Source organism: Oryctolagus cuniculus, chromosome 1, assembly GCF_051225735.1.
Source record: "Oryctolagus cuniculus isolate XC-2025 breed Fujian yellow rabbit chromosome 1, ASM5122573v1, whole genome shotgun sequence".
In the NCBI taxonomy this organism is placed as follows: domain Eukaryota; kingdom Metazoa; phylum Chordata; class Mammalia; order Lagomorpha; family Leporidae; genus Oryctolagus; species Oryctolagus cuniculus.
The window spans coordinates 87,571,643-88,148,358 of record NC_142867.1 but is presented as its reverse complement, the minus strand read 5'-3'; the positions used below and the strand labels follow the sequence as shown (position 1 = coordinate 88,148,358).

Here is a 576,716-nt window from a genome sequence, read left to right as displayed (position 1 = left end):
TGGGAATATCTCTAAAGAAGAATGCCTACTTATAGAGGTACATAGAATAACAGAATCAAAAAATCAGCATTTACTACATCCACTGCAATATTTGACTTCAGTAAGGCTTATCTGTGGATACAAAAGCACTGGCAAAATGGTGTTAAAGAAAAATAGATTAACAAATTTCAATGTATTGCAAAAGGATTATTTCAAATTTACAAAGGGAAAAATGTACCTATACAACTGGGGCTTCTTAGAGAACCCAACTTAACTGAATAATTGAGTTTATCATCACTAATATAGGAACAATAAGATGTTTTGTCCCTCAGAAATAGGGTGTGTTATGAAATCGAGATAATCACCTATCAAGCACTCTTGATATTTAATCTGTATCTCATCAAAACTCTAGCTGTAACTTCCAATTTCCAGGAGAGACAGAAAATAGAGAAAAAAGTTAATCAACATTGTAAGGAGACAGATGAAAGGGACATTCTACAAGACAGTTGATCAAAGCTCTTCAAAAAGTCCATGTCAGGAAAGGGACATGGGAGAACTAGTCTAGATTTAAAAAGAGTAAAAAGTGATATAACAAAATGAAATGCATGCCTCTTAATTGGATTCTGGATTTGTTAAAGGTGCTATAAACATATCTTTGGATATTTGGATAAATTTTAAAGTTTACTGGGTGATGTTACATAATTATTGCTATTTTCTTAAGTATTAGTGCATGATTCTGGAGCACACAGTCATTATTCTTAGGAGACACATGGTGAAGTCTTCCAGGATGAAATATTACAAAGTCTGGTATTTACTTCTAATAGTTCTAGAACATAAAAACAGAAAGAGAAAAAGAGATAGGAGACGCACCAGAATGGAAAAAACTATAATTTTAAGAACTTGATATATGATATGTGGTTAAGTACATTTCCCTGAATGTATTTTCTAAAACACTAGTCACATGTCAGGAAAAGAAAGAATTCTGTGGTCAGGTTTGGGGGCTATACAAATTAATTCCTCTTTCAGGATGGGCAATGTGGCAAGCAGGCTAAGCTATCACTTAAGACCCTTGCACCCCATACCAGAATGCCAGGGATCAAGTTCTGCCTCTGTCTCCAATGCATATGGGAGGCAGCACATGATAGCCTAAGTGCTTGTCTTCCTGGGATCCCATGGGATATCCAGATGGTTTTCTGGTTCTTGGTTTCCACATAGCCTGGTCCTGGCTGTTGTGGGGATTTGGGCAATGAACCAGTGGAAGAATATCTGTCTGTCTGTCTGTCTTTCTCTCTCCCCCCACTATACTCTTCTCTCTTTCTCACTTTCAAATAAATAAATGTTCAAAAATTTCTATTTTACAACCACATAAAGATAATTTATTAATGTCTCATAAATACTGTGTGAGGTAACCTAGAGTTAAGCTATGTATCTGAGGTCCAAGGTCACACTGTTCAAAATAGAGTTTAAGTGTGCACTGAGGTAGCTGGGTTCCACAAACACAGCTTCTAACAACTGCACCAGAAGCTCAAGAAGTTTTGCAATAAAGCAGCTTGCTTAACTAAAGTAACACCCAGTATTGCTTATACTTATCAATCCCTTATTTTTTCTGTGTAACACTCATTAGCTTTCCTTAATATATGTGAAATTGTTTTCTATTCTGCTTTCAATGATCATGCAGTTGAGTTTGGAAACTAAGACATCACACACATGTAACAGCAAACAAAATAAAGTTGGAAACAGTTGATTAATTGTGTAGGACAAGCTACAGAGATTTAACTTTTAAAAGGAAAATCAAACATTTTATCTTGAACTACAAAGATATTTTAGAAGTATTTAATGGCCAAGAAGAATTGACCTAAGAAGCGTGATTTTAAAATTGAATTTGAGATATGATATGAGAAAAGTTAGTTTCACTTTGTAAACTTTGCTTCAGAATTTAAACCTATATTTATGGTTAGTTGCAGCTTGAATTTTAGCTTAACCAAGAACAGTTAATCTGCTTTTTTTTTTAGAGAAGTGAGTGTAAATACATCAAGACGATGATGAAGAAGACCATTAGATACCCTTCATTAGCCAAGAAGGAAGATTCTTATCTCATCGGCGTCTCTACCGTCTACTTTATAGGTATGCTTGCCAAGATTGAAGACCAAATATTCTTTTCAGGCTTAAAACTTACATTGCAAGGAAATGATAAAGAGCACAATTTCCCTATGTATAAATGTGCACTAAAATAAAAATGAGAAAAATGCCATGCCTTGAATTTATATAGAACTCCTTGCCTGTTCAAAACATGCACATTTGTATTAGATCATTATGTGGCAACATGGTCAGATCTAAGCAACCACAAGCAGCAACATTGGATAGTCATCCTCAGCAACAGAGGACCATGTGGTACTGTGAACATTCACATCACCATCATATTTTTCAGTGGCATGTTCAAGAAAACACATAGGAAGTGCCTATGGTAATTTAATTCTGTAATGTGTTTAACAAAGACTTCTTTCAAGATCACAAAGTATTGCAAAACCACATGTCTACTTTTTAATTGGTAAAACTGAAGTGGTGTTGTGATCTATAATAATATTCCTTCTATATATTGCTTCCAGAAATTAGTTCTAAATTATATATCCTCTCTCCTTATTTTGCTACCACTCTCTTCCCAGTGTGTAGAATAAGCCAGTTCCTTTATACCCTGCTTTCTACTTTCCCTATATGTAAGTTTCAACACCAGATATACCTAGGGAAGATTAATATGACTTTCCAACTTAGTATAAATCTTTTGATTTGCTGCTGAATGGGCTGTTCTTTAGCACTGCTATCTAACTTCAAGGAACAATACTGTTTATCATCTGGTCTTGAAAGCACTCAACCACATCTGGATATTACAGTACTTTGAATTCAGAAACTATGAAACATAAATATGCTACTATCAGCAGTGAGCAGAAATCAAATGAATTATGGTTAGACATTTGAAGTGGTTTACACTTCCTTAATAATCCTGATATTTTCATCAGAATAAAAGACCATTAATACTAGAGGCAGTCTGGGTTTTGGCAATCAGACTTCAAGCAGAATGCAACTCAGGAGACATCATTAAGAATTTCTAACATTTCATGTTTGTACTCCTCCCCCGAGGGCTTTCAAAGACCAGACTCTCAGCTAGTCTGTGCTACATACCATAGAAAATTCAAGGTGCATTGCCAAACACTCAGCATGCAGATATGCTCCAAGGTATTAAATTCAAGTTAAATTTTATGAGACTGTCATCTGACAGGATTTAGGGATATTTGTTTACTTTTATCATCTTTTATTGTCTATAATGGGGTATGTGAAAGATTGACTATAAACAGAGTCATGATGTGGGCACTATTTTGTTCTCAAAACAACTTACTAAGCCTGGCAATTTTTGGTCAAAAGCAACATGTGGATAAGAAGTCATTAGACTGATTTGCTTATTCAGGCTGTAGACTGGTTCTGAATGCAGCTCTGTAGGGGTTCTAAAAATGATGTCACATACTCAAACTGATTCTTCCATTCATGTCAAGAAGGGCCTGCCCATGTTGTAGCTTCTAAAATTGTTCAAAGTGGCTTGTCATCATGAGCCTCATAGTTTGAATTGTAAGGGAAGAAAGCAATCACTAGTAGACAAATGTGCAATAGCAGCAGTGTCATTGTAACAAGCTTATATGCTCTAATGAGACTGCTTTGGAGAACTATGCCAATTCAATATATAAATGAATTTGTTCATTCAGAAAATTCTAAATGAATGTCTACCACGTGTCAAATACCATTCTAGACTTTGGAGCACCAAAATGTGAATGAAGCAGGTGTGAATATTTAATCTACCCTTATGGAACTTATACTCTGGAGAAAAAGCAAACACTAAGCAATTTGTATAGCAATGTTAAGTACAAACAAGAAAAGATGAACAAGGGGGTAGGCTGTGTCAGTAGGGAGCAATTTTAATTTGAATAACTGGGGAAGCCTCACTCCAAGCATGGCATGAGAGCAAATATCAATCACATCATTGTTTGTCTTTATAAGTTAAGGCCCTGATAACATGAGAGAAAAAGGCACAGATAAAGAACCAATTCAACAGATTTCTTTTTTAAGAAAAAAAGAAATATCTATTTTATTTACTTGAAAGGCAGAGTGACAGAGAGAGATAGAGATAGGTCTTCCATCTGCTTGTTCATTCCCCAAATGGCTGCGATGGCTGGAGCTGAGCCAGGCCAAAGCCAGGAGCCTGGAAAATCCCATCTGTGTCTCCCATATGGGTTGCAGGGGCCCAAGTACTTGAGTCATCGCCCACTACTTTCCCAGGTGCATTAACAGGGAGCTGGTTCAGAAACAGAGCAGCTGAGACATAAAGCTGCGCTCCAAGATAGGGTACTGGTTGCACACAGGCAGCAGTTTACCCTACTACACCACAACACTGGCCCTTTCAACAGGTTTCTACGAACATGGTTATCTAAATTTGGAAAGAGATCCATCATGCTATTTGCATTTTAGCCTTTTAAAGTCAGGAGTTAGAGTGTAGAAATATAAATATATTCTAGGGGAAACCATTTTAGTTCCCCTTTCTTCCCCAAAGAGAATGCTCTACTCTCAGAGCAATGTGTGAGATGTGGACCAGGGGCCCCAGAAGCAAACCTGATCTATTCCCCATCTCTGAAACAGGAAGTTGCCTATAGAAAACCATCTCTAAATAGCCACAGTGATGTGAAAAACATGGGCCTTGACATATTTTAGCTTAGGACAAAAATTCTAAAACCTCACTAAGTGAAATTTGTAGAAAAGGTTTAGGATTATGCTATCCAAACTAATCCTGAAACAGAACTCAGCAAACAACTATCATCCTGATAACTTTTCTTTGGTTGACATATGGTTAGTATCCTTACTGATGTAAGGTTGCCTTTCTTGAAGGAATAAACTGATCCATTACCCAGAGTACTGTACATTGTTTACCTAGGCCCACTGGCATTTTTGTTTCTCAAGTGGACAAATCTCTAAAATCCAAAAGATTGGGACAGACATTTGGCCTGGAGGTTAAGACACTGATTGACATGCTGGCATCCCATATTGGATCGCTTGAGTTCAAGACCCAGCTGTGTTTCTGACTCCTGCTTTCTGCTAACACAGACCTGGGAGGCAGCAGCGATGATTCAAGTAGTTGGTCCTGCTACCCACAGAGCAGACCTGGATGGCATGCCCAGTTCCCAGCTTCAGCCTGGCCCAGCCCTGACGGTAGTGGACATTTGGCAAGTAAAGTCACAGATGGGAGCACTTCACTCTTCCTCTCCCATTCGCTCTCCCTCTTCCTATCAGTTTATTTGCCTCTCAAATTAATTAATTTAAAAAACCCTGAAATCTAAAACCCAGAAAGATCAAAATGCCAAACATTGCAATCCTCTTAGTTTTGAATCCCAAATATCTATATCCTAAAAGCCCAAATCTCAAAAACCTCAACTCCCATTGGGGGAAAAAAAAAAAAAAAGGTATACACAAATACAGAAAGCTAAATTGTGGGAAAGGTATTAGTGTGATTTGGTTGTATATGGAATATTTGCTAGGTTATTCAACTGTGTTCTATCTCTACCCCTCATACACAGTACCATGCTTGCCTTCCAAAAACACTTTACATCAGAGAATAAAAAGAATTCATCAAATTCAGTAACCTTCTGAACAAGAGACACTTGCTGATATGGACGTTCCTCCTGTGTTACATAACACACTAAATGGTGAACTCTTCTTGGTTAGATATTTGACTGTCAACAATACAGACTTCTAATATGCATCACTAAATCTAACAGAAAAATTAGCACAGGCTTCACTTCGGCTAATGAATAGCACTTCTAAAACTCTACTATTATTTACTAAATGTACACATTTAATGCCCCTGCTGGATCCAAAAATTTTAGAATTTGTTCATTTATATACTAATGACTAGAAAAAAATACTTGTGCTAGAAGTACTTTACAAGTGGTTATTTGAAGATTTGGAGGACTTTTTAGAACTAAATGAGTTTCAATTGAATTCCAAAACCATAATGACAGATTTGGATATATTTGTACACTTGTGTAATCAAGGCTGCTAAAAGTGAATTTTAAGACATTACCGGACCGGCGCCGTGGCTCACTAGGCTAATCCTCCGCCTTGCGGCACTGGCACACCGGGTTCTAGTCCCAGTTGGGGCACCGGATTCTGTCCCGGTTGCCTCTCTTCCAGGCCAGCTCTCTGCTGTGGCCAGGGAGTAGAGTGGAGGATGGCCCAAGTGCTTGGGCCCTGCACCCCATGGGAGACCAGGAAAAGCACCTGGCTCCTGCTATCGGATCAGCGCGGTGCACCGGCTGCAGCGCGCCGGCCATGGCGGCCTTTGGAGGGTGAACCAACGGCAAAGGAAGACCTTTCTCTCTGTCTCTCTCTCTGTCTACTCTGGCTGTCAAAAAAAAAAAAAAAAAAGACATTACCAATAAAGTTTTGTTTCCATTCATCTCAAAGCATCTGGAAGAAAATTCAGATGAGTGAAATGGCTGCAGAAATATCCTACAGAATATCCTACAGAAACAATGAAAACTTCAGTTTAAAAATGTGTCATTGCCTGCATTGCATTTCTGTCAAGCTGGTGAATTTCCAGGACTTCTTAGTGAATTGAAGCCACATTTTCCCGAAGATGACAGCAAAGTTACTAACTGGTTCAAAACCAATTTTGCACATGGTAAAATTAGACACTCATGCAATAATGTTGCTATTCATTCACCACTACTGTTTCTGCCAAATTTGTGGTCTGTACATGAGTGTCTATAGAATGGCTTAAGAATTGGATATACACACACCAGAAACAGCATAGAAGCATGACAAAGAGGGTAATTTTAATCGGAAATGTTCATATCAGGGTATATTGAGTCATAGAATAATTTCAAAAAAGAACTGGGGCACATAGAAATGACTATGAATGTGTTATCCGAGGAGAGTGAGGCCCTAAAAGAAAAAATCACTTACTCATGACAATGCAAAAGTTCAAAACATGGTTAGTGTTCAAAACTGCCAGCCAGCTCTTACAGACCACCTCCACGCACCTGCTCATAATCTACCTTTGTGACACACTACTCATATGTCAAGGGATTTTTAGCATTTTGTTGTTGTTGTTTTTCTTTCTTTCTTATTTTCCCCCACCATTTTCAATTACCAGCTTCTTTTTACATTTCTCCATGACTGCATCATTTCCAAACTGAAAGTGTAAATTGTGTAAAGACTTTCAGAAAGTTGTAATTCATTTTATGTATTTTTGCAAAATTGACACAGTGAAACTGCATTATTACAACATTGCCTTTGGATGCAAGCACTGTGCATGTGATTTATCTACATCTGCATGGCAATAGATAAAAATTTCTCAAGATAGCTTTTGGAGCAATTGCACAAACAGGAGTGACCTGTTGTAGTTTTTGATCAATCTTGTCAAAATACTTAGATAGACTACAATAATAAATTTGGGTGCACAACCACAGTGATACACATTTACAGATTTTACTTTTTGATGTATATTTTATTAACATGGTTCATCTGCTCATAGCTGTTGTGCCTGTGTTACTTTCATTAGTATACCTGAGCACTGACGCCCCACAAAATATGTATGTTATTGTTATCTATTTTATTGTATAAGGTGGCCTATGCAAAGCCATTGGGCTAGAGAAAGAAACCAAAGGGATATAAATTGGAAAAGAAGAAGTCAAATTATCTGTCTGCAGATGACGTGATTCTATATATATAGAAAAACCAAGACTCCACTAAGAGACTATTGGAACTCATAAAAGAGTTTGCTAAAGTTGCAGGATATAAAATCAACACCAAAAACTCGATAGACTTTGTATACATAAACAATACCATGGCTAAGAAAGAACTTGTAAGATCAATCTCACACACAGTAGTTAAAAAAAAATTAAATATCTTGGAATAAATTTAAGCAAGGATATGAAAAATCTCTACAATGAAGATTACAAAAATTAAAGAAATACAATAAAACATCAAAGAAAATGAAAAATTTTCCATGTTCATGGATTGGAAGAATTAATATAATCAAAATATCCATACAACTGAAAGCAATTTACAGGTTCAATGGGATTCGAATCAAAACACCAATGACATTCTTTATAGATCTAGAAAAAGATCTAAAATTCATATGGAAACATAAGAGATCCCCAAACAGCTCAAGCAATCTTTTTTTTTTTTTTTTTTTTTTTTTTTTTGACAGGCAGAGTGGACAGTGAGAGAGAGAGACAGAGAGAAAGGTCTTCCTTTTGCCGTTGGTTCACCCTCCAATGGCCGCCGCGGCCGGCGCGCTGCGGCCGGCGCACCGCGCTGATCCGATGGCTGGAGCCAGGAGCCAGGTGCTTTTCCTGGTCTCCCATGGGGTGCAGGGCCCAAGCACCTGGGCCATCCTCCACTGCACTCCCTGGCCACAGCAGAGGGCTGGCCTGGAAGAGGGGCAACCGGGACAGAATCCGGCACCCCAACCGGGACTAGAACCCGGTGTGCCGGCGCCGCTAGGCGGAGGATTAGCCTAGTGAGCCGCGGCGCCGGCCAGCTCAAGCAATCTTACACAATAAAAACACACCGTGGGTCACTTGGTTAATCCTCCGCCTGCAGCGCTGGCATCCCATATGGGCGCCAGGTTCTAGTCCTGGTTGCTCCTCTTCCAATCCAGCTCTCTGCTGTGGCCCGAGAGGGCACTGGAGGATGGTTCAAGTGCTTGGGCCCCTGCACCCACCTGGGAGACCAGGAAGAGACCTGGCTCCTGGCTTCGGATTGGCGCAGCGCCAGCCGTAGCAGCCATTTGGGGAGTGAATGAACAGAAGGAAGACCTTTCTCTCTGTCTATAACTGTCAAACAAATTTTAAAAAATAATAAAAATAAAAAAACAAAGCTGGGGGTCCGGTGCCGTGGCACAGTGGGTTAATCCTCTGCCTGTGACGCCGGCATCCCATATGGGTGCCGGTTCGAGTCCTGGTTGCTTCTCTTCCAGTCCAGCTCTCTGCTGTGGCCTGGGAAAGCAGTAGAAGATGACCCAAGTGCTTGGGCGCCTGCACCCGCATGGGAGACCAGGAAGAAGCACCTGGCTCCTGGCTTCGAATTAGTGCAGCTCCAGTCTTTACGACCATTTGGGGAGTGAACCAACGGAAGGAAGACCTTTCTCTCCATCTCTCCCTCTCACTGTCTGTAACTCTACCTCTCAAATAAATAAATAAAATCTTTAAAAATACACACACACACACACACACACACACAAACAAAGCTGGAGGCATCACAATACCAGAGTTGAAGACATACGTACTACAGAGCAGTTATAATACAAGCATCTTGATACTGACACAAAAAATAGACGTGTAGACCAATAGAACAGAATAGAAACCCCAGGAATTAATCCACATCTAATGTGGATTAAACAACTAATCTCTGACAAATGAGCTAAAATTAATCCCTGGATAAAGGACAGTCTCGTCAACAAATGGTGCCGGGAAAATTGAAACTATGCATGCAGAAGTCTGAAGCAAGACCCCAACTTTACACTTCATACAAAAATCAACTCAAAATGAATCAAACATCTAAATCTACAACCTGATACCATCAAAATAATACAAGAAAACATTGGGAAAACCCTGCAAGACATAGACATAGGGAAAGAATTCTTGGAAAAGAGACCCAGAAACACATGAAGTAAAGAAAAAAATAGATAAGTAGGTTTACATCAAGTTAAGGAGTTTCTACACTGCAAAGCAAATACTCAACAAAGCTAAGAGGCAACCAACAGAATGCGAGAAAATATTTGCAAACTTTGCAATGATAAAAATTAATATTCAGGATCTATATGGAGCTCAAGAAACTCAACAACAAAGAATCCAGTTAAGAAATGGAAAGGACATGACAAACATTTTTCAAAGGATAAAATACAAATGGCTGACAGACACACGGAAAACTGTTCAGAATCACTAGCCATCAGGGGAATGCAAATCAAAACCACAATGATCTCCAGTTAGAATGGCTATGATGCAAAAATCAATAAATAATAAATGTTGGTGAGGATATAGGGAAAAAGGAACCCTAATCCACTGTTAGTAGGAATGTAAACCAGGACAATCATTATGGAAGACAGTATAGAGATTCTTCAGAAATTTGAAAATAGATCTACCATCTGACCCAGCCATCCCACTCCAGGGAATTTACCAAATGAAATCAGCATATGAAAGAGTTATTTGTATCCCCATGTTTATTGCAGCTCAGTTCACAGTACCTAAGATATGGAATCAACTCAGATGTCCATCAACTGATGACTAGATAAAGAAAATGTGCCTAGGGTGATTACTGATGCCATAAACAAGAGTGTCAATTTGTTAAGTCAACAACAGGAGTCACTGTGCACTTACTCCTCATGTAAGATCTCTGTCCTTAATGTGCTGTACATTGAGATTTAATGCTATAACTAGTACTCAAACAGTATTTTTCACTTTATGTTTCTGTGTGGGAGCAAACTGTTGCCATCTTTACTTAATGTATGCTAAACTGATCTTCTGTATATAAAGAGAATCGAAAATGAATCTTGATGTGAATGGAAGGGGAGAGGGAGTGGGAAAGGGGAGGGTTGCGGGTGGGAGGGACGTTATGGGGGGGAAGCCATTGTAATCCATAAGCTGTACTTTGGAAATTTATATTCATTAAATAAAAGTTAAAAAGTTAAAAAAAATGTGATATATACAGTTCATCTGTAAAAAAAAAAAATCTTTTGCAACAAAAATGGATGCAACTGGAAGCCATTATGCTTGGTAAAATAAGTCAGTGTGAAAAACACACATATCTTCCTGATATGTGACAATTAATATAGAATACAAAAAAAGTATAGGAATGAAATGAACATTTTGGGATACTATTATCATTTTTAGCCTTTATTTAATACTCCTGTGGAACTTTGATCATCCTTTTACTTGTTGAATATTATGATTAGTGACAAATTAAGCCTGTGAATATACAATGGATTAAAATTCTGGCTTTGAAAAATTGATGAAGAGAGGGGAGGATGGGAGGGGTATTGGGAGGAGCATTGGAGTGAGAGAGGTGTTGTTGTCTTCTTGGAACCACATCCATGGAATTCATAAAATCTGTTCTCTTTATAGTAATAAAAAAATTTTTAAAAGCAAGGTGGCCTATGAAGTGTTCTTCCTCGTTTTTACATATTTCTTCAAATGTAATTAAATGTCATAGTTTAAATCATTCTTCCAGAATTATACTTTCAGGATTTTGATCCTTTAGGATTTAAATGTTCACAAAAAGTGTAAACTTTCAGGATTGTGGCCCAAAGCCCTGTACTTATACTTGTGCTAATGTCATTAGCATACCTGAGAACCTATTATTACCAATCCTATTAGTGAGGCTGTTTGTCCTGATTGCCCCTTGAACTCTAACCTGATAAAAATAATGAATTAATGAATACATAGCAGTATCTCATTACTCAACTTTATAGATCGTTTCCTGAATTATTCCTGCAGTTGAGAAGCTCCTGGCATTTGATTTTACCTTCTCTTTTAAGGCCTTTACTAGTATTTCAGATCTGAGGTTTGGTGTGGCTCCGCTGACCTATGTTCTAATAAGAATCTGTTCTAATCATCATGCAACTGCTCATTCTAATCCTTTGAATTACTATTTTTCATCCCAAAAATGACCTACTACCCATGGTCCAGCATTCATTCATTCTACAAGTAAGATGTGAGTGCTTACCAACTACCAGGCACTGATTCAAGTGCTAAGTGAGAAGGCGGCAGACAAGGAGCCTGCTCTCATGACTGACATTCTAACGGGGAGAGGAATTTAATAAGCAAATGACATAGGCATGCTATGTGATTTTAAGTCATGGAGAATTCCATTAATCTAAGTAAACCTAAAAGGAAATGACAGTTATTTAACTAGATTGAGTGGGTAGTCAAGGGAATCTTTTGAATGAAGACATTTAAACTGACTCTCAATGCTCAGTGGCCAGTCCACCCTCCTGGCTTGGTCTAGGTTTTTCAGAAGGAGTACAAATAGAGGAATGTATGTATAAAACTTGTATATATTTTATATATATTTCATCATGGAAAATAAAATTAAAAGGTAAGAATTTTAAAATTTTTTTATTTATTTGAAAGGAAGAGCTACTGTAGGGAAGGCAGAAGAAACAGAGAGAAAGAGATCTTCCATCCACTGGTTCACTCCCAAAATGGCCACAGCTGGGCTGTTCTGAAGCCAGGTGCTTCCTCTGGTTCTCCCATGTGGGTGGAAGGGGCCAGAGCACTTGGGCCTTCTTCCACTGCTTTCCCCAGTGCATCAGCAGGGAGATGAATAGGAATTGGAGCAGCCAGGACATGAACCAGTGCCACATGGGATGCCAGCATCACAGGCAGTGGTCTCATCCACTACACCACAGCACTGGCCACAAAATATGAGGTTTTTTTTTAAAAGATTTTTATTTATTTATTTATTTGACAGGTAGAATTACAGTGAGAGAGACAGAGAAAGGTCTTCCTTCCATTGGTTCACTCCCCAAACGGCCGCAAAGACTGGAGCTGCACCAGTTCGAAGTCAGGAGCCAGGTGTTTCTTCCTAGTCTCCCATGTGGGTGCAGGCACCCAAGCACTTGGGCCATCCTCCACTGCCCTCCCAGGCCGCAGCAGAGAGCTGGCCTGGAAGGGGAGCAACTGGGACTAGAACCTGGCACCCATATGGGATGCCAGCACCACAGGTGGAGGATTAACCTAGTGCGCCACCGCACCGGCCCCAAAATATGAGTTTTTAATGCAATAAGTTTTAAATCCATGCAGAACATTCCCATAATATATACACATGAATTTCAAAAGTTTCTGCACCAACATATACATCTTTTAGTTCTATTTTCCATGAACTTTTTGAAGTTTATAGAAAAATATATTGTTGACCCTTGAATTACATAGGTTTGAACTGTGTGGAGGCACTTATAAATGGATTTTTTTCATATTTGCAACAATTTAAAAAACTTCGCAGATAGAGGCAGTACCATGGCACAGCTTGATAAGTTGCATTTGAGACACTGGCATCCCATATGAGCTCCAGATGGACTCCCAGCTACTCCACCTCTGATAAAGCTCCTGGGAAAGCAGCACAAGGTGGTCCAAGCACTTGGGACTCTCACTCACGTGGGAGATCTGGATGAAACTTCTGGTTCCGAGCTACGGCTTGGCCCAGCCCCAGCCATCGGGGCCATTTGGGGAGTGAGTCTGCAAATGGAAGATCTCTCTGTGTAATTAATTCTGTGTGTGTGTGTGTAACTCAGTCTTTCAAACAAATAAATCCTTAAAAATATATTACAGGATAACCATTTAGCCTAGGATTAAAAATATTTCATAAATAGTTAAAAATATATGTAGATAACAGTCTTGTTTATCCTTGTGACCATAAAACATGTACAAATCCATTATATAAAATGAAACATTTTCAACACATATTAATACAAACACTTATAGACAGTACAAGGCACTATTTGCAATCCAGAGAAACATAAAAAAGATGTATGATTAAACCATAACTGCATAAATTTTAGTGCATACTATACTACTGTGATAATTTCGTGTTGACTACTGTTGCTACAACAGTGGGCGCAAGTATTGCAAGTATCTGCTTTTTTTGTTTTAATTCTACTTAAGGTATAAACATTTCATGTATTTTCTATATACAGATTCAGGAACATAGTGATACTTCCCACCTGCACTGCCTCCCACCCACACCCACTGTGCTATGCTAATCATCACATTGGCACAGTACCTCCCTCAAGCAAATTGCAGTATCATAGTAAAACTCTACCTCTCATGGTTCCTATGTATTTTTCACTGTGTATGATACATATAACATACAAAATATGCATTTATAAACATTAATGTTATTGGGAAATCTTCTGGTCAACCCCAGGAAATTAGTAGCTAAATCTGAGGCAAGTCAAATGTTTTACCAACTTTTCAATTGCATAGGATGGTTTGCATCCCTAATCCCTGTGTTGTTCAAAGTTCAACTGTATATAGATGTGCGTGTGAGCATGGATGTATGTGTATCAGAAATGATAGACATATAGACCTAATAGTAAGACAGTGAAGAAAAAAGAAAATTTTCAATAAGAAAATTATAATGAAATAATGCCATTGTATATCTTCTTAGTCTTTAGTGATTAAAATCTTCTATATGATACAAGATAGAGAAAGAAAAACAGCAAGGAATAAAGGAAGGGTTATTCACATATTTTGTCAAATTGCATAAATTGTGTTGCTTTATGTCTCTCTACTGCTATGAAGTTTAATAGTCATTATTTTTAATCACCAAATATTTTCTGCTCTTTGCCTTCTTTCCTACTTTTCTTCCTTCTTTCTTTGTGGTCTTGTCACAAACTTTAGCCAATGAATTTTGAACAGAAGAGGCACATGTAACTTCTGAGGACAACTCGTTTAGCTGCCAGTGAGAAACCATCCCAAGGTCTCTTTTCCTGAGGCAAAATGTTCCAGGTGGTGGCTTCCTGAACAGCCTGGGTCCTATGGTATGGATATGTGGTACAGAAGCCCCAGGCATCCTATGATGATCATGGTTATATAAGTAAGAAATAAATCTTGCTTGTTTAAAGTCACTGAGATTTTGGTTTTGTTTGCTACTGTGGAATAACATAGCCTATCCCAATACCTGCACAGAAATTTCTACCTAGAAGTGGCGAACTGATCTGCAAATAAATCTAAAATAAATGGCTTTGGCTTTCAGCCAAGCAGTATGTTGTGAGAAAGACCAGAAGAATGACACTCTGTGCTAAACAACGGCCAAACATTTGGTTAAATGATCACCCAGGACTGGTGGTGTGCTGGAAATTGTGGGGAGCAGCTCGGACTAGACTGTTACTGGAATTAAGACTTATTCTATGCATCTGCTCTCCCACAATATGGCGCTGGGAGAGAAGTAAACAGCTTCCGCACAGCTGCCTCCAGTTCAACCAATTAACTGTAGGACTTGCTCCTGATTGGAGGAGAGCAGCGTACTCGGCGTGTGGGCAGCCGAGTTGGGATTGGCGGAGGAGGACTATAAAGGAGGAGAGAGACGGCATGCACCAGGAACATCTATGGGGAACATCTAGCTGAAGGAACACCCGTGCAGCCCCCCAGAGAGCCGGCCGGCGGTGTGCCGCTCCCCTGCGGAAGTGGGGAATGCGGCCAGGGGGAACTGCCCTTCCACGGAGGTGGAAGGGATAGTAGCCAACCCGGGAAGAACCAGCAGCAAACCCGGGGAGGGCCGAGCAGACGAAAAGAACAGCACAGGGTCCTGTGTCGTTCCTCCACGAAGAGGGGGAGCGACATAATGGTGCCGTGACTCGGATAGGAAACCTAGGACGGATAGAAAACTTAGGAAGGAAGAAACGTGACTCGGATAGGAAACCTAGGACGGATAAAAAACTTAGGAGGGAAGAAACGGGAAGAACTAGGGAAAATATCGGAGAGAGAAACTAGCAAACAGCCTAGGGAAAAGCCGGACGAAAAAGGAGCCGGAAGAAGCTATTGAAAGCCTAGGCATAGACTCGGATACGGACTACGGGGGGAAGCTGGGAGAAATCTCTAAGGTCGAAAGCGAAAGTGAAAGCTAGAACAAACAGACTCGGACGCGGACTGTGGGGAGAGGCCAGGAGAAATGAGGGAGGAATATCGTTGGAGGAAAGCTTGGGGAAACATACCGGGTAGAGAAAACTGTTAGGGAAATTGAAGCCGCGGGGGGCAGGCCGAGGCGGAAACGGAAGCCACTTTGGGGTTCTCAAGTTAGCCCGGGAATAGGGGGCGAAAAGTTGAAACTAGAAGCTGAGACGCAAGCCAGGTTGGGATCCGTCTGATTAGCCCGGGGAGCAAAGGACGGGAAGCCAAACCGTGGGGCGGAGACGTACGCTGGGTTGAATTCGCCAGGCTAGCCCGGGGAACTTGGATTGAATGCTAGTGGTGGAGACGCAAGCTACCCTGTGTTACTCGCGGAAGCCGCCGCGTGCAGAGAGAGCACGGGGCGTGAATAGATAGGGAACGCTGGCGTAGGCCGTGGTTCAGACGCGAAAGGGTTAAGCGTGGAGCCCGCGGAGCTCGCGAAACCGAGCCGCGCAAAGCCGGGAAGCTGCGCAGATGAGAGAGGCGCGCGGGCTGAAGCGGCGCAGAGCCGGGAACCCGCCGGCGGGGCGAGGTGCCGGAAAGCCGCAGGGATAAGAGAAACAGAAGTTTGGAAGTGAAGTAAAAGAGAAATGGGAATGCTGGAAGATAGAAGTGAAATGGGAGAGGTAGGAATGCCCGGAGATAGAGAAATAGAGAAAAATAAGGCCTCCCCTCAACATGCCAATTAGAAGGCTTGGATTCGGTCTGCCTAATCAAGTGAGGCGATGAGCACCTGCGGGCAGCTAGCAGCTTATGCGCCACAGGTCACCGAAGACAGGCACGAATTAACATCAGTAAGGCTTCCCCACAATACAACAATATTAAGCTTGGATTCGGTCTGCCTGATTTAAGGCGGTAAGCGCCAGCAAAGCTCGACCAGAGTATGAGCCGCAGGTCACCGAAGACAGGCACGAATTAACATCAGTAAAGCTTCCCCACAATGCAACAATTAGGAGGCTTGGATTCGGTCTGCCTGATTTAAGGCGGTAAGCGCCAGCAAAGCTCGACCAGAGTATGAGCTGCAGGTCACCGAAGATAGGCACGAATCAACACTAATAAATCTCCCCCACAATAAGGCAATGAGAAGGCTTGGATTCGGTTTGCCTGATAGGTTTTGTAAACACCTGCAGGCAGTTCTAGCAGAGCAGAGTATGCGCTGCAGGGCACCGAACACAGGCACGCATCAGCGCCTAAAAACCTCCTCACAACATGGCGAAGAGAGGACCCGGATTCGGTTTGCCTGATGGATAGGACTTGTAAGAGCCTGTGGCAACTCTAGCAAGTAGAGCAGAGTGTGTGCTGCGGGACACCGAAGACAGGCGCGTATCAACGCCAAAAAAAAATAAAAAGAAAGGGGGATCTGTGGGGAGCAGCTCGGACTAGACTGTTACTGGAATTAAGACTTATTCTATGCATCTGCTCTCCCACAATATGGCGCTGGGAGAGAAGTAAACAGCTTCCGCACAGCTGCCTCCAGTTCAACCAATTAACTGTAGGACTTGCTCCTGATTGGAGGAGAGCAGCGTACTCGGCGTGTGGGCAGCCGAGTTGGGATTGGCGGAGGAGGACTATAAAGGAGGAGAGAGACGGCATGCACCAGGAACATCTATGGGGAACATCTAGCTGAAGGAACACCCGTGCAGCCCCCCAGAGAGCCGGCCGGCGGTGTGCCGCTCCCCTGCGGAAGTGGGGAATGCGGCCAGGGGGAACTGCCCTTCCACGGAGGTGGAAGGGATAGTAGCCAACCCGGGAAGAACCAGCAGCAAACCCGGGGAGGGCCGAGCAGACGAAAAGAACAGCGCAGGGTCCTGTGTCGTTCCTCCACGAAGAGGGGGAGCGACAGAAATGGCTTATGCCCAATAGAACTAATTGTGGGTATCTCCTCCAAACTCTAAGTTTTATGATGTCATGTTGGTAGTAAAAGAATTTACACCACTGATATTGGCAAGCACTATAAATCAAGTCATTTTTGTTTCGGTTTTTTCCTGGCAAGCAAGCTATTAAATATTTACCACCAAGCATTGACTACAATAATTTATAAGGCAGATCCTGCACCTAATGAACTTGTATTTCTGGAAGACAGATTGGAACATGGGTAATGTGTCACAGTTGCTGTTTATTGCACTTTACATATATTATAAGAAGAGTAGGCTCAGGATAAAGCTGGTTTAGTAGTGGTCAGGGATCACAGCAAATAGGGAGAAACCAAACATTAAAAAACTCAGAAGAGGCAAATGTTCCTTAATTCCCAATTGAAAAAGATAAAACCAAGACACATTTTGAGATATAAAGGCTAATGAAACTCAGCTTAATAGCTAAGGTAAAATCAGGATATTCTTTTGAAATGTTGAAAGGAACATTGTATTTATATCCTTTATCATCTCACTTTTCAAAAGTGTTTAAGATATTCTTGATTATTTTTCTATGTTCTGTTTTGTAGCCTTAAGAAGTGTTTCAAACATATCTGGATATATAACATAAGAGTAAATGCTCTACATGGTGTGATGCTGAATTATATGTAGAACTGTGTGCATATAGTGAATAAATAAACCAAATGAAGGATATGTCATTATACTTATTATTCAAGCCCTCCAGATTAAGTTGAAATCCAGTAAATCTTCTAATTTGGTCATAATTGTTCATGGGGAAAACTCTATGTCTCTCCCTCCAAGATGCCACAGACACGTACTATGAATATGTCTACTAACAAATGCAGATAACTAGAATCAAAAAAAGAAGCCTGCTTACTTTGTTAAACATTTGTAAGGCCTAAGAAATCAGAGAGTGGAGGAGGAGGAGTAGACAGTGAACCCTCAAGGTAACATGACCCTTGGACTCCTGATTTTCCATACAAAGGAAGTAGACTAATATGCAACTCAACTGTAGGGAAACAAGATGTTCTCTAATCCTCTTTACATGGGACATATTGGATAATGCCGAAGGGTAGGGTTAAAGGCTATGAAGAGCCATGGACAGGGAGATCTCCTCCTAGCAGAATTAGGACTGAGACAAAGAATATTCCTGATCCTCACTGCAGTAGCGCCCAGAAAATTCTGCCTAGTAGAATTTCAGAATTGTTCTAAGTCAACAATCACTGTGACTCTCCCTTGCTTTCCATTTCCAAATGAAGTTTACTCCGGTTATCCTACTCAATCATTGTATAGCAGGCTGAGAGAAATAGATGAATTGCTCTTCCTAAAGATTTAAGATTAAGAGGAAACACATCTGGACTTCACTGTGCCTCTCTGGGTCTCACTCCTGCAATTTAGAAACTACAACTAAACCTTTCAAGATTCTAAACTTCACTTGATGTTATGACTAAGTAGAACTTTTGCATTTTGTCCCGGGCAAAGAGAGAAAGTCTATATTGCTTACAGGAAAGAATGAGCCAAATATTGTGACCAAATAGGTGGAATTTGATTGCCTTGAGTGATTTTCACGGCAGATTCCTAGTCTTCCACCTAGTCACCCACCTTCCACTCAGAAGTAAAATTATACTCCTTCCATCCTTCTGATTGACTGAGGCTATCAAATGTTATCCAGCAAAAATAAGTTGTGAATAAAAGTAACACAAATCTCCTCTAGGCCAGAATATTTAATTGCCAAAGGATGACAATCCAAAGGTCATTTTCCTTGACTGGCAATGTCTCAAACAGTGACTGTTCTGACAGCCTAGGTCCTGCAATGAGGTTTTTACAGAGAAGAGCACCCTTTGCCTACCCATGATAGAATTGTAGCATCAGTAATAAGTAGAACTTGGTAATTTTGAGCCACTGGAAGTTAGGAATTATTTTGACTACAAGAACAAGTTAATATATCTTTGCTGTTATATTTTTACTTAAATTATTCTTCCATAATGTCTAAAATTTATAAAACCTTAGCTATTTTAGCAAATTCTTTATTAGGTTTTCATTTTAAAAGTGAAAGATTTCCATCTAAATCATTTTGCAACGGATATAGCACAATAAATGTTTTCTAATGTTAGAAATCTGAGAAAACCTAAGAGGATCTCCTAAATGAAATCAAAGTCCAACCTTCACCAAACTACTATTAAGATTTTCCAAGCAACATTTCCTTATATCAACTATCTCTATTCTTTAACACATTTTATTTTTTCAAGTGTTCTTATATCTATTTTTTCAAGTATTGACCTTAGAGAGTAACCATTTTTAAGCTACTACTTTATTAGTTGCTGTAATACATTTTCAAAGGTGCACTCTTTCTAAATTTCGGCAGTTATTTTCTTTCATTTGTTTTGTATTCTTTACATATAAATCCCACATGTCATTTCTTTTTCTTATCCTAGTCTAGAAAGATTGATGATTAAATATAGAAAAGATGTGTAAGAGTCATTGGATTGGTTCACTATTCATCTGTGTATGTTCATTGATCGAATCTTCTTCTCAAATATTAACACTGGGCATATTAATATGACCCCAGAATTATTTAATTTATAGAATATAGTATATCTTGGCTGGCACCGCGGCTCAATAGGCTAATCCTCCACCTAGCGGTGCTAGCACACCGGGTTCTAGTCCCAGTCGGGGTGCCGACTCTTCTTTCCCGGTTGCCCCTCTTCCAGGCCAGCTCTCTGCTATGGCCCAGGAAGGCAGTGGAGGATGGCTCAAGTGCTTGGGCCCTGCACCCTATGGGAGACCAGGAGAAGCACCTGGCTCCTGCCTTCGGATCAGTGCGGTGCGCCGGCCGCAGCGTGCCAGCCATGGCGGCCATTGGAGGTTGAACCAACGGCAAAAGGAAGACCTTTCTTTCTGTCTCTCTCTCTCACTGTCCACTCTGCCTGTCAAAAAAAAAAATATATATATATATATAGTATATCTTTATTCTCTGGACCATTGTTTTAATAAACACAAAATGGAATTTCAGGTAATCCTACAGTTGATGCTCTAATAATCTGAAGCAACACAGCCCATGAAAAGGTATAATTTGCAAGATGCCCCATGTCCAAGCAATTCCTATTCCTAAATGCCATCTTTTATTTATAGATGCTATAATTACCAGTATATTTGGAGTCATTTATAGTTTTTCCTACCTCCTACTAATTGTCTTCCTAAAGTTCCAGTCTTTTGAAAATATGGAAATTTAGTACTTGGACAAAACAGAAATCTGACTGACTTGAGAAACTATCTTAAATGGCATATCTTCATAATAGAATTACAATGACTTCATTTTCTTGTAGGCACTGATAAGATTTTTCTGTCCAATGGCAGACATCATAGTGCGTAGTAGTACCCTCAAAGATTCTTCTAGTAGGGGTGGTCTGTGTCATGAGGCAAAGTTTGTGCTGGGCAAAATTATTTTTTCAATCCAGTCTTATGACATGGATGATTGGTTGAACATAAGTAATTTTCACATTCTTCATTACTGAAATAACCATGATTTTGTGGGTGTGCTGACAAGTGGAGGTCACAAAAAATTTTGTCTACTTTTGAAAGTGATTGAGTTAAGGAATAATCATGTGACCAAGTTCTAGGCAATGATGTTAAAGGAAGTCTACTGAGGCTTGAGGAGCAAATTTTTTCCTTCCTGATAAGAAATAAGAATGTAAGGAAATAAATAGTTTTGCCCCTTTTCCCTTGTTTTCTGCTTTAAATGTTTCTGTATTCAAAGTATCTGGAGCTGAGGCAGCTTTCCTGGAACAACCAGAAGACCTGAAGATAAAATGCCAGCACAATGAGAATGCAAGGAAAATATATGAAAAGAAGAAAATTCTTAATATTGATGTTAGTGATTGATACATAGAACATCTAATTCCAGGCTATTTGTTAAATAATCAGCAAATGTACTTATGTTTTATGCACTATTAGAGTACTCTCTCATTTGTAATTCACCCCAACTGATAGAAACACAATTATCTTCTTGGTTAGAACAACTCTCCCCCAGATTTTGGTCACTCTTCCTGAAAATCTTTGCTTTCAACATTGAAAAGGGGTTTCATCTTTTCCTTTACCTTTTTAAAGTTTTCAATGAAAATTTAGTAAAATCTCCATTAGGGGAAAGTAGCAAAATTCCATTTTAAATTAAAATTTCACTATTGATCTTTCTGATGCTGACTCCACTTCATCTCAAGAAGACCCGACAGTTCCTGGATTTGGTTCCCCTGCCTTCTCTTCTCTATCTTCTTATTTCCCTACATGCCATGACTCAAATAATCTTATTGTCTCATGTGGCTGGTGCCTTATAAAAGGATTTTGCATGCATTAATGCATTTAATTCATCATTCAAATGAATTCAACAAATATTTTTTACCTATCCATTTAATAAGCCTTGGGCTAAGTACTGTCCCTGATTCCATGGAGCACACAAATTGGCTGAGTTGATATTATGCATCTGCCTATCTCTAATGTACTTATGACTCGGGTAGATATAATTTAAAATTTAAGCAATCTGCTTTCAACATAAGAAGGAATGAATTCATTCTCCACAGAATAAAATAATTGAGCTCACAACACAAAATGACATGCCATCTAGACATTAGCTGAGTCCTTGTGCTATTGAAGCTACCACTGAAAGAGTATATACTCGTTCAAACTGTAGTGATCAATGGAAGAGACGTTGAAGAGATGCCTAAACTTAGCACACACCAGGATCCAAGTTCTTGGGGATGTGATATAAGTCACAGAACCTCCAAAAATGTCTATTTGTTCATCTATAACAAGGAACTAACAAAACCTACATTTTAAGATTTGCTGCACGTTTCAAAATAATAAACATTTAAAACCTTCAGTTCACAATTTGTCTTAGGGTGGATTTTTAAAATTATTTTGTGCTATTATCATTATTGTCATTAGAAATATTAATATGAGAATGAGATTCTGTATAGCCAAGGATATCACACAAGAAGAAACATGTGGGGTTGGCAGTAACAGATGAGGAATAGAAGTGCACATATCTATACGTATATAATAATATATCTATACATATATAATAATGAAAGCCTGGAAGAAAACATTGTACCTAGTTCTCATTTCAGTCTAAGTTTGGTCCTATTTATGCATTATTTACATCACTGTCAAGAAGGCATTTAGTCAATAAGTGCCACCCTATGGTGTAGTGGGTGTTGCCTAAGTGTTCACAGTGAGGCCATAGCCTCCTGAATACTGGACATGGCCGCAGTCCTGCTTCTGCCTAAGAAGGACTTGTGAAAGCATATCTTCCTAAATAGAATGAGGCTGCAGTAAGCAGAAGGTTTCGGTTATTATTAGATACAGTTTTTAGGAAAACTCCTTATCATACTCCAAGGACAAAAATGAGCCAGGAGCAACATGACCATCAGTAGCAACTTGTACTTTTGCTTCCCACCATAAATATGTCACACGATGCTTACCTCCCTTTTTTGTGGCTTCTTGTTATTCTTTTACAATGATAAGTCCGGCTGTACATTCCTAATTGTTATGTTACTAGTTGAACCCTAGACTAAACAACAAAAAGTGTGGCTGGAGCTATCCGGCAGCACTCTTCAGATGAAGATGTCCATGTTTTGACTCATCATTTGATACTCCACACGACAATACTACTAATATCAGTGCTGGACAGTTCTTATAGCTACTATATTCTAGAAAACTAGAAGACTAACATTCTAGATGAGTTCTAAGTCTTTCTTTTTAGGTACTGTGAAGTCAACATGTTAGGAGACAATTGCCTTTGAAAATATGGTTTATTATTCACAGTTCTGAAGAGGATGACACATACCACACCATGAGACCATAATGGGAAAGAACAGAGTTGGTCAAGAGGCATGGGGAGAAGAGAAAACACTGCACAAGATCCTTCAGTATGGGTTTTCATGAGAAGGAACAGGCTAGGCAGATAAGCAGGCATGGGCTTGGCTAATTTGAGTAACTACAATAGGCTAGATAGGGGCTGGCTCTGACTGGTATGCAGCCCCGGTCATTGGGGCTTGTGGGGCCTAGGATGTCAACAAAGGAGGTGGTTGTTGGTGCGGAATCTGGGTTGGTGGAATTGTATTTGAAAAGCATGTTAGAGAGTGCAAGTGGTTTTCTATCTCTAGGAATTGGCTAACTCTGGAAGGGACAGTCTCTTCAGGGTGACAAGGCCTCAGGTGTTAAAGTACAAAGAAGCAGAAGATAAAAGGCATAGCTAATACAGTACTTGAAAAGTAAATAAGAAATAGAGAGTAAATTTTGGTTGATGGGGATCTCCCAACTCCCAAGAACAAAGTGTTTGAAATCCAGCCCATGGAACACTTTGTTCAGGACATGTGGGGTGTTATTTTCTAGTTATGTGCTGCATTTCTGATGATAGAAGTCGCTGGCTAAATAAGACCCTTTAACTTACATACTGCCACTCTCAAAATATCCTTATTCCTTCTCAAAACCTTGTTCAAATATGCCTACCTGTAATATTCAATTCTCAATTTGCATGAATAAATTTTCTGAACCTAGAAACTTATGAAATCTCTGCTTATAAGGGCATTTTTGTTTGTTTTAATTAATTTTGAATGTCTTATATCCCAGACATCTTTTAACTAAAATTCATGCAGAACATCATCCCAGACCTGCAGCTTTTTGACATTTTCTCCCATCACACATCTTAGGAAGAAAGGATTCTTCATCACATCCCCAGATGACACAGCCATCAGGGGTGAAAGAGATGCATGAGTCATTCACCCTGGAAAGATAAAATTAGATTTCCAAATGACCCTGGCAGCAAAGGGAGACAGAAATAAAAATAATGACTTTCAACCAGCACAAAAGTGCATTTTGAATTGAGACGCCGAGCTCAGAAATTCAAGACGAAAAACAGTTGCTACTCTTCAGCCACTAAAAGAGGGACACCCGTAGTTGGCCTCAAGCGAAACAAGTGTCAAGAACAGTCCCGTCATTAATGAAAAGGAAAAAAATAAATAATGTGCGTTCTTGGGATACATAAATAAAACAAGAAGATTCCATGTAGTGTTTCTAGACTATGGAACTAAATTAATTTGAGGGAGATATGTAGAATTTGGAGAAATTTCAAGGAGAGCAACTACAATTTTGAAACTGCTAAAAACAAAAAAAGAACAGTCCATCCTTGATAACAGAAAGTTAATTGGTATGCTCAAGTGTCAGCTTCATTTAGTTCTAAAAGAGGTACTCACCCACCAGGTGTGAATATGGTGTTGCCTAAAAGAGTTTTTCTGCCTAGTAGCCTCCACTCTGGAATTTCACCATAGGTTGTTATTCATAGAATCACAGAAGTAATCTAGACAAATCTGATACCGGCCAAATGATTATACCAGACAGTAGCCTAAAAGTAGCCTCTTAGCTTCTGATTAAATACCTCTGGTGATGGAATATGGTATCTCACATTAAAGAGAGGAATTCTTCCTCACTACTGACTACATGCTGTGGGCTACAGATTACACTACAAATTTTAAAAGCACAACATGCAATCATATTTTCAGTGGGGAAACTGGAGCTTAGCATGGTTAAGGCACTTAATATTTGCACACATTTTGACAGATAAATGAAATGCATGCAATTTCATTTTAGAGTTGCTGCTATTGACCACTGAATTATGTGGCTTCCCATCCAAGAGATATGGAAACCCAGGCTCAGAGAAGTTAAGCATCATTCCCAGGTCCCATGCAGGGAAACCCAAGAGCTGGGCTCTGCACACACATCTGTTTGATACCAAAGCCTCAACACATTCAACACCATACCACAGTGCTTTCTTCTTGGCATTCAGGAACAAGCGTGTGTATTTGCCATGCTCTCTCCTTCAGGCTTTTACTGTATGGAATTGCTGTAAGTTGAAGAACATGGCAGGCCCCTAATACGTATTTGTTGAACAAGTATAATTCAATTTATGCTGTAGCAAGTTTCATTATAAAAGGATTACAATATGCACACCATAGAAATTAAGTATCATGAAGAGAAATAAATCTATGTAAAGAAGTAAATAGTCTCTTTTACCACAATTTGTTTCCCAGAAAAAGTAACAGAGTGCATGTCTTCTCTGGCTATCTGCATAACCTTGAAGAGTTTTCTCTAAACCTGGTCACTGCATCAAAGCCAACGTACTTGGTATTTAGTACGACAAGGAGATGGCAGAGACTCAGAGCTCTGTCACTAATAGTAAATTTCCCTCACTGTTAAACTGGTTTCTGAACAAGACCTAAATAATGAAGACCTTGAAAACTTATCAACCCTTTGATTCACCTCTGGGCCCAACTTTAAATGCTCCCCACCAAGATGACCATGTTGAAGCATTTAGTAGTGCATTCCCTTCAAGAAGAAGAAATGACTCACGGAGCACTCAAGGAGTCCTAAATGAAGACGAAGTGGACTGTGAAATTTGCAAATATAATTATAAACTTAATAGTGTGTGTATTTGGTTCTGATTGGTGTATAATCACTTAACTAATAGAAAGAAACTAATTTGCCATTACAGCTGTTTTGAAATTACATTTAAAGACAGAATCACAGTGCACTGGGAATTGCAGCCAAGGAGCACTGACTGGATTTTAGCTTTAAAAAGAATGTTCTATCTCATTTCTCCATTAATAGTTACTACAAACAGTAACTAAAAATGGAATTAGCATTGAAGGCTTTCAGCAGCAATGACTAAATGGGTGTACAGGCATGTTATCACGAGCCTGTTACAGTGATCAGGGGCTAAGAGACCATTTACTAAGTGCAATGATGACCAGTTTGTAGCATCAGTTTTAAGTAGAACCTAAATGCTGAAAATCTCAACCAAAAATGATCAATAGAATTGGAAATGCTACCAAAATTCCTTCTTATTCATTTTATTATTTTCAAGAAAAACAGACCTGTTCAGGAGCTGTATTACTCTTTTGAAAACAATAATATCAGGGCATTACTTCGACAAATTCAAGAATTATGACAAACAAGATTAACACAGTATCATACACTTATCACTTGGTATATGTAAATTCATGTATATTTAAATTATCAGTAATTATTCCTATCTATAAGTATAAAGTAGTATCTTCATGGAAATGTATATTATAAAACAAGATTACTAACACTTAGTAGTACAGACAATTTTGAGCCAATTTTTTTATGTGTAAGGTCTTCCCCATACACTGTAGGACTTTTAACAGTATTCTTGACCTCTACCCTCCAGATGCCTTAGTACACCTGTCTTTGCCCCACCAATTGTGACAACCAAAAATATCTCGACACTAAAGACCCTTGTGCAGCAAATCACTATCTGGTTAAGAACCAGTGAAATACAGTAACACTAGTAGCACCTATGAGTTGAAAGGGCTACACCACCACCAAATAGCATGTGAGAACAAGTTTCACAAACTATAATTAACATTAAGGGACATGAATTTTGACCTTAAAGTAGTTTAATTTCTCAGAAGGGAATATCAGTTGTCATTTAACTTTAGATTCTCAAGAATCTATTTATAGCCCAAGGCTAACTTAAAAAAGAAGGTTAAAATAATCTGAGAGTGTGCTACTCCAGCAGTTAAGGGACAGCCCAGAACATAGGGGGCAGGGAATGGTGCTTACCTAGTGCTATTTCACTGAAAACAAGCTGAGTTAGCCCTGCTGGATCCGTGTCCCCTTACCTTGGTACCCAACAACTAATTGATGACTGAAGTCAACATTTTCTATTTTTATCTTCAAACAAGAAAAATGTTAATCACATCATTTTTTCATTTCTAAAAACAATCTATTCCCTTAGAGCTGGAAAAGTGTGTGCAGCTGAATCTTCACAATAAAGCTGTTTTTTCTACCCTGATTTAAAAGACTTTTATGACCTGGGATTACTTTTCCTCATCGAAATTCTTCCCCTCTGTCCTTCATTCCAGACCTTGTCTAGCCCAGTTGGGCCTCATTCCTTTGTAATCACAGCCTCTACTCTAACATCAATGGCTCTACTCCTGTCCTGTGTGTTCTGATGGTCCTCTCCCCCACTCAATGTTGTATGATTGTTCAGAATTCCTCTACAGACAAACCCCTCTACCCACAAAAGATGAGTGGCTTTTCTCTCAGTCTTGATTGGGATCAGCTTTCAACCAGGTCCATCAGTCTTCACAAGGGTCCAGAGACCCTTCTCATTTCCTCTCCTCTACGAAATCCTCTCATTGCCTGGTTAATGCCACTCTTAGGATCATGGGTTGCTATTCTCACCCTGTCTTTTATACTACTGTGTCTGCTTAAGTGTTTACAGGAGTTGATAATGGAACAAACCAAGGCCTTCAGCAATCACCGGTCTACCAAATGCTGCTATAGGATATACTTGGCTCCCCACCCAGGAGACAGTAGCTTGTGACATCACCCAATACCAGTAGAGTAGCTCAAAGACATCATTGTCTCTCTACCTCTTCTGGAATTTGGGGCTGATGTAATCTCATACAACTCCTGCTTTACAAAAAACAAAAGGGGGGAATGTTAGTAAAATGGTGCAGTCTTATCTATGGTGCAATCTACACCCTGGTCTCCATCCTAGGATCTAGCCCCCGCCGCCATTGCTGGAAGCCAGGTGGCCACATGGCCCAACCACAGGTGTCAGCCCCACCCCCATCCTAATGGGATTCGCTGCTCCTACTTCCCTGCCCCCCCCCAGCAAAGTTTTAAAAGGACCTGTCCCTGAACACGTGGCTCTCTTTCTCTCCATCTCCTGCGTGCGCGCGCTCTCTCTCTCTCTGTCTCTTGATCTTTCTCTCTCATTCTCTCTCTTAGACTCCTCTCTCTTTTCCTTCTTGGTCCCTTCCCTCTAGTCTGTCAGGTTTCCCCCAGTAAACCCTTTTCCTTAAAAAAAAAAAAGAAAAGAAAAGAAAAAAATTTTTCCCCTCATCTTCAAAACATTGAGCTAACAGCACAAGCATAAACCTTTCTCCATTACAATGATCATATATACTAGACTTAAGACCATCTTAATACTATCTCCTTTAATGTATTTTGAGGTATTCAGTGATAAATGTCAAAAATGAACTTTAATACAAAAGGATCAAAGTGTTCCAATATGTACACCGTTTGGAGAAATTTATAATAAACCATTAAGACATGGCCAGTTTTGCTAGAGTTAATGGTGTTAATCCAATGGCTTCCAATCAACCAGCCAAAGATGTGTAGCACAGAAAATGCACCCAACCTGGAAGCAGCACAACTGCTCATAGTCTTCATTCTGCCACCAGCTGCCTGAGTGAGCAGTTGCCAGCTCTTAGCCTTTACTTCCTCATTTATATAATTAAATGGGACATGCTCAATTGTCTCTAAAGTGGTTCCCAACTCTAAAAGTCCACAATCTTTTGTATTTTTGTCTTCTTCTTGTCTTACACTTTTAGGTGAGTTATGAGAGAGGAGTTGAATGAATGATACTTCATCTCCAATATCCTCTTAAAACAAATTCAGGGCCTGGCACTGTGGGATAGCAGGTAAAGCCACCACTTGCAATGCCAGCATCCCATATGGCACTGGTTTGAGTTCCTGCTGCTCCCCTTATGATCCAGCTCCTTGCTAATGGCTGGGGAAAAGCAGTGGAAGATGGCCCAAGTGCTTGGACCCCTGCTACCCACATGGGAGACCTGGAAGAAGTTCCTGCCTTCAGCTTGGCCCAGCCCTGACCATTGCACTCATCTGACTAATGAACCAGTAGATTGAAGATCTCTCTATCTCTCCTTTTCTCCCTGCAAATCTGATTTTCAAATAAATAAATCTTAAAACAAATTCAGAGTCATACAGAATAATGACAGGTATAACGTATTTTATTATGAAAGTTACTGAGTATAAAAGGAATTTAGAGTAGGGAGATAGCAAAAGCTGAACCAATTTTCATGACTTCTCAGAAACAATTCTCAAGTGAGCAACAAGGAGTTTCTTAGGGCCGGGTGAACCTTAGAGTCCTTGAGCTGTCAGAGCCCTTTGGGTAAAGCTACAGGCAAGGATGCTCTTCCAACACTTATAGGTATTAGCGGCAATGCTAGGACCCAGAACTCTTACCCTCTGCTTTCCATTTTTCTGATAGTTTCTCCAAATTAAAAGGCTACTATCACTTATGGAATTCTTGATCCAACTATCAAGGAGCATCTACATTCTTGTAATTAGTACTGAGGCTGAGGCACAGAGGAGATGAAATAGCTGAGAGAAAACATACCAAAAAATTTAACACAGTGCTGTACTCTAGTAATAAGCCTGAAGATTGCAGTCATTCCTAATTCAATACCTCGGCCAGTGATTTTCTTTGTGGAACTGAGCAGAAAATATTCTCCCTGTTCTGCATCCTAAGTATTTCCCAGGGATACAATGATGAAGAAATAGAAAATAAAACCAAGCAAGAAAGTCCTCGTGTATCAAGAGAAGTAAATTAATCTCAGATTCTCCAGCCAGCTGCACTTGAGATTCACTTGTTGAACCCAGCCCTCTACATAAGACCTACAGAATAAAGATCCTGGGATGTTAAGCCCAGGAATCTGTAATTTTGTAGCTAAAAAAAAAAAAATTATTCTAATCCATGTCCCAGATTAGGGGTCCCCAGGAATCAATGATTCAATTTAATGCCTTCAAATCTAAGATTCCCTAATTCTTTGTATCTAGGATTCCCTACTTCTATCTAAGTAGACTCGATGGGATTTTAATGGGGGTTTCCAGTCTGAGAGGAACCAAGCGCCTCACCTCCACAGAAGCCTGCTCACTGACTTCTGTGACGTCAGTAGAAAGCAAGAGTGTGGTGGAGACTTACACTGAAGACTCTCTGGCCATGGTATCATCCCTTGTGGTACATGTGCTGGCTGAGATCTCAAGGAAGTCTCTCCTTCAGTACCTTTGGGGTAAACATGATAATAGAAATGAGTGAAGATAGTATGTCATCTGAAAAAGTTGCCCACATATACTGAGTATCACAGTCTCTGTGATTAGAACTTTGGACATGCTCATTACAGTTCAGCAGATGACAAGGATCTGCAGAAGGAAGTCAGCAGGAAGGTATGGTCCTAGGGGTAAGGGAGACAGGGTCTTGGTGACTTCAAGAGACTTAGAAAAAATGGCCCACAACAGAGGAAGGACATGGATCTCAGATTCAGGGACCCTAGAGTTAGAGTCCCAAATATATGTTCAGCTTTGTTCATAGAAGGGTGAATCCAAGCAAATCACATAAACAATATCAATCTCATCTTTCTCATCTAGAGAATATTGAAAATAGTATTTTATTTATATTGTGATGCTTTTGGAAGAATTAGACATAAGGCATTGGTTGCACTCACTAAAGTATTGGGCCCACATAGGAATTCAACAAGTGGCAACAAATACTAACAATACTGGCACTATACAGTGAGATCTGACATGGTGGAAAATCAAGGAACAAGTATGTAGGTTAGGAGTGAAGAAGTTCCAGGTAAAGGCAGAAAACTCCAAATAAGGCAGAGGCATTTTCTTAACTGACTTCAGTTTCGCCTAACCTAAACAATATTCTTAATGTTGACTGGTAGAGAATGCCTACCTCTGATTTTCTCTCTTTGTTCCCTCTCTCTGCATGCATATATACACTCCCCTAAAAAGGAATAAATAATAACACCTTTATAGTACAACAGCAAAACTAGTGTGGCTGGCAAAAGAGCACTGCCAAACAGGATGTGTGACAGCAGGATCCCCAAGCATCTTGGCTTTACAAGCCAGAGTGGGAGTGACCAGAGCAAGTCAATGCAAAGGAAATGTGTCATACACCTGAAAGCACAGCTTGGGGCAGGAAAAAGGCTGAGGATTTTCTTTAACATGTGTTCAGCCATTCTAGCATGCAAAAGTCAGAAAAACAGAGTGTTTCGACTCTAAGGCAATGAGTATTTGCTGTGGGTAAAAAAGGCAGGACTCCAAGCAGCCTCAAGCTCTCTACTTAACTCCTGTGTGCACAGGTTAGAGGATGAGATGGTCAGCCTGAAGAAAACTGCTGAGCACGAATCCACCGCCACTCACAAATAAGCATCTTCTAATGGAAGCCACTGAAACCTATTAGCACTATTGTCCTGTTCCAAAAATCTGCATGCAAAATGACTCCCAAGGGCACTTGGGCCAGCTGCACCTTCGGGAAAACTTCACAAAGGATGAGGCTCGCTTTAAGAGGTATCCGCTGCCATTTTCGCTTCTATATAACTCTTCCGATCCTCTCCCTCCTCTTCTCTCCTCTCCGAGAGTGAGCTTTTATCGAGCACCCATTACATGCAAGATGCTGTTGCAGAGATACAAAGATGAATAAGCCTTCAGCACTGGCCTCGATATATCCATACTATCCAAACAGAGAGCGACAGCACAAAGTGAGAAGTATCTAGGAGAATAGAACTAAAGCGGGAAGGAGAAAGCGTAGTTCTGCCATGGGAATCAATCAACGTCAAACAGGTAGAGATAGGCATGAAAGGATCAATAGGTATTTATGGCCGAGAGAAGGGTGAAAAACAATCCAGGCAGAAATCCTATAGTGGGAAATATACTTGAGGAATTGATCATATTCTGCATGGGATTTGGTGTAGCAGAGAAGCATGATGTGAGGCAAGAGCAGTTGTTAGGGAGAAGCTTCCTAAATAGCCACAGGCACCTATTGAATTATCTGTCCTTTCATTCATTCACAACTGCTGAGTGCCCAACAGATGCCCCACAGGCCAAGCCCCTGGGGCTAGGGCTGTGCCTAGCTCTCTAGAGTACCCTCACCCAGACTTCACCACACCTAACACTTCTCGCTCCAGCAAAGTCCCCTCCACAGACTCTGAGTCCCCAGGGACTCTTCCTAGTGAGCTTTGCATTTTAGAAGAAGACTTGTATTAACCCAAAAGAGAAAATTGGCATTGAAGATTTTTCCTGAGGAGAATCATCCTGCCATTCTTAGACACTTGGGTGTCACTCTTCAGTCCCTCCACTTATTGTTATTTCCGAACTAGAAGAGCAGAGGTGCACCTCTTTATCAGCACTCTGCTCCAATCTTTATCATTTTTAGAAATCCCATCAATTCTTACAGGTGCTTATGAATCAGATGAGGTTCAAATGTAGAACACATTTCCACATACAAACACATTTCCAGCCTGCAATATGCCCTGAAACACAACAGAAATAAGTCTGAGATCTCACAAGGTTGCCAGGGCATCCCATGGCCATGCATCCTTTAACCTCCCACATGAGAAAGCATATTGGAAAGCAAGCAAGCCTGGGGTTATTCAGGTATCTTGAAGCCACTCTAATTTGAAACAGGAGGAAATTCTTAACACATGTTGTTACTTCACTGCTGGTATTATTTCACAATGGACTTAACTCCAAAGTGATCAAGGAACTCTAATGAAATGCACTACCAGGTTGGAGAATCACCAGCAAAGAGTTCAATTAAGAAATATAAATGGACATGTCTCAGTAGTACCCTGTATGTCAGTAATGCATGCAGTTTCCAAAAGGGTTTGATTTACACTTAGGGCATATAGGAGCCCCATCCTTATCCATGGGAGTTATGTCCCAACACCCCCTAATAGATGTCCAGCCCCACAAAATAGGACCAAACTCTATAATTGAATGCCTTTTCCATCTTACCTAAGCATTTATCACACACTGTAGCTGTAACATTTGCAGCTGGAGGTATGACAGCTAAACCAGCCAGATTTCTTTTTCCTTCTTCACAATGTCACAGAGGGCAGTTTTGTTCTGACCGTACTTCTTAGCAAACTCAGCATATGGGTTTTCCCTAAGTTGAGAACTTTTACCTTTTCACTTAGAGGCACAGTAGAGCTTCTTTGGCATATCTGAATGGCCAGCATCAGTACTCTTGTATTTGAGAACCATTGTTATATAAAATAAGGGTCACTTAAATGCAAACACTGCAGTGCTCTAACAGCCCATCTGATAACCAAATCAGCTATTAAGTCACTAACAGATGGGTAGCAAATAAAGCTGCGATAAGCTGAACCAAAGCACGATTCAAGTCCTGAATAGGCTGGAGCTAGACAGCATGAGACTCGATTCCACCACTCAATGTGAAACGAAACTTAAAAGCTTTAAAATATTTCTAGAATTTTCCATTTTATGTTTTTGGAAGGCAGTTGACTGCAAGTAACTGAAACTGCACAAAACTTACCACCATGGATAAGTGGGGACTACTGTACATTACAAATGGTTAGATCTGACTCATTTCACTTCAGGTTTATAAGACTCCCACTAAACTATGCCAACAACCTTTTATTCTCTTAAGGAATTATCTTTCAATTTCAAGTTTCCTGTGCTGGAGATTTTAACATTAGTAGGCATTTGCTTCATTTGAATAAGGAAAAATACACTTCATATTACTTGGCTTATAAGCTAAAGTTTTGGAATGCTATAGTTCAAATGATTCTTTTAAAAGACAAATCGATACTAGTGTGGGTCATCTCTCCATCGCACGAGACTGTGCAGGCAGTCTCAGACAGGGTCTCATGTTCTGCATTAGTCAGCCTTCTAGGAAAGAGAGAGACTCCAAAATCCCAGGGTTCTGCCGCAGCAAACCTTTATTTCCCACCCACATCTTCCACCTGCAGTGGGAATAAGGCCCCCGCAGCTCTGCTCCACATTTCTAATTATCTGAGGACTACTCAGATAAAGGCACAACCCGTATGAGGTAGATGTTGGCTCCATGGCAGAGGCTAGGCAAGAACCAATTACATTTGAAGCTGTTGTGCAAATACAGAAATTAGTTCTTTGGTCACATTCCATGAGCCAAAAAATAATAATAAGTCACACAGATTAGCCTAACATCTGTGGAACAGGAAAATATATTCTGCCTCTGGTAGGACAGAGGAAGATAAATATTTTCAAAAATAATACATCCCACATTTCTCTGCATATTTACTTTCCTTCTCTCTCTCTCAAATTTATTCACCCACTTCCAAGAATACACCCTGAAAGTCTCATCTACTTATGGCATCAGGCGCAGTATTAAAGATCACAAGATAATGAGATGTAAAATATCCCATACACACCCATACAAAATGGTGGAACAGGAACAGAGCTACAGTAAAACTTCCATTCACAGAAACGAAGGAGGGCTATTTAGCCATCGCTGGTACATAATGATTTTGAAATGCAGCTGAGTAATGCATAATGAGGCCTGCTATCCCAGGATAGGGCACGTTTCTGAGCAGACCTCTGTTCTCTCTGGGAAAGCACCCCAGTCCAGCATTCTCTGCATCTTGACTCCACTCTCCAGGATATCTTTTCTTTTCCATTATCCTTGCTGGATGCATGCGAGGGCAGAGGAAAGGAGCCCACCCTCGGGGAAGGGGCAGCTTTCTCAGCAGCTTCTAGCCCAGGAAGGTGGTCTCAGGTAGCTACAGTTTCTCTGAATTGAGGATGGCAGTGCTTTTAGCATTATAGCTCTTACAGAAATTTTATTAGATATTTGTCTATCTGGTTCCATTTCAGTGTGCTAGAAGTTACTACCACTACAATTCTTATAGGCATCTCTGTTTCTCTAGACTTAATTAAAGGTACTGTGCACGGATCCAGTGAAGCCAGCGTTATGCCTTTAGGATTTGTGGTCATCACACCCATAATTTCACCTAAACCTGTGTCTTAATCTGTGGTTTTGGCTCAAAGCATTCTTCAATATCTTTCACCAGTTGAAGATTAAAAACTATTGCATGTTTCAACCTTAAAACCCAACACTTGAGGCTTTCTGTTTTCTATTTTATCCCTTTCTGTAAACAGGCCATTTATTTTCTATATTCATTTCTTTTAAAAATATCTTATCAAATTCAGTTCATAAGACAACCCACACTAGTAATATCCCATTCATTTTGATACCTTTGCAGCCAAAGCCACAAGTTCTTTAGGTACACTGGCTGCCTCCTAAGTTATGGCCATTGCAGAAAACATTTACTACGTTAATCATCACTCCTTCAGTTTCCTTTGAGAGTTTTCTCTCTAGCCACTGCTTTATCCTGAAGCAATTGACACATTTTTTTCATATAATGATGCTGTACACCTTATATTAATTTCTATATTATCTTGCTTCATGGAAAACAGCCCTAGAACTTCAATGGTTTACAAAAATGAGCATATTTCTAGTCTAAGTTCCATGTGCCGGCAAATGCTACCTGGATAAGAAAACTTCAGCTCTGTTCTACGTTATCTTCATATTCAGGGACCCAGGCTAATGGGCAGCCACTATGCATTTAACATATATATTTCCAGGGCAGAAGGGAGGAACAAGAGGCATTCAATCCTGTTTGGGGTCTTTGCTTGAAAGTAGAATAGTTATCTCTTGCATTCTAGTTACCAAGTTCAGCACGGCTGAGTGAGTGGGTATTTTTCTCCCATTAGGAAGAAACTGGAGTGGCCCGGAAGGCAGTGGAGGATGGCCCAAGTGCTTGGGCCCTGCACCCTCATGGGAGACCAGGAGGAAGCACCTGGCTCCTGGCTTCAGATTGGCGCAGCACGCTGGCCATAGCAGCCATTTTGGGGGTGAACCAACGGAAGGAAGACCTTTCTCTCTGTCTCTTTCTCTCTCACTGTCTAACTCTGCCTGTCAAAAAAAGGAAGATTTTACAAATAATTTACAAATAATAATACAGTCTACGACAGAAGAAAACCAAAGGAGTAAACCTCAGAGTTGAAGATATTGCTAGCCCAACTCCAGAAAATGGATGCAATAACCAGGATTTTTATGAGATTAATTATTTATTCATCATTCAACAAAAGAGCTATTTTTAAAAAACAATGTACTAGTTAGCTTTGTGCTGTGAAACATCACACATAGCACCAACATGATAATACAACAAATTGCTTTTATACAAGTAAAATCACAAGAGGTGATACAAAAGTTACTTTTTGTACTTTGCTTTGAGAACAATTTCTAGTAGTAAAGTGCATTTTATGTGTAGTTGTGCAAGGAGTCCGGATTTGCTGTGACTCTTCAGCTAACATTTGATGTAGTCAAGGACTTTGCATCAGAATCAGCAGGAGAATTAGGAGGAAAATGTTCCAGAATTGTAGGGTGTCTCTGATTATTCCTAAACAATTCACCAAGGTTACTAAATGCTGTATTACCATTTGGATGGGAGCCCTGCTGGGATACAGACTTCGGAAAGATAATGGAGTGAAGAGTGCCCTCTAGTGGCAAATCACAGCTTTTATTTTATAAACAGAATAGAACAAGAAAATTTCATTTTCCTTATTTTGCTTGTTAAATGGGACTCATGGAGGGGAGGCTTGGAAGGCAGACAGGGTTACTTGAATCTTAGAAATATGTTCCATAGCATCCTAAGCCTCCTTTTCCCCGTGTCAGAAATTTATTTTACTTTGAAATGTATCTAGTAATTCAATTCTTTTCACATAACAATAATAGATGTTATTTAGTCTGTTACTCTCTTATTCAAGAACTGCCACAGATTCCATTTTATTTTTAAGAATGAATAAAATGTTCTCCCTGGAGAGGGACCTTGAATAATTTGCAATTTAGATTTTGTTTTTATTGATTACAGGTCAGTGCAATCATCAAGAAGAAATATCTACGTAGTTTCCAACTCCCGATATTTCCAAAATGATTACACATTTTATTAATCAAGGTCACAGTCACCTCATTTTACTGGTGTCAATGAAAACCTGATGCTATGTGTTAATTAAGAGTCACCATGGCAATGAAAATGGATGTCTTAAATGCTGGTGCTGCTGTTATTCATGGGTGAGTTCCAAGTGCCCTCTACTGGACAAAATACAATTGGTAAGCAATCTTCAATTCTGAAACAGATTTCTTCCTTGTCATTCCTATTCAAGATAAAATTCCATCAAAAACATACGGGAGCTCACCAATGCAGAGACTAGAGGATCAAGTCTTATATTAAAATCTTAGAAGCAACCATTCATTAAACCTTTATTGTATACATATGAATAGTTTTCAAATACCATTTTTTTTTAATTAATCAAATCTCATTTCAAATATGATTATTTCTGTGAGAAATTAGAAGTTATTAGAATACAAATCAAGGACAATATTTTTTAACCCTGACTTTACTTTTCAGCACTTATAAATGTGGTGTGTGTGGTTTTTTTTGGTTTTTTTTTTTGTTGTTGTTGTTGTTGTTGTTTTTCACTTAACAGGCCTAGAATCCAACCCACACAGGTTTTATCCCTCAGGGAGGTGTAGTAGGCCTACTAAAGTGTACTCTAAGCTTACCAAAAGGCAGTGCTTCGACTGTGCAGCTGAAAATGTTAACATTTGCAATTGCCAACTCGAGTCTCAGGATTGATATAGCAACAGTCTTGAACAGTAAGGGGTCAGGGGACTTCTTTTCGGTGTCCGGGACGTGCTCTGGCATTGGCAGGAGCTATTATTAATCCTCTTGGTCAGCCTCCCATCTGCGTGTATGCCTGGGATTCTGCTTTACAAAGCCTAGTCTACTTTGCTTTTTTAATTTTATTTCTCTCCTTCTCCTGTTGTTGCTCTATGCCATTAAACCCCTGAATTCATTTCCTGGAGTTCTGAAAAAAAAAAAAAAAAGTCCTTTAAAAAAAAAAGATAAGAAAAAGAAATGTAGTCTCTATTACCTTAATTCAAGCAAAGCATCTTTTGTCTGCAAACATCTTTCTCTTGAGAATTTTGAATTTTAGCAAAACAAGAGATCACATCCTAGCCAAAACATACATATCTGCAGAAACAGCAATTAAAATTAACTTCTTTCATTGGGGTTTAACTGCTTTGTTGAGCCTCCAAAACATTGTTGACAAAATAAACCAAAAATAGGACTAGAATTGCAGGTTATGCTTTTCTAGCACGAAATTATGGATTGAAATGTGCTCCCCCCTGCTGCCCCCCGCCACATTCATACACTGAAATCCTAACCTCCAGTGACTCAGAGTGTGCTTGTGCCTTGAAGCAGCTTTTAAATTGCATTAGGTCAATAGGGTTGGCTCTGATCTGGTATGAGATTAGGATACAGACACACACAGAGGGAAGATCACAAGACACAAGTAGAAGACGGACATTCACAAGCCCAGGAGAGAGGTCCATTTCTGCCAAAACCTTCAATTCAGACTTCTTCCAGAATTGTGAGAAAATAAATGTCTGTTGCTTAAACTCCCTAGGCTGTGGTCCTTTGTATGGCAGCCCTAGCAAACTAAAGGAAAAAGAGAAGTTGCCCTTGTGGCCATGGCCCCATGATGCCAGGACAGGCATGCTAGTGCTTCTCTTATCCCTGCCCAAGCTTTCTGGCCCATGGTTGACAGTCTCATCATACAGTTCAGATGTCATGTCTATATTCAAAAAAGGAAAAAGGGGCATAAAAACACCTTTCTATTTTGAAAATGAAAAGATGTGACTTTATTATTTTTATAATATGGACCCTTTCTATGGCAAGCACTTAAAAATTCAAACTCAAAATTGATCCAATCAAGAATTAGAAAATCGAGAGGTAGTGCCAACTTTAGTAACGGCTGGACCCACAGATCAGATTACACTATCTGGATTGAGATTCTCCCTCTCTTGATCTTTCTTTCATTGTATTGCCTTTACATTCCTGCTCTTTATGATTATTCCTACAAATTCCAGGCTTTCTCCTCAAGGAAACAAGGTGGCTTCCAAAGCTCTAGCCCTGTATTCTTTCAAGATCTAGTCTAGGCCAACGCCGCAGCTCACTAGGCTAATCCTCCGCCTGCGGCGCCGGCACCCCTGGTTCTAGTCCCGGTCGGGGCGCCAGATTCTGTCCCAGTTGCTCCTCTTCCAGTCCAGCTCTCTGCTGTGGCCAGGGAGTGCAGTGGAGGATGTCCCAAGTGCTTGCGCCCTGCACCCACATGGGAGACCAGGAGAAGCACCTGGCTCCTGAAAAGGAAGACCTTTCTCTCTGTCTCTCTCTCTCTCACTGTCCACTCTGCCTGTCAAAAAAAAAAAAAAAAAAATCTAGTCTACTAAATTCTTGTTTCTCGGAACCCCTGGATAAGAACATACCTATGCTGCTTCTTTCGGCTTACCTTCCTGGCATGATTATGTAAAACACTTCTCCACACTCTTCTCTCAGCCCAAGCACCAAGAAGTCAGTGTTCACTCAGTAATACTGGTGATCATCAACGTACTCAAGAGCAAAGAGCTCCTCTTTATTAAGTGCTGGCTTTGCAGGAGGTATGATTCATTATCTCTGTGAATCACCATACAACTTAATGTCACAAGAAGGATTATGCTGCTTTAAAAATATTAATGAATATTTTTAAAACTATTTTAAGATAATTAATCATAAGTAGGTCAAACAGCTTGGCACAGATCACTGAGATAGAAAATAGAGCCAAGAATGTAATACAATTCTGTCTTGCTTTAGAATCTTCATGCTGCTACTGAAGCTTTTCATCCTCTTGTTTCCACTTAGTTTTTCACAAAGCCTGGCTGCTTCTACCTCTTTGTCTCCATTTTGTGACCTTTCTTTGCAATCTCTTCTGCCCACACTCAGTCAACACCCACTAACTGCAACTACTGCCAGATACCTCACAGGGCTCTGTAATTTGCAGTGTGCTGCCAGTGCCTAGATTTGGCTGGGGTTGACAGTGCGATCAGAATGGACACCCCAAGCCCAGACCAGGACCTGCATGGGCCTCAACCACACACGTTTCTCCTTTAAGACACTGTCTGACCCCCTTTCTCATGCATAGTCAACCAGATACCCCCAAAGCACCCTGAGACTGGCACCTGCTGCTCATTTTGGTCCCACGTGTCTGGCTCTGGTCCCTGAAAGGCAACCTGTATGGCGCATTGCTTCTAACGGCTGTGATGCTGTCTCTTTTATGGACTCACATGAGACAGTCTGCCAGAATAGTGAAGACAACATGCTGATTTGGGGTGATTCTCACTGATATTGATGAGAGATAAATTCTGAGTTCTGAACCATCACCTGTTGCCCTCCTCCACATTGTCTTCAGCCTGAAATTCTATAGGCCCCTATGTCAGCTCTCAGTTTTCTGTTCAATTCACAACACCTATCATCTACAGCACCCACAGGTGGCAGAAGGCATCCTTTACTCTCTATGCCTCCCACCACTGACCCATAGTACAGTAGGGTCCTCACCTCTGAAGCCACTGTTTATATGACAGGCAAATCCTTAGGGGGAGAGGAAGATTGCTTGCCTCTACAAAGGGACTTTTAAGATTCACATAGTCATTTGTTTGCAAGACAGGGCGACAGCAACAGAGCAAGAGACAGAGGCAGGCAGAGATCGTTCTTTCATCTGCTGGCTCATTCTCAAATTCCTACAACAGCACAGGCTAGGCAAGGCAAAAGCTAGGTGCCAAGAACCCCACCCAGGTCTACCACATGGGTGGTAGGGACTCAAGTACTTGGGTTATCAACCGCTGATTCTCAGGCACATGAGCAGGGAGCTGAATCAGAAGCAGAACAGCCAAGACTCTAACCAGCACTCCAGTATGGAGTACTGCAAGCTGTAGCTTAACCCACTGCTCCACAACACAGTCCCCAGATTTTTTAGATAACTGTTAATATAAAAAATGTGTTCTTCCAATGGATGTATTCTCTTGCCTCCAATTGTTATGGCAATAACATATTATTCTAGGTATGAATTAAGCAATGTCAGACATGTGATCAAATGTTCTTATACTTAGGATTATTCTTTTTTTAAGATTTATTTATTTGAAAGAATTACAGAGAGACAGAGAAACAGAGAGGCAGAGAGAGAGAGGCAGAGAGAGAAAGAGAGAGAGAGAGAGAGAATGAGGCCCTTCACCCGCTGGTTCACTCCCCAAATGGCCACAACGGCCAGAGCTGAGCCAGTCTGAAGCCAGGAGCCAGGAGCTTCTCCCAGATCTCCCATATAGGTGCAGGGGTCCAGGGACTTCTGCTGTCTTCTACTGCTTTCCAAGGCACACCAGCAGAGAGCTGGATAAGAAGCATAGCAGCTGGGACTTGAATAGATGCCCATGTGGGATGCAAGCACTGCAGGTGGCAGCTTTACCCACTAAGCCACAGCACTGGCCCCAGGATTCTTTTCAGTCTGCTCAGTGATTCTCACCTATCCTTCCTGCTAGTGTCAGTTTGCAGAATTCAGAGATGTAGTCCACATTGAAAGAAATCACATTCTAGTAATGCACTGATTATAGCCTAAAGATTTTAAGAGAAACATGGCTGAATGATGTGTTGTAATCCATTTGCAATACAAAATTCTAAACAGTACATTTAACATGACCAAAAGTGAGTTATCATTCACATTTTCTTTTACACACTGGGTAAGACTCCATTTGTGGCCATCATCCACAGAAGCAAAATAACAACTTTTGAGAGAATCATTAGAAGTCAGTACTCAGGGGTGGCAGGACCATAACACAGTGTCAGAAGTAATGATGCAGCCAGCATCAAACACATGGCATTGCAAAGCAGCAGAGACAAAAAGATCTATATTGTTTGGGTACAAGCAGCTTCCAAGGCACTGTGAGTAATAACAACATTATTGCCTTTTTCTCCCCGGTGGAAAAAAATAAAATTAGCCAGAAATCATACATTGATAATAAAGAAAGAAAAAAGACAGTTCTTAGACCTCAGTATGAAAAGATAGGCTGAATACTGCAAAAAAAAATTTTTTTCTTGCACTTATTAGAGAGTACTCAAATACCTAAATACCTCTTTCCTAACCACTATTCTGAATCTCTACAAATAAATGCTTGTAACGTACATGTACCCAGGAATTTTGTAATTTCATTTACAGATCAAATTGTGTATGTACTCCGGGATGTGCTGTTGAGAGTAGTTATACCAGAACGAAACTATGGAAATAAAAACTTCTCTTAGCTCCTTTGGGGAAAAAAATATGTAAGGAGAAGCCTAGCAAAATAGACCCAGGGTCCCCCAAACCAATTCATTGTCTCTCTCCCAGCTTCCCTCCCCACAGCATGGGCTATCTCAGTGCTAAGAGCATAGATAGGACATGATTCACAGACCCCAAGACTGCAGGAAACATGACTTATAGCTTCTGACAGAGATCAGCTCAAGCTTTCAAATCCAAGCATCTAAGACAAAGGAATGATGGGACATAGAGAGAGGCCTCTAGAGAATTTCTTACAGACACTAGGAAGACTCTAGGTCTTGATAATCCAAGGAATGGGGACTAGGAGCCACTAAAAGTTGGAATATACCTACATCAAAGTGCTTCAGATTTGTTTCTGCACTCTTGTCTCCTCTCTGAAGCCTGCTGTGTGGCTCAGTCTGCATTTTACTTTAATAAAGTTTATTTCAATAGTGATAATGGGCACTATAAACATGAAGGTATCAGTAACTGCTTCCTACTATCCATATTTTTGGTAGATGTTTTAAACTAAAGAATGGCATTTGAATAGTGACTGTTAGGAATCATTGACAAGCATGTAAACAAGGTATTTTGGGATACATTAGTAGGAAGCTAGATCAAAAGCGGAACTTTAAACTTCTCCGTTTGCAATTTTCTTCATCATTGTGCTGAACTCTCTAGTCATTCTTACACAGTTGGCAGCTTAGATACTAATCCTATCACACACAACAAAGGCTGCTGTAACATAAGACTTACTGATGCTATAAAATCATAGATGAACTTGGGAATTCCAAGATGGCGGAATAGGGAGGGAGCACACCGATGACCAGGAAGGGAAGGTTCAAAGAGGGGTGAGAATTTGTAGTTTCAGGGAAAGGGAAGCTCTTCTGAAACGGGGGAGACAGGGTGGACCTGCAAGGAGGACGTGGACACCTGAGGAGCAGGACACCAACAGGAGTGTGTACGCACCAGCGCTGGAAGCCGAGGTGAGACAGGGTGCTTGCCCAGCACCGCTGTAGCAGCCGCCACCACCCCTACCCCAACCCACCCTGGGACAGACACTGAGACACGCACAACTGAGTGGGGGAGGAAATAGAAAATGGAACAGAGTGAGTAGCACCTGTGGAAAGAGTGAGCGATTCAGGGGGGGTCTGACTGAGGGACTGAACAATCCAGGATCCCTCCCCCAAGTCAGAGCTGCAGCAGGTGGGAAGCAGCCATCTTGTTTGTTTACATTCGGGCTTAAAGAAGAACTGCCTCTGCCTCCACACTAACCTTCGGAGGCAGAACCCAAAGGTGGAGTGGAGTGACACAACACTCCTTGCACAGGGGTGGGCAGCGAGGGAGGGCAGCTCAAAGCCCTGACACCAGTCTACTCAAGTTACCAGAAAAAAAAAAAAATTGAATAGCGCCCACAGGAAGAGGGCAGGATCCAGGGGGACAAACTGAGGGATCAATAACGCCAGGATCCTTAGGACAGCCCAACCCACAATCAGAGCTGCAGCGGGCAGAGTGCAGCCATCTTGTTTGGTTACGTTTGGGCTTAAAGGAGGCTGGCCTCTGCTCCAAAGGAGGAAGCAGCAGGGGCGGAGTGCAAAGGTGGTCTGGAGCTACTTGACACTCCTCATGCAGGAGGTACAGTGAGAGAGAGTGGCTGACCAACGAACCCCAGTCACAGACATTTAAGGGCGAACATAGGAACAAGGAAACTGGCCCCCCAAGGGGCGGAGATTGGCACCTCAAAGCCCTGACACCAGCCCACTCAAGTTACAAAAAATAAATAAATAAATACATAAATAAGTAAAAAACAAACAAACTCTAGAAGGCAGAGCAGCCTGCTTACACTGGATATTGGTACAGACTCACAGCAGCCTATAGCAGAGGGAAATCAACCTGAAAAACTACCCAGATGGAATGCCAAAAAACAAAACAAAAACCCACAATAACTCCTCATGTAGGATCTCTATCCTTAATGTGCTGTGCATTGAGATTTAATGCTATAATGAGTACTCAAACAATATATTTCACTTTGTGTTTCTATGGGGGTGCAAACTGTTGAAATCCTTACTTAATGCATACTAAACTGATCCTCTGTAAAAAAAAAAAAAAAAAAAAAGAAATTATCAATTCCCAACTTGACTCTCACTGGGATTAAACATGACAATAGGTCTGCTCTGATTTCATCATCATTTAAAAAAAATCATCTATTATTTTTCACTTTATGTTTCTGTGTGGGAGCAAACTGTTGAAATCCATACTTAATGTATACTAAGCTGATCTTCTGTATATTATGATAATCGAAAATGAATCTTGATGTGAATGGAAGGGGAGAGGGAGTGGGAAAGGGGAGGGTTGTGGGTGGGAGGGACGGTATGGGGGGGAAGCCATTGTAATCCATAAGTCGTACTTTGGAAAATTATATGCATTAAATAAAAGTTTAAAAAAAAAAAAAGAATATAGAAGAACATATAAATTCACCAATGGAGCAAGCTAAACCAACCATAACAGAGGCTGAAGAAGAAGAAGAATTTGAAACTATGCCAGAAAAAGAATTCAGAAAATTAATAATCAGAATACTTAGAAATAATGAGAAACAGTGTCGAGAGCTGAACGAAAAACAGTCCCAAGGATTAAAGATCCTAGAGAGAAGCCAGAATGAAATACTTGAAATGAAAAATGCAATTGACCATATAAAAAACACTGTGGAATCCCTCAGAAATCGAACAGATGAAATAGAAGACTGAATATCAGTATTCGAAGACAAACTTCCAGAAATAATAGTCAGTTCAAACGCAGGAAGAAGAAATTAAAAAATATGGTCAGAGACCTACAAGATTCAATCAAATGGTGTAATGTTCGGATAATAGGAGTCCCTGATGGGGTGGAAAGAGAGAATGGATTGGAAGGTGTTTTCAATGAAATAATATCAGAAAACTTCAAACAAAGGCAGCTGGATAACACCACACAAATACAACAGATAGCCAGGACTCCGAACAGGGTAGACCAGAAGAGAAATTCACTGCAACACATTGTAGCAACACTCAACTCAGTGACACACAAAGAACAAATCCTAAAATGTGCAAGAGAAAAATGACAAATCACATTCAGGGGTAAGTTAATCAGACTCACCCCAGACTTCTCATCGCAAACACTACAGGCAAGGAGACAATGGTATGATATATTTCAAGTTTTAAAAGACAAACAATGCCAACCTAGAATACTATACCCTGCAAAGCTATCATATATGAATGAAGGGGAAATAAAGATCTTCCAAGACAAACAGAAACTGAAAGAATTTGTATTCACGCGTCCAACCCTACAACACTTGCTCAAAGACGTGCTGCACACAGAAATACAAAAACAAGAACTTCACTCCAAAAAAAAAGTGAATGTAGAGTAACCTACAAACAAAGTTCAAAATACATAAACAGCTCGTTTAGGAAACATGAATGGGAAAAGACAGTACTTAACAGTAATCACATTGAATGTGAATGGTCTTAATTCTACTACCAAAAGACATAGAGTAGCTGATTGGATCAAGAAAGAGAATCCATCTATATGTTGCCTTTAGGAGACACACCTTATCAGCAAAGATGCACAAAGACTGAAAGTGAAAGGATGGAAAAAGATACTCCAAGCTAACAGAAATCAAAAAAGAGCTGGTGTGGCCATCCTGATATCAGACAAAATAGACTTTAACATAAAAACTATTAAAAGAGACAGAGAAGGGCACTATATAATGATTAAAGGATCTATCCAACAGGAAGACATTACTATTATAAATGTATACGCACCTAATTACAGGGCGCCTGGCTACCTGAAAGAATTACTAAAGGATTTAAAGGGAGATATAGATTCAAATACAATAGTAACAGGGGACTTCAACACCCCACTCTCACCAATGGACAGATCAACCAGTCAGAAATTCAACAAGGAAACAACAGAGCTAATTGACGCTATAGACCAAATAGACCTAACCTTCCACCCCACAGCCAAAGAGTTCACGTATTTCTCCCCAGTACATGGAACATTCTCTAGGATTGACCATATGCTAGGCCATAAAGGGAGCCTCAACAAATTCAAAAAAAAAATGAAATTATACCATGCAGCTTCTCAGATCATAGCGCAGTGAAACTCTAAATCAACAACCCAAGAATCTCTAACACCATATGCAAATATATGGAGAATGGACAACATGATCCTAAACGAACAGTGGGTCATCGAAGAAATTAAAAGAGAAATCAAAAGCTTTCTAGAAACAAATGAAAATGATAACACAACCTATCAAAACCTGTGGGACACAGCAAAAGCAGTGCTAAGAGGAAAGTTTATAGCAATTAGTGCCTACATCAAGAAGCTGGAAAGGAACCAAACAAATGAACTCTCCATGCACCTCAAGGATTTAGAAAAACAGCAGCAAATCAAGCCCAAATCCAAAAGGAGGAAAGAAATACTAAAGATCAGAGAAGAAATAAACAGAATTGAAACCAAAAAAAAAAAAAAACAATACAAAAGATCAACAAAACCAGAAGCTGGTTCTTTGAAAAAATAAACAAAATCGACACACCATTGGCCCAACTAACCAAAAAAAGGAGAGAGAAGACCCAAATCTGTAAAATCAAAGATAGTAATGGAAATGTAACAACAGACACAATAGAAATAAAAAGAATCATCAGAAACTACTACAAAGAGATGTATGCTAACAAATTGGGGAACCTGGAAGAAATGGATAGGTTCCTGGACAAATACAAACTTCCTAAACTGAGCCGTGAAGATATAGAAAATCTAAACAGACCCATAACCACGGAAGAAATTGAATCAGTAATAAACGCACTACCAAAAAAGAAGAACACAGGACCGGATGGCTTCGCTGCCGAATTTTACCAGGCATTTAGAGAACAACTAACCCCCGTTCTTCTCAAGTTATTCAAAACAATTGGAAGAGAGGGAATCCTCCCAAATTCTTTCTATGAAGCCAATATCACCTTAATTCCTAAGTCCGGAAAAGACACAACAGAGAAAGAAAACTACAGACCTATCTCCCTGATGAACATAGATGCAAAAATACTCAACAAAATTCTGGTAAACCGAATCCAACTGCACATCAGAAAGATCACACACCCAGACCAAGTGGGATTTATCCCTGGTATGCAGGGATGGTTCAATATTCGAAAGTCAATCAATGTAATACATCACATTAATAAATTGAGAAACAAAAATCATATGATTATCTCAATAGATGCAGAGAAAGCATTTGACAAAATACAACACCCTTTCATGATGAAAACCCTAAGCAAATTGCGATTAGAAGGAACATTCCTCAACACAGTTAAGGCAAACTATGATAAACCAATGGCCAGCATCATATTGAATGGGGAAAAGTTGGAGGCATTTCCATTGAAAACTGGCACCAGACAGGGACGCCCACTCTCACCATTGCTATTCAATATAGTCCTAGAAGTGTTAGCTAGGGCCATCAGGCAAGAAACAGAAATTAAAGGGATACAAATGGGAAAGGAGGAAGTTAAACTATCCCTATTTGCAGACGACATGATACTATATATAGGGCACCCAATAAACTCCTATAAGAGACTATTGGAACTCATAGAAGAGTTTGGTAAAGTAGCAGGATACAAAGTCAACGCTCAGAAATCAACAGCCTTTGTATACACAGATAATGTCATGGCCGAGGAAGAACTTCTAAGATCAATTCCATTCACAATAGCCACGAAAACAATAAAGTATCTTGGAATAAATTTAACCAAGGATGTCAAAGACCTCTATGATGAAAATTACAAAACACTAAAGAAAGAAATAGAAGATGACACAAAAAAATGGAAAAACCTGCCATGCTCATGGATTGGAAGAATCAATATTACCAAAATGTCCATTCTCCCAAAAGCAATTTACAAGTTCAATGCAATACCAATCAAAATACTAAAGTCATTCTTCAAAGACCTAGAAAAAACGATGCTGAAATTCATATGGAGAAACAGGAGACCCAGAATAGCTAAAGCAATCCTTTACAATAAAATCAAGGCCGGAGGCATCACAATTCCAGACTTCAAGACACACTACAGGGCAGTTATAATCAAAACAGCCTGGTACTGGTACAAAAACAGATGGATAGACCAATGGAACAGAATAGAAACACCGGAGATCAATCCAAACATCTATAACCAACTCATATTCGACAAAGGACCTAGAACCAACCCCTGGAACAAGGACAGCCTCTTCAACAAATGGTGCTGGGAAAACTGGATGTCCACATGTCACAGTATGAAGCAACACCCCTACCTTACACCTTATACAAAAATCCACTCAACATGGATCAAAGAACTAGAGATGCACCATGACATCATGAAACTAATTGAGAGCATAGGGGAAACCCTTCAAGATACTGGAACAGGCGAAGAATTCCTGGAGAAGACCCCAGAGGCACAGGTAATCAAAGATAAAATAAACAAATGGGATTACCTCAAATTGAAGAGTTTCTTTACAGCAAAGGAAACAGTCAGGAAAGTGAAGAGGCAACCAACAGAATGGGAGACGTTATTTGCAAACTACACAACAGATAAAGGATTAACAACTAGAATCTATAAAATGATCAAAAAACACCACAAAATCAAAACAAACAACCCAATAAAAAAATGGGCCAAGGACCTTAACAGACATTTTTCAAAAGAGGAAATCCAAATGGCCAACAGACACATGAAAAAATGCTCAGGATCCCTAGAAATCAGGGAAATGCAGATCAAAACCACAATGAGGTTTCACCTCACTCCGGTTAGATTGGCTTACATACAGAAATCAACCAACAACAGATGCTGGCGAGGATGTGGGGAAAAGGGACGCTAATCCACTGTTGGTGGGAATGCAAACTGGTAAAGCCACTATGGAAGACAGTTTAGAGAGTCCTCAGAAACCTGAATATAGCACTATCACAGGACCCAGCCATCCCACTCCTTAGAATTTACCCAAATGGAATTAAAGGGGAGGAAAAAAAGAGCCATTTGCACCTCAATATTTGTTGCAGCTCAATTCACAATAGCTAAGACTTGGAATCAACCTAAATGTCCATCAACAGATGACTGGATAAAGAAACTATGGGATATGTACTCTATGGAACACTATACAGCAGTAAAAAACAGTGAAATCCGGACATTTACAACAAAATGGAGGAAGCTGGAAAACATCATGCTGAGTGAAACAAGCCAGTCCAAAAGGGACAAATATCATATGTTATCCCTGATCAATGGCAACTAAACGACCATCTAAAATGGTACCCATTGAAGTGAAATGGACACTATGAGAGACAATGACATGATCAGCCCTTGTCTAAACTGTTGAGGAACAACCTACTATTTTATTCCTTTTAGTATTTTTGTTGTTGTTGTTGTTGTTGTTGTTGCTCTGTTTGTTCTACATAAGACCACTGGTTGAACTCTGTAATCAATGCACAATCATTCTTAGGCGTTTAAAATTAACAGAAAAGTGATCTCTATTAAACATAGGAGTGGGAATAAGAGAGGGAGGAGATGTACAGGTTGGCACATGCTCACTCGGACTTACCTCCAGTGGTGGAACTAGAAATGTGCCAGGGGATTTCAACTCAATCTTACCAAGGAGGCAGGTACCAATGCCAGCGCACTTGATAAAGTGATAAGTATAAATACACAACCGATCTAAAAGATAGGGTATGTGTCGATGAGATTTCACAAATAAGACCAGTGTAAGCAACTAATGAAGGATAGAATTAAAAGGGAGAGAACGATCCTGCGGGGGAAACAGGACACACAGCAGACTCATAGAATGGCAGCACTCCTGCCTCAGAATCAACCCTTGGGACATTCAGATCTGGCTAAAAGGTCCATGAGAGTCTCACAGGCATGGAAAGCTATGACACGGTGGCAAAAAAACAATCTAAATGAAAGATCCTGGTGAACAAGACCCCAGCAGAAGGAACAGGCCATCAAGGAGGGAGGCGCCTTTCTCTGAAGGGAGGAAGGAACCTCCACTGTCATATGGCCTTGACTAAACAAGTTCAGAGTCGGTGAACTCAAGGGGCTTCCAAAGCCTAGACAGCTCATAGCAAGAGTCTCGGGTGATTGCTGACGTCATAAATAAGAGTGCCAATTGTTAAATCAACAACAGGAGTCACTGGGTACATGCTCCCCATGTAGGATCTCTGTCCTTAATGTGTTTTATTATGAAACTTAAAAACAACACTACCAGTCAAACAATACCCTATACCTTGTGCGGTTGTGTGAATGCAGCCTGTTGAAATCCTTGCTTAGTGTATACTAAGTTGATCTTCTGTGTATGAAGGTAATTGAAAATGAAACTCGATGAAGGGCAGGATGGGAGAGGGAGTGGGAGAGGGGAGGGCCACGGGAGGGAGGGAGGTTGTGGGGGGAGCCACAACAATATAAAAGTTGCACTTTGTAAATTCACATTTATTAAATTAAAAAAATAACTATATAACAAAAAAAAGAAAAAGAAAAAAAAGAACTTAATACTTTACCCTTTTAGTATTTTTTATGTTCTATTTAAAACTATTGGTTGAACTCTGTAATTAATACACAATTACTCTTAGGTGTTTAATGCTATAACTAGTACTCAAATAGTATTTTACACTTTGTGTTTCTGTGTGGGTGCAAACTGTTGAAATCTTTACTTAATATATGCTAAATTGATCTTCTGTATATAAAAATAATTGAAAATTAATCTTGATGTGAATGGAAGGGGAGAGGGAGTAGGAGAAGGGAGTGTTGTGGGTGGGAGGGAAGTTATGGGGGGGGAAGCTATTGTAATCCATAAGCTGTACTTTGGAAATTTATGTTCATTAAATAAAATAAAATATAAATATAAAAAAATCATAGATGAACTTGCCTAAATGTCACTGATGGAGAGAGTCAGACAACTACAGTGATTATGATGCAAAATAAAACCTTGGAAGGACAAAAGGGTGAGGAGGCAGTGAGCAGAGGTAGGTACAAGTCTAAAGGTGAAATTGCTAAGATGATGTTGCACCTAAGATGGCAAGCTTGAATATGCAAGAGAAAGAGATATCTAGCATGTAAAAGTGAAAGGTATGGTGCTGGCACTGTGGCATAGTAGGTTAAGCCTCCACCTGTGGTGCTACCATCTCATATGGGTGCTGGTTCATGTCCTGGCTGCTACTCTTCCGATTCAGCTTCCTGCTTATGACCTGGGAAATCAGTGGAATATGGCCCAAGTGCTTGGGTCCCTGTACCTGCATGGGAGACCCAGAAGAATCTCCTGGCTCCGAATCGGCTCAGCTCTGGTCATTGCAGCAATTTGGGAATGAACCAATGGGTAAAGACTTTCTTTCTCTCTTTCTCTCCCCCACCCCCTTCAATTAAATAAACTTTAAAAGAATAAAATGAATTGTGAAGTACTGAGCAACCTTAAGTAAAGAATTCCTTGTACTTCTTTCTTGTAATACAATAGTGCTTAAGTAGTTCACAGCATGGAGTGCCACAACAACAGATAGATGAAACTTTCTTCTATCATGCAGAATCTTGCTTCTCTCTGCCAACAGCTCTTACCTCACATTATTTGATAAAATTTACAAAGAGCAAACAACTTAGTTAATGTATGCTCTCACCTACCCAGCATCTCTCAAGTTCTCAAATGCTATATTAGGAGTTATGTGGCCCCAGTAACTTCATCAGAATACCATGGAGGGAATTATATTATGAGCAAAGCTAGTTTATGGCAGAATAGTATTGACTGTGACTTCCACCCATCAAAATCTAGAGCCCAAGCAAAGCTATGTCTATTAGACTTATTACAGTAAGGGAAAGTATCACCTTCAGAGAGTCTTAATGTCTTGAAGGAGAGAATAAATAAATAAATATCAATAAATAACCATACAGCAATGTATTTATAAGGTTGTAGGATCTTAGCTGAGTATCTTTAAGGAGGCTCTTGCAAGTTGAAACCTGAGATTGGACAGAGATTGTTTTATTTTAATCCTTTAAAATAGTAGACACAGTGAGACAAGAGTCTTGAAGCAAATCGTGATCTGAGTCAAGCCTAAATTGTTCATGTACATTCAAGGAAAATTAAATCAATAGTAATAGTGTCTACCACTTACTAAACACTTTCACCAAAATATGTCTGTTTTCTAGAGCCACGTTACTTTTCCCTACCTTTCAGCACAGAAAATTAAAGGCTTAAAGTGAAAAACACCCTCCCCAAGGCTATGCAGCTACATAGTAAGAGTTAGAACTTGAATTCCTGTCTGGAGGAATCCAAAGCCCAAACAAAATCTTTCCAATATGCCTTCTTACATTAAAACTATAATGTCGGTTACTGATCAGCCCCCAATCCTAGCTTCTGTCCCTTCCCCACCTGCCTGCACTGATTAGAGTGTGCCTCACAGGTACACTTAAGTGTTGACAACTACAGAGCTGACAATAAGTCAATCAAAATACATTTAGCACCTATGATCACACATTGGGTGGGGCATCAGATTACTACCTATATATTTACTTAAACTTGAAAAGAACGAATGTAAAACTAACAGAGATAGATGGTTCTTGGTATAATCCAATTGCATTTTTGCAGTATTCTGCACATTTGATTCATCCTGTTTTGGTTTAAAAGTCTTTGATGAAAAAAAAAGTCCTTGGTGGTCTTTGTGGTACACCAACTTTTAAACGGACCACACAGTTGTCTTTATCTGTGTCTTTTCCATCACAACATCTAATCCTTCTTTAATTCAACAAATATTTTCCAAGCCTTGACTGTAAATCAGGTGCTATTCCAAGCATATGGAATACATCAGAGAAGAAAACAGACACATATCTCTTCCATTATTGAGCTTATATCCTAACATGAGGAAACTGAAAATAACTATCAGACAAAAGAAATGAGTAGGGGCTGGCGCTGTGGCATAGCAGGTTAAGCTGCTGCCTGTAGTGCAGGCATCCCATACGGGATGCTGGTTTGAGTCCCAGCTGCTCCACTTCTGATCCCTCTCTCAGCTATGGCCTAGGATAGCAGAGGAAGATGGCCCAAGTCCTTGGGCTACTGCACCCATGTGGAAGACCTGGAAGAAACACCTGGCTTCAGATGGGCTCAGCCATCTGGGGAGTGAACCAGCAAATGAAGACCTCTCTCTCCCTCTCTCTCACCTCTCTCCCTAATAAGCAGTGACCACTAATCATGCTAAAACGAATGACTCTCTGGGTGCAAGATATTCTGTTCTAGATGACCCCAGCTAGAAATACAGCAAGTTTTGCACACTTCCCCAAGTCCTTAAACAGTGTATGGCACGTGATTTAACACTTTTTTAATGATTGCCAACAACATTATGAACATCCACTCAGGCCCTGAGATCCAAGAAGCAGAGCTACTTGTGCTGTTAGCTGTTGGGGGAAGGTTTGGACACAATTCTTTTTAAGAGACTACATTGAAGTTTAAAATGAGAAAAGCAGAGGAAGTGGCTAGCAGAATATAAGGACTGTTTGCAGCTGAGCCCTGGGAGAGATGAAAGATTGATTCAGAGCACAGCTGGGCCACTGGCCCTGCATCTCTACCTTTGAAGGAGAGCGCTGATGAGTGAGAAAGCAATGACAAAGGCAATACTAGCTTATGACTGGCATTTTCCTGGGGAATGTCAGAGCCAGATGTGATGCTAGGAAAAGCACAGCAAGGATCCTCCCCTACTTATAGGATGTGCCTATAGGTTGTACCTATAGGTTCTGAAGCTTTCCTTTTATAATCACCCAAAGTAGCTGACATGAAAGAGAAACAGCACAACGCAGATGACACTGCAGTGACTGGCTTGACACAAGGCTCGTGTCTTTGTAGGAAAGGAGCTGGAGTGGAGGATGCAGTGTCAGTACTTGATGTTTGGGGTTTGAGATACCAGGGAACATCAGAATTTGAGCCAGAGATATTTAACTGTCTCGGAATAGCTGCAAGCCTTCTGATGAACATGATTAGGAATCATAATTGTAAGTGGATTTTTGGTTCAATCATGGTACCTTTCACTACTGGAGTAGACAGAATTCTGAGTCAGCACCTAACAGTCCTGCCCCCAGGAGCATAAAAACCTTCTTCTAGTTTCTCAGATAAACATTAATCTAGGCACTTCATCAAAGGATTGTATAGATGTGATTAGTGTCCTACATCAGTTGAAATTAAGACAAGGAATTTATCCTTGGTGGGCCAGACTTAATAAGGTGCACTCTTCCTGAAAGAGAGTCAAAGTGTGAGGAGGGTTCATTTGGAGAGAACATTTCCTTGTTTACTCTGAAAGTGAGGGGGCCAAGTGTTATAAAATGGAGATGGGAACTAGGAGCTGAGAGCAGTCTCCTGCTGACAGCCAGCAAATAAACAGGGATCTTAGTCCAACAACCTGAAGGAACTCAATGCTACCAACAACCTGAATGAGTTTGGAAGCAGAAGACCTCCAAAACCTCTGGAAGTCACAGAGCATGGTCAAGACCCTTATTTCAACCTGTAAAGTCCAGAGCAAAAAACAAAACGATGCCATGCCTGCACTTCGGATCTGCAGAAGTCTGAACTAACAAATAGTATTGCTTCAAGTTAATGAGTTTTTTTTTTATTAATGATAACTTAGTAAGCTGTAATAGAACACCAACACAATTGCTAAAAACACTTTTTGGGAAATAAATTGTTAGTAAAACTATATATTTAAGGGGCCTAGCACTGTGGCATAGCAGGTAAAGTCTCCACCTGCAGTGCTGGCATATCATGTGGGCACTGGTTTGAGAGCCGGCTGCTCCACTTCTGATCCAGCTCTCTGCTTTGGCCTGGGAAAGCAGTGGAAGATGGCCCAAGTCCTTGGGCGACACAGAAGAAACTCCTGGCTCCTGGCTTCAGATCAGCCCAGCTCTGGCCTATATTTGGGGAGTAAACCAGCAGTCAGAAGATCTCTCTCTCTCTTTTCCCTTTCTCTCTGCTTCTCTGCAACTCTGCCTTTCAAATAAATAAATTTTGAATAAAAAACTATATATTTAACTAGAAGCTTAATTTCCTGGAAGAATCCTTCCTTTACCCGCATACTTCCATTCATTTTTATCATATATCAGAAGTTTATTTTTTATGTTTTAGAGCATCATAAAGCAATTTGTTTTTCTTGCTTTCATTGCTACTGTGTGGTAATTATAGAACAAATTTTTACTATGAAATTCATTCAAAATCAACTAACAAAGAAAAAATTCCAAAATTGGTTTTAGTAAATATGTCATAATTCAGTTAATATGAAATCATTTAATTATTTATTACTTAATAGGTTCTCACTAATCGACGCCTTATTTAAACTATTGTCCCAGTTGTTTCTCTTCCCTAATGAAGGCAATTTATGCCATCTAAACTTTTAAAAATATTTTAAAAACGATATTATCAACAATGTTTGTATTTCTGCATATAGCCTACTCACACAATTAGCAGAAATGTAGTATTTTAGAAAAGCTCTTCAGAACTCAAAGGAAAAGGGCTAAATAAAACTTAACATCATGACTCATAAAAAGAAATCATAATGTCCGATTAGAGAATTTCATTCAAAATTTTTGAAATTGTAAACAAGTATTTCAATTCTGAAATGTTGCCTTTCACAGCACAAACAGCCAAAACAATGTGAATGTAGTGAAAATACTTTCTAATAGTAAATATAACTTTTCAATTAAAATTTTTACTAGTAGAGACTTGGACATAGTGAGCAGAGGTGGAAATCCTGTCCTTTCACGTTTAATAAAAACAGAAATACATTTGCTCAATGAAATCTATGTCTTCCCGCTCCTATCCCTTATTTAAAGATGGAGACAAAAACGAAAGTACTAAACTCTGGCTTAGAGCTAGGAAGACAGGCCTGATCCCTGTAGCTAAGGGGCAGACATTTCAGACAGAGTCCAGAGTGTGGGATCACCACTCAATAATACATCTCCCACTTGTTACAAGCTGATGAGGTTCCTCAAAATCTAATCCACAAGCAGCAGTGTAGGATGTCAAGAGTAATTGCCAGAGAAAATTCAAACCTGGCCAAGAAGTCCTGTGACCACTCAACTCCTAAGTAATTCCCAGACCCCTATAAACCTGCTAGGTGGTAGCTGTTCAGCTAAGGCAGGCACAATCCTCTTGTGACTAGGCAGGACTCTTCACTGCCAAAGACGGTGTTTAAGAAATAAGAGCTTGTTCAGCTCACACTCCGCTGAAAATGACAGAGGTAACACTGGCTGCGGGCTCAGCCAGGTGAAGCACTCAAGCGCTGTGAGCAGGGCTCTGCCATTCTCCAAGTGGAAGGCGGGGTCCCCAGCACACCATGTCTCGCAATCTACTAGCCTGAGCGCTCCAGCTGCCAGACGACATCTTCTCTAAGACCTCTGAAAAGATGTTCGGAGGAGTCTGACACCTTAGTGCAGGCTCACTGCACCCAGCCCTCCAGGCAGGACAAGAAACAGTGGGCTGTTAGGTAGAGAAGGCATAAGGCGTAAGTTATACCCAAAACACATGGAATGTTCTTACTTTAGAGAGGCCAGGTTCTACGGTCAGCAGAGGATTGCATGTGGAAAGACAAAATAAATGGCTATCTTTATCTCCCATAGGGACAATCCTTATCTCTGCCACTCTGAGGAGAGCCATTGGTGACCACGGACAGGGAGACACTTGTGGTTAATTGAACCTGAAAAAAATCCCTTTATTTGAGTGGAAGAAATCGGCTCACTACCACAGCAGACTGATCTTTGATGTACTTGCCTAGCAGATGTGAGTCAACCTATGTAAGAACAGCTTCACTGTATTTATTCCCTTCCATAAACAGGCAAGGTTTGCTACAGTTAAAGGTGGGTACAGAAGATTCTATAATGGCATGATAAGAATATAAAGGACTAGGTTTGTTGGGGAAAATAAACAAATCAAGGATTAGAAGAGACAGACGGCCTGCATTCTCTTATCACTAAGAGGAATCTGCAAAAAATCAACTCAAAGTACTCCTGGACACACTCCAGTCCCTTGCCTCACCACTACTGCAAAATGCAACCCTGGTAAGCTTTGATATGGAGTATAATTATAAAGGATTTACACAGCAAATAGTCTCAATATAAAGTCCAGGAGCTAGGCGTTGTCTTCGAATGGCAGTGGTCGTCATCTGATAACACACGACTATGTTCTTGGGCAGCTGCTGCTGGAACGAGTGACTGCTGTTCAGGCTGAGTTCAGGCACAGCCTTGCCTCTGTGGGAGGAGGAGCTGCCTGTGTCCTCTCTAACACTGAATTTGTTACCTCATCTGCATTCAAACCTGACCAGGTGAAGTAAACAGCGGCCAGAGATGCTGGACTTGGAACAGAATAGACACAGCCTGATGGCCCTATGATCTGTTGTCTCCCTTTGCAGAGGTTTTTTAAGTGTAGTCATTCGCTGTTGGCCTTAGTGTCGAATGTGGGATGATTTATAACATGACTTGGAATGTATCTGAAAATTGTAAGGGTGATATTAAGGTTTACTGTGGAGGTCCAGGCTAGACGTAGGTCATGGCAGCTGTTGTTTTTGGCTGTCCTAAAGGTGTCCATGGAGACTTTCCCCATCTTCTTCCTGGTAAGAAGCTCAAGGAGGCCTGGCTGTTCCGTGGCCATCTTTCTGTGCATAGTGATAGAACGATTCAGAGGTTGATGGGCAGCCTCAGCAGCCACAGTCCTACTTAGTCCCTGGAATCGGCTGTAAAGAATACCCTGTCACAACCCTGTCCCCTGACCTCCCAGGAGAATTCAGTTCAAACTCATTCTCTGGCCCGTGAGAACCTGTACCGCACAGCAGCCGCTTCTACTTCCTCATCACTTGCCACCTAGACCCTTGTCAAAGAGCCCAGCCGTACTGTCTCTTAATTCCTGTAACACCAAGCTCTTCCCCACTTGAAAGCTCTTTTATTTGCCTCACGATCTCTTCCTCTGGATTCTTCACACAATGATAACGCCCATTATTCCTAACACGCTATTCAGAAAAGTATGTTTTCTATGTGCGTTTCAGCCGTTCACTCTGTCATAGCACTCTGCAATGCTGTAATATTTGCTTATTCTTCAGCATATAGTCATTTTACTAAGTATCCCCTTTGTGCTTGAAAGAAATACGTAGTCTGCACTTATACTTGGTATATCAATTTGTAATTTGCTGCTTCTCAAATGTCCAATATCATCACTTTTTTTATCCTTCTTAAATCACTCAGGCCAAATGTACTTTTTCTATTTTTCCAAGTCCATTTCTTATTTTTATTTTAGGGACATTGTTAAATGAAATACAAATTCAGGAGTTATTTCTTCTACATAAATTACAATTTTTATTAATATGAAATTTATATGAACATTATTGTAATTCTTTATGTCCCAAAGTCTAAATTTATTTATATCAACACAACTAAAGCCAGTCTCTTTTGGTTCATCTTTGGATAATTTCTCTTTTCCCACAATGGCTTTATGTTTTACCTATGTCCCTGTATATATTTTATCACTATCTTTATTATGACACTTAATGTATTTATATTTAAAACAAAATATTTACTTACCTAGTTGTATATAATTACACTTAATGTATTTATACTTAAAAAATTTAATATATTTGTATTTTTTAAAAAATTTATCTAGTTGGACTTATTCTGCCAGTTGGAATTTGCTTTCTATTAGTTTTACTTTTTTTAATGCTTCCCCTATCCCTTCTTCTACTTGATTACATATTTTATTGTTTCTTTTTTTATTTAGAAGTTATTCATTCTTTTTTGAGTGTATGGATGCTCTACAGATCATAGCATGAATTTCCTACTTCACCAAGTATAAATTCAACTGATACTTTTATCTGCTTCCCAGACAAAGCAAATGCCTTAGAACTCTAACTGAACAGAAATCCTCTTTGACTTTTATAATAGAGTTGTTTCCATTTTAATTGCATATATGTTTTGTCCTCAGAGGACATTGCTATTTTTGCTGTTTGATACAGCCAGTGTCATTTGAATTTACTCAAGCATTTGCCACTGTCATTACTTTTATTTCCTTTTTTTTCTTTAACATTCAGACCACTTTCCTTCCAAATCAAGAATGCTATTGATATTTTCATTAGGAGATCTACGCTGATGTAAATTTTTCTCAGTCTTTCTTTGTCTAGAGAGATCTTTATTTCACCTTCATTCTTGATGAATATTTTTACTAAGTGTAGAATTCTACATCGACTGGTTTTCTAATATTAATAATTTTTTAAAAAATATTATTCATTTATTTATTTGAAAATTAGAGCAACAGATAAAGAGAGAGAGAGCACTTGCATCCACTAGTTCACTCCCCAAATGGCCACGGCAGCCAGGGCTGAGTCAGGGCGAAGCCAGGAGCCAATTTCCATTCTGGTTTCCCACATGGGTGGCAGGGGCCACGCACTGGTTAATTCTCAGCTGCCTTCCCAGGAACATTAACAGGAAGTTGGATTGGAAGTGGAACAGCTGGGACTTAAGCTAGCACCCCAAAATGAGATGCCAGCAACACAAGAACAGTTTAACTTGCTGTGCCTCAACACGAGCCCCTAGGGTTTGTTGTTTCCCAGCACCATGACATATTATCCTATTCTTACCTATTTTACTTTGTTTTATTGAGAGGTTACCTGTGTGTTTATTGTCTCTTTAAAGGTATTATTTTCTTAAAAACTGTTTTTCTTCATTTTGCTTTAGCATATGTAAGTGTGGGCTTTTTTTCACCCTTGCTGGGATACATTAATCTTGAATATGCAGACTGACGTACTTAATCATTTCAGAAAATTCTCAGAATTATTTCTTCAAATTCTGCTGTATTCTTTTTCCAACCAACACAGAAACTAAACATCTGTTAGCCCTCCTCACTATAATCTATGTGTCTTACTCTACTATCTTTTCAGTCCTCTTGTCTTTGTCTGCATATGTTTTACCATTTGATATTTATTGCGAAGATTTTCTTCTGACATCTTCTAGGTCATCAACTTTCTCTTTAGCTATGCACAACTGAGTTAAAAGCCTCAGTCATTTTAATTGCTTTTTTTCTTTTAGCTTTAGAACCTTTAAGTGGTTCTATTTCAAATCTGCACTGACATGTTTTATTCTTTCACAATCTTGTTAGAATTTTGGTTTTGTATTCTTAAACTATTGTAAAATACTCATTTTACAAAGGATGTCTAATAATTCAGGTATCTTGCACAATTGAGAATGTTTCTCATGACTTTTTGTAGCTATTTTTGTTGTTATTGTCTTTCTTCCACAGGATTTGAGTATCTTTGGTTGTACCCAGAATACAGTGTAAAAACAGTCTGAGGTTTGAGGTGATGCTATCTTCCTTCAATAGAATTCCTGCCATTGCCCCACCGGGAATGTCCTGACCATACACTGAGTGAGGTGCTGGCAAAACTGGATTACATATATAACTGAATGAAAAATCTCTGCCTCTCAAAACATATACAAAAATCAACTCAAGATAGATTAAAGAACTTAATTTAAAACCTGAGACTATGAAGGTGCTGGAGGAAAATGTAGGGGGAACGCACTAAGACATCAGTGTAGGTGATAACTTCTTGGGTTAGACCCCCAAAGCACAGGCAACAAAAGCAAAACTTAACAAATGGCATTATATCAAACACATAAACTTTTGTCCAACAAAGGAAATAATCAATAGGGTGAAGAGATATTCAATGGAATGGGAAAAATATATTTGTGAGCTACTTATCTAACAAAGGATTGATATCCAGAATATTTCAGCAACTCAAAAAATTCAACATCAAAACAATAACCAGTCCAGTTAAAAAATGGGCAAAGGAGCTCAATAGACAGTTCTTAAAAGGAGAAATACAAACAGCCAACAAGATTATGAAAAAATGCTAAACATCACTAGCCATCAGGGAAAAGCATTTGAAAATCACAATGAGGGGCCAATGCTATGGCGCAGTAGGCTAAGCCTCTGCCTGCGGTGCCAGCATACGATATAGGCACTGGTTTATGTCCTGGCTCCTCCTCTTCTGATTCAGCTCTCTGCTTTGGCCTGAGAGAGAAGAAGATGACCCAAGTGCTGGGGCCCCTGCAGCCCTGCACCCACATGGGAGACCTGGAAGAACTCCTGGCTCCTGGATTCGGACCAGCCCAGCTCCAGCTATTGTGGCCATTTGGGTAGTGAACCAGTGGATGGAAGACCTTTCTCTCTGTCTCTCCCTCTCTCTGTCTGTAACTCTACCTCTCAAATTAATAAATAAATAAATAAATATTTTTTTTAAAAAAACAATGAGATATCACCTCATCCCCATCAGAATGGTAATATCCAAAATAGAGTAACAAATGCTGGCCAAGATACAGAGAAAAAGAAACACTTAGACACTGTTAGTCAAATGTAAATTAGCTTAGCCGCTGTGGAAAACAGTGTGAAGATTTCTTTAATAACTAGAAATAGACATTATATGATCCATCAGTCCCACTACTGTCTATATGCCCAAAAGGTATGAATACATTGTGTCAAAAAGATATCTGAACTATTATGTTTATAGCAGCACTGTTCTCAATAGCCAAAATATGGAATGAACCACAGTGTCCATCATAAGATGAATGGATAAAGACAATGTTATCAGATGAATGGATAAAGGCACACACAATGAAATATTATTTATATAAAAGAAATTCTACCATTTGCATCGAAATGGATGCAAATTGGAAGACATCATGTTGAGTGAAATAAGTCAGATACAGACAATTATCACATGTTCTCCCTTATATGTGGGAGCTAAAATTTTTAAAAATCAAAAGAACAAAAACAAAGGGGCTCGCATTATGGCATAGGCACTAAAGACACCACTTCCTGTACAGCTCTGGGTTAATGTGCCTGGGAAAGCAGTGGAAGATGGCCCAAGTCTTATGTCCCTGCACCCATGTGGGAGACCTGGGAGAAGCTCCTGGCTTCAGATAGGCACAGCTCCAGCCATTGTGGCCGCTTGGGGAGTGAAATCAGCACATGGAAGACCTCTCTCTCTCTCTCTCTCTCTCTCTCTCTCTCTCTTTCTCTGCATCTGCCTCTCTGTAACTCTGCCTTTCAAAAAAAATCATTTAAAAAAAAAGATACAGATTGACTGAACGGATCAAAAGCCAAGACCCAATCATATGCCATCTACAAGATGTACACTTCACTAGTAGAGACACACAAAGTGAAAAGATGGAAAAAGTTATTCCATGCAAATGGAAATCAAAAGTGAGCAAAAGTAACTTGTACTGATATTAGACAAAACAGACATTAAGACAAAAAAAAACTGTTAAAATAGATCAAGAAGATCACCAGATAATGATCAAGGCATAAATTCAACAAGACTGTATGATGACTATAAATCTATTGCAGCTAATGATAAGGCTTCCAGTTTTATAAAACAAATATTAGTGGATCTAATTGGAGACCTAAAATCCATCACAATAGCACTGCAGAACATTAACACCCCATCATCCAAGGACAGATAAATCAGACAAGAAGATTAACCTGGTGTTGGAGCTGTGATGCACCTGGTTGGGCTGTAGCCTATAATGCTGGAATCTCATATGATGCTCATTCAAATCCTGGATGCTCCACTTCTGACCCAGCTCCCATAATGTGTCTGATAAGGAAGTGGATCACGGGTCCCTGTCACCTACGTAGGAGACCTTTAAGGAATTCCAGGCTCCTTATTTCAGCCTGGCCCCCCAGCCACTGTAGCCATTTGAGGTGTGAACCAGTGGATGGAAGATCTCTCTCCCTCTCTCTCTAATTCTGTGTTTTATATAAATAAGTAAGTCTTTGAAAATATTCAACAAGGAGCAAAGCTAATCTACACTATAGTCCAAATGGACATAATAGACATGTATAGAACATTACATCCCACAGCTGCACAATACATGTTCATCAGTGCATGGAATATTCCCTAGGATAGACCATATATTAAGCTATAAAACAAGTCCCAACAAATTCAAAATAAATTGAAATCAAATCATATGTCTTTTCTGACCACACTGTAATGAAGCTAGAAGAACTGAAAGACTGATTTTTTTCACTCATTCAGTCTGAAGCAGAGCAAAGTTTCTACAAAAATAAAATGTTTGACTTCAAAAGTCTGGAATTGACCTGATCCGGACTTCTAAGCTATGGCCAGGAGAATAGACAGGTTCCTAAATTCCAGTGGTGGAAGAGAATATATGCTTGAACTATCTGGAAAAAGCAAAGGTTGGCTCGGAGAGTGAAGTGAGCTCACCAAATCTAGGGACTCTCTGGCTCTAAAGTCCATCTGTGTAATTACTGCATGTTACATATTGTAAAACAAAGTTGCTTAGGTATAAACAGAGATGAGGCTGTTAAAACTTGGAAAAGGGGGCACTACTAAGTCATAAATGCCATGTTACATGTTTGCAACATTACTAGAATCAATGCAAACTAGGAACAGTGATGACTTAGAATACATTTGCTATGTTAGCCAATGAATTAGTATATAATTCTCGTGCCTGCAATGTTGGAGTAAGGAGCTCCCCAATGTGGACTTGAAAAGAATAGGGGAGATGAGATACTGGATGTGTATTTTTAAATGAATTATATATCCCTTTTCTTTCATACATAAATATATTTCAGTAAGCTTGTCAAATTATTATACCAGAGTAGTCATTTCTTTTCTACTGGATGTGTTAAAGTATTTGTTTCAGAATACTTTCTAATCAGCAAAACAAAAATTGTGAAGTAGTACAAAGAGTTACCATATTCACCATACCCATCTTCCCCCACTGTTATCATCTTATATTAGGAAGACACAATTGTCATAATCCATTAACCACACCAACCATTCCTATTATAAACAACTCAGTATATATTCAATGAAACTAAGATCTATAGACAAGTTCATAAATACACAATGGAATGCTATTCCGTCATGAAAAAGGGTGAATCCTGTCATTTGTAGCAAAATGGATGAAACTTATTAAGTGAAATGAGCCAGCCACAGAAAGACAAATCCCATATATTCTCTCCAGTATGTGGGAGCTATTAAAAACAAAAAACTTCACACTGAATAAAGAATGTTGATTATGGCTGGTGTTATTGTGTAGCACATAAAAGCTGCCACCTACAATACTGGTATCTCATGTGGGCACTGATTCGTGTCCTGGCTACTCTACTTCCCATCCAGCTCTCTGGTGATGGCCTGGGAAAAGCAGCAAAAGATAGCCCAAGTCCTTGGGCCCCCTTCCACCCACACAGCAAACTTGGAAGAAGCTCCTGGCTCCTGGCTTCAGCCTAGCCAAACCTTAGGCATTGCGGCCATCTGGCGAGTGAACCAGTGGATGAAAGATATCTCCCCCACCCCTCTCTCTCTCTCTCTCTCTCTCTCTCTCTTTTTTTATTTATTTGACAGACAGAGTTAGACAGTGAGAGAGAGAGAGACAGAGAGAAAGGTCTTCCTTCCGTTGGTTCACCCCCACAAATGGCCGAAGCCAGGAGCCAGGTGCCTCCTGGTCTCCCATGAGGGTGCAGGGGCCCAAGTACTTGGGCCATCCTCCACTGCCTTCCCGGGCCACAGCAGCAGGAGCAACTGGGACTAGAACCAGAGGCAGAGGATTAACCAAGTGAGCCACAGCGTCTCTCTCTCTCTCTTTCAAATAAATAATTTTTAAAAACTCAAAGAAAAATGAATGTTGATTCCTAGAAGATGGGAGGGTTGGCAGGATAGAATGAGATTTTAGAAGTAGAGCATTTACTTTTGGGGAATGAACCAGCTACTGGAAATCTCCCTCTATCCTCTCTCCTCTCCCCTCCCTCTCCTCTCCCCTCCCCTCCCCCCTCTCCCCTCTCCCTTCTCCCTTCTCCCCCCGTCCCACCACCCCATAGCTCTGCCTTTCAAATACATAAAATATGTCCATTAAAAAAAATAGAGCACTTGCTTCCTAAAGTTAATCTCCAGAACAATTGAATTTTATCTGTAAATCTGCACTTTTAGCAGATTCCATCACACAGTTCCTGTAACCTGACTCAAATTATAAATGTTTCAGCTCCTTTTAACTTTTGGCTTCAAAAGGCAATAGTTGTCTTAAATTATATTATTGATGAAGCAATGTCAACTAGCTAGGGGAAAGGTTAAAATATCTACAGAAAAGAGAAAAATTCTTAAAGTTGATACCTCTTATAGATTCAACTATTCTCAGATATCTCTATACCTTATCGACTGATGGCTTAACAGAGTTGTATTAAGAATCTTAAATGCTATTTAAACTTATATTTTCTTATTCTTTTACAAATCACAAATATGAGAGTTACTTAAATTGCTACTAAGCATAGTCAATATTTCTGGCATCATATCATTCCAGACTGCCATAACTTGAGTATTTCTTACTGAAAATTTTTCTTTATAGGCATTGTCACATAACCTCAAAGTCCAAGATCATAATAGCCCAAGCTTACCTGACTGCAGGTACTCTTTACTTCAAAGTCCCTTTGCCAGGAAACACAGTATCCACATTCCCTTGTCAGTGCCTATTGGCCTTTAAGACAAGAAAGCAATGCTTCTATCCTTAGAGGCCTGCTCATGGCTCAGCTATTGACAATTATGTAACTACCGAATCACCCCAAAGCTGCTGCTGCTGCTGCTGCTGCTGCTGCAGCTGCCTCCTCTCCCAATCTAACCTCTAAAGCAGCAGTTTTCAATTTGGTTGTACCATAGAATCACCTGAGATGCATCTTCCAATGCTAAAACAACATAGTGCATTTAAACCAGATTTTTTTTTTAACTTTTATTTAATGAATATAAATTTCCAAAGTACAGAATATGGATTACAATGGCTTTCCCCCCATAACGTCCCTCCTACCCGCAACCCTCCCCTTATCTACTCCCTCTCCCCTTCCATTCACATCAAGATTCATTTTCGATTCTCTTTATATACAGAAGATCAGTTTAGCATACATTAAGTAAAGATTTCAACAGTTTGCTCCCACACAGAAACATAAAGTGAAAGATACTGTTTGAGTACTAGTTATAGCATTAAATCTCAATGTATAGCACACTAAGGACAAAGATCCTACATGAGGAGTAAGTGCACAGTGACTCCTGTTGACTTAACAAATTGACACTCTTGTTTATGGCATCAGTAATCACCCTAGGCTCTTGTCATGAGCTGCCAAGGCTATGGAAGCCCCCTGAGTTCACTGACTCTGATCATATTTAGACAAGGCCATGGTCAAAGTGGAAGTTCTCTCCTCCCTTCAGAGAAAGGTACCTCCTTCTTTGATGACCTGTTCTTTCCACTGGGATCTCACTTGTGGAGATCTTTCATTTAGGTTTTTTTTTTCCCCCAGAGTGTCTTGGCTTTCCATGCCTGAAATACTCTCATGGGCATTTCAGCCGGATCCGCATGCCTTAAGGGCTGATTCTGAGGCCAGAGTGCTGTTTAGGACATCTGCCATTCTATGGGTCTGCTGTGTATCTCACTTCCCATGTTGGATCATTCTCTCCCTTTTTGATTCTATCAGCTAGTATTTGCAGACACTATTCTTGTTTATGTGATCCCTTTGATTTTTAGTCCTATCATTACGATCAATTGTGAACAGAAATTGATCACTGGGACTAGTGAGATGGCATTGGTACATGCCACCTCGATGAGATTGAATTCGAATCCCCTGGTATGTTTCTAACTCCAGATTTCTAACCAGATTTCTTTGGAGCGAATGTAGAGCTCTTGCCCTCTCTTCTCCTTTGCAAGTACTTATATAGATTTTCATTTACACTTCATCAAGTCCAAATTAAGTCCTGGGTGTGAACATTAATAAGATATGCAGTTACAGAATCAAAACCAAACACCCACAACCTTATCTTCTTACTGCCACAGCTATCTGAATCCTGGCCTCCAGGATCATTCTCAGGCGGCCTTCGCAGGGTGCCTCCCATTGTTCCCCACCAGCCTGTTAACTATTGGCAGAGACCAACTGCCCCACAGCATTGCAAGAATATCTACAGAACATCTAGAGTGGACCCAAGAGAAACTCACCCCCAAAGGAAGCAGTTCCTGTTTTAAAAGCTCTGAGGCCCACCTCCTTTTCCTCATTTCCTGTTCTGGAGAGAACTGGTAATGGGAAAATAGACTCTGCAGGAGACAGGCAGGTGGTAGCCATAGAAGTGAGTCCTACAACCCCAGCAGTTACAGACGATCACACTGCAGCAATCTCCAGACGCACTTCAAGCAGTACACACAAGAGGAAATGACTTTCTCCTTTACATCACACGTTCATAAAGAGAACAGTACTGTCCATTTTAAATATTCCTTCATCGTGTGTATTATTTTAATGTTCCAGTGGAGGTTCACCATCTACAAGTTTAGTTCTCTTTTCTGGTCCTTTGCTTGCATTGCATTTTATCAGTATTGGAGTTTTTTGTTTTGTTTTGTTTTTTAGGTTTGTTTCTTGGTTTTGTCTTGCTTTTTTGTTATGTTTTGGTCTAAGCTCTTGACTTCTCTAAAGAAGCATTCTAATATAAACAAATAAATAAGTAAACACACACAATAAATGTATATTATAATTTAAAAGCAAAACTTGAAGGAATTATCCAGTCTGGTTTCAAAATATATTTCAAAGCAAGAGTCACCAAAACATCAGGGGATTGGCTTAAAGTTGGCATGACACATAAGCAATGGGACAGAATAGAAAGCCCAGAGATAAATGTATGTATTTATGGCCAATTGGTTGTCAACAAAGATACCAAAAACACACAATGGCGAGAGGACCATCTCTCCAAACAAGTATATTGAGAACACAGTATATCTACTTGCAGAAGAAAAATTAGGTCATTATCTAATATCCTGTACAAAAAGTAATTCAAACTGGATTTAAAACATAAACATAAAAACTGAAACCATAAAACTTCTGGAAGAAAACATGGGGGAAATGCTCCATGACATTGATCTGGAGAATGTTTTTTTTAAATGATTTTATTTGTTTATCTGAAAGGTAGAGTTACAGAGGCAGAAAGAGAGAGAGAGAGAGAGAGGGAGGGAGAGAGAGAGAGAGAGAATCTTCCATCTGCTGGTTCACTCCCCAAATGGCCACAATAGCCAGGGCTGGGTCAATTGGAAGCCAGAAGCCAGGAACACCACGTGGGTGCAGGGGCCCAAGCACTTGGGCCATCTTCTACTGCTTTCCCAGGGCATAGCAGAGAGCTGGATTGGAAGTGGAGCAGCCAGGACTCAAACTGGAACAAATATGGGATGCCAGTAGTGCAAGTGGTGGCTTTACCTGCTAAGCCACAGTGCTGGTCCCTGGAGAATTATTTTTTTAACATGATCCCAAAAGTATAGAAAACAAAAGAGAAAAATAAGCAAATAGGATCACATCAAACTAAAACTCTTCTGCACAGTGAAAGAAACAAGCAATAGAGTGAAAACCCAACTTACAGAATGGTAGGAAGTATTTGCAAACCATACAGCTGACAAGGGGTGTACATCTAAGATATGAAAGGAACTCAAACAACTCAATATTAAAAAAATTAATAACCCAATTTAAAATGAGCAAGTAACAAGAATGGACATTTCTCAAAAGCATACATACAAATGACCCAAGCATAAATGAATAAATCCTAAATATCACTAATTATCAAGGAAATGCAGACTAAAACCACAATGAGATACTATCCCACACCTGCTAGATTTGCTATTATCTAGACTATGAAAGATAAATGTTAGTGAGGATGAGGGGAAAAGGGAAGCCCGGCATGCTATTGGTGTAAATGAATTGTAAATTGTGCAGCCATTAGGAAAAACAACACAGAGGTTCCTCAGAAAACTGAAATTAAAGCTACCATTTGATCCCCAATTCCACCTCTGGGTATATTCTTGAATCCAGAGGAAATGAAATCAGTATTTCAAAGAGATAACTTCACTAGCTTTTGCATTGCCAAGATAGAGAATCAACCTGAGTTTCCACAGAAGGAATAGAGAAAGTGTACAATAATATACCACTCGTGTATGAAATTGATGACAAGCCTGCCTTTTCTGATAGTATGGATGAGCTTGTGAAACATCATGTTAAGTGAAATTAGCCAGGCACAGAAAGAAAAATACTGCATGATCACTCTTATATGTGGAATCCAAAAAAGCCAAGCTCACAGAAGCAGAGAGTAGAACGGTGTTACTGGGGGTAGGCACCATGGCACAGCAGCTTAATCATCACTTCAGAAACCGGCATTTTATCAGAGTGCCAGGATCCAATTCCACATCTGCCATCCGATCCTGCTTGCTACTGATGCACCTGGGAGGCAGCAAAAGGTGACTTCCGTGTGTGAGTCCTTGCTGCCCATGTGGAAGACCCAGACGGCGCTCCTGACTATTGCAGGGATTTGGGGAGTGAACCAGTAAATGGAAGAGATTCTCTCTATCTCTATATATATATCTCTTTTTATATCTCTCTATATATCTCTGTCTCTCTCTTTGTTTTTCTGTCACTCTTTCCCTGTTGCTTTGCCTTTCAAATAAATATTCAAAAAAAACTGGTTGTCACTAGAGATTGGGAGGGAGTGAATCAGGTGGGATTGGGGACATGTTTAGTTGAAGGATAAAAAGCTTCAGTTAGGCAGGAGCAATAAGTTCAGGAGACCTATTGTACAACACTGTCACTGGAGTTAACAATATTGCACTGTGAACTTGAAAGTTGCTGGAAGATTAGATTTCAAGTGTTCTCACCACAACAACAAAAAATGAAATGTAAGATAGTGTGTGCGTTATCTTGATTTAGCCATTCTGTACACAGATTCTTTTTTTAAGTTTTTTTTTAATTTATTTATTTGAGAGTTAGAGTTACAGACAGTGAGAGGGAGAGACAGAGAGAAAGGTCTTCCATCCATTGGTTCACTCCCCAAATGGCAGCAATGACCAGAGCCGCGCCAATCCGAAGCCAGGAGCCAGGTGCCCCTGCCTGGTCTCCCACGTAGGTCCAGGGGCCCAAGCACTTGGCCCATCTTCTACTGCTTTCCCAGGCCACAGCAGAGAGCTGGATTGGAAGAGGAGCAGCCAGGACCAATATCAGCATCCATATGGGATGTTGGTGCCACAGGTGGAGGATTAACCTACTGTGCCACAGCGCCGGCCCCTCCATATACAGATTCTAAAACATCATGTGCATGATGCAAGTGCATTAACAGGAAGCTGGATCACAGGTAGAGCCACCAGGACTGCAACCAGCATTCCAATATAGGACATAGGTGTCATAACCAGTGGCTTATCTCACTTCACTACAACACCAGCCCCTGTTTTAGTTTTTAATAGCTTCAGTTTCACTAATCTGGAAATTGAGTAGTATATGGAATTGGGTAAGAATTTAATACTTTTTAAACTGTGCAGCAGTTGTTATAAAGCCAGTGTTGGTCTAATCTGTTCTTTCCTCACTTATTTAGTATATTTTTCTTTTCATCACAAAGGAAACTCTAGTGTATAATAACTTGTTCTCTTCCTGGATCTTCATTGATGTTTCTTTTTCTTCCTCATCATATAATGTTAACTGTGTACTTGTCTTTACCTATTTTCTTTCTTCTCCTACCCCCTAGGAAAAACAAAAAAGCTCTCTTCTTATATTTAGTGTTAAAATCAGCTTTAGGGGTGCCAGCACTGTGGCACAGTGTGTTAAAGCCCCAGCCTGCAGGACCGGCATCCCATATGGGTATTGGTTCAAGTCCCAGCTGCTCCACTTCTGATCTAGCTCCCTGCTAATGCGCTTGGGAAAGCAACAGAGGATGGTCCAGGTGCTTGGGCGGGCCTCTGCATCCATGTGGGAAACCCGGAACAAGCTCCAGGCTCCTGGCTTTGGATCAGCTCATCTCCAGACATTGCAGCCATTTGGGGAGTGAACCAGAGGATGGACAACTTCAACAATTTGAGGAGTGAACGAGCAGATGGAAGCCTTCTCTCTCTCTCTCTCTTTCTCTTTCTGTAACTCTTTCAAATAAATAAAATAAATCTTTACCCAAAAAAATTAGCTTTAGAACCACTTTGGGAAGGTGGGATTTCCAGGGGAATCATATTCTATTTATATAATAGTTTGAGGAGAATTTACTTCTTCACAATAAATTAAAATTCCACATCCAATGACACCCACTTAATCGAGAATCTTTAATGTTCCTCTGCTTATTTTGTAGCTTTCATCAAGACAAATCTGAACATTTTTGTCAGATTTATTTCTAAAGATTTTCTGTGTTTTTGAAAGAATCAAGACCTTAGTCATCCTGTATTAATTTCCAAAAAGATCTTATTGTCTTCAGCTATAAATTTATCCTGCACAATGGTATTTTAAGCATTTTAAATTCTGAGGTGAGAAAAAAGACTATAGCACACCAAAATATTAATTTTTTGGATTAATGAACTAGCATTACAGATTTCTGTTCTTCCACCATTTTTTAATTTTCCTTAAGTTTATATTTAAGATACATTTCAAATACAAATGAGGAACCTCTGATAAACACAAAAAAAACTCCTAGACCTTCCATTCGTAACTTCAGTCTATCATGTGTAATTGTAGGTACCTACATCCTCCAGGTTTTTGTTGTTGTTGATCACTCCAACTAATTTTTTTTTTGACAGGCAGAGTGGACAGTGAGAGAGACAGAGAGAAAGGTCTTCCTTTGCCATTGGTTCACCCTCCAATGGCCGCCGCAGCCAGCGCGCTGCGGCCGGCGCACCACGCTGATCCGATGGCAGGAGCCAGGTACTTCTCCTGGTCTCCCATGGGGTGCAGGGCCCAAGCACTTGGGCCATCCTCCACTGCACTCCCCAGCCACAGCAGAGAGCTGGCCTGGAAGAGGGGCAACCAGGACAGAATCCGGCGCCCCGACGGGGACTAGAACTCGGAGTGCCAGCGCCGCAAGGCGGAGGATTAGCCTAGTGAGCCGCAGCGCCAGCCACTTCAACTAAATTTTAAGAGTTTTGCATTTTCTTCCTGGACACTGTACTGGTATATTTTGCACTTGGCACAATAGCATGAAACTGGTAAGTGCTCCATAAATCCTTACTCAATGAATTAGCAGATGAATTGAATGACTGAGGCAGAAGAGAGAGGGAAAGAGCCACACAAGGAGATGTGGCACTTCAAAACGACTTATGCACTGTCTGCTTTTGTGTGTGAGTTTTGTGTGTATAGCTATGTCTTCGACTAGAATTGGGTGGCACAGGGTTATCTCCCGTATTCTTTATTTTCATGTTCCTAGTGATACAGTTTTGGCACATTGGAACCACTTAGTGATAAATCCTGGATGAATTAGAAATGAAAAAAGTATATGCTGAATAATCAACTCAGTAATTAAAATGCAAAATAATACAGGACTGAGAGTACATTTGCATTCCGTAGCAAATATTTTAAGAGCCTTTATCCCATATTCTAGACAACAGGGTCCCAGTTTGTAAAGGCTTATAGGAAAGCAAGCATTGTTTTTGGTGGTGGCCATGGTACTCACATTTTATAAATTGCAAGATAAAGACAAATAATAAAAGCTCCATTTTAAAAAAATGAAAATTCTGGGTAATAAATTTTTTTCAAAAGACAGATGCAAGTATGTGGATTACCTCTTACTTCACGCTCTCAGTCAAACCACGGTCAAAGCTGAATGGCTAACTGCTGCTTACTATTGTACCTCTTCCACTTAAGTAGATTTGTTTGATGAAAAATTTAATGCATTGAGAAATTACAGATTCAGTTTGCTGTGTGACTATATGCCCTTGTTTCTACAAATACTCAAGTTAGATATATTTTTATGCACAACTATAAAGAATCGAAACTGTTAAGCAGCAGTCAATATTTTAAAACACCACAAGATGGCGCCATTATTCCATTTATCATACTCTCTTTTTTTTTTTTTACAAAAAGACGTTTCCAAAGGCCTTAATTTGGGCTTTCTTTACCAAAAATTAAGATTTCAAGATCACCTGTGGTTCTAAATTGAATTAGAATCAACACTATCCATAAAGCAAAATTGTAAGAGTGATCTCCACTTTACCATGTGCTGGTGGTATGTGAAGCCTTTGTTTCTCTAAGGGCTATAGGCATCTTATTTTCAATGTAGCTTTGTGGTGTGTGTGTGTGTGTGTGTGTGTGTGTGTGATCTCACAGGTGTTTATTAACCTTTCTTTCTGTCACTCTATATGTTTGCCTCCTATATAATGATGTTGTCTGTGGCTATAGCTGTCTCTATTAAATTGTGTCTGGTTCATAATTCATCAAATAAAGGTATAAATGTAAAAACCAAATAAATGTAAAGAAATGTACCCATTTCTTTGTCTTGTGAGCATTTTGGTGTGCCATTCTTTCTGTTCATGTTCTTCGTTATCTTTTCTAGTTTTCTATTTAAAAAAATACAAAAAAAAATCTGCTCCATAATGACACAAATATATTCCATTCCTATCTCTTTCCACTTATTTCCATAATGTCTATGAAATGTTTGGTTTTTAAAATTAGTTGTTCTTATCAAACTGAACTCAAAAGTAAGCAAACATTGTGTGTGTTCTACATATTTCCTGTGTGGTGTGTGTGTGTGCATATGTGGGTATGTGTCTGTGTGTATGTGGGCATGGGTGTATATGTGTGTGTGGCGCTTAATTTTTTAAATTCCTGTAGGTGATGTACACAGAATTCCCTACTGACTGTTTTGTGCTTCCTGAACACTGATTTGAGTAGAACAGAGTGATGCCTCATGTAAACTATCTCCCATCCCACCTGCTCCTATGCATATACTTGCAAAGTATTTATCAAATAAATGACAGGCTAGATGTTTATCATTTTGGTAAAAAAGTTGAATAGGTGAATTTTATTTCAGTTCTATATCAACTCATGTAACTTTATTCTTTTCCTCTGTTGTCTAGTTTTCATCCACAGCTTATAAATGAAATGTGTGGTATTCTCATGGACTACACTGAGTGAAAGGAGAACTACAAAGCTCATCTATAAATTATTTAATTCATTTTGCAGAAAAACTTACTAAAAACTAACCTGCTCTGGCACAGCAGGTTAAAGCCCAAGCCTGCAGCGCTGGCTTCCCATGTGGGTGCCAATTCAAGTCCTGGTTGCTCCACTTCTTTTTTTTCTTCAACTATTATTTAATAAATATAAATTTCCAAAGTACAACTTTTTAATTATAGTGGTTTCCCACTATAACCTCCCTCCCACCCACAACCATCCCATCTCCCATCCCATTCTTCATCATGATTCATTTTCAATTATGTATATACAAAAGATCAACTTAGTATATACTAAGTAAAGATTTCAACAGACTGCACCCACAAAGACACACAAAATAGAGTACTGTTTGGGTAGTAGTTTTACTGTTAATTTGTATAATACAACACATTAAGGACAGACGTCGTACATGTGGAGCAGGTGCACAGTGACTCCGTTGTTGATTTAACAATTGACACTCTTATTTATGATGTCAGTAATCACCCGAGGCTCTTGTCATGAGCTGCCAAGGCTATGGAAGCCTTTGAGTTCACCAACTCTGATCTTATTTAGACTAGGCCATATTCAAAGTGGAAGTTCTCTCCTCCCTTCAGAGAAAGGTACCACCTTCTTTGATGGCCCACTTCTGATCTAGCTCCCTGCTAATGCACCTGGGAAAGAGAAGAGGATGGCCCAAGCACTAGAGCCCCTGCACCCACGTGGGAGACCGAGAAGAAGCTCCTGACTCCTGACTTCAGATTGGCTCAGCTCAGCCATTGCGGCCATTTGTGGAGTAAACCAGCAGATGGAAGATTCTCTCTCTCTCTCTCTCCCTCTTTCAAATAAATAAAATCTTTAAAAATAAAAAATTGGGGGCTGACGCCACAGCGTAGCGGGTAAAAGCTGCCACCTACAGTGCCAGCATCCCATATAGGCATTGGTTAAAGTCCCAGCTGCTCCACTTTTTTTTTTTTTTTTTTTTTTGATAGGTAGAGTGGACAGTGAGAGAGAGAGACAGAGAGAGAAAGGTCTTCCCTTGCCGTTGGTTCACCCTCCAATGGCCGCCGCTGCAGCCGGCGCACCGCACTGATCCGATGGCAGGAGCCAGGATCCAGGTGCTTTTTCCTGGTCTCCCATGGGGTGCAGGGCCCAAGCACCTGGGCCATCCTCCACTGCACTCCCTGGCCACAGCAGAGAGCTGGCCTGGAAGAGGGGCAACCGGGACAGAATCCGGCGCCCCGACCGGGACTAGAACCCGGTGTGCCGGCGCCGCAAGGTGGAGGATTAGCCTATTGAGCCACGGCGCCGGCTTGCTCCACTTCTGATATGGCTCTCTGCTATGGCCTGGGAAGGCAGTGGAAGATGGCCCAAGTCCTTGGGCCCCTGCACCCGCATGGGAGACCCAGAAGAAGCTCCTGGTTCCTGGCTTCGGATCAACCCAGCTCCAGCCATTGTGGCCATCTGGGGAGTGAACCAGCAGATGCAAGACCTCTCTCTCTCTCTTTCTCTCTCTCTCTCTCTGCCTCTGCCTTTGTAACTCCAACTTTCAAATGAACAAATAAATCTTTAAAAATAAATAAATAATTTTAAAAGGTAACAATTAAAAAAAAAAGCCTTAAAAGAAGCATTCGCAGGGAGCTGGATTGGAAGAGGAGGAACTGGGACATGAACTGGTGCACATATGGGAGCGTTCCATCCAAAACTTAGAGCTCTCAGACTTCAGAGGAAGAACCTATGTGGTTCCCTCCCCACTCTTCAGAGCTGAGATTGGGGTGAGGAGGCAGCAACTTGAGATTCTTGAAATGGGGCAACAGGAGAACCAGAGCCCAGGGTCTTACAGCATCCTGTGCTTTGAGAGACAGAGGAGGCAGGGCTGCTGGGGTAGCCTCTAGTACTCTGTAAATAAGGAAGCTTGCCTGTTGGAATTGAAAGCCATCATGTTTTCCACTGCCTCTGCTCCTATGAACGGGTGAAAAATCACAGGTTGCTGCTAGGTGACACTGCAGCTGCCCAGTCAGGCTGCACAGACACACAGCTCCCCTGCACACTGGGGACAGGTCTCACAGTGGGGTCGCAGCACACACTATGGCGTGAGTTGCTACTGTGGAACGTATGCCTTCCTCGGTGGGTGAAGGTCACTGGCACCATGAGCTCACTCTAAGCTGTGTATTAGCTAGTTCATCCTGCCACAGAGAAAAGCTGAGACAGTGAACACACCAATCAGCTTCAACATGTCCTCCATGCACTGACTATAACCAGAGGAGCTCCATCACCCCATAATGCCCATCATGGGAGTCGATCCCATCCACAAATGGTGGCCAGAGCTCCCTGGGCCCTGTCAACGCACACCAGTGGAAATCAAGTGTAAGCCTTAGAGACCTCACCATGCCCCAGAGTCACACCTCTAGGAACAAAGCCTTCACTTTACAAAACAAAACAAGATAAAACAATAACAACAACAAATCCTCCAGAAGTGTAAGAGAAAGAAGACAGGACTTTTGAAATATGTCAGTCAGGCAAATAAAGAAAGAAAGGAGGAGGAAGAGGAGAAATTAGAATGAGAGAAGTGCTTAGATCTATGGAATACCACCAAATAACCAAATATACATGTGCTAGAAGTTCCTAAGTTATTTTCGGAAAAAAAGAACAACTTAGAAAACCTATTGAGTGGGACTGACACTGTGGCCTACCTAGTAGGCTAAGCTTCTGTCTGTGCCACCAGCATCCCATATGGGCACTGATTCATGTCCCAGCTCCTCTTCCAATACATATCTCTGCTATGGTCTGGGAAAGCAGTGGAAGATGGCACAAGTCCTTGGGCCCCTGCACCCATGTGGGAGACCTGGAGGAAGCTCCTGGCTTCAGATTGGCTCAGCTCCGGCCGTTGCATCCATTTGGGGAGTGAACCAGCGGATGGAAGAACGTCCTGCTTCTTCCTCTGTCTGTTTGTAACTCCACCTTGCAAATAAATAAAAATCTTTTTTTAAAAAAGAAAATGTTTTCAGCAAAATATAGTAGAAAATTTCCCAAATTTGGACAAAGATACCAACATCCAAATACACAAAGCACACAGAACCCCAAACAGACATGATGAGAAAATATCCTCATCACAATACATTATAATAATACTTTCAAAAGTAAAACATAAAAATATCTTAAAATTTGCAAGAGAGAAATGCCAGGTAACTTTTAAAGGAACTACCAATGGATTGACAGCAGATTTCTCAACAGAAACCCTATAGGACAGACTCTCCTGGAGAGATATAGTTCAAATTCTAAAAGAAGAAACTTGCCATCCCAGAATACTTTACCCAATGAAGCTCTCATTCAAAAATTAAGGTGAAATAGAGACATTGTAAGACAAGCAAAAACTGAAAGAATTTGTCACCACCTAGCCAGCCTTAAAAACAATATTTAACAATGCACTACACACACAGAGAAAGACGTTTAGCATCATGAAAGAACGTGAAGGTAGAAAACCTAATAAAAGAACAAAGGAGATTCAAAACAAATAGGAATATTTATGGAGAAATGGCAGGACCACGTCAGTACTTATTAATAATGACCTTGAATGTAATTAGACTAAATTCTGCAATTAAAAGGGACAGATTGGCTGATGGATTAAAAAATAACAAACAAGACCCATTGATATGCTGCCTACAAAACACACTACACCAATAAAGACACACAGAGTGAAAGTGAAAGGATGAAAAGATATTCTATGTAAATGAATATCAAAAGCAAGCAGGAGAAGCTATACCCATATTGGACAAAATAGACTTCAAGACAAATATTGTTAAAAGAGACAAAAAAAGGACACTATGTAGTGATTAAGGGATCAATTCAACAAGAGAATGTGACTATAGTTATATATATACACCCAATTCTAAGGTACCCAGTTTGATAAAACAAATGTTAATGGATCTAAAGGGAGACACAAGCTCCAATACAACAATATTAGAGGATTTCAACAGCCCACTTTTATCAATAGACAGATCAAACAGACAAAAAATCAACAAAGAAATAACAGAGATAATCTACACTACTACCAAATGGACCTAATAAATATCTAGAAAATATCCCATCCCATAGCTGCATAGTACATATTCTCTTCATCAGTGTATGGAACATTCTCCAGGATAGACCATATATTAGCCCATAAAACAAGTCTCAACAAATTTTAAAAAATCACATCACATAAATTTTCTGACTACAACGGAATGAAGTGGGAAATTAGCAACAAAGGAAACTAGAAAATATACAAACACACGGAGACTGAACAACATGCTGATGAATGAGCAGTGGGTCATAGGAGAAACCAAAAGGAAAATAAAAAATTCTTTGAAATGAATGGAAATGTAAACACAACATATTAAAACTTACTGGATACAGCAAAAGTAGTGTCAAGAGGAAAGTTTACAGTAATAAATGCCTACACTGAGAAATTACGTATCAAATGATCTAACAATGAATCTTATGGACCTAGAAAAAAAAGGACAAATGAAGCCCAAAATTAGTAGAAAGAAAGATACAATATTAATTAAAGAGGAAATAAACAAAATAAAAATTTTTAAAAACTATGCAAAAGATCAATGTAATAAACAGCTCATTTTGTGAAAAAATAAATGAAATTGATACATCATTGGCTCAATAACCAAGAAAAAAATAGAGACCCAAATTAATAAAATCAGAGATGAAAATGGAGATATTACAACTGATACCACAGAAATACAAAGAATCATTAGGAATTATTATAAGCAACTATATGTCAACAAATGGGAAAACCTAGAAGAAATGTATGTGTATGTATGATTTACCAAAATTGAGACACAAAGACATAGAAAACAGCCGGCGCCGTGGCTCAATAGGCTAATCCTCCACCTTGCGGCGCCGGCACACCGGGTTCGAGTCCCGGTTGGGGCACCGGATTCTGTCCCGGTTGCCCCTCTTCCAGGCCAGCTCTCTGCTATGGCCAGGGAGTGCAGTGGAGGATGGCCCAGGTGCTTGGGCCCTGCACCCCATGGGAGACCAGGAAAAGCACCTGGCTCCTGGCTCCTGCCAGGATCAGCGCGGTGCGCCGGCTGCAGCGGCGGCCATTGGAGGGTGAACCAACGGCAAAAAGGAAGACCTTTCTCTCTCTGTCTCTCTCTCTCACTGTCCACTCTGCCTGTCAAAAAAAAAAAAAAAAAAAAAAAAAAAAAAAAAAAAGACATAGAAAACTTGAATAGTCAAGGCTGAAATTGAATCAGTAATAAACAGCCTGCAAACAAAGAAAAGCCCAGCACAGATGGCTTCGTTGCTGTAGGGCCAATTCTTCCTGAACTATTCAAAAACAATTAAAAGGAAGGAAATCTTTCCATTCTCATTCTATGAGGCCAATATTACCTTAATTTCAAAATCAGACAAGGATACAACAAAAGGAGAAAAATAGACCAGTATCCCCAAATGGCCACAACCAGCGGGCATGGGCTTTTCTGAAGACAGGAGCCAGGAACTCCATCCAACTCCAAGAAGTTGGGCCATTTTCCACTGCTTTCTCATGTGCATTAGTAGGGAGCTGGATAGAAAATCGAGCAGCCAGGACTTGAACTGTTGCTCTTAAGGGATATTGGCATCCCAGGTGGCGGCTTAACCCACTACACCACAATGCTGACCCCCAGCCATTTTTTAAATTAATTAATTTATTTTATTGTTTAATTTTATTAGTATAAAGAGAACACATTTCATGTATTATATAGATACAATTCTAAGAATATAGTAATACTACCATTTCATTATAAGATGGAATTTATCACAGTAATTCATACTTTCATTATATTGATATTTTTCTGTGTACTATGAAGTGCTAGAGATTAAAAAAGATATCTCAATGTAGTAAAAAGAAAAATTAATATCCAGTATATCTATTTTATTTTGAAGCTTTTTGTGTTAGGTAACTTTGTACATTGATAAAAACTATCAAGAAATATACTGAATCCTTGCAAATTAATTTCCACCTTGCAGGGCTCTTTATCAACCCAAATCAGGCTTAGCCTAAATATCCTGACTAGGCTAACTTCATGTATTCCAAATGCCTTAGCAAAGATGATGACAACAGCTGATTTGAAGCCTGTGGAATATATGATTAATTTAAAACATCAGTTGCAATGACATGAAAATAAAATTCACTTATTAAAGAGCAGACATCTTTGAAATTCAATGAAACATTCTTTACCTAGGAAGAGATTTTATTAAAATACAATTTACAACAACACTCCTATGTTGGCTATCTTTTTTTTTTTAACTTTTATTTAATGAATATAAATTTCTGGCCGGTGCCGTGGCTCAATAGGCTACTCCTCTGCCTTGCGGCGCCAGCACACCAGATTCTGTCCCGGTTTCCCCTCTTCCAGGCCAGCTCTTTGCTATGGCCCGGGAGTGCAGTGGAGGATGGCCCAAGTGCTTGGGCCCTGCACCCGCATGGGAGACCAGGAGAAGCACCTGGTTCCTGGCTTCGGATCAGCACTATGTGCTGGCTGCAGCGTGCTGGTGACGGTAGCCATTGGAGGGTGAACCAACGGCAAAAGGAAGACCTTTCTCTCTCTCACTGTCCACTCTGCCTGTCAAAAATTTTAAAAAAAAAATTCCAAAGTACAGCTTATGGATTACAATGGCTTCCCCCCCATAACTTCCCTCCCACCTGCAATCCTCCCCTTTCCCGCTCACTCTCCCCTTCCATTCACATCAAGATTCATTTTCATTTCTCTTATATACAGAAGATCAGTTTAGTATATATTAAGTAGAGATTTCTTCAGTTTGCACCCACACAGAAACACAAAGTGTAAAATACTGTTTGAGTACTAGTTATAGCATTAAATCACAATGTACAGCACATTAAGGACAGAGATCCTACATGAGGAGTAAGTGCAGTGACTCCTGTTGTTGACTTAACAATTTGACACTCTTGTTTATGGCGTCAGTAATCACCCTAGGCTCTTGTCCTGAGTTTCCAAGGCTATGGAGGCCTTTTGAGTTTGCCAACTCTGATCATATTTAGAAAAGGTCGTAGTCAAAGTGGAAGTTCTCTCCTCCCTTCAGAGAAAGGTAACTCCTTCTTTGATGACCTGTTCTTTCCACTGGGATCTCACTTGCAGAGATCTTTCATTTAGGTCATTTTTTTTTTTTTTGCCAGAGTGTCTTGGCTTTCCATGCCTGAAACACTCTCATGGGCTTTTCAGCCAGATCCGCATGCCTTAAGGGCTGATTCTGAGGCCAGAGTGCTGTTTAGGACATCTGCCATTCTATGAGTCTGCTGTGTATCCTGCTTCCCATGTTGGATCGTTCTCTCCCTTTTTTGTTCTATCAGTTAGTATTTTCAGACACTAGTCTTGTTTATGTGATCCCTTTGATTCTTAGTCCTATCATTATGATCAATTGTGAACTGAAATTGATCACTTGGACTAGTGAGATGGCATTGGTGCATGCCACCTTGATGGGATTGAATTAGAATCCCCTGGTATGTTTCTAACTCTGTGTTGGCTATCTTAATCCTTTCTGAGTGTAATCATTATTGAACATTCTTCTCTAATTCTTCTATTTGCCTTTGAGTCACTTCATTTTTGAAGCTAACAAATTATCTCTAGGTAATACAAAGAAGATATTATGCACAAATAGCTGGAATGTGTATCAACAAAACAGATGATTTTATAACGTGTTTACAGAAAACAGTAGATAGATTTTAAACATTTCTAAATGACAACCTCAAAATAATTCTAGTTTTAAGAACAAACTTGTATGCCAAAATGCATCAAAAATCATCAATCTTTCTAAAAATCTCTGCCATCTCATTGATTACTGAAATACTGTCGTGCCCTTTGGCTCCGAGCTGCCCCTCGGGAGGGCAGTGTCCTCTTAGCAGCACTGCAAAGACCTCCACCCAGGACGGCTCCCCCTTTCCGGGGGCTCTCGCCTCTTGTCCTGAGTCTCCCGGTCTCATAGACCTCTGGAATCTGATATCGTGGGGTGAGGTGAGAGCAGGCCGGGGAGGGAGGTGACCACTGAGGAGCTGCAGCCACTATCAAGATGACAGAAGTACTGACAACAACTGACTCAGAAACTGCTACACCAGCTGAACACTGTTGCAACAGGAGTCTAGACGTCAGCCCAAAGTCTAGGGCTTGAGACTAATCGAGTCTGCACACGATATGGCCTCAGAATGACTGTATGACTGAGGGACTTCAAAGTGAAAGATTTTAGTCTAACTCAGTTTTTTGGCTTTGACGTGCAGACATTTTCTCTAGCTGTGAATTTATTGAATGGATTTCTGTCTAAAATGAAGGTACAGCCCAAGCACCTGGGATGTGTTGGGCTGAACTATTTTTATTTGGCTGTAAAATCAATAGAAGAGGAAAGGAATGTCCCACAGGCAACTGACTTGATCCGGATAAGTCAGTATAAGTGCACGGTTTCACACTTGATGAGAATGGAAAACACTGTATTGGAGAAGCTGTGTTGGAAAGCCAAAGCTACTGCTGCCTTTCAGTTCCTGCAGCTCTATTACCCACTCATTCAAGAAAACGTGCCACTTGAAAGGAGAAATAGCCTTCATTTTGAAAGACGGGAAGCTCAACTTAAGGCAAGTCACTGCAGGATCACATTTTCCAAAGCGAAACCTTCTGTGTCGGCTTTCTCTATCATTGCCTTGGAGATCCAAGCACAAAAGCAGGTAGAGTTAACAGAAGGGATAGAATGTCTTCAGAAACATTCCAAGATAAATGGCAGAGATTTGACCTTCTGGCAAGAGCTTGTATCAAAGTGCTTAACTGAGTATTCATCAAACAAGTGTTCAAAACCGAATGTTCAGAAGTTGAACTGGTTTGTGTCTGCGTGTACTGCACGGCAGTTGAAGCATAGTTACTACAGAGTAACTCACCTCCCAACAATTCCTGAAATGGTTCCTTAATTTGTAAATTTGGATCATTGTTACTCCCCATATAGAGGATATTATCCAACGCTATAATTGTCTTTTACAATTAAAGGATTAAAATATCAATTCTCTTCAAAGTAAACAAAATGAAGTTGCAATAGCAAAGGGGAAGTGACTTCACTGATCTGGTCAACTAATATTTGAAGACATTTACTGTATAAAGTACCCTAAGCATAAGGAATTATCCAATCTCTGATATATATGTTAGTCATTTCATTAATCAGCATAAAAAAGTATCTTCCTCAACAACCCAAGATTTAAAAATAGCCATAAAATGACATTTTCTTATTGTATGTCATCTTGCTTTATGTAGACCCAAGCTCTGGCTCATTTAAAGATATACTAGCTGAGCAGGACAATAGGACCAAACTTTTGGATCATATGTGGACTAATTTGAGAATGTTAGCTTATAAGCAAAGTCAATATGAACTTGGATAGTGTATTTAAAGAAAAAGACACAGCAGCTCAGTCTTGACATTGGGTATCTGGAAACTGCAAGGGTGTCTCAACACTTTAGTTAGTATAATATTTGGAATTCTGGGAAAGTAGTTACATGCATAAAAAAGTAAACTTGGGGTCACTGCAAATAAATCTTTGCCATTTAAATTTCTTAACTAGTACTAATAATTTATCTTTTTCCTCTAAAAACTAAATTAACATTTAACAAATCTATGATTATGAAACTTAAATATGAACAGTTTACTTTTAATAATAAATATTTCACAAGTGTCTGATAATTTGGGTTTCTTTGTTGTTGTGTATTTAAGAATTATTACAGCATCAACAACAAAATCTCTGAACCCTTGCTCCACAACCCTGAGCTATGGATTACATTATGTTTTCCTGAGTTTAAATTTGAAGCCTCAAAACTTTACAACTAGATGAGCATGATGTTCTCAGGTTTGGCAAAATTGCCTAAATAGTATTATGCTATAATGGAATTATGTTTGGATTTGAATTCATCTGTGAAGCAGTCAAATCAAAGTTAAAAGCATAAATGTGAAGCACTAATGACAAGTTTGGGAAAGTAAACTGTGAATCTTCATTTCTTAACATTGAATTAACTTCCTATATTTGATTGACATATTTAGGTGGTAATGAAAATGCTAACCTACATAATTTAAATTATGAGGTTTTCATCAAAGTAACTTTTCACAAATGCACTTTTTTAAAGATTTTATTTATTTATTTGAGAGGAAGAGTTACAGGCAGAGAGAGGTCTTTCATCCACTGGCTCACTCCCCAAATGGCCAAAACGGCTGGAGCTGTGCCTGCACTAATCCTAAGCCAGCAGCCAGGAGCTTCTTCCAGGTCTCCCGTGTAGGTATAGGGGCCCAAGCACTTGGACCATCTTCTACTGCTTTCCCAGGCCATAGCAGAGAGCTAGATTGGAAGAGCATCCAGGACCTCAAACAGGTGCCCATATGAGATGCCAGCACCACAAGTGGAGGCTTAGCTCACTGCGCGACAGCACTGGCCCCCACAAAATTTAGTGTTTTAGGCAGTTTAAATGGTTTCCCTGATGCCCAAAATACAAATAATATAATCCTGAGAAGGGGACATTATTAGTATGTGGGAATTACATTTAAATTTGAAGGCATTTTACAGAAAGAAAAAAAAAGAGGATCTAGTGAGTTTGACAATTCATAATCTTTATTTTTTTCAAGAAAACAGGCGATGGTTGTATACATGATAAAATCTTTTATAGAGAATCTACTGCCCCAATCTAGTCCAATCAACAAAATTGTTTTCTAGTTTGTTAGTTGCTCAAATCACCACTCTGAGATCTTACTTTAATCTACTATAGTAAGTTCAGACTAGATTTAACACTCCAAAAGTCTTTACTAAGTACTGTCCTTATAAAATTGCCATTGCTTCTAATTTAGATTAGAATTTTATTTAAAAGGAAAAGAATATGCTTTCACTAATGCCCTTACTGCATCTGAAGAAAGTCAGTAGACACCTTCATAAATAGATCATTGAGGCAGAGTTCCAGAAACAGTCTTCAGTCAGTCAGTCAGTGAATGGCAGGAGCCTACAGTGTGACAGCGCCATGGCTGATTAACAGAGCAGTGCATAGCCTGCATTCATTCAGAGTGGCTGTAATCAATTCTGACATGATATTTTGGAAACATATGCAATATAAAAATAAAAACTAAAGAATCAAAGCATATGTTATCCTTAAATTTTATAAGCCATGTTTTATGGGTAACTTCAGTTTTCCCAAAAGGCTGATATGTTTCAGTTATTTTGATACATCAGTGTTAATTCTGAGTTGACAGAGGTACCCTAGTCAAATACCATTATCTTTGGTACTAAGTGATATACCTTTCAATACGGTTATTGAAATGGTAAAAAAAAAAAAAAGAGAGAGAGAAATACTGTTTGTAATCTACAGTATAATATTTTTTCAAATATACAAAATATCTAAGGATTTAATTTTAAATCCATGACCATCCCCACAAATATTCAAAGAAATCAGGGGATGGTTTCTTTAAAAACTTTTGGTTATGGAATAGGTAAATATTTGTAAGTAGATATATACTTGAGATAAGGATTACATGAATGAGTAAAAAAATTACAATCACATCAAATGAACCAACAGAATTAAAAGGGATACATATTTGAGGGGCCAGCTGCGGCGCAGCGGGTTAACGCTCTGGCCTGAAATGTGGGCATCCCAAATGGGCACCGATTCGAGACCTGGCTGCTCCACTTTCAATCCAGCTCTCTGCTATGGCCTGAGAAAGCACTGGAAGATGGCCCAAGTCCTTGGGCCCCTGCACCCATGTGGGAGACCCTGAAGAAGCTCCTAGCTCCTGGCTTCAGATAGGTACAAGTCCAGCTGTTGCAGCCAATTAGGGAATGAACCATCGGATGGAGGACTTCTCTCTCTCTCTCTGCCTCTCCTCTCTCTGTGTAACTCTGCCTTTCAAATAAAAATAAATAAATCTTCCAAAAAAAAGGATACATATTTGAGACATTTTATTGTTTGATTCATGAAGTTCAATTTTACCCATTAAGAAACAAATAAAACAGAGATTCTACAAGCTATGGTATAAGTAAAGCTTAGAAAATTAATTCATGGATAATTGACTTTTCTGCATTGTATCAAATTTTATTTGTTAAAATATCTGTAGTAGACATTCATAAAAAGAGTGGTCCTAAATACTTGAAATACTTAATTAAAAATAGGAAATAATTGTGGTGCTTAATCAGCATGTATTGTATGATTAAGTGCAGCATCTTATTGTCAGTTTTCATGGAGCCCTCCTATATTATTTCACAAGAATTTTTGTTTCTATATATCCCTTATACAACAAGAAGAGCATTATTGAAAGAATATTTTACAAAAGATAAAATTCATACCTTTTTTGGCCTTATAATATGACACAGCTCTTCTCAGGATCTTCCTTGCCATCCTCATAGCATATGAGGGGATAGAGATTAAATAGCAGAAGGCAGCTCAGTCCCAGCATACAGATAAGTTTGCTAAGAAGGCCTATATTCTGAGTACTGAGAGATAAGAGATGTATAAAAAGAGGGAATACACATTATAGGCTTAACACCACGTAGTTTCTTTACATAACACCTACCATCACTATTATTCATGGTTGAGAGCCATAATTTTAATTTTCCACATTCAGAGGGATTAAAAATTATCCAAATGCTTGTCATTAATTTATTCAACATTCCTTTACTTATCTGTCATTTTCTCCTTTTCCTCTCATTTCTTATTTCTTTAAACATAACATTTCCATAAAATCTTAGATTTATATACCTAGAAGAGATTTTCAGTCACAATTGACATTTTCTTATATTAATAGCTTTAGGAGTTTTAGAAATGTTTCTGATCCCTTTTAGAAATGTTTTCCAATTTAGAGCCTACAAATATCATGCAACATTAACAAAAAAAAAAAAAAAAACTTGTCTATGGGTTAGTGCCAACTCTGTATAACAATGAGAAAGGAACTCAGAGAATTGAAAGGGAGTTCAAAATACTGATTGTAGGCCGGCACCGCGGCTCACTAGGCTAATCCTCCGCCTTGCAGCGCTGGCACACCGGGTTCTAGTCCCGGTCGGGGCGCCGGATTCTGTCCCGGTTGCTCCTCTTCCAGGCCAGCTCTCAGCTGTGGCCAGGGAAGTGCAGTGGAGGATGGCCCAGGTGCTTGGGCCCTGCACCCCATGGGAGACCAGGATAAGTACCTGGCTCCTGCCATCGGATCAGCGCGGTGCGCCGGCCGCAGCGGCCATTGGAGGGTGACCCAACGGCAAAGGAAGACCTTTCTCTCTGTCTCTCTCTCTCACTGTCCACTGTGCCTGTCAAAAAAAAAAAAAAAAATACTGATTGTACATATTGATTCATTGTGAATATCTGAAATTGTAAATCTTGATCTCTGTATTCCCCCCTTTAACTACAAACTCCTATTCTTTCAATTACGTTGCTCTTTGATGCTTTTGTTCATCTTTAAAATTCCTTCTAATACTTTTATAATCTAAAAGTTAATATATTTGTACCAGTTCACAAAGTGAACTATTAATATAAAAGCTAACACACTCATATTGATTAATTCAATGTTACACATTATTTAATCCTCTAAATAATCATGTATTTGTACCCTATTTTAGTAATAATGAGACTGGCAAAGATTTAGAGACTCATCCCAGGTTGTGTGGCTAGAAATTTAAATATCAAGAAAAACAGTAAAGAGAGCAGATGCTTTATTCTCATCTTAATCATAAATAATCCTCCGCCTTGCGGTACCAGCACACTGGGTTCTAGCCCCGGTCGGGGCGCCGGATTCTGTCCCGGTTGCCCCTCTTCCAGGCCAACTCTCTGCTGTGGCCCGGGAGTGCAGTGGAGGATGGCCCAAGTCCTTGGGCCCTGCACCCCATGGGAGACCAGGAGAAGCACCTGGCTCCTGCCATCGGATCATCGCGGTGCGCCGGCCACAGCGTGGCGGCCGTGGCAGCCATTGGAGGGTGAACCAATGGCAAAGGAAGACCTTTCTCTCTGTCTCTCTATCTCACTGTTCACTCTGCCCGTCAAAAAAAATAAAAAAAGACATAAACATGAGTATAGTTATTTTCAAAACAAGTAAGGTATTTTTAATTTTAATACTTTATTTTATCCAATATATCTAAAATAGGAATTTTAATGTTTATCAATATAACAAAATTACTGCAGAGGTATTTAACATTCCTCTTTCCATACTATCATCACAATCTTAAATGTATTTTTTAATTTTTAATTTAACAGATACAATATAGTTCATGGATACAATTCTAAGAATATGTTGATATTGCCTTCCTCTCTCCCCTCCTCCCTTCCTTTTTCTTTTTTTAGTTTTTGAGATAACATATTTTAAATTTGCATTTCAGTGAAAAGGCTTAATGCTTCACCAAAATGGAAGATGGGCAAAAAGACCAGAGTTTAGTGGGAATATAGACAATGTCTATAAACAATAATTATTTGGAAAAATGACCATTTCATCCATATATAGTAAATTTTAAAGTAGTCACAGATCATTAAAACTATAGCACTATAATATCCTTAAAATTTGGTTTGACCAATGTATAAAACAATGTTTTACAAAGCCATATTTGTAGCAATACTGATACAACAGGCATTTTGGTTTATTGTTTTGGTTTTGGTTTTTTGATTTTTTTTTTATTTTAGCTACAACATGTAAGGGAGAACACACAGTATCTTTCATCTGGCTTATTTCACTCAACAATATGTCCTCCAGTTCCATCCATTTTGATGCAAATGGTAGGATTTCATTCTTTTTTATAGCTGGACAATATTCCATTGTGTTTACATACCACATTTTGTTATCCATTCATCTAATGATGGACATCTTGGCTGCTTCCAAATTTTGATTATTGTGAATAGTACTTCTGCAAACATGGTGGTGCAGATATCTCTGTGATCCAACGTGTTCATGTCTTTTGGGTGTAAACCCAGTAGTGGGATTGCTGGATCATATGGAAAGTACATTGCTAGTTTTAAAGAAATTTCCATACTGTTTTCCACAATGGCTGCACTAATTTGCATTCCCACCAGCAGTGTAAAGTGTTCCCCTTTCTCCACATCCTCATCAGCATGTGTTACTGTCTTTTGGATTTTAGCCATTCTGACAGATGTGATGTGACATTCATTGTGGTTTTGTTTTGCATCTTCCTGATGGCTAGCTATGTTGTGCATTTTTTTCATATATCTGCGGCCATTTGTATATTTCTTTTCAGAACTGACCTTTCAGAGGCCCTTTCCCCATTTATTAACTAGATTGGAGTTTTTGTTGTTGAATTTTTTAAGTTGTTGATATATTCTGGATATTAATCCTTTGTCGGGTAGGTAGCTTCTAAGTATGTTTTGCCCATTCTGTTGAATGGTTCTTCATTATATTAATTGCTTTGTTTGCTGTGCATAAGCTTCTGAGTTTGGTTTGATGTAGGCCCATTTGTTTAGTTTTGCTTTTGTTTTCTGTTTTCTGTGCTTTTTGTTTTCTGTGTTTCTGTTTGTTTGGAGATCTTGTCCAAGTCATCTCCTACACCAATGTCCAGGAGTGTTTCCCCTACTTCTTCCAGCAACTTCATAGTTTCAGTTCCTAAACTTAGCTAGGTAAGCTTTTGAAAGACCATAAATTATGTTTAAGAAAATTGTGTTTCAAGACCAGTGTCTGCTAGTAATAACTGATAGAATTAAAAAGGAGAGAACAATCCAACATGGGAAGCAGGATGCACAGCAGATTCATAGAATGGCAGATGCCCTAAACAGCACTCTGGCCTCAGAATCATCCCTTAAGGCATTCGGATCCAGCTAAAAAACCCTTGAGTTTCTCAGGCATGGAAAGCAAAGACACTGTGGGGAAAGAAAAAAAAACCTAACTGAGGTTGGCACCGCGGGTCACTAGGCTAAACCTCTGCCTGCAGAGCTGGCACTCCGGGTTCTAGTCCCGAATGGGGTGTCGGTTCTGTCCCAGTTGCTCCTCTTCCAGTCCAGCTCTCTGCTGTGGCCCAGGAAGACAGTGGAGGATGGCCCAAGTGCTTGGACCCCTGCACCCGCATGGGAGACCAAGAGGAAGCACCTTGCTCCTGGCTTTGGATTGGTGCAATGCGCCAGCCATAGCAGCCATTTGGGGGGTGAATCAATGGAAGGAAGACCTTTCTCTCTGTCTCTTTCTCTCACTGTCTAACTCCGCCTGTTAAAAAAAAATGACCTAAATGAAAGATCTCTGCGAGATCCCAGTGGAAAGAATGGGCCATCAGAGAAGGAGGTACCTTTCTCTGAAGGGAGGAGAAAACTTCCACTTTGATTATGGCCGTGTCTAAACAAGGTTGGAGTTTGTGAACTCAGTTGGCTTCCATAGTCTTGGCAGCTCACGACAAGAGCCTCGGGTGATTACTGACATCATAAATGAGTGTCAATTGTTAAATCAACAATGGGAACCACTGTACACTTACTCCCCATGTAGGATCTCTGTCCTTACTGTGTTGTACTATATGAATTAACGGTAAAACTAGTAATCAAACAGTACTTTACACTTTGTGTTTCTGTGTGGGTGCGAACTGTTGAAATCTTTACTTAGTATATACTAAGTTGATCTGTATATAAAGTTAATTAAAAATGAATCTTAATGAATAATGGAATGGGAAAAGGAGTAGGAGATGGGATGTTTTGTGAGTAGAAGGGTGGTTATGGGGGGGGACCGTTATAATCCACAAGTTATACTTTCAAAATTTATATTTATTAAAGTTTAAAAAAAATTGTGTTTCTTATGTGAAAGAGGTTAAATTGGGGAGAAGGATCAACAAATGCCCTAGTGGAGAGCTCCAAGCACATATTTTCACCTTCCAGGTTAAGTGAAAGAAAAAAATTACATTTATCTTCAGAAAGAAGCAGAACTTTGAGGACTTGTTAGGAGAATTCCACTTGCAGTAAAAAGTTAAGAGGCATGAGGAGCACTCAAACTCAAATGACAAATTCTCAAATATCCCATCTGGCAAGAGATAATATCCATTTTTATTCTCGTTGCAAATGGCTCCAAGAAAACCTCATGACATGTTTCTACACTTAATGTAGTATATTTTGTATATGCAGAGACCAGTCTTTCAGACAATCTCCACAGCGGTCAGAAATTCAGTCTAAAATTACAAAATGTTGGCATACCAATTCCATAAAACACCAAAACTCAATAATAGATAGGGAAAGGACAGGGATAATACAGAATTTAAAAAGAAAACTTTCAGATAAGAAAAGTAATATAATCAAATATAGTATAGTTATTATGCAGACTGTGTTGGTCACATATCCCGCACATGGCCTAGAGCATGCCACGTATGCAGTGTACAATTAGTGTTTAGGTGTATATTTATTAAATATATACTTTTGTAGAACCCCCAAAATTTAAGTCTGCTTGTCCAACATATAACAAGCCAATTTTGACTAGGGTGATCAATAAAGTGTTTATTGCAAAGTCTAGCACCAACGGCTGGGTAGCTATTGCTTATTTCCTGGGCTCCTTGTGGCATTAATTGGAGTAGATGCTTACAGATTGAAATTGGGGTTGAAGGGTGTGTGTTTAGTTTGTGTCCAGGTCCCTGTTTGGCTGACAGTGGTTTTGGTCCTCCTTTGATTGGTCAGCAATATCATGCTCTTTTGGGAATTTTGATGATGGCAAAATGGATTTCAATCGGGCGGTAGATATTTCTCAGGACCTGGCATTCATTGTAAGGCCAAACATGAAAATGTTGTCTATTCAGGAGATTAACATCCTCCTGAGTGTTGTGATCAGTAAATCCTGTAAGGCCAGCCGTACATAGGCAATTTTAGTCAAGATGTTGATTTACAATCATAAAGTCAGGGCATAAAACCTTTAAGGAAAGGGAAGGAGGCTGGAAGTCCATGGGAAATTGGTACTGTTAGTTTCTATTGTCTGCCTGAAAGGTACTGTTACAGGGGCTTGGCTCCACTACTACTCTGAATTGATCCTACAGTCCCTGATCTCTAATGTTCATAGACCAGTATTCTGAGGTATAATCACAAACATCGCTTTACAGGATGACAATTCTGATAGAACCTGAGGCCCTTAAGACACTAATATGTACACTAGGTAATACTGGGAAAGCAGTTGTTACCCTGTGGAAATTTGCGACCTCCAATTTCCAGTTGCATGGTACTTCATGAGACTAGTTACTGTGTAAAGACGTCACTACCTTAAACATAGCAAATTGTGAAGAATTCATTCCTAAGGACATAGATGACCTAAAGAGTCTGAATAATTAAGAAGGCAAGGAGCTGAAATGTAACAAACAAAAATTTGTTTGTTGCTTAACAAAAATTCCTGTTGCTTAAATAGCAACAAGAATGTATATATATAATAAAATGACTACTCATGGGAGGGAATGGTCAGAGGGAAGAGCACTGTGTACACCAGGAAAGGATGTATGTGAAGAAAACAATCATCTATTTTGCTATTTCAGATCAAGGAAGTTCACCTTTATTTTGGCAGTTATATAATTATTTGAATTTGTTAGCTTACCTAGATGGCTCTGACATTAGAATGCTAATGGAAAATTCATGAAGTGGGAAGCCAAATAACAGCTTTCTCTTCCAGACTTAAATTTCACTTACCCAGTGAAGGTAACAATCTGGACTTCTGGAAACAGGGTCTATGTGGTCAATATGGAGGTAAAAAAATGAATGCAATCACTCAAAGGCAGGAATAACTAAGAATGTTAAACTTAAATGTAGAGTATACAGAACAGGAGCCACTGGGGGAATAAACAAAATAGATCTTCATGGCTTCCTTATAGAATTTATATCACATTATGTTGGCTGTTCTATATGAGCTTACAATTGAATCACATGGTTTTGTGTTGTTTCAATTTTTTTTCAGATTTTATTAATTTTGAAATGCAGAATGGTGCATAGAAAAAGAGACAAAGGAGAGGGAGAGAGACAGGAGAGATCTGTGGCTGGTTCCTTCCTCAAATGGCTTGCAAAAACCAGGGCTGGACCAGTCTGAAGCCAGGATCCAGAAACTTCATCCAAATCTCCCACATGGGCGGCAGTAACCCAAGTACTTGAGCCATCATCCACTGCTTCAAAATGTTGTTTTTCCTCTCTTGATTTTAAGATGCTCAAGGACACAAACCTCTTGCTCTTCTTTTATATTTGCCTAAACCCCACCACACCCAGCAGTCTTTGGCATACATTAAAACAAGTTTTTGAGTCATTGGATTCAAGCATTAACAAAGAATGTTTCCCTCACCACTTCCCCTCCTCAGAAAGCCCTAATATTTCCTGCCAAAGAGCAACTTTACAGTTTCCCACATCAAACATTAAAGGTAAATCTCTCCAGAAATCTTGGCAACTCTAAGAAACATTATGTTGTACAGTTCGCTTTATGAAAGTGCTGTCAAGTCACATAAATGAAAAAAAAAAAATCACAGACCTGGTGACAGAACACAAGCCTATAGCTAATCTTTTAATGGAGAAATAGAATGGCAAACATAGTCTCTAGTGACATATTGAAGGAATATGAATAAGGAACTAAGGGTTTATGACTTTAGGGGAAAATATAGAACCTAAGCAATTTTTTGGCATCATCAGACAGGTGCTCCAACAATCGACCAAATGTATTTAATCTGGCACTGACTTAATTCCATAGGTGGGAAAAGGATAAAAGTAAATTAGGAGCTGGCATCCTGTAATAGCAGGTAAAGCTGCAACGTGCCAGCATCCCATATGGGAACAGGCCCGTGTCCTGACTGTTCCACTTCCAATACAGATCCCTGCTACGGGTCTGAGGAAAGCAGCAGATGGCTCAGCTGCTTAGGCCACTGCCACTCACATGAGAGATCTGGATGAAGCTCCTGGCTGCTTCCTTTGGCCTGGCTCAAGCCCCAGTGGTTGTGACCACTTGAGGACTGAGCCAGCAGATGGAAAACCTCTAACACTCTCCCTGTAACTCTTTCAAATAAATAAATGAAATCTTAAAAAAAAAAAAAAAAAACCTACACATTGCAAATCCCATCTAAGATTAGGCAGCGTAAAGTAGTAAACCTGGTACTAAAATGCTGAAATGCACACCTTATTGCAAGCCACATTTCCTTTTATTTTTGCTTTCTTCTCTGCTAACCACTGCCTCTACTATTTGACTATAACCTCCACTCTCCCCCATACTGTCTCATTTTGGGCAGCTTACTTTTTCCATTTGGTCTCTGTATGAAACGGAGTACATACACACTCAACGTGCTTTTTGTAAAAGTAATTTCCATCATCATTAGCCAAACAAGAAGTCCACGTTGGTACTCTACCAACAAAAGCCAGATTGCCTCATGAACTTGAGAAATATTTGCACAAACTTTATTTTTCCCAATGCTGGATTTAAGATTGCTGAAGTAAGAAAGGATCCTCACTGAGTACAGCTAACTGGAAATCAGAAAGCAGTGATACAAGATTCAGATGCTATTAGGTTGCTGATTAACAGAGTAACTACAGAACAGTGAAGAAAGAAAGAACAATCTCATTAAAAGGTAAAGGAAAAGAGTAATGGTTGTCTAAAGTACATTTGGAAACAGAGAAGTCAAGTCAGACCCTGAGAAGGGCAAAAAATGTATTGCTGAAGATTGAAACAGATTTAGCGATTAGCCTAGTTTAGATAATATAAGCACAGGCTTGGAGTCGAACACTTGGGTTTAAATTCTTACCTACAGCAATTAAGAATATGAGCTGAGCAGCAGTACTTCTATCTAACTCACAGAGGTTTAAATGATGTAAACACATACACTGCTTAGAATACAAAATGGCATTCAAAAATTGGCTGCTTTTATAATTACGGACAGCAGGGTCCACAAGAAGACTACTAGTCTCCCAGAGTCTGTAGACTTCAGAGAAGAGCAGTTTCTCAGAGGCTAGAGCATCACAAGATTCACACTCAAGACCACAAAAGAGTGAACCCTTTACTAAAGTTCAGATCACACAGTAATGTAAATTTAACCACTAGGTGGCAATGATACAGTTGAATTTCACTGAAAAGAATTTTGAAAACAGTGGGCAGATCCAGACACAAATTTCGAAAAGCTTCTTTAGTACATATTTTTACTTCAGAAAAATTATTTTATATACAACTTATAGCAGAATGTGTAACTACCTGATTAACTCCTGATGTGTTTTCTCACTGTGCACTGAGACAATTCATGCAATGAATACAACTGTTAAATGTTTTCATCACAAGTCTTTTGAAAATTCTAGACACATATTTCATGAACGTAACAGAAATTATGGAATGCTAAAACCTTTTTAAAGTTTTAGAATCCTAAGAAAGGCACTATAAAGTGTTAAGTATCTCCATGAAATAAACTTTTTGAAAATGACTAAAAGTAATTCCAAATTTTTTTGAAACTTTGGGTCAATACATGAAATGAAAACATTTTGCTTTTCAATTACAAATTGATATTAATATATTCAGTCTTTTAATGTCTTAAATAAACCTCTTGAGTTACTGAAAAAAAATTAACATTGTGACTTGACTTTTAGAATAATCCCTTTTCACAATTATCAAAATAATAAACAATAACACCCTTTAGTGTCTGACACTTTCCACAGTTATTTATGCTTTCTTTGGAAGACAGGATACAAATATGATTTATATAAAATAAAAACTTTACCCCTTTCTTCATTATTAATGAACCAGGTTTGACAAAAGTTTTCAAATTACATATTACATTTCCAAGCACTCAGTTCAAAAAACAAAATGGCTTATTAACTTTCATATTCCAGTGATGTTGTTCCTCTAAGCAATGTGGAAGCTCATATAATACATAACATTATAAAATATGTACTATAATTAAATGAATAAATAATAAGCCTACATTGGTACCCAATTCATAAACAAAGACCAAATTGTTTAAAGCCTATTTATTCCCTTTGTATAAATAACCATTTTCCCCACATTCTAAATTCCTGTTTCCTACAAATGATCAGAGTATTTTTATATACGAGTTATGTGAATTTTTCATTTAGTAATTACTTCCTACATTTACTTAATTTCCAGAATAATGTCCCCCTCTTGCTACCCATACAAGAGTAAAGAACAGATGTATGAAACCTAAACAATTTTTATAATTCATAGGTAAGTTTCCCCATCATTACTAGACTTCATTTTTTAAATTATTAAATATCATCCTGAAATCTAACAACATAGTTCTTTCTGTCAGCTTATACGATATACACAAAATAGACAACCATTTAAGATGGTTAGCACAAAATTAGCTGTGGCAGCCTTCACAAATCAAGCAAAAGATTTTGGGAAAGTGCTCAATCTGTTCACTCTTACCTCTAACTTCTGTTAGAAAATTTAGGGAATGCCATTATTACAGAAGGGTAACTGGTGACTTACAAAAGTGAATACACATGTGCATGTAACTTATATCTGTACAGAATCATTTTATGACTATTTACACAAGGGGATGAGACACAGATGATGAAAACACATAATCCTTAAACCACTTGGTACATTTCTGTATCTGTATTTCACAGGACAGTGAGAATTCAGAGTACAAAGAAAATTATGCCATATTTTAAAGTCATAAACACAATTATCTAAACAATGATTAAACCTGGAAATGCCATTACTGACTTGAGTTTGTCATCTTCTGTTTATTTCTGATGGTGGCTCGAAGTTTACGTATTACCAGTTTATCAGGTAGAATCATATCACCTTGTTGTTCTAGGTAATCCAACAAATTTTCAGTCCATTGGAGGGCAGCTGTATGATTAACATGCTTCTCTGGGATCAGTTCTATTTCCTCCTCCTCATTTTCACTAGATTCTTCTGTTTGGCCTTGTGCTCTTCTGATGATTTCACTGTCAGTTAACACTTCATAGCCTGGTTCAGTACTGTCTATTTCAAACCATTTTTCAAGGTTCTCAGTTGTCATATTTTCCAAGCCTTTGGTGTGTTGTAAAATGGTGGCCACAGTAGCCACAGAAATATCTTGTTCATCAAAGTCCAAGCCTTCCTTCTCCTCTATGACAGGGAGAATCTGCTTCCACGCTCTGCTGATGCTAACTGGTTTTACTAAGTTCCATGCCATTGCTATTTCATAAAGCGCATCCAGCAGAGTTAGCTTCTTCCAGAACGACTTCAGGTCGTTGCCTTCTTCCAAGTTGTTCTGGAGAAGGCCTGCACGGTAGTTTCTCTTCATTGTTGAGATGACCCCCTGATCTAAGGGCTGAATCAATGACGCCACATTAGGTGGTAAATATTTAGCAAATATTTGGCCATCGTCTGATCTCAAAACATTTTCATTTGGATGTGTTGGTGAATTATCCAACAAAAGCACAGCCTTTTCCTGCAATCCTTTGGATCTTAAGTACTCTCGAACTTGTGGAACAAAAATCTTGTCAAACCACTGTCGGAAAATGGAAAGATCCATCCATGCACCTTTTTGGCTGAAGTAAGAGACTGGCAGATTTAAGGTATCAGTCGACTTGAAGGAGCGAGGCTTCTTTGCTTTCCCCACAACACAAAGTTTAAGTTTGTGTAAACCCGTCGCATTGGCACAACACATGATGGTGACTCTTTCTTCAATTGATTTCTGTCCTGAGATGGCACCTTTACCTTTGATTACAGAAGTCCTGGAAGGTAGGCACTTCCAAAAGAGTCCAGTTTCATCTGCATTGTAGATTTGTTCAGGCTGCAAATTCTCTCGTTCAATAAAATCTCGAAAGTTGTTACAAAAATCTTCCACCGCAGTCTCATCTCCATTTAATCTTTCATTTCTAATGTTAATCTCTCTGATGCTGTGCCGCTGCTTAAAACGAGTTAACCAACCAGCAGAGGGGTTAAAATCACCATCCATTCCCAAAGCATAAAAGAAAAACTCTGCCCTTTTTGCACAAATTGGTCCAGATATGGGATTCCCTTTTGCTCTTTGCTGGTTGAACCACTCCAGCATTGCTTTGTCTAGTTCCTCATACATGGATGGCTTCATCGATTTCCTCTTGGCCAGAAGACTCGTGGAATCAGAACTGCTTGCATAAGTTATAATCTTTTCCTTATTTTTTCTTATATCTCGAACTGTTGTTTCACCAATGCCATAAATCACTGCCAGTTGTTTGGAAGAACCCCCGTCTTCAAGTTTCTTTATTATATCAAGTTTATCCTTAATGGTCAGTACCACACGCTTGCGTTTCCCTGACATTCTGAGGCTGATTCACCCACACTCACCCTGTAACAATCCACAAAATCCTTCCTTTTCTTCGACAGACTCACTTTAACAAGTCTTACACAGTCTTTTACACCTCACCGGCAACGTGACGGCCCCGACCCCCTCCCCCGTGGGGGTCTCTTCTGGCTGGCAGGGGGCAGCAAAGGAAGAGGAAGTTTGGATAGGCCTTTAACTTAGACGGACAGCAAAGGAGGCCCTGGGTCACCGCGGATAATCCGGATTACAGACATGTGTCGGGTTACCCCGAAAGCCACGAGGAAGACTAGAAGAACCCCATCGTGGCTACGAATCTCCTTCACATCCAGACCCGGAGGAAAGTCCCGTCGGTAACCCTCGCCACACCCCAAAGTTAAGCAAAGAGCGGAAGAGCCGGAGTCGAGGACGGGCCCCCTTCCCCGGGGAGCGATTACGTTTGATTCCTGCCCTTGCAGACAGGCCCTCCCGCCGCGCAGGCCCGCTTTCCCGGGTCCGGCTGAGCCAGCACAGCCCTCCCGGTCCCGCACAGCCCGCCGGGCCCCGCTCCCACCTCAGTTGCAACCAGGACCCCGCAACTGCTCCCTGACTACCGCGCGGCAGCAGCTCCTCCCCCAGCGCACGCTCCCGGAAGACGCCCCCTCCCGCCGCCCGGCTCCTCCCCTCTCCCCACCCAGAGGCGGGACTTCCCTTAGTCCCCGGAAGGAGGAGGAGCGTCGTGTGGTATAAATGGATGCAGTGCGCGGAAGCGGAGATGGAGGCGGGGACCTAGGCGATGGAGTTTTGTAAGGTGAGGACGCGAGGGCGGGGCGAGGCCAGGTACAGGTGGCGACTCGCTCTGGCTCCTGCTGCTAATTGCTTATTAAAAGGGGCGGGGAAGCTGAGCCCCCAGGCAGGTCCAGCGAAAGATACCCGCGAGCGGTGTCGTGGTGGGCTGGACAGGGACCCTCAGCCCATTGCAACAGCATTTCTCTTCCTGCAGAACTGCGGAGCTGCCGAGGGAGGGGGTGACCTCGTGGGTGTCTGGCCTTCGCACACACTTGTTTGTTTTGCGGGTACACAGCCGCTTCTGGGCCTGGGGGCCTCTGCGCTCCGGTGCACGTCTTTGGGAGGTTGTATTCGCGGGTGCGTTTCCTGGCGACGGCGCCTCGCCCTGCTGTAGGCACAGTGACTGGCGAGTGGGCGGGCAGAATGCCCTGGGCGCCTGCTCCCCGCCTAACAGCCAGGTTTGTAAACGTGCGAGTGGCGCCCGTGCACTCTCCTCCGCCTGCCGCTCCTTCCTGCAGGATTGAGGGAATGAGCCGTTGTCGGTTTTACCTGCGGTGAAGAATGTCGTGGCTGGATCTCCCCTCAGAAACTGCGGACCTGGATTTTCAGTGGGGGCAGTTGGCTTTCCTTTCTTTATAGGTTTCTTATTTTCCTAGTTTCTGTTCCGTGTTGCGCTGTCGTTTTTTTCCAGCCAGTGGAAGGACTATAATCAATTTATTCACAGCGGTATAATAGGAATTTGAGTATACACATACAGAGGAGCCCTCTGATTGTCAACCATGCCGGCTTGTTTTGGGTGTCCCTCGTAAAATTTCATCAGATGTAAGCTCCTTGGGAGCGGAGACCATGTTTATTTTTTCTAGTAACGCCATAGCTCCAAGCATGTGCTGGCTTTGTGGTAGACATTCAGTGAATTATTTCTTTGGTTTATTAATGCCTCTCCAAACTGCTGTGTGGAAGAAAACATCAAGGGGGGGTGATGTTTTACAAATAAGAGGACATCTCTTCTAGTGGGATTTCAAAAACATGGTCTGGGGTTCCTCTGCCATTCAAATCTTGGAACTATAAACTACCACTTACCTTGGGCAAAGTAGGATATTTCTAGAATGGATTTTATGAGTGTTGAAAGGCCAACAGAGAATACACCAAAACACTGGAATAAAAGAAAAGCTTTGTTGTCGGTAGCTGACATGCTCTCTCTCCATGAGCTAGAGAGCAGCAGGCCATGGTTACATACTGTAGCCCTGTAGAGAGAAGCAAGTGGGAGCAACAGATTATGTTAGGGTAGGGGGTAGAACTAATACTCGTGAATGGGTCGTCTAAACATCACCTGACTTCTGGTAAACCAGGCCCAATTCCAGGAAACAGAAACCTATCTCCAAGAAACCCAGACTTGTCTTGCAAGAAGGCACCTAGGATAAGATGACATCAGTCTTGCCAATAAGTATGAATTAGCCTCAAACTCTAAAAGGGAATTCCTGATGAAAAATTGAGTGCCACTGTCAAATTACCTTTTAGTTGCATAAAGAACACAAAGAAAATGGATTTTGACTTTTCACCTAGTTTGTAAACAACATAGCTGTGTATGTGTGTTTTATGTGATATTAACCATGATGCACAAAGATGTGATAGTATTGATTTCATCCACTTATTTAATGCTTTCTGTTTGGAGTCTCTGTTTTTCTCTTTGCCTAAAGGGCAAGTATCATTACAGAAGCTTGTTAAGATTCTCATTTCAAGAAGTTGAGTGTGTATTCAGCATATGAAGAAATTGCATCCATTTGCATGGAGCCTTTATTTGAGTGAATTCTAAAGACCCAAGATGCCTTACCCATTAACCTAGCTTTACTTTCTCATTTCTCTCCCCAGGTTCACTTAACAATTTCCCCTTTGTGGCCATTCTTCTCGCCCCAGCCAATATTGTAAAGCTATCCACAATTTGAAAAGAGGAGCCAACCATATACAAATTATCTTTATTTTTATTTATTTATTTATTTGTTTGTTTATTTTGACAGGCAGAGTGAACAGTGAGAGAAAGAGAGACAGAGAGAAAGATCTTCCTTTTCCGTTGGTTCACCCCCCGAATGACTGCTGCGGCCCGCACATTGTGCTGATCCGAAGCCAGGAGCCAGGTGCTTCCCCTGGTTTCCCATGTGGGTGCAGGGCCCAAGGACTTGGGCCATTCTCCACTGCCTTCCCGGGCCACAGCAGAGAGCTGGACTGGAAGAGAAGCAAGCAGGACAGAATCCGGTGCCCCGACTGGGACTAGAACCAGGGGTGCTGGCGCCGCAGGTGGAGGATTAGCCTATTGAGCCACGGCGCTGGCCTATCTTTATTTTTCAATAACATTGTTTTACCTTATTGATGTGACAGTTTAGAGATAGGAGAGAGATCCTGTCAAGAGGGAAATCTACAAATTTTCATCTCTTTTGCACATTCTTTTCTAGTGGGTGAGTAATTCCAAGAAGTTTCTGACCTCACTCATGTGCCCTAAAATCATTTACATCATAATAGAAAATCATGTTTGCAGATTCTTTTTTTAAAAAAAAAACTTTCATTTAATAAATATAAATTTCCAAAGTACAACTTTTGGATTATAGTGGCTTTTCCCCCCCCATAACCTCCCTCCCACTCACAACTATCCCATCTCCCACTCCTTCTCCCATCCCATTCTTCATCAAGATTCATTTTCAATTATGTTTTTTTGCTTTTTTTATTTAATAAATATAAATTTACAAAGTACAACTTTTGCATTGTTGCAGCTTTTTCCCCCATTACCTCCCTCCCACCCGCAACCATCCCATCTCCCTCTCCCATTCCATTCACATCAAGATTCATTTTAAATTATCTTTATATACAGAAGATCAGTTTAGCATATATTAAGTAAAGCTTTCAACAGTTTGCACCCACACAGAAACACAAAGTGTAAAGTACTGTTTGAGTACTAGTTATAGCATTTATTCACATTGTACAACACAGTAAGGACAGAGATCCTACATGGGGAGTAAGAGCACAGTGATTCCTGTTGTTGATTTAACAATTGATACTCTTATTTATGACGTCAGTAATCACCCAAGGCTCTTGTCATGAGCTGCCAAGGCAATGGAAGCCGAGTGAGTTCACAAACTCCAATCTTATATAGACAAGGCTATAGTCAAAGTGGAGGTTCTCCAACGGCAAAGGAAGACCTTTCTCTCTCTGTCTCTCTCTCTTACTGTCCACACTGCCTGTCAAAAAAAAAAAAAAAAAAAGTGGAGGTTCTCTCCTCCCTTCAGAGAAAGGTACCTCCTTCTTTGATGGCCCGTTCTTTCCGCTGGGATCTTGCTCACAGAGATCTTTCATTTAGTTTCTTTTTCTTTTTTTTTTTTTTTTTTTGCCACAATGTCTTGGCTTTCCATGCCTGAAATACTCTCATGGGCTTTGTAGCCAGATCCGAATGCCTTAAGGTCTGATTCTGAGGCCAATGTGCTGTTTAGGGCATCTGCCATTCTATAAGTCTGCTGTGTATCCTGCTTCCCATGTTGGATTGTTCTCTCCTTTTTAATTCTATCAGGAATTATTAGCAGACGCTAGTCTTGTTTATGTGATCCCTTTGACACTTAATTCTGTCTCTGTGATTAATTATGAACTTAAACTGATCACTTTGACTAGCAGATTATAAACCATATTAATGGTTATTTTCCCAAAGTAAAATTTAGCATGATTGAGAGATAAATAATAAGTTTTTTAAAGCTTAATTGTTTTTATATTGTACAGATATGATGTTTGCAGTGGTTGGTATGTAGCACTGGCAGAGGAAACTGGAGACTTGGTTTCTAATCCCTACTCTATCACTAACGAGCTGTGTGGTAAGTCATTTAAACTCTGTGTCCTTGGCCTTGATATTTATAAATGAAGAAAGAGAATATCATCCTTCTAGGATCATTATTAGGATTTTAAAATAATATGAAAATGTACTAAGACTTATAAATATAAGGGGATTTCTTTTATAGCATAACTTTATAGCATAACTTTTCAGTTATAGTCTTCTTAATAGTGTGACAGTCTTTTCTATCATTGTCATATAGTCACCTATTTATATGACAATTAACTGTCTCTTGAGCATAAGACAGTCATCTACTGTGCATGAATCTACTTTTGGATACTAATAAAATCACCTCTCACTTGTACATATTTGCTTTAGTATAGCTATTGAAACCATCTTTGTCATTTGTTTTCATAATGTTTTTTCATTATTTCTCCCAATTCAAACAGGTTTACATTTTTTAACTTTTATTTAATGAATATAAATTTCCAAAGTACAGCTTATGGATTACAATGGCTTTTCCCCCATAACTTCCCTCCCACCTGCAACCCTCCCCTCTCCTACTCCCTCTCCCCTTCCATTCACATCAAGATTCATTTTCAATTCTCTTTATATACAGAAGATCAGTTTAGCATATATTAAGTAAAGCTTTCAACAGTTTGCACCCACACAGAAACACAAAGTGAAAAATACTGTTTGAGTACTAATTATAGCATTAAATCACAATGTACAGCACATTAAGGACAGAGATCCTACATGAGGAGTAAGTGCACAGTGACTCCTGTTGTTGACTTAACAAATTGACACTTTTGTTTATGGTGTCAGTAATCACCACAGGATCTTGTCCTGAGTTTCCAAGGCTATGGAGGCCTTTTGAGTTCACCAACTCTGATCGTATTTAGAAAAGGTCATAGTCAAAGTGGAAGTTCTCTCCTCCCTTCAGAGAAAGGTAACTCCTTCTTTGATGACCCATTCTTTCCACTGGGATCTCACTTGTGGAGATCTTTCATTTAGGTCATTTCCTTTTTTTTTTTTTTCCCCCAGAGTGTCTTGGCTTTCCATGCCTGAAATACTCTCATGGGCTTTTCAGCTGGGTCTGAATGCCTTAAGGGCTGATTCTGAGACCAGAGTGCTGTCAAACAGGTTTACATTTAAAAACCTTATATTCTTAGTACAGTGAATTAAACAAGCACTCTTAGCTTATGCAGGTTTAACTATATGTGCTTAAAATACTTCTTTGTACTATGTGGCTTCAGAACATAAGCTATTTGGTTTACCTGGTACTTAATCTAAGAAACAGTTTAAAAATCTCTTTAAAACTAGAGATAAAACTGGTTAGTTGTATTATCAAGTAGTACGGTACATACAAAATCAGACTTTGAAGGGTAATATGCATGCAGAGATTTTTTAAAATGTTAATTGTGATCACATGCAGTTTTCATTTTTTGCTGATCTTAATAGAAGCCTTCTGAGAGATACAGCCCAAGAATAATTTCGAATAGCAAAGTGGTCTGTTGAGTAGGATTTGTTAGATTATAATTATGATGCTGATTATGTCTTATAGTAGATACTGTCATAAGTTTATGCTTCATCCTATACTGTAAAATAATTTCTGATGTATAATCATATCAAGGATATTGTTCTGATTTTATGAGGTATTATTCTTACAGAGTCAGTCATATTGCTTTATGATCATATATGAATGTACAGTACAATGAATGATATCCTCTCCCCTCCACCCCACATCCTCTGCTTTCTGCCTTAGAAAGTGATCATCTTGGAAAGCTATAAAATTGGTCTAGTGTCGCTCCCCCTCTTCGCGGAGGAACGACACAGGACCCTGCGCTGTTCTTTCGTCTGCTCGGCCTTCCCCGGGTTTGCTGCTGGTTCTTCCCGGGTTGGCTACTATCCCTTCCACCTCCGTGGAAGGGCAGTTCCCCCTGGCCACATTCCCCACACTTCCGCAGGGGAGCGGCACACCGCCGGCCGGCTCTTCTCGGGGGCTGCACAGGTGTTCCCCTTAGATGTTCCCCATAGATGTTCCTGGTGCATGCCGTCTCTCTCCTCCTTTATAGTCCTCCTCCGCCAATCCCAACTCGGCTGCCCACACGCCGAGTACGCTGCTCTCCAATCAGGAGCAAGTCCTACAGTTTATTGGTTGAACTGGAGGCAGCTGTGCGGAAGCTGTTTACTTCTCTCCCAGCGCCATATTGTGGGAGAGCAGATGCATAGAATAAGTCTTAATTCCAGTAACAGTCTAGTCCGGTTTGCTCCCCACAGATCCCCCTTTCTTTTTATTTTTGGCGTTGATACGCGCCTGTCTTCGGTGTCCCGCGGCACACACTCTGCTCTGCTTGCTAGAGTTGCCACAGGCTCTTACAAGTCCTATCCATCAGGCAAACCGAATCCGGGTCCTCTCTTCGCCATGTTGTGAGGAGGTTTTTAGGCGCTGATGCGTGCCTGTGTTCGGTGCCCTGCAGCGCATGCTTTGCTCTGCCTGCAGGGGCTTACAAGCTCTATCAGGCAAACCGAATCCAAGCCTTCTCATTGCCTTTTTGTGGGGAGGCCTTACTGATGTTAATTCGTGCCTGTCTTCGGTGACCTGCGGCGCATAAGCTGCTAGCCGCCGCAGGTGCTCATCGTGCTCATCGCCTCACTTAATCAGGCAGACCGAATCCAAGCTCTCACATTGCAGTGTTGTAGGGAGGCCTTTCTATTTCTCTATTTCTCTATCTCCGGGCATTCCTATTTCTCCCATTTTACTTCTATCTTCCAGCATTCCTATTTCTCTCACTTTACTTCTAAACTTCTGTTTCTCTTATCCCCGCAGCTTCCCGCTCTCATTCCATTTCTAAACTTCTGTTTCTCTTATCCCCACGGCTTCCCGGCTGCGCCCGCCCCGAGGCTCCTTCTCGGCAGCTTTCCGGCGCCTCGCCCTGCCGGCAGCTTCACGGCTCCGCGCGGCTTCGCGGCTCTGTGCGGCTCGGCTTTGCGCGCACACTCCGTGGTCTCCGCGCTAGCCCCGCATTCCCTATGTACTTGAGCCCCGCACGCTCTGTCTGCGCGCGGCGGCTTCCGCGAGTAACACAGCGTAGTTTACGTGTCCGCCACTAGCATTCAATCTAAGTTCCCCGGGCTAGCCTGGCGAATTCAACCCAGCATACGTCTCCGCCCCACGATCTGGCTTACGTTTCAGCTTCTGGTTTCAACTTTTCGCCCCCTATTCCCGGGCTAACTTGAGAATCCCAAAGTGGCTTTCGTATCCGCCTCGGCCTGCCCCCCGCGGCTTCAATTTCCCTAACATTTTTCTCTACCCGGTATGTTTCCCCAAGCTTTCTTCCAACAATATTCCTCCTTCATTTCTCCTGGCCTCTCCCCACAGTCCGTATCCAAGTCTAAGTTTCTTATAGGTTTCACTTTCACTTTCAACCTGCAGTCCGTATCTGAGTCTAAGTTTCTTCTTGCTTTCACTTTAAATCCTAACTTCTTTCCCACAGTCCGTATCCGAGTCCAAGCCTCCTCCAGGTTTCACTTTCGCTTTCAATCTCCTAGCTTCCCCGCCATAGTCCGCATCCGAGTCTATGAAAGCTTTCACTTTCGCTTTCAAATCCTAACTTCTTTCCCACAGTCCATATCCAAGTCTATGCCTAGGCTTTCAATAGCTTCTTCCGGCACCTTTCTCGTCCGGCTTTCCCCTAGGCTCTTCGCTAGTCTCTCTCTCCGGTATTTTCCTGCTTCTTCCCGTTTCTTCCCTCCTAAGTTTCCTATCCGTCCTGGGTTTCCTATCCGAGTCATTTCTTCCCTCCTAAGTTTCATATCCGAGTCACGGCCCCATTATGTCGCTCCCCGTCTTCATGGGGGAACGACATTAAACCCTGCCTAGGCTTCATATCCGAGTCACGGCACCATTATGTCGCTCCCCGTCTTCGTGGGGGAACGACACTAAGCCCTGCCTAGGCTTCATATCCGAGTCACGGCACCATTATGTCGCTCCCCCTCTTCGTGGAGGAGCAACACAGGACCCTGCGCTGTTCTTTCTGTCTGCTCGGCCCTCCCCGGGTTTGCTGCTGGTTCTTCCCGGGTTGGCTACTATCCCTTCCACCTCCGTGGAAGGGCAGTTCCCCCTGGCCGCATTCCCCACTTCCGCAGGGGAGCGGCACACCGCCGGCCGGCTCTTCTCGGGGGCTGCACAGGTGTTCCCTTAGATGTTCCCCATAGATGTTCCTGGTGCATTCCGTCTCTCTCCTCCTTTATAGTCCTCCTCCGCCAATCCCAACTCGGCTGCCCACACGCCGAGTACGCCGCTCTCCAATCAGGAGCAAGTCCTACAGTTTATTGGTTGAACTGGAGGCAGCTGTGCGGAAGCTGTTTACTTCTCTCCCAGCACCATATTGTGGGAGAGCAGATGCATAGAATAAGTCTTAATTCCAGTAACTCAGTCCAGTCCGGATTGCTCCCCACAGTCTAGTTGCCATTGCTCCAACAATTTTTGGCATCTCATTTTTGGAATTACTTTCAGAGTTTGCGGTACTTTTTATGTGAAATATTTTTAATGATAGTTAATTTTTATCTTACGAAGATTTCATTATGGAAATTGCTGAGTCATTTATAATTTAGACAAACACATGAAGTAGATGTTGAAGCCGCTCTTTGGAATAAAAGCATGAAACTTTTCATTTTAAATTTTTTTTTTATTTTCATGTTCTTGATACTATGCTTTTTAGAAAAACTCCAGGAATATTCTGTGCCATTGTAGAAGTACTGGGATAATCAGTCTTATGAGGTTATTTCTTTGAAAGGAATAGTAGTTAGTTGGATATATAAGCTTTTGCATATGTATTGTGAAGTCAGTGTTGTTATATTGTGATTTTACTTCTATTCCTTAGCAACTACAGATGTGGGTGTGTGTGTAATTATGTATGTTACTGTTTTCTTACCTGTCACTAATTGTTTCATAGGTTTGTGATAATTTTAATGAAATTCACCCTTTTCCTAAATTAGAAACTGATAGATTTTGTTTTCCTTTCCAATAACATGCTCTACTTTGCCAAGAAACTTATTTTTTCATCTTACTACATTATGGGGTTGTTAGTAAGTTTTCTGTTGGATTATACTATATCTTTAATGTTCCGTGGTTTAAGGCTTTGCCGTTTTACTAAAGAAGGTAGAGGCTACAATTTTCGTGGATAGGTTATCTCTCAATATTGCACTACTCTGTTTCTAACATCAGTTACAACTTTGAGATTTTTCTTGATTGGTCCTGTCATTTCTGTGTTCAGAATCCTTCTTTGCCTCATCTGGTGATCCCCTCCTGCTTTTCCATCCTTGATCCTTTTTTCCAGGTATAAATCTTTTTTTTCGTTTGTTTATTTGGAAGTTGGAGTTACAGAGAGAGGTAGAGAAATAAGAGAGAGGATTTCCATCCAATGGTTCACTCCCCAGATGGCCACAAGGGCCGGAGCTGTGCTGATCCGAAGCCAGAAGCCAGAAGCTTCTTCCTTGTCTCCCACGTGGGTGCAGGGGCCCAAGGACTTGGGCCATCTTCTTCTGCTTTCCCAGGCCATAGCAGAGAGCTGGATGGGAAGAGGAGCAGCCGGGACTAGAACCCGCGCTCACATGGGATGCCAGCGCTTCAGGCCGGGGCTTAACCCGCTACGCCACAGCGCCGGCCCCAGTATAAATCTTTTTTATACCATTTTTAGTCGCACATAAAAAAGTGTGCTGTCTCAGTGCCAGAGTTGGTCCTTACCAGGTTTATTTGCTTCAAGTCCCTTTTCCTTCATTCTTTCTGTACCGATTTAACCAGTTCTTCAGAATTTTATCATATCACATCTCTTAAGATAATTTCAGTGTAGCACTTGCCCTTCTGATCTTCCTCCATCTTTACACTTCTGCCAGTTATTTTTATCATTCATTTGGTACTAAATGAATACTACCTTGAATTTTTCTTAATATATGTATGTATTTCAGGTATAGACATATGATAATCTTTGGAAGTACATGACTGTGATTTTTCTTTGTATCCATTTCCACACAATTTATGGCATCAGAATAAATGTTCATATAATTATTTCATAGATGTTTAATGTTGTTAAATGTTGAATGTTCTAACATCTATACTCATATATTTCATGTGACTTTGCCTTTATGGATCATTTAATAAAGCAAAATAAACATTTTGAACCATTAATTGCTGTAACCTGGTTATCATCATTGTATTCCTAATAACTTTATTTTGTAGAAGCTTAGGTGAAAATGACACATGTAAGAAGATATGAAACAAGAAAAAATTCTAAAACTCAAGTGCCTGAGCAAAAATCTCGACTTGATTGGCGACGGACTAAAAGAAGTAATATATCACTGTTACTTGATAGTGATGAAGATCTTGATGGCGATGAAGAGCTTGGTAGTGATGAAGAGGTTGATAGTGATGAAAGTGTTGATAGTGATGAAGAGCTTGGTAGTAACAAGGGGCTTGATAGTAACAAAGCATTTGAAAGTAAGCCTCAATTAGTTAAAAATGAAAGAGATGACAGTGAACATCTCACTAACCCTGGCAACTGTTCAACATGTGAAGAAGTGAACAGAACCGAACATAGGAGTATTGACTTAATAGATTGTGAAAAGCATCCAAATCAAGAAGGAGATGATCTCAACAAACACGCTGGACAAATAATAGAGGATGATTTGGAAGAAGAACAAATCAAACGAGGGAAAAGAAAAAGGATATTTTCTGTGATGTATGACAGTGATGACAGTGAAGATAGTGATATCCTAGTTAGAAAAGTAGATGTTAAACGCCCACCTAGAATAGTTGAAGATGAATGTTCTTCAGGAGAAATGGAGCAAGAAAACCCTGAAAAAAGATCAGCTGCTCAAAAACGAGAACAATTTCAGAAGTTGAAAGAACTCTCAAAACGAAGAGCTCGACAGAGAAGCAGTAGTGGTAGAGATTTTGAGGTGTGTGTTGTGTTTTGTTGGTTCTACAATTTACTTATAGTATTTAATTTTATAAAAATCATAGCACTGAGTCTTAGTTCTCAGTAATACTAAAGTTTTTCAATCCAATATGCTGAAACATGCTTCACAGTGCTTTTGTATCTAGTATATTGTTTTGTCCTGAGCCTCCATGTATCTTTTTTCTAAAATTTATAGAGTATATGTTTTGTATAGCCTTTGCTGTTTTAACTTCTTATATTTTAATGTTAATTTTAAATATTTTATATCACTTATGAAGGTATAGTCTTCCTATCTTCAAAAGTTTAACATTTAACGTGATAAATTCTTCATTTTTAGCCCTAAAATATAAAGCTGATTTCTTTGTTTTTATGTATATATGTTGCATACTGACCACTTTAAAGGCATAAATCTACTAATGAATTTATTTTAATTTAATGAATTTATTTTAATTTAATTAGGACTCAGAAAAGGAATCCTGCTCAAGCAGTGATAATGATAATGATGAGGAAGACAATTATGAATATAATGAAGATGGAGATGATTACATTCTTGATGACTTCATAGTGCAAGATGAGGAGAGTGGGGATGAGAATGAAAACCAGCCAAGAAAAAAATTGACTACATCACCACTGAAATTAGTCGAACGGAATTCTCTTTGTAAGTTAAATATCAAGACAGTGTTATGATTGTTAATAATGGTATCGTATCAAATATCAAATCAGCTTTTAATGCCATGTTCCAAATCATTGGCTAGGGACTGTAGTTCCATTTTCAAATAACCTTATTAGTTTAGTAGTTTATTTCAGTAGTTTATTCCAGTAGTCATAAAAACCCTGTATACTCCTAAAAATTACTGACCTCAACAAGCCTTTATTCCTGTGGATTATGTCTGTCAATATATTTCCATTATAGAAAAACAAATTGAGAAATTTAAAAATATACTTAGGAAGTCATTTAAAATAACATTAGTGAATACATACTAACATTTTTTATGAAAAATTTATTTCCCCCAAAAAAGACTAGGATATCATTATTTTACATTCTTTTAAAAATCTTTGATGTCTATGGGGCTGGCGCCGTGGCTCAATTGGTTAATCCTCCGCCTGCAGCGCTGGCATCCCATATGAGCACCGGGTTCTAGTCCTAGTTGCTACTCTTCCAGTCCTGCTCTCTGCTGTGGCCCAGGAGGGCAGTGGAGGATGGCCCAAGTGCTTGGGCCCCTGCACCCACATGGGAGACCAGGAGGAGGCACCTGGCTCCTGGCTTCGGATCGGAGCAGCGTGCCAGCCGTAGTGGCCATCTGGGGGATGAACCAACAGAAGGAAGATCTTTCTCTCTGTCTCTCTCTCTCACTGTCTAACTCTGCCTATCAAATAAAAAAAAATCTTTGACATCTAGCTTAATAGAAGGTTGCTGCATTCTTTTTGAATTAATTATTTATTTAATTTGAAGTACAGAGAGTCAGGAACAAACAGGTCTTCCATCCACTTGTTCATTCTTGTAATGCCTTCAGTAGCAGGGCCTGAGCCAGGCCAAAGCTAGGATCCTGAAACTCAGTCCAAGTCTCGTATGTAGATGGCCATCCCTGCTGCCTCCCAGGATCTGCATTAGCAAGAAGCTGGAATCAGCAGTGGAGCCAGGACCTAAACCTAGCACTCTGATGTTATTTGTGCATCCCAAGAAACTGCTTAATACCTACCCTATGCTGCACTGTTATATCTACTTTTGCATTTAGTGTGCTATGTGATATGTTTATTTGGAAGAAATTTATGAAGACAATTTTACTTCACACCCTTAAGAGGTAGCTGGAAAAAGAGAGGAATGTTTTAATAGTGTTTTCAAAATAATTGTGAGTATTCTCTTTTGATACCACATGAACAAATGGTAGTCTCTAAAAGGTTAGTAGAAATATGGAATCTGAAGCCATACAGATGAATTTTTTAGTGCTCACTCATATTACAATCTAATGGTCTGTCTTGCATTTTGTTTTTTTTTTAATGCTTTTCTTTAATAAATACAATTTTCATAGGTACAGCTGTAGGAATAAGTGGTTCTTACCCCCATGGCCACCCTCCCACCCACACTCGCGTCCCACCTCCTACTCCCTCTCCCATCCCATTCTTCATTAAGATTCATTTTTAATTATTTTTATATACAGTAGTCCAACTCTGTACTAAGTAACAGTTTTAACAGTTTGTACCACACACACGCACACACACACATAAAATATGAAGTACTGTTTGATGACAAGTTTTACTGTTAATTCTCATAGTACAGCTCATTAAGGACAGAGGTCCTTCATGGGGAGTAAGTGCATGGTGACTCCTGTTGTTAACAATTGACACTCTGGCCGGCACCGCAGCTCACTTGAGAAACTAGAGTTTCTTAACTTGTTAATTTCTAGCTTCCTTGTATGTGGTCAGAAAAAATACCTGGTATGTTTTCATTTTTTTTTTTTAATTTGCTGGGACTTGTTTAATGCCTTAGCATATGGTCTGTCCTAGAAAAAGTTTCATGCACTGATGAAAAGAATGCATATTCTTCAACAGTAGATATCTATGAATATATCAATGAGGTCCGTTTGATCCATAGTATAAATTAACTCTGTTGTTTCTTTTTTGATTTTATGTTTAGTTGATCTGTCCATTGATTAAAGTAGGGTGTTGAAGCCCCCCATTATTATAGCATTGGAGTCTGTGTATCCCTGTGGATACATTAACATTTGTTTTAAATAGGCAGGCATTCTGGCGTTGGATGTATGAACATTTACTATAGTCACATCTTCTTGTTGAATTGATCCATTAATCATTACATAATGCCCTTCTTTGTCTCTTTTAACAGTTTTTGTGTTAAGGTCTATTTTGTCTGATATCGGGGTATATACATCTGCTTGTTTGTTGTTGCCATTAGCATGAAATATCTTTTTGAATCCTTTCACTTTCAGTCTGTATGTATCTTTGTTGGTGAGGTATGCTTCTTTTAGGCAGCAAATAGATGGATTTAGTCAGTCTGTATTTTTTAATTTATGAATTCATAAATGAGAGCTTTGTGGGGTATACTATTTTGCATTGACAGTTTTTTTTCTTTGAGGACTTGGATTATGTCTCTTTATTGACACCTAGCCTCTAAGGTCTTCTAGTGTGAAATTAGCTGTTATTGTAATTGAAGATCCTCTGAAGGTAATCTGGTATTTCTGTCACACATTTTAGAATCTTTTCTTTATATTTTACTGTTGAAAGTTTGACCATAATGTGTCATAGTGAAGGTCTTTTCTGATCATGTCTATTAGGAATTCTATGTGCTTCCTATGTTTGAGTGTTCCTTTCTTTCCCCCTAATTAGGGAAGTTTTCTACTATTATTTCACTGAATAGGCCTTCTAATCCATTTTCTTTGGACACATCTTCAGGAAATCCTAAGACATGTTGGGTAGTTTGATGGTATCCTATAAATCTCAAATGCTATTTTCAGGTTCTCTCATTTTTTTCATCTTTCTTTTGGCTGAGATATTTCCAAAGATTCGTCTGCTAGCTCAGATTTTATTTCTTTTTTGCAAAGTTTTTTTGAAAGAGATACAGAGAGAAAGAGAGAGAGAGAGAGAGAGAGATTTTCCATCCACCGGTCACTTCCAAATGGCCACAATAGCCAAGGGTATTCCAGGCCAAAGCCAGGAGTTTTTCCCCTGCCTCCTACATGGGTATCAGGGGCCTATGGACTTGGGTTGTCTTCTGCTGCTTTCCAAGGCATATTAACAGGAAACTGGATTGGAAATTGTGCAGCTGGGACTCAAACCCATATGGAATGCTGACACAGCAGGTGGCAGCTTATCCTTCTATGTCATGGTGCTGCCCTCTATCTCAGATGTTCTTTCTTCTGCTTCATGACTCCTGTTATTCAGGCTTAACATTGTGTGTGTTTTCTGTTTTTTTGTTTGTTTGTTTGTTTGTTTTGAAGATTTATATATTTATTTGGAAAGCAGAGTTACAGAGAGGCAGAGGCAGAAAGAGTCAGGTCTTCTGTCTGCTGGTTCACTCTCCATGGCTGCAATGGCTGGAGCTGGGCCAATCCAAAGCTAGGAGCCAGGAGTTTCTTCCAGGTCTCCCATGTTGGGGGAGGGGCACAAGGACTTGGGGCATCTTGCACTGCCTTCCTAGGCCATAGCAGAGAGCTGGATTTGGAAGTAGAGCAGCCGGGTCTCAAACCAGTGCCCATATGGGATGTGGCACTGCAGGTAGCAGCTTTACCCACTATACCACAGTGTTGGCCCCATGAATTTTCTATTTAAAATATTGAATTCTTCATTTCTAGTGTTTCAGTTTGGTTTCTCTTTAATATCTCTATCTCCTGGCAGAATTTTTCACCCATATGGAGAATGGATTTGTTTATCTCATGGTTTTTTTTCTCTTTTTTTAAGTAATCTTATGATAATTCTTTTGACTTCATTTTCAAGAACTTCATGAATCTCTTCATATTCATATTCTAGTATTGAAGTGATATTATGTTCCTTTTGGGATATTATCTTGTATTCCTTGTTCTTGTTTCTTGTATTTCTATATTTTTAGGCATTTCTGGAAACACTTGTGTATTTTTTCCTCTGATGGCTTTTATCTTTGAAGTTGACTCTTTGGCTTAGTGGAGTGTATGCTCCCTCAGTTGATATCCAGAAGCATGTTCTGAGTAGGACTGGAGAGCTCTGGTCAGTTCTCGACGATGGGGTAAGTGTCCAGGTTGACACCCATGTTGGGTGTGGTAGATATCCTCTATTGTCAGCAGCAGGAAGAGTATGGTCACTTCTGCTGGTATAATCACAGCCTCACCACCTACCTCTCTTCCAAGATGATCAATGCCCAGGATTAGCCACAGTAGTTAAGCCCCTCTCACGCAGGTGCATGAACCACACGAGGATCTGTGTGGTCCTCAGTGTGAGCACAGAATCCTCTGCAGTGACCCAACAGTGGCAGTCAGGAAAACTGAAGACTCTGAAGCCAGCCACAGTGATGGTGCAGAGACCCAGATCCATTCCACATCATATCGTGCAGTCACAGAATTCTCAGTTAGCACACAAGGCTCTCACAGTCCAGGGTGCAGGGGATCCACTCCCAGCCTTGTGAGCCTGCCTTGTCCAGAGAAAGAGAGCAGTTATTCCCAGAGCCAGCTGCCTGTGCTTCACCTTGGCAGTTTGAGACCTGGACCCTGTGATGGAGTGGAAGAATAGGATCTCCTCACAGTCCTAAATGGGTGTCTAGCCCCCTGCCAGCCCTCCAGGTCAAACTCCAATCAGTGGGGAACTTGGATTTATTTTTCTGATCAAATCCCCTACAGCATTAGCCCGTGAGCCCTGAAAGCCTCTCCTTGCATGAACTTGGCGCTCTCTCCATGCTGGTCTCTGGGTGCCCTTGTAAGGAGACGGGGAGTAAGAAATGTGCTTTACAGGGTTAGGTGGGACAGTCCCCTGCTAGAGTTCCATATTGCCTTCACAGTCATTGTGGTCTGCAGGGTTCTCCTCGGGTGTTATCACCAGTGACACAGGCCGCAGCAGTCTCCTCTCCCCTCGCTCTCAGAAGATGGCATTCCCATCAGTCCCACGTGGTGTCCCTGCTCACTGCTGCATGTGTGTACTGTCCGTGCTGCTCCATGATGTCTCTCTTCTTTCTGTAGAATTTCCACTGCTAATTTCTTTCCAACTCTCACCTGGGAATGCACTTCCTCTGCTTTTTCTTCTGTTATCTTCCCCTAGTCAAAATCAGCACATCTTTGCCCTATTCAGCCATCTTGGAATCCTCATCCCTGTTTCTTACTGACATTATAAAGCATCATACTTGTAAGGTCACTTCTGCTGGTGTAATCACAGCCTCACCACCTACCTCTCTTCTAAGATGATCAATGCCCAGGATTAGCCACAGTGGTTAAGCCCCTTGTATAAGGCTCTTGTATCTATCAGTCTAGTGAAATTTCTCTTGCTAAAGTTACTGATTGATTTCTAGTTGCCCAAATACTACTCAGTTTTTCTGCTAACTGGATATTGCTATGTCCTTTGCTACCATTATCTAATCTTATGTTTAGAACAACCTTTTTTTAAGATTTATTTATTTATTTGAAAGGCAGAGTTACAGAAAGGCAGAGGCAGAGAGTGAGAGAAAGGTCTTCCATCGGCTGGTTCATTCCCCAGATAGCCACAATGGCCAGAGCTGCACCGATCCAAAGCCAGGAAGCAAGAGCTTCCTCTGGGTCTCCCACGTGTGTGCAGGGGCCCAAGGACTTGGGCCATCTTCCACTGCTTTCCCAGACCATAGCAGAAAGCTGGATTGGAAGTGGAACAGCCAGGAATCGAACTGGCGCCAATATGGGATGCTGGCACTGCGGCATTCACTTTACCTGCTACTCCACAGCGCCAGCTGCAGAACACCCATTTTTAGCCTCTGTGGTACCTGTCTCTGGACTTTCCTGTATTATTACTTGTCTTGTTTTTCCACTTGCCATGTAAATTTTGCTGGATCCAAGAATTCCATATTCAACTATCTTCATTTTACCTCTGCCATGGACAATCTGTTTCCCGTTACTTCAGCCCAGTGTATAAGCAAAATTCTTCAGACTTTTTTTAATCTCCAAGATTTCTCCTGAATGTAAGATCCTATTTTGCATCATCTTATTGAACATGTCTTTCAGACATCTCAAACTTAGTCTGTATAAACTGAATGGCTAAGAGCACTAAGGAATTTTTCGTGGGGATACAACTGTTGTGGTAATTACATAATAAAACACATTCATCTTGGAACTGAACATTTAGAAAAGTGAACTTTATGGTTCTTAGGAAAGTAAATCCCAACAAAAATAAGTCAACTGGGCACCCCCACTTCAAAAAGAAAAAAAAAGTGGTTAACCAACTTCCTCTTTTGTGTCCCTAGAAGCCTTTAGTGTTTCTGACATGTTGTAGGAATTTGTTAGTTAGATGGATAATTAAGATAAGCATTTTGCATGAAGACCTTTGAGTTTTGTAATTCAAGACTCAGAAATGTTGGATGGATGTGACTGGATTTTTTCAAACATCAGAAGGAAAAAAATTATGTATTTTGCAATAGTAATTGATGATTTAGTTAAGCTTTATAATTGTCAAGTTTATGTTTCATATGAGTACGATAAATTTACTATAGGTAATTTTTATTTGCTAAGGAATTATGTTCTAAGAGTTGCTGTAAGTTAATTCTCATATCAAAGTATATTTTCTCATTAAAGACATAACCCGTATAATGAAATAGAAACCACAGTCTGTGACCTGTGTTAAGTGGTAATTAAGTTAGGATTCCCAGATTTATTCTCCAGCCAATGTATATAACAACACTGACACCTGACAACCACTTATGCTTGCATATTATCAGAATTTGAGGGACACTGCTAACTAAAAATCAGTGTAAAGTGAAGAATCATAGTCCGTGGTCTGCATTTTTTGCTTTTCTCATGTGAGTACTTCTACTTGTAAGAAAATATTTTGTCATCTCCGCATTATCCAAGGTTCTGGCTCTAAGAGATGCTTCTGTACCACCCCAGTTTTAGCCTTGCTCCATGGTTGATGCAGTTGAAGAAAGTTACAGCCTTCTCCCCTTTTCAACAATCCATATTACTGTAGATAGATAGATCCTATCCTTCCACTCCATCACAGGGTCCAGGTCGAAATCAGACCAGAAATTTGGTAGAAATCAGACCAGCAGTTGTTCCCTGTGTATTAGATCTGTATAGTTCACAGGCTAACAATGTGCACCAGTACAAAAATAAGGAAAGCATTCACACTTGTAAATAATAAAGATTACATTATTTTTCTACCATCCAGTGATAGGCTCACAGTGACAAAAACAAGTATTGGAGATAAGAGTATGTTTCAGCCTATTAATGCCTTCTTAGAATACTGGAAGTTAGCCTAAGTTAATATCAACTTCATCACCATAAAGAAGTTAAAAGAGGACATTCTATCAACAAAATGAAGAGAGGGCCTAAGAACAGCCTCAACCATTTATAGTGAATATTAAGTCTTAGAACTTTCTGCCTTGTTCTGTGATAGTTGAAAATACCAGCAAAATAATATTGCAACATAAGGTAAAGATAGAGGAAGTAAGTGCCTGTCAAAAAATGTTTGTTTAAGGGCGGCGCCGCAGCTCACTTGGCTAATCCTCCACCTGTGGCGCTGGCACCCCGGGTTCTAGTCCCAGTTGGGGTCCTGGATTCTGTCTCAGTTGCTCCTCTTCCAGTCCAGCTCTCTGCTGTGGCCCAGGAAGGCAGTGGAGAATGGCCCAAGTGCTTGGGCCCTGCATCCGTATGGGACACCAGGAGGAGGCACTGGCTGTAGCGGCCATTTTGGGGGGTGAACCAATGGAAAGGAAGACCTTTCTGTCTCTCTCTCTCTCTCACTGTCTAGCTCTGCCTGTCAAAAAAAATGTTTGATTAAAGGAAACAAGAAAATTGTTTAAAATGTTTGCTTTAAAATCTGTGAAAAATAAGTTGGAAGTCTTGAGAACAATTTAAGTGCAAGGGAGTTAAAAAGATAAGAAATGCCAGAAAATTAAAAATGTGAAGTCAGAAATAAAATCTATATTGAAAGAGAGAGCAAAAGTAATACTACATAAAGTCTCATCAGTGAGATAGAAGCTATACCGAAGAACTTCTGCTGATTAGAAAAGGAAAATTGATGAGGAAGAAGATAGTATCTAAGGAACTAGAACTAAGATCATATTTCACACATCCTTGGAGGGGAAAATACAGAACAAATGGAAATCTAAAGGAAGACAGTTTTCTATGTTTAATGACATAAAAGAAGAGTTGAATGAACTAGATGTTCGACCATTTTTTTGGATGGGAAAACATAATAAGATATGAATTAAAAGGTAAAATAGAGGGCTGGCACCGTGACTCACTTGGTTAATCCCATATGACTGCTAGGTTTTGTCCCAGTTGCTTCTCTTCCACTCCAGCTCTGTGCTGGGACCCGGGAGGGCAGTGGAGGATGGCCCAAGTACTTGGGCCCTGCATCCGCATGGGAGACAAAGAGGAAGCACCTGGCTCCTGGCTTCGGATTGGCGTAGCTCTGGCCATGACGGCCATTTGGGGGGTGAACCAACGGAAGGAAGATCTTTCTCTCTCTCTCTCTCACTGTCTAACTCTATCTGTCAAATAAATAAATTTTAAAAAAGATACAATAGAAGAAAATATTTTTGAATCATTTTCATAATATGTAACCTATATATGCAAATTAAAAAGGCTCACATTCCCAATAAATGTGATGAAAATACCTTTGCAAATCGTTGTATGCAGTAACTTATTAGAATAAGGAAAAATACCCTGAACCGTTCTTTTTAGAAATGTAAAAATGGTGTATATTAGTAACTACATTAAAATGTCAAAAAACTAAGATACTAAAAAGACAGTTGTAACATTCAATGCCCATACCTGGTGTTGAAAAACAAGCAAGTCTTTAAATTAGGAATAGGGGCACATGTCCTTCACATGACAGTACTTTAAGCCAGTAGCCAATATAACACTGAAAATAAAGCACTAGGTATATTGTATTCTTTTTAAAATGAGGAAGATAAGAATAGTTTCTGCCTTGTGCTAGGTGTTTTGAACAATGCAATCAACCAAATTTTTTTTACTTTAAGATGGGGTGAAATCAATATGTATTAATGTTTAATTTTTCAGTTATGCTGTACTTTAAGATTTATTTATTTATTTGAAAGGCAGAGTTACAGAGAGGGAGAGGTCTTCCATCCACTGGTTCATTCCCCAAATGGCCACAATGGCTGAAGCCAGAAACTTACTCCAGGTCTCCTGTGTGGCTGCAGGGGCCCAAGAACTTGAGCCATCTTTTGCTGCTTTCCCAGGCCATAGCGGAGAGCTGGATCAGAAGTAGAGCAGCCAGGACTAGAACTAGCACCCATATAGGATGTTGGCACTGCAGGCCGGGGCTTTAAACCACTGTACCACAATGCTGGCCCCTTACGGCAATTATTTTTAAGAACATAGATAGGCCCTTTCATTTCTAAGGAACTCATTGCAAATTATCTACTATTGTCGTTATCATCATTTACTTTTTTTTTTTTAAATATTGTATTTATTTTATTTGAGAGGTAGAGTTACAGACAATGAGAGGGAGAAACAGAGAGAGGTCTTCCCTCCATTGGTTCACTCCCCAGATGGCCACAATGGTCAGAGCTGTGCAGATCTGGAGCCAGGACTCAGGAGCCTTCTTCTGGTCTACCACGTGGGTGTAGGGGCCCAAGCATTTGAGCCATCTTCCACAGCTTTCCCAGACCATAGCAGAGTGCTGGATTGAAAGAGGGGCAGCCAGGACTAGAACCAGCACCCATATGGGAAGCCAGCACTGCAGGCAGAGAATTAACCTACTGTGCCATGGCGCCGGCCCCCATCATTTACTTTCTTTACCAGTTTATGTTAGTCACTTTAGTACATCCATCTGTGTGTCCTTTAAAGAGAATGCATATTACAAGTTCCTTTCTGTAACAGGTGTTTATTACAATGGTTAAGTTGCCTGGGTTCAGTTCCTGGCTGCAGCTTCCTCTCAGTGCAGACCCTCAGAGACAGCCATGATGGCTCAAATAATTGGTTTCCTTGTAGGAGACCTGGATTCAGTTCCTGGCTCCTGACTTTAATCAGGGCCACACCTTAGCTTTTGCAGGCATTTGGGGAGCGAGCCAGTGAGTGGGTGCTTTGTCTCTCTGGCTCTCAAAAATACAAGTTTCTCGGCCGGCGCCGCGGCTCACTAGGCTAATCCTCTGCCTTGCGGCACCGGCACACCGGGTTCTAGTCCCGGTCGGGGCACCGGATTCTGTCCCGGTTGCCCCTTTTCCAGGCCAGCTTTCTGCTGTGGCCAGGGAGTGCAGTGGAGGATGGCCCAAGTGCTTGGGCCCTGCACCCCATGGGAGACCAGGAGAAGCACCTGGCTCCTGCTTTCGGATCAGCGCGGTGCACCGGCAGCAGCACGCCAGCCGTGGTGGCCATTGGAGGGTGAACCAACAGCAAAGGAAGACCTTTCTCTCTGTCTCTCTCTCTCACTGTCCACTCTGCCTGTCAAAAAATAAAAAATACAAATAAAAAAAATAAATAAATAAAAAGTAACTCAGCCAAAGAAAGTAAAACATAAAAAAAAATTGTTTCTCTAAAGCGTAGAAAAGTTTTATCAATAATTTAGCAACCAAAATATAAGGAAAGGGTTTGTGTTCAATTCCATTTTACTTTTTCGCTTCAGCTGGAAGGAACCTTCATATCCACTCATGGTTGCTAATGATATCTTCTTCAGTCTTTTGTAAACATCTTCCTCATTTCTTGAGATACTAGGATACCCTTAAAACTGTCTTCAGAAGTGCATACAGCAGGGTTGGGATGGATTAAGGAAGGAGTCCTGTTTGATAATGTTTCCACAGCCATAGTAAACCCCGGCCGGACCTAAAGTAAGGCTCTTCTCTCTTACCACTACCTTGCCTGTCAGAACACGTGATTTTATGTACAATTTCATAGTAATGGAAAAGCAGGTTTTATTATGTGATATGAAAAAGGGAAGATAGCATTTCTAAAAGGTTGTGGAAAATTCACAATCAGGAACAGCAGAAGGGGAAATGAAGTTTTTGTTATAATCATTGTGGTTGTGGCTAGGGTAGCAATTTCCTGGACAGTTTAATATGTAATGTGTTTTAGAGAATAGGAACTTTAAACAGTCTACCTTTGGAGGTTTTCTTTCTTACTTTCTCTTGTTACCAAGTTGATAATTGAACTTAGGTGCACAAGGAATGTTACTGAGTTTTTCATGACATCTCTTTTTTTTTATTCTTTTGGTTTTCACTGACAACATCTCTTACTATTCTCTGAGCAGTTCACCCTTAATGAGTTTGGGAAGTGATGATTTTAAATAACAACTGGAGTCTGGGTTAGAGGTCATTGAATCTGGAAAATAGAGATTTTGCTCAGTAACTAGATGAATCACAAAGGCAACTATAAAATTGAGATGATAAGGTATTTCTTCTGCTTATAATATTAATGTTAGAATTGGGAAAAGGATCCTGTTGTACACAGAGAACTGTTTTGTCTACTAAATCCTAATAATTTTTTAAAATTAATTTCAGATTCTTTTAGTGACCCCTATAGTCACTTTGAAAGAGTTGTGAAGGCTCTTCTGATCAATGCTTTAGATGAATCTTTTCTGAAAACATTGTATGGTAAGTTAATAGTGTGAATGGAATGACTTTTTTCCTTTTCCCCATTATTAAACAATCTCACTTTTAAAACTATGTAAATGAAACAGAGCCAAAGAGAGCTATTCTTAAGGCCTCCCTCTTGAATCAACTATATAAAAACTTCACTCATTTAATAAAACTTGTTATTGTTTATTTTTTGAGATATGTGGAAGGTAAGTGTGTGACAAGTCCTTACCCTGAAAGACTTCACAATGCCTTTGAGGAACAAGACAAACACTCATAAAATAGTAGGGTTCTCCTATACACATGGGCTGTCCCAATCCCTCTAAGCCCTTTGAATGTCAGTAAAAGTTGCATGCTGTTTTATGCTTTTGTACTTTTGCTCTTGCTGTTCCTTTAGAATACAGTCTCTTTTTAACCTGGATTTTCTAGGTGCATTTAAAAACATCTCTGCTATAAAAGCTATGTAATATCACTCTCTCAGATTCATGCCACCATGATCTGGAGTATGGTGGCATTCATATATATGTAGCTTTAATGTATCAACAGTGTGTTTTCACTTTTTGCCCTTACTAGATTGTGAGAAGAATTATATATATATATACACACACATATATACATACATATATATATATATATATATACACACACACGTATCTTTTACATCTAGCTCAGAATCTGACATCTACTAGGCTAAAAAATGTGCTGGATTAAATACCTACATAAATGCCTGAATAAGATTTCATTCTCTATTATTGAATAAATATTTATTGAATACACACTATGAGCCATCCCTGGGTTTATGAAAATGACTAAGGTACTAGATTCTGTCCTTCCTATTGCTTTAAGTCTTAATGGGAGAGATAAGGTGACAAAGGAGTAAACTAATATGTAACAATATAATGAATTTCAACTAGTGATTAATTCTTGGAAAAAATACTATAGTAGGGTAAAGACAGAATGATAAGGGAAAGTAGAGTCTACATATTCTTTGTTAGATTGCTCAAAGGAGTGTCTGAAGGTGTAACTTCTGAACCTGACTGAAGTGAGGGAGGAGATTAAACATGAATTCTATAGAGGTCACAGCCAGTACTACAACTCTTAGGAAAGAATAAGTTAGGTATGTTAAAAATCAACTAGGGGACTTCAGGGAATTTGGAGAAGATACAAATTCAGAACACTATGTAGGAGAAAAGAGGACTTTGTAAGTCATAGTAAATGAGGTTTGAATTTGTAGTGACCTAAAGAAACATAAATTTATTAGCTACATTCTTTAAAAAAACTTCAAAAGCAGGAAAACAAAGCTTGACTTTAGGACTATGACAGATACATATGAAATAGAGAATATAACATGAAACAAATTGAGAAGGCAGAAATGAGAGTTGCATGCTGAAGGGGAGTGAGAAGGTCTGACTAGAGAAGAGAGTTCTGATTTGTTGGAATGGGGCCAGTGGGGCCAGTAGCACAGGGGCCTGGAAAACCTACAGAAAGCATTGAGTTTTATCTAGAATGAAGTGATTATTTGTGTCAGTTTTGTGTAGGAAAATAAAACATAATTTTACAAGCTTTTTTTATCTAGCTTTTTTCATTATCAGAAAATAATGTTAAAGTTCAGTGTTTACAAGGAACACTTGAATCTTTTACCCCATTTCCTTCCCCTGATGCTCTGAATGGGATTTTTTTTTTCACTTGATTTTTTTTTTTTCTAATTTAAAGTGTTTCCAACCAACCAATCACGTATATTCCCAAAACTAGGGAAGTTTTCAACTGTTTAAATATTTCATGTGCACGGAGTATTTTTTTATTGATCCCTAAACAGATGGCACCAGGCAAAAATCATATGCAAGAGATATGTTGACCTCTCTTCATTATTTGGATAACCACTTTGTTCAGCCTCGTCTGGAGAATTTATATTCTAGAAGTCGTTGGAAACAACAATATAAGGTACAGAGTTTGTTTTTTAATCACTGGGAGGGTTTGGGGACAGCAGACCTGCCAGGATTCAACATTATTTCAAGCTCAACAGTCTTCAGAAGTTTTGCCATGCTGCTCTGCTAAATAATCAGATTATTTCTCTCCTAAAGGCTGTTACTGTTTTAATTATCCATACCACCTACATCTCTCCAGTACTTAAGTAATTTAAATGATACCTTTAGAATATCTCTAGAGGTTAACCTGTCTTTTAAAATGAGGAGATTGTCTCACAGGATATTTGTTAATTGTTTCAGTAAAGAGAGTTCGATAGCCAAAAAAGTTTCTTTACTAGATGATTTTTCAGCAACGTTAATATGTGAATCTATATTGTAAATCTTCAAGAGGAGATACAGAATGCAGTACTTTCCAAATTTGAGTTTTACTATGAGGCTTTTCATGAAACACCTGTTGTTATGTCCTGGGACACTTGATTTCTATAAAACATAGTTTGGGAAAGACCCCCTGGGTAATGTTTGACACCTTTCTCCACCTTCAGATTTTGTGATTTTACCAATTTGTAGAAACACTTTTTCAATCTGTAGGATTAATTTGATTCCATGTTACCTCTAGATTGTTTTGTGTTACCTATTAGAACAGGATAGACTGTATTGTATTTAATGGTCTACCTCCCAGCTTCTACCATTCTTTGTTCTAATGATTAGCAAGAGGAAAATTAGAAACCTAACAGAAATTCAAGATCCTTATAATCCTTCTGGGACTTAAATAATTAGCTACTTTACCTTATTCATGTCAGCTGATTTGCTTTCATCCAAAATCTGTTCAATCTTGAAGTACCTGATGATAAATTAGCAGAGATCATTAGGTTAAGAAACAGTTGTAGGGGCCAGGGTTGTGATATAGAAGGTTAAGCCACTGCCTGGGATACCTGCATTTCATATAGTTGGTTTGTGTCCTGGCTGCTCCACTTTCAATCAGGCTTCCCTCTGATGTGCCTGTAAAGGCAGTGGAAGATGACCCAAATGCTTGGTGCCCTGCAATGTATGTGGAAGACCTGGTTGAAGTTCCTGGCTTCGAACTAGCCTGGCCCAGCGCCGGCCATTGAGGCCATCTGAGGAGAGAACCAGCAGATGGAAGATCTCTGTCTCTCATTGTCTCTGTGTAACTCTTTCAAAATAAATAACTCCTTTAAGGTAGAGAGAGAGATAGTTGTAGAATTCTAAAAAGAGAAGTCTTCAAATTAGAGGATGGCTTAAATTTAAGGATCATCCTGTGTGTGCGTGTGTTTTTTTTTTTACTTTCAGTAAGTTTCTAAACTGAACCCCAATTTCCTTTTCATATACAGAAAATAGCTACTTTAAAATGAAATATTCATTTACCTGGAACTTTAAGTACATGGCATAGCTCTTAGGAAATGGCATGAATATTTTTTCTTTTTTTTTTTTTTTAAGATTTACTTATTTTACTTGAAAGTAAGAGTTACACAGAGAGAGGAGAGGCAGAGAGAGGTCTTCCATCTAGTGGTTCACTCCCCAATTGACTGCAACAGCCAGAACTGTGCCGAAGCCAGGAGCTTCTTCTGGGTCTCCCAAGTGGGTGCAGGGACCCAAGGACTTGGGCCACCTTCCACTGCTTTCCCAGGCCGTAGCAGAGAGCTGGATCGCAAGAAGAGCAGCCGGGACTAGAACCTCAGGCCAGGGTGTTAACTCGCTTCGCCACAGTGCCAGCCGCATGAATATTTTTTTTCTTTTACGAAAAGATAGCATATTATTTCACTCTTACTAAGTAATGTAATCAAAGGAAACATAAAGAAGTCACTACTTTTCCCATTTTGAAGATGAGGAAATTGTGATTCAACAAAATGAAGTTACATAAAGTACAACAGCTAGCAATTAGGCTAATATTTAACCATGCAATCTATTGGTTTGTCTAAAACCTGTACCTGTATGCTATTCTGTGCCTTAACTTAATATAGTAAATTTACTGAATTTGGATAAATTAATATGGAAATAATAAATATCAACTACAAAAAAACATATCTGAAAAAGTTAAATATATAAATTCTTCAGTAAGATTTTTAGGATGAGCTATATAAAGGTGCAAAAGAAAAAGAGATAATATGACAAACAAAATCCAGAGGAAAATATCAGTAGTTTAAAGTTTATTTTTCACTTACACAAGTATATCCAGTTCGAGTTTTCAGGAGTGCCCCACTCATTCATAGGCACTTAGGGAATCAGTATGAGAAAGCTTTCATTTCAGGTGTTTCGTCTCACCCAGGTGATAAGTCACCCATTCAGTCTAAATTTCAACCTGTAAGCGACACATGTCATGAAGTATAAGAAATATGGACGGTAGACCCCCCCCAAAAAAAAAAGTCGTTTTTAATTACGCAAGGTCAAAAGAAAACAATTAGTGTACTGTACACTTAATTACTATCAGACTGGTAGATGACGTTAGTATGAATTAGTTACTATGCTAATATGCTCATTGTGTACATTTCAAATAATTGTGGTAGAACCTAACCTACACTACTATTTAGAATACTAGTATTTAGATAGTAGTGTCTGTCTTAGAGCATAAGTAGAAATATTCAGGTGCAAGTAATTTCACACTTAATATAGCTTATTTGTGAATGCCAAGTATTTTCTCAGTTTTACTCCTTGATAACCCAGCTGTTATACTATCCATATTAACACTAAACAGATAGCAATCCTAGTTCTAACTCATTTATTTTTATAGTGCTATATTAGGTAACCAACAGACAGATACATTTTTCCAAAATATTTTTTAAAAAACAATATGATACAGTTCATAAATGGAGGTGTAAGATATGAAGTTGCTCCTTTTTAACCATCCTAAATTAATTCCTTCTTTCTTACATTCTAAATTTTAGCTGCTCATGATTTCCTATTTTTAACTAGTAAGGCATTAGTTATTAGATGAGAAGATAGAAAAGTAAATTGCAATCTTTCTAAGAACACTCATTAGAAAATATCTTGTCAAACACATACTATGTACTGAGCATTAAAATAAGAAATAACTGTGTTTTGCACCTAGATGTTTGTGTTGTGATTCCTAAAATAAAATTTAATTTGGTTAGATTCTTATTTTATATTTTAAATCTCATTATGTTTTCAAATTGTTTTCAGGAGCGGGTAGAAAATTACTCCTTTGTAGATATCCTTGCAGAGAATCCTGAGGATCGTTTCTGTCAGGCTTGTGGAATGCATCGCTACTGTACCTTTTCAGTGCATTTATCAGGAAAATTGTATAACACCAGGACTATGGAAACAGATGATTTCATGTCAGATGATAAACAGGTATTTTTTCCTCTGCTTTTAATTTTCACTATGTAGAAACCTTCAATATCTAAACTTACACAAAAATCCCAAATTTTCACAAATGGAGAAAACACTAGATGAAGGGGAAAGAGTACAAGGAAAGAGGGTAGTTTTTGAATGTGACAAATATGTCTTATATTAATTTCTAATTCAGTGAAATAATTTTAAATTGCTACATATTCTGTAAGTACATATGACCCAAATTTGTGGAAGACAAAGGTTATAGGCTGAAGATGATGTGGAAGATCACTGGGGCAAGGGAAGCAAGAGTCAGCTTTGAGTCCAAAGGAAACCTTGATCCAAGTGGAAAGTTTCCTGGCAGGTAATCCATGAGTCAATAATTTAAGACAATTCTTGATTCTAATATGAGAGAATTCAAAGAACATTGTGCTTTGACGGACTACAATCAGAAGTCTATTGAAGTCTAGAGCAACCACCAGGTGCTAAAAGTGATGTTGATTTTGAATGAATAGATAAAACTGAAGAATTAGTAATTGTTCAATACGAGAAAAGCAGACTGTGAAAGAATAAACAGTACAGGGCCGGCACCGTGGCTCTCTAGGCTAATCCTCTGCCTGCAGCGCTGGCACCCCAGGTTCTAGTCCCAGTTGGGGTGCCAGCTACTAGTCCCGGTTGCTCCTCTTCCAGTCCAACTCTCTGCTGTGGCCCAGGAGAGCAGTGGAGGATGGCCCAGGTGCTTAGGTCCCTGCACCTGTGTGGGAGACCGGGAGGAAGCACCCAGCTCCTGGCTTCAGATCGGCGCAGTTCTAGCTGTGGCGGCCATTAGGGGAGTGAACCAACTAAAGGAAGACCTTTCTCTCTGTCTTTCTCTCACTGTCTATAACTCTCTCTGTCTCTCTCTCACTGTCTAACTCTGCCTGTCAAAAAAAAAAAAGAATAAACAGTACAGATCCTCGGATGTGGACGACTTCTATTTGTTTGGACAAATTTATTTATTTTGATGTCTCAAAACATACAGTGTACAATGATCAGAAAGGGAAATTGGTATATGTTTCACATCAGAGATTAATCTTTGTGTGGGGAACAGTCAAAATCCTATCTGTTAGCTATTTTGACATATTCACTTAAGTGTTACCACTATGCTATAGAACATTGGAAATTATTTCTCCAACTGCAATTCTTTTTTTTTAAGATTTATTTATTTTTTTGAAAATCAGAGTTACATAGAAAAAAAAGGAGAGGCAGAGGCAGAGAGAGAGGTCTTCCATCCGCTGGTTCACTCCCCAGTTGGCCGCTATGGCCGGAGCTGTGCCGATCCAAAGCCAAGAGCCAGGAGCTTCTTCCAGGTCTCCTACGTGAGTGCAGGGGCCCAAGGACTTGGGCCATCTTCTACTGCTTTCCCAGGCACATTAGCAGAGAGCTGGATCGGAAGTGGAGCAGCCGGGACTTGAACCAGTGCCCATATGGGATGCCGGCACTGGAGGCGGCAGCTTCGCCTGCTACGCCACAGTGCCGGCCCCCAACTGCATTTCTGTACTTGTTAAGCATCCCATGGCCATGTCCCCTCCTTCCTACCCTTCCCAAACTGATGACCACAATTATATTCTCTACTTGTACAACATCTACTTTTTAGCCTCCATGTATAAGTGAGAACATGTAGTATCTCTATTTCTGTTTCTGACGTATTTCTCCTAACAGTTCCACCTGTGTTACTGCAGGTGACAGTGTCATTCTTTGTATGACTGATACTCAGTAGTGCCAATATACTACATTTTCTTTATACATTGATTCATTCATCACTGGATACCTCGATTCCCTGTCTTGGCTCTTGTTCAGAGTGCTTCAAGAAATGAAAATGCTGATGTTTCTTTGAAATAAGTTTTTCATTTCCTTTGGATAGATTCCCAGTAGTGGTATTGCAGATCATATAGCAGTTCTATTTCTTGTTTTTTTTTTTTTTTTTTTTAAGAAACTTCATATATTTTAAACGATCAGTACATTAATTTACATTCCTACCTACAGGGTGTGAGGCTCCTGTTCTGTACATCCTTGCCAGCATTTATTATGTTTTGTATTTTTTATAATAGCCACTTTAACTTGGGTGACATACCTCATTGTAGTTTGATTTGCATGTCTCTAATGATTAGTGGTGTTGAACATTTTTTCCTGTACTTGCTGACCCTCTCCAAATGTCTTCTTTTGAGAAATATGTATTCAGGTTATTTGCCCATTTTTAGATCAAACTCTTTTTTTGTGTGTGTGACAGTTGAGTCGTTTCATTTTTTATATGTTCTAGATATTAATCCCTTGGATGAATAGTGCACAAATATTTCCTCCCATTCTGTAGTTTGTCTCATGATTCTGCTGATTGTTTCCTTTGTTGTGCTAAAGCTTTTTAGTTGGATAAAGTCCCATATCTTAATTTCTGTTTTTGTTGCCTAAGATTTTAAGCTCAAATCCAAAAACAATATATATATTTGCCCAGACCAATATCCTGAAGCATATCCCTGTATCATCTTCTGGTAGTTTTATAGTTTCAGTTGTTGAATGTGAGTCTTTGATCCATTTTGAGTTGATTTTTATAGATGGTAAGATGTGATCAAGATTGTTCTGTATATTCATATGCAGTTTTCCTAGTAAAACTTACTGAAGAGATTTTACTTTTTCTAATGTATTTTCTTGCTACCTTTGTCGAAAATCATGTGGCTATAAATACTAGGATTTACTTCTAGGTTCTATATTCTACTCCATTACTCTTTTGCACTAATGCTATTTTGATTACTGTAGTTTGTTAGTGTGTTTTAAAGTTAGGTAACATAATGACTCCAGCTTTGTTCTTTTTGCTCAGGATTGCTGTAGCTGTTCGGGGTCTTGCTGTGCTTCCATACAAATTTCAGAAATGCTTTTTTCTGTTTCTGTGACACATGTCATTGGTACTGTGATAGGAATTGCATTGAATCCGTAAATTGTTTTGGGTAATATAGACATCATAGTGATACTAATTCTTCTAATCAATGAACTAGATATCATTCCATTTTTTGTGTCTGTTTTTGTCATCTTCAAATTCTTTAATAGTTTTTTTTTTTTTTTGTAAGTTTCATTGTAGAGGTCTTTCACTTCCTTGGTTAAATTTATATCTAAGTCTTTTTTGAAATTGTGAATGAGGTGGTAGCTTTGGGATCCACAAGGAAAGAAAGCCTATACTTCCAGGAAAGGAGAGTCCCTACCTGCACTTCCAGGGAAGAAAAGTCCTTGTCAGGGTCCCCGCTGGTGCCTAAAGGTCAACCAATGAGGATCAGACCTGCCTCAACTTTAACCCCCACGCCCTGCGTCTATTAAGGGAGCCCTCCCAACCTCTGAGGCACGCCTTCCCCGGCCCCTCTCTGTTGGGACCAGGGAACCTTTCCTGGAAGCAGAATCCTAATAAAACTTGTGAATTAATTGATTCATCTGTCTGGGAAGATTTGTTACGCACCGCTCACCTTGCATGAGGTTGTTTTTAAGGTTTCTTCCTCAGCAATTTTGTCATTGATATATTTTAAAACTCCTGATTTTGTGTGTGTTAATTTTATATACTGCAGCCTTGCAGATTTTTTTTAATTGGTACTAACAGGTTTTGGTGGAGTGTTTAGGTTTTTATGAATAGAATCATTTCATCTGAAAAATGAATAGTGTCTCAATGCTTTGGCTAAGGCTTTGAATTTGAGTAAGAATGCTGAAAATGAACACTCTATCTTGTTCCTGACTGATCTTAGAAGAAATGATCAGAGCTTTTCTCTTTTCAGTAAGATTTGCACTGTGGATTTGTTAGATAGTCTTTTGCTTTTATTGTCTTCAGGATCATTTCTTCCTCACATAATCTTTTGATGATTTTTTTTAATCATGAGGGATGTTTCCTGGCTACACTTGCTAAGGTTTTTTGATTTTGTTTACCTTTTCAAAAACCCATCCCTTCATTACATTGAGTTTTCATATATTTTAAGTCTATTTCATTTATTTCTGTTCTGATATTTGTTTTTCTTTACCACTTGTCCTTGCTATTCTTGTTCATTGAGTTTCATCATTAGGTGGTTTATTTGAAATCTTTATATTTTTATAGTTATTTACTGCTATAAATTTTCCCCTTAATACAGATTTTACTGTATCCTAAAGGTTTTGTGGTGTTATGCTTCCGTTTTTATTTGCTTGAACAAATTTTAAATTTTGTTTTCTTCATTGACTCCCTGATTATTCAAGAGAATATTATTTTTTTTTGAAGATTTACTTATTTATTTGAAAGTCAGAGTTACACAGAGAAAAAAGGAGAAGCAGAGAGGGAGAGAGGTCTTCCATTTCCTGGTTCACTCTCCAATTGGCCACAACAGCCAGAAGCTTGGCTGATCCGAAGCCAGGATCCAGGAGTATCTTCCAGGTCTCCCATGCAGGTGCAGAGGCCCAAGGACTTGGCCATCATCTACTGCTTTCCCAGGCCAAAGCATAGAGCTGGGTCAGAAGTGGAGCAGCCAGGACTCAAACCAGTGCCCATATAGGATGCCGGCACTGCAGGTGGGGGCTTTTCTCGCTACGCCACAGTGCCAGCCCCTCAAGAGTATATTATTGGCCTGCGCCGGGGCTCACTAGGCTAATCCTCCACCTGCGGCGCTGGCACCCCAGGTTCTAGTCCCAGTCAGGACTCCGGATTCTGTCCTGGTTGCCCCTCTTCCAGTCCAGCTCTCTGCTGTTGTCCTAGAGTGCAGTGGAGGATGGCCCAGGTCCTTGGGCCCTGCACCCACATGGGAGACCAGGAGAAGCACCTGGCTCCTGGCTTTGGATCGGCACAGTGCGCCAGCCGTAGTGGCCACTTTGGGGGTGAACCAATGGTAAAGGAAGACCTTTCTCTCTCTCCTTCTCTCTCTCTCTCTCTCTCTCTCTCTCACTAACTCTGGCTGTCAAAAAAAAAGTATATTATTTAACTTACGAGTAGGTGGAACAATTTTTTACATTCCTCTTTTATGGATTTCTAGTTTTATTTCATTGTGATCAGAGGATATATTCACTATGATTTCCATATATTTTTAAATTTTCTGAGATTTCCTTTGTGGCTTATCATATGATTTATCCTGGAGAACGTTCTTGGTGCTGTTAAGAATGTGTGTTCTACAACCATAGGATAAAATATTCTTAAATATCTGTTAGATCCATCTATCTGTGTTATACTTTGGAGTTTCTTTGTTGATTTTTTTTTTTTTTTGGTCTGGTTTATCCTTCCATTGAGAAAAGAGAAGGTTGAAGTCCCCAATAATTTTTTTTTACTAGAATCTATCTCTCCCTTTAGATCTGTTAAGATTTGCTTTGTTTAATTGGGTGATCCAGCATTGGGTATACATATATTTATGATTGTTAGTTCTTGTTGTTGAACTGATCTATTTGTTATTATAATATAGGCACCTTCTTGTTTCTTTTTACAGTTTTGACCTAAAGTTGATTTTATCTGATATTAGTGTAGCCACTCCTGCTCGCTTTTGGTTTCCCTTTGCATGGCTCATCCTTTCTCCATCTCTTTGCTTTCAGACTATGTACGTCTCTATGGTGACATGAGTTTCTTGTATGCAATACATGAGCATCATTGGGCTTGATTTATTTATTTTTAATGCATTCATCTAATCTTTATCTTTTGCTTGGGAAATTTAATCCATTTGCTTTCAAGATTATCATTGCTAGAGAAAGATATATTCCTGCCATTTTAATTTTTTCAGAACATATTGTATATCCTTTGTTCTTGACTTCCTCTTTTGTTGTTCCTCTTTGGGATTTGGTGGTTTCTATATTGATAAGTTTTGGTTCTCTTTATCTTTGCTAAGATTTGATTCTCTTCTCTTCCTCTTCTTTTTATTTGTTTTGCTATGATTTTTGTGCTTCTTCTGGTTTTCATGAAGGTATTGCTCATCCCTTCACTTATAGTGTTGGACTTCCTTAACCATTTCTTATAGGACTGGTCTGGTGGTAATAGATTCCCTGTTTTTACTTGTCTTTATTTTCTCCTAGTCCATTGTGGGTTGTTTTGTTTTGTTTTGTTGGGTTTTTTTAAAGATTTATTTTATTTATTTGACAGAGTTACAAAGAGAGGTAGAGCCATAAAAAAAAGAGAGAGAGAGGTCTTCCTTCCACTGGTTCACTGTCCCAGATGACCACAGTGGCCAGAGCTGAGCTGATCCGAAGCTCGGAGCCAGCTGTGTCACAGCACCAGCCCCAGTCCATTGTTAAGATGGAAATATACTTGTGGGGTGAACCAACAGAAAGAAGACCTTTCTCTCTGTCTCTCTCTCTCACTGTCTAACTCTGCCTGTCAAAAAAAAAAAAAAAAAAGGAAATATACTGTTTATCTGAATTCTTCTAAATGGGGTAATATGTACTATTAGACTCAGTACTATTAGACAAGATCCTAGTGAACAATTTGAGTTACAAGAATAACTAAAAATATTTGTATGGGAATAATAATTTAAGAATTGCTCTGTAGTATTTTGTGCAAGTTACTATAAAAATAAAAATATATTTTTCTCAGAATAATCATAAACTGATTTCCCCCTTGTTTAAAAATTTTTTTTATGTATTTATTTTTATTTATTTGTTTTTTTTTAACTTTTATTTAATGAATATACGTTTCCAAAGTACGAATAATGAATTACTATGGCTTCCCCCCCATACCGTCCCTCCCACCCACAACCCTCCCCTTTCCCACTCCCTCTCCCCTTCCATTCACATATAAAATACATGTAATCCCAGAAAAATTGATTTGATACTTTGAGGACCAAGTTCTGTTATATAGAGCAGATTGCTGTACCCTCATGGTCTTTGCTATGTGTAGCTGGTCCTGGAGAGCAGAGTGGAGTTAGGAGCCCACCTCTAGAGCTTCTGTGAAGGATTAAAGGTTCTCTTTGAAACAGTTCATTCAAATATCCAACAAATAGAAAAGATCCCATAAGTAAGCAAAGAGCATTAAATACAGTAGCCACAATGGGAAAAATTAAAGTTAAGCCAATATATGACAGAAATGCTTATTCTCCAATCATGTAATTAAAAAACGTTAAGTTGCCAGTTGATAGGAGCCAGCGTTGTGGCACAGTGGGTTAACACCCTGGCCTGAAGCGCTGACATCCCATTAGGCACCAGTTCTAATCCCGGCTGCTCCACTTTTTTTTTTTTTTTTTTTTTTTTTTTGACAGGCAGAGTGGACAGTGTGGACAGTGAGAGAGAGAGAGAGACAGAGAGAAAGGTCTTCCTTTTGCTGTTGGTTCACCCTCTAATGGCCACTGCGCCCAGCGCACCGCACTGATCCGAAGCCAGGAGCCAGGTGCTTCTCCTGGGCTCCCATGGGGTGCAGGGCCCAAGCACTTGGGCCTTCCTCCACTGCACTCCCTGGCCACAGCAGAAGAGGGGCAACCGGGACAGAATCCGGTGCCCCGACCGGGACTAGAACCCGGTGTGCCAGCACCACAGGTGGAGGATTAGCCTATTGAGCTGCAGCACCAGCCTGCTCCACTTCTGACCCAGCTCTCTGCTATGGCCTGGGAAAGCAGTAGAAGATGGCCCAAGTCCTTGGGCTCCTGGCTCCTGGCTTCGAATTGGTGCTGCTTTGGCTGTTGTGGCCATCTAGGGAGTGAACCAGCGGATGGATGTCCTTTCTCTGTGTATACCTCTCTCTGTAACTCTGTCTTTCAAACAAATAACTCTTAAAAAAAAATGCTGTTCTAAAATAAATTGAAACTTGTAGGTTCATAGAAACTAAGATTAAGGAATGGTGTTGTGGTGTAGTAGGCTAAGCCTCTGTCTGCAGCGCCAGCATCCCATATGAACACCCATTCGTGTCCTGGCAGCTCCTCTTCTGATCCTGTTCTCTGCTATGGCCTGGGAAAGCAGTGGAAGATGGCCCAATGCTTGGGTTCCCGCACCCACATGGGAGACCTGGAAGAAGCTCCTGGCTCCTGGCTTTGGATCAGCCCAGCTGCATCCATTGCAACCATTTGGAAAGTGAACCAGCAGATGGAAGACCCCTCTCTGTCTCTCTTTCTCTCTGTAACTCTGCCTCTCAAAAAAAAAAAAAAAAATCTTAAAAAAAAAAAAAAAGAAATGAAACGAAACTAAGATTCCTGGAGAAAGAAGGGGTATGATACATCTTTTTTAGAAAATACCAGATAGAAGGGCTGGCCCCGTGGTGCAGTAGGTTAATCCTCTGCCTGCGGCACTGGCATCCCACATAGGTGCCGGTTCTAGACCCGGCTGTTCCACTTCTGATCTAGCTCTCTGCTATAGCTTGGGAAAGCAGTAGAAGATGGCCGAAGTGCTTGGGCCCCCGCACCCACATGGGAGACCAGGAAGAAGCACCTGGCTCCTGGCTTCAGATTAGCACAGTTCTGACCGTTGCGGCCATTTGGGGAGTGAACCAACGGAAGGAAGACCTTTCTCTTTGTTTCTACCTCTCACTGTCTGTAACTCTAACTCTCAAGTAAATAAATAAATCTTCTTTTAGAAAATAAGAAAATACCAAATAGCTATGTTTAGGCAGAGTCAGAAAATGATGCACAGGAGTATTCTTTGCCTATAAATTGATCCTAAGGTCAGCAGTTCAATAAAAGCAAATGATACGGGTAGGCATAGTAGCCTAGCAGGTTAAGCCACACCTTGGGTCCAGGTGCCACCTTTACTTCTGTTTCAGCTTCCTGCTAATGCACCTGTGAGGCAGCAGATGATGTGCAAGGTACTTGCATTCTTGCCACCTACCTGGAAAACCAGGATGGAGTTCTTAACTCCTGGCTTTGGCCTGACCTAATCCTTGCTGTTTTGTGGGCATTTTAGAAGTAAGCTAGCTGATGGAAGCTGTATCTCTGTTTTTCTGTTTCTCCCTGTCCTTTTTTGTGGACAATCTTTTTTCTCTGTTCTCCATATCTTAACTTCCATACAGAAATGGCTCCTCTGTATGCAATTGAGAGCTGAGAGAAATGTCTTAACAAGCTGTCTGCAATTAGCTGGATACTATCAAACCTGCACAATGCATGTTTCTATTTCCTTGCTTAGTTTGTTAAAGTTGATCTATATTTTCAGATGTTTTATCTAATAAATTATAAGTCATATCTTCCTACTGCTTTGCTATTCAGTATCTTTAGCTGGTGACAGTTTTAGCTGTTTCCAATCTTTGGATATGTAGTATCACTTGATTCACATTCATAGCTGAGATGGCTCTCGGTCATCATCAGATTTATCAGTTCATATATCAACTTATGTATCAGTTCATATGCTATCCCTGCATAGTACATCAGTGATTATTTCTGTGACATCTTGCTAACCTGCTTTACATTCATTGCAGCACTTTTTTTTGTCTGTGGAAATTTTGGTACTGTTTTGTCAGAACAGTTTCCTTAATATATGTATGGAAATACAGTTAGGTCATTATAAATAGTCTTTGGATATACTTCTGGACATTTAAGGGAACTATTCTAACAGTATAGGTGCACTTTGCCTGTTTTAGTTCTTTATACAAATGGGATCTAGTAGTGTAAGTTGTTTGGTACTATATAAATCAGTTCAGATAGTACAGAGGTGAAATATACTACAAACAAGGTTGGGGTGAGGTCTGAAGTATTATACCTATCATATTCATCTGCTGTTCTCTCTGGGACCTCACAATAGAGGTTTTTTTTTTTCATATAAAGTATCATCACATTTATGTGGAAAAATATGAGTTTATTGATGTCTTTGAAGGTATGAGGTTGCCAAGAGGGAGGGAACTGGACATGGAAAGAAGTAAACTATAATGATTAATATTTTCAAAGGATCTTTTGATTTCACCAGGAAAAAAAACTCTCCTTCCTTTTGATTCCAACTTAAAAATTGAATACAGTTAGATTCCTCTTGTTTTGTGGAACTACAGAATACAATGTGATATAAATACAAAGCACAGTATTCCTTATCTATATGGTACACCAAAAAGTTCATGAAAAAACTGAATTAAAAGATGTTTATGTTGGTACAAAATATGTTTGAAATCCATGAGTAGTTTTTTCATACACGTATTCTCTGTGAACTTTTTGGAGACATTCTTGTGTTATAGGAGACATCTCCCCCACTCACAATCTACTTTCATGGTAGAAAGGGCGACACACACTCACAGGGCCCCCCGCCAGGAACCACTGCAGCTGCCGTGCTACCTTTTTACTCAGAGTTGGAGGTATTATTGTTAAACTGTCGTTTACTACCAGGACTAGTTTGATGGCAATGTTCAACTGTAAAAGCAAGTTCTAATAACCTAGCACTGTAAGTAATACCTGATTACTTCCAAAGCAGAAATGTTTTCATAGAACTATCTTAGCATGCTTTTTTCACCTTCTGGAGATTTTAAGAAAGATGTTCAAAATCACATCTTTACCAAAAAAATGCATCCAGTCTGTTGCTAATCATCATGATAGAACTTAAATTTATTTTTATGACATACTCCTATTTATCAAGTATCATTACCTGTGTATTCCCTTGCAGTGTGTCTTCAGAAAAAAAATATAATTGTTTGTCAGATAGAACACAAGTTACATGGATAAATATTAAAACTATGCCACTTGTATTGAACTCATGAAAGCATAATCCATTAGTGAACTTAGACATAGAAGGAAATATAGCAGTTAGCAGGAAGTTTACTTGTTTCTTTAGGTTGCTCCACCACAGTGAGACTGAGCAGATCATAATGTTTGGAACCCGTTCTGATTGCCTTTCCTACAGCAAGTTAAATAATGTAGGTAAAAATATTTACTTTGGTCAGTGCAGCTGATTTCCTAATTTAGCTTCCTAAATTTGTATAATGAAATATAATCATTCAGACATTCTGAAAAAGAAATATTCTAGTTGATAGATTTCACAAAAAGAGTGTTCTTTTTAAATTATTTTTCAAAAAGGATGCATTTATTTGAAAGGCAAAGTGACAGAGAGAATGGGAGACAGAGACAAAGAGCAAGCAAGCAAGTGAGCTCTTACATCCACTGGTTCACTCCACAAATGGCTGCAATAGCCAGGACTTGGCCAGGACAAAGCCAAGAGCCTAGAACTCCTTCCAGGTTTCACAAATGAGTGGCTGAGGCCTAAGCATTTGTGCCATCTTCTGCTTTCCTAGGCACATTAGCAGGGAGCTTAACTGGAAGCAGAGCAGCCAAGGCTTGAACTGGTGCTCTGTTATGAGATGCTGGCATCACCAGCAGCAACTTAAAGCACTGTACAACAACACTGGCCTGAAAAAGAGTGGTTTTTTTTTTAAAGATTTACATATTCATTTGAAATGCAGAATTTACAGAGAGAGCGAGGGAAATACAGAGAGAAAGAGATTTTCTGTCTGCTCGTTCACTCCCCAAATGTCTGCAATGGCTGGAGCTGAGCCAGTCTGAAGCCAAGATCCAGGAGCTTCTGTGTCTCCCATTGGGTGCAGGGGCGCAAACACTTGGGCCATCTTTCGCTGCTTTCCCAGGCATATTAGCAGGGAGCTCGATCACAACTGGAGCAACCAGGACTCGAACTGGAGCTCATATGGATGCCAGCTTTGCAGGTGGCAGCTTTACCCACTATACCACAATGCCAGTCCCCAAAAAGAGTATTAATCATAGAATCCTAGAAGTCTATATAAATGTAAAAATTAAAATTCTTATGACTGGCTTATAGTATAATATCAGTGTGTCTTATTCACTTACGATACTTTAATCAAATCAACAGTATGCCTACATATATTTACTTAAAATTTTTGAAAAGCAGTAGTAGGGGCCAGCATTGTGGCATAGCAGATAAAGCTGCTGCCTGTGGCGCCAGCATCCCTTATGGGCGCCGGTTCAAGTCTTGGCTGTTCCCCTTCCAGTCCGGCTCTCTGCTGTGCCCTGGGAAAGCAGTAGAAGATGTCCCAAGTCCTTGGGTTCCTGCACCCACGTGGGGGACCTGGAGGAAGCTCCTATCTCCTGGCTTCAGAGAAGCTCAGCTCTGGCCATTACAGCTACTGGGGAGTGAACCAGAGGATGAAAGACCTCTCCCTCTCTCCCTCTGCCTCTGCCTCTGCCTCTCTGTAACTTTGCCTTTCAAATAAATATATAAATCTTTAAGAAAAACAGTAGTAACAAATTGTCAATACTTAATATTGATAAAAGAGCATTTCAGTTTTTCACATTGCATATGGTTGGAAAATTATTTTAATCCAGGCATTTTTAACTTTATAAATATGCACATATAGTATTTTGCATCCTTCATCCTAGTTTCATGTTACCCATCCTTCTGCCTTGTGAGCCATTTCTTTCCTCCTTCTCAAATTTGGCTAGCCCTTGTGTTTTTAAACTTAGTTTAGTCCTTCTTACTTGTGGACATTTCTTCTCTCTGGCATTGGGTTAACTGCCCCGACCCTGTTCACTAATGTCTTGATTGCATCTTGTGCATAGCATTTGTCAGATTGTTGGCAATCATTTGTCTTTCAAGATTGTAAGCTCCCTAATATAGGTAGTACATCTTTTAGTTATCTATCTTTAGTGCATAGCCCAATACTTAAAATATAACAGGCACTTGAGTTTTGTTGAGAGGTTGTATAATAAGATAAGGTAAAGAAATCAGTGTATAAACATTAGAAGAGGCTGGTGCCATGGCTCACTTGGCTAATCTTCCGCCTGTGGTGCCAGTACCCCAGGTTCTAGTCCTGGTTGGAGCGCCAGATTCTGTCCCAGTTGCTCCTCTTCCAGTCCAGTTCTCTGCTGTGGCCCGGGAAGGCAGTGGAGGATGGCCCAAGTGCTTGGGCCCTGCACCTTCATGGGAGACCAGGAGGAGGCACCTGGCTCCTGGCTTCGGATTGGCGCAGCACGCCGGCCACAGTGCACTGTCCATGGAGGCCATTTGGGGGGTGAACCAACAGAAAAAGGAAGACCTTTCTCTCTCTCTCTCTCACTAACTCTGCCCATCAAAAATAAATAAATAAATGAAGTAAAATTAATATTGTGCTTTTTTACTGTTGAAATCTGAATGGCAGAAAGATGCTGTTTATTCATTACTATATTCATTTAATAAGTCAAATAATAATGTTTGTTTATTACTACAGGTGTTTACTGTTGGCAGAATTTGTGCTAATCGTACCACAGTTTATCATAATCTGAAACATTTTAAATTCAAACTGTACCAGCAGTGTTGCTACACTGTAAACACTGAAGAAGTTGAGGATGAACAGGTTAAAGAATCAGTGGAAAGAATTTTCAGTCAGTTAAAAGAAAGTGGCTGGATTAAGGAGGTAAGTTGAATATGTGAGAACCATCTCATTCTGTACATCTGGGAGCTTAATTATTATTAGCAAAAGGATACAAATGATTAGAAGACAGTGACGTTTAGAAGAGAATTTCTTCTTTTATTCTCTTCTATTCTGTACGTGTATTTTCTCTTCTTCCATCCATTTCTTTCATGCTCTTCCATTGTCCTATGCTGATGTTCCAAGGATTCACTCAGCTAATCTGATAGTTTAATAAGTGGTAGCGCTGTCCATTAACAAAGGACCTCTGTCCTTTCACTTTTACATATGTATTCTTTACATACATTTGAAGTTCCCCTGTTTTCTTTGACAGAGCATAGGACTCACTTCTGCTTGTCTGCTTCCTATACTTTAGAACAGTTCTTGTTACCTGAACGTTAAGAAACACCCGGTGCCAATCTGAGGCAAGATCTTGGCTGCCAGTTCTGCTACTACCCACATCCTCTTCTTGAGGACATGGGACTGAGCAGTGAGCACTGGGACGGAAGGTGGAAGGCAATGCAGAGGTTTCAGGCCACCGCACTGATGGTGATTTCTCTGTATCTTCTTGATCATTAAATTTGATACCAGGGATAAAGTGGGGGTTTCCAAAGATTTGCTGGCAGCTCATTAGCTCTGGTCTGCTCCCAGAGCTTTGTGGTACGTGGAAAGAATGCTAATATGATGCAGTCTTCTAAAACAAGTCTAGTTCTATAAATGGATGAGACAACAAATAGTGGCTTTTCAGGAGGCTCAGATCAATGCATATTTAATCATTAAAAAAAAAAAAAAAAACAGGAAAAGTGCAAGATTCATTGCCTGGGTTATATCATAGGCAGACTTGTAAAAGTGGAAACTAAAAATGGGGCAAGAAAGCTTAAGACATAAACTTATTAGAAAGAAAGAAAAAGAGAGCAACAACAAGAACTCGGCACGTACCATGTTCAGTGGAGGTCTCCCAGGCTGGAGAACGACATCCCAGTTGCTTTCCCCTGGGATGATTATTCTCCCACCACAAACCATCACTCAGTGATCTTGAGCCTACAATCTTCTTTCTCTCATTTTATTTTTTTTAGCTCATTATATTTTACTTTGCTTATACTTCTCCCTCCCATCCTTGTCTTTGCTTTCCATTTGTCTTAGGAGTACACACACACACACACACACACAACAAATGGAATGTATCTGAGCCATTGCTTATAGTAACCTGTGCTCATTTTTTCTAGACATTCAATTCCTAAGTGCTTTTATTGATGCCTTTACGTGTTGCTAGCTCTCTAGTAGAATTGGAAAACCTGTTGGGATAGATTTATAAAGAATTGCATACTAAATGTAGAACCATAACTGCACATGTACTGTATGTTATGTAATAATATTCTGTTGGGGAAGAACATGAATCTTCTTGCAGAAAACAACAAAAAGCATTTACAAATCATGTACCTTAGAGAAAACTTAACAAGTTTGGGACAGCAGAAGGAAACTGGTGTAAGAAAAATGTTTTTAAGCCAAGTTTTATATGAGTAAAGAATAGCTCTTGGAGCTGGGGTCATGGTGCAGTGAGTGAAGCCACCCCTTGTGATAACGGTATCCCTTATCAGAGTGCTGGTTCAAATCTTGGCTGCTCCACTTCTCAGCCAGCTCTCTGTTACTGAGCCTTGAGACAACAGCAAAAGATGGCCCAAGTACAGGAGTTCTGGGCTGCTACAGATCTGCTGACCCAGATCCAGCAGTTGTGGTCATTTGGGGAGTGGACCAACAACTGGAGGTGTTCTCTCTTTCCCTTTATCTCTCTCCCTTTCAAATAAATAAACCATAGAAAAAAAGTAACGTTAGGCATTGGGTCAATGTCATGAATGTTTAGGACCATACATCTATTTTCTAACAAAAAAAATTATCAAAGAGCTTTATTTTTTATGAAATATTCCCACCTTAAAAATATTTGTGCATAAACTTTCTTGAACAATTTCACAGAAACCATGAAGTCTATAACCAGTGTAAATCCCATCTGCAGCTTTTTGTGCTATGATGAAATTTCAGAATTTTTCAGATGCTCTGACATTTCTTACTGTCCCTCTCCCTGTGCCTTTGAGTGGCAGCCTTGCATGTGTCTTGTCACATTTGCCTTTCTTGACTGCAGTCTCCTGGTTGCAGTCGCTATAACCTTTAGAGTGCCTGGGGGCTCAGTGCTATGACTGCTGTTACCTCCCAGTGATGTCAGACCTTCCCTTCACCTCACACAAACTATTGGTTCCTGTTTTTCTGCCCCCAACTCAGGTCTCACATCTTGCTTTCCCCTTTTCTTGGCCTTATCCTCCAAATATTTTTCTTCTGTTGTCTCAGGAAAACTGATAGTCATATTCTCTCTCTCTCCCCTCCCCCCTCCCCCCTCTCCCCTCTCCCCTTTCCCCTCTCCCCTTTCCTCTCTCTCTCTCTCTCTCTCTCTCTCTCTCCCCACAAAATAAGAAATTTTGTTGTCACCACTGTTGATGTTTGACAGATCACAAGTTGAATTAGGGGAGGACACAGAGGGAAACTTGAGACACTGAGGTGGATTTCTGGGCGGTTAAAATCTTTAAAGGTCAACAGTCCAGTTGTTCATAAAGCCTTTGCTAGATATGTGGCTGGCTGTCTTTTCACCTGAAAAAATTTTTAAAAGGTTTATTTATTTATTTGAAAGGCCAGGTGACACAAAAAGAGTGAGAGACACATCCTGCATCCACTGGTTCACTCCCCAAATGGCCTCAACAGCTGGGGCTAGACCAGGCCAAAACTACGAGCCAGGACTGGCACTGTGGCGTAGTGGGTTACGCCTCTACCTACAGTGCTGGCATCCCATATAGACACTGGTTTGGGTCTGGCTACTCTGCTTCTGATATAGCTCCCTGCCAAAGCAGTGGAAGATGACCCAGGTGCTTTGGCCTCTGCGCCCACATGGGAGACCCAGAGGAAGTTCCTGGCTCCTGGCTTCAGATCTGCTCAGCTCCTGCCGTTGGGCCATTTGGGCAGTGAACCAGCAGATGGAAGATATCTCTCTGTCTCTGCCTCTCTTTGTGACTCTGCCTCTCAAATAAATAAGTAAATAAGATTTAAAAATATAAAAGCTAGACGCCAGGCACCCCATCTCAGTCTCCCATGTAGGGGGCAGGGACCCAAATACTTGGATCCTCATTTGCTGTTTTTCCAGGCAAATCAGCAGAGATTGGATCACAATTGGAGCAGCCAGGACTTAGAACTGGTGCTCTGATACAGGATGCCGGTGTTGCAAGCAGCATATTAACGCACTGTGCACAATTCTGGCCCCTCACTTGGCAGGTTTCCCTATCAGTTATTACAAAATGGAGTTTAACTAAAGTCTTTGATCTGTCAAGTCAAAACAGAATGAGTAAAACACAATTTCTCTAGTGTATAAGGAAGTGAGAAAGTTTGCTTCTTTGGGCTTTCACAAACATTTTAATTGTTTTAAAGGCTGTCTTTGACTTTTAAAAATGATCATTACAATAGATTTTCTTGAATTATAGATCACAGTAGCTTTACAAACTGTAAGATGAATGTATAAACATAATTTCAGATGCTCTTGGACACACATCTGAAGTTATAGCATATGTGATAAATATTTCTCATTTGTTTACTCTTTTGGACAATGAAGAATACTCAATTTATCTTACACTGAAAATTTAGCCTTTGATAACCCTGGCTGGAATATCACAGTGGGGAATTTTCAGTTTTTTTATCAGGCTTGCAGTCCAATTAAAGATATCTTGTGGACACTTTGTTTTCATTCTGTCATTATTATCAGTGGGCTGTTACATAGGCAGTTTCTCTGCATGACAAATTACTCTTGCAAAACCATCTTTACAGTGAAACAAATGTGAAAGACACCTTCCCCAATGCAAGGAAAATCCTCTGGACCCATAACAAAGGCAAAGCCAAAGTTTTTCAGGGCATCTTTAAAAGCAGATAGCAACAATCCTAGATCTCTTTCTTTTAAGATCATTTTCCTTTTTCCTCATTTTGTAGTCACTGTCCTATTGTCTTCTAGTCTGAAACAATCCCCCCCTTTTTTTTTTTTGAAGATCAAGGTTTTCATGGGCACGGAACTATTTGGCATGAACCCTAAAGAAAGTGGAATGTTGGGTCTGTCCTCCAGTAGTTTCTTCCTCTTTCATCAGCATTCAGCCAGATGGTTGACAACTGTAAGAGAAAACAGCTCTTTGGTCAGTTGGTCAGTTGGGTTCTTCTGATCATGTATCTGAAAGCTGCCATCCAGGGCTGCTTCTCTGGGGCTGGATGTTCTCAGACACGTCTCATTGTGTCCTGCAGGAGCCACGGGTAATCTGTAGCCATAGGCATCCTCCCAGTCCTGCAATTCCTTGCCCGTGTTCTCACTCTCGACGCCTGGGTAGCAAGCTGCCAGGGCTGCTCCCGGGGGTCCCAACGCTTAGCAAGGTCACATTGCCCACTGGCACCGCTGCCTCCTCCATCGGCCCTTGCTCCTGGAGCTGTGGCAGGGCCCCATTGCGGGAGGGACTCAGGGATGGCTCCAAGTTCCTGCCACCTACCTCCAGCTTGGAAGGCATCACAAGCACCTGCAGGCCATTGTACTCTTGCTCAGAGTCCAGCAGCTCCACCCTTGCCGACCTTGTAAAAGCTCTGAGGTTCTTGCTTCTTCATGTCTTCTGTGTCCCTGTGTTGACGTCAGCCCATCTGGTGTACTCGTATCTTCTTTATGGAGTAGGTTTTATTGGAAAAAAAAATTTTTTGTTTTAATCTGGGATGCAGGGTATCACTTGGTATGTTGCTTTGGCTTCAGTTCTAGGTGAGCCCAGGAGTGTAGTCTCTGGGTAATTTCTTTTGTCTAAGTCAGTGTCAGCTGTGTCTATAAGTGACGCAGTGGTCTCGTCTTCTGCAGTTCATAGGGATAGAAGTGTGACTTTGAGATGAATAAGGGTTTCTTTGGGTGTGTATCTTTGGTCCACAGAAGTCAGTGTCCGTCTCCCTGGTGAATGTGGTAACCAGGGCCTTGTTCTTGGTGCTGAGGGAGACAGAGGTGGCTGCCCCTTGTCCTACTGGCAAGCCTGAGTGATGCTGCAGCTTGTGGCACCAATTTCTGTGGCTCTAGGACTGCGTGATATGGATGGACTCTTCCTCAGGTCCTGCTAGGAGAATCTAACTGGTGCTGTGTCTTATAACACCAACAGCCCTAGTCCCAGGGCTAGGGGAGGTGAACTGAACCCTGTTCCAGTCCTACAGAGTGACTACAAGGTATACAAATTACACTGTGGAGGGCATGAGTCCAGAGAGGTGGAATGTCCACCAGGTGGATTCCAGTGGCACTAAGAAGTTTAGAATGAATTGTCATAGCCCTGATGTTGCAGGGTGTAATGGGGTCATTACCCAGGTCTCCCAGGATGGGAGCAGAGTTTTTTTGTTGGCTGCCTCTGATATTAGCCCAAGAATCTATCCCCCTGGCTCATATAGAGTGTGTGAACATAGCTCTGGGGCTAATGCCCCACAACTCCCACAGTTGCAGGATGCAGAGGATCTACCCTTTGGCCCACATGTTGCCCTGACTCTTTGAGGCTTGGCTTTTTGCTGCCAAGTATGGCACTCTGGGCAGGTGGGGAGGGGAGGAAAGGAAAGCAATGTGTCTTCGTGTCTTCCCTGCTTCAGCTTGGCAGTTGTTCAGGCCCCAGTCAGCTCTCCGGGCTGAAGTAAAAGTCAGTGGATGACTGTGGAATTCCCTCTCAACTAAAGCTGCAAGCAGTGGGGCTTGGGGCATTCTTTCCTACCTGGAGGTGGTAAGGTGGCTGTTCACAGTGTGCCGCTTGGCTGCACCACATGGCTGGTTGCTGTGGTGTCCAGTCTTCTCTCTCCTTGTCCCATGCAGTCCTCATTGTTTTTTTGTTTTTTTGTTTGTTTGTTTTTTCTCATTTCACCAAAATTTTCTGTCAGAGCCCTGGAAATATAGTCCTTTCTTTGTTTTTTTTTTCATATGCCGAGGAGCTTAAGTTGGTGTGGCTGTACCTGTATTCAGCCATCTTGAATTCAGCGATTTCTGAATTGTGGCCTAGCGGGTTAAGCCACCGCCTATGAGGCTGGAATCCCATATAGGCACCAGTTTGTGTCCCAGCCGCTCTACTTCCAATCCATCTCCTTGCTAATGTGCCTGGGAAAGCAGAAGATGGTCCACATGCTTGGGTCCCTGCCACCCACATGGGAGATCCAGAGAAAGGCTCCTGCCTGGCTCCTGGTTTTGGCCTGGGCCAGTCCTGGCCATTGCGGCCATCTGGTGAGTGAACAAGCAGATGGAAAATCTCACTTCCTCCCTGTCTCTGTCTCTAACTCTGCCTTCAAATAAATAAATAAATCTTTAAAAAAAATGAGGATTAATGCTTAAAAGCACCAGTTGTAATAGATTCTGTCTTCAGCCTTGTGCAGTTCCCTTAGCTAATCCGTCCCTTTCCATGGGTCTAGCTGCTGCTTCTGGGTACGAGATTACAAACTCCTTTCATGTTCTGATCTTTTTCCCACACTTCATTCCATCAGTTCTAGCTATTTTCATTAGTACATCCATCTGATACTGTCAGAAAACAGTCTTCATTATTAAAATAAGACCCAACCTCTCCATAGGTTTAGTAAAGAACTATAGAAGCAGAATCTTGAAGTAAAGAGGATGACAGACTAACATTAGTAGGCTTCTCTTTCAATTTCACTTTCCCTGTCTAGGTTATTCTTTTTTCTTGCCAAAGCTATACCCTACCTGACTCTTACGATGCTCAACGTACATACTATAATCATCAAAAGGATGGATTTAAATATTTGTACTGTCACTTATTATCAGTAGAATTTGGGAGCAAGTTTTATCAATTCTCTAAGCCTGTTTTTGTATTTGTGAGATAGGAACTGAAACAATAATGATAACTAGCATTTTGATTGTGGAGATTAAATAACACATTTTAAATATTTAGTATAAGACCTGGTGATTAGAAAGTGAACAACTAATGTTGGCCATTATTTGTAACAAAAGCTAGGAGGAAATTTCCTTCCTCTGTTAGTCTAATTGCAATTTTAATTTTCCAAAAGAAATTAATTAATAATAAAGTAGATTAGTTAGAGATAATTATATGAGAGGGATAAAAACAGCCAACTTGAATTTCGAATCCTAGAATACTTTACTTATATTGAATTCCTCTTTCCTGAGAAGGTGATTTAGTCAGATCTTGAGAATATCAGAAAGAGTTCCATGGCCTTGCCTAAAAAGGAAAATGCACTCCTCACATTCCCTTCTAGTCAGGGCCATCATGATCCTCATCTCAGTGAGGGTAGAACAGAAATGCATACACAGAGTCAAAAAACCATTAGGTCATTTACTTTCATTAACTGAAATACTTAGAACTGTGTATCCCAGACTAAGCCCCTGTGTCTCTTCCCTCCCTCAGTGTGCCTGTGAAGTAGGATTGCCATTATTCTCCACTTTGCCAACCTTGAAATCTCTACACCATTCTTGACTCTGCTCTTAATTTGTTCTGCCATGTTATTTATTTACTCTGCACCTTCATTGTTACCACTCAAATTTGGTCCTAGTTGCCAAACTATTCTACAGTGGGTATTATATTACCACTTCAAAACAAGTCAGTCTCATATTCTAAAATTTTTAACCTGCTAAAAATTTTAGAATGTTTATGTTGACTGTTAAATTATTGCTATGCTAGCTTTAGTTTAACCTAGCATTTCATACTTTTAATTATCTGATCTCAATCTCTTTGGTTCAGTCTTCTCTCTGTCCTCCTATAAAAATTTCAGGTTGTAGTCAAATCCCATACTTTCTTGTCACATCACTGTTCAATGGACTGTTGTCTTTTCCTGAAAACTCACCACTAACTTTTTTCAAAATTTTATTTCTTTTTTGAATGGGGGAGAAACAGATCTTTGGAGGGCCAGGCCAAAGCCAGGAGCTTCTTCCAGATCGCCCATACAGGTTGCAGGGACCCAAGCAATTTGGCTAACTTCTGCTGCTTTTCCCAAGCCATTAGCAGGTAGCTGGATCAGAAGTGGAGAAGCTGGGACACAAACTTGCACCCATATGGAATGCCAGGTTATAAGCGGCGTCTTTACTCCCTATGCCACAGTGCTAGCCCCTCACCACTCTTTACCTACCAAATCTGTTTCCCCAGGACAGCTTAACTACCACTCTTTCCTGTTCCCCTCAACTAACTATGACCCCTCATCTGAATCTTCATAACAGTGCCTGTACTCCTTTGTGGCACTTATATCTGATTACCATTGGTATATCATTACTGAGCTCTTCTCTCTGTTTGGATAGGAAGAGCATATTTTTAATCCTGTGTTAGCAGAGTATTTGATTTATAAATTCATTTTTAGCAGAGGATGTTCAACAAATTTTTCTTGAATAAGTTACTGAAATTACTACCTTTTTTACTACAAGTGATCATGGAAAAATTATAATTGATAGAAAAGCTATGAAATTAATAATACTATCAAGTTTGATCTCTTTTCCTAGGATTTCTGTGAATTAGAAATGCTTAAAAGTTGAGTTCCCATTTATAATAGATTTTTTCAAAATTACTGTGAAATGAACTAGTTATTGTTTGTATTTTGAAAAGACCTACCTTATTTCGTTGCTTTGTGTAAAATAACTAGCTTTTCTATTGTATATGCAGAAATATAGTGAACTTGAAGAATATCTGAATTCTGCAGATAACTTTCAAGATGAGAAGTTTGAATTGTAATACATATCCTTCCGAGAAGACAATAATTTACTGTAAATGTGAAGATCATGAATCCTGTTTCTCTGAATCATGTGACATATTTGTATATTTTCTGTGTATCTTCATGACAAAACATCCTGTATCATTGAAATTCTCATTCTAATAATGCTTTTATCTGATTTATAAATAGAAAAATAAGTTTAATAATTTTCAAGTACATAAATGTATTTTAAAGTTGTAGAACAATGTCTTTATAATATATCACTATCAAGTGAATGACCTATTCATGTTCCGTCAGTTTAGTTATAACTGTATTGTATTTTAAAATAGTCTTAAAATTTTTTAAATTTAGACAAACATCTATCTGTATGTATTGCTGAAGCCCTGCTCAGGTCTGTTTGTTGTCTTTTTGCACAGTTGGGTATCTTTACCGTTACACTACTATCATCTAATGAATGGGCCATGAAGGAAGCTTCAACATGGCATTCATTCAGTCCCCTTGCCTCAGAATCACATTATAGCTTATCTGTTTCAAGAAAAGAGGTTTTTTTCTTCCTTTTCTTAAGTTTTACTGACAAACATATTTTAGGTCTTTAAGAATCTTTTGGCCTTACATTCCAGAATAATTTTTTTTTTTTTGGACAGGCAGAGTTAGTGAGAGAGAGACAGAGAGAAAGGTCTTCCTTTTTCTGTTGGTTCACCCCCAAAGTAGCTGCTGTGACCGGCGCATTGCACCGATCCGAAGCCAGGAGCCAGGAGCTTCCTCCTGGTGTCCCATACGGATGCAGGGCCAAGCACTTGGGCCATCCTCCACTGCCTTCCTGGGCCACAGCAGAGAGCTGGACTGGAAGAGGAGCAACCTAGACAGAATCTGTCGCCCCAACCTGGACTAGAACCTGGTGTGCTCACACCGCAGGTGGAGGATTAGCCTAGTGAGCCGCGGTGCCGGCCACAGAATAATTTCATGATATGTGTTTTTATGCTTTATAAAATTTTTTTCCTGTCCAACTGGAGAAAAAAGATTAAAATATTTTATATATTTTTTATCCATAACTTCTCTGGTATAAGTATATCTATAAATTAGGGTAAGCGATCTCAGAGAATTTCAGTGAAAAGCACTTTAAAAGCATATATTTTGTTATCTGCATTACTTTACACATTTGAATTTTCTTATTTAATAAAGTAAAATAGTTGCAATGTTTCTGTTCAGTATCTTTATTTCTAAAAAGTGGTATTTCAGTAGATTCTGCTCTATAATGACACTTTAGATACTTTTTTTCTTAATGGAATTGTTAGATGAACTTGGTTTCATTTAGTGTGTGATTCATGGCATGGACCTCAGTAAATATGTATACATTAGCAGCCACATTTTATTGAGTGTTTACACAGACATTAGTTAACATTTTCATCTACTTCTCAGCTTTTTGGCTAAGTCAAATGTAGTTAATATTTTCTCCCATTCATTTCCTAAAATTATGATTATTGTAAACAAAGTAGTTAGAAAAGACAAAGTGGTAAGGATGCTGATGAGAGCTTGCCTTTTTCAAAAGTGAAACGGGGTGTAGTGGCACAGTGCATTAAGCTGCTGCTTTGGAAAACCCACATCCTATATCGGAGTGCCTGGTTCTAGTCCCAGCTACTCCTCATTTCTGATCCAGATTCCTGCTAATGTGCCTGGGAGGCAGCAGATGGCCCAGTTATTTGGGCTCCTACTACCTATGTGGGAGACCTGGATGGAGTTTTTAGCTCTTGGTCTGGCTGGTATGGGCATTGAGGAGTGAACCAGCAGATAAAAGATTTCTGTCTATCCATTTCTTTCTGTCAGTCTACCTTTCAAATAAATAAATCTTTTAAAAGCATGAAATAGGAATTTCATATTCTTTTTCATATTTCTCTAGCACAAATCCTTAATTCCATGAAATAAAAATAAAGCCACAATTGAAAAGTATAGATGAAAGAATAGTGTCTGATAGAAAAAAAAGTGATAGAGGTGGAAAGTGAAAAATCCTGGTTAATTTGTAAAAAGGTAGGCTGCAGACTGTGATCTCTGAAGTGTGTCTGATGACCCTGGAAGCATCAAACTTGACACTACAGACAAGGGTAAGATAACTCAAGAGTGAAAGTGTTGAAACTGGAGAGCATTAAAAATTTAATTTTAGTAACACAATTAGTAAAATTAAGGCACTAATAGTTACAAAGACTTAATGATGTTAGCTGACCCATGACCTAGGTTGATATGACATCTCGTTGATTGGAATCACTTTGTAAGAACTTGATCACAAGAGGCTTATAGGTAGTTTTTCTTATGTCTAGTCATTGCTACCATGCTTGCTGCTTCAGTAGGTATTTGGAGAGCACAAGAGGCCTTAAAGTATCTGGTGATACCAAAAGCATGGCAAAGTGATTGTTAAGAAGTCAGAATTAGCATAGCTTAGGAGACCAAAGAGCAAGTTCATACAAGAAAAGGAAAATTTTGAAAAAAAATAGGATTAACCTTTATAAGTAAAATGACGAACTATTAGTATCATCAATTCATTTGTAACACTGAAAAGTTGGTAAGCTTATAAATCTCACCTGTTCACATAACTTTTAGATCTGGATATTTTATCACTATAATGTTAGGTGCTTTAGTCTGTTAGGTAGCTGTGGATAGTAGAGGTAGATAAGACAGAAATTGACAAGTAAAAGGGAAATGATGCTTAAAAGAATTGGATGAGTGCTATGGTGCAAGTGGGTTAAGCTGCTATCACCTGTAATGTCTGCATTGCATATCAGCATCTGTTGGAGCCCTGGCTGCTCCACTTCAGATCCAGCTCCCTGCTAATGTGAATGGGAAAGAAGTGGAAGATGGCTCAAGTGCTTGGGTCCCTGCTACCCATGTGGGAAACCTGGATGAAGTTCCAGGCTCTTGGCTTCAGCCTGCCCTACCCCCTGCTGACATGGAGTGAACCAGCAAATGGAAGATCTGTCTCTAACTGCCTTTCAAATAAATGAATAAATCTTAAAAATCATAGGAATATACAGAAATTTTAGGCTTATGAAAGAGAACAAGACCATAAGACAAAAAAGGGGAAAGAAGTGTTTAAAGGCAATTGGATGTCCCATGTCCATGTCTCCTCTCCTACTTATATTCAGATGAGTTGTTTTATCCACCTCTCAACATTCCTTGGGGGTGACAAGTACTATAGGACTTTTTTAGACTCCGGAGTATTGATTGAGAGAGTTGCAGCCTTGGAGCTGCTCTGCTTTGGGGGCAGTCTGGCCTCCCTAAACTACTTTCACAGTTGATAATTGAGGCAGCAGCCCAGTGGTTAAGAGAGGGTAGGTTTGAAGTCATTTGAGTTTGAATTTTGATCTGTTAATTCTGAGTTCCATAAACTGGAGCAAGTGGTTTCCTCATTTTTAAATGGGTTTAATAATACCTGATATTTTAGGATTAAGAAGGTTACGCAGAGTGCCATACCTGAAGCAGTGACTTTTAGATAAATAGTAACTGCTGTGAATTGAAAAGGATGTTGCGGATGCTGATGTCAACTTTAAACAGCTGCATAAAGTCCAATGAACACTCCCAAGAACTGTCCTATAGCTCTGGAATATTATGTGAAAATGAACTACTTGCCACATTTTTAGGATATGTCCGTGTTGGCATAAAAATCAAAAAGTTTATTTCATTTAGGAATACTGATTTCACCAAGGACTCATTAATCAAAACCCATGGTACTTACAGAGTGAACATTAAGTTTTAATTTCTTCTTTTATCAGACTTTATTGTGGAATGTAAACACAAGCAGTTGTGGAAAGAAGATATTTAATGAACACAACTGTTAGCACATTGCGATAGTTCAAATTTTGCACGTATAGCAAGGAGATGTCTCTCTCTTCATGTGAGTAGTTACAACTTCAGAGCATATTGCAATGAAAAGTTACAAAGATACATTCCAACAGAGTCCACTTGTCCCCATTTCCCATCTAACATTCCAGAGGTGGTGAAAATAAAATGGACCAAAGTAGGCCAACCGATAGAGAACTGAAACTGTGTGCCTTGATTTTGCCCATTCATTTCCATCTGCACCCCAGTTTGAAGTGGGACCATCTTACTGCAATGCTAGAGTTGGTTTAAATTAATGGGGCTCTGTGGCATGGGACCTCAAATCCAAATGACTTCAAAGTTAGGATACTCAGAATATTTTTGGTTCTAGCTAGTCTAATACCATGCTCACCTGAATGTACTCTCCCTAACTAACAAGGACAAGTAGAATCCACTGTAAGTCTTGGTGTTTTAAAGATGGGAGAGGGCCAGATAATGATCTATGCAAGAGATCTGTGCGCTTTGTGTTATGAAACTGCTTGAACTGAACAGCTGAATGATAATATTCCTCATACCTTTATTTTGGCTTGTCACAGTCAACTTGCCTTTTCAAATAAAAACCTTTTTTTTTAAAGATTTTTTTATTTGAAAGGCAGAGTTACAGAGAGGTAGAGACAGAGAGAGAGGTCTTCCATCTGCTGGTTCACTCCCCAGATGGCCACAATGCCCAGAGCATGGCGAATATGAAGCCAGGAACCAGAAGCAGCTTATGGGCTTCCCACACAGGTGCAGGGGCCCAAGGACTTGGGCCATCTTCTGCTTTTCCCAGGCCATAGCAGAGAGCTGGATCAGAAGTGGAGCAGGCAGGACTTGAACTGGCACTGCCCACAGGGGATGTCGGCACAGCAGCAGTGGCTTTACCTGCTATGCCACAGCGCTGGCCCCAGAAAAATCTATTTTTTGTTTTTTCCTCCCTAGAACTGGTATTGCCGATTTCATCATCCTCAAAAGTTATTCATCCCTACTGATTTGCTTGTGATCACCCAGATGGGCTTCTGCAGAGACACGACCAAGGGCAGGCCGGTCCACCCCACACCTGCCCGCCCTTTAGGAAACAACAGTGTGGTTGCCCCTCCTCTCCGCGTGTCCCCCTCCCCCAAGGAAGCGCACAGCCAGGTCTTCCTTATTATATGAAATGAGCGCTTCCTCAGTGCTCTGCCAGCTCTCGCTAGGGTGCTCGGTGGTGTCATTCTCAGCATATTGAAAAATGAAAATGATATCCTCAGGGGGGCGTCACGTAGGTCTGAAAGGGAAAACACATTCCCTGAATGGGAATTCCTTAGACATTGAGGGCTGGCGAAGTAGTTGCGTGGAGGCTGGGGAATTTCCCCCGTGCCCCCACTCCTCCTTCCCCGAGCGTGAGGCGGAGCAGAGCGCCAGCCGCGCGAGTCGCAGGCTCCGGGATTTACCTCTTCAGCCACTGGGAGGCCCTCTGCGCTCCCCTTTCCCCGGTGCCGGGCGGCGATCGCTCCCTGGCGCAGTGGCACCCGCCTTCCACCAGGGAGCCTCGAGCGAGCGCTCCCGCCCTCCCCCCGCCCCCCGCCCCCCCATCTGCAGCTTGCTGGCTCGCTCTCTCTCCCTCTCTGTCTCACTCTCTCTCTTTCTCTCCCTCTCCTATCGGAGCACAATGAAAGCCTGTGTATCGCCGTGACTCCGGGCGGGAGCCAGTGTCAGCAAAGCGGCTAACAACAGACGAGAAAGAGAAAGGAATATACAAGCTACTTTTTTTGTGTTGTTTTTTTTTTTTTTTTCCACCTCTAAAGCGAAGCAATACAAGAGATAGAACCACATTGCTTATTGCGAGTCCAGACCCTCAGATCCACTGGCCGGGGATGGAATGTACAAAAGTGGACAGAAAAGTGGCTGGACATGACTCGGTGCAATTTGCTGGAAGTTTGTAAGTTGGACCATCGTTTGTAAATTACTCTCGGAAGAGTTTGTCTCTCTTGATACTGTGTTAGAATAGAGCTGGGGGTGAGGAATAGAAACCTAAGTGGGAAAGGAAAAAAAAATGTGTTGGAGGATCTCACTCAGTGGCTTGCCACTTCAGATTGCTTTGCTTTAAGGCTGGGAAACCTTAGAGGGAATGAGGATTTTACCGGTGATTGGATTAGCTGGAGAAAAACCATGGTCCAAAAGTCCAATTACTGACATTGTTAACAATTGAAAAGCTGTCTCCCGCTTTGGGGAGAAGACACCATCCTCCAGGACCCCCAAAGAGGAGCGTGCACCGGAGCAGAGGGAAAGGGAGAAAAACTAAAGCCCAAAAGACAAGGCTCGCTTGATTTGTTTGCACATTTTGAACCCTCAGAAGCCTTCTGAAACAGCACTGTTTTGTTCTGGTTTTTATTTTTTTCTTCACCCTAAGAAAAAGAAGAGGCTGCCAGTTACACAGAGTAGGGTAGAAACGTGTTTCTCTATGGAAACATCCCCATAAAGCATTCTCAGAAACAATTAGGGGAGGGGGGAACCAGCTCACCCTCTATTAATACCTCGCTCTGTTCCTTTCGCTGTCGGCTTCTGTCTCTGCCTTGACCATCCCTGAGTTCTTGCTCGAACCCCCAAATCGTGTGTTTACAAAGTACCTGGTGGCGCTTGTCAGCTCCGTCGGGGGAGGGGGGCAAAAAAAAAAAAAAAAATCCAACTCTTTCCAACTTCTCCAGAACTGTCAGCCGCAATTAGAGTAAGTTGATCGGGGCTGGTTTCCAACTTACCCTCCCCAGCTGGTTTCTGTTCTTTCTCCCTCCCCTCTTTTGACTAACTCCCTTCCCCCACATCTTCGCCACTGCTCCCCCCCACCCCAACCCCTGAAGACCTCTATTCATGTGGCCCTGAACACTGAGCTCACACTGACAAAATCAGATTTGCCTGCCATAGTCAGCGGTAGCCCCTTTCCTCCTCACCATCCCAAGCCTTGTGTACAGTAAGATGGGGGACACAGCGCCCCCGCAGGCCCCCGCAGGAGGGCTAGGGGGGGCCTCTGGGGCGGGGCTCCTTGGAGGGGGCTCAGTCACCCCGAGAGTGCACAGTGCTATCGTGGAGCGCCTCCGGGCTCGGATCGCCGTCTGCCGCCAGCACCACTTGAGCTGCGAAGGACGCTATGAGCGTGGTAGGGCTGAGAGTTCGGATCGCGAGAGGGAGAGCACCTTGCAGCTCCTGAGCCTCGTCCAGCACGGCCAAGGGGCAAGGAAGGCTGGCAAGCACTCCAAGGCCACGACCACCGCTGCCACCACTGCGGCCGCTGCGCCGCCCTCCGCCGCCCCACCTACAGCCTCCCAAGCAGCAGCCACAGCAGCCCCGCCACCCCCACCAGACTACCACCATCACCACCAACAGCACCTGCTGAACAGTAGCACCAGTGGTGGCGGTGGTGGGATAAACGGAGAGCAGCAGCCGCCAGCCTCGGCCTCGGGGGACCAGAGGAACTCGGCCCTGATTGCGGTAAGGCACCTGGTTTTCTCATGATTCTGGTCTGTGGTCGCGTGGCCTTTGGCGAAGGTAGAGGTCGCCTTGGCCCGATGTAAAATGGACAGCGTTGACAAAGGCCAAGGCGTCACCTGACTGCTTCAGGAGCCATTGGGTGTGTTGTTTGTGTGGTTTAAACTCTTACTCATCAAGTTCCGTTGGTGCTCATTCATGGGTTTTCCTCTACTTGTAGGGTGTTCCTTAACTGATTAAAAAAAAAATTCTGAGTTTTCCAAAGGCAAAATGGCGTCCACAACTTGTTAAAACAAACAAAAAGCAAAACAAGAGGCTACAGCAGGCCAGATCCAATTGAATGCGGGAGACCCCGCTGTCCGGAGGATCCTCCAGCCTCAGCCAGTTAGCTCTGATGAGGCCCCAGAAGCGTCTATCAGCCCAGCTGAACTTTGCTAAGGCCCTTTCCTTCTTGCCCAGTTTTCCTGCTCCCTTTGAAGTGGTCCCTTCTTGGGTTAAGAGACCCTGAACAACTCTGGAACAAACTCCGCAAGTATCCCCTATTTAAAAATAGAAGTTGGAGAAAATGTCCCAAAGATAGAGGAAGGAGGGGATGTTTCTTTGGAGGCCGACTCCCTGATTGCCTGTCAATTTCTCCTCGCCCTCACCCCCACCTAGCTTCCTTCACAGGCACCCCAATCAAGTCCTGCCTAGAGGGGCAGGCACCCAGGGTGGTGTACACAGATCGCATCCCAAGCAGTACGTTGTCTTCAGCCCCTCCTGGGACAGCTGTGATGTGGTTGCTCCCTGCAGGTTCTTCGTCAGAGGAGAACTTCATCCTCCCGGAGGGAATATGCCTGGAACAAGCGATTCTTGGTGCCAGTCCTGGGCAGGTGCCTACCTGCTGTGTGCTGACTTCCCTCAGAGCTGCCGGGCCAGTGGTATCTGGGAGGAGGTGGAAGCCCTGTAGGCTTCCTCCCTTCCTGAGTTCGCTTGGTCTCCTGAGGTTGTGTCCGCTCACAGCACAGCTCCAGTCTACTTGAGCCAGGCCCTCTGATAGTCAGCAACAGGAAGTGGCCATGCAAGCTCAGAAGTACTCAGAAAAAGTCCAAAGGAGAGGATGGTGCCATGTGAAACTCCTCCTTCCGGGGGGAACTTGAAAATGAGCTCTGGGGAGTTAGCATCCTGCAGCCAGACCCATGGGAAGCTCCTTCCTGGCTCCCCCTTCTCTTTGGCCTAGGTCCACGTTCTGGGAAGTTCCGGGGGCCAGGAGTTCTCTTCTCCACACACCCCCCACATCCTCTCACACACATTTTGCTTGGGCTGCCTAAAACTGCCACTCCCTGACACCAGTTCCAGATGACGACTAACCACTCACACTTAAACTGCCCAATGCTCCCTGCTTTACCCCTTGAATACAATTAGCCTGTGGGGTTCCATTAGAGCTTGAAGGCCTAATTTCCTTTCTCTGCCACCTGCTCCATCCCCACTTCTCCCTGGAATTCCCTAGCAGAGCAGTGGGAGTTTGGTTTGTGAAAGAGAGATGCTAGGGTGATGGAGGGGAGGAGAGAATTGCTCTGATGGAGAGAAGAATGAGGTTTGTATGTATGTGTGTGTCACCGGCATCAGCAGCCAAAAGGATCTAAATGCCTCGATTGTCCCCAGTAGATTTATAATCTGTCTGCAAGTCTCCCAATAATACGGCTTTGTGCGCTTCACAGTCTCCTGGTAAGTGTTTCTGGGGATGATACTGAAAGCCAGGCACCCAGCCCAACCCTGATTAGAGAAGGCTGATCTCTGCCCTGGGTGCCAGGACTGCAGGGGCCACGAAAGGGCCTCCTCGCGGGCTTTCCCCATCGCCGTGGCATCCCAGCCTCTGCAAGGAAGGTGGCGGGGTTGCCTACGCTTTTTGCCTTTGTCGAACTTGGGAGTAAGATGAGGCTGCGGCTTTTTCTTGGGCGTTTTGGGAATGCAAAATGAAACCAACTTCAGTGGTTCCTGTGACTCCACAATAGCAATATCCATGCTGGGAGGGAAACGAGGGAGCAGCGCCTGGCCTTTCCCTGCTGAAGCCTGCCCGCTGCCGAAGCCGAGGTGGCTGCCGGGCCGCCCCTGTTCTCAGAGGGAATCTGCTTGCTCTCTCCCAGCCACTAACCAGCCAGCTCCTGAAATACTCCTGTGGAGGCGCTGCCTCTCCGAGTGGGGTGATGATGCAAGGAGGATGGATAAGGACAGGTTATGCCTGATGGTTGCTTTCCACTGAAATCGTGTGGTGTTTGCAAGGGTTGATCCACTACCCCACTTTTGGCTGATGGAAATTCCCTCTCCATGCTGGCTTCTAAATTTGGAGCCTTGTTACTCAGCATGGTACTCAAAGACCGTACTGCAAGGGCTGAATTAACCTGATAACATTGTGTGCAAAGGGAGGGATGGGCATTAGCCAGTGATTCACCAAGCCCTTACACCCGCAGGTCCTCCTGCAGGTCCCCTTCACTCGGGCTTCTCTTATTTTCCTAGATACTATTAATTGAAAAGGGCCTTGGCTCAGAATGAGTGTCAGAATTCTTCCTTCATTTTATTGCTACCATGTCCATCACCAGATTTATGTGGTCTGGGTGTGTTGGATGTATCGCTCTAATAGTTAATTCGTATGCTATAAGTGGCCATAAATGTCCTTTGGAGAAAGGGAGAGAATATTGATCATCTAAAATTAAATATGTGCTGTGTCCTCTGCTGGAAGCTCCCTGTCCTACATGCCTGCTAATGTGGTGCCTTGTAGAGAATGGGTAATATTTGCTGAGTGAGGGTGAAAGGACAACTTCTGTTTGATGGGATAGTGTTGCCTTTGGTGTCACCCTGCAAGGAATATATCATGTCTGAATCCTTTCAATAGCCTGAGTTTCAAGAACAATGCAATAATAACCTCCAAGCCAGTTCTAATTCTGTCTGTATTGAGAGCCTAATTCTGCAGCCCTTACTCAGCCAGTTTCTCCATTTAGCTCAAGTACAAGTTCAGGGGAAGCCCCGCTGCTTCAGAGGCTGTAGGAATAGGGCCTTTCAGAGGACCTGGATTCTGGGGCTTTGGGCAGATCTGCAGTTCTAAACCCTTGGTACAGGCTTCAGGCACTAAATCTTTTTCTGGTGAAGTGTGTTTGAATCTTTGAATGAACTGTGAAACGGAATAATTGCTGGTCTATGGAACCGTAAGGTTTAGAGCCTCCATGGTACATTATTAATCTTTCTCGTTTCCCAGACAAACTCTTTTACTGTTGCATAGATTGGGTTGCTAGGATGAGTGGATTAAGTAGTTCTAAGTCATTTTTGGCTTCAGAGATGATCTTTTCTTTAATATGGTGTAGAGGAAAGAAAACAGACCAGCCAGGAGCCTGCACCCCTTGGTTTCCTGGCTGCTCCGTCATGAACCAGCTGGGTAACTAGGACCAGTCATCTGTGAAAGAGAACCATAATGCTGCCCTGGCTAGTTGAGAGAAGTTAGTGAATATGTTTCTGAACAGACTTCAGAAAAAAATAAAGTACTGTAGAAATGCAAAGCACTGTAGTTAGTATTACTAATAATGAACTACTAAACGATGAAGAATAACACCAATTTTTCCAGGGATTAGAAGTATACCCATCTTTCAGTTGTCTGTTTTGAATGGTGGAGTAGCTTTCATTATAAATAGAGGGATTGGTATTTCAAATTTAGCGCTGTCAAGATAAGACTGAAATATCAGTGTGCTTAAGTGATCCTGAAAGTCCCAGGAAATCCTATTTAACATGTGTGATGCTGTGAAAGTCTCTGATCTCAGTGCATGCTACAGATCTCTGCACAGACCTGCGATGCTTTAGAAAGGTGTGTCCCCCCCACCCACCGAGTGTCTAAGGAATATTAGAAAAGTTGTTTACACAAATGGCATGGGAAAGTTAAATATTTTGTCAACAATAGTCTAAAATGTTAATTGTTAGCTTAAGGAAGTCAAACAAGCTAAATCATTGCCAGAGTTCCCTGGTTATTCTTAATGGATAATAATCAAGTTTCCGATTGACAGTTGGCAATTGGAGAGCTGTTAAAGTGTGGAGCCAGATGTGAGTGGCTGCAACTGACTGCATGATAAGCATCCCCCTCCCGGGCTGGTGGAAGGAATACATACATTATTTATATTTGCAGCCATGATTTCCTTAGAAAGCTGACCTATTTTTGTTGTGCTTTTCAGAGCAAAATAATAAAGGGAGAGTTCTTATCTACCCAAGACCTCCCTACTACTTCTTCAAGTAAATAGAAAAGATCTGACAAATGAAAACAGGCTCAAGTGCTAAGACAAGTTGGTGCAATACTTTGCTAAAACTTGCCATAAAGCTTGCTTTGACTGCAAGGTGATGGTATCGTGTAGAACCACGTGCCTTGCTTGTTGAGGTCAGTGTTTATAGAAAGCTTCTGCTTCCTTTGAAATACTGTCATTGTGAGGCAATGTTTGTCAACTTTTTCTGAATCTTAAACTTGAATACCTTATAGCTTCCCTATGCCTGTAATTAAAGTACCAAGATGTTTAAACATGGACTTTCAAATGTTCTTAGATACAACAATTAAATGTGACTAAAAGAATGATCATGTTTAGCTAGTTTTTCTTATTGTGAGTTTGATTGTGTTTTTAGCAATAGTGTTTAATCTCAAAAAGCCTGGAAGGAAATTAAAAAAAAAAAAAATTCCTCCATTTCTGCCATGGATGGCAGCTAACCATTTCTGAGTGAATTCTACTGCCTTATTTTTCAAGCCAGTACCTTATATATGTTCATGTTCATGGGCAGGGGCATGTTAAATGAAAGCAATTCTAAATTCTTCCTCTTGCATTTCATGCTAAGTTTCTTCACACTGCAGCAAGCTCTATGGGAGAATCAGGAGAAATACAAGACATCTAGTCCCTGCTTGCTTGCAGTCTGACAAGTCTGACAACAAGAATGCTTCAGCAAAGCAGCAGTGAACTAGATACTGGCTAGGGAGAAAGGACCACAACTGAAACAGACAATCAAAGAGAGGGGCAAATATTTATTGAGCCCTAGTATATATAGGGCACACGTGCTGTGTGTTTTCTATAACGCCTGTAAATACCAGATGAATAAGCAACATTGGCCCCATTTTGCCAATAGAGACCCCAAGGCTTAGAGTAAATGGGAGGATTCGATGTACCAATTTTATAGTTAGACCAATGTTGAGAACTTTTCTTGGCACATATTTACTGTATGAGTTTGGGGAAATGATTTTATTATTTGGTATTGGTATCTTCATGTGTAAAGTTAGTGTTATTTAGGAAAACAGAATAGTGCATGACACATAGTAGGTGCTTAAAATAGGAGTCCTGTTGGTTGCTGGTAGGAGAGAGATCCAAATTCAACCTGGGGCAGTTTTATGGAAAATGTGGGTCACCAGCAGGACCTGGGAGAGGGAGGGAATGCAGAGCTGGGAGGTGGGGTCGCTGATTTTGAGCATGTGAGTGGGTGTGAAAGTTAAGTGCACAGTGGACAGACAGCAGAATCTGGCTGACCGTGTGGCTGGGTGACAGGTGAGGTCATTCCACCCCCCGAAGGGGCTGGAAGTCTGGGGAGAGCAAATCAGAAGCTCTGGAAAATGGTCGAGCGAGGAAGGCTCAAAGGACTCGGCAGCTGTGAAGCAATACTAATCCTTCATATACTTGAAGACAAGTATTACATTTCCCCTCCAGCAGCCTCTTCTCAGAGTGCATTGCCTAAGTGTTCTGTACTACCTATCTTCAAGTCCCTGGAGCTGCTTAATGCCTCGCTATTTACACACTTCTCCTGTTCACAGTGAGTTATATACGGCATGACATGGCCTTTGGCATTGGAAGGAGACGATTTTAAAAGCACGCTCGCTAGACGCACAAGAGAAACTAAAAGAAACAGAACCAACTGCATGACTTTTCTTAGGCTCCCTAGGCCTTCTAGTACTAACAAGAATTGCCCTGTTGGTAAAAAATGTACACTCTTAATGTGTAAAGTGATCTGCCCAATAAACGAATTTGCTTGTACACTTACAAAATGTCTTTTAGGTTTAAAAAATCATGGCCAAAAATGTATGAGAAGCTGTAATCTCAGATTGTCTTTGAAGTGTACTGATTTATTTGCTTTTAGTGTGGATGTGTTCCAGATCTTTCACTAGGGTTTAGTAAGCTACCGATTTGGTCCCTGGTTACAAGGCACAGGAAAGGACACTAGAGAATGGATGGCAAAGGAGAAAAGGCTAGCACCCCTTCCCGCCCTGAATCACAGCATGATGTGGGGATACTGTACGTAGCTAGTGGACTATCTGCCAGTTTTGACCTTTTCCTGTACATATCTAAGGGACAAATGTAGAAGAATGCAAGCTGTTCTACTTCCTGGAGAAGGCATTCTACCACAAACCTGAGGCTAGAGAGTTGGGCCCTACTATAGGCAAATAATTGAAGGAATGGCTAGGAACATGGGGAAGTAACAGTATTGATGCCACCCTGGGTCTTCATGATTTTAGCAAAGGTTTTGAAATCTCACATCCAAATTTTAGACATGAGTCTTCTTAGAGTTGGGGAAATTATACATTAATTTAGTGAATAATAATTGTGTAGCTATTTCATGTCATGCACTGTTCTAGAATTATATCAATGAGCAATTTGTTAGAGCCTTTGCCTTCCTAGAATTTACTGTTAAGAGATGTGGATGGGGTTGGAAACACAAGTGTTCAACTTGGCTTGTTCTAAGAAGCAAGGCAGCATAGGAGTTAAGAACCTAGAGTGTATGGTAAGATATTTCAAATCTCAATTCCACCAATTAACAGGCCTGTTGTCTTAGTTAAATCAGATTTGCTCCCTTTGGTTTCCTCAACTATCAAAATGATAGTAATCGAACTAATGTCTTAGGACTGCTGATTAAATGATGCAATTGTCCCAGCCTGGGATTCTAGCCTTAGAAGTACATCAGACATATTATAGAAGGGCATGCTTTTCTCTTTAATATTTACTTGAAATGGTTAGAGTGGTATACTGTGTTATTAAGTTTTCATCAATAGTTTCATATTAAGAAGTCACCTGGGATTGATTTACATCTCCCTGCAAAGAGTTAAATGGTGTCTTTTTTTGAGACTAGAAGCGATTAATCTCTTTTGTATTCCTAGGATACCAGGAGTCTCAATCTAGGACTTGACTGGAGTGGAACCTACTTGACTCCTTACTTTTAGAATATAGTCTGGGTTTCCATTCAGTGACCCAGCAAGTCTGGAGTATGGAATTAGTGGGTACATGAGAAATTTAAACTAGCCGTTAAAAATTTCGAATCATTAGAACTGAATAGTCCATATATATCAATTGTTAATTCAAATTATTGAATAATTCCTTTTAAAACTGATTATCTGAGAGGTGTAGAGATGAAAGAGAAAGAGAGAGGAGAGCGAGCGAGCAAGCTGCCATGGCTGGTTTACTCCCCAAATGCTTGCAATGACCAGGACTGGGTTGAGTGGAAGGAATTCAATCCAGGCCTCTCACACAGGTAGCAGGAATCCAGTTACTTGAGCCATCACTGTTGCCTCCCAGGGTCTGGATTAGCAGGAAGCTGTAATCAGGAGTGGGAGCTGGGAATGGAACCAATCACTCACTCCAGAGGTGGGGCTTACCTCTGGGCTAAAGGCCTGCCCCAAATTAATGAATACTTTTAAAGTGAATTAATTTGAATTTAATTTGAATTGATTTAATTAAATTGATACATTTGGACTATTGTAATAATTCAAAACTCCCAAAAGATAGCTTAAATTTCACATTTACCCACAAAAGCCAGACTCCATAATAACAAAAGGTTAGAAGCTCCCTTTCTTGGAGATTTAAATTTATGCTTTTGGAAGCCAGATTCCTAGCTAAAATTGCATATGAACAAGCAACACAAATTTGGCTTCATCCCAACCCTTACCAGGAGCAAGTTGAAAATTCCATGCCTTGATGTGCTTCTTAGCTTGGAATCTCTCCTTTGAGCAGTACTTCCTAAAGTGTGACTTTCCATAAGAAACATGGCAAAAATTTGCCAAGGCCTCAAGGTGAGTTTTAATGTTGATAATTCTTCATCAAAAGCATGATGTTTCTATGAAGAAGTGACAGGATTAGGATGAGAGCAGTTCTTGTTCTTTGCTGGATGATACTTAGACTAAGTAATATTGTTTCTACGCAAAGCAAAGACTATAGTTAACTTCTTTATTTATGCTTTTGTTTATCCCCATTATATAAATTTAGATACCCCCTTCCTCTCTCAAGGATAATAATGCTTAGGAACTGTAGTATCAAATTTGGTTCAGTTTGATTTATTTCATTTTTTAACAATGTACTTGCTTCCTGAGTCATTCTGGCATGTTCATATGTTGATGTAGACTTAACAACAATGTCACTTTTGTCAGAAATGTGGCTGAGTTACATTCAGGAAAGATCTTCCGTAAGTTCATAGGAAACGCAATTACAAAAAAAAACAATACATGAATTTCAAAAAATTTTATATCAAAACACTTCTTTTTAATTCCAATTTCCTTGAACTTTTTGAAGTCCCCTTGTATTTGTGATTCTTATCTGGCAGACTTTCACCTTCACGAAGCCCAACACCTTAAATTCTTTGCACCACAGAGTTCTCTACAGGTAGTCCTGACAGATTTGAATAAAAAGTTAATTACATGTCTTTTTTTTTTTTTAAGAAAACGTATTTAAGAGAAAAGGCCTGCTCTTGTTGCTAATACCTTACCAGAAACCTGTTGGATACACAGTAAAAGCGTTTCGAGTTATGGTAACTAGGGTGCAAAGAAGTGGCTTCACTGAATACAATATGTATTGAACTCTGACGATGGAATGATCACTGCCATACTCAGGTATAAATTGCTCAGTTCTGGAGGCCTCTGGGGTCTCAATGATGAAAAAATGAAAGCCTTTTCAGGCTAAGAAGTGAGAAAACAAGGTTTTTGTTGTCACTGTGTTCACCTAAGAGGACTGATCCTTGCTAAACCGGCCAAGGCTTGCACGCTGGATTGCCACACTGTACCATGTAATTTCAGACAACAATGAGTATGTGCTAGTGGCATTATCCCATTGGGTTGTTTCACGGAAGTGCTCAAAAAGTGCAAACTGCAGACGTATCAAGGAAATAGGAAAGAGCTCTGGTCCTCTTAACAGTCTGACAGACAGGGCTTTAGAAAGTTTGGGTCTAGTCCTCCAGCTGAAGCGCCAGAGCGAGCTTCCTTTTCTCACTAGGATTCTTTGCGCGTGGATCTGTTTGCAGGCTCAGTCCCCCAGAGAGAGATTCTGAGCTGTCTTTGTGCTAAATTAAACATTAGTTTTCTCCTTGGGAACTTGATCTTCCATAGACTAGGCAACAATATCTTTCTGAGAGAGCTCTGGGCTAAGCATTTCCCTCCGGAAGTCACCAGCTCAGGAACCCTTTTCCCTCTGTTGTCTGCTCAGCTGGTGTGAGTGTGTGCTGCATGGCAATTGTTTTGTCCAAATAGGCTCTGAGAGCAAGGTCTTGCACTTGAATCCTTGGTATCATGCTGGAGGACCCAGGCAGGTTTGGCATGTAGTAAATGAGAATGGTCAGAAAAGCACTCAGCTGATGTGAGTTTACAGCTACACATGGCAAAGGGTTTCTGTTCCTTAAGGCCTCCCAAATTCTGCGCCCACAGTTGTGAAAGGGAGTGTGTTGCAAAATAGAAACCATTTCATTTCTAGCCTTCTCTCATCTCCATCCTGCCCATCCCCCAGAGAGCCAGTTCATAAGGCACTAAAAATAGGATGCTATTCTACAATTTATAGTGCTGTATGAGCCCTTAGAGAGAAATCACACCAAACCCTCTTTTTATAGATGAAGAAATTAAAGCCCATTAAAAAATTAAAAAAGAAAACCTTGCAAAATCCCATAACATCAGAGCTAGGACTGGAACTCCAAGTTTTCTAACATTTCGTCCAGGTTATAAAAAGTAGCCGTTTCATTAAGGCCTTTTATAAACCTATAAAAAAGAGAACATTAGGGGAAGTTTTGAATTTTTAGAAAAATCCTGATAGTAGGAGGACCTTCGTGTTGTAGAGCCTGTGATAATTGATTTTTAAGTGATTATAGTGATTCCTTCCAATCCACATAGCCCTCTGTAATGTGACATGGCTATCCATCTCATAGAAAAAGTAGGTGCTGTTTCTTTCCCATGTATCTTGAGAGGACCGACGATGTCATTTGCCAATAGTATATGTTAGAAAAGGCGCTGTGCTACATCTGAGGGTGGCCTTTATGAAGCCCTGTTGAAACCCCATTCTGAGACCACCGTATAGGAGAAGCAGTCTATCCAGCCGGATTATGAGCTCCCACTTAGAGACCCTTGCCTCCAAATAGCACCACTGCCCACCCAGGAGTGAGACCCTCTTGGGTCCAGCCAGTCCTTACACGTGTGTGCCCAGGTGAAACCTACAGGCAGGCTGTACAAGCAGTTTACAGAATCCTGAGAAATGTCACATCACTGCTTTAAGCCAGTAATTTCGGGGGCATTTCTTAACGTAGCAAAGGTTAATAGAATCAGAGCTGGCAAACCTCAGTGTGGAAGATAGCTCCACTTACTCTAAAGCTGAGTTATCCCATTCTGGTGATTTGGCATCTTTGAGCCTTATTTTCTGCTCTTTGGGATAGTATTAACTATCTCTAAAGGTTTTGAAAATTAAATGAGATAGCACATGAAAGGACCTAGCATGTTGTCAGGCACGTGGCAGAGCTTACAAACATTATTTTCCTTTGTTTCTTTTCATAAAAAATAATATAATTTCATAATAAAGAAATAACATAATTTCATAATAAAATAATATAATTCAGGCCCCCCCTTCCTGTGGCATATCCCTTTCACATTGTATGCATCGATGTCCTCCAAGGGTTCCCCAGCTCACTGTCCCTCTGAACAGCAATGTAATTTTTTCTCTCCTGGATGATGGCCTGGTGCTGTCATTCCTTCTAACTACCAAATTTCCAGCATTCTTGTTATGCTCCAGGGAACACATCTGCCTTTGGTAGTCTACCCTTAAAATAGAAAAGGGTTAACCTCATAAAGATGTCACTCCCCTAGTACTGTTATGCTGCACTTGGGAGAGTCAAACAGCATAGCAAATATATAGGGGCAATGTAATCGCATTCGATCTTCTAGGTCACAAAGGCTTTGTTAGCTATAGTATAGCATGCGGAGGAAAGTCAGCATAAGCCATCTTTAAGAGATAGAATCTTTCTTTGATAGGAAATTATTCTAAGTACATTATTATTCCATCTTACCCTTTATAAAAAAATAAATAAATGAAGAGGAAGTGACCCCTGGTACTGTGTTATACCTACGTGCTATACCTATTTGTGATACGACATGGATGTACTGGCCTTGGAATTGGATGTGCGGGCCCAGTGTTGGTTCTGATAAATTACTAGTTGATCAACATACTCACCTCTTTTGTGCTTTCCTGGTGTTTACTTTCCTTCTAGGAAAAACACTAAGGGGCACTTGGTGAATGGCTTGGATCACTTCTGAGGTCTCTTGTGGTACGATTGTACTTTGAAGAATTCCCTGATAATTTTGCTTTTGTTTCTCCAATTTCAATATCTCCTTAAGTTATCTAATGAGGAAGGCTCAAACAAAGGACAGGAGACAAGGGTGTGAATGTTTTGGCTTTTTAGAGGAAATGCTGGGCTGGTGAGAAGGGGCTGAAGTAATCTTGAACGTGAGTCCAGCCACGGCAGAAGGGCCCTAGCTGTGTTAATTACTTAACACCTTCCTTAGAGGTATTGAGCACATCACTCCATATGGGTACTACTTGGGCGGTTTAGGGTTCCAGTTTGCGAAACACAGTTGGAAGAGTAGCATTGAATCCAGTAAATTTATTTTTAGAGGAAGCACTGTCTTTTTTTCCCCTTACGTCTTCCCAACTATACTTCAGAATAAAGATTTCCAAGTGAGTTCCCCTGTGAAATAATTACCTGAAACTTAAAACAGAAAATGGAAAATAAATTATTCTTGTAGAACCTTCTTGCTCAGGAGTTGACTAGAGCTTCATATGTATATACCAGTCTCCCTGTCTGTCTATCCCTCTCTCATATGCATATAACAGTTGAAAAGTGCAGATTGATGGGTGAGATTTTTATGTGTTGCTGCTTCATTTTTTGAATATGCTTCCGCTTTAAAGGGGAACTATAAAAGAGTCACTGAAAATTGGCCTGGGGGAGGGGAATTCAATCCACTGCCTTTCTTCCCCCCCTTATCGCTAAACCACTAAGCACAGAGTGTAATCACCTATTTCCCAAGGGCTGTCCTAAGCCCTTAAAACTCAGCTCTGTTTAAGGATTTAATAGAATGGAAACAGAAATGCACGGGGTCTGCCTCCAACAAACCAACGAAGGATCATTTTTCCAAATAAATATCAACTCTAGAGAACTTACTTGGTAGCACAACTCCCTACCTCTAGATCCAGTTAGAGCTCAGCTCTTCAAATTGCTTCTTTAGGACTTGATTCCTGGAATCTTGGGGGTCCATGGATCACAACATAGGCTCTAGGACAGCCTGGTGCTTTTTCTTTAACAAAGCAAGATGTAACTAGCATGAAGCCAAAAGAGTCACCTGGTTGTAGTTGTCATTTTATTCTGTTTTGAAGGGTAGACATGGTTAGCTTACTTGTCTGTTAGGTTAGAGCTATTGGATGGTGACTTTTTTTTTTTTTTTTTTTTTTTTTTTTTTTTTTTTGACAGAGTGGACAGTGAGAGAGAGACAGAGAGAAAGGTCTTCCTTTGCCGTTGGTTCACCCTCCAATGGCTGCCACAGCTGCCGCACTGCGGCCAGCGCACCGCACTGATCCAAAGGCAGGAGCCAGGTGCTTCTCCTGGTCTCCCGTGGGGTGCAGGGCCCAAGCACTTGGGCCATCCTCCACTGCACTCCCGGGCCACAGCAGAGAGCTGGCCTGGAAGAGGGGCAACTGGGACAGAATCCGGCGCCCTGACCAGGACTAGAACCCGGTGTGCCGGCGCCACAAGGTGGAGGATTAGCCTAGTGAGCCGTGGCGCCGGCTGGATGGTGACTTTTTTATCCCAGTTCTTTCCATGCATCTTATAGTTTATTAAGATTTTCCTAATATCTTGGTGATATGCTGTGCAACATGGCTTTTCTTCTTAAAAGTACTAAGATAAAGGAAGATAGGTTGCCTTCCTTTTCCAATATATTAGGTAGGTCTTAGTTCTGCTTAGAAAATCTACTCCAAGTGCCCAGCACACACACATTTTTAACCATGATTATTTTTAATAAAATGAACACAAGTTGGTTACGAAGTTCATCTTTCAGAGAAGACAAGAAATAAGTAAATGTGTTAAAGATTATGAGAAAGGAGATCAGTTTTACAGGAAATAGCTCCAAAGGACAAGAACATGAAAGTTTATAGAACCTAAGAAAAAGAGCGTTATATCGTAATAGTAAATGTGGAATGACAGGAGACCTCCAGACTGGTCAAGGCTTTGTCTAACAGGGTGACTCTGGGGCATGCACTTCTCCTTTGCTTCTTTGTTTCCATATCTGTAGTCCAAAAGGATTGGATTCCGAATGTACTTTGCTTGGATGGATTGTTCTTGTCATATAGGATTCAACTTAGATATCACCTCCAAGAGAGACTTCCCAGGCTACAGTAACTGGAGCAGATACACATGACTGGTTTTTCTCTCCCTTATTCCCCCATCATTTTATCCCATTATGTTGTCGGAGTGTTTTCCTCAGTTTTTATTCCAGCATCTTGCCCCCACTGAGATAAGAATTCAAAGCAGAGGCATCAATAAAGTGCGATAATGGAAGCGGGATTTACTGAAGATGAGAGAGTGAGTATATAGTCAGGCGTGAGTGCTGGCAATCCCGAGAGGAGAGAAACTCCCCTTGAGGTGACCAGACAAAGAGGGCTGCCCTGACAAGAGATAGCAAGAGAAGGCCAAAACAGGGACACTCCCTTGTCCAATCCCATGGATGGGGTGGGGGAGTACCCTAATTGAAAATATCATCAGGGTGGAGTTTGGGCAGAGTTTAGTGCACATGAGGTCTTCTGGTAGATTTTCATGGCGTTTCCACGTGGAACTCTGTGTACACATCTTCTTCATGGAGACTTCTCTTTCCTGGTCCTGGAGGAGACTCAGGTGTATCATGGGAAAGTGTGTGTGCTGGATTGGCATGCAAAGGGGTGGAGTTAGAGTGCAATGCTAGAGACAGAAACTGTGGAAAATTTTCCAGTTCATTTATTCTTTTTATAGCTCCCTGCCTAGTCCCCCCCATATCAATTGCAGAATTCTTGTTTTGTTCCTAGCTTTTATCACTCTCTAAATTTAATAAGTCCTGATTTATTTGTGCATTTCCTGTCTGTCGCCCCTGGAATGTAAACTCCCTGAGACCAGGGACCTTGTTCGTCTTGTTCACTGCACAATCTGAAGCCTTTAACAGTTCCTGGCAGGTTGTAGGTCCACAATAAATATGTACTGAGTCAATGACCAGATCATAGTGATTGCTTATTTATCTTTCAGGAATAGGGGTAGGAAGGAGAGAGGGAGGGGCCTGTGGTTTGATTCCAGGTGTCCATCTCCTATATAATTATGCATTTAACATAGATTTAAAGCAGGCATCCAGTGCTACAACCATTTGGAAAATCAGGGGTTAGATAATCTCTAAAAATTCTGCCCATGTTCAAATTCTAAAAGCCCAATCTCTCCTGAGTGGAAAATGTTAGTTCAAGGGAAATGATGATGCAATAGAAGTTACAGATACTGAACACCTACTACATGCTGGGTCTTGTTCAAGGCCCTTGGGCCACACAGCAAAGACCAAGTTCTTGTTGGATGGATTTTAACATTTTAACGGAGAGGAGAGACAGGGATAATAAACTGCTAACAAATAAAGGAATAAAATAATTCAATCAATGATACAATGCACAGCTTCATGTTCCTTACTTGGTGTGGCTGACTGGAGGTTGATTGGGGTTAATTAAAAGAAAGAAAAGCTTGCAAATGCTCTGGAAAGTGATAACCATAAACAAATATCTACCTGCAGAGCTGAAAGTGGGAGTCCTTTGCCTGTGGCTGCCCAAACCTGGACATCTGCCTGCACAGTGGTCTTCCTGGCCCCAGCTCTGGGCTACTTCTGCCAGTCTTTTTCAAAATGCTGGTTTGGATGCTTTTAGAGAAGAAAATGGTCGCGTAAGCATCTTCTGTGCCTTAGAGCTACTGTCATTTTGTTAGAAGTCATCGAGGTTCCAGAATGAAAGAGAAACTGCTGAAAGGTACCATTTCTGGAGAAGAATATCAGTCCTTGTTAGAAACAGGAATAGAAAAGAAAAGGGCCAGCGCCGCAGCTCAATAGGCTAATCCTCCACCTAGCGGTGCCAGCACGCCGGATTCTGTCCTGGTTGCCCCTCTTCCAGGCCAGCTCTCTGCTGTGGCCCGGGAGTGCAGTGGAGGATGGCCCAAGTTCTTGGGCCCTGCACCCCATGGGAGACCAGGAGAAGCACCTGGCTCCTGGCTTTGGATTAGCGCGGTGCGCCGGCCGCAGCGGCCATTGGAGGGTGAACCAACGGCAAAGGAAGACCTTTCTCTCTGTCTCTCTCTCACTGTCCACTCTGCCTGTCAAAAAAAAAAAAAAAAAAAAAAAAAAAAAAGAAAACTGTCAGGACATTAACACAAAGGCCTTGAGGAGATTTGGGCATAGCAGACTCTCAGGAAGTGTGCTGCAGTAGATAATAGCATTTGTAGTGGTCATAATATAGGTGTCCATGACCCATGTAGTCCTCACCAAGCATTCTGGGATCAACAAGGCAGGTACGGCTACTTGTAGTCTGCAAATAGGAAGTAGACTTGGGAGATGTGAGAAATGAAAATAATATCATACCTTTGGAAAGCAAATGTTCAGTTTTTGGAGCATGAACACATACATTATCTCAGCTTGTTCTCTGAGGTATTATTATGCCCATTTTAAAGATGTGTAGGAGAGACTCAAGCTTGTTATGCTGACTCCTCTACAGAGCGTCCATCCATTCTCAAGCGCCCTGGGCTTGTGGAGGGCACACAGCAAGCAAAGCTGAAGAGCTGAGTCCCGGCACCGTGGTTCACTTGGTTAATCCTCCACCTGTGGCGCTGGGTTCTAGTCCCAGTTGCTCCTCTTCCAGTCCCGCTCTCAGCTGTGGCCCAGGAAGGCAGTGGAGGATGGCCCAAGTGCTTGGGCCCTGCACCCGCATGGGAGACCAGGAGGAAGCACCTGGTTCTTGGCTTTGGATCGACGTAGCGCCGACTGTAGCGGCTATTTGGGGTGTGAACCAGCTGAAGGAAGACCTTTCTCTCTGTGTCTCTCTCTGTCTATAACTCTACCTGTAAAATAAAAAAAAAAAAAAAAAACAAAAAAAAACAAAAAACTGAGTCCCAAATGCAGAACTGAGTTTGCAAGGCAATGGGGACCTCGAATGTCTGCAGCTCCCAGAAGAACACCCACACACACAGAAGTTGAAGCAGTGACTCTCCTCGTAAGAATGGCAGTCATGAATGGAATGAGGATGTCGGACGCCCCAGCAGGCCAAATCCACAAGGGGAGCTGGAAAAAAGGGAGTCTTGTGTTTTTTTTTTTTTCTTTTTAAAATGCATTAATTTCAAAGGACAAAGTGAGAAAACTTTTTGTTTATGAAAGCCCAAGCTCTGCTTCTTGCATTTCTTATAAGTGTAGTAAGTCACCCGGCAGGTCTGGAAAGAGGGCTACGAGGTAGTCTGGGAGAGAAACTGGGTCTCCAATTGAAGAAGCAGATTCTTCTCTGCAACCAAGAGCTGTCTAAGGTTTGGCTCCTTACTGCTGCTTATTTTGGAACGAACATCTTAGATGGAACTTAAAGAAGAGACCTGCAGCTCTTGGCTGCAAAGCCATTTTGAATCCATTTAGGTCCAAGTGAGAAATGAGTTTTTTAAAGCTGTTTTCCCATTACCTAGAGAAAATGCAAGAACTCATAACTGATGGGCTTTTGCTCCAAGGTGAAGATGTGCCTTATTTATCTCTGTATTTCCAGAACCTATAATAGTGTCAAACATCTAGTAAGCAAGCACTGAGAATATTTGTTGAAGTAAACTGTGGTGAGCATGAATTTTTAAAGGACCACACCTTTTTATTTCTCTGACTAAATGTACCAAACATTTAATATAAAACACTGATCTTCAAGATAGCCCTTTGGTTCAACAGATATTTTTTCTAAATGCTTATTTGTTTATTATATCTGCTTGAAAGAGTGAGAGCAAGCCAGTGAGAATGAGAGAGAGAGAGAGAGAGAGAGAGAGAGAGAGAGAAGGATCTGCAAATGCTTGTTTTAGGTTGGTCTAAGCTAAAGCCAGGAGCCAGGAACTCCATCTGGGTGTCCCATGTGCGTGGCAGGGACCCATCCACTTGAGCCACCATATGTTGTACCCTAGAATGCATTAGTGGGGAGCTGAGTTGCAAGCAGAGCAGCCACAACTCAAACCTGTGCCCTAACAGGGGATGCAGATGTCTCAAGCTGTGGCTTAACCCGCTGTGTCCCAATGCCTGCCCCTCAACACTTACTTTTAAAAATCACATTTGTAGAATCTGATGTTGTTGTACATCAGGTTAAACTGCTACACAATGCTGGCATCCCTTATGCTTCTGGTCTCTGCTAATACACCTGGGAAGGTAGCAGAAGATGGTGTAAGTACTTGGACCCCTGCCACCCACATGGGAGACCTGGGTGGAGTTCCAGGCTCCTATCTTTGGCCTGGCTGTTGCAGCCATTTGGGGAGTGAACCAGCAGATAAATCTTTGTCTTTCTCTGTCTCTCTCTGTCTCCCTCCCTCCTCTATTCCTTTCAACTAAGTAAAATACATCTTTTGGGGGGGGTGGGAATCACATTTATTAAATACTTAATGTATAAGATACTCTTCTAAGTTTTCCTTTTAAAATACAAGCTCAAATTCTTACAACTACACTACAAAGTAGGTGCTGTCTTATTCCCATCTGACAGATAAGGGCATTGAGGCATGAGGCGAAGGAATAAGCCCAGGTCACTGAGCCAGAATTTGAACAGAGCAGGACAATGCTGGTTGCTCTTCCGTACTGCACAGAGAAGATAAATTACACAGGTTCTATCAGACTGCAACTCACACATCAGCAAAACCTGAGCTTGGAAGCCAAATGCAAGAAGACATTTGAAAGTCAATGCCAACTAGAAATAACTAGTCATCAAAGCTGACTATGAAATTCAGAATGAATGCCTGGGGGTCACAGATAACTCTGTGAGACAGTTGCCAGTCTCCTGTGTTTTAGAGGTAGAAAATGCTTGAACATGTAGCATCCGGGAGTGACAAATATGTCTCAACTTGCATTCCAAGGTAGGTTTTAGTAGCCACCTGGAGAGCTGTGTGGTGGATTCTAAGGTAATACTCAAGCTCAGTGGAAAAGAGGTCCAAGGTGTATCATTATCGATACCTGCCCTGCAGGCATACGGCTGGCATGGATTCTTCAGGGTTCTCCAGAAACCCAAATCTGGGCATCTTCAGTGTAGATTCCTGATGACATGTTAATTTCCATGAAGGAATGCATCAAGGCCTGATGATGCTGTGAGTAGGCCTCAAATTCACTGAGAGAATAAGCGAGAATAAGCTTAGGTTTAAATTAGTTAACTTGATCTTAAGTGCCTTTGTAGACAAGCAAGTTGGTTGAGGACCCCACTATCTTTATTCTCTCCATGAGCATAGATGGGATGTTTCCTTTGTGTGTGTGTGTGTGTGTGTGTGTGTGTGAAATGTGCAAACTCAGCTTGATTCTCTCCCAGACTTGTAACCAGGTTGGTCTCCCAACGCTCCTCTCACATGGAAATGTTACAGACACCATTACTTCTAGGGAGTATTCTGAAGGAAATTCTCTCTGGTAGGAAGCAGTAACAGAAGCAACGTGGAAATGATGCCGATGCGTAAACTTGAAGATGATCAGTTCAACTTGGGTGCTGGAAGTGGAGTGGTGATTGAGAGAACTCTGATCTCTTGGGGAGTGCTGTCTTTGTTATCAATAGCTGCTTTTTATGCTGAAGATAAGTGATCTCTTCAGCTTCTAGAGTTTGTGCATTCTCTGCATTGAAGGCTCAATTTTGTGTGATTACATTGATGCAGTTTTCAGTGTCAATCCATCCTTAGGTTTGTCAGATTCTCCAGGGGTTCCCCGTGCCAAAGACCCTGAAGCCAAGACTTGCGGAGAAGGGGAGAAGACCCTGCTGAAGCTGTGGTTCTTGTGGTTCTTCACCTGACTTGCAGCCGTCAGCTCCAGGACAGCAAATGTTTCTCTTCTTTGTATATCTGCTCATTCTATTTCAGGAATCTGAACAGAAAACAGGGTAGCTTTCTTCATGCCTAACATATTTCCTTTCCTTTGCACTTTGTTATCTATCTGGGCATTTTCTTCTTTTCTATAAAGCAAGCACTGCCCAGAGAGCAGCTGAACTCTTTCCATTCTTTTCTACAATTTAATTTTGAGCCCCATCCAATCATTTTTTTTTTTTTGCTTTGGTTTTAAATGATTTCCTACCATGTTCAGGTGTCCTTCCTTCCTACCTTGAACTCTAACTCCAAACTTGTGTCTGTATGTGGTTGTGGGGGACCCGTTGGTGAAAAGGATAAGCACTGGAGATCAGCCTCAGCGATTTTCATAGCAACCCTGACTCTTTATTATTAGCTGTGCACTCCAGCCTGCTCGAGTTCATATTTTGGCAGTGGACCATCAAACACCCTATTTTTAAGAGCATTTAACTTAGTTGTAAACATGTGCTCTGACTGGGAGCGCACTTTCTTTACTCGTATTTACCGAGAGTGGTCTAGCTGTTGAAAAGTTGTATATTAAAGAAAAAAAAAAAACAGGCCTCTGCCTTCAGGATTATTTTTCCACTCATCTAACTCAGAACTGTGCACAATCTTAAAAAAAATAGAAGAAAATTTGGCATTTAGTTGCTTAATTTGATGGTCCAGTCATATTGCTAATTTGAGGGGGAGGGAGACATGGAACTGTTAGGTCACTTTACTATGACAAATGCCTGGTAAATGTTTGTAGAGTAAATAATGTTTGCTACACATATTTATGTGATTGACCAGAGCCATTCAAAGAAGGCAGACCAGTATTCTGGGTAAACTGTTTATGCCCTTAAGATTCTCTATATTTAGAATAAAAACATTCTATACACTTATTTCCCGCGCACTTGAAATTCTGGGGACTTACTAGTCCCATTAGGAGAACATAAATAATACCCCAGACTCTCAGCATCAGCTTACATATGCATTGGTGGATTATTGGTGTCTGAAGACCTTAAATAATAATACACAGAAATTTGTTAAATGAAATAGAAAACAGCTAGGATCCTTTTTTCTTTATCTCTGAGAAGAATTTAAGCAAGTTTAACAAAACACATGCTCATCTTGTGAGAAGACTGTGAAGTACGGCCTTAAAGTGGGAGCTTCAGGAATTCAAGTGTTACAAAAGGAGAAGTTGAAATGAACTTTGACATGTTCCCTTTGTGATTTAAGATTCTAACAGTAATGTTAGGCAACTTCTTCTACTCTGTCACAGGAGAAACACCAGCTTTCCACAAGGGGTTAGGATTTCTGGAAACATTTAGTAGTACAAGAGAGCATCTGCCCTTAGAGATTGACCAGACTTAGGAGGTGGGTAGCATAGAAAGATCTGGGTGTGTGTGTTTTCAGGGGTCCTGAGCCTAGTGGGAAAGCATGTGCTGTGAGAGTACCTTGGCCTGGAGACTCTGTGGTAGTAAGGATGTCTGCACAGAGGCACCTAGCCTCTGTTTTGCTGTTACCCCCTGGGTGAAATGTTTTCTTCCCCAACCAGAAGAGGATGAGCACTAACAGCAGCTAGCACATGGTTCCCAATGGCTGTGCTCCAAAGGCGTCCTCTTTCTTGGTCATTGTCATGTAATATGCTGTCTTATGGCCATGCTTCCTGCTCTGGCCTTGGTCACTCCCTGCTTTGTTTTCAAGACTAAAAGCATTATTGTTTTAGCGAGCATTTGTTTGCTACAAAGGGCTGGTTGATCTTCTAGTCATAAGAAATCCAGACATGTATATGTGTGTGTGTGTGTATGTGTGCATACACACATACACACACACACCCTACCTCCTAAACTCCTCCTGTCCCCGTCTTCTTAGCACAATAATGAATTGTAAAATATCACTCCATAAATGCGCAGATGGGCACTTTAGTATCTGCAAGCCAACAGGTCAGTAGGGAAAAGGGAGAAATAAGACCCACTCCCAAATGGCAGTTGTCCCACTGCTCCTGGCAGACCAGCTCAGGGATGAGAATGGCATTTTACCAGAGTCATCTTTGAGTTGCTGTGAGCTTGGGTACCCCACAGGGCTAGTGACAGATCTCAAAATGACACTTCTCAGTCACTGGACAGATTTGCTTTGGGGCTGTAGTGGTACCTATAAGTAGTACTTCTTCTAATGACTCCTGTCTCCCAGCCCCCAGTGTATGCCAGCAGACCAGTGACTACACTTCTTTGTTCTGTTTCCTATGGGGTACTAATTACTAATTAACTGGTGACTTAAGCCAATCAATATATTAAGGAATGAATTCCACTTCATTACATTCCCCCTCTTGTTGAGTTGCAAGTATTTTCATAGATACATCCTAACTCATAAAACTCCTTGGGTGGAAAAAGTAGCATTGCATTCTTATCTAATTTGCATATCTCTTACCTCCCTCACCATCATGTAAAGTTTCCTGCAGCTTCTGCAGGATGAACTAGTAATTCTCACTGGTGAATGTTCCTTGCACTAAGTGATGAATGAAGTAGTACTCTGGTATTTTGCCAAATTCAGAAAGATCTCAACCAAGTCTTTCTGAGGGTTAGCCTGCAATGTATGGGCTGATATGGTCACCTGACTTCATGGCACCTAATACAATTCCAAAATTACTCAACTTTTTGCATAAGTTATATTTCCTCTATCATGGAATTTAAGTTTCTGAAAACTTTAAATAGAATTGAGGCCAGTGTTGTGCTGTAGCAGGTAAAGCCACCGCCTGTAATGCCAGCTTCCCATATAGGTGTCCATTCATGTCTCAGCGGCTCCACTTCCAATCCAGCTCCATAATGACCTGGGAAATGCAGTGGAAGATGATGCAAATGCTTGGGCCCCTGTCACCCACATTGAGGACCCAGATGACTCTCCTGGCTTTGGCCTAGCTTAGACCCTAACTGTTGCGGCCATCTGAGGAGTAAACCAGCAGATGGAATATTAATATCTCTGTCTTTCTCTTTCTTGTTTCTCCCTCTCTCTATGTAACTCTTTCAAATAAATAAATAAAAGTCTTTTAAAAGCAATAAAAATTAATTTAATGTCAGCAAAATTTTTTTAAAAGTTTGTAAGGGTATCTGTCCTCTCTGGGGAGGTAGGTACTACTCTGCACAGCCATAATGTCACACTGTGGCCTACTTTAGTTTAATGTGTACATAACTCTCCAATAAACAGCAAAGCAAAGAGGAGCCACAGATCATGAGAACATAGCTTATGTTTTAAAATCTTTTAGGGGGGCCAGCGTTGTGGCACAGTGGGTTAATGCCTGCCCTGAAGCACCAGCATCCCATATGGGCGCTGGTTCGAGAACCAGCTGCTCCACTTGCGATCCAGCTCTCTGCTATGACCTGGGAAAGCAGTAGAAGATGATCCAAATCCTTGGGGCCCCTGCACCCACATGGGAGACCTGGAAGAAGCTCCTAGCTCCTGGCTTCAGATCAGCACAGCTCCAACTGTTGTGGCCAATTGGGGAGTGAACCAGCAGATGGAAGACATCTCTCTCTGCCTCTGCTTTCTCTGTGCAATTCTGACTTTCAAATAAATAAATAAATCTTTTAAAAAATCTTTTAGGAGGAAAAAGAACTTGCAAACTTGAGCTCTTAAAATTTTCTAATGCCATTTTTTTCTTTGTTGTTCAAATGTTAGATTCCAGTTGACATGTTAATAAGGTAACAAAAATAGTTAACTGTGTGAACTATCTATTGTTGCAGCATAACAAATGACTCTAAAACTTAGCATCTGAAAACAGAGAACATTTATTTTCCTACACAGTTTCTAAGGATCAGGAATTTTGGAGCTGCTTAGCTGGGTGGTACTAACATAGGCTCTCTCATGAGGTTGCAATCTAGCTATTGCTGGGACTTCAGTCACCTCAAAGTTCTGTTGAAGATGGAGGGTCCTCTTCCTGGCTCACTCATGCGGTTGTTGGCAAAATATCTCCGTTCCTTACTAGATGTTGGCCAGAGGCCTCAGCTCTTTGCTGTGTTGGCCTCTCTGTAGGCTGCCTGAGTGCCCCAAAGTCACAGTCTCTAGCTTTTCCCAGAGCCAGTGGTCCAAGAGAGAGCCCAGTGTGGAAACCAGTCTGTAAAGCCAAATGTAAGAAGTGGCATCCCTTCTCTTCTGCTGTGGTCTGTTGATACTAAATGCCAAAACTGAGCCAGCGTGGGGATGGACAATACAAGGATATGAATACCAGGAGGCAATGGATCATCAGGGGCCTTGTTGGAGGCTACTTAACACACTGATGAATAAACATTGGCTGATAGCCCAGGTTACTATGTCCTCCACAGTGGTATTAGTTAAGGAGGGTTGTATCACCGACTCTCCTAAAATTTCATCATCTGCTCATTTCAAAAATGCTTGTTGAGTGTCGGCTATACACTGAACACCATGCCAAGCATTTAGGATCTATCAGGAAGCAAAAGAAATACCATGACCCTCAAGAGTCTTACGTTCTGTTTTATACTCTGCTTTTGATATAGTGAATTCCATTGGTCACTGGGTCCACGTGATGACAGGAAGACCATGGGCCTCAAGCTCTGGTTTCAGATTGACTTTCTCTTGATCAGCCTCAACAGGAAACAGGAGTAGCTGCTTCCTGTATCTGTCAGAATGGGAAGGCTGTTTGGAAAGTAGCAACACTACAATTTCCCTAATGATTACATTCTTCTGTTAGTTAACACTCATAAATGATCAATTCTCTGATAGCTAAAGTGAGGAGGAAACTTACTCATGTGTTCCTTCAGAATTAAACTTTGGTGTCAGAATCCTGAATTAGACTCAACACTCCTGCTGACTTATCGCTGTGTTACCTTAGGCAAGTTGATTGACTCATCTGAGCCTGAGTATTTTTTTGGCTCTAAAATGATGATAGCAACAGCACTTTGGTTTTTTGGAGTTGTTAGCTAAATGTGACCTAAAGCACTTATCACAGGATCTGGTGCCAAGATACTACTTAGTTTTATCTGCCTTTTCTTCACTCTGAATGCATCTTTGTTCTGCCTCATTACCAAAAAACTCATTACCAAAGTTGCCATCAGAAATACCCTTCTACTTTAACCTAACATGTCCAAGACCATAAGAGGCATAGCAACTTTACTCCCACAGCAACCTCTCTCACTCTCACTGGCCCAGAGCTGACTGCCACTCAACGTTTGTAGCAAATGGGAAGAAAACTCCATTCTGATTTATCCTCAGGAACTGACCACTTAGTAGAAGTGTCTTCAAGATCCACCTGCTTGTTTTCTACTGAGGCTGTTTCTGTTCGGTGGACTCTGCTCATAGGTCATCCTCGGCAATGAGGCTGGGAAAGCAAGGCACACATTCTCTCTCACTCTGTCAGTCTCCGGCAGCTGAGCTAGGAGCCCCTGATTTCCTTAACCCCACAGTGACCAAGCAGCCAACTCCCGCCCCAGAGGTACCTGCCTGCCTTATGCCGGGAAGTCTGCAGCCCCATTCTCATTTCAGCTGGGAGGACTGCCATTAGAGAAACTGGGAGTGAGAGGGGAGGGCTCCTCGTATCTGCCATCCTCGGAAGGAGTCTAAACATTCAGTAGATTTGTGTGCTTTATGGTAGAGGGGGTTTAGTGTAACTGTTGAAGACATCTACTAATTTGAAACTGTGACCTTGTATACCGCAAAATTCCCTGGCCTCCCTAGAACAGGAAATGTATGCATGAGTAATAGATAATCCCTCCAAGCATTTGAAGACATGAACAAATGCAACTGATTTTCAGGCAGCCACGGGCCTGGATTGCTTGAAGAGGAAAGTCATTGTAATGATAAAGAGGAAGGAGAGGGCTGGAGAAGGAGGAACCAATGCAGTACAGTGGGAGTATCTAGAGTTTGAATGGTGACCCTGACAAGGGTTGGCTGTGTGACCTCAAGGGTTAGCATTCCTTAACCTATCCAAGCCTATTCATCTGAAAAATGAAAACAATACCCACCTGTGTTGTTGACTATGTCAAGTATGTGACCCTTTTTATGTTTAAAGCAATCCCAGAAAACGTAACTTTTTCTTTCTGTGCTGTATTTTAAATTAACCTAGTTAGAACATCACATTTTTTTTTAGTTCAGAGAAGATATGTGCAGCTTCCCAGGCTTTGGTTCTCAAACACTGCTGTTTATGGCATGTATGGGAAATGTGCTAACTTACTGGGCTCAACCTGCAGAAATTCTGGCTCAGGAGGTCAAGCAGGATCTCTATAGGAGGTTTCCAGACCACATTTGGAGACACATGCCTCAGGCTAATTCTTAGTCTTGGAGGCTTGTGAAATCATCTCGGCTTAAATATTTTAGGCATTTATGGAGGTTAGATAGGAAACATTTTCTCTTAGCTTTGACTGCTCTGAGTAGCAGATGGATTGGAGCTGTCGATGCCTCCAGGTTGCTTCTGGGTACTTTGGAAGTCACCAGGGATTCACAACAGGTCCATCTTCTTTGTTAGGGAAACCCTGGAGGCTTCATGTGTGACCTGGATGCGACGATTTGCTACTTTCCACAGACACTGTTCCAGATTGCAAGCAGGAACAGGACACCCAGGAATATCTGTGCAATGCAGGCCTGAAGCTGAAGGACAAGTAAAACCGGAGGGCTTGGGAGCATAACGAATACCAAGACACTGAGCGTGTAACTCTTACCCGGTGATCACTGTCCACCAGATGTGGAGGGGGGCTGGCGCCCCAGCAGCAGGGCAGGAACCTAACTGTCTGACATCAGTGTGCTGTGGAACCTCTTTCTCAGGTCCGTCTCCAGGATGTAGCTTCAATCCCTGAGTGATCTCCACCTTGGCCAGCCAGGACCTCCTCTCCCCTCAGAGGCTACAACGACCAACTAACCTGTCACCCCTCTAGTACATGCTGAGAATGGCAGCAAAAGTTACCTTTTTTTAAAAGTTTCTTTATTGCTAGTGAAGATCAGAGTTAAAGGGGGAGACATCCTCCATCTACTGGTTCACTCTTCATGTGGCTGCAATGGCCAGGGCTGGGCTAGGCTGAAACTAGGAGCCAGGAGTTTCATCTAGGTCCTCCACATGAGTGACAATAGCCCAACCACAGGGGCCACCCTCTGCTAACTTTCCCAGACAACCGGCAGGTTGCTGGATGGAAGTGGAGTAACCAGGACATAAACCAGCGCCCATGTGAGATGCCGGCATAGCAGGTGGCTGTACCACAACACTGGCCCCCAAAGGTACCTTTAACCACTTGAAATTGCTTGGCTCACAACTCAGATGGCCTCCTGTCATGCTTGAGGTCTAGATTCCTTACCCAAGTCTGGACGCCCTGTACGTGGGGCTCCCTGCATCACTTCTCAGGCAGGCTTTGCCCTTGCTTACGGTACCCCAGACACTCACCAAATGAGTCAAGGCCTTTCCACAGGGGCCTTGGTCATGCTATTTCTCTAACTTGTCACCTGGCTCCCGCTTACTTTTTAGACCTTAATGTAAATGGCTGCCTTACTGAACACCCCTCTAAAACGACATTTCCCGTTATTCTGTCTCTTAGCACTCCCCCCCCCTTTTTTTCTTTACATCACTTCTTACAATGTGTCTTCATTTACTTATTTTTTCCCGTGTGTCCCCCATTCTTTTTATAATTTAAACTCCTTTTTGCTGTTGTCCTCGCTGTTATATCTGTGGTACCCACCAGCGTACAGGGCACACTAGTGGCTTGTTGGAAAAGCAACTGCATGTCACTTGTTGGGCTCTAAAAGAGTATGAAGGATCAGCAGAAATATCTGCTTCTGGTTTCCCAAATCCATCCTTCTAGAATATTCAGTTCGAGAGTGTGCAACAAGTGGCTCATTTGCCCAAACTGAAATCCAAGGAACCAGAGTTCCCTTCCTGTATGTTTTTTAAAAATATTATTTATTTGGGAGAGGAAGGGGAAGAGGGAGGGAGGGAGGGAAGGAGACAGAGAGAGAGAGTGAGCGAGTGAGCTGCTTCATTCCACAAATGCCTGCAGCACAAAGCTGGAAGCCCCATCCTAGTCATTCACATAGGTAACCAGAACCCAACTACTTGAGCCATCATCTGCTGCCTCCCAGGCTGTGCATCAGCCAGAAGCTGGACTCAGGAGAGAGCCAGGAATGGAACAGAGGCACGCTGATAGGAAACAGGGCATCTCCAGCAGCATCTTAAAGGCTGCACCGAACGCCTGCCTTGGTTCACTTCTCACAGAATCACAAACTTCCATACTGCCCAAATAACAGCAAGCCTGTGTCCGTCTGCCAGGAAAGCTGCATTTCACAGTTGACTGGAGCTTTGGCTGCTTTCATGGCCAGTTTGGTGTGATCACGGGGAAGAAGTGAGTTGTGAAGTTGGGTTGTATAGAAGTGAAACTTGCATAGGCAGAACCAGAGTCTCCCTCTGTGCAAGCTGACACCTGGGATCGGATGCACAGCCCAGCGCAGAACGGTAGGGAGGCTTTGAGCCAGGTGTCCTTGGGGAGAGACCAGATTTCTCTCTCCTCTTACACCTTCTGGGTACCAAGAATGAAGAAACTGAGTCACCCTGACCTGTCAGAGTGGGTGAGGCTAATGCTATGTGAGGACAAACGGAGAGCATCAGAACTCATTTGAGCCCAAAGAGATAAAAACTTAAAAGGATGTGAGAAAGAAGATGGAGTGTGGAAGTCATTTGCAAGATCCCAGGGCATCAGGACTTAAAGTGGGAAAGAAAGAGCATTAAATGAATAAAGGGCCATTGGAATTTGTGCAGTAAGTTCTGTAGAAAGCATATGAGTGCTAGGAGACTAAGTGAAGATATAAGGATGAAATAAGTTAGGTCAAATATCATGTATTTTACAGGCAACCATAGTGGGTTATTTAGGCAGTGCTTAAAGTATCATTTCCAACCTTTGATGCTAACACAAGGACGACAATTGTGTTTCCCTACAAATGCCCTAAGGTTCCCTTTAGTCCCACATCCTTTCAATATTTATTCAGTGCCTTCTGTATACATAGTACTGCACTTCAAGAAGGATCAGACATTACCAGTTATCCCCCGAGGGTCAAAATCTGTCAGCCGAGAACTTCTGCTTTAGTTTACTCTCTAGAACTAAGGCAAACAACCCCGGCTGTTGAAATTACATTGAGGACCTCAGAGCAGACTGTGTCTCAAAACCTTTGTGGTGCCTGCTGGGCCTCGTTGGAACCTCTGGAGTTGGCGCTGTGCTGTGGCCGGTAGGAACACCGTGTCATCTTTGGAACTGCAGAACAAGAACCTGGCTGCTGTGACACTGGCTTCTAGTTCAGATGGCTGACTTCGTTTGTCCCTTTGCTGTGCCTGCCCTGCCACAGCCATGACAGCTTCCCTCGTGGACCCATTTGAGACAAGGCTGTTACTTTGCCAAATATTCTGCATACAAAAAAAAAAACGAGTCTACATTTATCTTCTGCACAGAATAATGGAATAGTAGTTGACTCAGGGCAGGAATTTGGGAGGCATCTTGGAAAAAGGGAGGGAGGTCTGACGTACTGTGCCCATGGCCCGCCCAGTTCTGTGTTTTAGGTTATCTCGGCAGAAAGAATTGAAACAAAGAGAAGGAGGTGGCGAGGCGATGCCACTGTGCAAGATACTTATTATACCTCTTAGATACGGCCCTGGTCACCAACCCACAGGAAGGATGTTGTTATTGTCTGAGAGTGGGTGAGGCCTCATGAAAAAGATCTGTGGTATGAGGAAATGGTAAACAAGCTGGTCTTGTTCTTATTAGGAAAGAGGGGCATATCATGAGGACTTAAAAAGATTCCAAATTGCCACTGAGAGTTAAAGGTGTTGTCTTTGTTCCTTTCTCATCTCCTTGCCCCTTCCCAAGGACCCTACTGTGGAGAGAAACCAAATTAAAGGCAAAACAAACAAACAGAAGCACCAAGTGAATTACTGTGTTCCCAATCAAACTACTTTGGGGCAGGTTCCAGGGTATAGAAATCCACCTGGTGCCAGAACTACTTGCATGCTTGATAAAACTGCAGGTGCTGGGGTCCTGTCTCTCCCATCTCAAACCTAGGAAAATCCACATTTTTGATGTAAGTCCCCAGTGTGTGCATTTTAAATAAAACGTGAGGACCTACATCAAGCCAGGTCGTCTTTGTCATTTTAGTCACGAATATATATCAAATAACCAGATCACTTACTAAACACACAGTAAAAAAGTATGGGACTCTATAAATATTTATCGGCTGGCTGGATGAACCAAAGCCTAGCAGGACTGTGTTTCTATTAAACAACAGGGGAGGTAGTGGCAGGAGAGGGGAAATGGACAAGAGCAGACAAGAGGAAGGAAAGGAGTCAGTTTGAAGAACGGGGCAATTTCTGGGAGGCTAGGCTAGATGGAGTATGCAAATGGAGACTGTGACAAGAACATGTGGTGGCATTTGGCAGATGACAAGAGCACAAAAGAAGAGTGGAAATGCAATGAGGATGCGGACAGAGCAATGGTGCTTCCATTTGCAGTCTTAGAATCGACTGGAGAGCTTGTCGGAGCACTGATGGCTGCCCCCGTCCCCCTGGCCCTGGCTCTGAGTGGGGTTCAAGGATTTACATTTTGAGTATCTCTTTATAGATTTTATTGATTTGAAAGGCAGAGCAACACACACACACATACACACACGCACGCACGCCTACAGAGAGATCTTCCATCCACTGGTTCACTCCCCAAATGCCCACAACATCTGGGGCTGGGACAGGCTGAAGCCGGGAACCAAAAACTCCATCCAGATCTCCCACCTGGGTGGGAGGGACCCATGTATTTTAGCCATCATCTGCTGCCTCCAAGTGCACATCAGCAAGAAACTGAAATCGGGAGTGGAGCTGGGTAGTGCTGAATGCCCACTCTGGATTTGCATTTTTACAATATGCCAGGTGGGTGCTGCTGCGAGCTTTGTGAACGTCCTTTGGAGTTACACCTTCTGTCTCAGGAGGCAGACAAACTGGGTCGTGAATTTGGCTGCTTAGATCTTGGCAATTTAACCTCTATACCTCAGTTTCCTTCCCATGTGAAACATGGGTAATGATGGTTATGAGACTTACTGCTGTGATACGTGAAATATATTTATCTTGGTGCTGCCATATCCAAGCACTCCCTATCTTAAAGATTATCATTTTGTCTGGTGCTACCCTTGTACCATTGTGGAGAAATAGTAAATAGAATTGTTGTCCTGATGAAGGAGGAGATGTAACTGTATATAACTGGCATAATACTTAGAGGGTGAGTTAGTCTAAATTCCAATACAACTAAATGATTTATTTCTGAGTCACAATATAGTACCTACCTTGCTTAAATTAGTTCCTGATAAGGAAATATTCTAAGACTAATTTTTGCAACAGATAAGAGTAGATGGCCTGCAGGAGGTGGATGGTGGTGGTGATTGCGCAACAATGTGAATTTACTTAATGTCCCACACTTGTATACTTAAAATGGTTAAAATGGTGCCTTTTTTATTGTGTATATTTTACTATAATTTTAAAAAAATAGGAAATGTTACTTTCTGCTACCTTCCTCATTATCTCCTATAGGGAAATTCATTTTAGCATACAGGTTAGCAACTATTGTTAAAATTGGCCTACTTAGTTTGAAGGGTGACTAAATTTTGAAACATATATTGTACATCTTGTGGACTGAGTTCTCTGGGCTTGCATTGAGAGTGTAGTCTCACATGGATTCACTGTAAAGATGAATTCAGGTATTTTAAGTTCCCTAATGTTGAACTGCAGTCACTTCCCATCCACAAAAGCCCACCTTTCTAGGTTCTCATTGAGTAGTTATAAAGGAAAATGCCCTAAGGACTCTGCCTGAGACAGTCTATGTTTTCCTTTGGACGCTTCCTTTGTGAGATGATGAACTTGATGGAGAAATATGCAGCATGCATTCATTCCAGCTACATAGGCTTTTATCTGGTGTCTATAACCTTCTTTATTATGGTTAGATGCTACATTGGCAAAAGAGGATACCTTTGTTCTTAAAAAGTACAGCAATGGAAAAAAGGCTGCCTGATCCATAGAGCAAAAAGGATCTGAGAAAAATCATTTAGAAAAGCAAAGGTAGGCAACTTTTGACCAAGTGAAACTCAGCATCATTGTAGTCCCCCAGGTATAAGCAAATTGGCTTCAAAAGATTGTAAGCAAACTGTGTATAATTTGGCCTATAGTTTCTTACAACACCACTTCTACTTGTAAGACTGTATTTTGAACTTCACCTGCAACGCGGAAATTCAAGGTGATATCTGCTGTCTACAGCTCTGTGAATCCCATCAAGGTTAGCAACCTGTAGCACCAGCCTCCTGTTTACCACTACTACCTTCCCCATGGGATGGACGTTGCAAGTTGTGTATTGATACTTCAGGAAAGATGAACAACGCTCAAGGTTGCTGCCATCTCAGAAATCACAATTTTGTTTGACAACATAGTTTGCAGAAATAGCTTAGGATCTAAGGATCCCTAATGCTTCATATAAAAACAACAACAACATGAAGCCCATTAAGGTGAGCTGTGACTCTCTGGATTCTTCTGTTTCTTATTACTCTTCAGCTTCTTCTTGGTTCCCCCATCATTCTGCTGCATGCCAGGAATGGATTTACTAGACTTCTCAAATTCCTAGTCAATGTGAACATAGTGGAAATAGTGGAGTGGTGAAAAGCATCTGGAACTGGACGGGAGTCTAAGCCCTGCCTGATACTGTGAACTCTTGGAGAAATTACCCAACCTCTCTGAGCCATAGTGCCCTTCCATATATCACAGGATGATCAGCTTTAAAGGGTTGTTGTGAGAGTTAGATGATAACACGTGAGGTGCTTAGCTTAGTGCCCATAGTTAGGACTCCTTAAATGTTAGTCATTCCTATTGGTAAGTGTTCCTTTGGGCCTTCATTTCTACTTTTCTGGTACATAGTTAATAAACTCGTGTACATTTACATAACTGATATTGTAAAAAGTTATGATTCTCCTGTATTTGCACAGTAAATAAACATGTTATAAAACAATGTCTCATTGATCCATACGACAGCACTGAAAATTGGAGGAGCTAAAATGCCTCTTCTTTTTGCACATGAAGGAACAAAGGCTCAGAGAGGTCCAGTGACTCAGTTTGATTTGACTTGGGCAAAGCAAAGAGTCAAACCAATGGACTCATCATTCTGGTCCTTTCTATTACTATATGAGAAAGTGGGTTCTATGCTATTGCCAAGGACTAGGGAGAGAAGGCTTACATGTTTCTTGCTTTAATAACTTACTTATTAGAAAAGCTATTCAAGAAGACATACTCTATGAATAGATTGAGAATGTTTATTTTTCTTTAATGTACTGAAGTTTTCAACCCACCTGTTACAATGTAGTGACTTGAAAAATGATTCCAGGGATTTCCTGCTTCTGGCAGTTTCAGTTGGTATTGGGGTGAAATTTGACAGTAAGTACGTTGATGAAATGATGGAAACCCTGATATGTTCTGAGCCAAAATGGATTGAAAACACTGGTTCAGTTTTTCAGTATCGCTTTTAAATGACTCCGATTTTCTACACACTGGTTTTTAGATTGCTTAGTTTGTTAAAAAAGCCTTTGGGTCTAGTGTTGTGATGCAGTAGGTTAAGCCACCACTTGCTATGCCAGCATCCCGTAAGAGTGCTGATTGGAGTCCCAGCTGCTCTGCTTCCAATCCAGCTCCCTGCTAATGTGCCAGAGAGGGCAGCAGATGGTGGCCCAAGTGCTTGGACCCCTGCCACCCACATAGGAGACCTAGATGGAGTTATTGGCTCCTGGCTTCAACCTGGCCCAACCCTGGCTATTTGTGGCCATTTGAGGGAATGAACCAGCAGAAACAAGATCTCTGTCTCTTTTGATCTCTCTCACTCTGTGTCTCTTCTCTGCCTTTCAAATAAATAAATCATTTTTTTAAAAAGCCTTTAACTTCTGACACAGCAGTAATAGCTTTGGCTGTTTTCTAGAGAAGGCCCTTGTACATATCAGTTTTGAATTTATCTATTATAGAATTTCAGTTTTTGACATAACCACAATGTAAACTGAACCTCTGTTATGACTTCTTAGTTCCAGATATGACATTAGTTTTTAAAAGCCCCAGAAGCAAGTGATCTCTATATTTGTCATCATATAAATCTTGGGAACTTAATAGCCTTGCAAATTGTCTACTTGGAAGAAAGAATATCATAATACCTAAGACACTGGGCACTAGAATTCAAGCTCTGTTGTTTATTTACTGAGCAAATTGAGGGAAATTATTTAATTTTAAAGCAAAAATTTCCTTCTCTATCAAATGGTGATGTAGCATACCTTGTCTCGCAGGGTTTGTGGTAGGGTAGATGGGAGGGACTAGTTACACTGCTCAGTAATGTTAGATACCACCACCACCATCATCTTCCATAATAATCTCAGTGATCTCAATACTAGGCAGCTGTTCGTACAGATGCTGTGGTTGTGGGTAAGAATGAATCATAATTGTGTGTAGAAAGATGTACAGTGAATTTAAATCATGCAGATTCTAGTCTTTCTACTAAATCATAGCTATAGGGTTAAACTGAAGGGCCTCTGCATGTGACTGCATTGTCAGGCACTTCAAACTAAAATACAATAGCATTCCAGATCTGAATATGATGTCAGACACAATGCATTACTCATTTCAGTGGGAGTTCATTATCTCCAAAAACCCAAAAAATTCATCCAGAAATTTCAAGAGAAGCTGATGAAGACATTGCCAGCTAATACCACCAAGAACACTTGGTTCTCTTTCTTTAGTTCTCTGTTTTGCTGAACTTAACCAATGAGTTATTTTTATTTCTTTATATGTTATTCAATTATTTGTTTATGCTGCACCATTTTAACATTTGCATGGGCAGACTCAGAACAAAAGTATATATGAGGGGACTTCAGAAAAAAAGTTCGTGGAAAATGCATCTTATGAAAAAACCATGCATGTGTTCCAAAATTATTTGTAGCAAAATAAGCTTACCTTTTAATTCAATCTTCCCATAAACTTTTTGAAGTACCTTCCTAGCAAATGTCTGATTCACTCTATAGATAAAAGAAGGACTTATTCATTCAATTCATATTTCCTCAGTATCCATTGTGTGCAAGGTATCTGGTTAAGTTCATGGTCCTTGACTTCAAGGACTGTAGGTTCTAAAGGAAGACAGTTTAAAAATAAGCAAACATCCCCAAAACATTATAATAGCTAATCACTGTCAATACAAGTTCCTTTAGATTTAAGCTGAGACACAGAGGAGTAGGAATTAACCATGGAAATAATTCTGGGAAGTGCATGCCGAGACATGAGAGCAACTACGAGCCGTACCTCTGTTCTTTTGCTTTAGCTTAATATTTTATGTTTAAAGCATATTTCTTTCTGATAAAAATCGCAACATGATTAGATTGTGGGTTTTTGGAAATGTTTGGATAATAAAGAATAAAACATAATCGGGTCTGCAGTAAGTGAAAAGTTGATGCCAGAATTTAGAGTAATACCATAATTACTTAAATTGTTGCTAGAATGCATTCTGGGAGTTAGTATTTAAACACATTTAGAGTCTTGAATGACACAGCAGTTACCCATATGTATATTAAAAAGGCTTCAGTTACATTCAGAACTCTGCTATTGTTTCGCCAGTCACTGGGTTTTTCTCCTTCATGGTTTAGAATATCACTGAAATATCTTGGTGTAATGACTTCCATACTTTGTCATTAGTGTTTTATATTTTTTATTACATGAACTAATCCCCTAAATTTTAGCTATGCTGAAATGAAACTGCCTCTGACATTTTGCTTCTAATGCTGAGGTTGGAGGATCCCAAATGCAGTAATAGTCCGTGGCACTGTAGAAGGTCTAGAATCGTAAAGCAGCCAGAAGCTTCCAGGAGCATGTGCAGGGCTCTGCTGTATCCCGGAGTGGAACAATCAGCATTCAACACAACAAGAAGCTAGGACTCTCTTCCTCTCTTCCTCTCTCCCTCAACATAAAATGATATCTACCCATGACTCATAGGCCATTCATTCCCTTGAGTTTGGTATTAGTTCTGCTCGTGAACTTTCATGGGCCATCGGCTGGACAGAAAATCAAATTAATACACAAAGAGAGATTATCATTGTAGAGGATTTGTGGGAGCCCAGACACTTCTTATGAGAAGAGACCGTCACCCCCAAGGATGTTATTTGAATCTGAAAAGCGGTGATCATAAAGGAAGTGGTGCTGCTTTAATCTGCTGTCCGGAGCCGCCACCCTGCTCTGCTGCGGGGCGGCCTGCCCCTAGGAGCAGTGATCATTCCAGTGGAGAAAGCAGCTGAGCTTGGAGAGCAGTTCCAATTTTGCAGCTTCAGGAATGTGTCGGAGCTGCAGCTTTAAGATGGCATTTCCCCCCCTCGAGCTGCTGTTGAGAGCCCCTGGGCTAGATGTGAATGGGAGGTTTGTACTAAGATTGTGGTTGAGCCAGAGCCACTTGGTAATCAGGGCAGCAAGGCACATTAATCCTCAAGAAATATACTTTACATACAGTCTCTCTCCTCCCTTCCTCCCTCCCTCTCTCCCTCCCTCCCTCTCTTTCTCTCTCTCTCTCTCCCCCTCCTCCCTCTCTCTTTCCTTTCTCCTCTCGCTTGCTCTCTTGCTCTCATTTTAAAGTGAAAGTATACTGAAAACTTCCCTATGCTCCTGGAGTTATTCTGCCTTCTCTCCCACTTTTAAGTTCAACATTGAAGGCAACTCGATCTCCCTCACTATCTCCTTTCATAGATGATAATTAGCACAGTCCTTGGAGGCTGGCTGCAATGATATCCTTTGCCGTTAGAAAGGGCAGCGGGAGTAGGGATTGGAGCGATTGTTTGCTGTGTTGGTGACTGTGATGTTGCCATGGGAAAGCTCAAGACTTCAGGAGAGTTTGTGTTTTGTTGGGCGAGATGCCAAGCTGTTGTGACTTATTACAGCCCTGTGAGTGAGCACACAGAACAGTATCCTATGTAGCAATTCAAAGGGCAGGATGGCTTTAATCAGGGTAAGATAGAGCCCTGAGTATTCACATTGTGCTTTATTTCAACTTGGAAGCCATAAACAAACCCAACATTTTGGTAGTCACTGGGTTAGGTCTTTTAGCTTTGGAGGGAAAACAAGTTAATTCCTCGTGCTCACTCCAACTGAAAGGCACAACAAAAATGTATCTACTTTACATATAAAGAATTCCTTGTAAGGAATGGTGTGTTCTCAAGCAACCACTTCACCCGCAAATGCGAGTTCATCCTGACTCAGCCTCAAAAAAAGCAAAACTTCACAGGCTAAATTGATATGGTGTGAAAAAAAAAAAAAGTCTGGGAAGGTTTATATTTTAAATTTCAGACTGTAGACATTCCTTCCCTTAACTTATCTAGGAGATACAGCCATTTTGTACCCCCAGTAGCAGCACAGTACTTGGCCCAGTCATTGTCCAGCCAAACTGAGAGCAGGAAGATTTTATGGGGTTTCAATGGAAAATTAATGTATAGGTTTGCACAAAGGAAAAATCTGGAGTCTTGTGAACTATTTTGACCTTTGAGGTCACAAATGAAGCTAGCTAGCTATAGCCACTTTTTTTTCTTTCTTTTTTTTTTTTTTTTTTTTTTTGCAGTAGTCAACACAGCCCTGATTCTTGAGGTAGGTGCCAAGTCTCCATTTCATTTTATGCTGTGTAGACATTGCCTAGAAGTCCCCTTGGAGCCAAGTCTTTTGAAGCTTTTTGATCCATTCCAGGGAACTCTTGGAAGAGGAGAGAACTTCAGAATTTCCATTTTTAGCCTAAAACAGATGTCAACATGTTAACTCTTCTTCATTTGATGTTGTGGGCCTGGGCTTGTGCAGTGTCACACAGGCACAACTGTAGTGCCTCAATTTTTCAGAATATGCATATTTTTCATGGACACGCTAGTAGGAAATAGAGATTGCAAATAACTGAAGCAACTATGGTTTGCAGCATTACGTGAAGAAAGGTATGTTTCACATTTTAAAATCTCACTTTCTGGGAGTGCTTCACTTTAACTTTCAGAAACACTTTATGGAGTGTTTATACTTGTGTTTGTGGCTTTATAGTTTTATTTGGTTGCCAGGTTAGCTATTTATTTTCACCCAGTTTGACCTTAGAGGACCATATTTTGTGTTGGAGACAGATGTTTTTATCTGCCTTAATTTTAAGTTCTGGTAACATTCAGAATAATTAGTCATACAAGTTGTGGAAACATTTTCTGGTATAGAAAAGAAGTTTGCTTTGTGTACTAAATGCATGAATTTAGTAGCTTACAGCTATCCAGGTTTTTGGGAATTAGAGAATTAATGAGACTTTTGACACTAATGTTTTTCTAGTGCAGTACAATTTCATATTTATGTTAATGTAGGATAAACTCTATGTTGTTATTGTTATTATCCTTTAAATAGACTATTGTTTAGAGCAACATAGGTTCATGATAAACTTGAGTGGAAAGCACACAGATATCCTATATACTCTTTGGCCCCATATGTGCATGGCTTTCCCCACTATCACCATCCTCCACCAAAGTGGTACATTTCTTATCATCATTGAACCTACATTAACACATTATTACCACCCAAGTCTGTGGTCTATATTAGGGTTCACTCTTGTTGTTATCCACTCTATAGGTTTTAACAAATAAAACATTTATCTACCCTTAGAATATCCTACAGAATATTGTTTTATGGTAATTTATACTATCTGATTTTTATTTACTTATGAGAGAGACAGAGAGGGAGGAGATTTTCTCTCTGCTGGTTCTCTCCCCAGATACCTGCAGTGTCTAAGGCTGGACTGGACCAAAGCCAGAAGCCTGGAACTCAATCCAGGTCTCCCACGTGTCAGGGACCAAACCACTTGAGCCATCACCTGCTGCCTTCCAGGGTGAACCTTAGCAGGGAGCTGAAATTGTAAGTGGAGCTGAGACTTTTACCCAGGCTTGTAGATAGGGGTGTGGTGCAGGTGTCTGGAGCAGCTTCCTAATTGCTGTGCCAAACACCTGCCCCCAAAATACTTTCGCGGCTCTAAACATCCCCTGGGCTCTGCCCACTGACTCTCTTCCACGCTTATCTTTTTTAATATCTCTGTATTATTTTAAAATACAGTGCTTTAATTTTTTTTTGTTGTGCTAAAGTTTGAAAGCTCCTTGAAATGAGTAGATTTAATTTTTTTTTCCTTCACAATTGTGTTTTAGCATTGAAGAATTGTTACCTACATTGCAACTTTAATTCTTTCTGTGGAAGTAAGAATTTCTTGGCCTAATAATCGTATTTCAAAACGTTAGTCACAGCCAAAGGGATTGTAACTTTATAAGACTTTGTAATTTTCAAAAATAGTCGTGTCAGTAGCTTCTTGAACCGAGGCATAACCAGCATAAAACAACACAACACAGCACAAACACACTTGACTGCTCCTTTTTTTCTGGAAGGACTGTTCATCCTGGATAGCCGTGGTACAGATCTGTGTAATCCAGGCTGGGTTTCTAAAGAACTTTATGCAGTGAACTGTTCAGGTCCTGCTGTGCCTCTGCCTACTCCAAGAGGAAATTTTTATATGAATACATTAATTACAAACAGATCTATAAAAGATTATTAAGGAAATTAGGATAATAGGAAGCATTTACAACTTTTTAAAGTAGATGTCATGAACTGTAATAGGATGATCTTCTAAATTAAAACAAAACAAAACAAAAGCTAAATAATCTTGGCGCCTCTCTCGGGATATAGTACTGGCTGGAACGGGACCATCTGTCTCTTCTTCCCTTTTTGCTTTTGAAAAACATATTTGAAAGATGGAGTGACAGAGAGACAGAAACAGATATTTCAATATCTGTTCCCTCTCCCAACGCCTGCATCAGCCACGGATGGGCCAGGCCAAAGCCTCAATCCAGGTCTCCCATGTGGGTGGCACGGACCCAAGTACCCGAGCTATCATCTGCTACATCCCAGGGCATGCATTAGCGGGAAACTGGATCAGAAGCAGAGCAGAGACTTGAAGCCAGGGATGCAAGCGTCTGAAGCAGCATCTTAACCAACTGAGCCAAACGCCTCCCCTCTCTCCTTTCCCATGTCCACCTCAGCTGTGAGTGCCAGCTTGTGTTTTAACTCTTGCGGTACTCCCATGCTGGCCTCTAACCCCTTAACCTATCATCTATCCTCTTGCTAGTTAAATCTCTAAAATGCAACTCTTTTTGAATCAAGTCCTGCCATAAACTCTCTAAATGGCACCCTCTGCCTGTACCCATAATCCCAGACTTCCTTGTGATTGGGAATCTTGTAGATCCCAGCACCAGGAGGATTCTAGGCTTGTTCCTGAAAACATGACTGTGGTAGGAGTCATCCTGACTTCTCATTCTGAGAGATGCGAGAGTGAACTTGCGCTCAACAACACAGCTGGCATCCGTGCCTCAGAATCTGGACGCCACGATCAGGAGAGGCCTGAGGCTGATTTGCAAGCTGTAAGGCTGAGGCAGCTTCGCCGATTCAGTGGAGGGCCAGGACAAGTGGGTTCTGGAAAGATTGCAGGTGAAATGGCGCTGGATTGGAGAGGGAGGTACACACAGCAGCGGGGGGACTGAGACCACGCAGGGTCTGCCCCCACCTCTTCCTTGCACGTGGTTTGTGCACTAAGTATTTACAGATAGTTTTGGTTGAACACAGAAGCAGTTTATGGTTTATTCTTTCTTTTCATTTTCTCTTATCCTCTGCAGAGGAGCCAAGCAGCATAGGAATGTGTCAGCTGGAGCAGCCGCAGGTGAACCCAGGAGGACTCTGGGAGTACCCCAGCTTTCTCTAAGTACCAGTCATAGCTCAGGCCGCACGACTAACTTGCTACAGGTCTAATCCTGCTAGGACTAACTTCATCTGTTCTTGAAGGACATTCACGTTATCTCTTGCACTGCACCTATCTTGTTTGAAGGCCTGTTGCCTCAGCATTATCACTAAGATGGACTCTTGAGATTGAAATAGCTCAAAGGGAGAAAGCAAATAGACCTCTTTCTTTTATTTAAAATATTTTAGATTGGCTGTACTAGAATTGTGCTAAGGGTTTTCCCCAGCAGGTTTTTTTTTCTTTGTATTAATATATATTCACATTGCAACTTGTGGAAAACTGGTTCGTATGCTTACTCTATGGCTCATTCCTTAAGGAGAAATTGTTATTTTATTATATAGATAACTATAATTCTAGCAAGATTAGCAAATGAAACAGCATTAGTTGTACTTTCGGATTACATAATATTTTGACATTATTTTCTGTATTAGTAAACTATGTGATATATCCATAGAGTAACAGAAATTCTGCTATTTGGGGAAATAATTCAGGATGCTTAAGTAAGAAGCTTTATCTCTCTTGTTGAATGTGTGAATTGTATGTCCACATTTTCAAGGAAAACATAGAAAACATTGGCAGCAGAATTTTAAAACCACACAAATGGCCCATGTTGACCAAAGGTTTGATAAAAATGGGCGCTTGAATTCATTATAAATGGGCAGAGCCCTTTCAGAAAACATTTTGGCAATATCTTTCAAGAGCTATAACAATATCTGTGCCCTTTGACTCAGTAATTTCACTACTGGGAATCTCTCGGAGGAAAGAATCCAAAATATGGAAAAAGTGATATGCATGAAAATAATTATCATTGTGGGTCATTCGTAACAATGATATGTGCAACAGGAACAGAGTTAAGTGAACTTCACCTTTGTAAAAATATGAATGTGGAATATTTTGGAGAGTAATGTATATAAATTATAATAGAAGGACCAAGACTGTGTAGATCAGTGTGTGACCTTTGGTTGCAACCCAGACGTGGATTTTGGCAAACTTAATCAGAAAATCATTTCTTACAAGCCCATGTGATTTTTATAGAATCCATGAAAAGTGTACATAACCAAACCTAGAGAAGGTAAGGCATCAGGGCAGCTCTGAGGCTCCAGGAAGCAAGAACTAGAAAATCCTGTCTCCAGACACCTCCTCAGGGGAGAATCAGTCCCAGCTGGTTTCTGTCCGGGTGTCATTCTCTCCGATCTCCAGGGAGTGAGAGTCTCTCTGGTCCGTCTTGGATCATGTGCCCTCTTTGTGACCAGACAGGAGGGCATGCAGACCATACACAGAAGCAGAGATGGCTCCCATCAGGGAACTGAGGGTGGGGTGGTGGTACTGGGTGCTGTACACAAATAGAAGGGAAGAATGGAAGGCAAAACACGGGTGTGCAAGACATCGTGGAAGTTTTTCCACTTCTCTTAATAATCCAAACTTCTCTTATACTTTTATAATCAGCAAAATGTATTTCTTAGAAAGTCAACATGGATAGAGATAGAAACATTTCCTGTTACAGTATTGCCCCAGACAACACTGTGTGATGTAACACAGCATGAAAACAAATCCATGCATTTAACACTAAACTAAGTAGAAACATCACAAGACCATAATGGATAAAAATGCCCGAAAAAGTTTTATGAAGATTGAAAGAAAAAACGTGAGAAATAACTTAGCACACACAAAACAGTGCTTATTAAAACCCAAATAAAAGCTTAAAGTACAAGGAATGAAGTATCAATAGGTCTTCAAGACTTACGTTGTTGCAAAAAGGCAATTGCTAAGTTACATACATTGACAGATGATAATAATTGTAAAATGTATAAATTATGGATCAATTTACATTTTCACTGCCAGTGCTATTTTCAAAAGTGAAAGGGTCAGCACTTGAATGTGTTATTTGACTGTGAGTCCAAGAAGCACAATTCATAAAGTAGCTTATTAATTTTCCCAGCCTTGGATTTACTAGTATACTTCAACCATGGCATATATACTTAATCATAATTTTGTACACCCATAAGATTTATATAGATGATAGCAATCAATTAGTGTATGTATATATAAACTCTAGTGACTAGGCCTGAGAAATATGATAATTTTTCCCTATTCCTTGGTCATGGACCATCCACAGGGTGACAAAGTCATGGAGTGTAGCTGATGGTGTCCCGAGGGTATGTGTGTGGGATGGCTCCGCTATGGAATCTGTTGGCCTGGTCTAAGGGGAAGGAGGAGAGGATGCTTTTAAGCACTAGGGTGAAGCAGGGTGGGTGCATGGGGCGCTAGATATAAGGAGGCACTCATTCTCCAGCCATGCCCACACCGCATGTGAATGCCATTTAACTCTGTGTCCCATGAGCCTCACCGTAGTCTCAGCCCCAGTAACCAGGAAAACTGAGCGTATACACGGATTCAGAATTTTTGAGCAAAGCCTCTGGGGTCCTGAATCCTCTCTTATGACCTCACCCAATACAGGAATGCTCCCTGTCTTCCAACAGCTTATCTTCTGCTGTTGACTTCCCTTCCAGCTCTTTCCACTGGGCAAACTGAAAACTCTTTTCCATTGTCAGTAAACTTCCCCACACCCTGTGTCTCCACATAATGGGCTGCCTTTACCTCTAGGCCTTCAGAGCAATCTAGTTCTCCCTTAAGAGCGTTTTCTTCCTTTTAGTCCTCTCGGGCAACGATGGAGAAGCCTGATCCACCTAAAACACAGCCCGGAAGCGGCACTAGCATTATGCTAGTTCCACTGCCACTCCCAGCCTCTCCCTCTTCCTTTGAAATCTGTATCAATTTTATTGCCTTTAAACATATTTAGCTATTTGCCCATAAGTGAGGTCATTTCCATGCTTTGACAACTTGCCCCAGCCTCGCTCCTTGCCAGCTGCTGCCGCCATCCTAGTAGATCCCAGCATTCCTGCAGGAAGCACTTGCAGGACTCCAGCTGTTTAGTCCCTGACCTCTCAATTTCATCCCCCCAGGAAATCTCACCCTCAGTTATCACGCTGTCTTTTATCTCCTTCCATCTTGGCCATGTCCTCACTCTCTCTGAACTTCCTGTTCTTCGTACTAGACCTCAGCAGTGCTGACCTCTCCACTGTTTCTAACTCTCCCCAACTCTTCTTGACTTTGGTTCCTGTTTCATCCAAGCTGAACTTCATGGCTGCAGGTGAAATTACTCTCCCCAGGACTTTCAATTCCTTGACTTTATTCCTTTTCTCCACTGTTTCAGTTTTGATTCCCTAGAAGTGGACTTTGGGGATTTGAGTGCGAGCAGCCTCCTTGGGAGGTGGTTCTGGGAAGTACTTGTAGAGTTGTAAAGGCATGGGGAAGTGAGATGAAGGGGAGGAAGCTGCTGCATGGTGTGTGAAGATGCAGCCTGCTCCTTCAGGCCACTGAACGACTGTCCAGAGGCAGGGCAGGCCGGGGGTTTTTCCACCAACATCCGTGGGTCATTGACTGAGGGATGCTCCCAGGGAACCCTCCTCTGTAAGACAGCTTGTGCCCCTTTTGTCTGAGTGTCAATCCTGCCAGCACAGCTGGAGGATGCCCTGAGGCAAAGTCTCAGCTCTTGTTTTAAGAAGCTGTCAGTATGCACAGGAAAGGTGAGAGCGGGGGAATGGCAGTATCAACTCCATTCATCTGCCATGCAAGATTCCCAATGCCCGTTTGATCCCAAACTCTGCCCTCCCGTTACTGCCTGTACTTCTGTGCTTTTGTGAATACATGCCTTCTGATTTTGGCAGGACCCATACGTGACATGCTATGATCTTTGAACATGATGCTTCTCTGTCATTCCCTCGGGACTTAGGATTAGTGTCAGACAGACAGAGGGCATGCACACGCTGTCTCTTCCACTTTGCGGAGTTGGGCAGGTGCAGAACCCCTCTTGAAACCATGCTTTTTTCTTTTGTAAAATCAGTGTATTAACACTGATGACTTTTTGTTATGTTATTTGATAAAATCATATATGTATATGAGCCTATATAAATAAAACATATACTACAGGACATACTTTTCTAATGTAGCTCTAAATATCTAACCTAGCACAATGATTAACATGTACCAGGAACCCATTGGCTCTTTATTCTCCGAGGTATCTTCTCTTACCTAACCCCAGAATTCTCAGCCTTGCACACAGGCAAAACAGATCATCAGCTCTTATTTCCACAACCCCTCAGCTCTCTACTGACAATGAATACCTGTTTCCATGTTTGCATCCTCCAAGTCTCAGAGAAAAGAATGCTCTTCTCCTCTCCATCTCAGCCCATTGCTGTTCCCCCCCGGGACTTGGCATCGCCAAACCTCAGCCTCTTCATCTTTACTACTTCTCTAAAAGAACTTCCTTTACATGGTTATAATCACTTAGCACTTGTGTATTTCTTTTTTTTAAAAAAAAAAAGATTTATTTTATTTATTTCAAAGGCAGAATTACAGAGAGTGGTAGAGACAGAGATCTTCCATCTGCTGGTTCACTCCCCAGATGGCCACAATGGCTGGAGCTGTGCCGATCCAATGCCAGGAGCTTCCTCTGGGTCTCCCACATGGGTGCAGGGGCCCAACGACTTGGGCCATCCTCTGCTGCTTTCCCAGGCAACAGCAGAGAGCTGGATTGGAGAAGGAGCAGCCGGGACTAGAACCAGAGCCCATATGGGCTGCCAGCACTTCAGGCCAGCGCTTTAACCCACTGCTCCACAGCGCTGGCCCGTATATTTCATCTTTAGTGCAATCAGCCTATACAGCAAGCTCTTTACTGACTGAAGCCATCCCAGGCATCCTTACAGCACGTGGCTGCCAAGATGGATTTCAGGGTTACAGAAAGTCATGTCACTTTCAACATGATCATGCACACCTGGGGGGGAAAACCCTAAAATATTTATGTTTCTTGAATATAGTGGGTTTCTGGGAAATTGGTCAGAGGTGGCGTGAGGAGGAGGAGAAAGATAAAGCCTAGGTGATAGGTAAAAAGTAGGAGTTAGGAAACGGGGTAGGATTATACTCTTCAGAAATCAAGAGAAGGAAAATCCATAACTATACTTGAAAAGAAATTCTAACACGTGGGGTACTTCTGGATTTTCACCCCTATAAGAAAGCCTGACATCATTGGCATACCAAAAATACTTTTTATAAAGTATTTAGGATCAACAAGACAAACGTGGGATTGACAGACTGTGCATCAGACTTGATGTGGGAGTTGCTGTGTGTGACAGATCAACATACTGAAAAATATCCGTCCTGTCATGGGTGCCCGTTCACCGCAAGTGTTGCTCCCTCCTTCTGCCGCAATTCCCCAGTGTCTGCTCTGCAGATTTTCTCGTTAATGCTCTGCTGGGCTATACTTAGAGTGTGCAAAGGAGGGAACAAAAAGAGGAAGCTAATCTTAGACTGCCACTGTGCAGAGAGCAACTGGTCAGTTTGAACCTGATCCTTTGATATCCCAGATGCTAGAGACAAAGGTGTATCACTGGTTCTCTTTCAGTGGGAATTAATGAAGTGTATCCTGATCATTTGGGTTCCAACTTTGGCCAGACCCATAACTGCTATAATTTCATTGATGATCAGCTTTGCAATTTTAAGAAGAGAAATATTTTCTTTATTGTCTTTAGAAGAAAATGATTAACACAGAGGAGAAATATTTCAAGTGATATTCATAGAGGGATGTAATCCAAAATCAGTTACATACAGCTACAAGGGCATTTGAATTTTATTCATTAGTTATATTGTAGTAGTACCATTGTTATAATTATTTTGAAGCTATTTGTATATACTGTTAATATAAAGTAAATACTTATGTTAACGTTAGGAACCAGGCATTCAGCCCAAACTCAAATCAGAAAATACTGTACTGTTAAAATTGAATGAGAACTCATGATTTTTTTTTCCAAAAGAGTATGTTGGTTCACTGAAGAAACTTTGAAATAATGACAACTGGGAACAGTGAACACTCCTAAGGACTAGGTGGTAGTTTTGACTCAAAGCTACCAGGGTTTCTTAAAGAACCGGTGATTCCAAAACTGATACCAGGAATGTTCAAAATGTGCACCAGTCATCTTGTGTTACCAAGCAAGAAAGGCATCGCAGATGAATGAAATCTTGTTAAATAGACACAGAAACCCATATGCAGCGGGTGTAGCTAAAGACAGCAAATAGATTTCAAGAACAAGTATGACTGGGATTATTTGAACACACCAGAGACATATAGCATTGTACATTTAAAACAGAAAAGCCAGGGCCAGCCCTGTGGCACAACAGGTCAAGCCATTGCCTGTAATGCCAGAATCCCATATGGATGCCGGTTCAAGACCCAGCTGCTCCATTTCAGATCCAGCTTCCTGCTAAAGCAGCCATTGCAGCTATTCAGGCAGTGAACCAGTGGATGAAAGCTCGCTCTCTCTCTCTCTCTCTTCCTCTCTTTATACCTCTGCCTTTCAAATAAATAATTCTTAAAAAAAAAAAAAAGCGCCAATGAAACAACTCATTGTTCGCCAAAATTTTAATCAGAAAACTGGCCATTAAAGAGAAAGACCTAAGCATTTATCTATTTTTCCTTTAGTAGCCAAGTTTCCAAGCACCCAGTCTAGTTGAGGAAGAAGTTCTTGATACATAGGGAAGAACTAGAAAAATCACCAGTTTGTGAGCTCTAATGAAGTAACATGTTCAAAGTCACGCTTGAATGAAGTCACTAAATGCATTGCTGAAGAGGTTCATGGTGGCTGCATTAGGCTGCAGCACCTGAGTTTACTGACCCATCAGCGCTTCACAGAGAGGAGGGCAGCCTGATCCTGTGTGCCTCCTGCCATGACACAGTATGCTGCACCGCTGAGGAATCATTCTTGCAACCAAAACACATGAGCTGGGCTCTAAGCAAGTATTGAAGTTCTAGTCCATAGGCAATATAGAGATAAGGAATCTGTTAAGTGATCCTTGAGGAAGTTAACAGATCAATCTGGAATGTGGGACATTTCACAAGAAAATTGTTCTGATTTCTTCACTAAGTCAAAGCTATACAGTAAAAAGGTTGGGAGAGCCCGCAGTTAGCCCAGTGGATAGATGGCTGTATCCTGTTTCAGGGCGCCTGGGTTTGATTCCTAGCTCTTCTGCTAAAGCAGATCCTTGAGGGGCAGGAGTAATGGTTCAAACAGTTGAGTTCCTGCCATTCACATGAGACACCTGGATTCAGTTCTCAGCTCCCAGCTTTGTTGGGCATTTGGGAGTGAACAAGCGCCTGGGAGCTCTCTCTGTCTGTCTGTCTGTCTCTGCCTCTCGATAAATAAGTAAATAAATAAATAATAAGGCTGGTGCTGAAGGGAGAGGGCTACTCAAGACTAAAAACTTAAGACACCCGCTGAACAGATGTTATCTGTAGACCTTATTCACATCCTGTCTAACCAGTCAAGTATAAAAAAATTTTTTTTGAGACAGTATAGTAAATTTCAATAGCACTCAGTTTTAGAGAATACCAGAGATTGTTAATTTTTAAAAAATGCAGTAATGACACTGTGATTCTATAAAGAAATATATTTGTGAAATATATGTGAAGCAAGTAGGAATGGAATTATACCTCAGATTTCCTTTGAAACACTTCAGTACCTTCAACAACTTGAAAGATAAATTGGGGCTGAAGCCATGGCTCACTTGGTTAATCCTCTGCCTGCGGCACTGGCATCCCATATGGGCACCGGGTTCTAGTCCCGGTTGTTCCTCTTCCAATCCAGTTTTCTACTGTGGTCCAGGAGGGTAGTGGAGGATGGCCTAAGTGCTTGGGCCCCTGCACCCACATGGGAGACCAGGAGGAAGCACCTGGCTCCTGGCTTCGGATAGGCATAGCTCCAGCCGTACCAGCCATTTTGGGGGTGAACCAACGGAAGGAAGACCTTTCTCTCTGTCTCTCTCTCTCTTACTGTCTAACTCTGTCAAATAAAAAAAAAAAAAGATAAATCAAGCATCACAAAGCCTTGCTCATTTTTTAATTTGGCTAGTAGGTATATGAGGTTTAATTTTACCATCCTCTTTGTGTATGTTTGAAAATTTTCAAACTAATCTTTTAAGACAGGCAGTGATTGGGATCAGCATCATGGTACAGTAGATTGAGCCTCTGCCTATGATGCCAGCACCCCGTAAGAGCACCTGTTTGAGTCCTGGCTGCTTCACTTCCAGTCTTGCTCCCTGCTTATTGGCCTCGGGAAGCACTGGAGGGTGGTCCAAGTGGTTGGGCCCCTGCCACCCACTTGGGAGATCCACGTGAGGCTCCTGGCTCCTGGTTTGGCCTGACCTAGACCCGGCCATTGTGGCAATTTGGGGAGTGAACCAGTGAATGGAAGATCTCTCTCTGACTCTTTCTTCCCTCCTTTGTAACTCTGCCTTTCAAAGAAATTAATTTTTTTTAAAAAGGGACATGATAAGAAATATAACTCTACCTTCTGTATTTGAATAACATCTCAAATATTTATAAATTTAGATAGGAAACATTTTAATTAACCTTAAATTTAAATTTTGATTTTAAATTAAAAATCCTTTGAAAGTTATTCTGGAACAAGTTTATGCTTCTTCAGTCCCCATAGTCGGCTGGGTTCATGTCCCAGCCTCAGCCTTTCCTGTACTAAAGGATTATTGAGATCCATCATGCTCCCAAGACAAAGCTCATAGTGCCTGTGATCTGTGCAGCAAGCGGCCAACAATAATTATATTTTTAAAAAGGGATTTATTTTGTTTATTTGATAGGTGGAGAGAGAGAAAATTGAGAGAGAGAGACCTTCTATCTGCCCGTTCACTCCCCAAAGGGCTGCAATAGTGGAGGCTGGACCTGGGAGCCAGGAGCCAGGAGCTTCTTCCCGGTCTACTGCGCTGCTGCAGGGCCCAGGCACTTGGACCAACTTCCACCACTTTCCCAGGTGCATTAGCAGGGAGCTGGATCAGAAGAGGAGCAGCTGGGACTCGAGCCAGTGCCCATATAGGATGCAGGCCCTACAAACAGTGGCTTTACCTGCTATGTCACAACACCAGCCCCACTAATTACTTTTATTTATACAAAAGTTTGACAAAGTTGGCTGGACTCGGTTCATATGAGGATTCTAGTAAGACTAAGTGAGCAGGCAAAGCATTTATCCTCTTTTACTCCATTTTTCTCATATGCAAAATGGATAAAATACTGTTTTCTCTTTTTTGTTCGAGAACCAGCTCAAATATCATGAATACTTTTTTGAGTTCCAACCCAAAGATCTCTTTTCCCTTACCTACAACTACAATTAGCAAGGCTCATCATTATACATTCTTTATACATGGAATTTAACAATAGCTACTACTACTTTTTATTCTCCCTTTTGCATCACCATGAACTTTTCTCTGGAATGTAGGCACTTTAGGATGGTATTTTTCAACTTCCAGCCATGCCCATTAGTTGGTAATGAAATCTAATTAGTGAGTTGCAACTGGCCCTTTAAAAAATGGAGAATACAAAAGAAACTAGTGTGTTGCATACAGTAGGAGTACTATTTTCTGAAGCTTTGTTTTCATTGTGTGAATATGTGTGTACTGGGTTTGACTTAAAATGTATGTCTTAGAGTACAGTAAGAAAAGTATGAAAGCCAGTTTTAGGGAGTATGAAGTCTATCAAAATGAAGGATTAGCAATTCACTTGAGTATTAGTGTTAGAGCTACTGCTTTCTTGTTTATTTTTAACATCACTATTAGGCACTTCTGCAGTACAGGTGTGCTTTTTAGTCAGCGAGAGAGAGAGATCAATTTGATTCAGCAGCAGAACAGTGGTAATTTCATTGAATTAAAATGCATTTAATACTCAATTGGGATTTTATCAGATAGCATGACTGCATATTTAAATTACTATTGTGCTGCCAGGTTAAGTAATAACATAGACTTCTGAGGGTCTTGGGAAGAAGCAATCCAGATGATGGGCACATTTAGTTCTCCAAGCTTGTATTTCAAGGGAGCTCTTAAGCTTTCCACGGTGTATCTTAGGGCACACCCACTTCTGTTTATGGTTCATCTCACTTGGACATTGCAGAAAGCTGTATTGGATGTGCTTAGCGTGAATCTGGACTTACAAATTAATTTGAAATATGTCAGTTCATTTCCATGTATCTATATATAGTGAAGCATTTTAATCCTGAGCATCTCTGTTCTCACTGAAAGTTTATTCACCTGTGGTTTCTCTAGTACTCTTTAAGATTCTCTTATAATATCAATATTTTCAGAAAACCTCTGACTATTGCAAAAGTGAAATAGTAATAAAAAATTAAACTTGCATATTTTAGAGTTAATTCCAAACCAAATAAAGACTTTCATTTACCTGGTGTTACCTCAATTTTGGTAGCATCATCTGACTAAAGCTTCCTGGGACAAAATTGTTTGAAAATGTGCCCCAATGTCTAGGAGAAATTCTTAAATATGCCCTTATATTTGATGTTGCCATTGATCTTTTGGCCAAAGGGAACAGAATTAATTTGTATTCAAATACTTCATTTCCTACCTAGTAGATTTTATTAGTGGTTAAATGCATAGAGCCTTGGAAATCAAACAAGCCGGATTCTCAAATCCCATGCCATCACTTGATTGCATTAAGAGAGAAAGCAATACTCCTAGCCTCCCTAAGCCTCGTCCTCCTCATCTCTAAGATGGGGACAGTAATAGTGCATGCTGACATGGCAGTGTTGATGAATTGAGACGATGTATATAGAAAATTAAGCATAGGCCCCTAACACACTGGAAGTGTTCAGGAATGTTAGCTCTTTGTTTGTTCTAGGGGAAATTCTGTTCTTATCCAAAACATATGAGAACTTATATGAGGTTAAGATTCTTCTCACGTGGGACATTTATTTATCTACCTCCAAATAAACAGTGAGCTTCCTGAGAATAGTGACCTCTGCCATCTCTTTCCTTTGCAACTTGCTACATTCTTCCCATCATGATGCACACAGAAGGTGCTTATATAGCAAGATGCTGATCATTCAGTTACGCTTGATGAAAATATGCAAGTTTTCATAAAATGATTATGTTTCTTTTCCTTCCACCCCAAGTTTTTCTAGCGGTTTTGGTGTTATGGGCAACCACATCTTGAGAACGAACTGATGAGTGCATTTTTTAAATATCAGTAAATGTTTTCTTATGATGGGTTACCTTTGATATGAGAACATTCTTGTTCCAAAGAAGAGAAAATTCACAATCCCAGCTGTTTGTAATGCATTTCAGGAGCCAGCATTGTTTGCAAAAGGAATGTATTTAAGCTTGGCATTTGTCTAAGTTCCTCTTATAATGTATTTATTTCTAGGGGACACAAGTGTTTGGGGGCAAAGCTAATTAAGAACAAATAGATCAACATTTTGGAGAATTGTTTAAAAAAATGAAGCCTAAGCTAATGGTGAAAATCATATTTAAAACTTACTGGTCTCCCTTCAGGGCAATCCCTGCACTTTGGACCTTCAGCATTTATTTTCTAGGTGCAGCTGAATAGTCTGAACAGCCAAGGTTAAATAAAGCACTAAGGAAGTTTTCGCCCCTTACTAGGCCTCTAGACTCTGGATGTTTGGGCCATTTAGAACCCACTGGATCTTTCTGTAGTTTTTCTCTCTGCTTCTCTGTTACATATGTAAAATCTTCCGTGTTTCAGTCTTCAGTCTGTTGAGATGTGACTCTGTTTTCCTTTCACATCCTCAGGTTGGGCCACCACATGGAAACGGCGTGCTGTTGAATTATTATTCTGTGTGCTGTTTCCATGGGATGCTAGGCTGTGTCTAATGTTTTCAGCCTGACATTTTTGAGGGTCTCTACTACTTGAGTCTTCAAGGTTGATATTTTGCTGTTGTTACTGTTGCTATTTCCTTTTCGTTTGCTATGCTTCAAACTTTCTCTTTTTAGTAAAGCATTTGACATTTTTATAGTTATTATCTTAATGTGCATCAGAAAAGTTGTATGATTTAACATGCTTGAGATAACCAAAAATGTAACCCTCTGCCCTTACTCCCTTTTAGCGTATGAAAGACAGAAAAATTAGTCACTCTGCTGAATGATTTCAAAGATATAACATAGCTTTACAAGATCTGATCACAGTGAGCATTTTTTTTCATATCTTAGTCTGCCACAGACTTGTACTTATATTGAATAAGTGGATTAAAACGTTCCAAATCTGTAGTGTGTCTAACATTCTCAGTGAACTGGGCAAAAGTTTGGTTATGGATGCTTTAATAGTAAAAGTGTAGATAGTTGGTACCTCACAAAAATAACCTGTTTCCCTTAGAGCTTCTTTTGAAGGGACATATCATTGCAAACGACTTTATAGCTATTGTTTTAAAAATGTCCACATGAAAAAAAGCCTATATGTCTAATGCAGCATAAACTTTTCAAGCATAGTTGACATGATATTTTTTTCTTTCCATTTGAAAGACAGTATTTAAATAAATAAAGTGTCAAATAGAAAATCCATAAATAATACCCCATCCATCTCTTAGATCTTCTGTCCCTATATTTATTTGAAAGAGTTACAGAGAAAGGTAGAGCCAGAGAGAGAGAGAGGTCTTCCATTCCGCTGGTTCACTCCCCAAATGACCATAATGTCCAGAACTGAGCTGATCCAGACCTAGGAGCCAGGAGCTTCCTCCAGGTCTCCCACGAGGGTGCAGGGACCCCAGGACTTGGGCCATCTTCTACTACTTTCCCAGGGCATAGCAGTGAGCTAGATTGAAAGAGGAGCAGCCAGGACTTGAACCGGTTCCCATATGGGATACCGGTGCTACAGGCTAGGGCTTTAACCAGCTGGGCCACGGCACTGGCCTACTGTCCCTGTCTTGAATTGCCTCCCAGTTGCCTCTTCTGTAGTCTTGGGATGCCTTTTGGGAGACAGCTACATTTTACTCCTGATTTCTCTGCTTGTTGTGTCCCAGTCCCATCAACTCGCACTGCGCTGTTAAAAGAGCAGATTTATTCATGAGTTTGCCTACTATAATGATAGCCATATACCAGCGCACTGAAAGGAACAGAAGCAGATTGCATTGTTCCTGCAGCGGAACAATCTAGCTTTACAGCATTGCTGTGAATTACTAACCCAGTCAAATGAATGTTTGACAATAGATGCAAAACAAAAGTTCGACATAGGGGAGGTGTGGTGGAGTAAAACCATGGGAAAAACCATGGCTTTTAGGGTCACCTAGTCCTAGGTTTATGTAATAACTGCTCGCGTTTAGTAATCATAAGTTTGGAGAAGATGAACTATTTCTGGCCTCAGCTTTCTCATCTACAAAATGGATACCATCCACTCTATAGGATTGTTGTTAGGATTAATGGAGAAGAAAAAGGACCCATAGTGTTTATTCTAGTGGCCGATACTCATATATGATGAGCAGTCAGTAAGTAGAATTTCAGGGCTGGGGCTGTGGCACAGTGGGTTAAGCTGCTGTCTGCAGTGCCAAAATCCCATCTGGGCACTAACTTGAGTCCCAGCTGCTCCACTTCCAATCCAGCTCCCTGCTACTGCACCTGGGAAATCAGTGGAAATGGCCTATGATCTTGGGCCCCTGCACCCATTTGGGACACCTGGAAGAAGGTCCTGGCTCCTGACTTCAACCTGGCACAGCCCAGACCATTGCAGCCATTTGGGGAGTGAACCGGCAGGTAGAAGATCTGTCTGTCTGTCCCTCTCCCTCTCCCTCACCCTCTTTCTCTCTCTCCCCCTATCTGTAACTCTTTCAAATGAATAAATAAGTCTTTAAATAAATAAATAAATAAAATTTCATTTTCTTGCATTCAGAGGACCTCTTCTCTTTATGGACTTCGATATTCCTGTTATCCAAAGTGCTTTTTTCTCTTTTTTTGTAATTATTAACCTATTTGAGAGGGAAGACCAGAGGAAGGGGTGTGAGAGAGAGAGAGCGAACAAGATCATCTGCTGGTTCTCTCCCCAAATGGCCAGGACTAGGCCAAGCCAACGCTGGGATCCAGAAACCGAATCCCAGGTCTCCCACAAGGGTGGTAGAAAAGCAATTGGGCCATCACCGCTTCCTCCCAAGATCTGCCTGAGCATGAAACTAGAATCAGGAATCGGAGCCAGGAATCAAACTCAGGCACTCCACTATGGGATTCAAGAACCTTAACTGGTGTTTTACTACCAGGCCAAAATCCCACCCCTAAAAGTATTATTTTTAAGGCCATAAATAGCAGTAAAATTTTATGATTCTGTGATAAAGCCAATTTTTTTTACAGTGGACCAGTTCCATTATATACTGCTGTATTCAATGTTAAATATGATGGACTGGAAGAGTAAGGAACCAAGCTGAGTTCCATCCAAGGATGATAGCAATAGTTTTGTGCTACCAAGTAAAATGACAAATGCCAATAACCTGCATGAAATCATTTGTTATTTGCATAGATAAAGTGGTGAGACAACTTTTATATTTAGATAATCCTAAAGAATACTTGAAAATACTATGTTTTCTAATATGTGAATGTTAATGTGAAAACTCACATGCTGCCTTAGACATGCTGCAGAACACAGATGAATGCATGAGGTAGCCAGCCCTCCCAGGATGCACACCTAGGTATTGCAGAGACTCCTGTGCGTGCTAGGAACATAGTAGCAAGGGAGTGATCTTTACAATGACAGACCTACTCAAAAGAGACCATGACTGGCCAAGCATGTTCTGAATCAAAACATGATGTGTGCATGCACACACACAGGCACACGCCTTTTTTTTTTTTTTTTTTTTTTTTTTTTTGCCGCTACAAATGTCACACATGTACACCAACAGGAGTAAGGCAGGTACAAACTCTAAGCATCTTTTTCCCAAAAGGATCTGAATAAAACTTTAGCAAAATAATACCAATAAAAAAGAAGCTAGAAACTCTATGATGACTGTGAAGAATATCCTAACAGCAGGGAATTCAGTGCCATGGCCTGAGATTTCGCTCAAAAGCTGTTACTTTTTCTGAAACCGCAATAGGGAATACAGAAGAGAACCAGAGAGTAAGCAACAACAGGCTTCTAAGAACTAATACAAATGCCACAGGGTTCTGAGAAAAACCCTAATTTTATTTTCCAAGCCTCTGTTTACTATGAAGTTTTTCCCCCTAAGTTTTCCTGCCACTAGAAATTAGACATTCGTCTACAAAAAGGATATTGTGACCTATGAAAAGTGGCAAACCTGGGAAGACAAAGAAGTCATAACAATGATAAAGGCAAAATAAAAAGCAGAAAAGTCCAATGGCCAGAGACTATGACACATAGCACAAAATATGGAGTGACATCTTGGGGACTGGCATCTTACAACACAGTGGAGTAATTTTTGATTAAGAATGGTGATTCTGGGGCCGGCACTGTGGCATAGTGGGTTAAGCTGCCACCTGCAGCACTGGCATCCTACATGGGCACCAGTTTGAGTCCTGGCTGCTCCACTTCCAATCTGGCACCCTACTAATGTGCCAGGGAAAGCAGTGAAAGATGGCCCAAGTCCTTGGCCCCTGCATCCATGTGGGAGACCCCGAGAGAACTCCTGGCTCTTGGTTTTGGACTGGCCCAACTCCAGCCATCGTGGCCATTTGGGGAATAAACCAGCTGATGGAAGATCTCTTCTCTCTCTCTGCCTCTGCCTCTCTGTAATTCTGCTTTTTAAGTAAAATAAATACAAGAATTGTGATTCTAAGTTATTTTAACATAGTTTGATTATGGTAAAGATATCCTTTAAGAAACTAGGCAGTGATTAATACCATTTTGTAAAATTTTCCATCTGAATTTGTGAAAGTAAGAAAAGTTGGCACATACAGGTACATGTAAATTATCTAAAAATATATGAAACAATATCGTCAAAATTTGTGAAGATTGATAGCACTTTTGTGAATTAAGGAGGTACACTGTGGCTCAGGATATGTGGAGTGAATCAGGTTTTGAAATCTTGACCATCTCACCAGTCAGCTGGACACTGCTTCTGTCCTTGGGATGAACTGTGCTGCTTCTCAGCCTCAGAGACAAGCGGAGTAGAAGCCACACAGTTGTTTTGGCAGCAGCACTGACATTAGTCGTAGCAGCAGCATCAATTACTACTTAATGAGCCACATTCTCCCCACCGTCTTTTTCCAGTCACCAGGGTGTCATTCTGTGCAGTAGAGTGGTAAATCAAATGGAACTCTTCTGGGTTGAAAGTGTAATTGTATCTCCCTTAGAGTTCCTCTTATTACCTGAGAGTGAGAGAAACTTTGGGGAGAATAAAGGCCATTAAGTTCCCCCAAGGGGTATGATAGTACCAAAATTGCCAACATTTCTGCATTATTCTATAGAGCAAAATGAACATCAGCCATCAGGAAGACATAGTCCAAGGATACTTGGTGGTCATTCTCTATGAAAGGGTAACAAAGGAATGAAAATGCACTGTTTGTAAATTTCTAAAAAGTGGAGGACGTTGGGATACTTATAAGGTCCTTTCTCACATTGATTTTTCCCTGGTTCTGACTATAAATTTTGTTAGGATTTATGACCTGGCTCCTCCAAATATTTTAAGTAGTTTTATATAAAAATGAACACTTGGTAATAAAAATACTTCGAAGAAAAGGAAGTTCTGCTCTTCGAATGTATGATATGCATACCGAGTTTACTGAGAATCTTAGGCACACCAAATGAATGGTGCCAAATAAAATGCTGTCAAAAACAAATCTAGCCATATTACCCTCTTCTAACTAAGCTTTCTATTCCACAAATTGTCTTAAAATTAACCCAGGTAGCTAGGTTTATGGAGTTTTTTTCATTTAAATAAAATAAGTCTAGTGAATACAAATATCATACCCTACCCTTCCATTTGATGCTTTTAAACTGCTAAAGGAATCAACTTAAGAGAGTTGCATATAAATGAAGTAAAAGTCTGGACTCTATTTCAAATGCACCATCAAACTACCTCTCTCTCTCCCTCCCTCTCTTCTTCTCCCTTTCTCCCTCTCCCCATCTCTCTCTTTTTCGTGAATTATAAAGGTTTTTACAAACATTTTTGAAGTTCTTTTGAAGATTCTAGACAATGTAAGTAGCAAGAGCACCTTGTTAATGTCTTAATCTGGTTAATTATATGAGAATGTGTAAATAAAAATTGTGTGATCTAAACTATGCATACAGTCAACAGGATTAACAGAACACTTGTGATATAAATACAACAGTCATATTCAAAGTCATGGTTTTAAAAACCACATTTCAGGTAGATTTTTTTTTTTTTTTTTTTGACAGGCAGAGTGGACAGTGAGAGAGACAGAGAGAAAGGTCTTCTTTTGCCGTTGGTTCACCCTCCAATGGCCGCTGCGGCCGGCGCGCTGTGGCCAGCGCACCTCGCTGATCCGATGGCAGGAACCAGGTGCTTTTCCTGGTCTCCCATGGGGTGCAGGGCCCAAGCACTTGGGCCTCCTCCACTGCACTCCCTGGCCACAGCAGAGCGCTGGCCTGGAAGAGGGGCAACCGGGACAGAATCCGGCGCCCCGATGGGGACTAGAACCCGGTGTGCTGGCGCCGCAAGGTGGAGGATTAGCCTAGTGAGCCGCGGTGCCGACTATTCAGATCTTAATATTTGGTATTGCTCCAAGTCTTTTTCCATCATTCTGCCATTTCAGGATTAAATCACTAAAATTGAACACAGGCTTCAGAGATTGTTAGAAAATAGAGCAAAATTTATACCTATATCGTTGTCACCTCTGCCCATGACAGCTTTTGTTCCAAGTATACTGTCAAAGTGATGTAGTAGGGAAAATGCAGATTTAATGATCAGAACACACATATCAAGAAAATAACATATGCTGGCTTCATCATTAGTTGGAAAATATATTTTTAAAATAAAAATGTGATTCTGTTTAGATATAATCATCCTAGAATTACCTTCATTAGCATGTGTAGTGTAAAAATGTTTTGAGTTTTGCCAAACTGTCTGAAAATAATTAAAGTTTTAAGTAATTTAGATCCATATTACCCAAGTGTTTTTGTATCACAAACTTACCAACCTCACAGCTTAATTATAATTCACATGAACACTAATGAAACATCAGACTTACTACCATATGAATGGTGATGGGGCTACAATTTGCTGCTTAGGAGCTTGGTTTTCATTGTACAGTTGGGAAATGTACTTATCTGTTTTATACCTTGTTATAGATGAACATAATTGGCAATTAACATAGTCAGCAAACCAATAGTTATCTAGCTTCAAGTAACAGTATCTGATCTACTAAAAGATACCATATATTTTCTCTGAGCTCTAAATTTTTTTTCCATCAAATATTTCCATATATTGAACAAAGAATATTTCCTGTGGTTTTTCAGGTGATTTCCAAGATTTATCATTTCTGCTATATAATATCCAATGTAAATATTTCAGTGACATGGTGAAAAGTGTGTCAGGATACCACTCTGCTTAATCTCAGGGTTCACTAAGGGCAATTTTGGGGTTCAGTGGATTTATTCCACACAATTGCAAGCAAAGTGTTTTTAATGATTTGGCTGGTAAAGTCTTCCTTTCCTGTACTGTCTGTGAGTTACTATTAAAATATATTGGTTTTCCCCTAATTTTTAGCCAATGAATCTCCTAACTCAAAATTAAACAATAAAATGTACCAAAATTAAGAATACGATGGTGGCAAGAACATTGAACACATTGGTGATTAAGTCTTCCACTTACTAAATTGACTTTGAGTTTCTAGTGACTCTTCTGTAGTTCAGTTACTGGGAAATCACTTATTTAGGCTACACTATTTAGACTATTTTGTGCTATGTATTTTGTTTCTAAAATATTTTAAAATTCCACCCTTTCTTAACAAAAATTTTTAAAGAAGTTAAGATAAAATAAAAGTAGATGTTTCTATAATGCATTAATGTGAAGCTACATTTTCTTAGTTCATTTTTGCTTTAGATTGCCAGTTCTATTCAAAGGACTAGTACTAAGGCACTGGACTCTAGTCACGCATAGAACTTTTGACTTTGCCTCCTTAAAAAAACAATTAGATAAAACTTTGTTTTATACATTTGTCAAACCAACAATTAAGAATGTTATACTACTGTAGTTTTAGTGATCTGTGATTACTTTTAAATTTACTGTATATGGGTGAAGTGGTCATTTTTCATTCAACTATTGTTAATACCCATTGTCTATATTCCCACTAATAACTGATGACAATAGTCTTCATTCTCCTAAACTCAGTTACCATGTTTTCTTCCCATATGATAGTTGATAACTGCTCATTACTTTGCATGGTCTTTCCATTTTCATCCCTGGAACAACTCTCTTGTTGATATGCCATTACTTTTATTTTTGACTCTGGAGCACACAACTCATGACTGCAGAATTCAGAGGCTCTGCTTACGTGACTGGCTGATAGTTTGACCATGTAGAAAGTCGTTGAAATTGCTTAGTTCCACATTAGAGTGATTGTATGAATATCTGTCCCACAGATTATATTAGGAAGCTTGTATGGAACCAAAAATACTTGCTGCCTTCCCTACATATTTATTTTTTCTTGAGATAAGATCATTAGCATACTCATGTTGTATACATTGGGGAATTAACAGAATAATTTATTAAATGCACAATAATTAGTAGCTTATTCCGTGACAAATTTGTAATAATAATAAAACACGTAACTATTACATACCAGATTCATATATATACATATACATATACAGGGTATATATGATACAAAGTAACAGTTTAAGATATTAAGTCATTTTTTCCCTCCTAATGCAATTCAGATCCTAAGAGAAAAGTTCAAAAGGAAGTATTTGTGAGGTGTGAACAAAGGGATATGAACAGAAATTGGTTGTTACATTGGTTATGAGCAGAGAATCATTGTCAGAATGTTCATTTAGATGGTTTGAATCCTCACTCATTCTTGGCTTAGTAGCTTTGTTACTTTGCACAAATTCTTTTACCTCTCTGTGTTGAATATCTTCATTTGTGATGTGGATATTATCAGTACTAAGAGGTACGGTTGCATATACTGCACTGCACAGCTCTATACAACCATATATGGCACAATCTAGTACTCAATGACGGTTACCTCGTAGGATAGTGATGAGTATTAACAGAGAAAATATTTAATATTTACAGGTTTTGAGTAAATGATTGTTATTATTGTAAAATGAAGCTTAGACTCAGTAACTAAAAAGAGTGATTATTTATGGGAGAAGAATATTCCATGGATATTTTTTTATAAAGATAAGACATTGGTCCAAACCCATGTTGCTATTTTATTGATTCTACAACCTTGGATGCTAATATTCCTGAAAAACTAAGGCTGTGATGCTAGCAGAGTTCTGGTCTTACATAGGAGGAGCTTAAAAACTTTGCAAGCTGAATGAGCTGGGGCTGTAAGTACTTTAGCACCATCAGATTGGTGTTGACTCTCAAAGACCAGGAAAACTACCAGTGTACTTCAAACAATTTGTGTAGAATGAAATTAAAATTTTTTACATGAAATCTCTGCATATATTTTTTATAATATACATTTCCATGAACTTTTTGAAGACCCCTCATATTACCATCATAAAAGGAGCATTGCAGATTCACTGTTGGATTTCCAAATCTTCCATTTGGAAAATGGCGTATTAATTAAGAGATGAGGAACTATTATTCATCTGGAAAGCTGACACCATTAAAAGAAATAGAAGTGATAGAAGAAAACTAGCTAAATATGTGCATAAATTTAATAAGGAAGTTGTGGCATTGAATGTGTTAGGTGGCAGAATATTCAGGTGTATATGTTTATATTGGGTGGTAGAAAACCATGGTCCAGGCCTCTGGAGAAGATTCATACCCAGGAGTGGTGATTTAAAAGCTATGCATATATCTTTGAGGTTGAAATGTGTAGAGGTGCAAGATTTTACCATGCAGATTAATTGAAAGTGGTGTACATTAGGAAATGGCTCAAGGATGAGCAAACAGGTGGAGAAATGATTCTTATTTAGCCAGTAGGCAAGAGAGAATGGAGTTTGAAGGATGGAAGAAATATATCCAGTATCAAAAGCTAGAGTGAGTTTTAAAGGTCTGAGGACTGAAAGAAAAGTTTGACAACTAAAGGGATATACATGACTGTTTAGGGAGAAAATGACAAGTATTTTCAGTTAAGTTTTGAATAGAGACATTTATGGATTGAGTGGGAGAGGAGAAAGTAGAGATAGCATGTACAGAGGAAGAACTCTTTCAAAAATGATGATATAAAGAATAAAACAGTAGTCCACTGAAAGGGATTTAGAGGCCAGAATCTCAATTATTTTCTGGGTTAGAATAATAAATGCATTTATAGGGCAGAAGTAGATGAGAAAGTGAAGAGAGAAAGATAGAAAATGTCAAGGAGAGCAGCAGTGCATCACTAGTGGGTAAGATCTCCGGGAAGAACAATAGGGACCTTTGTGAGTCTAGCTGAACTTTGGAACATAAAGGACAAGGATTCATGAGTCATTGTGTCCCTCTTGTAGCTCCTTGAGTGGTGGACCTCAACCAGGTTTTCACATTTTTAACACTACTCCAGGTGGAGACTTGAACTCAGCAAATGCTGGCTCTTCAAGGCCAGAAGGAATCACTCATTGGTGTTATTTATTTATTTATTTATTTATTTATTTATTTTTTGACAGGCAGAGTTAGACAGAGAGAGGGAGACAGAGAGAAAGGTCTTCCTTCCGTTGGTTCACCCCCCCAAATGGCCGCTATGGCCAGCACACTGCGCCCGATCGCAGCCAGGAGCCAGGTGCTTCTCCTGGTCTCCCATGCGGGTGCAGGGCCTAAGCACATGGGCCATCCTCCACTGCACTCCCGGGTCATAGCAGAGAGCTGGACTGGAAGAGGGGCAACCGGGACAGAATCCGCTGCCCCCACTGGGACTAGAACCTGGTGTGCCGGTGCCGCAAGGTGGAGGATTAGCCAAGTGAGCCGCGGCATCAGCCAATGTGTTAATTTTCATTATTAGAAAAAAGAAAAGATTATAGCACAGAGTTCCTGCATTTTATCTTTATTGATTTAGGGGCATTACATGGCTTCTTGATAGTCCCTATTACCCATGTCAAGTACTGTGGTAGACATTGTAGAAAATAGTATTCAGCTTCTACACACACATGCACAAATGTGCTGAAGGGTGATGCCTCTACTTAATTTCTGGCTAACAAATCACTCAGAATAAAGCAGATATGAATGGTTGTGATTACATGTTTAGAATTGGACAGCAAGACCTAGAGAGAGTACAAAGTTTTACAAGTCTGCTGTGAACAAAAAAGAAAGAAAGAAAAAATCTATACCTTGACAGTTACCGTCTCTTTAGTTTATGGTTTATTTAGTGTTCAATTTTATAAGTGATCAAAAGTTAGAGTTTGTAGGTTACACAATCTTTTGTCTGCCCTTGTTGATGGATTGGTTCCTGCTTTCCTGAGTTTTTAATGGAAACAATTATATCATGTAAGAAACTATCTCGCTTGTTTCTATTCCCTGGCATCATATATGGAAAAATACAGCAGTTAGTTGAATTGTCTGCTAGAAAGTGGCCTTTAAAGGAGAATTTAAGAGGAAGAAATTGTGCAAGCATACATTCAAAGGCTGAAGTGAAGAGAGGAGAGGGGATGGAAGGGATGTCTAAGTTCACATTCCAGTTTTTGAAGGTTATGTTCTAATGTTCATGAAGAAAATTATAGTTACAGTTGAAATGTCGTATACATTTCTGAGGTCATTTATATTTGAATTACAAAATTCAACATGATTACAGATGGGAGGAAAGTGATAGCTGGCCTTGGATATCCTGGCAAAGCAGAATTTTCTGCCTAATTTGAACCAAGAAACCTCACTTTTTCCTGTGCAGTTGTACTAAGTATTTCAGGCAAAACACTTCTCTTCTAATTTAACATTAAGATGAGGAGAGTAATTTAAACAGAAGCAGCTTCTAAAAAATACTAAAAATCAGAAAAATTGCTGCAGATTTCAAGCCTGCTTTGATTTAGAAGACCTGCTCTGACCTGATCTGTGAGAGTGGACATCAGTATACTTTGCTGTACCCAGTAGATATTTGCTGGAAAAGTCATGTTTGCAATGAATTTTTCAGATAGTAAAATAATCTAAATCCATTTACATTTCTTAAGAACTCTGTTATGAATCTCCTTACACAGTGGAGAATGCCTTTATAGTGATCACTGCCTGCTCCAAATACGCAGTCATTTTCTTGAAAGTTCTGATATATTTGTTGTGGTAGTGGTTTCAGTACATCAGGAGGTCTTAAAAAGCCAGGGATCCACGTGACTTCACTGCAAAGCTTAGTGATCCCCCCCTCCCCAAAAAAGGCATCTTTCAATATTTCCAATAATTAGGGCTGCTAGTTCAGCTGATTAACAGGGGGACAGTGATTCCTTCTTTTCCCTAACCAGTGACCTTTACTACCCAACCCAGACCCCAGGGATCCTTGGATTGGTCCTACTGGGTCTACCCAGCCCATGTTCTTAGCCTCATCCCAGCTTGCGATGCCTCCCCCAGCTTGAGTAGAACTGTAGGATATCCCTACAGGCATCTCTGGCAGCAACACTAGCACCTTCTTGGGCAGATGCTTACTGTTCTATCCATCACCTGCCACCCCATTACTGCAGCCATGGCCCTCCCTGGAAACACCCTGACATGGCCACTTATGGGAACTACAGCTCCCACCATGCTCTTTTGGGTTGGTAAAGATTTTGAATATTTTGGGGCTGGCACTGTGGCATAATAGGTTAAGCCTTCACCTGCAGCACCAGCATCCCAAATGGGCACCGGTTCAAATCCTGGCTGTTCCACTACTGATCCAGCTCCCTGCTAATACGCCTGGGAAAGCAGTGGAAGATGGTCCAAGTGCTTGGGCCCCTGCACCTGCATGAGAGACCCAGAAGAAGCTCCTGGCTTTGGATTGGCCCAGCTCCAGCCAATGTGGCCATTTGGGGGAGTGAACCAGTCGATGGAAGACCTCTCTCTCTCTCTCTCTCTCTCTCTCTCTCTCTGTCCCTCCCTCTGTCTCTAACTCTGCCCCTCAAATAAATAAATAAATAACTCTTTAAAAAATATTTTAAATATTTCACCCCACAAACTCTGCCTGAGACCCATGTTAAATGATCACTTTTGTGATACATTTTAAAGAAAATTAATCAATGTACACAGTTCAAAAAGCTGCAGAGTTAAGTGCAGCAATTTTCGTTTGAACATCACTATTTCTTAATGCAAGCATGCGTTTGGAATCACCGTTGCAAGCTTCAATTTCATCATCTGTGAGTTAAACTAGAGTACACTGAGTTCTTGTAATGTATCAAAGATATGTAGGTATTCAGGGTATAGAAATGAGGCCAAAGTACCAACCCCTCTGAGAGCCTATAGTTGAGAATGGTATGTGTATAAAGAAAGTCTGTACCAACCAAATAACATTATATAGATCAATTAAACCAAATAACAAATGAACACCGTCAGGAAAGGACTCTAGCTCCCATTCATCATTAGGACCCAGAAGGAAGTTCCACTTCCTGCTGCAAATAGAGCAGTATCCTGGGCATTGCCTGGTGGTCTTTAACTTTTGGAATAAGCGCGGTGTGGAGCAGTGAGTCTTCTGCCATAAGGAGGGTTCAAGTCCAGGCCAGCGTAAATATTATTGATACTCTAAAATCTCTTTCAGCTACAAATTTCCATGATCCCATGAAATCATTTCTGACATCTTAGGGAGGAAATGAAAAGTAGAGGACCAAAAATGGAACGAACTACCCAGGATAGTAAAAATGGAAGGAAGAAAAAAAGAAGGGAATGTTGGTATTATACAAGTCAAGAGGAAGAGAGCTCAGAACAGTTTCAGGATCTGTGGGTTTTCACTCAGCAGGAAACAAATTGCTGCGAGTTGAGGTGGGGAAATTACTGGGGATTCATTGCCTTCACTTGAAGCCTTGTTTTTTAAAAAATAATTTTAGACTATTGCTCCCTTTCCATGAGAGATGCAAGAGCAGTTCTGGTGCCATGCATACTAATTTTTCTGTTTTCATTTAATTCCACCTACCAACGACACAGCGTCTGCTTTCCAAAATTAGTTTTAAAGCTCATGACCTGTATCTGACCTGGGTGAAAGAGTGTACCAGTTCACACCTGGAATAAAAGAAAGATTGCATGTGAGCCTGAAATGACTGTGTATTGCTGTATCTCTGCTTGTACATGGAGCTATTTATAAATATATTTTACACACACCAGATTCACTTGAACTTAACACTTTTTTTTTTAATAAAGTACTTAAATAAGAGAAACAAATTCTTGCAGTGACCATTTAGCAGTTTTTTGAGACCCAGAAAGACTCCATCATGAAACACTTGGTTCACCCAGGGACACAGACACACCGTGGATTAGAGCACATGCCCGTTTGCACGGTGAGGTGCATGAGTCAGCGACTTCTCCCTGCAGCATGGCTTGCGAGTGCCGCACTCATTCATGAGGCCAATTCCAGATGACTCACACCTGTAGGCGAACAAAAACAGAGGTGAGCCATAGGTATGCCAGGTCCATATGAGCAGAAACACGTTTGCATGCAAAACACATCAGGGAACCGAACTGTGTCAAATTGACTGGGGAAGACAGTTAGGATTTGGGTACTAGTCCCTAAAGATCCATGTGTTAAAGGCCTGGCTCCCAAGGTAGTGCTATTAGGAGGTGGTAAACCTTTAGGAGGTAGGGCCTGGTGGGAGGTTCTTAGATCATCCGGAGTGTGTGTATTCTTGAAAGGTAGCTCTCATGAGAGGGCTGTTATAAGGACCTGGGTTTGGGTGCAGCCTCTCTCTGCTTCATGGCTTGCTATGAGATTCTTCCTCCACTCATTCTCCTCCATCCACTCTCCATGTGATGTTGACCAAACCCTGCAGCATGCTATTTGGACTTGTTTGTTTTTTATCTATTCGAAAGGCAGAGAGAGATAGAGAGAACTTCCATCCACTGGTTCATTCCCCATATGCCGTCAACATCCAGGGCTGGCCAGGCTGATACCAGAAGCCCAGAATTCCATCCAGGCCTCCCACGTAGGTGGGAGGGGCCTAAGTACTTTGAGCCGTAATCTGCCACCTACCAGATGCATTAGCAGGAAACTGGATTGGAAGTGGAATAGCCAGTGTGGACTTCAGATCTCCAGAATTGTGAGCTAATATATCTCTTTCATATGTAGCTTGTCTCAGGTATTTCTTTATGATAATAAACATGCTGACTAATACAATTAGAGAGATCTAGGTTCAGTATCATAGTCCTGGGCTAGCCTGGAGCAGCTTGTTTAATATCTTCCTTCCTTTCCCTTAGAGACACTGAGGGAGAAGGAGAAGGAAAGCGAGATTCCATCCACTGATTCACTGCCCAAATGCCCACAAGGGCTGGGACTGGACCCAGGCCAAAGCCAGGAGCTGGCATCACTATCCAGGTCTCCCATATGGGTGGCAGGAACTCAACTACTTGAGACATCGCTGCTGCCTCGAAGGGTCGGTTTTGGCAGGAAGCTGCAGCCAGCATTCAAACCTCAGGTGCTCCTATGTGGGGCACAAGCACCTAACTCATGTCTTAACCTCTAAGCTAAACATCCACCCCCTGACTTTATATTTTGTATGGTGCTTCATAGTTTGGAAAAACTTTGAAATACAGTGTCTTGTTTATTTTCTGGGTAGCGAATGAAGGAATGAACGGAAGGTTGTTGTAAGAACTGACTGTGATTATATACAGCGTATGCAAAAGAACGCCCCTACATTTGGAAGGCTCTCTGGATACAGTCTCTCTCCCTATAATGGGAGTATTCTCACTCCATATACGGTCCTGTAAGCCTGGGTTTTCAGACCATTCTCCTGTGCTCTAAGCCCAGATACTCAACTGTCTGAAGGCCAAGTCTGCTTGTATGATGCATAGTCATGTTTGTTCCAGTGTCCTAAACTGAAGTCCCACCTCCAAATCAGTGACTTCACTTGTGTTCTCCATCTCCATCAATGATGGTCTTTCAACCCCACCAGAAACCTTTGAGTGAGTCCTCATGGATTTCTTTCTGCCACTCACTTTTCACTGTTTTCTGCTTCTTTAATATCTGTTCTAGTCCTCTCTTACGCTCCGTACCCCCTGCTGCAGCGTTCTCCCAAATACCACATTTTCTCACTTTTGTTGCTACAAAAATATCCCAAGCAATTTCCCTGCTTCTAGGCTAATCCCTCCCAACATGCAGCTGCCAGAGTGATCCTTCTAAAATGCGTTTATGATAAAGTTCAAGCTCGCTAGTGAAACACAGAAAAACCTTTGTGATGTGGTATTGCCGACCAAAACTCTTAGCAGCCCTAGAAAGGCATAGTGTATATGATGCCTCCGTGCTGTTCCCTCAGCCTAGAAAGGCCTTCCAGTTCCTGTTTCGTAAACTCCTATTCATCCTTCCCTTCTTGAACATTCCTGGACTCTCTTATTAGTAAAGCCTTTGTGAATCCACCTCTTCCCATTTTGTTAGCTTGGCTCTGCTTGTCTTTCACCCCTTCATAATTCTAAGTTGATCGTAATGCTTCATCAATCAACCATCAAGCACTTAACACAAGGTACTCTGCTGATTGATTTGCCTGGTGGTTGTTCTCACTCCATCCTAAGCCCCTTAAGGGCAGACACCAGTTCTGACGGGTTTAGAGCAGTGACCAGCAACAGAAAAACTACTTGGTGGATGTTGAACAGAATCTGTTTTACTTTTTCCAGAGCACAAGGCATGCGTGAAAGAGATTAATTTACTCCACATGGGAAGTTGCTGCCCAGGCTTACCAAAAGGTCAGGTCTATATAAAGTGGTGTTATTTTTCCCCCTTTCCTTTAGCAAGACATTTGAAAAAAAAAAAAAAAAACAAAAGCATAGTTGAAAAGCTCGGACCTATATCTGATATGGAAAATGACCACAGAATCCAATTCTTACCACACCGAAGCTGTTCTTAGAGCGTTCTTCAAGCGCAATCCCTGACAACAGCAGTGACAGCACGTGGAAACCTGGTACAAATTATTGGACTCCATTCCAGACCTACTGAATTGTACACTCTAGGAAAGGGGCCTCGCACTCTATCTAACAGATCTACCAGGCGATCCTGATGCTCACTCTAGTTTGAGAGTCAAGGCCCTGGGCACCCATAGAAGGGTATTAGCGTTATGGGGCATCTGTTGTACAGCTAGGCATTTGTTTTACTTGCTAATTTTTTTTTCAGGACACCAAATTAATGCTTCAAGATTCAGTTCTGCAAAGATACCTTTTATTCTATTGGTGATTATTTTAGATGCAGCGGTCTTGAGTTTGCCGTAATTCCTGGCCTCATTAAAAAGGTGCATCGGGTGCTGACATTGTGGTGTAGTAGGCATCAGTGCCAGCATCCCATGTGGGCACTGGTTCATGTCCCGGCTGCTCCACTTCTGATCCAGCTCCCTACTAATGGCTTGGGAAAAGAAGCAGCAGATGAGCCAAGTGTTTGGGCCCCTGCCACCCGTGTGGGAGACTCAGATGAAACTTCTGGCTCCTGGCTTCAGCCTGGCCCTGAGCTGGCCATTGCAGCCATCTGGCAAATAAACCAACAGTTGGAAGATTCTCTCTCTATCTCTCTTTCTCTCCTCCTATCCTCTCCTCTCCCCTCCTTTCCCCTCCCCTCCCCTGTGTATCATAACTCTGACTTTCAAGTAAATAAATAAATCTTAAGAGAAAAACAAGATATATATTCCACATGGCTTTTCTTAACCTTCTTCAAAAGTGAGTCCTCTCTCATGTGCACTGAGTCATGGCACTGAAGTGACACCTTAAATAGATGGCCTTGAACCACAGAAATCCAAGCAGCTGGCTTATCTCTCATAGTTTTTACAGGGCACAGGCCCTGCTTTTGTGCTGAGGCCTATACCCACTCGCCTTTAGAAAGTACCTGCCACAAGTGGAGCTCAACCTTTGATAAATGTCAGTTCTATAAATGAATAAATCTTCAACAGCATCATAGTACTATCTGTATTTATGTTTGCACTAAAATTACACAGAGCAGGGAGGGAGGTCTGAGAAAACATAACACATGCTTACATGGCAAGAAAGGAGAGAAATAATCATGGAAATAGGGTATTAGCCATGTTTTTTCCCTCTTCTATTTTTTTTAGTAGGCATTTCTCAAATCATATCAACTGAGAGGAAGTGTTTTTTTTAATAGGGCTATTTTCTGGACAGATATATATGTTATTTGCTATTTCTTTCACATGCATGGGAAAATTGCCATTCACTGGTTGATGTCTTTTTTTTTTAAAAAAATTATTTATTTATTTGAAAGTCAGAGGTACACAAAGAGAGGCAGAGAGAGAGAGAGAGAGAGGTCTTTTATCTGCTGGTTCACTCCCCAAATGGCTGCAACAGCCGGAACTGGACCGATCCGAAGCCAGGAGCCAGAAGGTTCCTCCAGGTCTCCCATGTGGGTGCAGCAGGCCAAGCACTTGGGCCATCTTCTACTGCTTTCTCAGGCCATAGCAGAGAGCTGGATCGGAAGAAGAGCCACCAGGACTAGAACAGGTGCCCGTATGGGATGCTAGTGCCATAGGCGGAGGATTAACCTGCTGCGTCACAGTGTCAGCCCCAGCTGAGTGGAGTTTTAAAAGCATAAACGTTTAAATGTCTGCGTCCCTTTAGCTGTATGGATTTCAGAAGCTAGTTTTGCTTTGTTTTTGAGAAACAAAGAAAGGGAGAGGGTGAGATAGTTCACTTCCCAGCCCCACAATAGCCAGGGCTGGGCTGGGGCCAAGGCCAGGAGCCAGGAACCAATCCAGGTCCCCTGTGTGGATGGAAGGGAACCAACAACTAGAGTCATCACTTGCTGCATCCCAGAGAACGCATTACCGGAAAACTGAAGTCAGAGGCTGTAGCTGAGAATAAAACTCAAAAGCACTCCAAGATAGGATTTGGATGTCTTAACCACTAGGCTGAACACCTGCTCTCTAGATGCTAGTTTTAATACTCTGTCTTGAGTATATAAAATTGTGTTTGGTTGCAACATAGCCTTGGAACTACGAGCATCAGTTCAGGTTGTCGTGACGCTAAAATGTCAAACTCATCCTTGGAGCCTGCTCTGTTCAAGGACAGACAAGGACATCTCTTTCATTGAAAGTGGTCCTCTGTGCCTTCGCCATTTCTGATTTGGGAATTAAGTTTAAAAAGGAGTTGGGCCCAGAAGCACATACAAAACTTTCTTGCTGTCCTCACACTATAGGCAAAGAGCATCTTTCCAGGGTGAGAAATGGCAAGCGTGTAAGAGCACCATTGGGAGTTACCAGCTGTCAAGAAGAAATGTGTCTTGCCTTCCACTAAGAGTGGGCCAGTGTGAAAGAGAAAGGTAGAGCGGAAGTGTCTCACATTTACTCCAGTTGGCCTGCTAGTTACTGCTGTCTCTACAACTAGGGGATGGAACAGGAAACTGGTGCTTGCTGTCTTGTTATTTCACCTTTCCTGTTTTCCTTCCTTCCTTCCCTCCCTTCCTCCATCCTTCCATTTTAAAGGCAGAAAAAAAAAAAAAGAGAGAAAGACCCCTCGCCCCGCTACTGTTTGCTCCCCAAATGCCCACATATCTGGGGCTGGATCAGGCTGAGATCGGGAGCTGGGAACGCTGGCTGGGTCTCCTGTGTGAGTGGCAGGGGCCCATGTACTGGAGCCATCACCTGCTGCCTCCCAGAGTGCACAGCAGCAGGAAGCTGGAATCCAAGGGAAACTGGGACTCGGGCACTCGCACGCAGGATACAGGCACCCAAGCAGCATCTTAAGAGCTAGGTCAAATGCCTGCACCTATTACAATTTTATTCTTCTTTTTTTAAAGATTTTATTTATTTGAGAGGTAGAGTTACAGACAGTGAGAGGGAGAGACAGAGAGAAAGGTCTTCCTTCCGTTGGTTCACTCCCCAAATGGCCGCAATGCCTGGAAATGCGCCAATCCGAAGCCAGGAGCCAGGTGCTTCTTCCTGGTCTCCCATATGGGTGCAAGGCCCAAGGACTTGGGCCATCCTCCACTGCCTTCCCAGGCCACAGCAGAGAGCTGGATTGGAAGAGGAGCAGCCGGGACTTGAACCAGCGCTCATATGGGATGCCAGTGCCGCAGGCGGAGGATTAACCTACTGCACCACGGCGCTGGCCCCACAATTTTGTTTTTCTTAAGATTAGTAGATTCTGCACCTGTTTCCATGGACATGAAATATCAAAGTCCCCTCAGACACAAGTATGTGAGTGAAAACTGATTCCCCTACTTCTTTTTTCTAGATTGAACAGTATGAATTCTTAACATAGGAGTATGCACCATGCCAAATATTTTTCCCAGTCATTGTAAAACCCCAAGTTTTTCTGAAAAGTCATAAATTTCTAGATGTTGGAATTGGGAAGGTATATGGTTAAAATGTTTTCTACTACCCTATAGTGAGAAGCTAATGATATTGATAATATGGCTTATTATCTTCCCATTAGAAAATGAAAATACACATAGAAGTGAGTGAAAAGTAAAGAGAAAGTCTATTTATTTGTAGCATAAGTATTTTTGTGAACAAGAATATTGATATCTACAACATCAATGCTGTTGAACTTCAATTTCAGTAGTCACATGGTCTGCATTCAACAACAACAGAATTGTTATTGCCTGAATAAAGAGGAAACTGAAAAAGTTAGGATGTGTTTAAGAACTAGTTCATCTATTAGATTTTTAGCCATTATTCTAAAGGGAACTTGGCATAAATGTGATTCTCTGCAGCATTTTTATAATGCTAGAAAGAGAGAAACAGCCTAAATGTCCACACACAGGGAACTGACTAAACATATTGTGATGGAGTGATACAGTAAAATATTATGGAACCATTAAAATTGACACACAGAAACTATAGTGTGTCTATAACATGGAATTAGTTCAACATAATATTAAGAATGGGTTTCAAAATGCCGTGTATAATATAAACCCATTTTGTGAAATTATATACAAGAGTACTTCAAAAAGTTTGCATAAAATAGAATGAAAAGAGTGGCAGGTGTTTACTGTAACGATTAGGACACTGCTTTTAACACATATATCATACATCAGCATATCTGAGTTGCAGTCCCCACTCTGTTGCTGATTTCATCTTCCTGCTAATGTGCATCCAGGAAAACATCAGATGATAGCTCAAGTACTTGGGTCCCTGCCATCCATGTGGGTGACCCAGATTGAATTCCAGGTGGGTAGCCTCTGCCTGGCCCCGCCTTGGCTGTCGCTGGCATTTGGGGAGTGAACCAGTAGATGGGCTATTTCTTTCTGTCAGTTTCTCGTTTTCTCTCTCCTCCCCAATCCCTGCTTTTCAAATAAATAAAAAATTTTAAATTGAATTAAAAGATAAAGTTGTTGCAAAAAAATTTTGAAATCATACCTACAAGGGGTCTTCCAAAAGCTTATGGACAATGCATGTTATGAAAAATCTATGCATGATTTTCAAAAATTTTTTGTACCAAAGTAAACTTTAAAAACTTTCCAACATTAACAATTATTGTTTAGAAATATGAAAGTGAATTGCTTTCATTTGCATAAAGTTACTATTTTGGGCTAGTGCAACTTTTCCTAAGTCATATTTTGGTGAAACCTGGTAAATTGAGAACCTTTTCATCCAAGTTGAAATTAAATGTTTTTCAAGAGGTAAATAAAGGATTCTCCCAAAAGAGTTTACAATTTTATGAGGAAATAAAGACCATGAAAAAGACAAGATTATTGCTTTGATTTATAAACAGTAAGGAATTCATCTTGTTCACTGCTATCTAAAGCAGCACCATACTTTCCGTGCAACTTGATGCCAGTTCTGATTGTGACTTTCCTCTTGTTTCTATGGAAACAAACTTTAATGTGATCAGCATTACACAGAAACTTTTTGCACTGAGAAAGGCAAAGGAAAAAAAAAAAAAAACTCTGTGTGCTGTGTGCCTAATACACACATAGCAGGGGTCCTGAATAAATGTTTATTGTTTGGAGAAATAAGATAGAAATAGTATCACACAGACAATTGCATACTAAACAGATGTGTTGCTAAAATTTGCATATGTAAACATCTTTGAACAAACTTTGGCAAAACAGAAAGATATAGAGTTGTTTTTGCTTCCCTTTAGACCCAGATTGTAGCACAAAGAGAGCTGTCTAAGTCAAGGCTTAAATAGCTTAATTGTGCAGCAAGTTAGAAGTTAAAGGGTCAGAGTAATGTTAAGTAAATGAAGCTGTTTTGGAGAAAACCTGTAATGCTGCATTCCTGCTCTCGAAAGGCACAGTGCCATTTGTGTGTGTGTTAAATCATTTTAAGGCCAAATACTGGTGTTTGCTGACTTCCAGAGCCTCCTTATGTTTCCAGCCTTTGCGAAACAACATAGCCAAGTACACGGTGTCGGTGTCTAAATCTGGTGGGCTTCTTCTGACATTTTGCTTGGAAGATATTTAAATACATGCTGTTGTTTGAGGCTTTTTGTTTGTTTGGTTGGTTCCTGCTCATAATCTGGCCTTTTAAAGAAAAATTTTAGATTCTAACCCTTGACAGTTTACATTTTGAAAGCTGTCTGGAAATTCTGACCCTAGTAAGATGGGTGGCTCTTGTGAAATCATGGGAGCCTTTAACATGGGAGAGACATGTAGTATCTAGATGTATAAGCCAAGAGGCTTTAACAAATATAGCAATCAGGATTTGATTATCTCCTCAGCAGATACTCTCTGAATTCCTACTGTGTGACCGACACTTGCAGCAGCATATGTTGAACAAACAAAAATCCTCTTCTCATGGAGCTTATATTCTACCAGAGCGGACAAAGTAAACAAAAATAAAATGCATAGGATGCTAGATGGTGGCAAGTGCTATGGAATAGAAGAAGTCCGAGACAAGGGTCAGTTCTGAAATAGGAAGGTACTAGGAGCCTCACCCAGAAGGTGGCATTTGCGCAAGGACCTCCAGGAGGTTTAGGAGAGTGCCAAGCAGATGTCAGGAGGAAGCACGTTCCAGGCAGGCTGAGAAGAATGTGGAAATTCTGAGACGGGAGCATCCCTGGCACCTTCTAGCACTAACAAGGTGGCCGGTACATCTGGAGCCATAAGCAAGGCAGGGAAGAATGGGACTGGATATCAACAACGTCATGGGCTCTGGAGGCCGGTTGTGCAGGTTATAGACCATGCAAAGGATTTTATTTTTTGTTCTGAGTGAAGTATTGGGGAGTTTTAAGCATAATCCAACTTAGGCTTTAAATGGATCTTCCTGGCCATGGTGTTTTCAAAAGACTGAAGGGAGAGAGGGCAGACCTTTAAAAGAGATTGTGTAGGAGGCTATGGTATTAACACAAATAAGAAATTATATGTCTTGAAACTGACTGCTAGTGGTAGGAGTAATGTGATTTGTTGGATTCTGAATATCTGGTAGAGACAACAGCAATTCTAATGAATAGGATTTGAGGCTTGAAAGGAGAGAAATCAGTGAACATGCCAAGTCTTTTTACTGGAGTTACTAGAAGAATGCAGTTCTTAGCAAGAAGGAGAAAAATATGGAGGATCAAGCTTTAGAGGATCAGCAACTCAATGTTGGACATCTTAAGTCTTAGACATGGAGGAAGAGATGTCACTTGGACATAGGAGCCTAAGCGTTCAGGGGGACATGTCTGAGGCTGGTCAGTCATCAAAGACTAGAATCGTAGACATTACTTAAAGTCGTATAGCTCAATGCGAGGTCTCTGAGCTTTGGGGTTCCCAACATTTAGAGGTCAAGGAGATAAGGAGGAACCCCCAGAGGACTAGAAGTAGGGGCAAGTGAAGGAGGAGGACAGCCTGGAAGTGAAATGAAGAATACATTGGAAGGAAACAACAAGTGAGAAGAGGCTTTTGATGGTTTATCTTTATTTACTGGGACATGCAAAGTGAGTAGAAGGGAAGAGAATAAGATATTTATCCTGGGTCCTGATGGCGGCAGCTGTGTTAATGCCTTCCCAGGGGCTGTCTACAACAGTTGGTTAGGCTGAATAAGGAGCTGAAGCATAGCCATAAAGTGCTGAGTCATGTCATTTGCAGCCATAGAACCCTCACTGTGCTCACAGGACTGTAGACACTTGAGAAATACCTGAAAGAAAACCTAGTTTAATCCTTCATACTGGGACAGTGTCACGGCAAAGTGGATTAAGCCACCACTTGCCATGTCCACATCCCATTTTGGAGAGTCAGTTCAAGTCCTGGCTACTCCGCTGCCCATCTAACTCTCTGCTAATGCATCTGGTAGGCAGCAGATGGTCGCCCATGTATTTGGGCCACTGCTGCCCACATGGGAGACCCAAATGGAGTTCCTGACTCCTGGCTTTGACCTGGCCCAGCCCTGGCTGTTGTGGGCATTTGTGTAGTTGACTAGTAGATAGAAGATCTCTCTCTTTCCCTCTGCCTTTCAAATAAATAAATCTTTATTTAAAAAAAAAAAAAATCCCCCTAACCTTCTATAAAATTCCCATCAGAAAGTCATCCAATTATTTTTCTTAATTATTTTCAGTATCAGGAGACTTCAAATTTCTAAAAAGTTCCAGCATCTTTGACTCCTTCTAGCAGTTCCCATATAAATGAACAAGTCATTGCCATGGCCCATGAGTGAAGTGACTAGTTTATAACTTTTTGAGTGTTTCTCAGTTTTCAGAGATGGATCCCAAATGACATTCATTCAAGCAAGCCAGCATTTGCTTGATTTACGTTTTAATTTTCCTGCTAAGGTGGGTTTTTGATTTTTCAGATGTTTTGTTTTTCAAAGCCACTTAGGTAGCAAATATATTTACCTACTTTTAAAGATGTATGTTGCCATGGTAGAGGAGAAATAGAAAGGTAAGACCTCCAGACTGTATCATAGCATCAAGCTTTATAATAAGCTGAAATGCTGGAGGAAGGAGATGGTCTCCTACATGTTCTGATTGTCTGCGTCTGTCATTAAGAGCCATCTCCATATTTCCAGAGTCACAAGGACCTCACACTTCATATTGTTTCAACAGGTGCCATATGTCAAATGCCCCTTCGTATAGCAGGGACTGCTGAGTTGTGCCAAACCGCACAGAAAAATAGCAAACAGACTGAATGAGCAATCAGAATCGGGTCCCAGGAGGTGTAAAAGCCCCAGTTTCAGCCTCCCCGGGAAAGTGAGGTAGCCTCCTGCAGGGCTTGAGGGGCAGCCCTGCTATAATTGGACGCAGCTCTGTCCCTGTGAAGTGTGACCAGCTGAAACCAGCCACTGGAGGGGCTGAGGACACACAGGTAGTCAGAGCTTTCCTTCCCCTGCTCCCTGCCAATGGTTACCCCTGCACTGGGTTGCGACTCTACCTCTGGGCAGCAGCGGCCAGTTAATAACGCAGCTAGAATGGAAAGCAAAAATCAGTGCCATGTGCGGTAGGCAGGAGGTAATTACATTGCACTTGTTTAATTAAGTTTCACTTTCTGGTTGCCTTGAGGGAACTGTAGGGAAGGGATTCTTGGAGCCCCCCCCTCTTTTTTACTCTGTTCTCCCCCTCCCAGGCTAGAAACAGCAATTCCACATTGTGTTGAAATGGATATGCTGTGTTTGTATTGGCTGAATTAAGCATCTGTAATCATATATTTCCTCTCTTTTGTCTCTTTGTGCCGCAGCCTTAATATGTGGGACAGGAATTTCATTTAATGGAGACATAAATTTTCTATTGTCTTAGGGCTTATTTAAGCCAGCTCCTCTCCATTAGAATGCTTTTCTGAAGCTTTAGGCATCAGCTCAGCTCTGACTCCACTGTTGTTTCCCACCATTTTCTTCAAATACCACGTGTATTCCGTGGAAATGCAGGGAGCTGATACATTTGTTACATGTGTAAGGCAGTCTGCTTTCCTCTCCTGGTGTTGCACATACATGCAGTTTTACACTGGGGAGGTACAGTTTCTCAGAAGGCTGTACAGGAGGACTGCAGCCTTCCTCAGCAGGCTGCAAGGCCGTCCCTTCTCTTCATAGTTATCTGTAGACCTGTTACATGGAAAAATATATGATATGCTCAATGGAAGACTGACTTTTCCATAAGCTTATGGTTTAGTAAGCCTCAAATATTTCTAAATTTATGTACCTTGAGTATTAATTCTGCCATAGAAAGGGCTCATTTTACACATTTTTACATATTTGATATTCACTGAGGCATATCCCTGGCAAAATACCCAGCCACATAAGTGCAAATGCCCAGCACAGTACAAGAAACCTACTATAAGTACATTTTGCCATTCAGTACCTAGCTATGAATATGTCAAACCATTATTAGATTCTATTCTTGTGGTTAGGACACTATTTGAAACTTGTAAGCTATTCTGAGTTACAATTAATTAATTAGGGAGAGATGTGATCACTTGCACTTATCAGTGAAGGCCATACTCACACCAATGTATTCTTTTTACGACTGCCATGGGTGAAGTGCAGCTTAGCACCTACAGAGGTGGGACGTAGTCTTGCCTGGTGAGTGGCATCACCAGGTTATGCTCCATGCTCCTTTTCTTTTGAACAGGGTTTCTCTCTGCAGACTTCAGTACGATGCTGCTGCATCCTGTGCCACACTGTAGTTATTCACTTGGAGGTTTACACCATGCCCATGAGTAATGCATGGGGAAAATATTTGTTATTTTTCTGCCACTGCCAACTCTCCCCTCCTATTCCAAGCACTGAGGCAAGAAAAGGGCCCCCACTTTTCTGCCAAGTTTGATTGACTAAAGTGCTTTCCTTGGAGCATTCATGGTCTGGCAATTGCTTAACCTCTTTTGTAGCTAGGCTTTTTCTGTAGCTGGGTCTAAACGTCAGTTAACACTGGGTGTTTTGTGCACCAGCAAGCACACCATACAGTTTATGTCACAACTTGAAATGCATTGATTTTGTTAGGTTATTACATATCCTTGCAATTGTTAAGTCCTGGTCGGCTGTTAACTTTTTGAAAGCCAGAGGATCCTGCCCTTAGATGTCTTCTCCTTATAGAGTGTAATACATCTGTGATACCACACTTGGCATATTAAATATGACCTTGCAAGGTCAATTAATTACCCTGTGCAGAAGCAAGATGTGTTGTCTGATAGCTTAGTTGTTTGAGTATCAGAAGCAATAGTTTGCGTTACTTCTATCCTTTTTATTTCTGGAAAATCTTAAGAAGTAATTTTGTCATGATTCCTACTTTGTTAAAATGGCTAGCAAAATTTTAATGTTGAATTTGCAGGCCCACCTTTAAAAGCTTGTAAGATATAACTTGAAACTATAGCATGGGAGAGCAGCTAAGGAGAGATTCCAAGATGAGTAAAGTAAATTGAAGGGAAATGGAATCGGTTTGTCCAGTATGACTAAGAGGGTCAGGAATAGAACCTGATTCCTAATAAAACACATTTTTGCGTGGGTGGCACGAAAGAACAGGACATGTTAACAATCAGAAAGAACTCAAGCTCAGCCATAAAGCATATTTGTACACACTGGTGCGTATTGTGTTCAAATGAGTTATTTTTGCCTCCATCTGTTCCAATACACATTCCTGCCAGAGGTAGGTATTGGTTTGGAGACTTTTCCTCCAGAAGCATGCAATAGTCAGAGTTTCCAGATACAGAACTGAGTAGGGGTCCCACTGTCGTAAAAAGAGAAAATCAAAGCAAACAGGCTAATGGGTTCCACGCTTTGTCATTAATTCTCTAGCAGCTGACATCTTGGTTTGTGAGGGGGCTTTCCAAAGGTTATGGACCTGAAGCCTGTGCATGGGGCTAGGCTCCCCCAGCCCAGTCTGTGTGGGGATGAACAGTTGCCTAGGCAAATACAGGGATACTCAAAAATGCTGCCGCCTCTCAAGGTACAGAATCCAGAGCAGGGATCTGGCTTTTCTTTGAATTGTAATTCTAACTAACATTTATTTCAGAGGGATTTTTATACATGATCTCAGTTTTCCCCCCAGAAAGCCTCCAAGAAGAAAGTATCTTAATCCACTAATAGTACAGATCCTGTATGAGGGCAGAAACAAACTCAGGAAGATGGTGCCACGCACAAGGCTGCATGACTAATAAATAAGAATTGGGTATATTCCAGTGTGGAACTTTGATTCCAATTGGCTGTCCTTTTCATGATACCAGCCACTTTGACTACTCAAAGGGGTCCTTGTAGCCACAAATGCCTTCTTCCACACCTGCAGAGCACAAGTGCAGACTCTGAAGGAGTTTCTCTTGTGCTTAGGGGAGAGGTAAAATGTCAGAATCACATCCCACCTTTCCCTTCTTTCAAAACTATGTTACTTTCCCCTGGGATGAACATTCATCACTGATGTGTGGTCATCTACCTCTTAGATCCCCACCTTTTTTTTTTTTTTTTTTTAAGATTTACAGAGAGGGTAGAGAGAGGTAGAGACAGAGAGGTTTTCCATCCACTGGTTCACTCCCTAGATGGCCAAAACGGACGGAGCTGCGCCGATCCGAAGCCAGGAGCCAGGAGCTTCTTCCCAGTCTCCCACATGGGTGCAGGGCCCAAGGACTTGGGCCATCTTCCACTGCTCTCCCAGACCACAGCAGAGAGCTGGATAGGAAGAAGAGCATCCGGGACTAGAACCAGTGCCCATATGGATGCTGGTGCTTCAGGCCAGGCCTTTAACCTGCTGCGCCACAGCGCCGGCCCTAATCCCCACCTTTCAGCACCTGACTTCCTTTTAAGGTGCTGTGTATAATACAGTAATAGTCTGATTTTTCTGTAAGATACACAAATATTTTTTGATTGAGAAACATTTTAGAAATGCCAAACATATCATTGTGATGAAATAACAGTGACTAATATTGCTGTTAAATTGTTGGAATTATAATGGCTTTAACCTTTTTTTTTTTATTCAATGTGTTTATTCCAGTCTGTTTTATCTTGCCTTTTAAATGGCCTTATTGGCTCTGAAACATTAACAAACAATGTTGGTCTCTCTCATGGATTTCCTTCTTGCATTTATCAGCCATCAGCAGTATTTTCAAAATATATCTGAATTAGAGATGGCATTGTGGAAAGCATTTTTACTGATTTCTAATAAAAGGAAACTGAATAAATCAGAATTGATTAATGAGCTGATATTATACCCTATTTGATGGTGAATAAAATTGCTCTTGAGAAATAAATTATGTAGATATTACAATACCGTACTGCACTCGACCCAATCAACTAAACATAACTAAAATAGAAAATTCTGAACCTCTTTTTTATTTTTTAACTGCTGGAGAAGCAGTTTACTGCTAGAGAATAGGATAATGATTATTATCAAACCTGTCCAGACAGAGATCAATAAAACATAGGTGCAAAGGAAACAGGAATTCTTTAGCTTATTAGTGGACACAAAGAAGTGCAGGAATGTGAGATTTTGGTAAATCATGAAAATATGGCACCCACAGCTAAACACTCAAAACTTGCCATTGCTTGGGTAATAAAACAGATCACTAAAACAATGATAAAGAAACATTTAAATTTTCAATTAAGAATAAATAGAAATGGTGAAAAATGAGAAAACAAAATTAGTCAAAATCTTGGAGAATTTGTTTGCTTTTATTTTTGTGAATGTTATTTATGCAGTAAATAATAATTCCAGTTGTAAGTTAAGTTGATCTCTGAGGACATTAAATCAGCACAATTAGATAAGTAAATAATTGAATTAGTGACTAAACTCTGTTTTATCATAGTTTCCCCTAGCAATTTCTAATCTGCCATCTCAATGTCATCCTTTTACTGACGCAGGTCAGTGGGCATCAAATTTCAGTGACTATCAGCATGCCCTATGATGCTGGGCAAAATGGAGACTTGTAGGTTCAGTCATTGTTGGGTAAAACCCCTGAAGATACAGGGATTTCAGCCCACTGATTGAAAACACCACCATAAAAGATTAGCCAGTAGGGAAATGGTACTTGGAACCAGGGAATGCAATTGACTCTATGAATCCTGACCCTAGCAAATACACATTTTTAAGGTTAAATTTTTGTTCATGATGATACATTAGAAATCTGTTATATTAGCATGTTGGTGGAGAAAAATTACAAACTAGTTGGTCACTTATAATTCACTTTTTTGAATGTGCAGTGATAAGAATGACCTAATTCAGCTCTTCGATGTTTAGAGAGGAGCAGTATAAGGCTCGGAGAGTTGCAGTCATGTTATATTGCTGGCTGATGACCAAAAAAGATATTTTATCCTTTCCATTTATTATTTTGCCTTTTTCCAAATTTCTCTGAAAATGGCCTACTAGTATCAAAAAGGCCTGGGTACTCCAAGTGCCCGTTAGCTAATGATTTTGCCTAATACAGAAAAATAAAATTGGAGGCTTTGCATAAGCATAAGCAAATCTATGGACTATAGAATATGTCTTGCCCTTTGTCTTCAAAGATCTTTTGAACCATTAAATGGAATGATGATGTTGAGTTGCTATAGGCATAAAATTTGAAATAAATTATGAGACTCCATGATATGCTAGATTGGTTTTCCTGTCAGAAAGATACTTGGTATCTCTTAGGCTTGTCAGAGTTGCCCTCTTCCCCGAAACCTCTTCCAGGCCAGCTCTCTGCTGTGGCCAGGGAGTGCAGTGGAGGATGGCCCAGGTGCTTGGGCCCTGCACCCCATGGGAGACCAGGAGAAGCACCTGGCTCCTGCCTTCGGATCAGCGTGGTGCGCTGGCCGCAGTGCGCCGGCAGCGGCAGCCATTGGAGAGTGAACCAACGGCAAAAGGAAGACCTTTCTCTCTGTCTCTCTCTCTCACTGTCCACTCTGCCTGTCAAAAAAAAAAAAAAAAAAAAAAGAGTTAATTGGCATCTTATTTGATCTGCCTCCCTACTAAATCATTAGGGTTTTGAAAAATTTGGTTTGTTTTCCTACAAACAACAACAACAAAAACATTGTTTGAAACAAAAGAGATTACAAATGGGGATTTTTTATTCCTCCCCTCATCTTACAGTGTTTCTGGAACTAGGTCATTACTAGTGTTGATTTAGTAACTGAGTAATATCAAGGCTGAGCATCACTATTTCATGGTTCTCTTGCCCTTTCTCTACCAGTCTAAAACAACAGGGGTCACATCAGTACTCAAAGCAGGATGGAGGGAAAAGGAGTGGGATCAGCACAGTTGATTCTTTGATCAGAAAGACTGAAGGTTTCGCAGAAGATCTCCCTCGACCACCAAGCATCCCTCTTATTGGCCAGAACTGTACCACATCTCCATTCCAACAACTAGAAACGCTAGGATAAGAAATGCTTTGCTTTAGCTGCTAAAAAGGCAATGGGCCTTGGAGAAGAGGGTTGAGAATGGGTGTGGTGTGACAGAGCATCTGACATTCTCTTGGTTCTCAAAGCAACTCCTGTTAGTCCAGTGTCACCTGAATACAGATTGGGTCTCGAGGGGCAACTCCAGCTCCAGACATTCCCCCTTCTCTTCTCTTCTACTCCCTTCCTTCTGGACTCTCTAAATCAGAGTGCCCTAACTCCTCTTCCCTTTGCACAAACCACACAGAATGACTGGCAGATGTCCAACAACATGTCCTCCCTACCTCTTTAGAAGAATGATTTTTTGAAAAAAGCTTTTTTGTTTGAAAGTCAAGCGGCAGGGTGCCGGATTCTGTCCCGGTTGCCCCTCTTCCAGGCCAGCTCTCTGCTGTGGCCAGGGAGTGCAGTGGAGAATGGCCCAAGTACTTGGGCCCTGCACCCCATGGGAGACCAGGAGAAGCACCTGGCTCCTGCCATCGGATCAGCGTGGTGCGCCGGCCACAGCGTGCCGGCAGCGGCGGCCATTGGAGGGTGAACCAACGGCAAAGGAAGACCTTTCTCTCTGTCTCTCTCACTGTCCACTCTGCCTGTCAAAAAAGAAAAAAAAAAAAAAAGTCAAGCGGGCAGGAGGATGAAGAGATTAATCTTCCATCTGCTGGTTCACTTTCCTGAAAGAATACTAAGGAGCTGGCATTGTGGTACAACAGGTTAAATGGCTGCTTGGGGTGCCTGTATTCCATAGTAGAGTGCTGGAGACATTATCCCACCTCTGTTTCTAATCCAGTTTCCTGCTAATGCTCCTGGGAGGCAACTGATGATGACCCAAGCACTTGGTTTCCTGCCACCCATGGACGAGACCTTGATGGAGTTTGTAGCTCCTGGTTTCTCTGTGACACAGCCTCAGCTGTTGCAGCTATGAGGAGTGAACCAGCAGATGGACGATCTCTCTCGATTTCCCCATCTCTGTCACTCTGCCTTTCAAATAAATAAAACTTTTTTAATTAAAAAGGTCATCAAATAAAGAGTAAGTACTGAGTCAACATGACATACTGATACTGTAAAAAAAAAAAAGTATTCTAAGTCAGTATCTTGAGAGTATATCCTAAGGCTTTTCTTCAGGTAGCTTTTACATTGAACCATAAAAAGATTAAAGATATATTCTTCTGCTGGGCTCAGGCTCTGTCAGTCATATTGAGATTATGCAGCAATGGAGGTGCTGACACTTTTACTGAGCAGAGTAAAGGTCTTCCAAGCAGGCAACTGGTGGATGATAATACCTTGACTTGCCAGGTATGTTGGTGGCTACCCTTGGCTGGGAGATTGGCTCTCTCCTTGATTTTGACTGTTTTTGTGTGTGTTGGAGAAATCTTATGAGTCATGCTACCCTGTCCAGCTTGGTAGAGTTTGAAGGAGCCTCTGAACTGTTGCATAAAACGGATTTTGCCAATGGTTGTCTTCAGCATACCCATAAGGAGAAAGGCTAGTCAGCGTATGCATGGAAATTCTAGACAAACAACTGAAGCTAGAGACACCTCTGTGTATAAACGCTTCCAGATGGAGACGAGGTTTCCACTTCACTCTTCACAATTTTCCTTCTAGAGACTTATTGAGACAGAAGCACTGGAGCAAAGTGCATTAGAATCATTGGCCCTGGTTTCCCTTCTGAGTGAAGCCGACTTCCAGTTGCAGGGGGAAAGCACTGTCTAAAAAATAAATCTTAATGTATTCCCTGTCATCTATCAACACATGCTTCTCAGAAGAAGAGAAAGAAAATCCATCTGAGGAAACCAGGACGGAGTTGGTGGAACATCTTGAAGGGGGCTGGTCTTCTCTGAGCAAATTAAAAAGACATGCAGGCGGCCTTAAGGAAGACTCTGTGGTTGTCAAGCAGAGTAGCATAAAGGAGGAACTTCAAGCTGTAGGTTCAAAACAACACTCTGCCGTTATTTGTACCATGAACTTGTTAGGTTTATTGTCACACTTTGCATGAGTTCTGAACAGAGTTCAGGATATAAAAAAAAAGGAAAAATTCTTGGACCCGCAAAAAAAATGCCATGAAATATTCCTAGCTCTTACCCAGCAGATCCTCCTCCTTCTACTGCTTCCTGTACATAAGGCAAGGATACCAACATTTGCCTGAAGCAAAAACACATGTATTTCAACCAAATAAATAAATAAAAAGGAATGAAAGTCTGAGTACACCATGTTGCTCTTACTCTTACCGGCTGACTCCTATTAGGCCTCTTGTTATTTTTAAAATTTCTTTTAGGCCCTGGGCAGATGGGCCTCTGTTAATGAGTGATTTAGAATCTGCTGATAGTGGCTGGAAAGGAGCATGAAGGGATATTTAACGTCTTTGTTCACCGGGTGAGAGCCCAGGATTCCTGGGCTCAGGTGTCTACCCAGTCAGTGGTGGTGGGACCTGCACCCTTGTCCAGCAAGTGAGCGTGATTTCTCTCTGGGGAAGACAGATGCAAGTCCCAGGTAATGGGACTGAAGAGAATGTTGGCCTCCCAGCTCCTGTGCGCCAGGGCAGTGGATAACAACAGGATGTGGCTTTGAAACACATGTAAGCTGCTTCAAGCTGCCTCTTTCAGTTTCATTCTTTTTTAAGGCACTTAGAAAATAGGATCCACATCTTTGAGGCAAACATTTTCTCTTGCTATTGGTGTTTTTTGGTTTTTGTTTTGTTTTGGTTTTTTTGTTTTGTTTTGTTTTTGGGTTTTTTTTTTTTTTTTTGGTCACAGTTTCATCTTATATGAGGACTGATCCATTCAGGTACCTCAATTAGTACCAATATATGTTGAATTGATACAACATACAAATGGAAACATGGGATAGTCATGAAGTAGGCAGAACACAATGCACCCTAGAGAAGTTTCACTTTATGTAAATATGAAAATGGATCGTGCTCATCATCCATTAAGGATGTTAAAGCCACTTCACTGCTGTGCTTTGGACTTAGCTGATGGTTTGAATGAATAGAACTGAAAGATAAGAAGAACCATAAACACAACATGATAAAAATTAAATACATTTAGTTCTAAATTGTTTTTAAAGAAGTTGTGACATTTGAGCAGGCCATCAAATTAAGATCAAATTAGGATCAAGTAGACAAATCTACATGCACTTTTATCACAGCAGAGACTGGAGGAAATGCAAAGGAAGCAAACTGATGTGTTTTCATTGTTATTCCAGACTTCACCCTCCCTTCACTGTCCTCTTAGCTCCTTTTTCTGATCCATTCTTTTACCCTCTGTTCCTGGCTGTCTTTCCTACCCCTGCCTGTCTCCCTTTCTCCTCTTCCCTTCCTTTCACTATAGCCTTCTCTCCCATAGGAGAGAAAAGATGTGTACAAGGCAGTGTCAGGGTTGTTGAATAGAGAAATAAGTACTAGATTTTTTTTTTCATTTCAAGTTTGGAGTTGTCCTTGTACTTGAAATATGCACATGATAAAAAGGGGTTGCTATTTGAGTTCACATTGTCTTGAAAACACTGAAGACTCTTTTCTAGTATTTGTCCACAAGGAAGACTTTCTTGGATTGAAGACTATAATTATACTTGATGAACAAATACCTTGGAAGGGAATTCATTCCAAGTCATGTAACAAAGATTCAATTTGATGTGTATTTACTAAATGCCTAATGTGCCCATGCATCTTTTATTCATTTATAATAACAAGATATAGTGAGTCTGTAGTCTGTGCCAGCCTATACTTGAAGTTGAACATCTAAGAAGCTCCATGATTCCTATTCTCAAGAACTTACATTCTAATGGAGGGGAGAAGAGTGTAAAAACCATCAATTACAGGGTGACAAGAAAGGGTTCTAAATAGCACAAAGAGCTGTGATTTTAAACAAATGATGCAAACCAGTTATCTTTTGCTAAATGAGATAGATGACTACTGGAAATTTGGCAATAAAGCAAACTTTATATAAATTGCAATATTTTCCTACAACTCCATTATAAAATTAGAAAGGTTTTCTCATAGAGAAGGCTCCTAAAATGCTGAATACAAAACTTGGAATCGCAGCCAACACTGCCCTGTGCCTCTGTGTGGCCTGCTGAAGATTTTATTTTCCCAAGGTAATCCCTGCTTTCATTTGCAGTTCCCATCTTGCCACTCACTGCTTTCTTCTTGACGTACTTGTCTCACTGTGGGATTGCCCTACCTTGGGAGCAGAAGTATCCCTTCCTTTCTTACTGAGTGTCTTGTGTCTTAGCCTGCTCTGGACTTTAGTTCCCCTTCCTTCCTGTCTGTTGAAATATTGATGGCATCTAATAGAGCAAAGCAAGATGCATTCCAGCCTAATATGCTTCTGTGGCTTCACATGTATAAGATGAGTAACTTCCTATCTTTGTCCAGCTCAAGAATGAACTAAGATGAAGAATGTCCCTTTATTCATTCATTCAGTGAATATTTATTGACTGCCTACCACGTACTGCCAGAAACACAGTTCCTGACTTCAGGAGCCTGCCACAGAGTGTGGGAAGACAGCATTCATTATTTATTGGTTTCTAATTGTGATAACACTACAAAGAACAAATGTAGGTTTCTATGAGTATGGATAGAAAGGGAGCTGACTTTGGAAGATTTGAAAAGATCAGAAAGGGTTTCCCTGAGAAGGTGATATTTAAGCTGATATTTGAAGGAGAAGTAGAACTTGCTCCAGACAGAGGAAAGAGTAAAGGCGCTGGGGCAGAAAAAAGCATTGTGGTTTTCAGGCACTTCCAGATCAGACTGTGAAAGGGATATGAGGGGCTGGCATTGTGGTGTAGTAGGTTAAGCCACCCCTTGCGGTGTTGGCATCACATGTGAGTGCCGATTCAAGTCCTGGTTGTTCCACTTCCAATCCAGCTTCCTGCTCGTGTGCCTGGGAAAGCAGCAGAAGATGGTCCAAGTGCTTGGGCCCATGCCATTTATGTAGGAGACCTGGATGGAATTCCTGACTCTTGGCTTTGGCCTGGCCAATGCAGCCATTTGGGGAATGAACCAGCATATGGAAATTCAATGCCCCCCCCCTCCTTTTCTCTCTCTGCCTTTCAAATAAATAAATCAGAAAAAAAAAAAAAAAGAGAAATGGAACTAATTACATGGGCTCTGGAATCAGACTTTCCAAGTCGAGACACTAGGTTCCCAGCTATCCTCTTTAAGAAACGTTTTGTGGGAATTAAAAAATAGCCTGCTTTACTGAGGATAATAATAATAAAAAAATTATCCCGACCAAGGTAAAGGTCTGGAGAGTCGCCACAGAGGGTTGGTACAGGTGCTCAGTGAGATCATCCCAGGTGGAACCCCGTGCACCTTCAGCTCCGTTCTTGGCCTGTAGCTTTATCCTTCCCTCCTCTGGACACAGTGGCTGCAGCCACAGGCGTCCTGGCCTCATCCCTGCAGGAGGAAGGAGGGAAATGTGTGATGCCCGCTACTTTTATCAGAAAAATCCGAAGTTTCCCGGAGGCCCTCGAGTAGACTTCTGCCTGTGTGTCCTTGGCCAGAACACAAGCCAGAAAAATAAGGGGAGAGGAAGTGAGAAGAATGTAGGTCTTCTAATCCCAGTAAGGAAGGCAGCAGGTGGAGGTGACTGGGAATGTGTGCTGATGTCCTCAGCAGCACCGAACACCACCGCTTTCTAGCGTTATGATCTCGGGCAGGTCACGGAACTTCTCCAGCTCCTCACGTGCAAACTGGGACTCACAGCAAGTGTCCCCACCTCAATAGGCTGTTAGGCGGTTAACTGAAATCATTTCGTTGCCCAGCGCTTAGTAAGCACTTGGTCCCTGTGCATACCACTGCGTCCTTGACAGGTGTGCAGCACCGACTAGCTTAGGAAGAGCTTTGTAAGTGCAACAGGTAATTTTGTGTTTGGCGTCAGGAGAAGGTTCTAAAGGACTGTAGACAGGAAGGTGGCATGGTCATAGTTGTGTTTTCAAAAGAGCCCTCCATTTCTCCTCTGGTTGTTACATTGCGAAATTTCAGCCCAATGCTTCACTTTCCTGTCTTTGCTCTTTGGCAGCTTTGCCTTTGAGTCTTACTTTGGCAATCTCAGTTGTTTTGAGATGTGTGAAATTCGAATCAAATGCAGGTGTTTTCATTCCTTTGATTTTTTTTAAGAGCTTTTTAACTTGGGGCAGTTTAATACCAGAATATCAACATACTTTTATCAAGATTTTCAAACTCATTTGGCTGATAGTGCACTTACAGCATAGGAAAAAAAAATCCCAAAGATTTTCTTGGGCTTCCTTGAACTACTGCCCTACTATTAGGAGCAAGGGCAAGCTTACATGTTTTTTAAAAAAAGCGCTGCAACATTCCTTTCACACTCCCACTCGCCCCTGAGGTTCTTCCACTTCCTTCCTCTGGCTTTTTTTAGAAGCAAGTGTGTTTTTCTCACGTCCGGCAACAAAGGATGTTTTGTGCCGATACTGAGGTTTGTGTGTGTGACTGACTTTAGAATTCTTTCTAGAAAGTGCGATTACTATTTGCATAGAACGAGTAGAATTTTATCTTAAGTGAACCTCTCAGAGGATTGTTTGTTTTTGCATGGATTTGACACCATTTCAGATCACTTTCCCCTATGTTTTTAAATAATCCTAATCGAATCTTAAAATTCCTTCCCAAGTCCCATACAAGTTCTTATCTCTTAAAGAGAATGTTCCAGTGATGGTTTCAGGATATTGTGTTTATTTCTAGATACCATGTTTAAGAGTTCTCATCTCTTTCTTCACTGTGTTTGGCGATATCAGAATGAGAAGGGACATAGTGACTGTCCCTAAGCTTCGGTGACTTTCACAGAGGAAAGCTCTGGGCAGCAGAGTGTCCCATCCTGGGGCTCTGACATGCCTTGACATTAGGTGTTTCCATCTGATTGTAATTCCTGAGCAATGAGACCAGACTGAATAAACTGAATTCTCAGATGGCTGAGAATTGTATCATAAATCCTACGAGAGAATTTACCTCTCCATTGTCAGGTAATATAAATCATGTAAAACATGCTGAGATGGCTTCGCCTTTCCTTGAGGAGAATTGGGGTTTACTTCCTAGGTTTTCTGTCTCGACAAACAGAAAGATTAAATGAGTCTCTGAAGATTTCAGATGCATTTTGGTGGCTCATCTCTGTCAATGTGCTACCAGCAAAAATCCCTGCAATCAATATATTACGAAGAGGTAACAGCCACAGCTGCTGTAGAAAACAAGCCTGCATTGCAGACACTTCTTGGCTGCTTTAAGTAAATGACAAGCTCTGGGGTCTAGGTACAAAGGTTTCCCCTCTCTGAGATTTCCTCTTCAGGTGGAGTTAAGGACAGGGAGCTTGGATTTCACGACCAAGCTAATGTTGACTATTTTTTGTATTTGTCACATTATATCAACATATCCCAGGTAGCTTTCCATAGCTATTTTAACATTGATTTTCCTCTCCCAAAATAAATCGAAAGATTCTAAAAATCAAAGGCAGTTTTCCTTGGCGTTTTCTGAGAAACAAAAGGAAGCTGTGTGTTGAGGTATTTAGGGGACAAGGGGTGCCCTCACTGATACGTATGATGCAAAATCACTTTTTAGGGGTCTCTTTCCTATGTTGAGTGTCTCCTGTAGACAGTCTTTGGTCATTCTTTCCTTGGGGGATTATGCAAAAGAATTTTAAAGCATTTCACTTGACTTTGAGGAACTGAGTATTTATTTAAAGAGACAAGATATGGCAGTGGGAGGCTATGGTGTTGTGAGAACCCAGGCTTTCATGTCAGCAGTCTGAGATGGGATCCTGCCTTTTCCTCTTAACTGGGCAATCATATGCGAGGGTCTTCATGTGGCTCTTCATCTGGAAAATGCAGATAATGAAGATGCTTGCTTCATAGGTTCAAAACAGCAGCGAGGTACAGTTGAGTATGAACAAGACTGAAGCCAGATTGTGTGTGTTTAAATCCCAGTTGTACTGTTTATAGCTCGTGACCTTGCACAAGTTGCATGTAACCTTCCTGTGCCAGAGCTGCCTCATCTAAAGATTGCAGGAGTGTTGCGACTCACCTCGTAGGGCTGTGATGCGTATTGAAAGCATTGGTAAAGGTAAACTGCCGGGAACAATGCCTTGCACAAAACTTTTAGGATTTGCTTTCACTATTGGGATTAGGTATTATGCATGGGGAGTACTTGACATCTATGTAGGAGGTATCTACTTATTAAACAGAGAACTCAACACAGTGTGTAGTACATTTATAGTACACAAAAATTATTAGTTGACTTCATTATTTATTGCGTATGTCTGTGTGTGTGCATGCTTGTGTATAAAACAAGAGAGACATATTCCCCTATAGTGTGAAGAATATAAGGGTGTACTTACAAAAACTTCTCCAAAAAGTGGGATTAAAAGGTAAGTTTATGAGGCAGGCATTTGGCGTAGTAGTAAGATTCTGCTTGGGATGCCTAGGCTCCATATTGGAATGCCTGATTCGAATCCCTGCTTTACTGCAGATTCTAGTTTCCTGCTAATGCACACCTTGGGAGGCAACAGGTAAAGACTCAAGTAGTTGGGTCTCTGCTACCCTTGTGGGAGACTCTTGAGTTCCCTGCTTCTGGCTTTGGCCTGGCCCAACTCTAGCTGTTGTGGGCATTTGGGGAGTAAACCAGTGTGCAAAATAACTCTCTCTCTCTCTCTCTCCCCCTCTCCCTCTCCCTCTCCCTCTTCTTCCCTCCCCCCCCCTTTCCCACCCTACTCCCTTGCTCCTTCCCTCCCTCTCTCTGCCCATCTTTTTCTCTCTCTGCCTTTCAATAAATTAAATAAAACTTTTTAAAAGAAAAATTTATTTTGGTGCAAAAAAACCCACTTGAAATTCATGTGTACTTTTTCTATAATGTGTATTTTTCATCATGAATTTTGTTAAGATCTATGATATGCTTGGATTTCCAAAGTTTTTGCAATTCCATTTTCCATGAACTTTTTGACATACCCTCATATAATTTTATGAAAGTGTATAAGGAAAAATGGAAAATATTCAGGTTATACATGAGGAGTATCCTTGCTATACTGTTTTGTGTTTAAAAGGTTTGTTTTGTCCATATTTGCGGACTCTCTTTTCCCTTGGTGTTTCTCCAGTAGTTTCAGCCAGGGATGGAATGTCTTACACCTCATAACATGTTTGGGAAATCAAGAGTTAATCACTGATTTTTGTCTCTATCACTGTAGAAATCTAAAAGCCTTGATTTGACTAGAAATCTAAGTATCCCCAAATTCAATTACAAAGCAAAAATTCAGACCTCATAATCCATGTTCCCATACAAATAATATTGTAAAAAAATTCAACCTCAGGCTTATCTATTTCATTACCTTAGAAGAAAAAAAAATGGTACTGTAGAGTATGAATCACCTGCATGATCTTCAGTGTGTGCTCTGAATCCTAGCTGGAAACACATCTCTTTCGCCATGAAAATCCTGCGGATGAGAGGATCATTTTAAATTAAGGAGAGCTAGCAATCTGGGGGATGGTTTTCATTGGGTGACTTCATTCCTAGTTTTTTGGGCAAGATCAAGGGCAAAAGAGAAGGAGTAGTGGTAGGATGGGAACAACCACTGTTATGTGTATGCAGTTTGTAAACACTACATTATTGGCAAGGATAGAAAACAGTATAAAAGCTTTGGCATTTGCTTTACTGTCCCCTCCACTCCTTCCTCTCTCTACCACTCACAAATCAGTCAAGGTAAGGTCCTAGTAACTGCAGTTGTCTCAGTCATTATTCTACAACAGGTACTCGAGAAACTGACAGTAACTTTTTTTATGATCCAAAGCTAGTAATATTATATCAGTTCATTCATTCCACAAACTTTTACTATGTACCAAGCACTCTTCTAGGTGCTAAATATATAGAAATGAAAAACAAATAATTTGCCAACCCTAGGAAGATAGCAAACATACAAACAGGTATTATATGGTGATAAATGCCAAGGAGAGGACTTGTTCCATGCAGAATGGTCCGTAGGATATAAAGGAGTAAGCTGTGTGTCCATCCAGGCAGAGTTCTCAAAGGGAAAGGAACAGTAAATGCAAGGACTCTGAGCCACGAGAGCAAGGAGGCTCTCACTGCACCACAACAAACTAAGAATGATGGGAGCTGAGGTCACAGAGGTAGCAGTAGGACTGTGTAGACCATTCGAAAGGCTTGCTTGTTCTGAGTAATACAGGAAGCAAAGTGGTTTGGGAAGAGCTGTAATAAGACCTAACTTACATTTTTAACGGATTGCTTTGGGTCTTGGATTGAGATAAGTTGAACGTTTTTTGTACTACCATAATTGAAAAATGATGATTTCTTGGAACGAGGTAGTAGCATTTGAAGTAGGAAACATTTGGATTTGGGATATGTTTTGAAGACAAAGCCCATGGGAGGGCCAGAGCATTGGATAAGGCGCATCAGAGAAACAGCAGACCCAAGGGTAACTCAAAATGTGTGGCCTGTGCAACTGGCATTGCCATTTATTAAGCTGGAGAATATCATTGGTATATCACACATGGTGACTTGAGAAGGGGAAGGAAGCTTCATTCTGAACATGTTCAGATGTTAGGTGGCAATGTCAAGAACTCAGGGGATAATACCTAAAATACATTTGGATATTTAAGGTTGTGAGACTGAATGAAAATGCCAAGAGAAGACTTGTACTTCAGGGAAAGGGGAGGTTTTTGGTGTGAGTGCTCACACTCTGCAATATTTAGGGGTAGGAAAGATGAAGTAGAACCAGGGAAGGAGTCAGAGTAGGATTGTCCAGTGAGGGGGCAGATGTGTAAGAAGTTGGTACCCTAAAAGGCAAGTGAAGAAAAAATCGAGAAAGAGGAAGAGTTTATTTGTGTCAAATGCTGCCAATAAATTAAGGAAGCTGAGGGCTGATCATTGAGTCTGGTGAAGGTCATTGGTGATTTTTAATCAGTGGGGTGTTGGTAAACTGGCTGTGTGAAAAACATTAACAGCAAAATCCTGATGTGTAGTGTTTATTGAGTTCCATGTTGTAAATTCTCCTATCTTAGCCAGCATCAGTTTCCCAACAGTTTAACAGCTGACTTGGAAGCATTTGGAATATTTAGCAGTGGATTTCTGCTAGGCCCAGGACACATTGCCCTGAAAGGAGCCATGTTGGTGGATTGGTGGGCATTCAAGTGGATTCATAAGGAAGATTTGGAGACAGTGAGTATAGATATTTTGTAGGAGTTACACTGTGAAGAAATGATTACTGAACAAAGAAGTGTGGTCGAGAGATGGTTTGCAAATTTTTAAAAAGAGCTATAGCAGCATGTTTTAGTCATGCAGGTTATAATGATTCAGTTAGAGGGGGAAATTGGTGACAGAGAAAGGGAGAATTCCTGGGGTAAAAGATTGAATAGGAAAGAGGAATGGGTCAGTGACACCGGCAGAGGAGGTGGCTTGATGCCAGATAAGAGCACCTAGCAGAGAATCCAGCGGTACTGTGTGATATAAATACAATGTGAGCCACATTGAATGTAAGAAAAAAGCACGTGAAATTAACTTTAATGATTATATTTAATCCAATATATACACATCATTTTATCATGAGAACATGTTGTGAATATAAAGCAATTATTCATGAGATATTTTGCCTTCACTTTTTTGTAGTAAATCTTCTAAATCCATTACATTTTACAGAAACAGCATGTTTCAGTTTGGACCTACCAGGTTACAAGTGACCAATGGTAGCAACTATCATGTTAGAGGTGGCAGGACTAAGCAGTCAGGTGGAAAAACACAGGTATGGGAGGTGATGGTGGGCTGATTGCTTTTACGTCCTCAATGAAACAGGAATCAATTTTATCCAGTGACTGGGAGCAAGAAATGGGAAGGTGCTGGAGGATTGAGGAAAGATGGAAGAGTGTGAAATAGTCTTGTAGGAGGATGGCAGTTAGTGGAACCAGAGAATATATTACAATTGGTGCAGCAGCACTGGGCCACTTGAGGTTGGGAACCCAAGTTGACAGAGAGATTGGCCATCCTGAGTGTGTGTTTTTAGCTACTCTCTGCTCTGCACAGACAGGGGCAGGGGGCATCTGCAAAGTGGACAAAGTTGAATTTGAAAAAGGTGAAATGAATTGGGAAAGCAGTCACCAATCTGTCAGTCGAGTAATAAATGTTAAACCTTCCCTATAGGAAATTTGACCTTCTTCCTTTCTGATCTAGGCTTTACACATGTGGGTTGAGGTGGAAGTATGAGATGTCAAATGAGAGTGTGTGGGAAGAGTTCAAAAGCACGGTGACATTTTTTTTTTGACCACTGAACTACTGTCTCAGAATTCTTAGGAAGTTCTCCAAACTTTCTCTAAGGTCACATAACTGAGCTAAACGCACACTCTCTCTCCTTAGAATTCATCAAGCTGGCTTGGTCCCATCTAATGTGCACGGTCTGAATCTGATACATACTTGTCAAGATGAAGCTGCACACTTGGTGGGGGTTCGGAAGGTGTTAGTGAGGACTGGTCCCTGTGTGTAACATGGAGCTGCCAGTCACAGAACAAATCAGGCTGTTTCCAGCAACACACTGAGGTCCTTATGTAAGGAGGATCACACGCAATTTTTGTCTTTGCAGAATTCCTCTCTGTATAATTATTCTTTTGATCATGTTACACATGAAAAGAAAAGCAACTGGAGTATGAATCATGTCCTTGTTTCACTTGGAATTAACAACTGAGGCATGGTGCACACAGCGTCTGTGAGAACTGCTGGTCTGAGGGAGGTTCTTAATTGACAAATTCTGTGCGCATGGCAGTAGGGTCCTCAGAGCAGAGCTGCACCCTTATACATTCCATTGAGCAGTCAACGTGGGTCACTGCCGTCCTGGGTAAATGATTCTAATACGTGCAATCTAAACTTCCCTTCTGTGCATGGCGGGGACAGTTCCTTGCTTCTCTGCAAATAATTCAGATACACGTGTCTCCATTCAGACTTTTACTGAAACAATGCAGAAGTTTGCTCATGGGGTTTAGCACATGGACAACATAATCAGTACTGCACCTTAGATGGCTCGCAGAACTAGCAGTTTACAAGGAGAGTTTGCAGATACATCCAGGATGTGCATCGTGTGCCTTCTCTGATGCCTCTCTTGATACCCTCTCACGGCCCACCCCCAGCCCCCACCCAGAATCAGTCACCTCATGTCTTGTGCTTCCAAAGCGTGTCTTATCCATGTCCCTCGACACAAAATCCCTTTTAGAACTTTTTGCTTTTGTATATGATGTTCGGCCTTCCCTGCCTGTTAAAATCTCCTTACACAGTCCCATGCTACTTAACAGAGATAAGTTGTGAGAAATGCATCAGTGGGTCATTTTGGTATTGCATGAACACCGTAGGTTGTGTCTACACAAACTAATATGGCTGTGGTGTCACCAGAATATAATCTTTTGGGAACACCATCACTTATGCAGTCCATTGTAGCCCAAAACATTATTCCATGGTGCATGACTGTACTTTAGAATTCATAAATAACTTGTGAAGGGACAAATGGGATGTTTTATAGTGGAAGGCAGCCTTTCCTGACTTGGTCACTCTTTCTCATGAACCCCTACCTACTTAGTTTATGCTTCATTTTAGCCACTTATCCAACCTTTAGGATGTATTCATCCTTTGGTCTCTTTCATGAGTCTGCAACTTTATCCAGCAGAGGGGTTGTGTTATGGCTTTGTGGCCCTAGTGCTTCTCATAGTACCTGGCACTTGATAAGGCCTTACATTTTTGCTGAACGTGAAATGCCAAGGATTAAGCATAGTAGTGTGATTGAGGCAAACGTAAACATAGCTTGAGTTAGGTCACAATTTTGTACCTCACACAAACTTGTATTGAAGTAAATCAGCCAACTCGGTACATTTCAGATAAAACCTCAAAGTATAAATATATCAGTTTTAGTCTAAGGCAGAAAGTCTATATAAAGGATGTAAATTTTTGCCCTACATACCCAGGAATTAAACTAAAAAGAAATCTTAAAAATCCACTTATAAATAATTTTAATTTAAGGCTTATAGGTATGTAAAAAGGTTTATTTGATACGAGTAACCAAGTTTCATGTGGGCTCTTGTTTGAGAAAGAAAATTTTCACATAGCGTTAATATACAGTAGATTATGATTTATTAAAAACATGCTTATATCCTGTGTAGGGTGAAATTTTAATTTATCGTTGAACTTCACACTGAAAGAGAAAATGGTAAGACTGACCAAATAATTCAGCCACACGTATTTTGTTTTGGAAACTTGCTATTCCTGAGTGCACCCTGAATTTATTTGTGCAAATTCTTTGGAAAATTCAAAGAAAAATTGGTCTTCTGAGAGATACCATCAGTGTTATATTTGGTATGTCAAAAGAGTATTGAATTCCTTGTTGATAGCAATTTCACTGATGTTTTTGTTCTTGCTTATGTTGTTTCTACAGTTCAGGATGAATGTGTTATTAAATGTGATATCTAATATCTGACATTTGAAAATGTAATACAGTCCTTACTTTTCAGTTGGATAAAACAGGTTTTTGTATGTATGTATCTAGTTTGCTTGATTGTGACTCTCCCAATAATATACATTTCATTTTAGATGTGTGGATAGATGGATGGAGGGAGGGAAGGGCGGGAGGGCAGGCTAGAGTAGATTGTTGGATGGCTGTGTGTTTGTTTTGAGGGTCTGGGTGTTGGGTTTCAGTCACAGCTTTGCTACCTACTACCTCTGGCCTTCAGCAAATTAATGTTATAAACCTCTTTCTTCAACGTAATCACAATCCTACCTAGGGCCCTGGGTAAATGAAATACAGCATATGAAGAACTTTGCATTATAATTGGCACCTAGTAAGTGCCCTGGAATGTCCATTGGTGTTGTTGTCATTAACATAACAATAAATGGCTATCACCATATACCCATGGTTTGATTTAAAGATGAATCATTACAACAAGTAGGTATTATGAATGCACTGATTCGTAGCACATTTGGGAATACCAGTAGTTTTCTAATCATTATAGCTCAAGCTCTCTACCCATAAGAACCTGGAGAGTGTGAGGGGAGCCAGGGTGCTTCTCTGTCGACTTCACAGGCTCACAAGCATAGCTTAGATATGAAAGCGCCTTGCACACCACCATGACCCAACAGCTGGCTGCATTCAGTGTTGTTAAAGCATGTGCCTCTCCCACCAAGGTGACTCCCGGGCTCTCAAAGAGGGTGAGACTAGTTTGAAACCCCTAGAACCAGGCTGAAGGCATGAGGCAGCCGGCCCCAGATTTCACCAGTTTTCACTCCAGACTTGGCTGGAGGAAGCAGTAGCGTGACAGAGGGAGAAGACCCCTGAGGTCTGCCTCGGCACCCGTCTGCAGGGGGAAGGGCGGCTACAAGACTGCTCTACAGGCCCTGTGGGCTTTTCTCCAAGTTTCAACATCCCAGCCTTTCTTCTTGGCAGCGTCGCGTAAACAGCGTCTCGGGCTGATGAGAAAGAGCTGTGGATTCCTCAGGTGAAGGCCCCAGCCGGGTCTGAGCGGCCGCCTGGGCTCCCGCTCGGCCCGCGCGCGCGTGGACGCACGAGGAGGATTGTTTTGAACTTGAGCAACGCCTCCCGCTTGCTTTCCGCCAATTTCTGCCTGTGCCGAGCTGACCTCTTGCAGCAGGAAGTGCCTGCCATGTAAGGAGTGCAAGCGATTCCCGACAGCCAAACCCCGGTCCCCCGCCTCCCTGCGCTGCTGCCTTCCCATTGGCCTGCAGGCCGGCCGGGGCTTAGCCCTGCGAAGGTTCGCATTTTAAAAATGTCTTCTTTTGTCAGCTTGAGATTTTCCAGAATTTAAAAGCGGAAAGGAAGAGAGGAGAACGAGGAAGCTATTAAAGATATATTAAATAAACTCCACTGGGAGCAAGTGTGTGTTTAAAGAGAATCTGTAACTTTTGCAGGGGAAGTTTGGCGATTGCTTATTATTTTAACAAAGAGAGAGTGTGTGTGTGTGTGTGTGACTGTATATGTGTGTGACTCGTGTGTGTGTGTGTGTGTGTGTGTGTGTCCCTGAACTGGAAAAGCAGATGTTTAAAGGAGACGGGCAGGAAGCAGCTCTGACAAATGAAAGGATTTTTGATTGAATTCATGAGCTAAAGTTTCCTGCCAGTAATTCATTCAACCCTGGGCTACATAAAAGAAAAACCCATATAATTGAAGTTTAATCACCTAACTTTTAAACAAACAACCAAAGCAGCAAGTGCCAAGGGTAAAAATGGAAGTAATGCTGAGAGTTGATTTTAGATTATTACTTACTGGTAGTTAAAAAAATTCTGATCTCTTTTTTCGTGTTCCTCCTGCTTTTTTGGTGCGTGAGTGCCAGAAGACGGTCCCTTATTGTCTATATAAGTTAAAATCCTCGATGCAGATTTTTTTTTCCCTTTAAGCTGTTTTGTGAGCAGGTGCAGATGTCGTTCATGAACTGAGGCCATTGAAATACTCTCAGCCCGCGGACTATGGTTTAAAACAATGAAACAACTGTGGTTTGTGCTCGTACCTATGGTTTAGCTGGAAAATGTTTGCCTCGTTTTTATGATGAAATCTGCCACCTCTGTTTCTGTCTCTTAATGAATTTGGTTTGTTTACAGCCTTAAGGAAATCTTGTCACTAAAATCCACCCTTACCACTCCTCCAGTAGTTTTCAGTCTGATGATTTCACAACCACAGCCATTGCAAAATAAGAGTAAATGGGCATTAAAAGAAAAAAAATCCCTAGAGATTTTTAAGAACTTTTTTTTCTTTTTTGTTTCTTTCAAAATATACTCAGTTTCAGGAAGAGTCAAAACATCAAGACTGTTGTACCTTTTCGTAAATATACCGTGGAATGAATCACTTCTCTTTGTCAAGCCTTAGAATTTTAAACCCAACTACAGAATGTGGGGAGTCACTGCATCCTAAAACTCTTGGTTTGGTACTTGAATTATCAGAGTCCTCCTGAAAAGCTAAGTAGAGAGTGGATTAAGTCCCCAGGAGTACAGAAAGCTGTAGCGAGCAAGGTAGTGATGTGTCTTGGTGTTCTGCTCTCATCACTTTGCACGACTGCGAAGGTGTAAACTGAGTGAGTATCCACAACCAAAAGCCAAAGTTACACTGCTTTGTTGTACCCTGAACTGAACAAAATCATATATTAATATTGTGTCTTCATCAATGCATATCCAAAATTAGACCAGTTGAGCTAATTCAAACCAGACACTTATCTATGTTCTAAAATGATTCAATGAACCAAAACTAGAATTTCCAAAAATTCCAAAAACCAAATGTAAGATGAACCAAGGGCCCATCAGGAAAGGAAGGGTTTGAACTCTGATATTCTTTTGACCTTCACAATAATGACTGTTCCAGGGACACTATCCCAGGCAGCAAATGTTAAGGTGCAGCATCTGTTACACTGTCAGGCAGAAAAATCATGGCACTGTGGACCTCTTGGCCTGGGCAAGTCCTTTGTGTGTGGAGGAGTCATCCAGCACCTCTGGCCTTTACCCACTAAGTGTGCGTAACCCTCCCCCTGCACCAGTCAAAAATGTCTTCACATGTTGACAAGTGTCTCCTGGGGGCCTGTTGTGAGCCACTGCCATTGGAGACAGTCGTCAGCCTCCTAAATTGTTTTAAAGGGTTTTCTCAGTAGGTGTTGAAAAGAGAGGCCAGCTATACACTTACTTGCCCAGAAGGACCACTTAGCAGAAAATAAAAGCCAGTCTCTGTAGATCCTCATTTCAGACTTGGTTCCTCTGCTAAAGCAAGAAATCTTTTATATTGAAAAGGCCAAAGGCAGAACTAGTGAAAAAGCTGTAAATTACTGAAGAAATTTATAAATTTTGGTATCATTATAAAATCTTCTACCTAACAGCAACTTATGACATCAGTGGTTAAACGATTCCACGATCTTCTCATCACACTGCGATCAGGGTTTATCTTCATATTCTGAAGAGGTTTGCAGAAATATTTCAACATGTTGAGTGTAACAGTGTTTGTAGTTCGTGGTGTGGGAAGATGATGTTTGATCCAGGCTGACTGCATCCCCTACAGTGGATTATTATTTATTAGAGTGCTATTTCAGGAGAATTGGACATCTTAATCGTAACTTTTTTAAAAAAAAATTTATGTGTATGTAGTATATATGTCTATAGTGAAATTTATAGTTATTTTGCACCTCAGTGAAACTTTTCCTCTTCATATAGTAGAGCCTTTCTGCTGGCAGTGTTCATTTGGTAAGAAGACTCATTGGTGCATCAGAGAATTATTTGGAACAGTGGGTCTTGCCAAGATTATAATGTGGTAATTGCATTAAAATTGAGCAGTGCCAAAGCATTGCAAAAATAATAAGTCCACTAAATATATAACTCTGACACAGACTATTCATCAACTTTTCTTCATACTGTGCAAACAAACCAAATTTTCTAATTTTTGTATATGAGGAAAACCTGGGGAAAGAACAATCGCAGTATAAAGGTGAGTAGTTAACTGAGTTTTCCAAATGGTTTCTTTTAATGGAGATTTAGCATTCCAAGGCACATATCCTTAGCTTTTGTTTTACCTCTGTAGATAAAATGCTGTATAGCAAAAAAGAAAACAGTTAGCAGTTAATATTTCCTCTTCCTCTGTAGCCAACGATGAAACCTATGATGTCTAAACAAAGAATCATTCCCTTAACCTCAGTAGATCTACATAACCACCCTATTTAGAATCAGTAGCTTCTCTGTTTTACCAATGAGAAAAGTGCAGTTCAGAAATGTTAGGAAGATATGGATGGGTTGCAGCTACTGTGGTATTGGGTATAGGGAGGGATCAGGAAGTGAGGAATTCTGCTATTTGAGAACTTACTGGTAGACCTACATTATTGAACACAGTTATCCTCCATGACATAGCCACCATTCTGTTCTATGATGTGGGTGCCATTATTCTATTTTTGTTTTTGTTTTTAATGCTTTTTTTTTTTTCATTTTATTTGAAAAGCATAGAGAGAAAGAGAAAGACAGAGGTCTTTCATCCATTGCTTCACTCCCCAAATTCTTACAACAGTTAGGACTGGGCCAGGCTGAGGGCAGCAGCCCAGAACTCCATCTGAATCTCACTAGAGTGGCAAGGGCCCAAGTACTTGAGCCACCATTTACTGCCTTCCACAGTATGCATCAGCAGGTGGCTGGATCTAAACCAGGCACTTAGATATAGGATACACACATCCCAAGTGGACTCTTAATTGCTGAATCAAATGTGTGCCCCATTTTATCTTTTCTCATGAGAAACTCCAAGTAGACAGTAAATGGTAACTTCAAACTTGAATAGGGTTTCTGGCTTCATTCTTTTTTTTTTTTTTTTTCTCCAGTACCTTGAGCTCAAACACATAAGAGAAACTCAAGATTTATCAAGTCACAGTTAATAATGTATAAACTCTGAACCATGAAAAAGCATACTCATGTTCCAGCATCACTTTTTTTGGGAAATCCAAACTGTAACTATTCTTGATTCTGTCCCTGGAATCTGCTCAAAAATATCATTTGCTTCACATCACTCTCTTGTAGACTTGTGAGGAGAACAGCTCCTCACTTCCATTACCCAGGGGAAAGAAGAAAATTCACCTACGTGGGCTGCATCCCAGAGCTGCTGCGCCCCCTTCTCAATAATAGACCACTCCAACGTAAAACTATCTATGGGCCATTTAGAGAAGAGCATGGCCTTTACTTTATGGCAACCAGAAAGCTGGGATATAGCACATCACTGTGTTCAAGTGTAGATGGGTACCTAAGGGATAAACTGTAATGTTAAGGCGTTGGCACAGTTAACATCGTTGGTGCCTTTGTAGTTGTCTCAACCTGAGCCCTGCTGCCATTTTGTGCCTGTCCTAGTGTCATATGTTGTTTCTGACTTAGGCTTTGGCCAAAGCACTTCTTCATTTTCTGTTTTCTCCATGGATTTCTGGAGTCCAAAATGGCTGCTTTGCACAATGATCCTTCCACAACTCCCTTTTAAAATTCCTGCTTGCTTAGTTCTATTTCTCCAAAAAACTTCCATCAACTGTTTTCCGTCAGTGACTCTGTGGTGCCCTACCCCATTGTATATACAGCTTCTTTATCTGACCACCTCTGTTCATGCCAGATGCTGCAATAAGCTCACCTTTCTTGCCTTGGCTCATCTAGTAATTTCTGGCTCATTTAAGCATAAGCAAACCTATCTCTGCCTATCATGTTTATAACAGAAGTTTTGTCTAAAGCAGTAATAGCTACAATGACACCTAACCTTGGGAAAAAAATATTGATCCAGGAACTGAACCCCAACTTCTTTGTGAAGGCGTTTGGAACAGTGACAGCCACAGCAGTCATGGAAATGCTACTGTGGGGTCAGCAAGGCTTGGACTCACAATGGAGATTTCATTCAAATTTGGATTCTTTTTCTCTGGTCTCACAAATTATTTCCAGAGGTGAGCCACTTACAGAAAAAATAAATCTTCTCACACTTGGAAGTAAAGAATGTGTTATTTGACTTGAAGCATTACACAAATATTCCTCAGCTCAGTTTTGTCTTGTGTCTGATGAGCTTAATATTGCTCTTCTCCTTTATACAAGTCCTTCACTGATTTCCTATGTGAGGTGTCCTAGCATGAAATGCTTAAACTCTTTAATCGTGTAAATAACAGTTTTATTGTCTCTTCCATATTAATGAAACCCACAGCTAAACAGCTAAAGCCCTGTACTAATTGCATGTCCTCAGAGCTGGGTATTTCAGGTCTAATTCTCTTTAAAACACCAGCTGGCATGGAGTATGCAAAAGCTCCTTTGGTTACTTTAACCACTTAAGTACTAATTTAGTGGCATGGAAAGCATTAGGCTGTGTCCATGCAGGCAAAACAAGGCAGACTATTGAGCAATTTTCCAAATTTTATCAATGTAGTAAGTCAACTCCGTTGATGTTTCTAGTTGAAACAGATGTTTGGGAGTCAGGATGCATCCAAACAAGCTGTTTGTTGAAATAAACATTAGTGTAGCAAATTCCTTTCATTGCAGAAGCATTCTAAACAATCAGCAAGGTGTAAACTGTGGAAATCTGTGAGCCTTGAAGAAAATAGACTTGCCATAATAGATTTTATAGCTTTGCAAATATGTATATATGCACTCCAGACTGAATACATGATTTTAAAACATGAACTTTAAAAAATATTTATTTATTTATATATTTGAAAGGCAGAGTGGCAGGGAGGAAGAGATAGAGATCTCCTGGGGTCAGCGATGTGATATTAACAGGTTAAGCCACTGACTGCAATGCCAGCATCCCATATGGATGATGGTACAAGTTCAGTTGCTCCACTTCCAATCTAGCTTCCTGCTAATGCCCTTGGGAAGGCAGTAGGTGATGGCACAAATACTTAGACATCTGGCACCTATGTGGGAGACCTGGATGATGCTCTTGGCTCCTGGCTTTGGCTTGGCCCAGTCCTGGACTTTGCAGCCATTAAGTGAGTGAACCAGCATATCAAATATTGCATTCTCATTCTCTATCTCCCTCTCTCCCTCTCTCCAACTCTGACTTTCAAATAATAAAATAAACTTAGGGAAAAAGAAAGAAAGAGACCTTCTATCTGCTGATTCACTCCCCAAATGGCCACAATAGCCAGGTCTGAGCCAAGCCAAAGCCAGCAGCCAGGAACTCTATTTGGCTCTCCCTTGTGGGTGCCAGGTGTCCAAGTACTTGTGCCATCACCTCCTGCCTTCCCAAATGCATTAGTAGGAAGCTAGATTGGAAGTGGAGCAGCCAGGACTCCCACCAGCACTATTATATAAGACTATTATATATGATTACTGTGTCACAAGTGGCAGCTTAACCCACTGTGCCACAATACTAACTCCAATACATGATTATTATATTAATGAAGGAAGGAATTATTTAATTTTGTAATTATTTTTGCCTGTCCTTGGTCCATTTGTTAAATTTCATATTCTGCTGAAAATGAATTCTATACAGATGTATGTGTGTATGCTTCCTTGTCTATTTGACTCTTCTTTTATGGATTTAGATATCCTGCCCTTCAAATAATGACTAAAACAAAACTTTTCATTTGGCCCTGATTGTCCATGTATATTCATTAAAAGTTTCCCATTGGTAGTTTCAGCTGTACTACCCTATTACCATTTCTGTTATAAAAGTTTGATCTGAAGTTGCCAATGACACATCTAGGAAGCTCCGTAATCTTGCAATGTGGAAACTTCTGTTAACTGAATACACACACACACACACACACACACACACACATATATATATATTTTTCTGCGTGTCTAATAGTTTTCTAAAATCATGGAAAATGGCATCTCCCATGGGAAGCTGACAATCTAACCAGAGAAAGAAAATCAACTCCCATGAAACCATTATAAAAGGAATGCAGGGTATTATGTGGTGCTGGCTGTTAGAGCCCAAGGTAACAAGGTGTTAATTGTGTGGGATAGGCAGTAAGTCTCAAAGGAGTTAAGGAAGGTAGAGCTCAACATGGCTGAGGTCATCCAGGAAGACTTTCAAAACAAAGCAACAATTTTTTCTAAGCCCCTTCAATGTTCAAAGTATTGTGAGAGCTGGAGAGAAGTGTGATCACAGAGATGGGACTTAAGGGGGATCTGAGAGGATGAGAAGAAGACTGACTGGCCAAGAACCCAAGGTAAAGCGCTATAAAATACAGAACTCCGGGGAGGGGGGGCCAGGGAGCACCACAGCTACAGTAATCAGCTTAACGCTGCAGCTCTTCCTTTGAAATGCCCTAGACTGATGCAGATATGCCAGCTTAGATTTTTTAATCCATTTTGGTTCATGCTTGGTCTGCAAAATATTAGCATCTAGTTCAGAGGTTTCTCTGTAAAAGAGAGAGAGAAATGCAAACAGTGCTATTCTTTGGGATTTGGGAAGATGATCTGGCAGAAATGACAGACAGAATTCGCTAGCATCTTTTTCTCGCAAAGAAAAGCACTTATTGGAAACAAAGGTGCCAGCCAAATTATGTTATGTAGAATATAGGCGAAGAACACGGTGTGCCATAGATGATGTTTACTGTGAAGATAGTGACCAAGCGCTCAGTGTCATGCATACGATTGAATCTTCTTGGGTTTTGTAGAAGCTCTCAAGTGGCTCTGTTTGATAAAGCACTCTTTTCTGTTTTGAAATATAATGTCTTAAAGTGAGCATGCATTCAGTGTGTTTGCTGAGTTCTGTGTATGCATGTTCCTATTCAGTCTCTTCTGCTATGGAGACTAAGAACCAGTCATTTCTGGTTCACAGACTTGAAAATATCCACAAACACTTTTATTTTCTAGGCAGAAAGTATATAGAAAAAAATGGTTATTCTTAAGGTAACAGGATTTCAGGTTCTGAAATAATAGTTATTAGCATTTTCTGCCCTTGAAATGAAGCCTTTGAAGTAATTGTGTTTTTAAGATAACATTCCATCTCAAATCTTTTAGTCTGTCAAGACAGCAGTTGCAACAGATCCTTATCTGTCTTGTAGATTTTAGGAGAGAGGAGACAATTCTAGCTGTACTATCATTTCTTTAATTTGGCAGTTCTATGTCATACGCCTGAGACTAGATTGTATAATGCAGGCTATGCCAGTGGCACCCAATTTGTGACAGTGAGCAGCCCCACTCCTACTGAAACAAGGCAGTTTTGTCTTTGTCATGAATTCACAGTGCTCCCTTGGTGTGAAGACTCCTGCCATTGTCCCAGGATCCCAGAGTTGCAGCTGAGGTGGAGTGCTCACTTCCCAAAGCATTGACAGCAAAGAGCAGCCATCTCTGGCACAGCAGCGCAGCGTGTCTGTTCTGGGGAAGCCTGGGCCAGATGTGCTGTCTTGTCTGAAACAGATTTTACTGCTGTTTACATTCTCGCTCCAGCTCTCATCTGCAGCTTTCTGGCCTGACCGTGATACAGTAGCGAAGGACTATCACTCAGCTGTTGAATGCTCAAAATGATGTGAAGTATTTCTGTGTAAACCGGGGTCTTGAAGAACAACTTTATAAAAATCAATTTGGAGTATTTAAATATATATGTATTTAATAAACAGTTACATATGGACATATATAGATATAGATAATAGATAGATATATTGGGAAAGGTATCCATCTCTATAGAACACAGAAATTTAGAGAGAATTAATAAGGAATAGATAATCACCTGGGCTAGCACCCCTTAAATATTATGGATAAGAAGCCAAGCTTGAAGAAATTAATCAATTACCCAAGGTCACAAGGAAGTTTCTCATCAGAATTGGATGAGTCTAAAGTCGAGTACCCTGCCTCTTAGTCACAAGGATGACTGAAGAGGGAAATTGGTCCTCTAGACCAGGGACCAGCAAACTTGTCCTGTAAAGGGCCAGACAGCAAATATTTTAGACTTGGGGGGCCTACGGTTATTATAGTCAGAACTATTCAGCTCTGCCCTTGGAGCAGAGAACAGTGATGGGATAGTATATAAACAAGAGAATGTGTCTGTGTTTCAATAAAACTTTATTTACAAAAAGAAAGTGTGTGGGCTAGATTTGGCCCACAGGTCATAGTTTGTTGACCTCTGCTCTGGGTCTAAAAGAGCAAATAAGCATGGAATACTCATCGGGAATTTCTTTATGAGGCATATCCCAAATGTGACCAGCCATGCAGAATGGCAGTTTTTCATAGGTCCACAGGGTGCTATTCATTAGATAAAATTACTCTGACTCAGACAAAACTGACTCTCTTTATAGTTTTCCCAAGGAAAGGTCGTTTATGAAAATTTCTAAGTACTGAAGCATCATCCTTAGAATTGTTTTTATGTCACTATTGTTCCAGTTAAATGGGGAAGATTTATGTTTCTATATGCCTTTCAAAAGTTAAAACTACCCACAACAGAGACCTTCTAAAGTCACTGTTAGGTATTGTTAACTTGAGCAATCTCTCAAAAAGCTATGTCTTTTCCTTCAGAATCAGGGTTCTAGAATTTTGTAGTTAACAATAGTTAAGAGATGGAAAAGGTGTTAACATTTTTCTAAAAGGCTCCTATCATAGAGAAAATTTGAAATTGTTTGTTTTTTGTTTTAGCTGAAAGAATTAAATTTATTAGCATGTTCCATTATTGTATTACAACATATTTCCTTGTAAGATACACGATCAGGCTCTTGACGTATAGCTTGTTTGCCACGTAGCGTTTTTACATGTAGATATATACCATTTTTTCTTGAGAACAGAGATAATAATATCACGAAGTGAGGGGTTCAGGCAGTGATCATAATATGGGGAAAGGGCAGTGTATTGAAATTGGTTTTTGTTCGAGTTTGCTGGTATGTGCACGTGTATGTGTGTGTGTGTATGAGAGAGAGAGAGAGAGACATGACAGAGAGACGACAGAGAGGGGCTGGGGGAGGCAAAGAGATAGTCTTGGGAAGTTCAAGGATACCTGCATCCATGACAATAATTCTCTAGGGATTAAAGCCTGTTTTCTTAGAAAAACTGCCTGGGGAATTCAGTGTTCTAAGGCACACTGGAGTCAGATCTGTGTACCCTTACTCAGGCCTACTTCCAGGGTTTTTTCTATATCATATAAATAATTATTTGAAAAGTTATCTTCGAGGGAGTCTGTTGTTTTTGCTGTTCTCAGTCCAGAAGTAAGACTGAAATGGAGGAAAGTGAGAGGGTAGGAAAGAGTCAGTGTGGACTGAGGCAGGGAGTGGAGAGAGGGGCTCAATTCTAATTTGGGAGGGCCACCTGCCACCACTTCTGAGCAGATGCAGACTGCTCTTTCTTCTGCCCCTTCTTCCTGTATTCCATTTCCTCTTTCCTCTCTTGTTCTTCTTCATTGCCCTTTGCTGTTCTTCATTCCAATCTTTTTATACCACCAAATACTAAGCATGTGTTAGAGTTGGTTTGGGAGAAAATAATTTTTTTTCCTGTTTCCTTCTTTGTCTTTCTTACACTGACATTTTATAAAAAATGAAGAAAACACATGAATTTCTTCATTTTTCTCCAATATAAATGTTGCATTTTCAAAGAGTACTGTTACCTACCTGTAAAGCTTTTGGGGGAATAAATGAAAGTTACTTAATAGTTTATTAATGATTAGTCACAGTAAAATCTCTAGAACACATTCCATGTAATAACTAATTTTACTCTAGCACTCAAACTTGCTTCTCTATTGCTGACAGGCATTGCTTTTTTCTTCAGTTTGCCTTATAGTTTGCATATTATGTTCTCATTGCATTAAAACGTTCTGGAAAAGCAAATAATTAGACAGTTAATATCCTGCTCTGCAGATAAGCACAAAGTAGGGTGTTGGGTTTCATTTCATTTCCTTGTATTCATGCTCAAAGTTTGGATCTGAAAAAAGAAAGCTGTTTTATTAGTTTTGTCATCAATCTCCAGTTTTTATGCTGAAGGAAGCAAGAGGTGGTGGGTTGACATAGTCTGTAGTTCTAACTCCCTAACCATGTGACCCAGCCCCCATCCTCCTGTTGGAAATGCCTGTCTCCTTTCTACCCACCTACAGCCTACCCAGGTGTCAGTTCTCCTCCTAGGACCATGGGCTTCCGGAAGCTCTCCTTGGATAATTGCCCACCACAATGAACCTCTCCTGGAACTTCTGAAGTGCTTTTAGTTTGTGCCAAACAAGTCTTCACTTAATTATATGTTATCTTGGATCACTCTCTCTTGGTTTAAAGCGTAGCGTTAAGCACATGATCAGTGCAGCCGTTGAAGAAGAGGCAAATAGCTCGTGGACAGCCAGATATGGATATTAGGGAAGATCACGGTCACCCAATGGGGGAATTATCTCAGGGGATACATTGCCGTCTACCTCTGGCCATCAGACTTGCAAGTGCAATGACGGGGATGTCAGGACACCACATGTTGTTACATAACCAGAGGTGAACTCATCTTTGCCCTGATTCACAGAGGTTGAGTAGAACCCCAGTTCATTATTCTCAACGTGTAGTGGAACTGTCTAGTACAGCCAGACACCCAAGTCCCTAAGCATTGCTTCATCCACTTGCGGGTGAGTTATACATGTCTGCTTACAGACATCAGAGAACTCTCAGTGAGCCCGGAATCAAGGTAGAAGAGGTTAGTTGAGTGATTTGAATGCTCAAGGTACTAGGGCAAGACTGGTGATGCATTCTTATCACAAGGATGTAGCTGCCCGTGGAACTATGTGCGCCATGACCTTCTATAGGACAGGCTTGGGCAGTGGACAGTGCTTACTTTAATGTTTCTTCAGTCATGGGAAGTCTTGCTTGGATGGTTACTCTGCACCTCTCAGTGATCTCAGGAGTGACCAACTTTCTTTCCAACTGGCACATTCTTCATAAGATCTTAAATGTAACTGGTGAGTTTCCACTCAAGTCTTACCCTCGTGGATTTTTTTTAGTCTCTGCTTTTGAGTGTAGGGTAATCTCATTTCTGTCTTCCCCAAGTCCCCAGAGTGCATTTCATCGTGTCCTCCCTTTGCCTCCTACAGTAGGTGCCAAATATTGAATGATAGAAAAACTCCAGTATAAAGTCCTTAATGGCATATACTATATAAATATTTGTTTACTTCACATTTAAGAAACAAGCATATTTAGCATCTACTGTGCTCCAGCATTATAAGGATTTAGAGATGAATAAAACATTGTCTCTTTACTTAGGGATTTCACATTTAAGAGACAGGTGTACAGAACAAATACAATAAAATGTTTTGAGTGCTGTGATGGGAACAGATGGTAGGACACTAAAAAAGAAATAATCTATTTTACTTATAGGAATTGAGAGTTTTTCATAGAGAATGAAATATATTGGTTAAAATTCCTTACATGTGCTTTTTCCCTCATATAAACTATCTTAGATATCAATTGAGGTTATTAAAATCTTGGCCTTTTTCTCGTTCATGTCTTTTCACTTGTTATTAACTACTCATGCCTAGGCTAAATTTGGAATTAAAGTGTCACAGGACACCTCTTTCATTATTTCCTGATTTACTAAACATGGAAATATAGTTCAGGACCTGAGCATTTAATGACTTCATGTGACCATGAGAGCATTAAATAAGGAAGGAAATGCAGAAATGAATATGATGATCTCTTACAAATCCCCTGTGTGGGCAGAGGGGTAGGGATTTAATTAGTGAGGCAAATGTCAAATATATTACATACCTATCACAGCATATTAAATAAGCTTAGTATTAGTCTTTCATCTCTGGATAACCATCTACAAAGACATATTAAGGATAAAATCGGAGAACCTAAAGACTCTTTGGTCTTAGGTTGGCCAGAGCAGAATCAGAATAACCTGATGTGGACTGTCCTGGAAATCAGGAAATCCAAGAGACAGTCATACTGTATGTGTCGCTCCCCCTCTTCGTGGAGGAACGACACAAGACTCTGCGCTGTTCTTTCGTCTGCTCGGCCCTCCCCGGGTTTGCTGCTGGTTCTTCCCGGGTTGGCTACTATCCCTTCCACCTCCGTGGAAGGGCAGTTCCCCCTGGCCGCATTCCCCACTTCCGCAGGGGAGCGGCACACCGCCGGCCGGCTCTCTCGGGGGCTGCACGGGTTCCCTTAGATGTTCCCCATAGATGTTCCCTGGTGCATGCCGTCTCTCTCCTCCTTTATAGTCCTCCTCCGCCAATCCCAACTCGGCTGAGTACGCTGCTCTCCAATCAGGAGCAAGTCCTACAGTTAATTGGTTGAACTGGAGGCAGCTGTGCGGAAGCTGTTTACTTCTCTCCCAGCGCCATATTGTGGGAGAGCAGATGCATAGAATAAGTCCTAATTCGAGTAACTTAGTCCAGTCCGGATTGCTCCCCACAGATCCCCCTTTCTTTTTATTTTTTAGCGTTGATACGCGCCTGTCTTCGGTGTCCCGCAGCACACGCTCTGCTGTACTTGCTAGAGTTGCCACAGGCTCTTACAAGTCCTATCAATCAGGAAAACCGAATCCGGGTCCTCTCTTCGCCATTGTGAGGAGGTTTTTAGGCGCTGATGCATGCCTGCGTTCGGTGCCCTGCAGCGCATGCTCTGCTCTGCCCGCAGGGGCTTACAAAACCTATCAGGCAAACCGAATCCAAGCCTTCTCATTGCCTTATTGTGGGGGAGACTTATTAGTGTTGGTTCGTGCCTATCTTCGGTGACCTGCAGCTCATACTCTGGTCGAGCTGCCTGTCGGTGCTTACCGCCCTAATCAGGCAGACCGAATCCAAGCCTCCTAATTGTATTGTATTGTGGGGAAGCCTTACTGATGTTAATTCGTGCCTGTCTTCGGTGACCTGCGGCGCATAAGCTGCTAGCCGCCGCAGGTGCTCATCGTGCTCATCGCCTCACTTAATCAGGCAGACCGAATCCAAGCTCTCACAGTGCAGTGTTGTAGGGAGGCCTTTCTATTTCTCTATTTCTCTATCTCCGGGCATTCCTATTTCTCCCATTTTACTTCTATCTTCCAGCATTCCTATTTTTCTCACTTTACTTCTAAACTTCTGTTTCTCTTATCCCTGCGGCTTCCCGCTCTCATTCTTATCCCCGCGGCTTCCCGGCTGCGCCCGCCCCGAGGCTGCTTTTCGGCGGCTTCCCGGCTGAGCCGCTTCAGCCCGCGCCTCTCTCATCTGCGCAGCTTCCCGGCTTTGCGCGGCTTCCCGGCGCCTCGCCCCGCCGGCGGGTTCCCGGCTCTGCGCGCACGCTCCGCGGTCTCCACGCACTTCGCGCCCGCACCACGGCCTCGCGCCAACGCCCCGTGCTCTCTCTGCACGCGGCGGCTTCCGCGAATGTTTCCGCCACCACCGGCATTCAGTCCAAGTTCCCCGGACTAACCTGGCGAATTCTGGCGGCCCACGTCTCTGCCTCTGGTTCCAGATCTTCGCCTCTTGCTCCCCAGGGTGACTTGAAGAATTCCAAGATGGCTTGGCCTGCACTCGCGGCTTCATCCTCCCTAACATTTTTCTCTACCCGGTGTGTTTCCCTAAGTTTTCTTCCAACAATATTCCTCCCTCATTTCTCCTGGCCTCTCCCCACAGTCCGTATCCAAGTCTAAGTTTCTTATAGGTTTCACTTTCACTTTCAACCTGCAGTCCGTATCTGAGTCTAAGTTTCTTCTTGTTTTCACTTTAAATCCTAACTTCTTTCCCACAGTCCGTATCCGAGTCCAAGCCTCCTCCAGGTTTCACTTTCGCTTTCAATCTCCTAGCTTCCCCGCCATAGTCCGCATCCGAGTCTATGAAAGCTTTCACTTTCGCTTTCAAATCCTAACTTCTTTCCCACAATCCATATCCGAGTCTATGCCTAGGCTTTCAATAGCTTCTTCCGGCACCTAGGCTCTTTGCTAGTCTCTCTCTCCAGTATTTTCCTGCTTCTTCCCGTTTCTTCCCTCCTAAGTTTCATATCCGTCCTAGGTTTCCTATCCGAGTCAGGTTTCCTATCCGAGTCAGGTTTCCTATCCGAGCTAGGTTTCCTATCCGAGTCACGGCACCATTATGTCGCTCCCCCTCTTCGTGGAGGAACGACACAAGACTCTGCGCTGTTCTTTCGTCTGCTCGGCCCTCCCCGGGTTTGCTGCTGGTTCTTCCCGGGTTGGCTACTATCCCTTCCACCTCCGTGGAAGGGCAGTTCCCCCTGGCCGCATTCCCCACTTCCGCAGGGGAGCGGCACACCGCCGGCCGGCTCTCTCGGGGGCTGCACGGGTTCCCTTAGATGTTCCCCATAGATGTTCCCTGGTGCATGCCGTCTCTCTCCTCCTTTATAGTCCTCCTCCGCCAATCCCAACTCGGCTGCCCACACGCTGAGTACGCTGCTCTCCAATCAGGAGCAAGTCCTACAGTTAATTGGTTGAACTGGAGGCAGCTGTGCGGAAGCTGTTTACTTCTCTCCCAGCGCCATATTGTGGGAGAGCAGATGCATAGAATAAGTCCTAATTCGAGTAACTTAGTCCAGTCCGGATTGCTCCCCACAGTATGTATGCTTCTCAGTAAATCAGTTAACATCTCTGTATATTCACTTAACCACTTGAAGAAATGGAATAGCATATCTAGGCTTCATGTCTGCATATAAGATGCTATAAAGTAATTATGATACAGCCCTAATCTTCCAACATTTTACTACTTCATTTCCCAAACTTAGAAGAAAAATGTATATAAATAATATGTATAAATCCTTAAAAAGAGCATTAAATGAAAATTTGCATCTAAATGGAGATTCAGGATATACAAATATGTTTAATTACATAAATATTTGAAGGGGCAAAATGTATAATCTTTGGAAGTTCTTAATGAATTAAACTGAATTTTCTCACAAATGTTGCTGTCATCATCATCCTCATCAGAGTCCTAGATAGACTGTTCCAGCTAACTAGGTGTACTACATTCATTGTTCTATATTCTCAGTAGCTCAGGATTTTCTTTCTGAAAATGGACCAGGGAAAATCATATGGTGGAAACTTTCTCATTGAATTGCCCTATTTCATTAAATGCTTTTAAATCTAATTCAATTTTCAGGTTATTCTATTAAGAATAACAATTGTGAAAACTTGGTAACTGCTAATAAAAATAGTGTTTGTATCCTAAACATAATACTTTCCTATTTAAGAAAATACTTTGCTGTGTCTAAGATAAAAAAAAAAAACTACCACAAATAAATGTTTTCCATATGTTAATCCACCTTCCTGTGTTTGATATCTGTCTATGATTTTGAAAGACAGATTATTATATGAAAGTAGACTCCAAGTAACAATTTCTCTGCAGCTTGAAGAGCCCACAGTTTTTTGTTTGTTTGTTTGTTTTTAAGATTTATTTTATTTATTGAAAGACAGAGTTACACAGAGAGGTCAAGACAGAGAGAGAGGTCTTCCATCCGCTGGTTCACTCCCCAGATGGCTGAAACAGCTGGTGCTGCGCCAGTCCGAAGCCAGGAGCGGGAAGCCTCTTCCCCGTCTCCCACGTGGGTGCAAGGGCCCAAAGACTTGGGCCATCTTTTACTGCTTTCCCAGGCTATAGCAGAGAGCTGGATCAGAAGAGGAGCAGCCGGAACTAGAACCGGCACCCACATGGGATGCAGGCGTCACAGGCAGAGGGTTTACCTACTGCACCACAGTGCCGGCCCCAGGTTTGCTTTTTCTGATGTAGGGGAAATAGAGTAACACTTCAGGTTGCTATTCTTTATCGGTTTGAAGAAAATATCAGTAAAACCAACTGCTAGTGTTCAAAGCACTGTGATTGGTACTGTGGGGAAAATACAAATACTGGTCCATAGTTCTGGATCTAGGATGCTTCCAGACTAATTAGACCAGCCACGTGGTGTGAAATGCTTCCAATATGACACCTACGGCAGTATCCAATAAAAGGAGCAGCCAGCTAGGTAGAGCGATGATTCAGAGGGCTCCCTGGAGCTCCAGGGTGTGAGAGACCTCCCCGAGGCAGAGGTGGAACCTCTGCTACATCTCGCCGATTGTTTCCCAAAGAAAGTTCATTAGAAAACACTTGGTGTGTGACTGGCGATTTCATTAAATGCTTAAAATGTTATGTCTTCAAGTGTTAACATCATATTCATTTATTTATTGTTTTGGTTTTGCCAGTCATATATTTGGTGGTTTGGGGTTGAATTTGTATTTTTCTCATCTCTTGACTTATCTGAGAAATTCTGGCACTAGCCAGGTTTGGGATGTTTTTGTTCAGACATTCTTAAGTTATTTAGTAAGAAGTAAAGTCTTTGTTGCATTTTTTCTGCTGAGAAACTTTTTTCTTTTCTCTTTGCTTAAACCTTGAACTCAGTAAAAACTCTTCATTTCTGTAGATTGTTCCTCAAAGCCACACCTTTGGAGGTGAGACAGAAGAGAATTTTTATTCAAATGAAAGTAGCTGAATTTTCAGACAGCAATTAGTAAATTAAAAAGATATCAAGGGCAACTTTATAAGAGAACGCACAAACATGGTTACATAAAAGAGAGCCCAGTGCTTTCCATGCCCATATTATCAGGTCTCCACACTGCTTATGAACGACCAGAAACCGTGGCCATCTGCCAGCCAGAGGCAGCATCACCACAATGGAATTCACAGTTACACTGTTAAGACTTCATAAATACACTGAGGGTCTAGGAGCCAGGATCTTCTGACAAATCAGGCTTGTCTGGTCTGGTCTGGTCCAGCTGACAGAGCAAGCAAGCTCGCTCTCTCGGCATGAGGACTTCCTCAGTGTCGATGGCCAAATATTTGTCCCCAGAGCTAAAATGTCCCAAGGGATGGAGGGACAGTGGCCATCTTTTTTTCTTACAAGATGTGGTACTATTTGTATTAGGAAGTTATCCTGAGAGGAAAATCGGGAACTAGGTGGTGGACATGGGACAATGTTTGGAAGTCGGTAACAGTGGAACCCATTCTCAGTGTCACTCTCTCCTGGCCTGGTCCTTCAGAGAAGCCATGTTGAAGGCTCAGAATTAGATGCTGTCTTGAAGGAGAAAAGACTGCTAAATAAAGAGCTATACCTCTAGGAAGTTACTGGAAACAAGAGTGCAGCCTGCTGGTGTGGGCATTTGGCGTAGTGGCTAAGACGATGCTTGCGACACCCATATTCCATATCAGAGGGCCTGGGTTCAGTTCTAGCTCTGCTCCAGATTCCAGTTTCCTGCTAATTTGCACCCTGGGAGGCAGCAGGTGATGGCTCAAGTACCTGCTTCCATGTCTTTCACATAGGAGACCCAGATGGAGTTTCTGGCACCCACCTTCAGCCTAGCTCAGCCACAGCCACTGTGAACATTTGGGGAGTAAGCCAGTAGGTAGGAGATCTCTGTATATATTTCTCTTTCAGCATTTCAAATAAATAAATACATTTTAAAAATAGAGAATGTATTCTAGTGATGGCTACAGGGAGTGGTTGAAATTATCTGACGCCAGCAGAAGCCAAGACCCAAAGGTAATGGGAAACCAAAAGTGAACAAGATCTGACTGTCCATTAGATTATAAGAGAGATACTCCATGAGCCCTTTCCCCCTACTTTCCTTAAAAAGAGGTTTTTTTTAAAAAAAATGAATTGAGTTTGTGACGAGGTCACTGATGGAAGCTGAGACTGTAATGACAATAATAATAAGCTATTATTCTAAGCTGAGGGGCAAGCTATATACATTGCATGTGGCTCCTCATTTAAGCTCCCAACAACCATATGTGGATATTACTCTTTTTATCTCCTCCTTATCCACAAGGAAACTGAATCCTAGGGAAACAGCACGCCAAAGGCCACGTAACTGATTCTGTGAATCCTCACGGATGCATAATGGAATGACTGGTTTGCCATTTTTATGTGTCTTATATTCCTAATTGAACTTACAATTTCCTAAAGTTTCTTAAATTAATGTGAAGATAACTTCACTATTCTTTATGCAGTTTTGATTTTTTTTCTGCTGTTTTATCTAACTTGGATTTAAAGATTTTAGGAGAGCAAAGGCCACTTGTGCTATTGTTGTTGTATTATAGTTCCTAAGGTTACAGTGCAACTAGGTATTAAATGAATGCATTTTGTTCACAAAGAAGAGGGATCATAAATGTCAATTCACAGAGTAACACATTTTAGTTGTCTTTAACAGGTAATTGCTCAATTAGAAACCAACATTGTCTGTAGAATGCCTCATCTCTCTGAATTATATATATTTTACAATCTAGGAAATAGATTTATTTTTAATTTTTGCTAAGTGAGGCTTTTTAATATTCCTTGAAGCTAAATGGAAAATTTTCCAAATTAATGCTGGCAATTCGGCATGTAGGGGGGAAAAATCTTTCCTCTCAAGCAGCTTTACCGGGGAACAGATTAGTGTTAATTAGGGGATGTTTTACTAATGGAATATTTTTCCTCCCACTAATGTCACTGTCCTTCATCCCTGAGGATGGCATGATTGCCGGGGACTGCTCTCCTGTGGGAGAGAGAAGAGACAGACCATTTCACAAAATTCCACTTATCACCCACCTTGAGACCACTGTCTGTGTTTTCAAACCCTGAAGCTTGTCTGTCAGGCCTGGTGTTGTTTTGGGACCCTACCTGTTAAAATGGTAATTGGCCTAGAGCCTTCTCTTGAATTTCACCCAAATTGTTTCTCCATTACAAAAAAAAAAAAATTCTAAATAATTTTCCACACAATGAAGGCTTCTCTGATTGACTTCTAGTGCCGTGCTATCTACAGTGAATACGTGGTGGGTAGCACTGGGATGAGACGCCATTGGAAACGTGCACCATGTCTTATTTGTCTTGATATTTCCAAGACCTCATACAGTGCTTGGCTGATTGAAGGTAACTTAATAAGCATTTGCTAAATATGTGATAGACTGAATGAATGAATGACAGTCATATTCACTATAGTCAGATAGAAGTGGGTTCTAGATCTCAATTATTGGTAGCCAGCTCAGAATTTTTCAGTGATTAATGATCATATCTTTATTATTAAATTCATCCATTTATTTACTTGAGAGGCAAAACAGCACAAGGAGAAGGAGACAGAAATGGAAGACAGAGAAATCCCATCTGCTGCTTTCCTCCAAGATGCCCACAGTGTCCTGGGCTGTGCCAGGCCAGGGCCTAGAGCCAGAAACTCAACGCACATCTCCCATATGTGGGTGGGTGGCAGGGACACAGCTGCTTGAGCCATCACTTCTGCCTCTCAGGATCTTCACTGGCAGGAAGCTGGAGGCAGGAGCCAGAGCCAATTATTGCACCCAGGTACTCTGTTGTGGGACGTAACTGATGTCTTAACCACTAGGCCAAATGCTCACCCTTGATCACAGATTTAAAAGTATGAGTAACTACAGTGAGAATGTTCATAATTTTTCTATGCCATCTTTATTTGTTACTTATTGTGAATAACAAATTACCTCAAATCTTCACAGCTTAAAAGAACTGGTGTTTACTACCAGCTTTCTCTAGTATCTGAAAGTCAGGAACCTGGGATCAGCTCAGCTGGGTGGTTCTGGCTCAGGGTCTCTCCTGAGGAGGTGGTCAAGCTGTCCACTGGGGCTGCTGTCAACTGAAGGCTCGAGAGGGGCCGAGGGATCCACTCCTATGCTCACTCGTGCGGCTGCGGCAGGATAGCCCGCCACATGGGTTTCCTGTGGAGCTACTTGATTATCCTCACGGTACGGCAGCTGGCTTCTCCCACAGCAAGTGGTGCAAGAGAGAAAGCAAAGAGAAAGCCACAGTGTGTTTCAAGACTTAGTTTCTCAAGTTCTGTGCCATCTCTTTTGCTTTATTCTAAGTACCATTAAGTCAATCATGGTAATTAGTTCCCACCTTTGGAAGGAAGAAGTAGCAAAGGAAGTTTCAGACATTAGAAACCACTAAAATATCTAAGTATTGAGAACCCTCCAATACATTTACATAAATTGCCTGTTTTTAAAAGCGGTACAGTCTATCACAGGGTTCAGTTTGTCAATAAGAAATGCTTTTAGATAAAGTGCTTTTCCTGGAAATTAGCAAATTGTCTTAAAACACAGATAATATTATTTAACCTCCACAAAAAAATTATCATGAGAACAAGAAACATCAGTACTTGAAGAATCCAAATAATGGCCACATTTTGCTTTTATTGTCTTTCTAATCCCCTGAAGTTGATTCAACAAATTCAAATTTGAAGAAAAATTTAGTGCACTTGCTTTGTATATCGTGTGCTGTGAGAAGGGGACAGGCAACTGGAAAGGTGAAAAAGATGTGGCTTATTTCACATAGACTGACAATGGACACATGTACACAGTGATAAAATGCGAGGCTCATTATATTGTCAGAACTGCAGAGGAAGTGTTATGGAGAGTCAAGGAGAAGAGAGTTAATTAAAAATGGAAGATAAGAAGACACCTTGGTAGGAAGAGACACTTGAACTGGGAAGAAGAGAGGCCATTCTAATAGCTGGGATTGGGGCAGTAAGGACATGAAAGGAAGAAAGTACAAGGTCTCCTAGGAAAATAGTCACCAGACTGGGAGAATGCTGGAATCCAAGATTGGAAGGAGAGATCCCTGGGGCGCTTGAATGCCATAATGCAGTATACCCTGAACAGTGGAGTTATCAAAATGATATGGGGCTGGCGACGAGGCACAGTAGGTTAAATCTCCACCTGCGGCGCCAGCATCCCATATGGGCACCGGTTCAAGTCCCAGCTGCTCCTCTTCCAACCCAGCTCTCTGCTGTGGCCTGGGAAAGCAGTGGAAGATGGCCCAAGTGCTTGGGCCCCTGCACCCATGTGGGAGATCAGGAAGAAGCACCTGGCTCCTGGCTTCAAATCGGTGCAGCTCTGGCCATTGCAGCCAATTGGGGAGTGAACCAACGGACGGAAGACCTTTCTCTCTGCCTCTCTCTCTCACTGTCTATAACTCTACTTCTCAAATAAATAAATAAAATCTTTTAAAAAATTGTTTTCAACAGGGGAGTTATTGAGTGAATGAACAGATTAGTAATTTAGGAATAGAATAATAATCATAACTACTTATTTTATACCTACTATCTGCTAATTCCACTACTTGTATTATTTCCCCTCCACTGCAATCTTATGAGTGTAGGTGTTTTCATTCCCATTTTACTGATAGAGAATCTGAGCCTTTCACAGTTGGGATAAATCACATTGCTAGTGAGAGGCAGGATGACAATTCAAATCTAGGGGTTGTCTGACTCCAAGTTTTGAACTCCTATGTTATAAGCAAAATAATATCAAAAAATACTTTGAGAAACTGATTGAGACCAAAGAATTGCACATTCATCTCTCTTTTATCCCTATCTATAAACTAAGCTACCTATTGAGAGAGTATGTTAGGTTGCTGAGGGAAAATTCAGTCACTTTGCACCTAAATCAATCTTCATAAGAAAATACTTTAGAAGAATAGTACTATTGTAGAGTTCAAAAGGAGGGAAATATCTGGGCAGGCCTGCCCCCTAACATTCTCAGGGCTCATGGCAAGATAAATGGAGGCCTATGTATCATATGTCTAAATGTTAAAAAGTTGTAAATCAGGCAAACAAATGGTGGTGTGAAATATATTGTCTTCCTACCTTGGAAATATGTGTTCATAATGACAAAATTGAAAAGTGTATGGAAAACTATGCTTCTTGAAGTCAACCAAATATCCATGATGACTGGAACTAATTATCATGCATATCCAGATATTCTGTTGTGCTGATGATGTTTCCATAAGCAATAAAATTAAGTCACACATGATTAATACATTATTAATTAACCCACAAAGCTTATTTTTGTCTTCACTTCTTCAAACTTCCTCCTTATGTTGTGATAATGAAGATTTTTCACATAATTTGTTTCCTATCAGCAAGAATGATATAAACTTTAAATTCTAAAGTATTAAAATTAATTTTACCCAAAGTATATACAAGTCAAATGTCATTTCATCAAAAGAATAACCTAAACAAGCCTGAAAAAATAGAAATTATTTTTTGTGTTCTCAAAACTTATTTTTCTTCTTACATCTATAATTTCCTGGAAAATGTAAAATCTAAAGTATAACTAATGGGTATGAAATTTAAATTAAAATTAGTTAAATGATGCTGAACATTTATTTTTTGAAAATGTTGATCTTGTTAAATATCTTACAAAGATTAACTAGTAGCGATGTTAACATTCAGCACTGATCTAATTACCAGAGTCTATCACACAGGTCACTACCCAATCTACGTGTATTTAACTTGAAGAGTCATAGGAATTGTTTACTGTCACAAGATGTTCTTCCCAACGTGCAGCTGTTGGGAACAGCGTGCTGCTAGTGCTTCTGAAACCCTGAATCAGAACCAGAAACGCAGCAGCAAAATGGAAGCTTGGCACTACCAGGAAATGACACCTCACTATCCTTCGGGCTCACCCTGAGAGGGAAAACTTGGCAGGTTAATTAAGTTGTCTTTTTCTTACCTAAGTGCTTCTGTTCCTCCACTCCTGCCTGCCCTAGAAAGAAGTATCCCTCTCTGACATCAGCAGCATCTGCATCTGGAAGAAACTTTCATAGACTCAAAGGAAGCCACCGTGGGCTTCCAAGACACACAACAAATGTGGAGAAGGATCCACACCAGGGCCCCAACCGGGCTCCTCCCAGGAGTTGACTAGTGGAGCTGGGCAGTGCACTCAGAGTGACCATATATCTCTTAATCAGTTTATCTTATGCGTGCTTAGAAAACTCCTGGCACCACGCAAGGCCTGTACTCCAACAACAGTAGAGTTCCTGAGCTCCACGCTTCAGATTGCACAATGGGTTGCAGGCCAGGTTGAGTTGGTGGGTGAGATGGGAACAGTGGGGAGAAATTGCCAGCATGAAGACTTCCCCTGTAAACCTTTCCTCACTGTGAAAGAGTCTGGTTTTAATAACGTCTCCAGAGTCCACCAGAAGAAAACCCCGAATTACAAGGGTCCGAGTGTATATACAACAAAGTGAAGACAGAAACTGGAAGGAAATGAAGTGAGACACGGAATGATGGAAATAGGGGATGAAAACAGCAGTGGAAACACCTGAAAAGCAGTTCTGGAAACTCCACTCCTTCTTGCTGTACGTGAATCCTGGTTCTCTGTGTGCTGACCTTACCATTCTGCTCATGCCTGCCAATGTGGCAAACTTTTAGGTGTCTGCTGTTAATGCTGAAGTTTTCTGAGACTTTGAAAAGGTTCAGTAGGAAAAACAGTACTAGAGAGCAGTAAACAAACAAGCAAGCAAACAAATCAAACCCTGCCTCATTGACCTGCCACTCACATCTTCCCTACAAAAGAGCTCAAGAGTGACTTGGGTTTTGTGGTTAAAGACAACTACTAGGCGGCTTCCTAAGCAGTTCGTCGTTGTCCATGTTTTCTTCTTACAATTAAAACAATATTTTCCTCTTTCAGCAGAGCAGTAATTTTAAAAGTGGGGTCTCTAACCTCAGGTACAGCCTGGCCCCCACAGCGTCACCCTCTTCCCAAAATGACAGGGGACACAGAGCAGACGGGTCACTCTAAAGGCTGCAAGATTGAGATTTTGCTCCTGAAGCCAACTCCTTTACTGAAGGAAAAGCCCAGGGCTGTCCAAGTCTTGATGGGTGTGGAATAATTTTAAAGTTATTAATCAATAAGAAGTGGGTAGGTGGGAACTCGGGAACGTGTCATTCTTTGTGAGTAATAATGGGAAAAGCAGCATCAATTGCTTTAAGTCTAAACAGCCAGACGTGGTGAACTCTCCCACTGAAATGCCCATGGTCTCTGTCACTGGCTTGCTGGAGGCTGCCTTACAAACAATGGTGTGGGGTGATGAGCATAGCAGTGATAACTCTATACCACAACCTTATTTGAGGGTAAAAGATCTCCTTAGGGTTCACTGGATATATGTCGAATGGAAGCATCAATAATTGGCTCAACAAATGCTTGTGAATACTTGTTATGAAAAAGGTACCAGGCAGATATAAAAATGCATTTGTACAGCCAGTGCCTTCCAAGAGATTGCAGTTTTATGGTTGTTAGACTAATAATGAATGAATGACCAAGAATGGCACACTTCTTCAATTTGATGCTTCTCTGCTGTTTTCATTTTTTATATAAAGGCTTTTGCTTTTTGAAAAAAGCCAGTAGAGAACTCAGATAATATATTTGAAACTTTTATTTTGTTTTAACATGTCCCAATATTAAGAAAATCAGCCTGTTCTCCAGCCTACTGTATTGATTACAATACACCCAGACATCAAATATTAAAAATCCAATTTCATGCCTACTTGAGAATATCAAAAACATCATTTTGCACTTACAAGATCTCTTTCCTTAGTACTTTTTTGAAAGTTAGAAGAATAAAGAAGATCTATGACTTCAGAGTGCCATAAAGAGACTCCCACTTAGCTGAGTTTGAAGTTATGCAACTTCCTCTCTGATGACTAGGAGAAAAATAAAGAGGCAGCAAATAGTCAATACAGTGTAAGACAGGAAGTGCGTGGTGACTCGGAGTCCCAGGAGGGCTCGCCATGTCCGGTGCACTAAGGAAACAAATGCTAAGGCAGTTCATGTTTTCCCGCGTCTCACACAGCCCTGAAGCGAGCAGAATTCCCTGGCTTGAATCTGTAGGTTCCGAGGAGTACACAGGAGTAGAGAAACCAAAGAATGGCATCTATACCCTATAGACGGAATGAGGGTCCCTTGTTTGTCTCTGGGTGGCACTTTTCCAAACGACATGGGCAGCTGGGAATTTGCAGGCTCTGTCAGCTCTCAGGCGCAGACTCTGCAGTCAGTTCACATAGATTCCAGTCAGCAATAGATACTGCTGCAGATTAAATGATTATGCAGTAATGTAACTATGCTGATGATCATAATGACCTACCACTATTTAGTCTGGGTTTTCTAAGAGTTTACGCTACACATGTATCACCTCTTTTGATTCTTATATCACTGTTTTTATAAGCTCCATTCTGCTGAAGGTCAAAAATAAGAAACTGAGACTCAGAGAATGCCGGGGTCCAGGGGAATGGGCAGAGCAGTGTTTGAAACCAAAATTTGTCCAACTCTGGAATTTGATTCTCAATTACAATGCTAAGCTGCTACTGCCTACATTGTGTGCGAAGGGCATTTGTAAAGGAAAGAATAGCTCATGAATGAAACTGGGTATATTAAATGCTGAGTGAATGGAATAAACAGCCAATGCGAGAGAGGTGAGGCAGGAAAGAACTCACAGCTAAGATGGGCTAAGATGGTCTGGGAGGGGCTCTTGAGTAAGGCGGAGTTACAGCTGGTTTTCCGTAGCATTGGAGAGACTTAGAATTGACAAGTGTGAAGGAATGGTCTGTAAGATGTTATGTTTTCCTATTCTGCTGGACTACTGAACATCAAAGATTTGAGAAAGATACAATGAGTATCTACTGTGTGAATGGTGTTATTTTTTTGTTGCTTTAAGCTTTTTAACATAGTTTCAAGGAAAGATTGGTTAATCTCCACTGTCTTAATCTGTTAGACCCTGAGCCAGATGGCTCCATGGGTCCTTTGGGAATGGCCCGCGGGACTGTCTCCACTTTTACACATACCCGTCTAAAGAATGGCCCTTTGGGAATTTTGCAGCCCTACAATCTGGAGATAATGCAATTCTGGTCATAATCCAAATGCCCCTGGTTTTAGGGTTGCCTAAATAAAGATTTAGTAAATAAAATACAGGAGGCTCAGTTAAACTTGAATTTGACACACAACTAATAATCTTTTTGTAGAAGTATGTTACAGATATTGCATGGGACATACTTATAAACAAAAAAAAAATGATTCATTGTGTATCTGAAATTCAAATTTAAATGGCTCTTCTTTTTTTATGTGGCAAACTACCTGGACAGTAATTACAGGGAAACGTCTGAAATTTGAATTTCTTTAGCATATATAAAGACTCTCTGGTTTAAGGACATTAAATCACCAACACCTACCTCCCCCCCCCCAAAAAAAAAAGGAAAGAAAAAAGAAAATGTATCTCTAGTTTTGTACACCCTCACAAAATGTGTTCTATTTTAAAATGAGACTAACAGAGTAAGAAAAGTTATGTCACAAAATAGTTTTTGGGAACCCATATAAAATCTCTGTGTTTTTATAACTTAAATATCCCTTCAAGAAACCAGGACCTAAAAGCAATAGTCAGGATTGACCAAGTAAGTCCCTTGCTCTGCCTGCACCAACATAAAGATGCAGTTTCTGCCATGTACCCTGAGGATAAAAGAAAGACATGCAGCAAACTGGATTTCCAAGTAATGCCCCCATTAAAGATGCCAATTAAGTGGGGTTCACTGAGGAGGCATCGTGCCTGAGGATTGAATTGTAAGAATGATGATTGTTTTTTGAGTTGGGGTCAAATATCAGCCTTTAAACAAAGTCAAAGCCAGCGCTGCAGCTGCCTTCTGTCACTGACACTGCCGTGGAAAAATTCAAATGGTGCACTCGACATTTTTTCTATTGCATTTTTCAAAACAAGTCAAAATTAATGCAAGTATTCCCAAGGCAGCAACTGTATTTACTTATTTGATTTCTCACTGACTTGTAATCGTTTAATAAAGAAGGTACTTCAAGAAAATGCCAAGCAAGAAAGGTACAATGGAGTCCTGGAATAAGGGGGTAGGGGACAATTTCAAATCACATTTGGACCGAAGTCCTTGCCGGTCGCAGTTCCCATAGATTACCAGCATCTGCTAAGCCTAGATATAATATAATCATTTATAATCACTAAGATTGTTTTAATCCTCCTATGGAAGGTTTACTGAAGAAGTACTGAATTACACAGGGTTAATCCTTCTGAGAATGAATAGTCAAGGAAATGGTGCATGAATTAATGTACTGGCCATATACTGAAGTCTTATGTTTACAGCATACCTGAACCAGACTGTGGTCACCAAAAGGTGTAGCGCTCCCTCTGGGTGACATAGTCTCTGCTATGTTACCATCCAGAGCATTGCCAGCTATCATTTGCCTTCACCCATTCTTGCAGTCTTCTCTGTCCTGTCCTGTTCTCTCTCCACTTTCAGTAAGAGAGGAGCCCTTGACAGTTGGGTTCATAAAATAGAGCAGAGACCACATAGCAAATGCATAGCCAGGGGATTCCAAGATGGCGAATAGCCACAGGACGGTTCGACTTACATGGGGAAAAATTAATATTTAAAAGGGGGGGGCGGCGCCGTGGCTCACTTGGCTAATCCTCTGCCTGTCGCGCCAGCATCCCATATGGGTGCCAGGTTCTAGTCCCGGCTGCTCCTCTTCCATTCCAGCTCTCTGCTGTGGCCCGGGAGTGCAGTGGAGGATGGTCCAAGTGCTTGGGCCCTGCACCCACATGGGAGACCAGGAGGAAGCACCTGGCTCCTGGCTTCAGATTGGTGCAGCTCCAGCCATTGCAGCCATTTGGGGGGTGAACCAACGGAAGGAAGACCTCTCTCTCTCTCTCTCTCTCTCTCTCTCTAACTCTGTCAAATAAAAAAAAAATAAATAAAATTTTAAAAAAAGAGTGGAAGGGGGAAATTATCATAGGATAAAGCTGCAGAAAAACCCCAGCAGGAGACCCAGCGAAAGCAATAGAAATGGTCCAGACCCATGCCAAAAGAGCAAATACACAACAAAAAAAAAACAACAAAAGCTGGGATTCAGGGAGGAAGATGCCTGCCCTGGCTAAGCAGATTTATTTATTTATTTGTAAGGCAGAGTTACAGAGGCAGAGACAGAGAGAAAGGTCTTTCATCTGCTGGTTCACTCCCCAACTGGCCGGAATGGCTGGAGCTGGGCTGATCCGAAGCCAGGAGCTTGGAGCTTCTTCTGAGTCTCCCATTTGGGTGCAAAGACTTGGGTCATCTTCTACTGCTTTCCCAGGCCATAGCAGAGAACTGGATCAGAAGTGGAGCAGCTGCAGCCAGGATTCAAACTGGTGCCCATATGGGATGCTGGCACTGTAGGCGGCCACTTTATCCATTATGCCACAGTGACAGCCCCACACACAATCTTTTCATCAGTGCATAGACTATTATCTAGGATAGACCGTATGCTAGGCCATAAAACAAGTCTCAAAGAATTCAAGAAAATACTTTTAATTGATGGACATCCTGATCCATCTCGATAATACTGTTTTCCTTAAACTTTTCCTTTCTATGACAATAATTTCAGAATATAATTTTTTATCCAGAAAGTAGAAAGGTGTGTCAGCCTTTCTTCTGGCTTCCAGTTGGTTTGAATTTATTTATTCTCATTGAAGGTTTAGAAAAGTTTTGGTTTTACAACTCCGTATTGATAAGGTACATGTACAATTTTCACATGGTTGCTAAACTGGGGAACCTTGATCAAGTTTCTCTCATACGTGTGTTATAGGATTTCATGACATTCAAGATCTGATCTGATAGCACTCATGTCACTGATGTCTGAGCAGAGATATTTGGTAGGTCTGCACAGCCGAATACAGGAAGATTCCTGGAAGCCAATCTCATACTGGAACAGCCAGCAATACCAACTATCAAGGGAAATACCTATAAACCTAAATCTATACCATCAAACCCAAACTAAATGTACCCCAACACAGGTCCCTTTAGACAAATCCCCAAAATGCCTGCAACAATTCTATTTTTTTTAATTTTATTTATTTATTTTTATTTATTTATTTTTTGACAGGCAGAGTGGACAGTGAGAGAGAGAGACAGAGAGAAAGGTCTTCCTTTGCCTTTGGTTCACCCTCCAATGGCCCCTGCGGCCGGTGTGCTGCGGCCGGCGCACCGCGCTGATCCGATGGCAGGAGCCAGGTGCTTCTCCTGGTCTCCCATGGGGTGCAGGGCCCAAGCACTTGGGCCATCCTCCACTGCACTCCCTGGCCACAGCAGAGAGCTGGCCTGGAAGAGGGGCAACCGGGACAGAATCCGGAGTCCCGACCGGGACTAGAACCCAGTGTGCTGGCACCGCAAGGTGGAGGATTAGCCTAGTGAGCCGCGGCGCCGGCTGCAACAGTTCTAACCAAGAGTAGAAAGAGGCAGTAATTTTAACTGATAATGATTAAAATATCATTTTTGGGTAAGTATTATGAAACAAAGTGAATATATATATGTATATATATATATATCGAGGGAAAAGAACATGGAGTATTTTACTTTAGTTTTATCTGTTCTCTGAGCTCTGAATGAGTGCTAGTCTAACCCTAGCACAGCAGATTGAGAACATCATTAGCATTGTTAGAATAAATGTGCAAAGCGGTAGTTTCCAGTGCAATTTTAACCTGAAGGATACCAAACTGTCAACGTATTCTAAAATATTTCTATATGTCATTATGAAAAGGGATATTTTAGTAGAGTATGTCTTTCTCCTATTATGTAATACAAAATATTTAATTATGTTTGGGGCGGGGGGGAGAAAAAGCACAGCCATTGCAGTATGGGAAGATGATAGAACACTGCCAGTGAACGGCGTCCTTAGGCTGGAAGCATGAGATTTGCTATGATGTCCCTCAGACTCTATCTCCATGCCATGTTTTTGATTGGAACAATACCAGGCAGCCCTGTGTGCTGTGTGACATGGTTAACTGTGCTGTGGAGTAACGGTCACCATGTCCTCCACTGGTTTTGCTTCTTCAGAAGGACGGTGCTTTGGCACTTGTCTATCACTTTAAGTAAATATATAGGCACGAGCATTCTGCTTCCTTTGCCGTCCTTTCAGGGGCAGTATTTCAAGGGAAGTATTTCCATGACCTGGAAGTACAAATTGACAGACTATAAAATAGCTAAGCAAACACTTGCTGTTTAATAGAAACAGCAGTGTAACGTGTACTAGGCTCTGAGTGAAGCTATTGTGTCGTAAGCGTTCAGATATCCACTTCATTAGAACGTCCTGGTCTGCTTCTCCAGCCCACACCCCCACTGCCCTGTTCTCTTGTCTCCTGGTCTCCAGTCCTACCAAGACTTCTCTCAGCTCTCATGGCCTCTCACACCTACCTGTTTGCTTTTGTACATCCACCTGGGCCCGCAGGGAATTCCCTTCTGCCCTTTGCCCTCCCTGCTTTCCTTGAAGACTCTTTCAAATCTCCCTCTCGGGCTTCCCGTCCCCCATCTCCTCTCCAGGGTGGGGTCCCCCAGCTGAGGTGCTCCGGCCCCATTTTCCTGCACTCCATGAGACGGTGCATCACGCTGCGTTCCGCTCCGAGAGGTCTCGTCTTTCCTCCCTCAGTGGGCTGCACTCCTTGAGAAGAGAGACTGTGCCTTTTCCTGCTTTGTATTTTCAGGACAGCGTAGGCTATGTGGTGTGGATCGATAAGCATGTACTCAACGAATGAATGAATATTCGGCCCTGGATCTCATGGAACCAACAATGGAAATCGTAGCAGCCAGAGGAAGGGGGAGTGTGGGAGGGAACAGAGAAGGCTTCCAGGCGGAGGTAGAATCGGAGGTGGAATCAGAGGTAGAATGGGAGAATCGGAGGTGGAATCAGAGGTAGAAGCGGAGGTAGAACCGGAGGTGGGCTTCGACAGCAGCATTAACACGGGAGAAGGTAGGGGCCACCTCAAGGGAAGTCAGAACACAGACTGGAATGTAGGGTTTAGGTTGAAGAGTAGGTTAATTCTTCCCAAGTCTTCATTCTGGGCAGCAGGGAGAATCCCCTGCCAGTGTGCATTTTTACGTCTGCTTTCTCTCTTCTAGACATGCCTAAAAGGAATTAAACTCACACAACTGTTAAAGATACTGCATACTTTCCATGGACTAGGGACATGAATCCGCAAAGATGATGCTAAATATATATATTTTTAATTTCACTTATTTATCTGTGAGGCAGACAGAGAGGCGAACAAAGTTTCCATCTGCTGGTACACTCCCCAGATGCCCACAATGGCCAGGGCTGAGAACGGAAGCTGGGAACAAGAAAGTCAATCCAAGTCTCCCACATAGGTGGCAGGGACCCAAGTTCTTGAGCCATCACGGCTGCTTCCCAGAGTCTGCATGAGCAGGAAGCTGGAGTCAGGAGCTGGAGCTGGGAATCGAACCAGGCACTGCAGTGTGGGATGTGAGTGTCTCAATGCTGGGCTGAAAGCCTGCTCCCCGATGCTAAATGTTTCTGAGCAAAGTGAGTACTGTATGTGACTTTGCTGCTGTTCCTTTGCTTTTTTAACATTTTAAGAAATCCATTTAGGAGTCCTGGTGTGCCTAACACTAGAAGCCAGAAAGACATCCCCATTTGCCTTTGCTGCTCCCAACAGCGACTCTTGGGTTTCTGGTGGTGGGTATGTCTGCCATCTGCCTAAGGAAGGGCTTAAGTCCAAGCGGTGAGAAGAGTTAAATGAATGGGAGGGCACAGGCAGCAGAAGGAGGGACAGCTGAGGGAGGGACAGTGCAGCTGGGCCCTACTTAGCTGCAGGTGTGGAGGAGGAGGTGCAGAAAGGAGCTGGAGTTTGCTTCCAGGCAGCGGCAGGGTTCAGTGGGCTCCGCCAGCAAAACTGCTCGTGGCGTCCGTCTGCCTCCACCTTTCTACCTGATACTGGCCACCGTCGGTTTCCTGCCTTGGATTTCCTCAGCCCCAAAGAAGGAACAACAATGTGTGCTCCTCAGAGGAATTACCGACCAGTGTCTCACTGAAGTGGTAGTGAAGATCTCTGAACACATGAAACAAAGCAGAGAAGTGAAAATAACAGGAAGTGGAAGAGGGAGCACGCTGTGCCCTGAAATGTTCTGTGTCATATGGGGGTGTCACAGAGGTTACAGGGTCTGGATAAAGAGTGGTGACTTGGGACCGGGGCTGTGGCCCAGTGGGTCAGGCCACCATCTGCAGTACCAGCATTCTATTAGGGTGCCGGTTCAAGTCCCAGCTGCTCCACTTCCGATCCAGTCCCTGCTAATATGCCTGGGAAAGCAGTGGAAGCTTGGACTCCTGTACCCACAAAGGAGACTCTAAAGAAACTCCTGGATCCTGGCTGTGGCCTGGCCCAGCTCCAGCAGTTTCGGACTTGGGGAGTGAACCAGCTCATGGGAGATCTCTCTCTCTGTCTCTTGTTCTCTGTGTGTAACTCTGCATTTCAAATAACATAAATAAATCTTTAAAAAAAAAAAAAAAAGTTGTGCCCCAGCCCATCCCTTTTCAACTTTGTACAAACGGTGTAAGGGCCCAACTCATTTTACTACACAAATGACTCACACTTTGATGAGCTGCAAGTAGCAGTGCCTTTAGTAGCTTTCCCTTGCTGCTAGCACACAGATGTACACAAAGGCCTCGTCTGGGCTGGTTCTGTTCCATTTGAGAAGCCAGGAAGGTAAGGAGACAACTAGACTCCAACCCGACTATCTGAGAGCAACTGGACAATGAGATCCATAACTCACATCAAAAGGAGCACGGTTCTTTCTTGACCCTCAGCCTCTGCTTCCTCACTGGACCTGAGTTCAAAATCTCCATTACCTTGAAAAGCCAAAGCAGGTGCCTTTGGGGCACTTCAGATGAATGCATGAGCTTGAGAGCTTACGGAGAGAAAGGTGACTTTCTGCGGTTTTCAGCACACCTCAGCTGTTCGACAGCTTCCCTGACACATAGCTACCTTTAGAGGAGAGTGTGGGCAGTCAACCACTGCTATCCTAGATGGCAATCTTGGCCAAGGACCTCAAAGCAAGTGTACAGTGTGTTCCACATGACAATGAGCATTCCTCATCTGGAAGATAAATGCAACAACAACTTCTGGAGTTTGCTTGGTTATTTAAACCTTCTGCTTTGGAACTGATTTTATGGCTTACCAACATCAGCAAATGTTTCCTATTTTGTTGCACATTTTCACAGAAGAAGTAGGAAGCCATAGAGGAAAATGAGAACTAATGATTCTGGGACGTTTATGTCCCATAGTCAATTTAATTCTTGTATAAGAACTCCTAAAAGTGAGTGCTGCTGCTTCCATTTTACAAGCTTTTTGGAAACTAAAGCTCAGCAAAGTTAACTTTTCTAGAGGTAGAAATGGAAGTGCTGGGACTTGAATCCAGGATTCATGCCTGGAAAACCGCTGTTTCATCTACATCATCAGTTCACCAGAATAACCTGGGTTTGGCCTCCAAACGGGTATGTTGGGAATGGGCTTTTTTCTAGTTCTAAAGAAGAATTCCCTCTTTTCATGAAATTATTCAGACTGTGTGTGTGTTAAATTCCATAGAAGCCTGACGCATTAATAATAAACAGAACAAGGGGGCAACACCTTGATTAAATGTGCATATATACACAGAAACGATGTACATGTACATGCCTTACAATTGTCTCTTTGTTCTGAGACTGAGAATGAAAATAATTAGAATTTGCAACTGGACGTCTGTGTCCACTTTAACCTGAGCTACTTTGTCTAACGTTTCTCGAATGCATTGTTAGCCTATCTGATCCTGTCGTCTGGAGACCGCCAAGTGTTTCACATCTTACCCAGGGAACTGATTAGTTTTAAGGAAGGGAGAGCATTCTTTTGCTGTGCTTTCCTAATTTAAACTCATTGAATGTCGTTTCAACTGCCATTTTAAGGGCAAAGGAAAAGCAATGCATCTTTAAAGAGCTCTGTCACTTTTCTCCATGTGATGACTAATGGTAGGGAACTTAAAACCTTATCCTTGGTATCTTTTGGAGTCCAGACAATTCAACACTCTCTTGGGATGAGTAAATATCAGCCTGTTCCCAGGAAGATTAACCAGTAAGATGATGGAGGAAAAGCTGCTACTTTTTAGAGTGCTATATTGAAACTGCCATCTACACTTCTGAAAGCAGCAGACTCTCACATGATGGATTGCCATGGTGCTAGGATTTCTAGAAAGAAAGGTATTTTCTACAGTTTCAACAGTACCAGGAGTTTCTTTCCAAGACATTAATTTTGGTTTCAAAGTTAATATTTGCTAATGTAATTTACTTACTGACCTTTAAAAGGCCATAAAATAAAGCAGACTTAGGAGACCTGAATTCTAAGATTCCCATTCCTGGGCTTGTACTTGTGGGCAAATCCTCAATTTCTTTACCTGTTATGGAGGTAAAAATACCTATACAGCTTCCCTCACAGCCTCACATTTAATAATAACAAATAAATGGGGGTGGGGACTCATGCACTGACATTTGGTGCAGCAGTTAACACATTGCTTGAGATGCCCACACCTCCTGTGAGAGTGCCTGGGTTTGAGTCTTGGAACCTCTCCTGACTCCAGTTTCCTGCTAATGCATGTGTATGCCTTTGACCACGGTCTATATCCATCCAGTTTTCAAATCATTTTCTTTTTTTAAACAGATTTATTCATTTATTTGAAAGGCAGAATAACATCTCTCTCTCCATCTTTCTCTTCCCCTCCCTTTTTTCTCCCTCCATCTCTCTCTCTCTCTCTCTCTCTCCCTCTCTTCCTCTCTTCCTCTCTTCCTCTCTTCCTCTCTTCCTCTCTTCCTCTCTTCCTCCCTCTCCCATAAAAACCAGAACTCCATACAGGTCTCCTGCCTGGGTGGCAGGGATCCAAGCACTTGGCCCATCTTCCAGTGCTTTCCTGGCTGGGAAAGCAGGGAGATGGATTGGAAGTGGAGCATCCAGGACTTGAACTGGTGCTCCTGAAATGGGATGCTCACATGGCAGGCTGTGGCTTAGCTCACTTTGCTGCAACACTGGCTGCTGAGATCATTTTCATTTTATCTTGAAATATTTCATGAATCTGGCATCCCAGGTCCATTAGTGATTCAGTTGCCTCGTTTCAGCTCTCATCTTTTTTCTTCCTGTATTACTGTTAAGAGCTTCCTGATTTTTCTCTGTGGCCTAGTTCTCTTCATTCTATCTAATCTGCTCTCTGAACACTGCCAGAGGTAATTTTCAAAACCAAATTTTATCTGTGTTGATCTGTTGGAAAAGTGTTAGATCCTCATTGCGTACAGAGGAGTCTAAACCAAAATACTAGCAAAGTTTCCAGCATTAGAACTCCAAGCTCTTTCTACCCTTTCCACTAGGTACCCTGTGGGCTCTTGTGTTCCACACACTATGAAATAGCCACTTTCCCCCTAAACTTGCCTGATGAGGACGAGTGACTTCCTACTTGGTGGCCTTGTCCATGCCTCTCTCCTTTCTATTAGAACTTATAGGCTTGTTAGAAAGACAAAGCCCTTTCAGATCCTTGTCACACATAATTGTTCCTCTCTGTGTGTGTTCACAACACCTCATTCATAATTTTTATTATGACATTTTACATCTATCTTTTTCCAATGAGACTTTGAGCTCATCAATCTGAATAATAGGTGACTTTCTTCTAAGATTCTATCACACTGGACAATGCATTACACAAAGAAGGAATTTGATAAAGATTTATTGAATGAAGGCACTTACAACTATTATTACCATTTATTGAGTATTACTTATTGTTCTGTTTTCATAGTTAAATATTTTACTTTTGAAAATCATTCACTACATTTGCCCAACACCCCACAAATTAATTAACCAAAAATGCCTTCATAAATGGACTTGATATCACATTTAGAGTTAGGATTTCAAAAATAGTTGTCTAACCTAACGGTTTTCAGTGACTTTAAGGTTTCTCTAAAGTTTACTTAATTCAATTCAATTATTTTAAAAGAGTAATTATACTTAAGCTACTGAGTTCTCAAATATCTGATTAATGTTAAGATTAAAAGACAGGTAAGGATATAAATCTAAATGTATTCCAATAGGTGAATAAAAATGTAGCTTAAAGATGTAGTGCATATATAAAGCTGTAGCAAAGGAAGAAACCAAAGAATTTAGAAACTTTGGAATTTATAATTAAACCACTTATATATGCTGTGATGTAAAGTAGTGTTAGAAGTTGAATAATATATTCATACATTGGCTTTAAAAAGTATCATGGTATGCATTTAATTGTTAATACTGTGCCTAAAGATAAGAAAACTAACAAATTTTAGAGCTGCTTGACCATAGGTCTGACTGTCCTGTGTTAAATGAAGGAATGGTTTTCAATCAACTGGATGTTTCACTAATAAGTATTAGATAAATACTTTGATAAATTTGTATAAATGGTATTTTGGCACACCTAAAATGGTAAGACACACACTGAAATCATTCTTGAGAAGGAAGAAAAATTTGTTGAGAGAATCATCAAAGCGGATATTGCTAACTACTGGTTGTCTAAATCCACCCCTTTAGTTTAGAAAATATGATTTTTCTATCAAAATCTTGAACATTTACTCTAAAGTATACCTGTTTGTGTTTCCTGAATCCAGAACTCTTTCTTGGGCAGAAATGTAAGAAAAACTATTTCTTTAAGCCTGAGCAGCTACTAAGGGTGACCACTAATATATTATTAAGCTGTTCTTCCCCATTCTATGCACAGTGGGAGATTCTGATGTCTATTGTGTGATGTGTTCTGTTTCCTGGGAGCAGGTAATTTATAAAATAATTGATAGGCAGTTCTGTGACCCATTCGAGCATAAATGTGCTCAAAATAATTGCAATTGAAAGACCATACAGGTTTTAGAATACCTTTTTCCAGGTTAATTACCTTCAGATAGCTGCCTGTCAGAGTGTGTCAAACCTACCAAAACAGACGGCAGTATTTTTTCTTGATATTAGATTCCCAGAGATCAATTTATCAGTAGTAGATGAAGATGGAGCTGCCATCCTTGTTAGATTTGAGAGATGGGAAAAGTCTCCTTGTCACCAAGAATAATACATTTTAACATTTTTGAGAGCTTTGGTTGTGTTCTCTGTTAATGAGTGTCCCTAGGAGTTGTCATTCCTTAAGTATTTATCACACCCTGAAGTTACTGGGGTAGGCAGCTGCCCAAAATGCAGATTCTCAGGCCTACTCTCACAGGTTCTGATTTGCTGGGTCTGCGAGGGGCCCCTGGAATCTTGATTTTAACAAGTACTTGGATGACTCTGACCAGGCTATCTCCCGGATCACATTCGGTAAAACCTTGACTTAATGGATAATTGGCATGACTGGTTAACAGACTGGTGATACAGATACAAAAGAAAAAAAAAAACTGATGTTACCAAACTCAAAATTTATTCCATTTGAAACAGCACCTAAAGCTGGTGGCATTATGATATTCAGGTACTGAACTCCAGTACTTCAAGTATTTCCAGGACGTAAATGCAACAACAGCTCCGTAACTGACCATAAAAAGTCAAGAGGAGAAAAAGACTTGTTTGTTTCCAAATGGTCCTTTGTAATAGTCCCAGAAATCAGTGCTGAAATGCAAAAATTTTAGAGCAGAATGTACAAAACGTTCTTGAATTATATTTCATTCTTGGGTGCCAGGCATATTGGGTTTGTATCACAAAACACTGGAATAATAAAAAGCAGGTGCCCTGTCAAGTTTCTTTCGTAATTGGGAAGCTAACAGTTGATGTATTTTGCAAAGAATTTTGACAGGTTAACCCCAGTGGATGAGTCCCATGCCCTTACTGCTCAGTGAATAACCTAGAGTTTGGGAGGGCATGTGGAACTGAAAACAGCAGATGAAAACTTAGACTAATACTTTTTATGGCTTACGGAAAATAAATCTTTTTTAATCACTGCAGTAAAAAAAAAATGTGGCTAGTTGCTAAAAAGTATTTGTTCCATATGATGGAGACTCTGAGATCGGGAGCTTAGAAAAAAAAAAAAAACTTGCACGCGTGTTGGTATGGAGAAAACAGGAAGACAACTTCCTCTCTGAACATAACCATTTCCTGGGGAGGAAATGGGGGCTTTTGAAAAAAAAATGTTCTTTGTTGGCTCTGTAACAGAGACGCACCCCCTTAGTGATGACCATATATGCGTCTCCAAGCCAGGAAAGCAACCTTTAAAATAAATAAAATCCTGAAAGCACCTTCTTTATTTGAAAGTGGTGCGATTCAGAGCCCTTGGATGAGTTGCTGTGGTTATTTGTTATGTTTTGTGATCGTCGTTGATTTAATCTCAGCCATGCATATACTTGCCTGGACAGTTTTTAAAGGACAGTGCTTAAGCAGCACACTGCAAAATGGATTTCAGATCTGCCCTTCTTTTGAATACATTGAAATGCCCCGGGGCACCCACACAACTTTAGCAGGCAGAGGAGCACAGGGCCTGGCCATTGCCCATCATGCCAAGACACATCCTCACGTAGTAAGAAAAGGCAGCCCCAGGCAGTGATGCAAATGGGCATAATCTGTGATTAGCTTGAAAATCTGTGATTAGTTTGACTGCTGGCTGCAACTTGTTTGTAACTTTTTAAAGTGACCACAGTTTGCTAACCAATATGTGGAATTGTGAGCATAAACCGAGAACCACTAGAAACAAGACTCCCTGAATCTAAGATGGCTTTTAAATAGCACCTTTAACATTGATTTGACATAATTTGGACATAATTTGCCTGATAATCTTTAAGACACTTTAGAGATGGGTCAGGAAATGATTGAAATGACATCCTTTGCAGCAAAGTGTTACAGGGCATAAAGAGCACACAACACCACAAAAGGCTGTAACTGAGCACCCCAAAGCCACAGATTTCCAGATTCCTAGAGAGGATTCCAACTGGTACAAGTACAAGAAAATGGGTCCCAGTATAGTGGGCAGAGTAAATCTCTTTTATGAAAACACAAATGGAAATGGACTTAACTTCATTTTTTTACTTAGGTTATCTTAACAGAATGTTATAGCTTAAATTTATTGAATTTTGGTGGGAGTAGATGATATCTTCTCTCCCTTTTTAGCATGTAGCACTTCATGCTTTATATAATTCTTGTCTTTGTTTTATTTACCAAACTTAATATTTTAAAAGGTTCTTCTTAAACCATTTGTTTTCCCAGTGTTCCTTTTCATACCCTCATTTTTTTCCCAGAAATTCCCTAAGTATTTGGTAAACAGTATTACAGAGTTGCAGAATTGCCCCAAAATCCCCACCCAAGACAGCTTTTATTTGCTCACATAGTTGACTTTATTTGTGTGTGAAGCTTGCAGGCAAGAATAAAGAGAAGACAGCATCTACACTCTTTGATTTAGGTCTAAAGAGTACGAAATGAACTGGGTCACCTGATGACTCCAGGCCTTCTGAAAGGCATGCTGGTAATTTCAGTACCCCTGCAAGAATGAAAACTTCAGCAGAACTGTTTACTTTTCTCTTCTATCTCTAGTGACCAGTCACCACAATTATCCATTTTGCTGGAAAAAAGCTTATTATCAATGACATATAAGCTCAACCTGTTTCTTACATTCACAGACCATTTTGAAAAGATTAATTATTTCTAGTTGATTATTTCTAGTTAACAGAACTTTATTAACTGGTTTCATAAAGAAAATTAATTCCATCAGAAACACAAATTAAGAAGTCATTTAGCACCAAAAAGCACATTTGTTATTGTCACTGCCAAAGATTTCAGTCTTTCTTTAGGCACACAAGTAAACCTTATTTCTCCCTAATGTGTAAAAATATTCTCCTGAGGCTACCGTGCTCATGGACAACATAAGCAAAATACCTGAAAGTTTGAAAAAAAAAAAAGCAGTTTTGTTTAATTTTAAGGATAAATGCCTCAGTGCTCAACTGTTTTTACTCTAATCTCTCAACTGGGGAATCTTTCCAAAGGAGTAACAAAGAAGGTAAGAATGCGAGAGAGGCACATTTTTTATGTTTGGGGGAGAGAAAGGGCTTTGGTGGCCAGTCCTCCTTGAGCCACTGGCCTGCAAGTTAGGAGAAGCGCAGAAGGCAGCTCCTCAGAAGCGTGGACTGTTGCAAGAGTAATCGTGTTCTTGCCAAGCAAATCTGGCCTGTGAGCCACAGTGCATGCCACAGGCCCTAGTCTAAGCATGAATCATGAAAATGCATTCATCACCATGTTTGAAAGTCTCGACCAGCCAGTGCTTTCCTACATGGTATTAGTCAGTGAAAAAGATGGTTGCGTTGAATTCAGCTGAGCCTGAGACTGCTGTGTCTTCTGTGTATCCCGGATGCAGTGCCTGAAATACCCTAGACCTTACACACTAACTGGATACGGTACAGGATCTGTCATGTACCAGGCACCATTCACTCCTAGTTCTCCAGGAATGATTAGATAAAGTAGATTGGTGAATCTGCAATAAAGTACTCTGAATAATTGTTACTAACAAAACAATAAGTGTCAACAATTAGGTCACTAAAGTAAATTGCCCAAAGAACAGTTTACAAATTGGAACATTCAAGTCTACAGCAACCAGATGGATATACATTTTCACCATGTTGACATCATACTGTAAAATTCATATATTAGCCGGCACCGCGGCTCACTTGGCTAATCCTCCGCCTGCAGCGCCAGCACCCCGGGTTCTAGTCCTGGTCAGGGTGCTGGATTCTGTCCCGGTTGCTCCTCTTCCAGTCAAGCTCTCTGCTGTGGCCCTGGAAGGCAGTGGAGGATGGCCCAAGTGCTTGGGCCCTGCACCCGCATGGGAGACCAGGAGGAAGTGCCTAGCTCCTGGCTTCAGATTGTCGCAGCGCTGGCCATAGCAGTCATTTGGGGAGTGAACCAACGGAAGGAAGACTTTTCTCTCTGTCTTCCTCTCTCTCACTGTCTAACTCTGCCTGTCCAAAAAAAAAAAAAAAAAAAAAAAAAAAAATGTATTATTTAAAAAAATCACACCAGGAAAGTACAGACTATCCCAAATGGCAGAGTGAAAAACACATTACTGAAGTTCACTGCTAAGCAACAGATACAGGAATCTATACTTCCTATTCAAGAATTTCATCAATGCCAATTTTGAGAGGCCCTCTGATCAATGTAAGAATGAAAAATAAAAAGAAATGAAATACCATAGAATAGTGATGAAAGAGGAACGGTAGCTGATTGAATTTGGGTGTAGCTAAAATTACCTCTAAGGCACATAAAACCTTTAAGACCCTCTTTGGCAGGGAGCCAGGGGACCTGGGTCCTTGGTCTGTCTGTTACTAAGTGGCTGTATGAACTTAAGCAGATTTCCTCACTGTAACACAAAGATACTGGACTATTTCTGTTATGAATTGTGTCTTCAAAAAAAACCAAACAAAACACATTTAGGATCTCTGCTGAGACTCTTAATGCACATGCTTTTTATCTTTTAAACATATCAGTAGAATTATAGGCCATAATTCAGTGACCTCCTTGTTATCTCGAATATAATTAACTTGATAGAATTGGAAAGGCTGTATCAGCAATTCCTTAATGTCCCCGGCCATTGGACAGCTTCTCCCCAGTCCTCCTTGTCTTCCCTACACTTTCTCCCATTTCCTTGATGGAGCTTGCCTGGGGAAATGTATTTTCCTTTGTATGTATGTCTGTGGTCCTCACCGGATTCTTACGATTCTTGAGGGTAGGCACCAGGACCTACTCACCTTTGTGAGCCCCTGCACGTTACAGGGATGGACATAGTAAGTTCTCAATAAGCACTGAATGACTGGAGTACTTAACTTGATTTGGCAATGGCATATTTGGCAGATGTGTTAGATAGCTTCCAGTTCCCACATTTTTCACTTTTGCACCCTGCTCCTTACTCCTCTGGGGCAGCCTGCTCTACAGGACTCTCTCTCCCCCTCAGTTTTAGGAACTTCTCCTTTCTGCACTCCTTCCAGCCCACTGGTGAGGACGGCATCTCTGCTGTTAGCCCCGGGTTCCTGCCTTGTCCGCTGGAATTCCCTGACACCCTGCCTACACCTGGATAATCAGTCCTTAGCCCCTTCACACTTTATCATGTTTCAAGGGCATGCCTATTGGCCTATTTTCTGTCAGAAATCTCAGTAAAGCAGATAAAGAAAAAAAGATTTCATTTTAAAATATATTTTGCACTTGTATTGTTGAATATAACTGTACTGAATTTTGTGGCAAACATTTTAACAGATAGATCCTGTGTTGGCTAAATATTTTGATATACAACTGATCTTCATTGTATGAATTACAGATGTATTTCAGTGTGCACTTCACATAGGCATTTTGTGTTTGAATTAGTAACTATATTTCTCTTTGGTCAACTGTGTTTCAGTGTATTTCTCTGTGACTTGTGACCTCCTGTGTTGAAATCTGTATAGTGTCTCAAGCAAAAGCGGTGCCATCCTCTTCTGTCTGTCCTTCCTCCTTTTTGGTAATGCTTTGCTCCTAGCAGTTTACTGGCTGCCTGGTATCTTTTTTGGAAATCTAGATATTTATTAATTGCGAACACAGTTTAATAAATGGAGATCCAGATCTGACAGTAAGCATTTTACCCATTTCCTAGGCTCATTCTGATGGGACTTGTGAAATTCCTTTCTAGAGCCAGCAGGAAGTGAAATAACCAGTCTATTAGTATATTCTTGATGAAATCATTTGAAGAATCATCAAAATGCCCATCCCTTAAAAACCATTAAGTATATTATTTCAGATAGCTGTCCATTTTTGCCACACCTCTGTCACTGAGATGTGAGTGCCCTCAAGTCAGAGACTTTTTCTGTTTTGCATACTGTTGAATCCCCAGTGCCTAAAATGTACACTGGCATCTATTAAGTGTTCAATAAATATCTGTTGATTAAATTAATGTGCTGGGATTTGGTGGTGTTATTGTGGTCTGGTGTATTTAGATTTGCAATTGCTAATACCATCATTCATCAATGATGAAAAAGACCATTTAGGTTCTTATTGTGATATGATATTGAAATATTTGTTGAATTCTTACCCTATTCAAAATACTGTGTTGGATATTTCCTTTGGGGGTTCACATTCTCCCAGTGAAAAATAGTTTCTGGAACATAGCATAGTTGGTGGATCTCATTCCAGTGCTTTTCTTTCTTATCATAACACTTTTGTTCAAAGCAAGCCATATCTTTGCCCTCCTCATCTCTCATCTTTGCATATGTTGCAGAAAAAGAAATAGTGAAGCAAGTAGCACTTCTCTAAAGAGTGTCTGGTGCTGTTCTGGGATTCTGTGTCTGGTGTCCATGTTGTGTCTTTTCATGTGGACTAGATTACTCCATTGAAACTGCAGAAAATCTACCCCTTTTTGCATGATTTCATCTAACTCAGTCACAATGGTAAAAAAGCGTGATCTTCCCAATATTCCCTCCTGTGTGTGAGTAATGTAAGGCTTTCCTGGCATTGTGTTTCCATCGAAGACTTTTCCAAGTGTTTTCAGTATGTCTTCATGTGACTCCATTTGGTCTGTAAAAGCTTTCATATTCATAGGTATTTCAATTTATTCACAAATATGTTTAGTTCAATGACAAATAGGCTTTTGTTATGAGTTCTTCTTATGGATTCATCCTAGTGGTCTGAGAACTTGAACTGTATCATCAAAATTCCAAGCGTGTGTTCTTTTAAAAAAAAAGATTTTATTTATTTGAGAGAGTTATAGACAGAGAGAGGGAGAGACAGAGAGAAAGTTCTTCCATCCTCTGGTTCACTCCCTAAATGGCTATAATGGCCAGAGCTGTGCCCATCCAAAGCCAGGAGCCAGGAGCTTTTTCCAGGTCTCCTACGTAGGTGCAGGGCCTCAAGTACCTGGGCTAACTTCTGTTGCTTTCCCAGGCTACATCAGAGAGCTGGATCAGAAGAGGCGCAGCCAGGCGCTGCAGGCCCACTACGCCACAGCTCCAGCTTCGAAGTAATTGTTCTTTAATCTAAATAGACTTCTGGAGGACTCAAGAGTTTATGAGGGAATTGTACATGGTGTAATGCTGTTGTAACTGGAGAGGGCAGTTCTCTTTAGGGAACTAAGTATCCTTCTCCTCTCCTTCTCCTCTTTCTCTTTCTCTTTCTCCTTAATTCTTGAGTACCCAGAGATCTCCTTCCCACTGTAAAGATCCTAGTTTACGTGATGGGGAGAAATGCTTTATAGATCCACTAAGTAGTACAAGTAATTATGGCAAGTCCTTATATGCAATGATCTAAATAGCTATTGCTCTGAAGAATTTGTCCATGAAAATCCTTTTCAATATACTTCAGACTTAGTGTATACTAAATTGATCTTCTGTATATAAAGATAACTGAAAATGAATCTTGATGTGAATGGGACAGGAGAGGAAGTGGGAGATGGGACGGTTGCGGATGGGAGGGAGGTTATGGGGGAAAAAGCCACTGTAATCCAAAAGTTGTACTTTGGAAATTTATATTTATTAAAATAAAAGTTTAAAAATGTCAAAAAATAAATGAATGGGGCCTTTAGTTTCTTTTTTACTTAAAAATGGAAAAGAAAAGCAAAAGAAGTCTTTTGTTTCAAAAGAGATTAAAGTCATTGTGATCTTATGCAACATGTCCTCCAAAAAACAAAAAAGAAGCTCTGAAACCAAAGAAGCTCTGAAGTAAAGCTTGTATGTTGGTTGTTGTGTTACCTGTAGCAATCTTCCCTCCATGCCCCACCCCCAACCATTGTCACCTGCTTGCTCATATGAATAAAGGAAAGGCACCATTGCCCTTGTTCTGATTGCTTTGGACACAAGCATTTCCTCTCCTGAAATGGCTGTATTCAGTCAGACCCTTAAAGCTCTTTCCACATTGCTCCTTCCACAGCTCTCCCCACCCCCTCGACACACACCCTGCACTCCTGCAGATGTTAACTTGTCAGAATCCAGAAGTTCCCAAGATGTCATCAGGAAGCACTGGTAGATTGAGGCACAACCGTGACCTGAAGGAAGTAATCAAATTGCAGGAGTGTTGCTGTGAGGAACATACTAACTGAGGACATCTTTTTCTAATGAAATCTGTCAGGCTCTTAGTTTTCCAAATGTGGGAACTTTTGTCCTTGTTTTGCTCTTAGGCACAGGATAAGTCCCAAGAGAGATTCCATTCATTCCTCAGGGAGACACAGAAGAAACAGAATGAAGTTTCAGTAGTAGCTTATTAGAAGGAGAATTGTGTTTACTCTGAGATCTAATTCAAGAAATGGACATGCAATCTCAGCTCATCCAAGCTATAGATTGTGTCCACTTTGCCACTGGGCCAGATAGGGCTCTGCCCTGGATTCTCCTGACCAGGGGAATGGTATAGTTACCTAGAACATGGCTAATGAGTATATAGAGAGAGGATAATGTGTATGAAGTCATTAATTAGGACCGTGTTTACATTTTTATTTTGACTAATCTTTCATCTGTTTGAACTAAAGTTCTTGTTGTCTTCCAGAAGATAATAATGTTACAGAATTTCTCAGCCACATGAGAAGTACTCACACCTATGTTTCTTAATTTATCCAAGGTGATTCCTTACCACCCTCCCCTCTTTATACCTCAGGAGATATTTTTATTTATGCTAATAAGTGATTCCTTCCAGGTGGGAATAGAAGGTGAACTCTCCTTAATGAAATGTTTGGTCTGCATTTTGGCATTCATCCAAGTGGATGAAAACATGGAGGGACTTTGGAATTTATTATTTAAGTCATCTTTTGTAGAAAATGTGGAGACTTCTGGATGCTTTTCACTCTCTGCCAATTAATGTTGCTTGCACTTTCCCCTGATACAAATTCCCATGAGTCAACAGAAACCTTTTCAACTAAGTATTTAGGTTTAGCAAGAATGTGTGCATCGGGATATTGGATGTAGGGTAACTAGAATACGAAGGGGCATTGGGACCTCAGACCAAAAAAAAAAAAAAACAAACTGGCAAATAGGTCCCCCAAACAATGAGATCACCACACTATGACACCACTTCACATATCCCAGAACAGAGTCTGAACAAAGCCACACTCAGTGTTGGTATCACTGGCTCATAAGGCACAGCACTAGAGGAATTGGGTACCTGGATTTTGGAGAGGGTGCAGATTCCTGGCGCCGAAGCCCAGTGCTTCACATCTCACTTCTTTCTTCCTTGAAGCCACTGTTCCTATGAAGGCTTTTAATATAACATTGCAGAAAAGGAGCCTGTGACTTAATGGCCTATAAGGAAAAGGCTTTAAAACTGTTCTGAACGTGTTGTGTGTACATGTGTGTGTGTTGCAAGGGGGTGGCAGAAACACATTCTGAAGCTGCATTAGTAGAGCTAAATTATCTGAAATAAGGAAGTTGTATTCGTTAGACTTAAGTTTGGCTGCAAGTGACAGCAATGTAAAATAACAGTAGGTTAACCAATAAAACTGTTTATTCCTCTCTGGTAAAAGAAATGCCAAGATGGATGACCCAGAGGAGGAAGACACCTCACATTTGTCAGGAATCTACATTCTTGTTCTCTTCCACCAGCCTTAGCACATGGCTTCCATCCAGTGGAACAAGATGGCTCCTAGAGGGCAGGTAAAGGAGCAGGAGGAAGCAGCAGCAGGGGACAAACTGCCCCTCTTTCAGGGATACTTCTAGAAGTCACCCATAATACTGCCATGTAAACTTAGTCATGTGGTCACCCCGTGCTGCAGGAGTGACTAGAACACATAACTGATTTGGGGTAGTTACCTTGACCAGCCCCAAATCCACAATTGTATGAGTTCTGAAGAAGGGAGTCCTGGATACGGCTCTCCCTGCTGGAACGTGGGCAATATCCTTACCTCTTCTCTGGAGTCTCTATCCCCAGTCCCTCAGGGGGAGAATGTCATGGCTTCTAGCAGCTGTCTTAGAAGAACACTTAGCCCACCTGTTTAATGATCTGCCTGTCCAACTAGACTGTAAGCTCCCTATAGGCAAATGGTATAGAAAAGTATTCAAGCAAAACTTGGAGGGGAGATCTAAGGATGAGGGAGAAGCAATAGAAATAAGAGTAATGACGAATACAGAACAAGTCAATGATTACTGTTTGCCCTGTTCCCACTTACGTTCCTTCTAGAGTGGTGGGACTGAAGCATGTGAAAGAACTGCTTCTCTTGTACAGTTTGGATTGCCTCCCAGCCCCCAAAGAGTCAGAGCAACTGCACAGTGGAATTTGAAATACTAGCTATGTTAATGGAGGTCAGGATTGCTGAGACTGAATTTACAGCCACAAAAATTGACCTGGATTTATTTTCTATTATTCAAAATTAGTTATGTTGATGGAGGAGCAAAGGGCTTCTTGGTATATAGACTATTGCTAATGTGTCCCCAGGCATAAATCTTGTTTGGGTTTTTGCCTTATTCTGGATAACAGCAAATCTCAGTAAGTGAGGCAGTGCTTCAGGTCTTTACCATACCAACAGCAGCATTTGCATGCGGCCTTGGCCTCTAGACATTTGCGACTCGGGCTGGCCACCCATCTCTGCTTTTTCTTGGGGTGACATTGACAGGTGCTAAGTAAATTCCTGCCTTCAAATACCTACTACTATTTGCTTCCTGTTGCTTAATATTCAATATTTATAGCAAAGGTCTCAAATATAATGACCACAGGAATAATCATTGATATAAATTCACATGAGGATATACTGGTTCCTACTGAAAAAGAAGGGACCACTGGGCTGAAGAAGGTACGAATTGGGTGGGAAAACAGCAGGAGCGTATAGGAAAGACTAGGATTCCAAGAAGGCCAAGCAGAAAAAGGATAAACTGAATTTAATATGTGATTTCTCTTTGTCTTATGTACCACAGACATTACAGTCAGGAGCAATTTCTTATTTGGAGCTTAGGAGGCAGCTAAAGAGTAATTCAGATTTAGGAGTGGACCTCCTGCTGCCAGCCTGGGGATAGAGCATCCTGTTATCCACTAGAGCTACTATGGGATTCTAGTAATCCCCTTAAATAGGCAAGACACACAGCACTACATTTGCATGACCACTGGTTGACTTCAGTGGTCCATCCCTATATTTTGTTGCACAGGTCTCTACTTGGTATCCACGGACTGTCAGAAAGTTGGCATCCACTGAGATAAGACACCATTTCTCCAACAGGAGACGTCTTATGTTTGTGCAGCCCCAAACAGTCGTCACCTTGAAAACAGTTTTTAAACAGAGTCCTTTTTTACAGCTGATTGGAAGTAACAAATCTTTCCATGAATGAAAATTAACGAAGAAACTGGGGTGAATGATTATTTTCCTGATTGCTTGCAAGAAAATACATGAACAATAATCTTCTTGTCTCCTCCCTTTTGCTTTAAAAGCATGCAGTCTCTAATAATTTGTGCCCAAAGCATGAATTAACAATAGTCACTTTTTTAACCTACATTTACTCTTTAACAAGATGATTGTTTTCTTTTAAATTCTCCGTTTGTGCATCTTTCCTGTAGACCTGTGCTATGAAATTATACAATCTAAAATGTACAGATGATCAGAGAGTTATAATGACAGTGTTTCAGTTCTATAAACAAAACCCACTGGTACAATTAATCATTAACCTACTTGCTGTAGGGATTAAGGGAGAGAGAGAGAATATTAACTCTTTGGCGACTTATAAATCAACAAGAGAGGAAAGATGGTAGAACAGACAGTTGTTGCTGCCTTAAGAATAGTTTGGAAATCAGAGTATAATTTTCAGATACACTTCTAATATCCCATTTCCGAGTATATAAATCCCACGTGCAGCTCCACCAAACTGTGATGGCCATGTCCTGGCTGATTCTTGGTGCAGATTTCACCTTACTTCTGTTGGATCCTAGTAAGTAGTGCCTCACTGTTTTTCTGCTTTCTGTCTGTGTGTTTGGTAGCAGAGATTAGTCAACATTTCCTTGGTGAAGCATACACCCAGAAGGCATGGAGAATGCGTAATTTAGTTTTCTAAGTTCCTGAACTGATGAAAGAATCACACTTCTCTTCCTCCGCATTTTCCTACTGCAGGAAATGGAGAACTCCACCGTTCATGGGTCCTTCCCGAAAGCCTTCTTCGTCTGGCCACTCACTCCCTGTGAGGGCTCTGGGGAAAATACTTTTCCTCCTGCACATGAGATCCTCAGCACTGTCAAGCAGCACGTTGGCTTGTTTCTGTAAACATGGGGGAAACTAACAGGCACTGTGGCAATCATCTGTGGCTTATAGGGCTCTGCAGAGAGAAGCACTCTTTTGGTTTTTCTTTAATTTGAGTGTGTGAATGATCAGTAGCAGAGGTCAAGTCAATAGAAAGGGGGAAAAAAAAACCTAGAATTAAGGGGAAATGTGAAGTAAAAAAAATTGGTTTATATAGCCTGGACGTGTATTCTGTGCAGAATATGTAGATCTTCCAATTTCATTTTGTCCACATAGGGACAATCAGAAAAAAAAAAAAAAAACACTTCAAGGTCTATTTTTAATCTGTTTTCCAAGCATATATATTATAAAATTATATGTGTTGTCAGCTGGCACTTTTAAACCTCTTCCTTCTAAATATAAAACCTCACCTATTTGACAGTGTTCCTTTAAATGTCACAGAAGCTGGAGAGGTTGAGGGGCAGGGAGGGATCATGAATTGAACCTCAGAAGGATTTTAATGCTTTCCCTTCTGTGTCTTTTCTTCCTGAGAATAGGAAGGGAAAGGAGCCAATGGGCTCAGCCCTATAGCAACATGTTTCCCCAAGGAATTTCGTATTTAGTTCTTGTGCCTTTGGCTAATAAAGAGGAGATGCATTTAGCTCATGTGAACAAAAGAAAGCATTTCAAAATATGGTTCTTTTACTTGTAGATTTTCTAGATTTTATCCCATCCAACCTAATGTAAACTAAAGAGAGCAAATGATTGAATCTAGCAAATTGATTCTCTCCTTGCAGTGAACGTCTTTGCATTGAGGTGGCTTGCTTTCTGTTCAAACAAAATGAAACAGGAAATTAGGGAGCAAATTAAAACATGGGAGTGAGTCAAACTACAGAATATGAGACCACACCGACTCCATTTCCCAAATCATCTGGGTTATGCCTTAAATTCATACCCTGACTTTGACTATTCAGATATGGTCTTTTCTATATATCCACAGTATTACAAGTTCAAACACTGAGACCAAATTGACCCATTAGTAAAATAGCTCAACAAGTATAGTTAATCTACACCTTCCACTCCCCACCCTGCCACTATGGCTTCTAACTCAATTGACCATGTGTTTATAACAATTTATTTATTTACTTATTTATTTATTTATTTATCTTAAATATTTATTTATTTGAGAGGCAGAGTTACAGACAGACAGAGGGTGAGACAGAGAGGTCTTCCATCCACTGGTTCACTCCCCAAATGACCGCATCGGCTAAACTGGGCTGATCCAAAGCCAGGATCCAGGAGCTTTTCTTCTGGGTCTCCCATGTGAGTGCAGGGGCCCAAGCACTTGGGCCATCTTCCACAGTTTTCCCAGGCCATAGCCGAGAGCTGGATTGGAAGAGAAGCAGCCGGGACACGAACTGGCACCTAATGGGATGCTGGCGCCACAGGTGAAGACTCAGTCTACTATGCCACAGCACCGACCCCTGTAAGAATTTATTGAACTGATAGCCAGCCTTTTATTCCAGAGCCGCAGCCTTTATTTCCTTGGCTACCATCTTTTGTGTCTTATTTTGCAGCCAGTTTTTTACTGTTTTCTGAATAGGCCTTTGCATTGTCTCTTTGGGTTCCATTTAGGCAAACAGGAAGAAGAATGTTAGAAAGGCGCTTGGGTCCAAATAGCAGGAGGCGTGCATCCTCTTTCTCTGGGCCCTCTTCCCCTCTGCAGTCACAGCCACAGTGAGAATAGGAAAGGAAAAAAGAAAGTAAGGATAGATCGCATAGTGGAACTTGTCAGCTGCTTCTGTTAGGTTTCTTGAAATACAAGTCAAAGCAGTATACACAAACTAAAACGGGGAGCCTGTCTGGGTAAAGTCAATGGCCAAGTCAAATATATGTTCCTTGAATGCATAACAAAAACAAAAGTAATGCATGTTGCTCTTCAAAGAGAAATTTCCATTGTGTTACAAGCAAGAGTGCTTCATTTGAACTTGGTAAATACATCGCGGCTTTGTATATGTTCCAGAAAATACAATTTGTCTTTTTGAGCCTCATAGGATTAGCTGTTTTATTACCATTTCTTCTCATTTATGGAGTTAAAGATGTTATACTAAGGAATAGCTCACAAACGTTCAGCATGCCTTCAGTATGGTGTTCCGCCAAGTGAGTATTGCACTCTGATTAAACTGACAGTGTCTTTCTAGCTGGGGAAGCACAGTGCCACACAATTCCCATTCCCTTGACATCATATTTTAATCGAGGGAAGAAGGCCCCACTCAAACAATAAATAAAATGGTTTCTGAACCACTTACCTGGGTTTTAATGGTGCACTGAAGATGTGATTCCTGGAGTTTACAATCTTGTAAAATATTCTGAGGCTTATGGTCTACCAGAATTCCGATTTTTAAATAATTCAATTCTGATGCACTCAAAGGCAGGGTCAGACAGCCTGTGTGAAGCAAGCCAGGTAAATCTCCATGATTCACGGTCACTGGGCAATGTCTTGTAGTTGATCATTCATGCTGGCATATGTCCCAAGTATAGGTCATCCCAAGTATGGATAACCTGCTGCCCTTAATAAGACTAGAGGCCATCGTCTTCTGCCTCCTGATAATTTGAAGTCTGGGAATCGCTAGAAGGGGTCATTCCAGTGGCTGCTAGCTTAGAGATAAAATTCTTCCTGATCTTTTGAGAGCAATTATCTTTAAACCTGGTTTAGCTGTCCTAGCAAGACTTAGCATGGAAGACATGGGTATGATTATAAAAATCACAAAATGCCTCATCAAAGATAATCTCCATTTTCCTTAGGTTCATGGATTCTTATGATCGGGTACATCTGTAGAAGTCTTTGTACATTTTAGAAATCTGTATCCTGTGACATTCGCTCCTGATCTAGGACTTTTTATCTGGTGGGATCCTTCTTCCCGAAACCTGTTTGCAAACCAGATCCAGCACAAGGACACTTCTTATGAAGGGCCACAGCGGTGTGTGTGTGTTCTAAGGACCTGGCCATGGAGGGGCGGCAAGTGTGACATGCACCTTTTCTCAAAAGTGACAGCAGATCCCATCTTCCCCAGAAACCACCTGGTTCTCTACCTGCCCCGCTGCTACTCCCGTTTTGGTGCCCTGCTCTGCTGTCAGCCATGGCCCTGGACTTGGCAGAAGACTCAATCCCACATGAATGTGAAGCCCAGGCCTTTCCGTGTTTCTTACATAACAGTGGTTCAGCCTTTCTCTCCATGCAGGAAACCTGCATAGCCTATGAACTAGCTTCAGGTTGCCAATCCCTCTGGTAGAAGGTTGTATGCAGAACCGACCACTATGTTCCAGTACAGTTTCATCAGAGCAGAGCAAAGGAAGAGTAACCCTACAAGTGTCAACCTCAGATAATATTGCTTGTTTTAGCAGCTACATTATAAAATTACTAATGAGATCACCCAATTAAAACCTCCTATACTCCACTGTCTGCTTTAGAATAGCACCTCAGTAAAATTTTGATGACTTGAATTAAATCCTTTTACACATGAGCACCTGCTAGATTGCATCTTTTCAATCCCATTCATCTTGTATAATTGATATTTTATGTCCAAGTACAGGGACTTTCATTTATCCCTATTAAATGTCATCTTTTTAGGGTTGACTTATGGTTTCAGTTTATTGAGATTTTGATTCTGATTCTGTTACCCCAGATATTTCTCAGTGGTCCCAGCTCCATGTCATGAATAAATGTATCACACATGCTTTCACAAATTTCACTAAGTCATAGACACAAAATAGTGAACAAGCCTGGGAAGAGGTCAGCTACACAGCCTACTTAATAAGACCTGTATGGGTTGTTCTTTTGTGAATCAGCTCTAGATGTGGATGTGTGACCCATTGCAAGTTTATATAAAAGAGGTGGCCAGTATGATCACAGATTCTGTGGTAAAGCAGACCTGGAGTTCACAATGCAACTTTCCCCCCTCACTAATGAATGGTGTGGTCCTGGACATATCCATTAAAGCTTCTCACAGGCACACCCCCTCAATGCAACAATACCTGCTTTCTAGAGTTGTTATTGGGTGGGTTAAATGAGGTAATGCTTATGAAGCCTGGACCACTGCCTGGCACATGTTTGTCTTCTGCCAACCCCTCCCCAGGTTCCTTCTTCATGCAAACAATCTGTTATCTTGTATGCAAGGATATACCTAGTTCAGGTTCATCACTAAAACTAAAATATCAAGGTCGATACTGTGGCATAGAAGGTTAAGCCACCACCTGCAGCGCCAGGTCCGCTTCCAGTCCAGCTCCCTGCTGATGTGCCTGGAAAAGCAGCGGAGGATGGCTCAGGTCCTTGAGCCCCTGCATTCATGTAGGAAACCTGGAGGAATCTCCTGGCTTCTAGCTTGGACCTGGCCTAGCACAAGTAGTTGCAGCCATTAGGGGAGTGAACCAGCAGATGGAAGACCTCCCTCTTTGTGTCTCCCTCTCTTTCTCTCTCTCGCTGTAACTCTGCCTTTCAAAATAAGTAAAATAATTTTTTTGAAAAAAAAAAAACAGCATTCTTTTAGCATAGTTTCATCCATGGTGGCTTTTAAAAATTTCCTTGTAACACATTTTCAACACAAAATCATTTCCTTGTAATAGAAAGTAAGAAAAATGGGAATTACATTTTTTTCTTTTCTTTTCTTGATGTCATCTAGTAACATGCACCATTAACTTCCATTAACCTAAGTCATATGCAGTCATAGTATGTTTTGGCTTTGAGCTTTGGAAGAAAATTTATTTTAATCATTAATATTTTATAATAATAACAACAAACTAAGCCAACTGAATGAAAAATATATATATATATATATATTTACCTCCAGTGTTTTAAGCTATTTCCTCTTGTGAGAGATTCTTTTCTGAATTAGGAATTCATTTCCCACACAAGTTCCTGGATAATTCATCACAAAGACACCTACGATCAGATCTAAATAACCAGATCAAAGTGGCCAAGAAATAAGATAACAAGTGGGACTTCTGATAGCTTACATCATATATCTACAGACTGGATCTGATGAAACATAATGTGAATTAGTAGATCTGTCGGTAGAAAACCAGATTCACTGTCACAAATTAACCAGTTGTGCTGCAGTTTTTAAGCTGTAGATTCTCAATTACCTGAAATTAGTCACAGTGGTAGGGGACTACTTTTCTATTCAGTCTACTCTACAACAGTGTTTAAGCTTGTTTCGGAGGTTTCCGATGGAGAATTTAAAACATTTTTAATGAGCTATAAAGGACTCTTTTCCTGAGAGTAACTCTTGATAATTAAAAACACTACGATAATTTGTAAAGATAGGTAGTAAATAAGCACAAAACCTTTGCCATACAATATGGCTACTCTTTTGTTGTTGTTGTTCAAGAAAAAAAAAAAAAAGCTAGTTCACTAAGAAGTCTAGATTAGGTCCTATTGGCCTTAATCGGATAATGGAAATCTATTTCATATGCATTACCACACGCTCATCAAATCATACCTCAGGGCAGCAAGAGGGAAATCATCTCCTGTATTAAACTAGATATGGCAGGAGAATAAGGGATGCAGAGGTGGTCACGTCTAGGAGTGGAACCAGATGTAGAAAAAAACCCAGCCCCTAGCACTGAACTAGTATCTTCTCTTTGCTAATAAGATGAATTCCAGGAGTGCTTGTTCTCACCGGCAGCTCTTGAGGCATTGAAAATCTCTTGCTTACTTGTTGAGCAGGATTTGTTTTTATTGTTGCAGAAATGCAAGGCAGTTTTGATGCCGTTCTGCTAAGCACCCAGAATGCCGCCTCATACGTTCTTCCTGTGACATTTCCTTTCAAAAGCGTTTCGCATGTGCTTTTCTCCTTCTACCCACACTCTCTGCGTTCACCACCAAATTTCCATTGTCAGTCCCCTCCCACGCACGCTCTCACTCGCTCACACACTCCCCGAACCTTCGAGCCGTGCAGACACCTCTTGCCTGCTCGTTACAGATTATGGAGAAAAATAAGATTGACTTCCTCAAAAAAGGCCGTGAAGTTCATGTCACGAACTTTGTGTTTTCGTCGACCTTTTCTTCGCCAAGGTCTCCTTGTTCCTGTTTGTTGTCCTTTCCCTAATAAGACTATCTGGTCTCTCTCTCTGTGCTTGTGGGACACCTCCCCACCCCCAGCCATCTTTCCCTGTTGACTGGTTTTCCCATCAGAAGTTCTTAATTATGAGTCAATAAACTAATTCTCCACAGTCGCCCCCCCCCCCCCTCCCCGGGAAGGGAAGGATTGCCCAAGTATCTAGATGGCTGGGGAAAGCATGGGGGCAGGGAGAGATTTGTTGGCTTCCCATTTGCTGTTCAAGCTAAGACTATTGTAAAGGTTGCTGCCTCTGAAGGGTGTAGGAGACGGTTAAATCAGACTTTTGTATTTGTGTCATCAGCTTCCAACTTGGGAAAGCTTGAGAGAAAGAAAGCTAAGATTTCAAACATGTGCTTGTTTCTAAGCACAAACTTGGCGACTTTTTTCCCACATTGCTTTTACTCAACCTAAGAGTGCTCGTACAAGTGAGGTCTGTTTTCATCACTTTCCCGCAAAGATTAAATAGCAGGGTGCTATAGCGATGACTCCGGTTACTAAGATTTCACTGCCAAGTCAGAAACATCAGAGGGACAACTCCATTTACCGAGCGGCGAAGGATACCTCTCCCACGTGACTGCCCGACCAAATGCCGGCCGAATTCAGCAGTATGCACTGTGCTGGATTCAGGAACAGATGCTGCTGGGTGCTTTGTCCACAGCCTGGTGTGAAGAGTGTCCGGGCAGAGGAGGAGGACAGTCACACGTAGGATATTCCTGCACACAACAATGCCATTTAAAAGTCCTTAGTCACTGGGTAAATGCTACAGGCAGTTCGTTCGTTTCCTTCCAGAACAATCTGGAGAGTGTCAGCAATGATTCCTAAAAAGAAGCTAAGTTTATGGCCTCCTTCATTTGTTTGTTCACTTCATTTTAAAATACGGATATTTCTAGAGTGCCTGATAAGTGACAAGGAGATACCAGATACATTTGTTTGGGTATGGGTTATGGGTTAAATTGGAAGTTTGAGAAAAAATAGCAACCCGGAATCTATATTTGATCAATAATGACTAGATGAAAGGGGCTTTTATTAACCACCTCCCTGCACTGCACTTTATGGATCATCTCATTTAGTGATCACACTGAACTTCTAAGGAAGTTACAGAGGGGCAACCAAATGAGTGTGCAGAAGCAGTGTGATTTATAGAGGTAGGAAAGGCCCCTCAGAGGGCCCCTGAACACACCAGCAGTGTGAAATGAGGCTAAGGGAACCTACCTCCAGGCACCAGGGAAGTCTGAGGAAGTCGCAGCAAGGGCTCTGGTCTCTGTTCTCATTTCTTAGTTTAAGCCATAGTTTAAAAAAAATACTTGGTTAGTTGGTTAGTTAGTTGAAAGACAAAAAGGGTGAATCTTCCATCTGCTGCTACACTCTCCAAATGCCTGCAACAGACAGGGCTGAGTCATTTCGGGTCTCCCACAGAGGTGCAGAGATGCAAGCAGTGGAGCCAGCCCCTGAAGCTTCCCAGGTTGTACCTCAGCAGAGAGCTAGCTCGGAGAGGGAGCCGGGACTCCAACTCCGTTAAGCCACAATGTTAAAATGAGTCAAACCTGTTCCTTTGCATCTGCCAGCACTGATAAAATGGCAGTGTGCTTGTGATACCCTCACTTGTAGCGGCTTCCGAGTAGAATGCCCCCTTTTCAGGAGGGGCAGTAAACTATAGTTATTAAGGGGTCAGGATCTGAAGTCAGGTACTCTTGGCTTCAAAGTGCCTTGCTGATGTTCACAGACCGTGTGACCTTGGGCAAGTGATCTCAAGCCCTCCAGATCCGCTTCTCCTCTAGAAATACGGATAATGACCCTTCCTCCGTACTGTGTGAAAATGAGATGAGGCATGTGAGTTACTTACCATGGTAGCTAACAGTCACAAAATAATTACTCTATCAGCTTCTCTTTCTAGCCCCATGTCACTTTTATAACACAGTTGTGTGCTTCTGCTCTTCCCAGGGACTCCAAGAACTGCCCTGGTTCTCCTGTGATTTGATAGGCAATTTGTAAAAGCTAATATATAATCCATTTAGGAGCAAAACCTAATTATGCTGTATTGCTGTATAATTTCCTCTAGTGTGCAGGTATCTGATGCAGCTTATTAAAGCAAGAAAGTAAACTGTGCAATCTATCAGAAAGGAGGAACTTGTGGGTTCTATACATCTGGGCTTATCAGACCGTAATGTGTATGTGAATCATCGGTCTTGTTAAAAATGCGGATTCTGATGCAGTAGGGCTGGGAGATGGGGGCTGAGATTTTTGTATTCCTAAGCCTCTTTCAACTGAGCCGCCCTGCACCAGGACTTGATGCTATGCATACACACTTGCACTGTGCCCCATCTGGATTGTAGCACAGGATAAAACAGATGCCAGCTATCAAGGCTAAGAAAAATATGGAAAAAACAAAGACCAGAACAGCGGGCTGGGAGATCAGAAAGTGGTGAAATACACACAGGTTCCAACGCCCAAGTCCAGTCTTCATATGCACGTTCAGATTTGAGGAACCCCCAGCCCTCGCATGCAAATCACTTGAGAATCCTGTTGAAGCCAGCTTCTAATTCAGCAAGTCTGGGGGCGGAGCTCGAGAGTCTGCAGACTTCCACGTGATGCCACTGCTGCCGGCCTGCAGCCCACATAGGATTTAGACCCCAAACTAGTAGCAGTGACTGTATGGACAGGGCTGGGGAACTGGCACAAACATCCTTCCCGTCATGAGTAATTTCCTTGACAGCAATGTTTTCCTGTGGAAGACCCAGTGCTCAGCCCCCGTGAACGTGGTCAAGGCTCCCTGAGAGACACCACCCTCGTAGGCGCGCACCTGTGAAAACAGATTGGAAACAGGCTAGAACGACAGAGACCTGCCGTGTGGCACCTGGGCAGCTCGCAGCTGTTGAGCTGAGAGAAAGCACCCTGCTTTTAACACTTTGCTGTTCCTTTTCTCGAAGGCCGATTCCTGCCAAGTTGCATTCTTTCTGACAGCTGTGTGTAACCAGAGGGCCCGAGGTTGTCAGGCTGCAGGGTGGAGGATGGCGGTCCCTCCAGGAGCTTAGTCGCTGCCGTGAGGAGCAGCTCCACTGAGAGCAGCTCAGCCTCTGCGGACCATTTCTCACTCGCACACCTCATCAACTTCTTGAAATCAGGGCACGCAAAGTCTTCCTGTAGTGCGTTTGGATGTCAGTTGGACCAGTAAAACATAAAGAGCCCGAGGGAGGGACTCAGTCTCTGTGTATCTTCCTACGACAGCTCCACTGGGGAAAGAATCACAAACCTTCCCAAACCGATTTAGTGCCAAAGGGAAAAAAAAAAGTCTATGGAAATTTTTTTAATCTTCAAACAAATCTTTAAAATATTGGACCGATATAGGCATCACAGCCATAAACAGAGTCCTTTGCATTCCATGAGGAATACAAGGTTTAACATAGACTATGAATTATAAAGTGTTGAAATCTCCTTTATGCATGGTTCATGTATTATTTTCTGATGTTGTCCCTCGGCACCTCTCTGGGCCTGGTCAATGATGAGAAGTACAGTGCCCGCCTTGGAGTACCCATTCTCCAAGGACAGAACCTACTGCATAATCTCTCCCTACTCCACAGGGGCAAATGCAAACTTGCAGCCCCTACCACGTTTCTCCATAATTGGTCCAAAAAAGCAAGCCTAAAGATTTATTTCTGAGTCCTACGTACAACTGTCATAAATGTATGGTCACTTCAGTTATAGAATAGAAGAGTAAAAGGTACAACAGGAATTTTTTTGAAAATATTTTTATTTTTAAATTTATTTGAAAGGCAGAGTTACAGAGGGGCAAGAAATATGGCCACAATGGCCAGGGCTGGGCAAGGGCAAAGCCAAGAGTCAGGAGCTTCATCTGAGTTTCCCATGTGGGTACAGGGGCTCAAACACTTAGGCTATTTTCCACTGCTTTCCCATGTGCGTTAACAGGGAGTTGTGTGGGAAGTGGAGCAGCTGGGATTTGAACTGTTGCCCATATGGGGTGCTAGCATTGCAGGCACAATGCCGGCCCCACAACAGCAATGTTTAAAAAGCATTTCTATTAGGTTGTAAAAACAGAGAAAATATTAACATGCAAAGTTTGTAGGGAGGGATCTATGGCACTACATGTAATTTCTGTGCACTTTTTCTATAAACCTAAAGCTTTTCTAAAAACTAAAGTTGATTCATAAAACATAGGCAAAATTCATGACCTTGGAAAATATAAACTGATATGTTGAATATAAAATATCTTGGGAGAAGATGTTTGAGAATAAAGACCTTCCAAAGAATTTCCTGTTGCTGCATCATGATTAACTGGTATGATTTAAAAATCTGTTCTTCTGGGAAAAGGTAAGAAAATGCCCACACCATTTTTTCTCCAACAAGATAAAACATTCTGGGCTGGGAGCGTGTTGAAAGGAAAAGCACAGCTTGCTTGCAGCAGACCCTGGGTTTCAATCCCAAGTCTGCCTTCTTACTAGGTAGGCTACTATGGACAATATGCTTAACTACTTTGACTTTTACCTTTCTCATCTATACACTAGTAATAATGACATGAGCATGGTGGAGCTATTATGAGGATTAAGTGAAGTATTGTAAATGAAACCACTAACCACATTCTGTGCTTAGCAAATGTTAGTTGAAGTTAACCAACTTCTAGTAGCAATGCCCTCGTTTGTGGTTTAACTCTGAAAAGGGTAATCATGTCAAATAGGTGGAAAATCAATTCATGCTGTAAAGATTTGATGGGGGGTAGCAGGACAAAGAAAGAAGAAAATAAAGGAAGGTCTTCCTAGCAATGGAAGATTTTCTTGATTGTTACAATAGCTGCACCAGATGTGCCAGCTTTGATGTTTGTGTAGGTCTAACTCAAAAATAAATTTTATCTCATTGTAAAGGAGGAAATAGTTGTGCTGTAGAGGATAGCCAACTCCTGATTATCCCCTAATGGAAGGAGCAGCCACACAGATAATCCTTATTAATATAGGTCCTTATTAGGACCCTAATACTCAACCACTAGACTTGGGATTTTTTTTTCTAGTTCATCTGTATTCTGTTTAGAAATATTTTTGTCTATTTGACAGAGCAAAGGAGAGGGAGAGACAGAGAGACAGATATTCCCTCCAATGGTTCATTCTCCAGATGCCTACAACAGCCAGGGTCAGACCAAGCCAAAGCAGGACTCAGGAGCTCCATCCAATCCCAAGCACTTGAAGCATCATCTGCATGGCAATGCACTAACAGAAAGCTGGATCAGGAGTGGAGTAACCTGGTCTCCAACAGGCATTTCAATATGGCATGCCTGCTTAACGAGGTACACCACAATGCCTGCCCCAGCCTACCTTCTTTTTAGACAAAATTCTAGCATTGACAGTGGAATACTCAGTAAGTATAAGAAATTACCACAAAGCTTTGTGACTTAAGAAAATAATGACCACATTTATTTTTGCCCTTGAGCCCATAATTTGGGCAAGATTCAGGCTGAAGTGGGCGTCTCTTGGCTCCTGCTCTTCAGCTTGCAGCCTGGGGAGGTAGAGTCATCCGAAGGCTGGCTCACATTTGGTGATAGATGCTGGCTGCTGTCTAAGACTTTAACTGAAGCTGTTGGCCAAAATACCTTCATCTGGCCTGTCTCTGTGACCTGGGCTTCTTCACAATGTCATAGGTGGGTCCTGAGCATGAGTATCCCCTAAGAGAGCCGGAGCAGCTGTGTCCTTTTGGAAGTCATGTAGCATCACTTCCTCTTTAATCTGATGGCAGAGCGGTCACATGTCCTGACTCTGGTCTGAGGGCAAGGAACACACCCTACTTCTTGGGATAGGAGAGTCAAACTCACACAGGCAGAGGAGTTCAGAAATGGAGTCATTGTTTCAGTTCTTTCAGCATATACAATATGTCACATACCTGCCACAGCCTTCCTTTTCCTTCTTAGGTATCATTATGGCCCACATGAGGCCTTGTATTCTAAACCCTTCTCTTGTTATATATTATTCTAAAAGCAGATCTGAAACCTTATTCCTCAAAGCCATAGATGCCTAGTTTTAGACTGGAACTTGGAGATTTTGTAGTCACTGTGGTTATGGTACCTACCTTTCCCTACACTCTTATTCCAAATGATAGTCCTTTCTGGAGTCTCTGAAAGCAACGCCAAGCTCTTGGTTGGCCAGGGTGGCCACTGATTGAAGCGTGGGTGGGCACCTGCCCGATAGTGAGAGGAAAAACTCGTGAGAGAATGGGTCAGACATATCAGTAAGTGAAAAGGTGTTCTGAGAGAGACCAGGAGGCATGGGGCAGGGTGTGGGGAGTTGGGGGGGGGGGGTGGGAGGGACAAGAGCATGTTGGATCTTGGTAGCTTGCTAGGTGTATCCTAAGCTACATGTACTAAGACAACCTAGGATAGGGGTGATGGATTGCTCTCCTTTGGTTTTTTCATATTTGTTTTGTAGCCCCCAAAGCCTGAAATATCAGTCAAGCTCCAGAGACCTGGGGCAGAAATAACTTGTCCAGAGTCACAGGCTGGTTAGTGAAGGATTTGAGTCCTAGCTATCTGATCCCATTATCAATGTTATATAGGCTTAGTTGGGTAAATGGAGAAATTGTGAGAGGTTATTATTAGTTTTGAGGTAGGGGTTAAATAAATAAGAGACTGGATTACAAGGTAAAGAGAAAAAGAAGAAAGCTGGGGTCCCTGAACTCATATTTTCCCTTTTGATATTGTGACTTGACCCTGGGTATTTTCTCCAATCTCTGGCTTCTGTAACGTCTATTCATCCACTTCCTTTTGGACATCCAGACTCTTTCTCTGTCTTTAGATTGAAGGCTAACAGTTGGCATATCTAGTTATAATGAGCCCTGGTGAACCAGACATTTCGTTTGAAAGGTGTTTGCAAGGTAAGGTCATTGTCACAACATGCAGCTCTATGTTGCTGGGCAGAAATATAATGTCAGGCAGAAGACTACGGGCTTGACAGACACAGACTTAAGCACTCAGAGACAAAGGCAGATGAACCCTTTCTCGGATGCTGTCTAATCAAATTCAGGCATGTGTACAGCCTGCAGCGCTGCAAGGCTGACCATTTCATCGGGCAATGATGATTAAAATTGGATTCTTCTTTCAGGAGAGGGTCCAAATTAGAATTCCGCAGAGCATTATCTTCTTCCCCGATAGCTGTGTCATTTTAGGAGAGACTGGGCTGCCAAGAAATCCCCTGATCCTTTTGTTCATCCTCACACCTACCCCGTGTTCAAGTTAACAACAAAACCGGGTACCAGACACACCCAGAGAAGCATAGGAGACAGTTTACACCTACCTCTTGGAACACTGGTGACGATACATATGCTATTGTGCTGCAGCTGCGTATGTTTTTATGTTTCCCACCATGAAGCTTGATGAAAGCTGGCTTGAGACATCCTCTGAGGCCTCGCGGTGTTGGTAGCTTTCCGCGACTGGTTGCCCTTGCTCCATTTTTCGCATTACAGGGAATCACTCCTGCAGCCACATCCTGATAGACGCCAGGGATTAGCCGCTGTTTCTCTGGGGCTGGTGACTTATAGCATGCTAAGGTCACCCCCAAAGGCTAGCTGAGGGAGAATTTAACTCTTCAGATCAAATGTAATAGTGCCACTCCTGGCTCTGCCTCCTCATCAAAGTCAGGGGTGATTTCAGAGAGGTGGCCCTTCACTCCGGCAGTGCTGTGTGCCTGCTCTCTCTCCACGGGCATTAAAAATAAGGCACCTGTCTCATCATTGCTGCCGACACCAGTTTATCACAGAATCGAGGCCCGCATCTTTCATCCTCCCTGGAACACCGTCCGTCCAAGAGAGTTGCATAGATCCACTGATGTCTTTTATTGTTTCCATAATCACCTTTAATGTGTTTTCCCACAGTTTATGTAGGTGTTGATGTCTCAGCCTGGGTATGTCAGCCAAAAAAAATACAATGCCCCTAAGAAAACACTATTTTAATAGTGCAATTTATTATTTTCTTAAATTTAGAGAATTAAAAATGATAGCTCTCATCAGGGTTTAAGTTATATCCCAGATGTAGAGTCTTGTTTTTACACACACACACACACACACACACACACACACACACAGAGCGAGCGAGCGAGCTAGGTCTCAAGAAACTCAGTTTTTCCTGCTTCCCTCAAAAATCCCCTCACACATATCACTGTCTGTGTTTTCCAACATGAAGAAATTAATTACTCCCAAGTTCTATCTTCTTTTCTCTCTTCTTTTTTCACCCTGTTCTATTGTTTATGTTTGTCATTTTAATGAAATGTCAGCTTGGAGTTGCTAATCATTTCAGGATAAATGTTTAGATCAGATACAAAGATAGTTGAAAATCATAGAAACAGACTCCGTGTCCTTGCAGCTTCCCCAGGAAGGAGGGTGTATTTCTGGGTGTATTTTATGGCCTAGAAAGATTCAGTTCCAAATAAAAACCTGTCCCCCCACGTTGTCAGCTTCTGAGTATGAAACATCGACAAGCCTTGTAATTTTGGCAGTGGCCTGTCATTTGGATAGTTGTCTGCAAATGCTACTAATGCTATTTTGGATAAAAACGGCCTCATTACCATGTAAGTTGTGAAGAGAAATGAACTCACATATCACCTGCTTTGCTGCCTCTCTACTGTGTCATCCTTCTCCTCTTGTGATTCAGTTCAGTTCCCAGGGGACTGTAATGTCCCTGAAAATTGACAGACACATTCTATTATAACGTATTTTCCCATTTAATAACATGGTATAGGTAATGATTCATAATCCTCAAAGGGCCTCCTGCCAGTGACAACTGAACTCAAGTAATTGAGAACACCATGCAATTTGGCGGTGACTACACTTTTATGGTTCAATCAAGAGTTAAAGCAACAGTATATCTGGAGAGACTTTCAGTAAAAATGACATGCTTCTGATACATTTCCACGCCTGTTTTACATATGTAACTCTGGCTCCTTCAGGCCTCTATGGCCAGAAATAGGACCATGAATGGTGTGTCTATTCCAAATTAGACTCTAAGTTCAACAAAGCCAGGACCATTTTTCTCCTTTTCTTTTTTTAAATATTTATTTATTTGAAAGGCAAAGTTACACACACAGAGAGGGAGAGACAAAAAAATCTTCCATGCACTGGTTCACTTCCCAAATGCCCACAATAGTTGGGGCTCAGCCAGGCTGAAGACGGGAACCTGGAACTCCATCCAGGTCGCCCACATGGGTGGCAGGGGCCATTGCACTTGGGCCATCTTCCACTGCTTTCCCAGGCACATTAGCAGGGAGCTGGATCAGAACTGGAACAGCCAGGACTCAAACTTGTGCTCCTATGGGGGCTAGCACTGCTGGTGATGGCTTCGACCTGCTGTGCCACAGTGCCAGCCTCCATTTGCTCCTTTTCACCTTTGTGCTTTCAGTGCCTAGAATGGTGCTTGGCATAGTGTGTACAATCATTATTTTCCCTGCTTGGTGGCACAACAGGAAAACAGTCTGATTTTGAGCAGCACCCACCTGTCAATATCACTACAGGAAAGCTCCCCAAGACTGCTCTATTGTCTTTTTTTTTTTTTTTTTGAGATTTATTTTTTGAAAGATGGAGCCAGAGAGTTAGAGTGAGAGTGAGAGTGAGGAAGCATGCATGTGTGTGTGAGAGGGAGCTATCTTCCATCAACTGGCTCACTCCCCAAATGGCTACAACAGCTAGGTCTGGGCAAGGCTGGGGCCAGAAGCCAGGAGCTGTATCCTGGTTTCCCACATGGGTGGCAGGGGTCCAAGCATCTGAGCTGTCATCTACTACCTCCCCAGGCACAGTAGTAGGAAGCTGGATGGGCAGAGTAGTAGCCAGGACTCAACTCAGCATTCCTATATGGGATGGCACACTTCTGCTCTCCTTTCTCCCCTCCCCCTCCCCCCCTGCTCCTCTACCCCATCAACCCCCCTAGCCAGGTCCCTTTAAATTAAAGAATAAAATGACTACCCTTATCCATCCAGCCCTTAACTACCCAAGCTGCTTCCTTCCTGCTACCTGGTAACTTTCATTAGGAGCCCTTTATGCCACTTCCATAACTGGCAGCATCCATCCCCCTCGTTTTACATGGCTCAGTTACAATGTGACCAGGCTTCCAGAAGGTGACCTCACTCTTCCTGTTTCCTCATAGGCCCCTCTTGGGACCAGAGCTGACTCTGAGGCTTTCTGGATGGCAAGACTGTGCCCCACCCAAATGGATTCCTCCCTACTGACCATCAACAGCACTCAGAGTAGATCCCAGCACCTCATCTTTCTCCTTCCTTAGGATACGGCCCTTGCCTTATTGGCTAAGATGTTCCATTTTTTTCCTAGCATTTTTAAGACGAAGTATCAGTGTATCACATAGTATAGTGTCTAGAATATTCCCATAGTCATTCAACAATTGATAGCTTATTCACTTTTCTGAGTTCAAATTTGAAATATGTATTTTCATTAACATGAATTGAAACAAATGCTATGGCGCAATGTTATGGGTTTATAAGTAAGTGTGGATTTGCCAAGGGACTTAACCTTGCTTCAAGTCCTGGCTTTGCCACTGGCTTTTTCCATGGCTTTGGGATAATGACTCAACATCTCTGAACCTCATCTTCATCTGTAAAATGTAGGTCACCATACTTACCTCACACAATAGGTGTAAGGATTAATGGAGATAATGCATTAGATTGCATGTTCTAAACAATAAAGCACTACGTAAATTGAGGCAAGTTTCTTCTCTGTTACTTCTATTCTTCTATACATATTACATGAATGTGACCAGCCTTTATTTTGCATTCATTTTTTTTTGACAGGCAGAGTTAGACAGGGAGAGAGAGACAGAGATAAAGGTCTTCCTTTTCCCGTTGGTTCACCCCTCAAGTGGCCGCTACAGCCGGCACGCTGCAACCCGTGCGCTGTGCTGATCCGAAGCCAGGAGCCAGGTGCTTCCTCCTGGTCTCCCATGCAGGTGCAGGGCCCAAGGACCTGGGACATCCTCCACTGCACTCCCGAGCCACAGCAGAGAGCTGGACTGGAAGAGGAGCAACTGGGACAGAATCCGGTGCCCCGACCAGGACTAGAACCTGGGGTGCTGGTGCTGCAGGCGGAGGATTAGCCTATTGAGCCACAGCACCGGCTTATTTTGCATTCATAATAGGTGAGTTATAGAACTGAGATTTCAGAGGTATTTGGCACAGGCATAAGGAACTGACTTTCTATTTCCTTGGTGTGCTAAGGACAGATCCTGCTAAAGTGTCAAAGACGTTGCAAAGCCCACGTCTTCTGATTCTTTACAGCACATCAAAAGGTCTGTGGCACCCCTCTTGGATTTGCAGCCAGGGACTACTATTTTGGTTGGCTTTGCAAGCCATATAAAACCAATCCAACTGTAGCCTAGGAAATTTTTGTTGACTTGCATTTGAGATATGTTTTTAGATTGCAGAACAAAATTTAATTTGGTTTCCATTTCCCCTGATGAGGAATAGCATCTCCACTGCAAGAAAACCTGACACTCCTTTATTCTTGCAAGGATGGTAAAATTTTCTGGGTCACAAAACAAGCAGAAGAGGAAGAAATGAAGGTGCATGCAAGACTCCTAAAATAAATATTCCTCTGTGGTAATTATTACACGGCTTGGAGGAAGAAGTTGTCAGCCACAGGAGTTGGGGCCATCGTCCTCCCCTCTAGGTTTTCCCGTGTTGCCGTGTTCAGTGTCGCTTGTGTAACATGCTGGGAAAAGCTGCTTTGCCCCACATTTTCCAAAGTGCTTGGAAATGCTGAATGGCAATTATAAAACAATGCCTTAGGGTTTTGGGGACTCCAAGAATATTACTGTAGCCAAAAGCCAAATCAAGAAGGTGCTTCTTAAAGCAAATCTACTGTCAGAGGGAAATAGTCACAAGAGATTTAATAATCATGGGTGCCATGAGAGGCTCTTAATTCAGATCTGTAATTGTGTTTTGAGCTTTGTGAGTATCCCACATACGTACGACACAGTCCCCTTTCTCACGAAAATTATTTTTTCACTGAAGAGATGAGATTTGTAGGGTGCTTAAATGCTAAAGTAAAATGGTTAATGTCTAAATGTTGACTGTAGGATCTTAGAAGAGGAAATTAGTGTCAATTGGAGTGTCCCAGGAAGTTTTTGTGGAAGATTTGCAAGTAGTACATGCTTTCCGGAAAATAAAAGGTTCACGTGTCCCTAAAGATGCTTCCCATTCATGTAGACTTTGAGGACATCCATGACCTCATGACCACCGAGGGAGCTAAGCAAGGTTTTCATTCTGGGAAATGAAGGAAAGGAGAAGTGCATGTGACTGACCCATGGTGCTGTGTGGAAGGACTGGCATGGGAGGCTGCGCCATGTGCTCCCAAGGTCAATGCCTCTGCCTTAATAACTCTGTTGCCACCTTTCCTTAAGTCATTGCTGCTTAAATGTTCTTGTTATCATTTTATTCCACTTTGCTAATTAGCATGGGGGAGTTTAGAGAAAGTGAGGAGTCGTTTATAATGCTGGGGGAGAGGAGAGGAGGAAAGAAGGCAGGGAGATGCCATCCTTACCCCCTTAGCATCTCCATGGTCTCTGCCATTGCTGAGGCTCTATTTCCCTGCTTCCCACAATTCTTGCTCCAGTGGGTTGTATGGCATTCGAAGAGATTCTCTTAGGAAATCTCTGCTTCCTTCACTGCACACCCTTCTTCCCTTCCCCTCCTTGTTGAGGACATCCATAAAGTTCAGTCTCAGCTCTTGGTTTCCCACCTTCTCTGCCCCCAGAACCACCATTTCTACATAGATAGCTCACAAGATGGAAGCCTCTCTAGGCCAGTTCTCATTTCAGCCCTGAGCTCCAGCCCTTTAGCTCCCGGCTTCCCAGTCTCATCCTTACCCTGTTAAAGAAATGATCCCACTAAAGATTGGCCCCTCCCTCGGCTTTCTTTGCTTACAAGACCATTTTCATTAGAACGATCTGTCCTGTCTTGTTTACTGAGTGTCACAGTACAAATATAAAAAGATAATCGCCTTGGTGGTGAAACATTTTCTCCAGGACGTTTGTGTCCAAGGGCTGCCAAGTGCCCAAGTGCTTAGCACTTGTCTCTCCAACAGCCCTATGGGTCCCAGAGTCCCTCTTCCATAGAGGAGGTATGGCATGTTTTCATAGGCAAGAACCTGGCAAGAGAAGGCTTGTAAATGCCAAAAAGTGTAGCTGGGGTGAGAGCAGGGAAAGGATGTGAGGAAGGAAACAGAATCTTATCGTCCGTGGCCATTGGCAAGAAGGTTGCCCATTAGGAAGGCACTTTGGCTCTGGCTCAGTGTGTGGTGTTCTACGGATTGAGAAGCTGGGAAGCATATGAGAGGGAATTACTCATGTTTTTCCATCTCTACACATGTGCTCTGCTGGTGTTAAATTCTTATGGTAAGAGTCTCTCATTCCATAATGTACACACAAAAAAATATTCCCACCACTTTTTTTAAAAAAAGAATTATTATTATTAAAGCCAGCTGAGTAAATTCATAGAGCGTTGTAGCAGGACAAGGGAAATGTAAACCCACATTCTCTGGGATTGTAAATGCCTTTAATACACGCAGCGCTTCGTGTGAAATCCACTCCACGACCAGGATTGTGTTTTCATGTCATTGTTTTCAAGGATAACATTTGAGGATAAAAACGCATGGCTGGAGATGGGGAATTTTACTCTAAATGTTCAAGTGAAACACATGGAGCTCCCTTTCTCATGCAAGAGGACGTGAAGAGAGAGCAGTTTGAGGTGGAAAAGCTGCCCTTTGCTCCGATGACTTTTGTACATCTTGGAATAGAAGCTGGCCCGTCTGGGTTGAGAAATGTCTGGTGTGCTTCCTTAGGTGAGGAATATGGCTGAATTAAGGTTTATTGCCCACCTTTGCCTTTTTGATGGCACGTGAGGTATCTTGGTGAGGGCTGATCAAAATCGCTCCTCATCTCTGGCCATGAGCAGAGAGGTTTTAAACATTTATTTATTCATTTTACAAACATTTATTGAGCACCAATTGTGTGCCAAGCAGAGGTCTGGGCATTCTGGAATATGATCAGGGTACCAAGAAGACAATGATGCAAGCCCTGTTTTTCAGAAGGTATTGTGCTTTGTGTTTAATTCAAATCAGGATTACCGCAAAAGTAAAATCTCTGTCCAAAGCACTGCGGGAAGTTATTGTTGGGATATCAAAGACACAAAAGGCCTGGTCCCTGTCATAAAAGAAGAAGCCACCTAGCTGGAGATGTCAGATGTAGTGATCAGCATCCCTGCCCTCTTTATCCCAGCAAAGTTCTTTCTAAGGGACACTGTTGAGGATGGAGAAGGAAGCATGGAAAGACTTTCCACAGAGGCGCCTTCACCCCCAAAGACTGTACAAATTCTTTACCCTCCTTGGTTTCCTAGCTGTAGCCTTTAACTGAACTCCTCGCCCTGGCGTCTTCCATTCATTATTTTGCTTCATCTTCAGCTCTGATTTGACTCTCTTTGTCTGAACTTTGGAGTGTTTGTTAGCATCTCACTGGAATTTCTTTATAGATCATACCTATTTTCTGTTTTATTGGCCCCATACTCTCCTTTAGATGGTATTTATTTACACATATTTTCGTGTACCATTTTAAAAGATAATAATGTGTGAACACTTGTGATGTGTAGGCACTTTATGGAGGCACTGGGGTTAGAATTACTTTGATGGATTGCAGAGCCAGTAACTAAATGTCATATTTGGAACAAAGAAGAGGAGCACCTGCTGCTACTGGGCAGCTTCTTGGATGCAAGAGGACATCAGGCAGAGAAGCACAAGGTGGGTCAGGGCAAAGATATAAGCAGTGTCACCATTGGACAGATAACGATAACGTCAGGGGATATTGTGTCTTCCCGCTCAGCTCACCTGCACTTTGTCAGCCTAATGTACTCTTTTCCCCAAAGGTTCTTTTCCATTTCTGGCCCTACCAATAAATGCCGTGGGCCAATTAGAAAGGAGGAAGAGAAGAGGTAGGGAGTGGAGAAGTGGGAAGAGAGGGCTTAACTAGTTTGCACACCTCACCAATAGTAAAAGAATTATGATTATATAAAGAAGTCACACTCCTCCCTCACCACTTCTCCCCACTGCCTTTTGTCCCATGCATTAGCCAAGAAATCCTCTGTGATTTGTCACCTGGAAGTTGGTGTTAGCCATCTGATCCTTCACAGAGAAGAAAGGGAACCTGCATAGGCTGGCTCATCTTGCTCAGTTTCCTGTCAAAATGTAGAGTTCCAGGCAAATGGTGGTTCCTGAGCTAGCTTTAGTTTTCCGGAAAGCTTTATCAGAAAGCAAACTGTGCCTGGGATAAGACAGAATAAACTCTCTGAGGGGCTGCTTTCCTCTGCTTTTCCCTGGAATGATGAAAATGATTACACTGGTATCCTGGTGAAGATGAGATGCATTGATTAGCCGTTTGTTCTCTGTCCAATTAAATTTTCAATGGGGAAACATTCATTATTACTTAACAAAACCTAATAGAAAAATCTTTGACTATATGATATGAGCAGAGGAGAGGGAAATAATAATAATGAATAATAAAAATAATAATAATAATAATGAAAAGTGGGGTTCCCTTGTTTGTAAAAAGGTTGGAAAACACTAGCCAAGGAAGCACTGGGGTGCAGAACTTGGGCACAGGAGTGGACACTGATACTCCAGGCATGTGATACGGCCAGAGCCCAGAGAAGAGGACTGTGTGATGCCGAGGTACAGATGCATCCTCTGAAACTGGGTCCTCCTGGGACAGCCAGGCAGAGGGCACGTTCCCTCTGGACCGCTCGCTTTGCATAATGCACAGCAAAATAATTCGAGACTGGACATGCTGCCACGTGTTAGATGACACTGAAAAAATAAAGCTTTATTTATCTCCCACTGCTGGCATAATAGAAATGAAGGTACGAATGGGAACTGGCTTGACCAGCCGTGAACTTAAAATCGCTAACACCCTTATAGTTACTCCCAAGGGTGCGGCCAGATGACTTCCTGCAGGTGGCCCCTGCAAGACCCTTTCAGGAAAGAGTGGCTGAAGCACCTGTCTTTTTGGGTCACCCATGCCCAGGGCCTGTGGAGAAAGTGTTGGATGGAGCAGGTTTCTGCAGGCAGGCAGGAGGGGAGAGAATAGCTCTTTGTTTCAGAGGTGCTTTCTGTTCCTATTACAGCTGAGCACTGGCTCGGGATGCACAGTAGAGCTGGCGCTCTTTCTTCACCTTTAAAAATCCAGGTGTGTTGCTGGTGATTGACATTAGGAAACTGGCCCTCGGGTTAATACAGAGTACACTGTTCTCTTTCAGCAGGGGCATTAACTCTTTCAGGTCTTCAGTCAGTGGTGTATGATCACCTGCGTGGGTGTTAGAACTGCAGAGATGGAAAGAATCTTAGAAAAACTTTAGCCTCTGCATTCATGATGTGAAGAAGCCCAGAAAGGCGAAGTGACCTGCTGAGTATCACATACGCAATTTATGGTGGATTACTAATAATAAATTAATCTATTTATTTAAAAATGATTTCTTTTTTCATTTTTTTAAACTTTTATTTAGTACATATAATTTTCCAAAGTACAGTTTATGGATTACAATGGCTTTCCCCCCCCCATAATTTCCCTCCCACTCGCACCCCTCCCATGTCCCGCTCCTTCTCCCATTCCATTCACATCAAGATTCATTTTCAATTATCCTTATATACAGAAGATCGATTTAGTATATATTAAGTAAAGATTTCATCAGTTTGCACCCACACAGAAACACAAAGTGTAAAATACTGTTTCAGTACTAGTTATAGCATTAATTCACATTGGACAACACATTTAGGACAGAGATCCCACATGAGGAGTAAGTACAAAGTGACTCCTGTTGTTGACTTAACAAATTGACGCTCTTGTTTATGGCGTCAGTAATCTCCGTAGGCTCTTGTCATGAGTTTCCAAGGTTATGGAAGCCTCTTGAGTTTGCTGACTTCGATCTTATTTAGACAAGGTCATAGTCAAAGTGGAAGTTCTCTCCTCCCTTCAGAGAAAGGTACCTCCTTCTTTGATGGCCCGTTCTTTCTACTGGGATCTCATTCGCATTTTTTTGTTTTGTTGTGTTTTGTTGTGTTTTGTTGTTGTTGTGTGGTGTTTGTTTGTTTGTTTTTTTTTTTTTTTTTTTTTGCCAGAGTGTCTTGGCTTTCCATGCCTAAAATACTCTCATGGGCTCTTCAGCCATATCCGAATGCCTTAAGGGCTGATTCTGAGGTCAGAGTGCTATTTAGGACATCTGCCATTATGCGAGTTGGCTGTGTATCCTGCTTCCCATGTTGGATCATTCTCTCCCTTTTTTATTCTATCAGTTAGTATTCACAGACACTAGTCTTGTTTATGTGATCCCTTTGACTCTTAGACCTATCAGTGTGATCAATTGTGAATTGAAATTGATCACTTGGACTAGTGAGATGGCATTGGTACATGCCACCTTGATGGGATTGTATTGGAATCTCCTGGCACATTTCGAACTCCACCATTTGGGGCAAGTCTGATTGAGCATGTCCCAAATTGTGCATCTCCTCCCTCTCTTATTCCCACTCTTATATTTAACAGGGATCACCTTTCAGTTAAATTTCAACACCTAAGAATAAATGTGTGTTGATTACAGAGTTCAACCAATAGTATTAACTAGAACAAAAAAAAAATACTAAAAGAGATATAGAATTAAATTGTACATCAACAGTCAGGACAAGGGCTGATCAAGTCACTATTTCTCATAGTGTCCCTTTCACTTCAACAGGTTTCCTTTTTTGTGGTTGGTTAGTTGTCACTGATCAGGGAGAACATATGATATTTGTCCCTTTGGGACTGGCTTAATTCACTCAGCATGATGTTTTCCAGATTCCTCCATCTTGTTGCAAATGACCGGGTTTCATTGTTTTTGACTGCTGTATAGTATTCTATAGAGTACATGTCCCATAATTTCTTTATCCAGTCTACTGTTGAGGGGCATTTAGGTTGATTCCAGGTCTTAACTATTGTGAATTGAGCTGCAATGAACATTGAGGTGCAGACAGGTTTTTTTGTTTGCCAATTTCATTTCCTTTGGGTAAATTCCAAGGAGTGGGATGGCTGGGTTGAATGGTAGGGTTACATTCAGGTTTCTGAGGAATCTCCAGACTGACTTCCATAGAGGCTTAACCAGTTTGCATTCCCACCAACAGTGGGTTAGTGTCCCTTTTTCTTTATTTACTTGAAAGGCAGAGTTACAGAGAGACAGAAGGAGAGACAGAAAGAGAAACTTTCCATTCTTTGGTTCACTCCCCAAATGGCTGCAACAACCAGGGTTAGGCCAGGCTGAAGCCAGGAGCCAGGAGCTTCTTCCAGGTCTCCCACATGAATGCAAGGGCACAAGCACTTGGGCCATCTTCCATTGCTTTCCCAGGCACATTAGCAGGGAGCTGGATTGAAAGCCAAGCAGCCACCTATTGAACAGACACCCATATGGGATGCCAGCACTGGCGCCAGCCCCATAATAAATTAATCTTCCATGAAACTTCCAGTGGAACTCAAACGTGAGTAACACCACCAAGGCACCCTGAACACACTGCTGCGTGGCTGGTCATTAGGAAATAACCCAAGGGGGATTTGCTCAGAACTTTTGCCAAACCCCAACACCAACCAGCACAGTATGGGTGCAGATGCCCTTGCTCCTGCTTTCCACAAGGGAATTTTGTGTACTTTGTGCCCCTCCCTGATTGCCTTCCACAGAGAACTGCATGGCACTGGGCTGCCTTGATCATCAGGGCCTCTCTGTTGCTTCATACGGGGCACTGTGCAGTTCTGGGATCTCAGCAGGGAAAGCAGTCTAAGATATCTCCCAGGCCTGGTATTTCTCAAAGTATCATCCAACCACTATCCATCCACATAGTGCTCATTAGAAATGTATGATCTGAAATCTATCCAAGAGTTACTAAGAAAGGAGGACAGGAATATGGATGGTTAACAGAATCCCAAGATTTTGAAGCAGGCTTTTTTTTTAAAGAATTATTTATTTTATTTGAAAGTCAGAGTTACATAGGGAGCGAAGGAGAGACAGAGACAGAGACAGAGAGAGAAAGAGAGAGAGAGGTCTTTCATTTGCTGGTTCACTCCCCAATTGGCTGCAACTACCAGAGCTGTACTGATCCAGAGCCAGGAGCTTCTTTCAGGTCTCCCACACTGCTGCAGGGGCCCAAGGACTTGGGCCATCTTCCACTGCTTTCCCAGGCCATCGCAGAGAGCTGGATCAGAAGTGGAGCAGCTGGGCTCGAACATATGGGATGCTGGCACTGCAGGCGGCAGCTTTATCTGCTATGCCACAGCGCTGGCCCCTGAAGCAGGCTTTAAACTTGAAAACCACTGCCCTGTGCTGTCTGCATTTCATTCTTCTTCACCATTCTCATTCCTGGCAATGAGAGGATAGGGGCTTTGAATAGAAAGATGGATGGATGGATGGATAGATAGATAGAACTTATTACGCTTAAATAAAGCCCACCTACTCATTGAGGCAGCTTTTATTGAGGGAACCATAATGGAATTCATAAAAGTGGAGCACCCACCCTGTTCTCCACTAATTGCTTTTATGCTTTAACTCCTTTAATCTATATCTGTTTGATAGTTACTGCTATTATATTCATTCAACAGAAACAAGTCAAGGCCCAGAGAGGTTAAGAAAAAATTTTCAAGGTCACAGATTGTAAAGGGCACATGCAGTGTTTGAACCCAGATAGTACATAAACTGCAGGACCCACAGTCTCTCTTGTTTGTTGTTTAAAGATTTATTTATTTATTAGAAAGGCAGAGTTACAGAGAGGCAAAGGCGGGGTGGGGGGGTAGGAGAGAGAGAGAGGTCTTCTATTCCCTGGTTCACTCCCAAATGGCTGCAATGACTGGAGCAGGGCTGTTCTGAAGCCATGAACCAGGAGTGTCTTCTGGGTCTCCCACACAGGTGTGGGGGCTCAAGCACTTGGTTCATCCCCTCCTGTTCACTCAGGTCACAGCAGAGAGCTGGATCAGAAGTGGAGCAGCTGGGATCCAATCCAACACCCATGTGGGATGCTGGCACTACAAACTGGGGCTTTAACCCTCTGTGCCACAGCACCAGCCCCAGACCCACAGTCTTAACCACTGTGTTAAATAACCCCTTTATAGAGAGGAAGACAACACAGTTCTTGCTGCACCCCTTCCAGCCCCATCCCCAGCCGAGTCACGATTCCAGGCTTCAGAGGTATACATGTGTAATTACAATGAGGTTTCTTACCTGCTAGAATAATAGTATGAACAGGATGCTGTGAAGAGTAAGAAGGAAATTCTTGACTGCCAAAGGTGTCAAGAAAGACTTCAAGGAGAATTCATAGCTGCAAGAGAACAAGGATTCCGTTTGGCTTTCCTGAGCACAATGTTTTACAAATATTACATGCTAAAAATAAATGTGTTGAATGAGTGAATGAATTAGTGAATGGGGTGTTTGATTTCAGCTATAGCTGGTATTCCAAAGAGATTTTTGTGATCTCTCAGAGGGTGGAGCATGCCCAGAACCTAGAGGGGGTGAAGGCTAAAAATAATTCTGGGAACAGAGATTCAGTGTGACTGAGGCAGCGTGTGCCAGGAGGGGATGGGGTGGGAGTGAAGTCTGGGCAGCTGTCTTTAGGCAGGGGAGTGACCTTATCACATGTACTTCATGAGGAGACCCCTTTGAAAGCCATTGTGAGGCACAGAGTGGAATGAAGTGAAGGAGGTCCCTTAGCCGGAGGCCAGCTCGCGGGAGGGCTGTAGTCTGAGCAGGTGCACTGGGGCGATTGGTGGAGAAAGGGAGGACCCGGGGGGACACAGGTATGAGGCAGGTGAGGCAGCATCCGGGAGTCCAGTGAATACAGCTTTTCTAACAAACGTGGCGATGCCGTTCACTGAAATCGGAAAGTGAGAAGGGGAAGAAGCGTGAGATGAAGAGCATTAAAGAGCTCGGCTTTAAACAGGGGAGACTTGAATCACCCGGCGGCCGGCCCTGCAGTGAAGATAAATTCCCCCAAAGACTTTGATGGAGCTGACCGGGGAGCCAGCATGTGGTGAATGGACCATCAGCATCAGGGGGGTGGAAGCTCCGGGAACAGAGAAGAGGACCGAGAACCTCTTTGCAAAACGTAGTTGTTGGAGGGTGAGCAGTCGATGGGGCAGACCAAGATACTGTAATTTCCAATCAGGCTCGTCTAACAGCAGAATCAGCGTGTGTTATTCAGAAGAATTTTAGGAAAATGAAGCTCTTTTCAAAAATACTGGTTCACTGCATCTCAGGCCGAAACCGAGCACGACCGTGCCTTTGTGCTGGATGCTTTGGGCACTAACTCTCCTTCACCCGTCACCCGTGAAAATACATACGACACCTCCTCTTCCCCCTGTGAGCGCCAAAAAACCCAAGAACGCAAAATCCTCCACCAAATCTGTGGTTATCGGTGTTTAACCTGAAGGCTTCCCGGGTTGCAAGCTAGGAAATTTCAAAGACCAGCAGCTACTCCCTTGCTTTTTGATGCCCTTTTCAGGCTTACACCCTGCAAGGGAGAACATCTATGAAGCGGGGGTGCACCCCTCCAGAGCAGACCAGCAAACAAGAAGAAACCCTTTTCAGCTACAGGAAAATAACTACTTTCTTTTAAAATTAATAAACAAACAAGATCACACTTACCCTTTAAATAAATTCAATTGGCTGTTTGCAGTAAAAACTGACTCACTCAATTCAGTTGGGAGTTTTTAAGCTAGCAGTGTGTTTTCACAGCCTTAGTGGGGGTTTCCCTGGGGCTCCCCATAGCCTGAAGGCTCTGGGGTGGAGAGGGAGAGAGGGACAAAGAGATAGGGAGGGAGAGAAATGCTGGCATTATTTGACATTGCATGCTTCAGGTCCATTCACTTATTGTAATGATGATGGCGTGTGTCCTCATGGTCTTGTGCTTTGCATGATACCTGCACAAATATGCTGCTTTAGGCAGAACAGTTCACACTGTCTTGAACACTAGTGCCAGATACAGGGGGAGATGTTCAACCTCAATCGATGTCAAAGAAATATAAATCGAAGCAACAGTATGATACTGCTTTTCTCCTTTCCAATTGGTAAAGCTGTCTTTAAAAAGTGTAACCCTCTAGGTTATCAGAAAATGAGACCCTCATATTCTGCTCTGGGAATTACATTCAAGCTTAGAGGACAATTTGTCAATATGTACCCAGAATCTTAAAAATGTTCATCATCTTTGACCCAGTAAGTCTTTTTTAAAACAACAAAAAAGATTTATTTATTTATTTGAAAGGCAAAATGACAGAGAAAGGGAAAAAAGAGAAATGAGGGTGGGGGAGGAGAGGGAGAGATAGGGAGAGGTCTTCCAACTGCTGGTTCTGGTTCACTCTTCAAATGGCCTCAATAGCCAGGTCTGGGACAGGATGAAACCAGGATCCACAAACCCCATCAAGGTCTCTCACATTGGTAGCAGGGGCCCAAGTACTTGGCCCATCTTCTCTGCCTTCGCAGGCACATTAGAAAGAAGCTGGTTTGGATACAGAGCAGCCAAGACTGGAACCAGCACTACAATGTGGGATACAGGCATTGCTGCACCACAACCCCGGCCCCAGCAATTCTTCATTTTAGAATGTATCCCAAAGAAATAATCAAAGAATTATATACTGAAATAGGTGAATTTTTATGGTGTGTGAATAGCACCTCAATAAACCTCTCTTTAAAAAAGAAACAGAGCCAGCGTTGTGTAGCAAGTAAAGCCACTGCTTGCTGACACCAGTATCTCACATGGGCGCCAGTTTGAGTCCCGGCTGCTCACTTCTGATCCAGCTCATTGCTATGGCCTGGGAAAGCAGTGGAAGATGTTCCAAGTGCTTGGGCCCCTGCACCCACATGGGAGACCTAGGTGAGGCTCCTGGCTCCTGGTTTTGGCCTGGCCCATCCCTGACTATTACGACCATCTGGGGAGTGAACCAGCGGATGGAAGGCCTCTCCCTCTCCCTCTCCCCCCTCTCACCCCTCTCCCCCCTCTCCCTCCTCTCCCCCCTCTCCCTCTCCTCCCTCTGGGGAGTGAACCAGCGGATGGAAGGCCTCTCCCTCTCCCTCTCCCCCCTCTCCCCCCTCTCCCCCCTCTCCCTCCTCTCCCCCCTCTCCCTCTCCTCCCTCTGGGGAGTGAACCAGCGGATGGAAGGCCTCTCCCTCTCCCTCTCCCCCTTCTCCCCCCTCTCCCCCTCTCCCCCCTCTCCTCCCTCTCCTCCCTCTCCCTCCCCCTCCCCCTCCCCCTCTCCCTCTCCCTCTCCCTGTAACTCTGCCTTTCAAGTAAATATGTAAATCTTTGTGTTTTTTTTTTTTTAAAGCATAAAATCTTTTTAACAAGGTGGGAGGGTGCCAGCACTGCGGTGCAGTAGGTTAAGCTGCTGTCTGAAGCCCTGGCATCCCATATGGATGCCGGTTCATGTACCCACTGCTCCACTTTTGATCCAGCTCCTTGCTCATGGTGCCTGGGCAAGCAGGTGAAGATGGCCCAAGTGCTTGGGCCCCTGCACCCACATGGGAAAACCCGAAGAAGCTCCTGGCTCCTAGCTTTGGCCTGACCCTGCCCTTGACATTGCAGCCATTTGAGGAATGAACCAGTGGATGCAAGATCTCTCTTTTTGTCTCTCCTCTCTCTGTGTCTGTAACTCTGCCTCTCAAATAAAATAAATCTTTAAAAAAAAAGCATAGAGACAATGATAGAAATATTATATACTATGTATGACAGTGAAAAATTGGGAAAAGTCTAAAGTCTGTCATGTGCCACACCCACTCAAGAATATACCCATTTTCTAAAATTTATGTTATGATACAACAGTGGTTCTCAACGTGTGTTTCCCAGACCTACAGCATGGACACCTCCAGGAAACTTATTAGAAATGCAAAATGTGGCTCTCAATCCTACAGCTCTTACATCAGAAAGTGGAACTGAGACTCTGCACTCAGCTTCCAGAAACCTTCCAGGGGGTTCTCACACAGGCTAAAGTTTGCAGAAAAAAAAACTGTTCCTGATAAAATGCAATGTGGATAAAAAGTAGTACAAAACAATAAGAAAGGAAGGAGGAGGGAGATGGGCAGCATGGGTAGGCGAGAAGGTAGGGTGAGAAGTATCATTTTGTTCCTCTCCTAAATCTGTGTATTTGAAATACATGAAATTTGTTTACCTTATATAAATTAAAAAATTGTCCAAAAATATCCACAATGTATAATGATGCCACACCAACTTTTTTGAAAAATGTGCATGTATGCATGCCTCGAAAAACCACTGGCTACACACACACACACATTTATTTATGCATAGTAGAGGTGTTTTGTTTTTGTTTTCCTTTTGTCTTTATAATTTCTATATTTTCCAAATTTTATATACTGAATATGTATTCCTTTTATAAGAAAAGCAAGTTATTTTCAGTAATAAATTTTCGCTGGAAGGTCTGAGCCCTTAGACATTTAGGGAAATATATTGCATGAGTTCAGGGAAGAGGAAAATAGAAAGCACGAGTAGGTTCCTTCCCAACCAGCGCAAAGGGAGCAGCTTCTTGCCTAAAGCTGAGTTTCTGCACTTTATGGAAGCGCCACAGTATCATTCCTAAGTATCACACATCAAAGGGTGTGTGATGAACAATGACCCTCAGATCTCTGACTCTACTTCTTTTGAAACCATAACAGGGTTTTTTTTTTCTTTTCCTGTGTTATGTCCAGGGAGTTGTACGTTCGTTTGTGGCCTCCTGCTGCAGGAGAGGTCAGCTTGGAGCTTTGTCACAATCTGCATCACTATAAAAAGAAATCAATAGCATCTTCTACTTTCTGGGGAATTTCTTATGAAGAGCTACTTAGTGAGTGTGCTATTTGTAAAATACAGGGATGTCACGGGACCAAATGACATAGAGACAGCAGACAGGCCCAGGTCCCTTGCCACTAGTGCTGTAGCCATGGGCAAATCTGCGCTATTCTCTGGGTCCTGTTTTCTTCACCTGTGTCCTGAAGGAGTTGACAAGATGATCTCTGAGGTTTCTTCCAGCTCTGGGGTGCTGTGCCTCTGTGACTAGATTCACAGAGAGAGAGTGACCCATAACCAGGAGGCAATTTAATGTGCTGTCAGCTGTCTCATGCAGCATGGCTTCATGAAAACCCAGCGCTTTTTCAGAAGCTAGGCCATCCTTTGACGGGCTTCTCTCTTGCCCTGGCACAGAAAATCTACTTGCCTGAGATATTACCTGGGTAATTTTGATGTTGAGAAGTGGCATTTAACATTCCAGACTCTTTCCTCCACGGCACCAAAGATTTGGACATTCTGCGGATAAAAAGTGGTTGTTTCTGAAGAAGCAGACGTAAGGTGTGGGTCAGAGAGGACACAGTAGCTCCTTAGATCAGTTAGGGGGAGTGAATTCTAATCCTAGCTGCAACTCGCCTGGAGTACCTTATCTCTCTCAGGTTCAGGTACTCTCATTTGAGATATTTCTAGGTGACCTCCAAAATTAGTTCGTTTCTGAAAAATCAAAGTTTGTGATTGAAAGAATGACATTGTGGGCATAAAGGTAGTCACCATGCCTCAGAGAGCCCCCCAGGAAGTAGCATTCTAAGTGAACGGAAGAGTCGGCAGAGTTTGTAGCGTTGCAAGGAGCCACCCCCATGCTCTTCAGTTCAATGCCCGGCTTTTTCTTGACAGGAAATGGGAGACAAGCACGCACATTGTCTGGAGCTTGCCAACTTTTGCATGGAGTGAGGGAAGTGTGTACTTACACTGCTGAGACAGTCCCAGGTGTGGGGAAAGAGATTTCTGTTCATTCTTTTAAGCTACAGAACGTTTACAGTGTGCACTCCACTGTAAAGGAAGCCCGCGAAGTTTGCTTGGCATACAAAGTGATATGAGTCATGAAGTCTTGGCTGCAGCCAACATTCTAAAGCTACGATTTTGCAAAAGTTGCAAATCCCCAGAGGAAATGCTGGAACACAGAGAGCCTGCATATCATGGATTACACTAATCCAGGCAGGAAGTGATAATGACATAGCCATACAAGCGGTGTTTTCATGGCTAATTGGGAAGGGTGGTCATTTAATTAAACTATGCCAGCCCTTGGGCTTTCTGTGTCTAGTTCATCCTAGGAGAGGACCCTTCCCAAGCACTGTTGCTCAAGGCAGTTAAGTTCCATTGTGAGTTCCATGAGGACAGGTTTTTATTTTTATTTTTTATTTACCTATAATACCTAGTACATTTCCTGGACCACAGCATGTGCTAGTCGGGGATTAGAAGATTTCTTAGTATCTCGTTGGCCCCGTGAAGTGCTTTATTCTGTACCAAGTAGAGGTGCCAAGATTTGATTTTGTGGACCTCTGTGGATGCAAAAATGTCAGACCTTATTCTGCTTTAAAGGAACTGGAGATGTTGAAAGCAAAATTAAAAAAAAAAAAACAAAACACAGATTGATAAAAAGCTGTTAGAAGAAAGCCTCCATGCAGGAACTTGTGGACATACACTTTAATTTCTCCTTCTTCTCCCTTGCTAAGACGGAGAGCTGGGATCTGGGATGCAGAGCCGAAAGCGAAATATGATGGATCAGAATGGTGTAGAGAGGGTGGCCTGCCTGAGGCTCAGAAGAGCGAGGTTTCAGTCCTCTTGTTGGCACCAACCTGTTCTAAGAGCCAGCTTTCCTGTCTGCAAAATGAAGGGAATACATTGCAATTACTACATCTCCCAAATCAAAACTGATTTTCCAGTTTCTTGTGATTTAGGGGATAAGTGGCAACTTGGGTGATATAATTTGAATTAAATGTGGGAAAATGCTGAATACATTGATGCTGTATGAATAGCAGAATTGAACATGGGCACCATGCTTATTGAGTAAAATTCAAGACATACGGATGCTAAACATACAACACCACTACCTCCTATAAGATATAAAATAGACCTGTAGTGATATTCTTATTTCCCCAACTCCTCCTTCAGCCTGGAAGTAGACATTGCAGTAACTAGACAGTATCTGGAGAGTCAGCATCCCCCACCGGTTCTGGGTCTGAAGGCACCCTGCTGGCAGCAGCCTAGTGTGCTACCTTCCTAATCTGCTGGTTTCCAGGATTCCCGTAGTCATCCTTTGGTGTCAAAAATGAATCTATTAAGAGACTGAAAATATCCAGGCCGTTCTGCTGAAGGATTCTTACTAGGAGGGAATGAGACTTAGGAGACGAAGGAAGTGATGGAAATACAAACAGAGAAATGTACTCTAAAGGAACTTTTTCCTCAGACGTCTGTTTCCTCTGTGATTGATTTGTGTGGGGGAAAGCTGTGGAAATTTAATTCCCTGGCCTTCCTCACCACGTTCCTACTGTTTCAGGGTCTGAATGTTCCCAGCTTCGCTACACAGGCATCTTCGCAGGGCCTGGCCCTTAGGGATGCTCCCATGTTCCTCAGCAAGGCAGTTTCCAGAGGTTTCGTTCAGTGGCATCGCAACTCTCCACTGACTCTGGAGAGGTGGCATTCAAATGGAAGAGTCACCCTCCGGCAGAAACCAGGGTCACTGATATTCAGGGAAAGATATAGGGCCTCTCAGGTTATCCTGCAGCTGTTTTGTCAAACCTTGAAGAGTGATTAATGGACAGGTGTGCACCATGGGCACTCCTAGGGGGCCACACTGTGTTGGCTCACCCAAATTTGCATTTATTGTAAATCAGAGACAGTATATGAGGGCCTACTATGTGGAGAGCACAGGGTTATGCAAAGTGTATTCATTATTTTATTGAACTTATCTGTAAATTAGGGAGTGTTCATCACTTCCTTAGAAATGAGAGAACTGAGATTTAAGTCAACCCATTTGCTAAAAATCACAAATTAGTAGGTACCACAGTTGGGTTCAAATTCAGGACTTTTCGACTGAAAAAGTTGACTTATTGCCAACTAGGTTCAAATGACAAGAGAATCTTCACAGGGGAGAGAAGAGATAGAAGACAACCTGAAGGGTGCATTGAAGAAGAAAGAATCAGGGGCCCTTTCCCTAGGCCTGGTTGCAAGCAGCTCTGTGGGATTCTGTAAACACGAGCATCCCAGGCTTTGTGTCATCAGGAGACACCTTGTCTCTGCCTGATTTCCTGCTGATTTCACATACAAGTGCTTATTGATCTCCTTCTACAGGCACAAAGCACTGAGGCTGGCAAGACAGGTACAAAGCTTGTTCAAGGTAATCAACTTTGCAGAGCATGTAACTTAATACAATAGATTCAGAATGCGATGTTACTTTAATAAAGAGGATCTGGTATGCAGAGTAGAGGCAGAGAGGCAGGAGTTTTTCAGTTGTGGTCTCCAGACCAGCAGCACCAGCAACACACCACTGGGAAAACTTTCACAAAAGCAGATTTTCAGGCCCCACTCTGGAAATGGGGCTGGCCCACTGTCTTGTGCTTTGACAAGCTGCCCTAGTGACTCAGATGCCCCCTGAAGTTGGAGAAACACTGTTTTAGGGACCTGGATAGTAACTGAACATGACTTCATAGGAGATGGGTAATTCAGGGCTGATAAAACATTGAACTTCTTTCTTGCTATGGAAACTTCATCCAACTGTGGATGGAAAGTCATTTGATAGGGTTTACGTTTGAGAAAGGCCACTGCAGGGTAACAAGATTCAAGGGATCACGCAGTCTGACTCAGAGCTGACCACAGGAGTGGGCACTGTGGGGCAATGGGTAAGTTGCCACTTGGATTGTCTGCGTCTCCTATCAGAGTGCCTGGTTCAAGTCCTAGTTCTGCTTCCAATCCAGCTTCCTGTCAGTGTGCACCCTGGAGGCAACAGATGACGGCTCAAGTACTTGAGTTCCTACCACCCACGTGGGAGACCCGGATGGAGTTCCTGGCTTCTGTCTTTGGTTTGGCCCAGCACTAGCTGCTGTGGGCATTTGGGGGAGTGAAGCAGAAGAGGGAAGGCAATCTCCCCTTCTTTTCTGTATTTTCAAAGGAAAAAAAATAATAATAAGTCTTTTTAACAAACTGACCACAGATTTCTCTTTATCAAACTTCTGCTGTTCTTATGTTTCTGTCACAATAATTCTGATACAATTTGTACTTGTGAAAATCATATCAATTTCATTCAGACTTCAGCACTTCCTTACCAATAAGTCATTTTCAAATCTGTGCATCTCAAGAAATGGCAGCAGCCCTCTACCCACTGATTAATAGCACCTGGAAGATGAGCTTTGCTCCCCTGTAATTAGGAAGACTCAAGAGCGCACCTCTTGGGATTTTGACACATTCTTTTCTACTGTTTACTATGTCATTCCCTCAATAAAGACTTCAGTCTCCAAACACAGACGGTCCTATATCCTTTCCCAAAAGATAAGGCTAGGAAAATGAAGCCTTACTCACATGTCTCACCTCACGCCATCTCTAGCTGGGCATTTGGATGATGGTTGTCCAGCAGAGCCTCTGACTCATTCTCTCACTCCTGACTGTTCTATCTAGAGCCTGGTGATAGCCTCTCTATGAAATTAACAAGTAGAGCTCATGTATAAATTAGGACTCGCCAGTCCCCACCTCCACCCACTGGAATTGTCTTGTCTCTCTTTTGTCAGAGTTCTCAAAGGCCTTGGGAGTGAAGAGTGAGGCCATGACTGGACTCCCCCTAACAGCTTCTCATGGGCCAGACTGTGAAAGGATCCATGATAACTCTGGACTTCCCTATGCTGTACAGGAAAAGCTGAACAGATGGTCAACCTGGGCAGTATCTGGTTTGCAGAGCCTGTCTCTGTGTGTGGCCCTGGTCACTTCAGAACCAACAAAATGAAGCTAGGGAGGGACAACTGGGTGGCCCACTGCGTTAGGGAAGCCAACACCTGTCAAGGGACTATCAGAATTAGGACCCTTTCCTCTGTAAATAACCTGGTTTTCCATCAAATCTTGAAGCAGATGAGACTCTGTAGTATCTATTATCCATGCAATTCATTTCAACAATACTCATATCCCTTCAAACACTTTTATTGTTTAGTTTTTTCTTCCCCAGAGGATTCACAATACCTCAAGCACAGAAGCTGTGATTTGTATTTCTTTCAAATGCTAAAACCACAGCTCTGGAAACACAGTGGATAGCTCTCCTCAAACTGAGTTAAACAGGATGGGATACTTCTTGAAGCCCAAAATAGGAAGTTTTAGAATGAAAACTGAAAGGAAAGAAATGAAAAAATTTTGTATAAGCTTAAATGATTAGGTAGTGAATTTAAAGACGATGTCACCACAGGTGTAATATAAACCACAAGTTCTAAGCTTTTACTTTATTTAGATTCTGCCTACTGAAATATTTTGTGACACCCCCCCCAACACACACAAGCTCTGTCTACTAATTTGTATGGAATTAGATCTATGTATATTGATGTAGAGGTAGATAGGTAGGTCGTAGATATATAGGAGTCATTATGTATAACTGTAGAACTGAAAAAATTAGTTATTTCTAAGGAGTTCACGCATACCACATGAACATGCTCTCCTTGCCCGTTAACCAGCACGGCCATGTGGAGAGATGACATTTAGATCATGAGAAGACTCATGGTGTGTTTTGCCAAAGTCCCATGCAGTTTCACGATGAAAATGATTCTCCTACCATAGCACTTGCTGTTCTTTCACCAACCACAAGTGGTTTGGACAGGCTGATATACAGTGCTCCATATATTTTATGTGATTTCACAAGCAAAGCTCCGTGATGTCTGTCTGAGGATATCTGGAGAAGTCCTTCACTCTGGACCTTAGAACTTCAAGCACGATGGCCCCTTACCGCTGCAGGTGTTACTGCCTGGTAGACGCGAAGCTTGCGTAACATGGATCCCGCCCATTCCTACGTGCCTCTTGTGCAGTTTGGAAAACTTACTGCCTTCTCCAAATGCCAGCTTTAAGAGACCTACAAAACCTAGAATGTTTGTCAATCTCTTCGGTAGTGTCTGGCTTTCTGGCACTTCTTCCTCTGCTGAATCCTGACAGCACTGCCAGGAAAACAATTTGTTGAGTCCCACCGCAACTGACGGCTGTGGAATACAGCGCCGCCTCTGCCTCGACTGCCCGGTTGAGACATGGCTGGGGACTTTTACAACCACTGTAATTACCAAGTCCACCCACCACTGCAAGCCAGACACAGGGCCAAAAGAACATCAAGTTTAAAATTCTGTTGTGTTTTGTTTTTATTGCCTCATGATACTAAAGTTCCAGCTCCGAGATGAAACATTATATAAAGAGACCTGGGTTAGCTTTCAGTGGTAATTCGCTTTTCAGTCCCAGCAAAATAGGTAGAGTTGTTGTCTCTGTTACTTCATCTTAGTACTTGTCGGGGATGAACAGTGACCATTCTTTACCTCCTATGGTCAAACTCTTAAGGTGGTTTTCAGAGATCCGTTAATATGTCCTCAGATCACCCCTGTGAGGAAGTTAAGTGTCCTTGTTTTTCCACTTGGAAAAACTGAAGCATGAAAATCTTGGGCAATGGCCCTATCCTGTCAGGGACTGAAGCATGAGCTGTCACTGGGGAACTGACTTCCTCCTGGGCGTCTTGGAGGGCACAGTGTGTGCTGTCCTGGGGCAGCCATACAGGCGGGCCGAGCCGGCCCCCCTCTTGAGCAGGCCACAGCTCTGCAGCTACCCACAGGGATGTCTCTTCCCTGGCTGACAGTGGAAGCCAGTGACCTTCAGCTAAACCGTGGAAAGTCCAAGTGACTAATTTAATGAACCTTTGGTGTGTGAGGGGTGGAGGAGGAGGAGGAGAAGGAGGAGGCAGCCTGGGCCAGAGGCCAGCATGAGCCATCTCCAGTCCATGCAGGGGGTTGAGGGTGAGTGAGAGCAGAAGGGGTCAGAAGAAAACAGGCTCCTCTGTGCGGTTAGGGAAGAGAGTCTGACCATGGACAGATGGAAGCCCTGGGTTACGGAGGCAAAGCATGTCAGCAGACCCAGAGCTTTTCCTGTGTGCAGACAGGCAGAGGGCCAATTCTTCGATGAGCTGGAAATAGGAACCGGTGGGGGGGTGGGGGTGGGGGTCAGTCAGCATACTTCTTTTCCTCTGTGGCTTTTACATAGTGAAGCAAAGGAGCTCGTTATGTCAGATCCTGGGAGCTTGTTTATGTGCTGTGTTTCCTTTTATGTTTCCTCTTGTAATACTTGATGGCACTCAATCCACAGAGGCCACATTGCAGTTATGTTCCTGACATACATCAACCCCAAGCCATTGTTTAGCTGCAATCATTTTGCCTAACAGTGTGGCTACAAATGTTGAGACCACCGGTTAGTTCGCTGGGGCTCTGCTTCTTGAAGGAGAGCAGGAGGGCCAGAAAGGGGCAGTTCTTTTTCTCCCTTGCTTTAAAGAAGTGACTATGTCCCTGGTAAATATTCTTTGCCAAGCAACTTAATAGGCACAAAACATTGTCCTTTGCAACACAGAGAGTAACAACTAAACATTAGACCAGGGTGTTGTGGTTAGCCAGAGATTTCCCTTGTATTTTCTTCTTATTGAATCACAGCCCTGTAAGGTGGGTGGAATTGTTTAGAGGACAGTGGGACTCAGACAAATGCATGCAGTCTCATAATAGAAAGTGATTCTCTGCTCTAATAGATCAAGGTGTAGAACCAGCGAGAAGGACAAGTGGATGAAAGATTACTCCGGGCCCTGGCAGCACTCCCAGGACCACTCCCTTTGCAGGAGTCTCATGTCACCATCCAACTACACCCATTGGGTTTCTAAAACAGCCTGATCAAGAACATTTCTCTTGCTCTCCCAACTGCCAAATACATTAAGAAACATCACTGTTTTTCATAAAGAAGGACTAGGGTGGAAGAGGTAGCCAGGTGTCTGAACTCCGAAATTAGGCAGACGTATACGCATATGGGAGACTTTGCTCAGTGAGACTTACCTGGTAGAGAAGCAGAGACCTGCTGTCTGTAACTAGCTGTTCCCAGTGAGGAAGGGGGGACCGGGAGCCAGCACACTGTGGCACAGTAAACCAAGGGGCCAAAGACCCAAGTGTTACAGCTCTTGGGGCTCCACTGACCCTTGGCGGTAACTCTCAGGAGTAAAGAACAGTTGCTTCTCCTGATGCTTATTCCAGGACCTCTTCCCTCCAGAACAGGTCAAGGAGGCTTCTGCGCTCCTCCGCAGCACTCTGTGTGTCACTGGCTTGTCGCATGTGAATTACAACATGATGTTCATGTGTCGCTCTTCACCCAAGGACTTTGGGTTGAAGTCCTGGGTCCTGCTGTCTTATTCCCCACAGTGCCTCATACCTGGAGGGTGTTGGGGAGAGTCCTGTAGTGCTGGACTGCACTGAGATACCATATCTCCTTACCAACAAATACAGAGAGTACTTTGTTGTTGGGTGGTCTCAGACCTCTGCAAGGTTATTCTAACCATCCATTTACAAAGCCAGGATAAGCACTGATAAGACAGTGCTACAAGTTCTACAAGAAAAAAAAAAAAAAACCACCCTAAAAATGCAGATAAAAGCTGCAAGGGCGGTTGGCAGCAGAGCCTAGTTCTCAAAATGAACGTGTGCAGTGCAGTCTGAGGATGTTTGTATGAATGGCTATGTTTGGAGTAAGTGTAGGTGCTGGTGATTGATCAGCTCCAAGATTTGACAGGAAGCCCTGCGTGACATCCCTGCAGGTCAGGACTCCTCCAAGTTTGGTCCCCAGAGCACCAGCTGCACCTGGGAGATAGAAAGGCAAAAGCTCAGACTTACTCCAAGTCTGCTGAATCAGGATTTGTGGGAAGAGCTCCAGTAACCTGTGTTTAACAAGTCCTGGAGGTGGTTCTTGGTTAAAATTCTTAAAGTTTGAGAAACACTGTTAGGAAATGTCTTCTCTAGTAAAGGAAGAATGGATTTGCAGTCAAAGAAAATAATAGTAAGAACTCATACGTTTTTCAATGTCTTGTTCTAAACACTGTAAGTTTATTTTCTCCTTTATTCTTTGCAACAATCTCATGACATCATTACAACTTTTCATAGACACACGGCCAATGCCTCACTTGCCTTGGGTGAGAAATCCAAGAATAATAATAATTATTTAATAGTTTATTTAGATAATAGATTATTTAGATAGTAGATTAATAATAGTTTAATGTAATACTTTTTAAAAATTAAAATGAAGAGTAATAAATTCATGATGACTAAAATGTGAAAAAAAGAGAAGATACAACAGGAAGAATGATTATAGTAACTTACCAGGATGATGCGGTAAGAGTCAGAGTATGGACTTGAACCCATGTAAGTTGACCTGAGAGACCACATGTGCGCTGTCTTGTTGTGAGCATCCTGCCAGCTAACACCATGACAAGTTTTGACAGGACAAGAAAAGGTACAATCCTAGGAACGGCATCATTTGGGACTAACGCATGCCTTGTTCTGAACTCATTGGGATCACTTCCAAAAGGGGGAAAAAATCCTAGAACATAAGCAGAAAATCCAGATGGGGCCTAAGTTTCACAGCTTGGCTGTCTATGAATGTAAGGATGAAAAAGGAAAATTGCCCAAGCTTCTCCCAGTGTTCCTTCTGGCTGCCTCCTGCTGGGAGAATCAGTGAGTCAAACTAGCTTGTGTTCTGCCTATAGGAGTTTGATCATTCAAATCATTTCATATCACAGCAGTGCCCTCGTGAGTCCCTTCACCTTTGGCAAGAGAGGTGGAGCATTTCCCCTGCTGACGCCCAGTCTGTGAGATTCTGGTGGCAGGCAAGCTGCTTGCCTTCAGGGCTTGTCACTGAGAGCTGGTCACCTAGAATGCCCCTACATCTTTGAGCTGCATTGTAAAACGACATTGGTATTCTACAAGCAAAACTCCTCTCCTTCTCTTCCCAAATCAGCATTCTGCGAACATGGTATTTCCTTGCCCGAAAACATGACAAATTTCTACTGTACCCACCGTGATTCCCCCTAGCTTTACACAAATTGACTCTAAATAATGTTTCCAGTAAATGTGTTCATGTGTCAGGAGACTGAAGCAATTTGCACATGATACACACACACAAAAAAAATGTATCTTTCTGCCCCTAACCTCCACCATGTTCCCTCTCTTTAGTTGGGAGAGAGAAGAGAATGGTTTTTTTGTACCTTGAGTGCTTGTGGGCCATGCACTATATGATATTTAAGGCAGATGAGAATGGAAAACCTTAACACTTGAACAGTTGGACAGAACTTCAACTGGCTGGTTGGTCTTCTCTGTCCCCTGTAGTGTTTGGTAGCTGTGGCATTTGAGAGTGAGTTGTCGCTCAGCTGTGTCATTGAAGCCCAGTGGTCATTTCTCGGGTGTTACTAAGTGAGTGCTGAATGAGTTTACATTCCTTTTGCTGTTGATAACTAGATAGCCTTACTCTATTTTGCCTTTGGGGCATTTTCAATGATTGATGGTATATCTATATCTATAGATAGATAGATGGGGACAGAGGGACAGAGACAAGAGACTTCCACAGAGAGAGAGAAACTATTAACTCAGTTCATGAGGGACAATTAGAGTCTCTGGCCTTCAGCAGTGTTTAGACCACTAACAGGTTACTACTGAGAAGACATAATGGAGATACTCTGGATGCTCACAAATGGGAGAGTTAGACCATGGAAGAATCAAGAAGGAGGGAGCTGCATTTCAGCTGAGCCACACGGGGCAGGAGGAGGAAAACAGATGAGGGCAGAGGCCAGGGACCTGAGAGAGGACAGATGGAGCATGATCTGCAGAAGCAAAAAAAGCGTCCTGTTCTGAGACTGGAAAGAAGTGGAAATTAGAAGAGGGAGTTTGGACTATCATCAGGAGACACCAGAGAGCCAGGGAAGGTTTTGTCTCAGCAGTGTTGGGACAAAAGTAGAGCTACACTTTACAGCAGTGCTTTCCAGACTTCAATATGCATTCAGGCCATGGCAGGAGCATGTGAACCTTTGGGTTCAGACTTAGCAGGTCTCGGGAGGGGCCTGAGATTCCGCCGGTCTGAGCTTCTCCCAGGTGCTGCTGATGCCGCAGCGCTGCAGAACAACCTTTATGCGAGAAGCTTTAGAAATAGGTTGTGACTGGGGCCGGCGCCGCGGCTCAATAGGCTAATCCTCTGCCTGCGGTGCCGGCACAGCGGGTTCTAGTCCCAGTCGGGGCGCTGGATTCTGTCCCGGTTGCCCCTCTTCCAGGCCAGCTGTCTGCTGTGGCCCGGGAGTGCAGTGGAAGATGGCCCAAGTGCTTGGGCCCTGCACCCCATGGGAGACCAGGAGAAGCACCTGGCTCCTGCCTTCGGATCAGCGCGATGCGCCGCCGTGGCAGCCATTGGAGGGTGAACCAATGGCAAAGGAAGACCTTTCTCTCTGTCTCTCTCTCTCTCACTGTCCACTCTGCCTGTCAAAAAAAAAAAAAAAAAATATGTTGTGACTGAAAGCCAAATAAACTGGGGTGGAAGATGCCTAGGAACTGAGGCAGGGGTGACTACCGAGGCTTGACAAGTGTAATGGATAAACTAGGTTTGTGCCAGAAGAACAGAGAACAGGAACATCTGGTGGCAGTCACATCTTCAGGGTTTGATGGCTTTCTATGGCAGGTGAGGGAGAATAGGGTGTAAGACTCCCCCAGGCTGTGGATGAGGTGTGGGTGTCATGGGCATGCCCTTTCCCTAGCATTTAGTCACTGTGAACTATTTACAGATTCGCAGAGTCGCTAGGTTGTCTGTCTGGATTTGTGTCGTGTTGCTGATTCTGCAAGAAATGCTAATGTCTTCTTACCAGATTAACTCATACACAATCCTTAGGGTTCAAGTCCAGTGTTACCTGTTGCCAGAAGCCTTTCCTGGTACCCTCACACATCCCCTTCCCCAAGACTGAGTTAAATACCCTTCCTAGTGCTCCTAGGGCATCTTTTTTTTTTTTTTTTAAGATTTATTTATTTAAAAGTCAGAGAGAGAGTGATTGATTGATTGATTGATTTTCCATTCACTGGTTCACTCTCCCAAATGGCCACAGCAGCCAGGAGTCAAGAACTTCATCCAGGTCTCCCACATGGGTGGTGATCACTCAAGTACCTGATCCATCCTCTGCTACTTCTCAGGCACATAAGCAGGAATGTTGGATCAGAAGCAAAGTAGCCTGGACTGGAACCAGCACTCCCATGTGGCATCGCAGGCAGCCACTTAATGCTCTGAGCCACAGCACCGGCCCTGCTCGCGTGGCATCTTGTATTGTCTCATATCAAAGCACTGTGTTGTATGACTGCATACCTCCCAGTGACTCTGAGCTTGCAGGAAGCAGGGATTATCTTTCTCAGCTTTGTGACTCCACTGTCCTCACAAAGGAAAACTCCATAAATGCTGGCTGAATGAACTGATGAGTCAGGAGGGAGAGCAGACAAAGCACTCCTCGCCATGATGGCAGCGCCTTGTGTTTCTGCCATTGTTGACAAGCCGGCAAAGCAGACGGAAGTTGTTTAGACATGGAATTGAATTTAGTCGGGACATGGTAATTTTAATGTGTCAAATATGTAGGTGAAGATATCCACCAGCAGTTAGAAAGTTTGGAGTACAACTAGGAAGACAATTCAGGCGTGATCGCAGTGACTCGGGAGTCGTATGCTATGTGACAGTGACGATCACGGCAGAGGAACAAATAAAGACAGAGAGCGGGACGGAGAGACTGGCAGACGCAAACAGCCACAGATGGAAGGCAACTCGGGCCTTTCATTGTGAAGGCCTCCCGTGCTCTTCAGTCAGGCTCGTCGTGGAGTTCTGCGTCACAGTGTGGAGCGGTGCTACTCAGAGGGCGGCTGCAGCGCTCACCAGGGACAGCCTAAAGCAAAGAGGTTTGAGATGCCCAGCCCTGCGTGTGAGGGCCGTCTGTGAGGTTAAGATCCCAACACTGGCTTCACAGCCATACACCACAGGCCTGTTTTAGGCCTTTCTAACTTCCTCCCAGGGCAGAATTCTAATCATAAAAATGTAGGTGGACTTAAGACTTGGTCTCAACCCCTTAAACATGTGATGAGAGAATCTATTCAATACTTAGATGACTATTGCTACTACTACCACCACCAACAATGCCCCTATTGCTGCTGCTTCATGCTACCTTTTCCTACCAGTAACCTATGGGCCTTTCAAGATTGTAAGGCTTTTTAGGCCAGAAGAGCATTCTCCTGCCTCAGATGATGCTTACATTTAATGGAGAGTAGCACATAAGACAGAAAGAAATACACAACTGCAGACTGGTAGGTACCCCTGGAGCATAGGATGACATGGCACCTACAGAGCTTTCAGAAAGAATGGTCAAATGCAGACTTTCCATTTTTGTCCCTTGTTGTCCAAAGCAGCACTTAGATGGACCTCTATTGTGTTTTCTTCATTCAGTTCACTACAAGGGTGATATCTGGCCCTCAACTTCATATGCATAGTTGCTCATAGAGATTTCCAGAGTCACGTTTCTGGCAAAATCAGACCTTCTGTTTGACCTAGAGCAACCCCTCTAAAGAAATTCACTGGATCTGAATTAGCAGAAGAATTCCTTATGTCCATGGGAGCCAGGCAGACAAAATCCCAGTAAAACTGGATAGAGAGACATGGCAATAATTTGTTGTTCATAATTACTTATTCAGAGTAGAAAGGACCTGGGGAAGAAGGTGCCTTTTGACATGCCTGGGCCTGGCAGATGAGGTGTGTTCATCGTGTGTAAGCGGGAGGAGTGAATGCCCTGTGTCTTGTGAAAGGAGATGTTTCACATTCGACAGAGATGTGCTTGTATCTGGAACACTGGACATAAACACCCAGTGTTTTACTCCTCATTTTCATTATGTGCAAAGCCCCTCACTGTTCTTTCAGAGTAGCAGGTGATGTGACTAGCATGCATCAGACTCTTCTTTTCTATGTTCTGTAGCAAAAACAATTCCTCTTTCAAGGCACAAAATAGGGGTACCCCACACACATATTTTCCTCCTGACAATACCCCAAAATGTGTGCGTGATAGATTTGGAAATCATATTGGAGTACAAAAGCTACATTGTCTCTAAGTTCATTTTCCCTTCCTTGCATCCAGTCTTCTTTGGTGCAAAATTTGCTTAAGGATAGTTCTAGCCAGAAATCAAGGGAGGAAAAGGAAAAAAGAAAGTTTTAGCTAAATTTGTTTCTTCACTTATATGGGAAGGTTAACCAAGCTTATTCTACCTAAAACACACAGCCTTTGCTCATGAGGAATTGAATCCAGAATATTCTGACTTGAGTTTTGGAAGTGATAAATGCAACCTGTGATTTAAAAAAAAAAGCAACTAACAATGCAATTTTTCACATATCTGATTAAAGGGAGGCTTAATGCATTCATGAATCATTTCCTACAACTATTAAGAACTCAAGGGCAAAGACTGAAAAAATGGTAAGTGCAGGAAGTATAAAAATAAGAGTTATGTCATAAACTTTTATGCCTCCATGTTGCAGCAGGTGAGGGCCTAGCTTGCAGTGAAAGCCATGTAAATACTTAAAATTTAAACTTTGGGGTTTAAGGATACCTGGAAGATTGTAGTCCAAATCATTCATTTTATAGGAAAGGAAGTATTTTTATTTTAAATTTTATTTTTAATTGACAATAACAATATATTTAACATGGGGATGGGGAACGAACGTCTGGCCTTTGGGCCATATAAGGCCCACAAAATCATTTGGTCTGGTCTACCAGGGCAACCACAATCAGAACCTAAGATTCAATAAATCCATGCAGGCCAGCGTTTAATTTGATGGTTTTGTATGGCCCATGAAGGATGTGAAAAATATCCAAATGGTCCTTTGCAGAAAAAAATAGTGTTCCCCACTGCTGAAATTTTAAAGAGGTGCAACGTTTGGGTTCTTTAACTTAATCTTTACTTATTTATTTGAGATAACATGTTTTGAATTCACATTCTAGTCAAAGGCTTAATGGCTCTACTAAGTAAAGAGTTTAACAAATAAAAAGTAAAAAGACCAAAGTCCAGGAGGAAAGTAGCAAAGGGCTGTGAACAATAATCAAATGAAAAGAGGTTCAACTTCACTCAAGAAAAGTGAATCTTACGTAGTCACAAAATCATTAAAGCTACAGTAGTAAATAATTTCTATCAATTTGTTTGACAGAGATTAAAAACAAAGTTTGGTGAAACACTGCATGTGCAGTAAACCTGATACAGCAGCAGTAGTTCCCCTGTATAATGTACCATGGTATCATTTCTTCAGTGGTGCATGTACTTACTATAATTTTTAAAATTTTACATCTACAATGATCCTTATACTGGGTCTAACACTGCATTACAGTGAGCTGAGTATTCTGTAACAGAATAAATAAACAATAATCCTGCCCTGAAGTAACTCAAGGGTTACTTCAAGGCTCTCAGTCCCAGGAAGTCACACAATCTTTCCTTTTAAGCAAAGAAGTGTCAAAACAGGTTAGTTATGCACCATTGGTCTTCAGGCTTCTGCAGTAAAAAGAGCTATCAATGGCGTCTTTTAACCTTTCAAGAATCTCAGGAAGAATAAATACCCAATATCCTTTCAAATATGGAACATTCTCTCTTCAAACCCACACCCACAATTGTTGGTGGATAAGGACCCCTCATGTCTGGATGACAGTCCTGCATTGCTGCAGCATCGGCAGAGGCTCTGTGTAAAATCCTGATGCTACCATGCACGGGGTACCTACCTCATGGCGAGTACTTGTTCCAGGTACTCTGCACTTGTTTCTCATCAAATCCTCAAAATAACACCACAGTTTGGGGCTAACCACTGACACAGGCAGCGGCACTGTGGCATAGCAGGTAAAGCTACCATCTACGATGCTGGCATCCCACATGGGGTACCACTTCTGATCCAACTCGCTGCTAATGGCCTGGGAAAAGCAGCAAAAGATGTCCTATGTGTTTGAACCTCTGCCACCCATGTGGGAGACCTGGGTGAAGCTCCTGGCTTCAGCCTACCCCAGCCCTGGCCACTGGGGCCATCTGGGGAGTAAACCAACAAATAGAAGATTCTCTCCCTCTCCCTCTCCCTCCCTTTCTCTAACTCTGACTTTCAAATAGATACATAAATTGTTTTAAAAGATTTATTTTTATTTATTTGAAAGAGTTACAGAGAGAGGTAGAGAAACAGAGGTCCTCTATCCACTGGTTCACTCCCCAAATGGCTGCAAAGGCCAGAACTAAGCCAACCTGAAGCCAGGAGCCAGGAGCTTCTGCTGGGTCTCCCACGCATGCGCAGAAGCCCAAGGACCTGAGCTATCTTCTACTGCTTTCCCAGGCCACAGCAGAGGGCTGGATCAGAAGAGAAGCAGCCAGGATTTGAACCCACATGGGACACTGGTGCTTCAGGCCAGGGCTTTAACCCACTGTGCTGCAGCGCGGGCCCCAGTACATAAATCTTAAAAAAAAAAAAAAAAAAAAAAAGTCACTCAGGGTTAGAAAGAATCTCATAACCGGCAGGTGAAATAACGTAGATCTGAACTCACCCTATCCAACTCCTGACTCCATGATGTGTCTTCTAGGCTGCCTCCCAGATTCACTCCTAAGAATATTGTATATGAGTCTTTGAAAATCATTTTAACTGCAAGCAAGATTGAACTTGAGACTGGTTTCCCTTATTCTTTCCTCAAAATCTTCCAAACCCCATCGCCTGCCTGAGGATCTCAAGAAATGGAATGCCCTGGGGGAAACCTGCCTGGCTGCTTTCAAATATTTGTAGCTAAACTCCTGCTACCAATAATTTCAAAATTATAACCTGATGGTACTACTATGCGAGGCTACACCGTAGCATAGTGGTTTGAATATGCAAACATCTTCTCTCATCCTAGACTCATGAGAGTGGGTTCAACATAAACGGCGCATTTTTTGCAGTCATATTGCAGATCACCATGCCTGTGTGAGGCAAACTGTTGCCATTGCAAGCCTTCCCATTTATATATAAGTGTACCGTTTTTAAAAGCCCTTACACCTCATTCGTATGAGAATAGTCCCTTTTATAGACTAGGAGACTGAGTGTTGGAGGGTTTAAAGCAGCAAATGACAGATTATACATCTAATAAATGGAGACAGGACCAGAACCCCCATATCTCAACCCCCAAGACAAGTGTTCCCTTCCACCATGCCAGGCGGTTGAAAATTCCCAGCCATATCGTGTCCTTCTCCTTTTTTTCCCTAGAAAATCACAAGGCAGCATGATGTTATCTGTCTATCACTGTAAAATTTTAGCATTTCAATGAGGAGGAGGAGTAAAGAGAGAAAAATGTTTCTGTAGAGATTTCTGTAGAGATAAGGGAGTTCTTGGTCTCTATCCAGAGATCTTGAGCATTTAATGAGACTATTGTCCACAAGTCCGTGCAGGGTTTAGCAATGAGAAGGTAGCTGTTTGCCTACTCTCTGTCTCTCCTTCAAGGTCCCCAGGGGGAAAACAGGAAGCAGGACTTCGTTCTGACAGAAGCTGAATGAAGCATGCCACCCCTATGAGTCTTAGTTTCAGCTTATTTAAAATCAGGGAAATAATTCCTGTTTTTGCCCACCTCACAGACTTGTTTTTGAGAACCCAGTGAGGCAATATGTGCGAATTTCCCCTGAAAACCGTACATACTAAAAGGCACACAAATGTAGGGGATCATTATTTGTAGTGTTAATGGATCACAGAGATTCCATAGCACTGAGAAAGCAATGGAATTAAAAGAATGCGGTGCCCTGGAAGTTGGTCAGGGCAGCCTTCACTCTAAATTACATTCGACTTTTCCCCCAGTCATTCCCCTGGATCAAAAATGGACAAATAAGTCTTATTCCACAGGGCTTGTAGCAGAGTAAAATGAAATACCTGCAACAGAGGCAGAGTAGTACTTGATGTATGTCTGGGCCCTTTTCCCCAACCTCCAGGGATGACGAAGGCTGCCTCTAATCTGCCAGCCTGTCAGATGATCCCACACAGGTCGGCCAGGATTCTCACTGCTTGTTACTATTTTGTTATTCTGCATTTACTCCACCTCCTATCACTCCACAACAAAAATGGAACTGTTCATCAGCTAATAAACCCAGTGCTGCTTCCCTCCTAAGGTCTGCTACATGGGGCTTGGAGCACAAACAGCAGGAGAGTTACATAGTCAGTTACATAGTCAGTCTGTAGGCTCAAGCTGATCAATTCTCCACGTACTATTGCACAGAATCCACTGTCACTGCTTACTGTCCTGGGCCTAACCTCTCTGCTTCTCACCCCCTCTTTCTGGGCCTCCTGGAAGACTTGCCTGTAATTCAACATGCAAGCTAGCGCTAGATTATACACACTACTGATTCTCTTCTCTTCTATAGGCATTTTTCTTAGTCATTGTATGAAAAGTCTTCTCAAAATGCATAGATTTTTTTTTGTAGACTTTTCAGGCCCCCAGTTAGCGTTTTCAGCTCAGTGTGTTCCAGTCACTGACCACTTCACCTGGTTAGTCTAAGGCATCAGCTGGGTGCAGCATGGAGAGGAAACCCCCTGCTCTGAGTTTGGAAAGGCTGTGGCTCATGAAATTATTAGACCCTCATAAGTCTGTCATTTCCGTTGCTGTTCCCTGCCAGCCCTCTCCAGCAGCAGCTCCAGGATGACATTTAGTACAATTGTGCTAACATCTTCAAACACTGCAGTTAGGTGTTCGAAATAAAATGTGTAATTATGGTGGTGGAAAGCTACATCTGATTCCAAACAAACCTCATGTTCCCCCGGCTATAATTAGAGAGCAAGGTTCGCAGCACAGATTTTCCCATGAAATCCAGTACAAGTGAGGCTTCTGTTCTTTCAAGGGGCTCCTGGAGGTGGAGATTGGGATTAAATAATTTGACATTAGCCCTCCTTTCCCGATTCTAAAGAGACTGTCCATGATCATTCTTGGAGTTCAAAAGCACAAAGTATGTACAGAGAATTAATGTGTAGTGCTTGGGATCATAACCTTCCAAATTATTTGTTTCTGAACAGGGACAAATTAGAGCAGGAAAGTTACAGATACCCACAAAAGAAAAAAAAAAAAAACCCACAGAGCAACATGTGCAGAGGTAAAGGCTGTCTCTTCAATGTCTCCAGTGAAATTTATGGAAATGGGAAATTCCTGCAGCTTAGGACAAAACTAGACATCATTTTGAATAATCTCACAGGTTCCTGCAAACTTAAAATCCATAATAGAAGAAGTAGGGGCGAGATGACCAAGAGTTCACAGATTTCCTGTTTTCTCTTTGAGGACTGTCCATCTGAATCTTCTCAGAACTGTGGATTTCTCGACAGCCCTTGCAGGGTTCTTGTAATTAGGCATATTTAGCTGTACCATGTTACACTGCTACAGGAAGAATCCCATTTGTCAGCAGTTTTAAACTTTGCCAAATAAAGGCTTATTGGCAAAAGGCAGTGAACACTCTGATAATGACCCAACTTTAGAAAACACACACCCTGCTGTGTTGTATTCAAGCCACAGTTCTATTGAAATAAAAAAAAGAGAGACAATGCTTGCTTTCAGACACTGGAGATCCTTTGTATTCCAATAAAAGTCTAAATTAATGTTTTAAAAGGTTATTGCTATTTTTTCCCATTTAGCTGGCATCATTTCTAAGTCTTATTTAGGCAAGGTCCCACGTTATTTTACTATTTCTTTTTGTACAAAAGCTGGTATTTGATTGTGTTAGATCATCAGCTTCTGGTTTTCATTAGACAAACCTGAAATACCCTATTATTAAGATTAAACAAAAAAAAATAGTTGTTTTCTTATTCTGAAACCTAGTATTATTTCGAGGCTCCTCTGACCAGAGGAAATCAGCTTTGCAAAACCTGACAGAGATACTTCAAGGGGAGCAACATAACCTCATCAAGGCTACTTCTAGGTTGCTTTTGTATATGCGGTCCTTTCCTAGAACTGACAGTGGGAAAGAAGGAGAGGAGAATTTAATTTTTTGACATTTTTCTTCTTTAACATCAAAAGTATCAAATATTTTCTTTATTATCAAAGAACTTTTCAAAGGGCACAACATCCTGTTTGCCTATGTAACACCAGCAACCCGGTGCAGTGCTCCACTGGCGCTACAATGACATCGCCCTTGGACCTGAGGGTTATAAGGTCTCCTGTTATTTATGCTTAGGCTGGTATTCACTCAGCATAGGTCTCTGCCTGAGCTACTAGCAAGTGGTAAGTGTATTTCCCAGCCACACTAGCCTTATAGGAAGAAGAGAGTGGAGATAAGAGTCACAAATCAGAAAACTTCCCTGATTGTCCCACCTTGTGAGTGGAAACTCTTCAGATTTCTCCCAAATAGATCAGAAATACTCTAGGGACACCTGGTAACGATCTCTTCTCTTGTCCTTTGGACCTCAACTTAGAAATCTTATCTCTAGGAAATCTACTCCAGCATTCCTAAGAGGAGTTAGGCACCCCTCCCAAGTGCTTGCAAATCATTCTATCCCTGATCAATTATGATTGTCTCTGAATTGTCAGTTTCCCATAGTGAGCTGTGAAAAATGTGCTGTTAGGGGCCAGGTCTTTTCACTGTAGTATTTGCCATACCCAAAACAGCACATACCAGGTGTTTAATAAATGTGGAGTGAGTATTTCCTCACAATAGACATCTTGATTTCCCTGTCACCCGCATTAGTGTCCTCTTGTCCCACCCCAGGTTGCTGTGGTAATGGCTCCTCTAGCACCCACAGGGTCAGTCATGCTGGTGATGCCAACTCACATCAGTACTGAGGCCACCCATGTTTCATGTTAATGGTGCTCCCCCACTTATCCAGAAAACCCCGGGGTTCCAAAAGTGCATGCTTTTTGCTTGTTTATTTTATTCCCTGAATCTTTGTGTTGCCACCCTTATTTCTAGGACTTGAGCATGACACTTAAGAGGTGAGAAGACAAACTGAAGGCTAGAGCTCTTCTGTGCTCAGAATCACCCTGCCCTCTGTGAGAACAGCTCAACCTCACATACCTTCGCAGTCATCCCTAAGCTTGCATTTATTCTTTGGGCTCTTCATGTAAAGGAACCTTGGTGGGATTTCCTTACCTGGTATGATGTCTCCAAATGTGCCCTTTTCTGAGGGTAAGCATGGTTGACACTGTAGCTGGAGCACCTCCTATAGTACGAAGGTAAAGACCTGTCTGTCCATAGGTAAACTCTGGCTCCCTTGCATTTCAGGAGAGACATTAAACCTCCTACCCCAATAGATTTGAATACTTAACAAGCAACAATTAACACTTTTCAGTTTTTGGTAAAAGTCCCAAATATTGCATGAAATATACATGTACTGAAGAAGTATTAGACTTCAGCCCAAAACTAAGACGTGTTAGAGGTGATTCCATATCCTCATTTATTTTAAACCTTGAAATTGGAATAACTAGTAACCTATGGTCAGCAGTATGGGAAGTCAGGTCAATGTTGTGTGAGACATACTTCTGCTAAAAAGTGATTCATTGTCTGAAATTCAAAGTTAACTTTACTAATTTGGTATTTCTATTTGCTAAAGCTGGGAACCCTAGTCATGAATCAAAAGTGCCAGACAGAGTCATTTGAAGAACAGGAACAGTGATGTTCCCAGTGTGTCCATGATATAACAGTCCCTAAGGTGGCCCGTGATGGAAGAGATGGCACCATTCAAGTATGTTTGACCTCCTTAACCCATAGGCTTTTCCAGTCCAGACTGGCTTTGTTGGCTCAGCGACAGGACGAGTGACTTGATCGGCACATTCTGGACTCTGGATATGTCTATCATGTGTATCTTGAAAGGAGAAAGTCTTTTGGGAAGTACTGTACCACAGAGAGACAGAGAGAGAGAAAGAGAGCGAGAGCGAGCGAGCGAGCAGGGGAGGGACTATCTGTGGCAGAATTAATCCAGTTGGCATCAGTTGGAGAGGAGAGTACTTGTGCACAAAGGAGTTCTGGTTTAAGGTAAGAAAAATCCAGAGGGTAGTTTTTAAGGCTTTGCTCAAGGAAAACTCAGTATCTTGTCTGGTCTCCTGCTAGCCTTTCTGCCATTGGGATTGGCTTGGATTCATCTCAGCCTGTTCATGTGGGCAGAAATGCTGTCTTCTAACACAAGCTAAGTACCTCACCAGAGACAATAACAGTGTTCATGCCATACTTTATTCCTCCTCTACCTGATTTTAAGCCCTTCAGGTTTGAATAACTAACAAGAGAAAAATAAAAATCTGCCAGCAGAATAATGAAATCAGGCCAAGGGAAGAATGCAAAAAAGAATTGACATTAAGAGGTAGGCTCTTCTTTTTCTTCCCTCAATCCTGGCTTTTGTGCTTACCACGAGTCTAATGGAGTCCCAGATGAACCTTGCCAGTGCCTGGGCACTTGTAACAAAACAAGAGGAGATAAAGCAGGATGAAATCATCCGTGGAAGCAGGAAGCAATTAACCACATAAAGAAAGTGAGACATCATCAATGATAAGTCTCAGCAGTAATTTGCTCAGGTTTGAGAACTTTTTGTGCTGAAGCATTTCAATGAGTTTTTTCTCATTTTCTGCAACTTCCTTCATTTAATGGATATTTTTTAAAGGCAGAATTATGCAGTCATTACTGCCCACATATCCAGGTTTTTATTGCATCACAGAGGGTAGATGTGGGTGGAAAGAGCGGGAATAGGCAACAGAGATGGAAATTTCAGAGGTCCTTAATGTTTGCCTTTGCTTGAGCGTTTTGAATTATTTTGGTCTTTGCCATCATTGGGTATTGCCCTGAGAAACTGAGCTTCTGTACTTTCTGGAAAACAGTGGTTGCTGCTGGCCAAATTGATTAGGGCAGGTAGAGATAGAGTGCCCCAAAGGTCAGATTTCTTGCCAGTAAATCACCTTTCCCTAGAGATCAAAAGATTCTTGGATGTATTTATTTATTTGAAAGGCAGAACTACAGAGAGGCAGAGGCAAAGAGAGAGAGGTCTTCCATCTGCTGGTTCGCTCCCCAGATGGCTGCAAAGGCCAGAGCTGTGCTGATCCGAAACCAGGAGCCAGGAGCTTCCTCCAGGTCTCTCATGTGAGTGCAGGGGCCCAAGGACTTGAGCCATCTTCTACTGCTTTCCCAGGTCATAGCAGAGAGCTGGATTGGAAGTGGAGTAGCTGGGACTTGAACCAGCACCCATGTGGGATGCTGGCATTGCACCTTTACCCACCATGCCACAGTGCTGCCCCCCTTGGAATTCTTGATAAAAAAAATTAACCTACTTGGAGATGTCTTATTCCCTCTTATGTATCAAGAAAGAGGAACAGCTATATAGCCGATATTTGGGATAACCATTGTGACATAAGCTGCCTTTTAACATGGGCAGTTGGTGCTAGGCCTAATATGTCTGACCACTGTACACTGTACACTGTTGTCTTAGGAGGGCTGATTTGGTCCATAGGGCATTAGCACACAGTTTTGACCTATTTTCCTTGGAGGCATTGTAAGCATCAAGTGGTTTAAGCTAGGTAACAAAAGTTGCAGAATAATTAAATAACTATTTTCAAGAAAGTTACTTTATGAAAAAGTATAGGCAACTACTTTTCACATTTTTGAAGACTGCAGAAAAATTAAATTCTACAATAGGTTGTGAAATGTCTTAGCTGTATTTTATGGTAGAAGACGAAAGTCTGCCGTTGAGTTTTTGAGAATAGGTCTATGTAAAGGAAGGGGTATTCAGCCAGTACCCAGGACAATCAACTGGAAGATTTCAGGAAGATTCCCAAGTTCTAAGGGCCATCACAATTAGCTGATCTCTAACTGGAAAACTTCTTGGACAATGGTTCAGAAGTCTTCCAGTTCAGGCATTTCCAGACAAGGATGCATTATCAACCCCAACCCCTAGTGGTTCACCCAATGGTCATTATTCACCAACTCCCCCCATCTTTCTCACCCTCTCCTGAATGCTAGCTGACCACTTGGGGGTAAGGAAAACAGGAAGCAGCAATAAGATCTCCCATTAGCAGCCATTAGGAGCTCCACACTCATAGCTCAGCAGCCACTGCAATAGATTTTTCATAAATTTCCTGAGCAGCCTCATGGAACGTAAGATAAAGAGCAGTCATTTTGCTCCCTCTTTTACAGATGGTGTAAACAACTCTCCTTGACCACAAGACTTTAGAGTTAGGGACAGAACAAAGATCTCCTGGTCCAGGGACAGAAACATCAGCTCAGGGGGCTGCCTGGAAATTAGCACTTTGAGAAGGTGACTGAAGAATAGGTTTTAGGGATTCAGTGAGTTCAACATGGAATACAGGAAAGTGTATTTTTCTTTTCTTTCTTTCTTTTTTTTTTTTTTTTTTTTTTTTGATGTTCCATTTTGCTTTACTTCACCATTTTTGGGTGTTCCATCTTTGATTACAAAAGGAGGATCTTAGGCATACAAAAAGAAGAACCATGTGTTTTTCTTTCCCTAGATATAGTAAAAACTTCCCTTGGCTGTAATAACTCCAAGTTGGATAACATTTCCCACAGCCATTTCCAAATCATTCTGTTCAAACTAGAATGACAGAGCATAAAAAGCCTACAAGTTACAAAGACACGATTCTTTGATGAATATGGGGCTGCTATGGGGGAAAGAGTAGGAAGAGGTGATTATTTCATGGAAAGGGACTGCCTTTTGATAGAATCAGTTTATTAAATAGGCTGTTAAAATATAATTTAGGAACCAAATATTAAAGAATAATATATTTAGTAATTTTCAGATTTAACCCAAATCTACTTATCTAATTTGTTCATTATCCAGGTAATGAATGTTAGCCATAAACACACCTGTCCCTGCGTGTGAGACACATTCACAGAGCATATATGTAGTACATTAACATGGAGACTGAGTGAGTGATCAGTGAGTATGTAGACAATGCAATACTTGTTGTTATTCTTTTTCCATCCAAGGCGCAAGAAACAAAGGAATTCCAAAGCTTAGAGTATGTGAGGGAAATCTTTCTGGCTCCTAACAAATGTGCCATCCACTTCTCAAAGCACACAGGCTAAAGTAAACTCAGACTCTTAATTCAGAGGCTTTGCGGAGAAGACAAAGGAATTAGGTTTTCCCTAAAGATTTTCCAAAACTGGTCACATTGGCTTCTTTTGATCCAGACGTGTTAAGGACAGTAAGTGAAATTTAGTCTTGGGAATTACTATTTTAAACAAAGGCCCCAAAGAGTGCTATCTATTTTTAAAGCTTCCTCGTTCTTCTCCAGTAACCAAGTGCAAGGTAATTTGAATTCTGTTTCCAGTGAATAGGGCTAACTTGATTTCACTCCACGATTTAATAGTCTGTCTTTTATACCTGATTTCTATGACATTAAGTAGACACAACATTTCCTTTCATTTTAACCTGGTTTCCACTTAGTTTTCTGTGTATTTGAGATCTGTACTGTGGCCTGCCTGAACTCATGGAAAATTGACGACACTGAAAGAGAATTGTTGGAGTTAAGCTTCCCTGATGGCACTTTTTGAAAACAGCGGTGGAAAACAAATTAACAGAGTAGCAGTCAGATGCAATGTTTGGCAGACACTTCACTCAAGCTGCTCAGGGCATCCCCAGAAATTATAAACCCTCAAAGGTGTTCAGGGCACGGTAAATAAAGCAAAATACAATTATTTTTATGTTCATCGGATTGATTCAATTCTCTTCTCTGCAAGCGTTAGTAACATGAATTTTGATCTAAGTGAAAGGTCAGCTTTGAAGTAAGTGTAAAGTTATTTACAGGAAATGAAGCAGAAAGTGGGCTTTCGTGCATTTTGAAATGTCTCTATTATTCCAGAGAAAGCGAACTGTGTGTCCTCAGTTAAAAGAAAAACAGATGCCTACCTTCTTATATTAAAGTTAAATAAATACCTACCATACCAGAAGTACGCTATTAACTCTGAAAGTTGAATTTCACCCAGATCTGTTTTCCCCAACTTGGGAAGTGAAAGCAGGAAATAAACAACTGTGAATTAAAGCTCTAAGTAAATATGTAGCATTCGTGGTTTTGGGGGAGGGAGGAAGACTGCCAAGAGGAGATCATCCTGGTGGGTTTTCCTTTCCAATATGAGATGCTAACTAGACATTTGTGATAACTACATAATCAACAACATCTTTAAATATTTAATTTCTTGTCAGTTGTTATCTAAATTGACTTCAACTCATGTTTATGTAAGTGTGTGGGGATTACATATAGATATGTAACTACATCTGTCAGAGGAAAGTGGCAAATTGAGGCAATTATATGACACATTCTGCAAGGAATACAGAGGAGGAGGAGGGGAAAAGATCACCAAGGAAAGTGTGACTTTCCCGCCAAGGTTTGCATTCAGGTGTACTTGGGCTTCCTCAAATGATGCGTCCATCTGTAAGTCTCGGATTCCCTCCTTCTCCAGGTCAGAAAATTGATTCTTAGGAATATATAGATGTCACAGATAAGTGAGTTCATCAGAACCTGCATGCGAGGCCATGTTGGATCTCCATGGGATTGGTACCAAAGTGTGGTTCAACAGTAATTCAATTCAACAAAACTCTGTCAAGGACCTAAATGTCCAAGGCTCTTCTCTAGGGGCAGCGAGTCCACAGTTCAATATAATCTTTAAGGCATCTTGTTGTTTTTAAAATGATCTCCCGATGGAATGCCCAGAGAAGTAATAGAAAGGTAACAAAGCAATACAAGATCTCTGGCTTACATTCCCACTGCCTGAGACCCACTGGGGTCTCCTGACATCAGGTGAGCATGCAGAATTAATTTGGCCGAGACCAGAGGCAGGTGATTGTCCAAAGCCCTGTGGCAGAGGAAGCCAGGAAAATGCCACTCCCATTCAAGTGCTGGGGTCAGAGAGACCTGAGTTACAAGGCGTGCATTCTTATTCATTCCTCCCCCAACCCTAGCATGTAGACACTGGAAGCAGAGAGTGATATTGCTCAAAGGATGGGTGCTCTGATTCAGAGATTCTTGTCAGTATCAGGAATTATGAGCACAGCCTTGAGAAAGGAGCCAGAAGAATCACTCCACCAGAGTACAAAAGAACATGCCAATTTCTAGGAAAAAAGCTGCATGATTTACAAGAAAAGCTACCCTTGAAGTATCCAGCTATCTTTCAATCTTTCTATCCCCAGCAAAAAATACCATAAAATCATTACCACATTTTTTTTTCAAAAAAGTTAAAAAGACCTGTGTTAGAATGTTACTTTTGCCACCTACCAGCTGAGTGAACTTAAGAAAATTTACATCTGTAGCTGTCTCTTTCTACGTCTGTAAAAGTGTACTACTAGTAAGACCCAACTCATGGGGCTGGGCGTGAAAATGCAATGAGATAATGTCTATAAATCGCAATATCTGCCGTTGGGTAAGTGCCCACGTTTGCTGTCATCCCCCCTTCTGGAATAGCCAGGAAACCTGATGTACTGCAACAGCTCTCAAGCTAATAATGCCTGAACATGCCTGAAATTCAACTTTTAGAAGAAACTCATGCTATTTCTTCTCCTCATACATGATAGAGTGGCAAATGAGCAAATAGCGCTCAGTGGTATTTGTGACTTTCCATGGTAACCATTTCTATTTACCCTTCTTAATGGGAGGAAATAAAGACAAAACTGGCTGGATTAGTAGGAACATGCCATTCACTTTTTACCACAATGTGGTAAGAAAAGGGAGTATCATAACATTTCTATGTGTCAAGTATTTGGACATGTCACATATAATTTGAGGGAAAGATGTATAGATTACATAAAGCAAAACTTCTTTGACTCATTTTTTATTTCAGTAGGATATTTGGACAAGAGTTTGGCTGATTTCAAATATATAAGAAGTGTGATCTTCTAAGCAAATAAATAATTTCAGAATCTTAAAATTTTTGCTGCTGTAGTATAAAGAGAACACTAGAATCAGAGACATTTGGTGCCGTGCCTTAATTCATTCAGCAAATATGTGTCAAGAATTTATTATATGCCAAGGAGTATAGCAGACATTAGCAGTGCAAGTGACGAATAAGGCAGATATAGTTCTTGTTCACTTGGAACCTTTAACCTAGTAGCTAAGAAAGATAATAACAAGTAAACAAAGCATTGAGTTTATGTTTTCTTTGTATTAAGGGAAACAATAGAGCCTCATGTTTTGCCACTTAGTAGCTATATGATCCTCAGTAAGAATAATAGAATTTGAAGGAGTGTTGGGGATCCCTGACAAAGGCCCTATGAACTATAAAACACTAAGCAAATAAAAGTAATAAGTATCACCAATATCTAATCATAAACCTTTATTATCTGGGAGTATAAAGGTTTCTATTATGCATTCATATTCCTCATGTGATATATGATATATAAATATATTCTTCAAGAGCATAAAAATAATTTTATGAACGATCCTACATCCTGCAAGTGGACCATGTTAGAGATGGCTGAATGTTCATACAGGTCTTTATATGGAAAAGAATCAAGGTGTGTAATGGCTGTGTACGTACTTCTGCTCACAGCTATGGAGACATACAAATTACTGAGACAACCCATCTTGGCACTTGTGAAAGTTTACAATTAATAAGAAAATAATAAATAAATAAGATGTGTAAGTATTTTACCTTTTAAATAGCCCTCTAAAAAATGAGACTGGAACATATGTATTTCATATTAACAGAACCATTTCTTATGACAATTCTCTTATAATTTGTCCATGAGATCAAAGTTAAAATCAAAAGTATTTGCATTTGATATGAAATATTCCTTTAAATATAAAATAAATTTATATCCTTACCCTTTTTAATTTAAAATTCTGAATGTTGTATTAATGAATAATGTCTGTGAGACGTTTAAGTCCCTTGGATGAGAGTTCTAAAGAACTATCTTTATCTAGGAGAGCTTACTTGAGGATGTTTTCTCTTAGATATCCTGTATCCACACACCTGCTAGCAGAGTGTCATGTGTACTTTGCATAGAAGGGACTCACTGTATATTATTGAATGATAAGTAGTCACATTTCAATTTTCACTTTAATATTTCTTCCATAAGTATCAGGGAGTAGCAGTGTCTTGAGCGTGATCTTCATGATCCAGGTTTTAATGTAAATTTTATCAGGCTTTCAGAACTAACTCACACTACAAAATAAGACTAATGTATAAATATCAATTTAGATCTTTAGAATAAAAGCTGTGACATGTAACACATCAGAACATCTAAATTCACTGATGAATGCATCCTTTTCTGTATGTACAGAAGATAGGTTACAAGATTAGTTGCTTATTAGTTTTGGAATCAGAGCTACCGCATTTAGTAGGAACATTTTCCTTGTGCATCTCCACCATGATACTTTTATGTTTGCAAAATAGCTGATATCTCTCTATGGATAATACTAAGACATGTTGACAGATGCTATTTTGGAGCCCTCATTTTTGGTTGTTGTCATGCTGACCATCATGTTGTCAGTCACATACTCATATTGTTCTTTTAGAGTAGATAAAATCAAATGATTGTGCTGTAAGTGCAAAAAATAACTATACTTGTCACCTTATACTCAACATCCAAGGTTGAAATGTTTGTCACCGAGGTAATTAGACTTGGTAAGGTGTACACTCTGGCACACTGCTGTCTGTCTTATTCACTGCTCAGTCCTCATTGTCTTGAAAGCCTGAAACACAATAAGTCCTCAATAAATATTTGTTGAAATAATAAATGAAATGGCAAGTTACTATGGCAAATGCCTGGTCTCATTCTGTATATTCATATTTTTCCCTAATTTCCTGCTCAGAGGCTAACTTTTTAGGCATCTTTTTCTGTATATGATATGGGTGAGAACAACATATGTGTATGCATGTGTCATGAAGGATGTATCCTATTTCTTTGTAAGAAAGATAGGATTCTTACCCATCAGGAATATTGAACCTTAAAGCATACAATTCATTAGCGTTTTCACATATTTTAAAAATTGTTCAACCATCAGCAGTAATTCCAAAAGATTTTGTATTACACTATGAAGAAATTCCATGTCCATTAGCAGAGACACCACTTAGCTCTCATCCCCTGGATTCTTATAACAACTAATCTGCTTTCTGTATCTGTGGATTTGCTTGTTCTTGGAACCACTTATAAGTGGCATCATACATACGTAGTTTATCCTGGAGAACTTTCCACTTGCATGTGAGAAGAACGTCATTTTGTTGTTGGGGGCATGCCCTATGTGTGTCAGTTAGGTTTACTTGGCTTATCACATAACTCAACTCTTCTGTTCCCTTGATCTTACGTCTACTTATTCTGTCCATTGTTGAAAGTGAGGTATTGAAGTCTCAGACTATTATTCTTGTCAATGAGTCATTCTCCCTTCAATTATGTGAGGTTTTTCTTCATGTATTTTTGGGCTCTGTTTTCAGGCACATGTATGTTTATAATTATTATATATCTTCTAGATAGAGTAAGCCTTTTATCATTCTTTGCCTTTACAAATGCTGTTCTCCTTAAAAGGAGTGTCTGAAATATATTTTTGTCTCTGCTGAAATTTTATCCACTCTTCAAGACACATTAAAAGCTGTCTAGTAGTTCTCAGTCTTTCTAGTAGATCTAATCACTCCTATTTTGTATATCTATATTTTTGTTATTAATTTTATTGTTTGTCTATATACCCATAATAAAAGGAATCATTACATATTTGTACTCCATTACATGCCTATGATGGTATTTAATAAATATTCCTAACATCCAAACAAGTTTAGTCTTATTTTGGGTGATTATATATAAATGATGTAGGAAAATGGGTAGAAATTGAAAGAAAGTGTATTTCTTGTTTCATGTTAAAAAATAAAGACAAATTTAATTATTAAAAACACCCATCAAATCAGAAGAAATAGCTTGCACAGGTATAATTCTTCCCTCCATGTAGTTAATACAAAGACTAAATGATGATTTATAGAAAATAGACATTCTTTCTACTTAGAATTAAGGACTCTTAATTTTTTTCCATGTACATAAATCTCAAAACTTGAGTATAGGGATGGCATATGTTCAAATGATAGCAAATCATTCTTAAATTCATGTTACAGGTCTTCATCTTTCGTGTCCCTGGATTGGATCCTTTCTCCAAGATTAAATCAGCAAGCCATGGTACATATCATGGCTTGGCAAGCTGAGAGCATTTTGGAATATTCTTATTTACCCATCTCTAACTCCTTGCCAACTGGAAGACTGTGATGAGGCAAAAGGAAGAGAAAGCTGTTCAGTGAGAAGGAGAAAGAAGTATCACATGTCCCTCTTGAGTTTCTGAACCATCTTATAATTTCACTAGAAAAATGACATTTTTTTGGAAGTCCATTTGAAAGAAGGTTCTGTGGCTTAGTGATGTAGGTGGGTCCTTCCTCTGGTTTAGCCTTCCATACACGAAGCCCTGCATGGGAGAATTGGCAACCTACCTCCTCCTATTTGGAGTCCAAGTTCCAAACATGCGTGCGCACGCGCGCACACACACACACACACACACACACACAGAGAGAGAGAGAGAAAAGAGGATTATCTTCAAATTATATAAAACTAAAATGTTCCACAGGCTTATATCTCCATAGCCATGGGACATTTTGTCTGGACTTTATTTGGCCCAGTTATGCTTTCAGAATCATTATAATATATCTAGGCCAATATGAGCCTACAGTAATGGTAATCCTTAGCTGGAAGAAGAAAACTTTCCCATGATCTCCAGTAATTCTTAGCCTTGACTGAACATTAGAGTCACCTGGCAAGTTTTCAAAATTAGTGATAGCTGGGTCCCATTCCCAGAGACTTGAAGTGTGTCTGACTGCAACACAGGTGCCACGTTTCACAAAAGCTCTCCCAGATGATTCTAATATGCAACTAAGGATGTGAAGGAATAACTTAGAACAATGGTTTTCAAAGTGTGATCCCTGAACCTGCACTTCACCATCACCTGAAAGCTTGCTAGCAATGCAAATTCTCATGCTTACCCCAGATCTGAGTTGTGGGTGGGAATGGACATGGGCAGTAATCTGTGTTTAGAAAGCTTTCCAGAGGACATACATGCACTCTAATGTTTGAAAACTACTGATCTAAAGTGAAATACCTTTTTTTATTCATTTTAAGAATGTTCTTTTGAGAAAGAAGAGGGAATTTGACCAATTTTATATATATATGTGTGTGTGTATATGTTGGGTGGAGAGAGTCCATTTTACAGACTAGTAGAGAGTAATATAAATCTGTAATTTTAATATAGTTGCTGCCCTATGCATTTTTTTCCCAAGTACAATGATCGAAAAATCATGAGTTGGATATGATTCTATAGATCTGTCCCATATAGAAGGCTAGTATAGTTAATGTACAGCACACCCATGCTTTAAGTAAACAATAATTTTGGATTTCACAATACTCTATACTTTTTGTCAATGCTACATGTCAGTGAAACACTAGCTTGCCTTGCATTTACTAATTTTTTTAAAGATTTATTTATTTGATAGAGTTACAAACAGAATGAGATGTTCACTCCCCAAATGGCCACAAAGGCCAGAGCTGGGCTGATCTGAAGCCAGGAGCCAGGAGTTTCCTAGGCTCCCATGTGGGTGCAGGGGCACAAGCACTCGGGCCATCTTCAGCTATTTCCTCAACACATTAGCAGGGAGCTAGATCAGAAGTGGAACAGCCCAGACTCTACCTGGTGCCATAGGGGATGCCAGTGCCACAGGTGGTGGCTTTATCTGCTACACCACAGTGCCAGTCCCCACTGATTTACTTTTGATTTATGCTTCATCATTGTTACAGAGTAAAAACCCATCAAATGCTGTTCTGTTCACTAACTCCACATCTGAGTTATTTAGTCATATATGGAGCTATATACATTTGTAGTGTGATCCTTGTAAATTGAGCCCACAGTCCTTCAAAGGGTCCTAGGGAGCCCTTAAAGCACCATACCACGCTGTGTGATTCCTGAGTGTCAGCAGATTCTAACTCCTGTGTGAGCAGGACAGATTCTATGTATATCGAGCAACAACATGCTTTAGTGGCATTCTAAAGCTGATGTTTATGATGACAATGAAGCAGATTAGAGCCTTGCTATTCAAGGTCTGGTCTATGAACCAGCAGCATTATTGATAACATCTGAGAGCTTTTTAGAAACAGACTCTCAGGCCCCACCCTGCACCTGCGGAATCAGTTTCTGCAGGTTAACAAGATTTTCAGGTGACTTGTATGCACATTAAGGTGTGAGAAGCCCTAAACTAAAGGTTCCTTCGTATAACAAAGTCTATTTTCTTCTTGGAGCTACTGGAGTGGAACCGACTACTTATAAAGCAAGCAGCCTACAGTCCTCTCCATTCTGACATTTCCAATGGAAACAATAGAGCCAGCAGAATGAGAAGTCAGCAGGAACAGCTGACCAAGAAAGGAAGTTTAGGTTGAACAAAGGTTTGGTTCATTTTTATAGCCCCTAGAGGAAGAACAATACTATACAGAAGCTGTTAATGATGGGCTGGATTCGAAGGCGGTAACCTGTGCCAAAATCCAAATGTGTTTTTACTCTAAACTTCCCTCCAGATGTCGAGTTATACTGCAGAATTTCCAGCTGGTAAGAACCCCACAGCAATGACTGGTCACTTAAATATATTTAAATATAAAATAGATCCATACTAACCTTATTTTCAATCTCTTCTACTCTTTTAATAATTTCATTAACTTCCATTAGGCAGCAAATTATTTGGTGCTGATTGAAAATGTCTGGTTGACCTTGATAGAGAGATTTGAGCAGAGATTGTGCTCTGTTTAACAGTGCACACAGGTAACTATGGCAACTCTTCATTTCAGTTATGAACATGTCATACAAATCCTAAGTGAAAACAGTCTCAGCCTATCAGTCCTCTTTAATAAGTAATCCAACAATACTGGACCATTCAGTTCAGAGAAAAGACTTTGCTTTAACTGTGCTATAATTGAAATGGCACCACGCAGGGAGAACCATGGTCTTAACATATTGGCCAACCTGTTAGCATGACTGCCTTGTTGGCTGTGCAGCAAATTACCCATCCACTTTAACCAGATAAAGAGAAACCACATGTAACTGCTCAGGTAATTTGGCCCATCAACACTCTGCACCTTTCAGGTCAAACTTTACAGAAGGTTTCAAGAAACAGTGAGTGTGGTTTCCCTAATTTGCAGATGGAAACACTGAGTCAGCAAGAGATTAGGAGACCATGTGTTCTATGGCAGCCTGCAGGAACCATGCCTGAAACTACTGTGCTGGCCATGCTGCTCAAGGCTTTTTTCTTGTAGCCACCATCTGCTCTCCTGTGCCCTTACCCGCATGCACGGTCATCAACCTTTGTTGCCTGCTCAGAAACACTCAGGACCTCCCCACTGCCTTTAGTACAGTGTCCACATGGCTTTCAGATCCGGTCTGCTCTCTGCCTACCTCATCCCGTGGTGTAAGAACCACACTCCCTATAATCCAGTCTCACTGAGCCTTACCTATGCCTGGCGCCTTTATTCCTGTGTGATTGTCTTATGCCCATCCTTTATCCTAAACTGTTCTTAGTCTAGTCTCCCATATTGGAGTCTTTCAGGCTTAGCTCAAATGATAGCTCTGCTGGGAAGTTCTTCCTAAACACCCTAATCAGAATGCTTGCCGGGGACTCAGAAGGTGTGACAGATGCCTGTCTCCTAGCACTGAGTAGGATCTCATTCATAGTGCAGTGAAATTGTAGGAATCGTGTCTGTGCTGTGTTGTTCACTGCTACATCCTCAGGGTGTAACAGAGTGCTCGGCTGTGAGGAGTACTCAACAGTATTTGCTGATGGAAGGAGTATATTGTTGGCTTTACATTGTATTCCAGCCAGTCTAGAATAAAATGGTTGTCTTCCTCCGCACTTTCAAAGTACTTCCCAGTCTCCAGGGTCCAACTCAGCACAGTGTACTGCCTAAAGCCTTCTTTAATTTTCAGTCTAAAAATAGCAACTCCCCCTCCCCCAACCCCCGGAATCAGGCCCAATGCAGCGCAGTGGTTCCTTAGTATCCATGGGGGGTGGTTCGAGGACCCCCGCTCCTACGGATACTAAAACCCACGGATAAGCACATCCCTTATGTAAAATGGCACAGTGTTTGCATGCAGTCATCTTTAGATTACTTATAGCACCTAATACAATGCACATGCTATGTAAGTGGATTTTAGGCTATATTGTTTAGGGGATAATGACAAGAAAAGTCTGTACGTGTTCAGTGTAGACACAATTTGTTTTCTAGTATTTTGCATCCGAGTGTGGTTGACTTCACGCATACAGAACCCACAGAGGGACGAGTCGACTTGCTGTCTCTGTCCTTTCAGCTGCTGTCCTTTTCTCTCCCCCAAATCGTGCCTTTGTGTTTCTGTGTAGTTTACCTTTTCAACTAGCTCCCAAGTCCCAGGAGACCAGAGATGCTGTTCTGTAGCCTTCACAGCCACCAGCAAACCCCTTGCACATCCCAGATGTTTAGTACCTGGCTTCGGCTCATGAGTCAGCACGCTAAGCGAAAGTGCTGCTGCTGTCGCTGCTGTCTGGGCTCCCGCTCTGCATGGGAAGCAGCCGTGCCTGCGGGGACCACTGTGTGCCTCTTTCCCACTCTGATTCTGCCCCAGTGCAGATACAAACAGAACTTGTGCCCTTAGCTCCCAGCAGGTAAGCATCCCTTAAGGAATACTTTGATCCTTTATTCTCTTCTTCAGCCTCAAGGCTGTATTCACATTATTCTCAGGTCTAACACAGCTCAGAAAGCAAGCCCTTCCGGATTATGACAAGGGAAGGGAAGAGGAGATGATCAAGGGCTTCGTTTTTGCTTCTTTCGCTGGAGGACCTTTCCTCGTTGCCTTTCACTTCGCCATCAGTAACACGTCCAGGGCTGCGGAGGGTCGTAAATAACACTTCATGACTTAGAGAACAGGCAGACAGTACGATGCATGTGGGATTTCACAATGCTAACCCAGCACACTCGATGGAGAACCTGCCTCTCCCCTCCACAGACCCTGGAGAGACTGGACACATCCATGCCAGGGCCCACTTTTGTACAATGGACATTGGCCCAGTTGGGGTCAAAGCCTTCCTCCAGCAGAGCCACCCCTCATGCTAGATATTCTCTTCATGCCTCTCCTGCACCTTCCTGACCACTCCCAGGAGGCTGAGACTTGGAGATGGCTAGCAGTATTTTTGAACCATCTCTGCTCTGCAGCCCAGGGACCTCCCTGCCTAAAGGTCACTCCGTGCGAGGCAAAGTGCTTCTTCTTGAATAACCATAAATAGTCTCTGTCCAGTGCCTGTTTCTTCCCTCTTTATTTGCTTCCCTGCCTCCATTGCTAGGAACCTGTACAGCAAGCAGACTTCTCAGGTCATTCACAGGCAACCCATTAACCCCCTTGGGAAAAGCTGGCCATGTCATTTCTTCTGAAGTGATTGCTTAATGGCCACAAGCTAAAAATGCTTTATCAAGAAGTAATAATAAAACAGGGCCTGTGTGATATATAATAAATGTCCCAATTTAGGAGGTAGGAATCATTAATGTGGCTGACACCCTTTCTTACCAGTGGATGACAAAGGAGGAAATAGAAGAGCAAAAGAAGCCTACAACTGAAACAGCCTGAGAAAGTGGCATCAGACCTTAATACATAGCTTCTTCTAGCAAACCATGGAAGGCTTAGCGTTTGACTCCTGTTTCCAAGCTGACCCTGCTACATAGTTCTGTGATCTGAGACCCTCCTTCCCTTTCTGCCTCATGCCCTTTTGCTAAGTGTATATACACATTACATGCCTATGCAGTCTATCTTCTCTCTCTCTCTCTCTCTCTCTCTCACACACACACACACACGTACATACATAATGGTGGTAAGAAGACCTCATATCTATAAATATTTTTCCTATTTAAAACAACTAAAGCATATTTGTTAGGTAATATAGATTATGATCAACATTTCATATGTGAGGAACCTGAGCTTTGCTTGCTGAAAATAATAAGCCAGGATTCAACTCTCTCTCCATGCTCCTTCGTAGGTGGTTCTCTGACCATGCCCCACAGAGCCCAACCCTGGCTGCAAGCACTCAAGGGCAGAAACAGGTTGCATTCATGCTGCCTCCAGCTCCTAGCATAATGCTCCATATAGAGGAATCCCAAATATGGAACAGAGGGAGAGAGGATGAATGCCTTCTGGAACATTGGCAGAAACATAATCTCAAGGGGACAAGGAAGACCTTGGTGGCCCACAGAATTGTGACAACCATTTCTCAATCCTGACACCTCCTAGGTTGCCCCCAATCCCTTGGGAAGTCTACCTCATCCTTCCACTTTCCCGACTCTGCACTGTGTTTCTTTGCACCCATGAGCCTCTTGTGCACAAGCCCTGCCGTGGCTACTGCTTCCCTTACTTGCTACTCCAACACCTAGTGATTCTAGAGAGAACCTTGGGTAATGGTGGCAAACCTCAGTATAGAGCAGACTCTACAACCATCACCACTTCTGAATTCAGTGTTTCCTCTGCAGGACAGAAGGACCCTAGTGTATCTGGGAGCACTGCATGTGGCCAGAAAACCAGATGCTTGTGGACTGTTAAGTATGTTAGGGGCAAATGGTAAATTGCCAGACTCTTTATCCAACAAGCATCATTGAGCTCTAAATAGCTGCCAGACTCTATGTGAGATGCTGGGGACTCTTTAAACAGACAGCTCAGAAACCTGGAGGAGCTCAATCAAGTGCAGAGACAGGCGAATGTGTGACTAACAGGAAAAAAAGGCTTCAAATGGCTCTTAAGTATCCCTTGCCCAGGTGAATTCTGATGAAATTCTTTGGGGATCTAATAGTTCCTGTCTTTCATGGGGGCTACTTAGGAACTGGGTACAGTTGCAGTTAATGGCTCAGAGGAGTGGGAATTGAGAGAAGAAATGCTTCCAGTTGTGGGGGCAGTAAAAGGTTGTGAGACACAGATGGGCATCTCACCATACTGGCCCTCAAATCTTCTCTATTGTCCTGTGCACAAATGTAGCTAAGAGAAGAATGCTGGACCCTCAATAATGAATGATTTTGAATGGATGGATTTAGCCAGACCATGGGTCAACTCAGGTCCCCAAAATGGAATGACCTCATTCAGAAATTCTTGCTCATCACACCCATCAGGCAAGTGGATATGAGACCTACTGTTCCAGCACCAACACCATAACGGACGCTCATAACGCAGGTCTGCAGCTTAGGTTTCCTCTGCCCTGGCCACGGCTGTGGCTCACGTTTCACTTACACGAGGCTTTCTGAGTGCGAGACCGGGCATGTAAAGAATGGGATAATTGATCTTTTCCCTCTTGGCTGGAATCTGTGGTTGCATTCCCTCTAAACCACACAGAATTCCGATTTGCTGCCTTGGATTTTACAGGGTCCTCTGTGAGAAATAAAAGCCTACAGGTGTGATGGTTTACTGCAGCCTTGGAGACAGAATTTCTTATGACTGAATGGCTTATATTTTCTCTGGAAAAACAAAGCTTCATGCACACATGCATGCCAGCCGAAGGTTTGCATTGGTCCTACTGCCATTTCTTATGCAATTGCCTCCTTTGTCTGGTTTCCTTTCCCTCGCTTTATGACTTGACACACAGAGCCTATATACAGAAGGGCACTTCAGCAGACTTGAAGACATTCTGCGTTTCAAGGAGAGAGCAAGAGAGTTTTGAGCAGCACCCTAGGTGGGGGAGAGGAAACATGGATTTTCTTCTATTTCATTAGGAAATCCCAGCTTAGAAATTCAGAGAAAATCTGCAAGTTAGGAGGCTATTGCCTAGCTGTGTTTGTAGAAATGTCAGGCTGATGTGTGGGTGCCCCAGGGCAGTCACTTACACACACACAAGCAGTTTGTAGGACAATTAAAATCATTGCAGACAGAACTGTGTAATGGGCACTGAGTTGGGGGGGGGGGGCTTAGTTTCCCTTCTCTCCTATGTAGGCTTCTTTCCTTTGTTCTTTTATGTTACCAAAAAACCATGGTTCACTGTGGTGGCTTGAAGGCTACCATGGCATTAACCCATTAATCACAACGACTGTATGTTAATGCTGGATGAGTTGATTCTAATTAACAAGGAACAGTTTGAGAAGCTGAGATTTGGGCTTGACGTAAGACAAGATAATAATACCAATATAATTCACCTTTGGAGCACATTGAGAGTTTTTGCATGCTACCCCAAAGAGCATGTCTATTGAATTCTTTTTGGCATCAACTAATCCACACCAGACAAATCCAAGTCCTTCCTATTAATAGGTAATCATGGCTACATGTGTAAATGGCCTCCCCCATAGCACAGGGTTTGGTTCATTATTGAACAAGTATTGAGTCTCCCTCATGTATCAGTGTAGACACAGTGTAACTAATCTCCTATGTCCTTGGAAGTCTGCTTACCTATGAGCAAACTCTGAGACTCTGGGGCTGCCTTCCGTTTTCAGTGGAGGTAATTATCTCATGAGCTTGGAGCCTCTTGGGAAGCCAGGCTGTCCCAAGAGCCAAAGGTAGGATCTGGATTCTCTTCAAGGCCAGTACAAAGGAGTGGGGTCTACAGCGTCCAGCTTGAAACAGTGGGGACCTTTCTTGAAAGGCCAGAGACCTGGATGAGCAGCCTTCCCTTCCTTCTGACTCTGGCCACCTCCAGAGTAGTACTCGCTCATTAATTATGAATCTGGCTATGTCCCAGATGGTCTTCTCTTGGCATGATTTTCTCATCTTGTAGAATCAAAACCTCAGCACTTGCCCTGGAATTACTGAGGAGAGCAAAGTGGTATCCCTTGAGCAATTGAAAGACAAAACTAAGGAAACATGGAGATCTTTGTGATTTGTTTGACTACCTTCTTCAGCTTCCTCTTTGGTCTCTGCAGATCCTGATCCTTTAGGTTAGTGGTTTCCAAACCTCACTGATCATCCTCGTCACCCAGGGACCCTTTTAAAGATGTGCACCGGGATCTCCACTTGGCTGAAATTCTAATTGAGAACAGTAGAGAGAGGAGGGGAAGGAGGACAAAGACAAGGAAGAGAAAGGAGCTGAAAATTGCTCACCCGGGCGTCTTGCTCCACAGCCCTCTGCAAACATGATTTATTTTTTATTCATTACAAAGAGTTAATGACATAATTACCCAAAAGCAATTATATGCAGGGTGGAAACAAAGTGCTTAAGGGACTGGGAGACAAGCTTACTGAACAGGATAAGGGGGGAATAAAGTGGTTCCATAGAGGTGTCTATCAGGATCCAAGCTCTGGCTTCACACATGTGATTGTGGAAAGGCCCCCTGCTGGGACCCTCGGGGACAGCAGCTGCCCGCACGGTTGTCCCCTCAACTTCCCCATCAAGCAGGTACATACAGATTATTGCTGACCCTTCAGCTCTGTGCTGGACATCGGGTTGTTATCTCAGCCTCTATGGCTCTACTTACCCTGGAGGATCCTCATAGCTTCAGGTATGACTCTTCTAACAAATACCTCCTGAGCACTTACTGTTTGCCAGGCGCTATTGTAGTCATTGGGATTCAGTGATGAGCAAATTTAGGGCCTGTGTCTTTTCGTGGAGTTTGCATTCTGGTGGGAGGAGGGATACAACTATCATTCAACTAAATGAAATCATTACAAATTATAACAAGTGATTTGAAGGCAACAAACAAGGCACTGTGGTAGAGAAGAGGGTGTGTGTGAAAGAAAAGAGTAACTAGAGGAAATGTGTTATCTCTAAGAGAGACATAGCCAAGGGACAGATAAAGCCTAGATTCCCTGGCTTCTAGACCTAACTCTGATTCTCTGTGGACCATGTGAGAATTTCAGCAGTTGTGTTGACAAATCATCACAAACTCCCAATTGTGTACCATTACGGTTCCAGAGGTCAGAAGTCCAAAATGGGTCACCCTGGGCTAAAATGAGTGCAATGGCAGGGATGCCCTCTTCCCAGGAGCTCTAGGGGGGAATCTGTTCCCTGGACTTCCCTAGCTCCAGGGAGCCACCTGTATTTCTTGGCTCATGGCTGCCTTCCGTCTTCAAAGGCTTCTCACTCTAATTCTCCTGCCTCCCACTTCCACTTACCAGGCACCTTGTGATTACATTGTGTCCTCCTGGGTAATCCAGGGTAATCATTTGATCTCAAGGTGCCTAACTGAGAATCACACCTATACAATCTCTTTTTTGCTGTGTGGGGTAAAAGAAATTCGAAGATCCTAGTGAGTGGGATATGAGCAACTTAGGGTGTTGGGAGAGCACCATTCTGTCCACCATGATGCTGCAGTTGCCTTTCTTTCTCTTTACAGTGGAAATACTCTTACTTTCTTGACCCACGGGGTTATTGGGAGAATCAGATATGGCAATGAACACAAAGAAATTTTGGAAAGTTGTAGGAGTCTATGATTCCTTTAGTATGGAGACATGAAGGGATTGTTCAGGGAAAAAGTGAAAACATGGGGTGGAACAATGGGAAGAAAGTACTAAACGGAAATAGTAAGGGGGGAAGTTTGACATGGAGGAAGTTAATCAAATAAACATCTTTGTTGCCTTTGATTCTGTAGACTTGGTATGGCAAGGATGCTCATCAGACACACTCAGGTCCACAAAGAGCAAGCCCAAGGCAGGAGATTTTCGTGCATCGCTTCTGTTCCTTCTCACCTTGCAAGACCTGAATCAGACCCAGAAGATTGTTGCTAACCTCACTATTTTGAATCTATCTCTCTGTAGTGTTTTCTTTTAGCTTTTTGCTTGTCTCTCTCAGTTCAACAAACATTGTGAAATTTCTAGATGCCAGGCATTGTGCAAGACTCTCCGAGTTTAAAGTCTTTCTCCTCAAGAGGCTGATATATATTCTCCTGGAGCCCTTATCAATCATTGACTTGATTTACACTCATTTCTGTGCATGCTTGCCTCCTGTACAAGAAGACAAACTTCTAGAATACAGGAACCATATATGGCTCACTTGTGCCTCTGCTGTGACAGAGGCCTAGTATCTTAAAATTGTAGGTTTAACATATACTAGTTAAATTAAACAGAATGACAGGGGCTGGTGCTGTTGCATAGCAGGTAAAGCCACTGCCTGCAGTGCTGGCATCCCATATGGGCGCCAGTTTGAGACCTGGTTGCTCTGCTTCCAATCCAGCTCTCTGCTATGGCCTGGAAAAATGGTGGAGGATGGCCCAAGTTCTCGAGCCCCTGGACCCACACGGGAGACCTGGAAGAAGCTCCTGGCTCCTGGCTTCAGATTGGCTCAGCTCTGTCCTTTGTGGCCGTTTGGGGAGTGAAACAGTGGATGGAAGATTCTCTCTCTCTCTCACACCCCCCCCCCCCAGCCTGCCTCTGCCTCTCTGTAGCTCTTTCAAATAAATAAATAAATCTTTTTTAAAAAATCAGAATGACAGGTTCTTGGCCATCCAAATTATTTCATGCCGGAATGAAGGAGGTTATGGAAGTATTTGACCTGGACATAGCTAAGAAGAAAATAGAAATGGTTTGGAGTCACCTGGTAAAAGGCAGAGGCCTGAATCACATTACTTTGTAGGTCCTTTCTAGACTTCCTCTTATCGCTCCCATTGTTCTATTTAAAAAATGTTTATTTACTGATTTTCATCTACTTGGAAGGCTGAGTAAGAGACAGAGAATGATATCTTCCATCTACTGAATCACTCCCCAAATGCTAGTAACAGCCAGGGCTGGACCAAGCTAAAGCCAGAGCCAAGACTCTATCCAGTCTCTCGTGCAGGTGTCAGAGGCCCGAGTATTTGGAACATCACCCACTGCCTCCTAGAACACATAGCAGAATGCTGCATTGGGGGAGGAGTAGCCAGGACTCCAACCAGCACTCTGATATGGGATGCAGGTGTTCCCAGCAGTGACTTAACCTACTGCTCCATGCCCGCCCCCTCTCCCTGGACTGCTTCTTGGTTGCAGAGTTTATTTATTTTTGATTAAATACATTTGTTAAATACTGGGGCTTGGTGGGTTTTCAGGAGGCTATAGACCATGTTTGTTCTAAGCCTCTTCTAGTCAAGGCTAAGTAGAGGGTCGTGTATTGTCATGGTAGTGTTGCAGTAGATGTTTCCATCTGCTTATTGTCATGTGCCATTCTTGGTGCCATATTCCACTACTCCTTCTCAGCACAAGACCTTGTTGAGAATGCTTCTGCCCCATGATAGGTACCAAGTATATCAAGAATTCCAAAGCCCTGTCCTCTTGGTAGGATAATCCAATGATAGAAATTTGCAAGGCTGGTCTTCTCCTATGCCTTGTCAATGTTGTATTTTTCTTTCCCCCTTCAGCCTACATTTGCTCCAGATTCATTTCCCTTGGAATTCCCCCCTCTCACATCTCTACTTATCAAAATTGTCCGCTAACTTAAATTGTCCCTATTTAGTCCCATAAAAAGAAGCTGGGCTTTAAGATTCTGAGGCCAATCCATTTCATTCAGATTTCTCAATTAAAGACTGTCATTTGAATTCAACAGTAGTTTTAGTATTCACTAATTGTTGGCTGACATCTTTGCCTTTGTTCTCTAAAAAGGATGCTACATATAGCGCTTGCTTTATTGCTATTTTAATGTGCTGTGTATTTATTTCTCTGTATTTATCTGACTGGCTATATTGTACCTTGCCCTTGGCAGGTACTCAGTATATCCATCCTTGAGTGATTCCCTTGATAAACCAAAAATTGAAATCCCTATTCTCTCTGGCATACATGTGTGAATCAACACCATATCCTGCTTAGGGGAGCACATTCAAGCTAGAAGACTCCTTTGTTCAGTAAAAGCCTTCTGGAAACCTGTTTTATTTTTCCACCTTCTTCTTCCCAATCCCACAAAGTTTCTGAGAGTTCAGCTCCATATGTCCCAGTGGCTGAACACCAGAAAGCTTAGCAGTTGAGCATAAAACCTGTCTCTAAATTATACACACAAGCCAGGACCTCCTACTTGCCATGTTGTCAGCCCAAAGCAGAGCACAGAAGAGGTACATTGTGCTACAAGCTGAGTCTGTTTGGGTCCCACTGCATAGAGGGGAGGCCAAATGAATCAGAATCCTTGGTGTCACAATGTGGTCCTTCTGCACTTGGGTTTAGAAAGCCTGAGTGGTGTCTTTGTCATCTGTAGCCTGTCACCCCCAGTGCTACTTACCCTACCTGAGCCTCCTAAGAATCCCATCCCACCCCTCAGTGGAAAGGGATTTGTGCCAATGATGGTGTGCAGTTGGAGAATGCTGTGGAATAAAAACATGCAGAACTTGAGGCAGTGTGTTATGACTCTTACAACAGTGTAAAGGGAGGTTAAAAAAAATCACTGCCTGCCTCCAACTAAGAAAGCAGATGTTATTTACAGGAGCTTGGTGCCTCTCTGCTGTCTGTGTTGCTACATTAGAATCCCTGCAGATACCTAGCTTCCTAGTCTCAGCCTTGTCAGGGTGGGAAAGCAAAGTCACTCTCCTTTAAGAAATCCTCTGAGCCCCAGGTCTGATTTGCATGGTTGTGCTGAGAGGGGCTCTTTGGGTTCATCAAAGCTAGGTTCTATGGGGTCTTATGAAAATGTTGCCTGAACAGGCACTAAGACTCAGGATCTGAATGCTTGGTTCATCTACCCCTCAGTGCCCTTAGCTGAGAAGCTGGGACGGGGATGTGTGAAGATCCCCTCTTTTCGTGCAGGCTTCTACTCCAACATCCAAGCCTCGGATCAGCCTTTCCTGATTAGCCTATTAAACAGACTCCCTCTCTTCCTTCACTCTGCTGTGTATGTTTTCACTTCTGCACTTCCTGGTATTTCACATTTCCTCACCCATTGTCAGTCCCTCCCACGACACTCCAGGGACTCCTGGAAGACTATGCTGCCTGATTTTTCTCAATGAAATCTTGCATGTGTAGGACATGGCCTAACACGAGTAGTTGCCCAGACTTGACCCTGCAGGAGGCACTTACTGGCCAATTTAATTCATTTCTTAGCCAACAGTAGTTGGAGGTTTGATGAGCGGGGTTAAAAAAAAAAAAGTCTACCTCACACCACAGGATATTTAATACACAATCCCTGTGCCTTGTCACCTCTTCTCTCTGTGCACAAAATTTCTGTTTGTGAACCACAGCAACCCATGGACCCGCCAACTACCACGTTCTCTCCTGACTGTATTCTCTGACTCAGAGCCCTGGCAGAAGCATCCCTCTGACCATGTGAGTTTCCAGCGGTGCTTGGCATTCTCTGTCTGCTCACTAGTGATCCTGATTGCTCTGTCTGTGACCCCAAACAATCCACCTCCCCCCTCTCCTCCATCCCATGCTTGTTTCCTTTTCCTGTTGGGATCAGAGGCGCTGGCTCTATTCCTCCTTCCAGGTAAGCTTAGTCCACTCTATCAGCTCTACTGCTAACCAGGACCCCTGTCAAAGCCCTCAAACCAGCTCTTAGCAAAGTCCAGTAAAGAGAGAGAGAGTCAGGACTTCTCAGCACTTACCTCTGTGTTTGGTGAAACTTTAGATGCTACTTCTATATTTCCAAAACTATTTTGGGCTTTCCTGTCAACACAGCCCACAATAGACATCAGTTAAGAGTGTAGTGAGTGTGTAAGCGTATGAGATCACAAGCTACAGGAGCCAGAACACTGAGAGTTAGACTTGCAAAAGCAGAGGTTCTTGGGGTTGATCTGCATGAATTCACTTGAACTGAGGTTCTGAGTGGGAGGGAAGAGGGAGAAGGAACAGCAGTTGAGCGGGTTAAGATCAGATGATGACTCCAGGTGTCAGAGTCTGGTACCTCCCCACCGGCTCCTCACCCAAAAACTCGGTACATGTCTCAGTCAAGAGTATCTTTTGTCCTGTGGCAAAGTCAGCCATTTGGAATGGCCTGGCTTGCCTTAGTACTCTTTCAAATCCTACAACTGTGGAGATGGCATGCCGGGTTCCTAGAGCAGGACTTCATCAAATGCTCTCCTTTTATTTGTAATTTCTCCAGGAGGTGTTTCTAACCACACCCTCTACGAGTGGCTCCAAATACTTTCTCCCCATGAATAAATGAAGCATTGTGCGCTTACTTGCACAACTGCTTTCTTTCGCTCAGTGCTTCCAGGGCCTCCGAAGAGCTTAAAAATGCACGGCACGGCATCCCCCTTTGGGGAGCGTAGAGATGGGGAGAAAAAGAGGCTGTGCTCCCTGGGGACCCTGCACCCTGAATTTCAGCCTCTGCTTTTTTCTATTCTCTGTCACTCGTAACCATTTCAAATGCAAAGCCGTGGAAGAACACGTACTCTTTTATTCAAGCAATAGGGATGGGGAGACGTTGAGAGCAGAGTAAAAGCTGTTCAGCGTGCCTAGATGACTCAGTCTAAAATAGTATTATAGCTTGGCAGCAAACCCACTTCAGGGAAGCTGGTGGGAGACTAAAATAAAAGTTAAATTGAGGGGGTAAATCATTTTATCAGGCTTAGCATTTTTACTCGATGTAATGAAATTCTCAATGTAAAATGAGTTAATATGTCTGCCCAAGGGCATAGATATTCAAAGAGTTTGGAAAATACAGACTCAAAGTATCTAGTCTGAAATAAAACAATGCAAGGCAGTGAAATGCTCCTCATATAAATGTTGGCACAATGTGTTTCCTTTCGAGCAGCATGATTGAATGTGAATATCCTTTGCTTGTCATTAAGAAGAAAACAACAACAAAAAACTAGAAAGTGGTTTTTTCTTTTAAAGACTTTTCTATTGTATTCTATTTTCTTCCTCCTTCTCATTTTTCTCCTAGAAAAAAAAACTATGCTTGTTTTTGCACTGCACAATACAAACTGAATTCAGATTGTTCATAAGATGAAGCCAAACATATTTCTGCATTCTTGCCTAATGCTGTCTGGTTTTCCATGACTCAAATACAGAGTGGCCACGGTACAGAGGGTACAACTTTTGCTTAGCTGACGAACCCACAGAAGGAAATCACAGCATTTCTTCTCAGCAACTGACCCAGTGACTTGTATACTTTCTCTCTTGGTTTCCCTTTTCTATTTCTCTCAAAGAACATTTTCGAGGGGGCCAAGTACAAATGTGTTTCGAAGAGTTCACTGGGAGCAGGTTGGAGGGATGCTGTGTCACAGCAGGTTGGCCTGCCACTTGGGACACCTGCATCCCATATCAGAATGTCACTTCAAGAGCCAGCTGATCCACTTCTGATCCAGCTTGCTGGTAATGTATCCTGGGAGGCAGAGATGACGGCTCAGGTACTTGGGCCTCTGCCACCCACGTGGAGACTGAGATCAGGTTCCAGACTCCTGGCTTCAGCCTGGCCCAGCCCTGGCTGCTGCAAATGAACCAGATGGTAAATGGTATCGGTATCAGTATCTCTCTCTCTCTCTCCCCCCACCCCCACTCTCTTCCTTTTGAGTAGATGAAAATATAAACATTTTTGAAAGTTGTGAAAAAATAGAATTAGAAGGTAAGATTACTTTGGTGCCAGAAAGATTTTGAAATCCATGCATACAAGGAATCAAAAAGTCCATGGAAAATGTGTTATATAAAAATTACATGTGGATTTCAATTTTTTGCACCAAAATAAGTTTATCTTTAAATTCCATTTTTCCACCAACTCTTTGAAATCCCCTCATATCACAAGCATTCAGTCAATCAAGTCTTGAGAGTGTTTTCACAACTTTTCTCTCAAGTTAATTTCCATGGTGATTGTGGGCAGAGTGGAAGGTCAGAGGTGACCCCCCTGCCTGGTACATGGAGTCAAAGGAGAGGGCCGTGTGTAAGAGCAGTCTCCTTTTGGTTCTGTGTTGGCTTCCTGTATCCCATTAGCACTTCTTAGACTGTAAGGTCTCAGAACAAGTGCTTCCCGTGACATTGAGGAAAGTCAAGGAGCACTCCTAGTGGCTCAGGCTCTAAAGTCCTGTTGTCCCCAGGGGAACAGAGATGTTGTGCACATGGTCTTGAGCTACACCCTGCTTCCCTTCCAGTGCCAACAAGTGGCAGGCCCACAGCCGCTGCCTTGAGACGGAGGCTGCTTCAGGTCCCGCTGTGCAGCTCGGCTGCTGAGCTCTCTCGGGAACCAGAGTGCTCACGCTCCCATCCCTGCTGTCCTGAGCCCCACTTCCTCCCATTGTCTCCTAAAAGGACCTTGCGAGGCTGAACACCATGTGAGGTGTCCCATCCGAAGGCAACACGAGTACTTTTAAAAATTGTTTCTTCGGACCATTTAGCTAATTTTTTTCCCACTGATATAGTGATGTGTCTTCTGTGGCATAGGGACCTGCTTGTTGAACAATCAACATTTATAAGTAGTGCAGTAAGAGCTCTATTGATAGGTGGTTGTTGCCATAGCAACTTTTTTTTTTTAAGGAAAAAAACTAACCTTGTGAATGGACACATAAGAGATCATAAGAAATCACACTTTCTGTCTCAGTGCAGGGTGAGGCTGGAAGGCTAAAGTCTCCCTCTGCCTTGTGAAGAGATTTGTGTGAACAATTTCCATGCTCTGCATTGGGCAAAGCAAGCTGTGGGCTCTGAATTCCCAGAATAATGTTTTAATGTGAAAATGGAACACTTCGCCTCTTCTTTTTTTTTTCAAAGCTTTTCTTTAATTAGGGAGGAGATGGCCAACATGTGGGACAGTGTCGCTGTCAAGCACCTACAGGTTATGTGTATGCAACGTCTTACTTAAAAACCTACCATTCACTTCCTTTCATGTGTTCCACCAATAAAGATGTGCTATTTCCTTTGCAGAGCTGTGCTGTAGCAACCTGATGTCAGCTTTTTCAGCTCTCACAGCAGGGAAATTCAGGTGAATTCCAAACTGTGATTAGAAAGATCTGAGTGGAGTTAAAAGAAGTCAAACAATGGGAGAGACGAACACTCACACAGACACACACGCACACAGACCAGCTGTGTGCAAAGATAAATTGCATCTGCGTATGACCGTGTTGGCGCTTGTCATAAAGCAATGAATTTGCTAGGAACAGGTAAAGGTCAGTAGGAGAGAAAGAGAGAGAGAAAAAAAAAAACTCTCTTTCCACTGCCAAAAGTAATAAAGGGGAAGAAAAAGACACCTGTGACACTAGATATCATGGAGCAAAAAAGAATGTTACTAAATGATATTGAAAGTTGAAAAATATGATGAGAAGGCAGAGCGAGAAAGGAAACGATGCTGCTTGTTCGTGAACACAGAAAGCGGGGAATGATCTGAATTGATGCGCAGCCGGATCAAGGGTGGTCACATTGTTCTCTCCCTCCTGTTTCCCTTGGCCACCACCCCCCATGTTTTTTGACTTCTGACTCTATTTTCTTTGATGGGGAAAATGATAGGCTTGATAATGCATGATGACAGGCATCCAAAGATCAAACTTCATTACATCCTTCTTATTCAGTAGCGTATTCAAAGCTGTGTGTTCTAAAGCAACTCCCATATATTACCTTAATTGTACAAGTGATTAGCCCCAATCCTGATGCTTTGAAACATCTTTGGTTATCAAGATCAAGTAGCAGATACTATTTTAAACAGACTTTTCGTGTTCTTAGATTTCCTGAAAAGCTATGCTACTGGAATTTTCATTGAAGTTACTCAATGCCCTCCATCTCTTTTTAAAGTCTCCCTTGGCCGGCGCCGTGGCTCACTAGGCTAATCCTCTGCCTGTGGCGCTGGCACCCCGGGTTCTAGTCCTGGTCGGGGCGCCGGATTCTGTCCCGGTTGCCCCTCTTCCAGGCCAGCTCTCTGCTGTGGCCAGGGAGTGCAGTGGAGGATGGCCCAAGTGCTTGGGCCCTGCACCCCATGGGAGACCAGGATAAGTACCTGGCTCCTGCCATCGGATCAGTGCGGTGCGCCGGCCGCAGCAGCCATTGCAGGGTGAACCAACGGAAAAGGAAACCCTTTCTCTCTGTCTGTCTCTCTCTCACTGTCCACTCTGCCTGTCAAAAAATAAAAAATAAATAAAAAAATAAAGTCTCCCTTGTTGGTAGATTTTTTTGTTCCCTAAATGGAATGTTTTCCCATCTGTCCATACTCACTTGGAAATAAAGTCCACCCAAAAGTTCACCTGGATACTACACTGTTGCATTCTCAGTGATACCTGTGTTTCTTGTGTCCTGGCTTCCCCACCACCCGTTTATCTCACTGCAGAATAAACAAACAAACTTTATGCTTTGCCCCCATAGTTGAACAAGAAATTTCAGCCTCTCTGATATCCTTTGTGGGCATCACAAGAAGAGTTAAATGTGGAGGAAAATGGAGATAAAGTGAATTAAGCAGGATGACAGAATCCTCCGTTCAAAAATATTTATGTACCTATAAAATGAAGAGTACTGTACTAGCTGCTGCGAAGGATATTAAAGAGGTGACAGTCTTCTACCCCCTCTCGCTGCTGCCCTCTCCTTTCTTCAGTCAAGCTCTTAGAAAGAATCAGCCTCCCGCCCCTGTTTCCCTTCTGTGAGTTCATGTTCTCTGCCCAACACATTGCAATTTGGCATCCTCCTCACCCCCCAGCAAATGCCAGATGCAATCGACAGAGCTCTGCCTGGTTACCCTGGACCTCGGCAGCATGTGCTGCGGGTGCCCACTGCCTCCTGGAAACTCTCTTTCCGTCCTAACCTTTCAGCTGTCCACGTCCTTCCTCTCCCCCCTCCTGCTCTCTCCTTCAAGCTAGATCTTCCCCCAGCACCATGGCTGTCCCTTCTTCACTCTTCTCACTTCTCGTTCTCTATTTGGACACTCATGAGCACATTCATTTCTTTAACAGATGCCTCTGAACCTTTCAACCCCCAGTCTATATAAATAGCTTAAAGCTTTCTGCCAACCTCAACCTGAGTAGCTATCTAGCAAGGGGACATCTCCACTTAACATGCCCCACAACCACTTCACAGTCAGCATGTCCAAACTTGAACCTGTTATTTGCTGCCCTGCCACCCCCATTATAAAACACGCTCCTCCCCCTATATTCCTTTGCTCAGTAAATGACTCCATCATCTACCCACTCACTAATCTAGAAATCTGGATATGGTCCTGATTCCTCTCTCTCTCACACTTCCCACATGGAATTAATAATAAACTTTGTTTGGCTTCTGGTTTCCAAACTGTTTCCCATTGTCTCCTTTTCCCCTGCCACCACCTTAGCTCATGACTACTTCTCACTTTCTCATGAAGTGCTGAAATTTCTGGATTTTCGGGTGTAAGCTATCCTATCTCCAACCCACCAACAGATATTTGATTGTTGGGGTTATTTTTCTAAAGTACTTTCCAGATCATGTCATTCCCTGCTTGAAGTCTTTTGGTGCCTACCCATGGATTTCCTAATAAACTGTGCTTCTCCACACCGTGTCTAGGCCAGAAAAGACTTCTCCCGAACCCTGCTGAGCCCTGCTTCTCACTCGTGCCTCATGGGCGAGCCTCGGGTTCAGCCTTTCCCCTGAGGTTCAGCTCCCCAAGAGCCTGCTTGTCACTATCCTGTCGCGTGGAATAACTCCTGAGCGTGAAATGGAAGTTTCCTCCAGGGAATACAGTTTTTTAAGGATATATTTGTTTATTTTTATTTGAAAGAGCAACAGAGAGGACAGGAGAGGGAGAGACAGAGATCTTCCATGCACTGGTTTGCTCCCCAAATGACTGCAACAGCCAGGGCAGAGACAGGCTGAAGCCAGGAGCCAGGAATTCCATCTGGGTCTCCCCTGATGGTGACAAGGACCCAAGTACTAGAGCCGTCTGCCTCTGCCTACCCAGGTGCATTGTCAGGAAGGTGGACTGGCAGCAGAGCTGCTGAGACTCTAACTGGCACTGCGGTACGGATGCCAATGTCACAGGCAGTGTCGTAACTGGCTGTACCACACCACTGGCCCCTCCGTGAAAACATTTCATAAAGAGCATGCATTTCCAGTCAGGCATGTCTGGTTCAATTACTGATGGAGACCCTTGGTCAAGCTGCTTAAACTTTGGTAGTCTTGTTTTTCTCATCTATAAAACAAAATTCCTTATATCGACCACACAAGGTTGCTGTATGGACATACGAATAGTTATACCTGGTACTATGTGTCAGGAACTGTTTTAAGCACTGTTGATGTATACATTTAATCTTTGCATTCAGCTTTATGACTGTATTTTATAGATGAGAAAATCAAGGTGCAGAAGATAGATGACTTGCCCAAGGTCACACTGCTAAGAAGTGAGGGAGCTGAGACACAGTAAGATAATATCCGGAAAGTGCCTTCTGTTGGGTTGTCACTCAATAAATGCTGTTTGCTCCTCCTCTTCTTGCTAGGTAGTGAACACTCATCCACATAATGTAGGACACTCAGGAGCCTAAATGAAAGTAATCACTGCCTAATAGAGGCAGGAAAACACAGTGGTTTTTTTCTTACTCTCACCATGGAATACCTCTGATACCAGACGTGTCGGGTTTTCCACACACTCAGCAGGCATTTCTTCAGCAGACTCCGTAATTTAAGCATTTCCCATAATTTAACACAATTCTGATACAGTCTATCTCAAGACAGCATCAGGCTCCACAGGCTAAGGACTCACTCTTCAAGACTGCCCCCAACTTCAGATAACAATCGCCTGCCCCAGGTCAGGACCTGTGCCTCTGACCTAGTGACTATAAATCGGAGTCCCCCTGTCCCCCTCCTTGGGATTGATCACTTTCCTAGAGCACCTCTCAGAACGCAGGGAAGCGCTTGTGTGTGCCTGCTTGTCGTAATGGATGTTCACAGGCTGCAGCTGAGCAGCAGATGGACGAGACACATGGGCAGGGCCTGTGGGAAGTGCTGTGAAGTTTCCATGTGCTCTCTGGGCATCCCCCTCCAGGAACCTCCGTGTGCTCAGCAAGCCGGAGGCCCTCTGATCTGTTCTGTTGGGGTTCTGAGGAGGCTTCATTATACATAATTGGTTAAATCATGGACCATTGGTTGTCAACTCAACCTTTAGCCCCTCTCCTACCCTAGGAAATCTCAGAAATTGGGGGATGACACAAAGTTCCAACCCTCTACTCATATGGTTGATTCCCTCGGCAAGCAACAACCCTCCTGAGGAGTCCCCAGCTGTCAGTCATTTCCTGACCCTACCAAAGGACACTAAAAGTTTAAGAATTCCAAGAGTTTTAGGAACTGTATTCCAGGAACCAGGAACCAAGACCAAACATATGTTTGTTATATCACAACATCACACTGACATTTATTATGCTTTCATTTCTTGCTACATTTTGAGCTACAGACATTCTATTTATTATGTGGGCTTCACTGCAGCAACTGAGCTAGAACTGTTATCCCCATTGTACAGAGCAGGATAACTGAGGTTCAGAGAGATTAAGTAAATTACCCAAAGGTTCCTGTCTCATAGAAAGCAAGGCAAGGGGTTTAAATCTAGATCCCTGGTTCCAAAGCATGGCATCTTAACCACTACAATTCATGAGTATAGCCTCAAAACACATCGCAAGACACAACATGGTGTTTGCTTTGGGGGGACTAAAGAATCTTGCTGGCAGCAAGGAGGTGGGGGGAGGGGGAGAGGAGACTGCAAAAGGCTTAAAGGCAGTTAAAAGGTGAAAATATTAAATACAAGGAAAGCAAACTGCCAATATCATGGCTGACAGGGACACAAAATGCTAAAGTAGGCGGTTGAGGATAGTGGTGAAAACACAGTGGGCAAAGAGAAAGTAGACCATCTTGGCGGCTGCAATGGGCTTTATAGAGACGTGACCAATGCAGAGAAGTGGCCATAGGAAAGCAAGCTTCCATCCTCTAGAAGTCTAACTGTGGGTGAAGTCTAACTCTTTAATGGTGGAGCAGGTCCAGGGAACAAACGTGTATGTGGGGTGGGGACTACAATCCTAGTAGCATCAGTCCTGCTGCTCTGTTGGATTATAAGCAGTTTACGAGGTGGCAGTTGGGGAACTTTCTCAGGCTAAATCTGTCCAGCATTGTTCCGGAAAGGCAAATGAGACAAACAGTAGCAATATTCTTGAGGATTAAGAGCTTCCCCGGTTAAAACTGTGCTTTCAATATTTCAGGCAGACTCCAGCAACAACACACACAGTTTTCCTGAAGGAATGGTGCAGACTAACCTCCTTTGTGCATTGGTTTACCTCAGCCCCCTCAGAATGGGGTGGGTAGCCTCTCCTCGGGGGTGGCCAACAGATACCCAGCAAGTTCTCTGTACTCTATGCCTCCCTCCCTCCCTCCCTCCCTCCCTCCCTCCCTCTCTCCCTCCCTCCCTCCCTCCCTCCCTCCCTCCCTCTCTCCCTCTCTCCCTCTCTCCCTCTCTCCCTCTCTCCCTCTCTCCCTCTCTCCCTCTCTCTCTCTCTCTCTCTCTCTCTCTCTCTCTGAATATGGATTTATCATCAAATTTACAGAAAGCTGTCACATATCCTTGTTTAAATATAGGTTTCAATAAGAACATAAGCATATTCTGGGAAACAGGAGTTGTCGTCTTTATTGTGAAAAAGCTGTCTCCCCCACTTACTGCCTGGACACAGAGAATAACCATGGATTCATAACTGTGACTTGTTAAAAGTTATATTTTCCAGTATAGATGGGTTTTCTTTTCCTCTTCAAAGAATATGACCACACATGAAGAATGAGACTCTTTCAGGTAGAGAATTCATCTGTCAGATAATTACTGGGCTGAGTAAGCTGGATCAAAGTGAGGGCATTGTGTTCCGCTAGAGGACTTTTTTTTTTTTTTTCAAAAACTAGTTGAACTACAAACAATACAAGGGCATTATTTTGCCCTATGTGATGTCATTTAAATACTAAAGAGACGTTTCCCATAAATGTATGACAAGTGGTAGGATTTTTAATGACTGGTTGCAAAGAATCAGCATTCAAACCTTCATGGAAAGCAAAGAAACTTGTCTATCTGCTACATTCTCATTTCCGCTCATGAAAGCCTTAAATTGCCTAGAGTGTAAGTTTTGTTTTGTTTTTCAATTATAATCAAATATCTTTGTAAACCTCTTCATGTTTCATAGAGCTAGTTAGGCAATTTCCCCTTAGCTGTGTCTTTGATGTGAGAATAAACATATACCAGGGTGAAAGCAGAGGTGTTCCCTATTAGACTGTCTGTCTGGATGGTTCACAGTTGCTCCAGCAAATACTAGACCAGAGAAAACACACATCAGTGTTCTATGCGGAACCTAGATACAGTTGCTATAAGAAAAATATTTCTTCAAAAGTTTCAAAAGAGTGATGACATCAATGCCAAGAACATCAAAGGAGCAGTTTGGTGCTCTCAGGGACTTTGCCAAAGTGCCGACTAAATGCTGCTTAACATTCCTTTGTAATGGACTTGAAGATGAGCCTGAAATTGCAGGGACCTCTTAGAAAGTCTGTTCACACTGCCCGTCTCCAGGTGATTGCGTCCAACTGGCTAGCATGTGGCAGTCCTGGGTTGTCTAAACATGATTCCCATGCAAGTTTTATTCTCAGAGTGTTGTGCACTGAGGGGAGAATTGGTGAAGATATAATCTCTGGACCTCCCCTGGGTATGCCAGGTAGAGATTTGTGAAGACAATAGAATCCCTGTTGGAATTCTGCTGTCATGGAACAGCAGGTTTCATTCTTGATTCATAATGCTCTTCTTTCATAAACGCTATGGAAGGGCTGAGTTGATGGCCACATGTGGAAAGAGAAACCAAAACAAGTGTATGCATTTGGCCTTTCTTCAGCTCTCCAATTTTAATCAACCCAGAGCAATACGCATCTAGCTCACGAAAACTTTCATTTGAATATAACCATTGACTTTATTACATCTTTGTTTTAGTTGGGAATTGTTTGTTGCGAGTTAACAGAAACCCCCCTGAAATATCTTGAGCAATTAAAGAAAAAATAGAAGGAGACCAATCAAGGGTTACTGGGGTTTCATGATAGAAATATAATTGAATCTCCCAAAGTACTGGAACCAGAAATTGGAAAGCTTCAGGACCCTCTCTCTGTCTCCCTTCCCCTCTCTCACCTCTCTTATCCCAGTTTCATTACAGTTCCTCATCCTGGCTTCTTCCTAAGCATCATTTTCATTGTATCCCTGTAGACTTGTGTTCTTTGTCTGAGTGTGCGTGGCTGAAAATGACTCCATACAGGTGACTCTCCTGTCTCTCATTTCAGTGCCCACAGATAATGCTGAAAGATCTTGCTCGAATTCTGGAGTACTAGAAGCTTGAATCAAATGTCTACTTTGATCCAGTCTATTGAGAATGGAGGAAATGGGTTGTTCCAGCTTAGGCACCCTCTACAATGAAATATAGAGTCAGATTCTCAGAATAGGGGGGTTAGCTTGGGAATACATATTAAACAGTGTATTTACTTCAATACTAATTATATAGGGAATATACTCATATATTAAAAATAGAAAAATCAGGAAACACAGGCATATGAGCAAAATTAAAAGGAAAAACCTTTCATCATCCCACCACCAGAAAGTACTTTAGCATCTCAACATGTTTTCCTCCAAACATTTTTATTTGTTTTACATGATTCAATTGATCTCATATTTGTTTAGATTATACAAAGAGTGAAATCCAGTGGTCAAAAGACTCAAGACTCCCTCTGTAGAGCTTATTGTATAACATGAGAGATAGTCTTTTAAAATTGTAATCAATTTATTAAAAATATTTGGAAATTGTAATAAGTATTATAAAGGAAATAATCAAGAAATTGAAGTCAAAAACATTTAAATTGAGTGGTCACAAAAAATCTCTGCTAGGGTCACAGGAAGGTGAGAATTAGGGGACACAAGGAGCTCACTATGATACAAGTAGGAAGAATTAGAAGAAGCAAAGCATGTATGCAAAAGACCTGAAACTGAAACTAGTTTTTGTGTCCTTAGCATTAAAAAATAAAGTAATAGCTGAAGTTTGGGTATTAGAAAGAGATCCCTTGTGTTGCTATCTGGGGAACACAGTGGAACAAAGACAGGAAAGATGTAGAGTCAGATTCTCAGAATGCAGAGGATCGTCAGTAGCTCAGGGTTCTTAAAGCAGAGGGGGCCTGAAGAAGAATGAAGAATGTGCTGTGAGAAAAAGAGACTAAGAAGGATGGGGTCCTTTCATACTTGTGTAAGTTGGGGGAGTCAGTGAAGATGGATGGAAATATGTCATCTGGAAGTCAGGGTGGCTGTTTTCAAAAAGGGAGCTCTTTAGTAGCCATGTTCAAACCACAACACAATTCATAGACAACCCTGGGATGATGCTCTCCCTGCCTTTTGGACATTGCTGATATGCAAACTGACCAACATTTTGGAACGGGTCCAATTCCTACCACTACAAGAAAAGCGTACAACCTCTTGGAACATTAATGCTCTCTGTACCTCTCCAACACCTTTTGGCTCTGCACCTATGCCAATTCTACAGTTAGAGTTGTTAAGAATCGGTCATGTGGTTTATAAGTGGGGTGTGGTTCATGGCCACTGGCTGAGGAACATGGACACCCCGTAAACTGACTCATCTAGTGTTCTGAAACCACTGACTACCCAAAAAGTCAAGTCATTAGTAGGTGCTTCCCTGGGCTACAGTTGGGCTGGGCTAGTGTCTCTTCTGGGGACTGTTAGAATCATAGTGAAGTGAAAAACTCACAGACCTAAATCAATCACTGGGAATAATGTAAGACAGAATGTGCTAAAACAATTAAAGCAGGCAGAAAGAATATGAGGGAAAATACACCAGACCTTGAACTAGGCCCTTTAGGGAAAGCTTTCCAAACTAGGCCCTCCAAGCTAAGGGGAAGAGAAGCTACTTGATTAATGGTACTTAATGCATTGTACATTCTGCTGAGGAGCACTTTGAGAGATTTCAAGAAATTTGCCAACATTTTAAACTTAGCATTTACTTTGGATCCACTTCGATATATTTTGGGCAAAAATATATGAGTCATGGTTAAACTATTTCATGCACAAAGCAGCTAGGTTTTTCAAGCTTTCATAGGATATTCTGTTCAATTCTCTGTTAAACATGGAGGTCCATCTCTGAATGGCTCCTGCAGATTGCTGCCTACTAACCACAGCAGCAGCTAGTCAGGAGGACCAAGTTAGCCGGGTCATCCCACTGGTTATCCTTGAATGGATCGGCAAAGGTGCTTAATTTTTAGACTATATGGGAAAATAATTCTATTTTTAACTTTTAAATTGAATTTGAACATTCCCCTGTTGTTGGATAATTGCTTACTTTGTCACCAGCAGAATTTCAGAATATGATGAAACATTATATTCACATGAGTGCTTGAGGTCTCCTTCACTGTAAGTGGGTGAAAGTCTTTTCCGGGCTTTCCAAGGCAGAGCTCCTTCCCCGCTACAAGTGTGATCCATGCACCCCTCATCCCCGCAGAGTGATGACCACTTTGTATTGTCACTTTTTGCTTTGTTTCCAAACAACCTGGTGAATGTCTTTTTGTTAGTTCTAACATGTATTGAGAATGATATTTTAGGAACAATATTCTAGGCTCTTTCTAAACTTTAACCACTTGGTTCTGGTAACAACTGTGTGACCTTGCGCCCTCATAGACTCTCTACATGGTGCCAAATAAGTATCTGATGAATGAATGAGTGAACAAAGTCTAATTGTACGGATGAGAGGGGGAAAAATCTCCTTTTCTTATCTCCCTTTTGTTTTTTTCTGGTGCATGTCTGGCACATGGATGGTCAGAATGACAAACTAAGGTTCAAGCTCTGCCCCTTTTATTGAGGAGATCCCAGTGATGGAGCTCTGCTTTGAGTTTAGCATAGTGCTGTGGTTTACATGCATCTTACTGATCCCCATTAGAACTCCAAGACAAAGGTGCTATTGTCTCCATCGTGTGCATGAGGGAAGTGTTTGGTTTAGGCTTATACAACAAATTGGAGGAGAGCAGCATTAGGAAACCAGGTTTGTTAGCTGCTGAATCTCATGCATTTTGTAGACGCAGAAGTCTCCCAGTTTCCTTGAGAGAATGGGATGTCTCTCTCTTTAAGGTAGCATTGCCCTGGTTCTCTTCCCCTTGCCCTTGATGAAGGTTTTGTTGGTTGATGATAAACATGGACCATTCTCTAAAGAGAAGTGATGGAAAAGTCCAAACTGAAAAAATGCTGTCATGGAATGCCCTTTCTTTGCCCTGTAATGACTGATGTGCTTCTGAGGCAAATTCAAGTCTATTAGTTATTCTTCCAGGAGCCAGTCATTAAGGCTAAGGAAAAGGGGAGAAGGGAAGATACCAAAACATTTTTTAATGTGAGAGAGAGATTGGAATTCAGTATCTTTAAAAGAACAATACATTGATGGATTGCCTTAATATAGATCCCAAATTTGCAATGCTGTTGGCTTCTATAACCAAACTCTGTCGTGTGTTTCATAAAGAATGGCTATTTTATTGACTATGTAGCCACACTTGTTAGAGTGCAAGCCTTACGGAACACAGTTATGCAACGCAATTCTCAAATCAATCCAGCATACCATTCCTGACACCCTTCTACCAAAAACAGCAACAAGAAAGCCTGAAAAGAACAGTACACAGGGGCAAGTGTTTGACCTAGCAGTTAAACCATCAATTAGGATACCAGCATCCCAAGTCAGAGTGGCTGGCTGGCTTTAAGTTCTATCTCTCTTCTCATTCTATCTTCCTGCTAATACAGACACTAGGAGGCAGTAAGTGTTGGCTCATGTGGTTGGGTTCCTGCACTTATATGGGAGACCTGGGTTGAGTTCCTGGCTTTAGCCCACCCTAATCCCACCCAGCCTTTGTGGTTATTTGGGATGTGAACTAGCATATGAGAGCTCTATCTATCTCTGTGTTTTGCTCTAGCTCTTGTTGTCTCTCTCTCTCTCTCTAAACACACACACACACACACACACACACACACACACATACCTTCACGTGTTTTTTTGGTAATGTAGTAAAAATCACAAGTTCCTAAAATTAGCATGAGAAATAGCTGTGACTCCTCTACAACTCTAATCCTTCTACCTTAGATAAGGCATGGATTCAAGATGGGGCTTAGAATGGCAGGCACCCCAGCTTCAGAATCCCATTAGGTAGGCTAACACCTCCTTGAGTCCATCACAAAGCTTCACACACAGCTTCACTGTGGTTCACATAGATGATGACAAGTTTTCCCCATGGTTCCAGTGCTCAGGGCTTCACATTCCCTTGACATTGGGGTTTAGGAGGAAATGATCATTCAAAGCAAAACTCTTGTAGACTTGTACATTGGGTATGAAATGTTTCCCCTAAGCCACAGCCTTCTTCTCACTGGCATTTTATGCTTAATGGTTACAAGGATCCAGCTTCCCATGTCCTGAGATCAGCAAGTTTTTGCTGGAAAACCTAGAATATGTCAAGCACCATGGTAGGTCTGAAAGGCAGTCACAGTGCCATCCTCAGAGAGCTTCAATCTGGTTGTGTAAACCTGATTTTTACATGGATATAAAACAATATCTAGCAATAGAGGGAAGTTCAGACTATAGCCAAATAGTAAGTGGGGGCTGGTTGACATTTTCTGAAAAAGACTGAAAATACCATCGAATTTGTTTGGGGACCAGAGAACCAGGGAGGAATTGCTCTCACCTCCAACTACTGTGATGAGCCAGAATTTGCTATTCCAGGCTCACCAACATTTTTGAATCAAGTCAATAGTCCTGTCTCTTGGCTTGGTCTCTTTCTAATGCTGTGTATCCCTAAGCAGCCTGTCTTTAAGCAGCCATTAGTAAAATGACCTGAGAAAAGTTTACAGATGATGAGACCAAGATATTCATTTGAGTATCTGGGCAGTGACAAATTCAGTTCTTGTGCTTGTGCCTGGTTGAGAGAGAGAAAAAAATCAACTTGTGGAAAAAATGTGACCTATGGACTGAATTTTTACCTTTGTGTGGCACATGCCCTGTTTCTGGGGCAGTGCAGGAGACAAAGAATGCATTTATTTTGTGTAACAGGATAGGGGGCAGGGGAAGAAACAGAAACCAGAAGATTGTGCAATAATGGCATTTTCAAATCTCTCCAGGAAGTTTATGTTTTGAATCCTTTGGAAGAATGCAGTGTAAATGTGAAAAAATGAACAATTTGCTAAGGGATCCCAGCCCTAGTTCTGCTGTGTTCTGAGTTTTCTTTGTAGGCATTCTCGTTTCCTCCATGCCTAGCCCTTGGGGCAGGCAGGCCCTGAGCCTATCTGTACCTTCCCCCTTGGCAGAGACCACAGGCCTCCGATAGCATAGAGGAGTTCAAATAGAAGGATGAGAACAAGGACAAGAGGGAGAAGAAACAGTTTTCTGGGTTTCAGCGAAGCAAAGTAGTGATTCCTGTGTCACAGACAAACCAGGCTGGACTCATTGCAGCCCTTTATGGTTAGAGAAAGAATGATAATAAATGCAGAATCTCACAAATGAAACCCCAGAATTGGGGGGTGCAGATTTATCATACAAAACAAAACAGCTTCTCAGTCCACCCAGGTAATAAGAAAATGCAAATATTGGGATGGAGTGCAGATTTGAAGTCTTTGCATCGTATCTCTAGCTTAATCATCTGCAATTTTCCCTTTGTGCCAGGGATGATTTGCAGAGTATGGTTCAGAACTCTCTCTGGGTGCTTAGTAAATCTTTTTGACCAGCAGAATGACCTTCTCTCTTCCCTTTCTTACGCTGGAGCCTCAGGGGTGATGTCCTGAGCTTTCAGCATCAGCCTCCAACCAATGATGTCACCTCCCCCACCCCGCTGTCCATCCCTGAGAGTCCCATGTGCCCTTTCCCTGTATGTGCAGTGTATCTTCATTCTATTGTCCTTTCATCTTGGGTGTCCATGCCCTCTGTGTCCAGAGCAGTGTCAGCATATGGCAGGAGGAAGGGGAAAAGGAAGAAAGCAGAATGGTTAGTGATTAAAAATTAAGACTTGGAGCCAGCACTGTGGCGTAGAGGTAAAGCCACTACCTGCAATGCCAGCATCCCATCTGGGCACTGGTTCAAGTTCTGGCTGCTCCACTTCCAATCCAGCTCCCTGCTAACGTGCCTTGGAAAACAGCAGAGGATGGCCAAAGTGCTTGGACTGCTGCACCCATGTGGGAGACCTGGAAGAAGCTCTTGGCTTCAACCTGGCCAGCCTTGGCTGTTGCTGCCATCTGGGGAGTAAACCAGCAGATGTAAGGTCTCTGTCACCTCTCTGCAACTCTGACTTTTAAATAAATAAAAATAAATCTTTAAAAAAAATCAAGACTTTGGAATCAGGCCTCAGCTGGTATTATGCTTCTGTATTATTCCTGTGTAATCTTAATGTCAGGAGCCTCGATTTCTTCACTTATAAAATGGGGATAAGAATGCATACTTCAGAGAGCTGTGAGAAATTTCTCACAATGCTACACCTGTGTAAAATAAGTATTAAATGCATAGCTATGAAGTGCAAGTCGCTGCTGGGAATTAAGCACTTCTGTATTGAGGGCCTCTCCCTCCTCAAAAACATAATTTAAATTGTATTTTGGATTGTGTTGGCATAAAGATAAATTGAAATTATGCATTAAGACATTTCTTTCATCTAAAAACCCACTTTCTTCCTCTCTTTTCCAGTAAATGAGTACATTATGTGGAGCCCTGGGGTGAGTGTGGCCCCTGGCACTGTGTCTATGCTGTAGTGCCTAATGGGGAAGCCAGCCCTGTGTGCAAAATGTGATTGGCAGATCCCTCACTGCTCTCTGGAAGTTGTTGTCTCCCTCCTTCTCAGAACACACATGGCCTCTATACGTCTCCCCACCTCCTCCCTTCTTCCCCAGCCACCCACACGCTCCACACTGTGGAGATCCCAACTCAGCTAATACAGCACCCATGCCTCCTAGGCTACACCCATGCCTTCATTTCCCTTCTTCCCACGAAGTCTTGTTCCCTTAGGGCTCTATTCTTGTTTTGGTAAACTACCATTGAATTTTCTGATAAACCATTTCTCTTTGAGGTATCAACGATTTGCTTCCTCATCTAAGGCTTTTACAGTATTTTACTTTGATTGGGAACTTTAAGAAACCCCGTACCATAGCTCAAAACCAGGCAAGCAAATACTTCCAAGCAGAGATTTGAGAATCATTTAGATTGTATTGTGCCAGTAGCTTGCTACCCACTGCATCTGTTCATTCAATGGACCTTGTTGATGTAACTGTGATTAGAAGCTTCTGGAAGGTATGAAACAGCATACCCTCAAATTTCTTTTTGTAAAGTATTATGTTCAATAGGGTTCTAATGGATTATTTTTTTCTTTTTGTAATTTTTTTAAACTTTTATTTAATAAATATAAATTTTGAAAGTACAACTTTCAGACTATAGCAGTTCCCCCCACCCCCATAACCTCCCTCCCACCAGCAAACCATCCCCTAATGGGTTATTTTTCATGTTTATTTATTTATTTTTTTTTTTTCTGTTTTGACAGGCAGAGTGGACAGTGAGAGAGAGAGACAGAGAGAGAAAGGTCTTCCTTTGCCGTTGGTTCACCCTCCAATGGCCGCCGCGGCCGGCGTGCTGTGGCCAGCGCACCACGCTGATCCAATGGCAGGAGCCAGGTACTTATCCTGGTCTTCCATGGGGTGCAGGGCCCAAGTGCTTGGGCCATCCTCCACTGCACTCCCTGGCCACAGCAGAGAGATGGCCTGGAAGAGGGGCAACCGGGACAGAATCCGGCGCCCCGACCGGGACTAGAAATCGGTGTAGGGGCGCTGCAAGGCGGAGGATTAGCCTAGTGAGCTGCGGCGCCGGCCAATGTTTATTTATTTTAATCCAGTTGAATGAGTGACAGAAAAAGAGAGAGATTTCATCTGATGGTTCACTTCCCAAATGCCAGCAATAACCAGGCCTGGCCCAGGTCAAAGTCAGGAGTCAAGAACTCCATCTAGGTCTTCCACATGGTTGGCAGAGGCCCTAGCACTTGAGCCATCTTCTGCTGCCTTCCAGGACACATTAGCAGCAAGCTGGATAAGAAGTGGAGCAGCTAGAGCTATAACCAACACTATGCTGAGCCGCAAAGCCCAGCCCTTAAGGCATCTCTCTCTCTCTCTCTCTCTTTTTAAAGATTTTATGTATTTAATTAAGAGGTAGAGTTATAGACACTGAGAGGGAGAGACAGGTCTTCCATATGCTGGTTCACTCCCCAAATGGCCGCAACAGCTGGACTGAGCCAATCTGAAACCTGGAGCCAGGAGATTCTTCCAGGTCTCCCATGCAGTGCAGGGACCCAAGGGCTTGGACCATCTTCTACTGCTTTCCCAGGCCATAGCAGAGAGCTAGACTAGAAGAGGAGCATCCAGGAATAGTACCCGTGCCCATGCGGAATGCTGGCACCACAGGTGGAGGATTAACCCACTGCACCACAGTGCTGGCTGCAAGGCATCTCTTTGATACTGATGGAATCACACATCACTTCTGTTCCCCATCTCAAGCCACTCTTCCATCTTTGTTTAGTGGTGACCTTGCATCACTAAATACAGTGTCCAAAGACAAACCTGACTCCCAGTGCCAGTCATTTTCTGAGTTCAGAGACAATCATATTTCTAAAAGAGGGAATTATGGTCCAGAGAAGGAGAATATCTTGCCTAAAGTGGCAAGGCAAGTTAATGAGAGAATCAGGACTAGATCCTAGGCCTTGTCAGTACACAGATGATGTACACGTAACACTCAGGGCCTGTGGTACCATTTACTACACAGCTCAGGCTCTGCAGTGGGAAAAACTGCTTTCATTCCTGGCTTCTTTGTTTACAATGTGTGTGGCCTTGAAAAGTTATTCAATCTCTAAACCTCAGTTTTCTCATCTGGAAATGAGAGGAGAGATTCTTAGAGTTGTGAAGGTTCTCAGAGTTGTGAGAAATAAATGAGAATTAAACAAGCTGTGGCACAGTGCCTAGCAAAAAGCCCTCAATAAATGACTTTGCCATCCTTACTATTATTGTTCCTATAGCTTTCCTAATTTTGTTCCTGCCTGTGCAATCTTGGTGGCCTAAAGAAAGCCTTAGTGCTGCTCCCCAAAAGTGTGTGCCGCCCAGGCAGTGACCAGAGCAGTGGGGAGAATCTGGCAGAACAGGTTCTTTTCAAAGTGGTGGAAAATAAATCAAAGGCAATAACCCAAACCTGGAAAAAGAATGTAGTCCTTTGTTTGTTCTTCCTAGTCGTAAAAGAACCTTAAAAATGCAGTTAATGCTGAAGTAAATCAGATGCAACATGGTGGATCCTCTAGTGTGTGTAAAGTACAGAGGGTGGCAGTGTTGAGTTCCTGCTGGATGGTAGTGATGGTTGGCAGTGTCCTGCAATCAATCAGTAGGCAAGATGAGGAGTCAGGGACTCTAGCAGAGATTGAGGTGGTGGAGGCTTCACATACAGGGACAAAGGATGCCCTGTCTCTGGCTGCAAATTGTTCATCACTGAATGTAAGTCTCAGGAAACTTGCTTAGACCTCTTGGTTAAAAATCACAGGAGCACAGTTCATGCTGGCTCAAGCTAAAAGGGGGACTTCATTATAAATGATGTTACAGGGCACCGAAAGGAAGCAGAGATGCAGAGCTGACCTGGGACTGGAATCGGGTCTCCAGATGCTATCAAAACAAGTGTCCTCCTCTCTGCCTCATCCTTTTCTCTGTACACAGACCAACCTGCTCGATGGCTCCGGTAAATGGACTAGAACAGCAACTTGTGAATTTTGTGAACCACTATACAGCTGCCTCAAAGAGAGCCTGGTCTCACTTCTCCAAGTCCAGAATTCTCATTTTCTGATTAGCCACAGCAATGGTAAAGCATTAAAAGCCATTTTATCAACATGGCATATCTACCATTACTGTAAACCACCTATAAAATGGCAAAAGCCCAGATAAAGAATGACTGATGCGTGCATTGATGATCTGAAACACAAGGAAAAATGTTGCTCACGTCGGGCTGGATGTTGCATCTGGGCCGTCCACAGATCCCTCAGTGTCTTACCTGAGACCTAAGATGTCTCTGTGCTCCCTGTCCCTGAACCCTTCACATTAGGTGACCTATGGCCTTAAGGAGCTAATTCCAGCAGAATAGATTGGAAATGACACAGACGTTAGAACCTCAAGTCGAAGCTCATGTCCATCACTTACTAACTCTGTAACTCTGAGCCAGTTACTTAGCTTCTCTGAGTCTTGGTTTCCTTATCTAGAAAATAAGTGTAATAATACCTGTCTAATGGGATTGGTCTTAAGATTAAGGGAAATAAAGTAACCCTATTTAAAATCATTGGCATACATTATACACTTAGTTATATTCATTTCCTTTTCTTAATTAGGCTACCTAGAATTCTTTCTGAAGGGTAAGGGAATGATGGGGAGAGGAAAGAAGAAATGATAGAATTTTCGACCTGGAAAATATCCTCTGCCTTAGATATTTACAGTTATCCAGAGAAACATTAAATAATTTAAGTGGAAAGCAGCACTGGGAAAGCCACATTTTGATAGATGCAGTCTCCCATTTCAGGGACAAATTGACAAGAATCAGAGACTACCAATGAATGTTTCATGTTTCTTATTAACTTATTAGCCTGACTGTGCAGCCTTAAACCTCTACAATTTTTAAGCTTCATAAAGTACAATCTGATTGCTGTGTTAGTGAATGGAGTACTTTATTATTCATGGACTATAAATATGTTGCTGTGTTAGAGATGTGCTCCCCTTTTAGAAGAAATAAGCCACGCATATTTTATAAACTATAGCTTATTGAATTGTTATTACAGCAAGCCCTGCACTCAACTTTTACATGCATTACCTCATTTCTATTGTGAGTTATGTGCTATTGTCCCCATTTTCCTGATTAGGAAATAGAGGCTCAGGTAAGTACAGTGCCAAGGTCACACAGCACTCAGTGACAGAATTAAAATTTGAGATTGGCTCAGTATGTTTCTGAAGCCTGTGCTGGTAACATGGACGCGGAACCATCTCTTGGTCTCATAACTTCAGTTAGGAGACAGGCAACAAAGAAGGGAGTCGGCAGGAGAGTGTGTGTTCGGGCTGTCTCATCTGGTAGATGATAATCTCATGATTCGTTCTGTGTGTCCACACAACTTTGCTACAGGGACATGAAGGCAAAGCGGTGAAATTATAGGAAGAAAAATAGATGGACAACAGATAGACATCTCCTTGAACATCAAAACTAGTTCTATTACTTACTTAGAGACAAGAGATGAAGGGGTGGAAAAGGGAAGTGGAAATTCTTTCCCGGCTTTAGACTTGTTGGTGTTTCAAATCTTGATCAAATTAGTGTGTATTCTGATCATCTATTGCTGCATAGGGTTGCATGTATGTGCATGTGGAGTATTTTAGCCTGTTCCAGAAGACAACAATGCGCTAGTGATTAATCCTAGGGTTTAGGAATAACTCCTCGTGATATTTAAAGATGTCTTCATCCATTGACTTATGTACTGATCATAGGAACCACTGTGATCTTTCACCTACTTAATCTGCTCTCCCAGAAACATTTGACCGTGTTCTGCCTGTGCTGCTATGAGTTTCATTATAATCCAGACTGGGCTTCATTGTGCTTTTCTTTTTTACTACACCTTGTTTGTAAATAGAAGAAATATTTACTATTGCATTATGTTTGATTAGAGTCATAACTAGATTGATAGCTCATGTTTCACTTTCTATTCCCCTCTGTCTTTTAGCTCCAGGGTTCCTTGAAAAGAAAGCAGGTAATTAACCTGTCTCCTGCCAACAGCAAGAGGCCCAATGGCTTTGTTGACAACTCGTTCCTCGATATCAAAAGAATTCGTGTTGAGGAGAACCTCTCTGCAGGACAAGGTGGCCTCCAAGTAAATAATGGGCAAAATCAGATTATGTCGGGGACCTTGCCTATGAGCCAGCCACCCCTGAGGAAGGCTAACACCCTGCCACCCCACACACATTCTCCTGGCAATGGTATGTTTAACATGGGCTTAAAGGAGGTGAAGAAAGAGCCAGGAGAGACTCTGTCTTGCAGTAAGCACATGGATGGTCAAATGGCCCAGGAGAATATTTTTTCAAATAGATTTGGAGATGACTCTGGAGAGCAGCTGATGGATCCTGAGCTGCAGGAACTGTTCAATGAACTCACCAACATCTCTGTGCCTCCCATGAGCGACCTTGAGCTGGAGAACATGATCAATGCCACCATAAAGCAGGATGACCCGTTTAACATTGACTTGGGTCAGCAAAGCCAGAGGAGCACCCCCAGGCCCTCCTTGCCCATGGAGAAGATAGTGATCAAAAGTGAATACTCACCTGGCCTGACTCAGGGCCCCGCAGGCTCTCCACAGTTGAGACCCCCATCAGCTGGGCCTACATTCTCCATGGCCAATTCTGCTCTTTCCACATCATCTCCAGTCCCTTCAGTCTCTCAGAATCAGGTTCAGCCTCAGACAGCCTCAGGGGCCAGCCGGGCCCTGCCAAGCTGGCAGGAGGTATCCCATGCCCAACAGCTCAAACAGATAGCTGCCAACCGTCAACAGCATGCCCGGATGCAGCAGCACCAGCAGCAGCACCAGCCTACCAACTGGTCCACCCTGCCCTCCTCCGCTGGACCATCCCCAGGTCCGTTTGGGCAGGAGAAAATTCCCAGCCCTTCTTTTGTGCAGCAGCCATTCAGCCCACAGAGCTCACCTATGCCTGGGGTGGCTGGCAGCAGCAACCAGTCAAAAGTAATGGCTAACTACATGTACAAGGCCAACCCCTCGGCTCAGGGTGGGCATCTGGATGTGCTCATGCAGCAAAAGCCTCAGGATCTCAGTCGAAGTTTTATTAACAACCCACATCCAGCCATGGAGCCCCGTCACGGCACCACCAAGCCTTTATTCCATTTTAACTCAGATCAAGCAAACCAGCAGATGCCTTCTGTTTTGCCTTCCCAGAACAAACCTTCTCTCCTACACTATACCCAACAGCAGCAGCAGCAGCAGCAACAACAACAACAACAGCAACAGCAGCAGCAGCAGCAGCAGCAGCAGCAGCAACAACAGAGCTCGCTTTCAGCTCAGCAACAGCAACAGAGCGCAATTTCAGCTCAGCAGCAGCAGCAACAGCAGCAGCAGCAGCAACAACAACAGCAACAGCCAGCATCCCAGCCCACTCAGCCTGTATCAAGCCAGCCTTTGCTAAGGTCACCCTTGCCGCTTCAGCAAAAGATCCTGCTTCAGAAAATTCAGAATCAGCCCGTCACAGGACTGGGGTATCAAGTCAGCCAACAGCACAGACAGGTAAGAGCCCTCCTCTTAGACACTTAAACACCAGTTAGCTTGATCATCATGCTTTGAGTACCATTACATGTGTGTTGGCACAGGGTCAAGACCAAAGACAGTAGTTGCATTGAGGGATTCATGTGCAGACCTTATAAAGTCTAGGACTTTGGACTTAGGGAGTCCAGAGATAGAGGCTAATGTTTTCTTTATAGCATTACTATCGTTGGGATCTATGATGATCAAAGGTTCTCACTTACTAAGAGGGTTGCATTATTAAACAAAACAGAACAGAAGAATATTACATCATAATTCATGTCTTTAGTGATACATCCAGCTGTGAATCAAGTTTTGACATGCCTGAAGTTCATTCACCCAACCGGTCCCTCAGTCATTAAGTCAGTCCACATCTATAGTTCCTAAGCACCTACTATATATGCAAGATGCCATGATTATGCTCAGTATTGGAATAAGGGAAGGCCAGAGATGATGGAGAATCACCTACACCAACCAACTGCAGTTTCTAAATGACCAACCCATGATGACATATCTGCTCTGACTCCATGGGATACCTGTGGACTGACTATCATTCCTATTTAGGATGTGATCCCTGTCTCCAAGTCTGGAGAGGTGAGACATACTTTAACAACTAGCGTTTTAATAGCAGATAGAAAGAGTAATGGTTTGAGAGCACAAGAGTGGGTATCTTACCCAGCCAGGGGAAGTTAGGGAAGGATTCTGGAGAAAGCACTGCATGAGTTACAGTGTCTGTGTGTTAAAGGATGAAATCATCATGATAAACCTGTGGTTGCCTGATGTCCTTTGGTTAAGATAAAACAAAGGTTTAGTTCAGCCCCAAATATGAACAGTGCAAAGAGGTCACCCTGTTTCCCCAGAGCACATACTGGTGAGTAAGCCGGAAACCCCAGGGAACTTGAAAAAGGAAACTCTTCCTGGAAGAAAGGAAGGAAGGTTGAATTTTGCTCTGTGCATGTAATTTGACAAGTCTACATTATCAGTCTAAACACAAAGACAGCACATCAGCCCATTATGTGTCAAAACCTTATGTCAGGACAGTACTCATTAGACGGTGCAAAGCCTAATTCCAATAGCATTCCTAGAGTAGTTTTCATGGCTACTGCCCAGAAATGAATGCCACGAGCACCACAGACTGTGTCCAGGCTAACCTTTGCCCTAGATGTGGGCCAAGAGAAAACTAGACTCAACAAGGATTCTAAGGCTGTGCACCAAGTAAAGCTTTCAGCTGTTACCCAATTTTAAGTATTTTTAAATTGTAGATTATAGAGAATGGATTTGGAATAGAATCATATATTTTAACATGAACAATTTAAGAATCATTTAAAAACATTTTGGAACCACATTCTAATGCAAAAGGTAGGCATTTTGATTTGGATGATTGTAGGTTCAAATTCTTATTCAGACATTCCAAGCTGTGCAACCTCAAACAATTCACTGAATTTCTCCTAGGGTTCACTGAGTATGATATAATTCTCAGCCCAGAGTTTAGAATAAATTGGCTATTATGATTGTCATAGAAAGAGCAATAAGTAATAAAAGTATTAATTTTATTTTTAAAATTATATTTATTTTCATTTTATTTGGAAGGCAGAAGGACGGAGAGGGTAATAGAGACCTGCTATGCATTGGTTCACTCCTCAAATGCTCACAAATGGCCAGGCTACAGACAGGAGCCAGGAACTCATTTCCATCTCTTACATGGTTAGCAGGAACCCATGTATCTAAGTTATCACCTCCTGCCTCCTAGGGTGACCATTAGCAGGAATCTGGATCAGATCAGAGCAGCCAGGACTTGAACCAGAAACTATGATATGGGATGAAGGTGTCCCAAGCAGCAACCTAACTTGCATGCCAAATGCCTGCCCCCAAAATATTATTTTTAAACAAACACTTCTGTTCTATAGGAGAAGCACTGGAACAATTCCAAAATTCTAACATAAACAGTATTAGGGAAGTAAAACAGAACTATTTCTAATTTTTCCAGTGTTCAATAGTATGGTAAGTGCATAGCAATTTACGCTCCCTGGGCCAGGTCTTCTAATAACAAAAAATGAAAATTAAAAGTAATGAGATAGTGGCCAGCGCCGTGGCTCAATAGGCTAATCCTCCGACTTGCGGCGCCGGCACACCAGGTTCTAGTCCCAGTCAGGGCTCTGGATTCTGTCCTGGTTGCCCCTCTTCCAGGCCAGCTCTCTGCTGTAGCCAGGGAGTGCAGTGGAGGATGGCCCAAGTCCTTGGGCCCTCATCCCATGGGAGACCACGATAAGCACTTGGCTCCTGCCTTTGGATCAGCGCGGTGCGCTGGCCACAGCGCGCCGGCCGCGCCGGCCATTGGAGGGTGAACCAATGGCAAAAGGAAGACCTTTCTCTCTGTCTCTCTCTCTCACTGTCCACTCTGCCTGTCAAAAATAAAAATAAAAAAAAAATAATTAGATAGTAAGGAATTAGCCTTTATTGGGTGCCTACTGTATTACTGGCATGATTGTCATCTCCCTTATTTTTGATATCTCTTTTCACCTATGTGAGGGAAATACCATTATTCCACTATTACAGGTATAAGAAATGAGGCACAGAGAAGTTCAATAATTTTCCCAAGGTCACACAGATAATAAATAGCATTCAGGATTCTGATGATCTACTCCGAAGCCTATGCTTTCAGCCACTAGGATACACAGCTCGCACATAGGATGTATTGAAACATGAATAACCACTGGTGAATCATTGTGGGATCCTTACAAGCGGGATTTCTTCTATCATTGAGCCCTATGTACATAAGTTACATAGGACATTAAATTCTTTGAGGATAAAGAAAATCTTGAATCTCTAACCTTCAGAGCTATCAAAGAAAGAAACATTTTTTAAAACATCTGTGTGATAGTTGACATGAGGATAAACATCATGGAGCTAACCAAAGGAAATAATAACAGGGAATATAGGTAATATATAATCTTTGATGCCTCGTAGGCTCTTGGAGGGGAGGGGTTCCTCGACACCTCCAGCATGCTATGTCGTGTCTCTGGATATCCCACTAATATCAGCAACCGTGGCCAACTCCTGATCTCTTAGTTTATATTTGAGTTTCCAGGACCCAAGCACACAAATGGGTGCTGACAGCCAAATCAACCATCTTCCAGTGCCTTAGGTAAATTTTTTATATTTCCCAATAAATATGACACTTATGATGACCAAGATCATGTTCATCTCTTCAAGAAGGCTCTTAAAGAGTCATGAAAATGGTGGCAGCATATCAAAATACTTCTTCTATAGAAGCAGAGAATGACTATCCCTGTAAAGCTTTGTCTAAGGTTTTAGATTGAACCATATTGTCCCTTCCAGCCCAACAATTCAATAGGTATGATTTTATTTTATTTTTAAAGATGATTGTTTATTTAATTGAAAGGCAGAGTTACAGGGAGGAAGAGAAAGAGAAAGATCTTCTATTCACTGGTTCACTCCCCAAATGGGCCACAATGGCCAGGGTGGGCCAGGCTGAAGCCAGGAATCGGGAGCTTCTTCTAGGTCTCCCAGATGAGTGCAGGAGCCCAATCACTTGGGCCATCCTCCACTGCTTTCCCAGATGTGTCAGCAGAGGGCTGGATGGGAAGTGGAACAGCCGACTCTCAAACTGGTACTCAGGCGGAGGCTTAAGCTGCTATACCACAGTGTCAGCCCCAAGGTATTCAGACACCCATGCGTCTGAGCCTTAAGCAAATATGCTAGAGCTCCACAGTCAAGTAAATATTTTTAAAAGATGTATTTGTTTATTTATAATTAATAATGAGAGAGAGAGAGAGAGAGAATATCGATCTTCATCTGCTGGTTCACTCCTCAAATGGCTGCAACTGCTGGAGCGGGGCCCGGCTGAAGCCAGGAGCCAGGAGCTTCTTCCTGGTCTCCCATGGAGGTGTGGGGGCCCAAGCACTTGGTCCATCCTCTGCTGCTTTATCAGGCACATTAACAGGAAATTGGATCAGAAGTGGAACAGCCGGGACTGGAATCAGTGTCTATGTGGGGTGCTGGCACTGCAGGTGGTGGCTTAACCCACTGTACCACAGTGCTAGCCCCTGAGTATTACCCCCTTGAAAACATTTACCTTAGGGGGTTGTACACATTCTGATAATGGTGCTATTGTTCAAGGCAACTATGGAATTTTCTTTGGGGATTGTCTTCAGAGCTTAGAGAACATTTAGTAGATTATTACCAACACACTAATGTTCACCCTGTTAGGGTGATTTTTGAAAAGAGCCAAGCTGGGTAGTGTTATTTTGGGTCAAAAATAAGGAATAATTATTATATGACAAAGATGCCTTTCAAGTGTGGTGTGTGAAGTTTCTTTGAAGGCAACAGAGAAAATAAATGAATTGCTTCTCAAATGGTAATTTCTAGAGACGATTTTACATATTTTGTGTATTTTTCTAAAGTTTTTTCTGATTCTTATTTCCTCACCCAGTATTTAGTCAAGTATGCTCAACTCAGACAGAGTAGTTTCAACTCTGCCCCCCATAGCAGACAGGTTCAAATGTATATTCTCATGCCAGAACTGCTCAGTCTCCGTTGCTCATGACTGAAGTAGCGGGTAGAGGCAGGGATTAGGAAGTAAGCAATGTTTAAATTTATCAACCAAAGCATCCAAAATGAAAACACTGGCCGTGTATTTTTTTCTGCTTGTCATACTCACTTTGTGTCAAACCTAGGAAGATTTACTATGGGATTTGCTAATTGGAGCCCTTTAGCCTTGGAAATGGTAGAAATCTTAGCTCTCTGCTACAAAACGGGAGACTGAATGTGTTCGTCAGTTGTCTGCCATTTACCCAAGAGATGTGCAAAGACGGCCTTCTCTTTACCTTTCAGAACCCTGAACCCCGACAGCTCCACACGCTCGGGCAGAGACTGAATTTGGGGAATTCTTATGCCTCTCTCCCTTTACTGTATACTCACCCGTGTTCTCCTAGATGTGAGTGATGCCCAAGGGATGGCTGCAGCAGAATTGAATTGTTGGATATGTTCTTATTGTTCCATGCCTGGGGTAGTTTTAATATTTTCTTCAGAGACTGGGAGAACAAATAGTATTTGGTGTTTCTCAAAATGTCTTCAGTGGACTCATCTTGCTAATATTTGAGGCTTGGCAAATGGAGATCCCTCTTGGCTATAATTTTCTTCTCTTCCTGTGAGGGTTATGGGAGAGGGCAGGAGAGGGATGCAATACATGCATTTCTGATTTATCCACAAGTCACCAAATAGTTGTTAAGGTATGAAGGAGTTACTGGTCAACCAGGACTTATGTGGGTTCAATCCAAAAGTGCTTTCCTCTTGAACATTCTTTTTTAGAGTTAAATAATCTGTCACTTAAAAAGTATGATTTTCTTTTCTAACACTGGATCTGTATATTTGGATTCTATATTTGGTTAAGAATGCTCCCATCTCTGAAACTTCTAGGAGGGAAGGCAGCCAGTGAATGGATGGTTTGTTATGACTGAAACATAAATTTGTACATTTCCTCTTCAGTTTAAAGCCAAGTTCTTCAATCATATGTTGAAAACCTCACTGTACTCTCTCCACCTAGCCAAGCTGATCATTCACTAATCTGTGTCAATTCTTCATGCAGATCAGGCAAGTTTTGCAATGGCCTCCTCCACATTTCTTTAAGGTAATATAGATCATCTTAAAGATAAATGCTAAGAATTTTGTTTCCAAATTGGTCTGGGTGGTAGTGGAGGAATTACAGTAGTTCTTATATAATTACAATAGTTATATCTCTAAATCCTTATAGTTGTCCAGGGGAAGTGCCAGAGAAAAGATAGGAACCTTGTATCAGCTGGGAATACCTTTTCTCATGGGAAGATCATCATGAATTCAGTGTTTTACGGTGGTATAACATCCTTTCCACCGCTTTCCTGGAGACTGGCACTTAGCTGAAGAGTCATCCAATTAAGCTAACGCCAAAGCCTGGGTTTAGAGGTTAGAACCCAGTTAGAAGAGGTCAGGAAAATGAAGGGCACCGAGCCAAAGTCTTAAAGAAGACGGAAAACAAGAGCATTCGGTAGATGGTATATCCAGCATCCAAGAATGAGACCAAAAGATTGGGACAAACTTGTGACGGGGACTGAACAGAAATGACATGAAGCTTAGAGTGAAGATGGGATAGAGATACAAAAGTTGCTAGGTGATCATACAAATGACCATGGAGCGTTTGGTAACTTCTCTGACTTACCTTGGCTTCATCTTGGCAAAAGAGAAAAAGCCTGATACAGACATATTATGTGTTGTCAGTGGAGAAATAGGAGCACTATTTTTATGTTGTCATTTTATCCATCATTTAAATTTACAAAGAACAGAAACATTGTTTTTAATACTCTATGAAGCTAGTGCTTAGACCAAGAAGTGAAATGAATTTCCAGAGACATATAATTGGTACTAAGCAATCTTAATTGGAAAATTTAGAAAGAGGGATTTTGTGGAGATTTTTGCTCATCTGCTGTTGTTTTGCTTGTGGGATGGTTTGTTTTAATGTTGGTACCTGCTCAGTGCCATACACAAACAATACAAATGGCAGGTTCTAGCCACTTTTTACAGATGAGGACATGGAGACTCAGGAAGGTCAAATCACTTACTGAGAGTTGCAGTTAGTATTGACCTGTGAATGTAGGGCTGCCCCAAACTATGCTGCATAAAGTAAATATGTAAGGTTTGGGTTATGCTACCAGGGCCTTTCTTGTGGTTTGTATTTGAAATTTAACTTTTCTGTTCATTCTCAGGCAAAATCACTATCTGAGCTAGAATTTAAGTTAATTCAGAATGCAGGGAGGGATATTCAGTCAAATTCACTGAACTTGACATGTCTGTATCCAGAAATCCCTAAGTTTCCTGATTTGCCATACCAGGAACCATGAATGAAGATTCCAGGCTAAATTGAGTACTGTATCATTCTTAATTCTGGCAACAGCTTCTATTCATTCATTCAAGAACTATTTGTCAAGAGCCTCTTATGTGCCAGGCACAAGTCTGTATATTTGTGCTACAACTGAGAACAAAGATGAAGTTGTAGTGCAAGAAGAGAAATATAAAATTTTTAAAGTACTTAAAAATTAAATAACCAGATTTTTTTTTTCAAACTGAGCTATTTTCAACATATCACAGGCTTCTTTTTGCATCTGTTGCTAGGCTGATTTGCAACTGGGATTTTTAGAACCTCTGATCCCAGCTAAAGATGGAAAAAAGACCAAGTAACTGGGTTTTCAATTTAATTTTTAAAGCAAAAGATTCTGAAGTTTTGTTAGATTATTTAAATGATAAAGAAAATTCATTCATTGTCTTTTTCTTTAACAGCATCCACTAGAATTTCAGAATCCTGAAAGTGTCTCAATAAGGTGAAGCTATAATTCTTGCTTTCACTGATTCATATGATGAAAATGTATTGACCTAAATGTGCTAGGAACTGGGGATTGAAGATTAAACAACTCCCTTTGCACCTAGTTGGTCTGAAAGATTAGGAAGACCTGGTCTATCCCCTCAGTGAGCTTTTGATTTGAAGGAAGTATCTGTTCATACAACTTCCAGGTTTCCCATTGGATGTGTATGCTACTTTATCCTAATCCTTTGCAACAAGCTCTCTGTGATAACTGAGTAAAAATCAAATGGGCATTTCTCCTAAGTCAACCAGTTAAAGTTCAATTTTAAATATGCTCTTTCAACCTTTTGCAGAATAGAACTCTGTTTGCTAGATATTCTACTTTCTTTTTTATTTTATTTTGTTATCCTAGTATGCAGTGGATCAAAGCACAATGGAGTGAATCAGTGTAAATCAACAATCAACTCCTGTATCCCTCAATAAAGAAATAAACACAAGAAGAAGAACATGTTAGCCTGGGGATCATAATACATAGGGTTCAACTCCACGGTTAGGGAATGGCTTCTATTATTCTCATTCCAAGGTCTTTGTCTGTGTGTCACATCCATCAGTAAGAGCTGTGCATTTAAAGCATTAGTGGGTAATTTAGCCTGTTGAATACCAAGTTTCCAACCAGAGAAAGAAAGGGTATAGGGTTAAGAAATAGATTTGATCCTGAAGATGGAAATGCAAGAGGGTTAATGGAAAATCTGACAGATATGTAACTGTAATGTGCATTAATGTAGGTGACTCAAACAATCCCCTTTGCACCCATTCTAATTAGTTTTGTCTTTTCTAATCAGATGTCAGTTGCTATCAGTTTGGTAGAAAAGAATGGTGGTTTCTTTTTGTGAAATAGAAGTGAAGCAAAAAACTCCCTTATTTAGCCTGTGCACTAATCAGCAAATTTGCACATTAATGGTTAATTAAAATCAGGAACAAAGACTTGAGATTCAGAAGGTGTTTACTATAAGGAATTCAAGGTTTGAAACAAAAGACTGTACAAATGTTTAGACTACTAAGATCAGAGAGATGTAATGTGAGTGAATCATCTTACTCTTTTACATAGTGTTTCAAGCAGAGGAGACCCAACTTACACACACACACACACACACACCCTGCTTAGGCAGCTGTCGGGATACTAATTAAAAAAAAAAAAAAAGCTCTGGCTGGATATATGCATTTGATGCAATGAATTTGAACAATAAAGCAGTGCCTTATTGTCTAAGCAATAAATTGAGTCAAGCATAGTAGAGGGAAGCCATTGACTGCCTTTCTGTGCTTCTTGCAAAATCAAGTTTTCAAGGTCCCTAAGAATGAAAAAATTGGTTGATCTGTTCCTCCTTCTTTCTACTGCTAATTCACTCCACCCAGAATCACTAGCATGTTCCACTTTTACACAGAAGCTGCAGTTCTTCCACCTTTAGGATACAAGAACTTCACAAACAATGAGCGTTTTAGTCCCTACTGCTTGTAGTTTGCAGGTCTGTGAGTGAACACAGAAAAATGTGTGCCTCACCTTTGAGTCTTTGGTTCACATTTCTACTGTGTCTCTAGAACTTTGTCTAATTTTGTCTTACTTTGCCTGTACCCTGTCTCCATTCACTCTTCCTCTAGGCCAGTTATGAACCAACCTCTTTCCCCAACCTTCTTAAGATCTGTTCCATGGAAGGTATTGGAATAAGGCAGGGGCCAGGACACACAGCCACTGGAGTTCTTACTGGTTACAACAGTTGAAGAGAACTTTCTGGAAAAGGAACCATATTGGGGATGATTCATGAAGCTAATGAGCTGGCAGGCCCATCAACATGGCCTACAATCCCCTGGCACAGATGAATGCACTCTTGAATGGACATATCTCTGGGTGGAACATATCCAGACTAGCTTTGACCATCATCTCTTCTTACTTCATGTGCTTGCTAACTGATTTGCTGTCTTCCAGTCTTGCCAATGTGCAACAAGAGTGAGCATTCTAAAATAAGAATTTGATCATGTCAGTCATCTGCTCAAAACTTTTAAAGGGTCTTCATTTGTCTTAGGATAAAGTCTAGCTCCTTATGTAGCTTATAAAGTGCTTCATGATTTGGTTTCTGCCAAACTCTCCCGATTTCTTGGCTTCCATTCCTAAACTTACTCTTCTGTCAAATCTCACCCATAAACACATCTTTGCCCCAAACTCATACACATTCTGCATTCAGCTTTCTCTGTAACAAATGCCCTCCAATTCCTGAAAAGTATGGTGTTTTCTCTCATCCACTGGTCTTCAAACCTGCTGTTCTTTCTGCTCTATTCTGCTGGCTAACTCACCTCTAAGCTTTCTTCAGTTTCAGCTAACACACTGTCTCCTCAAAAAGGTTTCCCTGGCCTTCCAATATGGATTAGCTCTCCTTCTATGTGTTCTGATAGCTCCTTCCTCTTCCTGTCTTCTAGTATTTGTCACCCTTCTTACCTTGTTCTTCTATGTCTTCCCCAACTCGACTGCAAGCTAATTGAAGAGAGGGATTGTGATTCTCTTGTTCAATACTGAATTCTCAACCCTAACACATCTTCTCCAGGGATTTAGATCATGTTTGTTGAAATGAGCAAATGAATTGCACCATTGACTCACTATCCTTTCTTCTGTTCTGGGGATTTATGGATATAAATACATTAGCCTCTCTTCCTCAGAAGCTAAGAACATGAGCTAGCACTTCTACTTTCCCCCATACCAGTCCTGCCTTTAAAAAATACATGTTTATTTGAAAGGTAAAGAGGGAGACAGTCAGAGAGAGAGAGAGAGAGAGAATGAGAAAGAAAGATCTTCTATCTGCTGGTTCACTCTCCAAGTGGCTGCAATGCCTGGGGCAGGGCCAGGCTGAAGCCAGGAGCCTGGATCTCCATCCAGGTCTCTCATGTGGGTGTAAGGGCTCAACCACTTGGGTCATTTTCTGCTGCTTTCTCAGGCACATTAGTAGGCAACAGAATTGGAAGTGGAGCAGCCAGGACTCAAACCAGCACTCATATAGGATCACAAGTGGTGGCTTAACTCACAAGTCACAGTGCTGGACCCCAGTTCTACCTTTCCCATGGACTTGCAGTCTTAGTCTTCCAGTTCTCCTTATCAGAGTGGTAAGCTAGAGAATTCCCTATTAGGTGACCCATAGATAAAGCTTGTGGGAGGAGATTCTGAAGAGGGAATTTGGATACAGGCTGAACTGACCTATATACAAGGTATTCTCTTCTATTCTAAAGGCAATGAAAATTATAGAGAACACACTGGAGAGGCCCAGCCTAGGACAGGAAGACCTTCGTTATATCTGTATACCAAAACCAGAGATTTTGATGTTCAGTTGCTGTGGTCCTAGGAAGTTCTTGCTAACCTCAGAATATCTCTGAGGAGTCACCCAACCTTGCCTTGTCTCCTTGCCCTCCACATTCCACTTCTCTAAGGCCAACATTGAACTTCAGCTATTACTCCAGAGGAATTGTTCCATTAATTATTGCCTTACATGTTTACTCTTTCCTTTCTCTGTATCTTAAAACATGTCAACCTCCAGCATCCTTCAAAAATTATCTTCCATCAATCTCATATTCCTTTGAACCAGACTGAGAACCTCTGCAGTCAGCATGATCCCTCTCTCCCTTCCCTGGTGCTATGGCTGGCTCCATTACATGACCATACACACCCCTCCCTCTTCTCCATCTCCACTGCTATGGCTCATAACTCTCTTCATCCTCTTTGTTTCTGGCTACCTGTCCTTTCAGTTCATGGTTGGACAGTGTGTCTTTCTGCCCTGCTCCATATTGCTTGGGACTGAGGCCAAGTTTCCAGCTATCTGAGTTTCCAGCTATCTCTGTAGCTTCTACCTGGCCTTCTCCCTGGAATTACAGTTTTACACAAGATCCAGCTGCTCCTTGGAGTTCCACTTCACAGCATCAGCTCTCCTCCCTATAAATGCCTTTTCTGCAATCACTGAGTGATCCCACCCCAGCTGGGGCATCCTGTTTACCATCTGAGATAGTTCTTCAGTTGTCTTGGAACCCAAGTCTGTTGCCCTCCTTTGAGTGTCCATGTCGCTGTAATCACCCCTTCTTGAGCTGTGGAACAAGCAAGTTAGTTTTTTCCTCTTCTAGTGTCCATAGCACAGTGCAAACACAAGAGAACAATTGTTAGCACAATGCATTATGATTTGTTTCCATCTCTGGTCTATTGAAATGTGAACTCCTTGAGTTGGAATAAGGAATTTCTCCTCTACCCACCCCAAACTCAGAAAATATTTGGCTTCCATTGCTTTCTACCTTGAATTGTCTTTAATCCCATACCTTAACCACTGAACTACTTTAAAGTTCTTGAGACTAAGATCTGTATGTCATTCATCTTTGTCCCTCCAACAGCTAACAGAGTATCTTAAGAGAAAGTATCATCCCATGGGAAAAGAAAAAGGAGAAAATGGAAGGGTAAAGGAAAGTGGTGAAAGAAGTAATGATGTGTGTGTGTGTGTGTGTGTATGTGTGTGTTATAGGCTGTATCATTTTGAAATCAAATTAAATTAGTTTGAATAAATTCTGATCACAATCTAAGCGTAAAATGCATATTATAAAGAATTTATGCATTACCTATTTCCTAAAATGTTGTAAGCATCAAAGTGTTCATGTGACTTTGGCCAAGTTTCTTAAATTCCCCGAGACTGAGCTCTGTGATCTATAATGAGAATGACAACTCCTTTTTTTGCAGGACTGTTGAAAATTTTTCATGAAATAATCCATGAGGTACCAATAAGGACCTTTACCTTGTCAGCAATTCACAAATGTTAATTCATGTCTCTTTGCAAAACAAAAGCTCTCCAGTAACACAATACAAAGTAAATGCTAGTAGATACCTGCAGTGGGTGATTTCAAAGCTAAATCCTCATTTCACTCAGAGTTTCCAGGCAACTAAAGCAAAAATAAACTATGTGAGGATATAGATCTTTTGTTTGTTTTTTAAAATATAAAAGAAAGCACACAAATTCATGAATGAAGGCAATTTTTTTTTCCTGGAAATGGATTCAAAGGTATATTTATTAAGGGAGAAATTAGGTAAGATGGTGGACATCCTCCAATGGAACATTTCTGAAGACACCATGGGACTGTTTACTCCGATGTTTCTGTTATTAAGCAGCATTATAAAATCCAAGGCCAAAATATTAGACTAATTCAGTAAAAACTTTTCCCCAGGAAGCTGAGATAATGTGGTTACATGTATGTTTTCTGAAAATCTGTTTCAGTAGTTTGTATGCTTTGTGTTAGCAGGAACATTTCTTCCATTCTTTCTCCTCCAGCCTGACCTTTTCTGATTTGCCTGTGGCACCTCTCAGAAATCTTTAAGTTTCTTCCAGACTGAGTTTGCAAACCAAGTTTCTAACTTAACCCATGAATAGGGTGTATTGAACTTATAGGAATGCATAATTACAATGCCCATTAAATTATCTCACATGTGTTTCTGAGGAACCCTTGCATTGCGCAAAGTGGATTAGCTCTGAGGAATGTCTACGTCGGAATCAGATGTCAGGGAGAGCTCTCAGAAACCTTGTAATATGCTACAGTCTTCCGCCTCCATAAAGAACAAAACTATAAACTTCAGGTGTGACACCTCTGTTCTGTAGATGAAGTTCACTCACATTCATGAAAAATCCTGCAGTTGGTATAGTTATTTATCACTGGACAATTATTGAAGCATGGACTGACTGCAGCAAACCATCCTAGCTGCTAATAAGTGAGTCATGCCATGTGCCGGAGCAGCATGGGAATGAGACACAGCACATCCAGCCCCAGACTTGTTGCTAAGTATTTTAGCTTTAGTAATCAGGCCTTGCTTACTTCCTTTGTTAGAGTTGTATTCCATAATTCTGAATTTTATCATTCTGAAATGTAATTACCAGCCTTATTTTTCAATGTATTTTCACTTTCCTTAATGTAACACATGAACATAATTTGAAAAGATAATGCTAAAATACAAAACTACTTCCTCAGCCCCCTCTCCCCCCCATTCTTCTTAGTCTCTAGAGGAAACCATTTTCAACATGTTTATTTGCTTCTTCTGCTATATGCCAACAGATTTCTTAATTCATCCTTATCTGATATCTCTTGATTTATTAAATATAGACAATATTTAGTATTTCTTATTATAGCAAATGATTTTAGTTCTAATTCAATCTTTTCTCTGTCACCTGTTTCATCACAATACAGTTTGATTGAAGATTTGGTTAAATCCATGTCAATGTTTTCAGAATTTATGAAGAAATAAATAATATTCATTGCCAAGATAAGCAGGAAACTGTAGTTATAATTCCTATCCATGATTTAACAGCCCTCTTGGATACATCTTCCCAGGAACCTACTATCCCCAGCAACAATCCTGATGAGTGTTCTGTAGGCCGGCCGATACAGCTGTCACCCTACGACTTCCTGCCACCATCCTACCACTCCCTTTCTTTTCTCTTCCTTATTGGAGTCCCTTTACTGCATCCCTGCGTTTCTGTTTATTTGCACTCTCATTTTGCTGGACTGTATCTGCCGGTAGCTTTCTGACCATGGGGATGTGAAATGGAAAATCTTAAACTTTCAGGTAATGATAACCCATTTGAGGTTATAATAAAAGAGAAGCATTCAAAAATCAATAAGAAATATTATTAAACATATTACATGTACTGATAATATGTTTGGTGCTACATGGTATTTAAGGAGCACCTACTGTATGCCAAGCATTTTTTCCATGACATTCTTAGGAAATAGGAATAATTATTGAGTTCAGAGTGGCTTGGTAATTTGCCTGAAGTCACACTTGGTAGGTGGCAGAACTGGAATTGAGATCCATGTATGTCTGAGTCTAGCCATACTCCAGACTGCCTCTCCTAGCCAAAAAGCATAAATGCATAATCCTTGCCCTTGAGGAGTTTTCTCAATCATGTTTTTAATCCAGTGCAAGATAATTGCTATTTTCTGGCCCAGTTTGTTCCCTTTGTGTGTGTGTGTGTGTGTGTGTGTGTGTGAGAGAGAGAGAGAGAGAGAGAGAAAATATGCTTGTATGATTTAACTCTTGTTAATACGTCTATTTTCATAGTCCTATGTACATCAAATTTTTATTATTATATTTTTCCATGAAATCCTTAAACAGAGTTATTTCCAGAGGAGATTTCAGTTCTTTATCCCCCTATTTATTAGGTGTTAGGCAGTTGCAGTCTGATCTGGTTACAGCTGAAAATATGTTACTGGTTTTGCCTGCTCCCTGGTGGATTTTGGTTTCTGTGCCAGTCAGTTCATTTACTGTCACTTATCATATTTAGCTCCTGCCTGAGGGACTTCCAGGGTTACTGGTAGGGACGTAACTGAGTTTAAGGAATGATACCCGCTTCTGGCTGTGAACTGAACCAGCAGGTAACTCCAGACTCTTGCTCCTTGAATTCTGAGTTGATACTCTTTCTCGGAAGCAAAACCCAGGAGTAAATACAAGGGGTAGAAACATACAGAAGAGTTTTGAAATGAGTGAAAAGAGGTAGAATCACTGTGTGTGCTGTTGTATTTAATGGATAAGTAACCCATAGGCCTAATGTGCAAGCAAACCAATACCACTGATGTGTTTCCTTCGTGGTATTCTTGCTGGCATGACTGAAGTTCTCCAACTGCCTTTTTCACCTGGCAGCCTTGATGCTTGACATGCCACCTCATTAAAAGAGGGAAGTGCTTGAGCTATAGCAAAGGACAGAGCTCTCTGCACACTCCCAGCTCTCTCCTCCAGCAGTAGCCTGGTTGCTGTTTGTATGAGTTAGCCTTTTGTTACAGCAATAAAGTACCTAAGATGAGCAGCTTATGAAGGAAGGGGGTTTATTTTGGCACACAGTTTTGGAGGTTCACAGTCCAAGGTCAGTCAAGACCCAATGGGTCATCCATCCGGTGAAGCTGGAGAATGACAGTAGCAGAGCACCTGTGGAGCGTCACATGGTATGCCAGGAAGACAATGGCTAGGTCCAGCTCAGCTTTTAAAACCAGCTTTCTCCCAAGAACTACCTTCCAAGGGCATACCTCAGTGACCTAAGGAGTCCCCAGTAGGCAGATCTCCTATACACCACAATTGGCTCAAACCTCTACCATTCTAGCCCCACCAACCCGAATGTCTGTATGAGTTTGGGAGCCAAATCCTGTTTAAACCATTGCACTGGTCCAGTGTCATTGTTTTCAGAGACAGAAATCCTTTAATCCATTTAGAAATTAGAAGCAGGTACTAGCTTTCTAAACAGCCTCTGCTTTTGAAATTGTTAGGTTCCAGAAGTTCATTTTTATTTCCATTATTTGGCACTCTTGTGCATTTTTTAACACAGGAACAATTTAAACAACATTTATTAAGTCCTCAGGCTAGCCTACACAAAGTATTTGACTCACATGGACATCGAGCTGTTAGGATAGTAACATGACTTCCAGAACATTACACTGTTTCTTTGAAAAAAGATTTGTCCAGTGCCCGTTGATTGAGCCTGGCACAATGGTGGAATCAGGAAAACAATCTATTGAGTGAAAGGGAGAGTTACAGAATAAGAGAGAAATGTGAGTCCCAGATGTGCACAGAGCACTTTGCTATGGAAACCACAGAAAATGGGCATCCAACTCAGCCTGGCTCCAGGTTCTGAGCAGAGACTAGCAGCAACTTCAGCTACATCTTCATGGAAGAAGCAGGCCACAAAATCAAGGGAAGGAGGAAAAGACTAGCCAGCGTAACACCAGTGACAGAGGACAGGGCTCTCCATTTCTAGCAATCCTCTGTAGCATGGACATCTACAGATTGGCTATCATCACAGGGCCTATGACTGCCTATGCACACTAGTGTTGAAGACTGGATTTTGTGTATTTCATGTAATTGTCTGTAGTAAGCCAGCAGGTCTATCTTAGTCTGTAAAGAGAGCACCAGGCAGTAAAGAGTTCACTTCCAGGGGTGCTGGATCCAGTGGCCTCACCAGGCTGTACTCTGGACCCCACACCAGCACTGGGAGGAAGGACTTGGTCAATGAGACTGTGTCCACAAAACTATTTGCTTCTGAAAAGGCAGCAGTAGTCTTGCAGCCAAGTGATTCCTAAAATAAGGATTTGACCCACGTGTATGATGAAATTGAAATTGCCTACAGGGTCAGAACAATGGGGTAGAAACTAGGAAAGGGATTCCAAGGGAGAAATGAAAGGAAATTTAAGCCAAGAAGTTCATTTGTGTCATCTCTTCTGGTGTGTAAAGATACTTTATAAGGCAATTTTAACTCTGATAAGTTGCCCGTTTCTGTTTGCAAAACCAAACGAAGTCAACTATTCTCATAAATCTCTCCATTCGTTTTTCCTCCTCCTGTTTCATTCGATTTGCAGGGGGGCGGAGGGGAGGATCTTATCTGACTATTGTAAAATTCTTTCACATTTTTCAGAATACTTGAAATGGAGTGCATATAAGTAAGTGGATGTGAACTCAGCAAGGATCCCAAGGCATAAAGGTCAGACTCCACAAGGACCGTTTTGAAATGGAAAGAAAGCACTTCCAAGAGTCGTTTACACAGAGGGTTGAGCTGAGGTCTGATGAAGAGTCACATAGGGCCCTTTTCCGCATGCTTAGAGCTACCCGTGGGTCTTTGTGAGCTGGGCACTGCCGGACACCCCTCCCCAATCCACCTCGAGTGCTCATATTCTCCAAGGAAGACAGAGGCAAAGTGTGAGAACCTCGGGAAGCTGTTCCTAGGCATGTGAGGGCAGCCTGGATTTCCATGGGAATGGGAGTCCCAGCCAAGTTCAGATGCCGAGGCTTCCCTCAGGGACCAGAGCCCATCCTGAGCGGAGGAAGTTGCTGTGAGAAGTGAAGCAAGCAGCTCTAAGACTGGGCTCATGTCTTAGAGTGCGCACTTGTGTGTGTGTGTGAGAGAGAGAGAGAGAGAGAGTGAGTGAAAAGAGAGCAGCCCTGCACTGTTGCTCACATGATAGTACACATGAAGTCAATTTAAACTTCCATGGAGAGAAAACAGTAAACAGAGGAAGCGGGGAGCTGCTGTATGTTTCCTTGGCTGGCGTATCTGCTTGTGCATGCGTTACAAGGCGCACACCATTCACACCTCCAGGGTTTGCATGGATTTCTCACAGCCCTGAACATCTCTGAGGCTCAGCCTGGTGGTATTTCAAATGTGAGGTGTGAGGGGGACACCTCTCAGCCACAGAGCCAGAGTAAATCTCAGTTGTAATTCTTTTCATGTTAAGGGTTCCTCCCAGTGAGGCACTGCGCTGAGGGAGGAGGAAAAAGAATCCATGAACAAGTTGGTTCTGTAAATAAAGATGGGGACCTACAGAGCAGGGCCTACCAAGGTTCACTTCAGGATTCAAGTTTAGGGAAACAGAAGACTGCAGAGCAAGGCCGCTGAGCTGAGACAGATTAGCATATGACCAACTTGAAAGGTGCTGTCTGAACACCAATTAGTTGGAGTAGAAATAGTTTTGGCCTTGACCATCGTAGCAGATGACACATTAATCAGCATGTTCTCAGCCACAAACCCCAGCAGTTTTTCCCGTAACCTGAAAAGACAAAGAAAAAGAGAACTTGGGGAAACTCCTATTCATCAGTAAGGTTTCCCCTTAAACATCACTTCCTATAGGAAGCCATTCAGACAAATCCACCCCCACCCAACTTCCCCTAGCTCAACTCTTGCTCTTTACACTATGCCTTCCAGAATTATCTATCTTCCTCGACAGTCTTCACCCTTCAGTCAGCAGCACCCAGCACACTCCGTCACACTTCGCAGTCGTTTAAGTATGTGATTGAGGATTGATGGAGTATAAGGGCTTGTATGTGAGGGCAGGAAAATGAAGAAGACAGAACCTCTTTCCTGTCTGAGAGGGAGGCAGATTGTAATGAGACATCCTAGAATTTGCCACATTTTGCAATACATGTAAGCACAGCTACTGAAAAGGAGAACAAAGAGAAAGTTGAAGCTTTGAGCATTCCAGGACAAAATGGACAACTATATTAGCTTCTTCTCTGATTCATGAATTTTACTGATAATAAATACTCAATACAATCCTATTTCCTTACATTTCATGTTTACTACTAGGAGAGCACAATCTCAATTCACTTGGGGGAATATAAAATCAGGAAGGAAACATGAAATTTTATCAATATCAGCTCAGGGAGATTTTGGTATTAACTTTGGTGTCTGACCTTGAATTTCTGAACTTCAGAACTGAAAGAGGATACATAATTGACTCTGAAGTGAAGCCTTAAAGAGTAAAATCGAGAGTTGTGCTTAAGTTTTCAGATATAGATTTTATTTTTACATAGTCCTTTTGCCGCTCTGCCATCTAGTTCATTTTTTCAGAGGATACTCAAATGGAAAGTATGCCATGGCATTCCTTGGCCTCCCCACTCCTTACAGCAGTATGTACTGAACACTCCTGGTGTGCTTGGCCTAACAAACAACAGAAAGGAAGTGAAGGCTCTTCCCCGGGTTTTGCTGTTTTGATGAGAGAGAGCCATTTAGAAAGATAACTTGAAATCACAGACCCAGGAATCTAACTTGTATGCCAGTGTCCAAAAGGATTGGAATTTGTTTTCATATTGGGATGTTGGTCAGTCCACCTTCCATTCTTCTCACAGCATCCAGTGGGGCTGTCCATGCTTGATACCAGAGACAAACAAACAAAAAAGCCCACAGAAGCAGATGTAAAGGCACATGACTCCAGGTGGACTTGAAGCCTCCAGTGTTGATCTACACAAGGAGACACAACCCACAGACTATACTCCACATTTCCTCCAATAGTCTAGTGAAGAGCTGAACCTTTTGTTACCGTTTTCCTCGGGTTTGGGATTTTTTTTTTTTTTTTGAGAGAAATCACACTTTGCAGATGTCAGATGGAACTCCCATGTCAACAAAAAGGCAGCAAATTAGCATTTTATAAACAGAAAGCAGTGCAACAGCAGTTTCTAGGTAACTCTGTGAATCTGGTAGGCACAGCGTGTACTGTCCTTCACACACGGTTGTAGTTTGAGAATCTGAGCTTACTCACGCCGTGGGTCTTTGGTGCCGTTGACTAGCCAGGTGGCCACACACAAACAGGTACCACTCTGCTTCGGTTTCTCCAGTTATACGATGAACTAGACCTAGGTCATCAGATGAGTGGGCTCCAGACATTTATGTGTATATTTTGTAGCAGCGAAGCTGATAGACTTTCAGTATTTTATCTTTCTGCATAAAGATATTAAATATCAAACAACTACTGCCTGTATCATGATTATTTTGTGAAAAAATACATTTTCATATTAAAAATTTGAGCACATTGCCACGAAGTGATGGTCCTTGAAAGTGAGCAGATTTAACACTTTGGTAAAACTTATTTTTCCCAGTCATAGAAGCAAATGAAAACTTTCTTGAAAAGGGATACAAGTCCACAGGACACAATTAGACTGTCCGATCTACATGGCTGCTTCTACCTGTACTGTTCTAAGCACAACCAGAGATCTAACACCTTGTAGTTTGCTACACCGAGGTGTTACCACAATTTACAGTGTCCAGCAAACTAGCAGGTGAAAGGCAATGCCAACCACATTGTGTTACTCCCATCCAAGAGAGTAGATCTGTTTCACTCCATTAAATTGTCGTTGTTTTCAGTAGCTGTGACTCTTCTAATTAAAAGTGAATCTAGCAACAAGAAATCAAATAATAAGAAATGGAAGAGATGTCAAAGTGACTGGAGAATATAAAAGCAAAACAAAAGCCTTTTCATGAGGCTAAACTGATGATTTTGCCCAAAACACAAAAGTAAAAGAAAAGATTTACAGCACAAAGAATGTAATACACTTCAGTTAAATTATTCAACATTCTTACAGTATTAATGTGGCAGCCCCAGTTTCATTGTGAAATTAAATACACAGTCTGTTCCCTAAGATTGTACTTGGTTTCCATAATAGTTTTAAGTCCTCACAGATTGGAAATATAAATATGGAAATTTATGGTTATCAATATTTTGTGCCAAATCTTTAGAGAAGGGTTTGGACTAAGGTCTCAAAATACTTTACTGAAATGGAGTCACCAAAAGAAAGCTTTAGCCTTGGAGACACATGGAGAGGGTGACCAATGGGTTTATCACATTGGGAGACTTTTTTGTGGATTTGTATTCTTGTTTCCTGTGGCAGTGCAGAATAAGAGGCCGGCATTGGCTTCATTGCTTTAAACACACAGACGCATTGGTGGGATATGAGATCTCTGGTCCCATTCTGGATTCATTTTGCAGTAAATCTGTTTTTAAAGTAAAGCTTTTCCTTTAGAAAATGGTCCTCTCTTTGAGGTGATCTCTGCCCAGTTGAGACTCGGTCTCCTTCCTTTTGCTCCTTGTTGCATACAGCACCCTGGCTATGGCGTAAAAGTAGCTTGATTTATTTAAACTGTGTAAATGTGCCAACATAGGTTCTGAATTTCAGAGGCGGTATGAGTCTTAGAGGTGTTTGTAATAAAATCATTACTTCCTTTTTACATATGTAAGAGAAAGTCACTGGCTTATTTAAGTTCATTCACTAGTGAGAACCCCGGTTAGAACTGTGATCTCCTGATTTCCAGATCAATACTGGACCCATTTTCATCCCCCGGGGCCTCTCTAGCATTTGAGTATTAGAAAGTAAACACAAAATACCATGCAAAAAGTATGCACCACTGATCCATATGCAGTCAAGGCAAACCCTGCAGCAAAGTTTTCAGCATGCAGAAATGTGGCTCTAATCTTCAAACAAGAGCTGTCCTCAGTAAATGGACTAGGCAGGAGCACTACAAATCAGAAATGGTGAAACCTGCTGGAGAATCAGAGCGGTTCTGCAGCTACTTGAAATTCTCAGGGCTTTTTATTTTTTAATTATTTCCAGGCTGAACTATTCAAATACATCTCTGTGTGCTGCAAAATCCCACTTAACCTGGTTTTCTTTATCTTTTTAAATGCAAGATACATTTCTGTGGATTTCTGGTATATTTGCTTCAACAGACAAGATAAATGAAGGCAAGACTTCTCCCTAGCAATGTGCTGGTACAATTAGTGAAGACTGCCTGGAGGGATGATTTTTCTATTGCTCTGATTAGTCTGATCGACTGCATATGAAGACAGCCAATCTTCAAAGTGGCTGGTGGCAACATGTCATGGTGACCTCTTTTAATACATCTCTGTACATTAGGCATATACAAGACAGTCGTGGGTAGAGAAAAGGAAACACAGCCATTGGAGTAATGCAGATGGGGAAGATGAGATTTGGTAGCTAGAGAATTAAAAGAATGGTCTAAAATCCAGTCCACTTAAGTATCTGTCTTTTCAACCCATTGTTACAAATGAAGTTACATCAAAACTGGAATCTCACAAAGCTATAGCCTACCCACTCCACTTTCTCACTTGAGAATTCCAATCCTGTGCATAGTTACTCCTAGCCTTTGTCTACACCCCATGTACTTGAGAGTCCAAAGTAAGACTTGAACACACTCTCCTGAATCAGTAGAAGCAAGTGTTCAGTGTTACCACTCCAGGATATGCTGTGGACCCCACTGATCAGCACTGCCTTGAGCTACATATCACATCACCACTTGGGCTGTGGATCCCTGGGTCATTCGGCATTTACAGTGACATCTCTCCCTTTCCACACAGACCTTTCCTTCCCTGGGTCACACATAGCCACACTTGCCATGCTGGCAAAAGTACTCTCCTCTGACTCTGGTCTCAGGGTTGAATCACCCTGTTTATATCAGACTCTACATTCTTCATAAAGAATTCATATTTTCTCCCTCCCTCCCTCTATGTCTGTCTCTTCTTCTCCCTCTGTAAATCTGCTTTTCAAATAAATACATAATTAAAAAAAAAAGAAGGCCAATGCTGTGGTGTGGTGGATTAAGCCACAACCTTCAGTGCCAGCATCCCGTTTGGACACTGGTTTGAGTCCCAGCTGCTCCACTTCCTATCCAGCTCCCTTCTGGTGGCTTGGGAAAGGAGCAGAGGATAACCCAAGTCCCTGGGCCCCTGCCACCATGTGGGAGACTCTGAGGAAGCTCCTGGCTCCTTATTTCAGCCTGGCACAGCCCCAGCCATTGAGACCTTTTTTGGAGTGAACCAGCAGATAGAAGATGTTTTTCTGTCTCCATTTCCCCTTCTCTTTCTGTAACTCTGCCTTTCAAGTAAATAAATTTAAAATTTTTAAAAACATAAAGAATTTTGTCATTAGAAAGCTCTAGTGCCTGACAATTTGGTTTCCATCAGACTCTTCTCTCATTCTACATATATACACGCATAGCTGAACATCAGTTAAGGATATAATGCAAGCCTCCACCTACCTGATCCTAGGAGATGCCTTAGCCTTCCTGTGAATACCTGAAGAAAAGGATCACCTGTTTCCACCCAGCAGGTCTATTCAGAACCTAGCTACAAGAGAAATGCTGAAGTAGCAACAAATTAATCAGTGACACAGAGGTAAACAAAGCCAAAGACTGTTAAATCAGGAACCCTGAGGTTAAAATGAAATTTATCTGTTGGCTGCACTGAAAATATAGTTGTGTGTCTTTTATGATTGCAAAATGAATTTGAAAATCTGAGTTCAGAAATCTGCTGATACAAGAAGTAATTTTTCTCTAATTATTAACTAAAGCATGATTTACCTGGAATTTTCTATGCTTGTCTTAATTAAATATTTCAAATAGATCATCACTTTAGGTTATAAAGAAGGAAAAGAAAAGAAGGAGGGAGAGAAACAGAGAGTACAAAGAAAGGAAGGAAATAGGAAGAATTATCTTACCTCTTTGGTCAAGAACTGACGCTGAAATACAAATCATTTTGAATGCCCAGGACCAATGAGGTCAGAATATCTATAGGTCTGGCCTAGCTTCAAACAGCCATATGTAGAGGGAGCTGTAGGTTGATTGACAGAACAATAGATAAGTTCCCCCAGGAAATCCTACTATAGCGAATCGAGAACCTGTTCTAGAGGGGAAACCAAGAGGGGAAGGGCACAGACTTGCTTTGCCTCCATCTTTGAAAAGTCAGACTTCCTTATGGAATGTCCAAGAGAATCAACTCGGGTCAATCACGGAGGTAGAGAAAGTCATCAGGAGAATATTGTCTTCTTTCCAATCGGCTGAGTAAGGATTCTTGTAAAATAGCTAATGTAATTGAGAGCAAAGCATTTCTGAAATGAAGTGGCGTATGCATTATTATTATGACTCAGGACTGAGATAATTAAGTAGTAATACTTTTGTTGACATTTAACTATAGTAAGAAGAAAACTTGTTGAACCGGAGATGTCAGCGGGTGAGAGGTTTCTTAAAAACTAACTCTGGCAGACGTTTTCTGCAGAAAATCTGCCTTTTTCCTAGGAGAGAATTTTCAATTTATTTGGCCCTATTTGTAAGAATGTTTGATTCCATCATCACCCTCAGGCCAACAAAGCAGGGAAAAAATGTAAAACTTCTGTACAGAGGTCAAGAAGACCTTTAAATCAGCAGCTTGAAACCACAAGCTTGCAAAATATGGTATTTGGATTTGTTCTTTGGGAATGTATAAGTAATATGGGTTTGCAATGAAAACTAAAACAAGAGAGGCAGTGTGAATATGCATTTCCATGTCTCTATTCCAAATCCATATTAACATGAACTACCATATTCAGAGAACTCAGTAGACCCCAATAAATGATCATTTCTTCTCCTTGCTAGATTTCTTGTAACATACCTTTGAAGCATTGTTGATATTCTAAATCATGTTTACCAATGACAGATTTAAAAGGTGTTTTTTCTAAATGAAAAAACACTAAATGGAATATATTTTCCAGGAGAAATGTTTCCTGTGTTGGGTACTGGCTTATCCTAAATAGAGTGAGAGCATCATGTGATAACTTTGTGTTTTAAAGGGTTGTTGCTGACATAATAGACTTACTTTCTGAAATAGAAACATTACTGTTATGAGGCTGTGCTGTTGGCTGCAAGAAACACATTTGCTTCGGTAGAAATGGTCCCTTGTTACTTCTCTAAATGCATGCTCTGTTGTGTGGAAGAAGGCACTTTGAAAGGCAGTCCGTGTCTTAAAGGGTTGTTTTTAAAATAGTGTCAGGCAATACTGGACAAACGAGCATTGATTCTGGAGATACTATGGCTTGAGAAAAAAATGTATGCAGATGGAAGCTTACCAACCGAAGAAAGAGACTTCAGGACGAGGCCAATGTGACTGTTATATGTTTGTGGCATGCCACAAGGAATTCTGGGAAGTCTGGCCAGGAGTTCTGTCCTGTCTCTCCCATGCTGAGGGCCATTCCACTGGTTAGGAATGGCAAAGTCCTCACGTGGTCCTACAAGACCACACTCCCCCCACCCAACACACATTACCCATCCTCCCTATCACAGCTTCCCGCACTTTCTGTTTCTCTGTCCAGCCACACCTGCCTTCCCAGAATGCCACAAGTGCACATCCAGCCGATAGTCTTTGCAATTGCCATCCCTACTGAACCTCTCCATCCCCTTTACCTGGGTTTAGTTGTCCCTATAGCTCTTAATCTCCTTTGGATTCACTGTTCAGTTCGCTTGTGTTTGTGCTTATGTCTATTGGCTTCCACTAGAATTTAAGCACCATGAAAGCAGGGGCCTTTTTTATTTTGTTCACCCTTGCATTCTCAGAACCTCAAGCAGTGTCTGGTGCATAGTATATGCTTCATTAGTACTCTCTGAACAAATAAATGACTTTTTAGCCTACTTCTTATCTACCATAGTCCATTCTCTGATTTCTAGTCCGAGTGACGCAAATAGAATCTGCTCTCACATTAGGTCAACCTTTACCCAAAGAAACTTCGTTAGATCCATCATCAAAAAAGAGCATGTGCTGAACATCTAAAGATAGATGGCTCAAAGTTAAGTATAGCAAGTCTTGTCCTGTCCATCTCTAAAAGTAGAGTGTCTTCCTGTTTCCCTTCCACTGCACACCGTGAGCCACTGAGTAGCTGAGATAACTCAGTGATTGTCGTGTGGTGGGCAGAGAACCCTTTGAGTCTGAAGATGCTGATCCTTTCCCCTTCAGCAGCTACTGTTCTTCCCTTGATAAAGACAGGTTCTGCCTTGTGCGTGCAGCATGGCGATGGGTACCAGCTCCAGTGACTCCTTCAGCACACAGTAACACTATGTATGTGCTCACTGTCACTGTTCCAGTGAGGATCTTGTACCCCTGATGTCCTAACAGCAAAATCTAGGCAGTGCTGGAAAGCGCCTCTCTCGGTCAAAAGCAGAGTAAGATACCTCCCTGCTCCCTGTAGGTAAGACTGCTCTAGAAACAGCACTGGTGTTGGTGCTAGCTAAGCTCCAGTTCTCTAACAGGGATTGCTTGTCACTGACACTTTGAGCTTTCAGTCTGCTTTTGGAAGAAGTTGGGGAGGGAACAGGAAGCAGACATAGGAGACTAGGTGAATTGAAGCCAAACTAGCCAATTTCCTTGTGCCTGGGCCAAGAACAAAAGCAGGTAGGGTGCTGGGAGGAAGCTGTATCACAACAATGCCACTTCTGCCTGCAGTGTGTCCCAGTACAAGGCAGAAAAGGGTAGTTACTAACTGCGTCAGTTTTGCAGGCACAGACTTGGATTCAGATCTGAGCATCGTCAACCCCTGGCTGTGTTACTGTCATCTAAGTACCTAAATCCTCCGTGTTTTATCATCATGCCCACCATATGTGATTATTACAAGGATTAAGTGATATATTAAGTCGTTACTACAGTTTCTGACACATTTAAAAAGGTCACAATTAATGGTACTTCCTCAGAATCGGATAATACCTGGATCATCTTTTGTGGAATGACTGGTGATTCTTCTTCCTAGAGTTTCTATGTTGTCATCCAGAGAATTTTGGGAAGCTACCAGCTAGGCCAAGGTCCTTTGCTCTAGCTTCTTCCTTGTGTATATGTGTGAGTGTGTACATGGGTGTGTGTGCACACTTGTAAAACAGATGAGAGAGACAGAGAAAATGCCGCATCCCAGGCCTGACACAGGTGATTCAAATAAAAACCTGCTTTGCCCTACTGCACATGAGAATTAGTATCTGTTACCATCCTGGATGCATTATAAGGACCTCTGCTTATTTATATCTACTTCAGAATAAATAGCTGATAAAACTGGAGCAATTCTATCAGTAACTTTTCTGAGAACTTTGTTTTTTTAAAAAAATGTGATTAAACATTTTTAAAATCTATTAGACATGTATTCAGAACATTCTCTAAATCCTTTTTTAGATCAAATACTTTCAGTTTGGGAAATAAGCTATTTCCTGTCCACTTTGACATAAAAGCATTCCTTCTGATTTCTTAAGAATATAGTCTCTTGTTGAGATGTTGACTTCTTGGGTTAAGGTGTGAATTCTAATCATTTACAAATTTACAACCTGTATTCTACACTTAGATTTCAAGCTAAAGGAAAAACAGTGATCAAAGTTAAAACTATGAAATTCCTAAATTAAAAGTGAAAAATCAATTGTTTTCATGATGATAATAACAATAATAACTCAAACCAATTGAAGATTTAATCTGTGCTGGACACTGTTTGCCAGCACTTTACATTGCTAACTAATTTAATCCCGACAACAATTTTTTGAGTAAGATACTATTATGTGCCACATTTTATGGCACACTGAGGTCCATGGGGTTAATTAAATTGCACCAAATCATGCAGTTGGTAAAGTATGTTCCACAGTCGGAATATATTGCCTTCCACATATACAGTTGTGAATTATTTTATTTACTATTTTTTTTAAAACAAACGTAAGGCTCACAGAAACCAGAAATTTGCCCAAGGTACAGAGTTCTATGGACAGAGGAATGACTTGACCTTGGAAACATCTGAATTAATTCTGACAGGCTAGCAGAATAATTTAAATGAGCATTCTGTCAAATGTCCTTTCTCATAGGATTTGAAGGGACACTAGAAGCTCTTTATGTCTAAGCACCACTTTCTGGAGCAGATCTGACCAGTGTGTACATCATTTTCTTGAGTAGACTTGACCAAAGGTAACCCAGTCTCTGCTTCCACCCTTCTGTCCAGGAACACAGATGGTCTGTTACTGAGTCACCCTTGCAGGCTTGGAGCTTTCTTATATTGAGCTGCTGTGCTGTGACCTAGTTTTACATTTTTTGTAATGGAGCAAAATATTTACCCATTAAGATCTTATCATTCTTAGAAGCCTTGGTGCTAGCCTGGCATCACACTGAATCATGTATCTTCAGGAAAAAAATGAGTTTGATGCTGCTATACACCACCATCTGCAGTTAGCCAGTCACATGCTTGGAACCCAAAGGTAAAAGGTGTCCTGGCCACCTTGGCTGATCGTGCAGACATGAGCTCATCACATTTCTAAGCACACAGGCAGCATCCGAGCAGAGCAGAGGCCCTTGGTTGAACTCTAGTCCTGCTGACATTGTATCAACAGACGAAAGAAAAGAAAATTGGGACTGGATTTGGGTGCAGGATTTAGAGACTTTTACTGGAATTAGGAATAGTTTCTACTCCTGTGAACTCAAAGCAAATGCAATTTCAGAGATTCTCAAAGATATTCACAAGTTGTTACTTTTTTGTTTGTTCCACTTTATTATTATTATTATTTTTTTTTTGACAGGCAGAGTGGACAGTGAGAGAGAGAGACAGAGAGAAAGGTCTTCCTTTTGCCGTTAGTTTACCCTCCAATGGCCGTCGCGGCTGGCGTGCTGCGGCCAGCGCACCGCACTGATCTGATGGCAGGAGCCAGGTACTTATCCTGGTCTCCCAGGGGGTGCAGGGCCCAAGCACTTGGGCCATCCTCCACTGCCTTCCCTGGCCACAACAGAGAGCTGGCCTGGAAGAGGGGCAACGGGGACAGAATCCGGCGCCCCGACCAGGACTGGAACCCGGTGTGCTAGCGCCGCAAGGCGGAGGATTAGCCTAGTGAGCCACGGCGCCGGCCCCGCTTTATTTTATAAAGAGCATTTTTAGGTAGCTACATGAGAAACTATAGCTCCACAAAAAACCCATAGGCTTTGGAACAAGCATTCTTTGGCTCAAATCCTAGCATTTTGAACAAAATAACCTGAGCTAGACAACTAACAAATATTTTGTTTTCTCATCTATAACTAGGAATAATAATGTGTATTATAGGTGATAATGGGATCACTGTGAGGATTTAGTGGAATAATGTGCATCAGAGATCTGACAGTCTCACTGGCACATAGTTATTATTCAGTTCATGGTGGTTATTATTCACTTATTCAAAAAAATAAAATTTATTGAATTCTCATATAGTAGAACCATATGTCTAAGCTTCATGCCCTAGGCTTACAGGTATAATGTTAAAAAGACAGTCACAGCCCCTAAATTCTCAGAACATGCAATCTAACTGAGAAAACTGATCCCAAGCAAGTAATAAAAATGAAGAATGAGTTATGAGAGGGGAAGCATAAGAAAGTATAAGGGTGTAAAATTTGGGGGCTAGGAAAGAGGTCACTGAAGATTATTAACCTTGAGGGACGGTTCATCAACAGATGAGAGAGAGGGATGAGTGACCAGCATGTTCCAGGGAACAGCGAGCACATGGCCAAGAAGTGAGAGAGCAGGAACGATTTGGGAAAGGAAAGATGAGTGAAGTGCCAGGGAGATTGACAGGGGCAAGGACTCAGACCAGGAAGAAGTTGTTAAGGACTTTGTAGAAGCCAGAAGTGTTTATTCAGGTTTTATCCTAGAGTCAATGGGGAGCCATCGAAAGTCATTCATTAAATTGGAGGGATAGGCCGGCGCCGCGGCTCACTAGGCTAATCCTCCGCCTTGCGGCGCCGGCACACAGGGTTCTAGTCCCTGTCGGGGCGCCGGATTCTGTCTCAGTTGCCCCTCTTCCAGGCCAGCTCTCTGCTGTGGCCAGGGAGTACAGTGGAGGATGGCCCAAGTGCTTGGGGCCTGCACCCCCTGGGAGACCAGGAGAAGCACCTGGCCCCTGCTTTCGGATCAGCGCAGTGTGCTGGCCGCAGCGCGCCGGCCGTGGCGGCCATTGGAGGGTGAACCAATGGCAAAGGAAGACCTTTCTCTCTGTCTCTCTCTCTCACTGTCCACTCTGCCTGCCAAAAAAAAAAAAAAAAAAAAAATTCGAGGGTTGGCAACATAATCATAGTTGGCTTCAGTGTAATACAAATGAGCAAGGCAGGGTCCTGTTTTTGTTTGTTTGTTTGTTTGTTTGTCTTTTAAGATTTCATTTATTCATTTGAGAGGCAGAGCCACAGATAGAGAGAGGGAGAGACAGAGAGAAAGGTTCTCCATCTGCTGGTTCACTCCCCAAATGGCCCAACAGCCAGAGCCAAGCAGATCCAAAGCCAGGAGCCAGGAGCCTCCTCCCAGCCTCCCACACAGGAGCAGGGGCCCAAGCACTTGGGCCAGCTTCCACTGCCCTCCCAAGCCACAAGCAGAGAGCTGCGTTGGAAGAGGGGCAGCTGGGAAATGAACTGGCGCCCATATGGGATGCTGGCACTGCCGGCGGAGGCTTAGCCTGCCACGCCACAGCGCCTGGGCCCAAGACATGGTCCTGTTAAAACACAGTTCTTTAATAGGAAGGAAAGGAATGCCAAGGTCAGTGCATAGTTCAAGAAGGCATAGGAAGGAAAATACTCTTAGGTGCAAAATTCTAGGTGAGATTATTTTTTTAAAAAAAGGAATGACCCGCATGTAACTGATGGAGCGTTTATGACAGATCTTAAAAATGAGCACCTTTTGCATGAGGAGAGCTGGCAGTGGTGAGGGACAAGGGCCTTCCTGCATATGCTAAGAGGCAAAATTAGCCAGCAGACTCTTAAAGTGCTCCGGCTTATGTTAACTGGATTCTACATTTCCTTTCCTTCTACCACTCCATATTTCAGAATCCCTTTGAGAGAACACTCTGCCACCCTTATTGTAGCCCCTAAACTCCGCGTTCTGTAAATTCCAAATTATTACCATGTGTTGTACCCTCCTCCCGCCTCCCTCCTCCCTCCTCCCGAGGTTGTTTCCAGCTGGATGCCTGTGTAAGCTTATAGCTGTGCAGAGAGCACTTCCTGTGCGCCCCTCCAGCTGTGAACTTTTTACCTGTGCTTTGCTTCAGCGTCTACATGCTTATTGAGAAGTTAAAACAGTACAGGAAATACTACATCATCCCACTGGCATTACCAGTTAAATCGCCTAGTGTCTGGGCAATATGAGGTTGAGCCATTTATTATAAATGCCACATCACAGTCGTAGCAACTTTGTTTCCTTTGAGTCACTCCATATAACCACCGAGCAAGGCAAGAAAGTGCCCTACTCTAGGGCGTCCCTAACTTTTTACTTTATCTTAAGTGATAAGTTTACCAAAGAAGGAAAAACCAAAGCAGTGGAATTATTTTTAAAAACGATTGTTAAAATGCTCACTTTTTAGCAATTAAAGTTTTCCCTTTAAATCGTGCTACCAGTGGAACGTTTTTATCGGTGCGATGGGTTTCCTATTTTGTTTTGAGGTTTCTGTTCAGTGAAGTTCCTGTGCTTTCATGTTAAACATCTGATTCACCTTACTTGAAACTCAGCTGGCTTTTGGTAAATGAGCCTCACACTGTTTTTGAAGATGCTGTGTTCCCCAAGGTTAAGTAACCAGTCAGATCACACTTTGCATTTGTTGCTTTTGGTTAGCATGATTGTTACTATGTACAATCGGTTAGTCAATCAGTAAGTGTTCCTACCTGCAATTATGAGATTCATATTGCTCTAAGCAACAGGAACACTGGATAAACTTGGCTTTTTGAGAATTACTAGAAAAAGAAAGGGGGGACTGCATTCTTCTTCATTTTATTATATTTATAACAATGAGGTATATTTATATGAACTAGGATTCATTAGAGATACTTCCCCCTGGCACAGAGGAAAAGAAGGAAGGGAGGGAGAAAGAGAGGGAGGGAGGGAAGGAGAGAAAAAAAGGAAGAGAAGGGGGTAAGAAGGAAAAATAGAGAAAAGAAAGAAATTTTGCTTGAATCGGAAGTTTTTTCTCTGAAAATTTTTCTTTTGAAATTCTGAATTATAGGTTTTTATGCCTTTCACCTGGGGAGATGGTAACTTAGCTTATCCACTCTTGGTTCATGGCATATCCTGATGTCAAAATTGGGCTGGTGGTAGGCATTTATATTCCAAGGAAACAAATCTGGCTTCAGATTTTTCTATCAATTTTAGCAACTGATAAACTTCGCAGCTGTGTTTGTCTTTACAAACTTGATTTTTGCCTTTACCTTTTCTTGTCCTGAGACATTGTTTAAAAAAAAAAAAAAAAAGGAACCAGCCTTGCCTGGCTGTCCTGCCACCAGCTCATTTAGAGCAGCATTTGGTCATCTCTGTTTGTCTGTCGGGAGAACTTTTGTTTTTCACCCACCTGTTGAAATCACAGCATCTATTCATCCAGAAAAAAAAAAGGGGGGGGGGGGGAGACAAACTCCAGGCAGACAATCGCTTTTTTTTTTTTTTTTTTTTTTTTTTTTTTTTTTTTTTTTATAGGCAGAGTGGACAGTGAGAGAGACAGAAAGGTCTTCCTTTTGCCGTTGGTTCACCCTCCAATGGCCGCCGCTGCCGGAGCGCTGCAGCCGGCGCACCGCGCTGATCCGATGGCAGGAGCCAGGTACTTATCCTGGTCTCCCATGTGGGTGCAAGGCCCAAGGACTTGGGCCATCCTCCACTGCCCTCCCGGGCCACAGCAGAGAGCTGGCCTGGAAGAGGGGCAACCAGGACAGAATCTGGCACCCCGACCGGGACTAGAACCCCGTGTGCCAGCGCCACTAGGCGGAGGATTAGCCTATTGAGCCGCGGCGCCGACCAATTGCTTTTCATTGAAAGAATAGCTGTCGCTCTGCTTAAAACAAATTCAGAGGATTTCTAAATGAATTCCTTATGTGAATGCTTTCTTGGGACTTCAACAACTTTTAGGTAAGTTCCTTAAGGAGAAATCACAGAGTAAATACTTACTATTTGAAACCAGGTATACAGGGCACCACTGCCTGTTCATTTCAGTTCCTTTCATCTGCACATCTGTATATATATTTTTTAATCTAGAAACCTTTTATTTAAGGTATATAAACTTTTTGCATTCCATGTATACAAATTTAGGAACATAGTGATTCTTCCCATCCTGCCTTCCCTTCAACCCACTCTCCCACCCTTCTTCCTCCTCCCTCTCCTACTCCCATTTTTATTTTTTACTAAGATCTATTTTCAATTAACCTTATACACATAAAGTTAACCCTTCACTACATAAAGAGTTCAATAAATAGTATGAAGAAAAAAAAAAACCTGTTCCTTAATAGTAGAGACAAGGGCTGTTCAAAGTCATCTCATGGCAAAATGTCAATTTCACTCCTATTGATTACCTCTTAGGTGCTCTATTAGTTACCACAGATCAGGGAGAACATATGATATTTGTCTTTTGGGGACTGGCTTATTTCACTAAGTTTGATGTTTTCAAGTTGCATCCATTTTGTTGCAGACTATTTCAGGGTGAGAATAACTTGCAGACCAAGAGAGCCGCTTCTAGAGCCAACTTCTCATGGGACCCAGAAATTACCCAACCTCTTGAGTTTTCAGCTTCTCCTTCTATGACACCACAGAATGCTACTACGAATGAATCTCATGAAAAACAATTTACGTTCTTCAGTGAGAAGAATTGTATTATACACTTGGTCACAGTTTTGAAAAGGAGACTCTTCTAGATCCAGCCAGTAAACTAAACCTTAGCAATGATTTTAAAGATGTGGTCTTATTGCCCAAGAACCCCAATTTTCTCCTAGGGGATAATAGCATTGAATATAGCACTTAGGTCTTCAAAAAGAGGTCCTCAGCTTCAACAAACTGGAGCAGAGTTATCCTCAGAGAAGAAATTCAGGCCAGCGCCGTGGCTCAATAGGCTAATCCTCTGCCTGCGGCGCCGGCACCCCGGGTTCTAGTCCCAGTTGGGGCGCTGGATTCTGTCCCGGTTGCCCCTCTTCCAGTCCAGCTCTCTGCTGTGGCCCGGGAGTGCAGTGGAGGATGGCCCAAGTGCTTGAATGGGAGACCAGGAGAAGCACCTGGCTCCTGGCTCCTGGCTCCTGGCTTCAGGCTTCAGATTGGCGCAGCGCGCTGGCTGCAGCGGCCATTGGGGGGGGTGAACCAACAGAAAAGGAAGACCTTTCTCTCTGTCTCTCTCACTGTCCACTCTGTCTGTCAAAAAATAAAAAAAAAAATTCAATACCATGTAATTTTCACTTAAATTCCCATTTTCTTCTCATTAGACATTTTCATTTAAATCTGAAGCCCGTATGCATGCATTAGTGTTTCCAGTTGAAAGATGATTATGTGAGTGATGTTGTGCTGGGCAATAATGTAAATAGTGATATTTTCTTTATTAAAAAAATCCAGACATATGGCTTGAAAATTCCAGACCTGCTGACAGAGACACAGGATGAAAACTTGCAAAGGAAAGAAGTAGTGATAAATAACACAAGAATAGGTTCCAAATGGAGTGAATACTATTTGTTAGATCAGAAACATCACTGCTTTTCTATAGTGTAAAGTTTGCTGTCTTTTTCCAGAAATTTCAACTGTATGTTTCATCTACTTATAATTGTGCCAGAAAATTATCCATACATTTATTTAGCTATTGCATTTATAAAAATGTTCGTTATATGATGGGATAATTGCACAAAGCTATTTTCAGTTTCAGCACATAAAGCTTCTGCTTCAGTTGACCATACAACACGCAGAGCTCTTTGAAGCCTGCCTGCTTTTGTTTGTGCTGCCGTTCAGCCTGAAGTTCTATCCCCTTTCCCTCCTGGTTTCAGTGGACCCCCCCAACCCCCCAACCGAGGTCATTGCTAATTTTCTCCTTCTGCAAAGTAAAATGTTAGGCTCCCCTAGCACCTGTGAGTATATTGCTCTAGCTCTTAACACTTTGTCTAATTGGTTGCTGTCTCTCCCATGGGACTGTCAGATGCTCAAGGATAAGGACCACTTTGTGGCCCTATTTAAGTCTTCGGTGACCAGGAGGATATCCATTCCGTGGCCACCTCCCAGTAAACAGCCTTAGCATACGTGACACTGGACAGGCTTGTCTGTTTCCGTGTTGAGCTTCCTTTTGCTTTTCTGGACCTTGTTACAGTTCATCAGAAAGCGTACACAGGGAATATGGAAGTGGGGGATCAAAAAATCAGAATCAAGGTCTGCAAATGGACAAGGAAGGAGCCGGAGTCCAGAATGATGTTTTATTTTCTTCATGTTGCTTTTGGGTCCACTCATTGACAGCCAGGCAACTTTCATGTTAGAGCAAGGTGTTATTACCAACATTATACTTGAAGCGATTAAGACATCCCATCATCTGTGTTGGTCAGAGTTCTACAGACTTAACATCTTGGGCTAGTGGATGTCTATGACAAAAAAAGAGTCAAGTTAAGAGTCTCATCTCCCCGTTTAATGACTTCCCCTGGATGAACTGCCTAGACTGTGTCTTCAGCTCCTCCTTTCAAATGGAATAGTGATGGCAGGCAGTTAAGTTGCTGCTTCAGCCCTCCACAGCCCATATCAGAGTGCATGGCTTTGAGTGGCAACTGCCCTGCTTCTGATCCAGCTTCCTGCTAATGTGCACCCTGGGAGGCAGTAGGTGATGGCTTAATACTTGGTCCTTGTCACCCACATAGGAGATCTGGATTGAGTTCCAGGCTCCTTGTTTTGGTCTGGCTCAACCCTGGGTGTTGTGGGCATTTGAGGAGCAAACAAGCAGATGGAAAAATATTTTTCCTCTCTCTCTCTCTCTCCCCCTGCCTTTCTGCCTTTCAAATGAGACAGCAATAAAGAAACAAACAAATAAAAAGTAGTTTTAAATGGGTCAGTAGTACCTACAGCTCCTTGGAGCTGTAGGAAATTCATGAATTCCTGTTATGTGAAGGGCTTGGCACATGACTTAGCAATACTTTTTACTGGAAGTTGACATCATTGGACTCTAAGTGCACAGGAAGCAGACATTCCGGCAGGCAGATGAGCACAGATCTGACGGCTCCAGCAATGTGAAGACAGAGAGCTGGGCTGCACCTAAGCAAGGTCCTTCAAAGGCAAATCTCGCTCTTGTGGAAAACTGCTCGGACTTCACTGGCACCACAGCGCTCTGTTCTGGGGATAGGATGAACAGCTCAGGTCTGAGGCCCTGGTCCAAGGGTCACCGTAGCCTCAGCCTGCTTGTCCAAAAGGCCTAGTGTCTCCAGCCCTCCCTACTTCACCCTAAGTTTGCAAGTCATCAGAACAAAATGATATGGAATTTTGTTCGACAAATCTACCCACTGAAGCCACGAACATGACACCTCAGCCTCTCACTTGAAGCCTTCCTAACTCTGACTCAGATTTACAATATAATTTTAATGACTTTCCTGATATGATGCTTGGCCTTAAAAATTAGAAGAGTGATTATGAAAGGACTGCTGGAGGGAAACACAACTGGCAGTGAAAAGTGTTGAGTGATATGAAAAGGAGACCTGGAAAATTAGACACAGCGCAGTATCGCTGTCCAGTATGATAACAGATGTTCCTAAGAGCTTACTCTGGGTCACATTTTGTTAAAGGTAAAATTGTGTTCGACCTGTGCTTCTAAAGGCAGGGACGGATGAAATACACTCAAAGGAAGATTTCTGCTCAGAAGTTTTGGTTTCAGTGGTCTGCAGAGTTTACTTATGTGGAACACCTCGTTCTCTGCCAAAGACAAATAAATGAAGTATTGCTGTATTTAGAAAATAAGGAAAGTGGAACATTTGTTGTAATAATGTGGATTTTTTTCAATACTTGTTAAGAACAGCTATAAAACTGGTATGCTTTTTAATGCAAAAAATTATTCAGGAGAAAACTCAACTATACTGTGAATTTCCTTAGGAACAGGAGCATTTTATTTGGTTTAGATCAGAACTTGACACTCATAGGTTCTTTCTTTTTGGATGGTGAAATGGGTACAGCTTGGATGGATGAATGAGTAGATGGATAAATGGGTGGATAGATGTTAGAGATGGATAGATGCACAGATGAGGTCATTTTGACTTTACTTGCATTTAGGAAAAATTTAAAAGGTGGGTGAAAGGTATGCAAGGGGTAACAATTTTTAAATTAAAAATGAAATAGTTCCTGGAGAGCTAGCTTCAAAGAGAAAAATTAAGCATAAAAGACAGAGAACCAGAAATTATGCACAACAGTAGGCAGACCCTGGGGTCCATGGTCATGATGGTTGCATAACAGATTCTGGTGCGTAAGTCAAGGGAAACAGAGGCATCCAAGTTCTAGGCCTTCTTCGGCTGCTGACCATCTGGATGATTTGGGGCACACCCTTTTACATTCGTGGGCTTCATTTCCCTCATGCGAAAACTGACGGCGTAGAACCAGAAATATAACTAGAACTAGAACTAGAACTATAAAGTCCCTCTCAATTTCAGTAGCCTAAGATTTAATAGAGAAAAAGTCAGTGTGTTTTACGCATCTGGCATACAATTTAAAGTCTAAGTTAAAGATGTAGATCATACACCAACCAGAAAATTTCATTTCAAGGACATTGGTATTCTTGGAATATAGTTAGCATCCTTTTGGCTTTGTCTACAGCACATACTATGCAGTTAAAATGGCTTGTCCACATTTTTTTTTTTTTTTGAATGAATGAAAAGATTTGTGCCTCCCACATGTAGGGCTTGGCGTATTGTGAATGGTAGCCTACACATACGCAAATGAGAATGGGGAAGATAATTAAATCTGAGGTGGAAATGGAGTAGACTTGTGAATGAACAAAGGAAGTGTATTTCTCTAGAAGCCAAGATGTCAAAGATACATTTTATTGGTACTGTACACTCTCAGCTTTCATGTAAGTCAGCGTTCAGCTGCTTCCAGTGTTCTCACTTGCATTTCTGAAAGATGCATTGTGTATAGTAACAGGGAAGGAGACAGGAGATATCAGACATTTTAAAATTCCAAACTTAAAGCTCTACATGAAGGAGTGAAAGTGCACTTTATTTTTGAGTGAACGTTAAAACATATTCTTTTCTAAGACTTTGGCTTCCAAACCTGGGTTTCTATTTTTTTTCCTCAGAAAATAGCCATGGAGCTGAGAGGGAGAGATGCAGCTCTAAGGATTCTAAAATGCTTCGGCACTGCGTACCATTCCAGCAGCTCTGTTTGGCCAGGATAGCTCCTGACCCTACGGCTCCCCAAGCTCCCACTGTCCTTCCTGATGGCTCACTCACACCGGGCTGGAAAGAGGCTGCCCTGTGGCCGCAGGGACGCGCCAGCAGAGCAAACACATGCTGGAACTGAACTCAGCGTCATGGGGTTCGATCTCCTTGTATTACATAGATGGGAGCTCAGGTCCAGGGAGGTGAGGAGACGCACAGCAAGTCACACAAGTCTCTTGATTTCTAACCCATCACTCTTTTCATAGCTACCCCTGCCAAATTATATAAAACAAAGAAAAAAAAATTGTCAGGCTCTTACTTTTTTTTTTCCAAATGAGCCATTTTTCACCTTTTTACTTTCTTGCTTTTGTCTTCTACAAAGATGAACTTAACTGCATGGAAATTCAACTTGGCATTTTCCTTAGACAAAGTGATCTTTTAAACGGAGCCAACATTTCTTCTGGAGTATGACTCCATTTCACATAACACATCTTAAGATTGATGTTTACTAACTTGGTTGTTTAAATCATGTTCAGCGCTTGGTTACACGGGCTGTTTCTTTGTCTCTGTCTCTCCCTCTCTCTCCTTTTCCTTTGTGCCTGACACAAAAGGATGGGGACCCCAGGGTCATTTGGAAATGGATCAGTGTATTCATGTGTGAGCTTTACAACACACTGGAGCAAAGGTGTCATTAAACATTAGAAGTCATTCAATCACACCCATCTCTTCAGACAAAGTGAAGAGGAAAAAGGCTCTGTGTGGAAACTGTCCATGAAGCTTTGTGCGTTCATTTGCCCCTCGCTTCCTGGAGGGGCTGGCTCCCTTTTCTTGCCTCTCTCTCCCTCACGGGGGACGATGGAGAACAGCTTCATTTTTTTGAATCTGTCACTAGTACTCAGCTCTTCTGTAGTGCTGAAAGTAACTAAAGTAACAGATTTTTAAAAAGACATTCTAGATCTGATTCTGATTATGTTGCCTTTCCCATTACTGAGAATTTACTGAGGGTCCATAAATAAGCATGATGGGAAAAAGGAGGACTCGACAAAAGGCAGAATCGTCTGCCTTAATAGGTTTCCAGCAGCCTCTTCTAGGTGTAAAATCTAGCAGTGAAGGAAGGGAGGTTTCGTTGTATAGCATCCTGTTTGTCCTGAAATGTAAATGGAATCTATGAGAGTTTTGAAACAGATGCCATCTGCTGGATACTTTAGATACTGTAACCAAAACTAATGTGAACCGAAAATGTATGCAACAGTATACTTAATGAACAGACTGCTAATTTGAGTAAATACTACTTCCAGGCCCCAGATAGAGTACGATCCCCCTAACTTATTGTCCATAGTAAAAAAATATTTATAATTTATGCCTAACCAGAATTAAGTCATCTTTCCCTACTCGCAAGCAATGCTAGGTCCCCTAACTCTTCATTTAGCTGACAATCATGAGAACAAGCGCCAAATAAGTTGGCTCATCTGAGAAAGGATAATTTTTGCTAAGATGCATTTGGGAGCTCTAAAAATCAAAAACAGAGGTAATAGAAGAGAAAATGAAAAAGAGAGAAAGTGTGATAAAATAGGCTTATGTCATAATAAAGGAGAAAAATATCAAATTTAAACCATATGTAAGACATCAATGCATGGTAAATGTCTATTTCTCTAAGGGACACTTTTAGCAATTGATGTCTCTGTAACACCTCCCTAACTCCCCAAACTGCTTCCTGATTGGAGGAGCCCCTCCTTTCACCTCTTTAGGGAGTGTAAATTACAGTCATATCCTAGATAACTCTGTGGGTGCTAGATCTCAGCTTTGGCTTTTCCTTTCGCTGTCTGACCAGGTTGTTTCACATTTCTCTGAACCCAGTTTCCTCATTTGTTAAAGATTCCTTAGTGAATGTTACTCTCCTGGTGAGCTACTAAAAATGTGATGTGCAAATTAGTAGTATACCCACAAATAGCAGCCCCCCAAAATATCCCCATCTAGAGTTACAACTTAGAATTAGAACACGGATAAACAAGAGTCTGTGAGGAGAATGGATGTCCATATAGGATAGGTGGAAAAATATCCTAAGAAATGAGGAGTTCCCAAATTCCAGTCTGTATCTGACTAGGCTGTCCTACAGGGATATTCCAGAGAGGAAGCAGTGACAGACCCATGCGTTGCTATAAGGGTGTTCCTTTTCTTCCTCCCAATAGAGTATAAAACACTAAAACAAACTCCAGATATTTCTTCTGTGAAGAGCTCTCCGAACAAGGACACCCAGGTTAAAGGCCTCATCTCCATGTCTGACTCACAGATACACATGTATGGCTAAAAGGAGACATGGAGCAGACAAAATACCAAACAGATGAAGAGAGAAACAAAAGATGTTCCCAAACATATTAACTGTTCTCCCACATGCCTTGCTGGTATGTTAATGTCTCGCATCAGCCACTGCTAATGAGAATGTTGCCCCTTATTTCCCTTGTAGTATATAAATGGAGTAGCATTATGTAATCACCCTAATGAGGTAATAGAAACATAAGTACACAGGAAAATTTGATAGGGTTTTCTCCTAATTCATCCTCTGCTGTGTTGGTCACCGCCCCCCCCCATCCCATTAGCCCTCCCTCTCTCCCTTCAAACTCCGCTAAAATTGGCTAAGTCTCCAGTCCCAAAGGACATATTGTTGGCTATTATTTATAATCAGTCTCTCTCCTCTTGGCAGGATATGGAACAGCTGCTGGTCTATTCTCTGCCACAAAGACCAACTTCCTTCTTTTGCCCTGAATCATTGGAAGAAAGTTGAGGAGGAGCGATTTATAGTTGTGTTACAGCACCTCTGTTTTCCTTTATGTTTATTTATATTGCTGCCATTTCTGTGGGGATTGCAGATAATCAAGATCACTCTAGTATAGAATTTTCATTTGGGGAGGCTCTAGTGGCATTTGACAGCATTTTTCTTCATTGAGTCAGATATTGTAGGACTCCAGGCTAGAGGAAGTGGTGAACATTTCTTCTGTGAGATTGTGAGAATCACTGCTCTTTTTTTTTTTTTTTTTAATGAACTGATGAATGTGTTCTATGTTACATGAACAATAAATGACTTTGAATTTCTCAGGGAAGACACCTTGTCTTCCAGCAACTTTTTTGGTTCTTAAGACTTAGCACAATACTTGCTCAGTCAGTGTTTGGTGAATGAACTAAGTGGAGTGCAGAAAGGAGTTCAGTTTTGTTTTCTTTTTTCTGTTAGCTATCAAATATGCATTTCTTACCCCCAATCCGAGGCCAGTCAAGCCTCATTGTCTGCGGTGAGTCCTTCTTCTGAGATCTTTGGCTTTGGTTAGATTATTTTTGACTCTAGAATTTTTTCCGAGGCAAAGGAGCAAGGAACTCATTGTTCCACAATCTGACCTCCAGCAAAATAGTGAATAGGAGCTGGAGCTTCAAAGAGAGAGACCCAAGCAGCTGAAAGTAGGTATGGAGAGTAATTCTCTGTTCTTCTAGGGCTTGAGGGAAACTTGCAAAGTGTAAAATTGGTCTAAGGCTCTAGACCCAGAGATGATCTAAACGGTTTTGACTCCAGGTCATCAATGTGACATGAGACAAGACAGTCTCTGATTGACAGTAAGGAGTCACAGTCCAACATTCACGTATCTCACTCTGACAAGTGTTTGCAACCAAGATAGGTTGGCTGCTGGGCAAGGCCATCTTTAGTAAAGACTGGGCAGGAGCAGAATGGAGTAGTTAAGTGTGGTAAACAGGAGATTAACTCCTAACTCCCTTATGGATTTCTGTACTAACCTATCTTGGAAACCTGTAATAAGGGCTAATTTCCTCCGTGGCTGACACAAACTCCTTCCTAGAGGAGTAAAAATTGGAGATCTGACAGTTTCCATGTGGTAAGTGCCACTTGCTAAGGATTCTTAAGGCATTTTCAAATTTCCGAGTTTGTGTTCCTAAATGTGTCAAACATATCATGATGGATCCATTCCCTATATTTCCTCTAATACCTCCATAGCCCACCCGGTGAACACTTAACAAATGTTCTTGACCAATACACAAAGAATGTATATGATTGAAAAAATACCAGGGGCTAGAGCCACTAAGATCTCAGCTTTTCCAATAGTTTTCAGTATTTTGCAAGCTATGTGGGAAGAAAGAATAATAAGAGCTGTGGTTTATTGAGAGCTCATTGCATGACAAGCACAGTTCTGGTCACTTTACACACATTGTTTTATTTCATCTCAGAATCTGGTTTCTAAAAGGAATCACTGGAGACGTAAAATGCCACAGTCTCACTTCTGCCTACTTGTGAGTCAGGCCCGTCATCACTGGAAAAGGAAACTCATTGAGTTGGAGAGTAGCTCAAGTCTTCTCTGTGAAAGGAAAAGTACAGGACTGATATGCAGTTAGATGCAGGTAAACTTTGTTCTTTTTCTGCCCTTTGCCTAGCTCCTGGGTTCTACTGATACCTCTGGAGTAGTTGCTTGTTAACTCATATTTTAACAGGTGGGCTTTCCAACATTGAGGGAGATGGGAAAGTGGAGGCAGAAGTGTCTCTGTATAAATTGCTGAAAGAAGTTCTTGGAATGAAGCTCTGTGAAGGTGCACGTCACGCTAAAGGGCATGTGATCTGGAACCAGACTGCCTGAGTTCAGTATAGCTTTGATGCAGTCCTGTGTCTCAATGTTATTGTCTGTAAGATGTGTAGATTAATGCTTAACTCATATAACTCTTGTTAAGGACATGTACCATGCTTAACATAGTACCTAATATTTAATAAATATTGACAACTTTATTCATCATTATTCCAAATAATCCATATATATTTCTTTTCCTCCCACAGATATATGATCTAATTAAGAGAAAGGATCTTATATATTTTGTTATCTAGGACAATTACTGGCAGGCTACAGATTATAATTAATGTTGGATGGGTGAATGGATGGATAGATGGGTAGGTGGATAGATGATAGATAGATAGACAGACAGAATTTATATAAAGATACTACAAAAGAGCTCATTATTTTCAGATCTCTTCCCAGAAAGTCATGCCTCACATTGTACCCAAAGGGAATTATGATGACACTAAACCAACCTGCAACATCTAGCAAGGGGTTTGTCGGGTTCCACTAGACATTTAGACTCGCAGGACAGTAACACAGCACCATTGGGCTCAGAAGGATGTGGGATAGCAACTAGCACTTGCCAACAGGGAAACCTCCAGCACCCTTAGAGTTCTGAAACCTCAGGTGCCAGATGATGAGGTCCACACTGGACTGCTGAAGGAAGTGTCTTTGCTTGAGAGTCTTATGTCCCCAAGGGTCAGTAACTCATGTAGCAACTTCAAAGCCATGGCTTACCATGTCTGTTCAAGGACTATAGTTATAAAAATTGCTCCATTCAGGAAAGTCTGTATCATGACATCCCCATCAGGTATTTATAGTTCATTAATAGTTCTTCCCAGTCTACATGCACTCTACCGGTAAGGGGTCCTTCTTGCCATGTGCAATTTTGCCTAGTAACATAGTTGACACATATCATCTTTATTCGCTTCCGGGGAAATCAAGCTTAGAAGCTAACCAGATTCTCATGCAAAAAGGAAAGAGTTTTTCTTAACTCTTTGCTCAAACGATCATCTAAATAATTAATTATAACACAGTCTGAGAAATCCATTGGGTGTCCCTATGAAGAACTCTTTCTTACACACTACACCTACCACAAATGCATACCAAAATAGAATAGTATAGGTATGACTGTATCTGCTGCTCTATACTCTCCCTACAACAACCAACAGTCAAGCACACTGATCCTGAGACAATACCTGCCTTTCACATCAACACTCCCTCAGCATTCCCATCTTTCCAAAACTGAAGAGTACGTGGTTCTCTAACATACATACTTATCTTAGAAATAGGAGAGTACTTGGGGAGGGCATTGTGACACAGTGGGTTGAGCCGCCACTTGGGGTGCCCACATCCTGTATTGGAGTACCAATTTAAGTCCCAGCTACTTGGCTTCCAATCCAGATTCCTGCTAATGCACCTGGGAAGGCAGCCTAAAAACATGGGTCCCTGCCACCCACGTAGGAGACCTGGATGGAATTCCAGGTTCCTAAATTCAGCTGGCCCATCCTCAGTCATCATAGGCATTTGAGGGATGAACTAGTGAATGGAAGAATGAAAGATCTCCCCCTTTCTCTCTCTCAGTCTCTCTCTCCTTCTCTCTGACTCTCTACCTCTCTCTCTCTACCTCTCTCCCCCCTCCTTCTCTGTCCTTCCTTGTCTCTCTGTCACTCTTCCAAATAAATAAATAAATAAATAAACTTTTAAAAAAGAAGAAATAGGGTACTTCTAGAAGTCCATGGAAAATGGAATTAGAAATAGTTTTTATTTGGGGACAAAAATACCTTGAAATCCATGTTTAGATTTTTCATAATGCACATTTTCGGTGAACATTTTAAGCAATACTAACATGCATGGCTATTATGATTCATTTCCATTCTCCATGGACTTCTGAAATTACCCTCATGCACAAGGTATTTCAGTGAGATCTTACATTCAGTCCAGCACAGCAGCCACTAAGGGTCTTTGGGGGTCTTCCTTACAGTGTTGTTGTGAGGCTACAATGAGGTCAAAGAAAGAACCATAGTAAATATCTAAGGTAGCTTTATTTTTTTTTGAAGATATTTATTTGAAAGGCAGAGTTACAGAGAGGCAGAGGCCGAGAGAAAGAGAAAGAAAGAGAGAGGTCTTCCACCCACTGGTTCACTCCCCAGATGGTTGCAACAGCCAGAGATGAGCCTCTTCCAGGTCTCCCATGTAGGTTCACAGGTCACAGAAGAGAGCTGGATCGGAAGTAGAGCAGCCAGGACTTGAACCAGCACCCATATACCCGTATGGGTTGCCAGCACTGCAGGCAGTGGCTTCACTGGCTATGCCACAGCTCCGGCCCCAGTAGCTTTATTGTTTACAAAGACTGTAAGCACATTCCAAGCAGTAGTAGAGGGTCCAATCTACTTATGTGAGAAACACAGATAAGTTGTTACTTTCCTGATGTAAATTATTGGTGATAATAACTATCTTTAAGTAGTTACGGAAACTTTTTGAAGGGGTTGGTTCAGGCATAATGTTAGTTCTAACCCTGTATTCTGTGTTCTGTGATAACACACTGGAGATGGCTTAAGAATTATGTATTATTGCACTATAAACAGATTTCCCAATATTTTTAGCAAGAGCTTTTACCTCCTTTTGTCAAGAAAAAGCACATTATTAAAGGGAGAGTTAAGTTTAGATGAAAATATATGTGAGACAAAGGGAATATTTCATTTTGTTTGAATTTCTTTTTTTCTCTTCTGTATTATTATCTATTCTAAAATTGAGTTTATAATACAAATGATCAAAAAGGGCATAAAGTACAAAGAACAGTAAAGAAAGAGCGTAGCCTGCAGGTCCTGAAGTCACCACTCTGTGGCTGATACTGTCACAGTTCTTTTAAAGGAAATAGTAATTAGAACTCATTATCTGCCATGAAGACATGCTCAATAACATAAGAATAGGTTCCAAATCAACAGAATCCTTTCTGAATATTAGAAGCATCACTGGTTCATTATCATGGAAAGTTTAACATCTCTTCCAAAAAATTCAGCTACATGTTTTGTCTACTTATAATGTACTTGAACATGTATTTCTGCCAAGAGGAAAAATTACACTAAATTCTTCCACTATGGCTAGCACTTCCCTACTTTGTTCTAATTAATTCATAGATCCGTGCCATGAAAGAATTTGAAATTGGCAAGCAGAATTCCAAATTAGGCAGTTTAATCATCAAACAAATTTTAAAACTTGAGTGAGGAGTGGGGAGAAATTTGGAAATGTAGACATGTCAGCACTGGGAACCTATAAACGGGTATTTTCTTGTAGGTCATGCCAACCTAAGAGGAGGGAACAGAAAGACTTTAGTGCTGTCAGATAAAACAACTGTTTCTCTAGGAAACTTGAAGAAAAGCATTCAATCATAAAATTCTTCAATGAATGAATGTAATACAATTTTGTAATTCACTTTGTTACCCTCAACCATTAACACAGTCTCTGAGAAAATAACCCTTTAAATAAAATGACCTATTGTGTTAAAAATGTGTTATTTAGGGGCCGGCACCATGGCTCACTTGGTTAATCCTCCACCTGCGGCGCCGGCATCCCATATGGGTGCCAGGTTCTAGTCCCGGTTGCTCCTCTTCCAGTCCAGCTCTCTGCTGTGGCCTGGGAGGGCAGTGGAGGATGGCCCAAGTGCTTGGGCTCCTATACCCACATGGGAGACCAGGAGGAAGCACCTGGCTCCTGGCTTCGGATTGGTGTAACAGAAGGAAGACCTCTCTCTCTCTCTCACTGCCTAACTCTATCTGTCAAAAAAAAAAAAATGGGTTATTTAAAATCATTTTATTCCTGCCTAAATTAGAGTACAAAACATTCATTTTCTAGGAAATAATAAATGTATTTCATCAGAATAATTTTAGCCTCCTAACTTTTGTTTATTTGGAACATCAAAGGAAAATAGGGAATGAATATTTATCTGTTTACTTTTTTCTTTGATCATGTAATTGCATTGTGCATTTTTATTCTTATATACTCTTAATGCTCAACCCAGATTTCATTGTTTCTTGTTAACATCTTCATTCATTAAGTAAAGTAAAAGTATATTAATTGCAGTGTACATAGGGTCAGAAATATTGCACCTTTTGGGGGCAGCTGCTCTAGAACGCTGGAGTAACGAGAGTGGTACTGATTATCCAAACAAGAGAATCCAGTCCTCATTCATACCTTAGCATGGGTTGTTTTGAGACTTACTGAAAATCATCACAAGGGTTTACGAGTGTTTAAGACTAATTGGAAATCAGCAGAAAGGATTAATGGAAGAGGAGATAATCAGTATCTATTGGATGCTTATTATATGTCAAGAGGTGGGTAGGCATTTTATTGCAGTATTCTGTGTGTAAGCCAGCAATTAAATTCTCAAAGAAAATCTGTAAAGTCAGTTTTATTAATCCTGCTGAAAGGTAAGGAAACCGAGTCTCGGAGAATGAGTTGATTTGTCCAATGCATCACCAGAACCAGTGATAAAACTGCTGGGAGCTTTGCTTGAGAGATGAGTTGAGCAAGACAGTGAATGGAAACTGAGAACAGGGACGTTTGGAGCAAAAGCATTGATTTATTTATTCAAATGATATTTGATTAGCCACTAAGTGCCAGCCTTATGCTAGGCACCAAGAAAAACAGGACTAAACAGTATCAACTTGGATGCTGTCCTCCTGTCACTTAGTTGAGAACCGAGTATCCTGGAGCAACACACAAACAAAGGAGAGATTAGAGATTAGAGAGAGGGGGACAGCGCAGTGGTGTAGTAGGCTAAGCCTCTGCCTTTGTCGCCAGCATCCTATATGGGCGCAGGTTCGTGTCCTGGATGCTCCTCTTCTGATACAGATCTCTGCTTATGGCCTGGGAAAGCAGTGGAAAATGGCCCAAGTGCTTGGGTCCCTGCACCCTTGTGGGAGACCTGGAAGAAGCAACTGGCTCCTGGCTTCAGACTGGCCCAGCTGCGGCTGTTGCAGCCATTTGGGCAGTGAGCTAGTGGATGAAGACCTTTCTCTCTTTCTGTAACTTTCAAATAAATAAATAAAATCTTAAAAAAAAAATAGAGAGAGAGAGAGAAAGTACCAAAGGCAAACTTTGGTCTTCATTTATTGAGAGTCTCAGCTTGAACATTCTGTCATCCCATTGGAAGGTCGTGACCTGGTCTTTGATTAAACATGTTCCTAAGAGTAAAACTTAGCAAATTGATAGTTGGAGAGCAGGGCCTGTGATTCCATGGACTACACACTTAAAGAAAGCTCCAACGTAGGCCTCTGACCCACAGCTTCCATAATGTCTCTGGCTGATCTGCAGGGCACAGGTGTTGGGGGTAATGTCTGGTTTCCATTTCTTCATTTATCTTCTCACAAACTGGCACCGGCACATAGAAGAATCTTTACAGATCATTTTGAGAGGGAGGAAAAGAAAAGCAAGGAGCAAGTCTGCCTGGACCTGGGCTCTCAGACTCTTCTTGTCCATCACAGGGGCCTGGGGAGTACTATAGCGCTGACTCTGCAAGTCCAGAGGCTGCGACTTTCCTGGATATTAAGAAAATGTTCCAGAGCCGGCGCCGCGGCTCACTAGGCTAATCCTCCGCCTTGCGGCGCCAGCACACCAGGTTCTAGTCCCGGTTGGGGCGCCGGATTCTGTCCTGGTTGCCCCTCTTCCAGGCCAGCTCTCTGCTGTGGCCAGGGAGTGCAGTGGAGGATGGCCCAAGTGCTTGGGCCCTGCACCCCATGGGAGACCAGGATAAGTACCTGGCTCCTGCCATCGGATCAGCGCGGTGCGCCAGCCGCAGCACGCCAGCCGCGGCGGCCATTGGAGGATGAACCAACGGCAAAAGGAACACCTTTCTCTCTGTCTCTCTCTCACTGTCCACTCTGCCTGTCAAAAAAAAAAAAAGAAAATGTTCCAGGTCCCTGAGATCTGCCATTATGTGAGTCTCTGCAGAGGCCTTAGTCCTCTGATTTGAAGATACGTTGCATGTTACAGAATTTGAGGTGACAAGGAAAGCATTTGTCTGGCAGAGGTAGTCCACCATTCATAAGTTTTGAAACTACAGTATTTTGCTGACAAAGAGAAATGTGTTTATAGTCCTGTGTTCTTTAAAAGAAGGGAAGAAAGCTTCCCCCCTCTAGTCCTCTAGCGAGGCTGTTTCTGCCAGCGCCTCAACTATGAATACAACGCATTCTTGCAATTCATCACTTCGCTTGGATCAAGCCCGCCCTTAAAATGGTTGGCGGCATATGCTTCTCATTAGCTCTGCCTCTCCCTCACCTGGGCTGATCAGACTCTCTCGCCCCCTGCCTGCCCCGCTTTCTCCTCCCCTCCCCCACAACTCCAGAGCCCTACTCCTGCCAGTTTCTCCTCCCAAGCAGCTCTGCCTGCTGGCATGGCATGAGGCAGGCCAAGGAGGGGGAGGGAACACTTCAGTTCTTTCGAAAGTCGGTTGGGTTGAACAGCTTTTCGTTCAGAAATGAGACTTAGGAAAACCAGAAATCCTAGGGCAAAGTCAAAAACAATCATAGAAACGGGACAAGAAACAGCAGTATGCTGACTGGGAGAAACAGAGGGGCAGCGAGAGGTTAAGAGGGGAAATTCCCATCATTACGTTACTGTGGCAGCCAAAAGTTTCTTTAGGGCACCAGTCTCTGTCTTGATTTATCTTTCTAGTCTCCGAGGAAATTTTACCCATTTGAAGCACATTTGCTACTTAGTTATCTGAGTGACAAAATATTCCTTCCATGTGGCGAATTCTGTCTGCTCTGTGACCTGGTGCATAAATTAAGAATTAGGCTAAATCAAAGTATTTTGATTCAGCCAAAAATATAGTTTGCATACACACCAGTTTTTCTCTTTTATGCAGTGGCATTTGATGAGTATTTGCAATCCTTAGATAACTCTGCAAGGTAATTGAAAAGTTGGGTTTTATCAGTGTATCTTTACAATATAATTGGACAACTGTGACCTGCTTTATTCATACCACAGGATTCAAGGGTGCAGGTTAGTGGCCCTCTCTTTTGAAACTGGTTATTAATGGCAAGAAAGGAAGGTTAAAGGAGTAAACGTTTTAATCTTTAACAGGATTCCAAGAGAGTCATAGAAATCTGAGGTTGGTGGGGACCTCAGAGATCCCCTAAAGCACATTCTTCACCTCACGAATGAGGAAGCTGAGGCTGAGAGGTGACCGCCCCACTGTCACACAGGGAGGAAGGGACAGGAGCAGGATCCACGCAGGGATCCTTAACCCCAGTGTTGTTCTCTCTCCTCTCCATGCAAACACTGGATGCTCCCACCGTCCTTTGTGCCAACATTAGAGACAGAGTTCTGTAATCCGCAGCTCTGTCATGGCATTTTGTTCAAGATTCCAGTTAGTCTGATGCACAAAAATGGCTTTGCTCAGTACTGGTGACCCGTGACATCCATATGAGCTAGGACATCTACACACACAGGAAAATCTCTGGGCAAATTAAAAAAAGATTCTGCTTCCTCAATAGAACCATACCCCTCTATCCCCACCCATCTGCTCAGGGTGGGTGCAAGACTTGGTGAAGTGCAGGTTGAATATATTTCAGCCTTCTCTTACTCCTTGAACCAGGTGCTCCTGTGTGCACTAAACTTCCACGACGCTACGTGCAGCTGTCCTGCCCAGAGGGTGCTCCTGGGTTGGTGGAGTCACACCAAGTACGGATATGCTCCTGCCTGATTCACAGAGCGTCAGGCTGATGCGCTTGTCTCGTGCAAGAGCCCTCTCGGTATAGTGGATAAAGGCAAATAAACGGCAAAAAAGCAAGAGAAACTCACCTTCAAGGACTTTGAATGGCTTCTCCCTCCCCCTGCCCCAACTCTCATTTCCGAAGAATGGAGCTAAATCAGCACTGAACAAAATTTCCAGTCAGACAGACTGCCAGGGGGCCTCTTTTTCTCCTGATTCTCCACTTTTCGGCAGTCGGACGCCCAGATGTCCTCCCAGTTATCTGTGCTGACACCCTCTCCTAGCTTGCAGTCACAATCCTTTCTGTGATGTTAGCTAATATTGGCCTCATGTGTTCATTCAAAATGTATATTGAGAACTCATTATGAAGCAAGATTAAGGCTTTTCCTAGTGTATTTATGTTTTAGTAGGACTTCCTAAGCTTAGCACAATGCCTAGGACAGAATGTCACTGAATAACTGCAAGGAGTCTTCAAAATATTCATGGAAAATGTGCATTATAAAAACACTTTGGGCTGGCGCCGCGGCTCACTAGGCTAATCCTCCACCTGCGGCACCAGCACACCGGGTTCTAGTCCCGGTCGGGGCGCCGGATTCTGTCCCGGTTGCCCCTCTTCCAGGCCAGCTCTCTGCTGTGGCCCGGGAGTGCAGTGGAGGATGGCCCAAGTCCTCGGGCCCTGCACCCGCATGGGAGACCAGGAGGAAGCACCTGGCTCCTGGCTTCAGATTGGCTTAGCGTGGGCCACAATGCCGGCCGTAGCAGCCACTTGGGGGGTGAACCAATGGAAAAAGGAAGACCTTTCTCTCTGTCTCTCTCTCTCATTGTCTAACTCAACCTGTCAAAAAAAAAAAAAAAAACACACTATGGATGGATTTACCATCTTTTTGCACCAAAATAAACATCTTTTAATTCCGTTTCTTCCATGAACTCTTTGAAATTCCCTCGAATACAAAAAGTGGAGAAAAGGAGAGGATGAGAGATACTTCTTACCTAAACAATGGTGATATTCAAGAAGTAGACAGGGGAGGGGAAAACTGAAGGCAAGGAACCCTTATAATTAGCCTCTATGTCATGGCAAATATGCTGTAAACGCCCAGTTCCTTCTTCTCCAACATACAAAGGGCATCAGTGCAGCCTTGTGCAAAGGTGCCACGGGCGCCTATCTCCCACCTCTGAAATCCCTCCAGGCGCACCGCCTTCTTGCCCAGCCAGAGACTGGCACTCTGAAGCCTAACATTTTATGGAGACTGTTCTGGCCCTACAGCTCGATTTCTGTTCTATATCTACCCCTTGATGAGCAACACCGCCTTGGGTTTCTACCTCAGCTCTGGTCTCCTACTCCTTCGAGGTGTGATTTCTGGGATTTCCATCTGGCTCCATGCACACCTGCCTTTCCCTCCAAGCCCCCATGTCTGGTCCATCACTCACCTGACTGACAGAGATGACTTCCTATGTCAACTTAATTTAGGCCTATAACAGGGAGATTCAGTAGTTAACTAAAAGTGCTTAAAAACCCTTTCCTGGAGTGTCTGTCGAAAGTCTTCTCGATTTCCTTCCTACCAGGTCCTTTGCTGTGTGTTTTCTTTTCTTTTCAACTTGGAGTCTCTAGAAAGAAAACACCTTGCCTTAGTCACCTCTGCAGCATCACTATTGCTTCTCACAGTGCTTTGTATACAATAATTATATACAAATCATAATATAATATACAAATAATATAAAATAATTGCCCCCTTGAAATATATTTCATAGCTGAATTATTCAGGTAGACATTATATTGTCCATTTACTTTTTGTTGTTTTAACCAGAGGAAATTAGCATGGATGTCATACTGACTTTGCTTTTTGATGGGAAAATTTTTAAATTAAATGCAAATTACTTTGCCATCTGTGTGTAGCCTGTCCCGGAATCCTTTCTCTTCATATGAGACCAGGTTTCCCACCAATGACCATTAAAGTACACTTGGCAGCCCTTGCAGCTCTTTTTCCACAGCCCAGATGGCAATGCTTTCTTCTCCTTTCCGTTTGAGGATTTTTATAAGGCTTCTTTATGTTGCTCCTTCTTTTGAAGCACTTTTCTGTTCCTTGACAGAGAGGTTGGGACCTTCAGCGTGGACCTCCCTGTCTGTACTAATTATTGTGCTGATTCTGCAAGAGAATGCAAGGTTTGCTAATTAGAACCCAAATCCACTTGCTACTGTGTCTATCTTTGTGTTCCTCCTTGTAAAAATTCTATCAGTATCATTTGTTGCTGCTTCTTTCCCTAGTAGATATGAAAGTGAAGTAGTAACTTATGACCTAAGAAAGAGGTGGTGTTCTTTGTGTGTTTTCCGGAAGACCCACTCCTATGTTACGGGCTGTACCTGGACTACTGAATGTTAAGAATTGCCTGGTATAGGGCATTGTAGGAGCAAGAGCTTAACTGAGCATTGTGACATTGGGTAAGGAAGGGATATGGAAAAAAAGGCTTCACAGAGTAGTAAGCCTGACTGAAATTGGAGCCAGTGGTGAAGAACTTTGAATTTTAGGCCAAAAGTTTTGGACTTTACACTGCAGCACACTGGCACTGTTGCCTGTGCCACAGTGGAGTGGCAGAATTACTATAGGTTTGAGAAAGTGGTTCTTGTAAGGCCACCACAAAGCACACCAAACACCAGGATAAGGGAAAAGGTTTATTGGTGGGGAAACTCAACAGACTGGAGGGAAGGGGCAAAGAGGGAAAAGAGAGAGAGAGGAGAGCGTAAGAGAGAGAGAGAGAGAGATCAAGAGATAGCGAGAGAGAGTGAGGGAGAGAGTGAGAGAGCAAGGGAGAGCGAGCCCTGTGTTCAGGAACAGGTCCTCTTAAAACTTTGCTGGGGGGGTGGGGGACAGGCGGGCAAGGAGATAGGAGCAGTGAATTCCACTGGGGTGGGGGTGGAGCTGACACCAGTGGTTGGGCAGTGGGGCTTAGGACCAAAGCCTGCAGGTCAGTGCCTAAGATGGTGAGTTAGGCATAGATGGCGCCACATAGACCGTGCCATTTTACTAACAGTTCTGACCTCAGTGCAGAAGACCAGTGGAGCTCCAGAATCAATTTGGTAGGCTAATACCCTTGCAAAAGAGTCCTTGGGAGAAACGAGAAAGGGCCCAGATTAAGGTAGGTGATGGAAACCGGAAGGAGAAAAGATGGATTTGATAGACATTTCAGACAAAAATTCACTCACTCCAGCTACTGTGGCTTACTCCGTCTTTCTCACATACCAGGCACGCTCTCACTTCAGGAATGTTCCCACTAATTGGAATGCTCTTCCTCCCAATTACCATGGCTCATCTCCTTTTATCTGCAAGTCTTTGCTTGAATATCACCCTCCTAACAGGCCCTTCCCTGACCAATCTACTTAAAAATCCGCAGCTTCACAAAATGTCCCCAGCAACAATGTTTATAGTAGCCAACAACTAGAAAACACTCAAGTGCCATCAAAACTTGAAACAAGGGTAAATAAACCTTGATATAGTCACACACTGCAATATATTAAACAATTTGCATGAGTGATGGACCTACAACTACATGCGATAACGTGAAGGATTCTTGTAAACATAATGTTGGAGAAAAAACAGCCTGATAAAATATATATAATATACAATTGCCTACTGAAATGTAAGTTCCATGAATGCAGAGATTTTCATGTTTTGCCCACTGTTGTATCTATATTATCTTGAAGTGTACCTGGCACATAATAGATAATGGAGTGAATAAATGAATCACTGAACCAGAAAACTATGAATAGTGGGGCAGGTGTTTGGTGCAGTAGTTAAGATATTGCTTGAGGTGCCCACATCAGAGTGCCAGGGTTCAGGTAAGTTAGTTTGATAATAAACTAAGAAATAAATACTTTCATGAAATTATCTGGGAGCTTCAAAAAAGCTTAACCAAGGCACGGAGTTAGAGTGATGACGGTGCTGTTCTGAATAAGTTATGAAAGGGAATCTTCTCTATGTCAGCAGCATGATGAGGAGAGACCCTAATGAAGTGAGAACTATGAGGAACAGCTTCCAGGCAGAAGCGAGAGCAAATGAAAATGCCTTGCAGTGAGAAACCTGGTAATGAGTCTTGTGTGGGAACTCCCTGGGTTAGGGCTGAAGTGCCAAGATCGTTGTTTTGGATGAAGAAAGTTATGAATGACAGAATAACTGAACTTACTTAATAGCCAGATTATTGGTTAGTATTAATCACTATTAATTGATTCAAGATTTAATCATATTTTTTCATCCATTTTGCATGTTTCCTTAGATCTGTATTTCTTAATACACCTCAAACTAAATTATGCAAAATCTAGTTATACCACACATACACATGCACACAAATGGTTCTGTGGTCAAATGAGCATAAGAAACAATGAAGAGATGTATATCAATATAGCAAAACTGAGCCAGCGCTGTGGTGCAGCGGGTAAAGCCACCACCTGCAGTGCTGGCATCCCATATGGGCGCTGGTTTGAATCTCAGCTGCTCCACTTCCAATCCAGCTCTCTGCAATGGCCTGGAAAAGCAGTGGAAGATGGCCCAAGTCCTTAGGCCTCTGCACTTACTTGGGAGACCAGGAAGAAACTCTTGGCTCCTGGTTTTGGGTGGGCCCAGCTCCAGCAGTTGTGGCCATCTGGGGAGTAAATCAGCAGATGGAAGACCTTTCTCTCTCTCTCTCTTTCTCTCTCTCTGCCTCTGCCTCTCAGTAACTCTGCCCTTCAAATAAATACATAAATCTTTAAAAATATATTAAAAAGCTATTGCTAAGTCACACATTAACACAATGAAGCAAAAAAAAAATGTCTGACTCATTGTTTTTTAGCCACAATCTCCTTTTTCCAAGGGACCTACATCACTAATGCTCAAGACAACAGAATTCTGTAGAATTCAATTTGGAATATGTTCCTTGGATTCGTTCATTTTAATATTAAGTGTATATATTAAATTTCTTTTTTTAAAGATTTATTTATTTATTTGAAAGTCAGAGTTACACAGAGAGAGGAGATGCAAAGAGAGAGAGAGAGAGAGAGGTCTTCCATCTGATGGTTCACTCCCCAATTGGCCACAACGGCCGGAGCCGATCTGAAGCCAGGTGCTAGGAGCTTCCTCCAGGTCCCCCCACCCCACAGGTACATGGGGCCAAAGACTTGGGCCATCTTCCACTGCTTTCCCAGGCCATAGTAGAGAGCTGGATCAGAAGAGGAGCAGCCGGCGCCCATATGGAGTGCCAGCGCTTCAGGCCAGGGCGTTAACCCACTGCGCCACAGCACTGGCCCCTATATATTAAATTTCTAATATTTACCTGTCTCTTTTTCATAATTATATAAATGAAATATAGGTACCATATGTTATAGTGTTTTTCTAATTATGATACAAGAACATGAATTTTCAACATTCTCATCAGTAGCTTAATTTAATACATACTTTCACAGCCCTACCCTGTCTAATTTTAATCTATATCTGGTGATCTTCTTTGTACTGTTTATCATGCTGTCTCTTGGAATATTTTGTCACTATTAAGATTGAGAGTTAAAATATCAAGGGATAAATTTGTAAGCCTTGGACTAAACAGCAGGCAAGGAAACCAAAACAAGCTCAGAATGCGAAGTGAGAACTCCTGGGTGGTAACCGCTCTCCACGCAGGCTCTGTGCACGAACTGCCCTGGAAAGCTGCTCCTCGGAGAAAAGATCCGGTGGATTACCACTTCTGACTCTTTGTAGTTTTGGTGGCTTCCTCATGGCATATCCTCTGTGGATGGTCCTGCACGATATTGCTTTAAAACCCAAAAGTTGTAGTATCAATCTATGTTTCTTTCCTCCCTGCTTGGAGGCCGCTTTAAGTATTTATTGGTTGGTCCATGGTCACCTGCCAGATGCAGATATATGCTTCAGGAACAAGGCTAAATTTGCAAGCAATTATCAAATAAAGTGGTAGGTGTCTCCCGACTGTGCTTAAGCATGTTTATCTTGATATGCCTGGGTGGGTATGAGACAGCAAGAGAACACCTGGACTTTCAGACTTTCAGCCAAAGATCTTGTAGCCACTGGTGAGTTTTAAAAAGAGAAGAGCACTTATCCTTGTTTCATTGTGAGTGTGTCATTTTACAGGTTTAAAGGCAGCAGGCAAACTGCAAAGCCAGAATTTTTTCTGAGACATTAGTTGCCGTGAAGAAAAATAAGCTAAATTTTTGCTTGTGGGCAGAAACATCCCAGAATGCACCCGGTGATTGGGCAACAGCTGGTACTGGCAAGAGCCCAGGTGCATTGGCTTCCAGCTCCAGCACAAGAACAACCTAGGCCATGTTCAAAGACTCTGATTGAATTTCCAAGATGGATCAGGTTCAAAACTATCTGCTCAGCTTTCACGGATCTAAGATGGTGCTCCAAGTCTAGGATTACAGTCCCCTGAACTCAGAGTGGGGGCCACAGGGAGAAAACCTCTGGTGTTTGTAAACACCACAAAAGGTGTGTTCCTTGTTTAAATCGGCAGTGACGCACCTGCCTGTTACTGTCAGTCCTGGAGAACTCAGGAGAGTAAAGAGTTGGGGTTAACAGTTCTCAGGGATTTGTATAATGGCATTTTGGCCCTAGAGTTATTTTTACTGCGGAATTTTTGGATAGGTCTCTAGTATTAAATAGTTACATGATTCAACATATTCTTCAATCTTGAGATTTAATTTCCCTACACATTAGGCAAATAAGAGATCAAGTTCATGTAGGAATCATGATGTATCCCTATTTACCATCCGATTGACAGCATCTCAATCTTACCTTCCACACCTAATGTTTTATCACCACCAGCTACAACTGGAACTGTGCTGGTGACTATAACAGTCCCAGAACCCATGAGTCCCTGATGGCTGTTGTGGGTTGTTTACCTTTGTATCCGTACAGAATAGTACTACGAGTGTTTAAGATGAATAAACAGCCAGTCACTCCTAGTTGTGAGAGGAAATAGAGCCCTCCAGAGTCAACTTGAAATGCAGCTCTACTCTCATTTAAAACCCCAGGCATACTCGAGGTCCCATATACTATACCTTTACTCCAGATTTTTGTGTTTGTCCAAGTGTGTATGTCATTGATGGCCTTAAGCTTCTCTTCGGATGAGAGATTTTCTGTGTGTCATATGCCTACTTTATTATAGAACTACAAGTGCAACACCTCAAGGAAGCAGCTACCTTTTCCACAAAATTCTTTAATTAAATATTCTGATAGTAAAGAAGAAAGTTACTATCCTCAATCATTATTTTATTCAGTTATCCCATTTTTTGAGGGTTTTGCTGTGTTCTAGGCATACTTTCAGACCTTGTTCATATCCTATCCAAATAGCTGCTCCGAGAAGTGCATATTCTTCTTCTTAGTTCACAAACGCCAAACCTACATATAAAGGGCTTATGGGGTAGAGCTGGCACCATGGCACAGTAGGTTAATCCTCCACCTGTGGTGCCAGCATCCTATATGGGCACCAGTTCTAGTGCTGGCTGCTCCTCTTCCAATCCAGCTCTCTGCTGTGGCCTGGAAAAGCAGTAGAAGATGGCCCAAGTTCTTGGGCCCCTGCACCCACATGGGAGACTGGGAAGAAACACCTGGCTCCTGGCTTGGAATCGATTGGCGCAGCTCCTGCCATTGTGGCCATTTAGGGAGTGAACCAGCAGATGGAAGACCTCTCTCTCTGTCTCTCCCTCTCACTGTCTGTAACTCTACTTCTCAAATACATAAATATTTAAAAGAAAAAAAAAGGGCTTATGGGGTTTATGTAACTCGCCCATAGTCACATGGTTAGAGCCAGGGCTGGAACCCAGGTGTGTTAGTTTTTTGTTATTGCAATGAAATACCCAAAACAAGCTATTTGTGAGGGGAGTAAGTTTATTTTAATACATTGTTTTATACAGTCCGGGTTTAGGCAGCCCCATTGGTTTGGCTCTTGGTGATGGTATTCTCACTGGCAGAGTCCCTAAGACAGCACAGAGCATCGCATGACAAGAGGGGGCACACATTATCAATGTCTCTCCTTATAAAGCCACCATAATTTGACCATGGGAGGCTGCACCTGAAGAGCCTAATCCAATCTGATCACTTCCCAAAGCCCTATCTTTTAAAAAAATGGTTTTTTGTTTTATTATTTTACAGGCAGAGAGAGAGAGACCGATCTTCCATTTCCTAGTTCACTCCCCAAGTGGATACAGTGGTTGGGACTGGTCCAAGCCAAAGCCAGGAGCCAGGGACTCCATCTGCATCTCCCACATGAGTGGCAGGGGCCTAAGTACTTGGCCTATCTTCTGCTGTTTTCCCAGGCACATCAGCAAGGAGCTGGATCAGAAGCACAGCAGCCAAGCACCCACCAGCATTCATATGGCATAGCAGTGGCAGCTTAACCCACTATGTCACAATGCCAGCCCCAGCTAACCATCTTACCTTTAAATAACAAAATGAGGTGGTTAGCCTAGAAATTAAGACTCTGGTTAAGACATCTGTGTCCTACATCAGAATGCCCTCGTCTGATTCCTGACCTCAGCTCCTGATTCCAGCTTGCAGCTAACACAGACTCTGGGGGGCAGTCAATGGTTCAAGCAACTGAGTTGCTGACACCCACAGGGAAACTGAGATTGCATTTCTAGTTACCGACCCTGGGCCCAGCCCAGCCCTGGATGTTGCTGGCAGTTGGGAAGTGAATTAGTGGATGAGAGCACTGTCTCTCTCTGTCTCTCTTTCTCCCTCTTGATAAATAAATGAAATGAAAGCGCATAAATATAAACACTATAATTGGGTATTCAGTTCACTTAGTGCCATTACTTAAGACCTTGGGACCTTTGGCACCAGGTCTTCTGATTCCCAGTTTGTCTCCCTGTCATCTCTGGGTAGGTGAGGCAGTGCCAGATTTCAAGGCACAGGGAGATCCTCAGCCTCATTGAATAAAGGGAGATTTTCTGATGGAAGGGTAGTGTCTTGGGGAACTCACTGTTGGGAGAATGCTGAGATTCAAGGTGGAAAAGTTACAGCTCTGTCTCTGTGTCTCTCTCTGAGATCATGATCATTTGCTCTCTACTCCCAGGCATTTTCTTTTCAAGGTTCCAGCAGTTTCTTTTGTCTGGTAACATTAGCATGCACAAAGCTTTGGGTTGCTACCTGACAGATTTGGCCTCCCCGTCTTCCAGAGGATCTGCACTCAAAAAAAAAAGGGGGGGGGGGCGGGGAGGATATGACTGACCTAGGCAGATCAGATTCTTCCAAAGGAGAGTTTTGTGAGAAAATAATGACTATACCCAAAGCACTCACCAAATTTTTTAAAAGACATTCCATTTCAAATTTTTAAAATCTGAATTATTTATGCTGGGCTTCAAATAGCTTTCTTCCAATCTAGGTCTGACTTTTCCACATTCCTCCCACTGATACGGTGAGCCTACCCTTTCTGGACCTATCTCATGCTTGCCTTGATTGTCTTCTTACAGGCTAACACACAATACTGAAATGCTAATATTTTCTCTTTGTGGTCATTATGCAAATTCTGTTTATTCTTCAGGAGTTAAATTCCAATCCCACTTCCTCAAGGCAGCTTTCCATATTACCCAGTAATGACTCAAATCTGTCCTTCATTCTAACTACTTTGTCTATTAGGACAGTTCAAATACTTCACAAAAGGAGAAGATCATTTTAATTTTCTAAACCAAGGCTTTTATTGAAATCCATGTGCTTAGAAAGATTAGGGTCAAGGACACAACAGAGTGGCCCTATAATCAAACCAGTAACTGTGATTCCTTGATATGTTAATTGGACAGAATTTGAACTCTGATGGCTGGCATTGTGCCATAGCAGGTAAAGCTGCCGCCTGTGGTGCCAGCACCCCATATGGACACTGGTTCAAGTTCTGGCTGCTCCACTTCCTATCCGGCTTCCTGCTAATGTCCCTGGAAAAGCAGCAGAAGATGACCCAATTTCTTAAGCCCCTGCACCTTTGCAAGAGACCCGGAAGAATCTCCTGGCTCCTGGCTTCAGTTTAGCCCAGCCCTGGCTATTGGGACATTTGGGGAGTAAACCAGCAGATGGAAGATCTCTCTCTCTCTCTCTCTCTCTCTCTCTGTAACTCAGACTTTCAAACAAATAAAAATAAATCTTAAAAAAAATTGACCTCAATTTCACAGTGGGGAGTCTAAAACCAGTGCTGAGAAATACCACCTATTTTCACCTTGAAATGTATGTTTAAATTTTCTCATTATAGTTGAAGTGTTTGAATACTCAACCAAGGATCAAAAATAATTTTGGGGCCGGCGCCACGGCTCACTAGGCTAATCCTCCGCCTAGCAGCGCTGGCACACCGGGTTCTAGTCCCGGTTGGGGCGCCGGATTCTGTCCGGTTGCCCCTCTTCCAGGCCAGCTCTCTGCTGTGGCCAGGGAGTGCAGTGGAGGATGGCCCAAGTGCTTGGGCCCTGCACCCCATGGGAGACCAGGAAAAGCACCTGGCTCCTGGCTCCTGCCATCGGATCAGCGCGGTGCGCCGGCCGCAGCGCGCCGGCCGCGGCGGCCATTGGAGGGTGAACCAATGGCAAAGGAAGACCTTTCTCTCTGTCTCTCTCTCACTGTCCACTCTGCCTGTCAAAAAATAAAAAAAATAAAAAAAAATAATTTTGGTATAAGGAATTCCAGACAGAACTTAAAATTTTTTGCATAAATGAGAAGGAAGTTTATAGAAAGCTGATGAAATCACTTTTAATTAAATGACTTAATAAATAACAAATGTTTTTATCAAAGTTTTAAAACAGGCAAAATCACATACACATCAAAGCAGACAAAATCTCTCTCTCACACACACACACACATCAAATCATCTGACTGATAGTGTTGTTTTAGAAGCACTGAAGTGGGGCCAGCGCTGTGGCATAGTGGGTAAAGCTGCTGCCTGCTGTGCTGGCATCCCAGATGGGTACCAGTTCAAGTCCTGGCTGCTCCTCTTCCCATCCAGCTCCCTACCAGTGTGCCTGGGAAAGCAGTGGAAGATGGCTCAAGTCCTTGGGTCCCTGCACCCACATGGGAGGTCCAGAAGAAGCTCTAGGCTCTTGGTTTCTGATCGGCCCAGTTCCAGCCTTTGTGGCCATTTGGGGAGTGAACCAGCAGATGGAAGACCTCTCTCTCTCTCTCTCTCTCTCTCTCTCTCTCTCTCCGCCTCTGCCTCTGCCTCTCTGTAACTCTGCCTCTCAAACAGATAAATAAATCTTTAAGAAAAAAGAAAAATAAAGAAGCAATGAAAGGACATACAGGGAGATTAGGAGCAGATTCTGTGCTTCCTGGATCCAGCGTGCCAGTAAGCAGAAGCAAGGAGTAGAAAACCTTTGCTTTATAAATGATCATTATATTATTATATATCCTAGTGGGTCTTTCCTTTAGGTCACCTCAAAGACTAGGATGCTTGGGTTGTTAACTATTTAACTGTAATTATTATAATTAAAACCTTATAAAATGCCTCAAATAAAATGAAGTCAATGTTTCCACTTAGTCTGGTTTAAGAAAAATAGTTTTAAGGAACATTGCTCTTTCCCAAAAGAAATTAAAACTCATAGATTGGCAACAGTAGGGAGTAGGGGACTAAGAATAATAGGGAAGAAATAATTTTCCTTAAATCTCTTTGTAAAGTGTTTTTATTTTTAATTTTCATACTTAACAAATGAAGCCTTCATCATGTTTGCTTCTGGGAATGATTTCAAGCCTAAGCAACACAACTGGAAAGCTGCCATGTTGCAGCCCATTCCCTACTAGTAATTTCAAGTGGATCCAAATCAAGTATCTGCCTTCCAAGAGCTCTCTGAAAAAACACTCATGATCCGAGATGAAACCTGGCCAGCACAACCTGAGGCCTGTGCATTTACCCTCTGTCACCAGGTTTTCCAAGAAGTAGGGTGTATTCTCGCTGTTAGTGAGCTGTCTCACCAGACCACAGCTCTGCCCCTGATACCCCATCCATGCACCATCCTAAACAAAAATAGCCAAAACCAGAGTCCTGTGGAGTCCATTTATTTAGTACTTGTTCAAAGATTTTCTCTAGCAATTATAGTATAGCAAGTCCACTGCAACATTGCATATACCCAATCCTTGTCTTCAAGGAACGCACACGCTTTGAAGGACTCCTAGACTAAAAGCTATTGCCTAAGAATAGATTAATTTGTTTGTGCACTGCTGCCAGGCATTTTAATAGACAATGTGGTGGATATCATTGGGCAAGGTTCTTTATTGTCTAGAAATTAACAATCTAGAGAGGATAAGACATGGAGAAAGAACTGCAATTTTATGGCAGTATTTGGTAGGTATTGTGGAAGAGGTAGTAGATTCAATTGTCCCCAGGGCAGGTGGAGGTTTGGAAACAGCTTGGATGTAAGATAAAGCCCTGCAGTGTGAGGAAAAGGAATTTGAATGAAATATGAACTTCAGCCAATTTTAGGAGTTTACATATTCCTTACTATTTAAGAAAATAACAGGTATTAGTATTTTGTCTTTAGAAATAAAATATGAGCTTACAGGTAATTTTGAGGAGCAGGTTCCACTATTTTAAAAAGTATAATTTACATACTAGAAAAGTCACCTTTTGCGTGAATATTTTTCACCACCCTAAGAAATTCCCCTGTGTCCCTTTGTGATCAGTCTCTTCTTCCACTTTTACTTCGGGCAACCTGTTTTCGATCCCTATGTCATTGCTCTGTAGACTTTTGCATTAAAGGACTCAGACAGTATGTGGCCTTTTGCGGTTGACTCCTTTCACTTAGCATAGTGCCTTTGCAATTCATCCGTGGGGTTGTGTGTATCTACTGAGTTCAGTAGTGTCATTGGCACCCTTGACTTTAGAGTGTTGATGTATCCTGGGTTTTCTGCTTGCTCTGAGCACTCTAGAAGTAGTGAAATTGCCCTGAAGTTTTTCTGATTGCTTGGCTGACTTTAAGTGGAGACCTGGCAGTTCTCCATCAGGTCAATGGCCCTCACCTTCCTCTGGAACTGGGCCGTTGTGGAGCACTCCACAAAACTTGGATGATCTCCACCATCAATACAGCTTGTGTTTGAGTTGTTTTTCCAAGGTGTTGATGGAAATTCAATTGTAATTCTATGTATGGGTATGGCATAATGTAGAGATGAAATTGTTTTTCCCATTTGGAAGGACAGTTGTCACAGAAGCATTTATTAAAGATTCCATTTTTTCTCATAGATTTGTAATATCCTTATTCTCACATAACAATTTTCCTTATATTTGTGAGGCTATTTCTAGATGCTCTATTCTGTTTTGTTGGCCTGTTCATCTCTTCCAAAGGCAAATCACATTGTTTAAATCAAAATGGTTAAGTCATCATATACCAAGTACATTATTTCCCCCATCTTATATTTTTTCAGAAATATATTAGCTATTTTTAATTCATATCCTTTCCTATGAATTTTAGAATGAGTGAAAGAAGAAAATAGCAGCAGAATTTTTTTTTCAAAAATATTTTGGGGCCTGCCAACACACAAAATTAAAATGCATACTGTCCTTGACCTGAGATGAGGTCTCTGGATGTGACCTTTAAGCCCCTGAAATTTTTCATTTCCCAAAGCCCCACCACTAAACTTCTAAGGTTTCACTGAATGTAGAAAATCTAACCTTTCAGCCAATAAGTGACTAATAGTGGGCGTTTCCAGCCCACAGAGAGAACAAGACCAGAGACGAAGACGGGAGGCCAAATACGGGCAATACATGTTAGCTCGGCCCGTTTTTGAGAGTTTCCTTCTGGTACCATCCCTGACATGTGCTAACAATTGGAAAACTACGTCCCCCAAGTATCCTCTGTTAAGTTTGCTCACAAGAAAGAATAGTTTAATTATGGCTCATTTTAGAAACTAGAAAAATTTGTTCTCCCATATAGGTAAAGAATCCCTCTGAAATGGCAAAACAATTAAAAACTTGGATATTGCCCTTGGAAGACAGACTAGTGAATTTTTACATTGCAAAAAATCTCCTAGATCACTGTCCATTCCTATCAGGGAAATATTACTGCACAAACAAGATGAGCACCAGTTAAAAGGTGATTTCCTGAAATAGCCTCAAGTGGAACAAATTGAAAATCCACAGTCCTTCAACAACGAATTTTTTTTTTCATGATCTTTAAAAAAATTGTTTCACTCTTCACTTCCCTAGCAGATGTTACAAATTTCAGAAACAGATAGGGACTTTTGCATTGAAACGAAAAATTGATCCTCCTAAAAATGTAAAATTCAGTTCAAACTGTTTAGAAGATAATAAGTGGTGCCTGGAAAGAGTGTACCTTTGACTTTGAGGATTTCCTTTGTATGTTATTCATATGCCATGAATCCGGCAAAGAATGACACTGCCTGAGCATGTTGAGTAACATTTTTATAACGTTTTTCTCTTTTTAACAGAATGACTCGTGTGTTAGGAATATATGACAACAAGATGCTAGTACTGATAAGATCTGGTAAATGACTGTGTGTTTAAGGAAGTCCTGGGGTACAATAAAGGATGCAGCAATTCTATATGAGGATGCTTCAAAAAGTTCATGGAAATGGGATTAAAAGATAAGTATATTTTGTTGTTCAAAAGTTGGAAATTGGTGCATATGGTTGTCTTTTAAAAATTCATGGAGATTACATATATTATGGAAAACTAAGGGTGGGTTTCAAACATTTTTTGCACCAAAATAAATTTATCTTTTAATTCCATTTCTGCATGAACTTTTTGAAGTATCCTCATACATATGTCATAGTTTGCCTTTTTTCCAAACTTGCAATTCTTTCCTTATTCCTCCTTTTTTCACTGTGATAACAGATTTTGCTAAGAATTTAATTAATTAGAAGAAAAAAGCTTACCAAATACACACTCATTTATTCATTCTACAGATATTTATTGAATGCCCATTGTGTGCCAGACACTTTGGTGGCCACTGATGTTGCAGGAGTAAAAAGATACATCTAGGGGCCAGTGCTGTGGCGTAGTGGGCCGAGCCTCCGCCTACAGCTCTGGCATCCCATTGCAGTGCCAGCTTGTATCTCGGCTGCTCCTCTTCTGATCCAACTCTCTGCTTGTTGCCTGGGAAAGCAGCTGAAGTTGGCCCAAGTGCTTGGACCCCTGTACCCGCATGGGAGACCCGGAAGAAGCTCTTGGCTCCTGGTTTCCAATCAGCCCATTTCTGGCTGCTGTGGCCATTTGGGGAGTGACTCAACAGATGGAAGACCTCTCTGTCTCTCCCTTGCTCTGTCTATATCTCTACCTCTCAAATAAATAAATAAATCTTAAAAAAAAATATAAATAGATTCACCTAGGCTTTCAGGGAACCTAACACTTACAGGGGTGATAAACAAGTAGGGAAAGTGTGATGGCTATCATGATCGGAGGAAGTCTGGACACATTACCAGTAGACCTCACCTAGCCTAACCCAAAGAGGACGTCCTACAGGAAGTGACGTTTAAACTAAATCCTGAAGAATAAGCAGGAGTTAGTCAAGTGCAGAAAAGAGGACAATAAGGTAAAATGTTTATAGGAAAGAAGGAAGGGACTTTCTTTTTTTTTTTTTTTTTTTTTTGACAGGCAGAGTGGACAGTGAGAGAGAGAGAGACAGAGAGAGAAAGGTCTTCCTTTGCCGTTGTATCACCCTCCAATGGCCGCCGCTGCAGCCGGCGCACCGCGCTGATCCGATGGCAGGAGCCAGGAGCCAGGTGCTTTTCCTGGTCTCCCATGGGGTGCAGGGCCCAAGCACCTGGGCCATCCTCCACTGTACTCCCTGGCCATAGCAGAGAGCTGGCCTGGAAGAGGGGCAACCGGGACAGAATCCGGCGCCCCGACCGGGACTAGAACCCGGTGTGCCGGCGCCGCAAGGTGGAGGATTAGCCTACTGAGCCACGGCGCCGGCCCAGGAAGGGACTTTCTGAAGCGAAATAGCAAGAGCAGAGGTGCTGTGGCAGGTGGGAGCCTACATGGTTTGAGGGAACAGATATATGAGTAAAAATCTTATTTTTAAAACTTCCAAGGTCCCAAGACAAATATTAAATACCTACCTCAACATCTGTACTCTGTCTGTGGAATGGTTTCCCCTACATTGGTTCAAATAATAAAAAGGAAGATTTGAAGACAGCGAGGCAGGGTGGGGACCCTGTTTACACGGAGGAGTCCACTCGTACAGAATGAAGATCCGCGACTGAGAATGCACTCTGCCCCCCTCACTGCTGTGTCTCAGTCCTCCTTCAGGGCTCTCAGAACCGCATTTGCTCAGAAAGTATTCCTTCCTTAGTCCTTTCTCCCAGAGCTGAGTCAGACGCCTGTCTCTGGAGCGCCCACCCACCTGCTCCTCACCTCTGCCAGGCACTTTCCTGCTGTGTTGGTTTTCCAGATTATCCCTGTGCTCACGTGGGGTTCCTTAAGGACAGAGGGTGAGGGTCAGAAAGGGCTCTGGAGTCAGAGTCCAAAGATGGAATCAGCTCAGACACGTACGGTGGGCTTGAGAATTTACTTAGTTATTGTAAGACTTAGCCTCCTTGTCTCTAAAGTTGCTATTACTAATAGCAAAGAAAAAAAAAAAGGAGGGGATACATTGTAGAATTTTGAGAATTAGAGAATATTGCATTTGAACTACTTAGCCCAGTGCCTAGATTAAATAGAACCCTATACAATTTTGCTAAAGAGTGAGAAAATGAATGAATAACTGAGCAAGAAAATGGGAGGTTCATTCATAGGTTGGTTTATTCAGAGCTGTCTTTAGATTATTGTTAATAAAGTTCCATTGGCTCAATCCTGGACATTGTCAGCCTAGCCAGAAACTCCAGAGGCACAAGTATTCCCTTAAATGGGCACTGGTGGAAAGAGCCTCAGCTGCTACCGGAAGCACCTGTCCCTTACTCTACTCCACTTAAGGTCCGAATCCAGACTTTCAGCTTCCTGTGCTCCTGTAAGTAGAAGATTAAACTTCCTACAATGCCATCCATTCATTTATACATTTATTCATCCATTCCTGAAACTTTTTTATTTTATTATTTTTAGAAAAGATTTATTTATTTAATTATTTTAAAGTCAGAGTTACACAGAGAGGAGAGGCAGAGAGAGAGAAAGACAGGGAGAGAGAGAGGTCTTCCATCAGCTGGTTCACTCCCCAAGTGACCGCAACAGTTGGAGCTGTACCAATCCGAATCCAGGAGCTTCTTCCTGGTCTCCCATGTGGGTGCAGGGGCCCAAGGACTTGGGCCATCTTCTACTGCTTTCCCAGGCCACAGCAGAGAGCTGGATCTGAAGTGGAGCAGCTGGGACTCAAACCAGTGCCCATATGTGATGCTGGCACTGTGCTGGGCCCAAAATATTTATTAACTCTGTGCCAGGGATTATGATAAGTGTTAGTGATACAAATTTTGGTGAGATGATTTATTTGCTCACCATGATGTTGAACTAATCTATATATGGGATATCTTTTTTACCCATGAGCGCTTGGTACCAGCGCACTCCTACCTCATGTTGTAGCTATGTGCTCCTACAGCATCCCTCCTATCTTTCTCCATCTACTTGATATAATTATGAAAGTGTTACAGAACATCCTGTTCAAGTTTAGTCCTGGGTGCTGAACCTGCGCATGCCAAAAGGAAAACTTTTGACAACCTCATAAAAGCAAAATTCCATGGACAAAGTCACATAAAGACTAGAGAAAGGTGTAGAGCTTGCTACTTCACTTGTATGCTATTGACTTTGTGCATCACCCCTGAAGGAAGGGAGGGTTAGAGCTGTCAATAACAGATACATCATCTCTCCACGTGAGACGCTGATGCCCTGAATGGTACTGCTAACAAGATGAGAGACAGACAAAATAATGACTATGGATCCAAGTCAAACCTAGCTTTTGTCATTCTTGGTGGTTCCTATGACTTCAATTTCCACAGGGTATTTATACTTTAGGGTTGTTTTAGGAGCATAGCTTATGCTTTTAATCAAAATGAAAACTCACTTATCTGTTCTTTGAGCAAAACATTTGTTGAGGGACTGCATGGACTCTGCTGACTAAAGTATGATTCCTCTTCTTTGGACAGTCTTAGCCAAATGATAGAGGAGGAGACAGATTGGTAAACAAATCCTAGCAGTACAGTTAAGGTGATGATTAAATAAAACCAGTTAGTTGCTCACTTACAGTCTACCTGGAGCTAGTTACTCAACCTTTCTGAATCTGAGGTTGTGCCCAACTGACCAAGGCAAAGGCTTCCCAAGGAGATGCCACAGTGCTAAGTGCTGAGGGCTGATTGGAGATGAGAAGGAAGGGAAGCAGAGGAAAATCATCTTTGCTTCCAGAGCAGCAGGTGCAAAGTCACAGGGTCATGAAAATACTGGAACAATTCAGAGAATTAACTATTTATGGAGGCTTAAGGTGGTGAATGGGTGAGAGCCAAAACATTATCCTTAGACACAGAGCTGAGGAGACATACCCAGAGAAAATGATTGGAGATGTACTTGGTGGTCAAGAGGAAGCCAGAGGAGACAGGTGAAGAAGGGCTTCCAACTTCCCTTGTAGCTCTCCCTAACGCCAACCTACTCAACAGACAGATGTGGCTGTCAGCAACATGGATACTTCTGTGCACACCTAGAAGGTGTTAAAAAAAAAAAGACTATAGAAAAGTACAGAAATTCTATGGTAATGCTAACCATTCTTGTAGCTATCTGGTTATAACATCTAAATTGTTATGAATAGCATTTGTACATTTGTGTGTGTGGCAAATATGATAAATCAGGCATGCCTATGTCAAACTCTCAAGATCGGATTGTGGTGTTCTTCAAGACCTACTAATTATTTGATGCCTGTCGCTCCCCCTCTTCGTGGAGGAACGACACAGGACCCTGCGCTGTTCTTTTCGTCTGCTCGGCCCTCCCCGGGTTTGCTGCTGGTTCTTCCCGGGTTGGCTACTATCCCTTCCACCTCCGTGGAAGGGCAGTTCCCCCTGGCCACATTCCCCACTTCCGCAGGGGAGCGGCACACCGCCGGCCGGCTTTCTCGGGGGCTGCACGGGTGTTCCTTCAGCTAGATGTTCCCCTTAGATGTTCCCCGGTGCATGCCGTCTCTCTCCTCCTTTATAGTCCTCCTCCGCCAATCCCAACTCAGCTGCCCACACGCCGAGTACGCTGCTCTCCAATCAGGAGCAAGTCCTACAGTTTATTGGTTGAACTGGAGGCAGCTGTGCGGAAGCTGTTTACTTCTCTCCCAGCGCCATATTGTGGGAGAGCAGATGCATAGAATAAGTCTTAATTCCAGTAACTCAGTCCAGTCCGGGCTGCTCCCCACAGATCCCCCTTTCTTTTTATTTTTTGGCGTTGATACGCGCCTGTCTTCGGTGACCCGCGGCACACACTCTGCTCTACTTGCTAGAGTTGCCACAGGCTCTTACAAGTCCTATCAATCAGGCAAACCGAATCCGGGTCCTCTCTTTGCCATGTTGTGAGGAGGTTTTTAGGCGCTGATGCGTGCCTGTGTTCGGTGACCTGCGGCTCATACTTTGGTCGAGCCACCTGCTGGCGCTTACCGCCTTAATCAGGCAGACCAAATCCAAGCTTTCTCATTGCCGTATGGTGGGGGAGACTTATTAGTGTTGGTTCGTGCCTATCTTCGGTGACCTGCAGCTCATACTCTGGTCGAGCTGCTTGCTGGTGCTTACCGCCTTAATCAGGCAGACCGAATCCAAGCCTCCTAATTGTTGTATTGTGGGGAGGCCTTACTGATGTTAATTCGTGCCTGTCTTCGGTGACCTGCAGCGCATAAGCTGCTAGCTGCCCGCAGGTGCTCATCGCCTCACTTAATCAGGCAGACCGAATCCAAGCTTTCTCATTGCCATGTTGAGGGGAGGTCTTTCTATTTCTCTATTTCTCTATCTCCGGGCATTCCTATTTCTCCCATTTTACTTCTATCTTCCAGCATTCCTATTTCTCTCACTTTACTTCTAAACTTCTGTTTCTCTTATCCCTGCAGCTTCCCGGCGCCTCGCCCTGCCGGCAGCTTCACGGCTCCGCGCGGCTTCCCGGCTCCTCGCCCCGCCAGCGGGCTCCGCCCCGAGGCTGCTTCTCGGCGCCTCGCCGGCTCTGAGCCGCTTCAGCCCGCGCCTCTCTCATCTGCGCGGCTCGGCTTCGCGCGCACACTCCGTGGTCTCCACGCCCCTTCGCGTCTGCACCACGGCCTCGCGCCAGCCCCACGTTCCCTATGTACTTGAGCCCCGCACGCTCTGTCTGCGCGCGGCAGCCTCCGCGAGTCACACAGCGTAGCTTACGTGTCCGCCACTAGCATTCAATCTAAGTTCCCCGGGCTAGCCTGGCGAATTCAACCCAGCTTACGTCTCCGCCCCACGATTTGGCTTCCCGTCCTTTGCTCCCCGGGCTAATCAGACGGATCCCAATCTGGCTTACGTTTCAGCTTCTGGTTTCAACTTTTCGCCCCCTATTCCCGGGCTAACTTGAGAATCCCAAAGTGGCTTTCGTTTCCGCCTCGGCCTGCCCCCCGCGGCTTCAATTTCCCTAACACTTTTCTCTACCCGGTATGTTTCCCTAAGTTTTCTTCCAACAATATTCCTCCCTCATTTCTCCTGGCCTCTCCCCACAATCCGCATCCGAGTCTGTTTGTTCTAGCTTTCACTTTCGCTTTCGACCTTAGAGATTTCTCCCAGCTTCCCCCCGTAGTCCGTATCTGAATCTATGCCTAGGCTTTCAATAGCTTCTTCCGGCACCTTTTTTGTCCGGCTTTTCCCTAGGCTGTTTGCTAGTCTCTCTCTCCGGTAATTTCCCAGTTCTTCCCGTTTCTTCCCTCCTAAGTTTCATATCCGTCCTAGGTTTCCTATCCGAGTCACGGCACCATTATGTCGCTCCCCCTCTTCGTGGAGGAACGACACCAAATCCTGCCTAGGCTTCATATCCGAGTCACGGCACCATTATGTCGCTCCCCCTCTTCATGGAGGAACGACACAAAACCCTGCCTAGGCTTCATATCCGAGTCACGGCACCATTATGTCGCTCCCCCTCTTCGTGGAGGAACGACACAGGACCCTGCGCTGTTCTTTTCGTCTGCTCGGCCCTCCCCGGGTTTGCTGCTGGTTCTTCCCGGGTTGGCTACTATCCCTTCCACCTCCGTGGAAGGGCAGTTCCCCCTGGCCACATTCCCCACTTCCGCAGGGGAGCGGCACACCGCCGGCCGGCTTTCTCGGGGGCTGCACGGGTGTTCCTTCAGCTAGATGTTCCCCTTAGATGTTCCCTGGTGCATGCCGTCTCTCTCCTCCTTTATAGTCCTCCTCCGCCAATCCCAACTCAGCTGCCCACACGCCGAGTACGCTGCTCTCCAATCAGGAGCAAGTCCTACAGTTTATTGGTTGAACTGGAGGCAGCTGTGCGGAAGCTGTTTACTTCTCTCCCAGCGCCATATTGTGGGAGAGCAGATGCATAGAATAAGTCTTAATTCCAGTAACTCAGTCCAGTCCGGGCTGCTCCCCACAGATGCCCAACAAAAACAGAAGACACGGGAAAAAAATTACAGAGTTTCATATACAAGAGCTGTGTTAAACCTTATACTATGCCTGTGATTTGGCTTCAAGCTCTCCAGTTCAGATAAAGGAAGTTCATATAAAGCAACTGTTGAAGGTCATACAATTAGGAGGTAGTATAGTTGGAACTGAAAATACATCTTCTACTCTAAGGTTCTGGCATTTTAGAGAAATAATCTCTCTTGCAACTCTCTCAACCTAACTTTTTTTTCCCAGTGAAAAATTCTTAATCATCCATTAAAAAATATATTTTCCCGTCATTGTTTTACATCTCTAAAATACTGCTAAAATCTCCCTTAACCAGCGTTTCCCTCTTCTTTGCCTCAGCTATTTTGTGCCTTTGATATCCAGAGTTTCCATTTTTATGATCATCCTATATCTTAACTTTCTCCAGCTCTAGACAACTGAGTTTGCAGTTTAATTAATCTGTCACTTTACTACAGGGGACTTATCCATTTTAATGGTGATTCTGGCCTTACTCAGCAAACCTGCCTTCTTGTTCACTACTTCTTGATAGAAGCACCTCATCTTAATAACTCAACATTTCCCCATCTCCCCCACTTCTCCCTGTGTTTGAATCTCTTCTGCTTTACTCAGAGTTCCTTGGTCATATTCTGTGTCCTCTAAACCTGCAAATGTTGGAGGTCTGACCAAGTTGTGTAGGGAGAAAACACCAGGTGCAAAGGCCTTGTCCTAAATGGCCACCCGCTGGGATTCCAGGGCCACTTGTGAGGACTCAGGGAGTATGCCTGCTTTTCTCCGATACCCACATCGATCCCGTTCCCACAGATGGGGCATCCCAGGGAGTGTGGTCTTTTGCCTACCTTCACCATCGGTCATCCAACTAGCTGGGTGGTCCTGACTCCATTCTGGGGAGTCTTGCCAACTGCTTGTGCCTGGCTACTGGGCACTGGAAAAGCTTCGACCTGTGTGGGAACTCTGCAGAAAAGATGAGGAGGTAGGGCTGCACTCAATGAATGGATGCCTTGGGAATTAATATAAGAACAAGGAGGTCCAAGAAAACCTCAGAATTACCCAGCCACAAAATATGCAAACAGTGACGCTATCATATGGCAGCAATGCCATCTGTAGCTTATCCCTTTGTACATCTGCCCATCTTAACTGCAAATCCGGAGGAGAGGCAGTGGGGTTGCACTTAGCTGATGAATGAGCAGTAGCACCGTTAGCTGCATGTCTGGGGCTGCTGCACTGTGCCCCGCCTTCTGTGGAGGTGCCCCACCCCATTCTCACTGCCTCCCTCACCTCGCCTTGCTCAGCTCAGCTCACCCCCAGTCTCAGGGAATCCCTGCAGCCTTTGCCTTCTTCAGACCCAGTGCCTTTAGTGCCTTTGCAATAATGTCACAATTACTTGGCTCTGCTTAAACACAAAGGTGCCATCATCACTCATGTTTAAGGTGAAGCCTGATGCCTCCTGCCCTAGTGCATCTGCCCATCAATTCCAAACATCCTTATTGCCGTAAATGACATTATGTTAATAAAACCCTGTATAATAGGCTGAGCACGTCCTTAAAGGTTCTTTAATCATCAGATCCTTTGCAACCCAGACAGCCCCATTGTAGACAACATTACATACATATTATTAGTCTCATTTGACACCTGAGCAAATAGACTCAGAGAGGTTAATTAATCTGTTCAGGATCACACAGCTACTAAGTAGCAGAGCTGGCACTTGAACCTGTGTTTTCTGGACTCTTACTCTGGTGCTCTTTCCCACCCAAATATTCAGGCAAACAGACGGGACCAGCAAGGGCAAAGTAAACCCAACAACTGCCACATATGCTTATGGAGCCAAGTGACCCTTTTAAAATCAGTTCCCCAGTGTCCTTCTCTACCCTCCCCACTAGACGAAAGACTAATCCTTCTAAAAGCCCTCTGCTCTCTGTTTGCTACCTTAATCCCCAAGTTCCCATCTGTTATGTCTCTGGACACAGATACACATGGCCCATTTATCTGCGGTGATTCAGGGCAGAATGAGAAAGGCAGGAAACTGGAACAAAATTCCCTGATTATAATAGGGCAGGCACTGGAGTTTCAGCCAGATCCAGTTCAGGGGCTAGCACTGAAGGCTCTGAGGCAGACAACTAGCAACATAATCAGTGGGAATACAGTAATGTGGTTACAAAACCGAATTTAACATTTTCTTCAGGATGCCCTGAGCCCTGGATACATCACATGGATGGAGAAACTGGGCCAGTGGTAGAGACCCATGCAAACGGAAGGAATAGCCCTCAGCGAGTTGTACTGCAAATGATAGGGCTCAGGGGCACAGGCAGGATCCCTGGACTGGTGAGAACAAGGCAGTTCCTCCCATCCTAAGGGCCTAACCCACAGAGACGGGAACTTTGTCACAGACACGTGACAGGGACCCTCCAACCAGAACCACATTTCAGTTGTGAACTTAGTTTCAGGAACAAAGGCAAAGCCTTGCTTTCACAACTATAGACTGGGTCCAGGGCCATACCTGCAACAAACAACGTTAGTAAGTATAACTAGTGAAGTTAACATAGTGCCAGTGATACTCTTTGGCTATCAGTCCTGATTGTAGCAATAATTTTGAATGTAACATCTCTAAGGTTCAGTCTCTAATACCCTGCAACAGGAACGTATCAGCTCCAATTTGGGGTCTTCTGGGTAAAAATGCCTGCTGAATGCGCTCCAAAACTCACAGACAAGTTTTTGAATCAAGTACAGTTAGAGCCATATTATGGAAAAATGTTACAGAAAGAATAAGCCATTCACTCACTTAAGATATAACTACTGGCATATCAGATTTTATTTGGGCTAAGTTAACCCAACTTTCTGAGTCCTATAAATATAAACTGAAAGTGCCAGTTACAGCTCCCTCAGCAGCCCAGAGGCTCATAATAGCAATAATAAACATACAGAACCAGACACCTGGCCGTGAATAGCGGATTGACAAGCTCCTGGAAGCAGTCTAGCTGGGAAGACACATCACATTTAGAAGACTCTACTATTGGAAGGATATGCTCGTACATGACAGCTCATGTTAAGCAGTAAAAATTTTGTGCATTTAAAATTTCAGCTATTAGATTATGAATTTCTCTCCATACTCAAGACTCCCAAGTGCACACTTCAGTTGTCCCTCTGAGTGTCCTAGCTCAGGAGTCGGTGCTCTTCAGCTGGTAGGTGCGGTTTAAGGAGGCTGTGAGAGCTTTACAGGCAATCGATCCATGCTCTCTGAGTAGCCAGTGTTGGAGATACAAGTCAGCAAAGGCGGGGTGCAAGCAGAACAGCTTTGCCCTGGCAGATTTAGAATAGAAAAGGCACAGGCACTGGGGAGCGCTCTCCTAGATCTGTACGACTTCTAAGTTCCAACAAAGGCCAACACAGATTCCCGAGACCCGTCCCCAAGCAAACGCGTGTCAAAGACGAAAAGGTATCTTCAAAACTCTTTTCTGCTATCTCTTGTTCCTCCGCTTCTAGCGGATTCTCCTTTTTCTTAACTCTTCTGCACAGGGATCTGTAGCTGCTACTGTTTGCTTCTGAAGTCTAACCCATTCTTGGCCCACCCCATCCCCCACTTAGGACTGCGTGACTCATTGACCAAAAAAAAAGTCTATCTTATAGCCAATTTCTCTTGTCCTCAGATAGGTCAGTACTTTTCAAACTTTAATGTGCATATGAATCACGTTGGGATCTTATTAAAAGCTGAGTCTTATTCTGTAGGTGCTGGGGGAAGGGGTGGCTGGGGCACTGAGTTTCTGAATGCCTCACAAGCTCCCGAGTGATTCTGCTGCTTCTGGTCCAGGGACCACACGTGGAGCAATGAGATGTTGGTGACTGACACGAAATGGATGGACTACGGCGAACTGTGGTGGGAGGGATTTACTGTACACCTGCCTTCAGATAACGTTTGTCCTTTCACAGGTGTAGTTCTCATGTTAACCAGAAAAGTGGATGAAACAGGACTGCTGAGGCAGCAGAGTTTGAGGGAGAAAATGTTTGTTGGAATGTGAGAGAGAGAGAGAGGCGGTTACTCCTTTTCCACTTGAATTACCTACAAGACACCAGAAGTCTAAAGGTCAATTTTAATGGTTGAAACAGAACCTCTCTTCTGGAAGTCTGATCTCAAAATAATAGGGATAACCACGCTCTGCAGAGGAAGAGGTCTGGGTGATAGACCCGGTGCTGGGGATTACTGATGTATTTCCATATTGTGTGTGTGTGTATGGGGGGATGTTTATGTGCGGATTTTATGTAATCGTGGAAGCCTTCCTTAAACTCCTCTCCCCACCTCTCCGCCTCGCTCAGCTGCCTCTCATATGTGCTTCTGTAGAACCCAGCCTTCTCCTGATTGAAGCTTTTATCAAACCACGCAGTGTGAGTCTCCTCTCCTTTAGCCTGTGAGCTCTTTGAAGGAAGGACTGTACGTGTTCACCATTGTATCCATGACCATCAGCATGGCTTCACACATAGCAGTGCCCAATAAATATTAGTTAAATGAGTGGAAAATTCAGATTTCTGATTTGATGCCTTTAGTTCCCCCACCAAAACTGAAGCTAATAATCCATCCTGAGCCCAATACACAAAGCCTTCTTGTGGGCAACTGTCGCTCCCCCCTCTTCGTGGAGGAACGACACAGGACCCTGCGCTGTTCTTTCTGTCTGCTCGGCCCTCCCCAGGTTTGCTGCTGGTTCTTCCCGGGTTGGCTACTATCCCTTCCACCTCCGTGGAAGGGCAGTTCCCCCTGGCCACATTCCCCACTTCCGCAGGGGAGCGGCACACCGCCGGCCGGCTTTTCTCGGGGGCTGCACAGGTGTTCCTTCAGCTAGATGTTCCCCATAGATGTTCCTGGTGCATGCCATCTCTCTCCTCCTTTATAGTCCTCCTCCGCCAATCCCAACTCTGCTACCCACACGCCGAGTACGCTGCTCTCCTCCAATCAGTAGCAAGTCCTACAGTTTATTGGTTGAACTGGAGGCAGCTGTGTGGAAGCTGTTTACTTCTCTCCCAGCGCCATATTGTGGGAGAGCAGATGCATAGAACAAGTCCCAATTCCAGTAACTCAGTCCAGTCCGGGCTGCTCCCCACAGATCCCCCTTTCTTTTTATTTTTTGGCGTTGATACGCGCCTGTCTTCGGTGTCCCGCGGCACACACTCTGCTCTGCTTGCTAGAGTTGCCACAGGTTCTTACAAGTCCTATCAATCAGGCAAACCGAATCCGGGTCCTCTCTTCGCCATGTTGTGAGGAGGTTTTTAGGCACTGATGCGTGCCTGTGTTCGGTGCCCTGCAGCGCACGCTCTGCTCTGCCTGCAGGGGCTTACAAGCCCTAACAATCAGGCAAACCGAATCCAAGCCTTCTCATTGCTGTATTGTGGGGGGGCTTATTGGTGTTGATAACGTGCCTGTCTTCGGTGACCTGCGGCGCATAAGCTGCTAGCCGCCCGCAGGTGCTCACCACTTCCCTAATCAGGCAGACCGAATCCAAGCTCTCTCATTGCCATGTTGTGGGGAGGCCTTTCTATTTCTCTATTTCTCTATCTCCGGGCATTCCTTTTTCTCCCACTCCACTTCTATCTTCCAGCATTCCTATTTCTCTCATTCTACTTCTAAACTTCTGTTTCTCTTATCCCTGCGGCTTCCCGGCGGCGCTCGCCCCGAGGCTGCTTCTCGGCACCTCGCCCCGCAGCAGCTTCTCGGCACCTCGCCCCGCGGCAGCTTCACGGCTCTGCGCGGCTTCCCGGCGCCTCGCCCCGCCGGCGGGTTCCCGGCTCTGCGCGCACGCTCCGCGGTCTCCACGCACTTCGCGCCCGCACCACGGCCTCACGCCAGCCCCGCGTTCCCCATCTATTCACGCCCCGTGCTCTCTCTGCACGCAGCGGCTTCCGCGAATGTTTCCGCCACCACCGGCATTCAGTCCAAGTTCCCCGGACTAACCTGGCGAATTTCAACCTGGCAGCCCACGTCTCTGCCTCTGGTTCCAGATCTTCGCCTCTTGCTCCCCGGGGTGACTTGAAGAATTCCAAGGTGGCTTATATCTCCGCCTCGGCCTGCACTCGCGGCTTCATCCTCCCTAACATTTTTCTCTACCCGGTATGTTTCCTTAAGTTTTCTTCCAACAATATTCCTCTCATTTCTCCTGGCTTCTCCCCACAGTCCGTATCCGAGTCCAAGCCTCCTCCAGGTTTCACTTTCGCTTTCAATCTCCTAGCTTCCCCGCCATAGTCCGCATCCGAGTCTATGAAAGCTTTCACTTTCGCTTTCAATCCTAACTTCTTTCCCACAGTCCGTATCCAAGTCTATGCCTACGCTTTCAATAGCTTCTTCCGGCACCTTTCTCGTCCGGCTTTCCCCTAGGCTCTTCGCTAGTCTCTCTCTCCGGTATTTTCCTGCTTCTTCCCGTTTCTTCCCTCCTAAGTTTCCTATCCGAGTCACGGCACCATTATGTCGCTCCCCCTCTTCATGGAGGAACGACACTAAGCCCTGTCTAGGCTTCATATCCGAGTCACGGCACCATTATGTCGCTCCCCGTCTTCGTGGAGGAACGACACAGGACCCTGCGCTGTTCTTTCTGTCTGCTCGGCCCTCCCCGGGTTTGCTGCTGGTTCTTCCTGGGTTGGCTACTATCCCTTCCACCTCCGTGGAAGGGCAGTTCCCCCTGGCCACATTCCCCACTTCCGCAGGGGAGCGGCACACCGCCGGCCGGCTTTTCTCGGGGGCTGCACAGGTGTTCCTTCAGCTAGATGTTCCCCATAGATGTTCCTGGTGCATGCCATCTCTCTCCTCCTTTATAGTCCTCCTCCGCCAATCCCAACTCTGCTACCCACACGCCGAGTACGCTGCTCTCCTCCAATCAGTAGCAAGTCCTACAGTTTATTGGTTGAACTGGAGGCAGCTGTGCGGAAGCTGTTTACTTCTCTCCCAGCGCCATATTGTGGGAGAGCAGATGCATAGAACAAGTCCCAATTCCAGTAACTCAGTCCAGTCCGGGCTGCTCCCCACAGATCCCCCTTTCTTTTTATTTTTTGGCGTTGATACGCGCCTGTCTTCGGTGTCCCGCGGCACACACTCTGCTCTGCTTGCTAGAGTTGCCACAGGTTCTTACAAGTCCTATCAATCAGGCAAACCGAATCCGGGTCCTCTCTTCGCCATGTTGTGAGGAGGTTTTTAGGCACTGATGCGTGCCTGTGTTCGGTGCCCTGCAGCGCACGCTCTGCTCTGCCTGCAGGGGCTTACAAGCCCTAACAATCAGGCAAACCGAATCCAAGCCTTCTCATTGCTGTATTGTGGGGGGGCTTATTGGTGTTGATAACGTGCCTGTCTTCGGTGACCTGCGGCGCATAAGCTGCTAGCCGCCCGCAGGTGCTCACCACTTCCCTAATCAGGCAGACCGAATCCAAGCTCTCTCATTGCCATGTTGTGGGGAGGCCTTTCTATTTCTCTATTTCTCTATCTCCGGGCATTCCTTTTTCTCCCACTCCACTTCTATCTTCCAGCATTCCTATTTCTCTCATTCTACTTCTAAACTTCTGTTTCTCTTATCCCTGCGGCTTCCCGGCGGCGCTCGCCCCGAGGCTGCTTCTCGGCACCTCGCCCCGCAGCAGCTTCTCGGCACCTCGCCCCGCGGCAGCTTCACGGCTCTGCGCGGCTTCCCGGCGCCTCGCCCCGCCGGCGGGTTCCCGGCTCTGCGCGCACGCTCCGCGGTCTCCACGCACTTCGCGCCCGCACCACGGCCTCGCGCCAGCCCCGCGTTCCCCATCTATTCACGCCCCGTGCTCTCTCTGCACGCAGCGGCTTCCGCGAATGTTTCCGCCACCACCGGCATTCAGTCCAAGTTCCCCGGACTAACCTGGCGAATTTCAACCTGGCAGCCCACGTCTCTGCCTCTGGTTCCAGATCTTCGCCTCTTGCTCCCCGGGGTGACTTGAAGAATTCCAAGGTGGCTTATATCTCCGCCTCGGCCTGCACTCGCGGCTTCATCCTCCCTAACATTTTTCTCTACCCGGTATGTTTCCTTAAGTTTTCTTCCAACAATATTCCTCTCATTTCTCCTGGCTTCTCCCCACAGTCCGTATCCGAGTCCAAGCCTCCTCCAGGTTTCACTTTCGCTTTCAATCTCCTAGCTTCCCCGCCATAGTCCGCATCCGAGTCTATGAAAGCTTTCACTTTCGCTTTCAATCCTAACTTCTTTCCCACAGTCCGTATCCAAGTCTATGCCTACGCTTTCAATAGCTTCTTCCGGCACCTTTCTCGTCCGGCTTTCCCCTAGGCTCTTCGCTAGTCTCTCTCTCCGGTATTTTCCTGCTTCTTCCCGTTTCTTCCCTCCTAAGTTTCCTATCCGAGTCACGGCACCATTATGTCGCTCCCCCTCTTCATGGAGGAACGACACTAAGCCCTGTCTAGGCTTCATATCCGAGTCACGGCACCATTATGTCGCTCCCCGTCTTCGTGGAGGAACGACACAGGACCCTGCGCTGTTCTTTCTGTCTGCTCGGCCCTCCCCGGGTTTGCTGCTGGTTCTTCCCGGGTTGGCTACTATCCCTTCCACCTCCGTGGAAGGGCAGTTCCCCCTGGCCACATTCCCCACTTCCGCAGGGGAGCGGCACACCGCCGGCCGGCTTTTCTCGGGGGCTGCACAGGTGTTCCTTCAGCTAGATGTTCCCCATAGATGTTCCTGGTGCATGCCATCTCTCTCCTCCTTTATAGTCCTCCTCCGCCAATCCCAACTCTGCTACCCACACGCCGAGTACGCTGCTCTCCTCCAATCAGTAGCAAGTCCTACAGTTTATTGGTTGAACTGGAGGCAGCTGTGCGGAAGCTGTTTACTTCTCTCCCAGCGCCATATTGTGGGAGAGCAGATGCATAGAACAAGTCCCAATTCCAGTAACTCAGTCCAGTCCGGGCTGCTCCCCACAGGCAACCTCCCGAATGTTTGCAGTTCTGTGCCTATTGGGCCCATGGCAGGACTGTACTTCCTGGCTTCCTTGTGGGTGGCTGGGGACTTGTGATTATCTCTAGACAAAGAGTTTTAAGCCAAAGCGATGTGTGTCACTCTCTGTCCAAGAATTTATTTGTTAATATGGGACCCCTGGGGACTCTTTTTCTGTCTCTGGTATAGGAGCTGGCTATGCTAGGGTGGTGGCTGTTCCATCCCTCTCAGTCCATGAGTACCTTGCTTGGTACAACTCCTGTCTCCACTGTGGACATGGGGCATATGCACATGCTGTGTTCCTCAAAAAGTTTATGAAAATACATTCTATTTTAATTCCATTCTTCCATAAACTTGGTGAACCCCCCCATATATATATATATATATATAAATGAAACAAGTATACCATATTGTATACATTATAAAGCAGGTCAAATAAGGGTAAAATTTTACATTACAAAGGCATTTGCCATTTCTCATTTAAATTATTCTTATGAGAATAAAAACTACTGTCTTATAAAAGCAAACAAGCAAAAGAAATCCTCTGCATTCTCGTTAGCTACCATAACATTTTTCTGCTTTTCTTTTTAGCAATACCTTTTGGATAAAGGATTCTCCAAAATTCCTACCCCTCCCACTTCCACTCTTCCCACTGTGTCTCAGACCTATTCAAATCATGCTGTTTTTCTCTAGATTTCCAATGAAACAGCTCTTGTCAAAGCCATTAGTTACAACCACTTTGTGATTCCTAAAGTTGATTCTCACCTCTCATCTTCCTTGACCTATTAGCAGCCCTGAGGTTGTAAATCCATCTCTTCTCCTTGTTCCACTTTCTGCGTTTGGCTCTTAGGCCACTACCGTGTCATGGTTTGTGGTCTCCCTCGCTGGTTTCTTCTCCATCTGCCAGATTTTTAAACAGGAGTTCAGTCCTGGACTTCTCTTTTTCATCATGTACACTCACTACCTGGATGATGTCATCCCAAGTCATAGCTTTAAATATCGTCTCCGTGTTGACAACTCCAAAATTTATATTTTTAGCCTAGATATCTCTCCTGGGACGAGACTCGTATATCAGGTTCTCTGCCCAACTTGTATGTGCAATAAGCACATCAACCTTGACCTAGCCCCTGTGAAATTCCTTATTTCCAGCCCTACCACCAGCCTCCCCCTCAAACATATAAACAAAGAAAAGGTGTCTCACAATAATCCTTATCTCAGAAAAACTCTGTATGTCCCTATGCTCAGGTGAAAAATATCATTGTTGCCTTTGATGTCTTTTTCTTTTTTACCCCACATCCAATCTATTAGCTAATTTCACTGGATGTGGCTTCTGAGTTTATATAGAACCAGCCATTTCCCATTGCTACTGCTCTTGTCCAAACCACAACCCATCTCTCCCCTGAATTACTTTGTAGCCTTCCTAACTGACCCTCCTTTCCCATACATACTATTCACCACATGGCTGACATGATTACTTAAAGCATAATCAAATAGCACTGCTCAAAACCCGCTAACAACGTCTGTCCTTGTGATTCAAAGTGGAGGCTGGAGTTCTGACAGTTGTCTCCAGTGCCTTACAGGATCGTGCCTTTCTTGCTCGCTCACAATTCCATGCTGACCATCAGTCTTCCCTCTTCTGCACCTGCTAGGTCATCTTGCGTGGCACATGTCAGGCGGATCAAACATCCCCCATCTCAGGACCTTGGGAGTTCCAGGAATTGCAGGGCCTCTAGATAAGCACCTGTTCTCCCTGTGCTTTTCCGAGGTCTTCTCAGATCACCCTTTCCTTTCAACCCGTATCACCAGCAGAGCCTATCCGTGTGTTTTCCTTACAGTACTTATCATCGTGAGCTCTATTAGTTGTTAATACTCCCATGTCTATTATCTGCCCTTTTCACTAAAATATTGGCTTCCTGGGGGCCTGGGTTCTGTTTATTCACTGTTACCCAGTTACTGTTGTAGGCACACTGGGAACTTACCCTGTGTTTTTGTAGGGAAAGAAGGAGGGAGGGAGGGAGGGAGGGAGGTGAGAGAAGGCAGGCTGATCTAATTTCATGACCTTAGAGTGTACTTTGGTTTTTAAGATTTCATTTAGATGTAATTTTTTTTTCAGAAATCAAGGTTTATATAACCAGATTTAAATGTACCATTTACTAAGGAACATTGTACAATGTATTTAATTTCTCTAAGCATCGTTTTCCTCACTTATGAAATGGGAGAATAGTTAGATCTACCTCAAAAAGGAGCATTGTGAAGGCTAAACAGAATAGTACCTTTAGATTGTTGAGTAACAAGCCTCATACATAGCAAGGGCTTGATATATGTTGACTATTAATATTATTGCTGGGTACTCCTCATGTATTTAATCTTCCTGAATTCCTTTTAACATTACTACAGCTTAGTGTTACCCTCAGAAGTTAGAATTTATGTAGTTCCCGTATATCACACACAAAAAAATTATTGGAAATATCTGATGTGTTCTTCTTCTCCTTTTTATTAGCCATTTAAGCAAATAATTTTTAGAAAGGTTTTGTTTCGCTTCTTCCTAAATTCAAAAAAGTCTTAGTATCTACTCTGAAGGCACTCTAAGTGAAAAGCGTAGTCTTTAGGATACCAACAGAGTATGGTATATGATGCTTTGCTTTACCTTCTTACAGCCCACAATTCCATGCACATGCAAACCAAGAGGGCATTCTGGCTATTTGTCTCGAAATGAATGTTAGAAGCCCTCTGTTTATTTCAAAAAGCTCTTGTAAATTATTATTACGGTTAACTAGCTTCCATCCCCACAGTAAATGTTCCTCCCAGCGCTGAATAGCTCTGCTAGACAGAATGGTGCATGTTACCTTCAAACCTGGAAGGGGTGTGGGACTTCGAAACAGCAGGAGTAGTAGGAGAAAAAGGCATGATGGAGCGATGGTGTGTGTGCTGAGCATCTCGAGTCTGGTAATGTGGTCATCAGACCCCAGAGACCTGCCTGCCACTGCCAGAAGCAGAGTGATCTTTGATCTCCGCCTTTCATCTTCTAGTCTTTCTCTCCCCGCCGTTTCATTTTTTTGTTCTCTGTTCCTTCCCAACATACATAATCAGTCCCAAAGCAGTTCCAAATTCATGTAATAAATTGAGCCACACTTCATTGACTCAAACAATCTATCCACACAGACAGGGACTCAATCTGAACTACTCATATGATCTAATCATGAAGGCCAATCAATTAAATGAAGATTAAGTTTTGAACAAAGGGACTGGAATTAACTTGATGGTTTACTTAGAGACAGCCCCAAATACGGTTTTATGTGTATTCCCTAGGGGCTAACAAAGCACTGAGATCCTAGAAGACATACATGTGTGGTCTCTGATACATACCTCCCCTGAAATTATATTCCTAAAATTGTAATGACCTAAGAAACTAAATAATTATTGTTATTATTATAATAGATACCATATTTACTGAGCCTTGTTGACGTGAAACACTCCGTATGCATTATCTCCTTTAATCCCTACACTCGCAGTCTCCATTTCACTAATGAGAAAAATCAGGATTTTTACATCCAGGTCTAAGTGTAAGGTCTACATTCTTAACAAGTTGCCATAATGCCTGCAGATGCACACTTATTTTTCAGGTCACTTTGGTTTATATGTTCCCATATGCTGTAAAGAGTCTCCTTTTGCATACAGCCGTCATCACTGATACGTCTCCAGGAACTGCCTTTTCTTTTGCCTTCTTAGCACTTTCATTTTATTGTTCTTTGCTCGTCCACATTTATTGGATTGGCCTAATAGAAAACATGTCAGCAACTTCATGCTTTTATTTTTCACATTAAACCATAATGAACAGCTCACTAGAGTACCATGTTTACAAAATACTTTTTACAGATATCTCAATTAAAACTCACTACTACCCTGGGAATTCAGCATCTTACCACTTTTGCAGCTGAAGAAACTGGGATTCAGAAGAATGAAGCAGTTTACCGAAGTCAATTACTCTCTCAAATGCAGGCCCTATATCACCAGATTGTATTTTGTGCAGTAGGTTGCATTGCCGGGTATTTCCATATCATACGCCAATACTATAGGACTCTGGCTGAGTTAGTTTTGTGTTACTTCTTTTCCAGTATTGTACCCGGGCTCTGAAGTCAATTCCCTGAGTTAGAATTCTGCCTCGGTTGTTTACTAGCTAGATAAATGATCTAACTTTCTAAATGTCTGTTTTCTCGTATGTAAAATGGGGACTCTAATAGGGCTAATCACAGACAGTTATTACACTTTGACATGTGCTAGTTCATGAACGTGTCATGTAGTGCCTGATATGTAGCGAATTAACAACACATGGTAGGTGTTATTATTTATGGGTTAGTGACTCGAACATTTATTTGAATTTCTTTGAGATTTGCATATCCCATGATTTCGAAACTAATGTTCCATGTCATCCTCACATAGTTTTAGAGTTCCTAAACTTACCTATAATTGATGTAGGTCTTTGTTCCAATACTTTAACATAAGCCCCCCAGTTGTTACAGCTTAGCTAATTGGAAAAAGAGTGAGGATAAGCAGATCACTTCAAGCCAAATATTTGTGTGTGAGGTGAAGTCGAGGTACTCTCCCTACAGAGATACATAGAACCAATTTGAGTATATCACTATGGGTAGAATTGAGTCCACATAACCAGATTTGTTGGTTTGGAAGAGTGTAGTCTGAGACCCTCTCACACCCCGGCAACTTTCCTCCTACTGTTCCTCAGGCTCCCTGCACAGTTCACAGTTCACTGGTGTTAGTTTTAACGTGGATCCCAGGAGGCTCTGGTTAAAAGATGATCTTTTTCTGAATGGGGTCTCCTACCAGGCTGCTTTGATCTTCAGGAGAGTCAGCCACCATTCTGTCATCCTGTCACATACATTTGTGTGAAGAGCTTAGTTGCCACAAGAAGGTGGTCTTTCTGTTTATGCAATGTCATCGTCGTCTCCCTGTCCTCAGTGAATATAACTCAGTCTGAAGGAATTACAGCTCCACACTAAAATGCTGAGTACATATTTTATATTTGGTGATGCAGATTTCATGCTTCAGCTTTTATCTTGTCGACACAGTGGTTAAAATCTACCGTTTGATCTACTGCAGATCTAACATTGCTTAATTCTGATTAGTTTGGTAAGAGATGATAATAGGTACAAGGAATCCTTTGAGTTACCTCATTTTGTTGTTGTTGAATGTGATATTTGTTATTGGAAAAGCAATATGCTGTTACATAACCAGCTTTCCTTGGTAACTTTTGGTTACTTTTATTTCCATTAACCCTTGCCCCTTGCCTCCCAGAAATTTATGCCTCCTAATTATTCTTCATTGACCTTCAAGTCCCAGGCAAAGAGGGCTTCATCAATGATATTTGCCTACTGAAAGACAGGGGAAAAGGAACCCCCAAGTATATGAAGATGAACCCATATTCCATTGCATGACCACAGAAGGTAGATAAATAAGGTCTAGAATGAAAAACACACAGGAAAAGAGAGCATCGAATAAAATGATGTACTTAACATTCCAACTCTGTTGCCTAAAGAAACCAAATTATTTGAAAGAGGATTTCTGCAAAAGTTTTTATTGCTTTTCAAAGCATTGTGCTTTGTCAACACAGAAGCTATTTTGATCTGGAAACAGTAGTGAAGGTATCTTATGTCCAATACACTACTAAATCACATCAACTTATTGTGTTGTTTAAGGATTTCAAAAGTTTATTTGGAAAACAGTGTTTAATCAATTTCTAATATCATCCATGCACATAATCTAGTAAGCAGATGTGGAGTTAACGGCTTATTATGTTCACACTCCCTGTATCCATTCAGAGTCTGCCAGACTCAGAATAAAAGTCAAGACATGTGCGCATAGAAACTCTGTAGATGTTTGCAGCATTTGAAATTAAAATAGTGAGAAGGCTGCCTGGGCGTCCCTTCAGACATGGCACAGTGGAGCACAGAGACAGGAAATACGCCAGACTGCCTCTGTAGGAGGCTGCTGAGAGCACGTGCAGCCAGGAACAAGGAACCGCTTAATGATTAATCACTGTCAACCTTTGTTCTCGTTAAAGACTTGATTGTTGGACAAGGCTTGTAATGAGGGACTGTTTTGGTGTCTGTTGCTATGAGATTGTGTTCACTGATCCTCAGTGGATGTAAGCCGCTGTTCTCTTTTTGCCCAAGTACAATGAACTTGAATGAAAATGCTCTAACAGTGCCTGCTAGTGGTGCTTTAAGAAGAGATTCTGGGCTTTCTCGTCAGCAAATGTTACTCCAGCCCAAAATAGAGAACAGATAACCGAGAGTGTGGCTTGGCTGAGTTTTGGCATAGAAGATTTTAGGAAAAAAAAAGATTTTTAAGTTAGAAACAGAAAAAATAGGTAGAAGTAGATTTTATGGGAGTGATGAGATAAAGACCCTCCCCCGACACACACTCACACCAACACCCATATACTTTTCTTTTGGCAAACACAGATGTTCAGAAATGAAAACTCAAAGGTATGTTACCATATCTCTTGCTTTCTAAGAATACAATATTGGATTGTGTTTTTCAAATCAAATTCTTAACCACCAAATCATGTGAGAGGCTGGAATGTATCCTGGCATTTTCTTAAAGGCAAAGAAAAAAAATAATCCCACTTTTTCTGTCATTGATTAGTTGACTTATGTCTGGGCTTTTGTGTATTTGAATCATCCTTTTTTTTTTTTTTTTTAATTGCAATAGAAGATCAATGGAACATTTTAATGAAGAGAAAAACAGAATTTGCAATTTAAATAAAGTATTTTTCTGGATTGAAATGACCTCTTTATAAGATTCTGAAAGTCCTGTAAATATCATTGCATCATTATCATGAAATTACATTTAAAATATATACTTATATGAACGTACTATCATAGACTAACTAAAACTTTTGATGATATTCTCAAATTATGCCTACTACCAGCCAAAATACCTGCCTCCCTCCACCAATATAAGCTTCTGTAGATTTTGGAAATGTCTGCATGAAGCAACTTTTCTTGTGTTTTATATTCATATATAATTATTTGGCTCAAAATATGTTTTGTTCCTATTATTCCCTCTTTTTTATTCCACTTAACTCATCCACATTGTAGTCAGGGAAATTGAAGAGGGACTGTTTTAACCTGGAGCAGCCTAAAAGGTGGCAATTGTTGGCATCCTCCATACCTACCTTATGAGTGGTCCCTTTGATATCACAGGTGATGCTGCCTAACCCAGACACATGCTTCTCTCAGAACTTCTCCTACACACAAAGGTCAGAAGAGAGCTGGGAAAGGCCAGTCGATTTTCCCCTACTTCTCCCAGGACAGATGCTCTAAATCCCCCCCCAACAGGAAAATCAGCTTTTCATTTAAATCTCTAAATACAAATCCAGTTGTCTTGGGAAAATATTCACAATGTATAACCTATGAATGCATCAATTGTCTTAATCTCACTGCTGTGTGTTAGAATCTACATGTAATCAAAGATAAAGAGTGTAAGTTTTCTCTGACCTCAGTTATCTATCTTGATAGACAGTGGGGTAATATAATTACAACACAAACCAGGAGGTTTACAATGCTAATGACAGTTAAAATTGATTTGGTCATTTAAGACATATTACAGTTTATAGTAAGTAGATCATCCCCGAAGCTACAAATTGTTTCTGATCCAGCTCGTAGAACTACAGCCCTCTAAGGAACATCTTTCAATAACTCATGCTTTATAAATCTTGGTAGACCTGATTGTATTTTTATCCTTGACCATGGATATTTATGTAAAGGAGTACTCAACCATTTTGTAAGATTGGTCCTTGAACAGATGTCCTTGGACAATATTTCTAGTAGCTAGCCTAAAATCCTTAGGGAAAGCCACATAAAATAAATCACTGTGCACAACATTGTGAATTATTATTTGCATTTATATGGAAACACTGCAGCCTTCCTTTACTATAATAAATGTTTACAGATAAATTACCATACTTCTCCTGGCTTCCCTTGGAAGTGAGGGTATACATCAATCCCCATATTGTTTTCCTCTACTCTCTGAAGACCAGTATGGTGGTTCTGCTGATGTAAAATTTGATTGAAAGTTAGTCACCACTCTGAATTTTTATGAATAACAACTGAGTTAAATCTGCGAAATCAGCTCTTTTATCTGGCTCTTTGCGATTTTCTTTTATTGATTTATTGATTTATTTTATTTGAAAGAGTGACCGAGAGAGAGAGAGAGAGAGAGACATCTTGCACGTACTGATTTTCTCCCCAGATGCCCACCATGGCCAAGAATGGGCAAGTGAAAGCCAAAAGCCAGGAACTCCATTCAGGTCTCCTATGTGGGTGGCAGGGGCCCAAGTACTTGAGTCATCATCTGCTGCCCCACCAGACACACCAGCAGGAAGCTGGATAGTTGAATCAGACGTGCAATAGCAGAGATTTGAAACAGGCATTTTGATATGAAAGTGAGCATCCCAAGCAGCAGCTTAAACTGCTGTGCCACAACACCTGCCCTAATTTTCTTATTAAAAATAGTGACGTGGCACATACCCTTATGACCAGGACTGGGTTAAATGCAAAGGTTAACATCTTCGGTATGAATAGCTATAGCTGAGTATATGGATGAATAGCACACTGCCTGTGAGAAAATCATCAACCCAGGGGCCTGCACTGTGATGTAGCAGATAAAGCCACCTCCTGCAGCCCAGCAGCCCAGCAGCCCATATGGGCACTGATTGATGTTCCAGCTGCCTCACTTCCAATCAACCTCTCTGCTATGGCCTGGAAAGCAGCAGAAGATGGCCGAAGTACTTGGGCCCCTGCACCCACACGGGAGAACCAGAAGAAGCTCTTGGCTCCTGGCTTCTGGCGTCTGAGCGGCTCAGCTCCGGCCATTGTGGCCATTTGGGGAGTGAACCAGCGGATGGAAGACCTTTCTCTCTGTCTCTCCCTCTCTGTGTCTGCAACTCTACTTCTCAAATAAATAGCTTAATAAATACTAAAAAGAAAGAAAAAGGAAGGGAGGGAGGAGGGAGGAAGGAAGGAAGGAAGGAAGGAAGGAAGAAAGGGAGGGAGGGAGGGAGGGAGGGAGGGAGGAAGGAAGGAAGGAAGGAAGGAAGGAAGGAAGGAAGGAGAGAGAAATCATTAACCCAGTTGTCAGAAAAAATGATTAAGGTTGAGCAAATAAAATGTGTGAGAAAACATTCAGATTTAATTGAGAAGTAAAGAGAAAGTTACAGTACTAAGGTACAAAAGGACTGCTGCCCATGGAGGTGGCCTTCCTGAGCAGTAAGTGTTATGTATTTGTTTTAAAGGAACTGGATTGTTCTTTCTTCCTTATGATCCATTTGTCCAGTAAGCTGTACATTAACACGACACTGAACAATGTTATTTTGTCGCCAGACGGCTTAAAATACTTTGAGTCTTCAACATATTTATTAAACATAACACATTCATAAAATGGAGTACTGATTCTTTTCCAATACCTTGAAGAAAGTAACTTTGAAATGTTGTGCTAGAATCTCAGGATCAAAACTGTGCCTGGGCTGGTGTTGTGGCGTGACATGTAAAGCCACTGCCTACAACCACAGCATCCCATATGGGTGCTCGTTTGATTCCCAGCTGCTTCACTTCCAATCCAGCTCCCTGCTAATACCCTGGGAAAGCAGCAGAAGATAGCCCAAGAACTTGGGCCTCTGCCAGCCACATGGGAGACTCCAGGATGAAGCTTCTGGTTCCTGACGCTGGCATGGCCCAGACCTGGCTTTTGTGGCCATCTGGAGAGTGACTAGCAGATAGAAAAATCTCTCTTTCTCTCTCTCTTCTTTTCCTCTCTCTTTCTCCCCCTCCCTCTCTCTGTAACTCTCTGACTTCACATAAATAAACAATTTTTTTTAAAAAATGTGTCTACAAGAAGAAAATTCAAGTAAATACCAGAGAAGGTTTAGATAAATATGATGAACTTCAACTAAAATGCTTATGAGGTAGATGAGTTCCTAGAATAAAGTAATCAGACTGTACCTTGCTCACACCTAAACCATTGCAGTAGTTGATCAGGTTAATTAAGTTAAATATTTTTTTCAAGCCAATTATTTGATAATATGTATGCACAGCAAATAGTTGATTGACTTTTGTTAAGTTTCTGTGATATTCAGTGATGTGGCATTTCTTGTGTTTGGCTCAAGCTCTGCAAAATTTATAGACACACTAGCGGTTTTTAAAATAAAATTTGTTCTTGTTTTCTTCTGAGCATGGTTGGATAACAATATTTTTGAATTTCAAAGTGGATCCAATTGGCTCAAATTTAGTCACAGTTTTGATTAAAATATTCAGAAATGCTTAGATATATACTAAATGACCTGTTATGTGGATCCAGCCAGCAGCTGAAGAGTTGTTGCAGTCCCAGATGTATATCCTTTTAAAAAGTACCACATGGATCTGGAAAGCACAAAACAATGTAAACACTGGTAACTGCACCATATATCAGTCTCTCTTTGTGCATTCTCTCCTGATCAGCAGTTAGGAACGTAAGCCACAAATGTTTACCAAATTGAAAAATCGCTGGACAGTTATGTTCAAATCAAGGATCTGTTTCCAGTTACAAGTAACAGAATCCAATACAACCAACTACCCAAATTGCTGAGGAAAAAAAGGTTGAGAGTTCACGTGAATCTGTACATGCTGAATGTAAGTTCAAGGTTTTAATCATGACTGAAAAGATTTATGCAGTGTCTTTAACTGACAAATAATGATAATTATTCCTTGGTATGGCATTTTACATGATATTTGTCATTTCACTGAAGATTTTTGATATACATGTTACTCCCTTAGTAATACCTAAATAATTATAATCATGTTATAAGCAAATTTATTTGACTTTCAAATAGTTATTTAATTTATTTAACAAAATATTACTGAATATCTACTTTATGTCAGTTTGTATGTGCTTGTAAGAATGTATAGATGAATAAAACAGTCCATGTTCTGAAATTAGCCATAGGTTAGTAAGAGAAAACAACAGGAAAATAAAATAATTGATACATTCCAATAAATACGAGAAGTGATAGGGATTAAAGCAATACTAGTCACCTATGTTGGAAATGTACCTAGATACACCTACCTTATTTTGAATTTTCTATTTAGATGAATTATATATATAGTAAAATTGGTGAACCAAAAGATATACCAGAAATTTAATCAGTGAAAAATTCCTTAAAAATGGTTAATATCTAAAAACGATTTAGGTTCTCTAGTCTACCTGGTAATCCCAAGAGAAACAAAGAAGCTAAAGTTCCTCGTGTGTGTGTGTGTGTCTGTGTGTGTCTGTGTGTGTCTGTGTGTGTCTGTGTGTCTGTGTAAGACTTCCCTAATTTGATTACTCACCAGAATTAGTAAAAATTCTTGGTGCTTTTCTAGATTCATAGCCATAGAGTTACAGCAGATCTGCAGTAGCTGTACAGCTAATTTGATTAATGTAGACAGGCAAAATAATCAGACCAAAAAAAGTTGACCTTCTCCACAGTAGACTTTTCATATAAGGTTATCATTTTTCTGAAACACTATTTTGGTATTCTGCAGATCAAAATGTGTTTGTATAGTTTGCATAAATAAGATTTGGTAAATAACCTGATTTTCTGGGAATTGATCCAAGTGAAACCTCTAGTCTTTTGAAGTTCATCCCTTAGTGATTCTTAGGGAGAACTCAGCTTTTTTTGAAGTCCCACTGAAGTATTTAGTGGCTTGCTTAGCTAATCCAAGGGAGACTTTGGGGCTACATTTAACAGAGAACAGATGGCTCTTTCTCTAATGTCCTTTGTGGTCATTATAATAATACATTCAAAAATAGCTAATCATGTCACATTAGAGTAGATGGATATATCTGAGGATATTGACCACTGTCACTATACTTTATTAGCGCATGTAAATCTCCATGTCTGTTAGATAAGCTGCAATAACCAAGACATTTCTCCTAAGAGGAGATAGATGTGAATCTGTAGGCTACTTTGCTGGTTAGTACATTTTGTATATTTTAATGTGAAATGAAGATGAAAAACACAAAAATTATCTCTAACAAAATATTTTATAGATTTTTTTTACAAGGTCAGGGAAAAATACAGACCTTTTTATAGAACAAGTTGAGAAAAGATAAAAGTTAAGCTATATAGTTGTACATTGAGCCATCTCCATTTCTATGTATGAATATGTTCAGAATTTTGTCTAATACATTTACTATACATTTCCATTTCCAAGTCCCAGTTAATTTACTTCAATTACTTCTGAAGGAGACAACTGGTTTAATTCCCCATTTCCTATCCTCAACTGGCTCCATCTATTATTTCTTCATTTCAAAGGCTAAATCTTTGTATGTCATGATGTTGGGTTGTATTTCAGACACAGTGGGAAAAAAAAAGTAAATTTATTTCATCAAGTGGTGTTTACTGATTGCTAGAGTAGATAAAAATGGAATTTCAACTATTGTAGCACAAGAATAGAATTTAGAGATTATAATCTAACCTTTGTATTCTAATGCTACAGAAAGTAACGCCTAAAGAGGTTATAAGTGAAAACTTCAAAATTAGCAAGGTTCACAAGTCACATGAAACAGATTCCTAGAATAATCAGTTAAATGTCACAGAGGATAAGTAAAAACTGTCAGGGCCTTTCACAGTTAAAAATAAATGCCAACTTCTCGTGAGTAACTGTCTTAGTCCATTTGTGCTACTGTAACAAAAATACCACAAACTGAGTAATTCACGAAGAATGAAAATGTGTTTCTCATAGTTCTACAGGCTGGAAAGCCCAACATCAAGATGGTAGCGTTGGTATCTGGTTAGGCCCTGTTCCACCGACAGCTGCTTCTCCAGGTGGCATGCTGACCTGGCAGAAGGTAGAAGGCAAAAGGGGGCTGAACTCAGAACTCCCTCTTTTTAAGCCCTTTTACTGGGGCACCTAATCTCATTCATGAAGTTGTAACTTTCACAGATTAACCACCTCTCCTAAAGTCTCACCTCTTAAGACTGCCACAATAGGGACAAAGTTTCCACATGAAGTTTGGAGGGGCACAGCAAATCCCTCCTATGATCCAGTGACTGTGCCACATGTTTGTACCTATATCATCTTATTTAAGCCATACAACAATTATGTGAAAAAGGAATTATTATATAACAATTAATAGATAAGAAATACACACTGGGCCCAAAACAAATACTTAGTAGGTTATGGAAGAAATATTTGAACCCAGGCATTCTGACTAGAGAGGATATGTTTTTTATCATCATTACAATATATTGCAATGAGATTTGTGAAAATTTCCTTAGATTTCTCCCTTTTTTCTCTTAAAGACATAATAAAAATGTTTAAGTGGCCTATACAATTGTCACCAAGGTGAAATTCCAGAGTCAAAATTATGTACTCATTGGTTCTTTGTTTCGGTTTTGTTTTCTTCCCAAAGGAAAAATCTGAAGTTCTTTACCTTAGGAAATCAACTTTTTTTAATTCCACATTTGTTTCATATATAATTTGGCCATCATTTTGATTTAAGAAACGGCCCTTTAAAAGTTTTTTCCTTCTTTTTGAACTGTGATATCATCTGTCCCTTCTTCATTCTCAGTCACGACTTGTTTACTGAGCTGCCTTCACTTTTAATGAGCTCAGAAAACATTGATAACTGATCCCACCCAAAACCTTAATACCTTCCAAACGTTTCCCAAGGAACAGACAACTTTTGGCTATAAAACTTGTTCTTAATGTATATCCATTTGAAATGAATGAGTTTGCAAAGAGGAGTTATATACCAAAGAAAAAAGAATAAGGGATTAATGTAAATACAATTTATAGAATAAATTCAACAAAAGATAAAATTACTCTTAAAAACAATTTCCTAATCCTGTTTTGGTTGATGGAGGTAGTGGTGGTAATACTTTGCTATTACTAAGTTCCAGTCACTGAAGACATCTCTGAATAATTATTTCTTCTTGCTTTATGACTGATATTATTGTAAGTAACATCCCAGCATTCTTTGAAGTACTTTGCTTTGTAAAGCCATACATTTAATTGTTTAAAAACAAATGAATGTCTTAACTTTTATCTCTTCATCTTCAATTTTTCTAGGATTTATTTATTTATTTGAAATATCAGAGTGACAGAAAGAGAGGGAGGGGGGAGAAAGAGAGAAAGAGAGAATCTTCGGTCCGCTGTTTCACTCCCCAAAAGGCCACAACAGCCAAGGCTGGGCCAGGCTGAAATCAGGAGCCAGGTGCTTCATCAGGGTCTCTCACATGGGTGCAAGGGCCCAAACACTTGGGCCGTCTTCTGCTCCTTTCCCAGGTGCCTTCTCAGAGAGCTGGATTGGAAATAGAGCAGTCGGGCCTCAAACTGTTCATATGGGATGCTGGCATCACACAGGTAGTGGCTTAATCCACTGCACCACAACACTGGTCTCACTCATCTTTAAGTTTTTAATTATTTCAGAGAAAGAGAGACAGAGAGATCGATCTTCCATCTGCTGTTTCACTTCTCAAATACAACCAGGGCTGGGCCAGGCCAAAGCCAGGAGCCCAGAACTTCATCTAGGTCTCCCATATAGATGAAAGAGACCCAAGTACTTGAGCCATCATCTGCTGTCTTCTAGGGTGCACATGGACAGGAAGCTGGATCAGAAGCAGAGGAGCCAGGACTCAGACCAAACACCCTGATATGGAATGTGATCATCCCAAGGGGTGACTTAAACACTGTGCCAAACACCTGCCCCTCTCCTCTTCTGTTTTTAAAGATTTATTTTGGGGCTGACACTGTGGCACAGTGGCACAGTGGGTTGAAGCCCCGGCCTGCAGTGCCAGCATCCCTTATGGGCACCAATTTGAGTCCCAGCTGCTCCACTTCTGATCCAGCTCCTGGTAATGTGCCTGGAAAAGCAGCAGAGGATGGTCCAAGTGCTTGGGCCTCCACATGGTAGACTTGGCAGAAACTTCTGACTCCTGGCTTCAGATAGGCTCAGCTTCACCCATTGCAGCCATTTGGAGTGAGCCAGAGGATATAGAGAGCAAGGGAGAGAGAGAGAGAGAGCAAGCTGAATCCAGGAGCCCAGAACTCTATCACACAGGTGGGGCTGCATCATGGGTTGCAGGGATCCAACTACTCTGGCTGGACCATCTGCTGCTGCTTTCCCAGGGAGCCGCATCAAGGTGGAACATCCAGGACTCAAACCAGCCATCATGGGATATTGGTGTACAGGCTGTGGGTTCACCCACTGAGCCATGATGCTGGTGTCCCTCTTCTCATTTTAAAATGTGAACAAATCAAAGCAAAGTTGTCGTGTGGTTTAAATGAGATAATACTTGCAAATGACAAGCCCTCAATCCACGACTTTCCGCATAGCTTTCAAAAAGTGATGACTATTAGCAGAAAATGTACTCTACTACTGTTCTTTCTTCCTACCTTGCACACATACATATCTTCATCATTGCCATCATCATTGTCATTGTCATCATGATTTCCATTATCACTTACCACAAACTCTTCCTACATAAAACATCACTTCTACCAAGGGCCCTTCTAAGGAAGCTCACCCATAAAAATAACACTGGATTTAACACCTTTGCCTTTCTCTACTAGTTTGGCTTTCCAGTGGCCTTTGAATAAAACTGGCATTTTCACCCTATGTGTCTCAACAGAGGAAGTTCTGTCCCATTTTCTACTTCACACTGCTCTTTCATTCCTTCACATTTTTTTTTACTCAAAAAATGTGTGGAGAATCTGATTTCACCTGGGAATATCACTGTGAACATGTTCAAGCCCTTTGAGCATTTGTGAGAGTGATATAAGCAAACAAGCACTCTTGGAACAGAGTGACAAATGCAGGCTAATGGACAAGTACCAGGTGCTATGCAAGCACAGCAGAGTGATTCACTCTCAGCTTTGGGAGGTAGAAGAAGACTTCCTGGACAGATGAGATTTGAGCTGAGCACAGAAAGAATGGGTGCCCACCTGGTAGGGAGAGGCAGAGGAAGAGTACTATGGGCCGAGAAGATAGGAACATATATATATTTTAAGAAGAATAGTATACTGTGAGCGTGGAACATTGCAGGAACTTAATATCACTCATGGATAAAGTAAGGAACTGATGTATTAAGAGATGATACTGGAGAAAGAAGCAGATGTCAGGTCATAAAGGACCTTGTACTGTTCTCAGAAGTGAGCACTCAATTTCAAAGACAATGAAGAGCCATGGTGTATGTTTTGAGCTGGGAGGACAGAGTGGAGGATGTGTCTAAGGGAAAAATAATTTCAGTACTTTCATAAACATTTACTTTAGGGAGTGAGGAGTCAAGTTTTCAACCTGAGGTCTATGGATGACCTACTGATGTTTAGAGAATTCATAAACTCTTTGAAATTGTAGATAAAAATGTTAGTCATGTGTGTGTTTGGGAGCATGGGAAGAGACACAGAAATCAGTAGCTTTGTGAAATCCTTGAAAGATTTTTACTGTGATACAAAGAAAAGTTTGAGACCACTGCTCAAGGAGCAGAAACCTAAAAACCAACTTATAGAACAGAAATTTCAGATCTGCCACAAAGAACCCTTCTAAAGTTAAAGAATTTCTCTTTTAAGAAAAATTTCTCATTCCTTCCTCGGAGTTACCAAACTCTTCCCACTCCACCCTGACCCACTGACGTTTTGTTCCTGGCTGCTCTCCCACCCAAATGCTGCTTCCTCACTCATGGAACTGGTCCCTGTGCCAACCCATAATAAGTGTCCACCCCAGAAGCTAAGAATAGCCACAGTGTCCTGGTGACTTGAAAATGCAGTAATATCTGAAGGATGAGTTCTATAGTGACCACAAAACTCATTCTAACAATTTGAACCAAACAGATGATAAGCACAGATCAGGGGTTCCCTGATGAACAAGTGAAGAAAAATGCTCTATTAAATGGAAGGAAAAAGCAGCTCACTGTTGTAATTGTTAAGGACAAAGAAAAATGCTAAACCAGATTCATTCCTCTCTGTTTTCAAACTCGGCCTTTCAACATCACCACCCCACCCGCGCTCCCAAAAGCCAGTTCTATCAGACAAGCTGCAGTCCTTCCAATTTAATAGATTTTGCTCCACTTACTTTTCCTTAATATATTGTCTTGGATTTGGAAATGTATTCATCTTTCAATTGTTTGTGTGACTTTGTGCAAGTCAGTTCCTAACCTTTTAGGCAGTGCCTTATTCCATCAGGTGAAGTTAGATGAAGGATCTGTAAGTTGCTTTTCAGTTCCCACTATTTGTAACGGTAGCTAGAGAGGAGGACTATCATAAACAGGTGTCATGATGTCATGGTATGTATTTCTTATTCTCAATTTTCCAGTGACTTCCAAGAATTTCTTGGTACTTTTTCTAAGGTATTTTCAATTTAATGTCAAAGACCAAACTACCTAACGTTACTTGGCCAAGACATCCAAATAGGGCAAAGGTAAGCAAACTTTTTTCATAAAGGACCAGATAGTAAATCTTTCAGGCTTCGTGGGCCATACGTTCCCTGTCTCAACAATTCAACTCTGTTACTGTAGTGTGGAAGTGGCCATGGAAAATATGCATATGTACATGTATAGCTTTATTCCAATAAAGTTTTCTTTATCAAAAAAAAGGTGGCAGCATTGGGGCTGGCATTATGGCACAGTAGATTAATCTAACACATGCAATGCCAGCATCCCAAATGAGCACAAGTTTGAGTCCCAGTTGCTCTACTTACAGTCCAATTCTCTGCTAATACACTTGAGAAAGCAGCGGATGAAGGCCCAAGTACTTGGGCCCCTGCCACCCACGTGAGAGACCTGGATGAAATTCTAGGCTCCTGGCTTAAGCCTGGCCCAGCCGTGGCCAGTACAGCCATTTGAGAAAATGAACCAGCATAGAGAAGATTCTCTCTTCCCTCTCTCCCTCTCCCCCTCTCCTTTTCTCCCCCTCTCTCCCTCTCCCCCTCTCTCCCTCTCCCCCTCTCCTTTTCTCCCCCTCTCCCTTTCTCCCCTCCCCCTCCCTCTCCCCTCCTGTAGCTCACCTTTCTTTCTTTTTTCTTTCTTTTTTTTATTTAGTAAATATAAATTACCGAAGTACAGTTAATGAATTACAATGGCTTCTCCCCCAATAATTTCCCTCCTACTCGCACCCCTCCCATCTCCTAATCCCTCTCCCATTCCATTCACATCAAGATCCATTTTCAATTATCTTTATATACAGAAGATCGATTTAGTATATATTAAGTAAAGATTTCATCAGTTTGCACCCACACAGAAACACAAAGTGAAAAATACTGTTTCAGTACTAGTTATAGCATTACTTCACATTGGACAACACATTAAGGACAGATCCCACATGAGAAGTAAGTACACAGTGACTCCTGTTGTTTATGGCATCAGTAATCTCCCTAGGCTCTAGTCATGAGTTGCCAAGGCTATGGAAGCCTTTTGAGTTCGCCGACTTCGATCTTATTCTGACAGGGTCATAGTCAAAGTGGAAGTTCTCTCCTCCCTTCAGAGAAAGGTACCTCCTTCTTTGATGGTCCCGTTCTTTCCACTGGGATCTCTCTCTCTCTTTTTTTTTTTTTTTTTTTGACAGAGTGGACTGTGAGAGAGACAGAGAGAAAGGTCTTCCTTTTGCCATTGGTTCACCCTCCAATGGCCGCCGCGGCCGGTGCGCTGCAGCCAGTGCACCGCGCTGATCCGATGGCAGGAGCCAGGTGCTTCTTCTGGTCTCCCATGGGGTGCAGGACCCAAGTACTTGGGCCATCCTCCACTGCACTCCCTGGCCACAGCAGAGAGCTGGCCTGGAAGAGGGGCAACCGGGACAGAATCCGGCGCCCTGACAGGGACTAGAACCTGGTGTGCCGGTGCCACAGGCGGAGGATTAGCCTAGTGAGCCACAGTGCCGGCCCACTGGGATCTCACTCGCAGAGATCTTCCATTTAGGTGTTCTTTTTTTTTTTCCAGGGTGTCTTGGCTTTCCATGCCTAAAATACTCTCATGGGCTCTTCAGCCATATCCGAATGCCTTAAGGGCTGATTCTGAGGCCAGAGTGTTATTTAGGACATCTGCCATTCTGTGAGTCTACTATGTATCCTGCTTCCCATGTTGGATCGTTCTCTCCCTTTTTGATTCTATCAGCTAGTATTAGCAGACACTAGACTTGTTTGTGTGATCCCTTTGACTCTTAGACCTATCAGTGTGATCAATTGTGAACTGAAATTGATCATTGGACTAGTGAGATGGCACTGGTACATGCCACCTTGATGGGGTTGTATTGGGATCCCCTGGCATGATTCTAACTCCACCATTTGGGGCAAGTCCTATTGAGCATGTCCCAAATTGTACATCTCCTCCCTCTCTTATTCCCACTCTTATATTTAACAGGGATCACTTTTCAGCTAAAATTTAAACACCTGAGAATAATTGTGTGTTAATCAGGACATACTACAGGGCAGTTGTTATCAAAACAGCATGGTACTGGTACAGAAACAGATGGATAGACCAATGGAACAGAATAGAAACACCAGAAATCAATCCAAACATCTACAGCCAACTTATATTTGATCAAGGATCCAAAACCAATCCCTGGAGTAAGGACAGTCTATTCAATAAATGGTGCTGGGAAAATTGGATTTCCACATGCAGAACCATGAAGTAAGTTTGAGTCCCAGTTGCTCTACTTACAGTCCAGTTCTCTGCTAATACACTTGAGAAAGCAGCGGATGAAGGCCCAAGTACTTGGGCCCCTGCCACCCACGTGAGAGACCTGGATGAAATTCTAGGCTCCTGGCTTAAGTTTGGCCCAGCCGTGGCCAGTATAGCCATTTGGAAAAATGAACCAGCATAGAGAAGATTCTCTCTTCCCTCTCTCCCTCTCCCCCTCTCTCCCTCTCCCCCTCTCCTTTTCTCCCCCTCTCCCTCTCCCTTTCTCCCCTCCCCCTCCCTCTCCCCTCCTGTAGCTCACCTTTCAAATCAGCAAATAAATCTGTTAATTAGAAAAAAGTGCCAGCCTGGATTGGACCTACCATGTCATGGTTGGCTGACCCTTGAAACAGAAGACTAGAAGAAGCAACCTAGGACAAAGGGGTAATTTATCCCTTCAGTTTTTCTGTTTATACTCTGTTTCCTGGATGACTTTTCGATCATTGTTTTATTGTCATCACGGTTGCCATTATTGTGCATCAAACAAGAGCTATTCAATTATTGTAGGTACCTACAGCACCCTCACTATCCATGTCCCAAATAAACAAAGTGAAGAAAGAGGGCTAGTGGGCTTGTAGGGAACCTGAAACAGTTAAGGCATAGCTTGTTTCTCAGGCATGGAGATAAAGAAATAGTTTCATCAGTAGATAGTTCAGAAGATGAATAGCCTGGAGGAACAGTTGAGCAGTGAGTTCACTGAGACAGTGAAAGAAGGGGAGAAAAGAGAGAGAAGGAGTGCGAAAAGAAAGATTGATTGAATAGCAATCCAGTTTGTGAGATCTACTGTACAGAGTTGCCCAGCTGCGGACTTTATCTTGAATTCGTTTTGCAAATTGCAGATGCCTAGTGCTGGAAGCCAAGAAAAAGAAAGAGCAATCATTCCACGCCAAAATCCTCTCATGGATCTCATTTGGTCAGGGAAACCATTATATATCTCCATTCCAAAATTAGAGGGACAGAGAGCCATTTTACTCAGATGCCTGGAACAAGACTAATATTTTTAGGGTTTTTTTTTGTTTGTTTGTTTGTTTGTTTTTTAGTATTAAGAGAACAATGCCTGCCCAATAAGTTTTCCTGCTCTGTGAGAGATACCATGTTGCTGCTCCACCCACAAAAGTGATTTAACAGTAGAAATAATTGTATTCAATGGATCAATATTGTAATACACTTTAATGAAACCAGGGATATTTTTGTTTGCTGTTTTAGGATCTGTCCAATTGGACCCCATTCTGCCTTTCACTGAAATCTGTCCTTCCTGACAGAACCCTTACATTGCCTTAAAATCAAAGAAAGGTAATGCTGGCATTTTTATTAGTTAACATCATTTTTAAAGATCTCCCACATATGACCATGATTTACAGAGCTATTTTTAAAAAGTAAGACCCAATGACCAAGCCTATCCTCTACTGTTTGTCACTGGGATTTACGAGACTTTCTTCCTGCATACTGTTCCTTTAAATATTTACTCCAGAAATTTTAAAAAGCGCATCGGTGAATTCATTGGTGGGGCCAGGAATGTGGAGTTTGTTCTTAATTTTTTAAATGTTCACACTGCCTTCAAATGAAACACAGTTAGTAACAGGGAGTACAGGTAGTTTTTCCTCTAAGGAAAGGGGATGCTATTTTAAAAAGTTCAAATGTTCCCTTCATTTTCTATCAGGTTTGTAGCACTGGGTTAGTGCTTCCCAAGGTGAACCATGGACAAGATATTAGACCAATGGAGCAAGAAATTTGGGGAAACATTCTTTTACTAGATTTTCCATACATTAAAACGTGCATCCAGCTTCCTAGAAATGTAAACCAACCATGACATGTTTTGATTTTCTCCAGCTAAAAGGCTTGCTCACCATATACTTGATTTACCAAATGGTCTCCTAACACCCTCGACATGGCTCTGGAAAATATACTGCCCATTAGTATTACAGAAGCGAACTGAAAGTCTAGGCAAGCAGCAGGATTTTCCAGCAGGCTTCATAGACTTTGTTTTCTAAGTTTGGCATTGGCCATATCTAAGGTGTGATAATTTCTCTTTTGAAGTGCGGGCCTTGGAGCAGAAACTGTGTCCCAATTATTAAACCAATTTTAAAGTCAAAACTTTAAAAAATCAATAGGGCAGATGTTGTGATGAAGCAGGTTAAGCCCACACTTGGATTGTTCACATCCCTGTCAGAGTGCTGGTTCGATTCCTGACACCTCTGCTTCCAATCCAGCTTCCTACTAGTGCATCCTGGGAAGTGAATGATGCCTCCAGTACTTGGGTCCCTATCATGCATTTGGGAGGTCAGAACGGAGTTTGGGGCTCCTGGCTTCAGCCTGGCCAAGCCTCAATTGTCGCAGGCATTTGGGGAGTGAACCAGCAGATTGAAGATCTCTCCTCCCCCACCCCGCCCCAAGCAGTTTTGCTATATAACGAATCTTGTCTGTATAGAGTTTGAGTCTAATTCTTTAGAGTGTAGAAGTTCCATCCAGAGTATCCAAACTGTTCTGTTCTTTTTTAAAAAAAGATTTGTTTGTTTGTTTACTTATTTGAAAGAGCTACAGAGAAAGATCGGGATACAGAAAAAGATTTTCTATCTACTGGTTCACTTCCCAGGTGGCCACAACAACCAGGGTTAGGCCAGGCCAAAGTCAGGAAACAGGAACTTCATGCAGGTCTCCACGTGGGTGTCAGGGGCCCAAGCACTTGGGCTGTCCTCTGCTGCCTTTCCCAGGCCATTAGCCAAGACCTGTATCAGAAGCAGAGCAGCTGGAACACAAACCATTGCTCATAATGGGTACTGGCATCATAGGCAGTGGCTTTACCTGCTACATCTCAACACCAGCCCCCAAGTCAAGTGACAGACTGGGAAGGAAACATCTTTAGACTATACAAATGAATTTATTATGAGATCTTCACTACTGACTTGAGATAAAGAATACTCTTAAGGTAGAAAGGGGATGACTGAATACTAGTAGTGGTTACAGACCCAACAGTGAAATTCCGGTGAGAGAGCCAAAGCTTTAGAGGAAGAAGATGCTCAAAAGTGGGTGATGGTGTAAGCTCGGGACCACTTTATACAGCCTGACAAGTGTTGAAACCAAGATCTCAAGCCCTTTTTGATTGAGATGGCATTATTAGAAAAAAAAATTTATCCCATTAAGAGTTTATGATTTGAAGACTCATACAAATTGTGTTTTAAGCTTCATGAAACCTTTTTACTGCTTGCTCCCTAAGGTGTGGAAGAATACATGATGCTTAGTAGATGCTCAAAAATATTTGTTGAATGAATAAGAATAAAGATAATAATTCTAGATGTAAGTTGATTTTTGGTAGAATTTTATTAAAAAATATAGATTGCTTTCATCAGGTTAGCCCTCTTGTGCTGATTAAAACAAGGCTCAAGATTATTTAACCAGGGGCTGGCGCCGTGGCTCACTTGGTTAATCCTCTGCCTGTGGTGCCGGCATCCCATATGGGCTCTGGGTTCTAGTCCCGGTTGCTCCTCTTCCAGTCCCGCTCTCTTCTGTGGCCTGGGAGGGCAGTGGAGGATGGACCAAGTGCTTGGGCCTGTGCTTCCGCATGGGAGACCAGGAAGAGGCACCTGGCTCCTGGCTTCAGATCGGCGCAGCTCTGGCTGTAGCGGCCATTTGGGGAGTGAACCAACGGAAGGAGGACCTTTCTCTCTGTCTCTCTCTCTCTCACTGTCTATAGCTCTACCTGTCAAATAAGTAAATATATATATATATATATATATATTATTTAACCATATTTTAAAATGCACTGGCATACTACCCTATCTCAGTGACTTAATTAATAGCTTAAGAGGACTTTAAAATCTCAAATACATACACACACTCACCAACATGTGGAAAACAATAAGAAAATATTAAATGTAAATCAACATCAGAAACCTATTTGTATAAGATTACACACACACACACACACACACATACAAATGAGAGATCATTCAAGTGCACTATTTGAACAAGTCATGTGGCTATTGCTGCCAAATCACTTTTTAGCCAGGTTTCTTATCACATAAAATACTATGTTGGAGTGGATATTTGGCTTAGCAGGTAAACCCCTACATCCTACACCTGGGTGCCTGGGTTTCATTCCTGTCTCTGACTCCTGACCCCAGCTTCCAGTTAATGCAGACTTTGGGAGGTAGAGGTGATAGCTCAAGTAATTGGGTCCCTGTCAACTACCTGGGGGGCCTGGATTGAGGTCAAGGCTGATGTCTTCAGCCCCAGCCTAGCTCCAGCCTTGCCCCAGCTGTTGTGGGCATTTGGGAAGTAAATCAACAGATGGGAGTGAGTTCTCTCTCTCTCTCTCTCTCTCTCCCCCTCCCTCCCTCCCTCCCTCCCCGCCCCCCGCCTCTCAAACTGATCAACAAAAAATTTTTTAATTTTCACCAAAAAAATTTTACAGACTACATCAATGGAAAGAATCTAATTCATTCATATTCAGACATGTGCTGTCACACAATACATACGCATTATCATCTCACAGGCTGAGGATATGCCATTTTTAATGTGGTGTTTAAGTGCTCTTAAGAGAAAAAAAAATGAGTGTCAAGGGAGAAGCAGATGATTTCTATTAAGTCACTTGAAGGCAAAGAGTGACGCTGAATATGGAACTCAAAGCCAATGCACTGGAGCATATTTTTCTTTCAAAATATTTTATGTACTGAAGTTTGCACAACATCTTGGCAATGACAGCAAGCCTGTGGAAGGAGGTGTTTTATGTTTCACAGCGAACATAAGGGCAAAAATATGCGGCAGCAGCCAAATATTACTTCAATCATGAGTTGGAAGAATGTGTGTAGTAGAGTACAGGGTAAGGCCCTTGGACTAGAAGTTGCAAAGTTTCAAAATCTTTTACGAAATTCCAAAAGAGAGCTTATCTCCCATTCTTTGCTCCAAACCAGTGACCCTCTCTCCACCCCAGCATGAGATTCAGATTTGGACAGTCCTTTGGACTCCAGGGAAAATGGTCCTAGAATATCTTCTGGTGCTGTGAAGGAACGAAACTAAATTTAGCACAGTCCATCTGCTTGATTAGAAAGAGAAAGAGACAGTTACGTTTTCTTAGAACTTAGATCTTTTTAAAATCTTACAGAAGAGTTGTTTTTCATATTTTTTCTGGAAATCATTTTAAAGTTCACCAGATCTGGCAACATGGAGCACTCTCCACCTCTTCTCTTTCTCTTCATTTGTTCCAGTTTCTAAATTCATCTTTAGTCTCCAGAAAATAGAAAACTGCATAGCATGTAGTAGTCAGGAAAATTTATTAAGTGCATCAATGGGTTGATGGATACATGGAAAACTAGACTGGGTATTTGGTGATCTTAGTTTCAATCCTAAGGTACCTACTGGCAATTAGAATGCATTGAATATTACTGTCCTAACTTTGAGTGTGTATGTTGGGCACATGGCATGTATATCTTCTCTTCACAGATAAACCATAACACAGCAATTTTTAACTAACATGTCTGCCTGGTCCAGGCTAATTGAAGCAAATGGGTGGGTATAAGAGAATAAGAAGTAGTGGAGATGGTGGGCAACTGGAGAGTGCAGGGGTCAACCTATGTGAATTAATGGTAAAACTAGTCTTCAAACAGTACTATTTTTTTTATTGACAGGCAGAGTGGACAGTGAGAGAGAGAGACAGAGAGAAAGGTCTTCCTTTGCAGTTGGTTCACCCTCCAATGGCCGCCGCGGCCGGTGCACCGCGCTGATCCGATGGCAGGAGCCAGGTACTTATCCTGGTCTCCCATGGGGTGCAGGACCCACGCACTTGGGCCATCCTCCACTGCACTCCCTGGCCACAGCAGAGAGCTGTCCTGGAAGAGGGGCAACCGGGACAGAATCCGGTGCCCCGACCAGGACTAGAACCTGGTGTGCCAGCGCCGCAAGGCGGAGGATTAGCCTAGTGAGCCGCGGCGCCGGCCCAAACAGTACTTTATACTTTGTTTGTCTGGTGTGGGTGCAATCTGTTGAAATCTTTACTTAGTACATACTAAGTTGATCTTCTGTATATAAAGATAATTAAAAATGAATCTTAATGAAGAATGGGATGGGAGAGGGAGTAGGAGATGGGATGGTTTTGGGTGGGAGGGTGGTTATGGGGGGAAAACCGTTATAATCCAAAAGTTGTGCTTTCTAAATTTGTATTTATCAAATGAAAGTTTAAAAAAATAAAGAAACCTGATATGGGACAAAATCCCCAACTGCAGTACAAGTACATTTACCATGTGGGCTCCTCACAAGAAAGACTGCACCCAAAACATCCCTAAAATATAAAAAATAAGCAAAAAGACAATATTAAGAGTTAAAATTTGTCAAACACTTACCAAGACCAAGGCACTGTTCTAAATTTCACATGATCTGATTTTATGTCATTAATGTAATTTTCTTCATTTTACAAAGATGGGAACAAAGGCATAGTACTTAGCAAATGTATGCTGGTTGCTCTATGAAAGCATATTTGGATGTTTGAAGAAAGACAGCATACCAAAAAAAAAAAAAAAAAGTATCTGAGCTCCTAACCAAAAGGAAAGAAACACACTCCCAAAAAACAGCTCATCAGAAAATGACACCTGGCCCACCTTCTGGCATATCCAAGGAGAAAGAAAGAAGGAAGGCAGTTTCCTGAGACCATAGGTGACTCATAACCTGCACTGTAACTGAGACTCCTACCTACATGTCTGATAAAGTTGATGTACAACAGCTTTGTGCAATCTGCAAGACAGGTCTCAAAAAAAACAGACATTGCTCCTATGTGTTTAAATCACTTGAGCAATCATGAGTAGATGCCATTCATTAAGTTTTTATTATTATGATATGGTAGGAATTAGATTATGACTTCTAATTCTTTTTAAATTTTTCTTTTTAAAGATTATTTATTTATTTGAGAGAGAAAATTATAGACAGTGAGAGGGAGAGACAGAAAGGTCTTCCTTCCCATTGGTTCACTCCCCAAATGGCCGCAACAGCTGGAGCTACACTAATCCAAAGCCAGGAGCCAGGTGTTTCTTCCCAGATTCCCACAAGGATACAGGGGCCCAAGCACTTGGGCCATCTTCTACTGCTTTCCCAGGCCACAGCAGAGAGCTGGATTGGAAGAGGAGCAGCTGGGACTAGAACAGGCGCCCATATGAGATGCCAACGCCACAGGAGGAGGATTAACCTGTGCCACTGCACTGGCCCCCTAATTTTTTTTATTAATATAAAGAGGACAGATTTAATACATTCCATAGGTGCAGTTCCAAGAAGACAACCACACTTCCCATACTCCTCTCTTCCTCCTCTCCCTCCCCTCTCTTCATCATCTTTTCAAAGACATGATTTTATTCTACTCTATTCACGGACTTCATTCATCACTAATAATATTCAACAAGTAAAAAGCAGGAAGACCACAATTCTGAAGGAGTATAAACAAAGGCTAAAAATGACAATCACATTTTAAAATGTCCATTTCATTCCTATATATTTTTTGATATTCTGTTTTAGCTGCCACATATCAGAGAAAACATGATATTTGTCTTTTGAGGACTGGATTATATCACTAAGCATAATAGTTTCCAGTTGTATCCATTTTGTTGCAAAAGACAGGATTTCATTTTTTTTTACAGCTGAGTAGTACTCCATAGTGTTTATATACCATAACTTCTTTATCCATTCAACAGTTGATGAACATCTGAGTTGATTCCATATTGTAATAATTGTTAATTATGCTGCAATGAACATGGAGGCACAGATAACTCTTCTATATGCTGATCTGTTTTAGTTAGGTAAATTCCAATGAGTGGGATGGCTGGATCATGTGGTAGGTCTATATTTAGATTTCTGAGGTATCTCCACTCTGTCTTCTACAGTGGCCGTACCAATTTACATTCCCACCAATGGTAGATTAGGGTAACTTTTTCCACTACATCCTCTCCAGCTTTTGTTGTTTGTTGATTTCTGTATAAGAACCATTCTAACTGGGGTGAGGTGAAATCTCGTTGTGGTTTTGATTTGCATTTCCCTGACAACTAGTGATCCTGAGTATTCTTCAAGTGTCTTTTGGTCATTTGAAATTCTCTTGAAAAATGTTTGTTCTAATCCTTTGTGAATTTCTTAACTGGATTGTCTGGATTGTCTGCTTTGTTGTTATTGATCTTGAGCTCTTTATAGATCTTGAATATTAATCCTTTATCAGTTGCATAGTTTGCAAATATTTTCTCACATTCTGTCAGTTACCTCTTTGTTGAATGTTTTCTTTGCAGTGCAGAGGCCTCTTAAGTTGATGCAATCCCATTTGTCTATTTTTATCTTTATTGCTTGTGTGCTTTTGGGGTCTTTTCCAAGTCTTCACTTAGCCAATGTCTTGCCAGAGTTTCTCTGATGTTTTCCTCTAGTAATTTGATGGTATCAGATCATAGATTTAGATCCTTGATCAATTTTGAGTTGATTTTTGTATATGGTGTAAGGTAGGGGTCTTATTTCATACTTCTGCACATGTAGATCCCACTTTTCCAGCACCATTTGCTGAAGAGACTGGCCTTTCTCCAGGGATTGATTTTAGCTCCCCTGTCAAAGATTAGTTGGTTGTAGACACATGGAATAATTTCTGGGGTTTCTATTCTGTTCCATTGGTCTACATGTCTATTTTTGTGTGCTTCTGATTCTTATAGGAATCCTATGACTTCAACACTTCCATTGTTCCCATCTTACAGATATAAAGTGAAGGCTTATAAGGTGAACTAGCCTCTTGCAGGTCATACGACTACTAAGTGCCTACATTGGAATCTGGATCCATGTGGGCCAGTCTGCAGAGCTCACACCCATGTCCACTGTATGCCATGTCAGGAAAATTAAAAAGAAAAGCACATTGAATTCTTCTTCCTGTTTGTCAACCATTTCATAAAAAATCTGTGAAATTAAAAATTATTACACAGAAAAAGGTAGACTGATTCTGTTTGCTGCAGGGAGGGGAGGCCAACCACTGCCTCCAGTGTATTTTCTGACACCACCCTTTCCAGGGGTCTTTATATTGCTCTGACTCTGCCCCTTCCTCTAGGCTCTACCCTCTGCTTCGTCTAGGCGGACTCAAAGCCTCAACCCTCAGTACTTGCTCCTCCACTCCTTTAAGACACGCAATTCTGCAGATCTCTATCTAGTATCGATCTTGAAAGTAAATGACTCTCAGGTGCTTGTCCCCAGCTCCATATTCCTGGTGGCCTGTAGGACACATGGAGTGAAATCTTTTCCAAGGTCTGTGATGGATGTGAAAAGAACTGACTGGTCATTTGTGCAGAAATGTTTTAGAAGATGGTTCCTTTACCTTGCTCAGAGGAGATACCTCAGAGATAGCTCTAATTACTTCTGACTACTTGGGGAGAGGATCTCCCCACCTTGTCCCCACTTCCCTGCTTTTCCCCAAGTCATTTCCTTCCACCTGTTGGACCTGAGGGTGCTCAGCCCTGAGGGGATTGTTACATGAACAGATTGCTGGCACAGGTTTCATATACAAGGATTGTTCATCTCAAAGCTTCCTGTCCCAACTGAAAGGCAACAGGTTATAATGATTGAGAACTGGAGTTTTGGAGTCAGGTAGACTTGATTTCAAATCCTCCTTGACTACTTACAGCTGTGATCTCTCTGAGAGACTCAGGCTTCTCATCTGCAGATTGAGATAATAATACAAAGTCTGACTCATTTTTTGTTGGAAAGTTTGACATAAATCATGTAAGACAGGGAGTACAATGACTAGCCTGTGACAAACCTTAGTGGATGGTCATCCTTAGGATTATCTTTTATCCCTTTACTTCTGAGACAACTAGTAGCTCTGCAGCCTAGGGATTACTGAAGCAAGGTCAACTTTCTTATATCCCCAAGATCTGCACTGGTGGCTTTTTTTTTTTTTTTTGACTGTTCAGCAGATAGCTAAAGGAAGATAAAGGGGTAAAGGGAAGAGAATTTTCAGAAATGGTGTTCCTAATACTACTCATCAGGCACCATCACAGTTGCCTTATCTCTTTAAAAAAAAAATCAAAAGGCAGAGCCACAGAGATAGATTTCCATTTGCAAGTGCACTCCCCAAATGCCTGCAACAGCAAAGCCAGGGGCATTCTGGTCTCCCACATGGGCCATCATCCAGGATATTCCCAGCTTTATTAGCAGGAAGCTGCATGGAAAGTGGAGTAGCTGGGACTCGAACTGGCATTCACTGACTCCCATGTGGGAGACAAGGAAGATGCTCCTGGCTCCTCGCTTCAGATCGGCAAAGCTCCGGCCGTTGCGGCCATCTGGGTAGTAAACCAGCAGATAGAAGACCTCTCTGTCTCTCTCTCTCTGCCTCTGCTTCTCTGTAATTCTGCCTTTCAAATAAATAAATAAATAAATCTTTTTTAAAAAAAATGTGAGTTTTTAGTAAACACTTTCATTATTTGTGTGTTGTGTTTTCTATTGATTAGTGCTCTGAGATTCCCAAATCACTGACTGGGGATCACAATTAACAAGAGCCTGAGAAATACAGTCCCTTCCAAGTGTCAGAGTGTTTGTGAAACAGAAACTAACAGGCTCTCCTGCCTTCATATCACTGAAAGCCAAGTGAGGCAAAATGCCCTCTGTGCAAAATAGTTATGCAATCGTTAAGTACATGAACTGCATCGTATTTTTTGCAAGGTCTGCAATAAGGAAAAAGGAAGGACTTGTTACTCTGATGTGTTGGTGTGGCTGAGAACTTGAGAGGTTTGCTGTATGTTTTTACGGTAATTTTCTTTAAGGTTCTATAAACACCTTCTGGAATGTGAGGTTCCACCATCAGAGTCATATGGGAGCTTTTCTAGCGCACTAAGGTCATTGACCCAGCTGCATTGGTTGCTGTGATATGCAATTATTTCTTCTACATTTAAAAAGTGATTCTCTGATCTCCAGCCCATGAACCATGTTTGATCTCCAACAAGATTAAAAAATAAAAACACATTTGGAATCTAAGCTTATGATCTTTGTGCTACGTTTTTCTTCTTTTAATTCACAGTAGCTTTTCTCCCCTTTCTCTTCTTTAGGATCAACACTCTGTGGTAGGCCAGAGCACAGGCCCCAGTCCAAGTCCCAACCCCTGCTCAAATCCAAACACTGGAAGTGGTTTCATGAACTCCCAGCAATCACTGTTGAATCAGCAATTGATGGGGAAGAAACAGACTCTTCAGAGGCAGATCATGGAGCAGAAACAGCAGCTTCTTCTGCAGCAGCAGATGCTGGTGGATGCGGTAAATCTTTCTCCCGATTTCTCCTGCACATACTTGTTGGCCCAACAGAGGGAGTTCATTCTTTTCCGCTTCTACTTACTGCCCTTCTTTTTGTGCCTACTTACATGACAGCAGCAAGGGTATCAAGGCTGTCAGAGAGGCTATTTCCGTACCTTTAAAATGTTGCAGAAAAAAAACAAACTTGATTTACCAGCTGCTGGATGCTTGGTATGCACCGGCACCTCAGCTCACTAGCACTGCCCAGCCCAGGAATGTCTAGAATGACCACCGTGGGCATTTGAATCAAGCACAAGAAACCAGTGTTGCTCCCCAGACCCCACGGGCAGAAATGGAGAACAGTGCTTTAATCAACTCAAATCCACACTGATTGTAGAGATAAACGTGTTTTGAAAGCCAACATGGAGTTTCAGATCTAAGATTTAGCTTCCAAAATGAAGCATTTCAGAATGGGGGATTTTTTTTAGAGAAAATTGAAAATATATTCCCACTTTCACCATATTTATGGGACCTTTTAAGAAAGATGGAGTAGTGTTTCTCACATAATACCCATGTACTAACTCTGCTTCAATGTTTATCTGTTCTTACCTTCTGTATTTTCAATGTACTCATGTACTCAACAGCTGATCCACATGCTTTTTGCCTTCTAAGACCCTGATCCCATCACCAGTAGTTTCAATCTCTGCTTTCGAATTATTTGGCCAAATGAAATAAAAAAAGGGGCAAATTTAATCATCTGCAGGTTAATAGAGCTGAGATATACAGACTAGAGAAAAACAAAGGAAAATAACTTTTTAAAGATATTATTTATTTATTTATTTATTTGAAAAGCAGAATTATCGACAGAGGGGGTAGTGAAAGAGAAGAGAGGAGAAAGAGAGAGAGAGAGGTCTTCCATCCACTGGTTCACTCCCTAAATAGCAGCAATGGCTGGAGGTGGGCTGATCCAAAGCTACGAGCCAGGTGCTTTTTCCAGGTCTCCCACATGGGTGCAGGGGCCCAAGAATGGGCCATCTCTGAAACTGATTTCCCAGGCACCTTAGCAGAGAGCTGGATTGGAAGTAAAGCAGCCAGAACACAAACTGGCACCCACATGGGGTGCCAGCGCAGCAGGCGGAAGCTTAACCTACTATACCACAGAGCCAGCCCCCAGAAAATAATTTGATATTTATGGAGTAGGAGTTAGAAATTCAGGGTGTTATCATTACTAAAAATATTCAGCAAATATTGATTTACAGTGGGGATACAACTATCAGTAAGACAGACCCTCTTCTGCTCTAAAGGTTTCTAGATCCTACTGAGGATGTAAAACAAAAAAACAAAACAAAACAAAACAAAAAAAAAAAACAGGCAATTTTAATGCATGAGATTAACTGCTAAGCTGTGGGAACTACTAGAAATGGTTTCAGAAAGTAAGTTGTAGGCCGGCGCCGCGGCTCACTAGGCTAATCCTCCGCCTAGCGGCGCCGGCACACCGGGTTCTAGTCCCGGTCGGGGCGCCGGATTCTGTCCCGGTTGCCCCTCTTCCAGGCCAGCCCTCTGCTGTGGCCAGAGAGTGCAGTGGAGGATGGCCCAAGTGCTTGGGCCCTGCACCCCATGGGAGACCAGGAAAAGCACCTGGCTCCTGGCTCCTGCCATCGGATCAGCGCGGTGCGCAGGCCGCAGCGCGCCGGCCGCGGCGGCCATTGGAGGGTGAACCAACGGCAAAGGAAGACCTTTCTCTCTGTATCTCTCTCTCACTGTCCACTCTGCCTGTCAAAAAAAAAAAAAAAAAAAAAAAAAAAAAAAAGTAAGTTGTAGCTACCAAAGATCTGCAGGTGAAGGAGAAGGTGGGAGGGAGAACAGGAGCTGGTTCTAGTGAAGCATCGCATTCAAAAGCAGAAAGATAAGAGAGCATACTGCCTATTGCATTTCTCAAGACAGAATGTGCACAAAGATGGGTGAAGAGGCCAGAGATAAGAGTTGGAAGATAGAATTTCAAAGACCAGGATTTGCAGTCTGAAAAACAAGAGAGAGGATTTTAAGGATTTAAAACAAGGAAGTAGTAGATTCAGATCTGCATTATAGTAAAGGTATAAGAATAATAAGATAAAATATATTGGAAAGAAAGATTAAATTCGTCCTGGAAAGATTGAAGAGAGCCTCCCAGAAGTGGTAAAATTTGATTTGTATTTGAAAGGACTATAGAATTCTGAGCAAAAGTGTTGGTGGAGTCCCATGTTCTAGGCTGAGGGTGGAACAGAGAACCAAATGTGCATCCTGGCTATGTATTTTTTGGTTAGTGATTATACTTTTATTATAAAATATTGAGTGCATAATGACAAGTATAGATAGTAATATAACAATCATATGTATTTTTAAAGGAATGACAAATGGAATAATTTAGGAATCCAAAGTGTATGAGAAGAAACAGTAAGAAATAAATTTACTTAACCTTAAATAGCAAGAATGAGAAATTAGTTTACAGATGTCCTTGAGCACTGCCCTAATGTGTAAGGTATAGGGGAGCCACGACCTGAATCACAAAGTGACACACTGGTGTCTTCCACAGGGCATCATTTTGAGAACTCCAGCCCTCTCACCTGTTGCTTCATTTCCTTTATTATTATTATTATTCTTTCAATCTAAATAACTCAGAAACAAAAATAATCAAAGATTAACTTACTGTATTTTTATTACTCTCAATAATGATACTAATTTGATAAATGAAAACATGCAGAGGTTGAATTTTTGGATTTTTAGCTCTGCTTAAAAGGCAAGCAAGTGCTGATATACACATTGCTGGAGGGTCCTATTCTGCATTGGTCCAACTCCCACTGAGCTCCAGTTGAGTCACCACTGGAACAGGTGCAAAGGGCAGTGGCGTAGGCTGTGAGAAATGAATGAGAATGAGGCTGCTGGTTTTTGTGATTTTTATAAAACGATTCACATTTCTCTTTGTTTGGAAACCATTGAGGGTTCCTGGGCTTCTTAGCATATCCAGGAAGAAACAGTCTTGGATACCACTTTGCATTAGCATAAGCTTTGTAGTTGTTTGCAGTCAGTTGGCAAGGCCACATAGGCGTCTAAATTGAGATGATTTCTCCTGAAAGTTTCTTATGTTTACTTTCTATTATCTTCCCACCAATGAAACACAAAGCAGAGAGAAGAGTAGTAATTATTTACCAACATGTATTGTGCAACTACTCTGTGCCAGGCACCATGCTAACTTTTTACAGAATTAAAGGATTAAGCTTACAATAGGATGGCAGTCTTATAATTATCCACATCCCACATGTTTGCAAATAGGACAATTGAAGCAGGATAGGTGTGTACCATATTAGATGATTTTGTCAGATCCAAGAGGTTGGATTTTTATAATGGCTTTAGTAGAAAAATGATATTTCATGTTGCATCCAAGTAATTTCAGAGGCAACCTGTGAGTTTACAATTGTGTAGAATGGTAATGTCATTCTCTTGCAAAATGTACCTGCCTCTATTTAACATTTGAGCCTTGTTTTGCCATTTTTCTGCACGAAGTGGTAATCTGGCAGTTGTAGGTTATGTCCACATGTGAGGACAGTAGATCTATTTGGGAACAAGAAGTTTAAGAAACTCAAGTTTCCAGAGATGTATTCATTAACTCTTGGCACAACAACGTAACCCTCAAAGCAAATACAAGAGAAAGTAAAGAATTAGATTGAAGCTATATACATGCAAATCCACACTTAAAACCAGTCTAAGAAGGGGAATCAAGGCCTAGTAAGTCTCTCTCTGTACCTCATTCTCTCTCTCCCTCTTTCTGTCACACACACACACACACACACACACATCTTGTCATCTTCAATAGAAAGAATCAAAACACGTAATTATATAAGAAAAAATAACAGATGTTTTTGGAAGATTCCAAAAAGTCTCATGTTTGGCATAGAATCCAAAATTGTCAGTTTACACAGTAGTTTACAACAGGGAGGGCTGCACATCGCCTCATTTGGGTTCATGGAACATCTCAAGCTGTTTCTTAAACATTTTAAGGTTTGGGCAGAACCTAAAAAGAGTTTCAACAACCACTTTTTCCCTTAATTTGTAAACCCATGTTTAAAAGAAATGCAATCCATATGTTTTTGATTCATTTACACTTAGCTCATCAAAATTGTGCTTTGTATGAACTTTTTGATGTCCAAAAAGTTCTGAGTCTCTCAAGTTTTTGTATCTTAGAAACAAGAATTTGAGTTTGTTTTGTTATTGCTTTAAGGCCCTTTTTGCTCTTTATAGAGGATTTACTCTGCTTAGAAACTTTGGAATTTGATGGGAAAGTGAAAAACGTAACTTAAGTGAGTTCTACATTAGGCAATGAACATTTGGCTTATAGGTAATTTACTTACCTATGTATTACAAAGATGTATATTCTATTAATTGAGTTTTCTACAATTATAATGTCCTTTCTACCTATGTCAATTAATATCTTTGAAATTGGAACTGCTTCAAGATGCGTACAAAATTGCAGTAAAGCAATACTAAAAACTTCTTAATCTGTACTGAGAAAGAAAAAAAAAAAGCAGTCCTCGATATCCAGAATTGATATGATACAGTGAAGCTATTTTGTTCTCTGTTGGATATAACAATCTTACAATATATCAACCTCAGACAGGATTACTCTGAGCCCATGATGAAGGAAGACAAAATAAGTCCCCATCATAATTTTGTCTGGAACCATACATAAACAAGGTCATTATGCAGCCCCTAAAATACTACACATCTCCCTTTCTTGTTAAATGAGTAATAACTACTTCCTTACTCAAACATAGATAGAATCAACCTCACTTTCTTATGGCTTCAAACATAGAGCAAATCCATACTTCATTAGGTCCTACCTAAAACACCCGAAGTCCAAATCCTAAGAGTGGCTCTTTCTACCTTTGCCTACTGAGACATCCCATGACCCACGTGATCTGTGTTCTCCATTGCTAATCAATATAGTCCTGGAAGTTTTATCCCAAGCCATTAGGTAAGAAAAAGAAATCAAAGGGATGCAAATTGGGAAGAAAAAATCAAACTATCCCTATTTGCAGATGACATGATTCTGTATGTATAGGGAATCCAAGAGACTCCACTAAGAGACTATTGGAACTCATAAAAGAGTTTGGTAAAGTGGCAAGATATAAAATCAACACACAAAAATCAGTAGCCTTTGCATACACAGAAAATTCTACAGCTGAGAAAGAACTCCTAAGATCAATTCGATTTACAATAGCTATGAAAAAGATCAGATGCCTTGGAATAAATTTAACCAAGGACATCAAAGATCTCTATGATAAGAATTGCAAAACACTAAAGAAAGAAATAGAAGACACACAAAAAAATGGAAAAATCTTCCATGTTCATGGATTAAAATAATCAATATCATCAAAACATCCATACTACTGATAACAATGTGCAGATTCAGTGCAATCCCAATCAAAATACCAATGACATGCTTTGCAGATCTAGAAAAAATGATGCTTAAATCCATGTGGAAACACAAGAGATCCTGAATAGCTAAAGCAATCTTAGACAACAAAAAGCCAGAGACATCAAAATAACAGACTTCAAGACATACTACAGGGCAGTTATAATCAAAACAGCCTGGTACTGGTACAGAAACAGATGGATAGACCAATAGAATAGAACAGAAACTCCAGAAATCAACCTATGTATCTACAACTACTTTATCTTTGACAAAGGAGATAAAATCAATCTCTAGACTGGTCTCTTCAACAAGTGGTGCTGGAAAAACTGGATCTCCACATGCAGAAGTTTGAAGCAAGACTCCTACCTTCCAGCTTACACAAAAATCCTAAATCTATGGCCTGATACCATTAAATTATTAGAGAATATTGGGGAAACCCTACAAGACATTAGCATAGGCAAAGACTTCTTATAAAAGATGACAGAAGCTCAGGCAATCAATGCCAAAATTGACAAACAGTATTACATCAAAGTGAGTAGCTTCTATACTGCAAAAGAAACACTCAGCAAAGAGACAACTGACAGAATGGGTAAAATTATTTGCAAGCTATGCAACTGATAAAGGATTAATAACCAGAATCTATAGAGCTTAAGAAATTCAACAAAAACAAAATAATCCAGTTAAGTAATGGGCGAAGGACATAAACAGACATTTTTAAAAAGAGAAAATCCAAATGGCTAAAAGACACCTGAAAAAATGCTCAGGATCAGTAGCCATCAAGGAAATGCAAATCACCCCCATTAGAATGGCTTTCATACAGAAATCAACAAACAACAAATGCTAGAGAGGATGTGGGGAAAAAAAGGTAACCTAATCCACTGTTGATGGGAATGTAAACAGCCACTGTGGAAGATAGTATGGAAATACCTCAGAAATCTTAGTATAGACCTACCATTTGATCCAGCCATCCCACTACTGGGAATTTACCCAAGGGAAAGCAAATCAGCATATTAAAGAGTTATCTGGGCCGGTGCCACAGCTCACTAGGCTAATCCTCCGCCTTGCGGAGCCAGCACACCGGGTTCTAGTCTCGGTCGGGGCGCCAGATTCTGTCCCGGTTGCCCCTCTTCCAGGCCAGCTCTCTGCTGTGGCCAGGGAGTGCAGTGGAGGATGGCCCAAGTGCTTGGACCCTGCACCCATGGGAGACCAGGATAAGTACCTGGCACCTGCCATTGGATCAGCGTGGTGTGCTGGCCGCGGCGGCCATTGGAGGGTGAACCAATGGCAAAAGGAAGACCTTTCTCTTTGTCTCTCTCTCTCACTGTCCACTCTGCCTGTCAAAAGAAAAAAAAAAGAGTTATCTGTACCCTTATGTTTATTGCAGCTCAATTCACAGTAACTAAGATATGGAATCAACCCAAATGTCCATCAACTGAAGACTGAATAAAGAAATTATGGGATATGTACACCATGGAATACTACACAGTGGAAAAAATAAAATCCTGTCATTTGTGACAAAATGGGTGAAACTGGAGAACATGATAATTAGTGCAATAAGCTAGTCCCAAAAGGACAAATGTCATATGTTCTCCCTGACCTGTGATAACTAATAGAGCACTTAAAAGGGATTCTATAAAGAAAATTGACACTTTGAGATGCGATGACTTTGAATAGCCCTTGTCTTGACTGTTGAGGAACAGGGTTTTTTTTTTTACTATTTTGAACTCTTTACTTAATATAGAGTTAATCTTATGTGTATAAAGTTAACTTAGTAAAAAATAAGAATGGGAATAGGAGAAGAAGGAGGAAGAAGGGTAGGAGCGCAGCTACGGTGGGAAGAATCATTATGTTCCTAAAATATTTATCAAATGCATGATGTTTGCATACCTTAAATAAAAGAATGCTGGGTAAAAAAAGAATATTCCTATTTCCCTCTAAGCTCCCAACTCATATATTCTGAAGATGAAAATGCAGCTGATTCTGGAAGGATAGGAAGAAGGAAACCTGGGAAACTGCTGTGCTTTCAGAATGGGACATGGGAAAACAGAGAGGCAAAGAACCACTGAACTGTGTGGCAGGGAAAAGCCCGAGTTTTTGACTCAGGATGTGGGCTCTGTTCCACCACAGTATGACCTTGACCAAGTTTCTTAGCCTAGACATGCTTCCATTTTTCTTTTTCTTTTTTTTTTTTTTTAAGATTGATTGATTGATTTGAAAGCATTGTGGAGGGTTGGGGAGAGAGATCTTCCATCTTCTGTTTCACTCCTCAGATAGGTGCAACAGTCACAGGTGGGACAGGCTGAAGCCAGGAACCAGGATCTTCTTCTGGGTCTCCCACATGGATCACAGGGGCCCAAACACTTGGGCCATCTTCTGCTGCTTTCTCAGGCACATTAGCAGGAAGCTGGATTGGAAGTGGAGCAGCCAGGACATGAACCAGCGTTCATATCAGATTATGGGTGTCACAGATAGTGGCTTTACCCACTGTGCCACAAGAGCTGCCCCTCATTTCATCATCTTTCAAGGAGGAATAATCATACCTACCTTTCAGGGTTTGTTATGAGGGGTAAAAAAGGGGTAAATATGCACATAGTGCCTATACCTGATTGGTTATCTCTTGATATCTCCTTCTATCGAGGGTTGCCACATTTAACAAATTAAAATTCATAGTACTCAGGTAGTCTGTACTTCCTCTGGCAACATTATTCATATGTTATCCATTTCCTGTGAATCTAGAATCATAAACTTGTATGGGTACCAAAGTAGATTAGGTATGCTATAATGTAAAGCTAGAAATGCCTTCTCAAAAATCCCAGAAATTTAGTTCTCATTGAAGTGTAATCAAAAAGTAAGGGAAATAAGGAGAGCCACTAGACCCAACACACATGTTGAATGTTATGGAGAAGAAGTTGGTTTCTATGTTTGAAATTGAAGAGATTTATCTCTGAATTAAGACTACTAAAAGAGAAATGACTGAACTGTGACTGCAAAATTGTCCTTATATTCACTTTGGAATAATAGTGCATAAGTTATTATAAGTGAAAATTTAATGATGAAATCTACTACATATTCCTTTGTGTTTTCCAGGAGAAAATTGCTCCACAAGATCAGATAAACCGACATTTGACAAGGCCACCCCCAGACTATAAAGACCAAAGAAGAAATGTGGGCAATATGCAACCAAATGCTCAGTATTCTGGTAAGTTTTCTTAAAAACCATAAAAGTCATAAATGTGAAAAGAAAAAGGTATGTAATTCTCAATATTGCCTCCTTTCCCTATACTATATCTGATTGTAACATCTTAGAATCTTTCTAACTCCAATTTAGCTTTCATTTCAAGACCACACTTAAATATTTTTCACTTCTTTCATTAAGTCTTCTTGCTTAATCTTGCCCTGTAGTCACACATTTTACTGCTAACTGCAATACCTTTGAAAACTCAGAAAATCTAAATATTTTCTAGCTGTGAGAGTCAACCATTCTCTCTCCAACAACGGTATCTTTACCCAGGTACTATAAGATTTCAGACATCTCTCTTCCTTGGACTGTCACACATGTAACTTGCATAAAGCTGAATCTTTTTGTCTCCACATTTGAGCTCATCTCCCAGTTTTCTCCTTTATAGACGAATAGTTCTGCCATTAAGGAATTTGAGAAAGAAAAACAAAAAAAACAAAAAAAGAAAATTGAGTATATATGAGTCTCTCAAAAACACCAAAGGTAAATTTCATTTAAATTATAAAACAAAGCCAGCGCCACTGCTCACTAGGCTAATCCTCCACCTGTGGCGCTGGTACTCCGGGTTCTAGTCCCGGTTGGGGCGCCGGTTCTGTCCCGGTGGCTCCTCTTCCAGTCCAGCTCTCTGCTGTGGCCCGGGAACACAGTGGGCCCTGCACCCGCATGGGAGACCAGGAGGAAGCACCTGGCTCCTGGCTTCAGATCGGCTCAGCGCGCCGGCCAAAGTGGCCATTTGGAGGGTGAACCAACGAAAGGAAGACCTTTCTCTCTGTCTCTCTCACTGTCTAACTCTGCCTGTTAAAAATAAAAAAAGTTACAAAAATTATAAGATGAAACTTCTTTGTAGTGTGCTGGCTCACTCTCCACCCCCCCCATCTTTATCTCTCATTATGCAGTGGGGGGAGGAGGGGATCGTTTGACCTCATGGTTAAGATGCTGTTCAAACTGCCCCTATCCTGATTCAGAGTGCCTGGCTTCAATTCCAAGCTGACTCCTGACTCCAATTTTCTTGGGAGGCAGTAGTGATGGCTCAAATAATTGAGTTCCTGAAACCTAGGTGAGAGACCTGGATTTGAAATCGGAGAAGACCCCCTAAAATTTACACACAGATGTGGCCCCTTAAGTTTCCCAGAAGTGCTATCTGGGGTGCCGCATGTGCTACAGGAATTTGGGGTGCCATACGATTTCACCATGAGCTTATTAATAAATCCCCAATATTAATAAGCCTGAGAGGGTTCTTGCCCAATATTTAGAGAAGGATTCTAAATACCGGCACAGATAAACGAGGCAGCATGGTACATTCTAGCCTTTTATTTAGTGAGAAAGATGCATAGGAGGGTGAGAGCTTTATTTAAGAGAGAGAGAGGTGAATAGGGGTTCATATGGAGCACCAGGAATCGGCCACATGGAAGAGCATGTAGGCCTGTATCTGGGCCAGGAAGCCTAGGGCGCATGGCCCGAAGGGTTCAGCAAACCCCCTCCTGGCAAGAGTCCAGTGAAGAAGAGACGAGCGGCCACACCATGTCCCGGCTTTTAACCTACTTCCAAAGGGGAGTGGTTAATTAACCTGATTGGCTGGTGGGCCCCCATGTGTGGCCAGGCAGGGGGATGAGTTCACACAGGGGCATGGTTAAGGCATGGTCTTCCAGTTCACAAATCTAATCAGTTTTAGCCTGCATGCCTGCCTACTTCAGATTGAGGTCCTGGCTTGTGGCTCGGCTGTTGCAGGAATTTGAAAAGTGAACCAGTGGCTGGGAGCATATTCTCTCCCTCACCACACCTCTCTAAATTAATTAATTAGGTGATAAGCACTACCAGCAAAATCTCTCCTCTCGCATCTCAGAACTATGAAAGACCTCTCTCAAATTCAGCCTGTACTGTTTCTACCTTCTATTCAGCATCTATTCAGATCTCTTCTACCCAAAACACTCCACGTTTCCATGTATTAAGTTTATCCTATGGGTTTCCCAAGTTCTCTTTGCCTTCAAGAGAACTTTGCCTACTTGTTACCTTCATTGGTCCAGGTGACTACAGAGAAAACTCTCTAAGGAAGGAAAGAATATAGGGGTGAGCATTTGGTACAGTGGTTAAGTGGCCCCTGGACACCTGCATCAGAGTGCCTGGGTTCAAGTCCAGGTTCTGCTTCTGGTCCAGCTTCCTGTTAATATGAATCCTGGGAGGCAGTGAGGCATGGCTCAAGTAACTGGGCCCCTACCAACCACATGGGAGCTCCAGATTGAGTTCCTGGCTCCTGGATTTGGCCTGGCCCAGTCCTGGCTGTTAAAGGCATTTGAGGAGTGAACTAGTAGGTTCAAGGTTTCTTTCTGTCTGTTTTGGACTCTCTGCCTTTCAAATAAAATGAAACAAAAAAAAATAATAAGGAGGTTGTGAACATTTCTATTTATTATTATTTTCTAGTTCTGTTAAGTGTAGTTTTAAGTACATGTGCCCTAATTTGTTTAAGCTCCTTCAAATACACCAAGTTGTCTCTTGCCACTAAACTTAGGAATAGAATACATGCATTCCACGCTCATACTGCTTTTCCTCATGGAATAAACAGAATTCTCTGTTTGTCCTCAAGGAGAGGGAAATACAACAAAGGGTTTATTTGGAATAAGGTATCTTACACTGTGACCCATGAATGGACTTTGGGGAAGCTGGGAACCCTTTGAAATACTCATACAAAATTAAAAGTTTAGGACTTTCTTTGTCCATTGTACAAAATAATTCCAGGTATAGTCTATGGTGGTTTGGTGGCTCTGCAGTATTGTCAGGAATCCAGGATTCCTTTGTCTTTCTGCTCCCATCTGCTTGGGCATATGGTTTCTATTCTAAGAGCTGCCTTGTGGTCACCCATCACCAATCTTCATATTCATATAGGTAGGAAGATGACTGAGAAGGGTAAAATGGTCTCCAAAATATATCAGATTGCCACCCTCCTTTTAAATTTGGAAGATGGGGACTGCTCCACCTTCACCTCCCAAATACCCACAACAGCCATGGCAGGCTGAAACGGTAGTCAGAAACCCAATCTAGAACTCCCATGTGGGTGACAGAGACCCAAGTACTTGAGCCATCCCCTGCTGCCAACCAACAAGAGTCTGCATTAGCAGGAAGCTACAATGGGGAACCTGAACCAAGACTCAAACCCAGGCATTTCATACAAACAAAAGCATCCTAACCACTAGGGCAAATATACACCCCAGATTCCCTTTTTTAAAGTAGTTTTGCATTTTTGTTTGTTTTGACTTATTCATATTTATTCATTTATTTGAAAGGCAGAGTTTCAGAAAGAGAGAAGGAGAGCCAGAGAGAGAAGGGGGGAGGGTGGGGAGAGAACTTTTCTTCACTGGTTCACTCCCCAAATGGCCACAATGGAAAGGGCTGGGCCAGGTCAAAGCCAGGAGACTGGAATTCCTTCTGGGTCTTTCACACGGGTGGCCAAGGACTTGTGCCATCTTCCTCTGCTTTCCCAGCTGCCTTTGCAGGAAGCTGGATCTTAAGTGGAGCAACCAGGACTTGAACCAGTGCCCATATGGGATGCCGACATCACAGGTGGCAGCTTAATCCTCTGTACCACAAAGCTGGCCCCTAAAGTAGTTTTTTTTAATGGGTTTTCCCCTACTATCTTCTACCTTTAGCCAGAATTTACTCATCTGGGCCCCCAATCAGTCAGGAAGTTTGGGAAATGAGGTATTTCAACTGAGCTAATGGTTACAAAAATCAAAGTTCTATTTCTAAGAAAGTCAGGGAAGTTGGATATTAAGTAGGCATGTAGCAGTCTCCTCTATCATGCACTAGGGCATTTTTTCTAAGGGAGGAATCCTTAGCATTCAACTACTAATCCCCAAATGGATAAAAATCACTGCTCTAGTGTTTTGTACTTCTCATTTTTCTGAGAATTAAATAAGCAACAAAGCAAAGCACATACTCTTTTACCATTTTTATTATAATGTCATCTTTCTCAGATGTTAATGTTAGAAATGAAGTATGAACAGCACGTTGAACCATCTGTATCACAAATTAGGAGTTTCCTAATGTTTACTGTTTTACTATATGAAGCCTTTGGAAATTCTCTCTATTCTGGTTATTTGAACAGGCCACTCTCATTATAAACCATCTCAGGGCATATTATTTTTTTATTAGCACATATTGAAAGTATTTTTTTGTTGTTGAATGACTTTTTTTATTTAGTAAATATAAATTTCCAAAGTACAGTTTATGGATTACAATGGCTTCCCCCCCTCAATAATTTCCCTCCCACTTGCACCCCTCCCATCTCCCGCTCCCTCTCCCATTCCATTCACATCAAGATTCATTTTCAATTATCTTTATATATAGAAGATCGATTCAGTATATATTAAGTAAAGATTTCATCAGTTTGCACCCACACAGAAACACAAAGTGAAAAATACTGTTTCAGTACTAGTTATAGCATTATTTCACATTGGACAACACATTAAGGACAGATCCCACATGAGAAGTAAGTACACAGTGACTCCTGTTGTTGACTTAACAATTTGACACTCTTGTTTATGGCGTCAGTAATCTCCCTAGGCTCTAGTCATGAGTTGCCAAGGCTATGGAAGCCTTTTGAGTTCGCTGACTTCGATCTTATTCAGACAGGGTCATAGTCAAAGTGGAAGTTTTCTCCTCCCTTCAGAGAAAGGTACCTCCTTCTTTGATGGCCCCGTTCTTTCCACTGGGATCTCACTCGCAGAGATCTTCCATTTAGGTCTTCTTTTTTTTTTTTTTTCCAGAGTGTTTTGGCTTTCCATGCTCAGGGCATATTATTAAAATAGAGGAAAAAATAAACTTTTTCCACAACATTTTCATATTGTAAATTCCTTTGCCATATACTTTCCATATTCCAAGATGATGAAGCATAGCTAATTAGTATTTTGTATACTCTCAGTTGTTATTCAAGTATTTTCTGTGTGCAAGGAGAGAAGATCCAAGAGGCTGCCCATGCCTTCATGGGGTCTGTAGTCTATTTGCAGGCATATTTTCAAATGAATAACAAGAGTTGTGTGTTCATTCGACCTTCACTCTTCCGGTTATCTACCGTACTAGGAATTCTCAGGCAGCAGGGGCTATCCTTGGATTACAAATGCAGACACATTCTCCTGAGCTGACATTGTGATGGTCATATGTGTGTGTAGCTCTGTTGCTCAGCATCCCTGATTCTCCAGGATTCCTGGCCTCTCTTCAGGGAAATTTCATAATAGCATTTTACTCCAAATTTTGTATTTGCTTCAATCTCTTAACCATTCATTCAAATACTGTCAATTGAATACCTACTTTGTGCCATCTAATAGACTTGTTGAATATGACCATGAACAAAACAGACAAAAATTCCTCTGCTCATGGAACTTATATAATAGACCCTCTTTTTTTCTCCTTCTGGTGCTCCATTATTGTAACTCAAGCTGGTTTCCCATCATGATTTCACTTCCTCGAGTCAGGAAGATTTCAGTGGGTTGATTAATCTCTATTTGTTTTGTGGAGTCTTCCTATTCAGCAGCCTGTGACTCGGGTACTGGTTCCACATTCAATCAGTTATTAACAGACATTAATTTAGTTGGCAGGAATTTTGAGGCTCTATGGATTGCCCAATATAAAATCCAAGTGCTTAATGAAAGATTCCAAGGGCAAATGCTACCCAACAGAGCAGTCTAGAATATAGGAGAAAGCTTAATGAAGGAGCTTGAGACTTGACTTGAACACTGAATAAAAAATAGGGCTCAATGAAAGGCATTGTATGCATGAGCAAACGTGGCTCAAAGTGTATTGGATAATAATGCATTAGGAACAATGCTTCCTAGAGCAGAAGACTTTCCATTTGGAAATTATCACTAGAGCATGAATTGCATTGAGTTCCAGGTGGTTAAAAGAGATAGAAATTGATGCTTTAACACTTGTGGCAGTTTCTTGAATGGGTATAATTCAGGTGAAGAATGGGACATAACTTTTAAGGCCCCCAGGTAGGAATATTGATCTAGCAGTTGTGTATTAGAATTCACCCACCCTTTTTTTATTTGGACCCAGTGGTAAGCAGGGGTAATCATTTTATGACAATTGGCTAATTAAAACTGTCTTTTGACTTGGAACATAGTAAAGATAATTCAAAATGAATGATTGACTATCACATGCTGCCAGTGACTCAGAAGAGGAATAATAATGTGAAATCTGTGAAACAGAGTCATCTGTTTTAGTCTTTTTTTCTGTATCATGTAAACTCTTGACCAAGGAGAGATATAGGGTGATACTTCCCCTACCCAGGGCTTCATAATTTCTTTTACATAATATATTTAATGATTGTTTGTCTTAAATTATTCTTATACCTGAAGCCAGTTTCAAAATTGATTCTATTGTAAATTGCTGTGAAAGAGTAGATACTGTATTATTGTGAACTGATATAATTCTCTTCCTTTTCTTAGGTGGCTCATCAACAGTGAATTTAAACTCTAACCAGCCTTTGGCAAACCCAGTTTCCACACATACCATTTTAACTCCAAATTCCAGCCTCATGTCTACTTCCCATGGGACAAGAATGCCATCATTACCCACAACAGTTCAGAACCTCGGGATGTATGCAAATCTTCCTTGTAATCAACCTGGCACATACAGCGTCACTTCAGGAATGAATCAACTGACCCAACAGAGAAATCCAAATCAATTGATAGCAAATCAAAACAACCCTCTGATGCCCCGGCCACCCACCTTAGGCCCAAGTAATAATAACAATGTGGCCTCTTTTGGAGCTGGATCTGTTGGCAATTCACAACAATTGAGACCAAATTTAACCCATAGCATGGCAAGCATGCCAGCACAGAGAACATCAAATGTCATGATCACGTCCAACACAACAGCACCAAACTGGGCCTCTCAAGAAGCAACAGCCAAACAGCAGGAAGCCCTGAAGTCCACAGGAATCCGCTTCTCCACAGGTACACCTGCATCCTATACCCCAAACCAGTCGTTGCAACAGGCAGTAGGTAGCCAGCAATTTTCCCAGAGGGCAGTGGCTCCTCCTAACCAGTTAACACCAGCAGTGCAAATGAGACCCATGAACCAAATGAGCCAAACATTAAATGGACAAACTATGGGTCCACTCAGGGGTTTGAGTCTCAGACCCACTCCGCTAAGTACACAGATTTTGCCTAGTATGAACCAGTCAGGAACAGGGTTGAACCAGACGAGGACAGGCATAAGCCAACCATCATCCCTGACACCGAGCAATTTCCCTTCACCCAACCAAAGTTCCAGGGCTTTTCAAGGAACTGATCAGAGCAATGACTTAACTTTTGACTTCCTCAGTCAACAGACTGACAACATGGGCCCTGCCCTAAACAGTGATGCTGATTTCATTGATTCCTTACTGAAGACAGAACCTGGTAATGATGACTGGATGAAAGACATCAATCTTGATGAAATCCTGGGGAACAACAGTTCCTGAAGGAGAAAAGAGAAAACTTGCAAACTCCAAGCACTAGAAGACAGTATTCTAGAAAGACTCTGTAAAGGCTAAATGTTGACTTCCAGGTGAACTACATGGAGACAGCATGGCTTATAAATGAAAAGGAGAAAGTAACTGTGTTGGCGAATGATTTGGTCCAACTTCTTGTTTTAAATCTCAAACCTGAAAGAGAAATATTAGGATAACTTTTCCCATCTGAACTCCAGGACACAGTATCCAATCTATCCAAAAAGAACTGTGATGTTGATGTGTAATTAATTATGTAAAATAGTCTCCCCAACCTCCTTTTATCCCTGAAAGAAAAGTAATAGAATCTGTAGCTTGTTTAAATTCCAAATCATGAGGAGGTACTTGTTCCAAGCAACAAGCAACCAATTTTTTTCTAGCAGCTGTATGTGGCTTAATTTTTCCACTCTATACTTTGACTTAATTTCCCTAAAACTTGCAGGATAGATTGATGTATTATAAGTTTGTTTGAAATAGCCAAATGGTGTCCTAAGTAAAGGACAGCAATAGAATCTAGAAAACATCCAGTGAATTACAAATTTTCTCATCACTTTTGCAGTTTTCCTACATATGCTCTTCTTCAGTGGAATGTTGTGTCTACTGACGAAACAAGAATGTAGAGCTGGGAACCTTGACTTTGGCATTCACAATCAATTCCAAATCTAGTCTTAACCAAGTTTAAGTAACCAAGGCTGTCCTAATTGTACTGAAATATTGATGCACACCTCTGTACATCAGATTTCACTCAAGAATATTGGACATTGCTATAAAGGAGATGTATCTGACCACAAATAACCTGGGGTGTTACTTATTGTGGTTGATGACCACTGGTTTGTTCCAAGTCTCAGTGAAATTGATCCTTGTCCTCCTTATTCATATTGATGACCAATGACTAGTTTCTAAGAGAAGGCAGTTTGGAAACCAAAAGTAAGATTAGAAGATAGCATGTTTTGGTTGAAAATAAGAACTAGGTTTGGCAGTTACCAGTGGTAAAAATGTGATAGGGTTAAAAGAATGCCTAAGAGAGAAAAATCTGCTCTTTGGACATATTTGGGTCTTGTTAAGGGTTACTTAAAATGTGGTCGGTTCATAGAGATCTATTATTTCTCTTGTCCCTGTGTGATGGATCATAACTGCATGCGAGAGGGACCCTCCATATTCAGGTTTTCTCCCTCAGGGCTGAGCCACGGTATCAAAGAGTTTTTGTTGACTCATTTAACCTCAGTTCCCACATAGAGATCAGCCATTAAATGAATAAGGGGTGCAGATTTTGGATGGATGCAAGACAGCACTATCATTTCCTTAATGACAGAAGAGGAAAGGTTATCTTCAGCCCTTTTAGTGATACACTCACATATTCAAATATCAAATGTCATTTAACTCAAGTGGTTTAAAAACAAAGTCTTTAAATATCTAGTCAAAACAGAACACATATTTTGAAAGTTTGGCAAAGCTCTCTCTTACTCTTTAAAATGCCTAGAGGCACTCTCCTTTTACACAATACCAATATCACTGGCCCAGAATCTTTTCTGTGCTGGTTTGTAAATATAAATAAATGACTTGTTTTGTAAACTTTTGTAAAGAATATTTTGGTAGAAATACTTAAAACATATTCTTTGGGTTATATTTATACATATGTGAAATAAATATACTATCAAAAGGTTATATTTTATACAAAAAGTAAATTGTTACCTTTTGTATGCTAATATACAAAGTTTTGTATAATATGATGGTTTATTTTTAGCTCTACACTTAAACCATAGGTGGTTGAGTGGGAACTTTGGAAAACTATCAAGAAGCTTGTTAGACAGATTTATATTCTGAAACCTCAATAAGAAGGCATTCCAGGTTTCAATCCTTTCTTTTTTTTTTCCTGCTTCCAAATTCTTTTTTAAACTCATGGTTCTTGTGTCTTATTTGATTATTCTGCTGTGCATATTGTATTGGTCCTTGTTGCATGTGGTCTTCTGTGTGTTTTCCCATTTTATAAAACAGTGTTTCTCCATACAAAAAAGAAAGGAAAAAATGATGTACATATAAACAGTTTTATTTTATGGCTCCTCCATGTTAATGTATATATCTGCCAGCACTTCCCAGTTATACTCCTGTGATTCAGCTTATTTTTATCTTAACATAAATAGTATGTTTTGTCATAGTTATCAAATTTAAGAGATAAAGCAATCAGAATGTTTGGATTCTCTTCTATCTTAATGTGAATTTCATAATTAATGTCTATTTATTCAGCTATTCATTAAAATGCAGGATTCTTTGGAAAAATGGTGTAGTCCATAGTTTCTGTTTCTTGGTAGCCTATTACCAAAGATGATGTAATTTTCCTGAAAGCTGAGATAATAACAATTTCATAGATGTGTTTAGCCAAAACCCTAGGAGTTACAATTTAAGAACTATTGGAATACAATCTCCCATTTATAGAAATACTAGACTACTTAACTGTTGGCATTGTTTATTACCCTGACTTGTTATACAGAAGGTAGAAGTAATTTTTCTTTTTTTTTAAAATGCAAAGTCTAGAAAGCAATTTAAGCAAATAACTCATTCTTGGCTTGATGTTAAGCCCAATGAAGATAAATGACTCTGCTCTAACTGAATGCACTAATATTACCTGCGTTACTGTACCTGTACCCTTAACTGTAAAGATTTCAATTTGTAAGACAAGTATTTTGTATTATGTGTAATTCTATGTGTAAAAAAATAGTTTTAAAAAATTCAGAAGTGGTTTTCTTGCATGGAATCATATTTTCAGTCACCAATGATGATATTGCTGCTGTATCACAGAAAGATCTGAGAGCTGGTAATAGTAATGAATATTCAACAGGAAGCTTCTAATACAGCAAAATGCCACCTTGTCTCATTTCAGCGTTTTGTGGTGCATTTAGAAAGTTTGTACTGAAATTCTGTGTGCATAGCACTCACTCAATGCGTGGGCAACACTGCCTACTACTCAGACACTGTAGGTGTTTGTGCGCCCTGCTGTGTGACATTTGGTCACTCAGGCTATGTGAATACAGAGCCTGGTAAACACAGTCTGGCTGAGAATAGTTATACAGCGTTTCTTGAGAGTCAAGGGGTAAGACTTTGTAGTAGGCAAGGGACCATTGAAAATCCTTCTGCCCCACAATCTACTGGCTCTTTCCCCTCTGTCAACAAAAATGTATAGAACATTCTCTTTTTTATTAACATTATTGATATTTTATATAGTTTTTTTACAAATGAAGTTGGAAAGTTGGATGGTAAACAGATAAGACCAATATCGGTTAAAATAAATGATACACAAATTAAGAGAAAAAATATGCAATTCCAAAATTATCTATGAATCCCAGGGTGTAGCAATGGAAATTTATTTCAGAGAGAAAATAGGAAAGTAAACAAGAGTGGAAAAGCGACAACAGCCAAGCTTCTTCCCACGCTGCAGTTGCTAAAGGTAGTTCAAATTCTTAATTTCTTTATCCATAATTTCTATATTTCTGTAACTCTTTCACCACCCACAGAAAGAAGCTTTGAGCCTGAAATATATCTACATTCTTTTCCAACTCTGCTTGATTATTTTTCAAAACTGTTAAAAATTAACCAAAAAATCTCAATCATATCTTTTTTAAAATAAAGAAATCAATAGTCACTCAATAGCTTGAAAATTTCCAGATTGTCATTAACCCCATTTAACAAAGCAACCCTCTCCTTTAACAGTAGATGACATGAAAGGAAGATATTTTTTGTCCTAAGTGGGCCATAATGGACTGTAGACAGTTAGGAAGACTGTGTAATATAGATGCCCACTGACTACAAATCAAGCCCTAGAGATCAATGGGTGTGATGTGATATAAAATGCTTATTTTCTTGTGAAATCATGGAATCTCACGAAGAAAATATTTGCCTAGTAGGGAGGAGAAAACCATTACTTTGAGTAGTAAATGCCACTGAGTATATGTTAATGAACTTTTGTTGAGTTGTGAATGGCAGTGCAACATCTTTTAAATATCCTTCTTCATTTCTTATAATCCATAGGATGGATTTCACTGGCATTGTGCCCCAGGAACGAGGAAAATACATTGATCATCAATTTTTGAAACCAAGTGCTGTTATCTTTGAACTGTATGCAGTAATATTAACAGAGGGCTTGTGTATGGGTAGAAAAATAGTATTTAAATTTCCTTTTATCAAATTTAAGTCATCTTTAGCTCCAGAATGTGCATGGATATATGTAGGCATTTTATAACAATTCTTTCAGCAAAATGGAAGGTGGGATGCAGGGAGAGGGAGAAAGAAAAAGTATAAAAAACTGCATAAACTGTAGATGTTTATAGGGTTCTTTCAGAAAAAGAAAGGAAGGGGCTAAGGAGATGGAAGAAAGGAAAGAAAGTATACCTTGAACAGGCTCAGAGAGAAAACTTTACCAGTTAATGTAACGAAAACTTCTAGGGGATAAATCTGGGATTATGCATAGCTGAAATCAGCAGCCCAAAGGTGCCATTGACAGCTTTGATGCCTCTCACCTCTGCTTCCCTGTGTCTTGGCTCACCATCAGACATATCCTTCTCTTGTGGTGACAAAGTGGCTGCTAGAGATTTCACATGTTCATCCCCACACCTCCAAGTCCAGCACTGACAGCAGTGAATTCTTCCCTTTCAAAAGATCTGACTTTGCCTCTCTGAGATTTTAACCAGGGCATGTGTCCTTCCCGGAACATTCCCACTGGCCAGGCAGGTGCAGAGTTCTCGGTGACCAAGCCTGAGTCAAGCACCCATTCCTGTAGGCACAGGTTGTGGTAATACCACACAAGCCATAACATCTGAGAATGAGAAAGGAATGATTTCCCTTAGGAAAATCAGATTGTTATTGTCAAAAATAAATAAATAAACCACAAATGTCTGTTACATTTTCTGGCTGCCCTGTCTCCAAACACAGTTTTTCATATATCTTCAACTCCAAAATATCACTAATAATCCAAACAAATCTAGTCATTTCTCCTGCTATATTCCCATCTCTCTGGCTTAATGTGCAATAATTTTAGTTTAAGACTGAAAATTCTATTTTTCAAAAAGTGTCAACTGCCATCACATCTTGAGTGTATGTATCAAATCATTACACTGTATCCCATAAATATGTAGAATGAAAATAAAATTTTCAAAAATTCTTAGACTGATTTCTAATCAGGGAAAGAAAAACTACCTCAAATATTCCAAGGATCAAGAAGGTTTTATACAAGGAATTGGTTTCATGGGTGATGAACAAGCTGAGAAGCCAAATGGGGGATGAGGAGGGGCATCCAGAGATGAACAAAAACAGGAAGCTACTTCCACTCCTAGATGACAGAACCAAAAAACAATAAATAAATAAGAGGCCAGGGTAAAGAACACCATGCAATGGCTGCAATATTGGTTAGCCCTTTTGACAGGAGCTGGATCCAGTGTGGTGTTGCAGCTCCTAATGGAGACGTCAGAGATGACAAAAAGGAGCAGAAGGAACACAGTCCCCTACCCCCTTCTTCATCCACTGTCCCGGAAAAGCATTTCATCTGCTGTAATCAGATGGAAGGTAGTCTGAAGGAGTGTATTACAGAGCAGAGTAAGAAAAAGGCGAGGAATAAAGCTGCCAATAAGCGGGCCAAAGTCTGACGTAACAAGCCTATAGATTACCAAACTCTCAGCTACCTGGATTGCAGATCTGAAGCAAAACTCAGCTTTCTTGGCAAAGCCTGAATTTCCTCCTCCTCTGCTTTCATATACATTAACTTAATCTAAATTTGTTGCAAAAAGATAGCAACTAGGAGACTGCTCCACTGCAAAGCAGGTGAAATTCCAAATAATGGTGGTTTAAACAGAGAAAGGATTTTAACTATTTCATTGACTCTGAGAAACATTTATCTTTGATATGTCATTGCCTATAAAATTAGGTCACCATTCACAATTAATGGAGAGAAACCATTATATTATTGTATGAAGGTCCAGATTTTTTTTTCATTCTTAGTTGTATTTAGAATAATAATGTGCCTTACAATCAGTGGCAGATTTGATAAAATGAAGCATTTATCTCCTGCATCAAGGAGACGAGGTGTGTCGTCCTGCTCTGGCACCCATCAGGTACGCAGGCGATTTTCACCTTTTGTCTTTGCCACGAAGATTTCATGGAGGTTTTCTTCCTCATTCTGTTGCCTTATGGTGACAAGATGGTTACCTCAGCCTCATGCTGATGCTCCAAGCTAGAAAAATAGAAAGGCAAAAATTATAAAGGGCAAAAACATGTCTATAGCTAGTCTTCACCTTTTCATTTGGGAAAGGTCGCTCCGTGCAGAGACTTGTCATTGTACTTCTTTAGCCTTGACTCTGTTTTATGGCCTGTCAGATCTTCAAGAGAGGCTGGGGATCAAGTATTTTCAGTTACAGACTCTGCAGTAGAGGTTGACAAGGGAACAGGTGGTTAGAAGTGACCGTAAAATGTGAAATTGTGCATGGAAATAAAAAAATTCTCAACATGTTGATTATCTCTGAGAAACTATAGAGAAATGTGATTGGCAAAGTATACACAGGGGGCTTAATTACAATTGCATTATTATTTTGAAGCTGGGTAGAGACTAAATGGTTGTTATATTGTTTTTTATATTTTTATATCTGAAATAGATTAGAAGTAAAAAAAGAAATTATTTTAAATTTCACTAATGAATGAATAAAAAAGCGATTGATTTGGAGTTATGGAAGTATGTAGATGAGATACACTGGAAGGACTTCATATTTAAAATGCTGGATTTAAAAATTAAAAAATGAATTTCAAAACTTACTAGAACCTCAAGAAATACACATTATGTAGGACTGGCACTACTATAAACATGAAGATCCATGGATAAAATTGGGAGTCCAAAAATAAACTCTCATGTTTATGGTCAGTTGATTTTCAACAAGGTGCCAAGACCAACTCAAAAGGGGAGCAATCTTTTCAAATACAGTGCTGGGACAATTGAATATTCAAATGTAAAGGAAGAAGCTGGACCTCTACCTCACACTATGTACATGTAAACTCAAAATGATTCATAGACTTTAAGTAAGAACTAAAACTACAATGCTTTTAGAAGGAAACAGTTGTACATCTTCATGACCCTGAATTAGGCAATGGTTTCTTAGACATGACAATAAAAACACAAGTAGCAAAAAATAAAAATAGATAAGAAATTAATCTCATAGAAGAAGGCAGTAGAACGGTGGGCACTACAGGCTGGAAGGATGGGAAGAAGGGGACAGAAAAAGGTTAGATAAATGGCATCAAAATAAGGAGGGATTCATTCTCGTGCTCTAAAGCAAGGATTGACAACAAGTATGATATATCCCAAAATATCTAGAAAAGTATCCAAATCCACAGACTTATAAATTGTTAATATGTGGCAAAGCTAATTTCCCTGATTTTAGCATTACACATTGTATATCAAATTATCCAACTGTACCCCATACATATGTACAAATGTGTGTCAATACAAAAGTAGATAAATTGAACTTCATCAAAACTGAAAATGTTGTGTTCCAAAGTCAGTTATCAAGAAAATAAAAAGGGGCTGGCGCAATGGCTCACTTGGTTAATCCTCTGCCTGTGGCGCCGGCATCCCATATGGACACCGGGTTCTAGTCGCGGTTGCTCCTCTTCCAGTCCAGCTTTCTGCTGTGGCCTGGGAGGGCAGTGGAGGATGGTCCAAGTGCTTGGATCCCTGCACCCACGTGGGAGACCAGGAGGAAGCACCTGGCTCCTGGCTTTGGATCGGCGCAGCACTGGCCATTGTGGCCAGTTGGGGAGTGAGCCAACAGAGGGAAGACCTCTTTTTCTCTCTGCCTTTCTTCTCTCTGTGTAACTCTGACTTTCAAATAAACAAATAAAATCTTTAAAAAAGAAAAAAAATGGGATAAAATATTTATAAGTCATATATCTGATAAGGGACTTGTATCTGAAATATATAAAGAGCACTTCCAACTTGTTTCTAAAAAGATTTATTTATTTGAAAGTCAGGGCCAGCGCAGCAGCTCAATAGGCTAATCCTCCGCCTAGCGGCGCCGGCACACCAGGTTCTAGACCTGGTCGGGGCGCCGGATTCTGTCCGGTTGCCCCTCTTCTAGGCCAGCTCTCTGCTGTGGCCCGGGAGTGCAGTGGAAGATGGCCCAAGTGCTTGGTCCTGCATCCCATGGGAGACCAGGAGAAACACCTGGCTCCTGGCTCCTGCCTTCGGATAGGCGCGATGCGCCGGCCGCAGTGCGCCGGCCACGGTGGCCATTGGAGGGTGAACCAACGGCAAAAGGAAGACCTTTCTCACTCTCTCTCACTGTCCAGTCTGCCTGTAAAAAAAAAAAAAAAAAGTTATAGAGAGAGGTAGAGGCAATGAGGGAGTGGTCTTCCATCCTCTGGTTCTCTGTCCAAGTGGCTACAATAGCTGAGGCTGAGCCACACCAAAGCCAGGAATTTCATCTGTATCTCCCACATGGGTGGCAGGTGCCCAAGCACATGGGCCACCTACTGCTGCTTTCCCAGAGACATTAACAGGGAGCTGGATCAGAAGTAGAGCAGCAGAGACACAAACTGGTGCTCATATGGAATGCCAGCGCTGCAAGCAGTGGCTTTACCTGCTACACCACAATGCCAGCCCTGAGTTCTTACAATTTTACAATAGCAAAATCAAAATTTTTTTTTTGACAGGCAGAGTGGACAGTGAGAGAGAGAGAGAGAGAGAAAGGTCTTCCTTTGCCGTTGGTTCACCCTCCAATGGTCGCCGCGGACAGCGCGCTGCGGCCGGCGCACCACGCTGATCTGAAGGCAGGAGCCAGGTACTTATCCTGGTCTCCCGTGGGGTGCAGGGCCCAAGCACTTGGGCCATTCTCCACTGCACTCCCTGGCCACAGCAGAGAGCTGGCCTGGAAGAGGGGCAACCGGGACAGAATCCGGCGCCCCGACCGGGACTAGAACCCGGTGTGCTGGCGCCACAAGGCGGAGGATTAGCCTAGTGAGCCGCGGCGCCGGCCGCAAAATCCAATTTTAAAATGGGCCAAGTATTGGAATACACTTACCACCAAAGAAGACACACAAATGATCAATAAGCACATGAAAAAATGCTCAATATCATTATTCTTAAGAAACGCAAATTAAAACCATAATGAGATAGTACTTCATATCCATTAAGTCAGCTATATTCAAAAGACAAAAACAGGCCGGCGTGGCTCACTAGGCTAATCCTCTGCCTGCGGCCCCAGCACCCTGGGTTCTAGTCCCGGTTGGGGCGCCAGATTCTGTCCCGGTTGCCCCTCTTCCAGGCCAGTTCTCTGCTGTGGCCCAGGAAGGCAGTGGAGGATGGCCCAGGTGCTTGGGCCCTGCATCCACATGGGAGACCAGGAGGAAGCACCTGGTTCCTGGCTTCGGATTGGCACAGCGCACTATCCTAAGCGCGCTGGCCATAGCAGCCATTTGGGGGTGAATCAATGGAAAACAAAGACCTCTCTCTCTCTCTCTCTCTCTCTCTCTCTCTCTCACTGTCTAACTCTGCATGTCAAAAAAAAAAAAAAAAAGACAATAACAAGTGTTTCGAAAAATTCATTCACTACTGGTGGGAATGTAAAACACATTGGAAAAAGGTGTAGAAGTTCCTCATATATAATTATCATGTAACTCAGTAACTCTGTTCTGAAGTATATGCCCAAGCAAATAAAAATATATGTCCACTCGAAAACTTGTACATAAATGTTCATTACAACATTATTCAGAATAGCCAAAAGTGGAAGCTATCCAATGCCAACCAATCAATGAATGAGTAAACAAAATATAGATTATTCTTACAGGGGAATACCATTTGGCAATAAAAATGAGTAAAATACTGATACATGCTTTAACATGGATGAACCTGGAAAACATTATTCTCAATGAAAACACATGATTAGAAAACATCAAATATATGATCGCATTTATAGCAAATGTCCAGAATAGGTAAATCCAAGGAGATAGAAAGTAAATTAGTGATTACCTAGGGCTGGAGAATGGAATAGAAAATGGCTACTGCAGGGTACCAGTTTCTCTTTGGGTAAAGAAAAATGTCCAAAAAAATGGATATTAGTAATATAGTAATATATATATTACTATATATTATATATATAATATAGTAATATAGAAAATACTAGAAAACACTAAACTGTATTTTTTTTAACTTTTATTTAATGAATTTGAATTTCCAAAGTACAGCTTATGGATTACAATGGCTTCCCCCCCCCATACCGTCCCTCCCACCCACAACCCTCCCCTTTCCCACTCCCTCTCCCCTTCCATTCACATCAAGATTCATTTTCGATTATCTTAATATACAGAAGATCAGCTTAGTATACCTTAAGTAAGGATTTCAACAGTTTGCTCCCACACAGAAACATAAAGTGAAAAATAATAGATGATTTTTTAAATGATGATGAAATCAGATCAGACCTATTGTCATGTTTAATCCCAGTGAGAGTCAAGTTGGGAATTGATAATTTCTTTTTTTTTTTTTTTTTTACAGAAGATCAGTTTAGTATGCATTAAGTAAAGCTTTCAACAGTTTGCACCCCCATAGAAACACAAAGTGAAATACATTGTTTGAGTACTCGTTATAGCATTAAATGTCAATGTACAGCACATTAAGGACAGAGATCCTACATGAGGAGTAAGTGCACAGTGACTCCTGTTGTTGACTTTACCAATTGACACTCCTGTCTATGGCATCAGTAATCTCCCCATGCTCCAGTCATGAGTTTCCAAGGCTATGGACGCCCCTTGAGTTCTCCGACTCTTATCTTGTTTAGACAAGGTCATAGTCAAAGTGGAGGTTCTCTCCTCCCTTCAGAGAAAGGTACCTCCTTCTTTGAAGACCAATGTGATTCACCACATTAACAGACTGCAGAAGAAAAACCATATGATTATCTCAATTGATGCAGAGAAAGCATTCGATAAAATTCAACACCCTTTCATGATGAAAACTCTAAGCAAATTGGGTATAGAAGGAACATTCCTCAATATAATCAAAGCAATTTATAAAAAACCCACAGCCAGCATCCTATTGAATGGGGAAAAGTTGGAAGCATTTCCACTGAGATCTGGCACCAGGCAGGGATGCCCACTCTCACCACTGCTATTTAACATAGTTCTGGAAGTTTTAGCCAGAGCCATCAGACAAGAAAAAGAAATCAAAGGAATACAAATTGAGAAGGAAGAAGTCAAACAATCCCTCTTTGCAGATGATATGATTCTGTACTTAGAGGATCCAAAGAACTCTACTAAGAGACCATTGGAACTCATAGAGGAGTTTGGCAAAGTGGCAGGGTATAAAATCAATGCACAAAAATCAACAGCCTTTGTATACACAAGCAATGCCATGACTGAGAAAGAACTGCTAAGATCAATCCCATTCACAATAGCTACAAAAACAATCAAATACCTTGGAATAAACTTAACCAAGGACGTTAAAGATCTCTACGATGAGAATTACAAAACCTTAAAGAAAGAAATAGAAGAGGATACCAAAAAATGGAAAAATCTTCCATGCTCATGGATTGGAAGAATCAACATCATCAAAATGTCCATTCTCCCAAAAGCAATTTATAGATTCAATGCAATCCCAATCAAGATACCAAAGACATTCTTCGCAGATCTAGAAAAAATGATGCTGAAATTCATATGGAGGCACAAGAGACCTCGAATAGCTAAAGCAATCTTGTACAACAAAAACAAAGCCGGAGGCATCACAATACCAGATTTCAGGATAAACTGTATTTTTAAAAAGGTAAATTTTATAGTGTGTTAATTATATCTTCATAAAGCTATTTCAAAAAGAAATAAAGAATAAATTTTAAAAATGTGTCAGAGGATCACTACCAGAGTAACCAATATGCAAATCCCAGACATGGAAAAAAAAAATCAAGAATCCCCAGATACAAGCAACTGTCAATGGTAGCACCAGCATAAGCCGCAGACAGCTGAAGAACACCCACAAAAGCCTCAGAAAGTAAAAATAATGTCTATTTTAAAGCCATGTTTAATAATTTTTTTTTAAAAAAGAGTGAGCATTTGGTGCAATGATTAAGTTGCAGTTTGGAATGCCAGCATTCTATATCAGGGTGCCTGTTTCAAGTTCTGTTACTCTGCTTCCAAGTCAGCTTCCTGCTAATGCACACCCTGGGAGGCAACAGGTGATGGCTCCAGTACTTGCATCCCCGCCACCCATGTGGATTGAGTTCCAGGCTCCTGGCTTCAGTCTGGCCCAGCCTTGGTTGTTGCAGGCACTTGGGGAGTGATGCAGTGACGGGAAGCTCACTTGCTCTCCTTCTCTTCCCTTAGTGATGTGCATTTCACACTTTCAGACTTCCCGGCAGGAATGAGCCTCAGTTGCTTCCAGTGGTAAGCTGCTCAAAAGCAGGGGTTGGATGGGCTTTTTTCACTTTGCAGATTTCATTTCCTGGCTCCCTCACAGAGCTTCCTGTGGTACCACCCAAATAAGCTCCTTGTAGACAAATCTTTGTCTTAAGATCTACTTTGTGGGGAGCAAACTTGAACAATGTCCACATATAAAGTGGAATGGGTAAATTGGGATATCATAAAATGGAGTGCTATGCTGCAATACCAGCATAATGAGTAGAAAACCAGTCACATCAAAACAACCACAGCTTGATTCCATAAAATATTTAAAAGGCGAAGCTAAACAAGACATGGCTTAGGGATACCTTCAGGACAGCAAAATTGCCAAGAAAAGCAAGTAATGATAATTACAAAAATCAGCCTAATAGTTGCCTCTCGGATGTGGTACAAAATGGGACTTTTAAAGTAACGATAAAGTTCTTTCTGTTTCTTAACCTGGTTGTGTGTACACCAACGATTCTTAAATTATTATTTCTTAAATTATACATATAGTTTTTCAAATATTTTATTTATGTGTTGTGTAGTTGTCATATTTCATAATAAAACATTTCAGATGCTGTCAAATTAGGTATGTTAGAACTAGATGGGCGATTGCAATCAATCAACTAATCAATCATTAAGTACAAAGACTTCGCACTCAAACTGCTTTGCAAAGTGTCTTTAAGTTTTCATCCTATTTAAATGAAACCAGAAATTGAAATAATAGAAAACGCGTTATGTATGTGATTCATGCAAGAAAGACTTCAGAGGCTAAAACCTTATGAAAAAAAAAGATCTCAGCCTTCACATCAAAAGATTTGTGGCTTTTTTTAAAAAAAGATTTATTTTTATTTATTTGATAGAGTTACAGAGAGGTAGAGACAGAGAGAGAAGTCTTCCATCCGCTGGTTCACTCCCCAGATGGCTGCAATGGCCAGAACAATGCCGGTCCAAAGCCAGGAGCCAGGAGCTTCCTCCAAGTCTCCTATATGGGTGCAGGGGCCTAAGGACTTGGACCATCTTCTACTGCTTTCCCAGGCCATAGCAGAGAGCTGGATTGGAAGTGGAGCAGCCAGGACTCAAACCGGTGCTCATATGAGATGCTGGCGCTTCAGCACTAGCCCCAATTGTAATTAATAATAAAAACTGATACCATGCACAACTTGATGCATCAACAAAGAAGATATATGCAGGTGACCATCTTTTTTTTTTTAAGGAATTCAGAAAAAGAAAACTCTCATAATGGTATCAGGCTACCTTGGAAAGGGCAAGATTTTAAGATTAAAAGGTCCAGTAAGACCTTGTGCTGTATCAACTGTTGATATAGGGAGAAACCTGTTTTAAACAATCCTGACATGTATACCCTTTGACCTGAGCTGTTCAGCCCCCCTGAGACTTACTTAGACAAGCGGACTCATCTAGACTCCAGAGAGAAACACTGACAGTATTCGAGTTCTCACCTCTGCCAGCCCCACTGTGGAGGTACTACCTCTGGGTCCTCCCTGTCTCGAAGGCACATGCAGCAGCATCCGCAAAGGGCATGCTTGCCTCCCAGAAGTCACCTCAGGATTTGGACAGTAACGCCTGAGAGGACCTTGAGACACACAGACTGAAGCAAATGACAAGCAGGAAAGAGAGCTATTTAGTTTTTTGTTTATTAGTATATGTATATTTAGAATACACCTATTCCATCATTAGTAGAGGCTTTGCTTTGGCTGATAATGGATTCTGATGCATTTTGATGATTTAGGTTTTCTTGGAAATTAAAGAAAGACCAAAATATTAATGATTTAGGCAAATATACTATTCAATTTATTCTTCTGATTTTGTGAAAACAAATTATTATCATAGATGAGGTATTAGAATCTATTATAGGTTGTAACAAAAAAACCTCATATTCTTTATAGATTATATCTAATTAGATTATATCTAGTGTTCCTACCAGCAAAATTATTATGTTCAACATTTTGAAAATTGAATAGAAGTATTTTTAAGACCTGATACTAAAAACTTTTCTCTGTATTTATCATTTTGTGTTATGTATATATAATTCTAATAAGATATTGTTTGTTCCAGTTTAAAAAAAAAGATTTGTGGCTGACAACATTGTGTAAGCTTTAAATTAAAGACATTTTTAAATACATGCTTTAAGTTAAAATTTTTAATTTATGTATATTTGTATGTATGTAATTGATAAATAATTTTGTGTTTAATCCAATTTTATTTTTTCTTTCTTTAACCGACTACCAGTTCTATTCACATCATGTAATAGTTTATCCATTCTATTAAACATCAAGTAATGAACTAAAGATAGCAAGAGACTTTGTTTGAGGATTAATGGAAGGTGAGGATAGAATGGTACCAAGGTTATGTATTTTAAAAAATAAGCTTGATCCTTCACACTTATTCCTGAAAATCTGAAACTTAAATATTAAAAAAAATCTCCAATATGAATGAATATAACATTAAATAATCTTCAAAGTAGTTTTTATTCATTACTCATTCATATACTAACCTGACAACAACGTGTCAATTTTCAAAGCACTGAAGAGAAAGTTAAATATATGTGAATAGTGAGAGAGACACAGAGAGTGAGATCATCTATGTCTCTATTTGTATAATTCTGCCTTTCAACACTAACTGGAAAAAGAGAAGATTATTCTACATCTGGTCTTTTGGTTAATCTTAGCAGGGCATTTTTTTCATCTTTGGAGTGATCGAAAGGCTTGGAGGATGACTTAATCCTGTTCTGAGTGTGTCAATGTAGATGCCTTTGTTCACTTCACAAAACCAAATGACAGTGGTGTTGCGAGGATTAGATTTTTGACAATTCAATTCAGATAATGACTTTATTATGGAAAAATATTATTCATCCTTTATCTAATCCAAAAAGTATATTAATAGAGAAAGAACTATGGTTGCATGATAATACAGTTGCAAATATCAAAATTAGAAGTTGTAAGAAGAAACACAGTTGATAAAGGGCAGTGACTAAGTGAATGCATTTGAGTGTTCCATATCTGTGATGATGTGGATTATTCAAGACTTTTTTTTTTCCCAAAAAACTCATTTCAAAGGTTCTCACTTTAGCATTTCAAAGGTAATGGATAATATTTGAAAAATAAAAGGTTTTACTTTTTTAAAATAGGATAATCATAGGGTTTTAAAGCTAAATATGCAAAGGCTTATAAAATAAAGTATACCAGGGTGCTCTGAATGCCAATTGTGTGCACAGATGTCTCAGTTTGGGGGCATGAAATAACTGTCAGTTTTTCTTTCCTAAAGAAGCTCTTTTACACTTGTGCACTGACATGAGCTCTTTATGCAGTATGAACTGATACTCTCCAAAAAATGAATAAATATTCAGATCTCCAGATTTAACTGGCTCTGGCAAAGAGTTATTAAACAAATAACACATTGTATGTGTGTATTTGTTTCCTTTAACTTCAAAGGTTTAACACATGTTAAGGTACATTTCACCTCAGAGAAAGAGTTCAAAGTATTTCAAGTTTTGAGTTAAAACATATGGTCCTCCATTCAGAAAATTGAAGTTTGAAAGGAAAGTACATCTAACTCCTTCCGTTTCTCAAGGATCACTTCTCTGATCAATGCAATGTAAAATCAGAGACTGCTTTATGAGTTTCCCCTATTGGTCATTTAGCAACACGGTTTGATTCGGACATTGTGGAGAATTCATTACAGAATTAGACATTGCATCTGTCTGTGTAAGTCTTTCTCTAAAACTGTGCTTCCCGAAGTGTGTCCCATGAAATATGAGCACCAGTTCCAGGATATAAAACATATACACAGAGATTCTATTTTCAAGCTGATATGGAAAGTATTAGAGCCTGTCCTTAGAGATGCATAAGAGAAATTTTTCCTAGCAAATAAAACTTGGGAAATAAAATTTCCCAAGTATGTTTAACCTTTATCACATAACGTTAGTTGGTCCCCTATGATGTATTTAGACAAAGACTGTCCTGTGTAATTCAACCTAAGAGTATATTCTGTCTGAACTCCTAAGGAATATCAACTTCTAAAAAATGTAAACATGACATATTTGTATTTACAAAGAAGTGCTTTGTACATAATAGTTAAGAAATTGTTTTTACCGATTTTTGTCTTCAAAGTCACAACCAGTTTTTTATGTTATTTTTGTTTCTTTCCTTGACTTAAGAAGTACAGAGAACAAAGAAATTTGAGTGGCATTGCCTCATACAACATGGGATACTTTTCAGGTAATTATGGTACCAAGAAAGTCGACTTCTGGAGGAGCTGTGGCTCAGTAGATTAAGTCACTACTTGGAAAGTCCATGTCCTATATTTGAGTGCCAGCTCGAGTCCTGGATTCTCTACTCATGGTCCAGTTTCCAGCTACTGTGCCTAGAAAGCAGCAGATGATGGCTCAAGTTTTTGAGTCCCTGCCAGCCACACAGGAGACCCAGATGAATTCCTGGCTTGTGGTTTCAACCTGGACCAGTGCTAGCTATCAGCCATTTGAAGATTAAACCAGCAGATGAAAAATCAATCTCTCTCTCTCTCCCTCTTTCTTTTTCACTTTCTCTCTCTCTCTCTTTCACTTTCCCTGCTTCCCTTGGTCCCTCTTTCTCTGTCACTCTTCCTTTCAAATCAATCAATAATTTTTTTGTTTGTTTTTTGTTTTTAACTTTTATTTAATGAATATAAATTCCCAAAGCACAGCTTATGGATTACAATGGCTTCCCCCACCCCCATAACTTCCCTCCCACCCGCAACCCTCCCCTTTCCTGCTTCCTCTCCCCTTCCATTCACATCAAGATTCATTTTCAATTCTCTTTATATACAGAAGATCAGTTTAGCATATATTAAGTAAGGATTTCAACAGTTTGCACCCTCATAGAAACACAAAGTGAAAAATACTGTTTGAGTACTAGTTACAGCATTAAATCACAATGTACAGCACATTAAGGACAGAGATCCTACATGAGGAGTAAGTGCACAGTGACTCCTATTGTTGACTTTACAAATTGACACTCTTGTTTATGGCATCAGTAATCACCCTAGGCTCTTGTCATGAGTTGCCAAGGCTATGGAAGCCTTTTGAGTTCACCGACTCTGATCATATTTAGACAAGGCCGTAGTCAAAGTGGAAGTTCTCTCCTCCCTTCAGAGAAAGGTACCTCCTTCTTTGATGACCTGTTCTTTCCACTGGGATCTCACTCACAGAGATCTTTCATTTAGGTCATTTTTTTTTTTTTTTTTCCGCCAGAGTGTCTTGGCTTTCCATGCCTGAAATACTCTCATGGGCTTTTCAGCCAGATCTGAATACCTAAAGTTTTAAAACACAAGAGCCAGAGTGAGGAAACCGCTTGACATTTTGGTGTTTTAGGAGAAAGAACTTTGGGGGCCAGCGCTGTGGTGCAGTAGCATCATCCTCTGCCTGAAGGACTGGCATCCTGTATGTACACTGGTTCTAGTCCCAGGTGCTCCTCTTCTGATCTATGGTTGCTATGGCCTGGGAAAGCAATGGAGGATGGCCCAAGCACCTGGGCCCCTGAACCCACATGGGAGACCTGGAAGAAGCTCCTGGCTCCTGGCTTCATATTGGCCTAGCTCTGGCCGTTGTGGCCTTTCGGGGAGTGAACCAGCGGATGGAAGATCTTTCTGTTTCTCCCTTTCACTGTAACGTTACCTCTCAAGTAAATAAATAAAATCTTAAAAAAGAAGGAAGAACTTGGAGCAACATACTTTTTTAAAAAAATATATTTATTTGAAAGGCAGAGTAACAGAAAGGCAGAGGCAGAGAGAGAGAGAGAAAGTCTTCAATATACTGTTTCACTCCCCAAATGGCTGCAATGACTGGAGCTGAGCTGATCTGAAGCCAGTAGCCAGGAGCTTCTTCCGGGTCTCCCATGTGGTGCAGGGGTCCAAGGACTTGGGCCATCTTCTACTGATTTCCCAGGCCACAGCAGAGAGCTGGATCAGAAGAAGAGAAGCTAGGTCTTGAACCGGCGCCCATATGGGATGCCAGAACTTCAGGCCAAGGCATTAACCCGCTGCGCCATAGCGCCGGCCCTGGCCCCACAAATATATTAAGAAAACCTGTCTCCAATTATAGGGTTCAGGCAAGGACAATTGAGTTCAGCCTTTTGTGTTGAAATCGTGCCCCCTGTATGGGACCTGATTCTATTATTTCAGAAAGGCTAACAATGGCATATCCTGGCATCCAAACTTCCCCTTTCAGGTAGCTGCTTGCCATCTGTGAACCAAACCCTCAGTGTCGGCAAGGGGTATATCTTGGAAAGCTGGCCTCCCATGGCAGTTAGGTCTAGGGTTTCTAGGGAAGAGTATTGAGTAAGTTTCTGGGTTTAAATCTGGTGATAAGATTGCAGGGTTGAGAATTTGGCATAGCTTGGTGTTCAGCTTAGGATTTGTAAAAGAAGGATCTGGTATTTATTAATTCTACTATTTCAGACCCAGTGGAAAGCCTTGAAGTTTAAGATGTCCATTACTTGGTGGGGCAAGTAAACAGCCATTGCTTGACCCAGGGGCAGCCACAGATGTCAGTACTCAAAGGAGGGAGGTCATCCTTGTGCCACTGAGTTGGGATTTTTGGATGAGTATGTAGCTGAGGGCTGGGAGAGTGCTAGAGCCTGAGTCAAGACTCCAAGGGTGATGCCCTTTCTTACATGACATACAAATAAAAAGGTTTTCTTATGTCGGGCAAGACTAAAGCAGGAGCTGTGAGAGCCTGTTTGAGGACTTTAAGAGCCTTTTCCATTTCCAGACTCCATTTTAAGGGATCTTCTTCAGGTCCCTGTAAAGCCTCTTGGAAGGGTTTGACTGTAAGTCAAGATTGGGGTATCCAAGTTTGACAAAAATCTGCATGCCTAAGAGGGAGTGCAGTTGCTGTTTTGTTGATGCAGCTCCCTGATGGACTCTGTTCCATGAGTATGAGTCCCAGGAACATGACCCTTTAGGAGGAAATCTGAACCTTAGAGGGAGAGACACTGTACCCACAAAAAGCCAGTTTTTGAAAGCCATAATGGTACTTTTATCAACTTACTTCCAAATAGCTATCTGATTGACTTTGGTTCAATGTAGAACAAAAAGTATGTAATTATTAATCCTGATATGTTTGTAATCCACAACCTCTAAATTCTATTTTGCTTCCCACAGCCGTTATACCACTGTGTCAAAGCATCTGGATCACTGATGGCAATTTAGGAAGGCAGGTAGCCTTTATTTATACCTGAAATCTTCATGTCATCATCTATGCTAATGAATCAAACATAATGTGACAGTTCTATCTATCTCTTTTGCTGATCATCATGGGCTAGAAGTGGAACTAAACTACCCACTCATGCTTTCTTTATTCTGGAAATCATCTTCATTAGAGTCAGATATCAAAGATAAGGACAATTGACCTAGAAGATTTCCCTAAATAATTATTCCTCTAGAGTCATGGAACGGAAGAGAAAAAGAGGATGAGGGTTTCAGTCCAGTCATATTAAGAAGTCTCCATTTTCCTACAGCTGATGCTCTAATCCCTCATAAATGACCCAGTTTGCCTTCTTTTAAGGACTTCACCCATCATTGTTTTCATTTTGTTTTGTTTATGTTTTAGGAATGTTGCCAGGATTTGAGGGGGCAACTGTGAGCGTATTACATGGGTTAAACTGTGTGACCTACAGGTGGTTTTCTTTGATTTCCATATTGTCTCATAGGAACCAAGCTAAATTTAGGTTGAGACAGGATTATTCAATTGAACTTTTTAGAATACTAGTGAATACATCGTTTACTCAATCACTCATATTTGTTAGAAATCAAAATCTCATACGGTTGTAACTATTTGAACATCATAATACTGTAAGAGCTAATCGTTGATACGCTATTCACTATGCTTGAAATGCCCTTCCTGCTTTCTTTGTCCGGCTAATTTATATATCTTAAGTTCATGTACCATCATCTCCAGGAAACCTACCCTACCCAATTTGAACTAATTTTCCCTGTTAATTACTATTCAATAGACTTACTCCTGGTTTGTCTTATTCTTTAGTTTTTACTTTTTAAACAATTATAAGAAATAGTCGTGTAAGATAAGCTGCTGCATTTGTTACAAAATTGCTGTTGAGAGTTATTTTATGCATTATTTTATTATATATAAAATTTCAGTGAGAAGTTTCTTGAATTACTCTGCTATAAACAATCCTTTATTTTTTCTAGAAAATTCATTTGATTCCTCTCTTTTTAAAAATATTTATTCATTAGATAGAGGTAGAGGTAGAAAGACAGCACACACGCACTCCTATCTACTAGCTTACTCCCCAAATGTCCACAGCAGCCTGGGACTGAGCTGAGAAAATGGGAGCTGAGAACCCAATCCAGGCCTTCCCTGTAGGGGGACACATTCTAACTCCCAAGGGTGCACATCATCAGAAAGCTGGAGTAGAACCAGGACTGGAATCCAAGCACTCTTCCCTATGTGATGCAGACAACCCCATCGAGCATTTTAACCTCTTAGCTAGCTGCTCACCCCTGACTCTGCCTTCCTATTGAAAATGGCATAACTGATTATGTGTTTAATTCTATATACGACTGCCAGGAAGCTCAGTGCCAAATCTTTTAACAATGGCATACTTGTATAATTTTTTTCTTAATCCATTTTTGTGGGTTTTGTTATAATTTCATGGTTTTTTTGTTATAAGTTACCTCAAAACTTTTATGGAAAAGACAGTTTCAAAAATCTTTACAAAATAACATGCAGATGCAGAGGGCAACTATCCAGTGAAGTCTTCATTCTAGAGCCAACCTGGGTTAAGTCAAAGTCTTTGGTTGGTTTGTTTGACAGGCAGAGTGGATAGTGAGAGAGAGAGAGACAGAGAGAAAGGTCTTCCTTTGCCGTTGGTTCACCCTCCAATGGCCACCACAGCTGGCACATCATGCTGACCCGAAGCCAGGAGCCAGGTGCTGCCCCTGGTCTCCCATGCGGGTGCAGGGCCCAAGCACTTGGGCCATCCTCCACTGCACTCCCTGGCCACAGCAGAGAGCTGGCCTGGAAGAGGGGCAACCGGGACAGAATCCGGAGCCCTGACTGGGACTAGAACCTGGTGTGCCGGCGCCGCTAGGCGGAGGATTAGCCTAGTGAGCTGTGGCGCCGGCCTTGTTTCTCAGTTTTACTTCAGGTTCTTTGTTTCTGAAGTCAGTAGCGTTAGTTCAGAATTGTTTGAATATCACTAATGAAGCCACACTCATTAGGGATAAATTTATTACATTTCAAGATTTATTCCAAGGGGTTAATGAAACAAACTTGGCCTTGTAGAACCACTAAAAACAAAACTTCACAATCAACCTCCTTCTATATCTTTTTATACCTCAGTTTCCCTATGCAAATTTCCTTTATGTAAACCTTGCGAACCTTGTAACACATTCATGAATTCTGTATATTTGGAAACTGCAGCCCTGAGGTGGGCGTGGGGAGCTTCTGGCTCCTGGCTTCAGATTGGCACAGCTCCAGCCATTGCGGCCAAGTGGGGAGTGAACCATCAGATGGAAGACCTCTCTCTCTCTCTACCTCTCCTTTCTCTGTGTAGCTCTGACTTTAAAATAAATAAATAAACCTTTAAAAAAATTTTAAATGTTTTTTAAATTATTTATTCATTTATTTGAAAAGTGGAGAGGGAAAGAGAGAGAGAAGAGAAAAATGCGCCCATTCACTGAAGACTACCCAGGTGCCCACAAGAGCCAGGCTGGTTACATGGAATCCAATTCAGGTCTCCTATGTGGGTGGTAGGAACCCATGACACTTGACTATCACCTGCTGCCTCCCAGGGTGTGCATTAGCTGGAAACTGGAATTACGAGCGAAGCTGGGACTTACAACTTAGACCCAGGTACTCCAATACAGATGTTGGCATCACAAGCCGTATCTTAACCACAATACCAAATGCTTTCCCCTAAAATTTTAAATAGGATATTCAAGTAACCCTGTAGAAGGAAACATTTCAGCAAAGATTTGATGGAAGTGTGAGTGCATTAACATTTGCAAGGGGAAGTTGTTGGCCGGCTCCGCGGCTCAATAAGCTAATCCTCCACCTGCGGCGCCTGCACACCGGGTTCTCCTCCTGGTCGGGGTACCGGATTCTGTCCCGGTTGCCCCTCTTCCAGGCCAGCTCTCTGCTATGGCCCAGGAGTGCAGTGGAGGACGGCCCAAGTGCTTGGGCCCTGCACCCGCATGGGAAACCAGGAGAAGCACCTGGCTCCTGGCTTCAGATCAGCGCGATGTGCCGGCCGCAGCGTGCCGGCCGCAGCGGCCATTGGAGGGTGAACCAATGGCAAAAAGGAAGACCTTTCTCTCTGTCTCTCTCTCTCTCTCACTGTCCACTCTGTCAAAAAAAAAGGGGGGGGGGGAGTTGTTATCAAAGACAAGTCAAAAATCACCCAGCTATTACATGAGAGAAAGAAGCAAAAGGAAGCTTTAAGTCATTTTTTACTTAATTTTTTTACCAAGTCTGAAGGTTTCAAAGTGATTGCAACCCTAACTGAAGACATGTATGTTTTTTATTAGTTATCATCCCAAAACATAAACTTCATCTAAGGTCAAGGAAAGGTGGTTTGCTCAAATATTCACTTTAGTTGTCATGAATTGGTGCACAAATGCAGTAGTTGACCTTCAAACTATAGGCAACTCATACCACATGAATGTGATATACATTAGATACCCAACATTAGACACTGAAAACAGGTACAAAAACCTGACAGTTCATTCAACACTTTCCAGGGGATTCAATAACAATATATCAAGATGTAATCTCTTCCAGGACAAACTCATCCTTCCCAAGATGCTAGAAATCTTTTATCTACTTCTCAATGCTCAAAGTCATTTATCAAGCAGTCATGAAAATGCCATGAATGTGAAAGTAATTGTAATGAATCAAAGAAGAAAGGAAACTTGTCCACAGCTAACTATGATCAAACTGAGACAAAGTAACTTATTCACAACGCATAGGTGACTGTTTCTGAATTGAATCACAACCATAGGGATCACATGATCCAGAAAGATGAAATTAAAAGGTTTAAACATATATACAGTTTTTTGTCAAAAAGAAATGTATTTCAAATAATTCTGTCTGTTGCTATTTTTTAATGTGTCCCTGAGATCTCTAAAAAAAAAAGCAGGTACTGGGGTCTTTAATTACCACTAAATGGGCCCCTTAACTAGTGTCTTGATCATTAGGCAAAACACTTGTCCCTATTTATTTTGATTGACACCAACAAAAGCCCTCCAAATAAGGCTGTACCAAATTTATATATCCTCAAACAGTACATGAGCATCTTTTATTAGACTTTTGCAAGCACTTGTTATATTAATATGCCAATTATGTTATTGAATGAGCATCTATAGATTTTGGTATCCACAATATGTTCTGAAACCAGTCCTTCACAGAAACAAACAAAAAAAAAAAGGTACAAGTTTTGCTGGCTTCATGCTTCTGTCAAATAATCATAATAGCACATTGTAGATTATGGGAAAATTGAGTGCTTGTCCAGGAAATTCCAACTTATATATTTTTATTTTATATTTAAATTTTTTATTTATGTAAATGGAACAAATTTCATGTATCTCATACATACGATTTTAAGTACATAATGACACTTCCCACCCCATCCTCCCTCCCTTTCTCATTCCCATCATTTTCCCTACTTCCTTTCTTTTCTTTTAATTTTGTGATAGTATACTCTTTTTTTTCTTTGAGAACAAGTTTCATCATTAATTGAAGGAGCACTAAAGGAAACGAGAAATGGAGTTGGGCACTTATGATTATCTAAAACTTATGAGATGTAAGAATATCCTCCACTTAATACACTAAAATAAAGTAAATCTTTGAGAACAACTTTTACTATTAACTCTCATTATACAACTCTTTGGTGACAGAGGTCCTGCATGAGAATTTAGTGCACAGTGACTCCTGTTGTTAATTTAACAATCAACACTCATGTATGACTTTAGTGATCAACCTAGGCACTTGTCATGGGATGCCTAGGCTGTGAAAGTCCTATGAATCCACAAACTCCTTCAGTATTTAGACATAAGCAAATTGGACATTCTCTCCTCTCTTCAGAGAAAAGTACGTCCTTCTTTGATGACCACTTCTTTCCAATGGGTCTCACCCACAGAGGTCCTTCATAGAGGACACTTTTTGCCACAATGTCTTGGCTTTCCATATCTTAAATGCTCTTGTGGGCTTTTCAGCCAGACCAGAATGACTTAAGGGCTGATCCTGAGGTCAGAGTGCTAATTTAAGAAATTGTCTTTCTATGAGTCAGCTGTATGGAATGCTTCCCATGTTGGAGCATTCACTCCCATATAATTCTATCTATTATTGTTACCAAAAACTTAATCCTATTTGTATGATTGCTTTAACACTCTTTCCTGTCTATATGATCACTTTAACACTTAATCTAATCCATATGATCACTGTAACACTTAAAATGTTTTTTTTTTACCACCCTGTTTATGGGTATTTGGTGTCTTATGGCAATTTTAAACTGCATTCTTAGAAGCAAGTCCATAGGGTTGTATGCAGAACTATACAGCTTTATAGTTATAAGCTTCATACATTTCATAATTACAACTTTAGGAACATATGATTATTCCCACCATTTCCACCTTCCAACACACATACCCACCCCCCCTTCCTCCTCCCTCTTTATTCCCATTCTTATTTTTTACTAAGATCTATTTTCAATTAACTTCATACACATATGATTAACTATGTCAAGAGTTCAACAAATAGTATGAAAAAAAATGCTCCTCAACAGTTGGGACAAAGGCTGTTCAAAGTCATTGCTTCAAAAAGTGTCAATTTTCCTTCCACAGACTGCCTTTTAAGTGCTCTATTAGCTATCAAAAGTCAGGAAGAACATGTGATATTTACCCTTTGGGGACTGGCTTATTTCAAAAAGTCTGATGCTTTCCAGTTTCATCCATTTCCTTGCAAATGACTGGATTTCATTTTTTAAAAAGATTTATTTATTTATTTATTTGAAAGTCAGAGCCACACAGAGAGAGGAGAGGCAGGGAGAGAGAGAGAGAGAGAGAGAGAGAGAGAGAGGTCTTCCATCCAATGGTTCACTCCCTAATTGGCCGCAACAGCTGGAGCTGCACCAATCCAAAGCCAGGAGCCAGGAGCTTCTTCTGGGTCTCCCATATGGGTGCAGGGGCCCAAAGACTTGGGCCATTTTCTACTGTTTTCCCAGGCCATAGCAGAGAGCTGGATGGGAAATGAAGCAACCAAGTCTTGAACTGGCACCCATATGGGATGTTGGCACTTCAGGCCAGGGCATTAACCAGCTGTGCCACAGCTCCGGCCCCTGGATTTCATTTTATTAACCACTGTGTAGTATTCCATGGTGTCCATAGCCCATAATTTCTTTATCCAGTCTTCAGTTGACTGAAATTTGGGCTGATTTCATGTCTTAGCTATTGTGAATTCAGCTGCGTAAACATGAGGGTGCATATAACTCTTTAATATGCTGATTTCATTTTCCTTGGGTAAATTCCCAGCAACGAGAAGGCTAGATCATATTATAGGTATATATTCAGATTTCTGATAAATCCATACTGTCTTCCACAGTGACTTTGCCAGTTACATTCCCACCAATAGTGTATTTAGGGTACCTTTTCTTCACATCCTTGCCAGCATTTGTTGTTTGTTGATTTCTGTTTGAAAGACATTCTAACTGGGGTGCCAATATCTTGCAGGTCTTCCCCAATGTTCTCTAATAATTTGATGGTATCTAGCTATACATTTAGGTCTTTAAGCCATTTTGAGAAGATTTTTGTATAAGGTGGAAGGTAGGGGGTCTTGCTTCATACTTCTGCATGTGGAGCTCAAGTTTTTCCAGCACTATTTGATGAAGAGATTTTCTTTGCTCCAGGAATTGATTTTAGCTCCTTTTCAAGGATAAGTTGGTCATAGATGTGTGGGTTGATTTCTGGAGTTTCTATTCTGTTCCGTTGGTCTGTCCATCTGTTGTTACGTCATTACCAGTCTGTTTTGATTATAACTGCCCTGTAGTATGTCCTGAAATTTTGTTTTGTGATGCCTCTGGCTTTGCTTTGTAGTATAATATTGCTTTAGCTATTCATGATCTCTTGTGTTTCCATATAAATTTCAGCATCATTTTTTCTCTATCTGAGAAAAATGTCTGTCGCTCCCCCTCTTCGTGGAGGAACGACACAGGACCCTGCGCTGTTCTTTCGTCTGCTCGGCCCTCCCCGGGTTTGCTGCTGGTTCTTCCCGGGTTGGCTACCGACCCTTCCACCTCCGTGGAAGGGCGGTTCCCCCTGCCACCTTCCCCACTTCCGCGGGGGAGCAGCACACCGCCGGCCGGCTCTCTCGGGGGCTGCACAGGTGTTCCTCTTAGATGTTCCTGGTGCATGTTGTCTCTCTCCTCCTTTATAGTCCTCTTCCACCAATGCCAACTCGGCTGCCCACACGCCGAGTACGCTGTTCTCCTCCAATCAGGAGCAGGATCAGCTCCTGGAGGTCATCACTCAAGTTGGCAAGAGGCAGCTGCGTAGAAGCTGTTTTCTCCTCTCCCAACGCCATATTGTGGGAGAGCAGATGCATAGAATAAGTCTTAATTCCAGTAACTTAGTCCAGTCTGGGTTGCTCCCCACAAATGTCCTTGAAATTTGCTGTTGCATTGAACCTGTAAATTGCTTTCAGTAATGTGAAAATTTTGATGATATTGATTCTTCCAAACCAGGAGCATGGAAGATTTTTCCATTTTTTGTGTCTTCTCCTATTTTGTTCATTAATGTTTTATAATTTTCATCACAAAGATCTTTGATGTCCTTGGTTAAATTTATTCCAAGGTATCTGATATTTTTTGTAGCTATTGTGAATAGGCTTGATCTTAGGAGTTCTTTCTCAGCTGTGAAATTTTCTGTGTATACAAAGGCTACTGATCTTTGTGTGTTGATTTTATATCTTGCCACTTTACCAAACTCTTTTATGAGTTTCAATAGTCTCTTAGTGGAGTCTTTTGGATTTCCTATATATAGGATCATGTCATCTGCAAATATGGATAGTTTGACTTCTTCCTTCTCAATTTGTATCCCTTTGATTTCTTTTTCTTCCCTAATGGCTTTGGCTAAAACTTCCAGACTATATTGAATAGCAATGGTGAGATTGGGCATCCTTGTCTGGTTCTGGATCTGAATGGGAGTGCTTCCAACTTTTCCCCATTCAATAGGATGCTGGCCATGAATTTGTCATAAATTGCCTTGATTATGTTAGGAATGTTCCTTCTATACCTAATTTGCTTAAAGTTTTCATCATGAAAGGATGATGTATTTTATCAAATGCTTTCTCTGAATCTATTGAGATAATTATATGATTTTTGATCTTCAGTTTTATGATGTTTCACATTTATTTGGCAATGTTGAAGCATCCATGCATCAGGGATAAATCCCACTTGGTCCAGGTGAATGATCTTTCTGATGTGTTGTTGGATTCAATTGTCTAGTATTATGTTGAGGATCTTGTGCCTATGTTTATCAGGAAAAATGTTCTCTTTGTTGCATCTTTTTCAGTTTTAGGATTTAAGGTGATGCTGACTTCATAGAAAGAATTTGGAGGATTCCTTCCCTTTCAATAGTTTTGAATAGCTTGAGAAGAATTGGAATTCATTCTTCTTTAAGTGTCTGCTAGAATTCAGCATGAATCCATCCGGTCCTGGGTTTTTCTTTATTGGGAGGGTCTTTATTACTAATTCAGTTTCCATTGTGTTTATGGGTCTGTGTAGGTTTTCTGTTTTCATGGTTCAATTTTGGTAGGTCCAGGAATCTGTCCATTTATTTTAGGTTTCCTGGTTTATTGGGATACAGCTCTTTGTAGTAATTTCTGATGACTCTTTTTATTTCTCAGGTGTCTGTTACATTTTCTTTTTCATCTCTAATTTTAATGATTTGGGACTTCGCCCTCTCTTTTTTATTGGTTACTTGTTCCAATGGTTTGTCGATTTTGTTAGTTTTTAAAAACAGCAGCTTTTTATTTCACTGATTTTTTGGTAATTTTGTTGCAATTTTTTATTTCTTCTCTAATTTTAATTATTTCTTTCCTCCTACTAATTTTGAGTTTGGTTTTTTGTTGATATTCTAGGTCCTTGAGATGCATTGATAGTTCATTTGTTTGGTACCTTTCCAGTTTCTTGATGTAGGCACTAATTGTTATGAACTTTCCTCTCAACTCTGCTTTTGTGTATCCCATAGATTTTGGTTTGATGTATTGTCCTCTTCATTTGTTTCCAGAAATTTTTTTATTTCTCTTTTGATTTCTTCTATGACCCAGTGTTCATTCAGGAGTGTGTTGTTCAGTCTCCATGTGCTTATGTATTTTCTAGATTTTTTAATTGTTGATTTCCAGCTTTATTTTGTTGTGGTCAGAGAAGGTACATGGAATTATTTCAATTTTTTTGAATTTGCTGAGACTTTCTTTGTTGCTAGCATATGATCCATTCTGGAACAAGTTCCATGTACTGATGAGAAGAATGTGTATTCTGCCACTGTGGGGTAAAAATTCTGTAGCTATCCTTTAGTTCCAATGTGTCTGTAGTATGATTAACTTTGTTTCCTTGCTGATTTTCTGTCTGGTTGATCTGTCCATTGCTGAGAGTGGGATATTGAAGTCCCCTGTTACTATTGAATTTGAGTCTATGTCTCCCTTTACATCTATTAACATTTTGTAAGTGGCCAGGCACCCTTAAATTGGTTGCATATATGTTTATTATAATCCTATTTTCCTGTTGGATTGATCCCTTATTCATTACATAGTGCCCTTCTTTGTCTCTTTTAACAGCTGCTCTGTTAAAGTCTATTTTGTTTGATATTAGGATGGCAACACCAGCTCTTTTTTGGTTTCTGTGAACATGGACTATCTTTTTCCAACCTTTCACTTTTAGTCTGTGTGGTTTTTTTTTGTTGGTGAGATGTGCTTTTTGTAAGCAGCAAAAAGATGGGTATTATTTTTCAATCCATTCAGCCAATCTATATATTTTAACTGGAGAATTGAGGTCATTTACATTCAAGGTGACTATTGATAAGTAATGACTTGGCCCTGTCATTTTTCTATAATTATTCCTATTGTTTACTTTAAATTTCTTTTGTATTTCTATTGGTGGTTTTTCTGCCTTCTATGATGGCTATCTTTTTGTGTTTCTGTGTATAGCACATCCTTAAGCATCTTCTGTAGGGCTAGACAAGTGTCAACAAATTCTTTCCATTTCTATTTGTTATGAAAGTTCTTTATTTCATCTTAATTAATAAATACAACCTTTGCAGGGTACAGTATTCTGGGTTGACAGTTTCTTTTTATTTTAAGACTTGGACTGTATCTCACCATTCCCTTCTAGCTGGTAGGGTTTCTGATGAGAAGTTAGCTATGTGTCTAACTGACAATGCTGTGAAAGTAATGTGGTATTTTTCTCATGCCCATTTAAAATCTTTTCTTTATGTTTTATTGTAGAGAGTTCTATTGTAATATGTTATGGTGAAGATTTTTTCTGGCCACATCAGTTAGGAGTTCTATGTGTTTCCTCTATTTAAATATCTCTGTCTTTCTACAAAGTGGGGAAATTTTTGATAATTATTTCGCTAAATAATTTCACTTCTCTCTTTCCACTCCTTCAGGCACTCCTAATACCCATATGTTTGGTCATTTGATAGTATCCCATAGGTCTCCAACACTGTTTTTAAATTTTCTATTTTCTTCTTGTTTTTTTTTGTTTGTTTGTTTGTTTTTGTCTTGTAGGTTTATTTATTTATGTATTTATTTTGTCTGACTGTAAGATTTCCAAAGATTTGTCTTCTAGTTTAGATATTCTTTCTTCTGCCCATCAAGTGGTGCTGTCAGACTTTTCACTGCATTTTTTATTTGACCCATTGAATTCTTCATTTCTAAAATTTCATTTTCATTTCTTTTCATAAGCTCAATTTTCTGGGGAAAATTTTCATTCATGTCCTGTATAGTTTTCTTTAGTTCATGGATTTTCTTCTGCTTTTTTCTTTAATAATCCTATGATTGATTTTCTAAGTTCCATTTCTGCCATTTCCTTGATTTCTTCATCTATGCATTCTAATATTGAAATGTTGTGTTCCTCTGTGGGGTTCATGGTGACTTCTTTATTCTTGTTATCTGTATTTCAATTCTTATTTTTCAGCATTTTTGGAGTTTATTTTTAATTTTCTTCTTCTGCTGACTTTCATTTTTGTGGCTATGCTTCTATGGCTTCCTGGAACGTCTGCCCTATCAGTGACTACCAGGAAGTGTGTAGTGAGTGTGGCCTGGGGACTCTGATCAACGCTCTAGAGTGGGGTGAGTTTCCAGGGTAATGATTCCCAGCTGTGCCCTGCAGGTTTTCCTGTAGCCACCTAAGCCCCAAGGTCTCAGCACCTAATGTTCCCCCAGATGCTATTGGCACAGGCACCCCTCTGTTTCTGGTAGTTGCCCAGCTACTTCCCAGTTGATTGCTGAAACAGTGGGGGCTGCAGGCTGTTCCCTCCATTCCTAGCTCTGGATCACATGCTACAGTCACTAGCTTAAGGCCTGCCTACCATTGCTGCCAGTGCTGCATTAAGGCTCCCTGTCTCAATAGGCTCTTTTGTGCACACCTGCAGGATTCCCTGGTTGTAGTCCTGATTTAAAATGGCATCCACCCTCTTTCAGCTGGGTTACAGGTTTTGTTTGGGAGAGATTGGTTTGAATTGGCTGCCTCTCTCCACTTCCACTTGGACCTCAGGTGACCGCCAGCAACCACTGGCTCCCCATGTTCTCAACTGGACCAACACTACATTCTTGCCAATTCCATAGCTATGGATTACTGCCATCCATTCTGCCCCCCCACACACACACACCCCCCTTCTCAAAAAAGCCACTGGCTCTGGCTGTCTGTGGTTCCAGTTTTCCAAGCTCTCTAGGTTCCCACCAACACTCAGCACACCAGTTCAAGCTGGTTCTCCTCCTCCCATGGGGCTTCCCCAGGCAGTTTTCTCTCCTAATCTCCCTCGAGTATATACATTCTATGCTTCTCCTCACAGTTTCTCCCTAGCCCTGCAAAGTATGCCAGTCCAGAATCTGCCATTTATTCCTCCCAATTTATCTATTTCAAAAGAGATTTATTTATTTATTTGAAAGGCAGAGTTAGAGAGAGAGAGGGAGATGGACTAGAATCCAAAAGCAACTGGATCAGTATTTCAAACTTGTTTTTTTCTTAAATTTATTTATTTGAAAGGTCAAGCTTCAGAGAGAAGAGAGAGAGAGAGAGAAAGAAAGAGAGAGAGAGAATGTACTTCCATCTACTAGTTCATGCCCAAGTGGCTAGGGTTGGGCCAAACTGAAGCCAGGAGTAAGGAGCTTCTTCAAGGTCTCCCCATATGGATGCCTGGGGCCCAGATACTAAGGCTATATTTTACTGCTTTTCCAGACCATTAGCAGGGAGCAGGGTCAGAAGTGGAGCAGCTGGGACACAAACTGGTACCCATATGGGATACAGGCATCTCAGGCAACATTTTTTTAATTAATTTTTTTATATATTTTTTAAGGAATACAAATTTCAAAAATGCAACTTTAGAAATATTCTTCCCACCATACCGCATCCTCCTCATTCCCACCCCTCATCCTCCTCCCTCTCCCCTTCCCAGTCCCATTCTCCATTAAGATTCATTTTCAATTAACTTGTGCACTGAAGACTAACTCTATACTAAGTAAAGATTTCAACAATTTGCATATGCATGTGCGCATACACACACACACACAAACTGTTTGAGAACTAGTTTTACAGTTAATTCTCATAATACAACTCATTGAGGACTGAGGTTTTGCATGGGGAGTTAGTACACAGTGACTCCTCTGTTAATTTAACAATTAACACTCTTCTGTATGACGTCAGTGACCAACCGAGGCTCTTGACATAAGCTGCCTAGGCTATGGAAGCCTTTTGAGTCCACAAACTCCAGCAGTATTTGGACAAGACCACAAGCAAAATGGAATTTGACTCCTCCTTTCAGAGAAAAGTGCATCCTTCTTTGATAGCTGCTTCTTTCTGCTGGGGTCTCACTTACAGAGATCCTACATGTAGAACGTTTTTTGCCACAGTGTCAGGCAACAACTTAACTTGCTATGCCATAGTGCCAGAATGCAAAGATTCCAATTTTTATAGTTATTTTCCTGTTTATGTATGGCTATGCAATGCCTTCCCAAATTTAGTGATGTGAAATAACTACTCGGGGCCCATGCTGAGGTGCAGTGGGTTAAAGCCCTGTCCTGGGGCACCAGCATTTCATATGAGCACCGGTTCTAGTCCTGGCTGCTCCTCTCCTGATCCAGCTCTCTGCTATGGCCTGGGAAAGCAGTAGAAGATGGCCCAAAGTCGTTGGGCCCCTGCACCCACGTGGGAGACCCAGAAGACGCTCCTGGCTCCTGGCTTCGGACCAGCCATTGTGGCCATCTGGAGAATGAACCAGCAGATGGAAGACCTCTCTCCCTCTGTCTCTACCTCTCTCTGTAACTCTCTTTCAAATAAAAAAATAAATCTTTTTTTTTAAGAAATAACTACCTAATGTGCTCATATATTTTGAAAAAAGCACATAGGGCATATTTCTCTGCTCCACTATATCTGGGGCCTACTTGGATAGCTCAAAGACAAAGGTGACTACTTCATAAAATGTCACTGCTTTGATAGTTATAGACTCAGCTAGATTTAAGAATAGAGAATGTAGATCTTAACTCTTGAGAAGTTGTCAACAACACATATCATAAAAGGAAGCAGAATAAGGTGTTTTGTGTGGTTATGTCTAAAAATATAATCTGCCATATTTACCAGTGTGTTTTTCAATTTGTGTTTCAAATACAACCAAATTTGTGTTTCAAATCAAATTTTTGCTGTTTTGGCTGATTTTGCAGAATTATTCATGTTAATAGATTCACTTGTTCTGAAAGTATATAAATTCATGTTGTACATTTGTACCTCAGCTTTATTTATTATTTGTGATATTATTCTGAGCTATCCTATTATTTTTTCCTCTATATGCAAAATAATACTAAACAACATTCAGATGGTATTTTAGTTTCTGCACTAGTGAGATCTCTTGTTGTTTACTTTATTTGTGTGGAAATGTTGTCAGAATTTCAATTCTATACCAACTTATGGCCAGTCCCAGACAATCTGTCCAAAAGTAAATGAAAGGAATCAACCTGGAGGACTTGTGAAGGGGAAATGTGAGAAAGAGGTAATGAACACATTAACACAGACCTATTGTGAGCAATGTGTGTTCCATATGGAAGCACACTGAATGGGTACCCACAAGAGAAGAGGCTCTTAGTAGTAAGATGACAAGGTGACTATTTTGTGGATTTCAGTGAACTTATTTTTCCAGCCACCCTTGAATTTGCTCAATGAGCTGATAGACAAAGTGGCTCTGATGCCAAGATAGAGGCTAAAGATAGACTGGAGAATATGGACTTTCAACAAAGCTTATCCTACTACCTCCATTACTAAATACCTGGCCTGCCAATAACAAACTAATGCTGAGTTTTCAGTATAGCACCCTATCTATCCTAGTGCAGTAGAGTGATTACATTAATCTCTGTCATTATGAAGTGGCAGTAATTTGTCCTCAGAGAAATGGACACTTATGCTAGATGCGATCTTTTTAGTTTTTTTTTTTAAAGATTTATTTTATTTATTTGACAGACAGTTCCAGAGAGAGGTAGACAGAGAGAGAGAGAGAGAGAGATCTCCCATCCATTGGTTCACTCCCCAAATGGCTGAAATGGCTGGAGTTGAGCTGATCCAAAACCAGGAGCCAGGAGCTTCTTCCAGGTTTCCCACCTGAGTGCAGGGACCAAAGGACTTGGGCCATCTTCTACTGCTTTCCCAGGCTACAGCAGAGAGCTAGACTGGAAGTGGAGTGGCCAGGACTTGAACTGGCACCCATATGGGATGCCAAGGCTTTAACCCTCTGTACCACACTGCAGGCCCTTAGATGCAATCTTATCTTCTGTGTCTGACATGCTTTGACTCTCCACCAAATTCCCCAGACTGACCAAATGCTTTATTTATTGCCATGACATCTCACACACAACTGCATTTGAAAAAGGTAAAGTGAGACAATGGAAACTGTCTGCTGGATTCATTGGTTTTACCATGTGCCCTACCATCCAAAAAGAAATTGATATTGTAGACTAGCAAATGGCTTAATGAAGATTCACCTGCTGACAATGACTAGAGGACCAGGAGCATAAGATTGATGTTCTTCCCTATAAAATATAACACATAATCTGAGACACAATAAATGGTGCCGTCTCCTCCAGAGACAAATGCGAATCTGTACCTCAAATGTGGAAATGGGAGTGAGTTTACTCCCTATTGTACCTAAAGAACTACTTTAAAAATGTTTGTTTCCATCTCCCATTTGCTCTGTGCTGGATTGAAGGTACCAATATTCAAGTAAAAGGCCGGTGCCGTGGCTTACTAGGCTAATCCTCCACCTTGCGGTGCCGGCACACCGGGTTCTAGTCCCGGTCAGGGCGCCAGATTCTGTCCCGGTTGCCCCTCTTCCAGGCCAGCTCTCTGCTGTGGCCCAGGAGTGCAGTGGAGGATGGCCCAAGTGCTTGGGCCCTGCACCCCATGGGAGACCAGGATAAGTACCTGGCTCCTGGCTCCTGCCATCGGATCAGCGCGGTGTGCCGGCCGCAGCACGCTGGCCACGGCAGCCATTGGAGGGTGAACCAATGGCAAAGGAAGACCTTTCTCTCTGTCTCTCTCTCTCACTGTCCATTCTGCCTGTCAAAAAATAAAAAAAAATTCAAGTAATGGTCAATTTCATGAGGGAAAAACAGTGATCTTATTAAAGTGGAAGTTATGACTTCAAACAGACCGTTTTGAGATCCTACTGTTACTGAAGTAATATGTAAAAAAGAAGTTACCAAATCAGAAGTGACTGACCATGGTTATCAAAGGAAAACAGAGTTGTCGCTGTACATGGGGCAAGAAGGAATGTATTTAAAACCTAGTGGAAGGCTCAGGTACTTTTATGGTTGAACTGACAGTTGGAACACTTGCATGCCCATTACAGCTTCTTGCTAATGTGCACCCTGGAAAGCAGTGGTAATGGCTCAAATGATTGGGTCCCTGCTATCCATGTGGGAGACCTGGATTGAATTCCTGGCCTCCAGCTTCAGCCTGTCTCAGTCCCTGCCATTGCAAGCATTTGGGGAGCAGGTCAATAGATGGGAGCTCGGTCTGTCCTTGTTTCTCATTCTTTTTGCCTCTCAATCTTTCTAAATTAATAAAATTAATTAATGAAAAATAATAGAAAAGTTTGAGAAGAATTGGAGTTAGTTCTTCTTTAAACGTCTGGTAGAATTCAGCAGTGAATCCATCTGGTCCTGGGCTTTTCTTTGTTGGGAGGGCCTTTACTACTGTTTCAATTTCTGTCTCAGTTATGGGTCTGTTTAGGTTTTCTATGTCTTCCTGGTTCAATTTAGGTAGGTTGCATGTGTCCAGGAATCTATCCATTTCTGATAGGTTTCCCTGTTTGCTGGCATACAAGTCCTTGTAGTAATTTCTGATGATTCTTTTTATTTCTGTGGTGTCTGTTGTTACATTTCCTTTTTCATCTCTGATTTTATTGATTTGGGTCTTTTCTCTTCTTTTTTTAGTTAGTTGGGCCAATGGGGTGTCAATTTTGTTTATTTTTTCAAAAAACCAGCTCCTCGTTTGGCTGATTTTTTGGAATGTTTTTCTTGATTCAATCCTGTTGATTTCTTCTCTGATTTTAATTATTTCTCTTCTCCTACTAGATTTGGGTCTGGTTTGCTGTAGGTTTTCTAGATCCTTGAGGTGAATTGAAAGCTCATCTATTTGGTGCCTTTCCAATTTCTTGATGTAGGCACCTATTGATATAAACTTTCCTCTTAACACTGCTTTTGCTGTATCCCATAAGTTTTGGTATGTTGTGCTGTTATCCTCATTTACTTCCAGAAAACTTTTGATTTCTCTTTTAATTTCTTCTATGACCCATTGTTCATTCAGGAGCATGTTGTTCAATCTCCATGTGTTTGCGTATGCTCTAGGGATTCCTGAGTTGCTAATTTCCAACTTCATTCCTTTATGGTCTGAGAAGCTGCATGGTATGATTCTAATTCTTTTGAATTTGCTGAGACTTGCTTTATGGCCTAGTATGTGGTCAATCCTAGAGAAGGTTCCATGTACTGCTGAGAAGAATGTAAAATCTTTAGCTGTAGGATTGAAAGTTCTGTATATATCTGTTAGATCCATTTGGGCTATAGTGTCATTTAAATCTACTGTATCCTTGTTGATCTTCTGTCCTATTGATCTGTCTATTTCTGAGAGTAGAGTATTGAAGTCCCCCAGTACTATTGTATTGGGGTCTAAGTCTCCCTTTAAGTCTGTTAACAAATCTTTTAGATAAACCGGTGCCCTGTAGTTAGGTGCATATACATTGATAATTGTTATATCTTCCTGTTGAATTGATCCCTTAATCATTATGTAGTGTCCCTCTTTGTCTCTCTTAACAGTTTTTGTGGTAAAGTTTATGGTGTCTGATATTAAGATGGCTACGCCCGCTCTTTTTTCATTTCTGTTGGCATGGTATATCTTTTTCCAGCCTTTCACTTTCAGTCTGTATGGATCTTTGTTGGAAAGATGTGTTTCTTGTAAGCAGCAAATAGATGGGTTTTGTTCCTTAACCCAATCAACCAATCGGTGTCTTTTAACTGGACAGTTCAGGCCATTCACGTTCAATGTGACTAATGATAAGTGGTAACTTTGCCCTGCCATTTGTCAAAGATAAGTTCTAATATATGCTTTGAATTACCTGTGATCTTTTGCTGTGAGGTTTCCTTCCTTGGTTTCCTTCCTTTACCTTCTTTCATATTGATGACCGTGTTTCTGTGTTTCTGTGTGTAACACATCTTTAAGCATCTTTTGCAGGGCTGGACGAGTGGCAACAAATTCTTTCAATTTCTGTTTGCTATGAAAAGTCTTTATTTCACCTTCATTCACAAATGATAGCTTTGCAGGATATAATATTCTGGGCTGGCAGTTGTTCTCTCTTAGTACCTGGGCTATATCTTGCCATTCCCTCCTAGCTTGTAGAGTTTCTGATGAGAAGTCAGCTGTGAGTCTGATTGGCGATCCTCTGAGAGTAATCTGACGTTTCTCTCTTGCACATTTTAGGATCTTTTCTTTATGTTTCACTGTGGAGAGTTTAATTACAACGTGTCGTGGTGAGGATCTCTTTTGGTCGTGTTTATTAGGGGTTCTGTGAGCTTCCTGTACTAGGATTTCTCTGTCCTTCTCCAAACCTGGGAAATTTTCTGCTAATATCTCACTAAAAAGGCCTTCTAATCCTTTCTCCCTCTCCATGCCTTCAGGAACTCCTAGAACCCGAATGTTGGGTTTTTTAATAGTATGCTGAAGATTCCCTACAATATGTTTTAGATTTCTGATTTCCTCTTCTTTTCTTTGGTCTGACTGTATCCTTTCCTGTTCTCTGTCTTCTAAGTCCGATATTCTCTCTTCTGCTTCACCCATTCTGTTTGTAAGGCTCTCTATTGTGTTTTTCATTTGATCTATTGAATTCTTCACTTCAGTCACTATCACAGTTTCCTGTTGTACTAGTTGTTTCATTTCATTTTGATTCCTCCTTAATATTTCATTTTCACGTGAGAGATTTTCTATCTTGTCCATTAAGGATTTCTGTAGTTCAAGAATTTGTTTTTGAGAACTTCTTAATGTTCTTATCAATTTTTTGAGATCTGCTTCTTGCATTTCTTCTATGTCATCATCTTCATAATCTTGAATTGGGGTGTCTTTTTCATTTGAGGGCATCATGGTGACTTCCTTGTTTTTATTACCTTGGTTTTTGCGTTTGTTATTTGGCATATTGGAGATATTTGGTTTCTTCACTGTGGTGCTTTTTCTTGTTATACTATGACTCTAGATTAAGTGGACTATCTGTTTTTGATGGAGCCTTAGGGCTTGAGATGGGTGTGGCCTGAGAGCTCTGTTTGGTGTGCCAAAGGTGACACTCCCAGGTTAGGCGTGGTAAACCTCTCTCTCTCTCTCTCTCTTTCTTTTTTTGATTCAAAAGGGAAGTTATTCTGCACAGCTGAAGGAAGTTGGAGGTAGTTAGCAGGCAAATGATATACCCACAGGAGCCAGAGATCAGAAGCTCTTTCCCAAGGGCCACACAGGAAATCTGTTCGGCCCTCAGAGTGGGCTCAAATTCTCCTTCAGTCTCCCACTGGGTTGCCAAAGAAGAAGAGGGAATCCTCCCAAATTCTTTCTATGAAGCCAGCATCACCTTAATTCCTAAGCCGGAAAAAGATGCAGCACTGAAAGAGAATTACAGACCAATATCCCTGATGAACATAGATGCAAAAATCCTCAATAAAATTCTCGCCAATAGAATGCAACAACACATCAGAAAGATCATCCACCCAGACCAAGTGGGATTTATCCCTGGTATGCAGGGATGGTTTAATGTGCGCAAGACAATCAATGTGATACACCACATTAACAGACTGCAGAAGAAAAACCATATGATTCTCTCAATAGATGCCGAGAAAGCATTTGATAAAATACAACACCCGTTCATGATGAAAACTCTAAGCAAACTGGGTTTGGAAGGAACATTCCTCAATACAATCAAAGCAATAGATGAAAAACCCGCAGCCAACATCCTATTGAATGGGGAAAAGTTGGAAGCATTTCCACTGAGATCTGGTACCAGACAGGGATGTCCACTCTCACCACTGCTATTCAAACAAGTTCTGGAGGTTCTAGCCAGGGCTATTAGGCAAGAAAAAGAAATTAAAGGGATACAAATTGGGAAGGAAGAACTCAAACTATCCCTCTTTGCAGATGACATGATTCTTTATTTAGGGGACCCAAAGAACTCTACTAAGAGACTATTGGAACTCATAGAAGAGTTTGGCAAAGTAGCAGGGTATAAAATCAATGCACAAAAATCAACAGCCTTTGTATACACAGACAATGCCATGGCTGAGGAAGAACTTCTAAGATCAATCCCATTCACAACAGCTACAAAAACAATCAAATACCTTGGAATAAACTTAACCAAGGACGTTAAAGATCTCTACGATGAAAATTACAAAACCTTAAAGAAAGAAATAGAAGAGGATACCAAGAAATGGAAAAATCTTCCATGCTCATGGATCGGAAGAATCAATATCATCAAAATGTCCATCCTCCCAAAAGCAATTTATAAATTCAATGCAATACCAATCAAGATACCGAAGACCTTCTTCTCAGATCTGGAAAAAATGGTGCTGAAATTTATATGGAGGCACAAGAGACCTCAAATAGCTAAAGCAATCTTGTACAACAAAAACAAAGCCGGAGGCATCACAATACCAGATTTCAGGACATACTACAGGGCAGTTGTAATCAAAACAGCATGGTACTGGTACAGAAACAGATGGATAGACCAATGGAACAGAACTGAAATACCAGAAATCAACCCAAACATCTACAGCCAACTTATATTTGATCAAGGATCTAAAACTAATTCCTGGAGCAAGGACAGTCTATTCAATAAATGGTGCTGGGAAATTGGATTTCCACGTGCAGAATCATGAAGCAAGACCCCTACCTTACACCTTACACAAAAATCCACTCAACATGGATTAAAGACCTAAATCTACGACCTGACACCATCAAGTTACTAGAGAACATTGGAGAAACCCTTCAAGATATTGGCACAGGCAAAGAATTTTTGGAAAAGACCCGGGAGGCACAGGCAGTCAAAGCCAAAATCAACTATTGGGATTGCATCAAATTGAGAAGTTTCTGTACTGCAAAAGAAACAGTCAGGAGAGTGAAGAGACAACCGACAGAATGGGAAAAAATATTTGCAAGCTATGCAACAGATAAAGGGTTAATAACCAGAATCTACAAAGAGATCAAGAAACTCCACAAAAACAAAACCAACAACCCAATTAAGAGATGGGCCAAGGACCTCAATAGACGTTTTTCAAAAGAGGAAATCCAAATGGCCAACAGGCACATGAAAAAATGTTCAAGGTCATTAGCAATCAGGGAAATGCAAATCAAAACCACAATGAGGTTTCACCTCACCCTGGTTAGAATGGCTCACATGCAGAAATCTACCAACAACAGATGCTGGCAAGGATGTGGGGAAAAAGGGACACTAACCCACTGTTGGTGGGAAGGCAAACTGGTCAAGCCACTATGGAAGTCAGTCTGGAGATTCCTCAGAAACCTGAAGATAACCCTACCGTTCGACCCAACCATCCCACTCCTTGGAATTTACCCAAAGGAATTTAAATTGGCAAACAAAAAAGTGGTCTGCAGCCTAATGTTTATTGCAGCTCAATTCACAATAGCTAAGACCTGGAACCAACCTAAATGCCCATCAACGGTAGACTGGATAAAGAAATTATGGGATATGTACTCTTTAGAATACTATACCGCAGTAAGAAACAACAGAATCCAGTCATTTGCAACAAAATGGAGGAATCTGGAACACATCATGCTGAGTGAAATAAGCCAGTCCCAAAGGGACAAATACCATATGTTCTCCCTGATCGGTGACAACTGACTGAACACCAAAAAGGAAACCTCCTGAAGTGAAATGGACACTATGGGAAATGGTGACTTGATCAGCATAGCCCTGACTGTTAATGAACAACTTAATACATTATCCCTCTTAGTAGTTTTTTTATCTGTTCTTCTTAATATGACTGGTTTAATTCTATAATTAATACACAGTTATTCTTAAGTGTTGAAAATTAACTGAAATGTGATCCCTGTTAAACCTAAGAGTGGGAATAAGAGAGGGAAGAGATTTATAATTTGGGACATGCTCAAGCTGACTTGCCCCAAATGGTAGAGTTAGAAACATACCAGGGGATTCCAATTCAATCCCATCAAGGTGGCATGTACCAATGCCATCTCACTATTCCAAGCGATCAATTTCAGTTCACAATTGATCATAATGAAAGGACTAAGAGTCAAAGGGAGCACATAAACAAGTCTAGTACCTGCTAACACTAACCGATAGAATAAATAAGGGGGAGAGTGATCCAATATGGGAATGGAGATACTCAGCAGACTCATAGAATGGCAGATGTCCTAAATAGCACTCTGGCCTCAGAATCAGCCCTAAAGGCATTCGGAGCTGGCTGAAAAGCTCATGAGAGTATTTCAGGCATGGAAAGCCAAGACACTCTGGCAAAAATATCTCTGTGAGTGAGATCCCAGTGGAAAGAACAGGTCTTCAAAGAAGGAGGTACCTTTCTCTGAAGGGAGGAGAGAACCTCCACTTTGACTATGACCTTGTCTAAACAAGATAAGAATCGGAGAACTCAGAGGGCTTCCATAGCCTTGGAAACTCATGACTGGAGCATAGGGAGATTACTGATGCCATAGACAGGAGTGTCAATTGGTAAAGTCAACAACAGGAGTCACTGTGCACTTACTCCTCATGTAGGATCACTGTCCTTAATGTGCTGTGCATTGAGATTTAATGCTATAATGAGTACTCAAGCAATATATTTCACTTTGTGTTTCTATGGGGGTGCAAACTGTTGAAATCTTTACTTAATGCATACTAAACTGATCCTCTGTAAAAAAAAAAAAAAAAAAAAAAAAAAAAAAAAAAAAAAGAAAGAAATTATCCACTCCCAAACTTGACTCTCACTGGGATTAAACATGACAATAGGTCTGATCTGATTTCATCATCATTAAAAAAATATCATCTATTATTTTTCACTTTATGTTTCTGTGTGGGAGCAAACTGCTGAAATCCTTACTTAATGTATACTAAGCTGATCTTCTGTATATTAAGATAATCGAAAATGAATCTTGATGTGAATGGAAGGGGAGAGGGAGTGGGAAAGGGGAGGGTTGCGGGTGGGAGGGACGGTATGGGGGGGAAGTCATTGTAATCCATAAATTGTACTTTGGAAATTTATATTCATTAAATAAAAGTTAAAAAAAAATAATAGAAAAACCATGGGGATCTGGAAGTGCCTCCTTTACCTGCTGTATCCAATGATAAAAAATACTGAAACACTACAGCAGCACAGTCCAGGCAGGAGCGTCATGTGTTCACTTCTCTCAGTTACCGAGATTTGGATCAGTTAAACAAAAACAAGGTAAACAGCCCCGGCTATCTGGGATACTGAAGGGGAGAAAGTGACCATGGAAGAAAATCTGGAAGAAAGGATTATAATTATCAACCAGAAATAAGGACTGTAAATGCAATCATATGTTCTTCCTTGTTCTGCTATATCCGTATTTTCATGTTTCATTCATCTTAGTTCCTCTATTGTCTTATATAGTATGAGTGGCTAATTATATTATTCAACAAAACAAAGGTATATCAAAAGTTTCATGATAATAGAGCTAAAATGTATCTATTTGGGAGCAAAAAATTTTAAATTCATGCATATATTTTTCTTTTTTTTTTAAAGACTTACATGAAAGAGAGAGAGAAAGAGAGAGAGAGAAAGGAGGAGAGATGGAGAGAAATCTTCCATCTGCTGGTTCACTGCCCAAATGGCCACAATGGATGCAGCTGGGCCAGTCTGAAGCCAGGAGCCAGGAACCTCCTCTGGTTCTCCCACACAGGTGCAGGGGCCCAAGAACTTGGGCCATCTTCTGCTGCTTTCCTGGACGCATTAGCAGGGAGTTGGAGAGGAAGTGGAGCAGCTGGAACTCAAGCCTGCACAGATAAGGGATGCTGGCATTGCAGTCAGCAGCTTAACCACATGGATTGACCCACTAGGCCACAGTGCTGGCCCCAATATTTTTCATACATATTTTCCATTAGTCTTTTTTTTTAAGCATTACTTATTTAAAGCAGTGGAAGGGACAGACAAATAGTGAGTAAAATACAGAGGGGGAGAGAGAGAGAGAGAGAGAGAGAGAGAGAGATCTTCCATTTGTTGGTTCACTCCCCCCCTCCCCCCACCAAATGCACACAACAGCCAAGGGTTGGCAAGGTAGGCCAAACTCCATCTAGTTCTCCCCCATAAATTATAGGAATTTATGTGGGCCATCATCTGTTACTTCCCAGGCTCATTAGCAGGAAATTGGATTGGAAACAGAGGCGGGATTCTATCCCAGGCAATCCAATATAGGGTGCAATGTCCTATCTTAACTGGATATTCCACAACATCTACTGCAGTTTTCCGTGTATTGTTATTCAATCTCACAACATACTTCCACTATTGTATATTATGTTGCAGTCGTGATTTAAGTAGATGAGGGAGTAAATATCACTAAGAAACTGAATCAGACTGACATGGTTTTGTACATTTTTATCTGTATAAAGAGGCTAGTTTGATTATGACTGGAAGCATGTTTTGCTGTAATTGTTATTTGGAACTTTAAGTATCAATAGAACGATGAATATGAAATTAGAAGAGCCAAATGGCTGAATTTTAGTAGGTACAATGGAAAGCATCAGCATTTTACACACTCTTTTTTAGTGTGCTTTCCAAAACTGCAGAGTCTAAAAAGCTACAAAATACATTTTTTTCAGACTTCCTTAAATATAGGGTTTTTGGTTATCACTTCAGTTTTGTCAGTTAGATGAATTCATAAAAGACTTTGAATATGGAAATGGGACAGAGAACTTCTATTTGCTTTTGGGCTGAATATGAGCTTTGAAGATCTCTGTTTCTTGATCTCTGCATTGTAGCTGTTATATAGTAATTGCATCAGTGCCAATGGCAATATCCCAAGTTCCCATTTTACTGACTTCAGCACATGTTACTGAAGTCTGTTTCCTTGGAAAGCCTGTTGAGCTGTCATTCTGAGAATCATTCATGAAGGCCATACCTAGAGTCTACTCCTTTACTCCTTTCCCAATTTTATAGACATCTAGTTCTATTTTAAGTTCTTTTCTGTTTAAAGTAGCCAGTGGAGCACTGAGGCCAGTAAAGATGAGTTATTCTGATAGAAACCTGTGTGGGTGGTTTGTATGGACACAACTGATCACACACATGGACTAGATAAGTTTTCAGGGAACACTATTGGCAATGAAGCACAAGCCTGTTCTACAACACCCTGTAATTTTTTTGACTACTAAAGAAATCTCAAGGCCAGTAAGCCTGCATCAGGAAGATGGCTGCAAAAGATGTGAAGCATTTAACAATGAGTTAAATATGGTGTGTGATAGAGCAAAATGGGCAAGGAAAAACTTTCCAGCAAGAGGCCTCAAAGGATCAGGAACAAAGGCATTCCAGCCAGAAAATTGAAATGTGTGATACCAAATGAGCTAACCAAGCAGTTCACTCTATTGTTGAGCAAGGAGTCTTTACCATTCCTGCCCATCAAGATTGCATGATTTCTCTATATCAGGAGCTACTTCTCATTTTTTCCCTCTTTTGAATATGAACTTTTATTGTGGTTGCCCTGTCTCTGATCAACCATCAAATAATATGTATGTATAAATGTGAAGGTGCATACATTTTTAAAAATTTTTAATAGTTTACCATAGCACAGGAAGAAAAACCTGTACATGGTGAAAAGGACTGCATATCACCCGGAAATACTGGACCTCACACTGTAGGGAGTTAGTAATGACATTTATAGGTTTTACCCTTAAGAATAAGTGGG

The 576,716-nt window shown here is 41.5% G+C and overlaps 4 protein-coding genes, 1 long non-coding RNA gene and 1 pseudogene across 12 annotated transcripts; 3 read left to right on the top strand and 3 right to left on the bottom strand.

The window, feature by feature from the left end:
* Positions 1-37,635: 37,635 nt before the first annotated feature.
* LOC149128513 (uncharacterized) lies at positions 37,636-67,521 on the bottom strand. 3 transcript variants are annotated; one of them, XR_016233977.1, is made up of 4 exons: positions 67,417-67,521; positions 65,837-65,916; positions 39,593-39,756; positions 37,636-38,107 (listed from the first exon to the last, which is right to left on the bottom strand). It is a non-coding gene; the product is annotated as an uncharacterized LOC149128513 (long non-coding RNA). The 3 variants fall into 3 exon arrangements; XR_016233976.1 differs by lacking the exon at positions 67,417-67,521 and having other exon boundaries at positions 39,570-39,756; positions 65,837-66,032; XR_016233975.1 differs by lacking the exon at positions 67,417-67,521 and having other exon boundaries at positions 65,837-66,023.
* A 15,251-nt stretch (positions 67,522-82,772) lies between these two features.
* LOC138850476 (cyclin-G1 pseudogene) lies at positions 82,773-83,273 on the top strand (annotated as a pseudogene).
* A 9,899-nt stretch (positions 83,274-93,172) lies between these two features.
* Positions 93,173-99,172, bottom strand: JRKL (JRK like). The gene has a single exon (XM_008262328.5). The coding sequence runs from the start codon at positions 98,511-98,513 to the stop codon at positions 96,939-96,941; it is 1,575 nt and encodes a 524-aa protein (XP_008260550.1). The 5' UTR covers positions 98,514-99,172; the 3' UTR covers positions 93,173-96,938.
* Positions 99,173-99,266: 94 nt separating this feature from the next.
* CCDC82 (coiled-coil domain containing 82) lies at positions 99,267-150,656 on the top strand. Of its 4 annotated transcripts, XR_016233971.1 has the most exons (11): positions 99,267-99,303; positions 101,297-101,731; positions 103,038-103,129; positions 109,328-110,046; positions 110,505-110,703; positions 114,607-114,759; positions 122,167-122,259; positions 124,058-124,182; positions 127,323-127,493; positions 140,551-140,736; positions 149,412-150,656. XR_016233971.1 is itself a non-coding variant. In XM_070077228.2 (10 exons), exons 4-10 carry the CDS (start codon positions 109,342-109,344, stop codon positions 149,478-149,480), a joined length of 1,548 nt encoding a protein of 515 aa, XP_069933329.2. In that variant the 5' UTR covers positions 99,267-99,303; positions 101,297-101,731; positions 103,038-103,129; positions 109,328-109,341; the 3' UTR covers positions 149,481-150,656. The 4 variants fall into 4 exon arrangements, 2 of the variants coding, with proteins under 2 accessions (XP_069933329.2, XP_051676347.3); XR_011390282.2 differs by lacking the exon at positions 101,297-101,731; XM_070077228.2 differs by lacking the exon at positions 114,607-114,759.
* A 4,220-nt stretch (positions 150,657-154,876) lies between these two features.
* MAML2 (mastermind like transcriptional coactivator 2) lies at positions 154,877-534,369 on the top strand. The gene is made up of 5 exons (XM_002708435.6): positions 154,877-156,768; positions 402,668-404,233; positions 515,287-515,490; positions 524,003-524,114; positions 530,594-534,369. Exons 1-5 carry the CDS (start codon positions 156,256-156,258, stop codon positions 531,610-531,612), a joined length of 3,414 nt encoding a protein of 1,137 aa, XP_002708481.2. The 5' UTR covers positions 154,877-156,255; the 3' UTR covers positions 531,613-534,369.
* Positions 222,102-269,552, bottom strand: LOC149128512 (uncharacterized). 3 transcript variants are annotated; one of them, XR_016233974.1, is made up of 3 exons: positions 268,879-269,356; positions 248,476-248,540; positions 222,102-222,361 (listed from the first exon to the last, which is right to left on the bottom strand). XR_016233974.1 is itself a non-coding variant. In XM_089333093.1 (3 exons), the coding sequence occupies exons 1-3, from the start codon at positions 269,001-269,003 to the stop codon at positions 222,250-222,252; spliced, it is 342 nt and encodes a 113-aa protein (XP_089189219.1). In that variant the 5' UTR covers positions 269,004-269,552; the 3' UTR covers positions 222,102-222,249. The 3 variants fall into 3 exon arrangements, 1 of the variants encoding a protein (XP_089189219.1); XM_089333093.1 differs by having other exon boundaries at positions 248,436-248,540; positions 268,879-269,552; XR_016233973.1 differs by lacking the exon at positions 222,102-222,361 and adding an exon at positions 246,774-246,932 and having other exon boundaries at positions 248,436-248,540; positions 268,879-269,345.
* Positions 534,370-576,716: the final 42,347 nt, after the last annotated feature.

Coding starts and splice junctions, on each gene's coding strand:
- JRKL (XM_008262328.5), bottom strand. CDS start 98,513: ATGTCAGGGAAACGCAAGCGTGTGGTACTGACCATTAAGGATAAACTT.
- CCDC82 (XM_051820387.3), top strand. CDS start 109,342: ATGACACATGTAAGAAGATATGAAACAAGAAAAAATTCTAAAACTCAA. Junction 110,047..110,504: donor GTAGTGGTAGAGATTTTGAG/GTGTGTGTTGTG, acceptor TAATTTAATTAG/GACTCAGAAAAGGAATCCTG. Junction 110,704..122,166: donor AGTCGAACGGAATTCTCTTT/GTAAGTTAAATA, acceptor AATTAATTTCAG/ATTCTTTTAGTGACCCCTAT.
- MAML2 (XM_002708435.6), top strand. CDS start 156,256: ATGGGGGACACAGCGCCCCCGCAGGCCCCCGCAGGAGGGCTAGGGGGG. Junction 156,769..402,667: donor GGAACTCGGCCCTGATTGCG/GTAAGGCACCTG, acceptor TCTGTCTTTTAG/CTCCAGGGTTCCTTGAAAAG. Junction 515,491..524,002: donor AGCAGATGCTGGTGGATGCG/GTAAATCTTTCT, acceptor TGTGTTTTCCAG/GAGAAAATTGCTCCACAAGA.
- LOC149128512 (XM_089333093.1), bottom strand. CDS start 269,003: ATGTTAGGGAGGATGAAGCCGCGAGTGCAGGCCAAGCCATCTTGGAAT. Junction 248,541..268,878: donor GGGCCGCCAGAATTCGCCAG/GTTAGTCCGGGG, acceptor TCTCATCCGCAG/GATTTTCATGGCGAAAGAGA. Junction 222,362..248,435: donor CCATTTTTTTTTCTTCTAAG/GTAATGAAATAG, acceptor GTTCGCCTACAG/GTGTGAGTCATCTGGAATTG.